This window comes from Stenella coeruleoalba (assembly GCF_951394435.1).
Source record: "Stenella coeruleoalba genome assembly, chromosome: 8".
NCBI lineage: Eukaryota > Metazoa > Chordata > Mammalia > Artiodactyla > Delphinidae > Stenella > Stenella coeruleoalba.
In genome coordinates, this window is record NC_137154.1 from 266,676 (window position 1) to 741,062 (window position 474,387).

Below are 474,387 nucleotides of genomic sequence, written 5' to 3' on the forward strand. Positions count from 1 at the left end.
GGTGGCTTCTCGTTGCGGAGCACAAGCTCTAGGCGTGCGGGCTTCAGTAGTTGTAGCTCGCGGACTTTAGAGCGCAGCCTCAGTAGTTGTGGCACATGGGCTTAGTTGCTCTGCGGCATGTGGGATCTTCCCAGACCAGGGCTTGAACCCGTGTCCCCTGCATTGGCAGGCGGATTCTTAACCACTGTGCCACCAGGCAAGTCCTGCCGGACTTTTTCAAGTGGGTCAGAGCTAAATGTTTTTGCATGGGGCTCTGTCTACATTAATAATTTGAGTCAACCAAGATCAGCATGTCTACTACTTTCTTAAGAACTACTCTCCGGCCATGAAGAGGACTCTACAGGCTGGAGTCTGGAGCTCCGAATGGAGACTGGGGAGAACAAGCCTGGGCCCAGGGTGTTGAGAAAGGGGGAGTGCTGGTGGCGCGCCGGCGGGGCAGGCCGCCTGGGGAGGAGGGTCTGCGCGGAGCTCGGGGAAGACCGCGGGCGAGGAGGGTCTGGGGCAGCCCGGGCGCCCCAGCAGTATAGGGAGACCTCGCTCTTCCCGCAACTTTGCCGCGCTGGTTACCTAGCAACCAGGCGGCATCCCTCCCAGCAAGCACTGCCTCTAACGCACGACGTTGGGGACTACGAATCCCAGCATGCCTCGCGCCCAGGCGCTCGGACTACAGGTCCCACAATGCACCGCCCGCCCTTTTCTTGCCGCCCCCCGCCTCTGCTCTCTGGAGACCCTGCGGAACGAGCGCCGCGACCCTTTCCCGGCGCTCTTCGCGCGGTCTCGCGGTGACTCTGGTGCGTGGGGTCAAGGCGCGGGGCAGAGCTGCTGGGGTCGGGGCGTCATGCGGAGGGGTGAGCGCAAGGGTGCCGAGGGGCCGCGGCCGGGGTCCCCTGTGCCCGTGGGCAAGGCCTCGCTGGAGGAGCCGCTGGACGGCGCGGCCGCGGGCCGAGCGAGCGGGCCGGCCGCTGGCCGCCGCAGCACCGAGTCAGAGGTCTACGACGACGGCACCAACACCTTCTTCTGGTGAGGGACGGTGGTTCGCTTCAGTGCCGGCTGGGGTCGCGAGGGGCGTGGCCACGTCGTGCGGGTTGGGGGTGCCCGCAGGACCCCGGGACCGGCCCCTTGCTGCTGCAGTCCCGACCCGGCCTCCCCGGTGGTCCAGCCCCTCATCTCTGCCCCCTGCCCCCTATCCTGGGAGGACTTGGCTCCGAAGTCACCTCAGAAAGGCTTTTCCTGCCCTCCCTGTCTGCAGTCCCCCTCTGCCCTCCGTCGTGATCCCTTTCGCTGACGGTGCTGATGCCGTGTGAAATGATCGTCTCCTTCCCCGGCACGTGGCGGTAATATGGACACCTTACTCCGCGCCAGGAGCTGAGCGAACGAGTGTAGAGGAAGGCTCTTCCTCTCTTTAGTGACTCCTCGCCAGGCCAGCCCTTTGACCCCTGTGCATTTCGGTCCCGGCCAAGCCTCGGGATCAGGCTGCCCTCTAGTCTACCTTCGCGGGGGTCAGGGAGGGAGGGGCCGCCAGGAGCAGAGTTGGAAGGGTTCATGATGTTGCTTTAGGCCGAGTTGGGCACTTCTGCGTTTGAGGGTCCAGGAAAGCAGTCTTGGACCAACAGGTCCCAGGTGTGGCTCGTGCACCTGGTGGCTCAGTGACCTTGGGCTACCCTTCGCCAGTCTGAGCTTCTCTTTCCTTGCTTCTTAGAGGCACAAACCCCATACGCTAGAAAGTGTGCTTCTTGAGAGGAGGGCTGTGGCCGTTCCATGCTGTTCAGTTCACGGCCACCTAAAGTTGTATCCCGTGGTAGGCCCTGGGGACATTTGTGGCTTTGGTGCCAAGAGAGCTCATGGGAGAGACAGACGTGTAGGCAGCAAGGATGCCATGTGGAAGCAGCTCCTCAGAGAGGGAGCCCGGAACCGCAGAGAAAGTGCGATCAGGAAAGGAGGAGAGCCTGATGGAGCCACTGGACAGTCGGCGAGGTGCCGCACAGCTGGAAACCTCAGGGGAGGTGCACGTGGGGCCACTGGTGTCTTGCTTGTATCTGACTCGGGAGAGACAGGGAAGCGGATGTGGTGGGGGAGGCATCCCTGCATCTAGCGAGGTCGGGATCTTCCCTGTGGGTGTGGGCAGCTGCTGGGGGTGGCCACCCAGCCCTGCTCTGGGAAGATACTGTGCTCCAGTGGCCTGGAGCCAGGGGGAGGGGGAGAGGGGTGGGGTGCCCTCCTCGGCGGGGGTGTGGCCCCAGAGCTAGAGACATTCTGTGAGTGGACCAGGCGTCTCCTGCTCTGGGGACAGGGCCCCTTCAGACTTCAGGACAGAGGGCACCGTCCTCCGACAGCCCGGCTGGTGACCACAGGAGGGAGACTGAGGTTCTGGAGTGGTGGCCAGGCTTGCTTTCCTTTCCCATTCATTCAGTGCATATTTTGGGGGTGCCAGTTGCTGTTCTAGGGGATACAACAGAGAACTAAACAAGAAACTTAGGTTCTGGCACAAGACTGGAGCCTCAGAAGGCTCAGCATGTTGGCCAAGGGGGTGCTGAGCGGTGCTCACAGAAGCCAGAGGGTAACGAGGGCACGTGCGGGTTTCTTTAGAAGCACAGAGCAGCGGCCCGCGGGTCCCTGCCCACGGGGACACAGAAAGGCCTGCCGTAGCTGCGCTCACTTGTGGGGAGGCCTGATGGAGCCAGGAGGGCGTGCCGCGGGGCCGCCAGTTCCGGGTACTGGCCTCCTGGGCGGGTGTCTGCAGCCTTTGCACTGCAGGTGTGTGGGCTGCTGGCGTGTGTGGTTGTTGCTGCGTCCCGGGCCTCTGCCCTCACCTGTGCAGGGGAAGAAGCTTCACGTTTCCTCAAGGCAGGTAACCAGATGCTCACCTGGCGAGAATGACTTATTTTTACTTGTAGGGCCCAGCCACTTACCTTTTTCTGAGTCTCTCATCATTGGCTTGCTGTGCTGGGATTTTAAGAACTCTTTATTTTGAGTTTTAGGGAGTTTTATTAATGGATGTTACCAAAAAATTAACCTAAAGACTAAAAAGTATGTATTTGTGGAAACGACTGTATGTTCCAAAATTATTTGAAAGAACTCTTGCATGTTCAAAACCTTGTTTTTACAGTTTTCGTTTCCAAAAGGAGCTTGGGCTTCTTGGGGGCCATGTATGAGGATTGTGAGCTTCTTTGGCATTATTTGTCAGCCACAGAGTATGGAATTAGGATTCAGCTGTGGAGCCCAAGGCTGGGCTGCCCCAAACTGGACCTCGGGGAAGGGGCAAGAGGACCGCTGGGGTCTGCGGTGGCACAGACACCACCTCTTCTGCCAGTCGTGGTTGTCTTTATCGGGGAACACCTGGTGGAAACGTTCAGGACAGCAGACACAGTGCAAAGATGCGGCAGCTCAATTTGTCTGAAAATTGTCTGGACGCTCTCGGAGACCCGGTGCCCCGACGGGTGCCTCTGGACGTAGCCACCTATAGGTGGAAGATAGGTGAATCGCCGTTGGGTCACCACGCTTCGAGTCAGGAGCAAGATGGATGGCTGTGACATTTTGGAAATGCTCACTGCATGCTCACATCTTACAGCATTGAGCGTTTGGTGAGCGCGGGCTCTGCTGTCAGCAACACGTCTCACAGTAGCTGTGAGGACCTGCGGGGTAGATCTTAGACGCCCCACGTACCTCAGTCAGTGTGTGTTGGGGTTTGCCAGCTTCGCCCACATCAGGGCAGCATGACTTGCCAGCTGGTGCCTTTTTGGTCCTGCTGGTCAGCAGGCCAGGAGGGTCGGTGGCCCCAGGTGCCTCTCGCAGGCCTGGGACAGGCCTTCTGGTCTTGACGTTACCTGGCCAAGCCGCCGCTGTGCACTCAGTCTTGCAGCCACATCTTTGTACCTTCTCTGATTGGTTTGGCAGGCTGCCTCCCTGCCCGCTCGGCCTATGAGTATGGTCACCTCTATAGACAGGGGCTGACAACTGGGTATTTTCCGCTCGCCGTGGCAGGGAGCCTGCTGTCTTCATGCCCTCAGCCTGGCCCAGTGGCTGGAGTCACAGGATTTACGACCCATCTCTCCCTGTGCCTGGATCCCCACGTCATCTGTTAGTCACTCAACCAAACGGTGCATTTGTCTTCCTGGGCACCGGGAACTAGGAGCAAGAGGTCGTTGCCCAGCTCTGGCATCCGAGAGGGACATGGAATCTTCCCTGCTGTCCTGCGCCCCCGACCTGTTGTTTTTATCACATCTCTGTGGCCACAGTGAACATGCAGAGCTTTTCCAGCCCAGCATCGTCGCTTTGCCACATCAGGTCCATCTCAATCCGTCTGGCCTCTCCCCTTGGGCTCTGGTGGTCCCCGTCACACAGTGTTCGTGAGGACAGTACCTGCTCTGCCCAGCCTTCCCATCTCAGCGGCTCCGTCTTGCTTCCTGGCCACCTAGTTTCCTTCTAGTCTCACTTCCCTTCTGCCTGGAGACCTTCCTGGAGCGAGTGATTCTTTTAGAGCAGGTCTGCCGGCACCGGATTCTCTACTTCTTCCTCCATCCGTGAATGTTTAGTTCACCTTCGTTTCTCAAGGGTGTTTTTGCTGTACGTGGGATCCTGGTTTAACATTTCTTTTCTTTCGCTGCTTTACAAATTTTGTCCCACTTCCTCTGGCCTCCGTGGTTTCTGAGGAGAAATCGGAGCTCAGACTTGGTGTTTGAGCTGAAGAGAAGCCTGGTGAGGAGTCTGTGCTGTGGCGGCTGAAAGCAGGGGCCTTTGGGACCAATTGTCACATCCTGATTTCTGACTTTATGCCTGTTTTTTGCTTTTTTCCTCTGGAAATGCTCACCAGGGTAGGCGTGACTCTGCCTCTTGGGGCAGGCAGTGGGCATTCTGGAGCTCAGGGGACCGGGCCTGCCTGCCGGCCTGCCTGCCAAGGGTGCTGTCCCGTGGCTCCGCCCACGGCCCGCCAGGCACGTCTACACAGGCCTGGAGCTGAACCCCGCCGGCCCTGAGCGGTTCTGCTCAGTCACGCTCGGCCGGCTTGGGCTCCACGTCCCGTCCAGCACGTCAGCTGTACCTTCTGGGCAGATCCAGACCAGCCACTCCCAGCATCTCCTGCCGCCCTGGAGGGTCGCGAGGCAGCCCCGTCTGCTCTGGGCTCTGCAGCGGCTCTTGCCCCACCGACGTGAGTCCGGGCCTCCCAGGGCGGGACCCCCTCCTCCAGCCATGGTGGCCCCTCAGCCCTTTGCTCTCGCGTTGCTGGCCTGGACCTGCGTCCCCAGGTGTCCTGCGTGAGGCCCTCCCTAATTCTGCACCCCACCCCACCCCGCTTCGTTGACTCCATACCCAGCCCTCCGTGTGTCTTGCTGTGTTGGAACGACAGCTCAGGGAGACAGGGTTGGGGTTTGTTGGCACCTGGTAGCTGCTCTGCGCCGCTTAGCGTCTGTGTCACTTAGGCCCACTGGCCCTGGGTCTCATCACCTCACGGCGAGGGTTCATGAGGTGATACAGGTGTGCTAGAGGCACCCTGAGCAGGGCTCAGACCCCAGACCCTCACCACCGAGCCGCGTGACCCTGACATTGCCGTTTATAGCTCTGACCAGCCTCAGGGGCCAAGGTGACAGACAGGCCCGTGACTTACCGTTGTCACCCTCATAATCCAGATGCCCTCGGTCCCTGGTGGGTTCTCAGTGACTCTTGTTCTCCCTGCTAAAATCTGATGTCCCCTCTGGGGTGGGAAGGGTGGGCCATGTCCTAGACCCAGGAGAGGCAGCTGAGTCCCTCTGTGTGTAGGTGTTGGCTAATGTCCAGCAGAGGATCAGTTTCTAGGTCACCACATCCAGAGAACCTGAGGAGTGAAGGTCTAAGGTAGGACCTTATACTGTAGTCTGTGTGCTGTAATTATTCCACAGATCTCTCGGGCACTGAAATGTTTACTATACAGAGTTCAGCTGAAAGGCTGAGATTTTCCTGAAGTTCCCTCATGGCCTAGGACTCAAATGTGAATATGTTAACATTGAATTTTATGAAAATAGTTAAAATAGGAGTTTTTTTCACTTCTAATAGTTTTAAATGCCAGTATTGTGAAATATGGCAAAAGAATGTGCTCTCTGCTTTCTTTACTTGCAGCTAACTTATCTGAACATGACTGTTTTTGTTTTCACAAAGAAAATAAAATTTAAGTGAAGGGCGTAACACCTGAATAGATGGAGAGATACTCATTGTCTTGTGGATGGGGAACTCTCATCTAGTTGTGACTCATCGGTTCTTCCAGGGCTAATTTATAAATTCAGTTCAGGGCTTCCCTGGTGGCGCAGTGGTTGAGAGTCCGCCTGCCGATGCAGGGGACGCGGGTTCGTGCCCCGGTCTGGGAGGATCCCATGTGCCGCGGAGAGGCTGGGCCCGTGAGCCATGGCCGCTGAGCCTGCGCGTCCGGAGCCTGTGCTCCGCAGCGGGAGAGGCCACAACAGTTAGAGGCCCGCGTACCGCAAAAAAAAAAAAAAAATTCAGTGCAGTTCCAATTAGAATCCTACTAGAATTATTTGTGGCAGCTGTCAGACTGATGTCACAGTTAAGATGGGAGAGGAAATATGCAAGAATAATCGGGATGGAGAAGAGGGCTGGTCTGCCGGACGTCGGGATGGGCTCTAGCTATGGTCCAGGTCTCTAGCGCCAGTCTAATCTCATGCAGCCCCACTCTTGCTTTTTAGAAAATTACTTGAATCGAGGTACGATTGCTTTCCATGACACACACCCACTTGAGGGTCCATATCCACACTCCAGCGCCTTACACATGGTGCCCACCACCGGGGTAGGGATGCAGGACATTCCACCATCTTGGAAGCTGCTGCCCTAGCACCTCCCCCGCCAATCTGCCATCCATGCTCTATCGCCACCTCTTGTGAGTCTTGTCGGTGGAAACAGACAGCAGGTTGCTTTCATGCCTGGCTGTCAGCATGGGGTTAACGTCCACGTACAAGTCTTTGAATGGACATATGCTTTCATTTTTCACGAGTAAACACTTGGAAGGAATGGCTGGCTTGGGTGACAGACTCTGTTTAACTTTGTGAGAAACTGGGAAGCTTTTTCAAAGCGGCTGCACCCTCTTGCAGCCCCACCTGGAACGTGTGTGTTGGTGGCTCCGCGTCCTCGCGAGGACCCTTCCTCGAAGGCACTCGTGCCGTCCGTGATCCCGTCCCGGGGCGGGCGCTGCTGACGGCCATGCTGCATGTCTGCTCCCACGACGACCAGGGATGCTGCACATCTTTTCGTGTGGTATTGGCCATTTGTTGATCTTTTTCTTTGACGTGTGTGTTCAGTCTTTCGTTCCTGTTTTGGGAGATCGTCTTTATCGTTGAGCTGTAAGAGCTCTCTGTGTGTTCTGGGTACAAAGGCCTTTGTCGGGTGTACGTGTCATCAGTGTTTTCTCCTGGCTGGTAGCTGGCTTTTTCGTTTCTTCACTGCGTGTTTCACGGAGTTTTGACAGGAGGCCAGTACTGGGCTCGATGCTTTTCGTGTGTTTGTTCACTCGTCTTCAGGGTGCCCTTCAAGGCTGGAGGTGCCCTCGTTTAGAAATGCAGGGCTGCATCGTCTCTCCACGGACACGGAAGCTGGGCCTCTTGCCCCTCTGCAGGCAGTTGTTCAGCGCAGAGGGGCCCGGGCGGGTATGTGACCGGGCGGCGTGCGGTCTGGTGCTGGACTTGTCGTGGGCCCTGGTTCCAGGAGAGGCCTCCCGCTGCCTGCCGAGCGCCGCCCCTTTCCCACATCGGGGCTCTGGAGGCCCAGCCAGGGTGGGCAGGCGGAAGCGGGGAGCCCATGTCTCAACCCCACCGGGCAGCCATCTCTCTGCCCGGTCTTCTGGGCCGGCGGCTGTGGCCGGCCCGCGCTCTTCTTGCTCTGGCCCTGGGGCCTCTCTCTGCCGCCAGTGCTCCGCTGTCATCCCGGCGAATCTCTCAGCCGTGGTCACTTCATGAGTCACGAGGTTGGTCTCGGGGCGATCTTGCTCGGTGCCCGGAGCCCACTTAACCGGCCGCCTGGTCCCTCTGAAGCAGAGCCACCTGCCCGGGACGCCTCGAGCCAACGCGCCGTCCACTCTCCCCGCCCGAACGGGCCGCCGCGCCAGCAGAGCACCGTCTGGGAGTCACGCAGCCGTAGCTGGCGCTCGGGGGATTTTGAGCTGGAGGTCGAGGGCCGAGCTCGCTCCTCTGGCGGCCCGTGGCGCCGCGGTCCCACGCGTGCTTTCCGTGCACCGACGCGGGCTGTTTGCGTTGCAGGCGGGCCCACACCCTGAGCGTGCTCTTCATCCTCACCTGCGTGCTGGGCTACGTGACACTGCTGGAAGAGACACCGCGGGACACGGCCTACAACACCAAGAGGTACCGGCCCGGCCCAGCCTCGCTCCACGCGGCTGGCGGGGTCTCTGAGTGCTGCGTGCACTTTCAGCCCCTCTTCTGCCCGTCCCCATCCCTGGGATCGACAGCACGGCTCCCGTGGGACCCCCTGCTCATGCTGCATTTGCGCGCGAGAAACCAGAAGGTGCTGTGGCGGCTCCAGGGAGGGGTCTGAAGGGGTTCAGGTCAGTTCCGATGGGGCGGCTTCCCCACACATCCCACCCTCAGTACCCCAGGCCCCCCCACCTGAGTGTGCCGCAGGTCAGCTCAGTTCTGACACCATCCCAGGCAGTGCCAGGCCCCACGGTCCCGGGCTCGGTCCGGCCAGACTTCATCCCCTCCCCACTTAGACCCCAGTCGCAAGAGCGGTCGTCACCTGACGGGCTGTAAACCATAGGTTCCCACCGCCTCCTCCTTGGGTGCAATTAATTTGCTAGGGCGGCTCAAAGAACTCAGAGAAGCATTTTACTTATTTATTATCAAAGGTTTTTTCATAGAAAAATGGAGGAACAGCTAGATGGGAGAGATGCGTAGGGCAAGGTGTGGGGATGGGACGCAGAGCGTCCATGTGGTCACCAGCCCGGGGGCTCTGAACCCCCGTGCTGCTGGGGTTTAGGGAGGCCCTCATCACATGGCGTGATTGATTAAATCACTGGCCACTGGCGATTGACTTAATCTTTACCCCTTCCCAGGGGTCTGGGGGTAGGACGGAGAGTTCCAGACCAGCCCTCCAGTCGTCTGCTTGGCCCCCTGGCAACCAGCTCCCATCCGGAGGTGGGGTCCAAAAGTCACCTCGTTAACATAACAAAAGATACTTTTGTAGCCCTCAGCGCTTGGGCAGTACCAGGGGTTTTAGGAGCTCTGGCCTGAAACAGATGAAGACCAAATACGCATCTCTTGCTCTAAATCACAATCTCACAGTGACCGTGAATTTGAGTGGCTGGGCTTTCTGTGAGGCCAGGGGTGGTGCCCACCAGCTAGCACCATTCTTCTACACTCTGTTGACTAGAAGACTTTTTGAAACTTTTAAACTGGCTTTAGGAGTCTGGTGGTCCATCTCCTCCAGGGCAGGAAGTGGGTAGACTGTCTTTCCAGCATTATCTCCAGAAATAGACCAGCTGGTAGGTTTGTGTCCTTTGCCTGAATCCCATGGATTCTGGAGGCAGTCTCAGAAGTGCGTGGGGAAGACTAGCTGGTTTCAGAACTCGTTTCTGTGCACTTTCTATGCTGGACGGACTCACCTCTCCCTCTCTGGTGCCATGAAGCCCCTGTTGCTGTTCTGATCCTGGGGCCCAGGCTCCACCTGCTGTGGTGGGACAGCTAGAGGAGGCCAGGCAGGGACAGAGGTGGAGGGCGGCATCCGGAGCCCAGAGGTGGCAGGAGACCATTGGTCAGCTTTGGGTGGTGGGCTGGGCTCGTACACCTTCACCCTTGGGGTCCAACCCTCCGCCTGGACTGTGGTGTAGACGCCTGGGTCCAGGACACCAGGAGGTGTGTGTTACCCTCCCCTGTAAGGCGCAGGCCTGGCAGCAGGGGTCGTGGAGCCCAGAGCAGAGGAGGGAGCTGGGCTGCTCTTTGGGCCCCTCTGGGTGGGTCTCTGAGGGGGACGCTGGGCCTGTGGACCTGGAGACGGAGCCCCACGTCTGCCTCGAGGGGGTTTCCAGCTGGAACCTGGCCTTTCCTGTGCGTTTGTTTGCCAGCACGTGGTTACGGAGGGTTTGCAGCGTCTGCTGGGCACAGCCAGGCAGGGAGGATCAAAAAGGTAGAGCTTGGTCACACTGAAGAGGTGTCCTCACGTGGCTGTGAAGTTGGGCTAGAGATGAGCAGTTGGGACGTCACAGGGCAAGACCAGTCACAAGGACGAGCGGGCCCCCCCCCCAGCAAGAGTGGGCCCAGCAGCGTGTCCCGGGATGCCTCCCGAGGCAGGGGCCCAGGCGAGTCACAAAGCCTTGCTGCCCTGGGCCCTGCCCTGCACCCAGGGGCCCAGGGACTCAGACCCCCAACGCCGAGGGGGCTTGTTGGCCTCGTCCGGGACAGCAGCTGTGGAGCCGGGTGGGTGCTTCCCCACCTCTTCTTCCTGCACTGGCCTTTCTCCTGAGCTGTTTCTGCCCGAGCAAGGTTGGCACAGTGAGCCCAGAAGGTGCCACCGAGAGGGCCACCTGAGTCCCCTCCCTGGGGTCCCCTGTGTGATTTCATTGAAGGCGGGGCCGGGGGAAGGCAGGGGCACAGAGGAGCTGCCGCCTGGCCCTGTACGGCTGCTGGCGGTGCCTGGAGCCTACTTCTAGGAGCCTGGAGCCCCGCCCTCACCTGTCTGAGGCTCTGCGGCTTCTTCCAGGGACAGTCACATACACGTGTGGGTTCATTTCTGCTGAGTCCACTCTCACCCCCGTGGACCCCAGAGTGGCCCACAGCCTGCCCCCCGCGTCAGCACATCTGCCTGGGCTGTGATGAGGTCCCCCCGGTCTCGGGAGGCCGCTGGGCTGCTGATTTTTATTACGTCAGAGCTTTTGATGCTCTCAGGGGAAGGTTTTGTATATGTAAAATACTTCCCAAAGGTTACGGCTTTTTTTTTAATTTAATATTTACGTTGTTAAAAATCTAGGAAATTGGTTCGTTTCCCTTAAGCTTTCCATTTCACCTTGTGTGTCATTGTGGATCTAACAAGTTCTGTCACTTTAAGGGAGTAGATTTTTCTTCCTAGGCCAACTTTATTGTTGTGTCATTTAATATAACATGCACGTAATTAAAACGTGTGGCTTATCTACGTGCCACAACTAGGTGGAGGTACGCGCTGAGTTTCCTCTGAGGGCCGCGGTTAGTCTGCCCTGCTGGCCACAGGCTACCACCGATCTGTCCCCACAGGCCCTTCTTGCCTGTTGTACAGTGTCATCCAGCATGCGCCCTTGTGTCTGGCCCCTCCCACTCGGCATGATGGTTTTGTGACACCCACGTTGCCGTGTCTGTCAGCAGTCATCCTGGTCCATTGCCAAGGGGTGGTCCACCGTGTGGACACGCCACAGTTCCTTGATCCATTGTCTGTTGGTGACATTGGGATGTTTACATATATATACACATGTGCATGTGTAAATGTGTAAATAAATCAATACATGTACAATATAAAATATTTTGCATATTTGTAATGTGTAGAAATATAATGCATTCACAGTACTGAAGCACAGAGGCAGAGGCCTGACCGTAAAGCTGTGCAGTGGTGGTCAGGACAGTGGTGCTGGCAGAGGCTGGACAAGTAGAGAGCCCAGAAGTAGCCCCATGCAAAGAGGAGCAAAGGCAAGTCAGCGGAGAAAGGAGAATTTTCAACAAAATAATCTAGATACAGACCTTACACTTTTCACAATAATGAATTCGAAATGGATTATAGACCTAAATAGAAAATAGAAAACTGTAAAACTTGAAGAAACGTGGGAGAAAATCTGGTGACCTTGAGTTTGATGATGCCTTTTTTTTTTTTTGGCCTCGCCGTGACGCATGTGGGATCTTAGTTCCCTGACCAGGGATCAAACCCGCGCTCCCTGCAGTGGAAGTGTGGAGTCTTAACCAGTAGACCTAACCACTGGACCGCCAGGGAAGTCCCAATGACTTTTTAGATAGAACACCAAAAGCATGATGCATAGAAGAAAAAACTGATAAGTCGGACTTGATTAAAATTAAAAACTTCTGCTCTGCAAAACATAACAAAGAAAAGACAAGCCACAGGCTGGTGGGAAATGTTTGCCAAATACGCGTCTGATGAAGTATTGTGTTCACTGTGCAGAGAGCTCTTGAAGCTCGGCGGGAGGAAAACCAGCAGCACAGTTCCAAGCCGGGCAGAAGGTCTGGACGGACACCAAAGAGGACACAGTGCGTGAAAGGACGCGCTCAGCGCCATGCATCAGCTTGGAGACGCCACTACACACCTGCTCGAGTGGCCAGGATTGAAAACACGGCAACAGCGGGCGCTGGCGAGGACTGAGCAACAGGAACTCTCATCCATCACCGGCAGGAACATGAATGGGGCAGCCGCTTTGGAAGACGGTTGGAGACTCCCTCAGAGAACTAAACAGAATCCAGCAGCTGTGCGCCTTGGTATTTACCCAGAGGAGCTGAAAACTTAAGTCCACACCCAAACAGGGACGTTTGTAGCGGCTTTGTTCACAATCACCAAAACTCGGAAGCCACCGAAATGTCCTTAGTGGGTGAATGGGTAAACAAACTGGTACCTTCATGCAATGGAATATCATTAAGTAATAAACAGAAAAGAGCTATCAAGCCATGGAGACAGAGACGAAGCTTAAATGCATATTGTTGAGGGAAAGAAGCCAGCCTGAAAAGGCTACATACTGTATGAGTCCAACGCTGTGACATGCTGGAAAAGGCAAAAACTATGTGATGGTAAGAAGATCAGTGGTTTCCGGGGCAGGGGGAGAATGAATGGATGGAGTGTGAGATTTTTTTAGGCTCTTGAAACTGTTCTGTTGATATTGTAATGGTGAATGCAGGACGCTGTGTGTTTGTCAAAACCCATAGGACTGAACAACACAAAGAGTAAACCTAAGTATGCAAATTTTAAAAATCATTTAGGGGCTTCCCTGGTGGTGCAGTGGTTAAGAATCCTTCTGCCAATGCAGGGGACACAGGTTTGAGCCCTGGTCCGGGAAGATCCCACATGCCACGGAGCAACTAAGCCCGTGCGCCACAACTTCTGAGCCTGCGCTCTAGAGCCCGCGAGCCACAACTACTGAAGCCCGCGCGCCTAGAACTCGTGCCCTGCAGCAAGAGAAGCCACTGCAATGAGAAGCCCACGCACCACAATGAAGAGTAGCCCCCACTCGCCGCAACTAGAGAAAGCGTTCGTGCAGCAACGAAGACCCAACGCAGCCAAAAATAAATAAATTAAAAAAAAAAAAAAAAGTCGTTTAAGAGGTGGAGGACCCCAGGAAGGAATGCAGACTGTGACAGGAGAACGTACAAAAGGTGCTGACCTGAGTCACTTTGGAAACGAGTGGGCTCTGTAGGCCTGAAGGCAAGGGACGTGCACACAGCACTGGGCTCTCGTGGTGAAGTTGTTTCCCGTGGGGCATGAGTCAACAGCCGTGTCCCTGCTGTACACGTGCGCTGGGATTGAACAGGAAAGTACACGGATGGTGGGGGCCGGGATTCTCACCCCGGAGGAGTGGGAGGTTACAGGCGACCAAGGGGAGAATGATCTTGGATAACAGATGCTGGTTGGAGACGTCAGTGAGAACTCACGTTCGTTTAATGTAGAGACAGGTGGTTACACACAGGAATATTTGTAACGTGTGTGTATGCAAGGTTGGCACGCACGTATCTTGTTGCTCTGTCAGCCGAGAGGGCCCAGAGGCAAGGAGTACTCGGGCCCCAGATCTTGGTTCCTAAGAGCATTCGTTCTCCAGCAAAGGAACCAGGCTCCCTGGACAAATGGCCGATTCCAGGGCTGCGACAGGGAACCCCCAAGATGGGCCTGGAGCGTCTTCTACCACCAGAAAGGAGGGAGGTGCTCAGAAACAAGAATACAAACCTCCACAAAGATGGGGCGTGTCAAAGCAGTACAGGAGCCGGATGAAAGCTCCTTGTGGCCAAAGCTGGAACAGTGTGAGCACCGATATCAATCAAGTATTGAATTATAACCCAGCGTGTGACGTAGGCACCCACAGCTCTGGGCTGATGTAAGGAATGACCGGACACATTAGTGAATCGGGGAGCAGAGACAAACCTCCTGCACAGAAGGTTTCCCATCAGGTTGCGGAGCTGCTCCCTGCCAGCTGTGCGGGGGCGGGGGGGCTCCCTCCCGAAGGCGAGGTGTGGAGGGGACCCGACAGACACACCTCTGCCTGGGGGTCAGGGTCGGCACCAACAATCAGAATCGTGTTGATGGTGTGTACCCTTGATATGATGTGAAGATGGTCCTTAACATCTGTGATCTCACTTCCAAAAATCCTACAGCCCTGATCTAATCATAAACAGCCCTGATCTAATAAAAAAGACAGCCTTCATTAAGGGGCATTCCACAAAATACCTGGCCGGTGTTCCTCAAAACTGTCCAGGTCATCAGAACAGGGCCAGTCTGAGAACCTGCCACAGGCCAGAGGAGCCTAAGGAGACTTGAGGACTGTCATGTGGAGCCCTGGATGGGGTCCTGGAATAGGAAAAGGACTTTAGGTAGAAAGTAAAGAAATCTGAAAGAAAAAACTGTGGACTTCAGTTACTGGATCAGTCTTGGTTCACTGACTGTGACAGCTGTCCCACGCTCACGGAGTGTGGGAAATTCTGTACTGTCTTTGTAACTTTTCTGTTCTAAAATTAAAAGATTATTTTAAAGTGTAATTTATTTGCTTTCCTCTAAAAGTCCTTCTGGGTGACAGATTTTCCCACATCATTCCCTTTGGGGCAGGAGGGTGTCTAGCGGCCCTTTCACCAGACCCTGGAAGGGTGACCGTTGCCCCCAGGGCAGCCTCACCTGCACCCCACCCCACCGCTGAGTGCCAGGGACAGGGCTTTGCATCCTCAGACCTGCTTCTGGGGACGGCGGCCTCAGGCGTCCCGTGAGAAGTGCGTCCGTGCACGGCAGCTTCATGTGCAGTCACCCAGGCCTGCGAACGCAAGACTGTGAACCCTTGTGGCGTGACAGTCCCCCGTGGGCGGGGTGAGCTGGGCCCGCCTTGCTCCTCTGTCGTGGGCAGGGGTGCCGTGTGTGTCTGCGTGGCTTTCACTCTGTTTCCTGGTGGGTTCCTGCTGGGACTGGATACGGTGGCCCCACAGGACGAAAGAGCTACTAGCGGGGCCCCAGCCTTGTTGGAGTGGGAAACCATTTGATCCTAATAATACCTTTCCATCTTAGGGCTTTAGTGAGCTCTGAATCATCCTGTATGGAATTTTAGGGGCTTTTTGTTTGTGTGTTTTTAGTGTGCCACACGTCTTAGTGACGTGGCTCTTGACGGTACACGTGACACAGCCCAGTGGCAGGGCCTTCTCCCCGGGCTGGCGCTGCCTCTGGGGCCAGGGCAGCAGTGCTGGGCCGCCAGCCTCTCTGCGGCCGAGCCTCTGCTCTGCCCTAACCGGGGGTCGGGGCCGTCCCCGTGGTGGGCGCCCGGGGTCCCTCCCGCCTCCCGCCGGGGAGGAGCCGACCGGCGCGTGGCGCTCCCGCGCTGAGGGCTGTGGCGCGTGGCGCTCCCGCACGCTGAGGGCCGTCTGTTCTTTATTTGCAGAGGTATCGTGGCCAGTGTTTTGGTTTTCTTATGTTTTGGAGTCACACAAGCTAAAGACGGGCCATTTTCCAGACCTCATCCAGGTAACTTGCCATTTCTTTCTCCGTGTGTGCCCGTGTGGCCGTGCTGTTCTGAGGGTCACTCTGTGTCTGTGCTGCTGCGTGTGAGTGTCCCGTCCCCCCTGGGGCCCCTCCCGGCTGGCCGGCTTCACCGCCACCTCGAAGCCCCTCCTCTTTGGGCGCTAGCCCCCGGGGACCCGCCCCCGCCCCCGCTCCTCCCCTGTCCCTGCCCTCTCTGTGCTAGTCAGAGGGGTCTCCCTGCAGGCGGAGGCGCCCGGGGCAGTCCAGTGCTCTTGGTGTGGCCTCGAGCTGGTGGTTGTGCCCCCCCGCTGTTGGGAGGCTCACAGGGCGCCATCCGCAGCCACCCCACCCACCCCGGAGTCGTGGGGCCTTCTGGCAACCCCTGGGACACCCCCTCACAGCTGGAGGGGCTCCAGCCTGTCCGGGCTCCAGCCTCCCCGAGGGGCCGGCTCTGGGGCAGGGGTGGTGAGTTTTCCTGAAGGGTCTCAATTTAGTAACGAGTTTCTATCTTATTAAGGGTGTGTATTTATCATAGAAAATTTGGAAAATACATAAAGTATTTTTAAATAAAGTATTTTTAAATATTTAAAATAAGGAAAATAACCACCGTTAAGATTTAATGAGTGTATATGCGTGTATACGTACACAAGTGTAAAAACAAGAAGTTGGCATCATACTGTATGTGTGGTTTTGTATCACGCAGTATTCACCTCAGGCTTAACACATGCATGCCCTTGTTAATTTTTCATTTGGGAACTGGACTTCTGATGGCTCCTTGTTTATCGTCATTTGAATGTGCTACCGTAGACTTAACCGGTCCTGCATGATCGTATACTCGGGGGTTTCCAGTTTCGTGGCAATACACCAGGCTGTAGTGAATTTCCACATGTACACTTCTGTGTACCTGTCTGATTATCCATGGGACCAAAGGTCCAGGGGGCGTAGCAGATGAAGGGCATGAGCATTTGGGGCTCCTGATGGGTGCTACCCAGTTGCCCCCTAGAAGGGGCGTATCTGTTCAGGGGCCAGCGAGCCAGGGGTTGTGAGCGAGGCCCCCGGGGGCTCTGCCCCCTCAATGCCTGGTGGGGACGTTGGTGCTGGGTGAAGCCTGTATGGTCCCTGCCCCCGGGGCAGCGTGAGCTTCCTGAGCCGAAGGGCACGGCCCCCACTGGGGGTTGGGGAGGGGCTGCAGGACCTTCTCCACCGTCTCCACTGGTGTGGGCCCGTCCAATCTTGCCTCAGAAGGGCGTGGACTCTTAACCAGAGCAACGGAAAAGTGAGCTGAAGTGTCAGAACCACCAGAGTCACAGTGAGAAACCAGGGGTGTTCAGTGCTCGTCCGACAGACTTGGAAGGGAGAACAGGAGCTGCCGGAAGCTCCCCAGAGGCTGTCGGTGGGTGGGGGCGCAGCGAAGTTCTCGTGGGCACCCGGCCCTGGACGAGCCGCGAGCAGGACAGACAGGGCCCTGCCCGCGTCATCCCGGGGCTTCAGCTTCAGGAAAGCTCCACGTGCGGCTCTGAGCGGTGTGAGTGTCAGGCCGGCTGCCCCTCTGGAGCGGGCAGTGCCGCGGTTTCCGAGCTGCCGTTCTGAGCGTGGCTCTGCCTTTCCTGAGTTTGGCTGCTGTGCGCACACCCTGTTTCTCTGCCAGTCTCGGCTTAGTTCACGGGGGGACCTGCCCCAGAGCACCGTCCAGGTGGCTTGTTCACCTGGTAGTTGGCAGGAGGTCCTCAGCCTCTCAAATCAGGTTACGTGTGCACACTGGCAGGAACGGACTCCACAAAGGAGGCGCCCTGGGGTCTCTGCGTGCCTCCCGCCCTCCTCTGGGCCCGGCTCAGGTAGCCACAGGGGGAGCAGACAGCCGACCTGTGTGGGGCGTTGCTGTATTTGCAAACGAGTTGGCTGCAGCTCCAGCTGGGGCTGCCACTGAAGAGGCCCCCTTGCCCTCGTGAGCGGCTCCCTGCAGAAGCTGGAGTAGACGAGGACGTTGCAGGTGCTGCTGAGGTGGCCGGAGCTGCTGCTCGGGCAGAAGATACGAGTGCGGGTCTGGGAGCAGGGCAGCCCGTGCTCAGGAGCCTCCGGGGTGGCTGGCGGAGAGCCGTAGCTGCAGCAGGGTGTGGGGACCCTGGCCGTGGGGAGGGGCGAGGACCCGCTGGCCACTTGGGGGCGGCAGGCCTGGGTCCTGGTGGGCTCTGCGGGGTTCTAGTGGTGGGGAGTCTGAGCAGAGTGGGGGTGGCTGGGGCAGGGACAGCGCAGCCTTCATGGGAGGAGGCGGCCGTCCCCGCAGCTGGGCAGCCACACTCGGCCGCCCCAAGTCCCTGCTCCACAGCCCTCGACCTGCTGCTGCAGCCTTGAACCAGGGAGAATTTTCCAGGTTTTTCCTGTCTTCAAGGGCACGAAGAATAAGCCTGTCACCTCGGCTGTTTACGTCCGTTGTCTCGGAACACGTTAGCCCACCTTCCCAAGAACTCAGCCACGTTTGTATTTCCTGCCCGTGCGAGGCTGGATTCTCGTCAGTCTCCGGGGCGGTTTTTCCCCCGGCAAGCGGGTTAGGCCCAAGGCCTGAGGGTGCCGGGCTGGCCCCGGAGCCTGGCGTGTGTGCAGTTCTCACCCTCTTCTGGCACAACAGGCCCCGCACCCCTGCCGCTCACCTGCCCGGCTGCCTGTACCCTGGGTCCGCACTGAAGCGGGGGCGGGAGAGCACGTGGTGCTGTCACAGATCCTGGAATAGCTGTGGAAGAGCCGTGGCCAAGCCGTGTGTCTCCAGTTTGTGAGCACGGCTTGTTTTTTTAATTCAAGGTGAATTAGCTTTTAAAAGTAGGCTGGTGGTTTATTTTTTCTTCACAGACATAAGCATAGGGTAAGCAGATATCTTATTATTTATTTTATTATTTATTTATTTGTTTTTTAGCTGCGTTGGGTCTTCGTTGCTGCGCACGGGCTTTCTCTAGTTGCGGCGAGCGGGGGCTACTCTTCGTTGCGGCACGCGGGCTTCTCGTTGCAGAGCACGGGCTCTAGGCGCACAGGCTTCAGTAGTTGTGGTCCGCGGGCTTCAGTAGTTGCAGCACGTGGGCTCGGTATTTGTGGCACGTGGGCTCTGGGGCAGGTGGGCTTCAGTAGTTGTGGCTCGCAGGCTCTAGAGCACAGCCTCAGTAGTTGTGGCGCACGGGCTTAGTTGCTCTGCGGCATGTGGGATCTTCCCGGACCAGGGATCCAACCCATGTCCCCTGCATCGGCAGGCAGATTCTTTACCACTGCGCCACCAGGGAAGTGCCCTTAGGCATTTATTAAACAGGATTCTGAAGATTCTTGGAAGATAGAAGTTACCGTTGGCTTTTAGGACAGTTCTAGACCTTCCCCTTCCTGTTATCTCATCCCCCAGGGACTTGAGAGTATGGAAAGCAGATGGTGAGAGAGAGGAGTCCCGGCCAGTGAGAGGGGTTCTGAGGGACATGTTCGTTCTTTTTTCCACCTTTATTGAGATAGGATTGACACGTAACATAAGTTTAAGGTGTACCGTGTGATGATTTGATACATGGGTATTGCATACTCCAGTATGGTTAGTTAACCCCTCTGTCATCTCATGTAATCTCAACTTTTTTTGTGTGTGTGTGTGTGTGTGTGGTGAGAACATCTAAGATCAACTCTCTCAGCAACTTTAAAGTATATAATATAGAACCGCCAAGTGTAGTCACCGGAGGGACAGAAGTGCTGATTGAAACTTAAGACAGTTTCCTAAAACAAATTGGCATCCCAGGAATTCAGAGATGGTTTAATGTTGGGAAATGCGTTAATTTCATTCATCACATTAACACTAAAGAAAAAAATGGATCCTCGTAAATGCAGAAGAATAAAGTTTTGTACGCATTCCTGATAGAAACACAACATACTGGAATTAAAAGGCTCTCTTAACGTGACGAAAGGTATCCACCAAAACCCTGCAAACTTACTTGATGGAGGTTAGAAGCATACCTAGGAAACACAAGACAAGGATGTTTGCTGTCACTGCTCGAATCTGGTGGTTTGCGGGCCTTCTGTGCTGCGGGAAAGATTAGGGACGGGAATGGAAGGGAAGGAAGGAAGAACAGTCAGAGAGAAACTGTGCTCAGACCTGAGTTAGAGCTTGCTTCTGAAGTCTCTCCCAGGGACCTGAGGGCCCCGAGCAGAGGCCGCGCGCGGGAGCTGTGTGGGGCGGGGCCGCGGGCCGCAGGGCGGCGCCCCCTGATGCCGCTGTGTTCTCCGTGTCTGTACAGCCTACTGGAGGTTTTGGCTCTGCGTCAGTGTGGTCTACGAGCTGGTGCTCATCTTTATACTCTTCCAGGTAAGCGGGTCTCTTGGTTGGGTGAACTGTGAAAGTGGAGGTGGCACAGAACGCTCTGCGTATCAGCCCCCAGGGCTCTGGTAGGAGGCTGGACCCCACCCGAAGGGGGCAGGGGCTGTAGGGGTGGGAAGGCGCCAGCCATCGCCTGCGGCAGGGTCTCCGTTCTCAGCGGGCCTGGACCTCTGGGCGCAGCTGCCGCGTGGCCGGGGGACGATGGGTTCAGACGTGGACGCCTGGCGGGTGCTCCAGATCTGAGCGGGGCTGAGCCCCTCGCAGGGGGCGCCCCTGACCCCGCAGCACAGGCGCTCTGAGTGGGCAGTGGGCCCGGGCCCAGTCGCCATGGGCCTCGCTTCTGGTTTTGCGGGTGACCGGCTGTGGCTTCGTGTGCTTTTCTCCCTCTGTCACACGTTCTGCAAGGGGGTTGGGGTGGAGGTTGGAAACTTAGCTCCTCGGTAAATCTTGGATCAGGATTTGTTGCCGCTAACATCTGTCTGACTGATACTCCTGTTCTGCTGGACTTATGGAGCTCGCCTTTGAGGGTGGTCTTCAGTATTCACATCTCAAAACAGTCAGCGATAGCTGAGTGATTGAGCGTCGCGTGGGAAGGTTTGCATTTCGGGTAGGCGTGCAGGGCTGGGAGCTGTAACACCTGTTTGTGTTTGTGTGGACACCACAGTTAGGCACAGAGCCCCAGCCCCCCTCGGGTGCCACCTCCGTGGCCCTGGCCTCGCACAGGCCTCGCAGCCGCCATCTGTCCCTGAGTCACCGCCATTTGTCTCTTGGAAAGTCTCGTGTGAGTGGAGTTGTGCAGAGCGTGGCCTTCACTGCCTCTGAAACTCAACCAAGCCGTGCGCACCTACAGCCGGTCCTCTTTATCGTGGATGGGGTTCCTGGTGGAGGGACCGCCATCTGTCCATTCACTGGGGTTGTGTCTGGTTTGGGGCAGATGTGCGTGGAGCTGCTCTGAGCCTCAGGTACAGGCTCTTGTGTGGACCTGAGCTTTCATTTCTTGAGGGTGAACACTCTGGAGGGACTCCTGCGTCATAGGTTAGGTGTCTCACGCCCAGGGCAGCTGTGTCGCGCCAGCACCCTCTCTCATCCTTGGCAGTACTTGCCATCACCAGGGTCTTGTATTCTGGCCGGTGTCTCATGGATTTCATTGCATTTCTGGAGTGGCTGACGATGTTGACCAACCTCTCCTGCATATATGAGCCATGAAACAAACATCCTCCTCGGTGAAGTGTTTATTTTTTGCCCTTTTTAAAAATCGGGTGGTTTGTTTTTGTAGTGTTGAGTTATGACAGCTTTTTATTTAGTGCTGGTTACAAGGTCCTTTGCTGGATGTGCTGGGCCTTCGTTCTTCAGCAGTGGCGGTCCTTATGTCTCTTCTTTTTGTGTTTTTGATGTCATATCTAAGACTTCTTTGTCCAACACCAATTTATTAAGATTTTCTCCTATACTTCCTTTTAAAACCTACCTGCTTTTATATTTTACACTGAGATTGCTTATTCATGTTGAATTTCTTTTTACATTTTGTTTTGGAACGATTGTAGATTCACAGGAAGTTGTGAACAGATTGTACAGGTCGGTCCTGTGTTGCTTCACCCAGGCCCTCAGTATTTTGCACAAATGTAGGACAGTATGTGTACCTGAAACTAGCATAATATTGTAAGTCAACTATACTTTAATTTAAAGTATACATATATATATATGTAAGACAGTATCAAACCAGGAAACTGATATCAATGCACTCCACAGAGTGGTCACAGTTCAGTTTGACATGCATGTGTGCACACACACGTGTATGTAGAATACTGTGCAGTTTTTTTGGTTTTATTGCAGTGTATTTAATTAAAAGTATTTTTTAACTACAGTAAAAAACATAACATAAAATTTACCATCTCAGCCATCTCTAGGCGCACAGGGCGGGGCACGAAGCACATTCACATGGTCGTGTTACCTTCCCCACCTGCATCCCCAGAACGTTCCGTCTTCCCGAACGGACGCTCTGTCCCCATGAACACTCACTCCCCTCCCCTCCCCCAGCCCTGGGCCCCACCGTCTACTTTTCTGTCTCTGTGGATGTGACTCCTCCAGGGACCCCTAGGGAGTGGAATCAGACAGGATTAGTCCTTCTGTGACTGGATTATTTCACTGAGTGTGATGTCCTCAAGGTTCACCCTGTGTAGCCTGTGTCACAAGTTCCTTCCTTTTTAAGGCTCAGTAATGTTCCAGTGTGTGTTTAAACCACATTTTGTGTATCCACTCAAATGGATGGACACTTGGGTTGCCTCCACCTTTTGGTGACTGTGAACGTGGGTGTGCGAGTATCTGTTCCAGTCCCTGCTTTCCATTCCTTTGAGGACATGCCTACAAGTGGGATTGCTGAGTAACTGTTTAACCTTTAGAGGAGCGCCAGACTATTCTGCACAGCGGCTGTACTCATTTTACAGTCCCTCCAACAGTGCCCAGGCTTCCAATTTCTCCATATTCTCACCAACACTTGTTATTTTCCTTTTGGGGGGGGCGGGGTGGTGAAGTGGTAAAATATCTCGTGGTTTTCCTTCTTTTTTTTAAAAAATAAATTTATTTATTTATTTCTGGCTGCGTTGGGTCTTTGTTGCTGCGCACAGGCTTTCTCTGGTTGTGGCGAGCAGGGGCTACTCTTCATTGCGGTGCGCGGGCTTCTCATTGCCGTGGCTTCTCTTGCTGCGGAGCACGGGCTGTAGGTGCACAGGCTCAGTATCTGTGGCACGTGGGCTCAGTAGTTGTGGCTCGCGGGCTCTAGAGCGCAGGCTCAGTAGTTGTGGCGCACAGGCTTAGTTGCTCCGCAGCATGTGGGATCCTCCCGGACCAGGGCTCAAACCTGTGTCCCCCGCGTTGGCAGGCGGATTCCTAACCGCTGCACCACCAGGGGAGCCCCTGATGTGGTTTTGATTTGCATTTTCCTATCTTCTCATGTGCTTGTTGGATGTTTGTATGTCTTTTTGGGAGATCAGCTTTTGTTCTGGTTGATTTTTTTAAATGGTTCATGTTTTGTTTTATTTATTTAAAATAAACTTCTTATTTTAAGACACATTTACAGGATTGTGAAGTTAGTGCAGAGAGTTTCTTCACCCAGGGTCTCCTGTTATGAACATCTTACACTAATATGACGCATTTGTTACAGTTAATCATTATTAACTAAAACCCACACTTCCTCTCAGGTTTTCCCCTTCTCTGCAGCACAGGACCCTCCCCTCACGTGGGTCTTTCATTTCTCTCAGCAACATTGTGTGGTTTTCGGAGTGTATGTTTGCACTTCCTTTGTTAAGTGTATTCCTGAGTATCTCACTCTTTCTGATGCTGTCCTGAGTGGGACCGTCTTGATTTCGTGTTGGTCTGCTGGTCACTGGCATCTGGACATGCAGCCTGCTTGCTCTGTCGGTCTGGGTCCTCTGTGCCTACTCACTCGTTCCCACAGCTCTGCTGCTGTTCGGGGGGTTCCTGAGGGGGTCTCTGTGCAGGAATAGGGGGAGTTCACTTCTTCCTTTCCAACCTGAGTGTCTGTCTGTCCGTCCCTGGCCTCACACTGTCCCCCACTTCTTAGCGGGGAGCCCTCAGCCCTCACCAGATGCCCCTTGTCAATGGAGGAAGTTCCACTCTTCCTAATTTGTTGAGTGTTTTTTTCATGAGAGGGTATTAGATTTTGTTGGTTGGATGCTTTTCTGCATGAAATGAGATGATCACGTGGTTTTTTCCCTTTATTAACGTGACGTTTTGTGTTGATTCATTTTCTCATTTTGAACCAGCTTAGCATTCCTGGGATGAAGCCCGCTTGGCCGTGGTGTGTGGCCTTCTGTATACGCTGCTGGATTCACTTTGCTGGTGTTCTGTTGAGGATTGTTGCATCCATGTTCATAAGAGACACTGCCTGTAGTTTGCCTGGAATGTCTTTTTCTGATTTTGGTATCAGGGTTGCTGGGGGTTTGACACATGATTCTGACCGTCGGTGCTGACCCCGACCCCCTGGCAGAGGTGTGTCTGTCGGGTCCCCTCCACGCCTCGCCCTCGGGAGGGAGGCCCCCTGCGGAGTGCGCGGAGGCAGCTCCGCAATCCGATGGGAAACCTTCTGTGTGGGAGGTTTGTCTCTTCTGACTCACTGATGTGTTCGGTCATTTCTTACATCAGCGCAGACTCGTGGGTAGGTATCTACGTTATCCTTTGGGTTACAATTCAGTACTTGATTTGTTGCTCCCACTGTTCCAGCCTCGGCTGCTGGGAGCTTTCCCATACCCCACCTACGTGGGTTCTTGGTGTTTTGTTTTGGGTTTCTGAGCACCTCCCTCCTTTCTGGTGCTAGAAGACATTCCAAGCCCATCTTGGAATCTGCCATTTCTCCAGGGAGCCTGGTTCCTTTATTGGAGAATGAATGCTCTTAGGAACCAAGATGTGGGCTCTCTCGGCCAGCAGCGCGGAGCCCTGTGGGTCCTGACCAGTGAGTCTGCAGACTTATAAGTGGCCGGTTCTGGGAGGCCCCCCTGCCCAGGCTGCTGTCCTCTCCCAGAGCCATGTCACGAGGGGTCAGTCGGCCTCCCTGGCCTTTGCTGGAGTGGAGGTTCATGGTCTGGCCCTCTGGGCTTGGGTGACAAGCTCTCAGCTGGGACCGGAGCTGACTTCCTTGGGTCACGTCAGCCCTCAGATGCCCTGAGACAGAGACTCGTTACAGTGCTGTTTTTCGCTTCTCTGAGGGTTGAGTGTCCAGGGATCTGAGCCCCTACTGACCTGGCTCCGGAGCAGAGCCCGTGGGGCCATCCTGACTCAGGAACACAGCGGTGTCGCCCTCAGATCCCGTGTGACCAGGGCACACGTGGCGGGGAGGGTTCAGTTGTTCGTGGTGTCACCTCAGTCATGTGACAAGATGCAGGTCTGAGTGTCATCTGTCCACACACCCCACGGACCGCGTCTCGTCACCCCAGCCTAGAGCCTCTTCCCCGCTGTGCCCTTTCGCTGGTACTCGGGGCAGGAGCGAGGGGATAGGGTCCTGATGACGGGTGTCCCAGGGTGCCTCCTGTGGACCAAAGGCCCCAGCTGGCAGCCAGCGGGGGCCTGAAGGGAGGAATGGGGGGGGTCCTCTTCTGCCAGGGTGCGCCCCCAAAAGCCCACTTTGTGCCGAGGCTGGAGGGCTGTTTGGCTAACGCTGGCGTCTGGGAGAGGCTGTCCGGGCGCCGCCTGGAGAAGTGTGTCCCACTGTGCTGTTCCTCGGTGTGGGGTCTGGACCCCGAACCGGACGTAGGGAGGAGAGGTGGGGAGACTGGTGATCTGAGCACCTTCCCACGGGAGGTGTCCCTGCGACGCCACGTGGTGTTGTCCTGGGGTCCCATGGGGGCGTGAGGACATCCTCGGACTTGGCACATCCCCGCTCTGCCCGGCTGAAGTGGGGGCGATGCCGAGACAGTGCTTCCCCTCGCGGTTGGTGGGTGCTGTCTGCGCACCCCAAACCCTGCCCCACTGACATGCCGCCGCCCTTGCAGACCGTCCAGGACGGCCGCCAGTTTCTGAAGTACGTAGACCCCAGGTTGGGGGTCCCGCTGCCGGAGAGGGACTACGGGGGAAACTGCCTCATCTATGATGCCGACAACAAGACCGACCCCTTCCACAATGTCTGGGTAGGTGCCCGGAGGGGGACGGCCGGCCTCATGACACGGGGGCCCCACCACCTCCCACGCGGGAAGCTCGGCGCTGCCCCAGGCATGGATGCTTCTGGGACCCGAGTCACTCTGGACTGGATGGGATGAGGGTACCAGGGGCCATGCCGCCCACACGCGGGGATGCCTCTGGCTGCGGCGGGGCCCCTTCCCAGCTCACGATGGTGGACCGAGCGTGAGGCCTGCCTCTGTGCCCCACAGGACAAGCTGGACGGCTTTGTGCCCGCACACTTCATCGGCTGGTACCTGAAGGTAGGCACCTCCTCGTTGGGCGGGGTACCTGGTTTCGGAGCCGCCCTGAACTCTGGGCCATTTTCCAGCCGTGCGGTGGGTTGCGGCCGCGGTGCAGGACAGGCGGGCTGCTGAGCTGGGGGGGTGCCTGACCCAACCTTGCGTGTCCTGGGCGTTGCGGTGGCCGCTGGAGAGCAAAGGGGAGAGACCCACGGGGGGCCCCCGGCCCCCATCCCACCCAGCCCTGGGCATCCTCAGGCCTGGACACACAAGTCGTCGACATACCTGCAAGTTGCCTCAAAGTCTTTTTTTTTTTTAAATAAATTTATTTATTTAATTTATTTATTTTTGGCTGCGTTGGGTCTTCGTTGCTGCACGCGGGCTTCCTCTAGTTGTGGCGAGCGGGGGCTGCTCTTCGTTGCGGTGCGCGGGCTTCTTGTTGCGGTGGCTTCTCTTGTTGCGGAGCACGGGCTCTAGGCACGCGGGCTTCAGTAGTTGTGGCTCGCGGGCTCTAGAGCACAGGCTCAGTAGCTGTGGCGCACGGGCTTAGTTGCTCCGCAGCATGTGGGATCTTCCCGGACCAGGGCTCGAACCCGTGTCCCCTGCATTGGCAGGCGGATTCTTAACCACTGCACCACCAGGGGAGCCCTCAAAGTCTTAACTTGGGGCGGCTGGAGCCACAGCTGCCCTGCCGCCGTGCCCCGCCTGAGGGCAGTGGGGCGGGGGTAGGGGCGGGCTGTCCTTGGGGGATCCCGCCCTGGGGGCTGACGTCCTGGCGGCCCGCAGACCCTGATGATCCGTGACTGGTGGATGTGCACGATCGTGAGCGTGATGTTTGAGTTCCTGGAGTACAGCCTGGAGCATCAGCTGCCCAACTTCAGCGAGTGCTGGTGGGACCACGTAAGTGCCGCCCTCTGCGTCCCGGCCACAGCGGGGGGCGGCGGGCGGCACGGGCTCCCCTCAGCCAGGGCCGTGCGACCTGGGGGCCTGTGGCACCCACCTCCCTCCCACCTGGCTCCCGCCCCCAGTGGATCATGGACGTGCTCGTCTGCAACGGGCTGGGCATCTACTGCGGCATGAAGACGCTCGAGTGGCTGTCCCTAAAGACGTACAAGTGGCAGGGCCTCTGGAACATTCCGACCTACAAGTACGTCTAGAGAGCAGCCCTGCCCCGCACAGGCCTTGACCCCAGTGTGGGGCCTGCAGGCCCCCCCCCGCCGCGAGGTCCTTTCGTGAGGTGCTACAGGCGAGGATCTTGCCTCTGTAAACTCCACCGAGGATGTGACCCTGGGTGCTGCCCTCGTGGCGGCCGGGACGTCAGCCCGTCCCCATCCAGCCGGCTCCTCTTACTCCCTGCTGGCCCTTCTCGGGATCGTCCCTTCCCAGCCGCCTCCCTCTGTGAAGAAGTAGAGAAACAGTCCAGGAAAAGACCTGGGGGGCCGGGGGGTGGGTGGCGCGGGCCGGGGTCGAGTGTGCCCGGTGGGCGTTGCCCTGGGCTGACGGGCCGCGGTTCCAGGGGCAAAATGAAGAGGATCGTCTTCCAGTTCACGCCCTACAGCTGGGTCCGCTTCGAGTGGAAGCCAGCCTCCAGCCTGCGCCGCTGGCTGGCCGTGTGCGGCATCATCCTGGTGGTAAGGCCTGTGGCCTCCTGCATGCCCCTGCCCTCCCCGCCCCGGGCGCCCTCCACCCTCCTCTGCCCCCAGTTTCTCTTGGCAGAGCTGAACACCTTCTACCTGAAGTTTGTGCTGTGGATGCCCCCCGAGCACTACCTGGTCCTCCTGCGGCTAGTCTTCTTTGTCAACGTGGGCGGCGTGGCCATGCGGGAGATCTACGACTTCATGGACGACCCGTGAGGGCCAGGGTGGGGCCTGGGCCGTGGAGGGGGGGGCGCGGGGGCGGGCGCTCTCGAGCCTCACCCCTGCACCCGCCTCCCTCTGCAGGAAGCTCCACAAGAAGCTGGGCCAGCAGGCCTGGCTGGTGGCGGCCATCACCGTCACGGAGCTGCTCATCGTGGTGAAGTACGACCCGCACACGCTCACGCTGTCCCTGCCCTTCTACATCGCCCAGTGCTGGACGCTCGGCTCCGTGCTCGCCCTCACCTGGACCGTCTGGCGCTTCTTCCTGCGGTGAGCGCCGTGGCCCCGGTGGTCCTGCCTCCCCACCCCAGGCTCTGAGCTCCCCTGCGGGGCAGTGTCCAGGGACCTCCGTGGGCCAGCCAGTGGTGACGCAGCCCCCGCTGTCCCCAGGGACATCACCCTGAGGTACAAGGAGACACGGCGGCAGAAGCAGCAGGGCAGGGACGACCAGGGCAGGGCGGACGGCAGCGTGGACGGGCGCCCACCAGGGCCCGACGACCCCTCGGGGCCCGAGGAGGCCGAGAGGGAGGGGGTGCCAGCACCGCACTGACGCTGTGGCTGGGCCTGCAGAGCCCAGGCCCGGCGCCCTCCGCCCTCTGCGGTTCCCGCCAGGAGCCTTCCAGCAGGCCTCAGCCCTCAAGGTTCTATCTCCCTTTTCTCCCGCGTGCACGGTGGGGTGGGGCGCGCGCGTGTGTGTGGTGTGTGCACACGTGTGGGTGCGTGTGTGTGTGCACGTGTGCTCCTGAGGCCCTGGGGCTCGCCCTGGGCCGGCTGGTCCCCCTTCTGTGCAGTCAGCCCGCCGCCTTGGCCACCCCGAGCCTTGGTGCCCAGACGGCCCAGCCCAGGCAGCAGCGTCTCGGTGCCCCTCTCCGCTCCCTGGGCCCCGCCGGTCCCCCACGACCTTCTGGCGGCACGTGTGAAGGACAGTCGTCCAGGGACGCCCTGGCGTGGCTGGGAAAGGGCAGATCCGCTTCCTCGGGAGCTTCCATCTGACCCTCCAACCTGGAGGTGCGTGCACAGGGCTGCCCGCACATCGACTCAGAGACTCCAAGGCCTGGTGCCCGCCGTCAGGAGGGTGGGTCGTGAGGGAGGGTCTCTGTGGCCCAGGGTTGAGGTCACCCCCACGAGCAAACAGAACAAATAAAAGCCACGGTGACGGCCTGCAGCTCCGCAGCTCCTCGCTGCCCCTCGCCCCTGCCCCACCCTGTGCCGCCCAGAGGGCAGCTGGGAGCCACTTGGGCTGGACACCTATCCTGGCAGACGACCAGAGGGCACGAGGGTCGCCGGCCCCCCGGCGCCTCCTGCTGCATCCGCCCCTCGGGCCGGTCCCAGGGAGCTAGTTCTGGGCGGGGTGTGGGTGACGGCACACCGTCTTCAGGCTTCACATGCACCGGCGAAGGGAAGCGCCCTGATTTCCGAGCAAGGGTGACACTCCCGACCTTCCCAAGGGCAGGGCCTCTCAGAGCGCCAGGGCCTTGGTGGTGGACTTGTTTCCTTAGTTTATTTTCCCGCAGCTATTTCTAGGGAGAATTTCAAACCTAGGGCGGCGGTTGTGAGGACGGACAGCGGCGTGCCTGTGCCCCCACCCCACCCGCTGCTCTTGCGTTGTGCTGTTGAGCTGAGTTTCTCAGCCTCTGGCTTCCGTGGGCTTCCTCACGTCAGGGGTGTGACCCGGGGCCTCAATGTGCCCCGCCCCACCTGCTGCTGTCCGAGTGTCACCTTTGATCTGGGTTTAGGGCCGACGCCTGTCCCAACACTGCGGAGACACCAAGCGTCCTGTCTGCCCACCTCCACCCGGGGTTCTCGGCGTCACAGGGTTCAGTCGCTCTGGTCCCAGATTACCTCATTCCTGTGGCCTGTGCTCTCCCTGCAGGGCTGGAGGCCCGTGTTGCTCACTGGTCCCAGGCGTGGCCCCCAGGAGCGGTTTCTGGCCCACGGTGGGTGCAGGTTCCCCTGGAGCGTCTCCCGGGTCCACCCAGTCCTCCACAAATCCTGCTCTCTTCTGGGGGCCCTGGGTACCTTCAGGGCTTCGTCGTGATGGCAGGAAGTTACTGCCCAGGCGCCGACCCTCTGAAAGCTGCCCAGTGTCACACCTTGATCGTGCTGCTCAGGACAGGTCACCCCTACGCTGTCCGCCCACGGCCAGACGAGGCCAGTGAGACGGAGCAGACCCTGCCCTTACGTCCACAGGGCTCCAGCCTCCACCAGGAGAGCACTCGGGAGCCAGCCGTCGGCAGGCTCGGCCAGGCCCTGGGAGCAGCTCCCAGCCGGGCTTTCCGGCCCACACACAGGAGGTCCGAGCACGCTGCCAGCCAATGACCAACGCTGCTGGCCAAGGTGAGCCAGGCCCCGAGGCCAGGGGCCACGTTCTGGTGCCCCTTAGTGCAGGCGGGATGCCGTCCTCACAGACCCGAGGCGGGGAAGGCCTGTAGGACGGGGTGGCCTACGAGGCCGCAAGGAGCAGGACCCCGCCAGCACCTGGGGAGCTCAGACCGGACCCCCACGGAGGACCCCGCTGGGCGCAGCCGCCACCAGGCCCGGACCCCCGACTTGACTTGCCTAAGGCTGCTACGTCTGTGGTGCTCACGAAAACATCACCCCCTTGACACCAGAGCCTCGTGGGGACCACGAGAACAGACAAAGACCCCTCCTGCCAGAAAAGCGTTTTAATAAAGTGCCTAAAATGCTCTCCCAAAAATAAGCTGATTTAAGCTCTTCTCTCGGTTAAAGCCAGGACTCCTCGTGGGAGGAGGGCCGTCTGGGGAGGGGCGTCAGAAGATGAGCCGCAGGCCGGGCTTGCTCCCCTCCAGGGCCCGCAGGCGCTCCTCCACCACCTCCGTCCAGTAGATGTCGTACAGGCTGCAGGGAGGGAGGGGGTGAGGTAGCAGCAACACCCCCCACCCCGCCCCGTGTGCCTCGCCTGTCCCCCGCACCCCAGGGCCACTCACACCAGCTGCTCCAGGGCGCAGCCGGGCTGCTCCAGGCTGCCCAGCAGCTGCAGGACGCCGGGGTCACCCAGGCCGTTGTTGCTCAGGTCCAGCTCGCGCAGGCTGCGATTGGTCAGCAGGAGCGAGGCCAGGCCTCCACAGGCGCCGTCTGTCACGTCACAGTCCCCCAGCCTGGGCGGAGGGCAGGGCCGAGGTCAGGTGGAGGGTGCGCCCCCAGGTGGCTGTGCAACCAGGGCCCAGGCCCTGATCATGGAGCGCGAGGGGGCGGGTTTGAGTCTTAGCTGTCCCCACCCTCAGCCCGGGCGGACGGGGCGCCCCCCGAGCAGGCTCACCAGAGCACCCTCAGTGTGGCGCCGGGCTGGCACAGGGCCTGGCACAGGGCTTGGACGCCCGAGTCGCCCAGCTGGTTGTTGCTCAGCTGCAGCTCCAGGAGACTCTTGTTCTGGGTCAGCATCGAGCCGAAGTGGTGGCAGCAGGCGGCCGTGAGGCTGCAGGACTTCACCCTGCGGGCGGCAGACGGGGACTGGGGCCACCGTGGCCCACGCCACTGGGGTGCCCCGGGAGGGCCCTGGGGATCTGAGCGCCAGCGCCCCGCCCCCGCCACCGAGTCTCTGCCTGTCTTCAGTGGCTCCACCTCGGCGCACACCCGCCCCGCCCCCCGAGGGCACCTGCACCTCGCCAGCCCCCGGCGCTGGCCCCCCCGGGCCACCCAGGATCCTCTGCATGGGCCCTCCCATCCCCTGGTGCCACGCGGCCCCCTCACCACAGGGACTCCAGCTGGCAGCCCGGCTGCAGCAGGCTGTCGCACAGCAGCCGGGCGCTCTCGTCACCCAGACTGTTGCCCGCCAGACTCAGCTCCTTCAGGGTCTCCTTGGCCTGGAGGATGCGGCAGAGGTCTCTGCAGCCACTGGTGGTGATGTCACACTCCCAGAGCCTACAGAGGCGAGTCCCCCGTCAGCACAGAGAGGCTCCCAACGCGTCCTGCCACCCCCAAGGTTTTGTCTGCCCAGCCGGAGGCCAGCTCACCAGAGGGTCTTGAGCTGGGAGCCGGGGCTCAGCAGCCCAGGGCACAGCTCCGCGATGCCTGCATCGCCCAGCGGGTTGCTGCCCAGGTCCAGCTCGTTCAGCGAGGGCTGGGAGGCCACGATCCCACACAGGTCCTTACAGTTGGCCGGCGTGAGGCCGCAGTTCTCCAGCCTGGGGGCACGAGAGGCGCTAGGAGCTGGGGCGCCCCCCGCAGCCCCCGCCCTGCCCCCCAGCCCCAGCCCGGAGCTTACTTGAGTGCCTCCAACTGGCAGGCGGAGTCCGCCAGGCCCCGGCACAGCTCCCGGATGCCAGCCTCGCCCAGGTCATTATTGCTCACCATGAGCTCCTTCAGGTCCCGTGTGGCCCTGAGCACCGCGGCCAGGGGCTCACAGGCCGCGGCCGTCAGGTTGCAGTACTCCAGCCTGGGGGCGGGCGGGCAGTCAGCCCCTCGGCCGCAGGAATGCGGCTTGGCCCAGGGGGCACCGGTCTGGGTCTGCTTTCCCACCCCAGCCGTGAGGCCTGCGGAGACCGGACGGCTGCCTCGCAGTGTCAGCACGGCAGCGGCCGAGGGGCCATCTCCCTGGGCGGCGGGCGCCCAGAGACCCAGGAGAAAGACACCCAGCCCGAGCTGGGGCTTTCCGGCTTGGCTTCCTCCCTCCGTGGCTGACCCCGTCTGTGTGCTCACTCGGGGTCACAGGCCAGCTGCCAGCTGCTTTCAGAGGCCACAACCCCAGCCTCAGGGAAGAGCCCCTCCTCGAAGCTCCCTGGCCGATGAGCTGGGGAGGGGGCTTGCCCAGGGCAGACAGCCGAAACCCAGGGGACGGGTGGGTGCGGGCACCTCAGGGCCCCGGGTGGGGTGCACACTCACTGCAGCTTCTCCAGGTGGCACTGCGGGTCCAGGAGCCCCTCGCAGAGCAGCTGCAGGCCGGCGTCACCCAGCGGGTTGTCGCTGAGGTTCAGCTCCCGCAGGGTGGACAGGGAGCGCAGCACGCCGGGCAGGACCCTGCAGCCGGCCTCCGTCAGGCAGCAGTTCTGGAGGCTGGACACACGTGGCCGTCAGCGGGCCCCACGAGCCGGCTGCGGCTCCCACGCAAGACGAGCCACCCTCCATCTGCCGGAGCCCAAGCAAGGCGGACACAGAACTGCCGCCACCACACACATCCCCACGGGGGAGGCCAGGCAGCCGGCCTTGCAGGAGGAGATGCGGGGTGGGGGCCGCGAGAGGGCTCAGGTGTGCCTCAGGGCCCGGAGCCCAGGAGTGACCGGCATGGCTCACTTGAGCTTCTGGATCTTGCAGGTGGGGCTCTGCAGGCCCTGGAGCACCAGGTGCACGCCGCTGTCGCCCAGCTCATTGGTGCGGAGGCTGAGCTCCGTCAGGGAGGGGTTGGCCCGGAGCGCGGAACCGATGTCCTTGCACCGCACCTCCGTGAGGCCACAGTCGTCCAGCCTGCAGACAGACACTCAGTCACTTCACACAGCAGGTTGTGACCCATTCTTGGGCCAAGAACTCGACGAGGTGGGTCACAACCAACACATCTTAAAATGAAAGAGAAAAAGCGCGTGGATCGTCTCGTAAAAACTGTTAAGATACTGGCACCTATATGGACGCGTATCTCCGCATCTTCCCCGGGACACGGTCAGGGGGCACAAGTGCCCCTCCACCCCCAGGAGAGAAACCAAACCTGGAGGCGGCAGCTCGAGGGCAGAGCCCGGCTGAAGAGGCTCGGAGAGGCCAGCGTGGAACGTGCCAAACCCTGACCCAGGATCACGCCCACCGATTAAGTGAACCACTGAGTCAATACAGGTGGAAGGAAAGCCAGCTCTTCCTCAGAGAATGACAAGTGATAAATGTGGAAGGAATGAAAAAATTAAACACCCCAGTGAGGCAGAGTCCCAGGAACACTTCAGGCCAAAAACCCACCAACAGCTGCGACGATCAACAGGCAAAAAGTCCGAGCAGAAACAGGACGTGAGCAGAGTCTGAAGGGGTGTCACGCCGAGAAGTGGCAGGCACCCGCATCAGGTGGTCACGGCGACCATTAGGGGTGACCACATGGCACCGCTGTGACAAGACCTCCCACGATACGATACGCCAGGCAGGACACAACGTCATTTCTGTGTTGTCTGTGGCCAAAACGTGTGACTCGACCCTGAGAAGACGCCAGAGGCCCTTTCACCTGAGCCCGAGTGAGCGGACCCCAGAGGCAGGCGGCCAAGGACAAGGCGGGACGGAGGGACCATCACAGACAGGAGGGGCCGTGAAGACGTGGCGATGATGCCGTGGCGGGTCCCGCACGAGCCGGGAACAGGAGAGGACACGCACGGAAAAGCCGGTGACGTGAGTCAAGGCGGCCGTGTTGGGCTCTTAGCTTTGACCAGCGCCCCAGGCGACGGGGCACGGGGGACCCTGCACTGTCTTTGTGACTCTTCCATAAACCTTCCATAAACCTATTCCATAAAACTATTTCAAGTAAGTTCAAAAGAAGAAAGATAAGCAGGGACTTGAGGACACAGGGAGGGGAAGGGTAAGCTGGGACGAAGTGAGAGTGTGGCATGGACCTATATACACTACCAAACGTAAAACCGATAGCTAGTGGGAAGCAGCCGCATAGCACAGGGAGATCAGCTCGGTGCTTTGTGACCACCCAGAGGGGTGGGATAGGGAGGGTGGGAGGGAGGGAGACGCAAGAGGGAAGAGAGATGGGAACATATATATATGTACAACTGATTCACTTTGTTATAAAGCAGAAACTGTAAAGCAATTATACTCCAATGAAGGTGTTAAAAAGAGTAAAATGACACATGTAAGAAGCTATTTATTATAGCATTGTTTATAATAACAAAAGGTTAGAAGCAATTAATTGCTTTGGAGCCCTAATAAGAAAAAAAAGTGTCTCTAAATGCCTGGGTAAGATTTCCAAAATAGATTAAGGGAAAAAGGAAGGTTATACAACAAAGTGAAGCCTACGCTGCTATTGCTATTTGTCTAAAACCGAGGGGAAAAGAATTGGAAATCTGCTAACCTCGCCCTTGCCGCTCCGCCGCACACGCCGTACTTCGGAGAGCTCACCATTCCTCAGTGTACCCTTCGGGCACTGTACCTTCTTAAACGCTGTTCCCACTGCTCTTCCTCCCAGCCCTCGCCTTCCTGCTGGCCCTTCCCAAGATACTCACGCGTATACACATGCTTCCTTGTATTAGAAACACAAATGGCATACTGTGCATGCTGTTCTGCACTTTTTTTACTTAATACACATTTGCACATCAAGGGCTGTCTAATGCTATTTTATAACCGTATACTTCTCCACTGAACAGATACATCATAACTGATTTAATCAGTCCCCATTAATGGGTATTTCCATTGTTTCCTATCTTTTGCTATTAAAAATAATGCTGTAATGAACATTCTTGTGCATATGTTATTTCACATTATATCTACGGAATTATACCTGGGGGCTAAATTCTTAGAAACAAGGGTAGTTGATGCAGAGGGCAACAGAGTGGACTGGGCACAGGAGTAAGACTTTTCACTGTATTCCCTTTTGTGTCTTTTTGATTTTGTACCATATGTCTTACCTATTCAAAAATAAAATATTTTTAAATCCAAAAAAAAAAAAGATAGGCAGGCACTCATCTCTTGCTCGTGAGCCCTGAGGAACCTGCGGGTTTGAGGGCCTCAACAGCAGAAGTCAGCCTGGACTTGGATTCCCAGCCCGCAGCCCGGCAGGGGCAGAGGACAGGCAGTGCCCACAAGAGCCGGCTGTGGCGACTGCCTTTCCAGGGGAAGGGGACGAGCGGAGGAGACCCTGGGCCAGGTTGCTCTGCCCACCAGGCCTGGGCCAGAATGGGTTTACATTCAAACGGTTGGAACAAAATACAAAAGGAGTCACATTTTATGCCACGTGAAAATCATACAAAATTTACATCACGCTTCTGTAAGTGAAGTGACCTGGGAGCACCCCTCACCCCCTGCGGGGTGATGACCCCGGGGACGCAGGCACGGCTGGTCCTACCTGACCACCTCGTACTGCTGGATCAGAGGCAGGAGCTCTGTCCACCGGGCGTCACTCAGCTGCTCACACTGGATGTCGAGCTTCATGGTGGGAGGCGAGGTGTTGCCTAGACACAGGCAGGGGAGAAGGAGAGGATTTCAGCCAAACTCTCAAGGTCTGACAGGCCAGAGATCCAGTGGACGGAAGACGTCCAAACAGGACCCCAGGGGACATTCCAGGAGAAGCCACAGCCTCACCGCCTGCTTTGTTTCCCTTCTTCAGCACCTTTATCCACGTCAGCCTCCAGAAGCAGAAATGGGAGAGGGCTCCCGGGCAAAGACTGCCACGGACCGCAGAGCTGGGGGACGTGGCTGCGGGGACAGAGGCCGCTCTCACCCCCCAGCCTCCTGGGCACCTCCCACCCGAGGAAGGGGAGACCGGCGCTCACCGCCCGAAGCCCTGCCTCTGCCTTGCCAGCAAGGACAGGTGGCGGGGGGCGGGGAGAGGTGGCGCCTGTGGGCCCGGACAGTGTGCAGACCCCAGCCAGGAGGGCGCAGGGGCCCCAATCTGTGACTTCTCCCCTCCGAGAACAGGAAGGCAGCGCACAGCCCCACCTGGCCGGCATCCACAAAGCCAGACACACCCAGGATGCCAGCACCTGAGGCCTCACTGCCCTGAAGCAGCCCTGTCAGGTGGTCAGCCGGCAGTTCCTGAGGGGTACCAGCCACAAGCGCCCTGGCCAGGACAGAGAAGGCGGGGCGGGGACCCCAGGTCCAGCGACCTGCGCGCCGGATGGTGCCTTCATGGGTGGCCGCCCGGGGCGCCTGTTTCCATGAGCCCCTTCTGGGCCTGGGACTCTGGACAGGGCACGTCCTCTGCCCAACCCCGGCTCAGCCCAGGGACCAGCCCACAAAGAAGCCAGTCCACCAAGCAGGCTGAGAAAAGAGGGAGGCCTCTGGCCAGCAGGTCTGGGATGGGAGGTCACAGGCCCTGAAGCCTCACCAGGGCCACACACAGCGCCTGAACAAATGAGTAACCAGAGCCCCGGGCGGGTGCCGACTGTGGCCCTGAAGGGGGGGCCAGCAGGAGAGGAACCCAGTGGCAGCCGTGAGCTGGGGGGTGCCCGGGAGTGGGGCAGGGAGCGGGCTTTCAGTCAAGAGCAACAGGAAGTTCAGTAAACACCCACGCCTGGATGCCATGCCTTTCCAGGTCTCTGGAGACAGGATGACTCAGACCCATGTGAGGTTCCCGGTTCCCCGAAACCCCCAGATTCCTGAGAACAATGCTTCACTCATGTTTGTGTCCGTGCCTGGCACAGCCCCGGCCTTGCTGAAGAGGGCATGCCCCCTGCCGGGCCCCGGCTGGTTCGAGCCCACAGCGGGGAGGAGGGCCAGCCCAGGCAAAGGCTCTAGGTACATTCCTCCTGGGAGGCCCCTGGTGCCAATGATCAGGTAAGATTCGGATTCGCGTGTTCATGTCCCAGCAGAGAGGCCTACTAAGAAACTGAGGCGAGGGCACGGGTAACTGGCCACTTCCCGTACCATCCCAGGGAAGGGCCATCCCAGGGAGAGACCACCCAGCCCACTGGCCAGAGCACGTGAGCAAAACCAGGCCTGCCACCCACCCCCAGCCCAGGGTGTGGCCACCCAAACCCTGACTCAGAACCCTCAGTCATCGCGAGAGAGGGACCAGGGGGAGGGGCCCCTGAGGATCTCCAGCCCCGACACCGCTCCCCCCGGCTGCTCCCTCCCAGAATCCAGTGTGACATTAGGGGACTCGCCTCTCCAGAGTAGGAAACTGATACCCGGCAGCTGCGCCCCCCAAGCCCCCAGACTTTACTAGACCCAGAGTATCCCTTTGGTTGGCCTGCAGGCGTCTTAGCCTCCAGAGGACACGGATCCCTTTGAGAACCCATGTAAAAGTGTTAACATCCCGCAAAGATGCCGCGTGTACAGCCTTCCTCACAAGCCCCCAGTTACGGTGCCTGATCTGGACAGGAACAAGCACATGTCCGGCCCACGGCCTCCCTGGCAATCAGGACCCCCACCAGCTGGGCTGCTCCCCAGGCCCCAAGTTGCGGATCCAGGATCTCAACAACGGCCCCTAATTAATGCTTCCAAGTGCGGGGACAGGGCGCTGCGCAGGACCGCGCCGGAAGCCAGGAGTTGCGTCTTCTCCGCCTCAGCATCCGGCCCGGGCCTTCCCTGGAGCGGTGCCCGCGGCCCGCCCCCCGCTACCGGCGCAGCTTGGTTACCTCTGCGAGGCGCGGGGGGTGGCGGGAGGCAGGGGCGCGCCGGGGTCCGCGCGGAGCAGCCCGCCGCCGCCGCCGCCCTCCACGCCCGCCCGAGGCTCCGCATGTGTCCGGGGGTCGGAGGTCAGCGCGGGGTCGGGCCGGGGCCTCTCCAGGGAGAGGCGGGCCACTCAGAAGCGCGGAGAGGGCTCCCCGCGCCCCCGGCCCCCGCACTTTCTCGGGTCCGGGGACCGTCCGCCACGCGGTCAGCGGCTGGGGGACCCCCAAAACGCCGCGCCCCCCTCGCCGGCCCGCTCCCGCCCTGTCCCGACCCCGGACCTCACCTCTCGGGCCTCCACCGCAGACCAGAGAGCAGAGCTGCGTCTTCCGCCCGGGCAGGGGGTGGGGTCACGTCCTGGGGCGGGGCCTTGGAGAGTGGGGGCCGGGCGGGCCCAGAGCCCCGCGCCAGGTCGCCCTCGCCCACCGAACCCCGGCTGGAGGACACTAGACCCTGGGAAGGGCCCGCCCGACATCCCTCCATCCCTCCCCGGCTTGGCCCCGGGTCTTTTTCTGAGACGCGCGCCGAGCCAGCGCCCACAGCTAAGCCTTCGCCGCTTTCCGCTGAACTCTGGGGTAAAAGTTGACGTCCCAGTTTGATTTTCCACTTTGTCGCCCAGAACGGGGGCAGGCCACCTTGCGGGGAGGGGGCGTCAGGCGGAGATGCGGGCGCAGGCGCGGGGAGCCCCGACCACTCCCAAGGAGACAGAGGCCGTCGGGGCTTTCTCTGCGCCCTCCCACCAGCAGGCAGGACGTGGGAGTTTCCCAAAGCACAGAAATCGAATATCTGAGACACTTCTTTTTGCTGCCACACAGGAAAAGATGGAAACTATCTGTCTTGGCTGTGATGAAATGCGTCAGTGTGTAAGCAGATACGGTAGGTTTCCTGGGAGAGAGAACCAGGCATGGCTTTCTTAACAGAAGCCATTTTTTGGCCTAAGCCGTTTTGTGATCTAAGCTGGGCCACAATGCTTTGCCCTTGAACAGGTCTCAGTAATTGATGATCTTAAGGGAACAAAAGAACGCAGAAACAAACGACTGTAATCAGACAAGAGAAGTAACAACAGCAAAAATAATGTTCCAGTTGTAAAGACTCCCGGTTCTGTTTCAATGGTGACGATTAGCCTGAAGCCGCAACCACCAGACCTACCGGAATCTAAGGGGTGAAGATGACCTTTTCTGACCCTCCTGACTTCAATCAAATGAACCCAGGACTCTGCGGGGAGACACTGCTTTGGAGAAGATCCCCAGTGTTCCCCTTACTTGCAGCCAGAAATAAACCCTTCCTTTCCGGATCTGTGGCTTGGCTGTGTCTTTTGGCTCAACACTCACCACAAGGCGAAACGTCTTTCGGGTAACAAGCGTGGCATCTGGCTTATGTAAAACACTACACACCCCTGCATTTCTGTGTATCGATCAAGAGGAATATTCATGCATGAGCTTAGGAGACATGTTCAAAATGTCTTTTTGCAGCATTTTGCAACTGTCCAAACCTGGAAACAATCTAAATGTCTACCAGTAGGAAGATGGTTAAAGGCTTCGTAACACACCTGTTTTGCGCCCCTCTTGGCTTAGCCATAACCAGTGTCGTGGCTGGACTTGCCCTTGTGATTGCAAGGCAGCCTTCAACAAAGACCATTAGGAAGCTTTGGGAAAAAAAAAAAGGTTTATTACTCACATGTGTTGGAATGCACATGGCATACCTGGGGCCACAGAGCGAGGTGGGGAGGGGGCGGGGGGTTGGGGGCAGGCGGCTAGGGTTCTGCTTTAACTGGAGTCAAGGTTGGCGGCCTAGGGTTTCGCAGGCTCACTATTGGTAAACTTAAAACATCAGAGCTGGGGCTTCCCTGGTGGTGCAGTGGTTGGGAGTCCGCCTGCCGATGCAGGGGACACGGGTTCATGCCCCGGTCCGGGAAGATCCCACACACCGCAGAACAGCTGGGCCCGTGAGCCATGGCCGCTGAGCCTGCACGTCCGGAGCCTGTGCTCCGCAACAGGAGAGGCCACAACAGTGAGAGTCCCGCGTACAGCAAAAAAAAAAAACAAAAAAAACAAAAAAAATCAGAGCTGGAATTTACAGCAGCAGAAGAGAAAAGCACATGTGGCCCAGATGGTCAGTTATTGAAACCAACCAAGATCTCTAAATTTAACAAAGGAACCTCAGGGAGCTGACCAGTTGCCTGGGGGCTGGTTCGTTGTGGGAATAAAGGAAGGGTTACTCAACTTGGGGAGAATAACCGGCGGGGCCAGTCCTTGCTTGTGTAGTTTGTAAGGGGTCAGGGCCACCAACGTGGGGCCAGGGGTCCTGGAGAGACCAGTGGCTTCGCAGGTTTGGGCCCCCAAGGCACAGACACCCACCCCCGCCCGACACCATGAGCTCCCGCAGAGCAAGTGCAAGTTGACAAGTTGTCCAGTGAAGACAGTGCGCAGCTCTCCCCCACCCTGATGCAGGAGGATGAGCGTGGTGCTGGGTTTCTGGCAGAAACTCCTGCAGGCTGGGGTGGGTGAGGATGCAGCAGGGAGAGGGGAGGGGGCAGAAAGAGGCCTCTGGGTGCACTGGCATGCCAACCAACTTTAACATGATTTTTATCACAGGAGCAGTATGTGCTTTTTGTAGAAAAACCAGAAGAGATAAAAAAAAAAGGCCCAAGAATGCCCATCTTCCAGAGACAAATGATCTGACATCTGTGTATCTGCCCCTGCTCCTCCTGTACACACAATACACAGTTTTAAAAATAAAAATGAAATATAAGCAATAGTAGGCAGAATAATGGCCCCCAAAGATGACCACGTCCTAATCCCCAAACCTGTCAATAGTTACCATAGATGGCAAAGGGGTCTCTGCAGATATGACAAAGTTAAGAATCTTGAGATGGGGGTACTGTCCTTGATTACTTGGATAGGCCCAATGTAATCCTGAGGGTCCTTAAAAGAGAGGCAAAAGGGTCAAAATCAGAGAGGAAGTGACAATGGAAGCAGAGGTTGGAGTGGCTGCGCTTTGAAGATGGAGACAATCAGCCTCTAGAAGCTAGAAAAGGCCAAGAACTAGATTCTCCCCTGGAGCCTCTGGAAGGAACCATTCTGTGGATACGTTGATTTTTAACCCCCTAAGGCCCATTTCTGACTTCTGACCTCCAGAACTGTAAAATATCTAGTCTGTAGCAACTCACTACAGTAGCAGTAAGAAACTAATGCATTAGGGAGCTGCTATATTTCTCATCTAAGAATAGATACGTATACACGAATATACACGTACGTGAATAGATATGTATGGAAGCTAACCTTTAGTGGGCACGCTGTGTGTCACCGTTCGAGTGTATTCAATCTACTCAACCAATCTCCACAAGCTGACATTTAGACTGTCTCAGCCAGACCTTGTGACAACCCGAACTCGCGGCCCTCGAGGTGCTGTCCCACTTATGTCCTCTTTCCCACAGGAGCTGCCCACCCAGCTCCCCCGGGTCACTCGGGTGACCTAACGGGACAGAACTGCAGGGCGGACACATGGCCATCCCAAGGCCCAGCACCCTATGGGCGCCACCCGGTCGAGTGCTCTCTGCCAGGGCTGTCTTTCCTTCCTGGGGATCGGTTCTTTTGGGGAATAAGGTCGGGGGTTACTCAATTTGAGAAGGAAAGTCTGGCTGAGCCAGCCCTTGCTGGTGTAGATTGCTCGGCGCCAAAGAGCGGACCACCAGGACGCAGGCCACGCAGGCGCAGAACCAGCGCCCCGCGCCGGAGGTCCTAGAGTGCCCCGGGAGGACGGCCGGCGGCAGCGCGCACACGCAGAGGCGAACTCGGACGCCCTGACGTCATCGGAGCGCGCCGACGTTCCCTGGGCGGTGCCGCGGCCTCGGCCCGCGCGGACCCGCCTCACTGGACCCGCCCCCGACAGGACCCGCCCCACAGGCCCAAGGAGTGGGGCTGACCCCCCGCCCAGGGGACCCCTCGCCCCACGCTGGCGAGCGCGCGTCTCCCCGGGCTGCGTGGCCTCAGTGGCGCCCGGCGTGCGTCCACGCGCGGCCCGACCAAGACCGGCGCCGGTAAGGACTGACCCCGGACTGGTCGGCCGTCTGTTTGGCCCACCCGATGATGGACCTAGGGAGTGACTGACCTAGACACGACAACGAACTGTCCCTGGCCTGTTGACCGGGAGGGAGACGGCCTACTTCCGACCGGGGGGGCGGTGTCAGGACCAGCGGTGGGGCGGGGCCTCGCTGCGGCGCGGTAGCAGGAGGTGGGCGGGGCCTCTAGGGGCGGGGCCTGTGGGCGGGCGGACAGGGGCGGACCTGCGGACAGGGGCGGGCCTGCGGGTGGGGCGGGGCCTGCGGTGGTCCCCAAGGTGCCCTCACCGCCTCCAGCCCGGCTGAAACTGATGGGCGGACCCGCGCGTGCCGTAGGTGGGCCTCGAAAGTCGGACCCGGTGAGGATGAGGCCTAGCAGGGCCCGGGCCGTGACATTAACGTGGCGTGCAGCGGGTCGGTTCTCTGACTTGGAGCAAAGTCTGAGTGTCGGGATTCTGCGAGCACCGACAACTAGAGCTGGAGAGTCAGACACAGACACAGACAGTTGGTTTCGGAAGAAAGTGGCAACTCTGTTAATTAAGGCAACGTTTGTAATCTATAGGTGATGTTTCATTCATCTAACACTGTCAATGAATGTTAACAATTCGTGCCTCACCTAAATGCATTTCTTCGTAAATATTTAGTAACTCCTGTGTGCCTGGCTGTGTTGTAGCTGCTGAGGATTCAACAGTGAGTAGAGCAGACAGAAATCCCTGATGGAAGGAAACTCGGGAGGGGAAGGACTGCGCCACCAGGGAAGTCCAAGTGTATTTCTTTTAAAGTCCTTGTCTAATAGCTCCATTATCTGCACCAGGCCAGAGAGGGTTACCTGCGGGGACTGGAGCTGGTGAGGGGTGTGGCCAGGTGTCCACAGACTGAATGAAACAAGTGGTGCCCAGCCAAAGGACATAAAATTGAAAGCTGAGTAAAACACCTGAGGAGGGGAAGGAAGGTCTGGAAGTGCCTTTCCCCTCATTTTCTCACCCGTATTTGTCAATTTTGAGACACCCCCCAAAGTTGAGGGTGCAGTTTACCACCATACATGTGCTGGCCACAGTGGGGGGCCCTTTGGGATTCACTGGAAGTTATGTCATTCTTGTTATTTTTGAACTTACCTGATTCACCTGGTTGAGTCCTTTTCTTCCTTCCTTCCTTCCTTCCTTTCTCTCTTTCCTGCATGGCTGCGGGATGTTAGTGCTCCAACCAGGGATCAAACTCGGTCCCTCTTCAATCCTAGCATTTTCAAACTTCTATCTGGGGTCACTTTTTTTTTTTTTTCTCCATGGAGAACACCTTCTAGTATTTCATTTGGTATGGGTTTCCTGGTGAAACCAGGAAACTGGATTCTGCCAGGTTTTGTTTCTCTGAAAATTTTTCTGTGCATTCTTTATTTTTCAGGGACATTTTCACTGGGTATAGATGTATAGGTTGGCATTTATTTCTGTTAGCATTCTGAGGATGTTATTCCATTGTCTTCTGGTTTCCATACTTTCTGTCACTCTTATTGTCACTCCTTTGAAGATGACATGTCTTCCTGGGTACTTTAAAGCTTTCCTCTTTATTCTCAGTCAGCAGGTTTACTATACTGTGCCTGGATGTGTTTTTCCCTGTATTTATCCTTTTTGTTCCTCACTGTGCTTCTAGAATCTGTAGCTGTAGCTTGATATCTTTCATCAGTTTCAGGAAAGTCTCAGCTCTTATTTCTTCAGATATTTTGGATGCCTCACTCTCTGCTCTTCATCTAGAATCAATTAAAAATACGCTTGAGGGCTTCCCTGGTGGCTCAGTGGTTAAGAATCCGCCTGCCAATGCAGGGGACACGGGTTCAAGCCCTGGTCCAGGAAGATCCCACATGCCACAGAGCGACTAAGCCCGTGTGCCACAACTACTGAGCCTGCGAGCCACAACTACTGAGCCCATATGTCACAACTACTGAAGCCCATGCGCCTAGAGCCCATGCTCCACAACAAGAGAAGCCACCACGATGAGAAGCCCACGCACTGCAATGAAGAGTAGCCCTCCGCTTGCCGCAACTACAGAAAGCCCGCGCGCAGCAACGAGGACCCAACCCAATTTATTTATTTAAATAAATAAATAAATAATAAATATGCTTGATCTTTCCACTGTACCCACATGTCTCTTATGCTTTTTATTAGATTTTATATCCTTTGACTCTGTTTCGGTCTACATAATTTCTTTTGACCTGCCTTCTGGTTCACCGATTCTCTCTTTATCTTTAGATCTGCTATCAAAACTATCCATTGAGTCCTTAAATTTAGTTATTCTATTTATTTCTTTTAGAATTTTCATTTGTTTGTTTTTGTTTCCAGGTCTCCCCCTCCCCACATCTGTTAATCTTGCCTTTTGCTCCTTGAGTACATTAAATGTATTTCTTTTTTTTTTTTTAATAATAAATTTATTTATTTATTTTTGGCTGTGTTGGGTCTTTGTTGCTGTGTGCGGGCTTTTCTCTAGTTGCGGCGAGCGAGGGCTACTCTTCATTGAGGTAGCTTCTCATTGCGGAGCACAGGCTCTAGGCACACAAGCTTCAGTAGTTGTGGCATGCAGCATCAGTAGTTGTGGCTCGCAGGCTCAGTAGCTTTGGTGCATGGGCTTAGTTGCTCCGCGGCATGTGGAATCTTCCCGGACCAGGGCTCGAACCCTTGTCCCCTGCATTGTCAGGAGGATTCTTAACCACTGCACCACGAGGGAAGTCCAAGTGTATTTCTTTTAAAGTCCTTATCTAATAGCTCCATTATCTGCACCTCTGTTGGGTCTGTTTCTATTGCCTGTTCTTCTTCATCACATCTTATTTCCTGATAATGCCTGGTTACTTTTGATTGAGTGTTGCACATTTTATATTTAAGAAATCATAAAGAACTTGATGATTGGATGACACACTGATGATATTATCTTCTGTTGGAGCAGACTGCCAGGCTAGGAGCACAGGCAATCGTCAGGTCACCTTCATCCTGACGGGTTGGGATCGCTTGAAGCCGAGCTTTGCTTCTTACAGGGGCGTATCTCTTTCCTGCTCACTCTGGCTCTAGTGTATAGCTCTTCCAGGGTCCAACCCGAACCTGAAGGGTTCACTGGCCACCCTTCTTACCACAGCCCCTGGGCTCTGTAGCAAGTTTTGATCAGCTTTTCAGCCTCACAGCTGCTGTCTCCAAATCAACAGACACTCCTGGTGACTCGTCTCTCAGACTGAGCCCTCTTCTGGGTCTTAGCCCCACAATTCCTCACTGTCTTGGTAGGAGTTCTAAGAGGTGTATGGGTTTTGTCTTGATACTGTTCCCAGCTCTTTACTTCTCAGCAGAGGGTTGACCTGAACCCTCTATTCCACCATCCCAGGAAATGGGGCCACCTCCCTCTTTTCAAGAGTACGAAATGCAACCTGTACTTGGGTTTATACTCCAAGCCCTTGGGAAGCACAGAAATATTCCCGAGAATAGATATGACCACATTATCTTTGCATGTAGGAGTTCCTGATTTAGAGTTAGCAACTCAGCATAGACACCAGGTATGCAGGCTGAGATACCCTGCCCTCTTGGGGAGAAGACTAGAAAAGAGACACAAGGATTTACTGGAGCTGTTAATGACACCAATGTGTGAGAAATATTACATTGACTTACTTTTTTAACTGAAATGAGATATGCTCTGAGATACCACTTGCCCACTTATTCAGTGGCACAGAGACCACTCTGGGCTCCAGGTGCAGCATGGCCGTGATGAAGGTCAGTTAGGGGGCCACGTGGGGGATCAGGGCAGCCCCCCAAATTGGCATTGGGTGGGAAGGAGGAGGGGAGGGAGGCGGAGCCAGGTGTGGGGTGGCTGGGGCTCCCTGGAAGGGGCGCTGTGGGAGGGGCCGGAGGTGGAGGCGCAGGAAGTGTCCAGAATGACCTCACGTGATGGGGGGGCGGGGCAAGGGAGCCCATCTGGGGGAAGAGGAGGAATTGGCTAAATTGACTGGCCGTCTGAGCACAAGGGAATTAGTGGTGCGGCAGCGTTGGCAGAATGGGGGGCAGTGCTCTCTGAGGCTCATGTTCTGCCTTCACACCGGCCAGATCCTGAACTGCGGCTGACATCACAGAATGCCCACTGCACAGAGGCTTACCCAGAGGGGCGTTTAGCATCCTCATCTAGGTCAGAGGTGGACACCATCTATGCTGCCGTCGTAGCTCAGGGCTGGGGCAGCTGTAGGATGGCCATGGAAGCTCCACCACAGGCCCACGGCCCGAGGCAGAAAGGAGGAGTAGCCGAGTGGAGCAAGACTCCCTCTCCTGCATTCCCCCAACACGGACTTCGAGGCGCACACCTGTTCCCCCGGAGCCCCCCCAGCCCCCGCAGTCCCCCCTCCCCTCAGAGCCCCCAGCACCTGGGAGCCCCCTTAGTTCCGGCAAGTTGTGTGGATGGCCTCATGGCCCCTGGAGCAGGGCTTAGGTTCTATCCCGAGAGCGGGAGACCCATCAGGGGTAATTGTGGAGGTGGTCAGGCCAGGGTGTCCAGTGGGAAGAGAAGGGCAGGAGTCACGGTGCTCTGAAGGCATAGTTGACGAGCGTGGTGACAGGCTGGCTGTTGGCATGGGAGGAGGGGTCACTCCGGCGTCAGCCTCAGTAGCTGAGCACACAGTAGGGCAGCTTATGCGGGGGTGGGCTGAGGAAAGACCACCTTGCAGTGGGAGGAGTTATTTCGGTGATGTGGATTTGGGGGTGCCCATGAGACACCCGGGGATTTATTGACAGCTTTGAGATGCCTGAGTGGAGGGAGGCCATGGCAACCTGGTGGGTGTTTAAAGCCGTGGGGAGGAGGCCCAGGGCCGACCCTGGACAGATCCCCACCTTCATGGTCAACCAGGTAAAGGAAAGCTCCTTAGGGGGTCAGGTCAGCTGCCGAGGGCCGGGGGCTGGGGGAGGTGCCAACTTAGTGCGGAGCCTGGCACCCCTCACTCACCTGAGCCCCTCCAGGCGTCAGGAGGGGCCCTAGCAGTGGGTTTCTTCAACATGTGTTGTAAGATTTGTCAGAACAAAGCATTTTAACTCAATCAGCCTCTTCCCACTCCAGTATCTCCCTATTATGCGCCCCCTGTGGCATGGAGCACAGGCAGCTGCGGGCATCACCTGGCATCTGGCTGTGGAAGAGCTGAGTTAGGAATATGCCATCTTAACTGCATTTGGACAGATGTTTTGCGATATTTCAATATCAGTAAAAAATTCTATCTTCCTGATTTGCACAAATATGAAGGACATTGACTTTTGCCACCTTAAATTTATTTATTTATTTATTTATTTATTTATGTTTTGGCTGTGCCATGTGGCATGTGGGATATTAGTTCCCCGACCCAGGATCGAACCCGCACCCCCTGCACTGGAAGCACGGAGTCGTAACCACTGGACCAGCCAGGGAAGTCCCCCACCTTAAATTTACTTGTTAAAGAACTGGGGGAAATTTTAAATACTGAAATATGAAACAAAAGTGCTGGAGATGAGCATTGAAATCAACAGAAATTATTCAGACATTGAGGCACGAAATACAACAGAAGAATGTTGAGATCACACCGTTCAGTAAGAGGAAGAGACCGTGTCAAGTAGAAGTCACGGACAGGCTCTTGAATTGTCAGGTGATTCAATTAACGGAGACAGGAGAATGAAGAGAAGAGTTGTGGTTTCCTCCCAGATCTGATCACGAGGAGGAGTGAGGCCGTGGCGCCACGAGGGCCTTGACGGCCTTGATGGCTCAGAGCGCCTTGTCCACAGATCCTTGAAGATCTTCAAAGACTCGTCACTTCACAGGAAAGTGGGAGCTCCTCGTACATGGAAGAAACTTGACAGAGCACTTCCCAAATTTACAATGATTCAAAAATGCATGGGCATAACCAATAACACGTTATAAATACCAATGATATAAAAAAGTGTTAAATCGTGGTTGAGAGTCCACCTGCCGATGCAGGGGACACGGGTTCGTGCCCCGGTCCGGGAAGATCCCACATGCCACGGAGCGGCGGGGCCCGTGAGCCATGGCCGCTGAGCCTGCGCGTCCGGAGCCTGTGCTCCGCAGCGGGAGAGGCCGCAACAGTGAGAGGCCCGCGTACCGCAAAAAAAAAAAAAAAAAAAAAAAAAAGAATTGAAAACATACACGTAGTATGACATAATTGTATTAAGCTAGAAATTGCTAACAGAAAGATACCATGAAATTCTCCAAACACTTAGAAATTAACCTGTTCACTTCTAAATAGTTCATAGGTCAAAGAGGAAGTCTCAGGGGAAATTAGAATGTATTTTGAACTAAATAAAATGTAAAAATTTATGGGCTGCAGATAAGGCAGTGTTTACAGGGAAATTTATAGCACTAAAAGCCTACATAACAAAAGAAGATTGGTCTCAAATGAATTAACTAAGCATCCACCTTAAGAAACTACAATGACGACCAAAAAATAAAAATAAACCCAAAGCAAGCAGAAGGAAAGAAATAATAAAATAAGCATATATATCAACAAAATTGACAATAGCAGAGAAAAATCAGTAAAACCAAAAGCTGGTTCTTTGAAAATACCAAAATATTGATAAATCTCTAACAATACAGACAAGAATAAAAGAAAGGACATATTTTACCAATATCAGGAAAGAGAGGCTATCACTACAAGCCTCAAAGACATGAAAAGGATAGGAAGGAAACACCACAGACAACTCACACACACACAAATTTGACAACTTAGATGAAATGCACCAATTCTTCCAAAACTACAAACTGAAAAAACTCACTCAAGATAAACTGGATAGCTGGGGTAGTCCTTAGGGTGTGTGTGTTTTTCACGCCACCAAAGACTTGGTTCTCACAGACCAGGTGTCCCACAAGTTTAACTGAATTCTGACTCTGTCAGCCTGGAGATAGCACCAGCTTCCACAGGTTAAGGGCTCAGTCCCACAAGACTGACACCACTTCAGCCGCCAATCCAGGTTCACCTGTGCTTCTGACGAACTGACTACAGATCGGAGGTTCCCACGACCCCCTCCTCTGGTTGGATTCACTTGCTAGAGCGGCTCACAGAATTCAGGAATCCAGTTTACTTACTAGATCGCGGGTTTATTATAAGGGATAATAAAGGATATGAATGAACAGCCAGATGGAGAGATATGTATATAAGGCGAGGTTTGGAAGGGTTGGAAGGGTTCCCAATACAGGAGTTTCTGTCCCTGCGGAGTTTAGGGCCTGGCCCGTGGAAGCTTTCTGGTTCACCAACCTGGCAGCTCTCTGAACACACTCCTTTTGGGTTTTCATGAAGGCTCCAACCCTCTAATTATGGTCGGTTCCCCTGGCAAAAATATCCCCATCCTTAGGGGATTTCCAATAGTCACCTCTTACCATAAACCCAGTAGTGGTGGAAAGAGACTTGTTATGAATAACAAGACACCCATTTCACTTCGTGGCTCTGAGGGATTTCAGGGACTGAGGCCAGAAGACCAAATATTGTAACAAAAGATGCTCCCGTTGCCCTTAGGAAATTCTAAGGGGTTTGGGATGAAGACCAAAATATATATTTATTATAAATCACGATATCACAGTCCTGTGACCATAAAAAAAATGAATTTGTAGTTACACTTACTGAAAAAGAAATCTCCAGGCCCAGATGGTTTCAATGGCAAATTCTACCAAATATTTAAAGAAGAAATAACAATAATACTATGCAGTCTCTTCCAGAAAAACAGAACAGGAGGGAATATGTCTGAACTCACATTTTGAGAGCAGCATTATCCTGAGCCCCACACCTAAGAATGCCAAAAAGGAAAAGAAAATTACAGATAATAGCCCTCATAAGCCAACTGCAAAAATCTTCAACAAAATATAATCAAATCAAATCCTGTAATATATATAAAGAATAATGCATCACAACTAACTGGGATTTATCCTGGGAATGCAAAATTGCTTCTTTAGTTGAAATCTGTCATTACAATTCATCATGTTAATGGTCTAAAGAAAAAGATCACACGCCATGTCAATTGAGGTGAAAAAAGCATTTGACAAAATCCAACACCCATTCATGATAAAAACTCTCAGTAAAATGGAACAGAGGGGAACGTCCTCAACCAAATAAGGGTCATCTACAAAAACCTACAGCTTACATCACATGGAATGGCAAAAACTGGACATATTCCCCCTGAAATTAGGAACAAAACAAAGAAATCTACTCTTACCATCCTTCTTCAACATCATACTGGAAGTCTTAGCGACCCCAGTGAAAAGGAGATAAAAATACAGAGATTGGAAGGGAAGAAATAAAACTGTCTTTATTCACTGACGATCTGATTATCTGTGTAGAAAATTCCAAGGACTCTGAAAGAAAAACTTGTAGAACTAATTCACAAGTTTGGTAAGGTCTTAGCATGCAGGATCGCAACAGAAAGATCATAATTAGAAACCAGAAAATTTTAAAATAACATTTACAGTAGCGCCAAAAATCAAATACTAGGTATAAATCTCCAGAAAACATGCACTGGATCTGTATGTTGAAAACTACAAAATCCTGAAGGAAGAATTTTTTTTTAGCTTTTTAGAATTATTTTTTTTAATGTTAAAAATTGAAGTATAGTTGATTTACAATATTGTGTTAGTTTCAGGTGTACAGCACAGTGATTCAGTTATACATATGAAGGAAGAATTTTAAGACAAATAAATGGAGAGGCATACCATGTTCATGAATGGAAAGACTCAACATAGTAAAGATATCAGTTCTCCTTAAACTGATCTACAGATTAATTACAATTCCAACCACAATTCCAGCAAGACTTTTTGTAGACAGAGACAAGCTGATTCTAAAATTTACATGTACAGATGGAAAAAACGAGAATAGCTTAAACAAGTTTGAAAAAGAAGAATAAAGTGTGAGAATCACATTACCCAACCTAAAAACTCACTCTGAAGTTGCAGTAATGAAGACAGTGTGGTATGGGTGAAGGATAGACACACAGATGGACAGAGCAGATTAGAGCCCAGAAATAGGCCCTCACTCCTTTGGCGAACTGATTTTGACAAGGGTACAAAGGCAGTTCAGCAGAGAAAGAATCGTCTTTTCAATAAATAGTGTGGGAGCAACTGGATATTGATGTGAAAAAAGAAAAGAATTTTGATCTAAACCGTATAACTTATGCAAAGATTAACTTTAAATGGGTCATATGTCTAAACATAAAATCTAAAAATATAAAATGTTTAGATTAAAACATAGGAGAAAATCTTACTAGCATGGAGTTAGGTAAGGAGTTGATAGATTTGACATGAAAAGCAAACTCCATCAAAGGCAAAAATATGTATCCTAATGTTAGTAGCCCTGTCAAGAGGGATAGTTGTTTGGAAAGCAGTCTGACAGCATCTGGCAAAATTGAAATGATATATGATCTTTGACCTAGAACTTTCTCTCCGGGGAATTGGGCCATCCCACAGAAAGGAGCATCCATGCTGAGGGTGCAGGGAGAAGGGTTTAGCTGTGCCTGCGGTGGCAGAAACGCGGGGCCACAGGGATGGCCGTGCAGAGAGTGTACTGGACATCCACTAGCATGGCCCCGGAACCGCGTGAGGCTGACCCCGAGCTCTACGCTCTGGGAACGCAACAGGGAAGCTGCCCGGGTGAGGAGGGGGCAGAGCCGTGTGTAGTAAAGAGCCGTGTAATGAACCAGCGGCAACCAGTGTGCGCACAGGCCAAGCGCAGCGGGCTCGAGGGGAATCCTACGCAGATGCAGGCGGTGGGTCAGGAGAAATAAGACACCACCTCACGGGCTTTCTTGGAGGGGGTCCTGCTGCAGAGGTGGGAGAAGCCACCGTGTGGAGCCACAGAATGGAAAGGCAGAGGCCGTGGGGTTTTTTGTGGTTTGGTTTTTTTTGGCTGCGCCTCGTGCGGCTTGTGGGATCTTAGTTCCCTGACCAGGGATCAAACCCAGGCCCTCGGCGGCGAGAGCTCAGAGTCTTAACCACTGGACCGCCAGGGAAGTCCCAAGGCCGTGGTTTTAAAACCACAGGAAAGATCACACTTGGGCGTATCTGCAAATGCACATGTATGGGTGGGCACTTGTAACGGGAACTGATGGGGAAGACAAGAACTGGGCAGGTGCTGGTCAGGGGCGCCCAGGGTCTCAGTGGGCACTGAGGCATGGCGGCCCCTGGCTCGAGGACATTGCGGGTGCAGGTGGGGGTGGGGATGGGAGGGCATCGGGAGCCCAGGGGGCCTGCCCACTCCTCCTAGGTGGTCAGACCTCAGGCCGTGGTGCCCTCCGGGGCCTGCCAGGTGGGGTCTGCTCCAACCACAAGGGCCTTGGTTCTGCCCAAATGCCCTGAGGCCTTTAAGAGGAACAGGGCCTTTTAGACTAAAACCCCCTCTGTTTCCATAGTCAGTGGGTCTGGACACATAATAGCAGGTGGTTAATAAATGTAGCGGAATGAGGGACACTTAGGGTGTCATGGTGTCCCGGGCGCGGGGTGGCAGGGGGAGCCCACAGGAAGGCGCCACGTGGCTGAGGGTCCACGAGAGGCAGCACAGGGCCCCCTGTGGACGGGGCGCGGGGACGGCCACCAGCAGCACAAGGAGAGGTCTGGAGGCCGCCTGGAGAGCAGAGTGGCCAACAGAGCCAGTGGAGCACTTGAGAAAAGCTCCTTGTGTCCCCGGGCGCCGGTCCTGCACGCGGCGGCCTCGCCGTGCCCGGAAGCGGACGTCCCGTCCTGGGCAGGCTGCTGGGGGCTGCTCTGCTCCCGGACCTCAGGACGGAGGGCCCGAGGCTCTGCTCCCAGACCTCAGGACGGAGGGCCGCTCGGGGGCCACTCTTTTGCGGCCATTCAGGACCTCCCAGCCCGCGTTTCCCTAACGGCTCACTTTGGAGACATTGCTCTTCTCCAGGAGGCTATAAATAGAAAACTTGTCTTGAGCGCCTGGCTCAGCCTGACTTACTTCTGCCTCAGAACTGCAGGCGTCAGTGTTGGATATCTGCTGTGGACGCTGGGTTTTATAAACACAGAACCTGGGAGGAGAGACAGTCTTTTTCCTCCTATTTCGCTGTTTGAGGACATGACCATGTGGCCAGTGAGTCTGGCCGGTGGCCAGCACTGAAGGACTAGGAGTCCGTGTGCCCGCGATTACCTCCAAAACAGGACACTTGGGCAGCTGTTTGCCAAGACGTGGTTTCAAGAGGTCTAGAACTCGGTCGGGAACGTGGTCTAGAATGAAGTCTTTTATTCCTCAGACTGTATTAGTACTTGTCTCCAAAATTCTGTGTCAACCAGTGGGAAGTTGAAATCTGTAGAGAAAAGTTATAAAGAGAAGAGGACGGACGCTGGAGAGCGCGTCACGCGCAGGCAGGACGGGGCTCCTCTGCCCCCAGACAGGCCTGTGAGAGCACAGCCCCACAGGGGAGCTCCCGGAGCCCGTGCCTCCGCGGAGCGCCGCGGGCATCCTGTCCACAAAGCGGAGCCTCCAGGGCAAGGAGGGGACAGGGGTGCTGAACGCATATGCCGGGGCTGGTTCGAGTCGCTGCTGTGTTGCGGCTGTCGCCCCCCTGCTGCCGACGACAGGGCGGTGACGGGGCTGGACCACGTGTGCGCCTTGTCCCCACTCAGGGGCTGTTGGGAGCCAGGCTGCTGTAAACGTTGTGCTCTCATTTCCCTGGGATGGACGCTGGGTCGTGTTCAACCAGTGAGAAGCCGCCAGGCTGCTCCGGGGCTGGGGTGGGGCTTGCAGGTTCCTGTCCCCGGGCCGCGGTCCCTGTTTTACCTTAGCCAGTCTGATGGCTGTGGAGGGCATCTCGTGTGGCTCCGAGCTGCCTTCCCTCACGGCTGATGACTGACATGGGCGTCTTTCCTCGAGCTTCTTCGCCAGCTGTGCCCGTCTTCAGGGAGGTGTCCAGCTGTGTCTTTTGCCCGCTCCCTAACTGGAATATCTGCTTTACTGTTGAGTCTCCGGAGCGCTCTCTGTGTTCTGGAACTAACCCTTCGTTGGGTTATGTGCTTGCAAATATTTTCATCCGCTCAGCAGGGTCTTTGGTGGAACACAAGTTGGGAGAGCTGGCACGGTTACCACGTTGTCGCCCAATCCACGAACATGCTGTCTCTCTGTTTATTTGGGCTTTTGATTTCTTTTATCAGCATTCTGTAGTTTTCAGCATGCAGTTCTGTCCACATTTTGTTACGTTCAGTCCTAAGTGTCTTATTTTCCAGGGCGTCACTATAGCCGGGGTGGTGTCTTCATTTGGTTTCCACGCGATGACTGATCATTATGAGCACGGAGGCGCCTGCTGACGCATGTGTGGGTTTGCTGAGCCCACTCTGTCCTTCTACACGTGCTTTTGTTGACACGCTGAGGTTTCCTACAGTCAGCCATGTCCTATGCAAAGAGGGAGCTTTATTTCTTCCTTCCCAATCGGTCTGCTTTTCCTTGCCTTATGGAAGCAGCTAGAACTCATAGGGCTGCCCTGAAGGGAGCAGAGAAAGCAAACTCCTGGTCCCACTGCAGCCCCAGGGGAAAGGCTCACGCGTCCAGTCAGGCCCCCGGGGCATCGGCTGGGAGGTGAGCTGAGGCCCACCTCACATGACTCAGACATGGCATCGAGCGTCATTTACGACACAGGGCGGGTCCTTACCGGCAGTGACAACGATGCAGCTAGCTCCACGGATGGGAACGGACAGTGAAATTGGATGTGGCACCATGGGACCAGGTAATGAGGGCTTGACGGCCAGAGTGAGTGACCTGGGCTCAGTCCAGCAGCTGGCGGAGTTCAAGATAGACGGAGAGAGACAGAGACAGATGGAGAGAGACAGACGGACGGAGACAGGAGGCGTGGCGGCAGAGGGAGTCTTCTTTAGAGTGTGACCTGGGGGGCACTCGTACAGCCGCAGCCGAGCCTCTGGACGCGGGGTGAGAGTGCCTGGGGCCTGGGCTGTCCTCGTTGGGTCTCACACACTTGAGGCACCAGGTTCCTGGACTCTCGCCAGGGCCACGATAGGTGGCACACGGTGCCTGGCAGGGCGACGCACTCACCTCAGAGCTCTGGGGTCTAGGACGGAGTTCCTTTGGTTTAATTGGCACTTTGGACTTCCCAGGTACCAGAAACTCTGAAGGGATGGATGGTCACGGAGATCTTCGCTTCTCTTAGACTCGGTTTTAGGGGTTGAGAAGCAGCAGGCATCTCCTCGGGACCTGCTGTCCTGGCTGTAGCTGTGACCCCGGCAGGGAGCAGACTCAGGAAGCTGGGCGGGGAAATTGCCACGTGGGAGCTTGGGCCTCCTGCCCATGCTGGCACCTCTGGGAGGGACCGAGCAGGCGGAAGGGAGCCTCTGCACCTCTGGACCTTCCCCGGCTTGCACCCTCGTCCCCCCCACCCCTCTCCTCGCCAACACCCCTCCTCAGCAGCCCTGACCCCGGCCGCACCCCCCCGCGGCCGCCTGGCCCTTGGGGTCCTCTCTTGTAGTTTAAAAATAACCTCCTTGCAAAGCCTCCCTGAAATCCAGCCCCCCGCACTCTCTCCAGAACCCCAGTGTCCAGCCACCTGGTGGCATCACACGCAGACGTCCACGCAGCTTGTGATGAGCTCAGCGGAAACCAACTGTGAGGACAGGCCGCCCCACGGCGGCGAGGAGCTCCAGATGGGCTGCGTCCCCGGCCCCCCGGGCACAGCTCTCGCCTCGGCCCTCCAGGCCCTGCAGCTCAGGTGAGGAGACACGCAGCCTCCTTCCCGTGCTCTCGGGGGCTGTCCCCGCACCAAGGGTCCCCAACCTGAGTGCTTGCCGGTGGATAAGCTCGTGGGCTCCAGGCCTTTGGAAGGACCAGCCCCGGGCCCTCCTGTGTCCTCCTTCATCCTCTTCCCTCCACCCCGAGGCTCTGCCCTGCTCTGCGTCCAGCCTCCCGAGTCCATGAGCGGCTCACGGATTTCCGGCGTCTCCTGTGACTCCATTAAAACACGTAAAGACTCTGCATTTCTCCTGAAACACACTTCAGCTGCCTTCCTGTGCCTGTTGGTATTGTCACGTCTAAGTATTTCTAATTTCCATTATGATTTCTTCTTAGACCCATGAACTATTTAGAGATGTTTCCAAATGTATGGGGTTTTTTTTGTTGTTGTTGTTTGTTTTTACATCTTTATTGGGGTATAATTGTACAATGGTGTGTTAGTTTCTGCTGTATAACAAAGTGAATCAGTTACACATATACATATGTCCCCATATCTCTTCCCTCTTGCGTCTCCCTCCCTCCCACCCTCCCTATCCCACCCCTCCAGGTGGTCACAAAGCACCGAGCTGATCTCCCTGTGCTAAGCGGCTGCTTCCCACTAGCTATCTACCTTACGTTTGGTAGTGTATATATGTCCATGCCACTCTCTCGCTTTGTCACAGCTTACCCTTCCCCTCCCCATATCCTCAAGTCCATTCTCTAGTAGGTCTGTGTCTTTATTCCTGTCTTACCCCTAGGTTCTTCGTGACATTTTTTTTCTTAAATTCCATATATATGTGTTAGCATACGGTATTTGTCTTTCTCTTTCTGATTTACTTCACTCTGTATGACAGACTCTAGGTCTATCCACCTCATTATAAATAGCTCAATTTCGTTTCTTTTTATGGCTAATATTCCATTGTATATATGTGTCACATCTTCTTTATCCGTTCATCTGATGATGGACACTTAGGTTGTTTCCATCTCCTGGCTATTGTAAATAGAGCTGCAGTGAACATTTTGGTACATGACTCTTTTTGAATTATGGTTTTCTCAGGGTATATGCCCAGTAGTGGGATTGCTGGGTCGTATGGTAGTTCTATTTGTAGTTTTTTAAGGAACCTCCATACTGTTCTCCATAGTGGCTGTACCAATTCCCATTCCCAGCAGCAGTGCAAGAGGGTTCCCTTTTCTCCACACCCTCTCCAGCATTTATTGTTTGTAGATTTTTTGATGATGGCCATTCTGACTGGTGTGAGATGATATCTCATTGTAGTTTTGATTTGCATGTCTCTAATGATTAATGATGTCGCGCATTCTTTCATGTGTTTGTTGGCAATCTGTATATCTTCTTTGGAGAAATGTCTGTTTAGGTCTTCTGCTCACTTTTAGATTGGGTTGTTTGTTTTTTTGTTATTGAGCTGCATGAGCTGCTTGTAAATTTTGGAGATTAATCCTTTGTCAGTTGCTTCATTTGCAAATATTTTCTCAAAGAGCACGGAGGGGACAGACAGCCTCGTTTCCAGGTGGGAAGAGCATGAGCTTGGAGCCCTCCGGCTGCATTTGTCAGATCTGAAAAGCATGAGTGCCCGTCAGTGCGGGACTTCAATAACATCCTGATGGACCCACGAAATGCACATTCACAGCCATTAACAGCAGACACACCTCGAAGGTAATCATGAAGACTTTGAAGACTGGTAAATGAAAAAGACACTCAGTGATGCTGTGGGAGGGGGAGTGGATAACTGTGATACAGGACCATCTGGAGGCGGCTTGGCTGGACTCCATGAGGATGGGCCAAGGGATGGCGGGAGAGGGCCAGGCCTCCCGGCTGAGACCTGCATGGTGACAGGACCCTCCCCCAAAGGCAAGAGACCTTTGAGGTAAAGCGCTCGGTTCTGATCCTGACCTCTGACCCGGGCAGCGACACCGCAGTTCTGCCTGCTGCCCGGCACCCACTGTGCTTCGTGTCCGTAGGCAGTTGGGAGCCCTCGTGGTCTCTGACCTGCTCTGACCCTCGCCCGACCCGACCGCAGTCCATCTGTAGAGACCAGGCGCCGCTCCAGCAGTTGAGAGGCCGGAAAGGTGAGCATCACCTGCACCCTCGTCCCTTGTGGCCACGTTGGGGGTAGAGGTCACCAGATGGGCGGTTCCATCCTTCCTGGGATGCGGCCAAGACGACGCTGACCCCCCAGCATTGACCATGGGCCGGGCGCATCCAGCCACGTAATCGGTCTGTGGGGGGAGGGCTGCTGCCAGAGGTGCCCGTGTCCATGTGAGGAGCCCAAGGTCAGAGCTTAGACACCTGGCCCAGAGGAGGAGGAAGGACAGCAGGAGGGGGTAGAGAGGATGCGGGAGGAAGAGCAGGGGGTGAGCCAGGGGCTCCAGGCCACTCCAGAGCGTCTGTATTTGTTTAGGGTGCAGGTACCTATAAAGGTTGTACCCAGGTGAGCCTCTGATGTGGCCGTCAGACCCAGAGAACCTCAAAGAAGCTGGCTGAGGCCTGGGTGGAAAAGGCTATAGGGATTTAACTCAGACTGCGAAGGCTTAGGGTGGGCATAAGTAGCCACCTGGCACTGGTAGCCAGCAGGGTGAGGGATGGGGGAATGTGCTCAGGCATTGGGGACGGGCTGGTCCTGAGGGTCCATGTGCCAGAAGCCAGCACCTGCCCGAATCCACCTGACCCTGGTCACATTCCCCTGCCTGGTGACAAGACCCTCCTCCAAAGGCAAGACCCCTTGGAGGGAAAGGGCTCAGTGCCAACCCTGACCAATGACGCGAGGCCCATTGTGGGTTGGAATGGCAGTGACCCCACAGTTCCACCCGCTGCCTGGCACCCACTCTTCTTCGTGTCCGTAGGTGTTTGGAGGCCCCCGGGGTCCCTGACCTTCTCTGACCCTCACCTGCCCAGCTCCATCTCTCCTGCCCCTTCCCTGGGTGCATTTCCATCGAGGGGGCACATCTCCCAGCAGCAAGAGGTCAGATGGGTAAGCATCACCTCGTCTCTTGTGGCCACAGTGGGGACAGAGGCCCATGGGTGGGTGCCTCCGTCCTCTCTGGCTCCAGCCAAGCTGACTCGGACCCCACCCCACTGACCCTGGGCCAGGCCCCTGCAGCCCCTTCTGCCTCCGTGGGGGGAGGGCTGCTGCCAGAGGTGCCCGTGTCCACGTGAGGAGCCCGAGGTCAGAGCTTAGACACCTGGCCCAGAGGAGGAGGAAGGACAGCAGGAGGGGGTAGAGAGCATGCGGGAGGAAGAGCAGGGGGAGACAGATAGAAGACGGAGCCAGTGGGGAGGTGCATGCAGGGTGACGGAGGGAGGAGGAGGTAAGACAGGAAGAGGGGGAAGGACAGGAAAGATGGAGGGCGGTGGGACGCAGGAGCAGTAGGGGAGAGTGGCTGAGTGGCTAAGGAGTAGGTCTGGGTGTCGGGAAATGGGGAGAATGCGGAAGGAAGGGTGGAGGCGAGTGGCCAGTGGGGACAGAGGAGGAGGAAGGATGGAGAAGGGATGCAAGAAGCGGGCAGGAGGGGAGGGTGCAGGAGGAGGTGAAGGGTGAAGGCTAGGGGTGCGAGGGAGGGGAGGGGAGGCGTGTGGATGGAGGGGAGGCGAGCGGAGCAGGGCAGGGTGCGGGGAGGTGCTCAGAGCTTCGGAAGCCCCACAGCCCGGCGCCCTCTCCAAGCCCTGTGCTTGTGCCCTGCGTCCTCGAAGTACCCTGTCCATCGTGCCCCAGATCAGGGGCACTGCCAGGTGAGGACGTTTGTGTTCGGGCTGTGGGCCGGGCTGGGACACAGGGCCTCATCCTGAGCAGTGCCCTGTCCCAAGTCCTCTTGACGTGTCACTGGCCCAACACATCCCAGCCGTGTTCCCGATGGGCTGGGCCTTCTGCAAGTGTCCAGGAACGAGTGGGTCCCTCTGCGTGAATGGGGACCGTGAGGCCCTTCCCCCATTGCCTTGTTCAGAATTGTGGACCTAGAGACGGTCTCAGCAGCACAGAGGCTGCCTGAGGTCAAACATGTCCTCCTGTCCCCAAGCCACACCCTCCTGATCAGCTGCGGTGTCATCTGAGCTGATTCACCAGCCAGCACCAGCTTTGAGTTCAGTCAGCTGGAGTAGGTGTGAGCATCTCGTCCTAGAGACCCCCGGTCCCCAGTCCCTGCTCTGCTTCCCGAGTGGGGCCATCCTGGGTGGGCGCCCGGTCCTGGGAGGAGCCTAGTGGGCAGGAGCCCAGGGCCGCCCTTGACCAGGAGCGCCCCTGCCACCTTCAGGGTCTCCTGGGGCTGAGACTGTGGGGAATCGGGCTCAGAGAGCTCTTTTTCTTCAATTCACACATCACTAAATTTAGCTGTTAAAATACACCGATCAGTGGTTTTCAGAGTATTTACAAAGTTGTGCAACCGTCACCACTGTGTCCACATTTCACCACCTCGTAACAAAGTCTCGTATCCGTCAGCAGAGAACCCCCCAGCCCCTCCCCCAGCCCTGGAGACCACTGGTCGAGTTTCTGTCTCTACGGATCTGGCGATGCTGGACGTTTCAGATCAATGGGATCACTGTGGTCTCTTGTATCCAATTTCTTTCACTGAGCATCATCTCCATCCATGTTGTAGCCCGGATCAGTATTTCCTGTCCGCAATACAGGAGGGTTCTAATTTCTCTGCATCCTTGTGTTACTGGTGATAGCCATTCCGTGGGTGAGGAGTGGTGTGTCCCGTGGCCTTGTCTCTGAAGCTGGGTAGACTTCGGAGAAAGGTCTATCTATGTCCTCTGTCCATTTTCTAATTGGTCTACTTCTTTTGATTGAGTTCGGAGTTTTTATATATTCTGTATACTAGGCCCCTTATCAGATAGGTGATTCACAAATCTTTTTATTCGTTGTGTGTCTTTTCATTTTCTTGATGGTGTCATTTGAAGCACAGAAGTTTTTCGTGTTGATAAAGTCCAGTTTATCAATTTTTTTCTGTTGCTCGTGCTTTTTTACTTGTTTATTTGTTGTGTGTGTGGCCATGCTATGCAGCATGTGAGATCTTAGTTCCCCGACCAGGGATGGAACCCGTGCCCCTGCAGTAGAAGCACAGAGTCCTAACCGCTGGACCGCCAGGGAAGTCCCGTGTTGCTCGTGCTTCTGGTGCTCGAGCAAACTGTGATTCCCGCAGGAGCCCCTCTGCAGCCGGCAGCCACCCTCTCCTTTGCTCAGCGCCCAAGGCCGGGATCGCAGCTCACTGCGCAGCTCAGCACTTCGCCTGGGCCTCCTGGCCCCCTGCTTGCCCCTCATCACCTCACTGTGACAGGGTTTCCCAGGCGGCTCGGAGGGGAGTCTGGAAGCGGAAGTAAGTGTTACGAGGTGTGGGTGCGAGCCATGACCCGCCACCCCGGCGGCGTGGTTTTCTCCCCTCATCAGACAGACGGGGGAGCTGCCGACAAGGAGCCAACTTCAACTTGCTGGCTCTCTGAAGCTCTTTAGCACACTGGGATATTTGGATATTTTTGTCTTGCAGCGTCGCACATGGAGAAGCCGGAGACCCTGCTGGCCCTGGAACGAGCAGAAATAACAGCCAAACACAAGTAGGTGAGACACCGGCAGACGGTGAACACGAAGAGCAGGTGCAGCCCAGGCAGGTATCAGAGCCAAGGACAGGCAGGTGAGGCCCGGCGGGGATCAGAGCAGGTAGATCAGGTGAGGCCCAAGTGGGTATCGTCACCAGTCGGAGCAGGTACAGCCCCGGTAAGGATCGTAGTCACCAGCAGCAGGTGAGGCCCAGGTGGGGAAGCACAGGTGGGGAAGCACAGCCAGCAGAAGCAGATATGTCCCTGGTGGGATCAGAGCCAAGGAGGGGCGGGTGAGGCCCAGGTGGGGCCCATTGCCAGGTATGCGCAGGTGCGGCCCAGTGGGAGCCACAGCAGCAGGAACAGTTATGTTCCAGGCGGGGATCCCGGCCAAGGCTGAGAAGGCGGAACCCAGGTGGGTATCCTCACCCGGAGGGGCGGGTATGGCCTGGGTGGTGGTCACAGCCAGTGGGACCAGGTGGCCCAGGCAGGATCCTAGCCAGGTACGAGCAGCTCCCACTCGGGCAGGTGGGTCTCGTGCTGTGCTCCTGGGACGCAGGGCAGGGGAGGTGTCCTGCCCCTCCTTTGGCCACACCTCTGGCCTCTGTGGGTTTCAGGGCCAGGCAGGGGCTCCAGTGGAACCCGGGGAAGATGCTGACCGCTCGCTGTACAAAGTTGCCGACAGGCTACGTTTTCTGCCATGAGGCATCAGGATGCCCCTCCTTCCCATCTCGGGGCAGGTTTCCTTTTGCAGAAAGACCTCTCTGGAGGCGGGACCCATCGCCCCAGCTCAGGGCCTCGACCCCTGGTGGCCACGGCGGGTCAGGGTCTGCACTGGGCTGGAGCTGAGAGGACTCGGGGAGGCGGCGGGGGCAGGGCTGGGCGCTGGTCCAGGCCTGGGCCTCAGCCGCGTGGCCTCCATGCCTGGCCCTGGCCTCTGCCTCCGAGGTCAGAGGGAGGCTCAGCCTGGTTAGCAGACTCTGCAGAGCGTGGCCACAGGGTGAGGCGCGCCTGGCCCACAGGTCTCCGAGGCTCTGGCCCGGAGGACAGTGAGAGGTGTGGCCTCAGGCGCTGGAGGGACGGGCAGGGGGAGCAGGCAGGACCGGCCTCAGAAGCTCACGGGAAGGAGACAGACGCAGGCGGAGTTTGCAGCTGAAGACGACCTGACCCCTTGGTCTGGGGCTGGGAGGAGACTCGGGGTAGAAGGCCGGGCCGGGCCACGGTGGGGGAGAGAGGAGAAGACGTGCATGTACCTGGACGGAGCTGGTCTGCAGCAGGGCTAAGGGTGCTGGGCTCCTGGACGGAGGCGTCCACTCTGGAGCAGGGTGAGGCCCTGGGGAGTGACTCACCTGGACGGAGGCATCCACTCTGGAGCAGGGTGAGGCCCTGGGGAGCAACTCACCTGAGAGCCCTGAGCGGGGGCCCCTGCGCTCCAGCAGGGCAGGGGCCGGGAGGGCATGGAGCAGAGCGGGTGACCAGCATCGGCAGGAGGTGGGGCACCTCCTCGGGCTGCTGTGGGACGCAGCCCATCCCTGAGCCAGCACCCTCCTGGGGTCAGCCCTCCCCTCCGCAGTCTCCTGGGCTGACACCTGGGGGTTGATGGGGGCAGGTGGGGCCTTCTGGGCACCCGGCCGGGTGCGGGTCCTCACGCTCTGCTTCTCTTGCCTTCCAGTCAGGGGAGCTGCGTAGCCTCAGCACCCAGGGCCTCAGCATCAGCGGCTGCAACACCCACTCAGCGAGGGTAAGAGCCATCCATGCTGCACCGGCGGGAGGGGGGAGGACGTCGTGGGTGCAGCTTCGGTTCCCTGCCGCCCTGACCCCAGAGCCGTCAAGGGGTCCTCGGGCTGAGGGGTCTGCGCCTTTCCTGGCCCTTTTGAGGTCACGCCCATCAGGGCCACCCTAGGAAGCTGGCAGCTGGGCCAGCACCACCATTTCCCATTTTCCAGCAAAAAGCCCAGGAGATCGGGCGAGCTGACAAGTGGGTGAAGATGCTGAGGGATTGGAGTAAATACCAGGGTGGCGAGAAGGTAGCAAGCTGAGCATCCTGACCCTGAAGGGTGCTGGGCTGGGTGCCCCACAAGGCCCGGGGAGAGTCCGATGCCAGGGCCGCAGCCAGCCCAGCCGGGGACCCCGCAGGAAGGGAGCAGCGGGGCCACGGCCCACACTTACTTGCGGCAGACCCAGCCCCTCCGGAGCATCCTCCAGACGCCTCTCGCTCTCTCTCCTCCTTGGCATCCCCTGCACCTGTCTCACAGCTGGCTTCTCTCCCGGAGATGCGCCGGCGGGTCTACAAAGGAATCCCCCCACAGGTGCAAGGTCAGGTATGGTCTCTGCTGTTGGACATGGAGAAGGTGAAGGTGGAGAACAAAGGGAAATACCAGGGCTACCCTGGTGGTGCAGTGGTTAAGAATCCGCCTGCCAATGCAGGGGACATGGGTTCAAGCCCTGGTCCAGGAAGATCCCACATGCTGTGGAGCAACTAAGCGCGTGCGCCACAGCCACTGAACCTGCACTCTAGAGCCGCGAGCCACAACTACTGAGCCTGCATGCCACAACTACTGAAGCCCGTGCGCCTACAGCCCGTGCTCCACAAGAGAAGCCACTGCAACAAGGACCCGCGCACCACAACGAAGGGTAGCCCCCGCTCGCCACAGCTAGAGAAAGCCTGCACGCAGCGACGAAGACCCAATGCAGCCAAAAATAAATAAATAAGTTTTTTTTTTTTTTTTTAAAGGGACGACCAGGTATGGCCCCTCCACCTGTGCGGGGGCCGCACCAACAGGCCAGGACATCAGGAGCTTGGGGGGCTGGGCCTCAGGGACCCCTTGCCCATCCCCAGCACTTTCCTGGCACCTCCCAGGCTTGCAGGCCCCGAGGCCCACCTGCCTGGAAGGCCCCACCCACCCCCCTGCTGCCCATCCCACTTGGCCTAGTGCAGACACTGTGTCCAGATACGGACACATGCCACCTGGAATCAAACTAAGCCCTCCTAGACAGTTGGGGGGACAGAGTCACACAGCAAGGGATAGAAACCAGGGGGAAAAGAGCAAGGAGACACCCACAGAAGCCATGAAAGGAGAGAGCAAAGCCAAACCAGATGAACGACAGGCCTGCATTCAGCTGAACAGAAGGACTGAATCCGGACAAGAAGCAGGTCTTTTCCCATCGCCCCAGAGAGGTCCCTACACCTGGCCTGTTCCCACCGCCCAGCACCCCCTCTCCACCGAGGGTACCCCCAGGTCACATTGCCCGGGGAGGGCGCTCTGTGTACCCAGACCAAGTAAGACCAGTAGGGGAAATGTGACAGTGGTCATGCTTCCACAAGCAACCCAAGGACGGGTAACCTACGAGGCTAAGAATGTGGCGGACACCCACTAACTGTGGGACCACAGCCAGCGTCACGCTCAGTCCGGAAGCTCCAAAGGGCCCCCGGAAACAGGGCAGATACATACAGAGATCAAGAATGTCCCTCCGTATGAACATAAAGAGTTCTGAAACGGGAAACATGCATGTCTGTTAGGCCTAAGGGGAGCCCCAAGGATATGTTTTTCGCCTTCTTAACCAGGGGTCTGAGAAGGGGGGGTGTCAGGGCCGCGGGGCTCTGCATTCCTCATGGGCTGTTTTAGCGTCTGGCTGTTGGGAGCCCGAGCCCCCAGCAGCCCTCCCGTCCCCGTCCCCGGGGACCCTGAGTCGGGCTGGTGCCAGATTCACTCTTGGGAAACAAGGCAGTGAGCCGCCCTTACTGTCCTCGCCTTGCCCCGCCTCGCCCCGCCTCACCCCTCGTGTCCCCGCCTGTTGGCGGTGGGACTCCGGCGGGGGTCGAGGAACAGAGGCCCAACCGCCCTCTCCGCCTCCCCACGCACCTGGGAGCCGCCTCCCTGGGGCGCTGTCATCCTGGGAGGCCGCATGCAGCGGGCGGAGGAGGGGTCCAGCTGGCCTGGACGGTGCCTCCCTAAAGGGCGGGGGTCTGGACCTTGGACGTGGGCGTCACTCGTGACCCGCCCTGGCTTCAGAAATGCGCACAGTGAGGCTTCTGCAGAAACAGCTCAGCTCCCGCCAGCCTCCTCGCAGCGTGCCCTCTGTCCGGCGGTGGTGGTCGTGGGTCCGGGCTCCGCCTGACGCCTGCCCCGCCCCTTGGCCCCGCCCACAGAGCCCGAAACCGCAGGCCCGGCTGTACTCCCAGGACCTAAAGCAGATCGACCTGGGTGGGAACCGCGCCTTCCGAAACCGCATCATGTTCCGGGAGCGCTACGGCATCAAGTGGGTCCCCGGGGCCCCGCGGGGGGAGGCGTGGGCCTGGGTCTGAAGCTGGGATGGCGGGTGCCCGGCCCCCGGCCTGGCGGTGCCGCCTGAGCCTCGAGGGGGCGCGAGTGGGCACGTGAGGAACGAGGGCGGCGGTGTGGGGCACGGGGCGGGGGGCGCGCGGGGAGAGTGGGGACCGGTCTGGACTGGCTCAACAGGCCCCAGAGGGCCCCGCGGGAGGTGAGGGGCTCCAGGCACCAGAGACCAGGCTGGACCCGAGCCCAGGGGAACGAATGGAACGAATGCGGGTCGGCGGGGTCAAAATGACGCCCCATCTTGATGTTTTTAGTTATATATTTCTGCTCTTTTAGACAATTTCCATCATTTATTTTTTAAAAGTGTGACGAACCCCCAAATTCCATCACCCAGGTCCAACACTAGCGACACTGTCCTGTCCTCTGTCCTGCGTTCACCACACACTTGACCAGCACAGGTGTTTTACAGAGAACCCAAGATGTCTGGCCTCACCCCGTCCCTAGGTTCTCAGTATGCATTTTAAAAGCAGGGATTCTTGGGCTTCCCTGGTGGCGCAGTGGTTGAGAGTCCGCCTGCCGATGCAGGGGACGCGGGTTCGTGCCCTGGTCCGGGAAGGTCCCACATGCCCCGGAGCGGCTGGGCCCGTGAGCCATGGCCGCTGAGCCTGCGCTGCGCGTCCGGAGCCTGTGCTCCGCAACGGGAGAGGCCACAACAGTGAGAGGCCCGCGTACCGCAAAAAAAAAAAACAAACAAAAAAAACTGGATTCTTGGGAACTCCCTGGCGGTCCAATGGTTAGGACTCGGCACCTTCACTGCCGAGCGCCAGGGTTTGATCCCTGGTTGGGGAACTAAGATCACAAAGCTGAGTGGGATTTTGCGGGGGGGGTGGGGGGTGGGGATGGGACGGGACACGAAGACACAGGGATTCTTATGCGTGCCCTTGACCCTGTTGCTACACCTGAAGCACTTACTGTAACCCCCTAATATCCAGCCCTAGTGGGAGCCCTAATATCGGGTCTCCCAACGCTTCACTCCTTTCTGAACAACCTGTTCCAATCTGGGTAACTGGGTATGGCGCAAAGACCCTGCCGGCCGGGGAGACCTTGTGGGTGGGCAGGAGAGCAGGTTCTGCCGTGACAGGTTCGGGGCGTACATGAATAGCCAACAGATCAAGCTCGCTCTGGACCAAGAGATGCTCTTCAGAGCCCTGACCCCGGAGAGAAGAGGGGTCTGGCCAAGACGGCGCCGGGAGCATCAAGGCAGGCGTGGGCTGTGCTGCCCGAGTGGTCGCCCTGGACCTCCCACGCTCCTCTCATGACAAGATTCCTCTACCGAGGAGACTCCACGGGCCCGAAGCTGGGAAGCCCCATGCCTGCCTCGGCCCGGAGCGTGGCTGTGTCTCTGCTGACCTCCAAGGCCGGGCCCAGGGCGAGTCAGCCGCCACTGGCCCTCAGAACCTCCATCACCCCACAGCCCCCAGGCTGCAGGCCTCACGCAGACAGGAGCCCAGGGTGTGAGGATAAGCCTGGTGGGCCCCACCAACCCACCACCCCTGCCCATCTGCAGGCCTGGGCACAGAATCAGGGAGGTTTCCTATAATGCACCACATCGTAAATATCTTAGGCTTCAGGCCCAGCCACTGCTGTCTGAGAACACAGCCTACTGGATACACAAATGAGGAAACACGGCTGTGTCCCAACTTCTGGTTCCATCTTAAACCTCTGGCTTGTTTGCAGGGCAACTCACTTGTTGCATTAGAAAACCAGAACGCCAGGATGGGGTGAGGCCATGGACACTGGGAAAGAGGCCGGTTAGGTGAGACAGAAGACACCTATGAGAGAAAGAACTATATCTAAATGTAAAACTTTCATTCTGCAAAAGACACTGTTAAAAGAATGAAAAAGCTACAGAGTGGGAGAAAATATTTGCCAATCATATATCTAATTAAGGACTCAGGCAGAATAAGAACCAAAGTGCTGGTAAGGATGTGAAGGAACAGGAACTCTCATCCAGCACTGGTGGGGATGCAAATGGTGTAGCCACTGTGGGGGCCAGTTGGGTGGTTTCTTACAAAACTACACATATTGGGACTTCCCTGGTGGCGCAGTGGTTAAGAATCCACCTGCCAATGCAGGGGACACGGGTTCCATCCCTGGCCCAGGAAGATCCCACATGCCGCGGAGCAACTAAGCCTGTGCACCACAACTACTGATCCTGCACTCTAGAGCCCATGAGCCACAACTACTGAAGCCCGTGTGCTCTAGGGCCCACGTGCTGCAGCAATGAAGACCCAATGCAGTCAAAAAAACCCCACTACATATACTCTCACCATGTGATCAGCAATGATGCTCCTTGGTATTTACCCAAATGAGCTGAAAACTTAAACCCACATAAAACCTGCATGCAATATTCACTGCTCTGTTCGTGATCGTTAAAAACTGGAAGCAACCAAGATCATCTTCATCAAGGGAATGGATAAACTGGGGGATTCCATGAAATGGACTTTAATTCAGGAACACAAAGGAAGAAGCTATTGATTCACTCAACAGCATGGATGAGTCTTAGACATATTTTGCCAAGTGAAGGAATCCAGACCCACATGTGATTCCACTCACAGGGCGTTCTGGAAAAAGCACAGCCCCGGGAGGGGGAGGGTCAGCGGCCGCCAGGGCTAACGGGGTGGGATCTTAGGCCGGAGCACGGATGTGGCGGCCCCGCCCGTGTGTGAAAACCCAAGGGGCTGTACATCCCCGAGACTGAACTGTGATGTGTGCCAACAGAAAAAATAAAGAAAATAAAAACTTGTCCAACTGTACACCTGGGATATTTATATTTCATTGCATGTAGACTTTACCCCTGAAACTCGAGTTTTGATCCTAAAAATGCTGTATTATTAATCAGAAACTTGGCAGGGATGAAGGTTCCCAGTAATCAGAACTCTTGTGGGGCCCCCAGGGAGGCAGCTCTGCTCTACCTGCTCTTTCCAGAACATTCCCTCGAGGAATACCAGCTGAGAGGACCCCACGGGCTGCCCACAGTGGGGTCTTGGGCCAGCCCCCTGGCCTTGTGCTCTCCCAGGTCAGGCCCCCCAAGCCTGACCTCACGGCAGGACCTCCAGACTGTGCCGGGCCCCATCGCCTCCCTCGCCTCGTCTGGGAAAGGGGACCCAGGACGGCGCCCAGAGCCTCCGGCTTGGGGCTGCTGTGGTGCTGGTGCCTAGCTTGCTCAGGGGCTCTCCAGCCCACAGGGCATCTCAGGGGGCCCCTCCAGGGCAGTGTGAGCTCGGCCAGGGGGGAGCCCATCCAGGAGCTGAGGTGGTAGTGTGGAGGGGGCAGAAGAGGCCTCCAGGTGGGTCCTCCATGCACATCTGGCTCTTGCAAGAGGTGGACACTGCCAGGGCATAAGCCAGGTCGTGGCGATCCTGCTGACATTCCTGGGTGAGGAGGACGCCTTCTGGGCGCTGGTCCAGCTGATGACTGACGAGAAACATGCCATGCATGGTAGGTGACCACCGAGGACAGCTGGAGTGCATCAGGGCCAGGGGTCTCCCTGCAGAGCTCCCCCAGCAGTGGGCTGGCGGGGACCTGGGCCCAGTCTATGTCCCCATCAGCGAAGGGCACGGGCTCCCCGTGCTGCCCTCTGGGTCCTAGAGCCACGGCCCTCAATCCCGGCCTCGTCCAGGCAACTCTCCCTTCCCTGCTGGTCCTTCTGCCTCACACCTGCCACCCCCCAGCGCCCTCCGAGCCCACGGCCAGACAAAGCCCTGGCGGCAGCAACACCCCCTCCCGTGCCCCCAGCCTGGCTGCCAAGCCTAGGAGAGGGCCAGGCACACCCCCGTCACCCACCCCGTGGGCTGCACTCCCTGTCCCTCTGTACCGGGTCCCCCACCCCCCGCTGCGGCCAGGGCAAGCGCCAGGGCCGGACGCCTGCCCACCCCTCAGCCCAGGGTGCCAGCCAAGCTGGGCCTCCGGGAGCAGGGCCTCTGCCCTGGCTGCCCCGGCCTCACAGGCTGTCCTGCCTGGGAAGGGCGTGTCCAGCCAGGGCTCAGGAGGGCCCTGCACGCTGGGGTCACCGCCGGGGGCGCCTGCGGTACTCCACCCTCGCTGGACACGGCTCTGATTTGTGGGGGTCCGGGGGCTCCTCGGGCTTCTCCATCCCGGGGTTCCCAAAACTGCTGAGACTCCAGGCCCACGAAGAGCACATTCTAGGCAGAGCCCTCCCCCAGCTGCAAGGACACCTGGTGAGTAGCTGCATCGCCCCCGCCCCCGCACAGAGGCGCCGTCCCACAGCCACCGCAGGGGCTTGGCCTTCTGCAGGCTTCATTCTCCTTCTCCCGAGGGGGGGTTGGGGGGGGTGAGCGGTGAGCTCATTTCCAGCCGAGCACGCAGGCCCCGAGCCCGTGCCCTCCATCAGAATGAGGAGCAGACGTCCACGGGCATTGACGAGCACGCAGGCCCTGCGCCCGTGCCCTCCATCAGGCTGAGGAGCAGACGTCCACGGGCATTGACGAGCACGCAGGCCCTGCGCCCGTGCCCTCCATCAGGCTGAGGAGCAGACGTCCACGGGCATTGACGAGCACGCAGGCCCTGCGCCCGTGCCCTCCATCAGGGTGAGGAGCAGACGTCCACGGGCATTGACGAGCACGCAGGTCCTGCGCCCGTGCCCTCCATCAGGCTGAGGAGCAGACGTCCACGGGCATTGACGAGCACGCAGGCCCTGCGCCCGTGCCCTCCATCAGGGTGAGGAGCAGACGTCCACGGGCGCTGACACCATCCAGTGGTTCAGGCTTCATTCTCCTTCTCCCGAGGGGGGGTGGGGGGGTGAGCGGCGAGCGCGTTTCCAGCCGAGCACGCAGGCCCCGAGCCCGTGCCCTCCATCAGGGTGAGGAGCAGACGTCCACGGGCACTGACACCATCCGGTGGTTCTTGCGGTGCTCCGTCGACCGGGCAAGGCTGCCCAGGAGGCTGAGTCCCAGAGGTGCTCCCTGACCCCTCCTGATGCCTGGGGAGGACCCAGCCCCACACCCCAGACATGCCATGCCCCTCCCGCGGGGCGTCCAGGAGCAGCCCAGAGCCCTCCTGGTGGGCGCAGGGCATCTCGAAGTCCCAGCCGTTTCTGCTTTGGCTGCCATCAGAAGGCTGGGTCAGCCCGGGGGTGGGCAAGCCAGCGTTCTGCTCCACTGCGGTGTTCCCACCGAGCGTGCACAGGCTCTGTTGCCCCCCGACTAGGGGTCGTGCTGGCCAGATCCTCAGGACCTTGAGTCCAGGAGCCACGGCCCCACCGGGACGAGCCCCACCAGATGAGGAGCTGCACGAGCTTGTCTGATGCAGCCCGGGCGACTGCAGGGGCCGGAGGCCGGTGGCGGGTTCTTACCCTGTGCTGGGACCACCACCGTGCCCTGCTCAAGCTGCCCCTCCTGGGCCTGCTGTCCCCACAGACCCCCTTTGCGCTGACCCTGAAGCTCTGGGATGCCTACATCCTGGAGAGCAAGCACATGCCGACGGCCATGGTGTACACAGTCCTTAAGGTCCCCGAGCGTGGTGTGCAGGCCGCAGAGGAGGCAGGCTGGCCAGCACAGGAGCCCAGAGGCCGCCCTCCGGAGCACGCCCTTGGCAGTGGCCCTGCCCATGGCTCTCCCGGGCACAGCAGACCTACAGGTGTGGTGCCCAGCGGAACACAGCCGCCGCCCACGGGAGGTGCCCCAGGGTGGAGAGCTGAGTCTTCCCGGTGGGGCCCCCGCTGGCCTGATGGCATCCGCACCCCCAGAACGCCTCCTGAAGCTGCCCCTGGAAGGCCTGCAGGAGTTCCTGCAGGACACGCTGTCCCGGGCCTGGGCCCTGGAGGACGACGTGGTGCTCAGGCAGCTGCAGGCCTCGATGGCCAAGCTACGCAGGACGAAGTGGGACCTGCTTCCCTCAGGGGCACTGAGCAGCAGTCTCCTCCGGAGTCACCCTCTGGGGCAGTGAGCGGTGGGGCGAGCCCCAGGCCGTCCTCCTCACCCCCATCCATCTGCTCTTCTGCTCTAAGACTCGGCCGACCAGGCCAGGGCTGGGCATCAGGACAGCCAGGGGTCAGCAGCCTGGAGAGCTGTTTTCAGTGTTGGGCTGGGGCCGCCATGCAGGGTCCCACCGGCCCATCCTGCGCAGGCCGAACGGCCTGGTCGAGAAGCTGACCTGGTCTGTACATTTCCAGCAAAACCTGAAGAGTTCCCCACGAGGCCCCTGGGCCTGGAGCGACCTGCCCCAGCCCCCAGGCCTCTCCTTACCCCTCCCAGCATCAAGACGCTCCCCGGAGAAGATGGGCTGGCTCTCCCTGGCCCACCTGCCCAGCACGAGCAGCCCAGCCCCTCGCCCGGCCCGGCCATCCTGAAAGCCAAGGAGCAGCGGCACGAGGGGGCCACGGCCTCAGGCCTCCCGCTGGGGGCCCCGGAGGCCCCGAGTCTGGCCTGCCTGTCCCCAGCCCAGGACAGTCCTCAGGATCGGCTGCAGCCACAGTGATGGAACTCCCTCCCGAGCCTCTCAGTGAACCACGAGGCCACAGGCAAGTGGCCCCCAGACATCGGCTCTGAGCCGGAATGCTGGGTCCTCTCTGCTTCAACACCTGCCTGGGCCACCCGCAGGGCCACACGACAGGCACGGCCCTGCAAACCCACTGAGGTCCCAGCCACTGGCTCTGCCCAGCCCACTGAAGAGAGCACTTCCAGGCCCACGACACCCCTCCTGCCCTGTGACGACTGCAGCCAGCACCCCTCCTGGGGCAGTGACCAGCACGGCCGCGCTGGGGCCGGGGCAGTGCCCCAAGAGCAAGCCCCGCACGTGCCCACAACCCCCAACCTCTGCGTCCACGAGGAAGCTGGACATTCAGGGGCCTCCAGAGAACAAGGTGACTGTGAGCACAGTGACACGCCCTACTTCTTCACGCTGGCCTTCCTTGAGGACAGGACCCCCTCACACAGCACAAGGCCCTGACCCAGAAGCGCCTGGCCTGGCCTGACTTGGGCCCCGGGAAGGCAGGGGCGCTGTGAGCACCCCGACAGTTGCAATGATGACTAAAGGGGCCGCCCTGGCCAGTCCAGAGCTCTGCCCAAGGCAAGGTGAGCCCTCTCGGAGCTGGATGTGGCCACCTGGGGCCTGGATGGGCACCACAGGCCGCTTTGGTGACCTGAGGTGGCCCTGGGAGCAACAGGCCACCTCCAGCGAGGGGACGGCAGGGGCCAGCGGGCCACCCTCACACACATAAGGAGGCAGGGCCAGCGAAACGCTGGACCCCACGCAGCCACCTGGTCCCCACGGGGCAGAGCAGAGGGTGCCACTGGACCCGACGGGCTGTGTTCCTCCCTCTGCCAAAGTCAGTTACTGCCTTCCAGGGTCCCCAAAACTCAGGAGAATCGACCCCACCGGGAGTCCGAAGAAGCTCCCCGCCCCCCAGCCATTCCCTGTGAAGGCCTCCCTCCCAGGGAAGGGACAGTCTTTGGTCTCAGTTTCCCCTCTTGCCGGTTAAAGGTGAATAAATTTTCGTGTGCTAAGTGGTAGACGGGCTGGTTCTCACAGCACCCAGAGGTCTCCGGAGGACGCACCTGGGGCCCCCAGAGGCAGAGAAGCTGCCGGCTGCACGAAGCTGAGGTTCCCGCATGCCTCCTGGGGCGTCACTCGCACCGCAGCCTCCCGACCTCAGCCAAATGCCAGGGTCAAGACATGAAATAATTTACTGCGACTCAGCCTGTGCCCAGTGGGCCAGGACGGGGCTGGAGGAGAGTGACAACTGGGGGCCGCCGGCGTCAGTTCACGACAGTCTGTGCAAAGCGTCCCGGGAGGCCCGCGGTCACTCTGTCCACCGACCTGGGCTGGCCAGGCTCTGGCAGCACTTCCTTCCTTCCCTGCATCCTCAGCCCGCGTCTCATCCGGCACCTCCACAGCCCGCGCCCATGCCGCTGTCAGGAGAGCAGGCACCTGCAGCTCAGGCAGCCCGGGCCACCCTCGTCAGGCGGGCTCAGCTTGCGCACCTTGTGCTGCCGGATCTCGCGCACCAGCGTGTAGAAGGCATCCTCCACGCCCTGGGAAGAGGCGGCCAGCTCAGGGGGGGACCACTGCCTCGGCCTCGAGCAGAACCCCAGCCCCTTCACCCCACCCCGCACACGGGGAGCGGGACCCTGCTCCTCTCCGGCCCCAGGGGCCACCCCGTGGAGGCCTGTCCTCAGCAGCTCCCCCACGGCCCACTGAGGGGCGGGGGCTGACCAGGACCCGTGGGGCAATCTGGGGGCACAGGGGTGGGGGCCCCAGGGTCACCGCTCCGGTCTGGCTCAGGGCAGCTCTCTCCGGGGACCTCCACCTCCCCCGGGAGCTGTGTCGGCCCAGACCCGGGCCCTGGCCTCCCTCGCTGCCCTGCCATCCGGGGAGACTTACAGCGAGAGGGGCTGCTGGGTCACGGGGGTCCCGGAGGGTCCCAGAGGGTCCCGGAGCTGGAGCCAGAGCCAGAGCGGCTGCCCTGCGTCAAGGGAGAGGGGGCAGTGAGTGCGGCTCCCGGGCGGGGTGGGGCGGGGCCCTGGCTGGCTGCGGGGGCAGGGGGCCTGCTCACCTGGCGCGTCTTGGCCGACGTCTCGATGTAGGGGATGCCGTAGCTGCGGGCGAGGTCCTGGGCCTGCCGAGACTCCACGGTGCGCGCGGCCAGGTCACACTTGTTCCCCACCAGCACCATGGGCACGTCATCCGAGTCCTTCACCCGTTTGATCTGCTCCCTGCAAGGGGGAAGGCGTGAGCTGGCGGGCAGGCTGCCCGCGGCCCCTGAGGGAGGACAGGAGGCCCCTGAGGGCTCGCGGGCAGCTCACCTGTACTGGTGGATGTCCTCGAAGGACTTGGCGTTGTTGATGGCAAACACACAAAGGAAGCCCTCCCCGGTGCGCATGTACTGGTCCCGCATGGCGCTGTACTCCTCCTGGCCCGCCGTGTCCAGGATGTCCAACAGGCACGTCTCCCCATCGATGACCACTTGCTTCCGGTAGGAGTCCTGGGGAGGACACTGCTTAGAGACAGCAGGCCCTCCGGGGACGGGACCCTCCCTCGCTCCTCTCGTGCCCCCCAGGACCTACGACGAAGAGACCCCTTCCTGCAGAGCGGGTAGGAGACGAGCCCGCGCCAGGAGCCAGGCTGTGGACAGGGGCCGGGCCAGCTCACCTCTATGGTGGGGTCGTACTCATCCACAAAGTGGTTCTGAATGAGCTGGATGGTCAGGGCGCTCTTCCCCACGCCTCCAGCGCCCACCACCACGAGCTTATACTCCGTCATTGCTCCTCAAAGGACCACAGCACAAGGCACTGCAGTGGTCGCCTGTCCCACCTGCCGAGGAAGCGGCACTCAGCACGGCCAGACCACGCAGGGCAGGCCCGCTGAGCTACCTGGCCCAGCCTGCCCAGGCCCAGCCTGCCCTCTGGGCCTGGACATCCAGGTAACAGGGGTGGCAGCCAGAATGGTGGCCCAGCCGCTCACCTGTGGCACCTCCAGCCCAGAGGTGGGAGGGGGGTCCTGCCTCCAGCTGCATTTAATGACTGTGTGAGAGAAGCAGGGAGCCGGTCCCCCAGAGGCAGGGCTGACAGCTGAGAGCGTCTCCCAAGCATGCACCCGAATTAGAAGCTGCTGGGTAGGCAAGAAGCCTGAACTGGAAGCGCCGTGGGCTGACGTTACCAGCGCCCCCATGAGAACAGGCCTTGCCACGGTGGCGGGCACAGCAGCGTGCCCGGACAGGCTGGTGGCAGCCGACAACCAGCTCCAGGCCACCCCACCCCCGGGCATGCTGGTGCATTTGACAAGTATTCACTGAGCACCTACTGCATGCCAGGTACTGCTCCAGGCACACGATAACGAGCAGACAGAAAGTACCCCTGCCTTGGCAGGTTCGGGCTACGCTCCAAAGAAAAAATCCACATAAAGGAAAAATAAAGGGAAACCCACGGGGCCCCACTGCCAGAAGAACTTTGGAGAGCATAAGGAAGGTGAGGAGGTGAGCAGGGAACCAGGGCTCCAGGAAGCAGAAGCCGATCACAGGAAAAGACCCAAAGGAGGTGTGGAAATGAAGAGACAGGTGAGAAAGGAAAAAGGCTTGGGGCCAAGGCCCCTAGCTGGGGTGCCCCCAATTTGTGACGTTTAAAGAAGGGATGCCCTTGTGGGGACAGTGGGCAGTGACTTCCTAAACCTCAGATTCGTCTGGTGTATGTGATGGCCGCCCGGTGCCCGAGCTCTTCGCAGGGGTCCTTGGGTCTCTGGCGGGTGGGAGACCCCGCCTAGCGCCATGGTCACGGGCGGGCCTCCGCTCGGGGACACCCAGTGCACTTGTGGGGCCCCGGAAGACAGGGCCCGGGACACGGAGCCGAAGGGGTTGGCCTGGGTGAGGCAGAGCGGACCAGCCGCCGCCCGCAACTCCCGCCGCAGCGCCCCGCCCGCCGCCGCCCGCGGCTCACCTGCGCCCCCGCGCGCCCTGCGAGGACAGCAGGCCCCCCGCCCGGCCCGGCCCGGCCCTCGCCGCCCCCGCCGCACTCACCGCTCACTGGCACGACTGCCCCCGGGGCCGGAGCCGGGGCGGGGGCGGCGGCGGGGGCTGGGGTCGGGGCACTTGGCTCGCCCGGCGCATGGGCTCCGTCCGCGGCGGGTGCGGCTCGCGCTGCGGGCGGCGGACACCCGACCGGGCCGCGCACGCCCCGCCCCGCGCCCGTCCGTCAGCCCGGCACAGCCTGCCATTGGCCGCGCGCGCCGGGCCCCGCTCTGCCCCACCCCGGTTGGCCGAGAGGCCCGCCCGTCAGAGGCCTCGGCCGGGCGGGGCTTCCGGGAGCTGCGCGGAGGGCGGTTCCCGCCCGGCTGGGCCTCGTGGGCCGCGGCCTGAGGGGTTGGCTCCGCTAGGGACGGGGTCCGGGGGAGACAACTTCTCCGGAAACTGCCAGGACTCTCCCGGGAACAGGCGGGACTCGCGAGATGATAGAGACCCCGCGGCGAAGCGGGTCCGCGGCCGGGTGTGGACTGGGGCGGGGTCGCCGATGTCCGACTCGAGCCCCTGCGCCGCTCCTAGAGCCCAGCGCCGGGCCCCTGGGCACCTTCACGGCGCGCACAGCTGCGCCCACGCCCCCCTAGGCCGTCCCTGCGCCGTGCCGCGCAGCACACCGTAGGGGTTCCGGAGCGGAGGGGACAGCCCGAGGGCTGAGCCTCAGGGAGGGTGGAGCCCGCGGGGTCAGCACCGCAGACTCCCCCGGACCCGAGGCCGGGGAAAAGCGGAGGGGCTGCCGGGACGCGGGTCAGGTGCAGGTGGCTTCGGAAGGGGCTCCTCCCGGCTCCCAGGACGCCTGGCGGTTCGGCGGGGTCCTTGGGCGCGGCTCAGCCATGCGCCCAGGGCCAGGCGGCGCAGGGCGCCTCGGCTGGGCGGGGACGTCTGAGCCCGCAGAGCAGCGAGTCCGGCTCAATCTTTTTACCCAGTGCGGGGGGTCTTGTTTTTCACTTACGTAGTGCGCAGCCCCGCCCCGAGCTCCGCAGAGGGCCCTTGTCCCGCGCTCCCTGATCTCCAGCTTCCCCCAACTTCGGCAGGCCCTGCAGACTACCCGTCCACCCAGCTTCCCCAAAGCCCGGAGCCCAGCCCTGCAGGAGCTCACCCTGAGGCCCAAACGGTACCCAGGAAATCCAACCCAAAAGCTGCCATAGGGGGTTGAAGACTCCCCCACCCCAAGCATAAATATGCACATTGTATCTCCTTTAGAGATTCTCAGAAGTACATGATTTAACATTTAAAAAAATTTCAAAGTAACGCATAAACACATTCTCCTTGTTTATAAGAAAGAATGGTGCATTACACGTAAGGCCAAACCTCCCCCTCTGCTCAGCCGGCGCCCCCTTCCATTCCTACCCCTTCCGCGCCGTTCGGCCCCCTCCCGTGCCGGCTCCGTGCTATTCCCCAGGAGCTCACCCCACTGCAAGCCTTGACCTCGGCGGGCCCCTGGGGGGGGCCGCCCCCGCCCCAGGCACGGCGCCGACCCCACGTGCCGTGGCTGTGTCCGGTTGGCCATCCCGCGCACTGCGCCGCGGCCACGACGAAGCCCGGCTCGCGCCTGACGCGCGTAGACGCGAAGTAAAGGCGGATAAGTGAAAACGGGTGACGGCGCCTCTCGCCGGCGCGGACACTCTGGACTCCCCTCCAGGAGTCCAGGTCTGCATTTCCCTCGTCTTCTGAGGGTCCTTTCCCAAAGCGCTTCCTTTAAATCCCGCAGGGCCTTGGCCTCAGGGACGACCCGACACGGGCGCCTACCACCTGAGAAAGGTGGGCGCGAGTCTCCACCCCAGACCACCTTTGCGGAGGCCGACACCTGGCCTGCCTGCGCCCCGCCGTCTCGACCGCGTCTCACCTCCCCAGCTGCCCTACCGGCCCCAGGGGCGCTCCCGCGCGTGCGGGGCGGGACACGCTCGAACCTCCCAATCTGGTTGGCCGCCGCCCCGCCCGCCCTCCCGCCCGCCCTAGCAACCGTTGCTAGGGGGCGTGGCTCGGCCTCGCGGAGCTGGAAGATTCCCGCGGCTCATGAATATTTGCAGATTCAGAGAAGGCCCCGCCCCCGTTGCCTTGGCGCCCAGGCCCCTCAACCCCGCGGCCGGGAGAACAACCCCAAGTCGAAGAGAGCGCCTGGCGAAGGAGGGCGCCCGGGACCAAGCCCCCGAGGCTGGGGCACCGGGGCCGACCCCTCAGGTGAGAGCCGAGCGCGCCTTTGGGTCCGGGGCCTCAGGCCTCGCTGTCTCCTCCCGTGTTGGGGGGGAAACTGAGGCCGGGGATGGAGCAGAAAGACAGTGAGGTCCCAGTGATGCCCCAATTGTCAGATCTGGTCCCCTGGGGGCCCATCCCACAACCCCTGGCCCTGCTAAGGGTCTCGTGGTCACCGGGACAGGAGGGACCCCAAGCCCTGCCTAGGGACCCACTCTGGGAGTTTCCATGATGGGGACCTAGGAGGGGAGAGGCCCTACCCTCAGAAGGGATAGCAGGTGGAGGGGACCCAGAGAGGTGATGAGCCCGGCCAGGAGCTGGTGTTAGTCTGGGCCGTGGAGAGAGAAAGGCCACCACATTTCCAACTTCGGGGACTCACGGAGTGGCAGGGCAGGATGGGATCAGGGCCATGAACAGTGTGGACGGGTCCAGGCCAGTGAGTAGATGTGAAGGGATAGTGTCTCAATGGGAACCTCAGCCTCCAACCCAGGCCCTGCTCCTTGGACCCCAAGACCTTTGGCTAATCTAGACCCATACTCTGGGCCTAGTCATGGGCAGGACCTCAGGTCAGCTGTTCTCAGGCACAAAGGGAAGAGAGTGGCCCACTGGCGTCCCAAGCCACAGTCTGGCCAGCCCATCCCTTTCCCAGAGCCCAAGGCTAGCAGCCCTGGGGTAGGTGGGGGCAGCATCTTCCTAGGGGGCCTGGTGCTGGGGTCCTCCTTTGAGGCTTAGGGCCGTTCACCAGCCAGAGAAAGGCAGGCAGCAGAGGAACTTTCGGAAAGAAATCCTGGCCAGAAATTCCGTGAGGCTCTTCGTGAGGCTCCCCTGCATGGCCTTCACCTCCTTGGGTCCTTGGTGTGTGGTCATTTTCCAGACAAGGGCACGTGGAGCCCGGGCAGCTTGTCCCAAGGCCCAGCACTCCCTCCCACCCTCTCTGTCAAAGGCTAGCTGATCACCCCCGCCCCAGGGAGGATGAATCTTGACCATCCACAGGGGGTGATAGACAAGAACAGTGGCCAGAAGCTGCATCTGCCACATTCACTGATTTGGGGGATATTCTTGAGCCCCTGTTCTGCACACTGGACATGGCAGGTGAGTGTCCTGCCCACACAGAGCTCACTTGCTGTCTCAGGCAAGGCACTCACTCAACTGAACTGAGGGCTGTAGAAGGGGGTCGGTCTTATCAGGTAGTAAGTCCAGGAAGGTCGGGAGGGAGCACAGGGGTAGGGGTTGGCGAGGCCCTGATCCAAGGTGGAGGGAAGAAGCCAGGATTTCCATACAGACTTCTGGCTCTACCCTCAGAGATGATTCCAGGGTCTGGGGCCAGGCACAGGCATCTGTGTCTTTAAGGAGCAGCGCCAGGTGAGCCTGGTGCAGGTGGACCACCTCCTGTGGCCCTGGGGGTAACGCCCAAGAGGGACAGGGTGCCTGGGAGGCCAGCCCACAGGGGATGGTCCAGAGCAACAGGCTGGGGACCCCTTTTGGAGAGTGTAAAGTTGGGGATGGAGGGAAGTGGGGATTTGAAGACCAAGCATTTGCATTGGATGGACCCAGAGGCACCCTAGCGTCGGTCACCCATATGGCTGTCTTTCCAGTCAGCCGGGCCAGGTGCCCCATCAGGATGGTTGAAAGGACCTAAGGGCCAGCCCCCAGGCTGGCATCTGCTCACTTCTGGGCCCTGTGGCCTTGGCCCAGCCTGTCCCAGGTCCCTCGAGCATGGTGACCTGGCCAGGAGGCCAACCTGACTGTCTCTCCCGCAGGTGCCGCCTGGGGCCACATGCTGCCCTCTTGCCTAGATGTTTGGCCCACGGTGGGAAGAAGCAGCCTCCAGGTGAGGGGGTCTCAGTGGGCACGGGGGGGGGGGGTGCCCGAGACCATCAGGTGGAGAAGGACACACAGCACGAGGCCCGAGGCACAGGCTTGCTGGTTACAGCGGCAAATGGGCAAACGGGACCTCGAGGCAGCCCCCCTCCCCGGCCTACACGGGGCCTCAGAGGGCAGGCCGGAGCTGGCACCCCGCGTGGACCCTGGAGGACGGGCAGAAGCACAGGGAGGGTGGCCTGCCCAGGCCGGGGGTGTGAGCCCAGGCTGAGGGAGGAGACGGCAAGGCCCCCGGGCAGGCTGGGGCTTCACCATTACAGCCTTCTCCGGGCCAGAGGTGGGCTCTGGGGGCTTGCTGTGTGCGTGCGTACATCAAGGGCTGCACAGGGTCTCGGCTGGGCTGTGGATCAGAGGAAGAGCAGAGGCTGAGCAGCTTTGCCCTCTGCCCACACCCAGCAGGTTGGATGTGAATGGACCAGGCCTGGGACAGAGCCCACGGGCCTCGGCCAAGCATAGCCAGTGTCCGAGTGCGGGCGCTGAGCTGGCAGGGCCGGCACAAGCCCCGCCCCCAGAGCAAGGCCCCGGGCAGCCGAGGGGGCAGCCACAGCGGGCGGCTGCCGGAGGAGCACCTGTCACCTGCCCGACTGGTGAGTGCCGGGGGGCTGGGCTCGGGCGCAGGGGCCCGCATGGCTGGCAGATGCCCTCGGCCCGCTGGGGCCCCTGCGCCTGCTCCACCCTTGGGCCGACCCCAGGTGTTTGGTGACACAGACGTCCCCCAGGCATTCAGGCCGCAGAAGGGCCCGAGCCAGGCCCAGCCTCAGATTTGCTGAGCCCCTACCGTGCGCTGGGCTCCAGGGACCCCTCCGTGAACCAGAGAGAAGGCCCCTCATTCCCGTGGGAAACAGGGTGACAGCCCATCCGAGCGCGTGGCGCACAGACAGGGAGCCATGAGCAGAGGAGGGAGCAGGCCATCTGCAGGGCGGGGCATCCTGGGGTCCCACTGACCACATCTGGCGCAGTTGTTGAAGCCTCTCTCCCAAACCTGGGGTGCGGTGGCAGCTGCTTCCCACCCCCACACTGGGGCCCAGCAGGTTCTGCAGAGCCCTCTCGCCTGCAGGTTCCTGCCCAGTGACCCCAGAGAGCAGCCCTGCACCTCCTGGTGACCGGACCCCTTCCCTTTCTGGCCATTGCTCTCGCCCGTCATTAGCCACGCTAAGGGCCAGGCACTCCCCAGCACCCCTCCAGCCCACACAAACACTTGCACCCAGGTGAGGGACCCTTGGAGACCCTGGGGTGACGCACCCACCAACACTCGACAGAAGGAAGCCTGGCTGCCTGAGGTCCCCACGCACTTCCCTGACCAACTCGGAGAAGGGTCCACGAGGTCTGGCACTGCAGGTGGACAGGACACTCCCGCTGGCCCCCTCCCCACACCCCCCAGCAGCCCCTGTGTGTCCGCCCTCCAGCCAGGCCTGCGGCGCCCACAGTACCCAGGGTCCTGGTCCAGCGTGGACCCGTCACGTCAGGCCGCCGGCCCCCGCTGCTGCACGGGCTGGGTGCTGGGGACACGCCTTGATCAGAGCTACTCCGTCCACCCTGGGACCTCCCCCTCCCCCACCCAGCTCCTGGCTGGGGAGAGAGCCTGCCTGTGTGAGCGTGGCCCAAGCACCCCAGGACCACCCTTGCTTCCTAACGTATTTGAGTCCGGTGCCCACCATGCCAAAGCGTGGCTGCTGAAGCATCTCCCTCGGTCCCTGGAACCGGGGGTCTCAGGCCTCTGTCCTCCCAGACCCTCTCGCATGTAGTCAGCATGTGGCAACTGGTTTCTCCCTGAGACTGAGTCTTACTGAGTCATCCTAACTCCAAGCCCTTCTTCATTTCTTCTTTTACTGGTTGGAGCTGAGAAGCCATTTTATTTTCCAAGCCACGAGTTCCAGGACCCCTGGGCTCTCTCCACCAGCTCTGAACTCTGCCTTGTGTAAAACCTCATCAAATGCAGTGAACTGTGGCCAGCTCACTCTGCCCACAATTGCCTGGCACCTCTCCACCCCCATCACAGGTTCATTGTGTGCATCTTCTGCCATCCAGGTTACTACAGGAGACCCTTTTACCAAAAATTCCATTGTCACATGACCTGGGTCTCCATCTTTCCAGCTTCAGTAACACTCACGTCACACGCCCCCCACCAGTTCCCATCCAGTGTCACATCGTTTCATCATTTGTGTTATGGTAGCTATTGGAGCTGCACCTAGATCCCAAGTTTTGTATGAGTCAGCTATTGCTATAGTGATGCTACGTAACAAACAACCCCCAAACTCATCAGCTTACAGTGCAGGTGTACCGTCCATGAGTTTGAAGGAGGCTGGGGCTCGGCCATGCTGAGCAGAGCTGGGCTCCAGGCCCCAAGCTGCACTGGGTCTGTTCCATGGGTCTCGTTAGGACACCAGCACACCTCAGGTCACACCCTTCTCTGGCAACGGCCCCACCAGCCACACAGGATCACAATCTCCACTCCTGTCACATCACACTTATCGTCCAGCTGGAGCCAATCGTGGCCACAGTCAACATGGGTGAGGCAGGGAAACGCCTGCCACCTGCTCCAGGCTTGCAGCCAAAAGCAGGAGTTTCACTGGGGGGCGGGGCGGGGTGTGTGTGACTTCTGTCCAGCTCTCAGGGCTGACTCCCCACCGACCCCTGCAGCAGGCCCTGGCCCAGGTGGATGACCTCCGACTGGTGAGCGTGCTGGAGCTGTGTGTCAACACCCACGAGAACAGCCTGGGGAACTTTGGTGAGAGCCCCTGCCCGTGCACACCCTCCACTGTCATGGCCAGGCCGTGCTTGAAGGCTCGGCCTGCTCGGGCCCTGCCCACCAGGATCTGGTCTCTGACCACTGCACCCACAGACCTGCCCTGCACCCCGCTCTCCAGGGACTGATAACCCTCTCCCGGGGCCCTGGGAGCCTGGGACACTGGCTGGGGGGGCTGTGCTCTGGAGCCCAGTGTGTGGTCTGGCCATGCCTGCAGTTCCCCGTGGGAGGCGGCCCGGGGGCAAGACCCCACAGAGTCCCATGGCCCCGTGGCCTTCTGTGTGCCTCTGCCGCCACGGGGTGCCTCCTGCACCCTCCCCTGCTGGCCTGCGTCATTCAAACCGGGCCTCAGACACAGCACGTGGCCCAAGGCTGCCCCTGGGCCTCAGAGCAGCCGGGGCCGAAGGGCGCTGACGCCTCTGAAGGTGCAAGGGCAGCAGGGCCTGTGCTGACCTCGCTTCCTGCGGCCCCACAGGGCTGCACCTGCCCAACCTCAGCCAGCTGAAGCTGAACGGCAGCTGCCTGGGCTCCCTGAGGTGAGTGTCCACCCCCCGCGGTGGTCACGGGGGAGGGCGTGCTGCCGGCCTGGGTGGGGTCCTGGGCATCCCACTATCGCCAGCTCCCGGCCCTAACGCCCACCCCGGTCACGTCGCCCACCCCTGGCCCGCTGGAGGCCCCGCTGAGGGTGACGCCAGCCACCCGGAGCCTGCAGTCAGGGTCAGGCTGGTTACACCAGGTTTTGTGGCTGACGAGGTCTCCAGGGACCTCCCTGTGGTGCCCGGAAGGCGCCCACGGACCTTTGGCAGAGGACCCCCAACCCGCGAGCCTGGGCGGCTCATCACCGACCAGCTTCTGGATTTGGGGCATCCCCCCACCCCTCACCACAGCCCAGGGCTGTGTCCCCGTGCTGGTGGGGCCGTAGCTGGGGGTTGAGCCGGCCCCCATCAGCGCAGCAAGACGAGCAGAGGAGCATGGCCGCTACTGCCCAGCCGGACCTCAGGCCCCACGTGAAACACAACAGCATCTTAATAGCTTAAAAGACAAAATGCAAAAATCAGGACAGATTAAGGTTTTTGCTTACTTCGTCGGGCTGGAAAGAACAAAGCTGAGGTAATATCAGAGTTTATTGGGTGTTTGAACAAAATGGGTGTCAGGAAAACCCTGCTGGGATTTTGTTTGTTTGTTTTTATAAATTTATTTTATTTATTTATTTTTGGCAGCGTTGGGTCTTCGTTGCTGTGCACAGGCTTTCTCTAGTTGTGGCAAGTGGGGGCCACTCTTCGTTGCGATGCGTGGGCTTCTCGTTGCGGTGGCTTCTCGTGTTGCGGAGCACGGGCTGTAGGCGCGTGGGCCTCAGTAGTTGTGGCACGTGGGCTTCAGTAGTTGTGGCTCACAGGCTCTAGAGCTCAGGCTCAGCAGTTGTGGCGCACGGGCTTAGTTGCTCCACGGCATGTGGGAATCGCCCGGACCAGGGCTCGAACCTGCGTCCCCTGCATTGGCAGGCGGATTCCTAACCACTGCCCCACAAGGGAAGCCCAGCCCTGCTGGTTTTATGCGGCCAGACAGCCGTCTTGGGGCAGTGGGAGGCCAGTCCCAATTCTAGAAAGTTCTCCTGATGTTTTAAATGGGCTGTAAGTATCCAGTCATTTCCAGAGGAGATGATAAAGGTATTCATTAAGCAGCCTTGCACGATTTTTCCTATTTGTACTGCTGTTTGTCGAATAAACATCAAAAAGAATTTGAAAAACACCTGAAAGCCTAGAAGTGGAAGCAAAGAAGATCAGAGGCCGCGTGGCCCCCGTAGGCAGGGACAAGCAGGCGGATGCCAGCTTCCACGGCTCCTGCATGGCTCCTGGGCCTGCAAGGAAGGGTCTGGAAAGCAGGTTCTCAGAATTGCCTTTAGTACCTATACATGGTTCAGCAATATTCTGACAGAGACATCAATACTTTAAGTTAACAAAGACAAAAAAAATCATATTTACTCCTTCATTATTAAGGCTTACAAATTAGCTCAAAGAACAATAAAATATATAGAAAACATATAAAAGATGGAAACTACAAAGAGAAGTGGAAGGTATAAAATTAAGTATTTGTTACCATTTGTAACAAAACAAAATATTTGATTTCAAAAAAAAATCAATTCCAAGAAAAAATTAAATCATTATTTATATAAAACATGTGTTCTGTTCCTTGATAACGACAGTGAAAACTGTAAGGAATGTTTAAGTTGTCTGTTAGCGAATCCTGAAACTTGGCCAAATGTTGTTTGCAAATCTCCACGGAGTGACAGTAAACAAATATTTGTAAAAGGAAGCTAATTCAATATGACAGTGCGATGAAGTAGCATTACAGCTTAGCTGATGACAGAGACAGTCAAGACATTAAAACGTCAGGCAGTGTTATGAGGACTGGAAAGTAATTTTCATGTGATGGCTGTCACTTCATCCGAAGCTGAGAGAGAATTCAGCCCCTGAAAGTGTCACTGACGTGAGGACAGATGGGGCTGGTTTCCAGGCCAGCCAGCATCTGACAAGAGCATCCTTCACCAGGACCACTGTGTGGGGAAACCACAGTAACAATCTCTGAAACTCAGCAACTAACTTGGAGATCATTAAAATGATTGAAGGGACAGTTCTCACTACAACTTAATCGTGTGTGTGTCCCCTGAAGACTCTCCACCCTTCCTCCTCCCGCGATCTCAGACCATGGTGGCTTTCACTTAAACAGAAACCCCTCATTTTGATTTGTTCCAGCCCATCAGTTCTGGCTGGTATTGTGGGTGTTTTTTAGGAGGTTTGTCTGCACCTCAAGGTCTTGGAGATATTCTTTTTCTTCTATTCACTTACGGTCTCACTTTTCAGTTTGGGGTCTTTAATCCTACTTATCTGTGAGGTTGCTTCCACTCCTGATATGAGATGGAGACCCAGTTCTGTTTAGCACCACCTGGTGAGTTGGTTTTCCCAGCATCGTCTACCCCAGGCCCACGCGGACACGCTGGCGGAGTGAGGAGCTCTCCGTCATCACAGTCTTCATTGGTGCGCCTTTGTGTTAATCTGTAACATGTGTTACCCTCCTCGTAGTTTTCCTTTTTCCAAACTGACCTAGCTATTCCTGAGCACTTATTCTTGCATTTGAGTTTTACGATCAGTTTGCTGGGTTTCACACACCCTTATCTTTCAGGATTTTGTTTTGTTTTGTTTCGGAATTTTAAAAAGGCACATGCTCATTTCGGTTAATTTTTATGTTATATACATCCATGAATATGGTATAGCTCTCCATTCATGTGTGCTTTAATGTTTTTAATAGAGTCTTTAAACTTCTTCTGTAAAGTTTATAGGTTAGAACGCTTTCAGCTGCAAGTTACAGAAACCTGCAGCCAACCGGCCTGAGCAGTGAGAAATTGTTTATCCCTTAAGTGCCTAAGGACCACGGGGCAAACCCTGTTCTAAGCACAGAGGATATGTCAGGGAACAGAACAGGTGAGAATCCCTGTCTCTGAGGGTACACAAGTAGCCCGGTGGTGGCTCACGCAGCCGGTGGCCCCCCAGGATGTGGCCCCCATCCCCATGCCTGGGGCTGCTGCAGCCACGTTGGTGGGCTGAGGGAGTGTGGTAGCTAGTCTTCTAGGGTTGCTGAACAAAGCACCATGAACCAGGTGTCTTGAACAGCAGAAACTGACTCCCTCAGGTCTGGAGGCCACAAGTCAAGATCAAGGTGTATCTCCTTCTGAGCCAGAGGGAGAACCCAGCTCACTCCTCGCTCCTGGGGGTTTGCTGGCCGCCTTTGACATTCCTTGGCTTGTAGACTCATCACCCCAATCTCTGCCTTCAGCTCACGTGGCCTTCTTCTTCCTGTGTCCAGATCCAAATTCCCCCTTTTTGTAAGGACACCAGTCATATTAGATTAGGGCCCACCTCACCTCCACCAATTACATCTTCAGAGACCCTGTTTCCACGTCAGGTCACATTCTGAGGTCCTGAAGGTTAGGACTCCAACATATGAATTTCGGGGGGGGGGAGGATGCAATTCATCCCATAACAGGAAATGTGCCTTCCTGTGTCCATCAGTAAGAACAAGAAGGTTCCCAGCATTCTTCTGTGTTTCTTTGGCCAGAACTGTATCATGTATACACTCTCTTACACCAACCACTAGCAAGGGAATGGAATTATGATTGGAGTGGGCTAAACAGGACCCCCACCTGTGCACCCTGCTGCCACTTGGGACAGGGCAGGACACCAGCCTCCTCTGAAGGCAGGGCTCCCTGAAACCAGAACTGAATTAATTCCCACATACTTATAGTATTTTTATAATCATGGATGAGGGCCTGATTCTGCTGTATTCTGTTTGATTGTTGCAAATTTAGAGAAACACTATGCTGATTTAGAATAGATTTTTAAAATTTTTATTTTATTAACTTTTATTGGAGTATAGTTGCTTTACAATATTGTGTTAGTTTCTACTGTACAGCAAAGTGAATCAGCTATATGTATACATATATGCCCTCTTTTTTGGATTTCCTAGAATAGATTTTTTAAATCAATAAAACAATTGATTTTTATAAGTGGGTCTATTACCTCTGGCAATAGTGTACCTTTGTTTTGTATTTAACATTATTGCCAAACTGTCCTATTAATTCAAATAATTTGTTAATTCAGATGGGTTTCCATACTGATGGTGATGTTATCAGCAAGTTACGAGTGCTATCTTTCACTCAAATCCTCCTGCTCCTTTTTCTTGTCTTATTGCTTTGGCCAGGATCTACTAGCCAGTACGATGTTAGACAGCGGCAATGACAGTAGCAGGCATCCTTGGTTTGTTCCTGATCTTAACGGGTATGTGTCTGGGTTCCTCTGCATCTATTGACATGATCATAAAATGATATTTCTCCTTTAGTCTATTTATGCACTGGATTCCACTGACAGATTTTGTGATGGTAATTCATCCTTACATTCCTGCAGTAACACTACTTGATGAGTTATTTTTAAATCACTGTAACCTTAAAATAATATTTGCTTTGCAATTTTCACATCAGTCTTCGTGAGTGATAGTGCTTTAATGCCCCAGTTTGTACTTCTCTGGTCCTGGAATCAAGGACTGACTTGGACGGGGCCCTCCCTTTTATTGTTCTCTTCAACTGCTTAATTTTTTGAAACTTCCTGTACAGGAAATTATTGTGGAAGATAGAGATTGTCTATTCCATGATAGATCTTATTTTTAAAACTGATCCAGATCCGGGGACTTGGCGGGGGTGGGGCGAGGGGTGTTAATCACTGTTTAATTTCTTTAGTGGTTATTAGTCTAGTTTTCTTTCTTTTGGCACCAGCTTTGTCTAGTTTTCAAGAATGTTGGTATATAGTTTGTTCATAATGGTTTTTGTTGTTTTAAATTGCTGCTATAGCCATAATTATTCCTCTTTTTAAGTTCCATACATTTATTTGCATTGTCCCTCTGTTCATCCTTGATCAGTCCTGCCAGAGGATTGTCTATTAAGTTTTTAAAGAATCAGCACTGGGCTCTGTTCATCTTCTCTATGTTTTTTCTAGTTATTACTGGTTCTGTTCTAATCTTGATTACATCTTTCCTTCATGTCCTTTTGTTATTTGCTGTTGTTCTTTTTCTGGCTCCTTGAGCTGAATGCTTAGCTTAATTGTTCTACTCCTTCCAGTTTTTTGATAAATATATTTAAAGATCTAACTTTCTAGGGCTTCTCTGGTGGCGCAGTGGTTAAGAATCCGCCTGCCAATGCAGGGGGCACGGGTTCCAGCCCTGGTCCGGGAAGATCCCACATGCCGCAGAGCAACTAAGCCCGTGCGCCACAACTACTAAGTCTGCTCTCTGGAGCCCGTGAGCCACAACTACTCAGCCCACATGCTGCAACTACTGAAGCTCATGCGCCTAAAACCCGTGCTCCACAACAAAAGAAACCACCGCAATGAGAAGCCCACTCACCGCAACAGAGAAGCCCCACTCACCGCAACTAGAGAAAAGCCCACATGCAGCAACAAAGACCCAATGCAGCCAAAAATTAAACAATTTTTTAAAATAAAAGAAAATAAAAAATAAAAGAATCCTGAAGGGCAACTAGCAGAGGTTTGGCATGTGCAGAATTGTAATCTTTACAGAAGTGAAGAGAAACAGTAGAACCTAACAGTTGTTTAAAGGATAAAGAAAACTTGTCAGACATAAAAGAAAACTTTCATCTACAGATTGAAATAAAAAACTGAAACTGAATTGGCAACCCTGAAACGTATCCTAATAAAGTTCCTGGACTTCAAGACACAGATCATATTGGGGGCAGCCAAGGAAAGAGATCAAGTCTTCCTTTAAGAAGAGAAAAAAAAGGACGTTTTCCTCAGACTTCTCCATAGAAACACTCAAAGCCAGAAGCCAGTAGAATGATGTCTACACAGCCCAGCAGAAAGACGGTATGAATCAAGAAGTTCATACCCAGCCAACATTTTGGAATGAGTAAGAAATTAAGGAAAATAGTTTGATTAGTCCCTCTTGAAGGAATCATGAGGCGCAAATTTCAGCCAATTAAAAGATGATTGGAAAATGCATTGAAGGCAGTAGACTGGGGAGAAACATGGAATCTCTGTAACTAAAGGTGGAGATTACGGTAACAGAACAAAACTTAAAAAACGCAACATACAGGTTAGTCGGTGGATGAGACATAACCGAAGGGGAATTTGTGAACCGGAAGATGGGCCCCAGTGACGCAGAAAGGTGAGGCGGGCCAGGAACACCTCAGAGGTGAGGAGGCGCCTTCACTTGGACCAGGGGAGCAGGCAGAGCCCCCAAAGCAGGAGGAAGAGCAGATGCCAAGACCAGGGGCACCAGAGTGCAGGTGCGATTCAGGACCATGGGGAGACCAGAGCTGCTGGAGCCGGGGCAGGGAGGGCAGGGCGGCCAGCAAGGACCAACATGTGCTACCTCATCACCGCAGGGAAGCCCCTCACCTCAGCATCTCCAGTGAGTCAGCATTTCAGACCCTCACTCCCAATCTGAATGCCCAAGAAGCTATTAATAGTATAATACCCCCAGCATGAAAGGGAAGTCAGGACAAACCCACAGGACCCCAGAGGAAGCAGACAATGCCAGGAGGGGAGTAAAACGTCCAGGCACCTTCAGTGAATGTTCTGAGAGACACGGAAGAAGACGTGGCTTCTTTGCACCCTCAAAACAAAAACAGAGGGCTTCCCTGGTGGCGCAGTGGTTCAGAGTCTGCCTGCCGATGCAGGGGACACGGGTTCGTGCCCCGGTCCGGGAGGATCCCACATGCCGCGGAGCAGCTGGGCCCGTGAGCCATGGCCGCTGAGCCTGTGCGTCCGGAGCCTGTGCTCCGCAATGGGAGAGGCCACAACAGTGAGAGGCCCACGTACCAGAAAAAAAAAAAAAAAAAAAAAAACAGAATGCCATGAAATAAGATCAGAGAACAACGAAGGGCGCTTGGGAATTAAATGTATGAGGGCTGACAAAAAATGTTACCAGCATTGTTGGAAGAGAAGGGAATCTCCCAGAAAGCAGAGGAAAGGCAAAGAGATGGAAATGGGAGAGAGAAGGGATGAGAACAAGCTCCTTCTCAGAGACCACACGTGAGAGGCTGAGCTCCAGATATGAGAGCAGAGACTGCGAGGAGAGAAAATACAAAAGGGAATATCCCAGAAGCTGACAGAAAGGATGTGCAGCAGTGGGCCGGTGCCCGGACAGGAGACGAGGGTCACCCAGGCTGAGAGGACCCCGCGGGCAGAGGTGGGGCCCACTGAGGTCGGGGGCAGATGGGAGAGCCCCGGCCTGCCCACTGGCAGGGGAGTGGCCGCCAAGGGAGGGTGGCACAAACAAGTCCCAGGTGGGGGCAGGGGGAGGGGCTGTGACACAGGGAAATCATCCACAAGAAAGGCCGGGAGGAAAGAGGGAGGGAGGACACCCTGGCTGACCCCGCTTGGGAGGGGCACCCACTACAGCAGGCAGCGGCCATCTAGCACGAGGGCAGCTCCCGCGGCCAGGCCCGGACCCTGCAGGGGTTGGATAAGGTGCCCAAGACAGGCGGCTGCAGCCAGGAGGGAAGACAGGGGCCCGGGGGCTCTGGAGCCCCTTCCTCAGCCTGGAGGCCACCCAAGCCAGTCACAGCTGTCCCTGAACCTGGAGACAGCCAGATGTGGGTGGCGGCTGGGCAGGAGGCATGGCACAGGGCCTTCACGGCCACCGAGACATGACCCTCCGCCCCAGGACCGCACTGACCAGCCAACCCTACCCTCTGCAGGGACCTGGGCACCTCCCTGGGCCGCCTGCAGGTGCTGTGGCTGGCTCGCTGCGGCCTGGCTGACCTGGATGGCATCGGCTCCTTCCCGGCTCTGAAGGTGGGTCTGTGGCGCTCCGGGGAGTGCGGGGGGAGGGGTGCCCTGACTGAGCCCCCCCCGTGCCCCCCAGGAGCTCTACCTTTCCTACAACGACGTCTCGGACCTGAGCCCGCTGTGCCTGCTTGAGCAGCTGGAGGTGCTGGACCTGGAGGGCAACTGTGTGCAGGACCCAGGGCAGCTGCGCTACCTGCAGCTGTGCCCGCGGCTGGCCACGCTCACCCTGGAGGGCAACCCGCTATGCCGGTGGCCCGGCCCCGGCCCCGCCCACCAGGTGGGCACCGGGCGGGGAGGCGCTCTGTAGCTCCAGCCTCTCGGCCCGGGCACTGCTTTGTCCACCTGAACTCCGGCCGGGTCGCAGGGGATCCCAGGACACACGCCTAGGGCACACCCGCCTGTTGCCGGGGCTTCTTCACTAGGAGCTCATTCCCATGTTGCTGGAGGCCCGGCGGCTGCCAGCTCGTCCTCCTAGGCCGGGACCAGACTCCGAAGGGCCACGCGTACACCCCAAGAGGTCTGTGCACACGCCATGGGGAACCACGCGTGTTCTGTACAGTCTCCACAGAGTCATGTACACAAGCACACACGCTCACATACACACACCCATGCAGGCCCCGTGCAGAGGCAGCCCCACCCCCTGCAGCGCTGCTCGTAAACCGGGGGTCTGTGCACACCGCCCGCGGCTGCACACACCCCCGCACTGCCCGTGCACTCCCAGAGCTCACACGCCTGCCCAGCTACTCATGGTGCCTGTGCACAGCGGCCGCCCACTGGGCCAGAGCTCTGAGTTCAGGGCAGCTCCGCAGGCCAGAGGGCACCCCTGGACCCTGGCAGTGAGCCCAGAGAGTGAGATCATGCATGGGTAAGAGCCCAGGGTCCCTGCAGTCCCTGCTCTCCCAGAGTGACCCAGGCTGGCCTGGCCGCCTGGGCAGAGAGAGATGGCATCCCCGACCCCCAGCTCCCCTGCACTGCCCCCCAGCAGGTCTGGGGGCAGCGGCTACAGGGCAATGCTGGCCTGACGGGCCCACCAGACTCAGGCCTGCCACCCCCACCGCAGGTGCCCCAGGGCTACAACTACCGGGCAGAGGTCAGGAAGCTCGTCCCCCAGCTGCAGGTCTTGGATGAGCTGCCGGCCACACACACACGCCTGACGACCTCCCGGAAGCTGGACCACGACCGGCTCGTGGTGAAGGAGGCCATCAAGGAGGGCAGCGTCCTGGACAGCCTGCTCCCCGGGCTGGGTACAGACGGAAGCCGTTCAGGGGCCTCGGGCTGGGGCTGCCCCAGGAGAGGGCTCCACCCCCCCACCCCTGGCCCCGCCCACAGGTCTCTCAGAGCCGGAGAGCCGCCTCGTGTCCCTTCTCAGCCACGAACCCCCCCACCCACCCCAACCTGCCCCGTCCCCAGAGCCCTGCACACCCACCCCCAGGCCAGGACACCCTCCCTGTGAGCAGCCCTGGTGGGGGCCTCCCCAACCATCCTCAGGGGGAAAGGAGGGCCAAACCTGCCCCCTGGTGGCGCTGGGCCTCGGGCACACGGATGCTGGGTGGTGGGGGGCCCTGCTCCGTGGACAGGGTTCAGCTGGGGGGATCCTGGGTGGCCGGCTGGCGTGGGCTTTGATGACCTCTGATTTTGACTGTTGTGCAGGTTCTCCCCACGGATCCCCCGTTTGGAGACGCAGCCCCGAGCTATGCTCACCTGAGACCCAGCGCAGGGCCCCCAGGCCCTGGCCCCGCTCCCTGCTGGTCCCCGGGGTTCCCCTGCCTGCAGGCCTTCTTCCCCAGGGCCCAGCCCCAGAGGACGACGCCAGCAGCCTCACCCACGGTAGGCGACCCACCTCGGCGTGAAGCCGCCTGTAGCCCCTCAGCCCCGAACCAGGCCCAGCCGCACCCTCTTCTTCAGGTGCCGGCCGGGTCCTCTGTGGAAACCCCGCCAAAGGCCTGCAGGAGCGCCGGCACCAGTGCCAGGTACAGCCTGCTCCCCCCAGCAGGCCGTGCCCCGGCCTGACGGCGCCTGCCCCGGCACCTCCCCGAAGGCCGTGCCCCTGAACCAGCCTGTCCCTCCCCAGGCTGGGGCGCACTCGGAGAGGCTGCCGCCTCCCGGGCCCGAAGACCTGGCCGCCCGGGCCTCCGCGCCAGGGCCTGACCCTGCAGACAGCCGCCACCTCCTGGCCTCGGCCAGCCTTCCGGCCTTGAGGGAGCTGCGCCTGCGGTGGGTTCTCCCTGCCCCCCAGCCTGGCCCCGCCACCCTGTGTGTCCCTTCTGGCTGAGACCTGCCTTAGCTGAGTGCTCGCTGGTCCTCCTGGTGGCTGGAGGGGCTGGTCACGGGAGCCCAAGGCTGGGGCACCAGCCCGAGCCACACTCATCTGGGACTGGCTCCAAAGGAGGCGCAGGGCTGCAGCCTCTCTCTTTCCCCGCACCCCAGTCCCCTCCCCAGTAGGTGCCTGGAGTCCCGGGAGGAGGCGGCTGCCGCCCCTGGGGGCCCACAGAGGGGCCCTGAGGAAGAGCAGGACGAGGCTGGGCCCACGACTCGCCCCCGCCCCCCGAGCCTGGCCCCAGGTACCGCGCGACCCCGGCTCTGAGATGGGTGGGACGGGGAGGTCCTCTCTTGGGGGTGGGGCCTCACGACCAAGGGGTTCCAACCCCAAGTCCCCCTCCCCTGAGCCCATGGGACCATGTGGCCACCGGGGCTGGATGAGAGAGAGAGAGAAGGCCCTCCAGAGAAGCACAGTGTGAGCAGCGGCCAGAGGGGTCCTGGATGAAAGAGCAAGTGTCCCCAGGGGTGGGGGCAGTGAGGGGCCGGGACAGCAAGCAGGACAGACCCACCAGAAGTCCTGCGGGGAGCACGGCACAAGGCCAGCCAAGGGAGCAAGGCCACCAGATGGGCAGGAGACCAAGGCCGGGAGGGGGACTGCCCTTCCTCTGCAGACAGGGCCTGTGCTGGGCTCGGGACACAGAATTAAGCCAGGCGAGGCCCTCCCTCAGGGACACTGGCTTCAGAGTGACCATGGCTGAAAGGAGCAAATGCAGGGCCTTAAGGCAGAGAGACCCCTCACCCAGCAGGCCCCAGGGAGGCTTCCTGGAGGAAGGGTCTGACCCGACTGGCAGAACAGCTGGGTGGGCAAACCCGGGGAGGGGGCGTTGTAAGCAGGGGCCACAGAATGGAGGCTGCAAGATTGGCCCAATGACCCTCCGGGGTGGCGTGGCACTGGGGGCGGGTGCGCATCAAGGAAGCCAGGGTGGAGCAGGGATAGGGCAGGTCAAAGCCCTGCACTTCCTGTGCTGGCTGCGGCTTGCGGGGAGGGGCTGGGGAAGGTGGGCCATGAGACAGCCAGGAGGGGTGGAAAGGTGGAGGGGGAGCAGGCAGGCAGCCAGGAGGAGTGGCTGGAGGGGTGACAGGCAGTGAGGGACAAAGGGGTGCCAGGACCTCCTACTACAGTTCGGGGCCGGGTGGGCTCTGGGTGACCACGGACACACCCACCCAGCCTGCCCTCAGGTAGGTGCCAGGGCCTCGCTCTGTAGGGGAGGTTTGGGAACTGCCCCAGGGCCACCAGCCTGTGAGCATGCCCTAGGGGACAGGACCCAGTGACCCAAAGCTAGAGCCCAGACTTCCCCAGAGGTGGGTCCAGCTCAAGCAAAGGTCAGAGGTCACAGGGCCGAGGGGCCACAGCTTCCCTGGGGAGCACAGGAAGTGGGGCAGTGGGGTGCTGCCTTGGGGGGCGGTGAAGGGCTAAGGGGAGGAGCCACAGTGGACACTGCAGCCCTGCCCATGGTGACCGCCCCAAGTGACTCCTTGGGGGCCCTTGTCTGACATGCCGTCTTTTTCCTTCTTTTCCAGAGCCTTCCAGGACCCTGGGCTACAACCTGACCCCCTCTCCTCCCAAGTCCCTCATGCCATATGACAGGGGCAGCAGCTCCTGGGGGTCCACAGATCTGCAGTTTCGGGGGCGTCACCTCAGAGCCCTGGGTAGTCTGGGGCCTGGCCTGGGTCAGGGGCTGGCTGCAGTGACTGCTCTGAGAGCCCTAGAGGTGGCCTCAGGCCCCAGCCCTCGAGCCGAAGGCTGTCCAGGCCCAAAGTCAGCACCAGATCCAGCAGCCAGGCCCCCAGCCTCCAGTGCATGCCGCACCTGAACCTCATCGCCCCAGCCCAGCCCCACCCCTAGTGTACACCACTACCCACTGCCAGGCTGGCCCGGGCGGTAGGCAAGGGCCCCAGGGCGATCGTGGGAGCCCCCGTGTGAACTCTGGCCTCACAGAAGCCAGAGGACCTGGGCGGGTGTGTTGGGGGGTGGGAAGTGAGCCTGGTACAGGAGAGGACCCTCTTGGTAGAGGGAAGTTAGGAGTTGGGACCACCAAGGGTGGGAAGAGGGAAAGCCCAGGAGAGGATGGTCCAACTCACCACCGCTGGCCCAGCTGCCCACCTCTTCCGTGTGGCCTGGCCTTCCCTGGAGGAGCAGGCCTGGAAGACAGCAGACTGGGCCCAGGCCGAGGTGGCTGTAGCTGGGCCCTGTCCATCCCCTGGCCAGCCCTCCAGCCGCCCCAGGGCTCTGAGCCACCCTTGGGTTGCCGTGGTCCCGAGCAGAGGCTTTTGCCCTAGGCCAACCAGGGTGCGACCACGCCTCCCATCCCTGGTGGACTTGTGGGGTTCCCCGCGCGGGGATGGGGTGGCCAGCTCCCTCCTCTTGGGGCCGGATACCCGGAAACCAAGCGAATCATTTTCGACTCCCAGGTGTACAGAAATGCGGTTTACTTGGTAGGCGGCGTTGGTTCAATAAACTATGCAGCTGGCACCGCCTGCCTCCGGCGTTTTCTCCCCGCCCCGCCCCGCAGCCACCGTCGTGGAGACGCGGGAGCACAGGCGCTGCTGCCGCCGCCCCGCCCGGCCCTACACCGGCCAGCGCGAGTCCGCGGTGATGGGCGGGCAGCTGAGGAAGCGGAAGCCGAACCTGCTCTCGGCCGTGCTCTGCACCGACAGCGCCACCATCGGACAGCCGCGGTCCACGCTCTTCCGGCCCACCTGGGGGGGCGGAGCCTGAGTGGCCGCAGGGCGGGGCCGGGGCGGGGCGGGGGCTGCCCGGACGCCCGCGCCAGCACTCACCCGGACCTTGTGTTCCTTCCTAGCCTGGCAGTCCTCGAGGCCCAGCGCGGCCTCTGCGCGGGACAATGAGGGTGTGGGGTCGGCCGGCCGCCCCCTTCTCGCTGTCCGCCCCTCCCTCCACGTCCCTCCCTGCTGCGCACTCACCGGGGACGGGGATGGGGCTGGCGGGCAGGAGCTCTGGGTGGGTCTCGGCGGCGCCCTCGGGCCGCCCTGGCACCTCTCGCTGGCGGAGGAGCTTTCTGGTGCTCAGGCGGGGCAACTGAACCCGCGTCCTGGGGGGAAGGGCGGTGAGGGGGGGTCGTGAGAGACAGAGCCTGTCCGCGGGAAGGGGTGGTTCCGGAGGGGACGGGGCCAGGGGAGGTGGAGGACCTGAGGGGTGTCCTGAATAGCTGGCGGGTGGGCCTGGCAAGGGCGGGCCCTGGGGAGGTGGGGGACAGTCCTAGTAGGGGGTCTGGGGTCTTTGTCGAGTCTGGGCCTGGGGAGAAGGTACGGACTGGGGGACCCGAGGTTCTCACCCCGGCCTCCGGCGCCCGGCCCGGGCCTCCTGCACCCGACCCTTGCGCGGGGGTCGAGGCAGGGGCTGCCGCTCCGCGAGGTCGGCACCGGGCCGGGCCTCTGAGAGCGGGAAACGGTCGATGGACAAGTCGGTGTTGTCGGCGAAGATCCTGCACACGGGGGTCACGCAGTGAGCGGCCTGGTGCTCGCTGAGGACCTGCGGGGCCGTGGGGGACACGGTGGTCACCTCCACCCCGCAAAGCCCGCCCTTCCCACCACCCCCGCTGGGACCCGCACTGACCTCGCCTTGGGGGTTCAGGAGGAGGGTCACGCAGCCCCGGCTGGAGTGGAAGTGGACGGGCTCCTGGCCCAAGGAGAAGGGTGGCTGCCGCTTGGTGCTGCTGGGCGCCTCGCCCCACACCTGGGGACGGCGTCGGCGGCCAGTGAGGGGTGAGGGGCCGGCGGCGGGGGGGCCGGGGCGGGGCCGCGAGGGGCGCGGGGAGCAGGGCGCACCGTGATGTGTTGCCTTGGCTCCAGCAGCGTGCTGGGCGGGAAGCGGTACATGCACACGGGGAAGTCGCGCACCAGCTGCTGCAGCACGAAGCCACCCAGGTCGGCCGTCTCCTCCAGCGACTGGTTGAGGATGCGCACGAACCCCCGGCGGTGGCTCACCGCCATGATCTTCAGGCAGGAGCCCGTGGGGCTGGGGCGGGAGCGCGGGCAGGGGAGCTGTGCCGAGACGTTCGGGCCCCTCCCACCGTGGTCCCGCTAGGAGACCTGCTCCCGCCCTTGCGCTCGGGGCTGCCTCCCGTCCTCACCTTGGACAGCGCCCGTAATGCCGGGGGTGGGGATCCGCACGGGACTCAGGCTCCTGGCCATTCTTGCCCTGCCTGTCCGAGTGGGTTTTCCGGAGATCCAGGGAGAGGCGGCCTGTCCAGGAGGGGAACCCCAATATGGAGGGTCCACTGGGGACATCTCCGGTGAGGCCAGACCTGGCCCACTGCGCCCTGAGGCTCCACGTGGGAGAGGAGCAGCAATGAGGTGAGGGTCGGATCGCAGAAAGGGGAGACGGCTGGACCCAGGAGGCTGCGCGAAGCAGAGGAGCGCCTGGCAGTACTTGCTGGGGCGTGGGGGGATGTGGATTCAGGCCAGAGCGCAAAGGCGGTGGCAGCCGTCCTCCAAGACCACCTTAGCCCCTAGGGATGTGGCTGGAAAGGCCCCAACTGCCTCAAACTGGGCTACTGTGAAAGCCCAGAGGGTGGGGGACACCCTTTAGGACTTTGGGCAGAGATCACAGTCCCGCGGGGGTGGGAGGGGGAGAAACCAGGGGAGCCCCGCCCACTCCACCTTCCCATGTTGCTCGACTGCCCCCGCAGAGGCTCTGTGCCCCCTTCTACTCAGCAATGTGGCCTGGCGCCTGGAGAGGGTCCCCTGTCACTTTCTGCACATGGTAACGTGCAGCCAGCAGGCAGCTGCTGGACTCAGAGTCGGCACCCCCGGAGCTGCTGGTGCCCACCAGGGGCAGGGAGCTCCACTCGACGCTCTTGAGACGATGCTCACTCTGCCGGCAGTACAGCTCTGAGTTCCACTGGTCAGGCTGCGTGGCTGGTGGGAGCTCCGGGAGCGGCGGGGCCCAGGGGTGCCTGCAGGCCGAGATCAGCTCGCTGCCCGTGGCTTCAGCTCGTGGACCCCAGCCCTGCCCCCATCCAGCCTCCATAAGGAGGGCAGGGCACACCAAGCTGTGGCCCCAGTCCCTAGGATCCAGCCTGGGCAAAGGGCTCATGGCTGGACAGAGATGGCCCCAGAGCCCTTTCCCTTCTAAGTGACCTGTCCAGGGACACTAAGGGGTGGAACTTGGAGTTTGGTCCATACCAACCAAGGCAAGCCCTCCCCTCCCCTCCCCCCTAGGGAGTCCCCACCCAGTGCAGTTACTGTTGATCTGAGCTGGACTCGAGGTTGGTGAAGAGGTTGGGGTACCGGTGGGCGACGCTGTTCCAGTCCACATTCTCCAGCCGGAAACCCTGGCCAGGGAGCAAGAAGCACATGACCTGACCCTCCCGCAGGACTGCAGAGCCAAGAACACACCTGGAGGGCCTCGCTTACCTCCCCAGCAGTGGGGGGCCGATCGTTCTCAGAGAGGTCACCGGGGTCCACCAGGGTCTCTGCCGTCACCACCTGCACAAGGGGCAGCAGGCTGGGGGGAAGCGCTGCCCTCTGCCCAAGGTCACTCTGCCCTCTGACCTCCCCAGTGCCTGAGGCCCACACTTGCTAAGCACCAGGCGTCAGGGACTACGGGGCTTGTAGCTCCTCCCTGCCCCAGGCCTCGGTCCTGGTTCCAGAGGCAGCCTGAGGGGGCAGGCCTCCCAGGCAGCGCAGGGACCCGCGGCGGAAGCGCCAGTCTCAAGGGGACATGCTAGCTGTCGGAGGGAAGACCGAGGAGGGCGGACTTGGGGGGCGGGGGTGCCCAGAGGCCAGACTCACCTCCACACTGCCCGTGGAAGACCGCAGCGTGCGGCCCACCCAGGAGGAGCGGGCCAGCTGCAGGAGGCAGGACTTCTGCAAGGCCTGCAACTCTGCCTCCAGCTGCCGCAGCGTGTTTCTGGTCTGCAGCAGCCGCTCCTCCAGGTGTGCCTTCTCCTGTTCGGGGAGGGCGGGGCCTTCTGCAGACCCTGCCGGCCAAGGCCAACCCCTGCCTGCCCCCTCCGCCCCCCGTCCGCACCCCACTCCCTGATCCCACCTGCCCCTCACCAGCTGGGCCTGTCCCTTCTGCTCTTCCAACTCCAGAGTCAGCTTTTGGACCTGGTTTTGCAAGAGCTTCCGGCTGCACGAGCTCCTGGGGGAAAGGGCAATCTCAGCAGCCCCCACCTCTGGGTCGGCAGCCAAGGAGAGAAGGAGGGGCTCCTCTTCGCTGTCATTAGGGGCCTGAGGGCACAGAGTGCAACTGGGCCAGGCCAGGTCAGGCCCTGAAGAGGTCTGGGCTGGAGGTGGCGTCCAGGTTGGGTTCAGCACCCACAGACATGTTCGGGATTAGGGTCTGGGTGGCTTCACAGTATATTAACTTCTTCAGGGCTGGGGCGGGGGATCAGGACCAGGTAAGGACAGGGGCTAGAGGCGAAGATCAGGGCCAGGGTCAGGGCTGCGATCTTGGCAGTGGACTTTGGAGTCAGACATGAACTCGGAGTTAGGGTCAGCACGGGGACTGGGCAGGCGGGGGACCAGCAGTATATGCTGCTGACCTCTCAGCTGGAAGCCCAGCCACTTCCTGCAGGATACGGCAGTGTCGGGCCTCCCGGTGGTTCTCGATCGCCCACCGCAGGGCCTGGATCTCCAGTTCTCGCTGCCTCCACAGCAGCCGCAGAGTGCGGGGGTCCAGAGACTCCGGGGCAGACCTGAAAGGCCAGCGCTCCTTCCACTTGATCAGGCCCTGCTCTCTGGCTGGCCTGGCCCAAGCGGCTGACCTCCCCCCTCCCCTCCTTACTGCGGGTTGACAGAGGAGACCATCCTGGTGGAGCTGGGCTTGGTGTCCTGAGGGCATGCGGGAGCCCCACGGTCAGGAGAGGCGCTGGCTGGGGGCCCCACGTGGCCGCTGACCAGTTCTCGGTCCACCAGGGATGGGAAAGCCTTTTCCTCGGCATCTTCAGCCTCCTGACAAGACTCAGGGTCCATTCTTGATGTTGAGGGAGCTCAGAGGAAGGATGGTAGGGCTGCCCTGGGTCCCGTGTGTGGGCACCCCTGCAGGGCTCTCCTTACATGGCCAGCGCACGTGCGTGTGTATGGCAGCCCCAAGGTGGTACCGCTGGCTCACAGGGCGTCACTCTCCAAGAAGGGGGGTGTGTGTGTGTGTGTGTGTGTGTCTGCCCCACAGGACAGCACACTGCCAGTCACGTGGGTGTCCACACCTGCGTGTTTCTCACCAGGCCAGGGCAGCAGGTCACCCCCACCCCTGGCACCATGTCACTTGGGTGTTCACACATTCCTTGTCATCTCCCCCCGTCACCCTTGCCCTCCAGGAGCTGTAATCCTGCCCCCCCAGCCTAGTGCAAGTGTCCCCAAAGGTGCTAGTCCTTTGCCGGTGATGTCCCCGTCCCCCTCAGACCCAGGGCCCTCCCGCCAACACTCACCTGAGGCCTGAAATCCAAGCAGGCCTGGGGAGAGAAAGGCTCTACAGTGTTACCATGGATACCAGCACCCAGAAGGGGAGGGGCCGTTTGTTACCAGGAGTCTCCAGGGAGACCCCAGACCAGGGCCCTGAGTGGACCCTGGGCCCCCTCCTTGTCCAGCCTGAAGGAGAAGCTGTGAGAGGCTGAGCTACAGCCCAGCTAACCTCCGCAGGCCCAGAGGACACAGAGTGACCAGTAGGGTCTGCCATGGTCCCCAGCGCAGCCCAACACCTCCAACCGACCCTGGGGCAGGTTCCCACCGTCCCTCCCCAGCCTGACCATGGTGATCAGTGGGTATTGGTGGCATTGCTGCCCTGTGAGTGTGTCCACAGGCCAGCAGGACGGCCTTCGTGAGAATGTGGCCCTCACTGGGGCCTGAGCTGACTGGGGAGGAGGGAGAGGCAGGTGAGAGCTCGGAGAACCTGGCGGAGGGGCTTGCTGAGCTCTAACCAGCAGTGGAACCCCTCCTGAGTTCCTCCTACGGTCTCTGTGCCCATAGCGGCTGGTGCCCATTTACCTGACCGAGAGAGAAGCCTCCCCTTCCCCTTCCCCCATCCACCTCCACCACTGAGCAACTGCAGGGAGGCCTGGGGACACTTATATAACGATGACAATGGTCCCCTCACCCGCGCCTCTGGACAAAAGTGAGGCCCCAGACCTGACCCATTAGACTCACGCCCTCCAGTATTTGCCCCACCCCCACCCCACCTTCATTCCTTCACCATTCATTCATTCAGACTTTCAGCTTTTGCTCTTGGTAGGGCTTGTGGTGGGAGGGAGGACACCACCCCCCACCCCACCCCCCACCCCCGCCCGTGGCCGTCTGATTGGGCGAGTACAGCCTCTGGATGCCCTTGCCGCTGGGCCACACGAGGGGCCCTGGCTGCTGCGCTGGCTTGGGGTCTCCTGCAGGAGAGCAGGACTGGCCTGGTGCAGGAGCGTGTCCACAGCTTGGGCAGGCATTGGGCCCCACTGAGGGCAAGAAAGGGTGGGGGGAAGGAACCTCAAAGAGTCCAGGGCCTTTGTCCCAGGCAACCTCTGGGCGGCCCCCTCACCCACCAGGATTGTCAGCCCGGCAGCAGCCAGAGAGGTGCAGCGGGCAACCAGCTCCACTGCCTCCCGCTACGAGCCCCCGACCCCTGTGCGTTCCGACGCGGGCCCATCAGGCCGGGGGAGGGGCGGTTCTGGCTCCGCGGCTCCGCTAGGCGCAGGCCGGGCTCGTGGGGTCCCAGGCCGGCGCCCCCTCCCTAGGCAGGAGGCTCCTCAGACTGGGCGGCTTCTGCGGAAGTCAATCGTGGAGCGCGGCCAGGCACCTGCCCCACGCGCCGCCTGCGACCGCGGTCTGGGACGCGCTTCCGTGTTGCTTTCGGGCTTGGGGCGTACGTGGACCCGGGCTCTGTCCGCCCCGCTGCTCCCCGGAGCCCCGCCCACACCTGGGCGCCGCCGGGGGCGGGACGGGCGGGGAGCCAATGGGGAGGGCCAGGGGCGAGGCTCAGAGTAGGTGGCTAATGGGCGTCGGCATGGGGCGGGCAGTGCGCGCCGCGGAGCCAATGGAAGTGTGTGGGGCGGGGCTCTCCGGCCGTGGGCCAATGGGGTGGCGGGCCGGGGCGCTCCCGCGGCGCTGTAGGCGGCAGGTTGCGGCGGCGCCCGGCGCCTGGCAGCAGCCAGTTCGCGTCCGGATTCCGGGGGCAGGCGAGCGTCCAGGTGAGCTGCGCCGGGTCCCGGAACTTCCAGAGCGCAGGCAGCGGCCCCGGACGGCGATTCCGACGGAGGGGCGCAAGCCAGGCCGGCGTGGGGGCCGCGCCGCACCTGCACCCGCCCCGGGCGGGGACAGCGGCCTCGCGGCGATCGCGGGGACGGGCGGGAGTGGGGAGGGGCCGCCCGTGCCGGGTGCGGTGGGTCTGGAGGGCCGAGGTCTGCGGGAGGACGCCCCGCGGGAGGGGCTGTACCCTCCGAGCCAGGTGGCTGGGTCTGGTTAATGATTTGCCTTGTTCCGGGAGTGGGGCGGGGCGAGAGCAGGCTGGGAAGTGGGGAAGCCTCCGAGCGCTGCGGGAGGGCACACTGGTTCCCCCTTTGGGGGGCACTGGTCTTTGCTACCCCACCCCCAGGAATGCGCGGCCTGCAGGTGGGGCTGGGCAGCAGACGCTGAGGGGCAGCAGTCCTGAGCCAGTTCAGGGGGTGAGGGGCAGGCCTCAAGGAGGAAGAGCGGGGCCAGGCTGTGTTGGGGCCAGGCAGAGCCTGACCCTGTGGCCTTCACCCTCCCTGCAGGACAGGGATGCTCTCAGGGCTGGCGGCCATGGAGCTGAAGGTGTGGGTGGATGGCATCCAGCGTGTGGTCTGTGGGGTTTCAGAGCAGACCACCTGTCAGGAAGTGGTCATCGCACTGGCCCAAGCGATAGGTGAGTCCCCTGAAGCACGGATGGGCCCAGCAGGTGCACCTGGGGTGCCCCGAGGAGGGTGGGGCTGCTGCTGATCCCTCTTGCCTGCCCCCAACTGCACAAGCCAGGTGGACAGACGGTAAGGGATGTGGACTGACTGACCCCTCCTTCCTACTCCAGGCCAGACAGGCCGCTTCGTGCTTGTGCAGCGTCTCAGAGAGAAGGAACGGCAGCTGCTACCCCAGGAGTGTCCCGTGGGTGCGCAGGCGACCTGTGGACAGTTTGCCAGCGATGTCCAGTTTGTCCTGAGGCGGACAGGACCCAGCCTCGCTGGGAGGCCCTCCTCAGACAGCTGCCCTCCCCCTGAGCGCTGCCCAATCCGAGCTAGCCTTCCCCCAAAGCCTCGACCAGCACTGGACCGTGAGCCCTGCAAAGCGCTGGCCTTCAGCCTGGGGTTCCCTGGGCTGGCCCCCGACCCTGTACCCCCCGAGCCTGTGGGTCCCGTAGCACCAAAGCCGGGCTGCTGCGCAGACCTGCAGGGCTTGGAGCGAAGGGTGCGCAGGAACGCAGCAGAGCTGGGCCAGGAGGCCTTCTGGGAGCAGGAGCTGCGGCGGGAGCAGGCCCGGGAGCACGAGGGGCAGGCCCGCCTGCAGGCGCTGAGCGCGGCCACGGCTGAGCATGCCGCTCGGCTGCAGGCCCTGGACGCCCAGACCCGCGCCCTGGAGGCCGAGTTACTTATGGCCGCAGAGGCCCCTGGGCCCCCCTCACCCACAGCGTCTGTCGCAGAACGCCTGCGCCAGGACCTGGCCGCCCAGGAGCGGCAGAGTGTGGAGGTGCAGGGCAGCCTTGCCCTGGTGGGCAGGGCTCTGGAGGCTGCTGAGCACGCCCTGCAGGTGAGCCCGCTGGACCCCGCACCCCTGCCAGTTCCTCCATCGCAGGGTGGATTTGGGTGTTGGTCTCAGGATCAGACGAGGGAGAGCATGAGGCCGTGCGGCTCCACGGCCGTGCGCCTCTGAGGGTCCCGTGTGCCTCTGAGGGTCCCGTGTGCCCTAGGCCCAGGCCCAGGAGCTGGAGGAGCTGAACCGGGAGCTGCGTCAGTGTAACCTGCAGCAGTTCATCCGGCAGACGGGGGCTGCACTGTCCCCGTCCCCACGGCCGGATGGGGCTCCCCCTGGCACGCAGGTCAGAGCGGTTCTGGAGGGTGGCCAGGTTGGCGGGAGGCCCAGCCCAGCTCCATGCTGACCCGCTCTCCCACAGGATCTTCTGCCTCCGTCCAGAGAAGAGCCCCTGCTGGGAGCCCCCCCGAGTCCAGCCCTGGTGTCCAGCCTGAGCCCAGAGAGTATGTCTGTCTCCCCCACTCTGGGTGGGATGAGGTCCTTCTGTGGCCCCCGCAGCCCTCTCAGCCCATGTCTTCCCCACAGTCACCCCCATGAGGCAGAACTCCTGGAGGTAGCAGCTCTCGCCCCAGATTGGACGTCCAGTGCCAGCCCAGCCCTGGGCTCTGATGACATGAGCAAGGGCAGCCAAGGCCAGCCCAGCCTGGATGACAGAAGGCAAGCTCGGGGTCACAGAGGACTCCTTCCACCATGCAGTGGGAAGCCCTGGTACCCTGGGTCTGAGATGGGACTCCTCGGAGCCCTAGGGTTTCTGCTGCAGTGGGCAGGGGAAGGCTGAGGACTCTTGCTCTAGTCCTTGTCAAATCTGCGCAGACCCCTGGAGAAGCACGGGGCATGGCCAGCCCAGAAATCACTAGGCCCCAAAGGCCACAGCTCCTTGCTGGGGAAGAGAGGTGCACGGACCACCCTGTGTTCAGCCTGTAGGTATGCGCTTGCGTGTGGGAGGCATCCTTCCCCACGTCCGTGTGTGTGCAGGTGCGCGCACACACGTGTGTGTGCTGCCTTCCTACCCCGACACTAAAACCTCAATAAACTGCCCCACGTGGCTTAAGTGTGTCCCAAGGCTGCAATGGGCAGGGTCTGTGGGGTCCGTGCGTAGTCCCCTGAGCTGCCTGGGGCTGGCAGCAGCCAAAGATCCTGAGATGGGGGTTTCCCAGGGACCAGTCATCAGTTGGTCTAAAGCCGGAGCTCCCAGGGGCTCACATTTCAGGCTGCTGTGTCCACCCACCCCCTGGGGGGGTGGCCCTTCCCTGTTGCTGTGCGGGGTGGTGGTGGTGGTGGTGGTGGTGGTGGTTGGGGGGGGTGTTTCTCTCCTTGGCAACCTGAGCCTGGGGTTGGAGTGGTGCTGGGCGCCTGAAGCAGCCTCAGCACTGACCTGGGTTTCTGTCTGGACCCCTCCCCCACCTGGCTTCCCTCTCTGGCCTGCTCCCCACCAGCAGCAGAAAGCGCTGCCCGCTCTGGGGTGGCTCCTGGATATGAGGACTCAAGGACACGCCAGACCCGTCCATCAGGTTTCCTGAGTCTCAGAGCTTGTGGGGACTCCTGGGTCTGCGAGGCCCAGGGAGCTTTGCTGGCCCCTGGAGGGTGTGCCTCCCACCTCCACTCCCCAGGTGGGCATGAAGCCTCAGCTGCATGCCTGCAGCCTTGAAATTGGGGCAGGGCGAGGTCCAAATCACAGCCCTGGTCCTGGGCTGGGCCACAGGCTCCCAGCTCAGAGAGCTGTGGCTGGGATGGGAGAGCTCTGCCGGTCAGAACCTGGGGGGCTCTGAGGCTTGGGTGCAGCCACGTGTATTGAGGAACAGGGGACGGGACAGCCTAGATCACAGGGGTCTTCGTGCTTAGTTTGGGGGCGGGCAACTTTGGGATGGACTCAGCCTTCTCCTGGGGTGGCCCCTGAGCCGGGCCTGGCATTCCCCACTTCCTTTGGGGCCGACAGTAGGGGACGTGAAGTCCTGAGTGCAAGGAGCAAGGAAACCACCAAGCGCACAGCTTATGGGAGTAACCAGGAGCCGGTACTTCCTGCCTGAGCTGCAGCAGGGATGGGAGTGGCTGCACGGGCCTGGTGGCAAAAGGGATCTGGCCCTGGCTTCCTCTGTGGAGCCCCCAGCCCATCCCCTCACCTGTCCACACGCCTGCCTGACCTGTGACTCCAGATAGGGCCAAGCACAGGCCACACAGGGTGCAGCCTGGAGTGCACGGGCCAGTAAGGCCTTGCCCTGGGTGGGAGGACTGGGGACTGTCCGAGGGGCCTGCTCCCTTCACCTGTAGCCCCCACCTGTGCTCCAGAGGATTGGATGGGCCGCTGGGCACCAGCCCTGAGCCTTAGCACGGCGTCATCTCCCAAGCTGAGCACGTAGGCCAGCAGAGGGCAAGGCCAGGTGCTATCCAGGGACCACCCTACACACACAGGGGAAAGGGGAGGACCAGCCCATGCCCTTCCTAGTGTCATGGGCTTCCCCACTCCCCAAAGGGCGGCAGACACAGAACTGGGCGTACTTAAGCCCCCTGGTCTCCGTGTCTGTTTTCAGGGAACACCCGTTCCTTCTGAAGTCACCGGCAGGGACCTGCCCCTGGCCTGAGGCTGCCTCTGAGGATGCTGACAGCCCTCTTCTCCAGCTCAGAGAGGGTCCTCAGGCAGAACCTTCCTCTGAGGCTGTTCCAGGTGAACAAAATTCCACACCCCCCGAAAGTTGCCAGAAGTGCTTCAGATCACTAAGCAAATCCTTGAGTTGCTGAAAAGTTTACTTTTGAGTTTTAAACTGTACTTTGAAAACAATGATGTGAAATGTGCTGAGGCGAGGAAAGGCCCAGCTCCCATCAAACCAGTGGATGGCAGGGCAGGACCCTGCCTGCTGTGAGTACCGGGCAGCTATCCTCACTGTCGCTCCGCAGGGCCAGACTGGGTTGGGGGGAAGGCACTGGTGCCCCGACTGGCCTCAGAGTTCCTGCTTGCCCCCCGCCCCGCACAGCAGGGCCCTCCAGGGCTGGCTGAGAACACCAGGGTTCACAGACGGCTGCCCAGAGTAAGTCATCACCCAGTGGCAGCAAATCAGCTCTGCTGGTTCTCAGCCCCAAAGCCACCAACAGCCTCCCTGCCACCTGCAGAACCTGGCCCTGCCAAGCCTGCTGGGTGTGACACTCAGCACACCACATCGACCATCAGTTAGGACAGGGTCCCTCCAAAGGGGAGTCCGAGTCCACACAAGGCCCCGACTAAGCCTACCTCCCCCCAGGCTGCCCCAGCCATCAGCCCCCACCACCTGGGAGAGGGGACAGAGCCTGCTGCTGGCCTCCTGGCGTCTGCAGGCCCAGAGGCTGCTCTGGGCCGGTTCCACAACCATAGGATTTTCACGGTGAACTCAAGAATCCCTAACAGGAAAGCGGGCCTCCAGGAGCCCCCGCCCCTGGGAGGGTGTGTCAGGGGTGCCACAAAAGGGTCTTCAGAGCCCCGCCTCCCTTAGCGGCCTCGCTGAAGTGGCAGAGTGCACAGAAAAGTCAAATCTGTCACCACTGTCCTCAAGGAAGTCCTCAGAGGTAGCCCTCAAGAGGCTGGTTCTGGAGGTCCTTGTTCCAACGTCCAAGGCTCGAACCCCGGCACCCGTGCCTGCCCAGGACTGCCTTAAGCTTGGCGACATCGGGAAGGCCGTCCCAGGAACCCTGCACATCCTGACACCCTGAGACACACAAGGGAAAGAGAGTTCCCTCCAAGAGGGCATCTGGTCCAACCTGAGCCTCCTCGTGCGGAGGACAGCGAAGTTCCCTGAATGCCCCCCGTTTTCCCTCAGCCCACTGCTGGTCGCAGAAAAGCACACCCAGTCCACGGGGCGCCTTTGCCCACCACCCGCCTTGGCGCGCGCCCTCTGACCCGATGTGGCCGTCCCCTGCCCTGCAGGGTCACAGAGGGGACGGGGCGGTCGCGCAGCCCAGAGACAGATCAGCCGCTGTCACACGCACAGTGGGTCCGGAGCAGCGCAGTGTGCGGTGGGCAGTGGCTGCCCTGCGCCTGGAGGGACCGCCGTGCGGGCGGAAGGGTCGTCCCGAGCCCCCGACCCTTCCCTCCCCTCCAACTTGGCTGTCCGATCCCGCTGCCCTTGCCCGGTCCGAGCTCCCGCCCGCCGGCCTGGGACCCCTCGCGCGTCACCTGCGACCCCGACACGGGGCCGTCGCCGGCTTTCTGCCCAACTTCGGCGGCGGCCGCGGCCCCCTCGCGCCCCCGCCGGCTCCGCGCTCCGCGCCCGGCCCGTATGCAAATGTACAGGTCCCGCAGCCAATGGCCGGCCGAGCCGGGCCCGCCCTGCCGCGCCGCAGCCACTGTGTGAGAGCCGGGGACGGGACGCCACGCCCACCGTCGCGCGGCGCCTCGCGGGCGCGGCCGGCGCGTTCCTCTCCGCACGTCGGCCTCTGGGCGGGGCCGCCACCTGCCGGGCGGGGCCAGCGGGCGCCGCGTCGCCGCCTGGCGCCCGGGGCAGCTCCCCCGCCGGCCGGTGCGGTTGGTACGACCCGAGGCGCTACCCACGCCGGCCCCGGCGGTGGAACAGCCCGGGCGCTTCAGCACCCCCGGCCCGCGCGAGCCGGGCCCCTCCCCGGGAAGGCCGGGCTCCGGCACACGTAAGCCGGCCCGTGCCCTCGCGACCACCTACTGGCTGCGCCTCCTGCACCCACTCCGGGGCGGCCTGGCTGGCGTTGAGGGGGCTCCGCTTCTGCCTGGTTTGACCCGCGACACCCGCGGGCCGGCCCTGGGGACTCCTGGTCACTCCTGTCCGGAGGGGCCACGGCACGGAGCGCAGGGCCCTCGGCAGCTTGCCCCCGTCCTCTGACCTGTCCTGTCCGGGCATTGAAAATTGTAGAAACCAAGGGAACGGAGCGTTTCAGACCTGGAGTCATCCATTTCTGGTGTAGCCCCAAGGTGGCAGCCAGGGGAGTCGTGGCCCTGGCCCCTTCTCTTCACACTCCCCTCGCAGCCTCCCTGAGGCAGAATCATGGGTCATCCGGACCCCTAATCAGGCAGAGAGGTGCCCGAGCCCCTCCTCTTCTCCACCATCCAGTCTGGAGAGTTAGGGTTAGGGTTAAGGTCCTCTTAAGACCTTTGTGTCCCCTCCAAAGTAAGCAAGTACTCTCCCGTTTGCCCACCTCCCTCAAGTCAACCAGAGTCTCTGGCACCTGCCTCAGAGCCTGGCCCTCCCTGGAGGACCCCATTCTCCCTGCTCCAGGCAGCTACAAAGGGCCCCCTGCCCCCGACTTGGCCCAGGGACAGTACCTCCCCAGCATCAGCCACCCTGGCTGCTCTCCTGCAGCCCTCCTGCCCCCCAGCTCACTACCCCACTCTTGTCCTCCCCGGAGCCCACATAAGCCTGGGCTGGAGCCCACCAGTTGCCACAAAACCAGTGTGGGCCCCTCCTGCACTCTTCCCACCATCTTGGTCATTTCATTTCTTCCTTCAAAAGTGTTGCCCAGGTGGCCGAGTGTGGGCCTCCAGGGAGACATCTGACCCTGCCTGGGACCTTGGGAGCATGAAGCCTGAGTATAGAAGTTCAAGTGCAGGGTGTTGGGTGTGGCCCCCTGTGGGCAGGGCCTGCACCTTCAGGACTGGGCGTGATTGGGGCGGGCAGACAGGCAGAGGTTTGGAGGGGAGAAGTCTGGGATTCGGGGACAGGGACAGGCCAGAAATCAGGGTGACTCCCAGTTCCTGCCTTGCCCTGCTGGAACGACCTCCAGCAGTGCCCCCTCAGTCCTGCTGGTTCCAAATGCACCCTTTATCACCCTCTGAAGTGTACTGAATGGTGGTACCTCAAAAAGTTATGTTATATCCAAATGCCTAGACCCTGTGAATGTTACCTTACTTGGAAAAAGGGTCTTTGCAGCTTGATGAGGTCATCCTGGATTATCTGAGTGGGTCCTAAATCCAAAGACAAGTGTGCTTTTAAGAAAGGTACAGGCACACAGGGAGGAAGGCCATACGAAGACCGAGGCAGAGATTGGGGTGATGCTGCCGTAAGCCACGGAAGACTGAAGGACCAAAAACCAGAAGCGGAAACAGAGGATTCCCTCTACAGATTTCAGAGAAAGCACAGCTGTCAACCTAGATTTTGGACTTCTGGCCTCCTGGACTGTGAGAGAAGAAATTTGTGGTTTTAAGCCCCCCAGTCTGTGGTCATTTGTTGTGGCTGCCCTAGGACACTGATACGCCTGCCTTCCTAAGTTAGGGATCACAGCCCTGCCTGTTTCCTTTCCCCGGCTCTGGCCCTGTGTGTTTGTGCAGGACTGATGGCAGGGGACGGGGCTGACCTGGGCTGGACAGAACCAAGGGAGCTCCCTGTCCAGCTCCACCCTCCTGTGCACACGAGGAGAGGAGCATGCATCCTGTGTCTGGGCCTGCCTGGGCCTGCGAGGGGCAGGAGTAGGGTGTGCCAGCATGCACCATGGCCCAGTGAGGGCTGCAAGGTACAGGTTTTTCTCTCTCTCTCTCTTTTTTTATTTATTTGTTTTTGGCTGCGTTGGGTCTTCGTTGCTGCGTGCGTGCTTTCTCTAGTTGTGGCGAGTGGGGGTTACTCTTCGTTGCGGTGTGCGGTCTTCTCATTGCGGTGGCTTCTCTTGTTGCGGAGCATGGCCTCTAGGCGTGCAGGCTTCAGTAGTTGTGGCACGCGGGCTCAGTAGTTGTGGTGCATGGACTTAGTTGCTCCGCGGCATGTGGGATCTTCCCAGACCAGGGCTTGAACCCGTGTCCCCTGCATTGGCAGGCGGATTCTTAACCACTGCGCCACCAGGGAAGCCCTGCATGTGTTTATTATGACAATCTTCCAGCAGGCCCCAAGAGCAGCTGCAGATGAGGGTAGGAGGGGCTGATCCCGCTCCAAGGGGGCTCCAAGCTGCTTGTCCAATTCCTTCCCAGGAGCTTTAGTGGCGTGCTCCCACCCACCCAGATTTGGGATCCTCTGCTGGGCGGTGTCCTCATATCTAGTGGTCTTTGGCAGGTAGGCATGTGTGTGCAGAAGGGCCGACACTGGCTGAGACCAAGCTGAGAGGGAGGGGAAGGTGTCTGGTGCAGGGTGTTTAGCATGCTGGACCCCACCCATCCAGCCCTCCACATCACTATTTTATAGCCAACGAGGCACAGAGGGATTGAGAAACTCTTCCGAGGTCACAAGATCCATACTTACGCTGAGAGCTAAAGTGTCCGGATTTGGGTACCTGGCCTGGGTGACACCCAAGAGGTACTATGCTGTGCCAGCGCCACACACACACACACACACACACACACACACACACACACACGCCCACAGAGAAGATTCCCTCCAGAGTCCCTCACCTCTCTGGCACCATCCATTCTTCCTTTCTGCAAAGTCCTTTCCGGATCCTGTAAGCACGCGGGTTATTTCTCCCCTCGTAAAAAGAAAAAACAAAACAACCTTCTCTCGGTGGCCTTCTTTCCAGCTGCCTCCACTTTTGTTTCCCGCTTGGTGCTCGCCGGCCGTCACTCAGCTCGCCTTCTCGTTAAACCGCCTCCAGCTGCCCCGCCCCCCAGCGCTGCTATCCTCCGGGTCACCGGTGACTCCCACCTCGCTCCACACAGGCGTCCTCCTGGATGCGCCTTCTTCCCCTGGCTTCCAGGAACCCTTCCTGGTTTCCCCTTTTACCTGGCATCTCACATCCAACTCCTCAACAACCGCGCCCCCCTCGCTTCTGTCTTCATAATCTACCAGGAGCGGATCGCTTCCCGCACCTGCGCTGCCCCACCCCAGCCGGCACCACGGGGGTCCCTGAAGGGGGGTTGGCCAAAGAGGCCTCCCCACTGGTCCCCCGGGCCCGCCCCCGCTGCTCCATTCTGTTCACCCGCTGCCGCCCGGGGGATCCTATCAGCCAGCGCCTGTCACCCTGCTCAGGACCCTCCCGTGCCGCTCCCCGCCCGGGCCCACTTCGCGGGCCTCCCTTCTGTGGTCCCGGCAGCTTCTCCGAGCTCTCCCCACGGCTGCTCCCTCCGCCATCACGTCTCACCCGCTAACTACCACTGGCCAGTCCTCCTGCCTCCGGAGCCCCGGACTCTGCCCTTTTTAGCAGAGCACGAATCAGCTTCTCACACACCACGCGGCGCAGTGATTCGCAACGTTCATTGTTTATTGTGTCTGGACAAGATGGGACACGGGACTGGGGAATCGTCCTCGCTGTGCTCAGCGCCTGGCGGAGCCCGAGCAGAGGGTCCATCAGTGTTTGGTCGGAGTGAACGGACGGCACAAAGCTGCTCGTCCCTGGAGCGCCACCAGGCCGTCCCGGCACGGCTCTCCGCAGCTCACGCTTGACATCTGAGGGATGGGAGGGGGGTGGCGGGAGGGCGGGGCGGGGGCGCCGCGTGGAGCCGGACCCGGGTTGGGGGCGGGGCCATCGCACGGGGCGGGACCCTGGCTGGGGGCGGGACCCTAGGTGTGCCAGGCTTCCGCTCCCATTCGCCCTGGGCGACGGGCGGAGGGTCGGACTGTGCCAGCTTCCCGACGGAGGGGCAGTCCCATAACAGCCCAAAGGCAGGAACTTAGAAACCTCAAGTTCTTCCAAGCAGCTTGTCTCTTTGGACTGTGATAACGCATTAAACAGTGTTTCCAAAGCCTCGAGATCCCCAAGCTCAGGGAGCGGCTCTCTCTTCCACCTCAGGCCTTTCTTCCCCTCCCTGGTCCCAGTGGTTCCCGCCAAGGGCGGGGTGGAAGGACCCCGGAAGCCGGCTCCATGCACTTCCGGGTCGAGGAGCGCGCGGCGGCGGCGGCGGCGGCGGCGGCGGCGGCGGCGGCGGCGGCGGCGGCGGCGGCGGCGGCTGTGGCGGTGGCGTTCGGGCCTAGTCGTGGTTCTCGTTCGGGCGGCGGCTGCGGCAGTGGCGGCGAGCGCCCGGTAGCGGCCGGCGGGGCGCGAGGTTCCGGGTACGTGCTGGGCCGCAGCTTCCCGGGTGTCTGTTGCGCCCCGGCCGGAGGGCCGCCCCGGGCGCCTCGCGCTTTGTCTGCGGCCTGCCCAGCGGTGCGAGGCCTGCGCCGCACTGGCCCCGGGCTGGCGGGCGGCGGTGACCGCCTGCGGGCGCGGGAGGCCTCGCGCAGAGGCTGGGAGGCCCCGGGCTTGCAGGCGGGTTTCCGGGGGGGCGCCTTCCTAGAGCGAAGTGTGACCGTTTGCTAACTCGTTTCCAGCTCCTGGTTGTCTTTGCTTTCATTGGCTTCGCCAGTGTTTCGACAGGCCTGTTTGGTTGACGGGATGGTTTCCCGTTCTTTAACTCACGTAGTCTTCACAGCAGTTTTTCGGGACTAGGTATTGGCCTTCCTGTTTTACATACATAGAATGGAGCCCGTAGAGGTTAAGTAACTTGCCAACGTCACACAGCTCCTGAGTGCGGAGCCAGGGCACTGTGTTAACCCTAGCCCTGATTCCTGGCCCATGTTTTTTTTTTAATAACAAGGATTGTTTTACATTCTTGTCAACTTTGGCTTTTATATACTTATCTTGTTTCTGCAGCAGCAGCAGCAAGATGGTAGTCAGCCTGTGAGCCACATTTTGGCCCGTGGTCACTTGGACAGAACCTGAGGCTGAAGTGAGGTTTGACTTGGGACATAGCACACCTTCCCTCTCCCTGGACCACTCAGTATTTTTTCTTAGGAGAAGAATGTTGTGTCAGAATGACAACAGCTGGTTCCTTTTTTTGCGCTAGGCTGGTGGCAAGGCCGTGACAGGGCCAGCCTGGCTTTGGTTCTCTTAGCAGCCTCCCAGCATGGACTCTTGGTGTCTGTCTCAACCCTGCCAAGACCTTGCTGGGCCCTAGCTTTTTGACTTCCGTTGCAGTTTACAGTTTCGAGGTCTTGTATCCTCTGTGGCAGACGATGAATGAAAGTTGAGAGTTGGCCCCGTATGAGACGTTGGACCGGGCAGGCTTGCTCAGGGCCTGGTGATGGGCAGTCAGGTTCTGGTCCTGGCATAGCTGCCGGTGACCATACCGGAAGGTCTTTTGGTTCCTTAGTGATGGTTGGGATTGCAGGTGCTTTGAGTCCCTGAATTTGAAAAGAGAGGGAAATACTCTTTCTGGTTTAAATTTTTCCCCAGGTTCCCTTAAATCTGAAGGCTCGGCAGGAGCACCACAGTGCTGCGGGCGCTGCCGAAGGCGGCCAGCAGCCGGGGGGCTGTGGGCTTTCCCGCAGAAAGGGCTTCCTGGCCATTGGTCTGGGACATATGAGCAGAGGTGGGGATGGTGGATCTGAGCAGGCGTGTCTGAGCTGGGGCTGCTGGTGGGGCCAGTAGGTGCTAAGCCAGGGTCCCACTCGCACAGTGTTCTGAGTGCAGGGTTCCTTACGGGGGGGGGGGGGCCGGGGCTTGCTAACGGTGGTCTCTTCCTTCGTGGTCGCACAGCGCTTGCCCTGGAAAGCACCTTCAGAGGCTAGCCGGCTCTTTTCCCTGGGCGCTGCCAGAAGTTACTGTGTACGATGATGCAGGAAGGGAGGGCTGTCGGGAGGCCTGGAGGTTCTCCTCGCAGCTGTGATGGAGAAGCACAGGGCTCTCGGGACTGATCCCCACAGGTGCAGGGACACGGGGAGTCAGTCATCCTGATTCCGGAGTTGGTGTCTCAGGCAAGCCAGACCCCATCGTGGCCGCACTGACCTCCTACAGCTCTCTGAGCCAGGCCCTGCCACTGCCCCTGGCAGGCAGGCCTAGGTCTCAGTCACCAAGGGAGAGGCCAGGGGTTATTTGTTTGTGCTTTTGACCTTTTGCGTGTGAACTGTCCCTGGCTGTGCTCTGTCGTCTCTTTGGGGGGTTACATTTTCTGATTTTTTTCCTCGGTAGGTTCCTGGGTGTGAGTATTTACCTCCTTCATAGGCTGTGCTTCTCCAGGGCAGGACCCGTGCTGCACACAGTAGGGGCAGGGTAAGTATGAGAGCAGGTGTCCCAGAATGACAGCTATAGCCAGAGGACAATAGGTCTTCTTACCTGCAATGGGCTGCAGCCATCATGCTCAGGGGAAAGGTGGACGGACAGTGGCGCCATGGTCTGTGCGTCTCCAGCAGGAGACATGGTCAGGACGTGGGCACAGGACAGGGAAGGTCCCTGCTGTGTTGCTGACTCACCAAGAAGTGGGGTGCAGACCCTTAAGTTGAGTAGGACTGTTGCTGATTTTCTTAACCTTGGCATGTTAGGTAGAGGAAAGGTGGTGGCTTTCAGGGGTTAAACATTTCAGTTGCCTGCTTGCAGTGGAAGCATCGTGTGGCAGTTTCGTGGCATTAACATGCCCTCACTGTTTTAGAAAGCATCCTCCCAGAATCGGACTTTGTATGGGAAGTGAGGCGTTCTGGGGTCTGAACCTGGCCTCAGCCCCATCAGGGGATCATTCTTTGGGAGCATCTGTACAATGGTGGTAGTGACAGCCCGTTCCCTTGTTTCTGTGATGCATGTGTCATACACAGTGTGTGGCCCACAGCCCACGGGAGAGAAGCCTGCATGTAGGATCCAGGAATGAGAGCCTTTCCTGGCTTCTGGGCACGCTGCTGTCAGCCTAACCCCCTGCGCCTGGTTCTTGCTTTGTGCCTCTGCCTTCCGGTCTTTTCTGTGACCCCTTTCCTTTGACCATGTAGACTGGACTTGGTTGGAAGCACACTGTGCCACCTGGATGGGGGCAGTGTTTCCTCACTGTGTGTCATTGAGGTGTTTCCTCTCGGGGTCACTTGGGAAGTGAGTAGCACTGATGGGAAAGGAGCCCGTATTTGGAGACCAAAGTCAGAGGCCCTGGTGTGGGAGGGTAATTGTGTCCCCCTATGTCTGTGAGGTCATTGGTCTAGATCTTCTGTGTTATCCTGGCAGTGGCCTTGCAGAGTAGGCACGACAGGCATCCCCACTTGGAGATCAGGAGCCCAAGAGCAGGTGGACTTGGCAGCCAAGAGGCAGAACCTGACCTCTGCTCCTTGTGGCCCCGTGCTGCCCCCGGGCAGTCAGGTGACTTGGCGGTGCCCTGTGGATGCACTGGGGCGAGGTCAGAGGAACGTCAGCTGGTACCTTGGCCTCCCAGCTATAGTCAGGTGCGTGGAGCCTGGGCTGGCCAGCCAGGGCTGAGAGGGAGGTGCCAGGGGAGTGCAGGGAGAGGGCCCTGCTTGGCACCGGGGCCTTCTGGTGACCATCCCCCATTGAAAGCGCTGCTTTGCCTCAGCTTGTGATAAGCCATTTCCTTCAAGCCTGGCCTCGTGGTACCTGGGGAGTGTTGAGGTGTGGTAGGTGCCTGACTGAACAAGAAGGTGGCCAGTCTGAGGCTCAGTTAGGTTCGTTATAAGTTGGGATCTGACTTTGAACGTGGGTCTGTAGGTAGGAGCCAGCCTCTTTTGTGTGTATGCACAGTTTTGAGCGTATTATATCTCCTGTGCTACGGGTGGACACGTGTCACCAGGACGTGACGTGTAGAGAGTGACTATTGCTCTCGGCAGGGAGCTTTACGTAACGTTTGGGACAGCGGGAAATTACTTGACCCTGGTTTCTTTCAGAGCTGAACTCCAATGTCCAGCAATGGATGACGACAGCCTGGACGAGCTTGTGGACCGAAGCCCGGGGCCCGATGGCCACCCGAGACTCCGTCCTGCCGCCCTGACCAGCGATGCTGGTGAGCTGCCCTCCCGCCGCTCCACACGGAGCTGGGGAGCAAGTGTTCATGCTTTGCTTTTCAAGTGCACAAGCGGCACATTGTTTGGTGTTTATTTTTAATGCAATCAATACAGATGTAAATTGAGCAAAAGATGCTGCTTTTCCCTCCCCACGTCCCCATGCGGCCCCACCCCCCCATCCCTGGGGGCAGCGCTGGGCGCCCTGTGGGCAGGTGTCCTCTGAACACCTCTGTGCATCTTCCAACCTGCCTCAGCCATGACGCTGCCCCCCGGGCCTGTGTTTACCTGTCCATCTAGAAGACAGCAGTGATGCCCACAGTGGGGGCTCTGAGGACGACACGTGCACTGAGCACAGTGATGGCGACGACGACGAGGGGCACCTGGAAGACGGATCTGGTGAGAACGCTGACGTTCGAGCGGCCCCGCGTGTCCCCTCTCTCGTGACAGGGATTGCTGTCATAAAACGGCCTTGTTGAAGTTGCTGCCTTAACCGCGCTGGCCACCTGGGGCTGTGAACGCTGGGGGTGAAACTCCCTAGCACAGCAGTCTGGCAGTCCCCTGCAGTGGGTCTCGTCTTCAGCTGGGAAGCTGGCTCGCATTGATGTGGTTGGGCTGATGGCACAGTGGGTAGGTGTCTTCCTTGGTGGCGGCAGGAGGTTAAAATGCCTGAGAACAGGGAGCAGTGCGAAGGGCGTTGCCAGGGAGAACGCAGGACTGGACCTGCGGGCAGAGCAGGCCCCCAGCCCCTGCTGCAGGGCAGGGGTAGCATGAGCCGAGGTTTGCCGGGACCTAGGACCACCTGACCAGGGAGCCACCTGACCCCAGGGACCACCTGGGCAGGATGGCGGTGCCTCCTGTGGCTCCTTCTCTCGCTGTTGATGGAACCCCTGAGAGAACTGGCAGATGCACGGAATGACTTTATTAAGAAATTCCCAGGATGTTTACATCACTTGACGTTTGTGCCTCTGAACTCCTGCACGGGGAGATAGTGCCGCCTGAGGACCTCACGGCGCCTCCTTCCCTGGCCTTCCCGGGCATCCTGGCTGGTACGTGTCCTGTGGGGTCCCCAGGCTGGACTGCCTTGTCCCAGCCCCTCAGAGGGAGGTGCGCTCAGCCCCCTCCCCATGTGGCACCGGGCTTTGGAAGCTTGACTTACGGCTCTTTTCCTTCTGACAACAGCCGTCCACTCAGGACGTGTGTGGTCCTGAAGCATCTGCCTAGTCTTTTTATCACAGTCCTTGGACTCCTGTGTTTATGAACATTAGAATGTTTCAGAAAGGTAACCCCTCACGTGTGGGACAGTGCTTGTGAAGGAAGAGCACTGACACAGCACGTCAGTGTGAGTTTGCTACCGCGCGTGTGTTGGTGACATTTTCTTCCAGAGTTAGATTTTGACTTCTGTGCAGGCACGTGAAGTTCTGTGCTGAGTTTGCAGGTCACGTTGTGGCTCTTCGCTTGTTTCTGCAGATGGGCTTGGGGCTTGGGCACAGGTATGTGGCCTTGACCAGGCTGGAGGCAGAGGACATCAGGTCTTTGTCACTTCATCCCTCGAGCAGAGGTTTGAGGCTCTACTGGAGGCCAGAGGACGGGGCTGCAGGCTGGAGGGCAGGCGGGAGCCCAGCCGGGGCTCTCTGCCCGAGCTAACTGCCTAGCAGCAGAGACAACGGTGTAAAGGAGCAGTTAGGTCAGGTGATAGATGCCAAGAATGTGTTTATGGGGACATCATGGGAATGGGGAGGCCTCAGCCCCTGTGGGCCTGGGCTGGTGAGGAGAAGCTTCCAGAAAGACACATCTAAGCTGTGATCTGAAGGGCAGGAGGGTTAGCCGGGTAATGGGGGACATGGGCTGGTGGGGAGTGCCGTGCAGGGACAGCTGGCGTAGAGCCCAGTGCCCAGCAGGCCCGCAGGTGATGAGGAGGTGCCCAGTGGCGGGCGGGCACCTGGAGGCTACGGCCATAGCTGATGGGCAGTAAGACTCCACCAGACACCCCTAGTTTTCCGCGCCGGTCAGTGAAACTCACAGGCAAGGAGCGTATCTCTGGCTGGTGAGGATTTAAGAGATCTCAAACGTAGTGTCTTCAAAGGGAGTTACCTGCATCCTTACGGGCCTGGTATCTGCCACGTCCCCCTTCTTTCCGCAGCTCTTTCTACTCATCTTTTTTCTTTTCCTGTCCTAGTGTTGATTCCTGGAAGTCATTTGCTTGTGTCGCTGTTTGCTCAGTTTTCAACTTCAGATAGGTATTATCTGTTCAAGTCTTAGGACGAAACATGAGGACTTGGGACTCTGACCCGCTGCCTCAGCCCGCTCTCCAGGCGGCGCACATGCGTCCTGGTCTGCTCAGCTCGCAGCCCCTCCCTACTCGGCCTCATCTCAGTTGCTCCCAGCTCTTTCCAGCGTGGTCCTGCCCTCCTCGTGTGAGCCGTGCCCTCACCTGCACTGGGTTCCCAGGCGTGCTGTGCTGCCAGCTGCCGCGCCGGCTGGCACCCGTGTCTGCACCTCCTTGGGCCTGGTCCTTCGTCTGGTTGGGGCCTGGTCCGGCCGCCCCTGAGACGGGGTGGGGAGGCGGGTGGCCCAGGGTCTTGGCACCTGCCTGTGTCTTTAGCTGCCTCTCCGTTGGTGGTCGCTGCCCCTCAGGCACTTCAAAGGCGTCCTCCGTGGGTGGGACACCGCGGAGGGGTCAGGTGGCCCTCAGATGGCCAGCTCTCTGCCTTCCCTTCAGTTCCTGAGCCTTCTGGAATTCCGGAGGAAGAACCAGATCCTCCAGCCTCCACGCCCTTAGCCAAGCAGGAAGCTGAGCAAAGTCATTCTCCAAAATTTTGTGGACACCAGTTTTGTTAGTTTTCTCTTGGTTTGTAACAGATCGTCATGAACACAGCAGCTGAGAACCGCGTGCTCAGTGGTTCCATGGGTCTGTAGTCCAGACACCGGTGGCTGGTCCTCTGCTTGGTTCTCACCCGACTGACATCAAGGGGTCACAGGGCTGCCGTTCCCGTCTGAGGCTCAGGGTGCTCCCCAAGGTCACGGCTTGTCAGCAGATTTCAGATCCCTGCGGGCATGGGGCTCCAGTCCTGTCTCTGGCCGGCTGCCAGGGGAGGCCGTTGTCACTCAGCTCCTGGGAGTCACCCCTCAGTGGATAGGCCGCAACGTTCTACAACCAGCCAGAGAAAACTACTTTTAAAGAGCTCATTTGGTTATGTTCTAGTTTCCCTTTGCCTTGAGACAGCAGGGTCTCGGGGGTGTGTAAGAACCCTGCCTGCCACACCCCTAGCCTGCTTCTCCTGTCCATGTGAAGTAGCGTTATTTCAGTGGAGTTCAGTGGAGAGAGAAAACTAATGCGCCTGTTGACTCCGCCTTGGTGAACTGAAAGTGTCTCCCTCCTTTTCTGCTGGCCTAACCCCAGCTTCAGAAGCTTTCAGAAATTGATCAGGACTGTTGTGGCCAGCTTGCTGGGTTAGGAATTTATGCTCTCTAATCCCTGAAGCAAGAAAAATGAAAGACCTGTAGGAGAGGCCTTTCCTGAGGGCCGTGGCTCACTGACACTGTTTTGAGAAGGGTGTTGACGGCACGTGGCGCCCTCTGGAGGCCACTGCACTGAGCCGAGAGGCGGGCTGGCCCCGGGAGGCTGCCTGCCTCGTGAGGGTTCTGATTCGGCTCCAAGTTGGGGGGGTGGGGCCGGTGTCCCCTGAGCTTGGAAGCAGCTTCGGGTTAAAATGCCCGGTGACATCTGTCCTGGTGGGGCCGCAGGAGCGGGTCTGTCCCTCGTGTGTGGGATTCGGGACCCTGCTCACCCGAGTGCGGCTGCGGCCTGCATGCCTCCTGTACTCCGGTTTGTGGACTTGTAACATTGCCTCTTTGTCAAGGTTCCGAGGATTCCGAAGAAGACGGCGACGATGTGGACACGTTAGCAGCAGCAGCGGCTACTCGGGGGGTGCTGGAAGCCAGCGGTGCATTTAACTCTGATGATGATTCGGAGAGCTGCCCGATCTGTCTTAATGCTTTCAGGGACCAGGCTGTGGGGACACCCGAGAACTGTGCCCACTACTTCTGCCTCGATTGCATCGTGGAGTGGTCCAAGGTGCGTGGCTTCTCTTCGGGCACTTCCTCCCTTCGGGCTAGCCTCTGTGTGTGTGTGACCCAGCCTCTGGCCGGCCTCTCAAGGGTCTGGGTCTCTGCTCTATGACAGGAGTTGGAGCCCCAGGTGGTGTCCGAGCTTGATCTCTGCTTCGTTCGAGCTCTAGGCCCTCGGGGTGGTCGGTGAAGCTCACTGTGGGGTGATATGCTCGTGGAGCGCTGGATCAGGAGGGTTGTTTATGGGCCGGTGCCCCTCGGGGACCAGAAATCCTTAGTGGCCCAGGGGCAGCCTGCTCAGGCCGAGTTGGCCGGTGCTCACATGCTGAGGGGTCATCTCATAGACCCAGGAAAGCCTGAGTCGTGTGATTAGCAGTAAAAGCACGTGGGGTTCACCAGATGGTGCAGTGTTGCGGGGTGAGCTTTAGAAGCACTGCCCCCTCCCTACCTTCTGAACTTTGTGAAAAACCTCAAAGAAGGAATGAGTCAAAGGACGCGTGGCCCACAGCCCCGTGCCTTTCACCGTCCTCGAGGACCAGCGGCCCTGCCTGATTCTTTTCTATTCCCACCCTCACCAACTCGGACCCCGGGAACGCGGCCGGTCTCGCCGCACTGTGCCTGCCCCTACCCAGCGAGGGTGACAGTAACGGCGTTGCCTCAAGCGCCCAGCCTCTTCTCCTCTGCCCCCTGCTGCTGGCCGGTAACCCAGCTGTCCCGCCACCCCTTGCCCTCCTCTTGTCTTCTTAGCACTGACTGGCCCTCCAGGAGAACCGCTCCACGTGGCAGGGATTTGATTTCTGTCTCTTTTCTTCACTGCTGTATCCCCAGCCGCCTAGCACAGAGCCTAGCCTACACAGGCATTCTGCAAATTAGATTTTTAATGTAAAAGGAAGTCTTGACTTCTAAATGAAATTATTTTCAGATGGTATTAATAGTGAAAGTGATTCTATAAGGTTGAAGTATGATTTTTCTTTCTTACAGAATGCCAATTCCTGTCCAGTTGATCGAACTATATTTAAATGTATTTGTATTCGAGCTCAATTTGGCGGTAAAATCTTGAAGAAGGTAAGTGTAGGCGCCCCCTTTTGTGTATTACATTGGTCCCCATCTCATGGGAAAACATGCCTTCAAAAGGCAAGTTGCTTTCCTGAAGTATTAGTTACGTGTGTTTTAGAAATCGACTAAAAGGCCGTTTGCGGCCATGAACGTGAAACCCGGTGCTGGAGGTGGTGCTGTGTGCCCGGCCAGCCTGGGCTCTGCATGGGAGCGGTTTCCCAGACTTCCTCCTCTCCACTCCCACACGCCTTTTCTGCATCTCCGAGCTTCTCTCCTCTTGAGCCACGGCAGCCACAGCAGGCAGGGAAGGTCAGGGTGTGGACCCCAGCCCTGGGAGAGGGGGCCAGCTCTCTCGGGACCAGACTTGGGAAGGCGCGTGGCAGGAGCATGAGGGCTGGGGACAAGGTGTTTTCCTTGCTCTTAAAAGCGTGCTTTTGCTCACCTGCTGTTTGGGGACTGGGAGGCCTCCATACGTCGTCTTCTGTTGAGGAACAGCATTAGAAAGACTTGTTGAGGGAGTTCCCTGGTGGCCTAGTGGTTAGGCTTCCTCGCTTTCACTGCCATGGCCTGGGTTCAGTCCTTGGTCGGGGAAGTTCCTGCAAGCCACACGGCTCTGCCAAAAAGAAGAAAAAGAAAGACTCGTAGAGATTTGCCTTACATCTTCTCAGCGAGTCTTATAGCCGCAGATGTGCCTTTTTATTTGCGGAGCCAGGGATGTGTGAGGACTCCGGCTCTGGGTGAGCAGACTTCTCCTGGAGTCTTGGTCGGGGCCGGCAGCTCCCGTCCCGTCCTGCTGGTGGAGCCTCCTGTGGCCTGCCCCGGGCGCTTTGCTCTTCTGCCCGAGGTCTCTGGGGAGCGCCGGCATTTTCCCCGCAGGCAAGCTCTGTTTCCTTGAGTGCCTGCCTCTTGAGTCCTTGGCCCCGAGCGCCTCCTGTGTGGGAAGGGGAGGTGGGTGAAGGGCCCACTTACACGCCAGCAGGTCCAATTGGAGGAGATCCGAGAGCGGCTCAGACCCAGCACAGAGTCCAGGAGGCCGCGGGAGGGTCCCGAGTCCCTGGCTGGTGCAGGAACAAAGGCAGAGAGTGTGGCTCAGGCGAGTCACCCGTGGGGAAGTGAGCTGCAGAGGCTGTTTCTCAGTGGGACTCATGGGCAGGAGACCGAGGCAGCCTGTTGAGGTGGCTCGGGCTGGCGGCAGCGATGAGGAGTAGCTGTGATCGTCGTGGGGCAGCACATGTTTGAGTGTCATTTGGCAGTCACGTTTCTGTGCTTCGCTTGGTCCTGGGACAGTTCTTGGGGGACGAGAGCCCGGCGCTTCCCTGTTCTCCACCCGCGTGGTCCGTGCAACGTAGCCCTCATGTTTGGCTGTCTCACCTGCCACTCCGCTCTGGAGCCCTTCCGTGGGTCAGACTTTTTCTGTTGAATCGTTTTTTTTCTCAGGGCTAACTACCCTGAGATGGTTAGAAAACAGAAAAGTCACTGGTGCTTGTTAATTCAGAAGCTCTGGGCCCATGGAGCCCGTGTGAATCTGCTCTGGGTCCATTGCAAACCGTGATATAAACGGCTCTGGGATTTGGGTCCCTCTTGCCACGTGCTGAGCACGCTGTCCTGTCCCCAGATCCCAGTGGAGAGCGCCAGGCTTGGGGAGGATGAGGATGAAGACCCGACCTTCTGTGGGGTGTGCGGCAGGAGCGACCGGGAGGACCGTCTGCTGCTCTGCGACGGCTGCGACGCTGGGTGAGCCCCTCCCGTTGGGTGCCCTGAGCTCGGCTCAGAGCTGGTCTTGTTGACCCGCTAGAGGGACCTGCCCAGCTGTGTTTGTGCTCAGCGCCACCTGCCCCTCGAGGGTCGTCTGCTGCGTCCTGGGCTCCGCATGCTTCGTCCCCCCCCATCGTTGTTTATATCCTCCACCTGTTTCCAGACGATATCCTGAGGCCGCTTGCAGAGATGTACCTAGTATCTCAGGACGAGGGGGAGAGGCAAGAAATGGGGGCGTGGGCTGGCTGGGCCGGGGGCGGACACGAGCGGGACCCACCCTTTGTGCGAGGCCAGGGGCCGGGGCAGCTTCACACGGCAGGACAGTGGGACGCGCTTCCAGCCAGGCTGCCAGCCACCCCTGTGTCCGTGGAGCCCCTTTCATTGTCATTCTGCAACACCATTGGGTCCCCTGCTTCTCGTCAGGCCCTTTCCTTGTGCTGGAGCAGCACAAGCCCTGGAGGACGGGCGCCTGTGGGGCCTGTGCTTGTCCCAATGCAGACACTTCCTGGGCTGCCCACCGGGGCCCACTACCTGCCACCTCCCTGCACTGAGACAGCAGGTCACCCTCCCCGGGCCTGGCAGCATCTCCCGCCTTCCTCCGAGCCCCGCCCTCGGTGCTCACACAGCTGAGAATGCAATGCGTTCCTCCCTCCTTTCTCCCCAGTCTCAGCCTGCATCCGTGTTTGGTGACACGGTTGCCTGACCTTGCTGCTCCTTGCCCCTTTGGAGTCCCGGAAGTTGGCCATGTCTGAGCGGGTCCCCTCTAGCCTGTTGTCGGTCTGGGGCTAGAGGGCAGAAGCAGAGCCTTGGGTGTCCTGCAGACCCGTGTGTCCAGCTCACGGCTCTTGCTGTCACACTCCATGACCGAGTGGGGCCACGGGGGTGGCAGCATTCAGAACGCTGCTCACACGCAGACTGCACCCTTTTCCCCAGTGATGGTGGCTGCTCGGGGCCTGAGAAGGAGGGGCCTGGGACAGCTGGATGCTGCCTGAGAGCCCACACGTGGTGGGAAGGAGAGGCCTGGTACTGGCCGCCACACCCCTTGGCCTGGCCTGGCCCTCGTCACCAGCCTTGCCTTCTTGGCCTGGGTTCCCTGTGCCAGACGAGCTTGTGTGCCTTCCAGTGGCCTTGAGGACGCTGGGGAGCCCTGGATGAGGCTGTTGGAGCTTTCACTCACAAAGCCTCGATTTTCTCTTAAGCTTTTATCCCTTTTTTTTTCTTTTCCTTTTTGCCTTGCTGCATGGCTTGTGGGATCTTAGTTTCCTGACCAGGGATTGAACCCGGGCCCTCAGCAGTGAAAGCATCGAGTCCTAACTACTGGACTGCCAGGGAGTTCCCCCCTTAAGCGTTTTTTTTTTTTTTCTTTTAATATTTATTTTTGGCTGTGTTGGGTCTTCGTTTCTGTGCGAGGGCTTTCTCTAGTTGCGGTGAGTGGGGGCCACTCTTCATCACGGTACGCGGGCCTCTCACTATCGCGGCCTCTCTTGTTGCGGAGCAACAAGGCTCCAGACGCGCAGGCTCAGTAGTTGTGGCTCACGGGCCTAGTTGCTCCGCGGCATGTGGGATCCTCCCAGACCAGGGCTCGAACCCCTGTCCCCTGCATTGGCAGGCAGATTCTCAACCACTGTGCCACCAGGGAAGCCCCCACACACCCTTAAGCTTTTAAATGGAGCCTACAGTCCTTTTTTTTTTTTAATAGATTTTATCTTTCAGAGCAATTTTAGGTTCATAACAAAATTGAGTGGAACATAGCATGCATTTTTTTTTAAATTGAGGTATAATTGGTTTATAGAGTTATATTAGTTTCAGGTGTACAACACAGTGATTCAAAATTTTTATCAGTTATGCTCTATTTAAAGTTATTATAAAATATTGGCTCTACTTCTCTGGGCTGTGCAGCGTATTCTTGTACTTTGTTATATACAGAGTAGCTTGTATCTCTTAATCCCACCCATACCCCTGTCTTGCTCCCCGACTCCCCTCTACTGACTGTTAACCACTACTTTGTTCTCTATATTTGAGTCTGTTTCTGTTTTATTATATACGGTGGTTTGTTTCATTTCTACGTTACACATATAAGCGATAACGTAGAGTATTTGTTTTTCTCTTTTGACTTATTTCACTAAGTGTAACACTCTCCAGGTCCATTCATGTTTTTGCAAATGGCAGAATTGCAGTCTTTTTTATGGCTGAGGGTGTGTGTTTGTGTACACCACATCTTCTTTATCCATTTGTCTGTTCATGGGCACTTGGGTTACTTCCATATCTTGGCTTTTGTGAATGATGCTGTGAACACTGGAGTGCATGTATCTTTTTGAATTAGTGTTTTCATTTTCTTTAGTTAAGTACCCAGGAGTGGAAGTGCTGGATCATATGGTAGTTCTATTTTTAGTTTCTTCAGGAACCTCCATACTGCTCTCCGTGGCAGCTGCACCAATTTACAGTCCCACCAACAGTGCAAGAGAGCTCCCTTTTCTGCACATCCTCGCCAACATTTGTTATTTGTGGTCTTTTTTTTTTTTTGCGGTACGCAGGCCTCTCACTGTTGTGGCCTCTCTTGTTGCGGAGCACAGGCTCAGCTGCCATGGCTCACGGGCCTAGCTGCTCTGTGGCATGTGGGACCTTCCTGGACCGGGGCACAAACCCGTGTCCCCTGCATCGGCAGGCGGACCCTCAACCACTGCGCCACCAGGGAAGCCCTATTTGTGGCCTTTTTGACGAAAACCATTCAGACAGGTGTGATGTGTTGTCTCATTGTGGTTTTGATTTGCATTTCTCTGATGATTAGCAATGTTGAACATCTTTTCATGTGCCTTTTGGCCATCTGTATGTCTTCTTTGGAAAAATGTCTGCGGTCTTTTGCCCATGTTTTAATCACTTTTTTTGATATTGAGTTGTATGAGCTGTTGATATATTTTGGATGTTGATCCCTTGTTGGTCATGTAGTTTGCAAATATTTTCTTCCATTCAGGAAGTCTTTTCGTTTTGTCAGTGTTTCCTTTGCTGTACAAAAGTTAAGATTTAAAGTTTAATTAGGTCCCATTTATTTTTGCTTTTATTTCCTTTGCTTTGAGAGACAGAGCCCCAAAAATATTGCTGTGAGTTATGTCAAAGAGTGTTTTGTTATTGTTTTCTTTTAGGAGTTTTATAGTTTCCAGTCTTTTATTTATTTATTTTTTTTTAAATATTTATTTTATTTATTTGGTTGTGCTGGGTCTTGGTTGGGGCAGGCGTGCTCCTTAGTTGCGGGAGCTATGCTCCTTAGTTGTGGCAGGTGTGCTCCTTAGTTGCGGCTCACTGGCTTCTTAGTTGCAGCACGTGTGCTCCTTAGTTGCAGCTCGCTGGCTCCTTAGTTGCAGCATGCATGTGGGATCTAGTTCCCTCACCAGGGGTCAAACCCAGGCCCCCTACGTTGGGAGCACGGAATCTTAACCACTGCACCACCAGGGAAGTCCCATAGTTTCCAGTCTTATGTTTAGGTCTTTAATCCATTTTGAGTTTATTGTTGTATATAGTGTGAGAAAGTATCCTAATTTCATTGTTTTACATGAAGCTGTCCAGCTTTCCCAGCACCACTTATTGGAGAGACTGTCTTTCTTCAATTGTATATTCTTGCCTCCTCTGTTGTAGATTAATTGACCATGTAAGTGTAGGTTTATTTCTGGGCTCTCTTTTCTGTTTCATTTTTCTGTGTGTATGTTTTTGAGCCAGTATTGTACTGTTTTGATTACGGTAGCTTTGTAGCATAGTCTGAAGTCAGGGAGGGTGACACCTCCAGCTCAGTTCTTTCTTGGGATTGCCTTGTCTGAGCCTACAATCCTTGATTATGTTAATTCTTTATATCAGGTTCTGTTTCAGGGAGTTCCCTGGTGGTCCATTGGTTAAGACTCCACATTTCCAGTTCAGGGGGTCAGGTTCAATCCCTAGTCAGGGATCTAAGATCCCACATGCCGCGTGGTGTGGCCAAAAAAAAAATTGTTTCAATTTTAGTAGTGTTTTGTTTGTTTGTTTGTTTTTGCAGTACGCGGGCCTCTCACTGTTGTGGCCTCTCCCGTTGCGGAGCACAGGCTCAGCGGCCATGGCTCACAGGCCCAGCCGCTCCACGGCATGTGGGATCTTCCTGGACTGGGGCACAAACCTGTGTCCCCTGCATCAGCAGGCGGACTCTCAACCACTGCGCCACCAGGGAAGCCCCAATTTTAGTAGTTTTAACAGTGACTCGGGGATTTTTGCAACTTCTGCAAAAATATATTTTGTTGTAAAGTATGTTTATAAACTTATTTGTTTTTTTATGTGCTTGAATTTAACAGATAAGACAAGTACATAAAAATTGTGATAGACCTAAAACATTAAAACTGATAAAAAATATAGTGATTCGTATGCTTCTGAATATCCTCACTGCTAATATTTGCCCTTAGCTAAATTTTCTTACAGTTAAGTCTTTCAACTAAAGTCACAAGTCTACAAGTCTAAGATCACTGTTACTCATTTTTCTTTAATAATGGGAGCTGCAACTGAAATTTTTTTTAATATAAATTTATTTATTTGTTTTTATTTTTGGCTGTGTTGGGTCTTGGTTGCTGCGCGTGGATTTTCTCTAGTTGCGGCGAGTGGGGGCTACTCTTTGTTGCAGTGTGCGGGCTTCTCATTGCGGTGGCTTCTCTTGTTGCGGAGCACGGGCTCTAGAGTACAGGCTTCAGTAGTTGTGGCTCGCGGGCTCTAGGGCGCAGGCTCAGCAGTTGTGGCGCACGGGCTTAGTTGCTCTGCAGCATGTGGGATCTTCCCAGACCAGGGCTCGAACCTGTGTCCCCTGCATTGGCAGGCGGATTCTTAACCACTGTGCCACCTGGGAAGCCCTGTTACTCATTTTTAAATGAGTAACTCACAAGCCTGTCCATAGATACATGAATATGCCAGGTTCTTTCACTGTTATATGAAGCAAGGTACAGATTATTTGTGGGGGGTTTTGCCTTGGTTTTGTTTTTGGCCGTGCTTCGTGGCTTTTGGGATCTTAGTTCCCCGACCAGGGATTGAACACGGACCCTGGCAGTGAAATTGCCAAGTCCTAACCACTGGACCTCCATGGAGTTCCCCCATTTGTGTTTTATGTAGCGGTATTTATTCTCGAGGGAGGACCTCTCTGTGCCACATGGCTGTGGCTCTCCCAGTGGGAGGAGGTCATCCTTGTGCTCAAGTGAGCGCTGCAGGCCGGTCCTACTGGGCGATCATGGGGCTGTTCTGGGTTTCAAAGCCGAGTCCAGCCTGGGCTCGGGTGTTCAGTGTGGGCTCGGCGCTGGTTTCCACCTGGCCTGGCTCGGCGCCATCTCGGACACTGGGATGGAGTTTGGAGGGTTCCGGCACCGGCGGCCCACGCCAGCGGTGGCTCCTCCAGCAACTGAAGAGCAGACGCTGTTGGGTGGCGCTGCCGTGCGGGGTGTTAGTTCCTCGGAGACTGGCCTCCCAGGATGGTGGCTGCCACCCCGCCGCCGTCAGGGTCCAGCTGCCGCTCTCTTAGCTCTGTCCCTCCAGATGGTACGTCCCCTGGGGAGAGTTTGGCGGCCGTCAGGGTCCCCTTGGAGGGCAGAGATGCCCAGAAGCCTGCGGTGGGGGTCCGTCCACCCAGAATGCCGGTGGGAGAGTGAGAAGACAGGTGTCTGCAGCTCCAAGCGCGCAGGCCCTCTGAGCAGGCGGACTCCCCCTTGGCCTCGGGTGGGGGCATCCAAGTCAGTCCTGGCAGAGCTCACGGTCGGGGAGGGGGTGCTGTGTCGGTCAGGGCCCCGCCCTCATGACTTCACTTAACCTTCATCACCCCCACAGGCCGTCTCCAGGTGCCGTCACGTTGCGGGGTTAGGGCTTCCACACGTGGATTGGGGGGCCACGAGATCACAGCAGGGTGTGTTGTCAGGAGACCTGTCATAGGGCTCACTTGGCTGGGACAGTGAGGCTGGGGACACCGTCTCGTTTCCTAGGTACCACATGGAGTGTTTGGACCCCCCTCTCCAGGAGGTGCCAGTGGACGAGTGGTTCTGTCCGGAATGTGCTGCCCCCGGGGCCGCCCCTGCTGCGGGTAACACACTGCCCCCCCTCAGGTGGTCCGGACCCTTCCTGTGGGGCCGGCCCCTCGTCCCAGGGAGATCGCGTCCGGCTCTCCAGCAGGGGCGGCTTTCGGTTGCACTCTTTGGGCGGGGCACGGGCTGGAGACAGGGGGTTGGCTGATGGGGGTCTAGGAGCCCAAGCTCCAGGGAGACACCCCCTGTGCCCCGTTTCCCAGAGTCCTCCTACCAGGGCCAGGGCTCAGCGGAGTGCACGTCAGCCCAGGGTGTTTTCTTCCAAGACGCAGGTCCCGTGAGCGAGGAGGAGGTTTCCCTGCTCTTGGCCGACGTAGTGCCCACCACCAGCCGGCTTCAGCCACACGCAGGGAGGACCCGGGCCATCGCCAGGACACGGCAGAGCGAGAGGGTCCGAGCGACGGTGAACCGGAACCGGATCTCCACAGCCAGGAGGATCCAGGTGGGTGCTGGTGGCCTCGCATCCTGGCCATGTGCAGGGAACAAAGCCAAGTGGGCCTGAGGCGGCGGCAGCAGTGGAGAACTGGCCCTGGGGGTGCTGGACAGTCGGGTCCGGCCAGTGGTCGGTGGCCCGGCCCGTGGGTGCATCGTGGAAGCTGCCGGGGGTCCCCTGCCTTGCAGCTGTCACCTGCCAAGGCCGTAGTACTGAACTGAGAGGAGCTGAGAGGACTTCATGGGGAATGTGGTCCCGGGACCCCACCACAGATGCCCACAGTCCCTCCTGGCACCTCCGCCCTCCACTCTGAGGCCCGCAAGCCCTCCTTGTTCTGCATCCTTGCCCGGCCTGCTCCTCGGGAGGCCTTCCCAGACCCCACTTCCCACTGGGCCCTTGGGGAGCCCCCAGCAGCCTGCCTGATGTCTGCTGCTGCCAGGCTGAGGCATCTAGCCTCCCGGGGGCTCAGGGGGCTCCTTGGGGCTCCCTCAAGGGGCCTGAGGCGGCTCCGGCCCCCCTGACCAGCGCCGTCCCGTGCTGTGCAGCACGTCCCGAGGTACCTCATGTCTCCTCTGCTGGACGAGACCATCGAAGCTGTGGCCGCTGGTCTGAGCACAGCTGTGTACCAGCACCCCGGGCGGCGAGCCCCTGCCCGTCGGAGGAGGAAAGCAGGTAGGCCTGGCTCGGTCTCTGGCTTCCAGTGGTGGCTGCCATTCCTGTAGCCTGGTTTCCGCAGACCATCACGCAGAAGGCCCTGCAGGCCCAGGGGTCTGGGTCTGGTCCTTCCCTCTGAACCCCCCAGGGTGCTGTTTATGCAGCAGCGCCCTGCATGTGCATCAGGGTGACAGAGCCTCCCCGAAGTTGATCGGGGAAGAGTCCCCAAGGACCTTGTGGAAGATTCGCGATGTTTTCTCTAAATTGGGCAACACACAGGTGAAGCCCCATGCCTGGCTTTTCTGGGTGGGAACAGCTAAAATGATTAATTCAGTGTCTTTGCTGGTTTGGGCGCTGTTCACGTTTTCTAGTCCTTTTCTGTGTTAGTCTCGGTAATTTTGTCCCAGTAAGTTCCATTTTTCTTTGGTAGTCGACATCCCTGCCTGGGGAGAAGCTTTCACCCCAGTTTAACATCCTCGGCGATTTCTGGGTCTGTGCTCCATTTATATTCATGGGTTGGAATTCTCCAAAGAAGAGCTTTCCTTTTTCTCCTTGACTATTCATTTAAACCAGTAGATGTGGTTTCCTGTTTCTTTCAGCGGGTTGCAATCTGTGGTCTTTTAAAAATCAACATTATTGAGACATGCGTTTTCTGTGATGAGCACACCCACTCTGGGCATATGGTTCCCGGTGAGACCGACGAGGCTTCCAGCCGCTGCCCCCGCTCCCCAGGCAGCCCCTCCAGGCACCTGCCGTCCTGTCGTTGGCGCTAGCCATCCTCGGTTCTCACTCATGAGGTCTTGAGCGTGTGCTCTGGTTTGTTGCTCAGCAGAGTGATTGGGGGCCTGTGTAGTGGGTGTCTGGGGTTAATTTCTGTTTATTGGTGAGGAACATGCCACAGCACGAACCACCCCAGCTTGTCCACCTGCCTGTGCCGGGCATTTGGGTTGGTTCTGTAATGAAGCTGCTGTGAGTATCTTTCCTGCAGGCAGGTGTTTCCGCTGCTCTGGGTCGGTAGAGAGCAGACGACTAGGTGCAACCAGTGAACGTGTGTTGGAGGTGACTCACCCCCGCACTCCCATCAGCAACGTGTGCGTTGCAGCTGCGCCGCGTTCTTGCCCGCGCTCGTCCTCCCCACCCCCAGCGGGCGTGTGTGTGTCAGGTTCCGCTGCCCTGCGTGGCCCCGCCAGGTGCCGAGCGCATATGTGCTCCCGGAGAGCCCTCGCCCCCGAAGAGCTGAGCACAGAGAGGACACCCGAGGGCCGCCGGCGGGCGGTCCTGGTTCGCAACCCCGTGTAGTGGATGGAGCCAGGAGCTGTACCCCGAGGTCACGCTGATCACTGCCTTGAAGTTCAGGATGAGAGAGGTTTTGCTTCTCGTATTTTCTGTCTGGATCTCCTCTCATGTCCAGAGTCTCACTTCTCAGTCCCAGCAGTTGCTCCCTTGCATTTCACAGACCCGTCCCAGGATAAGAGCTGGAGGTGCTGCAGCTCCTGGAGAGACGGGCTCACTTCTCCCTTTGTCCCGAGTGGCCCCCACGCTTGGCTGTTACATCTTTGCCGTGAATATTTCACACTTTTTTTTAAAAAAATTATTTATTTAATTAATTTATTGGCAGCTTTGGGTCTTCATTGCTGCGCGCGGGCTTTCTCTAGTTGTGGCGAGCGGAGGCTACTCTTCGTTGCGGTGCGCAGGCTTCTCATTGCGGTGGCTTCTCTTGTTGCGGAGCACGGGCTCTAGGCGCGCGGGCTTCAGTAGTTGTGGCTCACGGGCTCTAGAGCGCAGGCTCAGTAGTTGTGGCGCACAGGCTTAGTTGCTCCGCGGCATGTGGGATCTTCCCGGACCAGGGCTCGAACCCTGGTCCCCTGCATTGGCAGGCAGATTCTTAACCACTGCACCACCAGAGAAGCCCAATGTTTCGCACTTTTTACAGACGTAGTCACACTGTGGAAGCGCAGGGAGACCGGAACAGCACCCTGTGACCGTCTTGCCATGGCCTGGCGACTCCTGGCCGGGGCTGCTTCGTCTCTCTCCACCCCCTCCCCCTCTGTTATTTTGAAGCAGATCCTCATTTTACCTCTGAGTGTCTCACAGTATGTTTCTGGAAGAGGGAGTCTCTCTTTTGATTTAACAATGAGGCCGTTGTTACCCCCAAGGAGATGAGCAATAATCGCGCAGCACGGTGGAATGGCTGGTCGGTGTTGAAAGTTCTAATTGTGTCACAAATTGTGATGGAATTTAAAAAATAGTTTACTTGCATCTCGAGCCAAAGGAGGTCTGTGCTGCACTAGTGGCTGCCTGTTAAGTGTCTCTGTGTCCTCTTGACTGGGGTTGATGCGGGGTCTCCTATCCTGGCGCATCCCTCGCGGGCAGGTCTCACCTGCTCCGGCTGGGCGGCTGGAGCCCCGAGGCTGGCTCAGGTGCAGGTGGGCGTTTCGTTGGGTTGGTGGGGTGTTTGAAGGGTTGCTTGGGTTGGGGTTGGGGGTCCTCCCAGCGGGCAGCTCCGCCAGGCTCTCTGTTCACAGTCAGGCAGCCCCGGGGCTCAGGTCTCAGATCCATGAAGTGACGGAGGAGGTGAAGGAGAGGCTTCCTCCTGACGGGCTGCTTCCAGGAGTGCAGTTTCCGTGGACAGCACGGGCTCGCTGGCGCCTCCGTCTGTTTCCTTTGTTGAGCAGTTCTCAGAACCCCCGAGCTGCTTGTAGCATCCTTCAGTGGAGATCAGGTAGGGCTTTTAGCTTCATCGCGAGATCACAGATTCAAGTGCAGCGGAAGTGCTCTAACAGCACACGTCTTCTCGGAACCTGCTGTTTCTGTGCTGGGGTTCCCGAGAGTTCGGGGGTGCTGGAGCATCACAGAACTAGGGCGCCCTGTGGCTGCCATGGCTCGTCCCCAGTCAGCCCGTAGCGCCCCAGGGTGGCTGAGGGGGACGGAACGCTGCTGGGTTTGCAATGTAATCCTCAGGATACGTTTTACTGGACACGTACCGTGAGGTCGTCTGTTTCCAGGCCTCTGGGAGAGTGCTTCTCCGGGGTGAGACCACCAAGTGGATACAGAGCTGGGAGCCAGTGTTTCCTTTTACTTTTGATTATTAGGGTTTGTGTTTTCTAATTTAATTTTGTTTCATAATTGTGTAAAATAATCTGCTGGTTCTAATAATGAGGTCTACAAATCAGAGTAGGCTCAGACCTACTCTGTTTTTGCTTTGCACTGCCTTCCCCCTCCCCTCCTCTGTGGCGAAGTATGTAAAACCCTATAACAAAAAAAAAATAAAAAGAGGAAGGCCCCAGGCCGGGACGGACAGTTGTCATCCGCTGGGTCTTGGGGGGGACACCTGGGGTGGGGCGCACAGTGAAGTGTGTGCTGTCAATGTGCTCTTTGTAGGAAGACGGAGGAAAGTGTCGGGAAGAAAGAAAACCCAGTCCAGATCATCTGTGAAGAGCAGGAGCTCGGGGACGAGGTCCAGGAAACGCCAGGGCCGCGTGAAGAAGAGTAAAGGGAAGAAGATAAAGGTAGCGTCGGATGGGGGATCACGCTGGGCGAGCTTCAGTCCTGTGTGTGGGTAGATAGTGGGAGTCGTAGAAGGACCCTTTTGTTATAATTACTTAGAGGTTCACAGATAAATAGGCACGTTTCTGCAGCACGGACTGAAGGTGGGGCTGAGACAAGACGTGTTCTGGGCCCCGCAGAGCGGCTCCTGGGACCGCGGGGGGCGCAAGGGGCTGGGCTACAACCCGTCAGGGCGCTTGTTCCCTGGGGTGCCGGCATCCGGTGTGAGCCGGGTGGGGGTGAGGCCCAGGCGGGGTCCTCACATGTGATGAGTACACGTGACCCTCAGGCTGCAGGACTGTGGCTACTCGGTCGGCCGTGTTTGGTGCTGCGGATTCCTAGTTGGAATGGAGGCTGTAGATTTCAGCCCTGTGGATCAGTGTTTCTCCCTCTGTCCCCTGGGTTCAGAATGAAGCCACAGCTCGTTCCCGCATCGCACGGACGCTGGGCCTCCGCAGGCCAGCCCATGGAGCCTGCATCCCCTCGGTGTACAAGCCTGCAGACCCCTCTCTGGGGCTGATGCGTGCAGACATCGGGGCAGCCTCCCTCTCCCTGTTTGGAGACCCTTATGAGCTGGACCCCTTCGACAGGTGACTGCAGAGGGGGAGCTGGGGGGGCTCGCTCTTTTCCTAGGCCCGTGGGCATGTCGCTCCTGGTGGAGGCATGGCTCACCCTCAGAATTCGCATTTGTGAAATTCCTGCTTCCGAGTTGTTCTCAGAATTCTGTACCTACTCGTCCCCTAATTTGGAGAAAGATCTAACTCACACGCCTGTCCCCCACCCCGTCCCCGCTCAGAGACTCGGGCAGCTGCTGACAGAAAACCGCTGCACGGGGCCTGGGTTCATTGTTGAGTCACGAGGGCTGCCGTGGGGGTAGTGCTGAGCCCACCTGTGCCACGCGCTGCTGAGAGGTTGGGGGGTGGCTCCCTGGGCCTCGATGTGCAGGGTCACCCCGTGCCCTTTGGCATGTGTCCTCCTCCAGCAGTGAAGAGGCATCTCCGAGCCCTGCTTCCCCTCTGAGCGTCAAGAGGAGGATCCTGTCCCGGTCAGCCCTGCGGTCGCACCAGCCTGTGGCCAGGCCCGTCTCCATGGGGCTCTCCAGGTGTGTCCTGGGGGACAGGATGGCCGGGGCGGTGGTGCGGGGTGGGTCCCCAGGCGTACAAGGACCGCAGGCTCCATGTTGGGCTGGCGCTCTGCCACCTGGCACCCACGGCCTCTCCTGTGGCCTGTCCTCTGGCTCTTGGTTGAGGAAGTGCTGCGGCCAGTCCCAAGCCAAGGGCACAGGGATGAGGTGACAACCCCAGAGGCTGCCTCCGTGTGCCTAGCCCTGCTGCAGAACCCACAGCAGGGAGGGGCCGGGCAGGGAGCCAAGCTTGTTCTCTGTTTGACCCTCCAAAAGAAAGACTTAACCAACTCTACCAGTCGGCGTTGCTCACGAGCTCCTGCCTGTCAGTGAGTGGAGCCGGGGCCAAAGCCTCGGACGACTCCACCCCCCCACCCCATCTTCCTTTAGTCCGAGCTGCCGGGTGGGTCTCGCCCCTCCCCTCGGGAACACTGCCTGCTGCCTGGGTGTGGAGGCGCGTGGGCAGGAGGGCCATGACCGCTGGGTCTGCCCTGCAGGAGGAGCGCTCCCGCCATGGCGCCCCAGCCGGAAGTGGATGCGGACCCCGGCCCTGACCTGCTGGGAAGCATCCTGTCGGGCCAGAGCTTCCTGATGATGAACGGCGCCGACATCGTCATCCACCGCGATGGCTCCCTCAGCGCCAAGAGGGCAGGTGAGGAGCCTCTGCGCACGGCCCGCCGTCCCCACCTCTGCGCGCCTGGAGATGGGGACACGCGTTCCTCCAGGGACAGTCGTGTGGTGTGACCCAGCGGTTCTAGGGTTTGCTTCCGAGTGTAGGTGAGGGTGCTGAGGGACTGAAGACGCCTGTCCCATCGCTTTCTGATAACACATCTGTTGGGGGAGTTACCAGGCAGCCCACAGGCCCTCCTTGCTGTCAGCAGCTGCCGTCTGTTCTCACAGCCCCAGGAACCAGCGTGGAGCCCTCTCCACGGATCTGGGCCCCAGTGGGATTCGGGCCTGGGGGGATCTGGCCATGGAGGGCAGGGTAGGCTGCATGGGCGTGGTCATTGGTAGACTGGGGTGCTACCCTGTTTTCAAGTGTCCATCACGGGCTCAGGCTCCTTCTGATCCACAGATAGCGTGAAGATAGTGTATGAAGCAGAAGGGGCTGGTGGGCAGCAGCAGAGCGAGCCTCCAGCCCCGTCCCTGTGCCCTGTAACCGTTGGGAGTGTTCTGAGGGTGTTCTGAGAAGGGTGGGGCTTTTTAAGGATGGGGGTGGGGACTGATGGCTGTTTGCCTTTTGTCTTTTAGCGCCAGTTTCTTTTCAGCGAAACTCAGTTGGTCCATCCAGAGGGGCAGAAGGCGCCAGGTCTGGGGCCTGCCTGCAGCCCAGAGAGACTCAGTCAGGAAGCGGGCCAGAGAGCTTGGGGTCCAGCTGTCCAGGCAGGGCTACCCCAGGCACACCCCCGGCCCCGCCCACCCCCGCCCATGTCCCTGCGCTCACGTTGGGGGCAGCTGTGAGACTGGACTCCTTGGTGACCCTTCAGTCAGGCCAGGCTCAGACCTTGTCCAGCGTGAGCGGACCCAGCTTAAAACAAAGTGACGGCCCCCGATTTAACGGCGACAGCAAGCACCCTCCGCCTCTTAGGTCTGCGGCATTGAAGACCTCGAATGGTAGCTCTAACTCGCCTTCCGAGAGCACGGTGCTGGGACAGGCCCCGAGACCAGCTCCCAGGAGGACGGACATCTCCGAGCTCCCCAGGATACCAAAGATCAGGAGAGACGACAGGCGGGTGGGCGAGGTCCCTGCCGGCGGGCAGAGAGTCGAGATTCCCAGCTCCTGCATCAGCCGGCTGACGGGCAGGGAGGGCCCCGGGCAGCCTGGCTGTGGCGCCAGGGCGGAGGGTGAGCCCAGCAGCAGGGGCGCTCAGGAGCCCAGCACGCGCTCGGGGGGCGGCCCCCAGCCCCCTGCCCCGCTGGGCCCCTCCCGGGGGAAGGGTGTCGGCTCCACCTTCGAGAGCTTCAGGATCAACATTCCTGGGAACACAGCCCATTCCGGCAGAGTCCTCAGCCCCGGCTTCTGCAACACGTTCCGGCCTGTGGACAGCAAGGTGCAGAGAAGAGAGAGCCCTGTGCCCCTCTTCTCCGTCAGGAAGACGAAGCAGCTCAAGAGCGAGATCTATGACCCCTTCAACCCCACGGGCTCTGACTCCAGCTCGGCCAGCAGCAGCCCTGAGCACCCGGGCTCTGGCCTCCTGCCCTCTGAGATCACGCGCACCATCTCCATTGACAGCCCCAAGGCCCCCGTGCTGCCGCCCGTGCGCTGCGTCACCTCCTACACGGTGCAGACCGGCATGGGGAAGGAGCCCGAGCCCCCCCAGGGGCCCTGCGGCCTGCCCGAGCTCCAGGGCGAGGAGGAGCCCGTGGCACAAGCACAGAGGCCGTCCCCGCCAGAGCCCTGGGGGGACGAGGACCCACCACCCCGCATCTCCTTCTTTGGCTCAGAGGGGCGGACGGTGACTTGTGTGACTGCGGTGGAGCCGGACGCCCCACCCAGTCCGGACGCCCTGCCCGCGACCACCCACAGGGTCGTGGAGCTGCGGTCCCCCACCCGTTCCCGCTCCAGGTCCAGCTCCCGCGGTGGGAAGAAAGCCCAGAGGCCGAGGGTCGCCACCAGGGAGCACCGGAGGGCCCGCTCAGGGTCCCGCTCGTCGCACTCGGGGGACAGGAGCTCGCGGTCTGCGTCGCCACCGGCAGGTGAGGACCAGGCCAAGAGGCACCGGCCCAAGGCCCGGGATCGGAGGTCTTCCAGCGACCGCTCCAGCAGCCGCGAGCGCACCAAGCGGAGGAAGGCCAAGGACAAGAGCAGGGAGAGAAGGAGGGGCTCCTGGGGCCGAGGCCGGCGGAGGTCCCGCTCCCGCTCCGGCAGCCCCGGCAGCTCCTCCCACGAGCATCGCGAGGGCAGGAGGAAGAAGAGGCGGAGGTCGGGGTCCCGGTCTCGGGGGAGGGAGTGCTCACCCCACAGCAGCCTGGAGAGAGCCCGGAGGCCCAGGCACCCCCGGGAGAGGAGGGAGCGGCCCGACAGGGAGAGTGCCGCGCGGCTCCGAGACAGGCGAGGCTCCTGGGAGAGGAGGCGGCGTAGGTCCAGGTCACCCAGCCCCGAGCACAGGCCCCGGGAGCACCGGCGGCCTCGGTCCCGTGAGAAGCGCCCACGGCCCCGCCCCCGCTCCCCGGAGAGGAAGTTGGCTCCGAAAGAGGCTTCTCCGGCACCCCTTCCCCACGGGGAGCCCAGGCCGGACAGGGAGCCCCCGGCCAGGCCCCTGGCCTTGGCAGGAACAGACGCCTTGCTGGAGGGGTCCGAGGCCGACAAGCCCCCCACAAAGGTCCCCCCAGTCCTGGAGGTGCCAGCCGAGTACCCCCCTGAGGATCTGGATTACGGTGACTCCGTGGAGGCGGGGCACCTCTTCGAGGACTTTTCGAACGAAGCCATCTTCATGCAGCTTGATGACATGAGCTCCCCGCCCTCCCCGGAGAGCACGGACTCCTCCCCAGAGCGAGGCCTCTTGCCCAAGCCCACTGGGCCCCCGGGTGGCCAGCAGCATGACGCTGGCCTGGCCGTGGCCATCATCCGCAGGGAGGTGTCTCGGATCCACGGTGAAGATGTGGTGCAGCCCCTCCCCAGGATGGAGGGCCCTCGAGAGGAGCACTTGCTCCAGCAGGACGCGGCCGAGGCAGCCACAGCTCCCTGCGCTCTGGGAGGCCAAGCCATGGGCGGGGCGCCTGCGGGGAAGGAGGAGGGTCCCTCTCAGAACCCCCTGCTGCGGGTTAAGGCGCTGGTGAAGAGAGTCACCTGGGACCTCCAGGAGGTGGAGAGCGGTGCCCCGGCTGAGGACAGAGGCCTGCGTGAGTAGGCGCTTGGGCGGGGTGGGGCAATGGGGTGGGATACGAGGATGGCTCAGAGCGACCACCACGGAGTCTTCTCCCTGGATGGCTCACGGGCCTCCTTGGTCATGCAGGGAGATGGCCACGGCCTGACCTGTGGTCCTTGCTGCTGGGATGCTTTTCTGGAATTTTCCAGCCAGGAAACAGCCTTCTGGCGTGGCCACAGAGCACCCACCCCCCTGTGTTGGCCCTCAGGGACGCCGCTTCACAGGCCGCAGAAGCCCCGGGAAACCGAGGACGCGGGCCCCGTGGCTGCGTTCCAGCAGGCTCCCTTCTCTGAGCCCCCTCCCCCTGGTTATGTGCTTCCAGAGCCTGGCTTTCCTGATGCTGACCCTTCTCAGGTGGGCGCCTGGCCTGCAGGGATGTGGCGTTGGGCTCAGGCCACTCAAGCTGGGCCGGGTTGGGGCTGAGGGCCTCATGCACCAGCCCCTTTCTGCCGGGGCTTTTAGTGGTTCGGGAGTGGGGTTTGGGAGCACGTTGCCTTGGGCACTGGGGCACCGAGCTCTGCAGGGGCTAAGCGGGCTGTGCTCTCGCCCAGGTACAGAGCCTGAACCTGCCCCCCACCCCGGCTCTGCCTTCGAGTGTCCCACCATACGCACCTGTCAGCCAGCCCGCGGTCCAGTTCCTCTTGCAGGGGAGCCTGCCCCTGATGGGCTGCGGGGTGGCCCAGAGCCCGGCCCCGGTGCCCACCGTCCTGACTGCAGCCTCAGAGCCGGCTGGTCATGCTGCCACTGTGACCACCGCCGCTGCCAACAGCTCCGAGGAGAGAACAGCTGCTCCCAGGCCAGCCTCGGAGAAGACCAAGAACGAGGAGGTGAGTCGCGCCCCTCCTTCCTCCAGGGACTGGCGCAGGTGGGTGGGCAGCCAGGGGCCAGTGGTCTCACAAGTGTCCTCCCCCCTAGTACATGAAGAAGCTGCACGTGCAGGAGCGGGCTGTGGAGGAGGTGAAGCTGGCCATCAAGCCCTTCTACCAGAAGAGGGAGGTGACAAAGGACGAGTACAAGGACATTCTGCGCAAGGCCGTGCAGAAGGTGGGTGTGGGGTCCGTGAGCCCAGAGAGAGGGGCTCCGGCCCCAGGGTCGCTCGGCCACATCCTGGGCGCAGCTTCAGGCCAGTTGTAGCCACGCCTCATTGATGCTTCGGGGGTATAAAATGCTGGTGTTTGTGAGGGGCTTACGACTGTGTCCTCGTGACTTTAGTTAAAGAGGCTAAATGACACAAGATGTTTAACCCAGCTCATGGGTAGGAAGTGAGACCCTGAGAGATGGACATGAGAGATGGACATGCCAGCTGATCTCAGTGGGACCCTCAGCAGCCCTTGAGGGGGGCAGAGCAGGCAGGCGCACGTCAGGCTGCCTGCTGTCCCTCATGGCGTGCTCCCCAGCGCTCCATCCCCATGATCCCTGACCACGCGGGTTTGCAGGGACATCCGGGTAACTGTGCCCCACTCCCCCAGATCTGCCACAGCAAGAGTGGGGAGATCAACCCCGTGAAGGTGGGCAACCTGGTGAAGGCCTACGTGGACAAGTACAGGCATATGCGCAGACACCGGCGGGCCGAGGCCGGTGAGGAGCCGCCTGCCCAGGGTGCCGAGGGCTGAGGCTTGCCCGGGGCCCTTCTGGCTGGAGTAGCCGAAGCAGAAAACTCCGGGCCACTCGCCCTCCCGTTTCCAGGGTTCCTGTGATCGCACGTGGTCTGTGCACCTGTCTTGCTCACAGTTTAAAACTGGACTTTTATATATATTATAGACACACACTGTTCCCATTGTGTTCTAATTTATCAAAAACGGATTATCTTTAGAAATGTCTTGATTGGCTCAGTACTTGAAAGGCGAAGCCTTTGGTGATGAGAAACCAAAGGCGGGCGGGCGGGTGGCGCTTCTCCCACGGGCAACCATCTGGTCCCAGGATTCCCTCCCTCGTCTGCTCGTTGTGTTTTATAAGTAATCGCTCGGGTTTTCACTTAGGTCCGCCACCTCCCAGGCACAGCAGTGTTGGCGGGTCTCGAAGGCCAGGGCGCAGCACAGATGGGGAGCCCTGTTCACGGCAGAGGGGCCCCAGGTGCTGCCCCCTCTGGGGAACACGTGTCCTGAGGGGCCCTTGCGCTCTTGGAGCAGTTTGTTGGCTCTAAAGCACGCCCTGAGTTTTTTCACTGTGAAGTCAGGAGAACGGGTGTGCACAGGAGGCCAACGTGGGCGGGGCAGGGGGCTCCCTTCCTGGGCCCACAGGTCACGGGCTTCCCGTGAAGTGGGGTGAACCTCGCATCCACAGTGCCCCTCCCAAGCCTCAGTCTCAAGCCTGCCCCTGGTCAGGACACCAGCACTGGTTCTTGGGATCTTTTTATTAGATTGGGAGGGGTTGGGGACCCAGCCTAGCCGGGCTGCTCCGCCTCCATCAGGAAGTGCTCCAGGAAGTGCTCCAGGTCATCATAGAGGCTGTTGGAGCTGGACAGGCAGAGGCTGAGGCTGCCGCTGTCCAGAGAGGACGCGCCTTCGCGCTGCACGCCCTCCAGGTATGCCCGGCACAGCCATGGCTCCAACTGTGGGGAGGGTGCGGTCAGGTGGGGGGAGGGCTGTGTGCAGCCTCCCTCCCTCCCCCCACCCCCACCCCAGGGACCCTCCACCTCACCTTCACCAGGACCAGGCTCTTCTCCTTGGGCCTTCCCACTGACAGGTCCTGCCCAAAGCCCAGATAGATGGTGTAGTGAGGGGAGCCCCGGCGCCGGCAGGCCTCAAACTCCCCCAGTTCTGCAGGACAGGGCTTTGGTGAGGGGGGGGTGGGGGGAGGCGGGGAGGCCCTCAGCCCCAGGGCAGGTGCATCACTGACCTTGGAAGAAGGTGCTGAAGTCAAAGATGGGGGTGTCGCAGTTCCGGGGCAGCAGGCGGGCGGGGGTGGAGGAGCTGGCCGAGCCCAGGGGCCCTCCCACCTCCCAATAGACCTTACACTTGCCCAGGCGCCGGGCCCACAGCCTGAGACCCCGGAGTTCCAGCTGTAGGCCGGGGGCTACGTGCTGCAGCAGCTTCTCTGTGTAGTGGAGCTGCTTCTGGTCGGGCAGCTCGGCGGGGCTAGGAAAGGCTACTCGCTGGTGCTCCGAAGCCCCACCACCTACATCGGGGGGGCCATACAGGAGCACACAGCTCGGGCGCCCCACCACCTCCCGCAGCACTGTTCGGCCCTTGTACGTGATGGTCAAGTCCAGGGCCCCCAAGCTGGGCAGCGTGTGCAGACCGAGCTGTGAGCAGGTGGGACCAGCCACGTGTAGATGCCCTGCCATCAGGGTGCAGGCACTGGGGGAGGCTGTGGTGCGGGGCTCCGCCTCTCGCGGCTGCCACGGGGCTGGGGGTGGGCCTGTGTCTGGAGAGGAAGGCAGGCCTGAGCTGGCACCCGAGCCGCCAGCTCCTCCCATTTCCTTCCACATGTCCCCTAGCTCCTGTCACCTGGGCCTGGGGCTGGGGCGCCACATTTACTGTGGCGGGCACAACTCCCACGCAGGGAGCTCTGGACCTGAGGAGGCTCAGCTGTGCCCAGCAGGGATGGTGGCCCACCTCTGGCCAGCACCGTCCCTGCTGGGCACCCCCCTCCCCCGAGCCCTCTCTCCCCGGAGACTCTGCTGTCCTGCCTGTTCCTCCCCTTGGCACACAGAATTCTGCAGGGCAGAGCATCCCCCTGCAACAGCCCCTCACCAGGAGCCCCAGGGGCTATCGGCTCCACCCCACACGCAGCTTTCAGCACATGGTCCTCCAGGCAGCTCTGCTGCAGAGCCTGGATCAATAGGTCCCCAGCATCTCCAGCTGGGCTTGGGGCACAGGGCTCAGGGCTCAGCCTCTCGCCAGCATCTGCTGCCAGGTATGGCCCCAGAAGCCCATCCTGCAGGAGAGGACAGACAGTCCCAGCATAACTCAGCAGCTCCCCAGCCCAGTGAGAGGGGGCAGCCCCAAGGTGGAATCCAAGAGGGCAGTGACCTTACCCTTGTAGGTGGGGCATCTTCAAGGGCCTTGTCCTCCCCCTGGCTAATAATGCTTGGGCTTTCTGAGGGAGAATTAGGGTTGGGGGAACACTGGATTTGTGACTCTGGAGTGGGACACCTAGGTGTGAATCCCTGGGCAGCTCCTCAAAGCTCAACCGCACTTCTCCTTCACTGATCCCAACAGGCCCATGAGCTTCCTCCCAGCAATCCCCAGTCCCCGCTAGCCGCGCCACACGCCCTCACCCCGGCCCCGCCATCCCCCAGCAATCTGGCACCAGCCTCTCTCATGCCAGTTTTCTAAAACCGAAAATCCGACCCAGCGGCTGCTCCCAGGACAGAGCCAAGTCTCCCTGCCGGCAGCCCTGCCGTGGCCTCCTCACCTCCGCACGCCGGCCCGGGGGTGACCATGTACACCTTATGAGGGTCGGTAGGGTCCCCCGAGTTGTCTTGCAACATCACGAAGCGCCGCGTACAGTGCAGCGCGCAGCGGAAGTTGGTTTTCCAGGAAGCTCGGAGCGCACTCTCGGCGGCAGGCCGGGCACCTGCGCTGCTGCGGAGAGGCCATCTGCCGCGGGCCACAGCCCAGGCCTGGGGAGAGAGACTGAGTGGATTACGCGGACCGGACACTCGGGCCTGGGCCTGGACCGGCCCTCCCCCGCCCCGGGCGGGGCTGGGGTCCCACCTTGAAGATGCGCGAGTCGGCCTCTCCCAGGTCCTTCCGCGAAAAGTGCTTCCAGGGCACGCGGAAGCACGTTCGGGCCGCGTCCAGCCACCGTAGTCCCTCGTAGCGGCCGCTGCTGACCTCGCCCAGAAGCCAGTCTCCGAAGAGCACGCGCGGGGTCCCCCTGCGGGCGGAGCAGCCGGGCGTCAGGGCGCGCGCGGGCCACCGGGGGCGTGGGTGGGGTCGGCAGCGGGCAGCGCGGCGGGCTCACCCGTCGGGAGCCACGGCCATTGCTCCCTCCGCAAGGGCTGGGCGTAGAGAGAGCGGCGCGCCCTCCGCGGCGAGGGCTGGGGTCGCGGGGGCAGTCGGGGGATAGCGCAGGTGAGAGGAGGGTTCCGCGTGAGTCTCCGCAGGTAGTCCCGGGTGTTGGGGTCCCAAGTGTTGGGATCACAGATGGAAGTTGAGGACTTCTGGCCACGGTGTTGCCCAGGTGAGTCCTGGCCAAGGAGGCGATGGGTGTGGCTACAGATGCGGCGGGGCCTCGGGCACACGAGGGGCCACAGGTGTCGAGCCGGCCTCCGGGCTGGGCCCTGCGGGGGCGCGACGGGAACGGCCGTAGGAAAACGAAACCGCGCGCTGCGGGAAAACGAAACCTAACCCGCCCCACCCCGCGCGTCACCGCGATCTCCGCCTCCAGGTCCCCCAGTTCCGGACCCGTGCCCCTCGCCGTCACCCGCTCTGCCCGCCCCCTCCTGGTCACTGCTCCGCGGAGCGAACCTGGGGTCCGACGCGGCCGTCGCTGCCTTTCTCGCTCCGCGTGGGTTGGGAGACCCGAGTACCTGGTAGTGGCACCGCCGGCGCGGGAAATTTCGGCTCCGCTGGGGCTCCGGAGCAAGCGCTTTTATGGTGGCGGGGGCCGGAGGCGGGGCCGGGGCCGGGGAAGTCACGTGCTCCCGCGGGCGGGGGCGGCACTGGGGTCCTGGCTGCCGCAGGGCACAGCCCCTTCGGAGTCCAGCCGCTGCCCTCCCTCACCCAGCGCTGCGGGGGGCTGGGGCGCCAGCAACCAACGTGGTGGGAGAAGCAGTGGGATAAGCTGGGGACCCCGGGATCGGAAATAAAACCAGTCAGGTTCCTGAGCGGACGAGCGGGTGAGGGGGGTGCGTGGGAGGAGATGCAGCTGTGCTCTTTGGGTTCTTACCAGTGACAGTTGTCCAGGCAAGAATACTCAAATACTATCGAGATTAAAATATTTGGAAAGGAATCGGAAATGCCTTTTCGTGAGGAAAAAACGCCAGTGATGCATAAGGGACAGTGGCGGTGGTCGGGGCTGAAGTCCTGACTGAGGGTCGCCCCTGAGGAAGCCAGTGGAGGGGGCTCGGTCCCCAGCTCCGTGGCTCTGGGTCGCGTCCACAGCCTCTGTCCTGTGCACCCACTGGCCCCACCTGCTGCCCGGGGCCCAGGGCCTGCAGGCCACTGTCACACTGGGCCAAACCACCCGCCTCCACCCCGCACCGCCCGTCACAGCCCAGCCACCTGGACCACGTGCCTCCGAGGGCACCCCAGCGTGTTTACTGCCCTCACTGTAGCCCACAGACGCAGAAGTGTGAGCCCCTGGAAGGTCCCCGGGCCCATGCTCTCCCAAATGAGTGTCCTCAGGTGGCTCCTCTGCCTCCCCCAGGGGAAGAATCTCTGTGTTGGGTCAGCTGTGGTTAGACAAGGAGAGGAACTTCCTGGCCACCAGCTGGCACCGAGCCTGGGAAGCCCCGCGGGCGCAGCAGGTGGTTTACGGGAAACGGCACCCAGTGCTCTGGGCAGGGAACGACCCCGCCCACCCCTCTCCGCCCCCACGGCGCCCCTGGCGGTCCCTCTGAGGAGGACTCAGTGCAGGGCGGGAGCAAATGGACCACGTCCTGACAGCCCCCACTGGCAGCCCCTTGGGGCAGACCCCACGCGTCCCAGCAGATCCGAAAATGTCACTTTATTCTGCGCAATGGAGTCGGGGGAGAGCCACCAAGCCGACTGCAGTGACCCAGACTCGCCGGGAGAGGAGGGGCGGCCACACTAGAGGTAGACGGAGTCGGAGCGAGGCGCGTCCTGGGCACCCCCGCGCAGGCCCGCCTCTGCGCCCTCGTCGCCGCTGCCCTCGCTGCCCTCGTCGCCAGCACCGTCCACTTCCGAGGCAGGCGTGTTGAGGACCACCACGTCGGCCTCGGCCCCGATGTCCTCGCCGAACCACACCGCCTTGTAGCCACCCTCAGGCCGCCGCTCCTTGGTCAGGATGGACCTCACAGCGGCCGGGCCGTCCCCATCCAGGGCCACCGTAGGGGACTCGGCGACTCGGCGGAGGGTCTCCGGGCTGGGGGACTTGGGTTCTGGGGGTGCAGGCTCTGGGGGAGCCGGCGGGACGGGACTGGATGAGGGGCTAGGAGCCGGCGCCCAGCTGGCCTCGTCGGCGTTGTTGAGGAAGGCCTGGTTGTCAAAGCCTTGGGGCTGGGGCTCCTGGGGGGCAGGCGGGAACCAGCAATCAACCAGACCAGACCTGGGCTCAGACCACCCCTGTTCCCCCAGAGACAGGTGGCTAGACGCTCTGCCTCTCTCTGCCCTTCCCCCCATCTGTGGGCTATGGTGTGTATGCCCCGTCCCTCCTCACCTCTGCCCTGCATCTCCCGGATGGACTCCTGGCCTCCACGCTGCCTCTCTCTCCATCCTGCCGCTTCTCCACCGCCCCCCGTCCTCTCTCCTGTCCTTTCCCCCACCCCGAGGGCCTCACCAGCGCTTTGCCACAGCAGCACTTGAGTCGGTGGCCGTAGTGCTTGTGGACGAGGACTATGAGGGCGATGAGAGCCAGAAGGAGCAGCGCGCTCAGCACCCCGCCCAGCACCGCCATGTCCACCACCGAGAAGCGGCTTGCGTCTGACCTGCCACCCGCTGGCGGGCTGCTTCCTCCGGTCCCAGGCGTCCCTGCTGGCAACACCGCTGCCCGCTTGCTGTCCCACCGCAAGCACTCCCAGGCCAGCCTGGGGCAAGCTCGGGACACCCGAAGAGCAGGCTAGGCCTGGCCACCGGAGATGACGTTTGGAGGAGTGGGCGCCACTGACCCCCGCCAGGGAGCCCCGATAGGCCGGGCTACTGGGAGCGGGGAGGGGGTCAGTGCCCACCAGTTCCAGGTGGGTGGTAGGGGGCCAACGTGCCAGGCAGGGAGCTGAGGGTAGCACGGGGCCCGTGGGCTGAATGGCCCTGGGAATTGGGGGGGTCACTGGATCCTAAGTCTGGCCTCTGCCCCACCCTCCACACATCTTCCCTAGCTTACCTCCTGGGGCCCCCCAGGACCTGTCTCTTTGCCAGACCCCCCCTTGGGGTTTCGTGGTCCCCATGGTCGTGCTGGGCCGACCTGGGGTGGACCCTACCCCACAGCGACCGCCCAGAGTCCTGAGTCAGAGAGCATGAAGGTAACTAGGGTAAATGGTGGTGCTACCTGTAGGCGGGGTGGTCCTGCTGGGTCCAGGGGACATTGGCAGAGAGGTTCCTGGCTTTGAGGTCTGTGCTGAGCCCCCACTGGGTGAGGCTGATGGCGAGGAGGGGCTGGTTCCCGCACTGGGGGGCCCCCCAGGCGTGGAGGAGGCCGGAGGCCTCAGAGTTGTGCCTGAGGAGGGGCGCGGGCTGCTGTCGCCCCCAGAGCTGGTCGTGGAGGACCCCCAAGAGGGCTCAGGGGGCCGAGGGGCTTCCGACGTGGTGCCACTGGAGACTCTGGTTGTTCCTGCTGTCTCTGGGGACGGGGGGGGGCCTGGGGCCAGGGCCAGGGCTCAGGCTCGCCACTCCTCCTAGGAAGAAGCCCTCCCCGAGCCGACCCGGGGTCCCTGGGAGGCTCACCTGTGGGGGCGGGTTCCTGTTCTGAGACTTGAACCTCCACGACCGTGGTCGCTGTGCCTGAGGTCACCGTGTTCCTGGCCTCAACCTGGGCAGGAAGGGGGCTTGTCCCTCCTGGGCTCCAGCTTGACCCCTGGCCCTCGGAGATGCTGCCCGCCTCTCACCTCTGCGTAGAAGACCCCGGCGTGCACCAGCGAAGCGTCAGTCAGCATGGCCTCCCCGTCCATCCGGAAGTTAGAGTTGTTGGTGACCCGATACGTGATGGCCGAGTTGAGGTCCTGGACGTGGCCCCAGTGAGTCCTGAGCCCAGGCTGCTCCCCAGACCGCTCCAACCCCCCCACGGCAGGAGGCCGGGCAGACCCAGGGACCAGGCGGTGCCTACTGGGAACTCAGGATCCTGGGCCCGGATCCTCAGAGCCTGGGAGGGGGCAGCTGCATCCTTGATGGCCACGCCTACCCCAGAGCCGAGCGCCACGGTGCCGCGGTACAGGCTCTGGGGGAAGCGGGGCGGGCTCCCGCTGGCGGCCTGGGCCTCCACCGTGACCTGGGTCACCGAGTACCTGGCGTGATCCGCCTGCTCGCCCTGGGGGTTGGAGAGGCCGCAGTGACCAGCAGGTCCTTGAAGGGTGAGCCCTGTAGCCAGGGGCCCAGGAAGGGCCCGTGGAGACCTGGCCCTGTGCGGGCACCCACCTTGACCAGCAGAAGGAAGGTCTTGGGGCTGGAGATGCTCTTGGTCATGGTGAGGTTGCCTGTGTTGGCATCAATGGAGAACGAGCCATCCTCGTTTCCTGGGAGGACGGCAGGACGGTTTGGCCGCAGTCCCCTCTGGAGGCCTGAGGTCCCAGTGTCACAGCTGGTTCTGCCCATGTGGGGACGGGGTCAGGGTGTTGCATGGAGAGAGAAGTTGGGGGCTGGTGCCCACTCACCCCTGATGATGCTGTACACAATGGGCTGATGGATGCCCCGGTCCCCGTCCACGGCGTAGATGGGTCCAGGATGCAGGATGAGGGGTCCTGACTGCGGGAACAGGGAGGGGAGGGTACGCTGTGGAGCTGGTGCCCCTCCCGCTCCCCTCAAGGAGATCTGGAGTAGCCCCAGGGGGCAGTCAGGGACCCAGGTCGGTCCCTGGGGTCCCTCACTGGGTCCCAGGGGCCTGGCTGGCTCTGCCCTGAGGACAGCTGGACCCTGTTTCCTCATTTGAGTTTCAGAGGCCCTGTGTCCCACTTGCCACCATGGGGTGGGGCAAGATTGGTTTACGAAAAATCGTTCACATTTGCTTGAAAATCACAACCCACTCTGACCCCGTGGCAGCCAGGCCCGTGCTCATGCTGCCCTGGTCCTCCACGGCCCCCGTACCAGTGTGTGGCCTGTGGGCACAGCCCCGTGGTACTGGGCTTCGACGCAGACAAAACCGTCAGAGTATGTGCAGGGCAGGAACCAGGGGGCCCGCAGGTCGGCGGGCCGCACCTCCAGGACCAAGGTGGCTGTGGCCGTGTGGCTGGGCTCCACGTTCTCCTCTCGCGTGTCCTGCAGCACCGCAGCCCTGCCGTCAGGCCTGGGGGCCTGTGGCTGGAGCGGCTCGGGTGGGGCCGTGGGCGTCCGGGATGAGGGCGGGAGTGGCCTGCTCACCCGGACCAGCAGTTGGAAGGTCATGTTCGGCCACCTGTCGAAGTCCAGTGACCGGTCCAGCCGCAGCTCTGGGCGGTTCGCACCCACCAAAGAGAAGAAGCCGCTGGCACCCTAGGGAGGTGGGGGACTCAGCCTGGGACCCCGGGAGGACACGCAGAGGTGGGGATACCCAAAGGGGAGGGCTGGGGGCACTGACCGGGGTCACTTCCTGGAGGGTGTAGAACAGGACGTCATCTTTGTCGAGGTCCTGGGCCTTCAGCTCTGTCTCGGGGATGACGACGGCATTCACTTTAGTGTCCTGGGGTACGGAGGGGGGTCGGTCTGGCCACGGCCGTGTCCCCAGGGTGAGACCCCCAGCCACTAGCCCTCTGCCCCCCATCCCAGGTGCCAGATGCCCCAGATGGTGTGAACTGCTGCTCCCTTCCACTCACCTCTGGCACCCTTTGGACCTTGACTACAAAGGGGAACCTGGGCGGGTTGTCGTTGACATCCAGCACTGACACAAACACCCTCAGGCTGGTCACCTGGGGGAGGGAGGAGGGTCCCCGGCCCAGCGGCGTGAGCTCATTCTAGGCGCTGGGGTACAGTTCCCAAGACAGCTCTCTGCCTGGGGCTCCCGCTCCAGCAGGCGTTACGGACAAGGAACAGAAAGCAATTTTTTTAAAGCACAGAAGGTGCGAATGCCCTGGAGAAAAATAACGCAGGCACTGGGGGCGCAACCAGCAAGACCCCAAATGAGGAAAACGGCGAAACAATTGAATTTCTTCAAGCATCAGTCTCACGGAAAATCAGGACACCGTGTGTTGAAAGAGACGTGAGAGAAACATCAGGCAGCTGCACTGGGTGGCCCTTGCTGGCAGGAGGCTGTGAACGGCCGCTCTGGAGCTGGTGGGGTGGGAGCTGGTGGGGTGGGAGCTGGTGGGGTGTGGGCGTTGGATGCCGCGCTGCTGAGCAGCCCCTGCCTCTTCCGGACGTGACAACGCTACCGCGTTAAGCAGAAGCGGCCTTGTCCGCTGGAGGCTCATCCTGAGGTATTTGTGGGTGGTGTGCTGTGACGGCGGGCGGGGGGCACCCACGGGGCTCAGGGAGACCACAGAGCTGACTGGTGCGAGGGGCCAGGGAGGCGGGCGCCTCTCCGAGGAGGTGACAGGGAGCAGCCGGGGTGGGGGGCTGGGGGCGCGGCGTGCCGCTGGGCCCTTATTCGCTTTATTTGGGAGGGCAGGGACCGCTGCTTGCTTTACCGGATAGGATCGTTCTCCTGCCATTCGGAGAGTGGACTGGGGTGGGCGGGGCCGAGAGGGGAACAGATGGACCAGCAGAAGATGCTGGTGTCAGGCCCAGTCAGCCGGCAGATTTGCTGGAGGACCGGCGTGGGGAGGGGGAAGTGAGGACTGAGCTGGCAGGGCGAGGCGCCTTTGGGGGGGCCTTGGATCTCGGGGTGGGGGTGTCTGTGGGGTGTGATGTCCGTCCGGGGCCGGGTTTGTGAGTCTGCGGCTCGAGGCACAGTCTGGGCTGGGGGAAGTGTGGGCATTGCCGGCACAGAGGTGACACTTGAAACACACCACTGGGTGAGGTCGCCAGGGAGTGACCGTGGGCCAGGCAGAGCAGGGCACAGAGGTCCAAGCCGGAGCCCTCTGACATCACAGGGAGGGTGGGGATGTGGGGATGCCGGAGGGGGTCTGAGGGGCAGACTCACCACAGTGTCATCCCTCTTGCACTCCAGGACTGCTTCCAGCATTGAGTTCTCCTGCGGGGGCGGGCAGGTGTGGGAATCACCTGGGCAGCTGGCCCAACCCCCCCCCGCCCCATTCCACAGGTGAGGAGACAGAGGGCGAGAGCAGCAGGTGCTGGCCAAGGGTCCCTGTCACCCATGCTGAGTCCAGAGGGCGGCGGGGCCCAGGCAGCTTCGTCCCCCGAGGGCCCCACCCCCTCAGGGCCAGCCCTCAGCCAAGCCTGGGGGCCCGAGAGGCCCCCTGGGCAAACTGAGACCCAAAGATCCCCAGAGAGCCCTTCTCTGGGGAAGAGTGTGGGTGGCCGCCTGGGGCCCATGGAGGGTCGGCCACCCCCGCTGACCCCGTGGGCACAGCCAGCTCTGGGCCCGCCATCCACACCTCGTAGTCCGGGGTCACATTGAGAAACAGCTGAGTCCCCTGGATCCGAAATGCGAAGCGGGTGGGCGAGGGTCCGAGGGTCACCTGCTGGCCCTCAGGGACGGTGATGTTGAGGAGTAGCTGCCCGGGACTCGTGTTCTCACTGACTTCGAAGAAGTTCTTTTCCACAGAGCAGACTGGAAGTTGGAGAGGAAGGGTCGGTGCCTGCCAGGCCCCTGCCTGCCACCCCGCCCCTCTGCCACTGCCCCCAGTACCCTGGGCCTGGGCCACGGCCACGAGCAGAGGAAGCAGTAGGGCCCAAGTCACCATCTCGGCAGGCGGGCGGCCCCGGGGGAGGCTGTGGGCCCGTCTGGCGTCTGGGACCCTCTGAGCGGCTGTGCTGCTGGCGCAGTGTCTGCCGGGGCGACCTTCGCCCCTGCCAGGCGCCGCCCCACTTTATGACCCTTTACAACGACTGCCGCCAACCAACCGCAGGACTGGCCTCCACCAAGGGGGCCCCCGCCGGCCGCCGGCCAGGCCTCGCCGGCTGCCAGGAGGGGCAGACCAGGTGGTTACCCGGCCGGAACCGGGCCGCATGCAGGGGCTGACGGGGGCTCAACCCACGGACCCCAAGACAGAGGAACCCAGAGCTGGTGGGCGGGCACTGGGGGCCTGGGCGGGCTGGGGCTGGGGTGGGCCTCTGTGTTTGCTGTACTTGCCCCCCAACCCGGGATGGCCCTCTGCTGGGCCCCTCTGCCAGAACCCTCGTGGGCACAGCTCCTAAGGCGGCCCGGGAGGTTCAGGCTCAGGCCACAGGTGTTCCCCTCCGGGCCCACCTCCTGTCCCCAAGTTTAGGGGACAGGTCTGGAGGGGAAAGGTTATATGCGTCCTAGGGACTCCCCTGCCTGTCCCAGAAACAAGCCAGCTTCTTCCAGGGGGCTGGGCGGGGTCACAGTGACAAGGATGGCAGTGCTTCGGGGCAGCTGGCAGCTGGGGGGGGACCCTGGGCCCCGACAGAGGGGCATCCTTGTGAGGGGCCCATGGCAGAGGCCCCCAACTGCCCCACCTCCATCTTTCCTCAGCCCCCTAAGCCCAGCAGCTGGGAGAGGACACTGGGTGGGGGAGGGGCTGCTGTGATGGGTCCGGTGGAGCCCTTCGCACCTCCAGGCCCCAGGCCACGCGCGCCTGAAACACCTTCGTTCAAGGCCTCCTGCAGCCTGGCACTTGGGGTGTCACCACCAGCCCTGCTCCACAGGCCCCGGGAGGTCAAGCCACCCATCCAGACTGCACGCCTGGACCGGGAGCCAGGACTCATGCTCAGGTACCTTCACTGGGGAGTGGCCTGCTGGGTCCTGCCTGTCGCCTCTTCCTGCTTGGCCGAGCCTCCTTGCCCCCTCACCGCTGCCCCCCGGGGCAGGATCTAGGGGACATCTCCCAGAGCCCCTGAATGTTTGCTGTGTGGATGCCAGAGGTGCCGGGCGGCTTCCAGGGAGCTCAGTGGATGGGGCAGGAGAGAAGGAAGCAGAAAGATGAGGCTCCCTGCTGGCTTCCCAGGTTGAAAGGGCAGCTGGGCATAGCCACGGTCCTAGAATCCCGAGGATGGGTCTCTCCTTCCCTCTGGCAGCCATGCCCTGCAGCAGCTTCCTCGATGGTACCCAGACGGCGCACAGAGCGGGCTCACAGGGCCAGGGTCTGAATTGCTCCTTTATTGGTGCCAACTGCAACCCCCCCTCCTCCGCCCCCCTCCCCTGTCCAGGCTCCCCTTGGGAGGTTCCTTCTTCCTCAGGGCCTCCTCTGGGTCCCCTCAGCAGCAGGGATGGCTGGCTCTGACACCATGACCCCAGCCCTCAGTCCAAGAGGCATCTGGGGAGACCAGGCTTGATCCTCGGGGGGCCTCAGGGGCATCCTGCAGAGACAGCCAGGTTAGGGGTTGGGGTCTTGGTGCTGGAGACCGCTGCCCACCCGGCGAAACTGGGCCTTCTCTGGTCACCAGCGCTGACAGTTTCACCCTCCCAGACCCCTGGGCCATTGCTGTGTCCAGTTGTGCCCGGGACCTGGGGTGCCCCAGGGAGGGAGGCTATGGAGCAGGGAATGGGGGATGGGGGGATGGGACTGGTGCTCACCAGGCCTGCAGGGTGGGCGCGTCTGACCACAGCAGGCAGAGGTGGCCCTCCGCAGAGTTGGTCCAGGCTGTGCTGTTCTCTGTGTCCTGCTCGCTGCTCCCCACCCCAAGTCAGAATTAGTCTGGAGTTGGGGAGCGCCCTGGCAGGTCCACCCCCATCCCGCCGCCCCTCACCTGCGCTTCCCCACCAGGCCCTGCAGCAGCCGCTGCAGCCGCGCGCTCTCCCGCAGGCGGCTGAGCTCGCTGGTGAAAGTCCCGTCCGAGTGTCGCGGGGCCCTGCGGAGGGGACGCGGAGGGGGCCGGGTGGGGGGGGGGGTCAGGGCCGGGGCGGGGTGGGGGCGGGCGGGCGCGGGGCCCGGGGCCGCGGGCTCACCTGGGGGGCGCGGGACGCGCGGCGCAGCCCCGGAGCAGCGGCGGCGGCAGCAGCAGTAGCAGCAGCAGCAGGGCCCGAGTGGCCATGGTGGGCGCCGGGCGGGGGCTGAGCGGCCGTCGGGCCGCGGCCCCTTTATAGCGGCGCCCGGGAGCGGGAGCGGGGCGGGCGGGGGTCGGCGCCGCCCCGGCTCCGCGCCGCCCGAGCCGCGCCCCATCGATCGCGCGGGAAGGTCAGGGCCGCCCCCGCAGCTGTCGCCCCGGCCGCCCGCCCGCCCCCACCGCCGCGGCGGCGCCCCTCGGCGGGCCCGCTGGGGTCGGGCGCCCGGGGACAAGGGGACCCCCGCGGGGGCGGCGGGCGGGACCTGCGGGGTGTCGGCCCGTGCAGTGACCTTTCCCAGTCGCCGGGCAGGTGGGCCGGGGGCGGTGGGGGCGGGCGGGGGCTGATGCCGCGCAAGACCTGGGCCTGGGGCGCCTTGGCCTTTGGGTGCATTTTTGGAGGCGGGAGACCTGAGCCTGCTTCGGGCCATTTACAACCAGCACCCGTGAAATCCTTACACGTAAATTACAAATCGAGTAAGGGGATTTCTTATAAGCCAGTAGTTCTTGTGTTAAGCTTTATATGCATTTTAAAGATCATTAGTAGACTTTCTTTAGAGCAGTTTTAGGGTTAGGGAAGAATGGAGCTCACACACGCACGTGCCCAGCCTCCCCGGCACCAGGCATTAGTTTGGGACATTCGTTACAATTGATGAACCAGTATTGTACATTATTATTAACTCAACCCATGATTCACAGTACGGTTCACCTTGGTGGTGTACATTCTGTGGGTTTTGACAAATGTACAATGACACGAGTCTGCTATTGTAGACAGTACCACCCAGGGCCCTGCCCTAAAAGTCCCCTGCTCACCACCTGCTCGCCCCTCCTTCATCAACCCCTGATCTTTTCACTGTCTCCATAGTTTTACCTTTTCCAGAACGTCATACGGTTGGACGCATACAGCCTGTGCCTCTTCTTCTTGGCTCCTTTCACTCAGGTATATGCTTTAAGGTTCCTGCATGCCTTGTCATGGCCTGGTAGCTCATTCCTTTTTAGTGCTGAACAGTATTTCATTGTCCAATGGACCACAGTTTATTTATCCACTCACCTATTAAAGGACATCTTTGTTGCTTCCAAGTTTTGACAATTATGAATAAAGCTGCTGTAAACATCTGTGTGCAGGTTTCTGTGTGGAAACAAGTTTTCAGCTCCTTTGGGTAAACACCAAGGACCACGATTGCTGGATCCCATGGTAAGGTTATGGTCTGCTTTATATAAGAAAGCAGCAGACTGTCTTCCAAAGTGGCCGCACCGTTTTGCATTCACACCAGGGCGTGTGTCGTGGTGTCTCATTGTTGTTTTCTCTACATGTATTTGCAACAGCCGCTGCGGCCTCTTCTTGCACAAATTTGGCAAATTAAAACCGCTAAACTTTAACAACATTGACCGATTAATGACATTCATGAGAACACTCAAAATTGTGAGTAGTGTCATTTAACCAGTCAGATGTCTTAGCACCTCAAACACTTAAGTGACCAGGCAGATCTTCATAGGAAAGATCTTCCTATTAAAAAATTTTTTTGCATGCAGTAAAATTGACATGTTGTAAAAAATGAATTTCAACACATGTATGGTCCGTGTAGCCACCACCACAATCAGGATACAGAGCAAGTCCATCACCCCAAAGAGCCCCCTCCTGCTGCCCTTTGTGGGCACATCCACTGCCCTGAGCGACTTCAGTCGCACCTGCTCGAGGTCCCCAGCAGTCACTAGCATAGAAGGACAGACCGGATGGAACCGAGGTAAGGACAGGCGGGCTGTGTCCTGCATGTGCGCGGCACAGAGGACTTTGTGACCAGCTGTCTCCATCGCGCCTGAATGGCTGTCGCCGGTTGTCTCTGCCGCTCAGAATCTCTCCAGAGACGGTCCTGGCCTGTGTCCTCCACACCCACGTGTGGCTGCCTCAGCGTTGCATGCTGAAATGCGACAGGTAACGAGGACCGGACCCTGATGGGAACTGGAGCAGGAATGGACGGGGCCGCTCACACCTTGCCTGGTTTGGACCCTACTCTGAAACACACAACACAAGCTACATGACTAAACGCCACGTTCAACCCACAGATTTCAGGGAGAGCCCCAGGGATTTCCAGGACATCAACCCTGGCTGGGTCCTCATTACAAACGCACAGAAAACAGTCAACATATGTGAATAGCTATTTGAAGCCTCTAATCGGACATCGCTCTGTGTGTGGGATCCTCATAATGGCCAATTTCAGGATTCAGGTTTCTGAGGAAGAATATGCAGCTTTATTTCTTTATTTATTTATTTTGCGGTACGCGGGCCTCTCGCTGTTGTGGCCTCTCCCGTTGCGGAGCACAGGCTCCGGACGCGCAGGCTCAGTGGCCACGGCTCACGGGTCCAGCCGCTCCGCGGCATGTGGGATCCTCCCGGACCGGGGCACGAACCCACGTCCCCTGCATCGGCAGGCAGATTCCCAACCACTGCGCCACCGGGGAAGCCCCGCAGCTTTATTTTTTTCACGGTAGAACATAGGAGGGAGCGTTTTCGAAGCAGAAGAATTTCTCTCACTGTGACACAGTTTTATTCTCTGAATACTAAAGCACAGAAAGTATTCTCTACTCTTTTTTTGTTTGTTTGTTTGTTTTAACCAAGATTTAAATGTCAAGTTTAAGTTAATTGTATCTACTCTTAGTTCTACTCATTAGGAGTGTCCTAGGAAGGTATTGAAAAGAATTATTTCTCTCAAATCTCCGACCACACTGCTCTTCCCCGCCTTCCACAGAACTGCAAACTCCAGTGTGACTTAGGTTATGTTTGGCTGGATGCTTTCACACTGTGAGCCTGGGACCCACGGTAATAGAGTGCAGCCTTTCTGTGGCCTTAATGAACATCCCCTCTTAAGGACCAGAAAAAAAATAATTTTTTTATTATAGAGAATTATAAACATTACAAAAGTAGACAAACGCCCATGTACCGTTACTCAGCTTCAACAATTTATGATAAATCCTATCTATCCCTGTTGATTTTCTCTATTTTTTTCAAATTAATTTTGGAGCAGGTTTCAGAACTTGTATCATTTTACCTGTAAGGATTTCAGCATATATCTCAAAAAGTTAAGGACTGTCAATTGTCGATGATCAAACGAACCTGAGTTAACAAACGCAAGCCAGAAAGAGCATGGGCTGAGAATGGCTCAAGGGGTGTCGTTATCAGGCTTTGGGATAAGGGCACAATTGCTCTAAGAAGGGTCTTTCAAGCAGGAAACTGGCCAGGATTGAGAAAAGGTTGTAAATAGTTTAGGGCTGGTGAACACAGGGAGACAACATTCTTAATATGGTGAAACTTACAGTCCTTTCCTATTTCTTGTCTCCTGCTTAATTAAGATAACATAATATATGGGCGATAACCCCATATATTACCTCCCAAAGCATCATTATTTTATGTTCCAGATATAGATCTGGAATTTATGTTGCACATGGTGTTAGGCAGTGACTAAGTTTCATTTTTTCTATGCGGCTGTCCAGTTGTCCAGCATTAGTTACTGAAAGACCATATTTCTCCACTGCCCTTCAATGTCATTGTAACTGTGAACCAGCCGTCTTAGGTCTAGGTCCACACTCCCTGTTATATGCCATCAGCCTGATTTTCTCATCCTTCATACTGTCTTAGCCACAACGCCTCAACTACTTCACTATCTTAGTTACGGTACTTTTATAAGTCTTCATAGCTGACAGACCAAATCTGTTCACCTTGTTTTTCTTCAAGAGTGTTTTAGCAATTTTTGACCCTCTGCATTTCCATATAAATTCTAGGATCTACTTGTCAAGGTTTACAGAAAGATACTGTTAGGAGACTAATGAAAACTTCATCAAATTGTTAGATCAATTTTAGAATTCTATGAAATTGTGCTTCCGAATCGCGATTCCCCAATGATGAGTGACGGAGGGCATCTTTCACGTGCTTCTTGGTCATTTGTGTACCTTCTTTGGAAACCATTGCAAATCCAAGGTCATGAAGATTTGCCCCTATACTTTCTTCTAAGAGTTTTATAGGTTTATTTTAATTTTTACTATTTTTCTTGTAAGACTCTTGTTTTTCCACCATACCATGCAGCTTGTGGGATCTTATGTTCCCAACCAGGATCGAACCCATGCCCACGGCAGTGAGAGAACAGAGTCCTCACCACTGGACAGCCAGGGAATTCCCAGTTGTATAGTTTTAGATCAAATATTTTAGACTTTGATTCATGTTGAGTTAAGTTTTGTATGTGGTGTGAGGTAGGGATTGAACTCCATTGTTTTGCACGTGGATGTCCAGTTGTTCCAACGCCATGTGTTGAAGAAACTCTTCTTCCCTATTAAGTAGTCTTGACACCCCTGTTGAAAGTCAATTGAGGGCTTCCCTGGTGGCGCAGTGGTTGAGAGTCCGCCTGCCGATGCAGGGGACGCGGGTTCGTGCCCCGGTCCGGGAGGATCCCACGTGCTGCGGAGCGGCTGGGCCCGTGAGCCATGGCCGCTGGGCCTGCGCGTCCGGAGCCTGTGCTCCGCGACGGGAGAGGCCACAACAGTGAGAGGCCCGCGTACTGCATTAAAAAAAAAAAAAAAAAAAAAAAAAAGTCAATTGATGACACCAACACGCCACAACTAGAGAGAAGCCTGTGCGCCACAACAGAAGATCCTGTGTGCTGCAACTAAGACCTGATGCAGCCAAAAATAAATAAATAAATATTTTTTAAAAAGAAAATCAATTGATCACAGATGTATGGGTTTATATCTGAACCCTCGATTCTATTCCATTGATGTTTATGTCTGTCCTTATCACCAGTATCATATTGTTTTGATTCCTGTAGTTTTGTAGCAATTTTTGGAATCAGCAACTGTGCCAACTTTGTTTTTTCCTTTTCAAGAATGCTTTGGTTATTTGGGTTTCTTTGCAATTCCATATGAATTTTAGTTTTGGATTTCTTAAAAAAAAGTCACTGGAGTTTCACCTGGGAGTGTATTGAATCTGGGGATCATTTGGTGAGAAAAGGCATCTTAACAATATTAAATCTTCCAGTCCATGAACATTAGATTGACTTATTTATGCCTTCTTTAATCTCTTCCAGCAATGTTTTCTGGTTTTCAGTGTACAAGTCTTTCACCTTCTTGGTTAAATTTTTTACTAAGTATTTTATTCTTTTTGATGCTATTTCAAATGAATTACTTTCTTAATTTCATTTTTGGATTGTTCATTGCTAATGTATAGAAATAGAACTGATTCTTATATGTCAAGCTTATATCCTGAAACTTTGTTGAATTTGTTTGTTAGCTCCAACAGGTTTTTTTTTTCTTTCCTTTTTTTTCCTTCCTTATGTATTTTCTATACATAAGATCATGCTATCTGCAAATAGAAATAGTTTTACTTTTTTCTCTCCGATTTTGGGTGCCTTTTATTTCTTTTTCTTGCCCAGTTGCTCTGGCTAGAACTTCCAGGACATGTTGTATAGAAGCAACGAAGTTGGGTATCCTTGTCTTTTTCCTGATCTCAAGGGAAAGGTTTCAGTCTCATCACTGAGTATGATGTTTTGTGTTTTTCATATATGGCCTTGATCGTGTTGAGGAAATTTCTTTCTATTCCTAGTTTATTGAGTCTTTTTATCATGAAAGTGTGTTGGATTTTATCAAATGCACTTTTCTGCATCAACTGAGATGATTAAATTTATTCCTCCGTTCTATTAATGTGATGTATTACATTGATTGAGTTTTGTCTGTTGAATCACCCTTGCATTCCTGGGATAAATCCCCATTTGGTCATAGTGTATAATCCTTTAAAAAGTGCTGCTGGATTTGGCTCGATCATATTTTGTCGAAGAGTTTTATATGTATATTCATGCGGGATGCTCACCTGCAGTTTTCTTTCCTGTCGTATCGTTACTGTTGAGCTTTGAGAGTTCTTTATGTAGTTTGCACACAAGTCATTTGCTAGAAATGCAATTTGGTGATATTTTCTTCCATCCTATGACTGAAAGTTTTTAATTTTAGTGAAGTCCAGTTTATCTATTTTTTTCATTTGTAAATCCATGCTTTTGGTGTCATGTCTAAAACTCTTTGCCTAACCCCTTGCCACAAAGATTTTCTCCCATCTTTTCTTCCAAATTTTTTATAGTTTTAGGTTTTACATTTAAATCTATGATTATATAGATATATCACTTTGCTGTAAACCTGAAAATAACACAGTATTGTAAATCAACTACAGTGGAAGAAAGAAAGAAAGAAAGAAAAAGAAAGACAGAAAAGTCATCCAGATAAGAAAAGAAGAAATAAAATTGTCTCTATTCATGAACAAGATCATTATCTATGTAGAAATCCTGAAGAAAACCAAAGGAAAAAAAAAATCCTTGAACTAATAGTGAGTTTAGCAACATCAAAAGATACAAGTTCGGGCTTCCCTGGTGGTGCAGTGGCTGAGAGTCCGCCTGCCAATGCAGGGGACGCGGGTTCGTGCCCCGGTCTGGGAGGATCCCACATGCCGCGGAGCGGCTGGGCCCGTGAGCCATGGCCGCTGGGCCTGCGCGTCCGGAGACTGTGCTCTGCAACGGGAGAGGGCGCAACAGTGAGAGGCCCGCGTACCGCAAAAAAAAAAAAAAAAAAAAAAAAAAAAGATACAAGGTCAATATACAAAACTGTTTCTGCTCATTGGCAATGAACAACTGGAAACCAAAAAATTTTTAACTACCATTTACAATCGTACCAGAAAACATGAAATACTTAGGTACAAATCTTACAAAATATGTGCAGGATCTGTATGCTGAAAAGTACAAAATACTGATGAAAGAAATCAAGGAATATCTAAATAAATGGAGAGATATACTATATTCATGAATTGGAAGACTCAATATTGTTAAGATGTCAATTTCCCCCAGTCAACTTCCCAGCAGGACTTTCTTGTAGATATAGACAAGCTGATTCTAAAATGCATACATACAAGGGAACTCGAGTAGTCAAAACAGTTTTGTGAAAGAACAACTTTAGAGGACCCAAGCTACCTGATATCATGACTTACTATAAAGCCACAATAATCAAGACTGTCCTGTTGTTGAAAGGAAAGACGCTTGGATAATGGAACTGAATAGAAGTCAAGAAATAGCCCCACACAAATATGATCAAGTGCTTTTGGACAAAAGTTCAAAGGCAGTTCTATGGAGAGAAAACAATATTTTCAACAAGTGGTGCTGGGATACCTGGACATCCATAGGCAAGAAAAATCAATCACTCACCTCAGCTCATACCTTACACATAAGGTATCATGTGTGTAAGGTATCAGGCTCATACCTCACACATAAAAAAAAATTAACCAAATACACTGTTAGGAGAATGAAGAGACAAGCTACAGTCTGGGAGGAAATATTTTCAAATTACATATCTGACATTTTCCCCCCCCATTTTAGTGTGCAATGACAAGTCTTTGTGATTTTTTTTTGGGGGGGCGGGGCTGTGCCCCACGGCATGTGGGATCTTAGTTCCCTGACCATAGATCAAACCCTTGCCACCTGCAGTGGAAACGTGGAGTCTCACCCACTGGACCACCAGGGAACTCCCTCGTTGTGATTTTTTTTTTTTAAAGAATTATTTTGACTATGGAGATAATTTTTTTTTAATTTATTTATTTTTATTTATGTATTTTTGGCTGTGTTGGGTCTTCGTTTCTGTGCGAGGGCTTTCTCTAGTTGCGGCGAGCGGGGGCCACTCTTCATCGTGGTGCGCAGGCCTTTCACTATCGCGGCCTCTCTTATTGCGGAGCACAGGCTCCAGACGCGCAGGCTCAGTAGTTATGGCTCACGGGCCCAGTTGCTCCATGGCATGTGGGATCTTCCCAGACCAGGGCTTGAACCCGTGTCCGCTGCACTGGCAGGCAGATTCTCAACCACTGCGCCACCAGGGAAGTCCCCTCGTTGTGATTTTTATTGTCATGTCCCCAATGGCTAAGGATGTTAAGCACTTTCTCATGTGCTTATTGACCATTAGGATACCCTCTTTTTTTTTTTTTTTTGCGGTACGCGGGCCTCTCACTGTTGTGGCCTCTCCCGTTGCGGAGCACAGGCTCTGGACGCGCAGGCTCAGTGGCCATGGCTCACGGGCCCAGCTGTTCCGCGGCATGTGGGATCTTCCCGGACCGGGGCACGAACCCGCATCCCCTGCATCGGCAGGCGGACTCTCAACCACTGCGCCACCAGGGAAGCCCGGGGATACCCTCTTTTGTAATGTGGGTACAAGACTTTTACATTTGTTAAAATGGGATTGTCTTTCTTTTCTTGTTGATTTGTCAGAGCCCTTTATATATTCTGGATCTGCATCCTTTATCGGAGATCTACATTGCAACTATATTATATCCTTTCCCAGTCTGGACTACCTTTTCACTCTTAATGGTGGCAGATGTTTGAGGACCAGGAGAGAGACCCAAAGCAGATAGGAGGCTAGGCTGGACTCACCACTTGGCACCCAACCCAAGATCACAGAGCCAGCCCTGCCTCGGATTTTTGTCTTGTGAGAAAAGAAACTTCCTGCCCTAGTCACTAGTATTGTGAGTTCTCTTGCTCAAAGCTTCAGAAGGGGAGGAAGCCTGCCTGTCCCTTTACTGATCCACATGAAAGGGGTGGAGATGTTGAATGCAACTCAGACCCGGATGCCCATCTCCACCGCGTCCTGCACACCTTTCCTTTACCAGACCTCAAGTGATCTTGCCCCTTATGAGTATATCATGACATCTGTCTCTTCAGAGTCCTTGTTTTCTCTTTAATACACACACTACCAGTCCCTCAAGCTGGCCCCTGTGTCTCCTGATGTCTTTGAAATCAGGATCCTCGATTCCTGGCAGCACCTCTGCGCTTCGGGTCCATCCTGAGTTTTCTGGCCCTCCCAGGGCGGAGGGAGTCACAGATGCAAACGAGGGGCCAGGATGTGCCTTAGACGGTCCCACCGAGCGATGCAGCTGCATAGCCCACTTCTTGGCTCCGTTAGTGACCAGGCTGCGCGTCACAGGAAGTCCATAATAAAAATTCTCACTGCACATTTTCCTTGCATGTTCTTTCTGTTCACTTTTTTTTTTTTTTTTTTGCGGTACGCGGGCCTCTCACTGTTGGGGCCTCTCCCATTGCGGAGCACAGGCTCCGGATGCGCAGGCTCAGCGGCCATGGCTCCCGGGCCCAGCCGCTCCGCGGCATGTGGGATCCTCCCGGACTGGGGCACGAATCCATGTCCCCTGCTTCGGCAGGCGGACTCCCAACCACTGCGCCACCAGGGAAGCCCCTCTGTTCACTTTTATAATCTGAGACAGACGGTCTGGGCTGACCTCTCTGTCATGCACAGCCATCTCTGCCATGAACTCTGTGCCCCATGGATACAACACAGTCTTACCTGCATGGGTCTGGGACCCTGTACCCAGAGCCCCTCAAGCTCCTACAGTCTTATGTTGGCAGGTGGGGGGTGATGGGCACATGGGGCCCCAGGCTCATCCTTGGGAGGGAGGGAGGGAGAACCACCTCCAGTGCTCCAGGGAGGCCCGGGGTCTAGTGAGTTTGTGGGAGTGGAGGGTGCAGGTTGAGCGGGTTCTCATTTGGGGCTTTTCTCTGTGAAGAAGGAAGTGACTCAGGTAAAACATGTCTGAAGAGCACGCAGAACTCTGGAGACTGCTAAGCCCCCTGTGGGCTTATCACGGCCTTTCCTCCTGTTACGGCCTTTCAGGCTCTGTGGGGTGAGCTCATTTTCCAGGCTCAGAGGGGTGCACAGCTCGCTCAGGGTCACAGGCTCGGAGGCGATGGAGCCGGAATTGAGGCTGACCACTCAGCGGCTGGGGGGAAGATGAAGGGTCAGGCAGTGGGTGTGGGTGGAGAGGGACTGAGTGTGGTCCAGACTGAGGGAGAGGCTGCTTTGGGTGGGGGGAGTGCAGGGCCCCTGGTTGGGGTCTGCAATCATTGCGGGGGGACGCAAAGGGGCCCAAGAGGCTGGGGTGTAGAGGGTGGAAGGGTGAGCATGGAGCTGGCGCCGCCGAGCATCAGGGGGCCCCGGGGGGAGGCTGGGGTGGTGGCCTGAAAAGGCTGGTCCTCCGCAGATGCTAGAACCGGACGGAGTGAGAAGTGGCTCCACCTCTGCCTCGAGGGCCTCCAGCAGGGTCCCCGGGGAGGTGACGCCCAGCTTGGGTCCCTGTAGGGACGCCGGGGCTCTCTGGGGCCGGGCGGGATGGCGCTGGCATGGGCGCCCGCGAGTCTCGTGGGATGGTCGGGCCGACCTTCCATCCCCGTCGGTTTCTCGGGGCTCACACCAGCGCGTCGCCCCCCAACCCTTCCAGGCGCAGAGCGATGCTGGGCCCGCCCGTGTCAATCATATCACTTCATTCGGGTCGCTTTGGGCCGTTGCATTTGTCCACCTGCCGGTCTCTCGAAGCGCAGAAGTCCAAGATGGGCAAAGACCGGATGCAACTTAGAGCGCCCCGGGGTCCATCGAGCCGGGCGGACAGGGCGGGACTAAGACCAGGCTGGGCGGGCCGGAGGGGCGGGGCTCCGGCTCCCGACCTGGGCACTGTCCGCGGTGCTGAGCGCCCGCCGGGGCGCGCGGGGCCGTGCGCCATGGGGAACCGCAGCGCCGCGGACGCGGACGGGCTGCTGGCTGGGCGCGGGCCCGGCACGGGCGGCGGCGCGGGGGGCCCCGGGGCGGCGGCGGCGCTGGCGGGGGGCGTGCTGCTCATCGGCGCGGTGCTCGCAGGGAACTCGCTCGTGTGCGTGAGCGTGGCGGCCGAGCGCGCCCTGCAGACGCCCACCAACTACTTCATCTTGAGCCTGGCGGCCGCCGACCTCCTACTCGCCCTGCTCGTGCTGCCTCTCTTCGTCTACTCCGAGGTGAGCCCGCGTCGCGACCGCACGCGCACCCTCACCTGCTCCTTGTTCCCTGTGCCGAGCCACACCGAGGACCCAGCGTGACCCTGCCGCCTGGCCTCTCAGGAGCCTCGAGTTGGGGGCCGCGCCTGGTCCCAGGACGACCGGAGCCTCCAGCACCTCCGAGCCTCACTCCCCTCCCCCATCTCGCTGTCCATCTGCCCGCTTTGCTGTCTGTCCGCCCTCCCTCTTCTGCCCCTCTCTCCTCTTCTCCCTTTCTGTCTTGGTGTCTGTTACCCAAGAGATGCCTCTGTCCTTCAAGCAGAGAACCCAGAAACAGGCGACTTTGGCAGTCCAGCCCCCCACTCAGCCCCCTCAGCCGGGTTCCACTCCCCCAGGGGAGCCAGGTGTAGAGGGTGGAAGGGTGGGCATGGAGCTGGCACCGCCGATCCTGGACAGACAGGCAGATTCAGGCTTACCCCCATGCCGGCTCCCCCTGGGGCACAGAGACACACACGTCACTGCACGAGGCCACACCACAGCCAGGCAGGACCACAGGCGGGCACACACCAGCACACTTCAGGGCAGGAGACCCTCACTCACGCACCGACTGGGCTCCCAGCAGGAGGGACACTCAGCTGCCAGGAGCTGCAGGGCAGTGAGCACAGCTGGAGCGAGGGGACACCGGGCCTGACAGTGGAACCGAGGGAAGGCGCAGGTGGGGGGTCCGGGGCCCCCGCCAGAACCTGGGCCCAGGAGCCTCCGTCCCCAGAGCAGGTCTGGCCCTTGGGTCGGTCCCCCTTGGTGCCAGCCATGTCCACTGTGCAGTTTGGGCAGAGAGAAGCTGCTGAGGGCTGAGCTGGGGACACAGCGTCCTGGGCGATGGGGGAGGGCAGGCAGTGGACACAGTGAGTCTGGGCAGGGCTGGGGCAGAGGCCAGCAGGACAAGGACAGACGTGACCTGCCGCTCCCCCCCACCCCGAGCTGCAGACAGACGTCACAATGACGGCTCTTAAGCTCCTAATCGCCCCAAATCAGCAGGAGGGGATTTAGAGGGGGGTGGCTGTCTGCTCCTTTGCCCTTGGTGGGACCGCCGGGCACGGCGCCGGGGACTTGACTTTGTAACAATGCTGTGGGTACCATCCTCGCCCTCTCTTGCGGGTGAGGGGACATGAGTGAAATGACACGTCCAGACGCCCAGAGAGCGAGTTTCCGCAGACACTGACTCTTAGCTGTCTGCAGGGGCTGGGGGGTGGTTTAGGGGTGCTGGGCTCACACTCTTGGGCCGCAGGGTCCCCACCTGCGCAGGGAGGGGCCCCACGGTACCCTGAGCCCCACAGCATCAGAGATCCCAGTCCTCAGGTGACTATGCCCCCAGGATCCCCCCCAAGGCCTTTGTCAGTTCTAAGAGAAAGGAAGGGGGTCGTCTCTTGGCGCCCAGCTTGAGGGGCGGGCAGGACTGCCCAGCTGTCTCCGGCTCACTCCCCTCCCCTCCTCTCCCCTCCCCTCTGATATTCAGCCCCCTCTGCTCCCGGACCATTGGGGGTCAGAAGGACAGCTTGGGCCGGCGGCTGGGGGAGGGTAGCGTCCTGTGTCTGTTGTTGCTACGGGGCCCCTCCCTGCGCCCAGGTCCAGGGCGGCGTGTGGCTGCTGAGCCCTGGCCTCTGCGACGCGCTCATGGCCATGGACGTCATGCTGTGCACGGCCTCCATCTTCAATTTGTGCGCCATCAGCGTGGACAGGTAGGCCGCCCCCACCGCCCCGTCCCCTGTAGGGCCGCCCCGGCCCCGCCGCCCTCACCACGCTCCCCGCAGGTTCGTGGCGGTGGCCGTGCCGCTGCACTACAACCGCCAGAGCCGCGGTGGCCGGCAGCTGCTGCTCATCGGCGCCACGTGGCTGCTGTCGGCTGCGGTGGCGGCACCCGTGTTGTGCGGCCTCAACGACGCGCGCAGCCGCGATCCCTCCGTGTGCCGCCTGGAGGACCGCGACTACGTGGTCTACTCGTCCGTGTGCTCCTTCTTCCTGCCCTGCCCGCTCATGCTGCTGCTCTACTGGGCCACGTTCCGGGGCCTTCGGCGCTGGGAGGCAGCCCGCCGCGCCAAGTTGCACGGCCGTGCGCCCCGCCGCCCCAGCGGCCCCGGCCCGCCGCCCCCCGACGGCATCCCGGCCCCCGATGCCGCCGTGCCCCCGGATGCCATCCCGGCCCCAGACTGCATCCCGCCTCACGACGCCATCCCGGCCCCCGACGCCATCCCGGGCCCCGACGCAACCCCGCCCCCCGACGCCATCCCGGGCCCCGACGCAACCCCGCCCCCCGACGCCACCCCGCCCCCCGACGCCACCCCAGCCTCGGATGCCGTCTTGCCCTCGGACGCCATGCCAGCCGAACCCCCGCTGCGGGCCCGCAGGAGGAGACGCGCCAAGATCTCGGGCCGGGAGCGCAAAGCTATGAGAGTCCTGCCTGTGGTGGTCGGTGGGTACCGGCCAGGGGACGTGGGCAGAGAGGGGAAGACTGCAGCGCCCGGGGTGTGAGGCGGTGCCCGGGGCGGGGGGCGTGGCAGGGAGCCGCTCACGGCAGCCCCAACCCCGCCCCCAGGGGCCTTTCTGCTGTGCTGGACGCCCTTCTTTGTCGTGCACATCTCCCGGGCGCTGTGTCCCACGTGCGCCGTGCCCCCGCGGCTGGTGAGCGCGGTCACCTGGCTGGGCTACGTCAACAGCGCCCTCAACCCCGTCATCTACACCGTCTTCAACACCGAGTTCCGGACCGTCTTCCGCAAGGCTCTGCGCCTCTGCTACTGAGCAGACCGCTGGCTCCGCAGCCCCTCTTCAGCGCCCCGCCTCGCCTGGGGGTTTGTAGGAGTTATTAAACAGATCCCCAACACCTGCTGGGAAGGCTCTTGGAGGCGGGGGAGGGGGCAAGGAGGAGGAGACCAGGCCTCCACTAACCCTCATCCGGCCAGTTAACCCCTTCCTTCCTCCGGAGGAAGCCCAGAGAAGAGACCCCGCCAAGCCAGGTCTGCCCCGCCCCGGAAGCCTTGGGAAGAGGGCCAGCCCTTGCCTGGGAAGACTGCCCCGACTCACACCCTCCCCGAACACGTTCCCTCCCCAACACACCCGGCCAGCTGCAACCCACCCCGACCCGACAGCTGTTCCCAGGCCAGCAGCCTCCTCCCCTCGTCCTGGTGGCCCCATCCACTGTCCCTGCAAAGTGCAGCTGACCTGCCCCTGCCACTGCTTCGGCAGCTGCCTCAAGGTCGGAGCACAGCTCCCTGCCAGCTCCTGACTTGCCCATAGATGCCCAAAACCTGGAGGAACAGGGGGCCTGGGTGCTGGGTGGGCTCACGGGGGCAGCCTCCCTCCAGGGAAGGCCAGCGCAGGCCCACAAGGCACTCAGCCATCCTCTGCCCACTTGGCTGGGAGCAAGTGGGCAGAGCAGGGAGTGGCTGCCCCTCTCCCGCCCACAGCACGGCCCGCCCCTCAACCCGAGACAGCCCCACTTGGACTTCACCTAGACCCTCCAAAGTCCCCCGCCGTGGGCACCCGCTGTGCCCAGTACTGTGGCTCAGCGCTCCTGTCAGGAACTGTGACCAAGCCGGCCACTGCCGGGTGTCAAGCTCTCCTCTGAACATGAGAAACTATGGGCTGTGAGGGCCCCGGCATCAGGCCCCCCCTCAGCGTGCTACAGTATTCCGTGGAGAGGGGGCCACCCTGTTCCCCTCTCTGGGTGAGCACCGTTTCCTGCTCAGACTCAGCTGCTGCCTCCCCTGCGAAGCCCCAGCTGACCACCCCCCAGGACCAGCCTGCCCCGATCATCCTGGGAGAGACTGGCCCTCGAGGAACCGAGCATTGATGGACTGGGGGCCAGTATGGGGTGCTGTGTCCCTGCACCACACAGGAACCAACACAAAATGGGCGTGGGGGAGGGGGCCCAGGGCCGGCCCCCAGGTCTGTTGGCTGCTTCAGCTTCCGGCGCCTTCTTGCCTGTGAAGCATGAGGATGGCTGCAGCGGATACCCCGGGGCTCCTCCCGGGAGGAGCCCCAGATGGTACAGCCTTACCCGGGCAAGACACTTGCTTCAGAGCTGGGCTGGTGGTCCCTCCTGGGAACCTCAGACTCGAAGGGACCATCAGGCTGATGGCAGGGTCAGGGTCAGGGTCGGAGCAAAGGGCCCCTGACTGCGGCCGCTGGCCCTGCCACCTGGCTCGTCCCTCAGGTCCACACCCCACGCCCGTGCCCTGCCACCCATCTCTGATGTGCCCCGACGTGCGCCTGCTGGGCCTTCTGTGGTCACTCCACGTGGTCAGAGCTGGTGTCTGCCACCGCCAAGAGGGTCTCAAGCAGCAGCACCCCTGCCCGCCAGCCGTGGGCACCAGCTGCCATGCCCACCAGCCCAGGGATCTGTGTGGAGCAAGGCCACGTCCCCCTCCATGTACCCTTCTCATCTATACTAGGGAGGGGGTGACCATGCCCCCGACAGGCCAGGCCAGTAAGTGCATCTCTTTCGGAGGTGGGGCTGCAGATGGGCTGGGATCTGCTGGTGTCCGGCGCTGTCCCCACTGGCCCTGTGGGCAGACTCCTGTGTCCCCCAAGAGGGGGACAAGGCGGGCACAGGGGGGACAGGTGGACACTAGGGAGTGACAAGGTGGGCACTGGGGGAACAGGTGCAGATATACAGAGCCTGGCTGACCCGGGGGCTCAGCAGGTGCCTCGAGAGTCCCAGGCTCACTGATGCCAAGCGTCACCGCAGCCTCAGCTCAGAGGACCCGCAGCACCCGGACGGCTGCCGCAGCGCACACTGTCAGAAGCCTTGGCCTGGCCCCCGCGGCTGCGTCTGGCAGAGGCCATCAGAAGTGCTGACACAGAACTGAGGGTGTCAACGCACCCTGGGCGCTTGGATGGCAATTTCCAGAAGGATCCTGATGTCCGGGGTTGCGCAGAGATAGCTTCAAAGGCTTAGAAACGATACACCTTGGAAAACTGCCCCGAACACGTGCGGTCCCCAGGCTTCTACGTTAAGGAGAAGGGGAGGAGAAGCCGCCCCGATCCCAGAAAACCCTCGCCCGGGACGGCTTCCCTGCAGGGCCTGGTCCCAAGGCCTCCGACTCTGCTCACGGGGAGGCCGCCGCCTGGAGCTGGACGCCAGGACGCCAGGGAGGGCCTGGAAGCCTTTCCCTGGGGGCGCTGCCCGCCTACGTCGCCATTTTAGCCTTTTCAGGTTTGGGGGGGTTCCTTCTGGGGGTGCAGCCCCTTCTGCTGAGGCCGACGTGGCCCCCACCTCCCGTCCTCACTTCCCACCACCTTCATGCTGTGCAAACCCCAGGGGCCGGGCCTGGCCTTCCCCAAGGCGGTGGAGAGGCGGGACGACAAAACAAATAAAACCCAAATAAACCCGCTTAGTCCGCAGAGGCCGATGGAACGGAGGCAGAGGGGCTTCTGGGGGGGCAGGTCCTTCCCCACCTGGAGCCAGGCTGGGCGCGGGAGGACGGGCGTGGGTGCCACCCCCTCGGCTCACCGGGGAGCCCGTGGCCCAAAAGGCAAGTCTCCGTGTGCTATGAAGAACCTTCTGGAAGCAGGAGCCGGGAGGTGCGGGGCCGGAGGTGTGAACGAGATGCAACAGTGAGGCGAGCGTCGGGGTCAAAGTCCATCTCTCAGTGCACAGAAGACGGGGCACCGCAAGCTTTCCTGGAACCCAGGCTTGGGGGCAGGCTGGGCAGGGCGCCAGGAAGGGCAGGGACGAGGCCCCAGCCCGTGAGAGTTGGGCGAGGATAGCCGGGCGCAGGCAAGAGCCACCCTGGGCGGGTCCCCAGGGGTCCCGGGCGCGCTCTGTGCAAAGGGAAGGTGGCACGTCCAGACGCCGAGCCGTCCCTGAGACTGGACGGCGGCTCGGCCTTCCCGGCTGGCAGCTCTGGAGCCCCAGCTCCTGGGCAGCAGGTGCCAGCCTCCCGTCCCGCCAGGCTGGGCCCCATACGGTCTCGGCTTCTGAACTGCACGATCGGGCCCCCGGGGCCTCGGGGAAGTCGGAGCTTGGAGTCACCAGTCCGCATGGGGCAGGGCCGCCAACTTTACTGACAGACACATGTATGTACACGCGTGTTACGGAACACGACACACCCGTAGGGAAGACCGGATGCTCACCATCCAAGGGATAAAAAAAGCACCGCGAGCGGCACTGAGGGCCCAGGCCGCGCCCACCGGCCGCCCGCCCGCCCGCTTCGGGGCCTGGCGGCAGGAGCGCGCTGCCCGGGTGCCGGTCACGCGACGTCCACTCGTAACCTGGCCAGCAACTTCCTCCTCGTCCTCAGCGGCCCCCGTCCTCAGGGCTCCTTCCTGGCCACAGAGGCCCCGCGAGCCCTCACACGGTGACCTTCTCGATCACACCCTCGGCGACATGGACGTCGTCCCCCTGCATGGTGACAGCTGCCGACTGACCACACATGTGCTGGTGGTCCTTCCAGTCCTGAAAGGAAGGACAGACTCCGTGTTACGGTTCAGAGTGAGAAGGCTGTGCCCGGGAGTGGGTGTGCACGTGCTGAGCGGCCAGCCCTCCGGGGCAGGGGGCTCCCAGCCTCGCCCACCCTCCTGTTTAGGGACCCGCTCCGAAGGCAAGTACCCAGGATGACCCTTGAGACACGTCCACGCTCTGATCCTGCTGCTTCCTCCCTGGGATCTAAACGAAAACACTCACACCTGCAGAGGAATACTTGTCTCCGATGTTGCTGCCCAGCCGTATTACTTATCATCGCAAAAGTGAAAGGACTGCGCCGGAGCCAGCCACGTGTCCACAAAGGGGCTGGGAGGCCGCCGCCCCCAGGGAGGTCGGGGAGGACGTCCACCCCCCCGCCCCGCAATGCCCCCCATCAGGGTGGGAGCTGCCATCGCCCGTTACGGGCGGGAAATGGAGCCGAACTTGGCCTGGAGCAGGGCTCGCTCTGGGGGCCCGACGGGGCGTGGTTAGTGGAGACACGGACCCCAAGACGCACGGAGAGGTTAGGGCTTGGTGAGCCATGACAAGAATGAACATCACACACACTCGGAAGAACAGAGACCAGCGGTGAGCCCCGGAGGGCAGGGCTCCAGCTGCCTATCTTCGTGCTGTCCTACGTCTTCCAAATTTTCTACAACGTGTTGCCTTATTTTTATAATAAAAAAATAAAATTTCAAATCATTACAGGCGTACCTCAGAGACATTGCGGGTTCAGTTCCAGAATAAAGCAAATGCAGCAATAAAGCAAGTCACACAAGATCTCAGGCTTCCCGGGGCTCATGCAGGTCACTTGTACACTACGCTGTAGTCTGTTAAGCGTGTGACCGTACGAACCTAACTCAAAGACACTCTATTCCTAAAAATGATAACCTTCACCTGACAAGGCAGGGCTGCCGCACACCTTTAATTTGTAAAAACACAACATCTGAGAAGTGCAATAAAACAAGGTCTGCCTGTATATCAAACGAATAAATTTTTAAACATTTTTTATTGAAGTCTAGTTGATTTACAGTGTGTGCTAATGTCTGCTGTACAGCAAAGTGACTCAGCTATACACACACATTTTTTCTTTCGCACGTTCTCTCCCATTGCGGTTTGTCACGGGATATGGAATGTAGTTCCCCACGCTGCACATGAGGGCCTTGTTCATCCAGCCTGTGGGTACTAGTTTGCAGCTGCCAACCCCAATCCCCCCTCCCCCACCCCACTCCCTCTTGGCAACCACGAGTCTGTTCTCTATGTCTGTGAGTCTGTTTCTGTTTTGCAAATAATTTCATTTGTGTCATATTTTAGATTCCACATATAAGTGATATATGGTATTTGTCTTTCTCGTTCTGACTTACTTCACTCAGAATGCTAATCTCTAGGTCCATCCTTGTTGCTGCAAATGGCATTATTTCATTCCTTTTTATGGCTGAGTAGTATTCCATTGTATGTGTGAACCACATCTTCTTTATCCATTCCTCTGTTGATGGACATTTAGGTTGCTTCCATGTCTTGCCAATTGTAAACAGTGCTGCTATGAGCACTGGGGTGCATGTATCTTTTCGAATTAGAGTTTTCTCTGGATAAATGCCCAGGAGTGGGATTGTTGGATCAAATGGCAACTCTATTTTTAGTTTAGTAAGGAACCTCCATACTGCTCTCCACAGTGGCTGCACCAATTGACATTCCCACCCACAGTGTAAGAGGGTTCCCTTTGCTCCACACCCTCTCCAGCACCTGTTATTTTTAGACTCGAAAGAATAAATTTTTAGTTTGTAGATTACCTGACTCTGTAAGTCTGTACAGTACGTAAAACTTCATGTGTGCTGGGCTCAAGTCCACAGTGTTTCACACCATACCTAAAAATTAACTCAAGATGGGGCATAAATCTAAAAGTAAGAGCTTAAAGGGAGCTCCCTGGTGGGCCAGTGGTTAGGGTCCGGCACTTTCACTGCCAAGGCTGAGATTCAATCCCCGGTTGGTGAACTAAGATCCTGCAAGCTATGCTATGCGGCCGGAAAAAAAAAAAAACAAACCTAAAATTATAAATGTTTTAGAGGAAAATAGGAGATTCTCCTAACCTTGAGTCAGGCAGAAGTTCTGAGAGATGACACCAAGAGCGTGATCTCCATTAAAAATGTTTTTTTAATAAACTGGACTTCTTGGGACTTCCCTAGTGGTTAGGACTCCATGCTTCCACTGCAGGGGGCCCGGGTTTGCTCCCCGGTCGGGAACTAAGATCCCATAAGCCTTATGGCAAGGCCAAAAATAAAAAATAATAGATAATAAAAATTTTTTTAAAGTAAACTGGACTTCATCAAAATTAAAAAAACTTTTGCCCTTCAAATGACACTATTAAGAAATAAAGAGACAAGTCACAGACTGGGGGAAAGTACTTGGAAATCACGTATCTGATAAAGGACTTGTATCCAGGATATACACAGACATCTCCACACTCGATAAGAAGAGAAACGATCCCATTTAAAAACGGGCAAAAGATCTGAATAGACATTTCCCCCCAAAAGATACACAACGCCCGATCAGCACACACAACGATGCTCGGCGCCCTTAGACATCAGGGAGATGCAGACTAAACGCACTGACGTCGCTTCACAGCCGGTAGCAGGGCTACGACCAGAAAGCAAGAGCCAGCGCTGTGGACACGGGCGGACCCGCCACTGGAGGGGGTGCAGTCACTTCGGAAAAGTTGGGAAGCTCTTACTAAAGTTAAACGCAAGTTTACCATATGACTCAGCAAATCCATGTACGCATGTAGCCGAGACAAACAAAAACCTGTCTCCACCCTGGAGCTCGCTCGTGAGTGTTCACGACAGTCACATGGCGGGAACCACTCAGATGTCCGCTGGCTGAGGACTGGAGGACAAGACGAGGTCCAGCCACACCGTGGACGCTACTCAGGCTCCACATGGATGAACCTTGAGAACACGCTGGTCAGAGGAAGCCAGACGCGGGAGACCACATGTTATACGACTCCTGCTACGTGAAATGTCCAGAAGAAGCACATCTACAGAGAAAGAGATTCGTGGTTGCCAGCGGCTGGGGTGTGGGCCGAGGGGGCTTTCGGGGGTGATGGAAAGTTCTAAAACCAAATTGTCATGTTTGCCCAGATGCAAACTTACTAAACCCACTGAATCGCACCCTTAAAATTAGTGGATTTTATGGTATGTATTCCACCTCGATGAAGATGTAAAACACACACACACACCCCTGACATGGGATCTGCAAAGAAAATAGTCTGCACGTAAAAGCCAAAACAATTCATGCCCCTTGTCCAACTCGTAAGAAGGTGAGTAACATTAACTACCTTTCCAGGTCTTTGGGGAGCACACAGAATTCTGGGGAGCACAGTGGGCAGGCCCAGAAGCTGTACTGTCGGCACCACCATTTATTACAAGGAGCCCAGAGCTTAAGTTTTTTCAGGTCCTACCGAGGGTTCACGATGGATCCCACGTGAAAATTAACCGTTCTTGAACTTCACTGTACACTGATTTTTGTAAATATTGGGTTGGCCAAAGAGTTTGTTTCTTTCCATAAGATGGCTCTAGTAGCGTTTAATTGTCTTTAACTTCATTCGAAACAATTTTGTTAGACTGTATTGTGACAGCTGTCATATCAGCGTGCATTTAAAAAAAGGTTATCAGGGCTTCCCTGGTGGCGCAGTGGTTGAGAGGCCGCCTGCCGATGCAGGGGACGCGGGTTCGTGCCCCGGTCCGGGAGGATCCCACATGCCGCGGAGCGGCTGGGCCTGTGGGCCATGGCCGCTGAGCCTGCGCGTCCGGAGCCTGTGCTCCGCAACGGGAGAGGCCACAGCAGTGAGAGGCCCGCGTACCGCAAAAAAAAAAAAAAAAAAAAGGTTATCAAAATTGGTGAATTTTTGTGTAGCCATTTTAATATTGAAGGAAAAAAGCAACATTTTCGGCATATTATTCTTTACTATTTCAAGAAAGGTAAAAACGCAGCTGAAACCCCCCCCAAAAAAGACTTGCACAGTGCGTGGAGAAGGTGCTGTAACTGATCGAACATGTCAAAAGCGGTTTGCGAAGTTTCGTGCTGGAGCTTTCTCGCTGGACGATGTTCCACAGTCGGGTAGACCAGTTGAAGTTGAAAGCTATCAAATCGAAACAATAATTGAGAACAATCAACGTTATACCCACGCGGGAGAGGCCGACAGACTCAGAATCTCCGTATCAAGCCTTGAAAATCATTTGCACCAGCTTGGGTCTGTTCATCGCTTTGATGTCTGGGTTCCACATAAGTTAAGCGAAAAAAACCTTCTTGACTATATTTCTGCAGGCGATTCTCTACTTAAACGTAATGGAAACGTTCCATTTTTAAAACAAATTGTGACAGGCAATGCAAAGTGGATACTGTACGATAATGTGGAACAGAAGAGATCGTGGGGCAGCGAAATGAACCACCACCAACCACACTAAGGGCCGGTCTTCACCCAAAGAAGGTGATGTGTATATGGTGGGAGTGGAGGGGAGTTCTCTATTATGAGCTCCTTCTGGAAAACCAAACGGTTAATTCCAACAAGTACTGCTCCCAATTAGACCAACTGAAAGCGGCACTCGACGAAAAGCGTCTGGAATGAGTCAACAGGAAACGCATCATATTCCATCAGGATAATGCAAGACCGCATGTTTCTTTGATGACCAGGCAAAAACTGTTACAGCTTGGCTGGGAAGTTCTGATTCATCCGCTGTATTCACCACACATTGCCCCTTCGGATTTCCATTGATTTTGGTCTTTACAAAATTCTCTTAATGGAAAAAATTTCAATTCTCGGGAAGACTGTAAAAGGCACCTGGAACAGTTCTTTGCTCAAAAAGATAAAAAGTTTTGGGAAGATGGAATTATGAAGTTGGCTGAAAAATGGCAGAAGGTAGTGGAACAAAACGGTGAATACGTTGTTCAATAAAGTTGTTGGGAAACATGAAAAATGTGTCTTTTGTTTTTACTTCAAAACCGAAGGAACTTTGTGGCCAACCCAATAAAACCAAAGCCTATGCCTTTATCGGGCAGCGAGTCACAGGAGCACAAACCCAACACAACCAACAGAAGAAGTGGAGTCTTTGTCAACAAGGTTACACCTGAAATATACCTGCCCAATTCACCAAGAGAGGTTCCAAGACTGCAGCTTGCATTTAGACAAAGTGCTATCTGGCTAAAACGACTCCATCACGAAATAAACCCACGAATCTTCCTCTGATGGTTCACAGTCAGGGAAGAGCCACCGATCAGCCGCCCTCTCGGATCACGAGCCAGCAGGAGCCCGTCCACCCCGCCGGCTCCTCCTGGCTGCCTGGGCTCCTCCCAGCGTCCCCGAGCGCAGCAGGCATGCGGGCCCTCTGCTCAGCACACGAGCCATAGGTGACACCAGGGAAAGCAGACCTGCGGGTCTCTTTCCCAAGTCTCCCGCCCCGGGAACGGGCCAGGGCTCAGGAGCGTAGCTGGGAGCCCCTGGACACACCTTCCGCGCTGTGCTGACCCCTGCAGCCCCCCGGGAAGCCCTGAGACGCAGAGGAAGATGCCACATCCCACACACCCTAGTCTTGGGGGTCATTCCTGCCCACCTCCCTCCCGAGGACATCTGAGGATGGGGCGCTTTGGGAAGCCGCCAGGCACAGGGTCCCCTGCGCAGCAGAGGCTGTGTCCACAGATGCAGCTCCAAGTCACAGGCACCAGGGGTGGGATTTTTTACTATTTGTCCACCCGGCAAGTTACCTTTTTTTTTTTTTTTTTTTTTTTGCGGTACGCGGGCCTCTCGCTGTTGTGGCCTCTCCCGTTGCGGAGCGCAGGCTCCAGACACACTGGCTCAGCAGCCATGGCTCACGGGCCCAGCGGCTCCACGGCACGTGGAATCTTCCTGGACTGGGGCACGAACCCGTGTCCCCTGCATCGGCAGGCAGACTCTCAACCACTGCGTCACCAGGGAAGCCCAAGTTACCTTTTTTAATCGTGGAAAGTTTCTAAGAGGAGAGGATAACCCCACAGGTCCCAGTCAACGGCTTGGCCCCTCACTCTGAGTAAGGGTGAGAAAAGTGGTAAAAACCCGAACTAGCAACTGCTACTCCAGAACACTCTTTAATCTTCTTAGAATCAGACGCCTACACGTACAACCGCACTGACTTTCAGGGTTTATGACGAGGCGTCCAGGGCTGGGGAGCACTGACCACGACAAGGTCAAGGTCACTGGGGAGCAGCGGCCTCCATGGCCACGGCCTGTGTGGCTGCCTCGGGGCTTTGCCGGAGCCCAGGGACAGTGCGGAGGTGGCACGGGGGGGGGGCCTACCTTGCGCTGGCAGAAGGTGGAGCAGTAGTTGACCTTGTGGCAGCCGGTGCACTCGCTCAGGGCCTCCCGGCCGCAGTTGACACAGAACTGCTGCAAGAGGACACAGGCGTCAGTCGCGGGGACAGGCTGACCCGCGTCCCCGCCCCCCGCTGCCCAGATGCGGGGTGGGCACTGCTGAGCGGGAAGCAGGGCTCCGGATCACACCGCTGCACCAACCTTGCTCCAAATACCAGGGGATTTCACTGCCACCAAGTACGTGCAGGAAACCAAACTGAGGAAGGCCAGGATTCTCAGCTGTCAGGATCGTCTCCTGAGCGGTCAGGCCCTGCGGCCCCCAGCCGGACCCTCATCCGCAGCCCAGGCACCCCTGGCCCAGCCACGCAGCTCCACTAGGCGGGTCTTCTGTGTGTCTTCCCCACAAGACGCGAAGGAGCCACTCCTTCTAACCAGCCAGGGAGGGGGACTCCAGTGGCACCGCTAGCGCTGGTGTGTGCAGCCGTGACCCACGCTGTGCGGCGCACCTGGCTGCGCTGACTGCAGGCCAGGCCCCTGCTCCCAGCCAGCGGGTGAGTGTGTGACCTGCACACCCATGAGCCACACCAGACGCCCGTTCCTAACACCGCTGACCGCCTCCCACCGCTACCCCCGAGAGTACATGCAAAGCAGCAAATTGCTTCTTGCTTCCTGTTCTGGATTGCAGCTCCCTTCTCTGCCCAGCGCTGACTGACACGCTCCACCCCGAGCCCCCGCTACCCCCTCACTCGCTTCAGGAAACACGCGCATTACGGGGACTCTGAGATACTACTAAGTTAGCTTGTCCACTGTCCCTACTTTAAAGAACAAAATACTTACAGGAAAAAACCGAAGTCTGTAACCACACATAGAAATTCCTCCAGGGAGAGCAAAGGTCTCACAGTTAGTGGGAGCAGAGGTGCGGCTGCCCGTGAGGCTGGGGGCCCCATGGACCCTCCTGCCTCTCAGCTTGGAAGTCCTCAGGGAAGCGGCCTCGTGTCACACCCTGTCCCCCGCGAGCCCGCGAGTCCCGCTCACCTGGACCTGCCATGTTGGTGCTCCTGGCACCAGCACAGTTCTTGGAAAACAGCCACCGCTCAATAAATACCTCTTAAGTGCATGAAGAGCCTGTGTCATGAGCAGACCTTCTGGAGCGGGAGCCGCTCTTGTGCGGCAAGAACTTCCGACCCCGGGCTCCCAACACAGCCCCTTGGGAATTACTTCTTAACCCAAGCTAACCTGGGGCAGGAGATCTGGCTCAGACACGCCGGCTGACACACAGACAGAGACGGACGGCCACAGAGCCCTCGGGCTGTGTCTGCACACATCGGTCGGACCCACTGCTTCCCTGCTGCCAGCTGAGAGCGCCCAGATCTTGGTTCCTAAGAGCATTCGTTCTCCAATAAAGGAACCAGGCTCCCTGGAGAAACGGCCGATTCCAGGGCTGGGGCGGGGAACCCCCAAGATGGGCCTGGAGCGTCTTCTACCACCAGAAAGGAGGGAGGTGCTCTGAGAGGCACGCAAGGGACGCGGGAGCCGACAGAGCTCCAGCCGCCAAAGCCAAACCGGATGAGCAGAACAAGTAACACGGGTGCCGTGAGCCCCTCTTGATAGAAACAAAGGTACAAACAAGTGTACAAGAGACAGATCCCCCACGGAGAAGAATTCTGGAAATATTCCTAGATCACCGCTGTCCAGGAGGGGGACCGCCACCCCGGGTGACTAAGGGAGGAAAAGGGGCAATCACTCCACAGATGGAACCCTCCGACCTGCCCCAAATGCGCATGTGCTGGGCCCTGGGGCCCTGGAGTGAGACGAGTCCGCGAGGGGGGGTCGGGGGCTGACGAGAAGAGAGAAGCCAGAGACCTCCCCCCGCCCTGGCTCGGCCAGGAGGCATGTCTGCAGCCTGGAAGAGGTGTCACCGGACTGACCCGCGGGCACCGGCTCTCTTCCAACGCTGAGAACAGCGTCTGCGGTGCAGCCAGAGGCGCCGCCCAGACCGCCCGCCGCTGCTACTCTTTGGGCCACAATTCCCTCTAGAAAAGGAAGTTGGGAAGATCATCGAAGGCCTGAGAAGGAGCCGGGAGGCATGAACAGAGGCCAGAGCACAGGGATGGGGCCCAGAGTGCGCGCGCTCCCCCAGCCGGGGCCGTGGCAGGCGGCCCGGCGCCCTGCAGCCACGTGGCTGGCTTGTGCTGGATGGACACAGCGCCCTTGACGGGAAGGGCGTCTGGTCTTCCGCCCTGTTTAATCTCTGCTGAGCTAACTATATACACACAACACAAATGCCCCATGGTTAAAACTGGCAAAATCTCCTTAATAGTTCAGCAGGGCTAAAACGTGACTTTTCAAGAAATTCCACGGACGGTGTCCAAGCAGGCAGCCCTGCTTCCCCACCCTGGGCCGCCAGCACCTGCGCCCTCCCAGGGAGCCAGGGAGCGAGGGCTCAGCCTCCTCCTAGGGGTCCCGGGGCCTCACTCGTCCGGTCCTCCCCACCAAGCCCCAGCACCCTAAGGAGGCTGCCGTGGACAGGACCTTCCAGAAGAGTTCTCCGGGGCAGCCCTCCCCCAACCACCCAGCTGGGGGGCTCCGTCTCACCCTGGCGACGTCAGGGTGTCCAGCAGCCTCTCCACAACAGCCACCAGTGCTCCCCACCTGGCCTCCTGGCTCACTGTCCCCCGGGCCCCGCCGGCCGCTTCTCGCTGCCGCCACCTGCTTCAGGGACACGTTTTGCGTCCCCTCACTCACATGTGACTGAGGTCGGGGCCTCTCAGGCCCCCCGAGCCCCCTGAAGCCCCCAGAGGATCCTGGGGAACAGGCTCTCCGAGGAGTCTGGTTCCCAAGAACCCAGTGTCGAGGAGCTGTGGTCATCACGGGGCCACAGGGATCAGACACATTGCCGTCACGAAGGGTAAACACACAGGGCGCACACGGTGGTCAACCCACGTCTGCAAGCAACTTAACCAGGTCACCCGAGGAGCCTCGTGACACCAGCACACACAAAAGGACACTGGCGTCCACCCACCGGTGGCACTCGGACAGGACGGATGCCTAGCTTCCCCCCTGCCATGTGATCAGCTTACAGGAAAACTACTGGAGGACACGTCACACCTACAGCTCCGGAGAGAGGACAAGCACACCTGTAAGAGCTCCAGCCATTTTCAAAGCTCCGGGTGTGGGAACGTGTCGGATGCCTTGGCGGGGGAAGTGGGCTCAAGCCCCTCACTAAAGGCTGAGCATCCTTCCGCCAAACAGGATTTTAAGGATAAAAGGATTTCACGTTGTATTTCTTCCTTAGAAATTCATAAAATTACAAATGAAATGCAAAGCCCAACCTTTCACGGTGGGGTACTCAGCGATCCAGCTGCGGCAGACGCTCCTGGCTGACCCGACGGACACGCACGTCAGCACGTGTCCCACGGTGGGTCGAGGGGGAAGTTCTGCACAACAGGAATTCAGCTCCTGGACCCTTAAATGTGGGATGAGCGTGGCCATGACTGTGGGCTATTCCTACGTGAAAGACAAAACCCACGCAGCTGACTCAACACGGTGCCCTGAAAGTAACCTCGGGACCGACCAGGTGGAAACGCCTCACTCCGTCTTTTTCATGCCACCTGTCTTTGGGGAATTTTCACAGAGGGGAAGGGATGTGTCTAATTTACTTGTAATTTTATTCTGTGAAGGTGAGGTCCACAAAAATTAATGAAAAACGTAAAACTGGAAGTTAAGCCGTTTTCCCGCTGCACTTCCCTGCGGGGATGAGGTCCGGCTTTCTGTGCTGCCGCCGCCACCCCAGATCCGAGCCACCCGCCACCCGCTGTCCAGCCGGCTGACGGGGGGACACTGTGGTCTCCTCCACTCCCAGAGTCTCGGCAAGGGGGCATCCTCGCCACCCCCGGGGAAGGGAGGGTCGCCCCCCCGCCGTGCTCATCAGGGACCGGTGGTGGTGAGGCCGTGGGCAAGGCACACGGCACACACGGTGGTGGATGCAGGATGGGCAGCCGCCCTGGCAAAGTCTGGTGGCTCCTCAGAAGGTGAACCCTGAGCCACCGTGGGACCCAGCGGCTCTGCTCCCAGGTATGCACCCAGGAGAAGTGACAACACACGTCCACACAAACGGCCGTGCAAAAATGTTCAGGGCACTGTCCACAAGAGCCAAGAAGTAGAAACCACCCGAATGGCCACCAATGGCTGAGTGAAGAAACATGCGGTGCGACAACTACCGTTTAGCCATAAACAGGAATGAAGTTCTGACCCGGCTACGTGGACGGACCCTGGAAACACTCTGCTCAGTGGGAGAAGCCAGACGCAAAAGGCCACATGTCGTGTGACTCCGTTTCCAAGAAACATCCAGAACTGGCAAAGCCACAGAGACAGAAAGCAGGTTGGCGCAGCTGGGGCCTGCGGGTGGTGGGGAGTGACGGCTCCTTTGGGAGGGGAAACGATCTGGGATCAGATGGTGGTGGTGGCCGTACAAGTTGGTGAACAAACTACTGGACTGTGCACCTTAAAGGTGTGAATTCCACAGTATGTGAACCATATTTCAACGAAGAAAAAAATGCCCTTTCGTTATGAACATTGGGGACTTTTCTGAAGTATATGATCAGAAACGTGTGAACATGAGTGCATTTTGCGATTAAGACGTTGGTTATAACCGCAAAAACCAGATACGATCAAGTATTTTAGAAACAGGACTAGTAAACTGTTTACAAACATGGAACATGCAGACATTAAATGTTTGAAGAACCGGCAGCTGAGCAGCAAGAGCGCACTCTTGCCCCGCGCGTGCGGCCTCCAGACCCAGAAAGGAAGGAGCAGCTGCCCTTCTGGTGACCAGAGCAGTCTGCAGGGCTGAACCCCGGGGAGGGGCGGGGAGAAAGGCCCAGGCAGGTGGGACAGGAGTGGGGGGGGTGGTGGAGCCAATCCCGAGGGGGAGGGGGGAGGGGGAAGGCCCCCCGCAGGTGGGGCAGCCTCAGGGCCTCCCCTGCCCACCAGGTGTGTGGGGCCACAGCAAGGGGCCGTGGTCACCTGGGCTGGGGGGTGGGCAGAGGGCTGAAGATGGAGCTGCCAGATGGCTGGAAGCCAAGGGAGACCGAGATCAGCACAGATGGCCACAGGCACCTGCCGCCCCCATGCAGCCAGCACGGGGCTGAGCCAACAGAAAGAGCAGCCCAGAAGGCGGCGCTGAGCAGGGATCTTGGTGCCCCCCGCCCCCAGAAGGGCCTGCATTCCCGCACGTGACCCAGACCAGGACTAGAGATGTGACGGGCAGAGGTAACCGAGACAGACTCCCCCTCACACAACAGAGTTCAGGAGACCAGCCAGGAGCTCAGCTGCTTCTGAGAACCAAGTCCAGCACTTTTCAGGGGAAGAGAGAGAATCCAACAGAACTCAGAGCTTCTGCCGTGAATAACCCAAAAGGTCCAACAATCAAAATGACTGGAATGTGAAGGAAGGAACAGAGCTTCCAGTCAAGAGGAAAGGAGTGAACAGAGGCAGATCCTGAGCTGACCCAAAGGTCAGTTATTAAAGAAGCGAAGATGAAGGAGATCAGTGAAGTGCAGGAAGAGGCGACCATGCGGAGCGGCTGGCTGGGGCGCAGCAGAGTAAAGGCAACTCCATCAAAGACGCACGTAGGCTTTCAATCCACTGCCTCTCGGCAATGAGAGCCCCCTACTTACGATCCAGCAAGCCAGGCGGCGCGGCCAAAAAAAAAAAAGAAGAAAAAGGAAAACTGCACCTGAAAAGCTCTTCTTTCCCCTTTACCTATAAAAAGTAGTACTAACTGAAATTCTTTTTCTTATATGGATTTGGTGGAGATAAACCAATTCGACTCACCTACAAACCAAAGTGACACTGAAGACGCATCACTGTCCGTTCTCCCGCCTCCAGCCGCTCCCAAGAGGGCTCTGGGTACCAAGCAGCCCGGCCCGCCCTCCTCCGGCCCCAGATGAGCCCTGGGAAGTGAGGACACACCTCCTCTCGGCTTGGGCACCTGCTCCACATCACCTGGAAGACCGCATCCCAAAAGGCGCCACACGGCTGAGGGACCCTGTGCTGCAGGAAACGCTCCGGGCGCCAGGCTTCCTGAACCACGGGGACCTCATCAGCAGCGAAATACCTGTGACGGCTCCCCTGGGGCTGAGAAGCCAGTCCCCGTGGGGCTGAGATGCGGCCACAGAGCTGGGTGCCTGGAGGGGCTGGTGACCGCAAGACCTCTGCCCCAAAGACACACCAGAGGACGCTCCTCCAGATTTGATAACACACGAGACCCGTTTCCCCGGGAGGAAGACGGCCTGACCAGGTGAGTGTCATCTACAACAGGCGGGCACTCAAAAACAACGGCTGGTGCGTGCGAGGGACAAAAACGCCCGACAGGTAACGGTGGCCACTTGTCTATCAGAGAAGCTTCACTTGTGCGTGGGCCGCCAGGTCCCCTGCCCAGGAAGGTGGGCGGGCTCTGCAGGTGGCAGCCCCAGACCCGCTGTGCAAATGGTACCTCTTTCCGCTCTGCATCCGCCTGGACTCTGGCCTGGGCCGCGGCGGCTTCTCGGTAGGAGCTGGCCTGCTTGGCCTGTTCAAACAACGTCTTCAGCTGCTGCGCGGTGCTGAGCAAGGAATTGACCATCTCCTCCAGGTACAGCCAGCTCCGCTGTTCCGACATCTCCAGCCCGCTGACCACAGCGGGAGACACGGCTTTGGTGGGGGTGGAGGGAGGCACCGCCAGGGCGGGCAAGGATGTCAACACTAGCATGTGGAAAGCAAAACACAAGAACTTAACCCATCTCCTGGCTTCAAGGTGCCTCTGCACGCTCATCAAACGTGGGAAAGTAGGGTGGCGAACAGAGCATACCCACGGTCCCCCCTTCAAGTCACCCGTCCATGGATGACACAACAGCTGCAGGTGAGGTGACCATAGAGCTTGTGCAGAGCCAGTGTGGGGCGGGGGGCTGTTACATCACATAAAAAGTAAAGCAGACGGAAGAACTAAAACCTCCCGGTTTCGTTTCTGCTCACACAGAAAGCCTTCGGGGATGTCTGTGGTCCCCGGGGGGCTGATGAGGGATGTAGGAGGCAGGGTCCCCTCAGCTGGAGAAGAAAGTCATGGAGGCGGGAGGGAACCTCAAAGGGACGCTGTTCTGGACGGGAAGTGGAGACTCGCACACGCGGACGCGCAAGGGCTCCCCAGCCCTGTCCCGGGGGGCCTGGGGGCAGAGACACCCAGGCTGTGCTGCTGAATGTCTAACATCCTCCCAGAGAAGAACGCCTGACGGTAGCATCGCCCGAGTCCTCGGTGTAAAAGCCCCCAGCTGGAGGTCACTGGACACAGGCTGCAGGAGACACACGGGAGCCGGACGAGCGACGCCTGCCCCCTTGGCCATGCCCCGCCCCCGCAAGGGCAGGGCCCTGGGCCCGGACATAAGGAAGCAGGCAGCGTGACAGGGTGGACAGAGGACGCAGCAGCCGCTCTCGGGGCCCCTGCCAGCCAAATCAGGGACCATCCCAATACAAATCATCCCAGCAACAGGTTGCAACGCCCTGAATGAAACAGGAAGCCACGCGTCCACGCTGAAACAAGCAAACAAGCAAGCAAGCAGACGGGGGACGGGTCGCCCAGGCCTCGCAGCCCTGCTCAGGGCACGGCCGACCGCATGGGGCGGGCACTCCCCATCCAGTCCCTGCCCAGACCCCGCAGTCAGCAGGGCCACAGCCCGGCCAGGAGGCTCACCGGGCCTGGGGCCAGGGTCTGAGGCAAGGTGTGGGGAAGAGGCAGAACAGAGGCGAGCTTTAAGGGTGGGAGGGGCGTCACAGCAAGAGGAGAGCGCGGCGAGACAAGAAAAGGAGAAGGAGAAGGGGCGTTTTCTAGGACTCGGGGACAAATTTCTATCTTGCTGTCTTGTCTCTGGCGGAAACTGTAAAAAACACAAAGGTCCACCAGCTGGGATTACGATGCTCCCTGTAAAAAAGTGTCCTGACATAGAATGTGTCCAAAACGTGCCGTCAGTGACAAATCGCTCAAAATGCACACGTGGGGCCACGTCCCCGTTAAGCTTCAGGCAGGGCGAGTCGCAGACACGCACACACCCTCTCACCTGAGGCCACCCGGACGAGCGCCCTCACGGGACAGACCCCAAGCACAGTGTCCTGGTCAGAGCCTAGCCGAATCTCAGGCTCTGCAGGTCAAAGGTCGCTACGTGAGCAGCCTCACCCCACACAGAAATGAGCAGCAGCTTCCAGTGAAACCTGCTTTACAAACACAGGCCTGAAGCCCCACACCCCACTTCACCTAGGAAGCCTTTCAGAAGGATGATTCTGCACGTGACGGCCACTCGTGGAGAATTCTTCCACACTGACCTATTTTGGGATGAGATGTTGGCAACGCGGCCTCCGGAAACGGTGCGATCTGACAGCTGTCCTGATACCCTGGGTAGTGGGGCTCCGGGTGGCCGACCCTGCATGGGGGCTGCACGCCTGCTTCTTGTACTGTCAGGGGAGAGGGACATGATGGCGTGAGACCCAGCTGTGCTGCACGTCCAACAGGGCAGCTCCTGAGCCGCGCAAGTGGGGGACGTGAACTGTCAGAGGGACAGTATTTGGGATGTTCTGCATGAAATAAAACACAGTACAAAAGCCAGTTTCCACTGTTCCCTTTCACTTTCCGGAGGCGGCTACCAGAACATTCCACGTGCACATGGGGCGTTTCTGCCCCGCGGCGCCCGTCTAGGCTCCGTGAGCAGCCTCAGCTTCTCAGGCCCTGGTCCCGCCGCCCCTGCCTGCGGGGGTCCCCACAGCTCCTGCCAGCGACCCGCTGGGGCCGCGTTGCCAGGCGCTGAGACAACTCACCTGTGGCTCCCGCAAAGACGTCGCCCTGGGCCGGACTCTCCGAGATGACCGCGGTGGCCTCCACGGTGGACGCCCGGTCGAAGGTCAGCGCGCCAGAGGTAGTGATCTGTCCTGAGGGGGTCACGGTGACTGGAAAAGCAGGAGAGCTGTCACCGCGTGCTGGGCCCACTGGGCACATTGCAGAAAAACCCAGGGGTCGGGGCGGGGTGCGCGGGGGCCACAGCAGCGTCCGCCGGCCCACAGCCACCTCCGCAGGGGCGGTGCCTGGGGGGGGCCAGAGACGCCTACCCCAGCAGACGCAGCTCCTGCTGTGTGTCCTGAGCACCTGGATGTACTGTCTCGTCAGAAGGCAAGAGATAAAATTTAAAAGAACGTAAGAAGGACTTTGTAGCTTGAATTAAGAAAAAGATTTTTGTCAAAGCTGAAGAGAAAACACAGCGGGGCCCCCGGCATTCTGGGGGCTCTGTTTCCTCCTGCCGACCAGCCCCAAGGACATGGGCGCCTCCCCTGCAGGAGCCGTCAGGCTGCTGACAGCCCCTAGCGACCCGGCGCCTCCCAGGCCTCTCCCACCACCGCAGCCCAACTCAGCCCAACTCGCCTCCTCCCGGTTTCAGAAGCAGGCGCCTCCCCCGCCTCCGCCCTCCCTACACGTGCCCCAGCCGCGCCTGCCCCCGGGGCGGCGAGAGGGCCTGAGGGCTGCGCGAAGTGAAGTCCGTGCCAAGGACAGGCCGGGACCGAAGAGGCCAGGGAGCCCCATGAGCGGCAGCCGTGCCTGCTTTTGAACCAGACCCCTCGGCCACACGCGTGAGCAGGACACGCTAAGAGCATGTCGCGTGACGACAGCTGCTTCACTGTGACTCACAGGTGGTGGCGGCTGCGGCGGGAAGCAGGGTGATGTTCTTGGGGGCATCCTTCTTGACGGGTGTGGCGGGCAGCTCGCTCTCCTTCTTGCGCCTCTTGTAGGGGACGAAGAGCCTGACGGGCCCGCTCTGGGGGAGGGGGGGCGGGAGGCAAAGTGAGATGCGTGGAAACGCCACCTGGGACTCTTCTCCACCCGGGACTGTTCTCCAATGGCGATCTGCCTGGAGACATGCCCAGACTGCGGCCAGAAGACGGAACCGCGCAAAGCTCCCTTAGCTCCCTTTAGGCCCCAAACGGCTTAAAATAACAGAAAAGGTACTTTCAGAGAGAACGTGTGAGTTAACAGCACTTCCAACAGGAGAGTAATATCAACACCGAATTTTCAGGAATCCCCGGGAGACAGAAAACAAGTGGGGACCAAGGAAGGAGAAGGGAGAGGGCCCACGGGGAGCAGGGGGCGCCCCGCAGACCCTGAGGCCCCGACACGCGGGAGGAGAGAACCTCGATGGAGCAGAAACAGCAGGAAAACGTGAAGATCAGGTGAGCCTCCCAGCTCACGCCCAAGACCCCTGTGGGCTCGCTGGCCCTTCCTGCTGCCCATTCAAACCTGCTGTGGACCCGCAAGTGAGCTTCTGTCCTACGCGTCAACCCCAGAATCTCCACCGGGCTCTCCCCGGTGGCTCCTTCCTTTACTGATTTTCTCCACATGTTGAGACATTGCCGTCACCTTCTAGGCTAAACTGTGTCCTCAGGACCACCTGTGAGGCCCTGACCATCAGGGTGGCCGTATTTGGAGCAAGGAGGCAACGGGGGTCTTGAGGGTAAGGGCCCTGACCCGCCGGGATTAGTGCCCTTGTAGGAGCAGCTGAGTAAGCGAGAGCCTACAAGCCAGGAGGAGCCCCGCCAGGAACACACCAGCACCTTGGCCTGGGCTGCCTGCCTCCACAACTGTGAGAAAGTCAGCGCCCGCTCCTGAAGTGCCCCCGCAGACCGAGACCCGTGCTGACGACGCTTTGACGTGTCTCCTTCAGCCCCGAAGACACAGAGGCTGCTTGGAAGCCTCGTCTGCTGCCCCCACCACGGGCAGCGCCTGCGTCTGCTGCTTTTCTTCCGTGTGGTTCACATATCCCTGGCCCTTTACATGTCTCACAATTTTTGCTGAAACTGGACATTTTAGGTGCTGTACTGAGTGGCTGTGCAGATGACTCCCCCTCCCTCCAGGGCTTCCTGGCTGCAGTCCTGGACAAAGGCCTCCAGGCGGCAGTGACCCAGCTACCGCACCAGCTGTTGGACTCAGCCACCTAACTGCTCTACCCTTTGCAAACAGCTCCACTGTCAGATCGTCACGTTAGGCTCCTGTACTGGGTGGCTTTCAGGACAAACCTTTGAGGAGGCTTCTCAGGGTGATCACTTCCCGGTGGGAAGCTGAGCCGGCTGCCCTCCTGCATTGCCGGCCTCCTCCCCACGGGCTGCCCTGGAGCAGGGCAGAAACGGCACTCAGGCCGTCAGCCCTGCTCGCCAAGCCGCTTGGTCTCGGCTGGCCTCAGCTGCGTGGACCTCCACCCTAGGGACGAGCGGGGCCGGGACGATGGAGCTTCCCTGGGCTGAGCCGGAGGGATGCAGGGAGGGAGCAGGGCCTGACGCGAACGCCAGACTCACAGGATTCTCCTGGATAAGTGTTTCTTTTTTTGTTGTATGCCCCCAGGACAATCTCCAGAGACCTTAAGTGGTTGCTTTTTATCATCTTCACCAGTTAGGGTTACTCGTCCGGGGAGTGGGTCCCTGGAGCCCTGCACAGCACTACTCCTGAGGCAGAAGCCGCAATGTTTCAATTTGATGAAGTCTGACCTATGAGTTTTCATTTCATGGACTGTGCCTTTGGTTCCATGTCGAAGGTCTAACCCTAGATCAGGGTAGATTTTCTTCTACAAATTGTAGTTTAGTTTTGGACACATTTGGCTGTATGATCCATCTTGAATTCGTGTGTATATAAAGTGTGATGTTTAGGTCAAGGGTCACTTCTACGCCTGTGAGTGTCCAACTGTTCCCACACCTGCAGGTCCATGTGTGGACGGTGGGTCTGCTCCTAGATCGACGGGTCCCCCTCTGCCAAACACGGTCTTGGCCGCAGAAACAATACAGCAAGTCTGACAGTCAAGTGCTGTGATTCCTCCACTTGTAGTCTTCGTCCTCAAAACCGTGTTGCTACCCCTTTCCTCTGCCTTTTGATATGAATCTTAGAATCAACTTGTTGATGTCTACAAGATCCTGCCGGGGCTCTGAAGAGACCCGTGTTAAATCCACAGACCAGTGTGGGGAGAAGGACGTCTTCACTGCATCGCGGCCTCCAGCCCGCAGGTCCACGTCTTCTCGGAGTTTTCTTGCTGGCCGTTTCTAGCTTCAGTACCCACGTCCCATACATGTGCAGTCAGGTGACACCTGAGGGTTTCGGCGTTTGGAGTGACCGTAAACAACCGTACCAGGTACTCCATGCTTCCCGATGGGGCTGACCCCCCACTCTGCTCCTCTTACCCCTGAAGATCTCCAAGAATGTCACCTACCAATCTTCGCAAGCAAACTTTAAAAGTGTCTTATTCTCACACAAATATCCTACTGGTCATTCTACTAGACTCATGTGTGATCTACACATGAACTAGACAATTTTAGAATATTTGGTTTTCCCACTCAACAACATCTCTCCAATTAAGTTTTCTTCCATAGCTGCTGCTAATTAACCATAAAAAAAGAAATCTCATTATGCAGCTTCCTAGTTAATTTTAGGACATTTAAAAATAATATTCAACAATAGAAACATTGAAACAAAACTGGTAGTCCACATATAACAAATTAGTGTCACACTTTGAAAGCTATAGAGCAATATACGTTCAAACGAATGCAAATATCTCTTTTATTTAAACAGTTAAGAATTTAGAATAAAAAAGACTTCAAAAGACATTAAAAGTTCTCTATATAAATCAGCTCAGTGTAGTTTTTTTATAACGTGACATTAAAAATGAAAAACATAAAACAGCACATATATACTTGTCACCACAAAAAAAAGTACGGTTAAGACGATGACATTATAGGGACTTCCCTGGTGGTGCAGTGCTTAAAGAATCCACCTGCCAATGCAGGGGACATGGGTTCGAGCCCTGGTCCGAGAAGAGCCCACATGCCACGGAGCAACTAGGCCCCTACACCACAACTACTGAGCCTGCACTCTAGAGCCCACGAGCCACAACTACTGACGCCTGCGTACCTAGAGCCCGTGCTCCGCAACAAGAGAGGCCACCACAGTGAGAAGCTTGCACACCGCAATGAAGAGTAGCCCCTGCTCGCCGCAACTACAGAAAGCCTGCACGCAGCAACAAAGACCCAACGCAGCCAAAAATAAATAAATGAATAGATTTATAAAAAAAAAAAAACGGTGACATTATAGGAGCTTTCCGTTATTTAAGAAAGTTTCCCTTAACGTTCTTCGAGCAGCCCCAGGGCCCACTTGAGGCCTCACTCATCAGAGTAATGGTCAAAACCCAGAATTTGAGGAAGAAACTAAGCTGGAAGCAGCTCTGAGAGGAGCTGAGGGGAGCAGGGGCCCACTCACCAGGGTCATGTCATCACAGCAGGCGGCACAGGTGCAGGAGGCGGCATGAGGGTTTAGGATCCCATCCTGAAATTTAAAAAGTACCGCAACACGTGAGAAAGTCGGCTCTGAAGTGAGTCAACAGCCCCAGATCTCAACCAGTTTCACCCCGATCCCCCTGTGAAGGTAAAATCCCACCATTTCCAGAACCTTCTCTCGTACACATCTCTGCTGGTGGCAGCATCTATCTCTCCCCTGCCAGGGAGTGTAGGCGTGATTTCTCTATCAACCTCCTAGAGCTAAACCGGAAACAGCAACGAGGAGCCCTCTCCTCTCACAGATGAGCTCAAGGAGAGAGAAGTTAGGTGTCTTTTAAAAAGTCACGGGCAGGGCTTCCCTGATGGCACTGTGGTTGAGAGTCCGCCTGCCGATGCAGGGGCGCGGGTTCGTGCCCCGGTCCGGGAGGATCCCACATGCTGCGGGGCGGCTGGGCCCGTGAGCCATGGCCGCTGAGCCTGCATGTCCGGAGCCTGTGCTCCACAACGGGAGAGGCCACGACAGTGAGAGGCCCGCGTACCATAAAAAAATAATAACTAATTAATTAAACGTCACAGGCAGAGTTACTCAGTTTTCCTCAGTCTCTCCCATGTATACGTGTTATTAAACTTCCGTTTGATTTTCTCCTGTTAATAAATAAACAAAAGTCACACGCACTCAAGCGGAAGCTGTTACGCTGCCTCATCCACTCCTCACGGCAAGGTGTGGAGCAAACACCCTCAACATCCCATCTGGAACATCAGGAAGCAGATGGAAAGGTAACTCACACAGCAAGTGAGCGGGGGACTCGGATCGCATCTGACTCCAGCCTGTGAACCCTGGAAAGCCCTGCGGCCGATGCTCCAGGAGCCGGGCCTGCGGCTTGCGGCTCTGAGCAGGGAGGGCGGGGAAGCGCGGCACCTGGGTACCTGGATGAGGCACTGCAGCGGCCGCCCCGCATAGCGGATGCTTCTCTTCCAGTCTTTGCTGCTGGCCCTTCCTGCCATGGCTTCAAACTCGGTAGGACTGTACCAGTTCTCCCCCTGCTTAATGCAGCGCCCCCGGCCTCCTGAAAGGACGAAGCCACCCGCTGTAGTTCCCGCTGACACTGGGCCAGGCCCATCTCCCCTCCCGCCCACCCCCCCTCGGTGTCCCGGGCCTGCCTGCTCTCAGCCGCTCCCTCAGTGCCCCACGGCGAGCCCACATCTGCAGGCAGCGCTTCCCACCGCATGCCTGAGCCCCGACCTGCTGTCCACGGTCACCGCACACTCCACCATATCCCACACGGAGCTCATGACGTCTTCCCACTTGCAGAGCCTTCTACCTACGGGTCACCCAGCTGACCCAGGGCCGTAGGGAACATGGTCCAGCCCTGCTCCTACCACGGGCCACCCCATTCCTCGACCTGCCCGTTTAACTAGTTTATGCGTCATTATGGCCATCCTTGGCCCCAACTTACAGTGGGGGATGCAAAGGGAAGGCGATAAGCAGCAGCCTGGGCCCACCCCACGCAAGCCCACCTGGGCCCACTCTGTGCACACCTGGGCCCACCCCGCATGCGCCCACCTGAGCCGAGCCTGCTCTTATACAAGGTGCCACTGATGTTCCGACAGCGCACAGGCAGCTCACTGTCGTACACCGATGGGTCCCAGTTGTACTTAGTTCCACCTTTCTCTTGGCCGGGAGCCAAAGGAGTCGGAGGAGACTGAGGGCCTTGAGCAAAGAAAGCATCATGAAAATGAGAGACCTGAACGCACCCCGAATAACAGAAAGGCACAAAAAACATCTTGATTCTAACAGGTTCTTCCCCCAGCTCTGCAGCATCGCCCCCTGTAACTCTGGGCAACTCTTCTGTTGCCTGAAATAATCCACTTTTTATACTTAAACTAAATAGTATTTGAAATTTGAAATTCACCACAAGATAAAATTCACCCCCAGGATAAACTCCACCAGCTCTCAGAGCGTTTTGCCCCCGAGGCCTGGAGCAGGAGGGCATACCGGGGGTGAGAGGGGCAGTGGGTGCCTTCAGCCCGGCGGTCTCCACGATGCTCCCGTCCGTGTGCACGACGATCAGCGTGGCCTTCTCGGTGTTCAGACTGTCCCCGATCTGAAGGGCTGTCCTGCCCGACTGGGGGAAAGAACACCAGTAGTCTCAAGTGACAGCGGCTGGCGCACACCTGCACACCGGGACACGGTCCTACAGAGAGGTTCCAGCTGACACCGCCACCGGGGGGCCCACCATGCCTCATGCTTCTCAGATGCAGAGCCAAGGCCAAGAAGAGGCGACACTAGGTCTGCATGGCTCTGCGCGAATGCTCGCATGGCTTGTCCAAGTTAAGGGATAAATGTGTTCCTGGAACAGGAAATGCCCTCCCGTCTGCCTGGGCAGCCTCTGAGGTTGCAGGCCTCGGGGGAGGGCTTCCGAGAGGCCAAGCTCATAAGCACAGCCAAGGCCCAGTGCAGGACCCCTTCTCATGCCCGAGCCCACCCAGACACAGGGCTTCCCGAGCCACGCTGCTTACGTGCCTCTCCACTGGGGCTGGATGCTGCCGTGACCGCGCCTGCCTCCTCTGGGCCAGCCAGATGCCCCTTTGCTATCCCTGCGGGCGCTAAGCCCACCCCAACTGCCCACAGGCACACGCTCATGGCCTCACTCAGACAGCCCTGGAGTGGACCAGAGACCCCGGCGCACCCCGTCCACACCAAGGCCTGGGACGCTCTCGTGCTTTCACGCTGAGGATAAAACTAAGACAAAGACCTTTTCTTACGTCTGAAAATGTGGCCTTCAAACCAGGGGAGGTGAGTAGAAGTTTATCGTGGGATTGCGGGCCCTCCACCCGGCGTGCGCATGCACACACCTGGCCTGCTCTCACAGGCCTGCAGGGTCAACGCCTCAGTAAGGGCGTCTGCACTGCCTGCACCTGAATCACTGCACTCGTACAGCTCTCGACCGGAACCACAGAACGCTTTGCGTTCCTTCGAGAACCGCAAAGTATTTTTCTCACGAAGGCATGTGAGACATGTCGATACTCGAGACCCCCTCTCCTTGTCAGTTTCCAGAAGGATCACACTAGTTTCTGGGTCTTCTTGTCCTCAGAGCCCGCTGACTTGGGGCCGCCCCTAACTCCCCGACCCTCTGGCTCCAGCCCCTCCTAGAAAACGAGAACGTGACAGAGTCTGCTGTCAGGCAGGACACCGGCCAGAGGCACCACGTCACTGCCTGGCTATCAGCTTGCGTGCATCCTGATACCAGAAGAAATAAACCAAGACTCTTAGATCTGCACCCCTGAGCCCTTCACCAACCTGCTGCCCTTACACTCAGGAGCAACACTTTTCTGTCTGTCACTACCTCAGTAACACCCACTTTGCTTTCAGGTGTACAGCGTCCCAGGTGCGTGATCCAGGCTAGAAGGAAACCGTGAGATCTCCCCTCCCCTCCCCTCCCCAGGCAGTCGGCACAGGGCAGGCTCAGGGTCTCTGGGGGACGGGCCACCCCCCTCGGGGCCGGAAGCGCTCCCGTGGCGGCTTACCAGCACGTGGCCCGAGAGCGAGGCGGCGTTCGCCACCGACGTGGTGAAGACATTGTCCGCCGAGGCGCCCACGTTGGCCACTGTCACGGTGGTCACCTCTGCAACACAGGAGCCTCACTCAGGGCCCAGCCAAAGGCCACTGGGGACAGGGCGAGGGTGGGGGGCAGCCCATGGTGGGTCCAGGTCAAGTACCTGAGCTACCGTGGGAGGCCTCACGCTGTACACGAAACGCCCGACCAACGTTTCTAGACCAGTCTGAATGACCTGGTCCTTCCAAGGACAAAAGGCCACCTCTCCCTCTCCACAGAGCCTGCCACGCACAGTGTAGACCACAGGGCACGCCTGCCCTCACGCACCCACTGAGCTGGCCACAGCTCTGCCCTGGCATCTCGCTCCCTTCTACTTAAAACCATACCCCAAAGAGGCCCCTAAAATCCTAGAGTTCCCTCCCTTCCGGGTGGGGATCCTCCTGGCCCCTCTCCTGCAGGTCAGTGCAGGAAGGCTCATGTCTATCCCTCCCTCCCCTTCCTTCACCCCTACCTGCCACGGACCTCTTCCTCCTGAAAAGCGGCAGACCTGCCTGTGCCCACCCCACGCGCCCCCCAACTCTAAGCCCGGCCCCTCCTAGCAGCGTCTGTACACGGGGGCGCCGCCGCGCCCCGCCCCCCGTGCTCCCCCCACTGCCCATGGCCCACTCCTGATGGGCTGCCCCGGACAGCCCTCCCTTGATGCTCCCCCAGCCACCAGGGGTGGCGCTGCCTTCCGAATGTCCCAAACCTAGAGCGCCTGTGGCCTGGGGGAGGTGCTCAAACTGACCGAGAGTCCTGCACATTCCATCAGCCCGAGCTCACTTAAACTGCTCTAAAAACACCTGCTCCCCATCTGTCTCCTCCACCGTGTCCCAGGGAGCCCGGGCCCGAGGGGTCTGAACACAAGCTCAGGTCTAAAGAGCTCGCCAGCAGCCCGGGAGGCAGCCTCAAGCCAGCACCCTGTCCTGCTGAGTTACAGAAACCCGGGAATCACCTGGCCTCGGTAATTCACAACCAACAAGTTTTAACACACTGGAAAAACACAAGGATAAAACTCTGCAGGAAAGAAACACGTGATGTCAATACGTGTCTCCAACGTGTGAATAGCATCACATTCCCTTTCTGCATTCAGAAAAACCCGTGCAAAAACAACACAAAGCTGAAGAAAAACTTCACCATCCAAGATCTCAACTTTAAACCAGAGTTTAGCAATGAAAATGGAACCCTTTAAGGGCCACAAAGCCTTCTTTCCCTGCCTTTTGCGAGGATCCCGGACAGACCACAGGCACCGGGGCAGTGAGAGAACGGGCTGCAGGCCCCACGCAGCTCCTCCAGGGCCAGAAAAACCGGAGCACTGCGTGGGGAGGCCGCTGTCCAGTTCTGAAACCCATGAAATTCCCTCGGGGAGAAGAGCCTTAGGATGCTCCCCAGGGGTTCCAGTGCCCGGCTCTGCCGGCCACACGGGAGCCCAAGTGGGAGGGAACAATGCTTAGGAAAGTCTCTACCTCCTTCGGGACGGTGCCCCGGGGAGACACAACCTCTAAAGGGCGCCTTGGGGCATGGCTCACGAACCTTGAAAATGAGAATGTTCTGTGCGGCAAGAACAAACGCGTGGGCCAGCAGCCCGGGTGGTGCCCGAAGAAGGGAAGATCCGTAAAGGAGGAAATGGAGGCCCCACGGACAGGCCAGAGGGGACTGCCCCCGAAGGCTGCGGGCCCTCCCAGACTAAGTGAGATGCCTTGCTCCCCAGGGCTAAGGTCACACCTGAGCAGGCCCTCAGGATTCTGGGTGACCAGATGCACCCAACCCCGGGCTCCTCCAGGACAGGACCCGTGTCTGACCCCTGTGTCACCAGCACCCAGGACAGAGGAGGAGAGGACACGCAAGGCAACAGGCAGGTGCTGAGAAGGTTCTGGAAGTAGCGCAGAGCACTGAAAGGAAGGAAAGGAGTTCAGGGAGCAAGTATGCGGCAGGGCAGGGCCAGGATGCTCCCATGGGGCAGGTGTGCAGGGACCACACGGCACACAAGGTAGGTGCGAGGCATGTGCTGGGGGAGGGTGGGTGTGCCAGTCAGCCAGGCGTGGGCAGGGCAGGTGCGCGTGGAGGACAAGTGTGAGGAGTGCGCGCGGAGCAGGTGCCGCCAGGTCGTGCGGGAGTGTGCGGGGCAGGTGTGCAGGGCAGGTGTAGGGCAGGTGTGGGGCAGGTGCGGACAGGTGCGCGGGAACCACGGGCGGGCGGCACTTGCCTGCGAAGGCGGCGGCCGCGGCGGCCTCGTCGGGGCCAGGCAGGGCCTCGGCGCCCATGTCCATGTGCCCGGGCTCGGCGGCCATCACCGCCACGGCCGTCACCCGCCGCGTCTCGCGCTCCGCCTCCGAGTCTCCGTCCTCCTCCGAGTCCTCGTCTCTGCTGAGCACGGGCTCCTCCGCCTCGCCTCCCGCCGCGGCCGCGGCCGCCGCCGCCACAGCGGCCGCGGCCGCCACCGCCGCCGCCTCGGCCAGGCCCAGCTGCTTGGCGGCCGAGTCCGAGTCCTCCATCCGGACTCCGCCGAGCCCGCCCGAAGGCGCCGGCCGGGGCCGCCCGAAGGCCGGGACGGAGCCCGAAGCGCGCCGCCCGAGCAGGCCGCCCGAGCCGGGCCGAGACGGGCCGAGCTTGACCGAGGAGGGCTGCCCGAACCGAGCCGAGCTGAGCCGAGCCCGCCCGAAGCCGGCCGCCAAGCCGAGCCGGGGCCGCCCGAACAGGGCCCGAACCGGCACGAAGCGGCCCGGTCGAGTCCAGCCAAGCCGAGGCCTAGAGTCCGGAAACGAGGGGGGCCGAAGTGGTCCGAAGCGCGGAGCCGAGTCGGTCCGAATTGGTCCGAGGCCGCACGAGGGTTTCCGAGAGGCTCTGCGCTAGCCCTCCTCAGGGCCTAGAAGGCCGCGTCGGCCGTGGTCCCCAGTCATCGGGGTCCCCTACTGTGAGGCCGATTCCGCCGGACTCCGACGCAACGCGACCCGGCCTAGAGAACCTTGCGCTGCAGGCTCCGCCTGCACCCGCCGCCCGCGGGAGCCGAGCCCGCCCGAGAAGGAGCCGAGCGGAGCCGAACGGTCCCGAGCCGGGATCCTCACGAGCGAGCCTCGGCTCTCCGCCTCCTCCTGTCCGAAAGTGCCCGAGCGCTGTCGGACGGGCTAATCGGGCCTCGGCCACAGTTCGGGATCAAGTCCCGAAACGCGACGCCGTCGAGCCCGTTCGGGAGCAGAAGCGAAAATGGCCGAAGGGACGCCGTTTGCGTCCGGCTCCGAGAGGATGCCGGGATCGCGGGGCGGGCCGCGGGGCGGGCCGCGGGGCGGGCCGCGGGGCGGGCCGCGGGGCGGGCCGCGGGGCGGGCCGCGGCAAGATGGCGGCCTCGCGGCGAGGTGAGGGGCTGGGTGCGGTGTCGCGGAGGCCTAGGGGGTTCTCGGAGGTCGCCCCGGGAGATGGATTCGGTTGGTTCGGTTCCTCCTGTTGCGGGGAAGGGCGAGCTGCGGGTGCAGCTCGCCGGGGTCGTTAACCGGTGGACTTCATGTGTCCACAAGGTGAGATCCTGGCCCGGAGAACCCGTCCCGGGTCCGCGCCGCCGCTTCCCGTGAACGCGCGGGGCAGTGGAGCCACGGCGGTGAGGTCACGGCCCCCCCGAGGGGACGGTCGGCGCCCCCCGACCCAGTGGGCCGGCAGCGAGCGGGACGGGCTCGTCCGGGGCCGGCAGGAAGGGGACACCCCGGTTTGGAGTGGGCCCCGCCTGCGGGCCCAGTGGGACCGGCTTCTGGAGCGAAGGTTTGGATTCTCGCCGGGATTGCCGGCTCACGGGCTCGTCCTGTCTCGGTGGCGCCCTGCGCGGGGCGGCGGGGGGCCGGCCGGTCGGCAGCCCCTTCGAAGTCCTGACCGCTGGGTCTGTAAGAGCCCGCACCGCACAGCTCGTGGAACCAGAGCGAGGTACGCGGGCGGCCCCGGGCGCTCACTCGGCCGGATGGAAAAGGCCAATTTCCACATCTCAGCTGTCAGGCTCTGAAATTACTCGTGCGAGGAGAGGCTGGGACTAGACGGGAGCGGTGAGCTGGGCAGCTGACAAAGAAGCAGACTCTGTGGTCTGAGCTTCAGACAGTTTCCCGGCACCGGGGTTCCCAAGCGCCAGACCTTTGTGCAAGGCCACGGGTACTGAGGTTCGCGCGTTTTCATTTGGTGGAAAATTACGTTTACACCAGAGCTGTCCGCTTCACACCCCTCGTATATCACCCAAGGAAAAATTCTTTCTCTTTGCTTTCACATTTAACTTCTGACGGCCACATTGTTATTACAGTGAATCACTGACAAAAAATGCGAAGTTCTAAAAGCCACGGTTATCTTTAGTCAGAATGAGCCTCTTTCTGTAGGTCTGAAATCGTTAGCGCAGCATATCTAATTGTAGCTACCCTTCATGTCAATTATTTAAATCCCGTGGCGCTGAAGGTTTTTCAACAGCATTTTTTCCCTGAGCCCCATCATCTCAAGCATAACAATGGGCAGCTGGCAAGTAGATCTGACGTTCTGAAGCGAACTGTCAAGAGAAGGGTCAGAAGGGAGCAAAATCCCGATCAACGTGAAATCCACTCAAATAATGACAGGTATCGAGGCAGCCTAGTTTAGCTTGGGCCTGGGAAAAGAAGGGATCGGGTTTAGAGAGCACCCTTCCCATATCGCGATGAAGGTGTATTAATGATCTGTGCTCGGCACCCTCTGAGGCTCCCCGTGCTCAGCACGTGCTGCCTCTCCGTCACCCGTGTCCTGTGCTGACCCAGGTAAGACCCCCACCTAAGTGAGACTCCCAGAGGACCTCGAATCTGCCAAGGAAGCGAAGGCTCACCCAGGCTGGGAGTTTCTCTCGCCCCCTGGGGACTAAGGAGGAAATGGAGTAGGAGAGAGCAGCGTCCTACTCGCTGCTGGCAAATTCGGAGTCGTTACTGGCGCGTCACCGTACGCTGTCATCTGAAGACGCGGGCAGAATGTGTAACTGCTGTGTGGCGGGAGAGGGTTGGAAAGGGACTAGATGGCTGGCTTAGGAGATTCTTATTCGGGGACGGATATTTGGGGCCATGAATAGAATTCCAGAGGAAAGCAAACATCTGTTATCAATGACAGAGACTTGTAACCTGAATCAAAAAACGTTTTCATCTATGTACGTGTGGCAGATACGAGCTGAGAAAAGCTGTGTGTCTGGTTCCTCTCCTGGCATCTGGCCTCAGGTGTGGACCTGGGCTTCGCCTGTGCGTACGCCCTGACTCCCAGCCTCAGGTTCAGAAAAGCAGATGGTCAGATCCTCCCTGGAGGGACAGTGGGTGCAGAGGTGCTGGAAAGGAACCTAGCTGCGGGCCATAAATCCGCGGCAACAGGAGAACAGGCCGCTGGAGCATCCTGGTAGGACTTGGGACCTCTCTGACTGTACCTTCTCTTCCAGGGACAGCTTCCTCCACGGTGGTATCCCGCTGCTGCATCCCTGTGGCCCTCCGTCAGCCCACGACTCAGGCCTCCCAGGCCCCTGAAGTCGGCTCTCCCGCTGCCACATCCCTGTGGCCCTCCGTCAGCCCAAGACTCAGGCCTCCCAGGCGCCTGAAGTCGGCTCTTGGCCCCTGCCTTTTGCTGCTTTAAGCCCCCAGCCCCCAGCCCCACCTTCCCTATAAGTTCTGAGTAGTCATTCCACTGAGTGGGAAGGGCGTCCACTAACAGGTGGAGAGAGTTGATACAACCTCCTCCGCTGGTGCCTCCTGCCCAGCCCCTCGCCGAGGGGTGGCTGCCTGACTCCCTCCGGGCCCAGGGGGGCAGGAGCGCGAAAACCCCTCACTTGGAAAACTTACAGACTTGTTTTAGCGTAAACAAATACGAAGTGTTCAGAGCTCAGGAAAGTTGCTAGTGGATATTAAACTGCCCCCCAAAAAAGAGAAAGACATTTTCTTCGAAGAAAGTGAAAAAGGTCACTTTTTGCTCTCAATGTTATAACTGGGACCTAGGTCAGGGTGATGCCACCTGAGGAAGCCCGGGGTGCCGAGGCCGTCCTGCCTGCAGTCACCAAGGATGTGCCCGGTCCTCTTGCTCTAGGCTAGTATGTCCCCTGGGGGGGAGCCCCAGCCCCACCCCGGAGCCCACAGGAGCCCTGCCAGGTGTGGTGGCACCAGGAGGGGTGTCAAAGGAAGCCAGGCAGGGGGCTGTCGGCCACGTCTTCGTGGCCACCGGCAGATGCCTGGGCTGGACCCACGTGTTTGCAGGGCCTCTGGACAGGTGGCGGAGCAGCCCCTTCTGTCCACTCTCCCCAGGTGGGTGCCCTCGGGCAGGGTCATTTGCTGGGCCTGAGAGTCCTTAACCGCTGGCCAGCTCTCATCGCTCCCTCTTCAGATGCTGCTCTATCTGAGTGGAATGTACTATGCCCTTTATTTCCTAGCTACGCTCCTGCTGGCCGTGTATAAAAGTAAGTCTCGTGCGAAAAGGCAGCTCAAAGGTGTGGGTACCCTGCGTCCTGCAACAGGGGCTCAGCTTTGTTGCCTGTTTTTCTCCAGGCCAGGTTTTCACTTACCCTCACAGTTACCTGGTCCTCGACCTGACTCTGCTCTTTCTGATGGGGATTCTGGAAGCAATTCGGTTATACTTCGGTGAGTTGACTGAAAACCACATAGTACTTGAGATTGTTGCTAGGTTTATGTGCGAACCTTTACATGTGGATCATTTTGTAACGTGGTTCTTAGAGACACTTTTGATTTAAACTGCTTACGCGTGGTTTTGCAGGCCTCGCCTTACAGTGTCATTAAGTATTAATTTGTCCAGAAGCTTTGTCCACAAGACGAAGAATATTGGCCATGTCCTTGGTGGGGATGCTTCCTGTTTGGAAGCATGTTGTGCACAAGCTGCTGGGTAACAAACAGCACCGAGGTTAGAACCCAGCTCAGTCATCAACCCCGGGGCCCTAAAACACTCACCCCCACCCCCTTCCTCCCCTTCCGTTGGCCTCAGTGGTCAGGAGGAGAAGGATCCGGAAAGTTCTGTCAGGACCCCACCAGGGCAGCAGGGCCTGGAGGGTGAAGGCTCCGTCGCCTCCCCAGTGCGGCTCCTGGACGCCCCCAGCCAGAATCTTGCTCGGCCGACTCCCCTCACGTCCTGAAGCTGAGACAGTATAGGAGCCCCGAGAGAGCTCCCCCGCTCCCTCCGCAGCTCGCCATCAGGGCCCGCGTCTCCCCTTTCCCAGCCACAGGCACACAGACGTGAGCACATCTCTTCTAAACGGGATCCCGCTGTGTGTTCCGCTGGCGCGTCTGAGAAACGCTCTTGCCTCTGGAATGGCCGATAGAACAGCCGGCACACCCCGGGCCCCTGCACACGCAGACCCCCGACACAGACAAGCCCGTGCCCATGGGAGGGTGGCAAACGGCACTAGAGTCGCTGGGCATCCGCAAGTCCCTCACGCTCCAGGGGCACCCTGGGCACCCGTGGCCGGGACAGCTGGAGATCAGCGTCTTCCATGCTGACCCATTTGTTTGTAAAACGTGCAGTTGCTTTGTTTTTTGTAAATGTGCGTGAAATTTTCCACGACGACCTTAGCCCAAAGTGAACTATTTTTGGAAATTTTAAACAAAATCTTCTCAGTCAATGTGGAATTAGGAAAAGGTGTCAGAATACAGTTGGAATTGTCTTTAGAAAACCAAATTCCCTCTCCCACCCACACAACTGACCCAAAGACCAAGAGTAGAACATCACAGCCTCGGTTGGCTTTCTTCCTCACTAAGGAAGACATGCCCCTTTTTGCGTTTGCTTTCCGACACTTTGAAGAGTCTCCTGCAGTGGTCACAGTGGGAGCCTTCACTCAAGTCCTCAAGCATCACATGGTGGTCAAAGCTGGCACGGGTCTCACGGCCACTCTTGAGGGGGTCAGCGCTCCCGGGCCCGTGCGTCCCAAAGCCCGGCGCTCACCCAGCACGTCTGTTCTGCTTTCCAGGCACCAAGGGCAACCTGATGGAAGCCGAGGTACCGCTGGCCGCCAGCCTGGTCCTCACGGTGGGCGGTGCCCTGCTGTCCGTCTACTTCCTGCTCTGGCAGACCCTGGTGCTGTGGGCAGACTCGGCCCTCAGCGCCGTGCTCCTGGCGCTCCACGGCCTGGAGGCCGTCCTGCAGGCGGTGGCCATCGCCGGCTTCGAGGGCTAGGTGGGCGGTGCCCGGCCCGCGGGACAGCCCTGGGCAGGAGACCTTCCTCAGAGCCAGACTGTGCCCCAGCCGTCACCTCCCCCACTGACAGTTGCTGAGCGGGAAGGACATCTTCGTGCTGACCTGCCTCAGTGTTTGTTAGAGGGTCAGATGGTGTGGAGGGTCTGTGAGGCGGAGGTGGGGTCGGGAACCAGGGCAGAACAAGGTGCTGGGCAGGGGCTGGGTGTGGCGGAAGCAGGGGTGGGGCTGTCCCCGCCGGTCTGCGGGGAATCGCGGGGACATCTCGGGCTGGTGGGGGTCTGGCTTCAGCAGCCACCGACATCCGGGGTGCAGAGGGGAACGAGGCCTTTGGAAGGCAGGCAGCCGGGCCAGTGCCCTCGCGGTGTCCGTGGCATCTCCCTCTCAGGCCGGGATCGGCCGTCTCTGCTCTCCCTGCAGCTTCGGGGTGGCACAGGGACCAGGGGTCCTGCTCTGCGGGCCAAGCCTCGGGCAGGTGGTGCGCTCTGCCGCGCACAGGAGGCACCTGCCGAGGGCCAGGCAACTCGGGGCTGGGGGGTTTCCTTTCCCTTGGGGGCTCTGGAGAAAGGCGAAGGTGACCTGGAAGCCCCAGCGCAGAGGGGGGGAGGAGAGCTGGAGAGGCCCCCGTCGGGGTGCTGTCTGCAAGTGCTCCTGGAAGGGGTCTGCGCCGATGTTTCCTAGTGACTCCCCTTGGTCTCAATTTCACATTTTCTAAGTCTCGAGTAACGTTGTGTTTGAGCATCTGGATAGTCTCTCTTCACGGTATTTTTAAATAAAGAAGCTTCTCTACCTCTCTGAACTGCTCCTGGCTGCAGCCACCTGTCTCCTCCAGGGTTCTCCCTTCATCCCTCAGGGCACAGGCCGCGTGCCCACTGCAGGCCCCACACAGCAGCCCTGGAGCTGCGCTCCCCCAGCCTGGGCCTCCCCGGGGCTGGCCTCAGTGAGGGGGACTGGTGGTGTCAGCCTCGTCAGTCTTACCCTTAGGGGGCCAGTGGGAGCAGAGAGCTCTCTGCTCCGCCAACTTCTTTAGCTCAGGACCAGCGTGCGCCTCTAGCCCCGAAGGCCAGTGGGGGCGTCCCCCTGCTTACCCTCCTGTGCGCTCATCAGGGCTCCACCCTCTCCCGCCCACATGGGCTCGGGGAGGCCGCGATGGCCACACCTGCTGTCTTTGGGAACCTCAGCCCCTCCCTTGCAGACCCAGGCAGCAAGATACCTGTTGTCCTCCCGGTTCACAGCCTGCCCGAGAGTCTGGACCAGGCCCTTGGCATCCCCATTGCTTTGGCCACGGGGCATACCACACCCAAGGTGGCCGCCGAGCAGCCTGGGACTCGAGGCCCCCAGCTGCATTCTTGAGGGCATCAGTGCTCCCAATCACGTTGATTTCAGAAGCAGAGAACTCCCACCTCAGCTGCTCCCCTCCCTGCGTGTCTCCCACATTTTGCCCTTTCAGGCTCAGACTCCTGGAAGGGCTGGCGTGCCGTCCCCTGTGGGGACGTCGTCAGCAGAGGGGAGACGGAACCAGGAAGCCAGGCCTTGCCAGGGCTCTGCGGCAGGGCGGGGCTGGAGGACGAAGGCCACTCCCTGTACCCCTGTGCGAGCTCACCAGTAACACCCCAGACAGGCAGGAAGGCCCTGGCGATATGGGGAGGGACAATGCCGCTGGCCTTCCAGGACACTGTGTCTCCTTAGCTGGGGCTCCTGGCAAACACCAGCTGCGCGGCCTTCTAGGACCACGTCCTGGCACACCTTTCCTGCTCCCCCCACCCCAGGACAACAGCGGGAGCCTTGGGGTGCCTGGGGGTGCCCACCACCACCTGGCCTGCCCTCCTTACCCAGCTTGGTGGGCACGGCCATCCTGGGGATCAGTTCAGCAGGAGGAAAGACAGAACGGCGGGCAGAGCTTGGGGCCTGGCCTAAAGCGGGGGTCACTGCCCGGAGCGCTCTCACACCAACGCTGCCCTGGCACTCAAGGATAGCATAGGCCACAGGCGTCCCGACGCCCCCCTCCCCGGCCGTGGGATAACCCCGCTCCTCAGGGGGTGCCCACGCTGGGCTGGGCGACACAAGGAAAGAGACTTAAGGAGTTCCTAGATCGTGGAGGAGGTATCCCTGCCCCCGACCTGGCAAGCTCAGGGAGCTGGACTGCAGGACCTCTGGCCCATGGTCCTACCTTTGAGACTCACTCAGACTAAAGCCTGGCCCTAGCGCTCCCTCCAGACCAGAGGGGCCCCAGTGGAAGAGGATGGGACTCGGCCCCGGGTCCTGGGGCACCTGAGGCTGGGGGCACCTGGCAGGGGCAGGTCTGACCTCCCCAGGACTCCACGCCACTCCTCTGGGGTGCAGGCAGCTGGGCTTGCCCCGGGTAGATCTCAGAGCAGCGTCGGGGCGCGCTGTCGCCCAGAGCACCCCAGCGAGGGATGGGCTCCAGGGCCCGCCCACCCGTCCACCAGCGCCCCCGCTTTAGGGGTGGGGTTTGCGCAGAGGGACCCGGGTGGCTGTGGGGACCGTCCGCGGGGAGCCGCGGTGGGGGCGGGGTCTGGAGCGGGGGCGGGGTGGGCGGGGCATCCACGTCCCACCCCCGCCCCTGCCCAGTGCCCGCCCGCGCACGGTGACTCTAACCTGCCGCTCAGGTTCCTCCCCGCGCCCCGCCCCGGCTCCTCCGCGCGTCCCTCTCTCCTCTGGAACCAGGCTCCGACAGACGGGCGGACAGACGCGCGGACTAAGGGACCAGTGGGCGACCAGGCGCGGGGCCGCGAGAGGAGCAGGTGAGTGCCCCGCCTAGCGCCCGCACCCGCTTCGGCCCTGGAGCCACAGGGGAGCCGAGCGCACGGAGGGCGGGCTGCCCGGGCCTCAGTTTCCCCAGGTGGCAGCGCGACGCGGGGCCCTGGCCTGGGTCTGCAGGCCGGGCCGGGGCGCATGGGGCATCGGGCGCGAGGGGCCGCGCCGGGCCCGCGGGCTTTCCGTGGGCTGGTGGCCGCAGCCGGGTTCCTGCGGCCTGGCCCGCCCCGTCCGGTCCTGGGGCGGCGCCGTGCGCTGGGGATGTTTGTAAGCCAGTGGCTTCTGAGTCAGCCGGCCGCCTCCCAGCCCTGGGGCTCGGTGGCAGGAACCCCCTCCTCCAGTGAAGCGGTGTTGAGGAGGTCAGCCCCTGCCCCTCAAAGGATCTGCACCACTGTTGCCGGGGCAGGCTGGGGGCTCCTCTGGCGTGCTAGCCGGCTTCCTGTGGGTCAGAGGCAGGCTGAAACGCAGGGCCAGGGAAGCATCGGGCCGGGGTCAGGCTCTCGGTTAAGGTTGGGGTGTGGGAGTTTCAGGGAGGAGGCTGGGGGCCGAGCTGCCGGGGCCTGTGTGCCTCCAACCTGGGCTGGGCTGGCCTGGGGCAGACCATGTGCCTCAGGTGTCCCGGTGGCAGGGGAGGCGGGTGAGCAGGGTTCCTGGTGCTTCTGAAGTGCGCCACCGACCCCCTGTGCCCCACCCAGATGTGGTCAGCCCCAGCTGCGCTGGGAGGCCCAGCCCAGCTGGCGCCGCCTCTGCTCCCGCACCTCCCCCACGGCCTGTGGCGGGGCCTCTCCTGGCCCTGCCCAGTGCAGTCAGGGGTCCAGCGCCGCCCAGCTCTCCGCCTGCCTCTGCCTCCCAAGTGCAAGCTCGGCGCCCTGCTCCCCACCTACAGCGTCCCAGGCGTTTCCCTCCCCCAACCCGCAGGGCCCAGACCTGGGCACAGCCAGAGCCCCAGGGTCTCCCCCATCCCGGGCCCCACCTGGCTCCCTGGGCCTTAAGCTGACTGCTCCCCAAGGTCGGTCAGCTGCGAGCTGGAATTTGAACTTGGAGCTGGTCCCTCTGCCCTCCCTGCCCTACTGGGCCTCCTCGTCCTCCCCTGCCTGACCAGGCACCATACTCGACCTTCCTTTGCACCCGGAAAATGACCACAGTGAAACCAAAGTGCAGCCTGGGCCCTGGGGCCCTCAGGGCTAGTGTCATCCCCACCCCAGTCAGCTGAAGAAGCCCCTTACTCCCCGCTGGAGCCGGCCTGTAAGTGGCCTCTTCCCCAGCTGCTCCCCAACCCAGATGCCTGGACCCACCTCCCTGGCTGGCCCTGAGGCCCCCCACCCCGCCCCCTAGGGGAGGCCGAATGTCACGACCTAGGTGTCTGTGTGCTCACAGGCCGCGGTTTCGCCCAGGTGCGTGTGTGTATCTGGACACACGTGCCCAGCACCCTCGGCTCAGCCCGCCAGGAATCCCATTAAGCAAACACTCGGGCTCACCTACTGAGGTCATGAGCATTCCGGACATTCTCCACGGACAGATGGACAGAGGAATCTGGCCAAGCCGGGACCCTCGGTGGCATGTGGGAGGGGGTAGCCTGAAGCCCCCGGGTCCCTCACGCCTCCTGGGAGCCTTCCCTGTAGGTAGTACCTGGTCAAGCTACCAGGCACCAGGTACTACCTGCCCTGGGTACCAGCACCCCTGGCTTGCGACCCAACCCTGCAGCCCCCTAAACACTGAAGCCGCAGATGGATGGCATCACTGGTGACATCTGATGCGGCACAGTGTGGACCCAGAGGTCCCCACAGAGCACAGAATCCCACAGGACATGTCAGCCTGGCCCAGGGGCACCAGGCTCTGCTCACCCCTCAGAGGGTGGGCTCCGTCTGCGCTTCACTCTGGGCTCTGGGTCCCCGGGCCCCCTACCCTTCGCCCGGGGCTCCAGCCTCATCTTTTGCTGCCTTTCTCCCTTGTCTGGCTCCCCCCTGCCTCAGGGCCTTTAAACATGCTGTTCCCTCTGCTTGGAAGGTGCCTCTTCCCCCGACCCCCCTTCAGAGCCCCCAGGACATCTTCCTCGCAGCCCCACTCCAGACAGCCTCTGGGGGTGGGACCCCTCTGCTGGCACGTCCTGGGGGTCCCTGTAGAGGACCGAGGGTCCAGGGAGGGATGGGGCTGCAGTGAACACCAGCTGGGTTGTGGAGCAGGGGTGGTCCTGGTGTGTCCGGAAGGCAGGGCTCTGCTTCCTGAGGACTGCCTGCCCAGGCACCCTGGGGAATCTGGCCAGGCCATCGGGGCTCCAGGCCCTGGATCCAGGGAGGGATGGGGAGGGGACCCAGGCCCTGTGCTGGGGTAGCAAGGCCCCGGCCAGGTCACGATAAGGTGTCAGCTTGGCTCCCCTGTGCACTCAGGTGTGGGCCAGGCACTAAGCCCTGGACTCAGGCCACTCTGAGGTCTGCCCTCTCACCGCCAGCCACCGTCGAGGACGCCATGAGCCAATCAGGGTCCGTGAGCTGTTGCCCGGGTGCTGCCAAGTGAGCCCCCACCCCCACCCACTAGGCCCCCACCACCCGCTACCCACCCGTAGTCCCCAGGGAGGGGTGCGGCATGGGCCCCACCCTCACCAGCCCCTCCCCTGCAGTGGCAGCCTGGGCCGGTCTGACGGTGTGGCCAAGATGAGTGCCAAGGACCTGTTTGGTGAGTGAGGTTTGAGGACAAGAGGCCTCGGGGGCCAGCTCGGCTGGGAGGGTCTCGCCCACTCCCTTCTCCAGGGCTGTGCCAGGCCCCCACCCGGGGAGACGCAGGTCAGCCCTGGGCACCCAGAGAAGGCCCCTGGACCCTAGTCAACCAGCAGGTGCTCAGGTCCCTCCCCCAAACTCTGGCCACTGAATAGCCCTCCCCACAGTGAGCCAGTAAGGGGAGAGGCCTCACTAATAATTCAGGGAGCATCAATATTGATTCTCTGTGCTCTTCTCCGCCACCCGATCCTCCAGGGGCGGGGGCTCCTGCTGGACTGACTGCCAGGTGTCTGCTCTGGGAGGGCGGGGCCTGGCTGGCCCCCACCTCCCCCAGCTCTGACCCTCCCCCAGCCATGCAGTGCCACCTCTGGAAAGCAAGGACCCCCAGGGAGGGACAGGGAGAGGCAGGGAGATGGGAGCTGGGAGCTCTTGGAGTTGGGGGAAGCCCTGGACCAGACCCCTCCCCAGGAAGGTGGGCAGGGGGCCTCCAGGAAAGGAGGCTGAGCCTCCTGCATCCGCTCCAGGACAGACCCCAGACACAGTTGTGCCGTCACCACTCTGAGCTGGGGGTCCCTCCTGGGGCCCGAGGGAGCTCCATGTTCTGCCAGGAGGGGCCATCCCTCCATTCTGTGCCCTGTGTCCTTCCTGGAGGCCACAAAGGGCCCACAGAGCAGCCCTCCTCCCCTGCACTCTGCCCTCCCTGCGGCCCCATCTGGGGTCCCGCCGTCAGGGGTGAGTGACCGTGTCTCCTTATTCAGAGCAGAGGAAGAAGTACTCCAACTCCAATGTCATCATGCACGAGACCTCCCAGTACCACGTCCAGGTGAGCCCCTCACCCCACGGGGCACTCCTGTCCTCTGTGCTCTGGGATCCCCGGGCCTGTGGGGAAACTGAGGCCGGGGGAGAAGCGGTCCCACAGCAGGCAGCCTGTACTGGGCTCACCCCCAGAGCCTCCCTCCAGTCCTGGGGAGCTCCCGGTCTGAGGGGCACAGGAACCCTGGGGCTACATCAGGGAGAGGGATGCCAGGGGCAACACAGGAAGGCAAGGACAGCTCTGGGTGCCCCTGGAAACCCCAGCGGGAGGGAAACTGTCATCCTGGCCTCACAACAGGGAGCCAGACTAGGAGGGAGGAGTTTCTGAGCTCCTGCAGGGACGTCCTCGACGGCTAATCCCACTCAGCCTGGACAGTCGAGATGGGTAGCTGCACTCTAGAGGAGCCGCCAGCTCCGAGGCCTTCGCTCCTAGGTCACTTTTAATTCACCCTTAGAACTCAGGAAATACGTTTTTAAAATGACCTTCCTGCTCGTGGCAGCCGGCCAAGTTCCTGGTTCCTGGTCATCGTCCAAACCTGCAGGACAGCAGGGCTGGGAATGGCTGAACTGGGAGGAGGGAGGGGGACCCAGGATCAGGAAGGTGGGGGGCCTGGACCAGGAAGGTGGGGAACCTGGACCAGGAAGGTGAGGAGCCCTGGACCAGGAAGCAGGGAGCCCTGGACCAGGAAGGTGGGGAGCCCTGGACCAGGAAAGTGGGGAGCCCTGGACCAGGAAGGTGAGGAGCCTGGACCAGGAAGGTGGGGAGCCCTAGACCAAGAAAGTGGGGAGCCCTGGACCAGGAAGGTGGGAGCCCTGGACCAGGAAGCGGGGAACCCTGGACCAGGAAGCAGGGAGCCCTGGACCAGGAAGCGGGGAGCCCTGGACCAGGAAGGTGAGGGGCCTGGACCAGGAAGGTGGGGAGCCCTGGACCAGGAAGTGGGGAGCCCTGGACCAGGAAGGTGAGGAGCCCTGGACCGGGAAGCGGGGAGCCCTGGACCAGGAAGGTGAGGAGCCCTGGACCAGGAAGCGGGGAGCCCTGGACCAGGAAGGTGGGGAGCCCTAGACCAGGAAGCGGGGAACCCTGGACCAGGAAGCGGGGAGCCCTGGACCAGGAAGGTGAGGAGCCCTGGACCGGGAAGCGGGGAGCCCTGGACCAGGAAGGTGAGGAGCCCTGGACCAGGAAGCGGGGAGCCCTGGACCAGGAAGGTGGGGAGCCCTAGACCAGGAAGCGGGGAACCCTGGACCAGGAAGCGGGGAGCCCTGGACCAGGAAGGTGAGGGGCCTGGGCCAGGAAGGTGGGGAGCCCTGGACCAGGAAGGTGGGGAGCCCTGGACCAGGAAGATGAGGAGCTCTAGACCAGGAAGCGGGGAGCCCTGCACCAGGAAGGTGAGCCCTGGACCAGGAAGCGGGGAGCCCTGGACCAGGAAGGTGGGGAGCCCTAGACCAGGAAGCGGGGAACCCTGGACCAGGAAGCGGGGAACTCTGGACCAGGAAGGTGAGGGGCCTGGACCAGGAAGGTGGGGAGCCCTGGACCAGGAAAGTGGGGAGCCCTGGACCAGGAAGGTGAGGAGCTCTAGACCAGGAAGTGGGGAGCCCTGGACCAGGAAGGTGGGAGGCCTGGACCAGGAAGCGGGGAGCCCTAGACCAGGAAGGTGAGGAGCCTGGACCAGGAAGGTGGGGGGCCTGGACCAGGAAGCGGGGAGCCCTGGACCAGGAAGGTGGGGGGCCTGGACCAGGAAGGTGAGGAGCCCTGGACCAGGAAGTGGGGAGCCCTGCACCAGGAAGGTGGGGAGCCCTAGACCAGGAAGCGGGGAACCCTGGACCAGGAAGCGGGGAGCCCTGGACCAGGAAGGTGAGGGGCCTGGACCAGGAAGGTGAGGGGCCTGGACCAGGAAGGTGGGGAGCCCTGGACCAGGAAGGTGGGAGCCCTGGACCAGGAAGCGGGGAACCCTGGACCAGGAAGCAGGGAGCCCTGGACCAGGAAGCGGGGAGCCCTGGACCAGGAAGGTGAGGGGCCTGGACCAGGAAGTGGGGAGCCCTGGACCAGGAAGGTGAGGAGCCCTGGACCGGGAAGTGGGGAGCCCTGGACCAGGAAGGTGAGGAGCCCTGGACCAGGAAGGTGGGGAGCCCTAGACCAGGAAGCGGGGAACCCTGGACCAGGAAGCGGGGGGCCCTGGACCAGGAAGGTGAGGGGCCTGGACCAGGAAGGTGGGGGGCCTGGACCAGGAAGCAGGAGCCCTGGACCAGGAAGGTGAGGAGCCCTGGACCAGGAAGCGGGGAGCCCTGGACCAGGAAGCGGGGAACCCTGGACCAGGAAGGTGGGGGGCCTGGATCAGGAAGGTGGGGGGCCTGGACCAGGAAGGTAAGAACGTCCCTCCCCTTAGAACCCTCCATGCCCACAGAAGCCAGGTGAGTCACTGCTTTCTGAGCCTCAGTCTTCTCCTCTGTACAGTGGGTGCAATGAGACATGGGAGTCCCTAGGGCTCTTGCATTGGGCTGTGTTGCCGATCAGCCCTCGCTGCCAACCTGGGCAGGCAGGGGCCATCTTGTGTGGTCAGCTCATGACTGCTGCAGGCTCAGCGTCCAAGGGCCGCTCTGCCACCTCTCTGTGGGAAGGACTTTGCCCTCCTTGGTGAGGAGCCACCTGTGCCAGCGGGGCCTCCCAGCCCTTCTCCTAGACTTTGGTCCAGGCTAGCCTGTGGAAGGACCCCAGGCTGGGGCCACCTCTCCTGCCTGCCCAGCAGCCAGCAAGGCTGGGGATGTGGGCAGGTTTGCTGACCCCTCCCGGATGATGAAGCTGAGGCCAAGAGGGAGGGTGAGAGGTGGTGGCCATGGGAGGGGGGGCACCGAAGCCTTGTGGGTTTGTTTATTTATTTATTTATATGGCTGCGTTGGGTCTTCGTTGAGGTACGCAGGCTTTTCATCGCGGTGGCTTCTCTTGTTGCGGAGCACGGGCTCTAGGCGTGTGGGCTTCAATAGTTGTGGCGCACTGGCTCAGTAGTTGTGGGGCAAGGGTTTAGTTGCTCCGTGGCATGTGGGATCTTCCCGGACCAGGGCTTGAACTCGTGTCCCCTGCATCGGCAAGTGGATTCTTAACCATCTGCGCCGCCAGGGATGTCTCAGCATTTGTTTTATATGATTGAATTTTTGTGTAGTGATTGAGTATCCTGAGACCTTGCTGAATTCATTTACTTGTTTCAGGAATTGCTTATAGATTCATTGGATTTTTTTATGTACGCAATCATTTTGTCTGAAAATACAGTACTTAATTTCTTAATTTTAGCCACTTTGTTTTCCTTGCTTTATTGCCCTGGCTAGAACTACCAGGACAGTGCTCAATAAAAGTAATGATAGTGGACATCCTTGCCTGTGTCCAATCTTAGAAGAGAGTATTCAGAATTCCCCGTTTTATAAGCTGTATGTTTTTGTAGATACCCTTTACTAGAATGGGGAAGTTCCTTTCCATTCTTTGTTTGCTGAGAACTTTTATCATGAAAGTTGTTGAATTTTATCAAATGCTTTCTCAATTGAAATGTATTTACTTAGTTAATGTAATGAATCATGCTGATTTTTTAAAATGTGGAACCAACCTTGCATTTCTAGGATAAACTTCATTTACTAATGGTTTATTATCCTTTTCATGTATTGACTTGACAAGACTAATTTGCTACTGTTTTGTTAAGGTTTTTTTTTTTTTTTTTTTACGCTACGCGGGCCTCTCACTGCTGTGGCCTCTCCTGTTGGGGAGCACAGGCTCCGGACGTGCAGGCTCAGCGGCCATGGCTCACGGGCCCAGCTGCTCCACGGCATGTGGGATCTTCCCAGACCGGGGCACGAACCCGTGTCCCCTGCATCGGCAGGCGGACTCTCAACCACTGCGCCACCAGGGAAGCCCATTAAGGATTTTTTTGCATTAATATTTATTAGAACATTGGTCTACAATTTTCTTTTCCTGCAGTGCCCTTGGCAGGTTTGGGTATCAGAGTTCTGCTGGCCTTATACAATGAGTGGAGAAATGTTCCTGCTCCTCTAGTCTCTTCAGAGAGAGTTTATGGAAGGTTGCTGTGATTTCCCTCTTAAGTATTTGTTAGGATCCACCTGTGAGGCCCTGAATACAGGGCTTCTTTTGGGGGAAGTTTTCTTTTATTATAAACTCACTTTTATGCCCGTATGATCTGTAGTGATGTCCCCTCGCTCCTTCTGGTTATTGATCATTTGTGTTTTCTCTATTTTTTTCTTGGTCAGTCTTGCTAAGTGTTTATCAATTTCATCAGTCTTTTCAGAACCAACCTTGGGCTCTGTTGATTTTTCTCTGTTGTTTGTGTATTTTACTAGTTCATTGGTTTCTGCTCTTAGTTTCCTTCTTTTCACTTACTCTGGGCTTCATTTGATTGTCATTTTCTAGCTTCTGAAGAGGAATGCCCAGACCATTGATATCAAGTCTTTCTTCTTCTCTGCCATTCATTTAAAGCTATAAAGCCCCTCTAAGTACTGCTGTAGCTACCTTCTTCCACAAGTTTTTTTTTTTTCTTACACAAGTTTTGATGTGCTTGTTTTTATTATTGTTCAGCTCAGAATATTTTCTTTTTTAAAATTTTATTTTATTGGAGTATAGTTGATTTATAATGTTGTGTTAGTTTCAGATGTACAGCAAAGTGATTCAATTATACATATACATGTATTCCTTCTTTTTCAAATTCTTTTCCATTATAGGTTATTACAAGATATTGAATATAATTCCCTATGCTACACAGTGGGTCCTTGTTGGTTATCTATTTTATATATAGTAGTGTGTGTACGTTAATCCCAACCTCCTACTTTATCCCTTCCCCATCTTTCCCCTTTGGTAACCATAAGTTTTTTTTCGAAATCTGTGAGTCTGTTTCTATTGTGTAAGTAAGTTCATTTGTATCATTTTTTTTAAATTAGATTCCACATATGAGTGATAACCTATGATATTTGTCTTTCTCTGTCTGACTTACTTCACTTATTTATTTTTTTAAATAAATTTATTTATTTATTTATTTACTTATTTTTGGCTGCGTTGGGTCTTCGTCGCTGCGCGCGGGCTTTCTCTAGTTGTGGTGAGTGGGGGCTACTCTTCGTTGCGGTGCGCGGGCTTCTCATTGCGGTGGCTCCTCTTGTTGTGGAACGCAGGGTCTAGGCTCATGGGCTTCGGCAGCTGTGGCACGCAGGCTCAGTAGCTGCAGCGCACGGGCTTAGTTGCTCCGCGGCATGTGAGATCTTCCCAGACCAGGGCTCGAACCCATGTCCCCTGCATTGGCAAGCAGATCCTTAACCACTGCGCCACCAGGGAAGCCCCTGACTTCCTTCACTTAGTATGATCATCTCTAGGTCCACCCATGTTGCTGTGACTCAGAACATTTTCTAAATTTCCTTGTAACTTCTTTGACCCATGGGTTGTTTAGATTTCTCTTCTTTTTAAGCATTTAACCATGTAAGCATTTATAGGTATAAATTTCCCGTTAGCGTTGCTTTTGCTGCATCCCATAAGTTTTGATATGTTGTGTTTCTATTTTCTTTTGTCTCTAGATATTTTCTTATTTCCCCTGTGATTTCCTCTTTCACTCATTTGTTGTTGAAAAGTGTGCTGTTTAACTTCTACAAATATGGACCCATGATTTATTTAGAAGTGTGTTGCTTAATTTCCCATTAATAGGGATTTGTAGTTATCGTTCTGTTATGGATTTCTAATTGAATCCCATTCTGGGCAGAGAATACGCTCCGTATGTTTTCAGTCATTTGGAGTGCACGGGCAGCATGGGTGGGATGGTTTGGCTGTGCAGTGTTTTGCTGACAACGCGCCTCATGCAGACAGACCAGCTGCCTGATAGTCACTGCACGTTTCTGCCCACTCTCTTTCTTTTCTTTTCTTTTAAAAAATATTTATTTATTTGTTTATTTGTTTATGGCCGCGTTGGACCTTAGTTGCTGCACACAGGCTTCTCTCTTGATGTGGCGTGCAGACTCTAGAGCACGTGGGCTTAGTTGCCTGCGGCATGTGGGATCTTAGTTCCCCGACCAGGGATGGAACCCACGTGCCCTGCATTGGAAGGCAGATTCTCAACCACTGGACCACCAGGGAAGTCCCTCTTTTTTTTTTTTTTTTAATATTTAGTTATTTACTTATTTATTTTGGCTGCACCAGGTCTTAGCTGCAGCATGTGGGATCTTCGTTGCGGCATGCGGGATCTTTTAGTTGCAGCATGCGGGCTCATGGTTGCGGCATGCTAACTCTTAGCTGCAGCGTGCATGTGGGATCTAGTGCCCCAAACAGGGATCGAACCCGGGTCCCCTGCATTGGGAGCGCAGAGTCTTATCCACTGGACCACCAGGCAATTCCCCTGCCCAGTCTCTTTCTAACCTGCCCATGGACATGTAGGTTGGCCTCCAAGAGTTGTGCAGGGAGCAGCCTTGTACCCGTGCCACATTCTACACGTGTGCAGGTTGCCTTGAGATTGTAAGAGGGAAGCATGTGGGCTGGTCCAGTGTCATCAACTCCTCCCCAGAGCAGCCGGGCGAGTGCGGAGCAAGGGTTCCTCCTTCTCCACGTCTTAACCAGCCAGTGTAACCCGCAAGGGCTTGATAGTGCTGGGCAACAGAATAAGCGAAAACTCATTCCGAAAGTCATAGTCTCCAGCTTCAATTTGCAATTCTTGTATTGAATGAGTCTGCATATATACGTGTGTGTATATATATACTTTTTGGCCGCACCGTGCAGCCTGTGGGATCTTAGTTCCCCAACCAGGGATTGAACCCGGGCCCTCAGCAATGAAAGCGCAGAGTCCTAACCCCTGGACCACCAGGAAATTCCCCTGTGTATCATTTTCTATATTAAAAGGTTACTTATATTTATTTTCCTACAGACTCTGTGTTCATACCTTTTGTCAATTTTTCTATTGAGCTGTTAATCTTTTACTTATTTACATATTCTTTCATTCTTTTTTCATTTATCGTTGGTATCCTTAATTATTAAACAAAATAGAGCTTTTAACAAAGTAAGAACTGTCATTGTAATGCATGTTGGCCTTTTCCTGTATCAAGAAAATTAGCCTACATCACCTCCATTATATCTATTATTATATCTGTAGGGGGTTTTTTATATACTTTGTATGTGGTACTTTTTTTCAGGCCGAAATTTTTTTTTTTATTAAGTCAAATTTATTGCTCTTGTCTTTTTATTACCTTTTTTTTTTTCATGGCCCCACCGCGTGGCATGCGGGATCCTAGTTCCCTAACCAGGGATCGAACCCACGCCCCTGCAGTTGAAACTCAGAGTTTTAACCACTGGACCACCAGGGAAGTCCCGGCCTTGTCTTCTGAGCATCTGGATTTTCTTCCTTGCTTAGCAAAGTCCCCCAGTGAAGAAGGCCTTCCTGAGATTATCAGGAGTTACCTAGTATTTCCTACTAGCACTTTCATGCTTCCATGTTCTGTGGTTAAGCCTTAACTGCCTGGAGTTTCTGTGAGTATTCACCCAGCTGCCCCAGCATTGTCTACTGAATTCAGCAAAGGTCAGCGAGGACACATGGGGGATCCTGGAAGGAGGAGGGGCCTGAGCCAGCCTTGGAGAGAGAGGAGCGGGGCGGGCCAGGGGTCCCCATGGGCTGCTCGTTCATTCCCATCACATTCACTGGGGGCCTGCTGGGGGCCCAGCACTGTCACAGGCGCCGGGGAGGCAGCAGACAGAAAGCAAACGAAGAAGCATGTCGTGTCCAGCATAGAGTCGGATGATGATAAACATGAGGGCAGGTCAGGGGCGTGTTGACGGTGAGCCCGTGGCCAGGCAGGCAGGAAGGTAGTGTCCACGTACAGTCTGGAAGGAAGAGCGGACTGGGGGAGACGGGGCTCGGGCAGAGGTGGCATGTGCCAAGGCCCTGTCGTGAGCCTGCACCAGGGCTGCTGGAGGGGCAGGGAGCCTGGTCCCGGAGCCCAGTGGCAGATGTGGGTGGGCTGGGGGCTGTGTGTGTAGGGCTGCCAAGGGGGTTGCCAGGGCACGTCCATGGCCCCCACAGACATCCCCCAAGGAGAGCAGAGGACCCCCAAGGTGGGGCTTTGTCTCTTCAGACCCCCAGGGCAGGGATGTTCCCCTCAGACCCCCAGGGTTAGTTGTGACCCCCTCAGACCCCCAGGGTTGACTATGACCCCTCGGATCCCCCAGGGTTGGCTGTAGCCCCTCAGACCCCCAAGGTTGGCCCTAGCCCCTCAGAGCCCCAGGGCACAGCCCCTTGGCCCTGGTTCTTGGCACCAGGAGGGCTCCACCCAGAGTGACCCCCTGCCTGCCCACCCAGCACTTGGCCACGTTCATCATGGACAAGAGTGAGGCCATTGTGTCCGTGGAAGATGCCATCCGGAAGCTGGTGCAGCTGAGCTCCAAGGAGAAGATCTGGACACAGGAGATGCTGCTGCAGGTCAACGACCAGTCGCTGCGGCTGCTGGACATCGAATCCCAGGTATGGTGGCAGCAGGAGGGAGGGCGTTCGCCCATCCTGCAAGGCAGGCACAGGCAGTGACCCAGACACACTGGGCCTCTGTGGGAGAGGGAGCAGGCCGAGGGCCGAGAGTACAGGGGAGCCACGTCACACAGGGACACGTCCACCTCGCAGAGCTTCTCCACCGGCTGTACCGAGGCGGGGCCCGTTGTGTGCACGTTGCCCCGTGGGGTCCGTGTCCATGTCCAGGCCACGTTCCTTTTCCGTGCCAGATCTGTGGCGTGAACGCCACAGGCCACGCCCACAGTCAGCCCGTGTCCCCGGCATCCGCTCCTCGGGTCTTCCCTGTGCCCATGGCCGTGAGCCCTCCTCTGTGTCTGGGACTCTCGCCGTGCACCATGGCGAGCCTGGTCCCAGCCGCCTGTCCCCCAGGAGGAGCTGGAGAACTTCCCGCTGCCGACCGTGCGGCACAGCCAGACGGTGCTGAACCAGCTACGCTACCCATCGGTGCTTCTGCTTGTGTGCCAGGACTCAGACCAGAGCAAGCCCGACGTCCACTTCTTCCACTGCGACGAGGTGGAGGTGAGGGCCGGGCAGTGGGGGGCGGGATAGGCGCGGGGCGGGGAGCCCAGATCCCTCCGGAGAGCCAGCCTGATGCCCCGTCCCCCCAGGCGGAGCTGGTGCACGAGGACATCGAGAGCGCGCTGGCCGACTGCCGCCTGGGGAAGAAGATGCGGCCACAGACCCTCAAGTAGGGGGAGGGAGAAGGGGCGGGGGGAGGGGCGGGGGAGGAGGGGCGAGGGGCGGGGCCGGGCCTGGGGCTGGGACTGCGGCCAGGCTCAGCGGCCCTTCGTCCCACTTCAGGGGCCACCAGGAGAAGATCCGGCAGCGGCAGTCCGTCCTGCCCCCGGCCCAGGGCCCAGCCCCCATCCCCTTCCAGCGCTACGGCAGGGACTCGCCCTCCACCAAGAACCGAGTGGACCTGCCCATGCCGCTCAGAGACCCAGGTGGGCCGAGGAGGATGGGCTGGGGGCGGCAGCAGGGTTGGGGTGGGGGGGCTCAGTCAGCAGCAGCTCTGCTCCCGAACAGGCTTTCGCACTTGGGAGTCGCAGGCGCAGGACGAGGAACCGAGGGCCGTGCTGGCTCAGAAGATCGAGAAGGAGACGGTGGGTCTCGGGCCGGCAGGACCTCCCACCCACTCCGGGCTCCTGAGGCCAACCCCCAGCCAGCACCCACCCCCTCCCCCAGGCCAGGGGCCAAGAGGCAGCGGGTGGGGGTGTCCCTGCAGCGGGTGGGGCTCCGGAGGCTGACCCCTGCCCCTGCTCTGACCCCAGCAAATCCTCAACTGCGCCCTGGACGACATCGAGTGGTTCGTGGCTCGGCTGCAGAAGGCTGCTGAGGCTTTCAAGCAGCTGAACCAGCGCAAGAAGGGGAAGAAGAAGGGGAAGAAGGGGCCGGCAGGTGCGGGGCAGGGGGTGGGGGGCACCGGACAGGGGAGGGGCATCGGGGTGGACACAGGAGTGCAGGTGGGGAGCCCAGTGGCCACTGAGTGGAGCAAGGCCCAGTCTCAGCGGGTGGGGAACACTAGACTGAGGCCAGACCCGCCGGGGCAGCGACGGGCCGGCCAGGCTCACCCCCCAACCCCCTGTCCAGAGGGCGTCCTCACGCTGCGAGCACGGCCCCCCTCCGAGGCCGAGTTTGTTGACTGTTTCCGGAAGACCAAGCTGGCCATCAACCTGCTTGTGAGTACGGCGGCCCACCCCATCCCTCCGAGCTGATGTTGTGGGTGGGGTGCCCTGTCCCTGGTGCCACCCCACAGGTCGGCCTGCTCCCTGCCCACAGGCCAAGCTGCAGAAGCACATCCAGAATCCTAGCGCAGCCGAGCTGGTGCACTTCCTCTTCGGGCCTCTGGATCTGGTGCCTGGGGCTGGGGGGAGGCAGGGGCTGGGGCGGGGGAGCGGGGGCCTGGGGGGCTTGCCCCTGACTTGGGGGGAAGCAAGTGCCCACCTTGGGCAGTGGGCTGGGGCCGGCGTCTGCACTCGGAGTGGGGGGCGCAGTGGGCAGGCCAGTGGTGTTGCAGGCAGGCGCAGGGTGGGGGGGGGCCTCTGACGCCCCGCTGTGCCCCAGATCGTCAGCACCTGTGGTGGCCCAGACATTGCTCGCTCCGTCTACAGCCCCCTGCTCTCCCGAGACACTGTGGGCTTCCTGCGCGGCCACCTGGTCCCCAAGGAGATGGCGCTGTGGGAGTCCCTGGGGGAGACCTGGACACGACCCCGGTAGGGTGGTGGCATGGGGCGCACACCAGGATGGGTCCCTCGGCGGGCGGGCTGGGGGTCCTGGGTGGGGCCAGCTCTGGTGGGTGGCCCAGCTGACCCCAGGACCTGCCACCCCAGCTCCGAGTGGCCTCGGGAGCCGCAGGTGCCCCCCTACGTGCCCAAGTTCCAGAGCGGCTGGGAGCCACCACTGGACGTGCTGCAGGAGGCCCCCTGGGAGGTGGAGGGGCTGGCGTCAGCCCCCGCTGATGAGGTCAGAGCGCCCGCAGCCCCGCTTGCACTCCACCCCCGCCCACTGCCCTCACCACCCCGCCCTCCTGGCCCAGCCCCTGCTTCACACCAAGTCCCAGTGTCCGCTTCCCCACAGCCAACTCCAGTGAGCCGCACGTCCTTCAGAAACCCCCCAAAGCATGGCCTCGCATCTGAGCCCACACCCCAGGGAGACGTCCTCCCCCAAGTCGGCTCCCCACATGCTCACAGGTAAGCTCTGCTCAAAGTGAGGGAGTGTGACGCTCACCCCTCAAATCACGGAGGCTCTGCTATGGGTACACTGCCACCAGGTGGCAGCAAACGCATTTTTCACGACCGTCAAAATACCGCTTTCCACGCGAGAGCCGGGTTTCCTTTCAACTTTGTGGTGTACAGTTGAGGGGAAAATGTCGAAAGCACCCATAAAGTGCTTAGATGACGTACCTAATACGTCATCTCTTTTTGTTTCTCCGCGTTTATGCTTTAGAATCATGGTTAGAAATGTACTAAACCACTGAACTTAAACGGTCTCAACGATCCCAGTTGCCCTGGTGGGGCTGATTTAGGCCCAGCCTCAGAGCTGGAGGAGGAGACCGATGGTCTGGGTGGGAACGGCCTCTCTCCCTCTGGCCGCACACATTTCCACAGACCATGTCTTACAGCCCCAGGGCCTGGGGGAGCCCCCATCCTTCCTCCCCTCCCCTCCTACTTTCTGTTCTCAGCCCTGGCCCAGGACCTGCCTGGGGAGCTCATTACCCACCAGACCCCAGGATTCAGTCTCAGGAGGGGAGGGGCTTGGAATCCATGTTCTGAACAAGTGTGCCCCTCCCTGTGCCCCGCCAGCCTGATGCCCTGGTCCCTGGCCTAGGGCCACCTTCAAGAAACATTTTCATCCTTTTACCTCCAGCCCCTGACCAGTCCACCCTGGCCAATCCTGACGCAGCCCCCCACCAGGGCCCCAGAGGCTGCCCCAGCCCCAGAGCCCCCACTTCCCCAGGGTCCCGAGCCCTGCACCTGTATGAGGGGTGCCCTCGTGATCAGGGGCCAGACTGACCAGAGGGATGGCCCAGCACGGGTGGCAGGCTCAGGCCTGCTCCGTGCAGGAGCTGGGACACCCTGGGACCCTGCAGCCCACGGGCGGCCCTGCATCGTGTCTGCAGTGCCAGAGGGACTATGGCTCTGAAAGCATCCGGCCCTCCCCCGATGGTCAGCCACTTTCCAGGGACGGCCTGTCCTTTCTCGGGTACACGCCTGGCTCTAGATCCCCTGGGGGGCTGGACCTGGAGACCCCTAGGCCTCCAGGGCTAGGGGCTAGGGCAGGGCAGGCCTTGCTGTGCCCACAGACCCTTGCATTCCATCCGCCTCCGCTGCCCCCCCACGCAGGGGGCCCCAGACGCAACGGGGCTGTCACAGTTTCCATCCCAGCTGACAGCCGCAGCCGCTGTGCCGCAGAACAGGACGCAGCCGTTCACCTGGGAAGCTGCTGCCCCTGGCCCTCCCCCAGGCCCAGGAAGAGACCCCAGCCCAGCCCTGAGCCTCAGCCCCTCCCATTCCACACAGGGGCTACGAACCCACACCGGCCATGGCCAAGTACGTCAAGGTCCTCTACGACTTCACAGCCCGCAACGCGAACGAGCTGTCGGTGCTCAAGGACGAGGTCCTGGAGGTGAGTGGGGGCCGGGGAGCGGGCGGTGGTCCAGAGGTGGGATCTGCCTGACCCCAGGGCTCCACTCTGGGTCAGCAGCCTGGCACCTGCCCCAGCACAGCTGAGGGGCCTCCCTGTCTTGGGGATCTCAGAGGGAGCCCAAGGGCCCCTGGGCTGGTCTGGGCTCGGGCTGAAGGGTGGGGTGGGGTGGGCCCTCCCTGTGCCAAGTGGGGGATCCCCCAATCCAGCAGGGGCTTGTCATTCATGCCCACCCCGGGAGCCCCCTCAAGGCACTTTCCGAGTTTTGTGTCCTGAATCCAGGCCACCCGCTGGGGGACAGAAAGTGGAGCAGCTGGGGGGGGGGGTGGTCTATATCCACAACCACACTAGAGGCTTAGGAGGCTGCTGGGAGGGACGGGGAGGGGGGTGGCCCCTATGGATGGGTGGGAGGCCAGGTGGGCCAGGGGCACCTGGAGGGGGTGTGTAGAATGGGGAGGGGGGGGCAGGCTCGGGGGGACTCTGGAGCTCTCTCTGGCCCATCGGTAAACAGGGGCTCACACGGGCGGTCCCAGCACCCAGCACTGGTGCCTATGGCGGGGCCGGGGCGGAGCGGGCGCTGTGGGTCAGGGGTGATGCGGGGGTGCGGCGCCCACAGGTGCTGGAAGGCGACCACCAGTGGTGGAAGCTTCGAAATCGCAGCGGCCAGGCAGGCTATGTGCCGGGCAACATCCTCGCCGAGACCCGGCCGGAGGACGCCCTCCTGGAGCAGGTGAGGCGGAGGTCTGCTCTGTCCTGCTGCGGGGTCAGGCCGGGTGGCGGGGGGGTTGGTGGGGGGTGGGCAGAGAAAGACCGGCCCGGAGCCTGGACCCCGCGGCTATAGGGGCTGGTGCGGGGGCTCCCCGGCTCCGGGCTGAGTCTGGGAAGGTGGGGGGCTGGGCAGGTCCTGGGAGGTGGGGGAGGAGGGGCGGGGAGGGGTGCCGGGAGGGATGATAAGCTGACCTAATGGCGCCCCCACCGCCCCTCTTGTTCACCCTGCAGGGGGGGAAATACTGGGGTCCTGCCAGCCCAACCCACAAGCTGACCCCAGGCTTTGCCGGGAACAAAGGCGGTGAGGGATGGGGCCGCCAGACCCTACGGGCGGGGGTGGGGGGGCCCAGAGCCAGCGGGGGAGGCGGTGGGGAGGGAGCCCCGGGTACGCGCGGGGCAGGCCTGAGCCGCCTGGCGCCCCGCAGAGCTGATGCATCACATGGACGAGGTCAACGACGAGCTCATCAAGAAGATCAGCCACATCAAGGCGCAGCCGACGCGGCACTTCCGCGTGGAGCGCAGCCAGCCGGTGCACCTGCCGCTCACCTACGAGTCCGGCCCCATCGAGGTCCGCGCCTGGCTGGAAGCCAAGGCCTTCAGCGCCCGGTGAGCCGAGGGGCGCACGGGGCGGGCAGGGGGCGGGCGCGGCGGCCGCCACGCCCACGGCCAGGGCCCCGCCCTCACGCCCCCCTCCCCGCCCCCTGCCCCCCGCCCCCAGGATCGTGGAGAACCTGGGCATCCTGACAGGGCCCCAGCTCTTCTCGCTCAACAAGGACGAGCTGCGGAAGGTGTGCGGGGAGGAGGGCGCCCGCGTGTACAGCCAGCTCACCGTACAGAAGGCCGTCCTGGAGGTGAGCCGCCCCGCCCTTCGCTCCCCGCGCGCCCCGGGAAGGGGGGCTGGCGGGACACTGACCTGCGGGTCCCCCGGCTCCCGCAGAAGCAGCAAGGTGGGTCGGAGCTGGAGGAGCTCATGAGCAAGTTCCATTCCAAGAACCAGAGGCGGGCGGAGGAAGACAGCTAAGGCCCGCGGCGGGGCGCACGGCCCGCGGCGGGGCCCGCCTCCGCGGCTGGAGTATTATTTTTGTACGTGTACGTATTTCGGACCGTGGACTCGGACGGAGAGTCGTGCCGGCTGGGGACCGGCTCGCCCGCCTCGTGGCACGTGGGGCCTGTCCTCCAGCTCAGCGGTGCCCCGGCCCACACTCCCCACCTGCCCCGATGCCCACCGTAGCCAAACTTGCCACCAGGTGGTGCCGGCCCCTCGTCCGCCCGCCCGCTGAGGCCAGAGCTGTGCCGGCCCCAGGCCCGGCCCTACCCTTCCCCACAGCTCTCCCTGAGGCCACAGAACCCACACATGCACCCTGGGAGGGGGCAGGGGACTTTCCTCTGGCCGCCTCCGTCCACACAAGGGTTTCTCCCAGCGCAGGTGACTCAGGCCCTGCCGCCGTCCCCACGGCCCCCTGCAACCTCTGCATCCCCATACCTCCAGCTGGCCGGCTGCCGGCCACCAGGGCAGCAGACCCCAGCCACACAGCTGCCCTTGGCTCTGAACTGGGTGGGCTGGGGGACTCCGGCCCCACTGGGGTGGGGGGCATGCCGTTCTCCCTTCACCACCTGGAGGATCAAGGATGGACTGAACACCACTCACCCGAGTTCTGGCCTTGGGCACCCCTCAGCCCCACCCCAGCCCTGCCCGCTCCCCCCTCCGCAGAGCCGGAAGGGAACTTTCTCTGAGCAAGTTTCAGGCCAGTCTTGCCTGGCGTGCTGTGTGCGGGGTGGGTGGGTCTTGGAGCCCTGGACTCTGCGGGTCGCACCCCAGCGAGGAAAGGTGACCACGGCTCAGAATCCATATCATTAAAGCACTTAAGCCTCCCGGCAGCCCTGTGTCTGTCTGTCTGTCTGTCTCCTGGAGCCCCCCGGGATTGCGCCTTTGGAAGAGCTCCCGAGCAGAGGCAGGCTGTGGCCAGGCGGGGCTGGGGATGTTCCCAGTGAGCTGCTCACCCCTGGACCCAAGTGGGGGGCCCAGGACACCCTCCCCTCCACACCCTTGCGAGAGGGCCCAGAGGACACTCCTGGGAGCTGGGGGCTGAGAGGGGGGCCCTGCCCACTGATGTCCGTCCAGAAGGCCCGAGTGGGAGTAGTGGGGAGCAGGGCTGCCAAGCCTCCAGGGAGGGAGGGGGCGTGAGTCACAGGAGCAAGACGGAAGCTAGATTTAGAGAGCTTAGCCCAAGCTGAGGGAGTTGCCCCAGAAGAGGGCGTGGGCCTGCAGGGCCGGGCAGATGGCCAGCTGGGACGGGGTTCGTGCAGGAGCGGAGGGGTCCCTGAGCACACAGTGTGCAGCTCTCCGCACCACGCAGGCTTCCGGCCACCTGGCCATGAGCGAACTTGGGCCCCACCCTTGGAGGCCTCTGGTGCTCTCTGCTGGCGGCCCTGCCTGTTGTGGTGTGTGACGGCCGGGGTGCCCTAGCACCTGGCTAGGTCAGGGGCGTCTGACCTGCATATCCCCAAAGCAGCCGGTGGACCCACCCTGGATCAGGGTGTCCAGAGGCCTCGGTTCCGGGGTCTCTACCTGATGGGCAACCACAGGAAGCTTGGACCCAGAGGCAGGCTGTACCTTTCACGATGGGAGATGGTGGGCCGACTGTCCCTCTCTGGGCCAGGCCTCGGAAGCCCCGACTCCCAACTGGGACAGGCCGTGCTGGGCCGAGTCTGTCCAGCAGAGCCCAGTCAAGGGCAACTGGAGGTGTCTGGGGCCTTCCGGGCTACACCGAGACTTGATCACCACGGCCCCCTCTCCCTGGGAAAGGAAGGTTCTCCCCACAACCCCAGGCCACGAGAGGAGGCTCTGTCCTCCCAGGCCTGGGCAGGACCCCACAGACAAGGAGTCCAAGATGAAAAGGGAGGGCTGAGGGCACAGACCCTGCTGGTCCAGAGCAGCCAGCAGTGGGGAACCCGGACCTGACAGCCTCCCACACCCTGCCCCGCCCCCTGCTTGCCTGAGCCCCTGCCTCAGAGCGGGAATGAGCACCTCAGTGCCCTCTTCCCCGGGGCCCCAGGCCAGACTTCACTACCCAGGAGCTGCTCTGAGATGCCCCGGCCCCGCCTCTCTGCTCAGGCCTCTGGGCTCCCAGGAGGGGCTTCCCCACCCTCCCAAGAGCAAGGCACAGAGGGGCCAGGTCCCCTGCCTGGAGCCCCAGAGGGGGTCAGGGCCTGGGTTCCAATGCAGTTTGGCCTGATGCGTGTCCCTAACCACTCACGTCCCCACCTCCCACCCTGCCCTGGTCAAGCAGGGCAGAGGGAGGGTTGGATGGCAGCAGCCCCAGCGGAGGCTGCGGGGATCTGACCATGGGTGGAGCGGGGAACGTCACACTGGGGAGCTGCCCGCCCAGCACCCGCTCTGCACCCGGCTGTGCCGCCAGCAAATGTCCCCCCCAACAAGGCCGTCTCTGTCTTGGGGACAAGCTCGTCTTTGTGGCCCTCCTCCCACCCGCGTGGCATGGCTCTGTGTCCCCTCCTCTCCTCCCGTACACAGGCCGGGCCAGGAGGCCAGAGCGGCTTCCCGTGACATTTTGGGCGGAGCTTCTTCATTTTCCTTTCTTTTTAACGTTTTCAAAATATTCGATTCACCAAAAGGTTACTGCACAAAATAGCATAGGGTGTGAGATGTCTTCACACCTACAGCGAGCTGCTGGGAACAGAATAGAGGTGAGGGGTACACCTGTCACCTGTGCAAGGCGCTGCTCGGCGGGGTCGGCTTCACAGGTGAGGACGGCACGAAAGCATGAAAAGGGTCCCGACCAACCACCCGGCCCCACCGCGACTGACATCCTGAAGTGTCAGGCTAACGCGAGAGGCAAAATTAGAGCTGAGAAGCTCTCGACCTGTTCAGTAGTTAAACCGCACGGCGCGGCGTTCCAGGTGGGGTCCCCAGGTCCCAGGGGGGCCCTGGAGGCTACACAAGCTGCTTAACAGGACAGCGGTATATTACGGGTTGAATTGTTTCCCCCCAAGTTCATATAGGATAGGGTGATGAGGGTGGGTCCTGACCCAACATGACTAGTATCCTTATAAATAAGGGACATAGACATACACACAGAGAAGCCTAACCCGAACCTGAAGATGGAAGCAGAGGTCAGGCCGCTGCTTCTACAAGATGAGGAGCATCAAAGGTTGCAGCAGGGCTTCCCTGGTGGCACAGCGGTTGAGAGTCCGCCTGCCGATGCAGGGGACACGGGTTCGTGCCCCGGTCCGGGAGGATCCCACATTCCGCGGAGCGGCTGGGCCCGCGAGCCATGGCTGCTGGGCCTGCGCGTCCAGAGCCTGTGCTCCATGGCGGGAGAGGCCACAACAGTGAGAGGTCCGCGTACCACAAAAAAAAAAAAAAAAAAAAAAGATTGCAGCAAACCATCAAGGCTGGGGGAGGGGCCTGGGCCAGATGCTCCCTCATAGCCCTAGACGAGCTAACCCTGCCGACACCTGACCTTGGACTTCCAGCCTCCAAGACTGGAAGACAGTGAATTCCTGGTGTTTAAGCCGTGCAGGTTATGATACTTTGTTAACGCAGACTCGGAAGCTAACACCAGGTGAGCTGCCGCTTTCACTGGGCTCCCGTGCCACAGATGGCGCAAAAGCCCCAGTGGGTGAAGCTGTTGGCTCAGCAAGGATCCCGGGGTGGCCACGGGGCGGGGTCCCCGTCTTCCCCACACACTCTCCCAGGGAAAGAAGCGCTTTCAGCAAACGCTCCGAATTTAACTGACCTCAGTCTGGGCCGTGGCGCAAGCGTCCCGCTGCGCTGGGCTCGGGTGCCGGGCGAGGGGTGAGAACCACTGACCGACGGGCCGTTGTTGTTCACACCGGGGTTCTTGGCAGACGTTTTCTCCAAAATGAGAAAAACAGCAGACAGTCCTTGTTGCCACGGTAAACTCGAGCTCTCTAGTGGGAATGAGAATTTTGGAACCTGCCAGCATCAGCGAGACGGCTTCCCGACCTGAAGGCCTTTCTCCGAGCTTGTGATGTTGGTGTGAGTTCCACGTGGACACGGAATGGGAGACTCTGAACCAGCGTTTTCCAAACGACCGATGCGCCATGTTACAGCATCACGGCGGCCAGAGACCCGTCCACGGAGCGAGATGGACCGAGGGTCCCCGGGGCCCCAGGGAGCGGTGCACGGGGTGGGCTCCCGGTCCAGACTGCAACCGCCCCGAGAGACGCCACGTGCTGGGGTTTGGTGTCGGAGCAGAGGAGAAAGTCCGCGAGGATCCCAAAAGGCTGTTCATGAGCTCCTGCCTTTCCAGCTGCAAGTCTGGGCGAGGCTGGATTTTCTCCGGATGCTTCGACCAAGACGACATTTCCCAACTGACCGAAGACAGACGCGGTGACGACGTCCAGCTGCCGCTGAGAAGCCTGACGTCAGGGAGGTTCGCAGAAACGTGTATTCATGCCACTCTTCTTACTGAATTTTTAAAAAACTATTTCTCAGGAATCTATTCTTTATGTGTTGAATGCTGGCTCCCCAAAATGCTACCGAGGGACAGATCAATAAAGCTACGCGGCTTAGCTACCTTGAGAGTCTTAGCAGGATCTGGGGGGCAAGGGTAAGGTGTGTGTGAGGTTTGGGGTCTGGATTAGAATTAGGCAAATTCAAGACATAATTCGTTCAGGATTGGTGAGCACTTAAAGGGTTGGAAGTGAGTTTAGAGGATCAGCTGAGGTAAACCATGGTATAGATGGTTTCTACAAGTCTGTCGTCATTATTTTAAAAGGAAGAATAAATGCAGGTCTTTAAATTTTCATAGTTTTATTTTCTAATACAGTAAATATGGATGGATAACACACATAAGTAAAAGTTCTTTGGGGGCCTTAGTAATTTTTAAGTGTTTAAAAGTGTCCTGAGGGGGCTTCCCTGGTGGTCCAGTGGATAAGACTCCACACTCCCAACGCAGGGGGCCCGGGATCGATCCCTGGTTGGGGAACTAGATCCCACACGCATGCTGCAAAGAAGATCCCGTGTGCCACAGCTAAGACCCAGTGCAACTAAAATAAATAAATAAATGAATAAATATTTTTATAAATAAATAAATAAATTTAAAATAAATAATAAAAGTGTCCTGAGGCCCAAAAGCATAAGAATCGTTGATATGGAATCTACTGGGAGACTGACAACCAAGGACAGAGACAGGAACTGGGCAAAGCTGGGGAGGGTGTTCTCTGCGACTGTCCCTGAGCAGAGACTTGAACTCGGCCCTCAGAAAAGGCACAGAAACCACTTTCACCTCTCAGATGGGCAGAGTGGATGCGGGCTGAGGCCCAGGGTACCACCAGGCCATGCTGGGATGTCCCCAGAGGACACCCCCAGGGGTGTGGGGAGTGGGAGAGACAGAAGCTGCAGAACCCACAGGAGAGGTGCTCAGAGACAAGAAAGAGAGACCCCACTTCAGCCGCCAATCCAAGGTCACCTGTGCTTCTCACGAACTGACTACAGATCGGAAGTTCCCACGACCCCCTCCTTGCTAGAGCGGCTCACAGAATTCAGGAAATCAGTTTACTTACTAGATCGCGGGTTTATTATAAGGGATATTAAAGGATATGAATGAACAGCCAGGTGAAGAGATATGTATATAGGGCGAGGTTTGGAAGGGTTCCCAACAGAGGACCTTCTGTCCCTGTGGGATTTGGGGCCTGGCACATGGAAGGCCCCAACCTGGCAGCTCTCTGAACCCCCATCTTTGGGGTTTTCATGGAGGCTCCGACCCTCTAATCGTGGTCGGTTTCCCTGGCAACCATATTCCCATCCTTAGGGGATTTCCAGTAGTCACCTCTTACCATAAACCTAGTAGTGGTGGAAAGAGACTTGTTATGAATAACAAGACACCCATTTCACTTCATGGCTCAGAAGGGATTTCCGGGATTGAGGCCAGAAGACCAAATATTGTAACAAAAGATGCTCCCGTTGCTCAGAGCAGGGCTCTGGGAGCTGTCTGCCAGGAAATAGGGACACGAAGTATGTATTGATTATAAGTCACAATATCATATACGGTTGTACCATGTGTCTTTTATCCATTCATCCATCATCAGACACCTGGGTTGATTCCAACTTTTAGCTGTTGTGAATGATGGGTGAACATGGGTGAAGACAGAGCTCGAGGCTCTGCTTTCAAGTCCTTTGGGGATTGTGGAAGGAAAATGAAAGTGGGGTGGGGTTTGCTAAAAGCACACTTGAAAATTGAGCCGGGGAGCCACTGAGGTAGCGAGGCTTATGCACATCTCAGCCCGGATGGAATCGGACCGTTTGACCACTCGCTGTCCTCATGCAGACATCAGAGCATCTGCCAGAAACTCACGTACTTATTGGACCCTCACCCTAGGATAACTCGTGATTCCTTAAGGACAAATATTTCCTGCCTCGCGCCAGAGTCAACCACAATTCTCAGCAGACAACTGCATAGCCTGGTGGCTTTCGTCTTCATAAGGCCCTGACTCTCCCTCTTCCCCAGAACTCTTTCGGTTTTACCCGAGCCTGTATCTCCTGAACTGCAACCTTTAAGACCCACATAAACTCCCTTTTCTAATTTGCAGCTTCCTGCGCTGTTTTTTGGTCGACAGGATACTCCCAGAAGTGGGATTGCCGGATCGTGTGGTAGCTCTATCTTTTGTTTTTTAAGGAAACTCCATACTGTTCTCCATAGTGGCTGAACCAGTTTACCTTCCCACCAACAGTGCAGGAGGGTTCCAATTTCTCCACATCCTCGCCAGCACTTGTTGTTTTCTGTTATTGTGAGAATAGCCGTCCTCATGGGTGTAGGTAATATCTCTCTGTGGTTGTAGTTTGCGTTTCCCTGGTGATTGGTGACGTCGGACATCTTTTCATGTGTTTATTGGCCACCTGTGTGTCTCTGGAGAAATGTCTAGTCAAGTCCTTTGCCCATGTTTGAATCGGGTTGTTCGGTTTTTGTTATTGAGTTTTAGGAGTTCTCTATACCTTCTGGATATCAATCCCTCATCAGATATAGTGATTTGATATTTTTTTCTCCTGTACTCATGGGTTGCCTTTTCTTTTTTTTTAACATCTTTATTGGAGTATAATTGCTTTACAATGATGTGTTAGTTTCTGCTGTATAAAAAAGTGAATCAGCTATACATATACATATATCCCCATATCTCTTCCCTCTTGCATCTCCCTCCTACCCTCCCTATCCCACCCCTCCAGGTGGACACAAAGCACCGAGCTGATCTCCCTGTGCTATGTGGCTACTTCCCACTAGCTATGTATTTTACATTGCGTAGTGTATATACGTCCATGCCACTCTCTCACTTCGTATGGGTTGCCTTTTCACCCGGTTGATTGTGTCCTTTGATGCGAAGTGTTAAATTTTTTTAATTTTATTTATTTATTTATTTATTTATTTATGGCTGTGTTGGGTCTTCATTGCTGTGCAGGGCTTTCTCTAGTTGTGGCGAGCAGGGGCTACTCTTCGTTGTACGGGCTTCGTTGTACGTACTCTTCGTTGTACGTTGCTGTGCACGGGCTTCTCATTGCGGTGGCTTCCCTCGTTGAGGAGCACAGGCTCTAGGCGCAAAGGCTTCAGTAGTTGTGGCGCACAGGCTTAGTTGCTCTGCGGCATGTGGGATCTTCCCGGCCCAGGGCTCAAACCCGTGTCCCCTGCATTGGCAGGCAGATTCTTTTTTTTTTTTTTGCGGTACGCGGGCCTCTCACTGCTGTGGCCTCTCACGTTGCAAGCACAGGCTCCGGACGCGCAGGCTCAGTGGCCATGGCTCACGGGCCCAGCCGCTCCACGGCATGTGGGATCTTCCCAGACCGGGGCACGCACCCGTGTCCCCTGCATCGGCAGGCGGACTCCCAACAACTGCGCCACCAGGGAAGCCCGGCAGGCAGATTCTTAACAGCTGCGCCACCAGGAAGTCCTGAAGTGTTAAATTTTGACGTAGTTCTGAGGCAGGAGGAGACAGGCCCGCGGCTGAGCAGCTGGAGTCTGTCCCCTGTGGACAGATACTCCAAGATAAAGAGAATGTCTGGAGCAGAGAGGAGCTGAGTCCGGTCCAGATAAGAGATAAAGACCACATATTCCTCATTCTTGAGGTCCAGGAGACCTTCCTGACTCCACACGTGCAGAAAGGCTCCTCAGGGGCCAAAAAGGGAGGGGGCGCCACCCTATTATAGGTGGTGTCAACCTACCCACATGACTCTGCGCCAGAATCCATCTTGGCTAAGAGATGCGCACACAGGGGAGGAGCCTGAGATAAACCAAATACAGACTCAGAGCCAGGCAAAGCAAGGTGACTGACCAGAGGAAACCCGGAAGAAATGCCCCATATAAGTGATTCAAACCACCACGAGGGCATGACTCTCCCTCTCAGCCCGCACGCGTGTCCATCCACACGCACTCTTTTTCCTCCTAATAAACACTTTTCTGTACTTTGTCCCTTTGTTGAAATTCATTTCTACAAAGCAGACAAGCCAGGGCCTTGTCACTGGCCATTGCCCTCATGGTCTAGTGGTTAGGATTCCACACTCTCACCGAGATCCCGCTTCAAGCCTCTGCAGGCCGAGGCCACCTGAGATCAGTTCCACTTACCTTTTTTTTTTTTTTTTTTAATTGCCTGTGCTTTTGGTGTCATATTTAAGAAATCGTGGTGCTCCTGTATTCTTGGCCTATAGAAACCGAGAAAAAAGAAATGTTTGCTGTTTTAAGCCACTCTGCTCCAGGACAATTTCTTAGGCGGCGTAGACAACTGAGCTCTGGTTCCCGTCCATTGCTGTTACGATTGACTCACCTTCCACACCCGCCCTTGCTCACCTGACTCAACCCCCCCACCCGACCCCTCCCCCAGGACCTGCCCTTGTCGCCTCACCCGCTGTGCCCATATGGCCCTCCTCTCCCTGAGCAGCTCCCTTTCCCCCACTGAACCCCAGAGGTTAGATCCACCTTCCGGCTCGCCCATACCTGCCCAGCAGAGCCGGGAGGCTGCACCCACCAGCCACACCCAGGTCTGCCCCATCTCACCGGCCCACACCCCGTCCCCCTCCCCCAGGGCCCCCACCGTCTTGGCTGGTGGACTTGCTTCCTGCAACATCCCTGAGGATGCAGAGTGGTCTGCAGAGCCACCCCCCACCCCCTGTGCCACAGCCGTCTCCCCACTGCCCGTCTCTGCCCAGGTTGCTGCCCTTCCTCCCAGGACCCCTGACGTCCTGTCTGGTGACAAAGGCCACGCTTGCATGCGTGCCCTGGATCCCAGCGCTCACTAGCCCTGCTCCCTTCAAAGCAGACCCCCAAAAGCCTCGAGGGTCCACCCCATCCCTCCTTCTCCCTCCCACCCTCCACTGCAGCTGCCCTGGGCAAGGTCAGCACCGAGGTCCCAACTGGAGGCCACACCCCAGGCCCTGGAGTGCCCCTCCCCCACCCCAGGGCATCCAGTTCTCCAGAAGCTCCTCCCAGGTCCAGGCTGACCTTGCCCTGGGCCCTGTCCTTCTCCATCTCCTCCCCCCCCACCCTGGGTGGTCCCTCCAGCCTCCAGGCTTCAGATGCCCCACCCAGTTCCCCTCAAACATGTTTCTCCAGCCCAACCCCTGCCCTGAGCTCCAGACCACTAACCCCACTGCTGCTTCGCATTCAGCACCAAGACCCCCCGAACCAGAGACCCCTGCCCCCACCTGACGCCCTCCCTCCCCGACAGCCTGCGGGACTGCAGCAGCTGGCTGTCCTGGTGTTGCAGGGAGGGGGACCCCTTCCAGGGCCCGAGAGTGGGCTCTCGTCTAACACCAGGAAATGGATTGTCCGAGGAGACCCACGTGCCAGCAAAGCAAGAGACCTTATTGGGGACGGGCGCCCGGGCGGAGAGCAGCGGGGGTAACGGGGCGAGGGCGCCAGGAGGACTGCTCTGCCCCATGGCTCGCAGTCTCGGGTTTTACGGTGATGGGGTTAGTTTCCGGGTTGTCTCTGGCCAATCACTCTGACTCAGGGTCTTTCCTGGTAGCGGGCCCATCGCTCAGTCAAGGCAGATTCCAGCGAGGAGGCTTCTGAGAGGCCGGTAGGACGTGTGGACTGGAGTCTTCTCTCTCCTTTTGACCTTTCCCGAGGTCTTCCGGTTGGTGGTGGCTTCTTAGTTCTGCATTCCTTACTAGGACTTCCTGTTGTAAGATAACTTGTGCAGGTGGTTACTGTCATGCCTGGCCAGGGTGAACGGGCAGTCAGGGGCTGCCTAGAACATATCCTCTCCCCACCGTGCACCCACTCCATCATGACCAACCTCTGGTCCCTGTCCCTGCCCCCAGGGAGAGCAGTGGCCCCTCACGGCTTCCAGCTTCCACCCTTGCCCCTAAGTCTGCTCCCAACACAGCACCAGAGGGACCTTTAAAACCTGAGTCCTATCCCTCCTCCGCTCCCAGCCCCCCAGGCTCCTGACACGAGTCTTCAGGGAGGACTGGGACCCCCCCCCACTCCTCCAGACCTCAACCTCGTACACCTCTTACGACAGGGGGCGACTCTGGCCTAGGGCAATTGCACTGGCTGTGTCCCGTCCGCAGCGCCCTGCCTGGCTCTCCCCAAGACCCTGGCATCTGCTCAAAGGCCAGCTTCTCAGGGGGGCCTTCCCTGATGCCCCCACCACTCACAGGCCCACGGCCTCTGCCCCATGTGCTCCTCGCTGGCATCTAGGCAGCCGCTTCTCTTGTCCCTGCCACCCTCTCTTTGCCTCCAGGCATCCGACCGGCTTCCCAGTGGATGGTGCCATGGCCCTGGCTGGGCCACAGGACAGTCCTGGTGCTGCTGGAACAGGAGTCCTGGAGCCCTCCCTGTACATGCCGGCCCTACGGCTGCAGTGAGGCTGGACCTCCCCAGGGCAGCCTCCTGCCCACTGACCCAGCCTGACCCTTGGCCTGTCCCCAGGGATCGGTGGGGGGGGGGCACCAAGGCTCCTGGGAGGTTTCCTGCAGCCCGTGCAAGAGCACCTTGGGGTTATCCCTACCTTCCACCGCCTGGGAAGGGGCTGAGCCAGGCACCGGGCCCCCTCTGGAGCAGTCAGAGCCGGCCAGCTGGCCCCCCGAGGCCCTTATCCCCAGCCCCCACTCTCGCTCCACACTTTGCTCCTTCTGTGACCCTGAGGCTTTAGCTGTACCTCGTCTCCCCAAACTTACACCTGCCACTGGCCTCACGCAGCCACCGGCTAGGTTTGCGTTAGAGCGTCCATGTAGTCATACAGCACCTGTGGGTTTTCCAGGCTCCAGAGGCCCCCTTCCTGAGCCACACCAGCACCCTAAGGTCATGGAGTCGGTGGAGGGGGACGTCAGCCATCACTCCTCACCATCTTCACAGCCACCCCCTTGCTCCTGGCCTCCTGCGGGGCACACTCTCGGTCCAGGCCTGGCACTGCCGGCCTTCCAGCGAGGGTTCGGACCCACAGAGCAGCCCGAGTCCAACATACGTGGGAAGCGAGGCTCTCAGTGCCCCTGGGATGCACCCCGGTGACTGGCAGTGTTGGTGGTGATTTGGGGGTTTTAATGGCAAAGCCGGTAATCATGGGGATGAGGGAAGCTGTGGATGGTGTTTGCACACAGATGCACCCCACCTTCTCCGATTCAGTGCATGGTAAACACCAGCCAGGGTGCAGTTCCCTGGACAGCACAGCCCTCCACATTAGTGTCAATGAAAAAATTAATCAATAGTCAATCTAAGAATGACATAGAAAAAGAAATTGTTTGAGCCAATCTGAGAATTATAACCCAGGACACAGTCTTTCAGAAAGCTCTGAGGACTGTTCCGCCCATTAGAGGTCAAAGCACAGTGAGACCTCTTGAAACTTGAAACTTTGGCTCAAGTTTTTGAAACAAAGGGTTACATGATGTGTTGACAGTTTACACAACCCAGATCTGCAGGGCTAAAGCATACAAAGCAAGTAATGGGTCATAGGTGACCTTTACAAGGTCAAGAAGGAATGTGGGCTCCTGAGGAGGTCTGGTTAATGCAGATGCGCAACGCACCTTAAAGGGGAGGGAGGAGGCCCGAGCAGGTACAGAAGAGTTTTATCTTTACATTTTTCTTGTCCTGCCATAAAATATAAATTGTATTTCATCACAACGTTGGAAGGAACTTCTGGTGTTCCCTGAGTCATCACGGTGTCAGGGGCCAGGTTCCTCAGCACCTCCCTCCTGGCCCGGGTCCCGCAGCGCCTGGAAGTGACCGTGGCCCCGGGAGCCCCGGCCTGGCCAGACCCCCTTCCCCTGCCTGGCCCAGCTACTCGTCTGCACCTCTGGGAAATGGGCCACCATCAACTGAGATTCAGCCCACAGAGATCTGAATCGGGCTGAGGCCAAGGAGTCTCCCCTTTCCCCCCTCCCCTGGGTGGGGCCCATGTGGGAAAAAGGCAGAGAGAGGGACCCCTGGAGAGACGCCCCGCCAGGCAACTGCCCAGCAGACTCTGCCCCACATCTTTGCAACCTTCCACCCCAGGATGTCTTGTATTGGGAACCAGTAGATGCCAGGCAGGTGTTGTTTCCGAGGGTCTGTATTTTGTTGTGTTTTGTTCCTTGTCTACTCTGAGTGACCAATGCCCTTTAAATATACAGAGCTGAGGTTCTCAGACCCTGGTCTGCACCAGCAACAGCAAGGCCTTGTGGGCGGCCGGAAAACAGACTTTTCAGACAGTTCCCAGGGGGAGGTGATGCTGGTGGTCCTGCCTCACTCCGAAACCTCGACTGGAGAACACTCGCACCACCCCAGGAAACTCCCTGGTCCCCCTTCTGAAACCAAGCAGGACCCTGCAGGCCCTCCCGGGTACAAAAGCCCCTCCGTGTCCCTCATTTCCTGTTTGTAGAAAAAGGCTCTAGCCTCCCAAGCCCTTCCTGAGTTCAAAGAGCAGGGATAGGCAGTTACTAATTAGGGAAGTGAGGGAGAAGCAGGTAAACGAGAAAAGTAGAGACAACAGTCAGCTCAGGATAAAACTGAACCTTAGCTCCTCCTCAAGGGATTTTCACAACAATCTGATGGAATTCTTTGAGTTGTTCTTCAGGAACTAAGACGCTCGCAACCCGGGTGGATGGTGACTTACTTGCAGACCACAAGCTTGTAGACCCCGGACTGGTTGGAACCAGAAGGTTGATGACTGAGATTTCTGAAATGTCACCCTGTTACCTCATCACCAACCAATCAGAAGAAAGTCCACGTGCTGATCCGGCCCCCGGAGAGCTGGGGTCTTTGAGCAGGAGCTGCCCGTTCTCCTTACTTAGCCCTGCAATCAACACTGTACTTTCCTTCACCAGAGCCCCGTGTCAGATGATTGGCTTTGCTGCTCGGCAGGCGAGCAGACCCAAGTTCGGCCGGATAACGCTTTTTCTCCTTCTGTTCTGGCCTCCCCTGAGTCAGTCACTGTGGGGACTGGTATTACCATGAGCAGTCAGCCCGTTCTTGAACTTTACAGAAATGGAATCCTTAGTGTCTGGCTCCTTTCACTCACCAGAACACTTGTGGGATTTCTCTGAGCTGCTGCAGGGTCACTAGCCCATTACTTTTCATGGTCAGGTAGCTCCCCGGCATGGAGCTTCTGCTGATGGACATTTAGGTTGTTACCCGTTTGGCGCTTTAATCAGTGAAGCTGCTGTGATCATCTGTGTGCAAATCTTTGTGCAAATGTTTTTCTCTGAGGAGTAGGGGACTGGTTCGCATGCTTAACTTTTTTTTTTTTTCTGACCATGCCGCGAGGCTTGTGGGATCCTAGTTCCCTGACCAGGACCAGGGATAAAACCCGTGCCCCCTTCAGTGGAAGCGTGGCGTCCTGACCACTGGACTGCCAGGGAATTCCCAGTACATGCTTAACTTTATGAGAAAACACCCAATTGTTCTCCGAACAGTTCTTTTTGTGCCATTTTGCATCCCCAACAGCAGCATGTTCATTCCAGTTGCGCCACGTCCTCACCAGCACTTGGTATTGTCAGCTTTTTAATTTTCACTATTTGAGGGAGAGAATGGAGACATCTCATTGTGGTTTTGATTTGCATTTCTCTGATGAATAGAATTTCTCTTCTTCTGTGAATTGTATTTCCCATTTTTGCATTTTAGTGGAGAAACGAATGTCCTTTCAACGAGTGATAAGACAAGTGGAGAAAAATGACTCTTGACATCTACCTCATAACACAGACAAAACCAATTTGAGATTCATCAAAGACCCTAACATCAAAGCCAAAACTGAAACGTCTCTAAAAGAAACCATAGGGGGACTTCCCTGGTGGTGCAGTAGTTAAGAATCCGCCTGCCAATGCAGGGGACACGGATTCGAGCCCTGGTCTGGGAATATCCCACATGCCGCAGAGCAGCTAAGCCCACGCGCCACAACTATTGAGCCTGTGCTCTAGAGCCCACGTGCCACAACTACTGAAACCTGTGCTCCTAGAGCCCATGCTCCGCAACAAGAGAAGCCACTGCAATGAGAAGCCCATGCACCGCAACGAAAAGTAGCCCGTGCTCACCGCAACTAGGGAAAGCCCACAGGCAGCAACGAAGACCCAACACAGCCATAAATAAATAAATACATAAATAAATTTATTTTAAAAAAAGAAACCAGGGGCTTCCCTGGTGGCACGGTGGTTGAGAGTCCGCCTGCTGATGCGGGGGACGCGGGTTCATGCCACGGTCCGGGAAGATCCCACATGCCGCGGAGCGGCTGGTCCCGTGAGCCATGGCCGCTGAGCCTGCGCGTCCGGAGCCTGTGCTCCGCAACGAGAGACGCCACAGCAGTGAGAGGCCCACGTACCGCAAAAAATAAATAAACCATAGGAACATATTTTTGTCCCTTTGGAGTACACAAAGACTTTTTTTTTTTAAAGAGAAAATACAAAAAAAAAGCACTAACCATAAAATTAAAAATTGATACATTAAACTTCAGCAACATTAAAACTCATCAAAGACACTGTTAAGAAAATGAAAAGGTAAGCCACAGACTTGGAGGAAATATCTGCAATACATACACATCTGACAAAAGACTTAATCGAGAATATACAAAGAACTCAATTCAAAGAAAGAAAGACAACCAATCTCGTAACAACCAGCAGTTACATTTCCTATGACTGATTTCGTACTTAATTCTCTTGGGACACCTTCTGTTGATGAAAAATTAATCAGTTGATCTAAGAAAGAAATGGAAAATTTTATTTGAGCCAAATTGAGGATTATAACCTCAGGAATAGTCCCTCAGAAAGCTCCAAGAACTGTTCCACCCATTAGAAGTCCAGGCACAGTTTTACAAGTGTTTTGAGACAGAGGGCTGTATATTAAATGATGTATTATCGACAGTTTACACGATCCAGACCTAAGTGTCATTGTGGCCCCTTACAAGGTCAAGAAGAAATGTTATCTTTTAAGGAGTTGTCTTGCTGATGCTGGGAGAATGCTGCTCTTGATGGTTGAGCAGGTATTTCTTTCTTTTTTTAAAAAAAGTTAATTAAATTTTTGGCTGCGTTGGGTCATTGTGCTGCGCACGGGCTTTCTCTAGTTATGGTGAGCAGGGGCTACTCTTCATTTTGCAGTGCGCTGGCTTCTCATTGCAGTGGCTTCTCTTGTTGTGGAGCACGGGCTCTAGGCACGTGGGCTTCAGTAGTTGTGGCTCACAGGCTCAGTAGTTGTGGCTCGTGGGCTTAGTTGCTCCACAGCATGTCGGTCTTCCTGGACCAGGGATTGAACCTGGTGTCCCCTGCATTGACAGGTGGATTCTTTCTTTCTTTCTTTATTTTTGGCTGTGTTGAGTCTTCGTTGCTGCACGTGGGCTTTCTCTAGTTGCGGCGAGCAGGGGCTACTCTTCGTTGTGGTGCGCAGGCTTCTCATTGCGGTGGCTTCTCTTGCTGTGGAGCACGGACTCTAGGCACACAGGATTCAGTAGTTGTGGCACGTGGGCTCTAGAGCGCAGGCTCAGTAGTTGTGGTGCACAGGCTTAGTTGCTCTGCGGCATGTGGGATCTTCCCAGACCAGGGCTCGAACCCATGTCCCCTGCATTGGCAGGCAGATTCTTAACCACTGCGCCACCAGGGAAGTCCCTGAGCAGCTATTCCTGCCTATGGGGGAGGGTGGTCCATGCCTAATGCAGATACACAATGCACACTGACGGGAGAGAGGGGGCCAAAGGGCAGAGAAAATGTTTCGTGTTTTAATTTTTATTGTCTTGCCATAAAGTGTGAATTTTATTTCACACTTCTGAACTTAGTACTACTTCTCTGGGGCAGATTCCCAGATGTGGGTTCCCAGAATCAAAGGCCCATCCTGGGGCTCTGGAAAATGAAACCACAGGCCCTGATTTCAGGCCACCTCACCTCTCCCAGCTCCTCCCCAGGCACCAGGCCCAGTTTGACCTAGGAGGGCTTGGAGGAGCAGCCAGGCCTGAAGGGAGGACGTGCACCCTGCGCGCCCCAGGCCTCAGGAGGGCTGGGAAACGGGGGGGGCCACCCAGACCCAGGCCCACAGCCCCAGCGGCCCTTTTCATGGTACCCGAAGGCCTCGGCCCAGATGCAGGGTCTGGGGCGTCTAGGTCTCCCTGTGACTCTGCTTAACCCTCAGCCTTAACTCCTCGCGGGGAGTGGGGGGCGAGGAGCATCCCTGGGGGTGCTTCGCTCCAGGGGGGGCACCGCTCCGGAGGGGGCGCATCACTCCGGGTATCACTGCCCCGAGGGGAGCATCACTGGAGGGGTGAATCACTGGAAGGGGGCATCACTCCGGGGTCACAGCTGCGGGGGGCCGCATCCCTCCGAGGGAAACCAACGCTCTGAGGGCACCGCCCCGGGAGCGGGGCACCGTCTCCAGGACGCTTCTCCCGGCGGGACTCGTCACTCCGGGGGCGCCTCCCTGGGGACACATCGCCCCGGGGAGCGTATCGCTCCGGGGTCACCGCTCTAGAGGCGCATCTTCCGGGAGACCTCCGCCGCACAAGTCAGGTACAGCTCCGGGGGGCGGGGGCGCCGCCTCGGGGGCGGGGCCTCGCCCGGGCGCAGGCGCGCAGGCCCGCCCTCCGGCGCCGCGCTCGGATTGGCCGCGCCCGCGGGGAGGGCCCGCGGGGCATTGTGGGCCGTCCGCTCCCGCCACAGCTCGCCATGTCCGGGTCCCCGGTGAAGCGGCAGAGGATGGAGAGCGTGCTAGACCAGCTCAAGCAGTTCACCACCGTGGTGGCCGACACGGGCGACTTCCACGGTGAGGCTGCGCTGGCCCCGAGCTCCGAGAGAGGGGCTTCGTGCGCGCTGAGCGCCGGCCGGCCCCGGGGTGAGGGGAGGCGGGGCGAGGTGCCGGGGGCGCGAGCTTGCAAGTGAGGGGCGGGCCGGGCCACCAGGCCTCCCCGGCCGCGAAGTTGGCCCCGGTTCTCCTCGGCGCCTCTTACCCGGTCCCTCCGCTCCCTTCTCCCTCGCCTCCCGCCCTCTTCACCCCGGCTCCCTCCTTCGCCCCCACTATTCCCGGTACCCCTTCTCTTTCGCCCCCCGCCCCCCTTTTCGCTCTCCCCCCCGTTCCCGGTGCCCCGACCCCTCTTCGCTCTCCGCCCCGCGTTTCCCGCCCCCTTTCTCCCTCGCTCCCCGCCCTCGGCACCCGTGCCCGGCCCCCTTTCGCCTTCGGCCCGGGGCCGCCGTCCCCTCCGCGCTGCTGGTAGCTCGCGGGAGCCCGCCGTGAGCCGCCAGTGCGTCAGGGGACAGTGTCCAAATGCTTTGATTTGGGGAGAGACTCCAGGTCCGCCTTGGAGCTGCGGACCGTTTGTGGTTACACGGGGTAGTTTTGTTGCGCGAATGTTGACCGCTGAGCAGGAACATGAGTTAGTTCTGGACCCAGAAAGACCAGAAACTAAGAATGACACCACCTGCTTTTGAAACCTCGTGTTGCACACACTCTCCACCCCTACCCAGGGGACAGCTGTGCACGCTGGTGCCTGCGGCCGCGTGCGGGCCAATTAGACGTTCACCACGTTGGGCCAAGGAGCTGCGGGGATAAAACCCCATGCGCCGAGGAAAGCAAAGCTTGTCCCAGATTCAGATTTTCCTGGCTTTGAATCACGTTCCTTGCAGGCAGCTGGGGGACTTAGCTCTTCCTCCCTCTGCAGTGGAAACCCAGACTAGGTGAACCTCCATTCTGTTAGGCTGTGAACAATTAAGATTCTCAGGAAAATAATGAAATTCTCTGGGTACGAGTGCTGTGGGGCACACAGTACGGAAGGGACTTCCTCTCTTTTCTGCTTTCTCATGGTGACTTGAGAAACAGGCTTTAATTCCTCTTTGGTAAGAGTAAGTCTTTATCTAGCAGAGTCTAGGAGAGTGAGTAAGCATGTTTAGCTGCTTCAGTATAAACGCTGGAAACAGTGATGGGCTTGAGTCCAACCTGTACTTTAAACCATCTGCCAGAAGGTCCCCGCCTGGTCAGAGCTGGGGGCCCTGGAGATTCCAGCTCCTGCTCACTGGGAGGCCACGGTCTTCTTTCTACCCCCTCCCTCCCTGATTCAGGCCTCTGGCAATGACATCACTAGGATAGAGCATGCTGGAAAAGTGGCGGCATGTATTTCTGCACCTTCTTAGCATGGAATATTTCCCATCTTTGTGAGTTGACAAAGCCCTGGTCTATATTGTTTCCTGTCGGGTCTCACCAGGCAGCAGCCGTAGGATGGCTGGTCTTGTTACACCTGTCAGTGTAGGGCCAACAAGGCAGGAGGGACCCTGAGGAATGCTTGCTTTTTCTTTTTCCCCCCCTCTTTCTTTTTAGAAATATCTAAGCCCAAGTGTTGACATTTAAGATTTCTGAGCGAGGGCTTCCCTGGTGGTGCAGTGGTTAAGAATCCGCCTGCCAACGCAGGGGACACAGGTTCGAGCCCTGGTCCGGGAAGATTCCACGTGCCTCGGAGCAACTAAGTCCCTACACCACAACTACTGAGCCTGCGCTCTAGAGCTGGTGAGCCACAACTACTGAAGCCCACGTGCCTAGAGCCCGTGCTCCACAACGAGAGAAGCCACCGCAATGAGAAGCCCACACACCACAACGAAGACCCAACACAGCCAAAAATAAATAAATAAGTTTAGAGAAAAAAGATTTCTAAGTGAATGTTAAGAACTTTATTAAAAAATACATTTGTTGATAATGTATATCCATAAATCTTACATAGTTGTAAATTTGTGGGTTTTTTGTTTTATTTTTATTTTTTGGCCGTGTCGCCTGGCATGTGGGATCTTAGTTCCCCGACCAGGGATCAAACCCACGGCCTCCTACATTGGAAGTACAGAGTCTTAACCACTGGACCACCAGGGAAGCTCCTGTAAATTCGGTTTTTGGTCACTTTATGAACTGAAGGTTCTTACCTTCGGGGAGTCGTGGGCCTCTTTGAAAATACAGTCAAAGCTGTGGATGCTCTTCCCAGAACGACGCCCCACACCCGGTTTTGCGTTCAGTTTAAGGGTCCGTGGAGTCTGAAGTCCATCTGTTGACCCTAGATAGGTCTTGGTTTTGTTTTGTTTTGTTTTTAATAAAATTATTTATTTTTGGCTGCATTGGGTCTTCGTTGCTGCACGTGGGCTTTCTCTAGTTGTGGCGAGCGGGGGCTACTCTCGGTTGCGGTGTGCGGGCTTCTCATCGCGGTGGCTTCTCTTATTGCAGAGCACGGGCTCTAGGCGTGCAGACTTCAGTAGTTGTGGCACATGGGCTCAGTAGTTGTGGCTCACCAGCTCTAGAGCGCAGGCTCAGTAGTTGTGGCGCACGGGCTTAGTTGCTCCGCGGCATGTGGGATCTTCCCGGACCAGGGCTCGAACCCGTGTCCCCTGCATTGGCAGGCGGATTCTTAACCACTGTGCCACCAGGGAAGCCCCCTTGGTTTTGTTTTTAATTTTGCTAAAAGCTTTATCAAGGTATAATTTTATATGATGAAAGGTACTATTTTCAGTGCATTACTCTGGGTTTTAACACATCTGTGTAAGTTCTGCTCCAGAGTACTTTTTCTTAACTTGTCATTTTGAAATAATTATAGACTTTTAGGAAGTTGCAAAATTAGCCCATAGAGTCCCATCGTCCCCCAGTGGTGACATTTTGTGTGGCCGTGGTGACATCAGAACCAGGAACTTAGCACTAGCATGACACCGTGAACAGGCTTCAGGCCGGCTCCATGTCCACCAGTTTCCACCTGCATAGAGGAGGGGGCATCCCCTGTGGCAGTTTTACAGTTCATAGGTTCTTGTAGCCACCAGGATGGGTAGGACACAGCTGTTCCCCGGCCACAGAGACCTCCCTCGGCCCTGAGAGCCGCCCCCCTTCCCTGTTCCTGTTCTCCATCTCTGTAGTTTTGTCATCAGAAGATACTTTGACAATACTAACTTGCCCAATCAGCTTACTGAACCAGCTAATCCTGGAAGCTGAGTTTGGTGAACGTGAACTCTGTGCTACCCCGTGAGCCTGGGCCACGAGACTCCTTGGACTTCCTAGCCTGGTTACCAAGAAGGTGCTAGTGTGTTAAAGGAGAATACAGACCTGGTGCCGACGACGCTGTCAGGCAGCCACTGCCCTTCTTGCTCTGGGCCCTCGGCACATCTGCTTCCTGGCTTTAGTCTCTGTTGCTTTCTCATCGTGCACGCAGCTGCCTCTTGGCCAGCCTTCCGTGTGAAGTGCGGCCACACCCTGGCTCAGAAGACATGCTTGACTCTGTTTACACGTTTAGGGCTTACAGGGGTTGGCGCGGGTTGCTGGCTGGAAGCGAGCACTCCACTTACTTCCCTGCTTTCCACAATTATTTCCCTATAGCCATCGATGAGTACAAGCCCCAGGATGCCACCACCAACCCGTCCCTGATCCTAGCCGCGGCGCAGATGCCCACCTACCGGGAGCTGGTGGAGGAGGCCGTCGCCCACGGCCGGAGGCTGGGCGGGTGAGTGCGGGTCTGGGCAGCAGCCCTCAGCTGGTCTGGTTGCTTCCGGCCCTCCCTGAGTTTAGTTCTCAGGTGTCTTAGACTCAGGGAGGGAATGCTGTCTGCTTTCCTGTTTCTTTTTGTCAGGAAAGAAACAGCCGACATGTTATTTACACGTAGCAGGCAGTACCCATTGTGCGAATACAGTTCACTGAGTTTTGTTTGCAGGAACATGTAGACACCACCCCAGAAGCCCCTCCCCGCTTTTGCAGTCAGTCTCCCCAGCCCTGGCAACCATGGACCCGCTTTCTGGCTTTTTGTTATGTTTTAGCAGTTCTGCTGGAGTGAGATTCATTAGTGCGCTGTCCGGTTCATTCCGGTCAGTTTATGCAGTGCTGCAGCATCTGCACCTCCTAGAAGGTTCCCTGGAGCCTCTGCCAGTGACCACAGACTGGCCTTCCTCTCCGTAGATTGGCCTTTGCTGGATGTCATTTTAAATTTTCATCTGGGCGATACAGCTCAGCTGAGAGCGAGCCTGCAGGGAACAGTGGCCTCTGGGAGGAGCCACGCTGGGCTGGCCTGTCCCTTTCTGGTGCTCCTGTGTGCTGAGGTCAGGCGGTGTGCGGGTGTGTGTGAGATGGCTGCTCCTTGCACTGGGCCGCCCTGCCCCCGCCATCCTGGCTGCTTCCCTGTCCCTTCTTGGTATTCCTGGAATCGGTGACAAGGTGGTGCCCTTAGTGGTCACCAGACTGGCCCTGCTCCCGTGTCCGGCCCGTGACACGCGGGCTGGAGATCTTTCTGGTCCATTTTGGAACAGCATCATGTACCTTACTCATCTGCCCAGGCAGCTTCAAAGAGATTGGAAAGACTGTTCTGTTCACGTCCCCAAAGATGAAGGGGTTCAGTTTGGGAGGATGAAACGTGGAGATGGAAGGCAGGGATGGTTGCACCACGATGTGGATGCACTCAGTGCCCCCAACTAGTCACTTAAAAATGGTTAAGATAGGGCTTCCCTGGTGGCGCAGTGGTTGAGAATCCGCCTGCCAGTGCAGGGGACACAGGTTCAAGCCCTGGTCCGGGAAGATCCCACATGCCGGGGAGCAACTAAGCCCATGTGCCACAACTACTGAGCCTGCGCTCTAGAGCCCACGAGCCACAACTACTGAGCCCGCACGCCTAGAGCCCGTGCTCCGCAACAAGAGAAGCCACTGCAATGAGAAGCCCACACACTGCAACGAACAGTAGCCCCGGCTCGCCTCAACTAGAGAAAGCCCGCACACAGCAGTGGAGACCCAACACAGCCCAAAAATAAATTAGTTAAAAAAAGAAAAACCCAACAAACCTCATTAAAAAAAAAGGTTAAGATGGGGCAGTTTCCTGGCGGCCCTGTGGTTAAGACTCTGCAGTCTCACTGCCGTGGCTCAGGTTCAGTCCCTCGTCAGGAAACTGAGATCCTGCAAGCTGTGTGGCATGGCCAAGGTTAAAAAAAAAAGGTTAAGACGATAAGTTTTATGCTATGTGTGTTTTACCACAATTTAAAAAAATTATGTTAAGAAAAAAGATGAAGGGAAAAGAATTTGGGAAATGAATAACAGAATTTGTTTTGTAGAATCCTGTGCATTTAAATCTAACAAGCTTCTAACCTCATTTTTTCCCTGGAATTTCAGATCACAAGAGGAACAGATTACAAATGCTACTGATAAACTTTTTGTGCTGTTTGGAGTAGAAATACTGAAGAAAATTCCAGGCCGCGTATCCACAGAAGTGGATGCAAGGTAAGGACGCAGGGCTGACACAGGTGACGCGGGCAGAGGGCGGCAGCTGCTTTCAGTCCGCGGTTCCCCGCGTGGCGCCCAGGTGCTGCTGTGGCTGCTGGTCCACGATGAGCTGCTCGTCTCCGGGTCCTGCTTGAATATCAGTCCTGCTAAGGTGCTCTGAGCTGGGCATGCCACGCACCCCCTGGCTGGCTGCTGGGCACCCCTGTCACGGCCCTGCCCCCGCAGGCTCTCCTTCGATAAGGATGCTATGGTGGCCCGCGCCCAGCGCCTCATCGACCTGTACAAGGAGGCTGGGATCAGCAAGGACCGGATTCTGATAAAGCTGTCGTCTACCTGGGAAGGAATCCAGGCTGGAAAGTAAGTGTCCCCGTGAGGAGGGAGCTGGTGGGGACTGCCCGTCCCGGGTGGGCCTTGGGGAGCAGGCCCCGTGCGATGCCACACGTTGTCCTCACGTCGTCTTCCGTGTACAGAACGTAAGTCGTTTCCCAGCAGCTGTGCTCAGTGCGGAGGAGGTAGAAGCAGGTACAGACAGGGAGCTGCTCTGGCGCCGGCCCCGCAGGGCCATGCACGGCTGGCCTGGAAGCGCCCCTTGTGCACCAGCGGGGTCCCTGTGTTATCTGTTCCCCTCCTGCGACCTTCTGCCTCTGGACGCACCTGTCTGGACTCTTCCGCGTGATGGAATCGTGCAGCACGTGGCCTTCGTGTCTGGCTTCCCTTGCTGGGCATGTGTTCAAGGTTCACACATGCTGTGCGTGTGTTGGGGCTGCATTCCTCTGAAAGCTGTTGTTCGCTCGTGTGTATACACTGCATTTTCTGAGTCCATCCTTCAAGGGACGCGTGGTTGTCCTGCCTTTGGTGCTGTCGAGGGTAGTGCTGCTGTGAGCACGTGTGCTCGAGCTCTGGTGCCGTCTCTGGTGGGCGCACACTGGAGGGCGGAGTTGCTGGTGCTGTGGTCATGGTGTCGGCTGTCGAGGCTGCCTTGTGCCCCCCGCAGATGCACTTCTTGACCACCTTTCTGCGGCCAGGCAGCAGAGGTGCCTCTGAAACTGTCCATTGGGACAGGGACTCAGTTGTCACAGTCCACGTCCCGGCATGTTGCAGAGTGGGGCCGGGGCCCTGTTCTCACAGTCGACCCCAGGATGTCACGTGGGTGACTGACTTTCTGCAGGGTGACCCAGAAGGGCGAGGGGGAGCAGTGGGGCCGGGGAGGCCGCGGGCTCCGGGCGGGACTGAGGCAGGATGGCGCTGTGGTCGGAGCTGATTCTGTGACGAGGTGAGGGACCGGGCCTGTGGCTCTCAGGGAACCTCTTGCCTTTGTCCCTGTTTCGAATTGCTGGTTTGATGAAGGAAGTTCTGGTCACCCACAACTCATTAGCCAGAGAGAGCCCTGGTGAATGTTCCAGAGTTTTGTTTTGTTTTGTTTTTAGTAAAACGAACTAATTTCAGCTCCACACATATTTGTTTTTAAATATCTGTTTGTTTATTTTTGGCTATGCCGGGGCTTTGTTGAGGCCTGTGGACTTCTTAGTGGAAGCATGTGTGCAGGATCTAGTTTCCCAACCAGGGATCGAACCTGGGCCCACTGCATTGAGAGCGTGGAGTCTTACCCACTGGACCACCAGGGAAGTTCCTCCAGAGTTTTTTGGGCGGTTTTTTGTTTTGTTTTTTCTTTAAATAAATTTATTTTATTTATTTTTGGCTGAATTGGGTCTTTGTTGCGTGTGGGCTTTCTCTAATTGCGGCAAGCGGGGGCTACCCTTTTTTGCGGTGCGCGGGCTTCTCATTGCGGTGGCTTCTCTTGTAGACGAGCACAGGCTCTAGGCTCATGAGCTTCAGTAGTTGTGGCACACGGGCTCAGTAGTTGTGGCACACGGGCTCAGTAGTTGTGACTCGCGGGCTCTAGAGCGCAGGCTCAGTAGTTGTGGCGCACGGGGCTTAGTTGGTCCGCGGCATGTGAGATCTTCCCGGACCAGGGCTCGAACCCGTGTCCCCTCCGTTGGCAGGTGGATTCTTAACCACTGCGCCACCAGGGAAGCCCCGGAGTTGCTCTTGACGAGGATGGGGCGACCCTGCTCCTGCCTTTGCAGTTACTGAATCGCGAGCGTTTCCCGCTGTGTCCCCGCTGTTCACGCCGCCCTCCCCCGCCCGCAGGCAGCTGGAGGAGCAGCACGGCATCCACTGCAACATGACGCTGCTCTTCTCCTTCGCCCAGGCCGTGGCCTGCGCTGAGGCGGGGGTGACGCTCATCTCCCCCTTCGTGGGCCGCATCCTCGACTGGCACGTGGCCAACACGGACAAGAAGTCCTTTGAGCCCCTGGAGGACCCCGGTGAGGAGCACTGGGAGGCAGGGGCGGAGGGGTGCTGCGCTGTCTGCTGCCGGCGGCCGGCGTGGCAGCTCCGGGCATGTCTCCCCAGGAGTGAAGAGCGTCACCAAGATCTACAACTATTACAAGAAGTTCGGCTACGAGACCGTCGTCATGGGCGCCTCCTTCCGCAACACGGGCGAGATCAAGGCCCTGGCGGGCTGCGACTTCCTCACCATCTCACCCCAGCTCCTGGGGGAGCTGCTCAAGGACCACAGCAAGCTGGCGCCCACGCTCTCGGTCAAGGCAGGTAAGAAGCCCCCCGCCCCGCTCAAGGCCCCCATGGGGACACCGGTGCCTCCGTCACCTGAGGGTGTGGAGCCTAGAGCCGCAGGGCCAGCCTGCACTCACCTGCTGTCCAGCCCACCTGCCGTGGGGGCCGCGCCAGGGAGGGGCCTTAGGGCGGCTCTGAGCCCAAGGCCCCGGCGCATGCCCTCCCCCAGCCCAGGCCAGTGACCTGGAGAAGGTCCACCTGGACGAGAAGGCCTTCCGCTGGCTGCACAACGAGGACCGCATGGCCGTGGAGAAGCTCTCGGACGGGATCCGCAGGTTCGCCGCGGACGCTGTGAAGCTGGAGCGGATGCTGAGGGTGAGAGCCCGGGGTTACGGTTGGGAGGGGCCGGGGCGGGGCGGGGGAGGACAGCGCACCAGCTCACACTGCCCATCTCTAGGAACGAATGTTCAGCGCGGAGAACGGAAAATAGCTTGGCACCTGAGGCTGGACCAGATAGCCGCCGACTTTGAATTGGGGCCTAATTGCACATATGCCTTGCGACGAATCTTGGATTTTTTTTTACTAATCGGAGCGGGGATTAATCACAGATTTCTGATTTTATGTAAAATTCTGCTCAGCGCATTAAAGGTGTCACTTTTCGTTCCGTGTGTGCGTCCTTTGTCGCTGGCTGCAGCCTGGCCCGATGGAGGCGGGGTTGGGTCAAGAGCCCCCTGGGGGCCTCCAGGCAGGGGTGACAGCCCCTCACCTGCTTTTGGAGCCTGGACACAGAAGGCAGGGACTGCCTGAGCACTTCCTCTGTGTCTGGAGCCCGACGGCCCCGGGGCTTGTAGGCTGTGCTTGCGGAGTTGGGTGGGAGGGTGCCAGGGGCCCGCTGGAGCTGTGCGGGGGCCGGGCCCGCAGAGAGGAGCCTCTGCGTCAGAGCCTCCGGCCGTCCGGACCTGTTGGGACGGCCCCCATGCCTCTGAGCCGCTCCACGCTGCCCTGGGGCGGAGGCACAGGTGGGGCGATGGCGCCACCTTGTGGGGACAGCGTAGCGTGCGCTGAGCAGGACTTCCAAGCCTCAAACCCCGAGCAGAGGCAGGGCACAGCTTGTGAAGAGACACTTCACTTGCACCCTCTGGATTTTTCTGGGAAGGGGTTGGTGGGGGGCGGCAACGGGTGGTCCACAGGGGAGCCCCTTCCTCTCCCCTGGGACCAGCCTCTGTTCTTGGAACAGCGAAGCTGGGGGTGGGGGGGACACAGGGTCTGGGTGAGACTGCCTGGGAGCACGAGGTGGGTGGAAGGGGCCCCGGCGGACCCTCCAGGCCTGCGCCAGTGGAGCCAGGTGTCAGGACAGTCCTGTGGGACGCTGCCCTGGGTCTGGCTGAGGGTCAACGGGGAGCCCCTGTGCCCCCACCCCCGCCCTGGGGGCGCCTGCTGGGCTGGGCTTGTTCCCCACGGCTCCCTGCAGGTGAGTGGGGCTCCTGGAACCCCCGTCTGCTGGCGTTGGAGCAGGTGGCTGGGACTTGCGGTTCTGGAGCTGCCACCCTCCCCAAACGCAGGGGAGTGCTGAGCAGCCGGGGACAGGTGCCACCCTGGGCCACACCCCTCGGGCCACCTAGCCTGCCCAGGCTGCCCCCCCCCCCCCCCCCGCCGATCCTGGTGCTGAGGGGGTGGCCTTGGGTTGGGTGCCGTAGCACAGGGACCTGCTGAGGTGGGCAGGGCTTCTCGCCCCCAGCCCCCCAGCTGCCTGGCCAGGTCGGGTCAGGGGGCTAAGGCTTCCTGCAGCCCCCTCCCCCGAGCTGATCAAAGGGCTGTGTCCTAGGAGGACGTGGAGGTCTCAGCTCACCATCTTGCCTGGCCTGGGGCCTCAGGATGGAGACCGTGGATGCCAGTGACGGACATGAAGCCCACCTGCTCACAGGTACAACCCTGTGCGGCCAGCACCTTAGAACATGCTTGTCCCCCGATCTGCCCCCATTCCCAGCCACAAATGACCGGCGCACGCTGAGTTTTGGGGTTTTTCGTATCTGTCTGGTTTCCTTTGCTGAGCTTGCTTCCAAGGGTCCACCGCATGGACGTTAATACCGTCCAGTAGTAAGAATGCTCCTTTTATGGAAGCTACAGCTTATCGCGAAAAACACCACAGATGTTCACGCACTGTTTTTGTAGAGTTGTAGGTCTTTCTTTCTCTTGGATAAACCTCAGGGTCTATTTTAAACACCCCGGGAATGTGGGGAGCCCCCGGGGGCACAGGCACCTGCACCCACCCAGTGACCACCCCAGTGCCCTGGACCTGGCATACCCAGGACCAGCCAGTGGGGCAGACTCAGAAAGCATCGGCGACCAGGGAGCAGGGCTGTGGAGGGGCCCCCGCAGAGCCCGCCTGGGTCTTGGTCTGCACAGTCAGAAGGCGTCATCATTTGAAAAAAACTTTTTGTCCAGAGACGTCCGTGACTCCGTGATGTGGTGACTGCAAACACGGGATGAACGATGGGGCTGCCTAGGCCCCATGTGTGCACAGAGCAGGCCAGCAGGTGGCAGGGGCCCTGACGCCGGGAGATGCCGGACGGAAAGGAGCACGTGGGAGCATCGCCTCCGACTCGGGCGCCCTGCTTCCTCCTCCTTTGTCCTGAGGGGTTGGATGCGGCAGAGCTAGTCAGGCTGAGACAAGGATGGTGACACACGGGGCCAGAGCGGCTCCAGGAGGCCCCAGCCAAGGGCCACAGGCCAGGACAGGTGCCCTGGGGAAGCTGGAGAGCCTCCAGGCTGCACTGGGACTCGGCTGGCTGGACAGCCACCTGGCATCCCCAGGACTGTCCGCCGCCCCTGCCAACCCAGCCCAGCCAGCCCCACTCAAGGCCTCCTTCCAAGTGGAACTCGGCTCCGTCACGTCCACCTTGAAACAGGCAGAGCAGCTGCAAAACCAGGCTCGGCCGTCAGGACCCGAGGCCACCTGGGCAGGGCCGTGGGTTGTATCCACAATTAAAAGTGTTTCTCAACATCAGAAGGGACGTGGTGACACTGCAGCGTCCACCCCAAAGTCCATGCTGGCCTTAATACGGGGTTGCCATCACATTTGAAACCGTGCACTAGGCAAGGGTTAGGGTGAGAGCAGGTTCTTCAGCGGCAGCCAGCGGGCCCCTCCCCACCCAGCCCCCACCAACGCCCAAAGGCCTGGGGAGACCGCAGGGAGGCCTGGGAGGAGCCTCAGCACAGAAGCGGGACCCTGGGATCCCAGCCGGCAGCCACCCAGCTTCCAGGAAGGCTCAGCCTCTGCCCCCCCGCCCCCGCCAGGGTGAATAGGGACGGGCAGAGGAGCCAAGACCCCAGCCCGGACCCCACAGCCGACCCTCTGCGGGGCACTCAGAATGCTCCAGGGCCACCCGGCCGCCAGCGGGCCCTCGGCACTCCCCACCCCTCCCTGAGGAGACTCTGCAGGGTGGGGGGCTCAGCCCCTCCCCCAGAGCCTTCACCCCTCAGGGAGGATCCTCAGAGCCCCCAGCAAGCCAGGCTGGGGTGTCGTGAAGACGGGGTTCCCGGAAGCCTGAGAGTCCAGCTGCCTCTGGGGACACCCGGGACATCTGGAGGTGGTGGCATCCGCTGGCGGGCTCAGTTCGGGGCCACCTCACTTCCTGCGAGACGGAGGCCAGGTCAAGGCAAAGGGGCCAGTCACAAGGCAGCGTCCCACCCGCCACCCAGGCCAAGGCCCCTCACCGGCTGCCGCAGAGGAAGAGCAGGTTCTGCACGGCCGGGACGGTGGAGCTGGCGTTCTGGCCAGTGACCAGGTGGCGGTCCAGCACCACGTGCACGGCGTCAGGCTCGCTGGCTGCAGGAGACCCCCGGGGGCCCAGGCCTCAGGCCACGTGCTGGGCCAGCTCCCGAGACCCTCCCGCACCTGCCCTCCCGGGCCGGGGACTCGTGGTCAAGGGCTGGCCCCCGAGGTCCTTTGGATACTCAGCCCCTGCAGGCGGCCCTGGCCAGGGCCCCCACTCACCACTGAAGCAGGCCCCCGCGTCCTTCACGAAGTCCTCCACGACCAGGGGCAGGTGGGCGAAGCCGGGCGCCCGGACGAGCTCGTACACGGAAGGCTGCGGGGAAAGGGCACCCAGGCTCAGGGGGCCACGCCTACCACGTGGGGGCTGCTGAGGGTGGAGGGCCCGCAGCAGGGGCCGGGGCTGAGGCTCTCCCGCCGTGGGGTGGCCTGAGGTGACAAGGCCACCGTAGGGCGGGAGCTGCCTGTCACCGCCTCGCCCAGCATCGGGGCACACGGGTGACCAGAATGAGCCGGGCAGGTGACCTCAGGGCAGAGCCCTTCAACGAGCAGAAGGGCTGGGGGTCGAGCACAGAGCCACGCGAGGGGCGGTGACCGAGGTCCCCCCCAGAGGAGAGCCCCTGCCCCTCTCCTCCTGTCCTCTCCCAGCCACCGGCCAGGCCGGCCCCGTGCAGCCCCCGCACCTAGGCCTCAGTCCTCGCCCGGCAGATCCCCCCAGACCTGCCCCAGGACCCGGACTGCCTCCACGTCCAGCCGGGCCCTCTGCCCAAGTGGCGGCACCGCTTCCTGGACCCGAAAGGAGTGACATACTCAACAGGCATGAAACAAGGCCCCGAAGGGCCCCTGCTCCCCACCCCTGCCCCATGCTGGTAACCAAGAGCCCCAGCTGGGCAAATGACTGCTGCCCCCACCGGAGGGGACCCTGGGCCCCCCAGCAGGCCCCCAGCCAGTCCGCCTGCTCTCGACGCGTGTGCACATCTTCCGTACCCACCCACAGCCCAGCACCCCTGCAGCACTCACCCCCGTGACGCTGTAGCCTTGGAACGCCCAGGACCTGTCCTCATTGGTGGCACAGCAGAGGGCGGCAACGCCGTGGCCCACAGCACAGATGGGCTCTGGAAGCAGGGCCAAGGCCAGAGTGAGGCACTGGAAGCCGCCCAGGCCCCTGCCAACATTTCCACTTCCCTGGCTCCCCTCCCCAGATACAACTCAGAACTAGGATTTGTTTAGAGCCCAGACCCCCTCAAGTCGTTCTCGTGGCCAAGAAACAGGTACAAGGAGGAAGTCGGGTGGCAGGCCACCTGTCACACCGGAGCGCCACCACCCTCTGCCCCGCAGAACCACCCGCCTGGCTCCAGGCCCCGACCTGGCCTCTAGGCACCGCGGGGCAGCCCGCCTGGGAGACGCCCCCTCTGAATGCGGCGGGGGGAGGCCCCTGGCTCCGAGGCTCCCTCTCAGGGCAGCCTGGCATGAGTGCGTTCCCACGGCTGAGGCGGCCCAGACAATCACTGCCTGGGGACAGGAGGCCCCGTTCCCACCAAGAGAGGACACGCCCTAACGAGCGTCCCAGCCCCATCGCAGCCACTTGCCCATCACCGCCAATGCCAGGCCAGGGCAGCACGCCACCTCTCCACAGAGCAGAAGTCCTGCCAGCCTCCGAGCCCAAACCCCACCGGGAACAAAGCCAGCATCCTGCCTGCCCATCTGGGGGGTAAGCATCCCAGCCACGAGCCCCCGAGGGAGCCAGGCAGAGGGACCACAGGGGCAGCGGCCTGATGGGCACAAAGTCGGGGAAGGAGGGATGGGGAAGGGATGCCCCTCCTGTGTGTGTGTGTGTGTGTGTGTGTGTGTGTACACATGCCGTCTAAACTTGTCCGCTCACTGGTCAGAATCATGGCTCTTCACACCTACCCTATCTGGCTCCTGAAATGACCGGGCATCTCCAGCAACAAAACCTGAACCCCGCAGTCCATGGCCATCACCTCCCACGCCCCTCACTGGGCATCTCCCCGCCTCTCCTCCCTGTTGGTGGAGCCCCGTTTCCCACGAATCTGCATACACACCCCAACCCCAGTCCTGGGGGCCACCTACTGCTCTCGGAGCGGAAGTGCTGCAGGATGCGAGCCAGGGACCCGCTGCTGGCCAGGTCAGCCAGGGCCCCAGGACAGCTGGGAATCAGGAGGGCGTGGTACCGGGCACCTGGCGGGAGACCACAGCCCAGTCAGTCACAGACAGCGAGGTCGCCAGCTGGGAGCAGGCCCTACACGGCCACCAGCCCAGCTCCTCTCTGCTCCTGCCAGCCACTGTGTCACAGGATTGTGTCACTTACCCCCACGTGGGCTAAGGCTCCCGAGGCTCCCAACCACCTCTGTGTGCCCGCCAACTCCCTCCCCCAGCCCGAGCTGGAGAACTCTGGCCACGGGACGCAGGGCTGGACACGGCCCCGGATGGCCACAGTGCTTCGGGACAAGCCCCTGGATGCTCCAGGAACAGAGTGAGCGAGCGCTTTGGGGCCATGACCCCAGCCGGAACCACCCCCCACCCCGGCCCCCCAGGCCCCGCACCGTCGATGGACTCGAGCTTGGCGGGGCTGGCGTAGGCCTTGAGGCGGAAGTCCTGCACCCAGCGCGCGTTGCTCTCGTTCACGTCCACGAAGTCCATGGTCTTCCCCTGCGGGAGCCCAGCATGAGACGCCCCCGCTATTGGCTCAGGAAAATGCTGGCAAGGGCTGGGACTGACAGCAGTGCCTCGGGACAAAGGCACCCGACCACCCAGCCCCTCGGCTTCCTCGCCACACCCAGCCCCCTCCTGCCCCTGAGTGGCCTCAGCCTCCTGCCTCTAAAGTGGAAGCAAGTGTCCCACCCACCTCAGGGTGACCCTTGGTGCAGTGAGAAACACCTGATGGCTCACTTCTGTGACCCTGAGTTCCACACCATCCAGGGCCGGGAAGTCCTCCCAATGGTAGGTCTGTGCCACCCTCACTCACACATGACCAAAGGTCTCAGAAAATGGGGAACAGAACTAGCTGGTGCCACCGCGGTCCCGGGCCCTCAGCCCAAGCTGGCTCCCGGCTCCTCCCAGGGGGTGGAACACTGTCCTGGAGGAGAGGGTGGCTGGACTTACCCCGGGGGTGGCCACCTGCAGATTGAAGGCGGCGCTGGCCAGTGTGAAGCAGTGGAGGAAGGACTGGGCTGACACGCCTGCGAGGAGATGCAGCCCGGTGGGTGCAGGGCTCCTCCCGGCCCCGGACCACCCTGGGGAGCAGCCCCGCACCCCATCTCACCCCGGGGCCCACCCCTCCCATGGCTGGGGTAGCAGCCCTAGCCCCCCCGGCCCCCCGAGGGGGGCTGTCTCCCCAGCCTGACCACTAAAGGCCTTTCCAGAAGGCAAACCCATGCATGAGGTTCCCTGACACTCTGCTTGTCTACGCCCCGAACCACAGGGGCTGAGCACCAGCCCCACCCCCGATCGCAGCCACAGAGGAGCGGCAGTGAGCGAGGCCTGTGGCCGTGGAGGTGGGGCCGCAGCACGTGTCAGCAGGAAGCGCGGTGCACAGGCCGGGGGGGACGCTGGCTCCCTTCCTCACCGAGCTCGCGTATCCCGCCTACCGCCCCGGCCCCGGGGCTGCGTGCAGCCTCTTCTGCGCATGCCCAGTCCGAAGGCTCCCGGCCGCTGAGAGCTGAGGCCCCCCCACCAGAGACGCCCGCTTCTACAGGGACGTGATCTGCATCCCTCCACCTTTATTTAGTCGAGGGACCCAATCCCGAAAACTCGCCTTCACCTTTATTCACTCTTACAAATTAATACACATTCATCGTAGAGTCCACAGATTGGGCAAAGACGGTCTCCCCAGTTCTGCCCAGTTCCTCCAGCCCTCCCACCCCCACCTGCTCCGCCCCAGGCTCCCCTGAAGGGACTCTGGAGGGCCCGCTCGTCCTGCCCACGGAGCGCAGCCTTGTCAGCGCTGTGCCCCCACCCCATGTCCTCAGCATCCCTTCCCCGTGGCACAGCCAAGCCAGTGCGACCCCTCCTCACCCTTACTGCACTCCGACCAGCCACCTACGTCTTCAGGACTGAACCCCACTCTCGATGGCTCACCCTCGAACTCCCCATGCGGGGGGGGGCGTCCCTCAGTTCCTCCATCCCTCATTCTGGGGGCAGCTCAGGGGCCCTGGGGCTCAGCACACTGTGACCCCATGACCCGCGGTCCTCACTCCCTCGCCCACTTGGGCAGCTACAGAAGTCAAGGCGGGAGCAGACTCGGACCCTTGGTCCCAACCCTGGTTCTCCACCTCCCGCCGTTCGACCTCGGGCTCATCACTCCTCTGCGATGCAGGCAGCAAGGGGAGGACCCAGGAAGTGCGCCAGCCACCCTCACCGGCTCGTTCCTCCCCTGCTGACCCTGAGCACCCGGGGGCCTTGGGCGAGAACCGGGCCCCACCAGCCACGGCGCCCGCGAGCCCATCGGACCCGTCCCTTCCCCACCCTCGTCCTCCGGGCCGTGTGCCGGGCCGGCGGGCAGCGGGGAGGGTGCGGGGAGGAGACACCACTGCCCTCGCCGCCCCGCCTCCCCGGCTCCCCCAGAGCGGCGGCCCGGCGTACTGACCAGACCCGCGGCGGGCCGCCATCCCCGGTCCTCGGCCCGGGCGGAAGCACTCGCAGCGGACGACCCCCGGCCCCGCCCGCCCCGCCCTCTCGAGCCTCACCTTCGGCGGCGCCGCTGGCCACGAGGAGGCAGGCTGGCCGGCTCGGGAGCCGCTCGGACGCCATGGGCCCAGCCACGGCCTGTGCGGCCTGCGCGTGCGCGGAGCGTGCCAGGGGCAAGGTCAAGGGCCGCGGCGGCCTGGGGGCTGGGCTGAGCCGCGCCGGGCGCATGCGCCATCCCGCCTCCCGCCCCGCCTTTCCCTCCCAGCCCTGGTCCGGGTCGGAGTCCAGGTCAAGGTCCGCCCGGGCCACTCCTCTGACGCCGTCCGCCTCGTGGCCCAGGCGGGCCCGCAGAGAGGTCTGAGCTTGGGCGCGGGGCCGCAGGAGAGGCCTCCGAGGGTCTTCTCGGGCCAGATCCCTCAGCAGCCCTGAGCAGCCCCCTGGCCCGACTCCTAACCGCGGTCAGGAGCACAGTTCATTCCCCTGCCCAAGCCCAGTCCAGGGCCGCGCAGGCCAGCCTGCGAGGGTACGGGTCCCACGTGGCATGTGGAGTTGGGAGGCGCACCCGGCACAGAGGCAGCGGTGCTGGCATGGGGCCTCACAAGCCGGAAGCCTCATTCTGGGTCTCCGTGTCTGCCCCCGGGTCCAGTGGGGAGGACGCACACAAGATGACCTGTCATGGTGACTGGGGTGCCCCCCAGGTGGGGTTGCAGTCTCGCTGCCCCTTCCTGAGTGGGTTCCCATCCCAGGGGGCGGCCCCTGTCCCTCACACCCCACCCCCTGCGTTTGAGGTGGGGCCTGTTACTCAGGCCAGGCCTCGGGGCCCACACCTGGGCCAGGTGGCCGTGCACACCTGGGGGTGATGGCGGCTGCTGCAGGGGAGCGACTGGCAGGTGACGACTCCTCTCAGAGCAGATGGAGGAGGGCCTGGGGACCAGACAGATCTGCAGCCAGCAGCCCAGGCCTGGTGACTGTCTCCTGGGAAGGATCTAGACCTGAGAGGTTGGGGCTCCCCCTTCAGAGCCCCCACCCGTCCTGCTGAGCCTCATCCCACAGCTCTTGCCCTGGGTCACACCTGAGGTGTAGGCTCACCCACCTCCCCCTGGCATCATCTACATGCTATTCAGGTACCTCCTTGTCCAATAGCGCCTGGGTGGGGCAGGTGAAGGTGGGGGAGGCCTGGGGGCTGGGCACAGGGGCTCTGCTGTTGGGGGTTGTGACACCCTTGAACCTCGGTTCTTGCACTTGTTTGGGACCCTGAGGCACAAGGTACGTGGGGATCACAAGGTCCTGTTGTCCTGCACCAGCATTTCATTCCTGTCTCTGGAACTTGCTCACCCTGGAAGCCAAGGCTGGGTGAGTGGGGGGCCATTCCTGGGGGGCTTGCTGACCAGTGCTTCAGGTCACCCCTGCTTTTGCTCCCCTGGCAACTTCCTCTTTTCAGAGCACGCCTGAGCCTTTCCCTGGGGGCCTTTGCACTTCCTATTCCTACCTCTGGAATGCTGGAGTGCCTCTCTGCCCGTCAAACTCCTAACCATCCGTCAAAGCCCATGGGCACTAAGGCACTGTCTACCCAGTTCTCCCGTTCTGAGAACACCCCATGCAAGGACTGCCCTGAGTGCCCCTTTGCTAGCTCAGCCTGACTGCCCAGTGGGCCTCCCATATAAGGACTTGGGGTTGGGGCTCTCTCAGGGTGGGTGTGTCACGGGCAGGCCAGCTACCAGGCAGCGGGCAGAGTGGCCATGTCCCAGGCCCAGGATGCATCCCTCTTCCCAGCAGGGCTAAGGCCCCTCAGCTCCAGGTTCTCTTTTGGCCGAGGCTGGGCAGGGTGGATCCAGAGACTTAGACCTCAAGCACCTGTGGGTTATGCAGACCCTGCACCAGCCCCTAAAGGCTGGGGCGGCTGAGGCCAGGGCAGCGGGCTGGGCACAGGGTCCCTCTGCCTCGGGTGGGACTTCAGCAGTACTGTTGAGAGAACAGATCAGCTGGTTCCACTGTCTGACCCCAGGCTGCCAGGGCCTGGCTGGAGGACATCAGGCAGTTGGACAGGCAGTGGCGATCTGTGGCCTGGAGTGGGGTGATGTGACAGGGAGGTGGGTTCTGTCTCAAGCTGGCCCATCCCAATGCCCAGGACATCAGGACAGGAAGCAGCGGTCACCTGGGAGGATCCAGAGGAGGGTCTGCGTGGGGTTCCCCTCAGACACACCTCCGGGTACCACTGGGCTGAAGGCGGGGCCGACTTACACCCAGGCTTTTTGTTCCCATGTGCCGGGGTGGATCCCAGGGACGTTCCCTCAGCGCCCTCTGCAACACACAGGTGTGCACTTCTCTCCTGCCGGGACAGGTGCCTGATGCCGGGGCCGGGGGGCGGGGGCCGTGGCGTGTGGACGTGGTGCGGCTTTCGCTCTTCTCAGCAGCCCTCGGACAGCCAGCACCGGCTCCGGGGGCCGAAGGCACCAGACAGGAAGCCCAGGCACGGCAGGACCAGTCACTGGGGCGCAGGGAGCCTCTGCCTGCCTGGCTCTGGGACCTCCCTGAGGTCAGGGAGCCTCGGGGCCAGGGGTGCGCTGAAGGCCCAGGAATCAGAGAGGCCTGATGCAGCAGCCAGGGGGAGGGTCCGCAGCAGCGAGCCGCCCGCACCTCTGCCCTCCGCAGGCCTCGGTTGTTCTGCCCTGCTGGAGGAAGAGCATTTCCAAAGGCCCCTACCTGGCCATGCCCATATCTGCGGAGGGCAGGATCCTGAGGCATTGGCATCCCCACCCCCGGGCACACGGAGGATGCGTGCCACGGTGGGGTCCCCAAAGGGAAGTTACTCTCGGGAGAGGGGAGGGTGCTAGAGAGGAAAGCACACTGGACCCCTACACTTTTTGCGCCCCTATACGGTGGCCCCACGTGTGACACAGCTTATCCTAGCAGCCCCTCCCTCAGTGCCCAGCCCACTGGGGCCTCCGTCCCTGGAGACGCTGCTGCCATCTGAGTTCTCCTGGTTTTCAGGTGTCCTTGTAAGTTCGAGTGGGATTTACAGTGTGTACTCTTTATACACTAAATACTTTTTATAGCTGGTATTTTGTTTAGACCTTAAACGTAGTTCTGGGATTTCCCTGGTGGTCCAGTGGTTAAGCATCTGCCTTCCAATGCAGGGGATTCGGGTTCGATCCCTCGTCAGGGAACTAAGCTCCCACGTGCCGCGGGGCAACTAAGCCCGCACGTCACAACCACCGAGCCCGTGGCCTCTGGAGCCCGCACGCTGCAACTAAGACCCGATGCAGCCAAATAAACAAACAAATAAATAAATAAATATAAAAGCCGTTCTGTAACAAAAGGAACTTAAGTTAGCCTGGGCATCCCCAAGAGGTTGTTTTTGTTTGTTTGTTTGTTTTGTTTTGTTTTTCTCATTTTGGAAGCATGCCCACATTCCTCAAGCTTAGAGATGCTATGAACGAGAAGCTGAGCCTCAGAAGAAACAGGAGATGGTTACAAAGTGACATCACAAAACTACAGTGTGGCCTTGTGGCAGGTGCAGGCAGACCCAGGCTCAGGATAGGCCCTGGCTGTGTGGGAAGTGACAGCAGGAGACAGAGTCACCGTGGGGCTAGGGGGACCGTCCACTGCCCGTTGCTGGCTCATCACACCTGCTGGTGAGAAAGAAAGACCACAAGCTCTCCAGCTTACTCCACACAAAACCTAAGGTCCAGATGCATTAAAGGCCTAAACGTGAGTAAATGCCAAGAGTATTAGACTACAACAAGGGAGAACATCCTTCTAACCGAGGTTCCAAAAGCTTGCATGGTAAAGAGAGCAACAGTTCCGTGTGATAAGCTGAGATTTTGGAACTTCTAGATGCAGGAAACAGTGAGGTGTAAGCCAGCCACTGAATGCAGATAGTGCCATGGGATGAAGGCTTGCAGTATAAAACACATGAAGAGGACTTCGCTGGTGGCGCAGTGGTTAAGAATCCGCCTGCCAATGCAGGGGACACGGGTTCGAGCCCTGGTCCGGGAAGATCCCACATGTCACAGAGCAGCTTAAGCCCGTGAGCCACAACTACTGAACCTGAGAGCCACAACTACCGAGCCCGCACGCCTAGAGCCCGTGCTCCACAACAAAGAGAAGCCACTGCAATGAGAAGCCCGCGCGCCACAGCGAAGAGTAGCCCCCGCTCGCCGCAACTAGAGGAAGCCCGCGCGCAGCAACCAAGACCCAATACAGCCAAAAATAAATAAATAAAATCTTAAAAAAGAAAAGTCAGAAAAGGCAAGGCCCAGATGGCCAAGAACCTGGTGAAAAGTAGCAGTTGGATCAGTGCAAACAGAAACAACCAGAAGTGGCCAGCTTCCCCTGTTCAGACGGACTTTATTTTTATTTATTTATTTAATTTACTTATATTTGGCTGTGTTGGGTCTTTGTTGCTGTGCGCGGACTTTCTCTAGTTGCAGCGAGGGGTGGCTACTCTTCGTTGCGGTGCGCGGGCTTCTCACCGCGGTGGCTTCTTGTGTTGCAGAGCGTGGGCTCTAGACGCATGGGCTTCAGTAGTTGTGGCTTGCGGGCTCAGTAGTTGTGGCTCGCGGGCTCTAGAGCGCAGGCTCAGTAGTTGTGGCACGTGGGCTTAGTTGCTCCGCGGCATGCGGGATCTTCCCGGACCAGGGCGCGAACCCGTGTCCCCTGCACTGGCAGGCAGATACTTAACCACTGCGCCACCAGGGAAGTCCCCAGATGGGCTTTAAAACCTTGAGTGCTTCACCTGCTCCTGTGTCACCAAGGGAGGGGAGCTCTGCTCTCGTGGCCGACCCATGGGCACGAGACAGGGCAGCCGAGTTTAAGGTGCATACACAGTGTGGCCTACCTCTGGGTGAGTCCCAGGAGAACCGCAGGGAGGGCCTCAGGTGTGCACACACCCGTGTTCACAGCAGCCTTACAGGAAGAGGCAGCCCAGTGCCCATCAGCGAATGACAGACACACAAAAGGTGGTCCATGCATATAATGGGATAGTCAGCCTTAAAAGGAAGGCGATCCTGACACAGGCTACAACATGGATGAAGCTTGGGGACATTATGCTCAGTGAATAAGCCAGACACAGAAGGACAAATCCTGTCTGACTCCACTCACATGACGTCCCCAGAGTCGTCATTCACAGAGACAGAAAGTAGATGGTGAGGGCGGGGGGTGGGGTGGGGGGAGGGACTGAGGAGCGAGTGTTTAACGGGGGCAGACTGTCCGTTTGGGGCGATGATTTCCGGAGGCAGACGGTGTGATGCTAGCGCGGCAGTGTGGATGTGGTTAACGCTAAAGTCCTGTGCACCGGAAAGTTTAAGATAAAATGGTAAATTTTATATAATGTACATTTTAGCACAATAAAATAAAGGTCAGATGTGCACGCAGGATGCCCAGAGACACAGGGCACCGGGGCAGGACAAGGATTTCCATTACTGCTTTGTCTAAAGTTGCAAAAATTCTGAAACAATCTAAATATCCTTTAATAGAGAATCGAGGGGGCTTCCCTGGTGGCGCAGTGGTTGAGAGTCCGCCTGCCGATGCAGGGGACACGGGTTCGTGCCCCGGTCCGGGAGGATCCCACGTGCCGCGGAGAGGCTGGGCCCGTGAGCCATGGCCGCTGAGCCTGCGCGTCCGGAGCCTGTGCTCCGCAACGGGAGAGGCCACAACGGTGAGAGGCCCGCGTACCGCAAAAAACAAACAAACAAACAGAGAATGGAGAAGTAAAATGAGGCAGCAACACGGGGAGAACATCACCGCATCGGGAGGACCGAGCCCTGGGTGTCCAGCTGAAGGTGACAGATCTCACCTTCACAGGCACCTCCGTCCCGCCCCAAGTCCCCTAAAATGGCAGAAGGATTTTCGTTTGTTTGCATTTTAGGTGCAAGCAGAACACAGAGAAGGGGAGAGGGGGCTGGCTGGCTGGAGAAGGCAGGCAAGTGGCAGCCCCGGCGCCTGTGGGGCCGGCGGGCTGGAGGCTGCGGGTGTGGGCACCGTCCGCCTGCTCTCTGTGGCCAAGCTCAGGCCAGATGGCTCAGGGCAAGGGTGTCAGGTCTGTTTGGAGTGTGTTCACTCCAAGGAAGGGCTCTGGACTTGTCTGGGCCTGAGGTATGGGTGCACCAATGGGGGATGAGTACCTGGAAAAGAAGGGAGAGACGTGCCCCCAGCCAGCTTGAGGAAGTCCGTGGGGCCCAGGGTGACAAAGCCCGCAGAGCACTTCTGGAGCCCAGGGGGCCTTCCTCCCCACGAGCCCACGCCCGCGCGACTCCCCCAGTTGGACACCTGGCCGGGGTGGGCAGCGAGCTGCGGGTGGAAGGTGATGAGAGGAGAGACCCCCCTCCCTGCAGCGACCTCCCCACCCCCCTGGAGTGGTGAGCTCACTGCAGAGAGGGGTCGAGAAAGCGCCCCCAGCTGGAGAGGACGACTGAGGGCCAAGGTCCCCATTCCTCTCCCAACGTGGCTCCAGGACAGCTCGACCCCATGCTGTGGCCGGCAGCCTGGGCCTGGGGGCGGGTCCTGCAGCCCCTGGGTGTCCATCTAGCGTCAGGGCCTGCAGGAAGGCCTGGCTGTGGCTGTCTGGGAGGGGCCAGGCCCTGGGCGGGGCTGTGGGTAGAGCTCACCAGGATCGAGGGCACGGAGGTGGCAGGAAGGGCTGGTGAGGGGCACCTGGGGGTCCCTGTCCCTCCCTGGAAGGCCCTCGGTGTGGATACATGACACCCCACACACCCAGACAGGCAGCCCCAGCCTGTCCCGGCCGCGTGCAGGTGAGGACGCCAGCCCAACCTTTAGATAATTAGAGTTTATTTCAGACTCGGCCTCCACTCAGGCCTGGGGTTCCAGTGGCCAGCTGGCCAGGCAAGGGCACATCGGGCTCCCACAGTGCCCACTGCCACCGTGCCGTGGGCCCAGCAACGCATGGTCTCCCTGCAGGCACAATGAGGCAGCGGACGTGGGTGACGGGCACCCGCCAAGCGGTTCTACTCTACCTGTGTTATTGCATGTATACGCTTGTTAGAGCCCGAGGACGCTGGGTGAGGCAGGAGGCGCCGTCTGTGGGGGGCTAGGCCGGCACTGCCGCCTCCCTGCCAAGCTCTCAGCTGCCCGCAGGACAACTGCCGCACGGTGGGATGGGGGTCAGGGCGGGAAATGTGGGGCCCAGCTAGAAGGTCAACTTGGGGAGCCCCCTCCCGACACCAGCCTTCGGGCTGTCTGTCCACCCAGCCAGGGCTCAGGTGACCGGGCAAGTGGCTCGGAAACTCCGCCCGTGTGGCCGCCCGCCTGAGGCCAGCCCCCCGGAGTCAGCTCACCCAGATGAACGCCCCACCCCAAGTTGCAAGCAAAGAGCAGAAATGGGGAGAGTGAGACAGCCACACCCTTTAATGTCCCCACGCGGGCTGCACCCAGGTCAGAACCCATCCCAGACCCCTGCCCAGCCCTGGGGGCACCCACCCTGGGGGCTCATTGGGAAGTTGCTGCCAGGAAGCCCGCAGAACCACTGGGGCCCTTGGGACAGGCTGGCACGCTTGGGCAGGCGGGCCACACTCAGCCCACTCCTTCCTCCGCCCTCAGGTGCCCTGGTCCAGCCTAAGCCGCCACCCTGTCAGGGCCCCAACCGTGCTGCTCTGTAACCCACAGAGCCAGGGCTCCTTCTGCCCCCAGGTTCAGAGGGGAAAGTGCTGGGGACTGACCGACCGAGGGGGCTTGGCTTCCACTGCTGGCAGGGGGCCTGTCCCTCTCTCTCTTCCTCTGCGTGTATGTGGGGGGTACACAAGTATATGTATTACGCATGTATAGATAGCTGTGTGTGAACTTGGCATGCACTGGATTCCCGAGGTCTGTACAGGAAGTGGCTGTGCCCCCGCCTGGGCACCAGCCATCATTTTTTTCGGACCAGGAAGGCCACACCGAGAATCAGGGCTGCAGCTGCCACAGCCATGCCCCCAGCCACAAACAGGGGGGTCAAGTTCTCGAAAGGGCAGGGGCCTTGGCCCCCTGGGCCCCCGTCGGGGGCCTCGCCCTCCTCAGCCCCATCCCCAGGGCCCTTGGGCTCGGGCGCTGCATCGGGGCTGCTGGGGGCTGCGGGGGTCGGCTTCAGGTTGCTGTGGTTGTTGAGGAGGGCAGGGTCTGCCTTGGCCGGGGTCTTCTTGGCAGGCGGCAGGGTGGGGGCCGCTGGAGGCTCCGGCTTCTCCACTTGGGCCTCCTTCTTCCCTGGCTTAGCCGAGGGGGCTTTCCCGTCCGCGGCGGTGGGCGCTCGGGCCTCAGCAGCAGCCTTGGTGTCGGCCTTTGGGCTGCTGGTCGACTTCCCTCTGGACTCCATGGTGGGTGTGCTGGCGGGCTGCACGGGGCGTGCGTGGACAGGCAGGTGTCTAGACCGCAGCGCTCAGGACAGCTCACCTCTGGGCATCCTATGAGCCTGGGGGGTGGGGGAGACCCAACGAGGCTGGGACAAGAGACTTGGCGTCCTGTCCAGCTCCCAGCTCCTTGTCCCTATAGAGACCCTGCTCAGTTCTCTGGACCCTCTTCTTCCAGGGCTCAGCCTCCGTCCGGCTTCACCCACCTTCTGAAAAGCCCCTCCAAGCACACAAGCAGGGGCTGTGGGCCCCCTCTGGGCTGGGGTGTCGGGATGAGACCAGCCAGAGGCTTCAGTTTCCTCATCTGTGACACGGTCTTGCCCACATGTGTGCCGTGTCCATCACGCTGACCCAGGGTGGGAAAGAGAGCCCACCCAGCCCTGAGAAGGGTGTGCGGTCACAGGAGGTGGACAGCAGCCCCGTGGGCCTGGGCAGAACTGACTGCATACCCTTCTCAGGGCTGGGTGGGCTGGGGGGGAGGCAGGGCAGGGTGGGAGCCCAGAGTCTGGGCTCTTGCGCCTTGGTGGGGTAGGAATGGGCCCCAGGCCGCCAGGACCTGGATGTGACAAAACCAGGGTGTCTTCTCAGAAGGCTGGAGAAGGCAGGGTGGCAGTGACAGGCCTGTGCCTCCCAGCCAGCCATCTACTCCCCCCAGCGCCGGGCACCCACCCCCATGACCGGCCTTGCCTGCTCCGGCCTAAGAGCAGGGAGTCCTCCGTGACCCTGAGGCCACGCCTGCCTCTGGGAGTGGAGGGAATCCCTGGTGTGAGTCTGGGGTCGGCAGGCGCCCTGTCATCAGCCTCAGCACCCCCGAATCTGGGCCAGGCAGAGGATGGGGGCTCTGGGCTGTAGGGAAGGCCTGGCCCAGATCCTCAATGTTTGGGGAGGGCAGGGGGACTGGGGGCCTCGTCACTCTGGACCTGAGTCTTCCCTCCCTGGACACCCGGACCCCGGCGGTCCGCCGCTTCTCCAGGAGGTTGAGAACTCCCACCTCAACCCTCAGGGAGAGGGAGCCTGCGTGGGGGGTGGCAGCCCCAGGTCCCCACCCTGGCAATGCACACTAACCACAGTGAAGGTCGCCTGAAGGTCACGGCGTGATGTGGGTGTCCTGATGAGAGGCCCAGCTGCTGTCCTACTTCCCGGGGAACCCCAGCAGCCCCTCACCCCTGCCACTCTGGAGGGGCACCCAGCTGCTGGGCATCAAGTTTGCAAAGGGCAGGGGGTCCACTCTCCACCTCCCCCAGACCCTTGGTTATTTCTGGCTCATACTAACGTCACCCGGCTACCCCTCCCCCTGCAGGCCGCTGTGCCCAAGAGAGCAAGGGCCCCGGAGGGCCCCCGGTGACCTTCATAGCGGAGAACCGCTGCTTCTTCCTGCGGGGCCCAACGCCCCCACCCCACCCCAGACCCCAGGCCGCGGAGTCGCCGCCGCCTTACGCTGCTGCTCCCGGCGCTCCCACCTCGGCGCAGCGCGCTCTCCGCGGGACCACAGCGGGCGGCGGGTGGCGGGCGGCGGGCGGCGGGCGGCGGCTGCGGAGGAAGGACTGGGAGTTTCCCACAATGCACTGCTTCCGGCGCAGGAAGGGGGGCGGGACCGCATCAGCGCTGGCCCCGCCCACCTGCTCTCGGCCACCACAGCGCCCCGAGCTGGCTGAGACCTCTGGGGCCCCCAAACCCAGCTCCGCTTTTGATCCCAAGGGCAGCTTAGAGTCAGGGAGGTGAGGGGCTGAGGCTGGCAACCCCATCCCAGACTGTGAGGGAGTCAGGAGGCCACTCCGCCCAGGACCCCCTCCAGCCAGTGTGCCCGTCAGTGGGTGGGCAGACGGACCCAGGACTGCCAGGTGAGGGGAGCCAGTTACCAGAAGAGGTGGGCGCCCTTCCCCTCGTCACCCCTACCAGAGTCTCAGAGAAGAGGCATCTACTTAGAATATTTATTTATCTTCTTACATGACAAGACACAAAAAGTTACAACTTCTTAAAACTCTTGAATTCGAAAGAAAAAATATATAATTCTGTAAGCAGCAGCAGCAGCAGCTTCCAAGGTACAGATGTGACGGGAGAGGGCAGCTCCCAGGAGCAACCGCAAACTGCGGGGCCCAGGCCTGAGCCCCAGGTAGTGTCACTGGGAGGGGCCTCCAGGGAGGGGGCCCAGGGGGTGGGGGAACACAGCACCGGCACGTCAGACCAATCACCAACACGATCACGTGGCTGGGGACAGGGCAGGGCAGGGTGAGCCTCTGCCTCCATTCACAATATCAGTGGGGGGGGGGGGACGCTGGGAGGGCGGAGCTTTACTAATTGTTGGGGGGGCCGTATGCAGAGGCCCAGAGAGCAGTGTGGGCACTGGGAAGACTGGAGGGGCAGCTCCTGGCACCCCTGCAAGAGGAGCACACGCTCCCAGGCTCCAGACTGGTCCTCGTGCCTGCCCTCCCCTAGGGCCAATCCTGCACCAGGGTGGTGGTCTCCGAAGAGGGGTCTACTGAAGGTGCAGCAGGAGCGGGCAGGCCGGAGAAATGAATTTCTGGACGGGGGCAGTGGGGAGTCTAGGGCACACACAGCACATGTGCGCGCGCGCACGCGCACGCGCCTGGCCATGTGGGGAAAGGCAGCAGTCTCCCCGGCAGCCCCATCCCTGAGGGGCCAGGCCAGCAAAGGGCTGCCACCAGCTACTCCCCACAACATTCGTACATGCGCCCCGACTTCACACGCTCTGGGTCCCCAGCCTGGGCTGGAGGCCGAGGGGCCTACCAGGAAGGAGGCTGGGTCCCACGGTGGGGGCGGGGAACCTGTCCTGGGAGTCAGAACGCAGGGTGACCCCCAGCCTAGGATTCCTGGCTCAATATGGGGGGCAGGAGAGCCCAATCCTCCCGCAAGGCTGGCCAAGGCGAGAACAGCAGCAGGGGAGGCTGGACGGACAGACGGAGGGATGGACAAAGCCACTTGTGCTCAGCAAGTTAATAAATAGGTTTGTGCAGGGTCCCCTCTGTGGACTAGGGGCCAAGCCTCGGGGACGGGAGCTGGTAGACTGGAAGGGAGGGTCCAGCTTGCCCAGCCCAGGCCTGGGGGCCCCCAGTCCAGAGACCAGCTCTGTCCCTGGGGGTGTTCGGGGGGGGGCCAAGGTGGGCAGGGCTGGCTCCAGGAATGTAAAGATTTCTGAGTTTTCTACATAAGACATTGATCCCAGCGGTCGTGCAGGCAGAACCCCACCAGGCCCACGTGTGCACACCGTGTGGACCCTGCACCCCTTCCTCTCCCCCCACCCCCACGTCCATGTGGGGAGAGACTCTCGCATCATCCGGGTGCGTTGCCTGGCTCTGGCCCCACTCTGGTCCCGCTCAGCTGGAGGGCGTGGGGTGGCTGCCGGGCTCAGGGCTGGACTCGCGGCAGCCCCAGCAGGGTCTCGGCGATGCCCAGGAAGTAGACCACCTGAGCAATGCCGAACAGCGGGGCGATGACCAGGGCGCGGCAGTAAGCACCCTTCAGGAAGGCTGTGGGGCCCTCGTTCCGCAAGATCTTCCTGTCGGGGGAGGGGGGTCAGAGCTGCAGGGCTGGGGCCGCCCTACCCCCGCCCCACACCCCCCGGGGGCTCACCCACCTGGCGCAGTCCAGGAACCCCGAGTAGGTGTCCTCGTTGACGCCGCGCTGGAGCGTCTGGAGCCGGGTCTTCACCACTGCAGGGAGCGTGCGGGTCAGTGTGGGCCCCTTACCGCCGACCCCACTCCTCAGCCCCGTCCCCAACCCGGGCCCAGGCCTGGGCACTGACCATCACAGGGGTTGACAGCCACGGCAGCCGCGCTCCCAGCCACGCAGCCGGCCAGGAAGGACACATAGAAAGGAGACTTCTCCCCAGATGCCGGTTGGCCCAGCTGGTTCAGGTTGGCAAAGAGGGGGAAGTAGACGATGGAGAAGGGGACATCCCTGCGGAAGGAGGGCGGTGGTGACTGGCTGGGAGGTGGGGGGCAGGTGGGCGGGCCGCCCCCAACCCTCCCTGCCCCCCTACCTGAGCAGCGTGGCCCCCAGTCCCTTGTAGAGGCCGGCGATGCCGCGGCTCCGCAGCAGGTCCCGGGTCAGCTGAGTGGCTGTGGGCCGGGGTGCAGCTGGAGGCTCCACGGGGGGCTGGGCACCCCCCCGGCCAGAAAGCTGGGCCTGGCCAGATAGGGTCTTCCTCTGGGCGGCTGGGGAGAAAGGGGCCGGCCTGCTGGTCTCCCTCTCGGCGCGACTCCTGGCTAGTTCCCCCGCCCAGCTGCCCTGCCGCCCCGCCCTCACCAATGCGGCCCGCGTCCTGGAGCTGGATCTTCAGCATCTCCATGGGGGTGGTCACGATCACCTGGCAGGTGCCGGCCCCGCAGCCCGCCAGCATCTCCTTGAACAGGGTCAGCTTCTGCCTGTAGCAAAGAGGGTGGGGCTGCAAGGAAGAGTCAGAGGCCCCGGGGGCCTCCCAGTGCGCCCAGGAGTGAGGGGGCATGGGAGGGGTGGAGGCGGAGGCAGCCCTGTGGGGTACAGACCTCCGCAGCCTCAGACACCCTCCAGGCTCTCCAGCAACAGGCGCTGAGCCCAATTGACAGATGGCTCCTGGCAGGGCCAGGGAAGGGCCAAGGGGCCGTTGTTGAGCAAAGAGAAATGCAGTGGGGGGGCGGTTCCAGTGCTCCAAGGGACTACTGGCCTTTCAGCCCCACCCTTGGGTGATGGGGAAAACCGGTCAGTGCCCCCCAGATCCCAACCTACAAGGGGCAGCAGGCAGTGGCTGGGGGCCAAGGACCCCTGGGGCCTGGGCACCACTGACTCAGCATCTGGGGACAGAGGAGGAGGAGGAGGAGGAGGAGGAGGAGGAGGAGGAGGGGGAGGAGGGGGAGGGGAGGGGAGGAGGGGGAGGGGAGGGGAAGGAGAAGGAGGGGGAGGAGAGGGAGGAGGGGGATGAGGGGGAGGGGGATGAGGGGGAGGAGGAGGAGGGGGAGGAGAGGGAGGGGAAGGAGGAGGAGGGGGCCCTGCAAGGTCGGGGTGAGGGGCCCCCAGGAGGACAGAGCCTTCGTCCTTTGTCTGGAAGCACAGACCCCTCCCCCTCACGACCCTGGCCCCCAGCAGCCGGCCGAGCCCCTCACCCGTCCTTGGAGAGCTGGTATCGGAAGAAGTCATTGGCTGCCAGCTTGATGGCCTTCTCGGGGGTGACGAGGGTCAGGTTCACGGCGGCTCCTGTGTGGTACACGGGGGAGCACAGACAGGTCAGTGGCCTGGCCTGGGGAGGCTCTCCACCAGCACTCGCCTCCCAGTTGACAAAGCCCGCCCCCCGTCACTCCTGGGCTGCGTCCTGCCCTCTCGCCCACATCTGTGCCTGGCAGGGGCGGGACCGGCGGGCCAGGCAGTGCCTTCTCCGGGCTTTCTGCTCAGCCTCCCCCGTAACCCTCCCAGTCCAGTGGGTGGCCTCCCTGAGGGACACCTCCCCTGGGCTACAGACGTGCTCGCGTTGGGGTTCTGGGTAAGGCCACGTCCGGCCTGGCGCGGGTCAGAGCTGGGGAGGCAGTGGCGAGCCCCTCTCAGCGGCGAGGACTCAGGGCTGCACAGCATCTGGGCAAATCCAGGCTTGGAGATTGTCTCCTAAGCTGCTTTGCAGTAACGACCCCATCCCTCCCAATCTCCTGGCACAGACAGGGTCCCACCCGTCCCGGGAGGCAGGGGAGGGGGCTGCGGCCACTGTGGTAGAGACAGTGTCCTGCCATGCTGTGCACTGGTAGTGAGTGGGGGACGGGGCTGAGAACTGCCGTGCCCCAGAGATCCCACCCCCCGTCCCCCCAGCACCCAGGGCCCGGCTGATGACCCCCGGTGCAAGTGCAGCAGCCCCCACGGGACAGGTCCACACCGTCACACCCGGCACAGGTACGCCGCCCTGCCCTGACTTCCCACCTGCCTCCCCGTCGCTACGGTAGGACCCCTCTGGGGCTGCGGGAGGGTGCTACCCAGGCCTGCCCCGTCCCAGCCTCACCGCGGTACATCCCGAAGTAGCCCTCTGAGCGGATGGTCTTGATGAGGCAGTCAGACCTACAGCCCGGGGGGGGGGGGGGGGGGGGGCAGCGAGCAGGGGATCAGTCTGGCATCCAGCAACGGCCCCAGCCCTGACCCAGGGAGGCGCTCCCCCAGCCTGCCCCCCTCAGTTTCCCCTTTGGTTTAACGGGATGGGGGGATACAGGCGCCGAGCGCAGAAGTCTGCCCCACACCCATGGCTCCACGCCTGCTACCCGCCCCCCCGCAGGCTCACATGCTGGTGTACAGGCGCTGGCCATTCTGCTGGTTCTGCAGCCTCGTCTTGGCCAGGTCGATGGGGAACACGCAGGTGACCCCGATCAGCCCAGCGATGCCGCCATTGATGAGCTTGGCTGGCAGACTGTGTGGGCGGAGGGAGTGTCAGGACGACCTCCTGGGCCATAGGTCGGCGGGGAGGGGAGGACAGGGGTGGGGTGAGGCTGGGTGGGGTTCTGACCTGATCTGCTTATCGGCCATTTAACTCGGGAGCACTCAGGTAGGAGCCGCAGAGGTGGATGCCAGACAGCGGAGGTGGTGCTGGAGGAGGGGGAGGGGCGGTCCTCTACTTCCAGGGGAGCTTGAAAACCAACACTTCTGTCCTAGAAGAAAGAGGGAACTGGGATCAGCGGGGGTGGGCAGAGCCACGGCTCAGAGGCACCCCAGAGGAGTAAGCCCCCCCAGCCTCCCTCCCAGGTCTCCTGAAGGGGCACCGAGCCCTCCCCCCAGCGCCCCCTCCCAGGTTGGGGCCCTCCGCACGTCCTGGGCGCGCAGTGTGGGCGAACCGTTGCCCCTTGGCCCCATCCCTGGGCCACCTGGCTTCCCCTCAAGGCGCCCCCACCGGCTGCGTGCTCCCAGCTGGCCTCGCTCGCTCGCTCACGTGCGCGGAGCCCTTTAAAGGGCCAGGCGCCGCTGGGGAGGCAGCAGCAGGGGACGGGGCCAACACGCCGGGCAGGGCGCCCCTAGACTGGGCTGTGACGGCCCCCATCCTTGAGCAGAGGCAGCGGGCACCTGCCCTCTTCAGGAGGGGGGGTGAGAGTGCCCCAGGGTCCACTCTAGGGCTCAGCTCACAGCTGCCCGGTAGATGCCCCCACTCCCGTGGCAACTCCACGCTGGACCCCCAGACCATCGCTCCCCTGGTGACCGGAGAAGCGCCAGCACAGCCACAGCCAGCCCTGTGCCCACCCTCCCAGGAACTTCACCCCCAGACTCACACCCAACACACCCACACACACGGAGGAACCCAGCGACCAGGACCTCTGGGAGGGGGATGGCTGACCTTCCGAGGCTCCCTGGGGCCAGTCCCCCAGCTACTCCAGGGGTGCAGAGACAAGAGGCCCCTCTCTCTAGGGGCAGGGTTGGGGAGCCAGAGCCAGCCTCGGGGGCCTCCTATGCAGGGGCACAGCCATAAAAACTGGGCTGTGGGGTCCTCCCCCCCACTGTGGCCCCCTCAGAGGCCAGCTGTCACAGGCTCCCACCCGAAGCGCTGCCACCCAGGGTCACACGGCTGGCTCACACCTGTCGCCCCCCCGAGAACTGGTGACCTTCACCTCAGCTTTCCTGGGCCGGGATGTCCCCTGCCTCCTCATCAGCCCCTCCGCCCCCCGCCGCGGTCCCGCTCACCCCAAGGTGCACCGGCCCGGCTCCTCCTCCGCGACTACAGCCCGCGGGCGGGCGGAGGAGATCCAGTGGCCGAGGGCGGTGCCGGCTGCGGGGATTGGCTGTGGGGCGGGGCGGGGCGGGGCGGGCCTGAGGGGGGTGGTGACTTTCTCTTTCACTTTGGGCGGGATGAGGCTCCCTGCCCCTGTGGGAGAAGGGACCAGAAGGGGGTGTGACAGCTTCTGGGAGGCTGGGACTGGCCTCGAAGCCCCCGCCAGCCCGTGGGGCAGTGGGTCAGACTCGGGCTGACCCAGCCAAGCCACGCAACCGGTTCCCAGGGACCCCAGCCCCCGACCACCGTGCCCCCAGCTGCCCTATGGGTTTCAGTCTGCAGTCTGCAGGCTGGATCTGCCTAGGGCCCCGGGACCCCACAGATAGGGCTCTCTCTGTGCCCAGGCATGGGGGATCTGATGCCATGGGGTGGAGATGGGTCTGTGTCCACTCGTGCCTGTGGGACTTGTGGGTCTTTTGGGGGAAGGTGAACTTCAGGGAAAACTCACGCTGGAGCAGAGAAAGACATGCCTGTCTGCTGGAAAGGCCAGGGAGGGGGTGGCTGGGCCTCAGAGCCTACTGGTTGCCACCCATGGGCCTGTTCACCTGGCAGGTCCAGAGGGCATGGGAACCAGCACTCCCAGAGCCCTCTGCCCAGCCAAGCTGCACCCCCCCACACTCGCCCAGGGCCTCAGTGCCAGGACCTGCTTCTCCGTGCCCCAGCCTGCAGAGAGGAGTCTGACCTCTGCACTTCAACCTGACCCTCTCTTCCCACCCCCACCCTCCCCCACCCTCCAGGTGTAGACTGGCCACAGCCGTCTCTCTCCGCTGTCCCAGACCCTTGGGGGCAAGGTCCACATCCTGCCCTATGGGGACTGAGTGAGCCCTGCCTCCCGTCTGGGGTAAGGGACATCTGGGTGATGGGGGCCCCGGAAGTCAGACAGACTATCCAAGGTGGGGAGGCGAGCAGCTGTGCCAGGAAGACAGGCAGCCCTGGGGTCCCACATCACACTCTGCCGGCTGGAATGGGGAAGACGGTTGCAGAACTGAGAACAGTGGGGGCAGTGGGCTCTGCCGGGAGACGACTGGCAAGGGGTCCTCCGGACCCTGAATGCTCCTTTTTCTGTCCTCACTGAGTGTTCTCACACCCTGCTCATGAGACAGCTTGGAGGGCCCTCCCCTTGCGCCCCCATGTTGCCATAGAAACCTGGCAGCCCCAGCCAGGACTGAGGCCCCAGGGCTGTCAGCCCTCCCTGTACCCCCTCCGGTTCCCCGCAGCCTGGTAAACTGGGATTGCAGGCAAGGCTGTGGACACCGCAGCTCACAGGGACCACCCACAGGACGATGCTGCTGCTTCCAGGCCCTCCAGAGGTAAAATCTCCCACAAATGAAGCCGCTGAGCTCCCCCACCCCCCAAAAAGGCAATGGGGGTGAGGCTCAGAGTCTGCGACTGGCCATTTGCTCCCCATTCAATCTTCCCCAGCGCCTTCCCCCCCGGGGAGGTGCTTTCTGTCCAGCCGTCTGGAGGGGCGCCAAGCCGGTGACAAAGGCGGCGCGGGGTGGGAGTTCAGGGCTCCGCTTGGAGGCTGGCTCAACTCCCCGTCTCGCTGGAGGGGGTCCGGACGGGGCCCGGACCGCCACGCTGTCCCCCTCCAGGCGATGGCGACTCCAGCCAAGCACGTGTCCCCATACGTCCAGCAGGGCCCCACGTGTGTCCCCCCTACGGCCAGGCTTCTGTTCCTTGGCCACCGGCCCCCGTCTCCTACCCCGCGGGGACACGTGTGCGCGGGGAGCGCGCCCGGCACCGCCCGGGGCCGAGCACGGCCTCCCACACTCCAGCGGCAGCGGGTCGCAGCATCCGCCGGCGCGGGCCCCGCAGGAGCCGCCTCGTCCGGGCAGATGTCACCTCCCACAGCCGTCGTGGTGCCCCTCGCCCCCGCAGCCGGGCTACACTCGGGTGGGCGCCGCGGATGGGAGCCGCCCCGCGGGCACTCACCGCGCGCTCTGCCGCCGCCGCCGCCGCTCTCGCCTCCCCGCCGCGCCGCGCGCCCGGCTTCACCTAAGCGCGGGGGCGCGTCCGCTCGGCGCCGCGCGCGCTCCGCCCCCGGTCCTCGGCCCGCTCGCGGCCTCCGGCTCCCTCTCCTGGCCGCCGCGGCCACTGCGCCCGGCGGGCCACAGCCCAGCGCCAAGCCCTCACCCTAGGTCCCCAAGGGTTTTCCCTGCGTGTCCGGCCTCGCGCCCGTGCATGGGCCAGTGACCAGGGACTACTCCCGTCGGGCCAGCGGATGGCGAGGTGCGCTGGGACGAGGTGTCCCAGGGGAGGAGCGGTGCTGGGAGGGGACTGAACTGGCCAAGCCCCCGCCCCTCACCGCCACCAAAGGGCAGATGTGCAATCCCGCACAGGGTGACTTTGTATCCATCGGGGCTGCGGCCCTTACTTTGTAGCTGGGGCCCCCTGTCTCCCAGAGATCAGGACCAAGAGGAGGCGCTGCGCCGGAGACAGGCAGGAGCGAGGGCTGTGGGGAAGCCTGTGCACAGGCCCCCTCACAGCAGGGGCCAGGCCTCTGATCTGGCCTCCCCGTGCCTTCCACCTGTCTCTCCACCCAGCAAATAAACTGAGCTCTGAGACAGCAGCCAGGATGGTGCACGTTTGTTACACAAGGAGGAGAGGGTCACTGGCCCCATACCCAGGGCAAGTTTGAAAGTGGGAGCATCTAACCATTGGCCAGAGGATGTCAGGGACCAGCCCAAAGTCGGTAGGTTCTAGGTCTGGGCAGGCTCGGGGGATCGTGATGCTGAAGAGCCAGGTGGGCCGAGGTCCCCGGGGGCCAGGCTTGTGCGCTGGATGCCCTCCTGGTACTTGCGGCGGCCAAGCTCCAAGACAGCTCGCACCTCTTCGGCCACGTCCCGCCGGTCACTCTGCTCCAGGGCCTCCACGAGGAGCCCCACAGCGCCTGGCTGCCCGGCCTGGCGCTCAGCCCAGGAGAAGAGCATATGGCGGATCTGCCCATCCAGGTCGTCCCTGGGGGGACAGGGAACGGTGAGGGAGGGGCCCGGCCCAGGACCACCCTCCCAAGATGGGTTCCTTCCTCCCTGGGCCAGGGGCGGCCAGACCCTCCCTTTCCTGACTGTTTGCCCTGCCCCCACCTCCCCTGGACAGAACTTCAGCCAGCCTCCAGTAGGCAGGCCAGCAGCGGGAAGGGAGGCGCAAAAGAACGCACCGGAACTCATGCCGGATGCGCTGCAGCTCACGGTACGGCAAACCCAGGTGCAGGGCCACGGCTGGCCAGTCAGGGCCCAGGCGCCCGGCCACATTTAGCAGGTTGCTCTGTGTCAGGAACCCAGTCTCGGCGTCGCCCAGGTTCAGAGGTGCCAGGGAGAGGCCAGCCCCCTGCCCTGGGCCCTTGGATCCCCGCAGTCTCTGTGGGGAGGACGCAGTGGCAGTGAGCCCCGGCCCCGCCCCCGGCTCCAGCCCATACCCCTGGCCGCCCCCTTCCCCCTTCACACACGCTCCCCCCGCCAGGCCGCACCGGCAGCTTGAGGGGCAGAGTGGCCATCCACGGGGCGTCTGCACCCCTCTTCTGCCGAGCAGCCTCCGCCTCCTCAGGCACCTCCTCTGGCACCTCTCCTCGGTAGAAGGACACCTGTGGGTGGGATGAGGTGGGCTTCAGTGCTCTGGCCTCGGCCCAGGCAGCCCGGGGGGCCCTACCCCGTTGGCCCACCTGGCCCCTCACGGCCTGAGCCCGCCGGTCCAGCGTTGTGGTCACGAACACCTCCTTCAGGTTCTTCAGGTGTGAGTAGAAGACGAAGCACACCCTGCCCTCCACACAGTCTGGACGGTCTGGGGGCAGGGGGTGGGCTCAGCAGGGACTGTGGGGGCAGACCCCAGGGTCCCTTCTCTGGGGGCAGGGGGCCTACCGGCATCCACGTTGATGCCCCTCTCGAAGGCAGCGAAGAATTTCTCACCCTCAAACATCTCCACGGTGTCTGAGGGCTCCGGGCCACGGTAGCGCTCCAGCAGCCGCCGCAGGGTGCTGTCCACCTGCAGGGGCGACCCACTGGCTGGGAGCCCAGTGCCCTGACCTGGCCCCCTGGCCCCCACCCCGCCCTCCCAGCCCTCTGCCCCCGCCCCCACCTTGTTGCGGGGCAGGCACTGCAGCAGGACCTGCTCGGGGTCCCGGCGCCTCTGCAGCGCGATGAGGCTCACGCGGTGCAGCCGCAGCCGCTCCCAGGCCTTCCGCGCCAGGCCCCCCACGCAGGTCTTGGTGGTGTACCAGAGCCAGTACCTGGGAAGGCTGGGGGTGAGCGGAGTGCACAGGCCGGGGCAGGGGTGGGGGGCCAAAGAGGCGGAGGGAGGGGGCACTGACCAGGAGAAGTGCGTGACCTGGAAGCGAGCATACAGGTGGGTGAGCTCCAGTGCCACCTGCGCTGTGATGTCGTCCCAGGTGGCCGCGGGTGGGGCCCGGTACAGCAGGTGCAGGTGCGAGCGGTCCAGACTCAGGCCTGTGGGTGGCAGGGGGCCACAGGCTGAGGCCTCCCTGCCCGGGGCCCCCCTTCTGAGCACTGTTCCCCCCACCCCGTGGCTACAAGTCCAGGAGGCCACACAGCCGCCTCTCACCTGTGACGCCGGGGGGCAGAGGCAGTTGCACGGTGACTGGCCGAAGGAAGCTTGGGGGGCCGCTCTGGGAGAGGTAGAGCAGGGGGCTGGCGGCCGCCTCAGGCTCTCCCAGCAGGGCCGGCAGTTCTCTGCTGCCCACGCGCACCACCTGGAGCAGAGGGCACCCGAGCGATCACCTCTGTGCCCAGGCACCACCCGCCACCCGTGGCAGCTGCCCTGCCCGTACCTGCATGCGGGCATGACGGGGCTCCTCAGTGGCCCCAGGGGGGAATGTGACCTTGACCCCAGGATGTCCTGAGGAGCACAGCAATGTCCCCTCTGGTGGCACCAGGCAGGCGTCAGACACAGGGCGCGAAACCACGAGGAACCAGGAGAAGTGAGGCACCTGGCAGCGAGCCCAGAGCCGCTGGGCGTGTGGAGGGCAGAGGGACAGGGTCAGGGGCCTCGCCGGGCATGGGGGGGGCAGAGGGACAGGGTCAGGGGCCTCGCCGGGCATGGGCGGGGCAGAGGGACAGGGTCAGGGGCCTCGCCGGGCATGGGGGGGGCAGAGGGACAGGGTCGGGGCTCTGCCGGGCATGGGGGGGGGACAGTTAGGCAAGGGCAGAGATGCTCCCTTCCCAGATGGGCCTGGACAGCCCTCACCTTGGGCGCCTCTTCCTCCAGGTGGGTCTCCAGGTCACTCCAGCTATTGTCACTCAGGGTCCTGACCACCACCTCACGGCAACGCCGGGCCCGGGGGGGCACAAAGAGCAGCCACAGGCCCACGTCCTGCCAGGCAAGGGTGCTGTGAGTGCCAGGGCCACGGCGGGGCCCTCCTCACCTGCCCCGACCCGCCCTGGCCGCACCTTCTGGAAGGCCACCCCGTGGGGCTGCAGCTCCAGGACACCACTGAGCAGAGAGTCGTGGGGACCCAGAGGGACGAGGCGGGGCTCTGGCAGCCACAGTCGATAGCGGATGGTAACAGGGGTAGCAGTGGCTCCCACAGGGAACTGCAGGCGGACACCGCAGGCCAGGGTCACAGAGCAGCCTAGGGGGGTCACGGCGAAGCTGAGCGAGACAGGGTGGACATCGGGTCAGACGCAGCAGGGTCCCACATGTCTGAGTCTGGCGCCCTGGGCAACTCTAGGAGACCCCCACGGCACGGGCAGGTGGACAGGGTGACAGGGTGGACAGACGCTTTTGCAGCCCGGCCCCTCCTCCACACCGTACCTGTCCAGATCTGAAGTCAGCAACAGTCTGGGCATTTCTGGAACCACGGGTGTCCCTGTGGAAGGACAGATGGGCTGTTAGGATGGTGATGACACCTGCGTCCTGTCTGTGGTCTGCCCCGTCCCCACCAGTGAGCCTACCTGGAGGACTGTGGGGGCCGGGGCTAGGCCCACCCAGGGGGTTTCCTTGCAGGCGCACGAAGGGGGCATTCAGTAGCTCGGGGGGCACGTCCCGGAGCTGGTTGTCCCTCAGGTCGAGCCGGGCGAGCAGCGGGAGACGGGCCAGGCCGGCAGGTACCGAAGCCAGAAGGTTGCTGTGCAGAACGAGGAGCCGTAGGGACCGCAGGCCCGCTGCAGGGGCGCCAGCTTAGGGCCCGCGGAGGCCGCACAGGGCCACCCCAGCCCTGCAGCGCCAGGCCAGGCCGCCCGCGCTTTCAGTCTCCGCCCTTTGGCTGGACGAGAGAGCTCGGGCCGGCCTGCACAGGGAGCCTCAGCAGCCAGGGAAGTGGGGGGCAAGCAAGGGCCGCGAGGGGGGCGAAGGCTCGAGGTGGCAGCCTGTGCGCGCGAGGCCCTGCGCAGGAGAGAGCGCTGTGGGGCAGGGCAGGCTGGGCAGTGGCCGACGGGCCATCAGGCCCATCAGGCCCAGGGAGCCAAGGCTGCGACTCACCAAGGGAGGCAGGGAGGCCCTGCAGCCGGTTGGAGGCGAGGTTGAGCTCGGCCAGGCTGCTCAGGCCTCCGATCTCAGGGGGCAGAGCATCCAGAAGGTTCTCGGAGAGATCGAGGCGCTGCAGGCTGGACAAGGACCCCAGTGCTGCGGGCAGCGTTTGCAGGCGGTTGTGGGTGGCAGCGAGGAAGGTGAGGGCAGCGAGGGCCCCCAGGGCCTCAGGCAGCTCTGAGAGGCAGTTATGAGACAGCAGGAGGGCATCCAGGCCACACAACTGCGGGACACAGGCTGGCAATGTCTCCAGGCTGTTGAAGCTCAGGTCCAGGTGGGCCAAGTGGGCTAGGCCACTCAGGCTGGCGGGCAGCGTGGCGAGGGAGCCCCGGAGGCAGGCACCCAGAGCATCCCGATGTTGCCCACCTGGGTGGGGGAAAGGCAGACATGGCTCTCAGAGCCAGAGTCCCAGGTCCCAGCTCAGCCCTGCCAGCCAGGGAAATAGGTGCATGGAAACACAGACCTCCACCCCAACCCCGCTTAGACAGCGAGAGATGGACACAGATACTGGAGAGTCACCAGCAAATGAAGGGAGCAGCGACAGACAACGCAGGCTCGTCTCGGCTGACAGTCTCCACCCGTGACCCACCCCAGGAGAAATACCCACACTGGGGTCTGCTGGAGACCCCACTGGCAGCTGCCAGGTCCAGGAGCCCAGGCTCAGCCAGCTTCCTCTCGGGGTAAAAGGGGTCGGGTAGCGCTGTGCAGAGAACAGCGATGAGGCTGGGACCGGGGTCTGCCTTTCAGGACCAAGAAGCAGAGGCAGGAGCCAGCGATGAGGCTGGGACCAGGTGGTGCTCACCTTTGAGGACCAGGGAGCGGAGGCGTGGCAGGCTCCAGGGCAGACGGGCCAGGGTGGCCTGCAGCAGCTGAGGGTCCTCGTGGGCACTCAGCTGCAGGAACTCCACCTCCAGCACCTGACGGACCTGCTGGGCACACAGGTGCAGCAGCCGGTGGCAGCCCCTGGGGTATAGGTCCAGGCTCAGCCGGCTCCCAACCAGCAGAGGGGGCGCCCCCAGCCTTGCATCCACAGCATCTGTAGCATCTCCTGCAGCATCTTCCACAGCCGCTGTCTCGGGCTCCAGCCCCGCCGCCTCTGCAGCCATCGCCCACCGGCTGTCCTCGGGGGCCAGACATGTCCCAGCTCGCCAGGCAGGCCTGCTCAGGCAGGGCCCAGGGAGGCTGCAGAGTCAGGGGGAGGAGCGGGTAGGAGGGGGCTGGGCGTCCTCTAGCCAGAGGAAGGGGGACTCTGGCTGGGGAGGGCTCTTGAGCCAGGCCAGCTGGTCCAGAGCCCAAAGCCTAGGCTGCTGGACAGATAATCGCTGAAATGGGGCCGGGGAATAGGACTCCCCAAGGCTGGGAAGGCAGCAGGCAGGGAGACCTCTGTGTGCAGAGGGGCCTGGGGACATGCTTGAGGGAGAGGGGAAAAGTGAGGCTTCACGTCCCAAATCTGGAAATTTGACAAGGGACTCCTAGAGGTGTCAGGTCCTATTCCACCCCCCACCCCCTCTGGGTCCAGCCCCACCTCCAACCTTCACATTCCTCGGCTTTGACCAGAGGTCCTGGCTCTCATCTACCACGTGGGGCCAGTGTTCCAGGCAAGGGCGGGGTGATCGTGCCCGCGTATGTCAGAGCAGTGAGTGTGAGGGGGTTCCTAAGGACCGGACCCCACTTCCTGGCGCCTGGAGGTGGGCTCCCCGCCACTTCCAGCTCGCACCTCGGTCCGCGGAGGAGGTCGGTGCACCGCGCAGTCGCGGCCCCCACCGCTCGGGTAGGGTCCCGGGCGGGAGAGCGCGCCCTCCCCGAGCCGCCCTCCCCACGGCGCGCCCGCGGCCCGCGCGTCACCTGCTCCCGGCGGCGCGTTTCCGGGTCCCGCCGCATCGGAAGCTCGCCTCATGTCCGGCGAGGGTCGGCAGGCCGGGATCTCAGTGTCCCTCCCGCCCCGCCCGCCCGCCCTCCGCCGGTCGCCGCCCTGCTGCACTCAGCTTCCTGTAGGCCTGTGTGCCTCTGCCGTCCAGCCTTCCGTGGGAGGGCCCGCGTTGCGCGCCACCAAACCCAACCTTTGAGGTTCTCTCGGGCCCTGGGCCCGCTCAGCTCTAGGGCTGTGCATTCCCGGCCCCATGCTGAAATGAGCTAGTGCGATCTCTGGCTGCAGGGGGTATCGGGTGCTGATCGAAGCTGCTGCCCCACCCACCTCCTGCCAGAGGACAGCTCTGAGAATGGCCCCAGCCAGCCCCAAAGGCCTCCTCTCAAGCCCTGCAGAGCCTGGGCCCCAGCTGCAATGGCCCTCCTTTTAGGGTGATCACTGTGGGGCACATGCCCCCAGCAGTGGACTTCCTCACATGCTGCCTCCTATCTTTCCGCATCTCACAAGGAAGGAAAAGGCGGCTCCGAGAGATCAGATGTTGCCCAAGGCCACTAGCTGGTGAGTGCCAAAGCCAAGGATCTCAAACCAGGTCTGTCTGACTCTCAAGAGAACCTTCCCCACTCCCGCTTCCTCACCCCGCACAGTCGATGCCTATAAACGGACACATGAACGCATCTGCTTCTGCCTGTTCTGCCCCAAATGATACCGTGTGCACCCTCTTTCCTCCACCCTCGCCAGCTACCGCCATCCCTCCTACCCGGATGGGCAGTTCCCACCAGGCCTCCATTCTCCCCAGTTCCTATCCCCCCTTCAGTTTCCACATAGCTGCCAGAAGAATTTAAAACAAACAAACAAAAAACCAATCACAGGAACATTATTCAGTCTTAAAAAGAAATGAAATCCTGACACATGCTATAATGTGGATGAACCTTGAGAGCATTACTCTAAAGAAACAAGCCAGACACAAAAGGACAAATGCTGTATGACTCCACTTCTGTAAAGTCTCTAGAGCAGTCAAATACATAGAAACGGAATGTAAAATGGTGGGGGCCAGGGGCTGGGGGAGGGGAATGGGTATGGAGTTCAGTTTGGAGTGTATGGAGTTCAGTTTGAGAAGTTCTGGAGCTAAATGGGGGTGATGATTGCACAACAATGTCAATGCACCTAGTGCCCCTAAATTGCATGGTTAAAATGGTAAGTTTTACGTTATGTATTATTTTACCATTTAAAAATTTAAATAAAAACAATCACAACACTTTCTTGTGTGATTGCAGTAAAGTCCCATCCTTCCCAAACGGTTTCCCCACTTTACCGCAGCTGTGTGACCCCGAGCAAGAAAACCTTTCTATGTCTGACTTCATCTATACGATAAGGGTACCGTGTGGCTTGCGTTAACAAACCAGTGCTTGGCGCTAACACGCGGGTTCACCTGCTGTCAGGGCCCTCATGGGCTGGCTGCTGCCTCTGAACCCATCTCCGGCCACCTTAGTTGGGCCTTTGCATCTGACCCCTGGGGGCTGATGCTCGCCCCACATCTTCGCAGGGCCGGCTCCTTCTCATCCTTCAGCCCCGTGACAGTGTCAGCCTGGGACTGCCTCGTTTATTTACTTTGCGTGTCCGCGCACTAGAACCTGAGTTCTGCGGAGGCAGAACCGGGCCTGTTCCCTCTCAGGACTGACGCCAGCCTGCAGCAGGGTTCCTGACACGGAGAGTGAATGAGTGACGTGTGCTACGTGTGCTACGTCCGTGTGGACCCTGAGATCTGTCCCGAGCCGACAAGGCCAGGGCAGGGGGTGGGGGGGGAGTCACGCGGGCTTCGGCACTCCTGGCTCCGCTCCTCCGGGCGGCGGTGACAGGGCCTCCCAGCTTCGGCCGGAGCTCCCACCAAGGCGCTGGGGGGAAGCAGCGGCTCGGTTCGGCGGTGTGAGCGCGCGGAGCAGCTCGCCCACCCCACTGGGCGGGCCGCACAGCGAACTCCTGTTCCCGCGTCTGGGAACCACCTGAGACCCGGAAGGGCAGCGGGCTGGACCAGTGCAATAGCGCCCGGGCCACGTGTGGCCCGCGCAGGCAGCAGCGTAACCGCGCTTCCGGTAGCCATGCACCATGGGACTCGTAGTTTGCCGGCCGCGTCAGCCTCTCCCGCAGAGATGCGTCCTGGGCGTGAAGGCTGCGCTGCATGGTGGGAGCTGTAGGCGCCGCGTGGCATCCTGGGAGCCCTAAAGGGAAAAAAGCTGCACTTCGGACTCGCGTCTTGCTCTGCCCCGCTTCCCCCAGGGATCTCGAGGGGCACTCACCCCACTGCGTACAAGAAGGCGGCCCGGAACTGCCTTTCGCCTTTGCGGTGGTGGGTGCGGGACAAGACGGGATAATGGCGTCACCTGCGTCCTCCTGGGCTACGCACCGTCTGACATCACTAGGAGGCGCCCTCAAGGGGCGCTGCGCGCAGGTTCCGGAGGCTTCTGGGTAGCGAATTATCCCCGCCCCCCGCACCGGCGCCTTCCTTTCCGTGCCTAACGCCGCCGAAGTCGCACGCGCGAGGCTTCTCCGCCGCCGCCAAGTTAGTGGGGCGGGCAGGCCGGGGCGCGGGCCGGGCCGGGAGTGCCGCGGAGGGAGGGCGGGCGGGGCAGGGCGCGAGCTGAGCCTCTGCGGGGTCCCCGGACCGAGCCACGCGCGGCCGCGCACGGGCCGGGGTGGGGGCGGGAGGCCTCCCCGTAACGCCGCCGCCCTCTCCTCGCGCCGCAGGATGCGCTACGTTGCCTCCTACCTGCTGGCCGCTCTCGGGGGCAATTCCTCCCCCAACGCCAAGGACATCAAGAAGATCCTGGACAGCGTGGGCATCGAGGCAGACGACGACCGGCTCAACAAGGTAGCCGCCTCGCTGGGGCCCGAAGCCCCCGGTCTGCTCTGTACTCCGTACAGGGGGACCCCTCCCTTACCCGACCCGGCGTTTCCCTTTGGGAAAGTGTAGGTTCCTGCTGATTTCTGCCAGCCCATATGGTTTTGGGGTTGCCTTGATGTATTGGTACAGCCCCAAAGAAGAAAAAGTGGGGGTGAAGCCGAACCTCAGCGTGGCTCAGTAGAAACACAAGTCACGTGTAATTGAAGGTTTCTTAGTAATTTTTTTTTTTTAATGAAAGCGGTGACGTTTATCTTGATCTTGTTTTTTTTACCGAACTTGGTGAAAGTTACTTTGACACGTGTTGAGTGTAAAGTGAGAATATTTTGCATCCTTTCTCAGCAGTAAGTTTTGGTGTTAGTTTTTACATGCAGGGCGTCTCAGTTCACCTGTCCTGCGTCGGTCGTGACGGCTGTGCTGGGTCCAGGGGTGTGATGGTAGGCCTCTCGTAAACTAGGCCACTCCTCTCTTTTAGGTCATCAGTGAGCTGAACGGAAAGAACATCGAGGACGTCATTGCCCAGGGTGAGGTTCTGTCCTGGACTTTCGTTTTCACGGTCCATTCTAATTCCTGCCGGTCAGCCTGTGACCTGCCAGGTTTCGCTTGTGGACCAGAGCACCCTAGAAGCCTTACCCAGAGGAGTGAGCGGGGTTTCAGTGGGCTCAAGCCGTGGGCGCTTCTAGACAGCTCCGGGACAGGGCGCCCGTGCTCTCACTGGGCTTTTGTAAACAAGTCTCTCCACCCCTTCTTGGGGTGCTAGGGCTGATCACAGGCCCCTGCCCTGTGGTATCAGACTGAAGTATGTGGGATTTGTCTGGAAGTTGAGCTCTTGGGGAGCTGTTTCTGTCCTTGGGTCCGTGACGGGGTAAAGCCAGTTCAGCAGACAGTCTGGTCTGTGAGCTCGCTGCTGGACACTGGGGCAGCGGACTTTACCTGCTTGATTGTAAACATGTTTGTCTAGCTTACCTCCAGGGTAGGGCGCTGTGGTCTTGTAGCCCTGCTGGAGGGACTCCTAGAAGCCAATTTCTGGCAGTGGCAACAGACTCCTGTGTCGGAGAACAGGAACCTATGACGTGGACCCTGATACATTGGGCTAAGTGTCTGGTTACGTTTTTTTTTTTTTTTTTTTTGCGGTACGCGGGCCTCTCACTGTTGTGGCCTCTCCCGTTGCGGAGCACAGGCTCCGGACGCGCAGGCTCAGTGGCCATGGCTCACGGGCCCAGCCGCTCCGCGGCATGTGGGATCTTCCCGGACCAGGGCACGAACCCGCGTCCCCTGCATTGGCAGGCGGACTCTCAGCCACTGCGCCACCAGGGAAGCCCTCGTTACTCTTGAGTAACGTTGAGGCCGGGCTCCTGCTGTGGTCTCACCTCTCCCTTCTGATTGCTGTAGGTATTGGCAAGCTGGCCAGCGTGCCAGCTGGCGGGGCTGTGGCCGTCTCTGCTGCCCCAGGAGCTGCAGCTCCTGCTGTGGGTTCTGCCCCAGCCGCAGGTAAGTGGAGGCTCAGGCAGCTGTCTCTGTAGACACACTGGGGTCTTTGCTGGGAGTGTGGCCTGCACCGTGGGCATTTCTCACCACGCTCTTTCTCCCCGCAGCAGAGGAGAAGAAGGAGGAGAAAAAGGAGGAGTCAGAAGAGTCAGATGACGACATGGGGTTCGGCTTGTTTGACTAGAGCCCACACCCGTGCAAATAAAAACCTGTTGGCGTGTCTCTTGAGTTGCCTGTGAGCCCTTCATCAGAGCGTGGTGTCCGCATCCTAGTCTCATCCCGGGACGAACCAGGGCCCTTGCGCGATGAGGCAGAGCCGGTTGCCTGAAGAGCCAGGAGCGGAGTGCCTGGACGGGGGCTACTTTCTATGGGTCTTGAGTGTGGCCAAGCCTTGAGTTCCCTTCTTGGGCATGGTCCTGGCTCCTGTGGACTGCCAGGGCCTTCCTAGGAAATGAGGCCTTCAGGGGGACACCCACGAACACTTGAAAAGCAGGGGTGGGTGGTCTCTGCTCTGCGAAGTGGGTCAGGCCAGTTGAGGTCAGCAGCTCCCGCAAGGCTGGGAGAGCCTCAGTTACACACAGGAGATGTGCTGGTGGGTGTGTGGTCCCCAGATGGCAGTGTGGAGGTCAGTGCCCCGGCTCCACCTCTCCCTTGAGCAGCTTGGACTTACCTCCTCTGAGCCTGTGTCCCCAGCTGTCTGGTGGGCCAGTACCTTGGCTGGGTAGATTCAGAAGTGGTGTGGGCAGCAGTGTTGGGCTGCGTGCTTGCTTGTCGGGCCTGCCCGTGCTCTTTCTGCCAGGCTCTGGCCTAGAATGTGGGGCATAGAGGAGAGGCCCTCCCACTGCCCACCCAAGCACCATCCTGGCCCTGCAGTGCAGCTATTGGCAGCCGCCCACCAGTGCCAGGCCACCCAGTAGATTCTCAGCTTTGCTTTCTGAAGGCTGTGGTGTGGTGGGCACCTGCCATGTGCCCACCACATGGTAGGCCGGTGTGAAGGACTTGCTTCTATGGGCTTGTAGTTCTGGAGGAGAGTAATGAGTGTGGCACGAGACAGCAGGGCTGGGTGCGTGGGGGGCCCTCCCTCAGGAAGAGGCCCCAGGGCAGGGGTGTTCGTGGGTGGAGGTAGAGGGCTGAGGGCCTTTTTGCTACCCAGAGGAGTGGGGATTAGAAGAGGGCCTCGGGGGAGGGGGTGTGGGACATGGGGCTAAGGGGGAATGAGGAGTCCTAGCAGTGTGGGCTGCAAGGGGAAAGTATGAGTGGGATGAGAGGTGGGGCTGTGGATACCCAGAGACACAGGTGGCAAGGGGCCGTGGTCCAAGGTTAGGGTAGAGACCGCCCACCAGAGGAGTGACGCAGGGTCCAGGGGCAGAGCTCGCAATCCCAGCCTTGGAGGCTGAGGAGAAGGGCCCTCCCTATGTGGGCCAGAGGACACCGTGGGAGTGGGGGCATGACACCTCCCTGGCAGTCAGCAGATACCAGGGCTTCTCCTCTGTGCAGACGGGGAGGGGGGCAGGTCCACTCCCACCCCCAGCCAGGATTCTAGGAAGAGCCACCCAGTTCCTGGCTGCAGAGCTCCAGGGGCCTGGTGGGAGGGAGGGATATGTACCCAAAACAAGTCAGCTAGGGTGTGGAAATGGGAGCAGAGGTCTCCCGGCACGGGGGTAGTGCCGCCCTCCAAGCCCCACAGCCCCTTGGAAACGGGGAGGGCACGGGCTCTGGCCTCCCCTCGGAGCAGGTTGCAGGGATGGCCTGCTTAGGTTCCTGGCTCAGCACCGTCCCGGTCCTCCTTGGCACCCTGGTGAACCCCTGAACTTCGCAGGCTGGCCCTGGGGGTCTTCCATCCCCACTGTGTCACACCCCTTGTCCCCTGCTGCATCCAGCAGCATCCCCAAGGGCTCAGTCACCCTCATGGGGCCACATCCTCTGCCCTGCGCCTCCATCCCACCCAAGCATTTGGGGTTCTAAGTCAAACTCCCTCATCCCCTTGCCTTCCCCATGCCCAGCACCCACAGCACCCAGACCTGGGCTCCCCTCTCCTAATTCCCCCACCCAGGGCCTTTGAACATCCTGTGGGTGGGTGGCCCTTTGCTTTCCCATGTTAATAGTGTCCACACGCCTCTTCGCCCTTCTCAGTCCTTATCTGAACTTAATAGAAACCATCGATCCCACTCCCTCCCCCAAGTGGGGCAGGGTCTGTGTTGACTTTGCTCACTGCTCACGGGCACCCGTGCTGGCCCCCATGCCAGGCGCACATGGTGCTAAGCATGGGTGGCTTGGAGCACAGAGGCTGAGGACTGGGGGGCATGACGCCAGAAGGCCCTGTGCTGGGGAGGCCCTGCTCTGGCTTCACCTGGGCCTCGGGGCTGGGGGTCGTGCAGCCCCAAGCTGGGTCCTGAGCCAAGCTCCAGCCAGAGGAGCTAGTGTTCCTGGGGAGACAGATGCACACTGGCTGCCCACTGCCCAGCACAGACAAGCCCCTCGTTTGGGAGGTGGGGTGAGGTGCAGGGCTGGCCCCTGGATCCAAGCCAGTTTAGTCCTGCCCTACAGTCCAGGAGAAAAATGCGGAAGCGGGCAGGAGGTGACATCACCAGGAATGTTCCACCTGTTGGGGCAATTAGGCGGGACAGGGCTTGAGTCATACCCACGTAGACCCCACAGCCTGAGGAGCTGGGGCAGGACGCAGGTCGAACCCAGGTTAGTGCCAAGGTGGAGCTGGGCGCGTGGCGGGCAGGGCTGGGTCGGGATGTCCGTTGTGGTCTACCACGCCGGTGTTATCTCTAGAGGTCTGTGTGTGATTCGCGTGCGCCCTGTATGTTCATGGGTAAGTAAGTCTGTGGATGAGTCGGTGGGTCCTTCAGGTCCCTGACCCTCGGCGAGCTCCGCAGTGTCCCGGGTTGGTGTTGTAGGCCGACCCCCGAGGGAGGGGGCGGATGCTGCCCAGACAGCAGGGCCCTCCCCTCGTGGGTATCCAGCTCAGACTGCGGTCGTCCTGGACCTGAGCTCGACCATCCCCACACCTCTGGGCCACTTGGTGTCCCCTCCCGCCGTCGACGATGGCGGGGTGGGGAGGTGGGGAGGCAGCGGGAGGTCAAGGTTTTGGACTCTCGTCCGGGCCTGGCCAGTGTCTTTGGCGGGGCCGCAGGTGTCGCGTCTCAGGGCCCAGTGGCCTGGACAGCGGGCGGCGAGGTGGTGGTGGTGGGGGGCGGGGACGGGGTCTCAGAGCCTGGGCCGGGGCTCCGGGCGGGGTCTCTGGGTCGAGACGGGCTTCCGGAGAGGGGCGTGGCCTCGGGGCCGGGCTTCGACCTGGGTGGGCCCTCGGGGCCAGGGACGGGGCTCCAGGGCCCGCCCCGAGGGCGCGGCCGTTCCCCGCGCGCCCCAATTGGGCCGCGCGTGCCGGCTCCGCCCCGCCCCCCGCTAAAATCACCGCCTCCGCCTCCTCCCCCGGCAGCTTCTCCAACTCCGCCGGCTGAGACCGCGAGCCACAGCGACTGCGGGGCCGGCCTGCCGGCTCTGGCCCCGGCTCCAGAGCGAGCGGCGAGCGCGCGGCGCACAGCGAGGCCGGCCGCCCGCGGAGCCCGGAAGCCCGGCGGGCCGCCGCGATGTTCCCCAGGGAGACGACGTGGAACATCTCGTTCGCAGGCTGCGGCTTCCTCGGTGTCTACCACATCGGCGTGGCCTCCTGCCTCCGCGAGCACGCGGCCTTCCTGGTGGCCAACGCCACGCACATCTACGGCGCCTCGGCCGGGGCGCTCACGGCCACGGCGCTGGTCACCGGGGCCTGCCTGGGTGAGCGGGGCCGGCGGGGGCTGGCGTGTGGTCTTCGTGAGCGCGGAGCGCCCCGCTCCGTCCGCACAGAGCAGCGGGCCGGGCCGCGGGGACCGTGGGGGCCTTGGGGTCTCTGCCCGGGACCCCGACCGAGGCTCCAATGCCGGACGCCGACGAGGGGCGGGGCCTGCCTTGTTTTCCTCCGAGGGTGCCCGGGGATTGGGGTAGGGCCCTGTGCGCCTCTGAGCGGAGGCTGCCGCCTAGGACCCGCCCCTCGGGCGCAAAGGTTGGGGGGCGGGCAGGTGCAGCACGAGCTCTTTCGTTGGAAAGAGAAAGTAGTTCGTGGGCGGGACCGCGAGAGTCGGGGGAGAGGCCTAGGCCGTCCTCCTGCCCCGGGCATCCGGCCGGGTGGCAGCGGTCACTGTCTCCTGGGGCTACGGCATTCCGGACTGCCATGGCCCCGGGGCTGGGACAGGGTTGGCCTCTGAGGAGCGCGTCCGGGCACTGTGGCCTGGTGCCTCCCGAGGGCGCCTAGAGGAGGAGCCGGCAGGTCAGGCGTGGGCCCGTCCAGCGCAAGCTCTCTGCCGCCCTCGCCTTCCTGGCGCACGGCCCACTGTGGGCCTCGGGCCCTCTGTGGACTGCGGCCAGACGTTTTTGCCCACCCCGTGGGGTGAGAGGTGCTTTAGGACTCTGCAGCCCCGGAGTCGGCTTCCTCCACCCACACGCTTCCGGCGGCCAGCGCGAGTGATGTTTACAGCACACGGAGTCCTCCAGGAGTCCTGGGAGTGCTGCCCGGCCCCCAGCCGACTAGGGCAGCCAAAGTAGCAGAGGGGTCATGAGCTTCTGGAATGCCCTGCCCATCAGGAGCCTGTCCAGTGTTCTCCTCTGCACCCTGCCGGTGGCCTTTCCCCTGAGGAGGGTGGGGTGGAGGGAGCACAGCTCTGCATTCTTGGGACCTGGGAATTCACCACTGTGGCCCTGCCCCTCCTCCTCACGGAGGCTTTCAGGCCAGTGCTTCCCAGACCGCCGTGCTGGTCTCAGGTCCGTGGTACCTCGTGAGGACATGGTCCCATGGCGCCTCCCCCTCCCCACTCCCAAGAATCCTCTTTCTCACGGGTGGGAGTGGTCTTGGGCAGCTGGAGTCCCCACAACTTGGCGGGTGTTGGCTCCACGCTGCCCCCCTCCTGACCTGGGGGATGGTCCTCAGCTCCTCCCCAAGGCCTTGCTGCTCCCTGACTAGCCCTGGGCCTGCTCCCACCCTGGCTTTGTCCCAGGCCAGTGCCCATGGGCCCCCAGGAGGAGTGTCGGGGGGTTGCTTGCTCTTGGCTGCAGTGGGATGCGAGTGTGCTTCCCCAGGAGTGATGCGGCCCCGCTACGTCCAACCTCAGGCCCCTGGGCCTGTGGGGCCCCTGGGCTGCGCTGGGGTCGGTGCATCTGGATCCGGCCAAGCGGTGAAGGCTGAGCCTGGTCAGAGCTGAGCCTCTGCCTTCTACCCTTCCCCGGGGTGGGGGCTGGGCGCCATGTCATGCCAGGCCCAGTGACTCACAGATCAGGGCGGGCAGTTGGGAAATACGGGCAGAGGGTAAGTCGTGGCCCCAGCTGTCTGCCCTCCCAGCAGCCCCTCTCTCCCCAGGAGCAGGTGGCAGAAGCCCCAGCTGTGGGCCAGGCTCCACGGTGGACGCTGAGACTCCTCTAGGGTAGAAAAGGGTGCCGAGAGTCTGTGCCGTGGACCCTGGGTCTGGAGCCCTGGGGAGTGTGCGAAGCCCAGGAGTGCTGGCCCCTGACCCTTGCCCCTGCTGCTCCAGGGGAGGCTGGCGCCAACATCATTGAGGTGTCGAAGGAGGCCCGGAAGCGCTTCTTGGGCCCACTGCACCCTTCCTTCAACCTGGTGAAGATCATTCGGGGCTGCCTGCTAAAGACCCTGCCTGCTGACGGCCACGAGCGCGCCAGCGGCCGCCTGGGCATCTCCCTGACCCGCGTCTCCGATGGCGAGAACGTCATTATAACCCAGTTCAACTCCAAGGAGGAGCTCATCCAGGTGGGCCCTGGGGGCCACACTGGGGGTTCAGTAGGGACCCCAAGGCCCCTGCTCACTGTCTCCCTCTGTCCCTGCCCCACAGGCCAACGTCTGCAGCACTTTCATCCCTGTGTACTGTGGCCTCATTCCTCCTTCCCTCCAGGGGGTAGTGAGTATCTCCTGGGCACCTTCCCTGGGTGACAAGAGTCTGCTCCTCTGCGGGCTGTGGGACAGGGAGGCGGGGAGGAAGCCATCTGTGCCTCCCCACGCCGGCCCCTCACTCCTGCCTCTGCCCGTTGCCTCACTTCCCCCAGAGTTACTCAAGAGCCAGGCCAGCCCTGCGCAGATGCACCTTTCCTGTGGCTGTTCCCCACCCCCCACTGTCTGGCCATCTGCTCAGTGGCCAGTGCCCAGTGGGTGAAACGCCCAAATGAAATAGCCACTGGGGGGGGGCCTGAGGTGGCTGGGGGGCAGCCCAGCTCACCCTGCAGGCCTGTCCCCGTGTGACCCCGTGTCCCTGCCACAGCGCTACGTGGATGGCGGCATCTCAGACAACCTGCCGCTCTACGAGCTCAAGAACACCATCACAGTGTCCCCGTTCTCGGGCGAGAGTGACATCTGCCCACAGGACAGCTCCACCAACATCCACGAGCTGCGCGTCACCAACACCAGCATCCAGTTCAACCTGCGCAACCTCTACCGTCTCTCCAAGGCCCTGTTCCCGCCCGAGCCCCTGGTGAGGCCAGACCTCCCCGCCGGGCACCGGGGGCGCCGGGGGCGGCTCCCCGGGGGCCTCTCCCGGCTACAGCCCGCACAGCCTCTCCACTGGGGCAACCCGTCCAGCCTCTGTCCACCCTGGACCTGGTCCTGAATCCAAGTTAGCTTGCAGTGGGGCAGGGTGGGGTGGTGGTTCAGGGACACTGGGGACTCTATCAGGCACGTCTGGCTCCCCTGCCCCGGTTTATGCATCCCCCTGCCTCAGGTGCTTCGAGAGATGTGCAAGCAGGGCTACAGGGATGGCCTGCGCTTCCTGCGGCGGAACGGTGCGTGGGGGCTGCCTGGGCAGCCGGGTGGGCTCTGCGTGGCCGTCCTCTGTGGGCCAGCCAGCCTCAGCTGTGCTGATCGCCTATCGGGTCCCCCCCCCCCGCCCCACCCCAGGCCTCCTGAACCGGCCCGACCCCTTGCTGGCGCTGCCTCCCGCCCGCCCTCCTGCCCCCGAGGATGAGGACGCACAGGAGGCCGAGGTGGCCACGGAGAGGACCAGAGTGAAGGACCACTTGCAGCCACCTGGGGAGGATCACATCCTCGAGCACCTGCCCTCGAGGCTCAACGAGGGCATGTGGGGTTGGCGGGAGCGGGGGGACCTGGGGGGATGGGGGGCAGAGGGGTCCTGGGCTCCACCTCCCTCCCCTGCCGACCTCGCACCAACCTCCCTCCTGCACCCACAGCCCTGCTGGACGCCTGCATGGAACCCACGGACCTGCTGACCACGCTCTCCAACATGCTGCCCGTGCGTCTGGCCACGGCCATGATGGTGCCCTACACGCTGCCGCTGGAGAGCGCCGTGTCCTTTACCATCCGGTGCGGGGCAGGGGGAAGGGGTGCAGGGACGAACTCTGGGTCACCCCCGGGTGGTGGGCACTCGAGGGAAGAAGAAGGCGGCCGGTTTAAGGGGCCGCAGAGATGCCACGTCGGGCACAGAAGCCAGGCACAGACGGAGGTGGGCTGGGCGGGTGTGAGGTTTGGGCCGCAGCCCCTGAGGCCATGCCTTGCGCCCCGCCCCAGCTTGCTGGAGTGGTTGCCCGACGTTCCTGAGGACATCCGCTGGATGAAGGAGCAGACGGGCAGCATCTGCCAGTACCTGGTGATGCGCGCCAAGAGGAAGCTGGGCAGCCACCTGCCCTCCAGGTGAGCTCCTTGCTGCCCTGTCCACCCCGCCTGCAGCTTCGGGGGCCCCCACGAAAGCCCGCCCTCCCTCCCTCGGTCCTTTCCCTGCCCGCAGGCTGTCGGAGCAGGCGGAGCTGCGCCGCACCCGCTCGCTGCCCTCCGTGCCGCTGTCCTGTGCCGTCTACAGCGAGGCGCTGCCCAGCTGGATGCGCAGCAGCCTGTCGCTGGGGGACGTGCTGGCGAAGTGGGAGGAGTGCCAGCGGCAGCTGCTGCTGGGCCTCTTCTGCACCAACGTGGCCTTCCCGCAGGACGCCCTGCGCATGCGCACCCCTGCCGGCGCGGCCCTCGTGCCCCCGCAGCACCCGCCCGGCTCGCCCCCTTGCTGAGAGCCGCCCGCTCCGGCCTTCCCCGCCCCCGGTGCCGAGGGCCGGGCCCCCCAGCTTCCCTGCCCCGTGAGGCGGGGCCCCGGGGCCAGCAGAGAGAGGAGATGGGGGTCCCTCACGCTGCCCGAGGGGGCTTTGCTGTCAACCAACCACTAACTCGCTGCACTGAGGAGGGAGGGGAGTGGAGTAGCCCTCCCCTCGCAGAGGGCCCCCTGTCTGTGCCTTACCTCCCCTTGCAGGCCCCGCCCTGGGGCTGGGGGCTCCTGCACCTGCGGCCCCTGCCCAGCACCCACACCCGCGAGTGCAGTATTACTGCTGAGAACTTTGCACCTGTTCCTCCCTCTACATTTTTCTCATTTGGCCGAAGCATGTGTGTGAATTATTTATTTTTGCCAAAGCAGATGTAATAAATGCCGCCGCTCAGCCTTACCTCCTTCACTCGTTGGTGACGCCTCCCCACCCCCGCCGCCCCCAGCTGGCCCCCACAGCGTCCAGCCTCAGGCCAGTACTTCCTGGGCTCCCGCTCTCCTGGAGCCTGGCACTCCGGCCCTGCCAGCTGGGCCTGGGGCTCCCCCCTCAAAGCACTGCGGGCTTCCTAGGCTTCAGCCTGCTCCTCTGCCTGGGACCCTTGGGCACAGCTTTCTAAGGGCCAGTGGAAGTATCGGGGACCAAGATCCTTGCAAGATAAAAACAGAACTGTTCAGTTTCTTACAGAGGTGGTGTGTGCACCTCTGCTCCATGGTGCCCTGGGGGCGTGGCGCTGATTTCCCAAGCTGAGCTCTGGGGGCCTGCTCCACTGGGGGTGTTTGGCCCAAGGCTCTGTGGGTGGTGCGGGTCTTGCCCTTGTCACCCATGAGCCTCACTGCGAGGTGCACACACCTCGTTCCCCTGTCTCCCTCCCCCCCCACTGTGTCCCCAGTCTCCTGCAGGTATACAGGAGGGATCTGGAACGTTGGGCGGGGCGAGGTGTGCGCCAAAGGGGGCTGGATCCTGTTCTGGGGGGGATGAGGTTTCCCGAAGGCCTCCTCTGCCCTGCCTGGGCAGTCTGAGGGGATGTAACCAGCCCTCCTTGGTGATCACAAGGGCCCATGGGGTAACGGGCGCCTGAGCAGAGCTGGGCACTTGGCTGGAGGTCCAGAGCGCTTAGTCCTGCCGGGTTCAGCCGGCACCTGCCCTCCTGCCCTTTCTCCTCGAGGCACGGGGCAGCGGCAGTAGCCCCCAGCCAACAATAACGGTCGGTAGTGCGACTGCAGGACTGGGAGAGCCGGCTCAGCAAGTCCCCGTGCACCTGTGCCAGGGGCCACCCCCACCTTGGTCTCAAGGTCCTGTCCTATAGGCCCAACCTGTTCTAGTTGAGCAGGATCCCAGGCCCCTGAAGAGGCAGAGGCCTCCAGCACCCCAGTGCTGCCCGGACAGCTCTGCCAGGCCAGCCCCTCCAGGTGGGTGCCAGGCTGGGGCCGGGGAGGAGGACCCCTGGGAAGATGACGGGATTTTTCTCCCCCCCACCTCAGGAAGGTCACACACAGGCCCCACCCAGAACGTTCTGGCAGCCCTACCCCAAGAGGAACCTGAGTCAGGGCTATGCCCCCAAAGGAGTGCTTGGGGCACCTGCTGAGACGAGGACCTCCCTCTGCTCCCCCCACTCCCAGCCACTCACCCTCACACGCACGGGCATCTATGCCGCTGATTTAAGTACCATTTTCTTGTATAGTACACGTTTATTGTTTAAAAATGGAAAAAGAAAATTGGAGAAGTATAGGGAAGAAAGGAAAGTCACCCCACTTCTAGAGAAAAGCGTTGAGAATATTTTGGTCTATTTCCTGCCTTCTTCGTGCACACACTTTGGCGCCTTAAATCGGGATCCTGAGGACTGCCCCCCAACTTTGGCCCTGTGCAGGAAGGGTCCCCAGGGTCATCCCCCCACTCTGCGCTCGGACTCTGCCAGGACAGACACTCGGGGGTCGGGCCGTATGCGGGGGCGGGGCGGGCTATGAGGCGAGCGCTGGGCCACCGGGGCAATGCCGAGAGGCGGGGACACGGTGGGGACGCGGCGGCGGCTCCGCCAGGGCCATCGCTGCCGGGGTCCCGGTGCCCGCAGGAGAACAGCCTGGTGTGCAGCAGGTGCGGTGGCAAAGCTCGCAGGTAGCCGCCCGGCCCGTCCCCCCGCCCGCATTGGCCCCGCAACCCCCGTCACCGCCAGGCGCGCCGATCCCCGCGTGTCGTGGTCAGGGGCTCCGGGGCCCCTTGGGACACGCACTGCAGGGGCAGAGTGGGCTAGGTCCCAGGGTGCGGGGGCTCAGGCAGCCCTTCCCCGCCCCCCCCCCCCCCCCCCCCCCGCTCCCCGGCCCGGCCACAGCGCAGCTTCCGGCTGGGATGGTCCCCCGGTCCCGTGGAGCCCGCCCGGGGAAGGCGACGGCGTGAGGCGGAGACGTCTCCGCCCCTGTGTCCCCTCCTCTCCGCCTTTCTCAGCCCTGCCCTCTTGGAGGTCGCCTCCCGCATCCCCCAGGAATGGGTGGGGAGAGAGAATCACAGTCCTGGACTGGGGGGCGAGGACCAGAGGGTCCCAGGCCGGGGGCTGTCGCCACGCTGGGGGTTAGCTTTGGGAACTCTGGGGTCCAGGTGTCGTGGGAATGACAGATGGTCTGATTAGGGGGCAGGGTGCCCCCATGGGGAGGGAGGCCAGTCTGGCGGAGAGCATAGTGCCAGCAGGAGAGCCTGTTAAGCTAGACTCTGAGCTTGCTCCTGACAAGGGCCACAGAAGGCATCGTGGCCCAGGCTGGACCCTGCACCTGCACCCCTTGGGGCCTGGTGCCGGTGGGCGGGGCTGCAGGCAGGGAGGGAGGAGCTCCCCCGCCTGCCAGCTGGCTGGAAGCAAGGCCCAGAGGCCCAGACTCAGAGGCTAAGGACTCTATCAGCCGGGATAGGCTGACACTCCCACTGGCCCAGCCCGGCCCGCCCAGTCTCCAGGCCCCGACTCCAGGACCTGTTCAGCTTCTCTGCGGCTGACCATTCTCTCACCCAAGCCCCCACCTCCTCATTTTCCATCACAAGATCTATAGCTGCCCCCCCACCCCTGCCCCCGCCCCCCAGCACATCCTCTCGTGCACCGGCTGGCTCCCTGGGTGGCCCTGAGCCTGCAGGCTCCACCCATGCCACCTTGCGCCAGCCCCACCACCTGCAATTGGGCCACACCTCCCCCAGCTGCCCCTCCTCTCTGGGCCTCCACCTTCCCATCCCCACCGCTCCACCTTAGCCCTCAGCCACCTTTGCCCGTCACCCTCTCTGCCTACACTTCTCCTCTCCCCTCATTTCTCAGCTCTGCTCAGGCCCTGACTTCTCCTTGGCTTCACAGTGCCCAAGGCTGAGACCCCCGCCATGGCCAGCCCCGGGAAGCCTGGGGCTGGGGAGAACCAGGAGGAGGAGGGGTGGGACAAGGGGCACGCCCCAGGGCCACTGGCAGCGACACTGGAGCAGGCCCAGGAGCTGTTTCTGCTGTGCGACAAGGAGGCCAAGGGCTTCATCACCCGGCACGACCTGCAGGTGAGCCCCCAGCTACAAGAGGCCTCCCACCCCAGGGCTGACCTTGGCTACTCAGCCTTGCCATCCTTGCCCGGCCAGGGCCTGCAGAGCGACCTGCCCCTCACGCCCGAACAGCTGGAGGCTGTGTTCGAAAGTCTAGACCAGGCGCACACCGGCTTCCTCACCGCTCGGGAGTTCTGCCTTGGCCTGGGTGAGCCCGGCCCCTGAGCCCCACCCCCTACCCCGCTGCTCAGACACCCTCCGCTGGCACATATGGGACTCTGTGGGGCCCACAGCCCACAAGGGTGGCAGGCCGTGCTTCTCCCTGGCCTCCCTCCGGAGCACAGGCTGGTGTCTGTACACGCAGGCACCACGGGAAGCCCCCCAGATGCTGTGGCATATGTGGAGATGACCTGCTCCCTGACCCAAACCCAGGTGGGACTGGGAGCCAGGCATGCCTCATTTTGGCCCGAGCCCAGCTGTCACCTCCCATTCCCAGGACAAGAATCGGACCAGAATAAGGAAGAAAAACAGGAAACTGGGCTCAGAGAAAGGGCAGGATATGCAGGGGGCGGGGGTGGGCTGGGCTGGAGGTGGTGACCCAAAGCCCGGTGATCTCTCCCTCCCATACCCACAGGGAAGTTGGTGGGGGTGGAGCCTGCCCCGGGTGCTCTGCCCTCCCAGGCTCCTCGGGCTCCAGAGGAAACCTTCGAGGCGGGCTGGTCGGATGTGCGAGGCCCCCGGGGCTCCCTGGAGGAGGAGGACGAGGAGAGATTCTGCTCTGCGCTGGAGCAGCTGGGGGTGGCCCGGGTCCTGGGCGAGTGAGTCGGCACTGGCCCGGCTCCCGTCACCCTCACCTGCTCTCTGTCCGCCTGCATGATGCCTGTCCGCGTTGCCTGCGTGTCTGTTCCCAGGCAAGGTCCCTAGACCAGGTCTGGGCCGCTCCTTCCCTCTCAGCTGCAACTACTGCGTGCCGGGCCTGATTTCCCACAGAATTTGCATTTCAGGAGGCAGCAGCCAGGGCTGCGCCCAGCACAGGCACAGCCCTGTGTACACAAGGACACAACCCCACGCACACACACCTCCTGGCCACACAAGCCCCGCACAGGCACAGGCCCCCCACAGGAGTGAAAGCACCCAGGAGAGGGATGCCCAGCTTGTGCAAGACTACGGGGGCCTCTGGGGGCTTCTTACCCTGCAGGGTGGGGTGGGGAGTCCCCGCTTCAGCTTCAGCCTCTGCCCTCCCACCCCCCACCCCCACACCTACCTCCACCCCCACCCCCAGGCAGCGGGCAATTCGGACGCTCTGGACCCAGCTGCAGCGTGAGCGACCCGAACTGCTGGGCTCCTTCGAGGACGTTCTGATGCAGGCGTCGGCCTGCCTGGAGGAAGCGGCCCGAGAGCGGGAGGTCCTGGAGCAGGCGCTGCGGCGGTGAGGGCTGGGGGGCTGGGGGCGGCCTGAGGGCCAGGCGGAGGGGCTCTGCGAGGTGGTAGGGGCGGGGCCGAGGGCTGTACCGCTGGCAGGTTCTAAGCAGCTGTCCTACTCCTGGTTGCCCGAAGGCGGGAGAGCGAGCACGAGAGGGCGGTGCGATGTCTGTACGAAGACATGGAGCTGCAGCTTGGCGAGCAGCGCCGGCGCCTGCGGAGTCAGGTGGGCCCGCAGCGCCGCCCCGCGCCCAGCCCAACCCCGGACGCGCGGGTCTCCCCGGCCCCGCCTTCTCCGAAGTGGTCCCACCCGCGCCCCTGCCGCTCCGCCGCCAAGGGGGCTCAGGTGTCCCCGCGCGTCCTAGGACGTCCCCCGGGAGCAGCGGAGAAGCCGCCTAGAGCTGGAGCTGCAGAGTCGCGAGCAGGAGCTGGAACGCGCGGGGCTGCGGCAGCGGGAGGTGAGCGGCTGCCTGGCGGTCCCGGCCGGGAGGCGTGCACAGCGGTCCAGCCCAGGCCTCATCCTCACCGTCCCCCATGCTACTCCCCGGCGTCCTTGAGGCCCTTGGGCCTATGTTCCCAGCCCCGGAATTGTTGGGAGTCAGGGGCAAACGCAGCATCCCGGGGACGTGGGGGGGTTCTCTCCAGCCTCGATCCCCCCACACCCCAGTTGGAACAGCAGCTGCAGGCCCGGACCACCGAGCAGCTGGAGGCGCAGGCGCAGAACGCCCAGCTGTGGCTGGCCAACGAGGCGCTGCGGGCGCAACTGGAAGGGGTGCAAGAGCAGCTCCGCAGACTGGAGAGCGACTTGCTGGGCCGTCGGGAGCAAACCCAACGGTGCTGGGGGGCGGGGCTGGGGTTGGGCCCTCAGGGGCGGACTCCGAGAAGGGTCGCGCTTGGAGCCCAGGGCTTCCATCCCACCCCGTCCCAGCCCCGCCTCCAGGGTCTCCGTGGGGCAGGGTCCTCCAGGGGGTCGTGGGGCACCCCGAGGAGCCTCCCTGCACCCAAATCACCACCTCCGTCCTGCAGAGACGTGGTCGTGGTCTCGAGGAACATGCAGAAAGAGAAGCTCAGCCTCCTGCGGCAACTGGAACTGCTCAGGTGCGTCAGCCCAGCTCCTAGCTCCCAAACAGTCCCTCTCCCTGCCCCATCCCACTGCGAGGAAGTCCTTCCTTGTGTCTGCCCTCCATCCGTCATGCTGCAGCTCCAGGCAGACACCTCTCTTCTGGTCTGAGGGAGCGCCAGAGCCCGTGCCTGCATTCCCCACCTAGGAATGCTGCCTCTTGACACCTCTCAGAACCCCTGGACTCCTATTCCCCAGGGAGCTGAACACGAGGCTACGAGACGAGAGGGACGTCTGTGAGGCCGAGCGGCTGGGCAGTGGCCGCAGGAAGGCTCTGACCACGGCCCCCCTGCTGGGGCCCACCTGCTGCTGTTCCTGCTGTTGTAGTAGCTGGGCTCGCCCCCCCAGACGCGGCTCTGGCCACCTTCCCAGTGCCCGCTGACCAGCCCGAGTGACTCACTGGGCGTTACTTGGTTACTCGGAGAAGCTGCCCCTTGAAGGCGACTCCTCGTGGCTGGGGGCTGCCCATCCAGGCTGTGGGTTCTACCCAGTAGGTTGCCTGGCCTGCCTGACTTGCAGACGTGAAGGAACTAATCCTGGGTGGCCAGGGTCTCACCGTGCCTCCCTGCCGGTCCTCACCCTACCCCCATCCCATCAAAACCAGCAAAAACTCCCTCTTCCAAGTAAAGTCCACTGACTTCCACCTCCTCGGTCTCCTGTGTGTGTGGGAGCCACAACATTTGAGAGGTACACGCATGAGATTTCCATCGTCCACGCGTGTCCCCGGTCATGTCCCCAAGCCCTCACTGTCCGTCAAAGCTGTAGGAACCAAGGGACTGAGGCCGCTGACTCCCAGGAAGCAGCAGGCGAGGTTCCCTGCCCACCCCCAGCCTCAGTCAGCCACCCCCTCCCCATGCCAGTCCTCACACAGTCCTGGGTGGGCTAGCTCAGCCCACTGGAGTCCTGAGTGGAGGCGCCGGGGGTAGGCCTGAGCTGTCCCCCTGCCCCTCCGCCCTGCCAGCGCGAGCCTCGGGCAGGGAGCTGGGGATGAGTGCTGCCACCGTCCACGCAGAGCCGCTCCCAGCGACTGTGCCGCCTCAGGGCCCGCCTGGGACTCCCCTTCCCCTTCTACTCCCGCTCTCAGCGCCCCAGCGCAGCGGGTGGGCAGCCTCTGCCCTCTCTCCTTCCCCTCCCCCCACCACTCCCAGGCGATGCCCTCCAAACTGGACTCTCACACTGACCCCAGGCCTCCCCTCCAGGCCGTCCTCCCAACGGCGCCCAGAGAGGCTCCTGTCTGCATCTGACCGCACCTCCAGAGACTCCCCCCAGGCCCGCATCTGTTCCGTCGACTCCTGCAGCCTCCCGCCCCTCCCCCAGCGCAGCTCCTCCGAGGGCATGGGCCGGCGGGGCTGTGGGCGCCCCCGGGCCGCAGCCCGCCAGGCCCCCGCCGCCTCGGGCGGACCCCCGGGGCCCGCCCCCGCTGGTGTTCCGCCCGCTCGCGCCGAGCGCTGTTCGGACCTGCCCGGCGTCGCGGCCGTGGGCGTGGCCTCCGGGCCCGGGGCGGGGACCTGAGCGGTCCGGCGCGTCGCGCTCGCAAGCGCCCGGTCGGCCGCACGTTCTCCGCGCTCCGAGCCGCCGCCGCCTGCGCCGCCACCGCCGCCGCCGGCCCGACTCGGACGCGTGGCCGGTGAGTGCACCGACCGGCCCGGCCGGCCGGGAGAAGCCGCGCGCCTGGCGGCCGTGCAGGCCGCTTCCGGAGGGAGACGGGCGCCCGGAGGCCGGGCGGAAAGAGGGTCCGCCGGGCGGCGAGGGCGAGGCGCCTCCCGGGTCTCCGGACGGGCCTGGCGGCCCCTTCCGGCCAGGGGCTCCTCCCGAGCACCCCGCTCACTGTGTGCAGACACCGGTGCCCTCCCCTCCGCCCGGTGCGAGTGGGCGGGCCGTTCGCCTCGCCCCGGCGTGGGGGAGGCGGCGGCGGTGACTTCATCGCGAATTCCTCACCCGGCCTGGCTGGAGCCGAGTCGGGGTCCCCCACCTTGCGGGGCGGGGCGGGGCGCCGAAGGGCTGGTTGGGCCGCGGGGGACGTGGGTGGGGCGGCTCTGTCCCGGGCCGCGGGAGCTATTTCTGGCCGGCCCTTTCCCTTGGGGATCATCTCCGCCAGGCACTCCCGGAAAGAGGGGCCCCTCCTCAGCCGGTCGCCCGCGGGCGGGCCGTGGGGGCCGGATCTGTGTGTGGAAGCAGCCTCCCCGGGACCCCAGGGCAGGCCCAGGTCTGCGGCACGTGGGGCTTCCACACCCCGGCTGTGCTAGTGGTCTGCGCCTTTTTCTTTCCAGGCTGCAGCTACTGCTGCTTGGTGGGGCAAGGGGCAGTGACAGGTCTGGTGCCAAGGCTCACGGGGGCCTGGAGAAGGCGTGCGGTCCCTCCCTGGATCGGACTGTCCAGAAATGTCCTCTGCCCTGCCCCGCCCTGGCCCAGACCAAAATACCGGGCCTGGCCGCTCCCCTCTCAGCCACGGGCAGGGGGTGGACGCTGCCTGCTCTGGAAGGCCAGCTCGGGTCCAGTGCCTGGGTCGGCCAGAGAGAGGGGTGGCGGGATCCTGACCATCCAGGTTGAGCCAGACCTGTGACCTGTCCCTGCCCTTCTAGCGGAGGCTCCTCGGGCGGGAACTTCCGTCTGCCTGCCTTACAGAGGAGAGAGACATCCCCACCAGCCAGGTGAGTGCTGGGCGGGGTGGATATAAATTTGGCTGTGGGCGGGCAGCGCTGTGTCTGTCTGGAAACATGGCCCCGGGCGCTCAGCTGCCATCTGTGTCCCACAGCCACTCCCCGCCCAGTGTGGACACCCCAGAACAGAGTGGGTGGGGTGGCCCTGGGGTGCCTCTGGGGAGGAGCACAGCCGGTAGCTCCACTTCTCCCTGGGGTCGGTGTGGCTGTCCCCATTCCAGCAATGAGGCCCGGCACAGGAAGAACCCCCCAGGTCTGGGCGGGTGTGTGTCTGCCAGCTCCACTTGCCCCCACTGGGAGGAAGGCAGGCCTGTCCTTTCACAGAGCCCTGAGGGGCTTTCCTAAGGCCGTGGGACTAGGCTAGCGAGCGGCAGGTCGGTCTGTCTTGGAGCGCCTCCTCCCCCCCAGCAGCTGGTGGGTTCCTGCCAACCTGTGACGTGGGCCCGGGGAATGCTTGGGACGGGGTGGGGAGCCTGCATGAGCTCACCCCGAGGTGCCTGCTGGGGCTTCCTACCCTGGCTGCCAGAGGGGTGAGTCAGCCCATGATGGTTGGGGGTCCTCCAGGCCCCCTCTCACCGTGCCCTGGGCTCTGGTCAGCGAAGCCTGGCCCCCCGGCCTTCAGCTAGGCTGTGGGCACCCCAGCTGCCCTCGCTGCAGTGGGGTAGGGGTTCCTGAGCGGCCTTCGCAGGAAGCATCCTGGTTGCCGTGGACATTCTCCCAGAGCCCTCACCCGGGCAGGCACTTGGCTTGGCCCCAACCTGGGGCTGGTCTGGACATCTGTGTCCCCTCCTTCTGTCCCCACTGGTGTCTGGCCATCCTCCCAGTCAGGCCCTCCCCCGCCTCCCTGCCGCAGGATGGGCGAGTTCGGCGAGAAGACGACGACATGTGGCACCGTCTGCCTCAAGTACTTGCTCTTCACCTTCAACTGCTGCTTCTGGGTGAGGCACCCCCTTCCCCAGCCTTGAAAGGAGCCTGGCCTGGGGCTCAGACCTGGGGCCAGGTGTGGTGACCGCTGTGCACTGCCCACAGCTGGCTGGTCTGGCCGTCATGGCCGTGGGCATCTGGACACTGGCCCTCAAGAGCGACTACATCAGCCTGCTGGCCTCGGGCACCTATCTGGCCACAGCCTACATCCTGGTGGTGGCGGGCGCTGTCGTCATGGTGACCGGGGTTCTGGGCTGCTGCGCCACCTTCAAGGAGCGGAGGGACCTGCTGCGTCTGGTCAGCAGGGTGTGGCTGGCACTGGGGGCGGGGGTGGGGCTGCGGGTACCTGCCAGGGCTCCCTGCCAGGCTGCCGGGGGCTGGCTCTGGGTCCTTGAGGGAGTTAGAAGGGACTGACGGGGGTCGAGTGTGACACCGCAGGATGGCCTCTGCTGTGCTCACCTGGGGGGGGGGGGCGTCCCTTCCCACCTGCCCAGTCCTGTGAGTGCCCACCTCCCAGCTGGGCCAACAGAGGGAAGACACCTGGGAGTGAGCACTGGGGGTCCTGGCGGCCCCCCAGCGCTCGCCTGCTGCCTGGAGCCCTCATCGTGTGGCTGCTGGGAGCTGAGGGCAGTGGCTGTGCTCTGTTGTGCCTGGGCCCGGGGAGTGCTCACGGACTGGGGGTGTCCGTGTCCCGCCCCGTCTCACGGAGCCCCTGCACCGCCCCCCAGTACTTCACCCTGCTCCTCGTCATCTTCCTGCTGGAGATCATCGCGGGAGCCCTGGCCTACGTCTACTACCAGCAGGTGAGGGGCACAGACGGGCCGTGGGCGACGTGGATGTGCACGGGCACACACGGGGACACGCACGTGCGAGATGGATGCGCCCACGCAGGCGACGTGTACATACACACGGGGACACACACATACACAGGCAGGGCGCGCACATGCACACAGGACCCCACGCGCTCCAGCGCTGAGCGTCGTGGCATCAGGCCCAGGAGGTGGGGACTGGGTCCCAGGGGGAGGGCGGATCACAGGGATGGGCAGCCTGCCTGCAGCACCCAAGCTGCCTGCTTGGGGGCCCTGGCGGGGGAGGCAGGTGTCCGCAGGCTCTGGAGCGCCCTCCCTGCCCGCGGCCCTCCCCGTGGCCATCCGAGCCATGCGTCTGACCCCAGCCCTGACCCTGCGCCTCTCTCCCGCCTGTGCCCATTGCATTCTGCCCCACCTTGGAGAGTGTTAGATTTTGTGGCTGAAGCTGTCACCCCTCACCCCAGCTGAACGCAGAGCTCAAGGAGAACCTGAAGGACACCATGACCAAGCGGTACCACCAGCTGGGCCACGAGGGCGTGACCAGCGCTGTGGACAAGCTGCAGCAGGAGGTGGGTGGGTGGCGCAGGGAGGCACCTCCCCAGACTCGTGCGGGAGCCCCAGCCGCAGGGGTGGGCGCTCAGGGCTCAGCCTGGGCTGTGTCCTCGCTGCAGTTCCACTGCTGCGGCAGCAACAACTCGCAGGACTGGCGGGACAGCGAGTGGATCCGCTCGGGCGAGGCAGGTGGCCGCGTGGTCCCTGACAGCTGCTGCAAGACCGTGGTGACCGGCTGCGGGCAGCGTGACCACGCCTCCAACATCTACAAGGTGGAGGTAGGCCGGTGGGGCCTTGCTGAGACGCCCAGGGCCCTGAGGGCAGTGGCTCTGCTCTGTCGTGCCTGGGCCCGGGGAGCCCCGGGATGCTGGGGGCTGGTGAGGGGGCCTGACGACTTGCTGCCTTCAGCGTGCACCCCTGGCCTGCTCCCGCAGGGCGGCTGCATCACTAAGCTGGAGACGTTCATCCAGGAGCACCTGAGGATCATCGGGGCCGTGGGCCTCGGCATCGCCTGCGTGCAGGTGCGGGCACGGCAGGGCGGGCCGGCGGGTGCTGGGACGCGAGGTGCTGGCGGCCACGTCCGCTCATGCTGGCCCCATGTTCAGGTGTTTGGCATGATCTTCACGTGCTGCCTGTACAAGAGCCTGAAGCTGGAGCACTACTGATCCTGCCTGCGGGCCGGCCCTCCATGTGCACTGCAGCTTCTTGCCACGCGTTGACTACTGACGGCCAGGGAGCTGCGGTCCAGCACGTGGCCCCGCCCTTTGCCTGCCAGGGTCTCCCCCTGGTGTTCTCGTGCCTGGGCCCCCCCGCCCCCCGCACCGTGCCATCACCGTGACCTCTGGGGAGCCCCAAACCCCGGAGGCAGCTTCAAGTGCCTTTAGCTGCACACCAAAGTCCCAAGGCCTGGGGTCGGCCCCACTTGTCTGCCTGTCTGCTGGGCTGGGTGGGTGGGTGGGGGCCGGGGTCGTGGCCTCGGGGTGCTCCCTGAGGCCTGGGTTCAGTCAGAGGGGCCGAGTTGGGCAGCAATGGGCTGGCCCAGCGGGGAGCCGGGCAGCAGCAGGTGAGGAGCCCCGTGTGCCTGCCCTGAGGCCCCTCAGGTACTGCGGGCTTCTCCTTAAGCAAGCCACGTCCAGCCCCTGGGGAAAACCAAGCAAGAGTTCTCCCAGGGCCAGGCCTCTGCCGCTCCCCCCGCTGTGTTCCCGCTGCTCTCACCACCATCTAGAGGCCTCGCATCACTAGTTCACTGCTGTCACCTCTTCCCTGGAGGCAGGCGTCCTGCAGGTTTTATTCACTGCCGCCTGACGATGCCTAGGACTGCTCCTGCTGGGTGGTAGGTGCTCAATAAACGTCTGTGGAGCGGATGGCTGAACTTACTATGTTGGTGACACAGACAGTCCTGGTCCCCAGGGCCGTCACATCCAGCAGAGTGGACAGATCCCCCCACCCAGGGCCACAACAGAGGAGGACAGGGGGCCAGCTGTGGGCCAAGGGGACTCGAGGGAGAGGTGGCTGGGGACAGGTCTTGATGCAAAGCTGGTGGTGTGGCCAGAGCCCCAGAGGAAGTGGGGCTAGACCTCGGGGAGTAGCCGGGACTGCTTGTGGTTTCCAGGGGCCCTTCTGGCCACGGTGCAGGATCAGCAACGGGAGAAGGTGCTGGGGCTGGTATCTCAGGAGCGAGTCCGGGGTGTGTCTGGAAGGATGTGTGCTGGCAGTGGGAGCTGGGGCTGGAAGGGGTGCTGGGCCTGGAGGGGCAGCCAGGGTGTGGCCATCGTGCCCTGGCCCAGGGGCTGCCCAGCTCCTCACACCGCTGCACAGACCCCATCTCCCTCCCGTGGTCCCCTCCCGTGCGTTCAGGGAACCCCACTTCAGGCGTCCGGGCAGCTGGGCCAGCCCTGAGGAAGGTGCCCGGGGAAGGGCGCCTCCCTCGCTAACTGCACGGCCCTGCCCTCTGCCCGCTGCAGGGCACCAGGGCCTGCCTGACCCCCGCCAAGGCGGCAGCTTCCCGTTCTGAGCCTCAGCCTGGCCACAACAGGACAGAGGCCTCCGAGAGGCAGCGCTCCGCTGGTTCACAGGGTGGCATGTCAGTGCCTGGGGCACCGAGAACCCATCCAGCCCAGCCGGCAGGGCCCCTCCCACCCACTGTGGGGATCTGAGTTGTCTGTGGAGGGGAACGGGCTGCTGGCCTTGGGGGCAGCCCGGAAGCTGCTGGCAGCAGGACTGTCAAGACGGGCGTCTAACCACAGCGGGCACTCTACTCAGGGCTCAGAAAGCCTCGAGGTTCTTCAGACACCGGGGAGGAAGAGGTGAGGACGTCTGTCCTGAGCCTAAAGGGCGCCCGGAACACCGCTGTGGGGACGCCGGCGCCCAAGCACTCCCGACATCTGTGCCTTGTGTGGAGCCGAGCGTGAGCCCTGGAGGAAAGCAGCCCCCGGCTGAGCGCCTCCGTGCGGATGGCCCTCCCCTCTCCCAGGCCTCATCCCTGGGGATGGCCCTCCCCCCTCCGGGGCCGTGAGGGCCGCACCCACCCCAAGCGGCCTCATGCTCGAGGCAGGACACAGGAGCGGGCAGCGGGGAGCCTCACAGAGCCAGGCCAACTGTCAGGACCTCCTTGTGGTCCTCAAAACCATTTACTGGACGGTTCTTTCCAGAGAGGGAGACCCATGCCGACAGGGCCACGGGTGGGCGGGCCTTGCTTCCAGCTCCCCACACCTCCAGGGAACGAGCCGTGGGCGAGACGCGGCCTGCCGGGCAGGGGTCACTTCTCCAGGGGTGCGTAGTTGAGCAGCTTCTCGATCAGGTCCACGTGGGCCAGCAGCATGCGGCGGCAGCAGTAGCGCTTCAGGCCCAGCGCATCCAGAGCGTCCCTGAGGGCGAGGAGAAAGCTGGCTGCAGCTGTTTGTCCTGGCAGATGGAGGACCTTGCCCCGGCTGGAGCAAGCCCTGCTCAGCTGCCACGGGCTCTGCTCCCCGTGTCGGGGAGGGAGACACCTCTCTCATTTCCCAGAGACGCCGCCCGTCACCCTCAAGGCCTCTGGTGTGCAGACGATGCGCTGGCTTGGGAAGGGGAGGCCAGGTCGGGTGGCCCCTGCTTGGGGCATCCTGGGGAGGGTCCCGTGCAGGCTGCCAGCATTCACTTGCACTCTGGTCATTCCAGCAGCCTCCTCGGAACTTGGCGCAAATACCAAGGCCATCTATCGCTTCCCCGTTCATCCCACACACTTGCACTAAGAGCCTACGCCTCCCTGGCACATCCCGGGACCCAGAGGTTCAAATGTGATGAGGATGGGGCTGTCCACACAGGGGCCCAAGGTCAGACTCTAGTCCAGGGTAGAGACTCTGACAGGCACGGTGGTAACTGCAGTGCTAAGGGGTAAGTAAGCACAGAAGAGGGACCCCCACAATAGCCTGATGATGAGGCCTATGTGGTCAGGAAGCTTGTCCTATGTCCTAAATAAGCCACTGAGTCTGCAGTACACGGGGGTGGGCCTAACAGCGGGGAGATGTTAGGGAGCAGGTGGACAGAGGCGGCTGAGGGCTTATTTGCCGTGGAGGTGGCGAGACTCGCCAGGATACCTAGGAGTCCCCAGACGGCAGCAGCTTGACGCCCGACTCCCTCCCCTCCCCAAACTAAGAGGTCGGGGAGGGGGCGCTTTCCTGAGAACAGGTCCGGAGAACAGGGATGGAAAAGACTCCGAGACTGAAAGCTCCCCCGCCCAGGGTCACCTGGAATCTGATGTGAGTAGCCCCCGCCCCCGCCCTGCAGACTGGGACCCCCCGACACCGGCCCGACACACCGACCCCGCGGGCCGGGACCCGGCCCCCCAGGCCCCTCAGGCCGGGACCCACCCGCCCTGCCCCGCAGGCTGGCGGCCCGGGGAGCACTTCCCGACCAGGCTGGAGGCCCTCCCGGGCCGGCCCGGCGCCTCACCCCTCGGTGTACTCGGCCTGCAGCAGCCCCAGGTAGGCCTCCCACTTGTTACCGACGATCTTGCCGCACGTGAAGCAGCGCACAGGGATGATCATGGCGGCACCGGAGCAGCCAGCGGCCAAACTCCTCGATCCTGCGGCGCTTCCGCCCTCGGCTCCGGCCCCGCCCCGGGCGCGCCCATGGCGCGGGGGGTGCCCGGCCGTCCGCCCGCCCTGGTGCCGTTGCCGTCCGCTTCCCTCCGCGACGAGTTTCCGAGGCCCGTGCGGCCGCGGCAGGAGCAGGCGGCGCCCCCCGCCTGCCACATTGGTACATCCCGGCCTACGGCGTCCGGGCGGGGCCGTAAGGGCCCGGCGGCGGCGTTCGCGTTTCTCGTGTCCGCATGACTGACAGCTGCGCGACGAGCTGACTGCCCGCAGGTATAGCGCCCCCGGCGGGGATGCAGTCCGGGTCCCGCTGCCCGCGCGCCCGAGCCGGGCCCAGGCCCAAGCCGAGCCGGCGCGAATTTCAGGCCCCGAGCGCAGAGCACGATACGAGTCTCAGCAACAAGTTGCGGGCCGGGCCGGGGCGCGGCGACCCCGCTGCGGGCGAGGAGAGCGGCTGACCGGCGGCCAGTGGGGACCAGGAAGGGGGGAGGGTCTCTCCACCTGGAGCCGCTGCCCGTGGACACCCGGGGGTCTTTGCACTGAGTTTGGAGGACCCTCGGAGTCGCCGCCCAGCCCGATCGCCCGCACAGTAACGGTCCCGGCCCGGTAGTTGCCCGTATCCCTGATGGCGGGAGGGCGCGGTGCGAGTGACCCGGCGGGTGGCGGGCTCAGCCGGCCGCTCCAACCCCCAGCGCCGCTTCGGTCCGCTTCGCCCCTGTCCCTCCTGCCTTTTTCCCGGGGGAGGGGCTGCGAGGGGGTGCGGGATGGGGCTGGCTGCACCCGTCCCAGGCCAGGCTCTGATGAGTCGGGCGCCTGCGATCTGGGAGCGTCGGGTCTCTGAGGAGCGGAGGGTGGTCAGGGGGTCGTCGTGGAAGTGGTGTCCTTTGAGCTGAGCCTTGACAAGGGATCCCGAGTGTGTGTGAGGGAGCAGGACAGATACCGGCAAAGGGGACCCGTGGGCTGAGGCCTGGAGGCTGTACTTGTGGGACAGAGTAGGTGTCGGAGCTGGAGGTGATGGAGCAGGGGCCATGAAGGATTTAAAGGGAGGGGAGGCTGTGTCTCTGGAAATGGCCTGGGGTGAGCCCCCTGATCCTGTGGCTGTGTGCCGTGAGAAGCAGGGAAGTCTCCCTGGAGGAGGTGAGCTTTGGGCTGAGAAAGGTAGATGTGTCTCACAGTGGCCCCTGTAACTTAGGCACCTATGCAAAGTCTGGGCACATTTGCTGGTCTGGGGCGTCTGGATTTCTGGTTGGGGTGGGTGGGGCCTGACAGTCCTCTCAGGGTGGGTGACGGAGTCTGGATTTAGTTGAGGGGCAGGGAGATGGGGGTCCCCAGTGTCCTGGAGAGGTTGATCAGAGCTTCTGCCCGCCTGAAGTCTGGGCCCTGACAGCCTCCCCAGGGACGTTTGCCATCCCCCACCCTGCCACGTGCGGAGCCACGAGCAGAGGCCACCTCCCTGCCCAGTGCCCCCCCTTCCCAGGCTGACAGGACACATCCTGTCCCCGGCGGGGGCAGGGGCCTTGAGTCACAGTGGCCTGGGGTTGGAGCCGGGCTCAGCTGTAGAGGCCGCCGCACCTGTGGAGGTGAGGGAAACAGGGGAGGGATCTGGGATGCCATCTGGGTAGCTCTTCGGTAACGGGAGCGGGTGTGGGCAGAAGGCTTCCTGGAGGAGGGGCCCATGGTCCGCCTCATCCTGCTCTGGCCCCAGAAGTTGTTTACTCCCAGAGACTGAGGGGCCCGAGAGCCAAGTTGACATTCCTGGAATTCTGAGAGCTGTGTGTAGATTGGGGGGAGTCTCCTCCCTCCAGCTCCCTGATTTCCCAGGAGAGGCCATGGGGAGCAGTGTGGCTGCCTGTGTGCAGGTCCCCTACACACATGTGCACAGAGGCCCCTTGGGGCACTTGACCCTCCGCCTCCACTCTGCCCTGGCTCAGGCCTGGCCAGGCTAGACCTGAGGACCAAGGGGAGCCTCAGAGGTCAGCCCTGCCCCCTGCTCAGCTGGCCCCCTCGTGTGTGTGTGTGTGGGGGGGGGGCAGGCTGGGGCGTGGGCCTGGCTCTCCGCAGGGTGGGCAGGGGCAGGAGGGTGCCCCGGGAGCCCAACCCACAGGGCCAGGGGGAGCGGGGCCAGGCCTGCCTGCAGGGGCAGTGGGGTGTGAGCACAGATGTGGCCCAGACCTCTGGGAAGGGCTGGAGGTGGGGCAGGGAGAGTGAGGCGTTTGTTTTCCGAGAATGGGGTGTCCTGCCCCCAGGGGCGGCGGCACAGGGAGGGAGGGCTGTGCTTACATGTGGTTTGGAACCCAAGAGCCCTGTTTCCTGCTAGAGGAGGGTCACTTCAGGGCAGGCAGGGACAAGGGGAAATCAGCGATTGAAGTTTTAGCTGCAGACAGCCTCTGGCCCTGAGTGTTGTCCTGGAAACAGGCTGGGAGTCAGCTGACCCTGGCCCCTGGTCCTGGATCACAGCCTCCGCTTCCCCATCTGTGAAGCGTCGGTGGAACCAGACACTGCCCAGCTGGAGGGTCCCCATACTGGCTGTGTGGGCCTGGGGGTCCCAGGCTCAGCCCGGAGCCCCGGCTGCCTTGGGTAGACTCGTGCTCACGCGGTGGGGTGAGCGGGGTGCTCGGACGCTTCCCCAGGGTCCGACGGGGTCACCCGCCTGCAGCATCTACGGTAACCCTCTGGGCCCCAGCCCCCGGGGTGGTATTCGAGAGTGGTGGTATTTGCAGGCATGCTTGAGGCTCAGCTGGCCCAGCCTAATGACCCTGTGGACAGGCTGGGCCCATGGCCTTTGGGAACGTGATCATGTGATTTTCTGCCAGCCTGGCCCCACATGGGGCTCCCCGAGGGCACCGCTCAGGAGGGGGCGGGTGGGGTGTCAGCGCTGAGGTGGGGCACGTACACTGTGGGCACCGGAGAAGGGTGCTCCTGGGGCCTGGGGGCGGCGGGAGCAGCAGGCTGGCAGGGGAGGGCCCTGAGCTTGGGGTTGGCCTCGGTGGGCCCAGGGAAAGCCTGGGGCCCCTCCGCGGCCTCTTCCTCGGGGACCCCTCCCCTGGAGGGGGTGTCTCCCAGCCCCAGGGGCTGCAGCTTGGGTGGGGGGAGGCGGGAGGGGGTGCGGGCCTGGGTGGGCTCTGGGGCCTGCGGGGGTCGGAGTGGCAGCAGGAAGGCCGACACCGCGCGGCCTGTGCTGCCCGCTGGGGTGTGTGCTCCGGGCTGGGCCCTGCTGCTGTCCACCCCCGGCCTCCAAGGCCTCCGGGGCAAGCTCTGTTCTGGCGTTCGGGGAGGTCCTTCTCTGAGTTAGACCCTGGTCTGGCCAGGTAGGCATCCACGACCTCTGTGTGGCTCGCGCTCCCCCAGGTCCCTGCCTGCCCCCGCCCTGGGGCCCCGGGGAATTCAGAAGGCCCAGCCTAGGGCTGGACGGCTGCGGGAGGGTCTGTCACGGGCTTCTCATTCAGCCCGCATCCTGACTGCCGGCTGCACGAGCCATTCCGGGGGACGCAGGCATGTCGGAACCTGTGCTCAAAGGAAGCCCAGAGCAGGGTGTGGGGCAAGGAGGCTTCGTGGAGGAGGAGGCTGGGCCTGGGTGAGGGAGAGGGCCAGCCCGGTGCTGTCGGGCCCTGCACCCATACCCTGACTGCAGGCTTGTGGCTGGGCTGCCCAGGATGCGGCTGGGGGCCCCGGACTCATGGAGGGGCACTGTGGGGGCCAGGAGGCGGGGAGGTTATTCATGGAGGGTCCAGGGGTGCCTCTGGGGTGGGGGCCAGGAGGGGTGCTGGTGGAGCTGCCCAGTAGGGCCTGGCGCCCGGGTCTGGGGGTGCGGGGTGTGCAGACGCAGCCTCAGGCCTGGAGGGGTGGTGGGCTGCGATGCGTGGTCTTCTGCTTCTGCGCTGTGGCTATGGGCTTTGGGCCCCTCAGCTCCTGGGCAGGGGGTTCATCAAAGAACACGGGAGGGGTGTGTCCCTCCCACTCATTGCCCTCGATGTGTCACTGGGCCTGAAACCCCTCCACGGACGCGTCTTCCCTGGGCACAGCGGTTGCTGGGGGGGGGTGGTCCCGGGCCCTGGGCCCACGTGCCTCCTCGCCCCACCGTGGTGGGTGCTGTTCGTTCCCCTAAATGAAGGGACAGGTCTCACGTTGCCGGGGCCTCCATCCGCTCAGCGGCTTCATGTCTGCCCCAGGTGTGGGTTTGAGTGGACTGGCTGGCAGTGGGCTGCCCACGAGGGCATGGCTGTGACGGGGTGGGCATGTGCCAGTGTGGCTGTCCCCTCCTGCCCCTGGGCCGCTGGAAAGACACCTGATCCACCCCCAGGCTGCAAGGAGCCACTGGTCTGAGGGGTGAGGTGTGATGGGCAGGGCGTGTGAGCTTGCCCACCCCCCCCCCCCCGCAATCCCTGGCTGGTAGGGGAGGACAGAATCCCCCTTCGAGCGCCAACGGCAGATTCACGGCACCATGTGAGTCATCGCCTGTTGGCTCCCTGGGCAGAGCGTAAGGCTGGTGGCTCATGGCATCTGTCTGCTGGGAACCCAGGAGGGCATGGGGTGCAGGGCACCTCAGAATGAGTGGACAATGCCGGCGGGTCTCAGGGCTCCAGGACCGCAGGGGGCTGGACGGCCCTCAGTCCGTGTGTGTGTCCCCAACTCTGAACATGTGTCTTCTCTGTGTGCATGTCCGCATGTGGGTACTCTCGTGTCTGCCAGGGCATCTCAGAAGGCTGAGTGACCAAAGGGTGGGGATGCAGCCCCCTGGTCTGGGCCGCTGGTTGGTGCTCTGGCCCCCTGAGTCTGAGTGCACCACCACCCAGCCCCCACTGCCCCTGCAGGGACCTGGTCCTGAGTGGAGAGCCCCACAGAGGCTGGGAATGAGGTGCAGCACGGCCTCCATTCTGCCCGTCTTCCTTCCACAGAACTCCGGCTTTGGCCTTGCTGACTGCTTACCTGCCGCCTGGCCAGCCTTCAGGGGCGCCGGGCACCGCCTACCTTCTTCCCTGCCGCAAACCCAGGTACGTCGCGGCTCGTGGGGCAGCGGGGGCAGCGCTGGGTGGCCTCCTGGTCTCCCCCACGCCTGGCCCAAGGGCCTTGCTGGCTGGATACTCTCCTGGTTCCGGGACAGACCGAGGCTGAGCCAGCCAGCTGTCACCCTCTTAGCATGTCTCACTGGGGTCCCCTTGCTGGAGGAACGGCTGGACTTTGAGGACAGGGTTCCTGGGGGCTGGGAAGCACCCCACTCGTGGCCTTGATGTGCTCACGTCCTCATTGCCATTGTCCCTGGCGTCCTTGGTGGTTTTCTGGTTTAATCTCAGCTCAGACTCACAGGCTCACCTGGGGTGATGGGTGCAGGTTTTAGAAACAGAGGGCTCGGCAGGAGTTCTGGGGGCGTTGGCATGGTGTTGGCTGAGTGAGGCTGGGGAGAGGGCAGCCTGGGTGCTGGGCCCCATCGTGGGAACCCAGGCCACCCTTCCACCCCCGCCCTGAGCTGCAGTGTGATGAAGCGGAGGACGGGCAACGGGGGGAGGACCCCACCCTTGTCCTCAGAGGCCCTGCCTGTGACCAGGCTGGGGAGACAGACATGTCCTTCAGCCCTCGTCAGCTCTCCTGTGTCCAGTGTGCATACTGAGCGCAGGCCCTCTCGTGCGTTGCGACCCTCGGGGCCCTGAGTGTCCATCCCTGGCTTGGGTGCATGGGGCTGCCTGAGCTGGGCCAAGGGAAAGATAGCAAGAGGCTGCTGGAGTTCCCCAGGATCTCCAGGGGTCACCGGCTGCCACTTGCTCTCTGGGCAGAGCTGCGGCCAGTGGTCTCTACGGGGCCCAGATGGGGGCCCTGCAAGGCTCACTTCTTCACTGGGCCCCTGGCGCGTGGGCACCGCTGTATCCCTTTCCAGGGGTCCAGACACGCCAAAGAATCCTTGGCGGAGGACAGGGTGGAGGGACTGTGGGAAGCCCCAGGCTGGCTGGCATGTGGGCAGGGCGGGGATGCTGGGGCTCTCCTGTCCCCACTCCCTACCAGGGCCAGCTGGGCTCAGGGAGGACCTTGCAAGGACACCGCCCTGGGGGCTTGAGCTGCAGTTCTCCTCAGAGCCCGCCGGGGCAGCGCAGGACTGGTGCAGTGGTCCTCAGGGCCCCGCAGGGCTGCCAGGCCTCACTGGGCCCCCAGCCCAGCAGACGTCCCCCAGACATGCTACCTCGGGCACCTCTCACTCTCTCAGTCTGTCACTTTGTCACTGACGGGCCTCCCCCCCCCCACCTTCCTCCTCCTTCTTATTCCCCGACTTCTTTTCCTCTCTTCTCCCATCTGAGTTCTGCTGACCTTGGGCGAGTCCTTCCCTCTTTGGACTTTAGTTTTTGGGACCATCCGATGGTGTGGACGCCACCAGTGGGCGGCCTCAGTGACTGGGAAGACCCAGTCCAGGGTGCAGGCTGCATCCAGGCCTGTGGCCACTCTCCCCCAAGCCTGGCTCCCCTGCTGAGCTGAGAGGCCCAGGGCAGATGGGGAGGAGGCATCTGGGCCCCATGCTGAGGTCCTCCCCACACGGCCCAGGGCCTCCACCAATGGGTGGGCTGTGGAGGCACAGCTGAGGGGAGTCTCCCCACCTCTGACTTCTAGGCTGCGCCTGGCGTGTGTCTGTCTAAACGGCAGCACGTGTGCACACCACACCGCCGGTGCAAGGGGCCTTGCAGCATCATGTGTCCCTGTCACCTGGCTTGTGTGGATGTGTCTGGGAGGGCCTGGTGCCAAATGAAGTTCAGGGCCTCTTGGTCAAAAATCACGGAGAGGGCTTCCCTGGTGGCTCAGTGGTTGAGGGTCCGCCTGCCGATGCAGGGGACGCAGGTTCGTGCCCCGGTCCGGGAGGATCCCACATGCCACGGAGCGGCTGGGCCCGTGAGCCATGGCCGCTGAGCCTGCACGTCCGGAGCCTGTGCTCCGCAACGGGAGAGGCCACGACAGTAAGAAGCTCCCGTACCACAAAAAAAAAAAAAAAAAAAAATCATGGAGAATTTCAAGACAGTGGCAGCAGAGCGTCAAACCAGAGAAGGGTCCTGTGTGACATGTGTCACGGGCACATGTCACATGCCGGTGAGGCCGGGCCTGCTCCCTGCCCAGGGAGATGGGACCATGGCAGGACAGGGGGGCCTGCGTGAGCTCTGGGCCTGGAGTGGGCCGCCAGCCTTGCATGCGGCCTGTCTCTGGGTGCCCAGTGATGACTCCTGCACTCCTGTGTGTCCGGCCCCTCCCTTTAAGTCTGAAAACCTCCCTTCATGCCTTACAGAGTGACCTACCCTCTGGGCACCCAGGGTGCCCCAGAGCACCCTCCCCGCTTGTTCTCCCTCGCCCTGGCCCCTCTGAGGGGCTTGTCCTTCAAACCTCAACTCTGCTGCCTCTCCCAGGACCGCCCACCAGGTTGGATCCCCCAGGCTGACCCCTGTCCTATGTGAGCTGCGGAAGCTTTGGGGTACCCGCGCAGCGCTCGCTCAGCCCAGGGTGGGCCGCTGGAGAGTGTGCACCCCCGGTGGGTTCCAGCTGCGTTCCCCGCGCTACTTCGATCTGGGCCAGGGGCCCGGGCCGGAGATGCCGCTAGTCGCCACCAGACAGCAACTGGGTCACCCCTTATTTGTATAGCGCTTTGCGTTTCGCTTGCGGTCGGAGGCCTCAGAGCCCGGCCGGCATTGGGGTCCCGGCGCGCTGCGGCTTCTGGGCAAGGCCCGGCCCGTCGCACCCGGGACTGAGAGCTGCTTGGACGCCCGCCCCCAGTTTCCTACCGCGCTTCCCGGGCCGGACTGGGAAGGGGAGGGGAGCGAGGGACGCAGGCGCGGGCCGAGGGCCGAGGGCGGCGCGGGGGCACCGTCCCGGGGCTGCGATTGGCCGGCGCGGGGCGGAGCGGTCGGATCTGAGGGGCGGGGCGGCGAGGCGTGGAGGGGGTCCGCGCGGGGGCGGGGCCTTCGAGGATTGGCAGGCGGGCGGGCGGGCGAACGCGGGGCGGGGCCGGGGCCGGGGCCGGGGCCGGGGCTGCGGCGGGCCGGCCGGTGTCCCGGGCCCGCCGCGGGTCCGAGCGGAGCGGCGCGCCCGGTGCCACCGCGGGCCGGGGCGCGGAGCGTGGGGCGGCCCCGGCGGCTCCGCGCGATGCGCCGCTCGAGCACGGACGAGTCCACGTACCGGCGCAGCCCGTCGCCGCCGGGCAAGGAGCCGGGCTTCGCGCGCGGCGGCCCCTTCTTTGGCCTGCACGCCAACCCTGGCCCCAAGGCGGCCCAGGCGCGCTACACGTCGCCCAAGGGCAGCAAGTACGTGGTCTTCTACTTGGACCTGTCCTTCATCTTCCTCCTAGAGCTGAAGCGCTGCAGCATGGCGCGCGGCTGCCTGCAGGGCGTCAAGTACCTCATGTTCGCCTTCAACCTGCTCTTCTGGGTGAGTGGCGGCGGGGCCCCGGGGTCGCTGCTCGCGCTGGAATGGGGGGGGGACACCCGCGACGCGGACTGGGGGGTGTGCCTGGGGTCGCCGGGGGCCAGGGCTGGACCGGCCCCTGGGGAGGGTTTCCGGTGCCGCTGGGGTCCAACGGGCCTCTGCCCTGTGGGCGGCCGCCCCGCGTCCTCTCCCCTCTCTGTCTCTTCCTGAGACCGGCCGTGTCCCGCACCTGCCGCAGGTCGGCGTGGGGCCCTGCGCCTGGCCTCTACCGGGTGTGAGCTCCTGTCCGTGCGCTGAGCCGCTGGTGCCTTCCTCTCCCGCCCCTTCCCTTCCTCTTCGTGGGCGCAGACCATGTCCTTTCTGCACTCGCCTCCCCTGCAGACCGGCCTTCCTGGCTCCAGGGACCGCAGTTGGGGAGGGGCTGGGCGGGGGGTAGGGGAGACGGTCCCCAGCCTCCCGAAGCAGGGAAGGGAGAGGGTGTATGTGGGTGAACCCTCCGGCTGGACCAGACCCTGGGCGGGATGAGGAGTCGGCGGGAGACCGGGGCTTTCATAACTTTCGCTGAGGTGGGTTGGGTTTGCTCAGAGGAGGTGCCTGTGTCCAGGGTAGAGGTATTGGTGCTACAGGGTGGCCCCCGTCCCCCCAAACCGGAGGACACAGTTGCCACCCAGACCCAAAGGGCAGGGAGGGTGCTGGGCTCGGGCTGTGGCAGGTGTCACACCTGAGCAACTAGAGCATGCCTGGCCAGGCCTGGGCCCCACTGGCTGGGTTGGGGGAGGGTTGGTGGAGAGCTGATGCCAAGGTCACTTTCTGCTCCCACCCTTCTGCCACAGCTGGGAATGAGGGGGCGTGGCTTTCTCTCCTGCCTGGGCTCTGGACCCCAGAAGGAGGCTGTCAATTGTAAGCTCATTTGCATGAGGTCCAGTTAAGGCGAAATGCTCAGAAACCGGGCCGCATTTCTGCACATCCCTTCTCTCCTGGGCTCTGGCCTGGGAAGTGGGAGGGTTGCTGGGACGGGTGGCCAGCCTGGGGGGCTCCTGCCCCAGTTGCCCCCTCCCGAGGCAGTCACCCGAAGAGTTGTTCCCTGCAAGGGGCTCCTGGGAGGGGCAAGGCCCGGGCCCAGAGCGGAGGAGCCCCCCGAGAGGCCAGGAGCCAGCAGCAGAGGTGGGTACAGCTGGAGCTGTGTCCAGGCATGTGCAGAGGTGACTGTTTTCTCTTGGCGGGGGACATTGACCAGATGCAGTGGGCACAAGCGTAGTGAGCAGTGAGCTGCTGGCAGGGTCAGTGTGCCTTAGGCAGTGTGACCAGAGCTGGCAGCCGTAGGTATGATGGTGGTGAGCAGTGAGGGTGGTGGACTGACTGGGGGATGGGCAGTGGGTGTGGGGGATGGTCCCAGGTGGTGGGCAGGACCTGCTTCTCCCCTTCCCTGACCTCCCCAGTGACCCGGGTACCTGTTTCCCCGGTAAACGAGAGGGGGCCCCTCGAGGGGGCCTGTGCTCTGAGAGCAGCCCACCCTTACGGGCCCCCAGGCCGAACTGTATCTGCCCTGTGAACCCTGAAGGAGCCTCCGTACCAGCTGCAGGGCGGACACACTCCACTGATTCCTGCCGTGGATGACGTCCTCATCGCAGGAAAGAACAATTCAGGAACCCCCTGGGATCCCCTCCTGGGCTGGAAAATCCAGTTCCCTTTTATTATCCAATTACACTCCCCAGTCAAGCAAACTGGGCCCCTGCCAGTGTGCTGTCTTGGTCTCTCCACACCCCACCTTTGTGCCCAGAGGGGTTCGAGGCCTGGGGGTCAGAGAGGGGGCCCATGGGAAACACGCCGAGGCCGGGGTGGTGAGCATGGTCGGGGGGCTGGCGGGACATCCATCCCCCGGGCCCTGTGCAGCTGTCAACTAGGCCCTTGCTGCTGGTGACGGAGGCTGCAGGTGGGTGGGGTGGGGCTAGAGCACCCGTTCCCCCAGAGCCTGGCTCGTTTGCTGTCTGGGGGTGCAGAGTCCCCGCAGGAGGGGTAGGTTTCCCGCCCCCCCCATTTCCCACTTGGGAGGAACTGAGGGGAAGTGGGAGTGAGGATTCCGGCCCATGGACCTGCTTGGAGGTCAAGATGCAGTGACCTCCCCGTGGCTTCCTCCTGCCCCCCAGCCCGTGCTGGGCACCCCTTTCCTTCAGGAGTCACCTCAGAGCCCCCATTGTCCATAGGCAGATCCCCCGCAAGGCCCTGTCACTCACACCTGGCCCCATTGGGCACCTGCACGCCTGGCAGGTCTCTCTTCCCAGGCCTAAGCTCGCCTCCTCCGGCAACGCCAGCCCGCCCCTCCCCCTCCGTCCCCAGTGCGGGGCAGCGCCCCCGGCTGAGGATGGGGGAGGGGCGGGCTCTGAAGTTAGTTGACTCTGTGCGCCCTGTTTGCGGGGTTTTCCCTGGGGGCTTCTGGATGGGGACTGGAAGGGCAGGGTTGAGGCCTCCAGCCTCAGGTACCACTGGCGCTGGAAAGCATCACCCATCTGTACTGGGGTGGATCTGCCTGGTCCTGCATGGCCTGTGGGTCATTGGCCCATCTCGGGAGAGGAAACACGCCTGCCCGTTGTCACCAGGGACTGCAGCTCGGGTGCCCTGAGACAGGGAGCCAAGAAGGTGCCGGCGGGCAGCAGGGGGCGCCCAGGGGAGGAGAGGCCCCCGTGCCAACTGACCCCCAGACCTCCACCTGCCCTCCTGCGGCATCCAGGCCCTCACAGGGCAGGGACAGCTCCACTGGGGACACAGCTGCCCTCCTGCAGGCGTGCACAGGTGGTGGGCAGCTTAGGGCCAGGGTCCTTGAGTCAGGGGTGTCTCCTGGTGAGTAGGGCTGTGTGCGCCCCCTGGGGCGCTCTCCCTCCCCCTCTCCAGCTCTGGGTGGGTGCTCAGGGCTCCCCCAGGGGCAGTTTCTGTGGCCCCAGGGGCGGTCTTGTTGGTCTGGGGGCGGTCCTGGGCAGAGGCAGGGCTGGCTCTGAAAGGGGAAGGTGCTTCTGGGCCCCCCTGGCCCGGGGGGCCGCACCCAAGCCTCAGCCGTGCAGCCCAGCCCGCACCTGCCCAGCTGAGGGCCCGGCTCCCTGCTTCCCTGGCAGGCGCGCCTCCTGCTCTTGCATCTGGGCCCCTCCCTGCTCCGCCTCCCCCTGCAGTGTGGCCAGGGTCTGTCTGTGTGGCTGGGCTGGGGGTTGAGCCCTGCCTGCCGCCCAGGCTTCTGGGCAAGTCCTGCCCTCCTGGGGTCCTCAGTTTCCCCAGCAGCACCACAGGGGGGCCTTGGTTTTCCCCTTTGATGAGCTACAGACCGAGGCCTGGTCTGCTGTCGCTGGCCTCTGGGCAAGACGCCGAGACCGGTGGAAGATGCTGGCAAAGGGCTGTGCAGGGCTGTGGGAACACCTCCCCCAGCCCCACCGCAGTCGGGGAAACAGGCACGTGCAGGGTGCCCTGCCGGAGGTCCCGGCGCAGGCCGGGGGCTTGCAGACCTCAGACCCCGTGACTCCTCTTGGCCCCAGCCTTCTGGAGGTGCTGAGGGCGTCTGTGTGTTCTGGCTCCGGCTTCTTCCTGCAACAGGCTGGGGCAGGGCAGTGGGGGTCCTGCTGCCTGGGGACCCCGAGCCGGGGTGGGTGGGCAGCCCGAAGCGGGGGTCCTTGGCCGTCCTGGTCAGGTCAGGGGTCAGTATGCCACAAGATGTCGGTCCCGCGTGAGCATCCCTTTCTGAACCGTCCCGCTCCCATTAGGGAGTGGGTGACAGCAGGTGGTCGGGGGCTCTGGGAGTTCTGTCTGGGGCAGAGAGGTGTGGCCTCAGCCACTAAGCGGGGCCGGGGGCAGGGGAGAGGCCTGGGGGCCCGGTCGCACCTCGCCATCGTAGGCCCTGCCCCCTGTCTGCTCCCCGGCTGCCCTGAGGCGCCGCTCCTCCTCCTTGGACACCAGCCTCAGGGGGTCCCCGGTCAGTGGGGCCACCTACCTGACGGGCTGGAGCCTGGGGGGATGTGGGGCTATGCTGGCGCTTAAGGAAACTGGTTACAGTCGTTGCATAGATGTCAGTGGGCAGCTTGCGATGTCACCGGGGGAACGGCACCCAGCCAGGACGGCCCCTGAGCCCTTGCATTCAGTCCCCCCAGCCCCGGCCTTGGGCCCTTGCAGACGTCACTTCTGGCACAGGGGATACATTTTGCCATTCTTGAACTTCGTAGAGATGTGTTCTCCCCGTCTCCTGTGGCTGTTCTTGGCTGGGAGGGGCGTGTCACCCCACCATGCCCGGCCCCCACCCCAAGATTGTGCAGGCTGCCGGGGGAGGGGCTTCTGGACACAGGCTTGGCCCCTGTGGGCACCCAGCCCTCCACCCCGTTCCAAGGACCTGGCCAGCTGCCCGGCCATCTGCCACCCTGAGCCATGTGGCTGGAGGGGCAGCAGTGGAGGGCCGGCTGGTACCCTCCCCACATGGGCCTCACCAAGTGGCCCCACCTGTCAAGACCTAGGCCAGCCCCCAGAATGTGTGGACAAGAAGAGAGACAGCAGGAAGTGGGGAGGACATGCCAGGCAATGGGCTGGGTTCCGGTGGGGACAGGTGGGCAGGTGTGCGCCCCAGGTGTGTGCGAGGGAGACAGGGAGGCCCCGGTGACCGCAGGGCTGGGACGGGGGACCCCGGTGGGCGGGCTGGGCTCGTCTCCCAGGCTGTCGTGGGCTTGGGGTCTGCTCCTGGGCCCCGCCTGGGCCTCTGTCTGGCCCAGGCAGCGATGAGTGGGGCTGGGGATGTGCAGCGTGGGACACGGGGAGGGTGGGGGTGGCCCCACTGCTGACGTCCCGGCCACCGTGTCCTGGGAGGGACCTGGAGTGCCCAGCCTTCCCAGGACTTCAGCCCCACTTGTCCTGAGTTGGATGTCCTGTCTGGGTCCAACAGGGCCCATCTTCTCCTGTACTGGGAGGCTGTAATCTTCCTGCCAAAATGTTTTAAAAGCTGCCTACGCAGATTTCAAAATTACAGGTAGTTTTATTAGCCACGTGCATGCGTCCCGTGAGTGCTGGGCTTCTGGTGACTGTGATGTGCTGGAACAAGGGGCGCCTGGGGCTTCGGGGCAGCGCGTCGGTGACGTGTGTGCGTGTTTGGGTGAAACTGTGTGATGGTGAGGGACGTGGGCTGTGTGTCCGCGTCACAGTGCGTGTGACAGCAGCACCTGGGTGACAGCCGGCGGGTGTCTCTCCTGCCACCTCGGAGCTGGAGGTGAGGATGCTTTGTGGAGTCTTAATTGAAGAAATCTTGTTTCCACCAAGGCTGGGGGCAGCGCCCAGCCCCTCCAGGATACCCCCGACCCGGACGCCCCCCCCCCCACCGCCTCCACAGTGACTTTGCCGTGGTATCCTCCCCGTGCCCTTCCACGCATCCCCACGGGGCCAGGGAGCTCGGAGGGGCTCATTTTCCTGCTGACTGGAGCCATCCGCGCTGCCCTTGAAGGCAGAGCCAGCTGGGCAGCCCTTTGGTTTTAAATAACAATTCTCCTCTCTGCTCAGAGGCAGCCCCACCCACCCCGCTGGGGCCCTGGCCTGGGGGCTCAGCCCGGAGACGTAACCCTCCCAGAGGGGGCGCTGCTGGGCTCTGCAGGGGACGGACGTGTGTGGGCTGGGCGAGGGCCCAGGACAGCCTGGCCGGTCGCTGTTTCCTGCAGCCAGAGTGGCCCGACTTCAGCTCCCTCCAAGGGGAGGCTGCCCCCACGCTCGCCCTCCCTGGCCTCTGCCCCAGGGTCCCTCCCCTGCCCCAGTCCCGGCCAGAGGCCAGGGGAGCCCTCTGCCTGCGCAGGTCTGCAAGGGCCCCGCTGGCTGCTCCCAGCTCAGCCTTCCCCCCGGCGTCCTTGGAGAGCTCCCCGTTCCTCACCTGCAGGTCGGGTGGGAGGGTTGAGGGAGCCAGCACGTGTCCCAGCCTCTCTGTGTCCCATCACGGCACCCCCTGGGCAGGTGTGGGTGCCCAGAGGCGCTGGTGGCCAGCCTTGCTCCCTCATGGTGGCCTTGCCAGCGGTCAGCACCGTGGACAGCTCTGTCCCCGCACCGCTGGCCGGGGCCTGCCACACGGGGGTCATCCCCATCCCACAGGTGGGGGCACACACATCTCCGTACAGCCAGCAGACCCCACCATACCTGGGGCTGTGCCCCAGCCCAGCTCTGCGGTAAGGCTGGATCCTCGGGGCCGTCACCCGCTGCCAGTGCCCCCAGCCCGGCTGCTGGCCCCACCCCACCCCCGGGCACACGCCCGGAGCTGCAGCCCCCACCCCGCCCCGAGGAGGGCTCAGATGGGATGCAGGCCAGGGCACGAGAGCCCTGTCCTGTCTGGGATGCTTAGCGCTGCCACCCAGGCCCCACCCTCAGCCAGGAGCGTTCAGAGTGGGTGGTTTATAATTTTTAGACAGAAGCTCTTGTTTTTGGTGGAAGGTGCAAAGGGGGATGGGGTGGGGGTCAGAGAGGAGCCCTGTGTTTGCCCTAAGCTGACCAGACCCCCACTGGGGCTCTCCTGGCCTGCTTAGCCAGCTCCGGGCGAGGCCCAGAGGGACCTTAGACGCCAGCGGGAGGCCTGGGCCAGAGCCCCGGGCGCGCCCACCCCTCGGGGACCCCGCGGCTGCTGCTGCTGTTGGGCTGGGAGCTGCACCACCGCCCCCCGCCCCATAATTGCGGTCTCTTGCTGGCCCGGCTTCACGCACGGTGTGTGCTCCCCGGTGCGTTAGTGAGAGCGGAGCAGCGTCCCCCATCCCCACCCCTGTAGCCAGGGCTGCCTGCTGGTGGGGGTGGGGTGAGTGAGTACACGAGGGGAGGCCCACGGGGAGGCGGAAGCCTCCTCCGGCAGGGGTCTCAGGGCCCATCCGGCCTGAGTCTGGGGTGGGGGGTCCCTGCCAGGGTCAAGGCCAGATGTCGAGGAGGCTTCTGGGCCCGGGGGGTGCGGGGCCCCATGTGATGCCCAGTTTTGAGTGGGGCAGGGCCCCCAGGGCTGCCAGCCCGTAGGCATCAGTCCCCAGGTGGTCTCCCAAAGCCCAGGATGCTGTAGGTCCAGGGGTTGGTCAGCCATGTGTGGGGGCCGCCTGCCCGCGGCCCAGTCTGGACACGTGCTCCTGTTTCATCTGGAGACGACCCAGAGGCTCAAGAGTCCTGGGGTCTGGAGCCATAGTGCCCTCGGCGCCCTGCTGGCTCGCCCCTGCCCCCCCCCCCAGGCCAAGAGCCATCCCCGCATTCATCACCGCCTGCCCTTCTCTGCCTCTTCCTCCTGTCTCAATCGATTTTTGTAATAATGAGCAATTATGGAGTTCAATAAAAGCTCCAGTGGTCGAGGGGAGGGGGCCAGGGAGCGGGCCGGCAGGAGCTCCAGGGACTGCACCTCCTAGGGAAGAGCTGGGGCCGAGGGTGTGTGGGGGGGATCCAGCCCCCATAACAGGACGAGACTGGGAGGTCAGCAAGGCAGCGAGGGTGCCCGGGCTCGCCCACAGGGATCTGGTGGGCTGCTCACCTCCTGCCCCCCTGTCCCTTTCGCCCTGTCCTGGGCCCAGCTGGGAGGCTGCGGCATCCTCGGCGTCGGCATCTGGCTGGCGGCCACGCAGGGGAACTTCGCCACCCTGTCCTCCTCCTTCCCGTCCCTGTCAGCCGCCAACCTGCTTATTGTCACCGGCACCTTTGTGATGGCCATCGGCTTTGTGGGCTGCATCGGGGCCATCAAGGAGAACAAATGCCTTCTGCTCACTGTGAGTCCGGGGGAGGGGCACGCCGGGCGGGACGCGGTGGGGGGAGCGGTGCTCGGGGGAGGCCTCCCCTGAGGGACACAGACACAGACACACACGTGTGCCGGGCAGGGCCCCTCCAGCCGATACTGGGCCTGTTTCCTCCAAGACCCCCTCTCCCACGACTCCCTCTCCAGCTCCTGTCCAGCCCTCTTGGCCCCCCAGGACCCTCAGCTTTGGAGATGGATTTAGAGGCGGGAATGTTAATCACAGATAATGGAGGAAAATGATCCCTGGGCCGGGCTCCCTACCTATCAGTGTGCCCAGCACAGAGGCCTCTGGCTGCCACCCAGGTCCTAAATCACCTGCTTCAAATGGGGCTTTCGTCACGGGCGGGGCCTCCAGAGGGTCTCAGAGGGCACGTCCCCCATCTGTGCAGCTTCCGCAAGTGTCCAGCACGTGCCAGATGTTCCCGTCGGGGCTTGGACCCCTCGGAGCAGCGGGTAGGGTGTGGCTTCGGCCCCTTGGATGAAGGAGGAAGCTGGGGCGCGGGTGGGGCCCCGACCCTGGCCTTTCCCACGGGGTGACTTGGAGTTCGGAGGCTGGTGCCTGCTGGGGCAGCGTGGGCCCAGGTTGAGGGGGGACAAGATCGGGCACCCCAGGAGAGGACCGGGCCCGCTCCCCTGGCCCTGTCCCTTCTCCCCACTCTGTCCAGGGGCCCCATGGGGCCAGTGGGGCTTCAAAGAGCGGTGTGCCCCACTTACCCTGGCTTCTGGCCCTGCCCCCCGCCCCCCTTTCTGGGGGAGCGACGTGGCGGGAAAGGAGGTGCCGGCAGGCTCCACTGCTCAGCCTGGTTGTGGCATCAGGGCTGTGCCTCTGTGGGTGCCCGAGTGGAGTCTGCCACTGTGAGCTGTCTGAGCAGTCAGGAGTCATGGCTCCTCCAGCTTGGTCCTCCCTGAGTGGGCACTGCCCCCCGGCTGCCCTTGGGGACGTGACCTGGGGGCTGGGGGGGTCACTGCAGTTGGACCCACTCCCTGGATGGGGCCTCCCGGGGCGTCCCTCCACCCGGCTGCCCATCACAAGGACACAGGCGCGGGCCACACACACGTGCTTAAAGGTCGAGCGAGAGACGACGGCTCCTGGGATGGAGACGGGAGGGTTCCGAGGGAGGTGGCGCAGCCGCCAGGGGCCTGGCGGTCCCCAGGCTGCAGACCTGGCTGGGGGCGCCTGTCGCAGGTTGGAGGCTGGCCCGCTGAGGCTGTGGCCTCCCCACCCTCAGTTCTTCGTGCTGCTGCTGCTGGTGTTCCTGCTGGAGGCCTCCCTCGCCATCCTCTTCTTCGCCTACACCGACAAGGTACGGCTGCCTCCGCTTCGGGTGTGGGTGTGGGTGTTCCCCCCCCCCCCCCCCAGCGAGGCCCAGGTGCTGTGGGCGGCGAGGAGGCAGGAGGGGCCGAGAACCCACGCCAGGGACGCCCAGCTCTGCGTGGACAGACACTGGGAGCCGGGCCGTGGGTTTGCTTCTAACTGCAGCCCCCGGAGGCCGGGCCTGGAGGCTCCAGAAAGGTGTCTGAGCTCCCAGGAGGCCCGGGCTGGGTCCCCCGCTGTCTCAGCTGCGTGTCAGCTGGAGGGGAAAAAGCTCCCATCCCCCACTCCCCTTCAGTTGCTCACTTACACAAGTGAGGGCTCATTTACGTGTGTTTTATCCTCTGGGTTATACTCCAAGACAGTTATTTTTTTGCTCATCCGGTTTGGCTTTGGCGGCTGGAGCTCTGTCGGCTCCCGTGTCCCTTAGGTGCCTCTCAGAGCACCTCCCTCCTTTCTGGTGGTAGAAGACGCTCCAGGCCCATCTTGGGGGTTCCCCGCCCCAGCCCTGGAATCGGCCATTTCTCCAGGGAGCCTGGTTCCTTTATTGGAGAACGAATGCTCTTAGGAACCAAGATCCGGGCCCTCTCGGCTGGCAGCACGGAGCCGTGTGGGTTGTAACCGGTGTGCGCAGACACAGCCCCGAGGGTCTCTGCGCCCGTCCGTCTCCATCTGTACGTTAACTAACGTGTCTGACTTGGATCCCGTGCTCGGCACCACGGGAGGCCCAGGGAGACCTTGGGGCAAAGGCCAGAGCCTGGTGGCACTTCTGGGAGGAGGTGACCGCAGGGAGGGGGACAAAAGGCACAGGGGGCCGGGGCGGGCCGGGGTCGGGACGAGGCAGGTGGAGCTGGCCACAGGGTGGCCCTGCTGTCCTGCAGATCGACAGGTATGCACAGCGGGACCTGAAAAAGGGCCTACACCTGTATGGCACCCCGGGTAACGTGGGCCTCACCAACGCCTGGAGCATCATCCAGACAGACGTGAGTCGGGGCGTGGCCGGGCGTGTAGGCGGGGGGCGTGGCCGGGGCGGGGGCGTGTCCCCCTCCAGCGCACAGTCCCTGCTCACCTCTCCCACAGTTCCGCTGCTGCGGGGTCTCCAACTACACTGACTGGTTCGAGGTCTACAACGCCACGCGCGTGCCGGACTCCTGCTGCCTGGAGTTCAGCGAGAGCTGCGGGCTGCACGCGCCCGGCACCTGGTGGAAGGCGGTGAGCCTGGCCCCGGGACTGGGGGTGGAGGGCCGGCCTCGCGCCCCCGTGACGCCTGCTCTTCCCGCAGCCGTGTTACGAGACGGTGAAGGTGTGGCTCCAGGAGAACCTGCTGGCCGTGGGTGTCTTCGGGCTGTGCACAGCACTGGTTCAGGTGCGCGGGGACCCGCCCCGGCCCGGGCCCCGGTGCCCCAGCATGTGTGTGAAGGCCCTGAGCCCAGGGAACAAAGCAGCAGACGAGTGTGGGTCCCCAGGCGGAGGTGGGGCTCACAGGGGGATAGTCAGGGACGATGTCCACGGGGAGGTGACCTTGGACGCCTCAGAGGACAGGCTGCCCCAGACTCCTGAGCAGAGGGCCCTGCCGTCTCCGCGTGGACGGAAGCACAGACTGGACACCTCTACTAAAGGCCCATGTGCCAGCCCCATTCCTGCAGGCCCTACCCAGTGGCCGTGGTGGGTGGTGGTGACAGGACTGCCCAGGGGAGTGAAGTGGGCAGCCCAGGCCCTGGTGTGAAGTCCAGCCAGCCCGCCTCTGCTCCCCAACCCCCATGCAAGACCCGAGTGCCAGGACCCTGGGGGAGCTCCTGTTTGTGGGGTGCAGACAGGGGTCCCAGACAGACACTCCCTAAGGGGTGAGGGGCAGAGGGCAGCTGCGGGGGCCCTAGCCTGGAACCCGTAGGCCCTGAGACCACCAGCGGAGCCCAGGGCGGCCAAGCCCAACCCAAAGGGAAGGCGGGTCTGGGGCTGAGCCCAAGGGGCCCGTGGGGGGCAGGCTCTACCCGAGGCTTCCCCAGGGAAGGGGGCTCCAGGCCACCTGGGAAGCTGTGGTTTGGGGTTGGGGTGCCTGCCGCGGGCTGTCGTCCCTGGAGCAGCCCTGCCCAGCGCCCGCCTCTCCCCACAGATTTTGGGCCTGACCTTTGCCATGACGATGTACTGCCAGGTGGTGAAGGCTGACACCTACTGCGCGTAGGCTGCCAGCTGCCCGCCGCCCCTGCTTTGCTGCCGAAGGACGGCGCCCCTGGGGAGATGACCGTGTCCCTACCTGCGTCTCCCGCTACAGGACCTCTCACCAGCCCAGGCATGGGGGCGGGAGGACCGGGCAGCCAGAGCCCCCAGGGCTGCCAGCCAGGCCTGTGAGCGCCGCCGCGTGGCCGGGGCGGCAGTCGGGAGGGGCTTCTGACGCTTCTTATACCCAGGTACCCTCCAGAGCAGTGTGCTCCCCCGCAGCCCTGTGCAGGGCGGGCGGCTGGGGTGGGAGGTGGGGGACTGACCACTGGTCCTGGTGCTCGAGGCGGGTCTGCAGCCCCGTCCACCCACATTCCACAGCGGGGCCGCGGCCGGCTCTGCGTGCGTCTTAATAAAGTGTGTGGGCAGCAGCCCCCGAGCCGTGTCTCTCACTGCCCTGACCCCGGGGGGGCCACACCAGGCAGGCCCTGTGTGGCCGTGGATCCTCTGGCCACCGATACCGGCCTGGTGCCCGGAGTGGGGCTCTGGGATGTGCGTGGGCCCAGCGGGGGGAGCTCCCTGGCCAGGCAGACGGTGGCCCCTGCGCCCGCAGAGGATGGCAAGAGAACCTCAGTGAGGCTGGCTCCAAGCCGTGGCAGAGAACAGCCCTGAGCCTCACTGACCCGCCCACGGCCCGTGCTGCGGACACCCCTCTCCCAGCGTGGGGGGGCCCCCATCCAGCCTCAGGGCCTCCCCCTCCCCCAGGGGTGTCCTCCCAAAATGGAGCTCAGCTCCATCTTTCCTGTTCTCTTTCTATTCCTGTTTCGTTCCTGGGAACTTTGTCCCTTAAGTGTCACTCACGGATTTTGCAAGTAAGTAGGCTGTTGGCAGTGAAGCAGTTGTCACAAGGCCCAGAATCAGAGAAACGGTCAAACTGTGTCAAACCACCTCAAAGGTGGGGCGGGGCTTCCTGAGGACAGAACTGACGGGGAGTGAGGAGGGTGGTGGGTCTGGGGGTCCAGGCTGGGGGGTGGTCCCCTCCCAAGGGCCTCACAAGCTGTGGGGCATCTGACCCACCAATTGGTACCCCATACTCTCAGTTTCCAGCCCATACTCCTGCCGGCCCCGCGGCCCCACCCCCTCTGCATCCTTGCTGTGTGGCAGACCTGCCTGGTGATACCTAGCAAGGCACTGACCCCGGCACAACCCAGACCACCAGGGTGCCCGGCCCCTCCTGGCCCTTGGACCCCCACCGCACGCCCCACCGGCCTCCCCTGTCCTCACTCCACGGAAGCCACCAGAACGCCGGGGACCGTTCCAGCAGAAGTCAGAGTTAGCGGTTCACGCACCAAAACCAAACTGTCCTCAGGCACGACAGCAAACAAGCAGGAAGGAAGTGAGCACAGTCCAGCCAAGCTGTCCCCCAGCCCTGCCAGCGCTCTCTGCCCTCTGCCCAGGTCCCCGTTCGCACCTCTCCGGCTCTGCTCGGGGAAAGCCGCTGCTCGCCTGTGTTCGGTCATGCCCGCGCGCCTCAGGCGCAGCCTTGCGGGCACCAGACCCTCACGCCCAGCCCTGGCTCAGCTTCTCTCATGGCCCCCAAGCTGCCTTGGCAGCCCCGACTCCACTGAGGTCCCACTGGGACACGCGGGGCCAGCCCTGCCTGCTGCCACGTGCTGGCCCGCGCCTCCGTGGGGTTCCCAAGCCCCCTCCCCCCTCGCTGGTTTCCCCGTGCTCCAAGCTTAGGCTGAGGAGCCTCCCAGGCACCCGGCATCCGGTCACCCAGCTGGCTCCACAGCCACAGACACCGAGCACGCTGTGGGCCCACAACCGGCCTCGCCCCCTCCTGCCCCAACTCCTGCAGACTGCCCCGCACACAGCCCAGCGCCCACTCCCAGTGCAATGGCCTCCTGCTCCCCTCCCGACCAGGCCCTGACCCCGAGGACAGATACATGTCCCTTAGGACCCTCCCCCAGTCACGTCCCACAGCCGTTGCACCCTGGGCTCACGCACAGCGTCTGACCAGCGGGTCCAGCCAGCAGCACCATCACGTGCAGATCCATCTGCTTGGAGCCAGCGGGCCCACCGAGGGGGCAAGGGCTGGGGTCCGCTGTCCTTCAACTCCTGGCAACCCAGGGCTTCTCCCACTGCTCCCTCCTGGGAGCATGGCCGTTCCCAGCAGGCAGTGGACCTGCGGCAAGCTGTCGTTCCGCAGTGACCACACAGCCCACAGCACCACCGTGGGACACGGCCAGCCTCTCAGAGCCCCGGTCTCCGCTGTGGTGCCCCCGCCCTCGCTGTGTGGTGCCCATCGGGCTCCCAGGCAGGCAAGCTGAGTCAGCACCTGCAGGGGGAGGCCAGGGCCCCTCTGCACGGCCCTGGGGTGACGCCCACCGGAGTGTCTAAGTGTCGGGGAGCCTGGGGCTGTCCCGGAGCCTCCAAACCCACAGCGATCTGCAGGCCGTGCAGGACTCCCTGCCAGCCTGTGGGTCTTGCCGTCACCGGCCACCAACGGGCAGACAGCCAGGGCTGGGCCAGAGGGGCCTGCATCCTCAGGGCCTGCTGCCCCCCACCACCTGGACTGCCCGCCCCATCACTGATGAGGAGCCTGGGGTCCCAGGCCGCCCTGACCCCGCCCGAGGCCGCAGCGCACACAGCACGGAAAATGGAAGAGCCTGTATTTTGCCTGTCACTCTCTCTGTCTCTTGGAAAAGCTCAGGCCGGCTCCAGGCCAGGCCTACAGCAGGTCGTAGAAGTAGTCCAGGCCCTGGCCCAGCTCCCAGATGGACAGCCCGACGCCCAGCTCCCTGGCCAGCTCTAGCCGCACCTGCAAGGACTGAAGCAGTGGGAGTGTCGGCCCCGCCCTGCCCGCCTGCCCCACCGTGGGCCACCTGCCGACCCCTGCCCACCACAACCAAGCTGAGGGCCAGGGTTGCTGGGGAAGGGCTTGTGTCTGCTGCCCCCATGCCCAGCGTCAGGACCCACACGCACCTTCAGTGTCGGGTAGAAGACGATGTGCCTCCCACCGCGGCTTCTGCAAGACAGCAGAACCCTCAGCCCGCCAGCCCGACTCCCACCCGCCTCTGCTCCTCCCAGCCCCACCCCCCTCCAGCCAAAGCCTCAGGTGCCCCTCCTCGGGCCAGGCTGGCCCTCAGGGGCAGAGGCCGAGCTCGAGGCCCGCATCACCTGGGGCTGCCCCCGGACACTCACTTCTTGTACTCGAAGAAGTGCTCTGCGGCCTGGCTGTCCCATACCATCTGGGGCCGGTGGTCCTTCAGCGTCTGGATGTACCTGGGGGAGGCCGGGTGTGGGTGCGGGGGCCCTCCCCTGCCCACCCGAGCACCTGGACAGGGTGGAAGTGGCCTCTGCCCTCACGCAAGGGGTGAGGCCACCAGAGGGCAGCAGGATGCGGGGTGTCATCCCATCCCCCGATGGTCTGTGGAGTGCCTGCAGCACACTGGGCCAGGTGGGAGGGCCACGCGTGTGGCCAGACACGAAAAAAAGTCAGGAAGCAGGACCATGGGACGGGGTCTGGAACACCCGGGCCAAGGCTGCAGCAGCCGGGTCCTCACTGGGGGTAGGAGGAGGACAGAGACCCCGAGAGGCTGCTGAGATGTGAGCAGAGGCCGTGGCCGTGCTTCAGAGCTCACGCCGCACCCTGAGCTGGCGGCATGGCGTGCGGGTGGAGCGCAGACCCCGCGCTGTGGGCGCAGCGCCTGCTGGGCCGGTGGTGCGGGCAGGAGCTCCTGGGGTCGGCCTGAGGGAGACTGCACCTGCTGCAGGAGAAGCAGCAACTTCTGCAGTTGCGGAGGAGGTTTGGGGCCAGCTGCAGGCCTGAGGATGAACGAGAACTGGGGGCAGCCTCGGCACTTCCCCCCCCGCCCCCGGGGTTGGGGGACAACAGTCCAGGGCAGTGGTTTCCGGGCCCTTTCAGAGGCCAAGTTGTTCTCAGCCTGCCTCCTTGCTGTGGACACAGCTGCCCCAAGCCCACGGCAGGCCCCACCTCACTGCCAGGAGCAGGGGTTGAGAACCCCTCCCCGCCCAACAGAGGACACACAGAGGACAGGCCGGTGCCTAAGGTGCCGCATGGCCAGGACAACTGGGGTCTCCAGCTCACCCCGTGTCTTCCTGGCACGCAGCCGATGACCAGACAGGCCAGAGACCTGCAGCCTGGGCCCAGGGAGGGGGCTGCGGTGCTCCAGGCTGCACCTTGCACATCGGCAGTGGGTCAGGGCTGGACAGAGCCCCCATCAACCAGCTCGAATCGTCCAAGATTATTGCGTTATACTTAATTAGCACAACGCTCTTGGGATGCTTGATGTCATCTGCAGCTTCTGATCCAGCGTTGGCTACGTGGCTGAGACAGGTGTGGCATGTGCGGGGATGGGATGTGTGGGGAAGGGTGAGGCATCCCGACCCAGCCTGTCCCTGAGCCCCCGAGGCCCAGGGCAGATGCTGGCGGGCAGGTGGCTCTGGGCCCTCACGTCTGGGGAGCTCTGGCTGTGCACTCCTCCTCCGGGGCTTCCCCTCAAAATCTGCTACCTGCTGGAGGTGGTGAGGCTGCGGGGGTGGCTGAGGCTGGGGGTTCAGCCAGACCCCTGAGAGCGCCTGGTCCCTCCCCTCTGAAGGCCGAGGCTTGGCGGTGCCAGGGCAGGGACCACACAGGCCCTCACACTCGCCTGGGTGCAGCCCCGGGAACGTGGAGCAGCAGAGTGGGGTGTGAGCCAGGGTGGGCTGGAGGGACAGCTGTGCAGGGGGCTCCCAGGCAGGCGGTCCAGGAGGAAGAGCAGGGCCACGGGGGCTGAGGGTCGGGGTGGCAGGGGCCTGCCTGGGAGGAGGAGGAAGCCGGGGCGGGGTGGGGATGAACGGAGGGAATCGGTACCAATGGGCCCTGAGCGTTTCCCTGAACTAAAGTGGAAGGCCTCGGTCACACGCCGGGTGACTCTGTTTCCACGAAATGTCCGGACGAGACGAGTCCACAGGCAACGCAGATTAGTGCCCCAGGGGTGGGGTGAGGTGGGGGGCTGCTACCAAGCGTTCTGGAATTGGAGGTGGTGGCTGCACAACCCTGGGAACGGACTAAATGCCGCGCAGGTGTGCGCTTTGCAGTGGGGGGTGTACGGTGCGTGACTCATACCGCCCCCACTCAAAAGAGTTCTCGGGCTTTGGAGTGAAGGGTTCAAGGAATGGCAGACAGAATCGTAGACGAAGACACACCAAATGGGCGGGTGGAGGATTCAGGGCACCGAGACGAGTTGCACGTCCCCCAGTTTCCAGAGGAGCGAGCAGAGACCAGCCGAAGAGAGGTGATCAGGCTGTGTGGGTGAGGTGTGGATGAGGTGTGGGTGAGGGGGAAGAAGGGAGCTGGGGGGGCGGAGGAGGAAGGGGACACCCCGCCCCAGGAGGAAAGCCTAGCGAGGCCTCTGCCTCGGCTGGCGGGGCCTGCGGTGCCCTGTGCTCTCCGCTGTGACCCCACGAGAACTGAAGGGCCTGACCTCATCTGGCCAAGTCTGAGCCACCTGTGTGCCCTGGGTGGCGAGGCCGCCGGCAGCGTGACCCACAGCTGCAGCCTGCCCCGGATGGCACTGCTTCCGAGCCGGCCTGAGGGCCTGGGCTGGGCATGCCCCGGGGGGCACCTGACCTGCTGGCCCACCTTCTGGGCAGGTGACCTTCCTGGGCACCGAGAAGGGCGGTCCACCCTGACCCGGTTTCCCCTGCAGCCCCTGCAGCATGCAGCCAGGACTCCACGGCCCCTGGTGATGGCCTTCCCAGGCTGGGCCGGAAAGGGGCGCGTGGAAGGGGTAGGGCCCCCCCGCCGGAGGCCCACACGGGGGGTCCAGTGGGTGCCGCTGCGGGTGACGTAAGGAGGTGCCCCCACCCCCGGGTCCCAGGCCCCCACCTGCAAGCAGTGGGACCGTTCCCAGCTGTGCCTCCGACGCAAGGGCTGGCAGATACCCCGAGCAGAGGCACTGTGAAAGCGGGCAGGGTCAAAGGTGTGTGGGGAGACCCCGGCTGGGAAGCAAGAGCACGATGCTTGGAGAGGACCAGGACAGGCTCCGAGATCACACAAGCCAGTGAAAAAGCAAAGGACCTCAGTAAAGAGCACGGCGCAGGGACGGAGAAGGCCCAGAGCCACGGGGGAGTGGCGACAGGCAGCCCTGGGACCAGGCGCCACCAGTCGCCCCTAGGCAGAGCGAGACCCCGGCACAGGACACACAGGGAGCGCTTCCCCGAGCCTCTGTGCCCTTGACCTCTGGTGCCCTGGCCCCAAAAGAGGCCTCTGAGCAGGGGCAGGGTCCTGCCAGCCATGGCCTGCCCTCGGGGGTCCGTCTGGCCGTGCTCTGCGGGGCTGGCTCTTCTTGAGGCCCCTGGGAGGCGGCGGCAGGAGAGGCCAGGCGGGGCGGGGCTGGGCCACAGATGCGGGGCATGGGTGCACACTTGGCCTGAGGGCCCTTGCGGGACTAGCCGCGCGCCCTGGCCGCCAGGGCAGTGGGAGGGCCTCCCACAATGGGGGCTCGGCAGCCATGGGGACCCACGGATCAGCACGCAGAACTGCACATGGGGTGACGTGGGCCTGCAGGCGGGGGAGCCCTGGCCCCTCCTGGGGTGTTTCTCGGTTGCCCAGACGCCTCAAAGTTGGGGAGTGGCGAGGCCACGCACACAGGAGCCCGGCCGTGGTCGTGATGGGGTCTGCTGTCACCCAGGGAAGGCCGACAGAGGCTGGGGGGTCAGTGGAGAACCCAGAATGTGCACACACAGCCTGCCCTCCGCCCCTCCCCCTGCGGCAGGCACAGAAGGCGGGCCTGGCTGATGGAGGCCAGAAGGCCAAGCCCTGGCCTGACAGAGCTGCCAGCCTCCCGCCCCTGCTCCGCGGGGCGGGCGAGGGAGCAGATGGTGCGGCCGCTAATCCCCCACTGCCTGAGGGGGCCGGGGACACCTGCCACAGAAGGCCAGGGTCTCAGCGCTGGAGACGCTGAGACGGGAGAGCAGATAATCCTGGGCCAGGCTGGCCTGAGCTTCTGTCAGCGGAAGAGATGGAGAGACTCCGGCGGCCATGGGGCTCACCTGCCCCTCACACCTGGCCTGTCATCTGCTCAGGGACAGAGGCTGTTGTAGTGAGTTCCGGGGTGGAGACCGGCTGAGGGGTGCATCCTGGTGAGCTGTGTTTCTGGGGGGGCCGGACCTGGGTGAACACGCTCACCCCCTGCAGAGGCAGCCCTCCCCTCTCCTCCCTCCCCTGAACAGGCATCCACCCGCAGGCGGCCTCGTTAAGCCTGCCTATCTGGTTCCCCAGATCCGAACTACCTGGCCCTGGGAGGGGGAGGGCTGCTGACCAGCCCTGGGAGAGGCCTCTCCCCATGACCCCCAGAGCCCCAAGGCCCTGAGCCCAGGGGTCAACCCTGCCCTGCCCACCGGGGAAGGGCTGGAAGAAATCAGGCTGTGGACAAAGGAGGTCAAGTGCAACCCCAGGGGCCAGCCGGGGGCCCCACCCCCTGTCCAAGGCTCACCCAGGGTGCGGGCAGCAGGCGGCAGATGGCCGGCCAGGGCCCTGGGAGGGAGGAGGAAGCAGTGGGGTGGGGGCACTCGGGCCGCGGGAGGGTGAAGCCTTGGTGCGGGCGCCGGGTGTGGGGGGTCCTGCGGGCCCACCCACCATGGGATGAGGAGCGTCCGGGAGCCGCCAGACCTGGTCTCACTGCACCCGCCCGAACTCGGCCCCATTCCGTGGGAGGGCTGAGGCCTGGGGAGGAGAGGAGCTCTGCGACGTGCCAGTTCCCCAGCTCAGGCCGGCAGCAGCCCCGCCGCCCATGCATGGGGGGGACTCCGGGCATCCCCACACCATGGCACCCCCCAGATGCCGACGCGACCCCCGGAGACAGCAGTCAGCCCTTCACGGGCCTGTCGACTCCACCCGGGCCCCCCTCAGCCCCTCCACAGGACAAACTCACCGGGTAGGACCCAAGCGGGCGCCGCTGCCTGACCTCCATGTGCCCCTGAGGGGGGGAGCCGCAGCCCTGCCACCCGGCACTCAGCCTGCTCGGCCCCTTGGGCGGCCCTGCTGAGCCGGCACCTGCTTGGTCCAGGTGAGGTGGGTGGCGGACTCCAGGAGGCCTGGGCTGGGCGGTCCCTGACACACAGCCCAGCCATGCCCCCGGGCCTGGGGGAAGCCTCTCTACCGCCCCGGCACAGGCCCACCTCCCTCCTCTGCCTCCAGGCCTGGCTGTCATCAGTGGGGGCACGTCTGGTGGGGGGACACGCTCAGCTGGGGTGGGGCCCCGATGAGGCGATGCAGCCTTCCGTCCCTGGCTGGGGGCAGCCTGTATGCGTGCGTGTACGTGCGCACCTGTGCTCTCGCTAAACACACATCTTCATAACCAGACTCCCCCCTCTGCCTCCCAGCCGCTCCTCAGAACCGGCAGGGGCCGTGTGGTGCCTTTGTCGCCGGGCCCCAAGAGCTGGGTTAATGGCTGCAAAAACTCCACCTCATGAGCTACTGCTGGGCCCACGTTTAGTAAAGAAATTACAGCTCTTCACTCCTCAGGCGGTGTTAGAGATGAACCGTGTCCCCCCAATTCATATGTTGCGTCCTAACCCCCAGAACCTCAGAATGTGACTATAATTGGAGGTAGGGCCTTTAAAGAAATGTTTAATGTAAGATGACTGAGGTACCCTGGGGTGGCCCTAACCCCACAAGACTGTGTGCTTATAAGAGAAAGTCAGGAGACAGACCTACACAGAGCAACGACCCCGTGAGGACACAGGGAGGAGACGGCTGTCTACACGCCGAGGAGAGAAGGCCTCAGGAGGACCAGCCCTGCCCACACCTGGGTCTGAGACTCCAGCCTCCAGGGCTGGAGACGACACTTCTGTGGCTCAAGCCCGGCCGTGGTACCTGTGTGGCGGCCTGAGCAGAGGTGGGTGGCACCTCCTGCCCTGCCTGTAGGCCCCAACACCTCCTGCCCTGCCCGTAGGCCCGGGCCAGCAAAGCCGGGGGCTGGAGCAGAGGTGGGGCGCCGGGTTCCTCTGGCTCTGCCTCACGCGGGCGACCCTGGCTACTGACCCCACCTCTGCAGCAGGAGAAAACGCCCTCCTACTCCAGCTCCTGAAGCCCTAGGGCCTGGTGCTGGGAGCCCGAGCTCCAGAGGCAGCTCTGCCCGATGCCCCCCGAGCCGGGCACCCTGTCAGGGACGCTCCGAGGAGCCCCACATCTGGAAAGGCTGTGGTGGGGACGGGGCAGCACACAAAGAACAGACAGCAGCAATGACAGGGAGGACAGATGGGCGGGGCGGATCCAAGGCACAGGCACCGGGGGCCGAGAGCCCCTCTGCTGCGGGGACATGGGGTAGGCTTGGGCTGCTCCAGGGCAGCGCCCGCCAGCCCGGCTCCCGCCATCCACAGGGCTCCCCCAGCAGAGGGGCAGGCCCCAGGGAGGAGGGGCTCCCAGGCCTGCGCTGGAGCCCAGGCCCTAGCACCAGCTGTGCGCACCGGGCAGGGTCGGGGAGGCACGGCTGACTCCGACATCCCACCCCTGGAGGGGCCCAATCCGCTTCTCCTCGTCCTGGAGGCCCTGCCTCCAGCACAAAAGGGACCCAGGAAACGGGAGCCCCGCCCCACTGCGGGGGCAGGCCGGGAGCAGCCCTCCAGGACCCACGAGTCCAGGCACGGGCCAACCCAGCAGCCTCTGTCTCTCCCCCAGGGCAGACCTGAGGGAGTCACTGTGGACGACGGGCGCGGACAGCCTAGCGGGCAGCTGGCATTCGGCGCCTGACCCCTGCCTGGGCTGACACGTGTGTCCCTGCGGCAAGCAAGCCTGCAGGTGACCCTGCAAACAGTGGGGAGCAGTGGGCACACGCGCTCAGGTCACAGCCTCGGGACCGTCTCTTCTGACGGAACCAGGTCCCTCAGAGAAGCGTACAACTCTTGGTGTCCAGGGGACGTGACGGCACCCAGAGTGAAAGCAGAGGGTCAGGAACCCCAGATGCCCAACACCTAGCCAAGCGAACGAAACTCACAGCATCCAGCCCGGAGCAGAGGCCCACGGAGAGCTGGCTCGACGGGACCACGGGAAGGGGACAGTGCTGACTGGACCCCAGGCGGGCCCAACGCCAGGCAACCGGTCTCACACAGTGCTGAGAGGACACGCAAAGGCTAAGCCCCAAACGCGCTGCCTGACAAGAGAGCTACTACGACACATGGGAAGGAAAAGCCCCGGACGAGACGCGACCAAGAAACGGTCTGTGGGCTTGAAGACAGCAAGGAAAACTGAACAGAAGAAAACAGAGGCCAAACAAATAAAATGAGTGTCAGCGGATGGGGGGACAAACAGACTGGCCTAACACACGAGTACTCACGGGCCCGGAAGAAGAGAAGAGAAAGGGAGAGACAAGAAAAATCCTGGAAAAAATAGACTATAACCTTTCCACGTATGATAAAAAGGATAAATACACAAATCTAAAAAACTCAACGGAAACCAGGTGGCAAAAATGTAAAGAAGCCTGCGTGGAGGCACCTGGTGATCAGAGCGCGGGGGTGCTCGGTGGCGATACGTGTGGAGTAACCGGGTGACGAGTGTCTCGTGGGCCAGAACGCACGGGAAGATGGCGAAGCAACACCGTCGAGGTCCTGGAACAAGCTGGCAACCCAGAACCCCACATCCGGCACAAACATCTCCCCAAAACCCAGCAAGATAAAACGGAAGAGGATTCAACACTGGTAGAAATGCATAGCAAGCAACACAAAGGGCGTCCTTCAGGCCGAAGGAGAGGAGGCCGGGGGGCCGCGTGCTGCTCGGGCCAGATGGGGGCCGCACCCCCGCCGACCCAGGGGAAGAGAGGGCACTGGGACAGCACCCTGCAGGCGCCTGGTACGTGGTCAGACCCTGCCAGGCCTCCTCCTCGCCGCACCCCCTCACTTCTGGGAGACACACACCTGACACAGGGTGCCGTGGCAGACGGCACAGGAAGCCACCTGGCTTGGGGCAGCCGCTGGCTCACCTGGCCCCGATGACAGGCTCGCGGGTGTCCTTGGAGGCGGAGTAGTCCATGCCGTAGAAGTTGAGTCCCAGCAGGATCTTGCTCCGCCACTTGGACTTGGGGTCCAGGACCTGGACGCAGGCTCGCACCCAGGACAGCGGTGCACTGGGGCCGGCCCTGCGGGGCCAAGGAGAAGTGGGTTCAGCAGCAGGCAGAGGCCTCAGACGCCCCAGGTTGGGGTGGGGCCCACACACGGAGTGGGAAGGACGGCAGCAGACAGGCGGGCCCCTGCAGTCAGCTGAGAGGCTCAGGTGAAGCCTGGGATGGACAGAGGCAGCAGCACGACGCCCCCGGCCACAGGGGCACCTTCTCCTGGTCAGCGAGGCGGGCCTAGCACCACAGCCACCATGTGGCGGCCAGGATCGCATAGGCGTGGATGGAAGCCCGGGATGGCATTCCCATGGGGGTGCCCGCTGCCCTGTGTCACGTGACTCCAGAAAGGAGAAGGTCGCCCAATGCAAGGCCAATTGCGGGCTTTGGGAAGACGAGACCGGGCCCTTCCTGTGCCTGGAACCGCGAGCTGACAAAGCGTGGCCCTGTGCAGGCTCGTGGGAAGCTGGACTTTGCCTGAGCGTCTAGGCCCCGGTCGTGGGAGCATCTCTGCGCCAAGCCAGAGCACGCGGGGCCCCGGGGTGCCCCCACTCACTGCCGCGCCGTGGAGTAGTCGTAGGTCATGAGGCTGAAGCCGTCCAGCACGGGGCCCAGCTGCTCAAGCTCCTTGTGTGTGAACATGCCCAGCTTGTCGGTCCTGCAGCGAGACGGCGCGCTCACCACACCCAGCTCGCACAGCCCTCCAGCCCCGCCCAGCTGACACCTGGGCCAGCAGAGGGCACGGCAAGCCGGCCGTGTGGGCTCCCAGCTCACGCCCCTTCCTCCCACGCCAGGAAGACACCTCAGGCCACTTTCCCTGCAGAGTGGCCCAGCGCTCGGTCACAGGGGATGGCCCGCAGCTGGGTCCCGACAGGCAGAGCCTGCTGCTGGAGGTCCAGCAGAGGCCCGGCTCCCCTCCTGCCCAGTGCACGGGAGACCGCGGCTAGCCCAGCTCCGGGAGGGCCCATCCATACGTGGGCACAGGTGCCCCAGGCCAGCCCCGCTTCATCTCAGCTGCGAGCACGCTGCTATGAGCAGAGCGCCCTCCCTCCCAAGGCCTCAGGCCTGGGGCAGGCGGGAGCCCAGGTGGCCTGTCTGCTAGACACACCTGGTCTGCTAGCCCACCCGCTCTGCCTGCAGCAGCCCCTAGGACTGCAGCCTTGTCCCAGGGGGGTCGGGGCCCTCTGCTCCCCCCAACATGTGAGCAGAGAGAGAATCCCTCTTCTCAGCCAGCACCTCCAATCCCTGGGCAGGGGCAGGGGGGCCCACCGTGTGGACCTGAGCCATGGTCACTGGTTCCACAGGGTCCAGGCAGCCCGGCCCAGGTCCCCCCGACACATGAGGCACCTGTGGGACCTGACGACCAGCAGCACCAGCCAACGACCCCAGGACCCCAAAGCCCGCCCCCGAGGGGGGTAAAGCGACCCCAGAACCCCGAAGCCCGCCCCCGAGGGGGTAAAGCGACCCCAGGACCCCAGAGCCCGCCCCCGCGGGGGTAAAGCGACCCCAGGACCCCGAAGCCCACCCCCGAGGGGGTAAAGCGACCCCAGGACCCCAAAGCCCGCCCCCGCGGGGGTAAAGCGACCCCAGGACGCCAAAGCCCGCCCCCGAGGGGGATAAAGCGACACTCGGTGGTGGGCACCTGCCGCGGCAGGGAGCTCGGGGACACACCTGGGGAGCAGATGCCCTACCGGGCAGTGACAGCCATGCTCCCTGTGGCCACACTCCAGACCGGCCCTCTAAAGTCAGCTAGAAGGCGCCAGGCCCGGCAGGCGGCGTTTTCCTCCCGGCTCAGCCCGAGATGGAGACGGGCCTGTGTGAGGAGGGCCTGGCGCACCCCACAAAGAGCGGATGCCATCAGCTCCAGGAAGATGTTTCCACAATTCAAAAGCTCACCCGTCCTCAGGTGGACATTCGCTCAGGAACCCACGGACACCCAGCCCTACCGTTTCTGGATTCGATGGCTCACAAGGGGAGGCAGGGTTGCGAGCGGAGCAGTTCAGTGGCCCAGCAGGGAGTATGCCCCTGTGTCTCACGTCCTGGTCACTGCAGCACCGGGGCCTTCCAGGAGACATTCCCTGCTCAACTGGGAGAGGGGATTCCACCCCCAGGGGTCCTGGAAGCGCTGGTACCAGGTGTGAAGGGGAGGCCGGCGAGGGACAGGACTAAGGCAGGCAGAGGGGCAGGAGCAACGAACTCAGCGGGGGGAGCGGGCCCCAGGAGGCCTACTACCCTGCTGGCCTCACTCACCCCATAAAAAGAAACCCTTCTGCTCAAACCTGCTCAGCACAGCGAACAGCCTCACTTTCACTGGCCGATTATTTCTTAGACAAACACTCTCAAGAACGGCCACGGGGGCCAGGGAGAATGGAGGTTTCCAAGCCCCTTCTCCCAGTCACACTGTTCCAAGAAGTCCGCCGCTCGGGGAGGAGCCTGGTGCAGGCTCCCATCCCACACGACTCCCCGAGCTGTCACCTTTGCTGGTTTCAGCTGCAGCCCCGTCAGAGGCAGGCTCTGCTCTGTGCAGCCTGCGCCCACTGCGCTGGGGGCCGCGGCTCCTGCCAACATCAAGTGCGCGGTCCAAAGGGCTGCAGGGGCCGCCCTGGCCCACCAGCCCCTCTGCTTCCCAAGGCTCTGACCACCTCATGGCCTCTGGCCACGCCTCGTGTCTGGGCACCCGGGGCTGCCAGGTGCTTCTCACTGAGTTACTACCCGTCTGACTGCAGGCACCCCTCCCCTCCAGAAGGCCAGCCTGCCCCACGGGATCCTTCCCCCCGAGACCCTGAAGCTGCCAGAGGCGGGGCTAGGGCAGCGCCCGTGTCTCCTCGGGGCGTTGCAGGATGAGGTGGCCCTGGTAGACGTCATGTGGCCTGGCCTCCCCTCTCCACGTGGTCACGGACAATGGACACGGCGTGGCCTATAGACCAGGGGTCCCCAACCCCCGGTCCTCGGACTGCCACTGGTCCGCGGCCTGTCAGGATCGGGCCACACAGCAGGAGGCGAGCAGTGGGCAAGTGAGCGGAGCTTCATCCGCCACTCCCCGTCGCTCCCACTACCACCTGAGCCACCCCCGCCCCTGCCCGTGCAAAAACTGTCTTCCACGAAACCGGTCCCTGGTGCCAAGAAGGTTGGGGACCGCTGCTCTAGACAGTTTCCCCCCAGACACGAGGAGGCTCGCCCAGAGAAGGACCCCCACCCATCTCCTTCCTGACTGTGGGGAGATGGCCTGCCCGAAACCATGGGAAACCACGGGGGTGGCTGCAGCACCCGTCAAGGTGGGCACCTGCCTGTGAGGATGCGAGCTCACCGCAGGGCAGGTCCTGGGAAGGAAGCCAGCCCACCATGCCTGAGGCCAGTACTTTCCTGAGGGTTCCGGGAGTGCTGGATTCTCAGAAGATACAGCCTGAGAAGCCGGGGTGAGAACTAACTCAGAGCCCCCTCCGGAGCGAGGACGGCCCAGGGCTGATTAAACCAGCTGACTGGTGCTGGAACGTCAATGGGGGCCGAGCCGCGACCTCGGGAGCAGGGCTCAAGGTCAGAATGGCCGCTGTGCCAGCGGCCCCTGGAGGGAGGCGCCCGGCCAAGGCGCACAGCGGCAAAGGCGCACCGGCCCTGGCGCAGCACACACAGCCCCTCCTGGGGCGGCTGTTCCCGTGGGGGGCAGCGCAGCCCTTGTGAGGCGACTGATGCTGCAGAAAACCCCAGAAAGACTGTTTACGGCTCCCTGGCTCCTCTGCGGGGGCTGCTAGCCAGAAGCATGGCAGACCAAGTCAACGATGAGACCAATTCCGAGGCCGCCAGAGCCTCTGGAGAGAGCAGGGCTTGCCCGCCAGCCGGGGGCATGCAGCCCAGGCCTGAGCCCCCCCCAGACACACCCCTGGCTGCCAGCAGGGGCAGGCCAGACTAGGCCACAGCTCAGCGGCAGTGCCCAGGACCCGTGCCTCCAGCCCTGGCCACGGTCTCCTCCCTCCGGTCACCTCCTCGGCTGCCGGGTGGAGGGTACTTCCTCCCCTGGCCACCGCAGGGTGAGAGAGCAGCCCTGGCTCACACCATCCACTTCCTGCCTAGGGGACAGGAGCTCAGGCTAGACGGCTGGGCAGAGAGGGCGCCGGTCAGAGAGCTGCTCCCCACCCTGCCCCAAGCCCTCCCGCCCTTCCAGGCCCCGCCCAGAGACCAGCCCCTCCATGGGTGTCTCCCGCCCTTCCAGGCCAAGCCCAGAGACCAGCCCCTCCACACACACACACACACACTCTCCAGCACATGGGCTGGGAGTCTGCTCTCTGCTCCCGTCAGAAGCTGCGAGGCCCGAGGCCCTGGGGAGTGGCGGGGTGTCAGCAGGGAGGGGCTGCAAGCAAGGCCTCTGGGTCCCACCCCCGGCCAGGCAACCAACCTCTCCCCAGCCGAGACTGAAGGGCTGCCCCAGCTTCCGAGGAGCTTGTCTCTGCCGACGGCCCCTGACTACAAAGGGCAACCGGGGCTCCATCGGCCACAGCACCCCTCCCCGAACCGTCACAGAAACCAGCAGACCCCGGAAACGGGTGCCCACGTCTGCAGCCGAGCCCACAGGCTCTGTGAGTGTCTGCCACCCCTGGCTCTTCCAGAACGGGGCCCCCCATCCTAGGAGGACTGGCGGCCCCTGCTACCGCCAGCCTATCACACGCGTGTGTTGCACACAGGAGCACACACGAGGCTGAGGGCCCTGGAAAGATGGGGAGAAGAGTCGGGAGGGAGGCCGAGGCCTTTGGGCTTGGGTGGGACCACCGCCCAGGCCTCTGGTGACGCGTGGGGGCTCTGGGGGCACGAGGGCCAAGCAAAGGGCGGGCAGCCAACCTGGGAGCGGCAGGTGCCTGCTGTGGTGGCTGCGGCCTTGGCCTTGGAGCGCCCGCAGGCTCCTCTGTGTGGGGCTATCGGCCTGTGAGCGTCAGGGTCGCCAGATAGCTCGGGTCCCAGAGCTGCCCACCCGCTCCTGTTAACTGGCCCGCGCTGCAGAGCGAGCCGACAGCCGGGGTGACAAGATGCATGGACAGCGGTCCCTCCAGAGCAGTGCACTGAGGGCCCAGGCTGCCCTGGGAGCCAGCGGAGACCAGGCAGAGCGCAGGCAGCACCCCTGGGCCTCTGTGCGCCATCGACCCGCCACTTGGCTCTGAGCTGCCCTCAGTCCTCACTGTGCGATCTGCCCTCCTCCGCGCCCAGCACAGGCTGGACGTGGGAGCCAGGCCACCTGACTTGGCACTCGGGCCCCGCACCTCCCTGTCCCGGGGGTTCTGGAAGAGCTGCCTCACCGGGCTCTGCGTCCCGGTGTGTGCAGGGCCGGGGGTGGCTGTGCGAGGGGGCTGGGCTGGCTGCCGCCCTGGGGTGGGAGGTCAGGGCCCCCTGGGCACAAGCCCTCATCTCAAGGCAGGATATGAACAGCTGGGCTCAGCGTGGGAGCCGTGACCTCCTGGGGCCTAAAGCGGCACAGGCCTGCACCGCAGTGCCCGGGGCCTCGCCAGGGACCAGCGGGGGCGGGGAACGAGTCTAAACAACACGGTGTCAAGTGCTCAGGTGTAAGGACGCAGCCTTGACCCGCTGACGCATGAGGGCGCGCTGAGGCCACCGAGGTGTCCGAGTGTGCTGATGAGGACCCGTCACACACGCGGTGGCCAGCGTGTACCTGGACGGGACTGGCCAGCAAGCACGGCACTTACCCAGGGGCGACAGCGGGCGGGATGACCAAGAAGGCTAGCAGCCGGGCCTGGTGCAGGGCCTCGGCCACGTGGGTGAGCAGGTGAATGAGGCCCCTGCAAAGAAACAGAGGACAGGTCAGGGGCAGCTGGGCCAAGGCCCGCTGCAGGCAGACGCCCCTCACGGCCACGCTCTGCCTTGGAGGTACAGGCTCCCGGGTGGGTGCACCAGGGGGCCTGGAAGACACCGCGGGGATCGCCCTCCACCTAGACTGCCTGCCCAGCCCCCATCCTTCCTCACACTCAAGCCCCCTCCCTCCCCACAAGAGTAGGGTGGAGAGCAGAGAGGGATCGGTGTGGTGCCCCATCACCTCTGGACCCTCCCAGACACACAGCCGGGCAGGGAGTCAGGAAGGACCCATGTGGACCTGGCATGCTGGCCTGCTGGTGGCCAGGTCAGCCTGGGCCACGAAACACCTCAGGCCGTGCTGAGAGCCCTGCTGCACCCGGGAGGTGCCTTGAAATGAGGACTTTGGGGCGGCTCCACTGATGAGGCCTTGTGCCCAGGGGGCCCTGACCTCCCACCCCAGGGTGGCGGCCGGCCCAGCCCCCTCGCACAGCCACCCCCGGCCCTGCACACACCGGGATGCAGAACTCTGTGTGCCTTGGCCCCAGGGGGAAATAAGGAGGGGGCACCGGCGTGTGCTCGACCAGGAGTGCCTGGAGGCGGGGGAGCGTCTCTGCAGGCAGCGGGCCACCAGGCAGGGGGCAGAGGAGACAGCAGTGTCACAGGGTCGCCTGGACCCTAGGCGTGTGGTAGGTGGCAGTATCTCAGAGCTGGCGGGCAGCACGTCCGGCGGGACAGTGGCTCTGGCACCGCCTGGGAGCACTCGTCAGGACACCCCAGTCCCGGAGGCCACCGTCACCATGCCTGGGAGGCTGTGGGCCCAGTGACCGACCTGGGTCCTTTGCTGCAGCCCCTCAGGAGCCCCCTCCGTCTGGAGAACAGGCAGCAAGTGCTCCCCGCCACTACCAAGTGCAGGAGGGTCAGAGGGGCTGCCCCGGCCCCCAGCCCAGAGCAAGTCCGCAAAGAGCGAGGGGGTGGGGCAAGCACAGCTGCCGGTCATCCTGCCAAGGCCGCCATGGGGCCTGGTGCGCACTGACCACCGGGCTGTGGCAGCCTCTCAGAGCCTCCCAGGTGGCCCCCACTCAGCGGGAGCGATCCCGGTCACTCCGCTCTGGCTTTGACTGTAGGTGGTCAGGGGCGCCCTCGGGGGAGCACGCGGGCTGGAGGGGGCCGGCACCTCCCTGAGGCCAGAAGCTGTCAGCACCTGTCACTGCCGGGTGCCTTCCTGGCTTCTGGGACCACCCAGGGGATTGCCTCTCTGTGAGAGGGGGGAGGCGGCCTCATGGCCCAGGGGAAGCACCTGCTCGGTGGGGACCGGGGGCAGTCTGCTGGGACGGAGTCCCTGGGGTTTCCCCTCGGCTGCCCGCCCGCCCGCTTGCCCGGTGTGAATGCAGGAGACGGGCCTCTCGCCAGCGCCGGGCAGCGCCGCACGCTCCTCCCCGGGAGGCTTTCACGAGAGGGCCTGGGGGACCCGCAGCCCAGGGTGGCACGTGGACAAGGTGCCATTGCCTCGCATCACACCAAACAGGCCTTCCCAGGGTGACCTGGCGCTTTGGGTAGGAAACAGAAGCCTAAAGAGGGTGACAAGTGGGCACAGGAGCACGGACGCCCCTGTCATGCCTGCCACGGCCAGGCCTGTCCTCGGAAGCAGCTCCCAGGCAGCAGTGTCCAAAGCCATCTACCAGGCTGGCCAGCCTCCGCCCTCCTCCGGGCCCCCCGCCAGGAGCCCCCGGGGTACGGAGGCGCTGCCGGCTGCTCCGGCACCTCCTTGCCCAGCTGCACCCCCTCCTCAGAAGGCGCCATAAGGCCTCCTCAGCAGGGCCACCACCCAGCAAGGACGGAGGCAGAGCCGAGGGGGTGGGGGGATTGTCTCTCGGCCAAAAGCCAGGGCCCCCGACGTGCAGGTGCCGCGTCGGCTCCCAACAGACGTGGGTATCCTCCACGCTCTCAGCCTGGCTGTCTCCACCCATCCTCCTCCTGAGCTCCAGCCTTGGGGCCCTCCCAGGGCAGGTGGACAGAGAGGGAGCCTTTCAGAAGCACCCACTGGGGCGGGGGTCTGAGCACCGAGAAGCAGGCACCGTGGCCGGGGCCTGGGTCCAGGCCACCCCTGTTCCCGAGGCCAATAGTGGAGTCTCCCTACCCCCACCCAGGCAGAGAGGCCCCGGCACGCCTGGCTCCATGCACAGCTTCCTCTGGGTCTCGGGCAGGAGGCCTGTCCCCCTGCACAGACCCCTTGACAATGCGCATCCCCCTGCATTGAGAGGCAGGAGACCCCACGGACGCTGTCTCCGAGCAGGCAGAGCACCGCCTGCAGCTGCAGGAGGGTAGGAGAGGAGCCCTGCCCAGGGCTACCCCAGGGGTTTGGGACACGTACAGAACCAGGAGAGCGGCTCCTGCAGGGGACCTGCCCCTCTCCCGCCCTGCCGGGTCACTCTGGCTGTGAGCCTCATGTGCAGGGTGGATGCTGCGAGGGGACCACGCGGCATCCTCCCAGGCCGGCTGACGCAAAGCCTGTGGGCCTGGGCGGCAGATCCCTTTCCCAGAGGACTCTGTGGCCACCTGCTCCAAGGGCCCCTGGCCCTGCACGGCCACCTCTTCTCCAAGTCCCCTGGGGGCTCCATCAGGCCAACCACGTGGGTGTCTCAGCTGGCCACCTGCCCGCAGCTGCCCCCGGGCCTCTTGGAGCCACTGTCCGACTCTCTCGGGGTGCCATCCCCACCCCCAGGTGCAGACTGTGGGAAGCAGGCCCTCCTCCCACACGAGGTCCCCCCACATCCTTCTTCCAGCCTCTTCCTGACCCCTGGGGGCCCGCACGCTGCCCACAGCCCACTCACGCGTGCTTCTGGATCAGCAGCTGGTTCCAGACCTCCACCACCAGGCCGTCAAAGTGCTGGCTCTGAGAGGAACGGGGGCTGCTGAGGAGGGCCCCAGGAGGAAGGGGTGGGAGGGAGGCGCAGAGGCAGCCCCGCTTCCTCCCACCCAACCGGGCCTCAGCCCGAGGGCCAGGCTGCAGGCCTGGAAGCCCCTCTCTGAAGGTGGCGGTGTGGGGGTCCCCAGAGGAGCCAGGAGCAGAGGAGCTGGGGCTCTCGCGTGCCCTGTCCACTGGTATGCCTCCCCCAAACCTGACCCCAGGGCCCTGAAGGGTTCTCCCCTCCCCGCAGCCCAGCACCAGCTACCAGGATGGGTTCCCTCCCAGGAGGGTAGCCGGCAGCTGGGCACTGCCCAAGGGAAGCCCCTGCCCCCGAGACGCATGGTGGCCAGAGGGAGCCCACGGCAGCCGGTGGTGGCTGTGCGGGCACCGCGCGTCACCTTGGCCACCTGGACGACGGTCCTGCTGAGCTCCTCTATCTCGTCCTCGCTGTCCAGGACATTCTGAAAGTCCTCGTACGTCCAGTCCTCGAACCGGAGCCGAGGCACTGGGGACAGACCCGCAGAGACTGTGACCCTCTGTGCCGGCCCTGCCCACAGGCTGGCCCTTGGCCTCCAGAGCAGAGTGACCACAGCCAGGCACCCAGTGAGGTCATCCCAGTGCAAGGTGGCTGGGTGAGGGAGGGGCACCAGGGGGCGCTGGGGAAGGACGGAGGTGCGCACCCTCTCCTCTCGGCACACCAGGCCCCCGAGTGCCCGGATGCTGGCCCGCCCGCTGCCTCCTGCCCGCCTCCGGCTGGACCAGCCTCCGCCGGCTCCCCGCTGGCCCAGCTGCAGGCCCCCTTCCTCCTGTTCAGCTGTTATGCGCCCCTAGACCCCCAAGCCTCCCTCCCCAGCCCCACTGCACTTTGCAATGGGTCCCTTCCTCGCCAGCCACGAGCTCCAGGACGGGCAGGGCAGGGTGAGCGTCACCCTTGGGCGCAGCCCCCAGGTGCCCTCGATAAACACTCCTGGGTGAATGAAGCGATGGGAGGGCAGGACCACAGGCGAAGGCGGGCTGGCCTTGGTGGGCTGAGCTGGGTGGGCGGGAGGGCCAAAGGGCTCTGGCCGGACTGAGGGCCATGAATGCCGGGCTGGGGCGGCCTCACTTCTGAGCCGTTGGGAGAGTGACCAACGTGCCAGGCAGCACAGCCTGGGTTACCAGGCAAGCAGGTGTGAAGACCCCGGGGCCACTGACCCACCCACAGGGAGCTCCAGGACCTCCACCCGTGGCGTATGGCCTAAGGGCCCCCAGCCCTGACCCCGCAGGCCCACTGGACTCACCCACACGCAGGCCCCTGGCCTGCTTCCTGACGGCCCGCATCCACCCTGTGGGACGTGGAGAAGCCAGTCAATGTGGGGACACAGCCGCCTGCCCATGTGAAGACTTGCCCTACCCGCCAGGAGGAGAACAAAGGGAGGGGGGCAGGGGAGAGTCTGCGGGCCCTGCACTGCCCCTCCTCCCCCTGCAGGACCGCCAGGGCCAGGGGCAAGTGGCTGCTCTGGGGGCGACGACTCCGAGGCGCCTGGGACCATCTCTCAGAGCTGAGGGGAATCCAGGGGCCAGGCACTGACGCTGCCCGGCCGTGTCCTCCAACACACTGCCCCCCCAGCTCGGGGAGCCCCACCACCAGCTAACACCTCCTCTCTCTGAACCCAAAAGGGAGAACATCTGTGCAAACACAGGTGCAAAACATGGCTGTCAGGACAGCCGGGCCTCGCGCCCTCCTGGACACCGTCTTGGCCGCCTCCTCCCTGGACGCTGTGTACAAACCCCCAAGGGCGACAGGGATGCGGGTCGATGCCAGGTAGGCGCCATGCTCGCACACACGCACACCCTCCCAGACCCCTGGGGTGAGCGCAGACGAGCAGCGGGGCGAGCACCTTGGTCCACATCGTCAAGGCCCGTGACCTCAAACATCTCACGGCCGTGCCTCTTCAGCTGCAGCCACACGGGCGCGACGTGGGTGAACTTGCCCCCGAAGATCTTGGCGACATCGTAGCCGTGCCTGTTCCACTGGCAGAGAACGGAGAATGGGTGAGCCTGCTTGCAGCTGGGGCAGAGGGTCTGAGGCCACCTTGGGATGGGGGCACTGCAAGGCTGCCCGCACCATGGGGAACAGGACGCTTGGCGCGATCCCGGCCACTCCTCTGGGAGGCATGGCTCCCGCCACACCCCCATGGCGGCAGCGGCCAGGGGAGGTGAGAACGCAGACAGACCTGAGCAGCCACCTTGCCCTTGGGACCTCCCTGCCCACCCCAGGGCCCGGCTTACTGGCGTGACGTAGCCCAGGATGTCCCCAGCAAAATGCCTTTTGTGGGCCTTCGCTGAGCAGTAGCTGCGATGCTCGAGAACCACATCCTCGGCTCTGAGGTCTGTCACCACCAGACCCCGCTCCTGCACGGGCTTGCTTGAAAACTGAGTCTGAAACAGAAGGAGCAGGGAGAAAGCTGTGAAGGTTCGTCCCCAGGCAGAAGCCCAGGGACAGCAGCGGTCCTCTTGTTCAGCAGGGGTGTGTCCCAGGATCAACACGGAGCTGCTGAGCAGGAGACCGCAGGGAAAGGCCTGCCTTGAGGAGCTGACAGGCCCCGAAGACTCACTCTGCCTCCCCAGGGCTGCCCCAGAAAAAAGGCACAAAGACACAGCCAAAGCCGGTGTGGCTCCTGTCTGATCTGCTCAGTGAAGCGGGGAAGAGCGCAGGGGTCGAGGCAGGGTGAGGGCGGAAACGTGGCACGTCACAGAAGGTCGGCCCAGCGGGGGCAGGCGCACCCTCGGGCCCCAGCACCAGAAGCTGCTCCCGCCAAGGCCAGCCAGCCAGAGCCCTGGGGCAGCACAGCGCAGGCTGCCCAGAGGCCAAGCTCTCGGCTCACAGCCCCAGCGGGCAAGGAGGCGCGATGGCTCAGCCCTTTGGCCCATCTCCAGACTGCCCTTACCTTCTCCAGCAGCGTCTTCGAGGCAGCCTTTTTGGCATCTGACTTTGACAGGGTGGCGTGAACAGAGCCGCAGGCCAGGGCAAGCCAGAGTGTGCCGAGGAGCACCTGCATGGTGGGCGTGTCACAGCAGGGTCCAACCTCGGGGTCCAGGGGGCTGCAGAGAGAGCAGAGCCCGTGGAGACCCCCAGCAGGAAGGGTGTCCCCTCTGCCTACTGTGGCAATGGTCCTAATGGTGCCTGGGGCCTCCCAGCCCTAAGCTGGGCACTGAGCCAGCCCCAATGGCCAGAGTCCAGCTGTCAGCACCGCTGGGCCCTGGCATCCCTCAGACACCCAGGAAGGGCCTTCCTTGCTGCAGGCCGGTGAGCCCTGCCCCACTGCCTCGGGGCCGCCCTAACCACAGCCGGCCAACTAGGAAAACATTGGCTCTCCACCCTCCTCAAACCCCAAAATATTCTGGCTACGAGCTACTGGCTTAAGTGCAAAATAACAGGGCTATGCAAAGGACTAGAAGAAAACTTGGGTGCCTGTGTACGTAGACTCAGGGACAGGGGCTGGAGAGGGGAGGCTTTTCCACCTAAGTCAGCAACAGTAAAGGTTATGATAGGAAACATCAGTAGAGTTTACTACGTAAAAACGTGAAGCTTTCACTTAGGAAACAAAAAGCAAATTTATTTATTTGCTTAAAAAAATATTTATTTAGGTTGTGCACGGTCTTAGTTGCGGCACGCGGGATCTTCGTCGTGGCATGTGGGACCTTTTAGTTGCAGCATGTGGACTTCTTAGTTGAGGCATGTGGGATCTAGTTCCCTGACCAGCCATCGAACCCGGGCCGCGGCACAGGGAGCACGGAGTCTCACCCACTGGACCACTGGGGAAGTCCCAACGAAAAGCAAATTTAAAGAAATAATACACAAAACAAGAAAATACTTGAAACATACTTGACAATGAATTTCTATTCCTCATCTACACGTGACATGCAAAGAACTCTTACAAACTGAAAATAAAACACTCCAATAAAAAATGCCCCACTATAAAATACAGAGAGGACGTGAGAAGGTGTCACACACAGACACCCCATAATACAGACCCCCCCATAACACACAGACCCCACCTCCACCATCACCAGCAACCAAAGGAACGGACGCTGAGATAAGACAGCGAGCTGTGCGTTTTGGTCCCCCCCACCCCCGGGCACTGGCAAGGACTAACAGATTGATGCGACCTGACGACCTGGGGCAGCTTCACTCTCAGAGCTGTTCCTGAGAATTCATGTTGATCAGACCTTTTCGGGTGACAATGTGGTCACAAATATTATACTTTCCAACATGTGTTTCTTTTTTTTCAAAAATCCCACTTTGGGGGACATCCCACTTATGTCGAAAACGCTCCAAGATGCTCACTGCAGCGCTGTTTAATACCCTGCACTCCCAGACGCCAGAATACGGAGGGCGCCACGGTGCTCATGACCCCCTAGTACAAACGTCACAAAGTGCACACGCACAGCAGGGTCCTGTTTTATTATAAATTTATTTATTTATGGCTGCGTTGGATCTTCGGTGCTGTGCGCGGGCTTTCTCTAGCTGCGGCGACTGGGGGCTGCTCTTTGTTGCGGTGTGCAGGCTTCTCATTGCGGTGGCTTCTCTTGTTGTGGAGCACGGGCTCTAGGCGCACGGGCTTCAGTAGTTGTGGCTCGTGGGCTTCAGTAGTTGTGGCACGCGGGCTCCGTAGCTGTGGTGCACGGGCCCAGCTGCTCTGCAGCATGTGGGATCTTCCCGGACCAGGGCTCCAACCCGTGTCCCCTGCGTTGGCAAGTGGATTCTTAACCACTGCGCCACCAGGGAAGCCCTCCACTTCACTCTTAAGATACTGGTTTTAATCCATCAAACCTGTCTCTGCTCAGTGATGTGCAATTTGAGAAATGCTGACCACCGTGCCCTGAGCGACCATCACCAACACCTGGCAGGACCCCGAGCCGACTGTCCCGTGAACAGAATGCTGCCGTCCCCACAGCGGGGGTAAGGTCCGTCACAGATTCTCGCCCGTGAGCACAAATTTTGGAGCTAGCTGTGTTCCTGCGGGGAGGGCCGAGTGCACTTGGAAGTGAAGGCGTCGTAAGAGCAGGAAGACCCCAGCCCCGGCGGACGTTAACCTCGGGTTCTGTCCACACTGTGGGCCACCGTCTGGTTCCCTCAGCGGAGGAACCCTGAGGCAGCCTGCCATGCGCAGGGGGAGCGGGGAGCGGAGGATACTAGCGGGTGGAGGTCAAGAAGGAGCCAGCCCGGCGCGGCCCATCGTGCCCCGGGTCCCGGCCCCACGCCGGCCACGCCACGTGCTGCCGCTCGCGCCCACAAGCTCCCGCCCCGCGTCCTTCGTCCACACCCGCTCTTACACGCACTCACACCCGCTCTCACATCCCCTCTCGTCCACTCCCGCTGTCACACCCACTCACACACCGCCTCTCGTCCACACCTGCTGTCACACCCCTTTCTCGTCCACACCCGCTGTCACACCCACTGTCACACTCCCTCACACCCGCTCATACCACTCCCTCTCGTCCACACCGCTGTCACACCCGTTCTCCCTCGTGCCGCGCCTCCTGCTCTCACACGCACCCCCCGCGCGCTCACTCCGCGGAGAGGAACGGAGGCCGTAGGAGGCGGGGAAGCAGACGCCGGAACGCGGGACGCAGACACCAACCCGGCCAGCCGCCGCCACGGCGCTCACCTTCATGTCCCGGAGACCGGACGCTCGCGAACGCCGTCGGAAGTCCCGCCTCAGAAAGCCCGCACGCCGCCGCCGCCGCGCCACGCCAGCTTCCGGGCCGCCGCCACGCAAGACACGCTGGGGGCGGGGCCGAGAGGGAGGGTGGGGGGGGGGAAGCCGAGGGGAGGAGCCTAGACGGGGAGGGCGGGGCCGGGGCAGAGGGGCGGGGATGGGGGCGGAGCGAGGTCGAGGGGCGGAACCGGGGCGGGGCGGAGCCTGGTGGACAGGGCGGGGCTGATGATGTGGGCGGAAAGGGGCGGGGTGGGCCGGATTGGCCAGGGCGGGGAAGCGGGCGAAAAGGAGGAGACCCGCCCGCGGCGGGTGGGGTCCAGACTTGGGCGATGGGAGGATCTAGAGGCGCGCGCCGACCCCGGCCTTCCGCGGGACCCCGACTCGCCCGGGAACCTAACGCCCACGCTCGACAGCTGGCGCGGGGGTCTGGGTTCGGGGGAGCGCGCGGTCCCCACGCCCCGGCAGCGCACGCTCGGTGGAGGGCTGGGCTCCCGGTGCGACGTCCGCGTTGCGACCACGTGGGTGACCACGAGGGCGCGCCGTGGGTTCCAGGGCCGCAGGTGGCCCGGAGGGCCGCGCAGGTTCGACATCCGGAATTCCACGTTCTCTCTTGAACGCGGGAATCGCCTCTCCAGGCTTTCCTCCTACCGCCTGGTGGCCGCCCGCCAGCCTAGCCCTCCTCCGTCAGCCCCCATGTCGCCCTGGGTGAGCTCTTCTCACTCTTTGGTTTTGGTCACCATCCAGGGGCCGGTGGTGCCCACAACGCTGTCTGGAGCAGGGACACGTGCTCCAGGCCCTCTGGATGGCCCCTGAACATCGTAAATCCCACATATTCTAGAGTCAGTGCTCTCTCTGTCCTCGCCTCCAGGAACTGTGGCACTTCTCACATGCAAATCCCACAAAGCTGGAACCCTCCAGAGGCTAACAGTAACCGCCCCCGTCCCCCAACCTTTCAGCCCCAGCAAGGGGAGTCAGTGCGCCTCTGGGACAGATTGAGGGCACAGTGGCCAGCGGTTTTAATCACAAGGCATTTTACACCTGATACATGCTGACGGATCCTCCACCCATCCCTAGCTGTTCCCAGCAGTTTCCTGCAGAAAACCGCATAGCCCGTCCCTGCTCGGCCAGCCCTGGGACTTGCTGCACGGCTGTTTCCCCATTTCTGCTGCTCAAGAGGTTACTCCCTGAACTGAACTTCGTACTCTTTCTTCCTACTCAGGTTTCCTTCTTTCTCTTCCTCCTATTTCTACCAGACGACCCCCACGGTCTTCCCAGGGGCTGGGGGCTGGTGGGTGTGATGAGGCATGTCACGTACCAACCGTCAAGTGTCACTGGGCATCTCTGTGTTCCTGGCACCCAGCTCAGCCCTGAGGCCTGACCTGTGGGTAGTGACCCCAGGTCAGGCAGAGCTCTGGAGAGAGCCCCAGGAGGCAATGCTGGATGCAGCCCTAGGAATGCCAAGGAGATCCCAGCAAGGGCAAAGTTCTCTGAGTGAGGAAGATATTTAGTCGCCTTAGGATCCCTTGAGAGCAGAGATATTTGGAGCTAAAGGACTGCAAAGTTGGACTTCCCTGGTGGTCCAGTGGTTAAGAATCCACCTGCCAATGCAGGGGACACGGGTTCGAGCCCTGGTCCGGGAAGATCCCACATGCCACGGAGCAACTAAGCCTATGCGCCACAACTACTGAAGCCCGCGCGCCCAGAGCCTGTGTTCCGCAACAAGAGAAGCCATCGCAATGAGAAGCCCGTGCACCTCAACGAACAGTAGCCTTCACTCGCCGCAACTGGAGAAAGCCCAAGTGCAGCTACGAAGACTCAGGGCAGTCAAAAATAAATAAATAAATAAAAATTTTAAAAAATAAAAAAAGAATTGCAAAATCCACTCAGGGGTCACTCTGGTCCTGCACGGCAGACCCCGAGAGCAGGCGGGAAGGAGGGACACCGAACCTGGCGCCAGACCCCCTCTTCAGAGCCCCCACTGGGCAGGGTTTGGCGGTCTTTGGAGTTGTGAGCACAAAGCTGTCAGTCTCCCAGCTGGCAGAGCTGGTGCCAAGGGGCCCCAGCACCTAGGTTGAAAGCTGACTTCTTTAAATGGGTCCAGCCACAGGAAGATTTAGAATGAGGCACAGGAAGGTTGAAGAGAATCTGAACCGAAGTGTTAGCATTTACAGATGAAGTGAAACTTGGACACATTTGGTAGTGTGTGTTCCTGGAACATTTGAGACAACTTGGGGTTCACCATTTTAAATATTTAATCTATCGAGTGTATGAGTTCTTGAAGCACCCGAGATTTTGTTGTCCGTTCAGACAAGCTAGAGTACATAAATGGAAGTGAAAGACACTTAAGTTATAAGTTCAGGTTGAAATGCTGAAAATGCTTGAGATTGTCGATGGCACAGCATATTATGCAGAGGCCCCTTAAAAACAACCATAAAACCTGCTAGGCTCGTGAAGGGCATAAGGGCTTGTAAAACGGAACTTAGCAGGTTAAAAAATTAGGTTTTGAAATTATAACTTTAATAAGTCGAATCCTGATTATTTAAATTTAATGTAAATCTGAGTATAAACGCCTTGCTCAGGCCCGAAACCCTAACCCTCAGCCCCCATCCCTGGCCCTTCCTCAGGCCCTGGCAGCCTGAGGAGCTGCCTGCCCTGCCAGGTCCACGCTCTGTGCTGCGAGCCCAGGTCTGGCCCACGCTTGCTCCATCCTCCTCCTTGCCCCCCGCCTGTCGCAGTGGGCACCAGAGGACACGCAAGGGCAGATACAGGCCCCGTGGAGGGGCCTTCAGAGGCAAGCTCTCCTGCTGCCACTGGGCCCCTCCCCCATGTTCTGGGGACACCTGCAGGGCCAGAGCACCCCACTTCGGGGCCACCCGGCCAGCCGAGGATCCCCAGTCTGAGGCTGCCTCTCCAGGAGGGCCTGGATGGCATCTCTGTCTTACTATGGGGAGCCCAGTACCTGGACGACACCCCAAGAGCACTCATACTTTGTTGCTGGAGGTGCCCGGTGGCCGTGGGGCTTCTGGGGTCAGGCCTGTGTCTTCCCTGGGGTGGCCAGTGCTCCCGGGTAGGGCGAGGATGGGGTCCCTGGCCCCGTGGGCAACCCTGAGCCTCTCTTCATTTGCCAAGTCAGCACAAGGTAAGTTGTTTTCCTGGCAGGGGCCACCCGTGACTTGTCCTATTTTAATGGGGAAGGCTTGGCCGGGGGTCACGCCAAGGGCAGGGCCCAAGCCACTATCACTGTCCTATCACTCCTGGGCCAAGAAACATTCAGCTTTGAGGCCGGAGGGCCAGGAAGAGGGACGCATGCAAGGATTTCCTGCTGCCGAGCCCTTCTCCAGCTCATGGATGGAGACACCCTCCCTTGGTGCTGGGATAAGCAAAGTCCAGAGCAAGAAGGGAGAGGGAGCAGGGCGTGTCATGTGCGGCGGAAGCTTCCAGATATGGCTCCAGAGCCAGCACAGCAGATCTGCTCTGTCCCACCCCCACCAGCCCATCTGGCCAGGACCGGGGTGACTGCTGTGACTTGGGCATCTTGTGCTGTCTGGCATGTAGGTGTCCAGTCAGTGGCCGGGCAGGTGCTAAGCCCCGAGGTAGGCTTCTGCGATGGGCAAGTGGCCGTGCACAGGGTTGCGTGCTCTGTGGTGTCAGTCATGGGTTTTAATGCTTCTCGTCATCCCACAACCCACGTGAAAATACCCCATAATGAAGGGGAGGGGTGGTATGTGTGTCAACGAAGCCAAATGGGCAGCATTTCTTGGTGGCTGTCATGGGGCACGTGGAGTGGTGGACCCTGGGAGGCTGTCCACGTCCCTGCCGCAGCACCTGTGATGGTGACCTTTTTTGGAAATAGAGTCTCTGCGGATGTGACTTAGGATCTCGGGAGGAGTTCATCTTGGATTTAGGGTGAGACCTCAGTCCAATGACTGGGATCCTTATAAGAGGAGAGAGAGGAAGGTCCAACATACAGGCGCAGGGGAGAAGGCCACGGGCTGAGTGGTCCCGCAGCCCCCAGAAGCTAGACGAGGCGGGAAATGGAGTCCCCCTCAGAGCCTCCAGGGGCACCAACCCTGCACACATCTTGATCTTGGACTTCCGGCCTCTAGAACCGGGAGAGAATCCATTTCTGCTGTTCCTAAACCATCAGCTTCGTGGTTATCTCTTATAGCAGCCGCAGGAAACTACTCTAGTGGTGCTCAAAGGCCTGAACTGATATTTTTAGGTATGTTTTCTTTCCTAAAGTTGTTTTTCTCAGGCTAATCTTAAAATTGGGTTATATTCCATCAGCCCACCCTGGCTGGGCCCTTAGAGGAAGGAGCTGCAGTGGGTGAATGTTGGCCTGAGATGCCACAAAACACCCTATAATATGAGGCCCATTCAGTCTGGCTGGCTGGCTGCCAGCATGGCTGACCCGGCCTTTAAGGTCAAGGGGTGTATTTTTCAACAGGTACCTTAGGGAGACCGGAGGTCATGGTTCCCTGCTCTGGGGGTGAGCAGGATGCCTGAACTGGCAGCATGGTGGGGGGGTGCTCCACCCCTCCCGGGTTGGCGTCATCAGCTGCGTTGCTCCTGAGGCTGATGATTGACAGTGCTTGGAAGGCCCCTTCAAGCCCAAGGGGAATGGACGTGAAGTGGTCTTGATGACAAGCCACAGGACAGGATGGTGGGGGGCATCCCGACATGTCCCAGGCCCCTAGAGCACCAGGAACCCCAATGGCACAGAACCCTCGGGCATGGCAATAGGTGTCAATTAGTATCTAGGTTCGGCCGGTGTAGCAGAGCCCCCAGCCACTGTGGCACAAACACGGGCAGCTTGCGAGCTAGCGCAGTGCAGGGTGTGGTCCAAAATGGAGCTCCAGCCACCAGAACCGTGCTCCAAGTAGGTAGGATGGAAAAGGAGGGGCGAGGATTCAAAATCATGTCACCAAACGTGTGTTTTGGGTTGAATTGTGTCCCCTGAAAGTTCACATGTTGAACTCCTCAGAATGGGACCTTATTTGGGGTTGTTGCAGATGTAATTAATTCAGATGAGTTCCTGCTGGGTAAGATGGGCCCCGGGTCCAACATGACTGGTGTCTTTGTTAAAAGGGGAAATTTGGACACAGAGAGAGACATGCATCGAGGGAAGATGGTGTGAAGAGACACAGGGCACAGAGGGCCGTCTACAAGCCGAGGACAGAGGTCTGGGTCAGATCCTCAGTTACAGCCTCAGAAGGAACCAGCCCTGAGGACACCTTGATCAACAACTTCCAGCCTCCAGAACTGGGAGATAATACATCTCTGAATTCCTTTCTCTACATCATATGCAGGAATTTCTGGCATCTCAACCTTGTTTTAACACAGGGCCACTGAGTCCAGCTTCCAGGCAGTCGGCTGCCCAGGCAGACTCAGCTGACCCAGATCGCTGGGTGCCCTGTGGGACTGGTCCACTCTCTCAGAATCCATCCTACACACATTCTGCAGAGTTCGGTCAACAGAAACTCAACTTCCCACAGTTCTCCTGGCAGCTAAGCCTTTCCAATCCGGGTCTGACTTTTTTTAATTTTAATAAATTTATTTATTCATGTATTTATTTATTTATGTACGTATGTATGTATTTTTGGCTGCATTGGGTCTTCGTTGCTGTGCGCAGGGGTTACTCTTTGACTCTTTGTTGCAGTGTGTGGGCTTCTCATTGCGGTGGCTTCTTTTGTTGCGGAGCACGGGCTTTAGGCATGCAGGCTTCAGTAGTTGTGGCACGTAGGCTCAGTAGTTGTGGCACACAAGCTTAGTTGCTCTGTGGCATGTGGGATCTTCCCAGACCGGGGCTTGAACCCATGTCACCTGCATTGGCAGGCGGATTCTTAACCATGGTGCCACCAGGGAAGTCCCTGGGTTTGACTTTGTGTTGGGACTTGACTCTCCCAGGTCGTAAGGGATGGAGCCAGGCCAGGGAGCTTTGCGGGGAGCTGCCTTTCCTCTCACAAAGTAACCCCTTCAAGGGATGTCATGACATGGTCTTCAGGTATGGGGACAACTTTGCCCAGAGAGGGGAAAGGGGCTGTGAAGGGTGATGGGGGCTCCTGGAAAGTAGGGGTTGGGGTCCCCTGGTCTGCCATATTCCCCCTACCCCCCTTCTCTGGGCCCCACCAGTGTGCCAGCTTTTACTGAGCACAGCCGGGGAGGCCATAGATTCACCTTCTGTGTCTCTCTTTTTTTTTAAATAAATAAATTTATTTATTTATTTATTTTTGGTTGTGTTGGGTCTTTGTTGCGGTGTGCAGGCTTCTCATTGTGGTGGCTTCTCTTGTTGCAGAGCACGGACTCTAGGTGCATGGGCTTCAGTAGTTGCAGCACACGGGCTCAGTAGTTATGGCTCATGAGCTTAGTTGCTCCACGGCATGTGGGATCTTCCCGGACCAGGGCTCGAACCCATGTGCCCTGCACTGGCAGGTGGATTCTTAACCACTGTGCCATCTGTGTCTCTTTTGTAACAATCCGAATCTGCCGTGTGTGGCTCTGGGCTCAGTTTTATGGCTGCGAGAGAGGAGCCCCGCTGTCATAGGCAGGTTCCCACCTCCCTAAGGTGAGCGGTCAGGGGCTTGAGCCCATCCCTGTCCGCTAGGTGGTTGGGCTTCCTTCGAAGTCCCCACCCACCACAGAGTTCATATCATTGGCATATCATTCCTGGTCAACACAGGTAGCCACTGGGGCCCCAGGACGCCACATCCTGTCCCTGAACACGCATGGCTGCTCAGGGCCTCTAGCCACGCCTGGACCAGGCTGCTAACCCCAATTTTCTGGAAGGTTATTGTCTGCAACGCACTCCAGAGATATGGGAAGGAAACTGGGTCACTCATAAAACTGACAGGCCCAGGTACAAGTGGAGACACAGCCAGCTAACGCCACAGGAGCCCCCTGGACACCATGGCTCCGGGCTCTGGGCTCCCTGGCTTTCATTTCTTCTCCTTTACGATGCAAGTGTTGGGGCCCTCCCCTCCCGCTAGACACGGAAGGAGAGCCTGGGAACCAGCAATGGCTACAATGGGACACATGTCCAGTTCACACAACCCAAGAAACGAAGCACTGCATGCTGCCGAAAGTGACCTGCCCCTCGCTGAGTGACCGTGGTCAGGGAGGGCCGCATCGACTCAGGCCCGAAGCCTGACGACTAAGTGATCTGCAGGGCGGTGAAGGCGGGGCAGGAGGCAGGAGGCTGGGGGCTTTCGCACAGCCAGCTGTGTGTCTCATCAGGCTCTGGGACCACCCCACAACATACACACACGCTGGTGGGAAGCAATCCCAGGAGGCTTGGGAAGTCCAGGGTCAGCAGTGAGAGGGGGTGGGATGCCTGCCCATCTCCAAGCCCCTCCTCCCAGAAGCCCCTGCACCCTGGGCTGAGCTTGCCCTCTGTCCATGCCCTGCATGAGCCCCTGCAGCCTCTCTGCATTGCCCCGCCCTGTGAGTGGCTGCCAGGGGTGGGTCACAGTCTCCTCCTCCTGAGTCCCCTGGCCTGGCTGTGGTAGATAATCTCCCGGCCTGGGGAAGCAGGCCCTAGGGGTCTCTCCCTCAGGAAGCCCTCTGCTGGCCAGCCCTTCGGAGGGTCTTGGAAGGTGGTGAAATTTCCGCCTTATAAGGATTCGGGTCTCCATGGCTTCTGGCTCCCCCCAGGGGTCCCAAAGGACCAGAGCCTGGGGGCTTCGTCCTCCTGGCCAGGGTCCACCCGGGCCTGGCCTCTCAGCGGGAACTGAGGAAGTGAGCCAGGGTGGGTCTGGGCTGGTTCCAGGTACAGGGCCTGGGTGATCCCAGATGAGGAAGGATCCTCTTCAAAGCCATTCTGCTTCATGAAGGAGAGCTCAGCAGGGCCCCTTGCTCGCCAAACTCCCTGGATTCTGTGCCTGCCTAGGGCCCTGCAGTGTGCCGCAGGTGGGCCGCAGTGGCCGTCCTCACCTCCACCTCCCCAGGCTGCAGAGGTTCGTGGTGCCAACAGTGGCAAAGGGTGTGGTTGGTCAGTGAGGAATCGGATTCAAGACTGGGCCCTGGTCACCTGGTGCTGTCAAGGGATGGCGGTGGAGAGTTTTCTCCGCTCGCCCTCTGTAAAGAAAGGCGCTGGCTCTGCACAGCCCAGGTGATGTGCCGCAGGCCCCCAGAGCTCTGATGGAGACTGGTCCCCCAAGGCCGGCAGCTGCCCCAGGACCTCGGCTGGGCAGGGCGGTGAGAGGTCTGGGGGGAGGGTCGGGGCGGTGGGGTCAGGGCGGCGGTGCGTCCCGGTCAGGGGTCGGGCGCTGAGGTCTCTGGTGGGAGTCAGGGTACTGGGGATCCGGCTCGGTGGAGCCTGGTGGGCGGGGTCGGGGGGTCGGTGGCCCCGGGCAAGAGAACCCGCAACTCCCAGCGCAGCCCCGCGCGCGGCGTCGGTCTTCTGGGCCGCCCCGCGCTTGCCTTTATGGGCCCGCCACCGACGTGCTCGCTCCCGCGCCGCGGCCGCCATCTGTGGCCGCGCGAGCGAGCGTGCGCGTGCGTGGGGCTGCGAGCGTGCGTGCGTGCGCGCGCGCGCGGCGGCGGCCCCGAAAGCGGCGCTGCAGCCTGGGGTGGCTCGGCTGAGGCGGCTCCTCCCCGCTCTCGCTCCCGCTCCCGCTCCCGCGGCCCGCGGCTCGCTCCTGCTCCGGGCCCGCCTGCCCAGGCCGCTCCCCGGGCCCGAAGATGCCGGCAGTGTCGAAGGGGGACGGGATGCGGGGCCTGGCGGTCTTCATCTCGGACATCCGTAACTGTGAGTGGCGGGGAGCGGACCCGGCCTGCGTGGGTTGGGGGCGCAGGCCGGGGTGAAGGGCTGGCCGGCGGGGGCCTTCGGCGGCTAGGGTCCGGGGCGCGGCCCTGGCGGGCGGGGGTCCGGGGGTTGAGGGCTGGGGTCCGGGGCGCGGACCTGGCGGGCGGGAGTCCGGGGGTTGGGGGCTGGGGTCCGGGGCGCAGACCTGGCTGGCGGGGGTCCTGCGGTTGGGGGCTGGGGTCGGGGGCGCGGACCTGGCGGGCGGGGGTCCGGGGGTTGGGGGCTGGGGTCCGGGGCGCGGACCTGGCGGGCGGGGGGTGGGTGGGGAGCGAGATGAGGACTTGTCGTGGGGGCGGGGTCAGGGGTGCGGGGTCAGGGGTGCGGGGGTGAGGGCGGCGTTCCGCAGCCGCGCCGGGTCTGTGGCACCGCTGAGGGGCTTCTGGCGAAGCCCCAGCCCCTCCCCAGCATGATGTCATCTCGAGCAGTCGGCCCGTCTTTCTAGCAATGGAGCATTTAACCCAGCGGTTTCCAAAACAGCGTGGCTTTTCCCGGGGAGTGGGACTAGCGAAACCCGCGTCTTGCCGGGGAAGCAGCTCCTTGACCTGGGTTCTGGCGGCTTATTAGGCCCTGATTAAAATGACTCGTTCCCGAGGGAATCTGGACACCGGGCGGTGGGGGGTTGGGATGGCTTAGGGGAACTGCTGCTCTGCTCGCTGTCTTCCATCAGGGACAGGGTTCTTAGCGACATGTGTCCCCTCGGAGTGGAAAAATCCACCCCAAAAAGTGCAACGGCCGGGGGGCCGGTGGGTGTACTGTTGGTCCACCAATACATTTGACTTTGGTGCGCAGAAACTCCTGTTGCTTCAGGTAGCTGTCCCCTTTATCTAATTAAAAAAATAGACACAAAGCCAGCTTCCTGTCTGGTTTTATTTCTTGTTTGTTATCCACCAGACGTTTGTGGATTTCAACGCCTGAGGTTTCGGTGTATTTTAAAGAATGCTTGTGACTTGATCTACTGGTAAATGCTGTTGTCCTGAACCCTCCCTTGATCCCGTCATCTCCTTAGACTGGGATGGAGGACCCAGACTGTGGAAGGTTAGATTTTCTGTTCCTTCCCTTTCTCTGCAAGAAATCGGTGTGGAAACACACCCTGAGGTCTGTGCTGTTACCAGTCGGGCAGTATCCTTTCTCTCTTTCTTTGCTGTGTAATGTGATTTCATAGACAGTAATATTTGTAATCGTAATGCGTCTTGGAAAGCTAAGTGTGGGTGTGCTACTGCTTCAGGAGACCCCTTGGGCCAAAGCTTAGCCGCCTTAAATTAGCCATCACATCTGTCCTTCCATTATGGAAGAAAATTGCACTGGGCAGGTCATTGAGATTGAAACCCATTTTCTTGGACAAGTGATCATCTACAAACTAGATGTGTTCTGTGCTGGGTCTGCCGCATAGTGGAGACTTGGCTGTTGACTGAGTGTAGACAGACTCTCCACCCCGCACGGGGGCATTTGGGGCCGATCACTTGTGCGGTGCTGTCCTGTGCTCTGCAGCACCCCTGGTCTCTACCGCCTAAATGCTGCAGTTGTGACAACCAAAAATGTTTCCAGCTGTTACCCTGCAGGGCACAACCCAGCCTGAGCCCCTGGTGTAGACCCATGAATAAGACAGTGTCTTCCTTGACGGAGCGTCTGCAAGAAGAAGATGCGCCTAATCCCTTGGAGGGCGTGGGGGGGGCAGCTGTTTAATACGGCCCCTCCTCAGAGCCAGCTTTCCTCGCCGTCCTGTTACCCCCTCATCAGCTGCGGCGCTGTCCTCTCCCCTCAGAGCAGCGTCAGCAGCTCGTGGCCCCGTGGCCTGCCCCCCCCCCCGCAGTGGAAGCCCCACGGGGTGGGGGCCACGTCTGTCTGGCCCACCACATCACTCCTCCCGGCTGGCAGTGTGGCGTGAGACGACACCCAGTGGATGAGGAGACAGCGCCCAGCTGGGGCCTGCTCTGGCTGAAGGGCATCGCGGGCCGAGGCTGGCGGGTGTGCCCACGGCAGGGAGGAGGAGCAGGTCTGGCTGGCGGTGGGATCGGACAGCGAGCTCTGGTGGGAGCTGCCCCGAGCTGAGCCCTTAGTCGCGGGGAGAGGGGTCCCTGCTGCTCCCTGCCCGGCCGGCTCTGCTTCCCTGTTGTGAGGGTGAGCCAGGTGGCCGGGTTCTGTGGGGAGAGGGCAGCCGGGGCCCTGGCCACGGAGCTCGGTCTCCTCCACTGACACGGACGGGTGGGTTTGGAGCTGAAGTATCACTGAAGCGTTTCAGCTCTAAAATCGCAGCTCCGTTTTCCCTTTCCGCACAACGTAGTCTCTTAAATGTCCGCCTTTGCAGCGAGCTCTGCCTCGGGCTGTGCCTCACTTTGGGATCCGCTGCGGTGGACGGGCTTGGAGGGCTGCGCCTCTTTGCGCTGGTGGCGGTGATCGTGCCCCAGGATTTGAGAGGTGCCCGTGTCCTCGTGTTCCGTGGAGCTTTGTGGCTCAGGTAGAGAACCAATTCAGTGCCCCCAAAATTAACTTGGGGACTTCCCTGGTGGCACAGTGGTTAAGAATCCACCTGCCAATGCAGGGGACACGGGTTCAGGCCCTGATCCGGGAAGATCCCACACGCCGCGGAGCAACTAAGCCCATGAGCCACAACTACTGAGCCTGCGCTCTAGAGCCCGCGAGTCACAACTACTGAAGCCCTCACACCTAGAGCCCATGCTCCGCAACAAGAGAAGCCACCACAGTGAGAAGCCCGCGCATTGCAACAAAGAGTAGCCTCCGCTCACCGCAACTAGAGAAAGCCCACGCACAGCAACGAAGACCCAATGCACCCCCCCCAAAAAAAAATTAAGGTTCATTTTACTCTTGTCTGTACATTTAAAAAATGCTGACTTTTTGAAAAAATTGCTCTTCTTGCATATTTTCTTTTGCACTCTTCTGCATAATTTACATTCCTTAGAAACCGATTTAGGAAGTATGTGACGAGGCTCCTGGGAGGGACGGACCACCAGGCTGGGGGAGGAAGGAAGGCTTTGGTCTGGTTGGATGTTTCTGCCAAGGCTGGTGGTTGCTGCTTCTAGGAAATACCTGTGTATTCTTCCCTGTGTTTCCCTTCTGGCTCTTCTGGAGGGGTGGGGGTGGGTCACTGCTTCTCTTAAGAGACGTTGAAATGGCCTGGTGATAAGTGTTCTCATGCCACATACTCAGCATTACTTTTCTTTCCTCTTAAAATGATTTTCACTCTTTTTTTTGGCACCGACACGTGTCAGGATTTTGTAGTTGCGGAATTATTGGAAAGGCTGTCTTTGTGGGATTAAAAGGCATTTCTGGGCTTTAAAAAAATCTATTAGACCCGAGGGTAAGATTCAGGAGTGCCGTGGGAAAAGGCGTTTTGCGTAACTGTGACCAGAGAGAGGGGTTCTGGCGGGAGCCCTGAGCAGGAGGGCCTCTGTGTTCCTTGAATGTCACTTGCAGGTTCTTGGGCACAAGGCCGGCCTCCCAGAGCTCAGATTTCAAAACTTCTAAGCCGCCAAGGATGGAAAGTCTTTTTGTGAGTCTGTGGCAGACTTGCTGCGTGGTCCCTTCCCTGTGAGCTGGCCTCCGGGACGCCCTGGGGGCCCACGGTCACATGCTGTACTTCCTCCGAAAAGCTGGGCGGTTCTGAGTTCCGGGACAAGGTGGGCCTCAGGTTTTGGATAATGGGTGGCATCTGGGCTTGTTGTGGAAATGCTGCTGGGGTTCTGAGAAATGGAGCACGCAGCCCTGGTCTCCTGAGGTGCTTGCAGACAGACAGACAGACAGGGTGGGAGGTGAGTTCCCACCAGCATGTCCGTGTGTATCGAGCACCTCCTGTGCTCAGGACTCCTGCGACAGGCACGCACCCCTCCCATCCTGCCCCTCCCTCTGGTCAGCACGGGCGTTGGACACGGACGCCGCATTGGGAGCCACAATGTCCATGCCTTCTGTCAGCCTCTGGCGGCTGCAGCGCGGAGTGAGTTAAATGACTTCGCTGACAGCTCAGCACGGTAAACGGGATGATACTCGCTGCAAAACAGAAATGAGCAATTTCCACTAGGCCACGTGACGCCTAAAATGTTGGATTACAAAACTGTATTTACTGATTTCGGCGTTTTCCCTCTTCAGAATCTTCCTGACTTTGGTATGAAGGTTGACACGTTGAAACGTGTCATTTTATTAGGAGGAGAATTGCAGGATAGGTTCCAGTGGCCATTCCCTCTTGGGGGTGGGAGCTGAGGCTGTGTGAGGAGATAAGCTCTCGCCCTCTGTGCTGGGGAGAGGGTTGTAAGGGTTCAGCCAAGGTGCGTTGAATAAAGACCTTGTGAGGAGGAAGCGGCCCTGTTTTAAAGCGGTGCCTTGGAGACCGACTTGGGAAGAGGACCTAGAAGGGTATGGGGATGGCGCTGTGGGGTGCCAGCAGGGGAGAGGCGAGGCCCAGCCCAGCCCCAGGCGCTGTCACTGCCCACTGGGCACAGCCTCTGCGCAGCACTGTCGGCAGCTGAGGAGGGCCAGGGCTCGTGACCACCTAGATGAGAGCGAGGGAAGCGGGGCCACCGAGGCTTCTGTGGGAGGCGCCAGCGGGGACGGCGGGAGACACTCAGCTGTGGGGTGGGCCCGTGGTCTGGCCCTTGCAGTTTGTGTGAGTCGGGGTGCGACGGATTTAAGGAGGGCAGTGATGCGCCTGCAGCTGCCCTGTGCCCAGGAAAGAGAGGAACCCCTATGCAGGGAGGCTGACCCCCTCTTCCCTGGCGCGGCTCTGGCCCCGTGTAACTCCCTTAGCCTCCTGGTACCTCAGGAAACAGGGAGTGGCTGGCTGACTGCTGGATGTGTTCATTAAGGCAGAAACTTCTGGCCAGTGGTTTGGGTCAGATCCTGATTCTGTCCCTTTTTCTTTTCCACTTTTGCAAATTGTGGCCTTAGACAGCCTGGAGTCTTCATTTTGCCCAACATTTAAACCCAGTGAGGGAATGCCCTGGCAGTCCGGTGCTTTCACTGACGAGGGCCCAGATTTGAGCCCTGGTCGGGGAACTAAGATCCTGCAAGCCATGCAGCGCGGCCATAACAAACAAACAGACAAACAAAAAAACCCCAGTGAGACTTGCAGTGGTTTTGCGTTCAGCCCTCTCCTTGTATTCGGGATGTTTCCCGTGTGCGGTTCTTTCCACCTGCCCCTATCTGCAGGATTGCTTAAAAGTGTGGAGACCAGAATCCTAATTGGGTTGCTGGCTTGTATTTTGCATTGCAAGGTCTGTTTTTTCCTTTAAAATCCTTTCTGACGGCAGCAGAAGGGTGACGTGAGGATTATTTAGTGTACTTAGAGCACCTTGAGCTCCTTAGGGCGGGCCCTGCTGTGGGGATTTGTGTTTTGCTTTTTCTGTGGCCGGCCTGCCTTTGTGTGATGGGGTTGAGAGGGCAGTTATGTGTTTCTGTTGCCGTTTGAACAGCATTGAAAAAGGGCACTATGTTGATGTTGAATAGTGTTTTAAAGCACAGTAGGAAAATTAGAGCCAGAAAATGAGTATTTTGGAATACTTTTGGATTGCATTTATTGCTATTGAAAAATACAGTTCAGTAGCTGTTTTTTGGGGGGAGGGAGTCTTGTACAGTACAACCAGATCAGAACCTTTTGAACCTCACTGTGCCTGTGAGAGCGAGTCTCCTGGGATGGAGCGCGTGCTGACTTGGGCCAAGCGGTCTGCATAAGCCCTCCTTCCCTGGGGCACATTTCTCACAGTCTCAGGGACTTCTGTCCGTTAGCTTGCAGCTTCTGTTCAGTTCATTCCCGGGCTCAAACTGCCGTCGCCTCATTACTTTACTACAGTTTGAGTCGTCCTTGCCTGGAGTAGCACGGCCAGCTTTCCCAGCACTGAGAACGTGGAGGAAGAGGGAGGTGGGAGGGTGATTGTCTGAGGGTCCGTTGGTGCTGAGTCGTTCAGTTCCCGAGGCTTGGCTTTTCTGAGGTTGTCGTCCATGGGGTGGGGCCGTAGGTCCCTTGCGTCTATGGCTTCCTGAACTGTCTTACGGGAAAGCTGGTCACAGAGGGAGGAGATGCTCTTTTGTTGGAGCTGATGTCTGTCTGATGTGCATTCTCTGATGTAGCATTTGCTGTAGATCTAATATAAATCTGCTTTTTAAGTAGCCAAGGAAACACTGTTTTTCATATTATGTTCTTGTTGTTTTGCTATAATTCTGATACAACCCCAAGAGTGAAGGGTGTTTTGAAGGTGTGTATTTCAAAATTTATTTCTTTATTTTTCTGGATTCTATTTTTTGACATAATTGTTTAATTCATTCATCCATTTGAGAAATCTTTTGGGTACCCATTGTGTGCTGGCATTATTCTAGGTACCGGGGATTCAGTGCTTAACCAAATGGACAAAATCCCTGTACTTTCAGAAACTTAAATTCTTGTGAGAGTAGACAGACAGAATAAATGACAAGATGGGTTTTTCTCGTTTACTTTGTCCGCTCTCACAAGAATGTGCGTTCTAGCCTCCTGTGCCCGTCTCCTCACTTCAGTGACACCTCTGGGCTCCATTTGGGTCCCCTGTCCCTAGGCAGTGAGCCGGGCAGTCGTAAGGCTCCTCTTGTTTGTTTCCTCACTCTCAGTGACCGCTGTTTTCCATAGTCAGTTGTCCAGTGTCTGAAAACTATTGTTTCATATAATTTTGTTCAGGTTTTTAGTTGCCTAAGGTGGGAGGGTAAATCCTATCCCTGTTTCTGGCCAGTAGGTTTTGGGGAGTTAGACAGCCAAGACGAATTCAGAGGCAAGGTCTGAGCTAGAGGTAAGACTACAGCTGCATTGTTTATAGGTGGCTTTTGATACCAGGAGACTGGGAAGCCGACCTGGGAAGCTGACCGAGGGGGTGGAAATATCACAAGCACTTTACCTTTGTTTACACATCTGACCTTCATGATGATACTGTATAGCAGGCACTAAGTTCCTTCCTGTTTCATGGAGGAGGGAGCCGAGGCCCAGGAGCCCAAGGCCCTGTCTCTGGAGTGGTTGAGCGAGGCCCCAGACCCAAGCTGCTGGGCTCCAGGTCTTTCTTCTGAACCACAGTGCTGGGCCAGCTCTCCAGGCGGACGGCCAGAGCTCCCGACGTGCCAGCCCTAAGCGGCTGGGCAGCCTGGGCCAGCGAGGAGGGCTGGTCAGGTGGGTCACAGGAGAGGACTGAGCAGGGCTGAGCCCGACGGGGTGGTTTACAAGAGAAGAATTGGGAAATGAGAGTCTCAGCTCTCTTGGAGCTTTGCTGCAAAGAGGTGGTGACGCAGAGGGTGGAGGGCAGGTTGGCCCCTGTCGCTGCCCTGACACTGGAGCATGCTTTTAGCAGCGTTCAGCAGCACCGCTGTAACGACTCGTGTTGTGCGCATCAGAAGTGGGCACGGCCTGGCAGCAGGGTGCTCTGCCTGTCTCCCAGGCTGAAACCAGGGTCCCTTCTGGAGACTGGGTGACGCTGCTTCCGCTCGGTCCCACACGCCTTCTCTCGCGGCCCCTCCCCGGACCCCTCAGGGGAGTCCCTCTCCAGATGTGGATCTCCCTGACCTCTCCCTCCAGGCAGGGAGAGCCTCCGCTCGGAGGGCTCTTGCGAGTAGACTGGGCTGCTTGCATGACCCGGGTCATTCCCCAGCCTTAGTGACATCTGCAGAGTTCCTTTTGCCCTGGAAGGTAGCTCACGGGATCCTAGTATTGGGGTGTGGGTGTCTTTGGGGGGGCATTCTTCCTATCACAGTGGGGTCAGGAACGCTTTTTTAAGATTAATTCATTTGCTCAGCAAATTACTGGGTTCCTGTTTTACACAGTGAGCAAAAAAACCGATAAGAGTGCTCGCATGTGGCTTACGTTCTAGTGAGGTAGACGTTATAAATAAGTATAATGTACAGTGCATCACATACTATATTAAGGGGAAAATAAAGGGAAAAATAAAAGGGGGTTGCAATTCAGATAGGGAAGCTGGGGGTCAGGTGTCCCTGGAGTGCTGGTGGGCAGGTGGGGAGGCCACAGGGGCTGGACTTCAGAGCCGGGGGACGGGGAGAGGTGCATGGTGGGGATCTCGGAGCCGGTTAGGAGAACTGTCTTTCACCCTGTGTGACAGGCCGAGCCAGTGCAGGGTGAGCAGAGGCGGGACTTACCTCTGGGGAGAACTCCTGACTGCTGTGTTGAGAAGAGCAGGGGAGACCGGTTAGGAGGCTCTGAACCAGGCAAGAAAGGTGAGGACCTGCTAGGAGGTGGGAGGTAGACCGTGTTTGTTGGCTGATGGGAATGACAAGGGCCAGGGGGAAAGCGGAGGGGCAGAGGTGCAGGGGGAGGTGGTGCTGGTGAGGGAACAGGCGCCCCAGCCACCAGTGATGGGGGAGGGAGGAGGTGTTGGAGGAGAAGCTGTGAGGGGGCCCCTGGGAAGAGCTGACAGGACCTCCCTGGGTTTCACATGTGAGGCCAGCCCAGCAGAGCTGGGGGGTGTGTCACCAGGCACGCTCAGCTCTCCAGGCTCACCTGCCAGTTGACCATGAATTGGACTCAGCAGGGAGGGGTTTGGCCAGCAAGTGCTTAGATGGAGGAGAAGTGTCGGGGCTTGGTTTATGTGATGGGATTGAGGCTGGTAAGAGGGCGTGAGGACGGGGAGAGGGACAGAGAGAGAGTGGGTCGTAAGTCCTGGGGGCGGGGCAGTGGGGTTCAGAGTTTGCTTACCTGATGTAGTGAGCTGAAAGGACGGGCTGTGGGGTCCCTGCAGTGGAGCGTGGGGAGGGTGACGGTTGGCGCGGTGGCCCTGGCGGGGCCAGATCTTCTGAGGAGCCGAGATCAGGGCTAGTGGGTTTGGGGGTCGTTCATCTTGTAATGGCAGGGAGAGGGCTAGGGTTATAGTAGGTGCTTGGGCAGGTCTTCCGAATGATATTCATTTTTGCTATTTTCTTGTCCTCAATTAAATGTTTAAAAAAATGAAAATCAAGAATGTAGTTTAAGAAGTTAATTATAAAACACTTGACCCTCACCTCATTCCCCCATTCCTAACCTCGGAGTCAGTTATTTTCATTTTTATCCATCTCTTCTAATATTTACTTTAAAAAATGTGATTATTCTAAATTACATACCATTCATGGTTGTTTTTCCCCATTTAGTCATTATTTATTAACTTCTTACTGTGGAAGATGAGGATTTAACTTAGCTAAGCTTTCCTTTTCCCATTGTCTAGTAGGTCACAACATTTTACCTAACTAATCTGTAACATTTAATTAATGTCTGAAAATATTCTTCTTAGCTGAGAATAACGGTTTGACTCTTTCTCTAATTGAACTATATTTGATTTACAATGTTGTGTTAATTTCTGCTATACAGCAAAAGTGATTCCGTCATACATATATATTCTTTTTCATATTCTTTTCCATTATGGTTTATTACAGGATATTGAATATAGTTCCCTGGGCTATACAGTAGGCCATTGGTATTTATTCATTCTATATATAATAGTTTGTATCTGCTAATCCCAAACTCCCAGTCCATCCCTCCCCAACCCCCTGCCTCTTAGCAACCACAAGTCTGTTCTTTTTGTGACTCTGTTTCGTAAATAAGTTCATTTGTGTTGTATTTTAGGTTCCAAATATAAGTGATATCATACGGTATTTGTCTTTCTCTTTTTTTTTTTTTTGCGGTACGCGGGCCTCTCACTGTTGCGGCCTCTCCCATTGCGGAGCACAGGCTCTGGACGCGCAGGCTCAGTGGCCATGGCTCACGGGCCCAGCTGTTCCGCGGCATGTGGGATCCTCCCGGACCGGGGCACGAACCCGTGTCCCCTGCATCGGCAGGCGGACTCTCAACCACTGTGCCACCAGGGAAGCGCTTTTCCTCGGTTTTGAAGGCATGGCTCTACTCTTAGTTCCTAGTGGTTTGAAATGTTAACATGCTGTGCCCAGGTGTGGCATTCAGTGGCTTTATCATTCTGGTAATTCATGTCCTTCGGGTTTGGGGAAATGTTTTTGTTTTATTTCTTTGATAATTTCTTTTCACTTTCTCCTTTTTCAATAATCCTCTAATAATAGTTGAAATGTGGACCTCTTGGCTTACATTTTCTTACTCTCTTATCTCTCGTCTTCCATTTCTTTGTTTTTGTGGTATTCTGTTTTCTGTGACTCTGGCCCATCTGAATTTTTCTTTCTCCTATCACTTTTACAATTTGAGGGCTTTCTTTTTTTTATTGAATTATAGTTGATTTACAATGTTGTGTTAGTTTCTGGTGTACAGCAAAGTGATTCAGTTATACATATATATTCTTTTACATATTCTTCTCCAACATAGGTTATTATAAGATATTGAATATAGTTCCCTGTGCTATACAGTAGGACCTTGTTGCTTATCTATTTTGTATATAGTAGTTTGTATCTGCTAATCCCAGACTCCTAATTTATCCCCTCCCTTCCTGCCCTTCCCCTTTGGTAATTGTAAGTCTGTTCTCTACGTCTGTGAGTCTGTTTTTTTTTTGTAAATAAGTTCGTTTGTATTATATTTTAGATTCCACATACAAGTGATGCCATGTGGTATTTGTCTTTCTCTGTCTGACTCACTTCGCTTAGTATGATCATCTCTGAGTCTGTCCACGTTGCTGCAAATGGCATTATTTCGCTCTTTTTCACGGCTGAGTAGTATTCCATTGTATATATGTACCACATGTATATCCATGCCTCTGTTGATGGACACGTAGGTTATTTCCATGTCTTGGCTATTGTAAACAGAGCTGCTATGAACATTGGGGTGCCTTTATCTTTTTGAATTAGAGTTTTCTCTGGGTATATGCCCAGGAGTATGATGGCTGGATCATGTGACAGCTGTTGTCCATAGTGGCTGCACCCATTTACATTCCCATCAGCAGTGGAAGAGGGTTCCCTTTTCTCCATATATATATATTTTTTGGCCCCACGTGCGGCATGTGGGATCTTAATTCCTCGACCTGGGGACCAGGTATTGAACCTGTGCTCCCTGCATTGGAAGTGTGGAGTCTTAACCACCGGACCGCCAGGGAAGTCCCCCTTTTCTCCACATTTTGAGGGCTTTCTCTCTCTCTCTCTTTTTTTTATTGAAGTATAGTTGATTTACAATGTTGTGTTAGTTTCAGGTGTACAGCAAAGTGATTTAGTCATACATACATATATATCTATTTTTTAAAAGATTCTTTTTCTTATAGGTTATTGCAAAATATTGAGTAGAGTTCCCTGTGCTATAGAGTAGGTCCTGTTGGTTATCTATTTTGTATATAGTAGCGTGTATATGTTGAGCCCAAACTCCTAATTTCTCCCTCCCTGCTCCCCGAGGGTTTTATTATTGTCTGAGTGCTGCTTTTTTGGTGGCATCTGGTTCTTAAAGCTGTGTTTTCTTTTATTTGTAAGAATATTGATTGTTTTGGAGTTTCCTTCTCTACGTAGCCTCTTTGCTCTGAGTTCTTTCCCTGTAGGTCTGTTTTGGTCTCTGGCTCGTGCTGTGAGGCCATCCTGGATGTCTGGTGGTCAGTGTCTGTCCTCTCATGTGGACCAGTGTCAGCCGGCATGGGTACGGCTGTGGTGGAGGCCTCACTGTGTGGTGGTGGGTGAGGGGTCTCTGTCTCACGGAGGGAAGCTGTGTGTCAGACGTATTCTTCGGAAGCAGTTCCGGCTCCTCTCCTGCTCGGTGGGGTCAGGGAGTGTGGGGGGTCTGTCTGCCGTTGTTCTGGGTGTGGGTGTCCCACCATGCAGGGAGTCTGTCGCTCACTTGTGTTTTTCCGAGTGTGGAGCCTCACCCTAGCACGTGGTGGTGTCGCCAGGCCTAGAGCTCCTGTGTTCCTGCTTTTCCAGCGAGTAGGCCTGTTGTCTTCTGCTGGGATTAGGGGTATAGGTGGCCTGGCCCTGGGGTCTGGTGGAGGGGCCTGCGGCTCCTTACGTAGACTTCCAGCTCATCTTCCTGATAGCCCCCTCCTGAGGCACCTGGCGTCAGGTTCTGTGACGGACAGGGTTTGCTTTTTACTGGTTCTCCCTCTTGCGGGCGGCCGGGTCCCAGTTTGCTGTGTGAGGCTGAGTCAGTTAACCCCTTGGCCATGTCCTTCCAGCGTCCACAGCTGTTGTGGTGACTGCTCTTGCGCTCTTGTCATAGAGTTTTCTCCTTTTAAATACGTTTTTGACTCATTTTATATGTTACACACACACACACACACACACACACACACACACACACACACACACACACACACACACACACACACACACACACACACACACACCCCAACCATGCAGACCTTCATAACCTTTGGATTTATACTACTTTGGATTAACCACTCCTTGAGGGAAGGTCTTGGGAGAGAATAGTTTCACTTTCTGCACTTTTACCTTCTACTGCCTAAGTGGAGCAATAATACCTTTTATTACTAAATTAATTTGGGTGGCTGGTTCTCACTATGCAGTTTGCTTGGCACGAGTTTCTAAGCAGAGCTTTAAAGAGAACATGTGACTCTGTGGCACTAACTTCTTCCTTGAGGAAGGCAGGCAGGGTGGGCCTTGTTCTCCGCTAACAGAACACTGCCGGCTGTACTTCTGCACGCCTACTTCTCATGGTTCAGGTTATAAGGCTCTGAGACCCAGAAATCACAGCAGGGGAGATAGGCGTCTCATAGGATTTTGTTTCATAGACGTGGTCTGTGTTACTGAGGCAGTTTCTTGCCGGTAGTGGAATATAGTAAATGGAAATTTGTTTCTGTGGTGAAGTCAGTGGATTCTTTTACGGGTAATGATGAGTCAATCCAGGAGAGTTTGGATACCTAACTTTTCCGAAGAGTTACTTTAAACCCTGAACTGAAGCTTATAAAAACAAATATTTTTAGAATATACTTCATCATGGTGGAGGATGGAAGGGAGACTGCCTTGGGTAGGGTATTCCTAGAGGGCCTCTCTGAGGACGCAGTGTGTGAGCTGGGTCCTGAGGGGAGAAGGGCTTGCGGTAGTCTAGGGCTAGTTCTGCCTCAGGACCCGAAAGCCAAGTGCAGCTGGAGCGCCATGAGTGAGAGGGAGAGGAGCAGAAAGGAGCCAGATTGCTGGGCCTTGGAGGCCCTTCCCTGGCAGGAAGTCTGAGTTCCTCTTGGGTGTCCTGGAGGAGGCGTCTGAAGAGGATCAGGTGAGTGGCAGGTACACCTGTGTATGAAGATCACCCTGGCTCCTGTGAGGAAATAGATCGGAGGAGGCCAGAGCAGAAGGTGGAAGTTGTTACAGTCCATACAAGAGACGTTGGGGGCAGTTTTCTGGAGGAAAAATGGACAAGACTCCTTGATGGATGGATGTGAGGGAGAGGGAGGGCCTCAAGAGGGAGTTTTCTGTTGGAGGTGAAAACGTCACCCGCATGGGTGGCAATTCTGGCGCTCAGTAAATATTAGTTGTTTCCTAGCTCAGCTGCATAAGAGCTCTTGGGGCGGCTTTCAGCGCAGGCGCTCAGATGTCTGCTGCTGCCATTGAGCACACACTGCACTGGGTGTGCGTTCCTCACCAGACAGCTATTGAGCACCCATTAAATGCCAGGGCCTATAGTGGTGAATGAAACACACAGAGCTGCCGGCTCCTAGGGAGCCTACGTTCTGGTGGCTGGAGACAGACAATAAAAGGAAAATCGTATCATATGTTAGAAGACAGTAAGTACAAGAGAGAAAATTAAGGAGAGAAGGTGATGGGGAACAGTGGGGCTGTGGGTTTTCAACTTCAAATAGGGTGAGCAGGATTGGTCTTGCTTTAAAGGTAACAGCTGAGCAAAAGACTTGAAGGCACTGCGTCATGTAGAAATTGCGGCAGGGGGGTACATCTTAGATAGAGGGAACAGCAGGTACAAAGGCCTTCACTGGGGGGAGAGACAACCAGTGTGTGGAGGAAATAGTAGGAGGCCGTGTGTCTGCAATAGGGAGCCAAGAAGGAGGTTAGGTAGAAGGTTAGGTCGGGGGTATTGGAGGTGGGGAGACGGGTCACGGGGCCTGTGTAGCGCATTGTAGAGGTCGTGGCTGTTTTCCTCTCACATGCCAAACACTGAAGATAATGAGACATGATCTCTCTCCTCAGGGTAGCTCAAGCCCTTGTAACGCAGAGTGGTAAGTGTGTGAGATGAATGGTGAAAATGAGGGATGATCAGCTCGGCAGGATGAGCTGCAGACGGTCAGGAGAGGGTGGTCAGGCAGGGTAACATGGGATAATGCCTGGGTCAGGTCTGCTGAGCTGATAGGGTGTAGGGGGGTGCTCCACGAAAGGGGGGAGCATCATGCGTCACACTGCGGAGTGACATGAGTGGCAGCGGGACGCACTCCAGGCGTTGTGGGTGGTTCCTGGAATGAGTAGTGCCTGGTGAGTCGGGAGATGTGGCAGGAGAACAAGGTGGGAGGAGCAGGCCGTAGCCAGATCATGGGGAACTTCCTCTGTGGGACGTGGACCACGGACATATCTTAAACAGGAGAGTGACACTGTACAATTTATTTTTTTATTAGTAGAATAGTAATTTTGAATGCGAAGGATGGATTTTAGACTAGGTTTAAAGGCAGGAAAGCCAGTTAGGAAAAGAATGATTGCTCTGGTCTAGAGGAGATAGCAAGGGTCTGAGTCAAGGCAGTAGGAGTGGAAAGGTGGGGTGGATTTTGGAGATACAGAAATCATAATTGACAGGAGGGACGAATGGGTAAAGTCCTCTTTACTCATAGTTGCTTTGACTGTATAGCAGAAACGCCATTTAGTAAGAATGGTGGAGTGAGGACCTCTGTAAATCTACTCCTCCATAAAAGCAGTGAAAACACTGGTAAAAATGGTCAAAATAAACTTTGTTGGAACTCTGGAAATGAACCAGAAATTGACATAATCTCAGGAAGATTTATTCAGGAAAAACTGCTGAACCTCCAACTTGACCTACTGTCATTCTCCTCTCCCATGATCTGTGGTAGCATTGGAAACCATCAGCCTTGCAGCCATGGTAACTGTGAAAACCAGCAGCCTTGCAGCCATTGGAAGGGACAGATGAGATTTGAAGCCCCTCAAAAGTCCTCTTCTCAGAGTGTTGTTACTCTTTGACTGGCCTTGCAGCTTTCTGGAAAAGCCCCATTTGCAGAGCTGTCATTATTTGATCTCACTCACTGGGAAGAGCGTTACCCTTAGTGTCTTTGTGGCAAACGATCAGTGGCAGTTAATATCACAGTTGGGGGCAAACAAGAGTCTGGCCAAAATCTTAGAAGAAAGATACGAAGAATGACATGCTCTTAGGGGGCTTTGGAAAGCTCTGATAGACTCCTGTGGGTCTCGAAGGCTGCACAGAGGCAGGACTGTGTATATGCCTAGGAGAGATTTGAGAGGGCCCTAGTCTCTCACCTCTGTCTAATCTTGAGTCCCTCCACAAATAAGAAGTGAAGGCAAAGGCAGCGTTGCAGCTCCCTGAGTGCCGAAGGCGTGCCTCAGCCCTCGCACAGCTCCTTGGCCGTGTCTGGGACACTTACTAGTTCAACACATTTAAAGAAATTCCTGACCAATCATTAACTGACCACTAAGCTAACTGAGCAAAGACTTACAGTAACTGTAAACTACAGGGAACTGTAGACTCTACAGAACTAGTTCAGTAAAGTCACTAAGCAAATAACTATAGCAATAACAGCCCCTGGGAAAGGGGCAGTCTGAGTTCCAGGGTTGCCACAGTGTATTACCTGAAATACTAGTTTTCAGTAAGAACTTATGAGATGCACAAAGAAACAGGAAAATATGGTCTATTCACAGGAAAAAAGTAGTCAATAGAAACTATCCTTGAAAGGGTCCAGATGTTGGACTTAATAATACTAGACAAGGACTTTAAATTGGCTACTGTAAGTATGTTCTAAGAACTAAAAGAAACTATGTCTAAATAATTAACGTATGAGAATATCTCACCAAGTAGAAGCTATCAATAAAAAGGTAGAAATTATTTTTTAAAAAACACCATATAGAAATTCTGGAGTTGAAAATACAATAACTATGAAAAATAAAATAACTATGAAAAAATGAAAAATTCACTAGAGGGGCTCAGCAGTAGATTTGAACTGATAGAAGAAAGAAATCAGTGAATTTGGGAATAGGTTTGTTAATATAATTAAGTTAAGATCTCTGTTAAGGTAAGTACAGATCCAATCTGAGGAACAGAAAGTAAAAAGCATGAAGAAAAATGAACAGAGCCTCGGAGACCTGTGGAACACCATCAAGTGTACTGGTATACCCATAACTGGAGTCCCATAAAGAAGGAAGTAGGAGAAAGATGCAGAAAGAATGTTTGAAGACATAAACTCCCCAAATCTGGCGACAAACATTAATGTACATATCCAGGATGACTTCCAAATAGGATCCGCTCAAGGAGATCAGTACTTAGACACATCACAGTCAAACTGTTGAAAGACAAAGGAAAAAAGTTTCTTGTTTTTGGGGCGCACCACACGGCTTGCAGGATCTTAGTTCCCTGACCGGGGATTGAACCCAGGCCACAGCAGTGAAGGCACCAAGTCCTAACCACTGGACTGCCAGGGAATTCCCTAAAATTAAGTTTGTATCAAGCTAGATTGTTTTAAGTTAAGTGTTGATTATAATCCCCAGGCAATTACTAGGAAAGTAACTAAAAAAAAAACCTAAAAGAAACAAATGAATTGAAATGATGCACTGAAAAATACTTCTTAATGCAAAAGAAGACAGTGATGGAAGAATGCAGGAACATGACAGAAGACATATATAGAAAACAGCAAAGTGGCAGATGTAAGCCCTACCTTATCAGAAACTAACTTAAATGTAAATGGATTAAACCCTCAAGTTAAAAGGCAGGATTGGCAGAATGGATTAAAAAAAACATGATCCAACTAAATGCTTTCTTCGAAAGACACTATAGATCAAAAGATACAAACAAAAGATACTAGTGAAAGGAAGAAAAACGATGTGCCTTGCAAATAGTAACCAGAAGAGAGGCGGAGTGACTATACTAGTATCAGACAAAGTAGACTTTAAGACAAAAATTGTTATTAGAGTTATAGAACATTTTACTGTGGTAAAGCGTCAGGCCCTCAAGAAGATATATCAATTCTTTCTACTTTTGGCCTAGCCTCAAGACTTGCGGGATCTTAGTTTCCCGACCAGGGATTGAATCCGGGCCCATGGCAGTGAAAGCGCCGAGTCCTACCCACTGGACTACCAGGGAATTCCCAATTCTGAATATATTCATACCTAATAACAGAGCTCAAAATACATGAAGCAAAATACATGAAGAGGGACTTCCCTGGTGGCGCAGTGGTTAAGAATCCACCTGCCAATGCGGGGGACACAGGTTCGAACCCTGGTCCAGGAAGATCCCACATGCTGCGGAGCAACTAAGCCCGTGCGCCACAACTGCTGAGCCTGCGCTCTAGAGCCCGCAAGCCACAACTGCTGAGCCCGCATGCCACAACTACTGAAGCCCGCGTGCCTAGAGCCCACGCTCCGCAAGAAGAGAAGCCACCGCAGTGAGAAGCCCGTGCACCGAAATGAAGAGTAGCCCCCGCTTGCTGCAACTAGAGAAAGCCCGCGCACAGCAACGAAGACCCAACGCAGCCAAAAATAAATAAAAATTAAAAAAATACATGAAGGATTGAAGGGAGAAATAGACACTTCAACAATAATAATTGGAGACTTCAATACCCTGCTTTCAGTAAGAGATACAAGTAGACAGAAAATCAGCAATGAATAGAAGACTTGAACAACACTAAGTCAACTAGACCTAACAGACATCTATAGACTGCTTCACCCAACAAGTGCAGAATATACACGTTTTTCTCAAGTGCATATGGAACATTCTTCAGAATAGACTGTATGTTAAGCCATAAAAAAAAAGCCTCAGTAAATTTAAAAAGATTGAAATCATACGAAGTGTGTTCGCCAACCACAATGGAATGAAGTTAGAAATCAGTAACAGGAGGAAATTTGGGAAATTCACAAATATGTGGAAATCAAACACCCTCCTAAATAACCAGTGGGTCAAAGGAAAAAACACAAGGGAGATTAAAAAAATAAATGAAAATAAAATCACAACACACCAGGGACTTCCCTGGCGGTCCAGTGGTTAGGACTCTGCACTTTCACTGCTAAGGGCCCGGGTTCGATCCCTGGTCAGGGAACTAAGATCCCCGCAAGCTGTGTGGTGCAGTCAAAAAAAAAAAACCAAACCAAACAACCCACAGTGACATCCCACTTCACACACACTAACTGGGATGGCTAGAGTAAAAGTGATGGACAACAGCAAGTGGAGCAATTGGAACCCTCGCGCTTTTATAGTGGTGATGTAAAATGGTGCTGCCTTTTGGGAAAACGTCTCATCAGTTCCTCACAGTGTTAGACATAGAATTGTCGTACGACCCAGCATTTCTGCTCCTAGGTGTCCACTCGAGAGAAATGAAAGTGTGCGTTGACACAGAGACTCGCACACGAATGTTCATAGCAACATTATTCATAAGAGCCCCCAGTTCATCAGGTGATGAACAGATAACAAACTATGGTATATCCATATAATGTGATATTATTCAACAGAGAAAAGGGATGAGGTACTGATTCACGCTACCTTGAAAACAATCATTGGGAATTCCCTGGTGGTCCAGTGGTTAAGACTCCGAGCTCCCAATGCAGGGGGCCCGGGCTCGATCCCTGAACAGGGAACTAGATCCCGCATGCCGCAACTGAAGATCCTGAATGCCACAACTAAAGATCCCACACACGGCAATGAAGATCCCGAATGTGGCAACTAAGACCCCGAATGTGGCAACTAAGACCCCACGCAGCCAAATAAATAAATAAATATTTAAAAAAAAATCACACTATCTTTTGTAGGTGGTGAAAGAAGCCAATCACAAAAGAACATATAAAGATTGTATTTATATGAAATGCTTAGAGGAGGTAAGTCTGTGGAGGTGGAAGGGAGGTTAGGGGCTGAGGAGGGAGGTGTTGGTGCATGACTGCCGTTGGGTGTGGTGTTTCTTTTGGGGGAGATGAAAATTTTCCAGAATTAGATAGTGGTGATAGATGCAGAGCTCTGAATATACTCAAAGTCATTGAGTTACATGCTTTAAATGAGTGAATGGTTTGATACGTGAATTATATCACACTAAAGCTGTTAAAATAAGATATGCCTGTTAACGTTTGTCAGGGTCCAACGTGGCTTTATCTTCTGTGGCATAGCAACTTTTGATTTCTTTGAAATCTTGTTCCAGTCTGCTGCTGCTGAGGCTTTCTATTTGGAGGCCCATCCTTCCTGTGCACAAATGAAGAGAAAACATAGAGAATAGTCCTGATGACGTTCACGACGGTCTCCCGTGGGCGGGCTGCTCTGTGTGTGCTTTTTTTTTTTTTTTTTTTTTTTTTTTTTTTTTTTTGCGGTACGCGGGCCTCTCACCGCTGTGGCCTCTCCCGTTGCGGAGCACAGGCTCCGGATGCGCAGGCTCAGCGGCCATGGCTCACGGGATGTGGGAGCCACGGTTGTGGCGCACGGGCTTAGTTGCTCCGCAGCATGTGGGATCCTCCCGGACCAGGGCACGAACCTGCGTCCCCTGCATCGGCAGACGGACTCTCAGCCACTGCGCCACCAGGGAAGCCCTGTGTGTGCTTTTTGATGGTCGTCTGTGCAGCCCTCATCACAGCACTTTGTGGTGCCTCATGTGACGAAGGAGAACTGAGGCTCAGCGAGGTTAGGTTGCTGGCCTGGGCACATGGAGTGGCATTCCAGGGCAGGCTTGCTTCCAGAGTTCGCTCTGCTTCCTGCTGTGCTGACCGCCTTCAGTATCATTTTAACAGTGATACCGTCCTTCAAAAATAGGCTTTTGTTTGCTCAATTTTGAGCTTTTGGCTTACTCAGTGAAATCATTTTATATAGAGACTAAACTTTATTTTGACCAAATTTTATTGTAAATTTCAGACTTCCTGCCGTGCGATTTTGGCGGTTTGGCGTGTTAGTTATAATAAGCTGTGATAGGCCCCTGTGCTCTTTGTCTGGAATCAGGCTGTTCCCAGAACACTAGCACTGTCAGTTGATGAGCTCAGCTTGCAGGCAAGAAGAAATCGTCAACCAGCATGTTATTCCGGAAGAACGACCAGGGGCGGTAATTCTAGAAATCCAAGGGCTTTTTTCAAAGCTTGTCCCCCTAGAGTGTGTTCTTTGCTATTTACTGGACGCAAATTGTAGCTTGTTTTTGGCAGTGGTTGTGGGACAGTCTAGGTTACTCATTAGCTACCAGAGCGCCGACATCCACTGTGGGAATTGCCTGTTAGAAGCTTGGTATTTTCTGTGGCCGACAGACCTGCTGCGTTCTAGGTGGAGACAGCACAGGGTGGCAGAGGCCGGAACCTCTTCACTGTGGAACAGAGATCAAGCTACAGGCATGGCGAGGCTTGTCACCGCGTCCAGCTACGCTGGCCGATGCTTCACCCTGTTAGAATGGGCTTCAGAAGTCAGGGCAGGGCAGTGACCTCTCCCGTTCTCCCAGAGCTGATTCTGCATCTAGAAAGATCGGATTTATCGCTACATCTGCTGCCAGCAGTGTGGGGTGGCTGGGCTTCTGTCGGGAGGGAAGTGCAGCTTGAGTGAGCATGAACTGGGGGTGGGGAAGGCCCCTAGGGCCCCAGCGCGTGCGTTTCTCCCAGGTGTCCTCACCACCTGGAGGAGGATGGCAGTTCGGTAAATTTCGGGCATAAGTTTGATTTGAACGCGTTGATCTGTGTGTGGTGTCAGTCCCCCACGGCCATACTCGACTTTCTTTAAAGCCTCACCTTGGACAGGAGTGTGGGAACCGGAGCAATTCCCAAGGGTGTTCCCAGGGCTGCCGCTCAGGCACAGCCTCGCCCCGTCGGGTGGAAGCACCACCACCAGCCAGCGAGGGCCAGCGTTTGTGGGCTTGTGTCCTTGGCCCCCGAGGTCTTGTTTCCCCTGTGTGATGAGGCACTCAGGCATGGTCCAGTCAGTGGACCAGGTGTCCAGCCCACACCTGAGCCTGCACGAGTCTGAGGAAATCTGATTTTCTTCCTTGTATCAGCTGCTTTTTTCCCCAGGTGTTCAAAAGATTTTTTTTCTTCTTCTTCTTTTTTTCTTTTTTTTTTGGCCGTGCTGTGTGGCTTGTGGGATCTTAGATCCCCGTCCAGGGATTGAACCTGGACCTTGGCAGTGAGAGTGCAGAGTCCTAACCACTGGACTGCCAGGGAATTCCCAGGATTTTTTTTTTTTTTTCTTTAAAATCCAGTGGTTTTATTAGAATATGTTTTGGTGTGTGTTATTTGGGGTCGGTATTCCCAGGTATGTGGTGTGGTTTTCTATGTGGTTTTAAATCTTTTATTTACTTTGTTTAATTTCAGGAAAGCATTTTCAAATGATGCGCTTTAGGCCGTTCCACTGCCCAGTTGGCTGTCTTCCTCAGGGACTCCTACTGCCCATATGCTGCATCTTTGTCCATTTTCAGTATTTGCTCCTTTCTCCTGTATCCTTTATCTCTTTATTCATTTCTTTTTGCTTTAACTAATTGTTTCTTTTCATTCTTTTCATCTTCTGTTTCTCTCCAGACCTCTGTTGTGTATATTTGTTCTTCTGTTCCGTTTCTTAATTTACTTATTTTAAAAATTTATTTATTTTTGGCTGCATTGGGTCTTCGTTGCTGCACGCGGGTTTTTTCTCTAGCTGCGGCGAGCGGGGGCTACTCTTGTGTGCGGGCTTCTCATTGCGGTGGCTTCTCTTGTTGTGGAGCACAGGCTCTAGGCACGTGGGCTTCAGTAGTTGTGGCACACGGGCTCAGTAGTTGTGGCTCGCGAGCTCTAGAGCGCAGGTTCAGTAGTTGTGGTGCATGGGCTTAGTTGCTCTGCGGCATGTGGGATCTTCCCGGACCAGGGCTCGAACCCGTGTCCCCTGCATTGGCAGGTGGATTCTTAATGACTGAGCCACCAGGGGAGCCCTCCTTCTGTTTCTTATTCCTCATTTTTTTTTTTTTTTGGATGTGCCACGCAACTTGTGGGATCTTAGTTCTCCGACCAGGGATTGAACCTGGGCCCTTAGTAGTGAGAGCGCAGAGTCCTAACCATTGGACCACAAGGGAAGTCCCTCTTATTCTTCGTTTTTGAAATGATTTTTTAAATTTCTAATTTACCTGGTTTCTCTTAACTAACGTCTGAGTTTTTCTGTGGGTTTTTAAGTGTCTTCCCTGTTTTTCTTACTGTTCTCCAGCTTGTTTGGAGATAGAGGCTCCAGTGTTGCTGTGGTCTGTGCGCTGCCTGTCTGCCGGGTGTTGTTTTACTCTTTCCCCCCTTCCTTGTCGTCTCTGTGTGGAGTGTAACTTGCTTGTCTTACGTGGAGTTCGTCCTCTGGGCTGTGGCAGGGTTGGGGGGCAAGGTCCAAGGTGGCTTTCCTGTGGCACAGACTCCCTCCTCCACCGTCTTCACCAGGCGGTGCTTCCAGGCTTTCCTGGGCCCTGTCCACCGGTCTCTGTGGCCCTCCCTGTCCCTCGTCACTGTGCCAGCCCCCGGTCACGCTCCGCCCCGTGTAGTCCCCCGGGTCTGTTTGGGGCTCTCCCTTCTACCTCCCCTTGCCCAGGTGTATTGCTGTGAGGTCTTGTGGCTTTTAGTAGTTTCCCTTTTGAGGGAACTGTGCTCAGAGATGCGGAGTAATTTCCCCTTGGTTGCAGAGTGAATCAGAGTCTGCTTTTGTCCTTGGACCCCTGTGCCTCTCCTCTGGGGGAGCCTGACCTCCCCTGATTGAAACAAGTGTGTGTGTGTTTGCTCTAAATTGGCTGATTTGAAAACAGCTTTGGCTGGAGAGCCCTAGCTTCTCACCCCAGCCCCGGTCTTGTTGCCCAGAGGGAGTGCAGCGCATCCGTTCGCTTCTGTTTCTTCTGCTGGCTACACCTAAGCTCCAAACTACATGCTTTTGGTTTTATTTTGTGATTTACCCGTCTGGGGTAGTAGCTATAGATCCCCGTAGTTTGTTTAGCATGTTGCCCCCTATCCAGTACCTCCTAATCTTTTTATGATTTCTGCTCTGGTTCTGACCCGTCTTGACTCTGAACAACACAAGTTCCTGCCATGCAGGGGTCTCTGTTTCCCTTGGGCTTGGGCGGGTAGAGCAAAGTGCGAGTACCGGAGAGCAGCACAGACACACAGGTTCCTGCACCCTTGTGAGAAGCACACGCGCACACAAATGCGTACACGCGGGCACGCACACTTGCACACACACGTGGGCCCTCCTGTGCGCCGTGCTCTGTCCACACTCAAGCCAGGCTGTGGGCAGAAGGTGCCCATGACCTTGTTTTCGTGGCCCTTTCAGTCAGGTCAGAAAAGCCTACTTCAGCAAAGGTGTTACTTTTTCAGGAAAACTTAAGAAAAAATTTGCCCTTAACCCACCGCTCCGGGGCATCCGGCCCGCTGCTCTACGTGGTGCCCCCTTGGGTTCTCGGGGCACCTCTTCCAGATGGGGAAGCTGGCACAGCTGGGAGCTGCCTCCCCGCAGTGCACTCAGGGCTGAGAAGGAGGGTCAGGATCCCCTCCCTGACCCCCTGATCCCCCCTGGTTCCCCAGATCCGCCTGCTGGGCTTGTTTTGTTAAAGTTCTGCAACCTCCCCTCCCCCCCACTTGGAACGGCAGCTCCTGAGGGCAGGATGTGTTGTTTTAACCTAAGTCCTGGCACCTTGAACAGCACGTGGGGGGTAGCCTGCCTCTGTGCCCTGTCTGGGCCAGGGGCTTTCTAGGGTAGGAGTGGCTCAAAGGAGGGTTCCATTACACTCAGGCAGATGTTAAACCCTGTTTATTAGCGAGTTAGTCGTGAAAGATAACTGGCGTTGTGGGAGTGCCCTGGGGAGTGGGAGGCTGCCTCACTGCGAGGTGAGATAAGCTCCAGTGTGGCAGTGACGGAGGCTGGGCGGGTGGGCAGCGAGTCTGCAGGACGGCCTGGTGAGCCCAGCGTGTGGGCACCTGTGAGGCCCCAGCCTGGCAGTGCTCCAGTGCGGGTGGTTGCTGTGGCAGCCTTTCCTTCCCCTGGGAGTAGAGTCACCGAGCCAGGGACTAGCCTGGGGAGGGCCTTTAATAGTGAACTTAATTCCTGCTTTCCAGAAGCGATGGAAATTTACTCAAGTGTGAACTTACAACTCACCTGCCCTGTGTGACGAACAGCTTCTTATATTTTTACAGTACTTGTTAAGATGTGTGGCCCTGGAAGAATCGTCTCTGCTCTCTAGGCCTGTTTCCACACCTAGTCAAGGTGGGCTGAAGCTGAACGCACGTGCCGACGCTTGTTGAAGGAGGGCCGATTTAGCACTAGCTGCAGGATGTAGGCGAAGTGGGACTGTCATGTATTTCTTTAATGTACCTTCCATCCTTTTTTAATATATTGGATGATTCCCAAACTTCATTGGATGTTGTAAAAGTGGACCTATCAGATTTTGTAGGTTGGTGCATTTCATAAAGAAAGAAAATTCGAAGCCTACAGTAGTTAAACCTTTATAATTTTTAGAATTATCTGTGGCAGTAAAAGTCAATTTTAGGAGTAAACTACTAGCTGCTGATGATAGCTAGCACTGCTTTGAGAGTTTCCAGGTCCAGGACGGTGGCGAAAAGGCAGAGCTGAACATGTGACGTGGGGTGGCAACTCCCCTCTCTCCTGGGGGCTTCGTGGACTTGCCGGTCCTGATGGGGAGCAGCCGCACCAGACTGTGTCAGAGCCCGGCTTCTGCCTCACCCACCTCCTGCCTGGCTTCAGGTGGAGGCCGGTTGCTTCTTTCCTTGCGCTCCTAAGAGCCCTGATGCTGCGTTTAATTCTGATGTATCAGTTTTGTTAGGGAGTGGGTGTTTGTTTAGAGATCAGTTAAAGCAAGATGCATTTGTGTTCTCTTTTTTTAGGCAAAAGTAAAGAAGCAGAAATAAAGAGAATAAACAAAGAGCTGGCAAACATTAGATCAAAGTTTAAAGGTAAGTGTTTAATCTTTGTCATGAGATGTTCTTTTGTAAATTTTATAAAGTAGGGACTTAATCTCATCTTTATTTTTTTTCACTTCAAACCAAAGTTAAGGTCTCAGTGCAGTTACTGTCCTGGCTTTGTTGGTGTTTAAAGTCAAGCCAGTGGTTATTCTGGAGTCGTTTGATGGTTTGTGTAGAATTGATCAGATAGCGGGTCCCCTCCTGTGACCAGCCTTTTCCTGGAGCTGGAAGGATGCTTGTCTAGAGCAGCTGTCTCCCCACCCCCGGCCCTGGACTCTGCTCCACAGGGTGCAGGAGCACGTGAGTCAGTGGACCTGATGCAGAGTGTGCGTCTCGGGTGGGGAACTGCTCTGCGTAGAAGTCCTGCACGGTCACCTGAGCTCTTCCAACGTGGACGTGTCTTCCTCTGCGTTAGTGAATAACGCACCATGTTGTCTAATCCACTCAGGGAGACAGCCTCTCTGCGAGCCAGGTTTTGGGGCGGACACCTCCCCTGAGCATCCTCATTTGGAGGAATTGTCAAGGGTAGATTTTCAGTCTCGGGACATGTTTATGAAAGACCGGTTAATCCCTTAAGCCTTAATTTTTCAGTTGAGTTTCACAGATTTGAGACCTCGTTCAAGTCTCTGAGCAGACATTAGCCACGGGAGTGGCTGAAATTGCCCAGAAAAAATGAGTAGAGGAGGGAGCCAGGACCGAGACCCAGGGAACTGGGGGCAGCAGAAGACAGGATTTCCTGGGGTCGGAGCTTTTTCAGGGTTTGAGCATGGACGTCCTGTGTGATCAGATGATGCGAACACGCGTGGGATTTGAGTTGTTACCAACATATATGCCCTGCCGAGCCCTCGGAAGGCGCTGTGCTTTACTGTTAGCCAGGCCCAGGATCCGCTAAGGCCTGCGAAACTCTGAAATTGTATGTGAAATGGTTTGGCTATATGTATTGTGTGTGTGTGTGTGTGTGTGTGTGTGTGTGTGTGTGAGGGGTTGTCTATAACTTTCATTGCTTAAAAATTTTTTTAAAATTTAGACTTAACTTTTTGTAGAGCAGTTCTAGGTTCCCAGCAAAACTGAGAGGAAGGTACAGAGATTTCTTGTACCCGTCCTGTCCCCACACAGGCACAGCCTCCCCATTATCTGCTTCCCTACCAGAGCGGTTCATTGGTCACAGCGAACCTGCGTGGGCACGCCATCGCCAGCCCAGATCGACACCTCACGTTAGGGTTCGTTCTTGTGCATTCTGTGCGTGTGGACGGACGCATGTATGCTGACAGCGCCCAGCGTTGTAGCCTCACACAGAGCGCTTTCACTGCCCTAAGGATCCTCTTTGCTCTCCTATTCATCTCTCCCTCCCTTCGACCCCTGGCAACCACTAATCTCTTTACTGTCGTGGTAGTTTTGCCTTTTCCAGAATGTCATAGAGTTCGCAGCATGTGGTTATATGGCCTTTCCCCGTTGCCTTCTTTCACTTAGTTATACACATTTAAGGTTCCTTCATGTCTTTTAGTGGCCTGACAGCTCATTTCTTTTTAGCTGGATAATATGCCACCGTCCAATGTACCAGTTTCTTTATCCATCCACCTATTGAAGGACGTCTTGGTTGTTCTCAGGTTTTGGCAATTATGAATAAAATTGCTAAAAACATCAGTGTGCAGGTTTTAGTGTGGACATAAGTTTTCAGCTCCTTTGGGTAAATACCAAGGAGCGTGATTGCCCATCACGTGGTGAGGGTATGTGTAGTTTTGTAAGAAACCGCCCAGTTGTCCCCCACAGTGGCTGCACCATCCGCATCCCCACCGGAGCCGGGTGAGGGTCCCTGTGCCCCACGTCCTCACTGCATTTGGTGTTGTCAGTGTCTGGATCTGAGCTGCTGCGATAGTGTGTAGAGGTATCTCGTTACTGTTTCATCATATGCGTTTCCCTGATGACACGTGATGTGGAGCATTCTTTCATGTGTTCATTTGCCGTCTGTATATCTTCTCTGATGAGGGGTCTGGAACGTCCACTACTTCCTAAAAGGGAGCGTATAATGTGGTGATGAGAGCTAGGCTGCCCTGACTACCCCCAGCTCGCACTTGCTCTGATAGCCAGTTACTAGCTGGGTTACCCTGTTGAGTGACTTACCCCTCTGCGCCTTTAAATGGGGTGCTGATGGCCTCAGGCTGGGTTCTCTGTGAAGCAGACCCTGTGATGGGGTTGGAGGACAGAAGATCGACTAGAGAGTGACACCGCGGATTATAAACAGAGGAAGCAGGTTGGCTGGGGGCAGAGGAGGCCGCAGATAGAGGTGTTGGTCCGTCAGCGTTGTCACTAGCCCTCGAGGGAGCTTCGGAGTGCAGACTGTCTGGTAGAGGGTCTGGCATGGGCTGGGGACGTCGCTTGGCCATGGCTCGTAAGCCGAGGAAGGCAGATCCTGACCCCGACAGAGCTGACCCACTCCTGGCACCTCCAGGCCTTCGTCGAAGGGGCGGATGATGTCTGCTGCTGCAACTGTGTGCGTGTGTGTGGAAACACAGGCGCATTCCTGGGGAGGAACGCAGTGCCTAAGAGATGTTCCCCATGTGGTTAGAAGAGGGTGAATCTTCAAACTGTCTTTAAATATTTGGGGACAAACAAGACTTCTGTAGTTTCTCCTGCCCCCGAGCCTGTCTCAGCTGAGCCCTTCTGGGCAGGGAAGGAGGCTCGCTCTTCTCTGTTAACCAGTTAGCGTTTATGGAGCGTGTGTGCCCTGAGTGGCAGCAGACAAGGGAAAACCTACTCCTTGTTCTCAGGAGTATGTGCTCTGGGGGCTGCACTCGCACTTCTCCATCCGTGCTGTCCACCGGAAACGCAGGCACGTGCTGAATTCTCAGTTTGCTGGTAGCCACGTTAAAAAAGAGTAAGAAGAAGCAGATGAAGCTAAATTTAATATATTTTATTTGATTTAGTGTACCTAAAATATTATCATTGCAGCATGTAGTCAGTAGCAAAGGTTATTGAGATGTTGTACATGTTTTTCATGCCCAGTCTTTGGAACGTCCCACGTGGAACACATTCAGTTCAGACCAGTGCAGGCCAAGTACTCAGTAGCCCCATGTGGCCGAAGCCGCCACATCGGCTAGCGCACAGCTCAACCAACTCTTCCACTGGAAGCGGCTTAAAAAGAGACCCAGTATTAAAAAAATCTTGAAAGCATCATAGAGCAAGAAGAGAAGAGAACTCCTGGCCCATGAAAGCAAGCAGAGCACTCATCTCTCTGTGCCGGGAGGGAGTTTGCTAACCCCAGAGGAGCAGCCCTGAAACAGAGCCTGGTTTGGGTGACCTTCAGTGTCTAGAGGGGCGGTTGTCAGTCAGGGTGATTTTGCCCCCAGGGGACAAAGGCCGTCGGGACTGGGGATGGGCGTGCTGCTGCCATCTAGTGGGTGGAGGCCAGGGAGGCCGCCGGACACCCCACTGCACAGAGGAGAGCCCCCCAGAACCCCCTGGCCTGAGGAGGCCCAGTGCTGAGGCTGAGCAGCTGGGGTCTAGGAGGAGGGTCATCCCAGAGCCCCCAGTGCGAGGCCTTCTTCCATTTTAAACTGAGGCCCTAAAGGTGGCTGCCCTTAGGGCAGGAGTGACCCGGAGTGAGCCCGTCCTGCCCCAGGCCTGCAGCGGGACTTCACACGCAGTCCTCTGGAGGAAGAGGTTACCATCACAGGCTGAGTGATTCCTCCAGGTAACTTCTCAAGGATGGTGTCCAGCACCTAGTCACAGATCATCAGGCACACAAAGAATCAAGACTGCACAGCGAGAACCAGCAGAGAAAACAGAAACAGAATCACAGAGGCCTCCGAGACCAGATTCAGATGACAATGAAGAACTAGGTTTACTGTTTTTAAAGAAATAAAAGACGAACTTGAAAATTTCAGTGGGAAGCTTGGGAAGTATAAAAAGTGACATAGCAGATTTTGAAATAAGACCAAATGGAAATTCTAGAACCGAAAGATGCAGAACTAAAATGAAGAACTCGGGTGGATATAGCCACAGGCACGTTCTGAAAGATGGGTAAGGAAACAGCCCGTCCTGAATGCAAAGCAGCAGGGTGGGTGAGAGACACAGGCGTGCGGTTCAAAGGCCTGCAGGGTTAAGTGACCTCCTGGGAGGAAGGGGGAGCTGGTGTGACAGAACTTTCCAGAATTCATGAAATGCACTAAACCTCAGACTCAATAAACACAGTTACAATAAATAAATAAGATGAAATCTACACCTAGACACACTATTGTGAAAATGCAGAAACCCAAGACAGGAAATCTTTGAAGTTGCCAGAGGGGGAAGAGATGGGCCGTCTTCACAGGGTCCTCGTGGAAGCCGACTTGTCAGAGGGACGAGGGGCAGCGGAGCGGAGGATGGTCCCAAAGTGCTGGACAGTAGCAGCTGGCTAACAGTGTCCTTTAAGAATGAAGCTAAGGGGCTTCCCTGGTGGCGCAGTGGTTGAGAGTCCGCCTGCCGATGCAGGGGACACGGGTTCGTGCCCCGGTCCGGGAAGATCCCACATGCCGCGGAGCGGCTGGGCCCGTGAGCCATGGCTGCTGAGCCTGCGTGTCCGGAGCCTGTGCTCCGCAACGGGAGAGGCCACAACAGTGAGAGGCCCGCGTACTGCAAAAAAAAAAGAAGAAAAAAAAGAATGAAGCTAAAAAAGACCTTTGCCAGACAAAAAAGGAGAGTTTCCCATCAGAAGTCCTGTGCTGAAGGAGAGTCTAAAGGATGTGCTTCGGGCCAGAGACAAATGGTCCTGGACGCAGATGGAGGAAAGGTGAGGTGGGCGTGCAGGTGAGTGTACAGGCTGCCGGTGGCCATGGCGTCTGGTGGAGTCCTTGGCGGCAGACACACAGAGGTGGTGATGCTCGGGCAGGGCCCGGGGCCTCAGGGCAGTGCCCGTGTGAAAGCCTTGCCCTTGACAGAGCCGGGCCGTGCCCTCACGTGCGCTGTCGACCACTGAGGGAGGGCGTGGCGCCACCTCCTCGCCTAAGCTCGTCTCCCCGGGCAGGCCCAGAGCCCCTTGTAGGTGGGGCGCCCACCCTGCCCTGCCCTGCACACCCGCCAGCCTGCTTGTGGAAGCCACCGAATGGGAGGTCGTTAGGGCTGCAGTGGGCCTGCCCTCAACCTTGGAACCTCTAGAAAACAGCTGTTGTGTTGTCCTGCCCAGAGGTGGGAAAACGTCTTCTGGCTGGTGGCCTTCGGAGGTTTACCAGGTAACACACGCTCATTTGCTCATTCACTGCTGGGCGCTCACTCAATCCCAGGTGCCAGGGGTAGAAAGATGAATAAAAAGCGTTTCTGTAAAGAATGTATGTTTTTACAGGTAAAGAAAGACTTGAAAAAGCCACCCCATTTGATCGAGGGAACGCGAACGTATACGTATGGGGGGGCGCTGTTCCCTTCCCCGCCTGGCGGCCGTCACCTGGCTTTACCACTTGCCGTCATTTTGCCCGTGTTCTTTTTTTTTTTTTAAAATAAATTTATTTATTTAGTTTTGGCTGCGTTGGGTCTTCGTTGCTGCGCACAGGCTTTCTTTAGTTGTGGCGAGTGGGGGCCACTCTTTTCTGCAGTGCGTGGGCTTCTCATCGAGGTGGTTCCTCTTGTTGCGGAGCACGGGCTCTAGGCGTGCGGGCTTCAGTAGTTGCGGCTCATGGGCTCAGTAGTTGTGGCTCGCGGGCTCTAGAGCGCAGGCTCGGTAGTTGTGGCGCACAGGCCCAGCTGCTTCGCGGCATGTGGGATCCTCCCAGACCAGGGCTCGAACCCGTGTCTCCTTCATTGGCAGGTGGATTCTTAACCACTGCGCCACCAGGGAAGCCCCTTGCCCGTCTTCTTTCATCTTTTGCTCTTCTTTTTTTCCTGGGATGTTTTGACAGAGTAATTTTTAAAAAATTGGTTTTCTGAGATACAGTTTGCTCACAATAAAGTTCACTTGTTTTAAGCGTGCGCTTTGAATTTTGGCAAAAATGCACGTGTTCGTGCACCCACCCCCACAGACACAACAGAGAACATTCCCACCCCCCAAAATGTTCCCTCGTGTCCCTTTGCACCTAACACCCTTCCCAGCCCCCAGCAGCCCCTGGTCTTCCTTCTGTCACCGCACATCTGCTCTTCCTAGATATTTCACATGAAGGGAATCAGGCAGTGTGAGGCCTCTGGTGTCTGCTTGCTGTGACTTACGTTTGCGTTTGGGGTTTGCCCGCGTCGTGGTGGGTTGCCTCACGGTGCGCTGGCTCACCAGGGTGGGCGTCTGGGTTTGTTCCTGTGCTGTCGGCTAGGCGTGGAGCTGCTGTGAGTCCTGGTGTGCGGGACTTGTGTGGACGCCTGGTGTCGTTCCCATTGGGAAGGTACCTGGGGATGGAGTGGCCGGGCCACGTGGAAGGTGGATGTTTAACCTTTTAAGAACCTGCCACACGTTTTCCAGAGTGGCTGCATCATTTTGTGCCCCCGCCAGCCGTGTGTGAGTTCCCAGTCCCTCCACGTTCTTACCAGCACGTGGTATGGTTAATCTTTTAAATCTTGGTGTTTCTAGTGGGTGTGCAGCGACACCTGACTGTGGTTTTAATCTGCGTTTCCCTTTTTTAACAATTGAATTCAGTTAAGTGCTATGAGAATGAAGAAGACACCCCAGGTCTGTGGGGATGCTGGGGAGGGAAGAGTTAATACCCTGGTGCCAGCAGTTCTGAAGCATCTCACAGCCCGCGGCGTGCTTTAACTGAGCTCCAGAAGATGACAGGGGCGCCCTCCTTGTCCATCCTTGGCATCTTAGTCTTTTTACTTCTTTGAACATAAGAAGATACTCGTTGAGGGTTAGGGTCAGGGTTGAACGCCAGTCTCAGTGAGAGAAAGGGTGAAAAAGGATCACAGTTAAAAGTCCTCCAGAAGGATTCGGTCACCAGGGCTCAGACGCGTTTCCCTAGAGACACTGGCTCTTATCCCGTGTCACGGCAGCACCGGGGCCGAGACCCTTGACTGTTCTTGCCTGCGCTGTGGCCCTCACCTTCTTGTGTGCTTGGCTTTCAAGTGTGTGCGTCTGTAAGTCTCCCAGCGTTGGGCAGGGCTGTGGGAGGGACGCTGGGTCCATGTCCTGAAGCAGCAGAGAAAGAGCCCCTTTGGCCTCCAGGCCGCATCCAGCACGCAGTCTGGCCGGCTGTTCCCTGGGCTCTGAGTGGCAGGGACCACTCTCCAGGGGGTGAGAGGAGGGGGCGGCCCTCTTGGCTTGCTTGTCAAAGGAGGCTTTCAGAGGTGATGGAATTCAGGCTGGTTCTTGAGGGGTGGCCGGGTGGGTAGGAGACGGGGGCTGCTGCTTGCCGTGGGCTGCGTGTCCTGTGTCTGCAGATGCTCTCCCACGGAGACGGGGACGGGTCCCAGCCAGGAAGTGACAGAGCTGGGCTCCTCGGGTGCAGCGGGCAGATGAGCGAGTGGGGGTGGGGGTGGGAGCCAGACCTGGTCTGACATTATGTTGTTTGGTCATTGAATCATATGCCAGTCTGCTGCTCAGAAGGAGGGAGGGTTTCTCAGAGCTCCCCAGTGCCAGGTGTCCAGCTGGCTGGCCGACTCGTGATCACTGTCACCCTGGGGAATCTTGGTGGGGTGCCTCTTTCTTCTAGACAGCGCTTTGATGCCGGCCAGCGCTTGTCCCTGGAGCACGAGTGGCCTGACCCCGCACTGTGAGGAGCGTTGCTGTCATTGTCTTCCTGGCTCCCATGTCTGGCCCTTGACAGTGTGGCAGTGGCGTCAGTGTGATGCCCAGCTCGGAAGACGGCAGCCTTTCTGGCTGTCCTCTTTGTAATCTGCTAAGGAGCGTTTTACACTTCTCAGGGGAAATAAGAACCTCTGGTATTTAAAATGGCAGGGTTTAGTGGTCCTTCTTAAAATGGCATCTTATACTCTGCCAGCGACACGTCTTGAAGGTGCCTTGCTGTGATCTCCTGTGAGAGGCGTAGTCACGCTGTGATTAGGGTGAAGACACAGAAGCCCTTCTGGTCCTTTTATGTGTGACTTTTAGGGTGGGTGATTTGTTCTAAAACTGGGTGTAATGAAAGATTATTTAGAATGTGTTCACCTGCCTAAATTAGTAAACATGTTTAAAAGATTAAGTTGCTGGTTAAGACAGGGCGGCCCTGGCAGGGTTGTGGCCGGCGGGAACGAGGCCCTGGGGCTGTCCTGGGAAGGCAGGGGTTCCGGCTGCTGCTCTGTCAGGGAGTCCCACGTGCAGCGCCTCCTGGAGGCCGGCCCCTCGCGCCCCGCTGTCTTGCCTCTGCCCTGCCCCGCCTCCCTTCCGCAGGCGACAAGGCCCTGGACGGCTACAGCAAGAAGAAGTATGTGTGCAAGCTGCTCTTCATCTTCCTGCTGGGCCACGACATCGACTTCGGGCACATGGAGGCCGTGAACCTGCTCAGCTCCAACAGATACACCGAGAAGCAGATCGTGAGTGCGCGGGGGCGGGGGTTCTGCCCAGCAGGTGGTCGTTTAGTGTCCTGCTCTTTCTCCGCACCTTCCATCTAGTCTGGGGGTTTCCCGTGGCTTCCGGTGGGAGCTGCACCAAACCCCCGTTCGACGCGAGGGGTGCCGTTTCCCATGGGTCCGCCTTAGAGGGCAGGGAAGAGCGTTTCCTTCCCCTCAGTGCCTTGCTGACGCGTGTCACAGATGAGTTCACCCAGTGGCCCTTGCGGCCACTGCCTGTTTCTGAACCAGGCCCCACACACCCACATGGTTTAAGAGCCAAGCGCAGGTGGCGGGCCTCGCCTTGCTCCCAGCTGGCCCAGTGCCTGGGCCCTGCCCACGCCAGGCTTTGTGATTGTAGCCCTGCATTCTCTTGGAGTAACCTGATTTGTGTGTTTTCTTGAGTGTTACAAAATAACATTTTCCTGTTGTCCAAAAATTTAACTTACAGAAAGTGAAAAAATACCCTAGATGCCCCAGGAGTTCTGTTAAGTATTGGTATTTACTCAACAGGAATTTATCGAGTGTCTGCCACGGACCCAGCAGTGTGCTGGGGGTCCCTGGGGACTTACGACCATAAGCAGATGTGGACCCTGCTCTGTTCCAGGGGGGAGATGGCATCAGACAGCCCTGTACACAGAGAATAGAGCTGTGGGCAGTGCCCAGTGAAAGAGGCGTGTAGAACCCTCCAGACCCTGAGAAGCGGGTGGCTAATAGGGAGGGCTTCCGGGGGGCATCCTGAGCTGAGACTGAGGCCAAGGGGTGCACTGGGGGCCAGGGCAGACAGAGCCGCAGCACCCAGTCAAGGCGCGTACGCGGAAGGGAAGGCAGTGAGCTCCTCCTGAGACCGACGGGGGCTGAGAGGTCAGCGTGTCCCTGCGTGGGAGGGCGTGGACAGCGGGGGTGACAAGGGGCTGGAGTTTGGCCTGGTGGTAAGCGGAAGCTGGGGCCTGGAGACAGAGTGGAGAGAGGGGACAGCGGCAGTCAGCCGGGTTGCTGGAAATCGCCGTAGCGGCCCCGTTCCAGCTGAGGCGGGGCCTTTCCATCCTGTTCAGGCCGTGCTGAGCACAGGTGCCCATGGATGGGTGAGTGGGATGGGGGCACCAAGGTGTCTGATGCCGCTGGGGACAGTGCCTCTTAGGTTCGTCCCACAGAATCGTTCACAGCGGAATCCGGGGACAGAACTGGCATTTTCAGCAGAAGGCAGCTGGTCCTCCGTGGCCTGACGGCCGCAGCGCCCCGAGCAGATGAGATGGTGCTGGGGCTTGCTGGCGGCCGAGGTGTCCGAGGTCTGCCTGGTGTCCGAGGCACTCGGCTTGTCACGAGCGCTGTGCTCTCTCGCCCCTCTGGAACCCAGGGCTACCTGTTCATCTCGGTGCTGGTGAACTCCAACTCGGAGCTGATCCGCCTGGTCAACAACGCCGTCAAGAACGACTTGGGCAGCCGCAACCCCACCTTCACGGGCCTGGCCCTGCACTGCATCGCCAACGTGGGCAGCCGGGAGATGGCCGAGGCGTTCGCGGGGGAGATCCCTAAAATCCTCGTAGCCGGGTATGTGTCCGGTGCCCTGCTGCTGAGAGTGTGGCCACCTCTCACGTTAAACAGATCAGCTGTGTGACTGTTGAAGGATTTATGGAGTGAGCTAACCTCCCCATCTCACGTCTCACGTGGTGGGGAGACGGGGAGGCCAGGTGAACCTTCCGTCCAGGCAGAGGGAGCGCGGCCGTCCTGCGGGCACGGGGCCCCTTCTCGCCCTTTCGCAGAAGCGTTCACACACCCCAATCCTGAGACTTCCCAGCACCCCACACCCCCACCCTCTCCAATCTGGAGGGGAGCTGAGTGGGGCTGAGCAGGCAGGTCTGGAAGAGTTTCCAACAGCGCTGTGCCGGGCTGGGCCACGGGGCATGGCGGAGGCGGGCCCCCCTCCTGTTCCAGGACACGCTGCACCTTGCGAAGGTGACACAGAGCCCACACCCGGGCAGCACGGCTGGCTGAATAGGGTCCCAGCCCAGGGGGCTCGTCAGGACTCAGGGGACTGGGTTCTGTGGGACAACCAGCGAGCAGGTGGAGCAGGACTCGGCAACTCCAGCTCCTCTGGCCGCGGGGGGTGGGGCCGTGGGGGACGGGGCCGCGGGGGAGTGGGAACGACCCTCAGACAGCGCAGTGGAGAGGCGGGGAGGCTGTCGGGAAGCGTACCCACGCCTCACCAGAGCACGTGGGTGTAGACGCCTGGTTCTCAGTGAGTGGTGTTGCCCCAGCATGTTCGGTCGTCACCACAAAGGGTGTTTTCCTGGCATCTCATGGGTGGAGCCCAGGCATGCAGCTAGACCCCCTACGGTGCACAGAGAATGATCAGCCCGAGGTGGCAGCTGTGCAGGACGGAGCACCTTGGCCGTGAGCAAGAAGCAGTGCAGTGGCAGGGTGGCCACAGGCCCGGGGAGTGTCGGGTGTGTGGCTGCAGGCCTGGAGGAGTGCCACCGGGGTGTCACACCAGAGGCAGACGGAGGAGCCAGGCTGGAAGAGAGGTCACGGAACTGCCTGATGGAAAAAGCGGTCCCGAATGTGAGAGCTCAGAGGCGGTGGACGCACAGTAGCACGAGCACAGGGGAGGGCTGGCAGAGCTGATTGGAAGCACGTGGAGAACCAAGGTGACACCGTTACACACCTGTGAACCGGAAGACGCAGAGAACTTGGCGGGTGCCCTGAGAATTAAGTCACCGAGGTGGGAGAAAGACGTGGTATGATCAGAGTGGGCCAGAGGGGCAGGTGGGGCTGGAGGTTGGAGCCAGTCAGGAGGCAGCTGTGCCTCAGGGTCCTGACCCCCTCGTGCAGCCCCGCCCCTGCCCGGTGCACAGCTAACCTGGCTGCGGGTTGCCGGTCTCTGCTTTCAGAAGCAAGTTCCCCGGGATCAGAGCTTTGGCTCACTGTGACTGTTGCCTTCTTTCTAGCATTTTGACAATGCCTGGTATATAGTAAGCGCTCAGTAAATACCTGTTGGATGAGTGGAATGTGAAACAGAGGTAATCTCTGAAAGTGTTCAGATAATTCCAGAACACTTCCCTGAAGTAAAGGGTGGATTGCACTGCAGGTTGAAAGGACACAGAAGGGTGTGTGCTGAGACACAGCCTGGAGGGGCGGAGCCCAAGGTGGAGAAGAGAGCCTGCAGCAGGAAGATTGCTGAGGGGTGTGCGGGGAGCCCGCCTCGTTCTCTCAGTGTCAGCATCACAGGCAGCCGCTCTCGCCCCAGAAGCTCAGGTTGTGTGGACCTGCGAGCCCTCCTTGAAACAAATGACCAACGCTTGAAATCCAGCGACCAAATAGACTCAAAGTGGAGTTGTGGGGACGGAGGTGCCTGGGCGTGGAGCTGCAAGGCTGAGGGCGGCGGGGCAGAGCCGGGAGGTCGGGGAGGGAGGGACGATGGGGCGCCCTCCAGGCCGGGACTGAGCTCTGGGCCTTGACTGGAGACAGAGTTGAAGCTCAGGGGGCAGCGGTCTCCTTGCTTCGCACCGTCCTCCGGTGTTCCCACCAGCAGTGGCTGTACGGGTAGGGTGGGCTGCCAGCTGGTAGACCCTGCAGTAGAAACCGGCCGGCCTCTTTCAGCCGCAGTGTGTGGGCGCAGACGGCAGACACCCAGGAGGCCGCGAGGCCTGGAGGTTGCCGCTGCCCGCCGCTCCTGGAGCACGCGGCGCGGGGCCAGAGAGAGGGACAGGCGTCTGCCCCTACTCCCCGGAGGGTTTACATCCAAGAGAGAAATTTTTATTGAAGTAATTTTTCTTTGGCATGGAATGGGGGGTAGTTTAGGGGTTTGTCATATCCGTTGGGAGTTATTTAGGAACAAAAAAGCTAAAAGGAGGTAAATGGTAATGACAGCCCCCAAACCCTGCTCTTCCCTCCACGGAACGGGAACCCCACTGCTTCTGTCAGCACTTAGGGGGCGTGGACAGTTCTTCTCAGACGTGTTTTGATGGCCTCCTCTGGAACGCTCCTCGGTGGGCCTGCTGCTTGCCCGGCTGCATGGCAGTGTTTGGCTAGGGTCTGGGAGGAGGAGGGGTAAACAGCGTTGGGACCGTCTCTGTCCTCGGTCAGCACGAAAACCAGGACAGGAACCCTCCAGATGCCCCTTGCCCAGCGTAGCTGCGGTTGTTCCCTAGGCGCCCGCCGGGTGTGTAGGGGAGGAGATCTCTAGGTGGACACGGGGCGCCATGGCCGTGCAAGGCTCTCTGATACTCTCCCCTTTGGACTCTGTGTTATTAAGTGAGCTTAAAAAATACTGCTATTGGGGGCTTCCCTGGTGGCGTAGTGGTTAAGAATCCGCCTGCCAATGCAGGGGACACGGGTTTGAGCCCTGGTCCGGGAAGATCCCACATGCCATGGAGCAACTAAGCCTGTGCACCGCAACTACTGAGCCTGTGCTCTAGAGCCCACGAGCCACAACTACTGAGCCCACTTGTCACAACTACTGAAGCCCGCACACCTAGAGCCCATGCTCCGCGACAAGAGAAGCCACCACAATAAGAAGCCCGCACACTGCAATGAAGGGTAGCCCCCGCTCTCCGAAACCAGAGAAAGTCTGCGCGCAGCAACAAAGACCCAACACAGCCAAAAATAAAAATAACTAAAAAAGAAATGAAAAAAAATACTGTAATTCAGTTATTAGTTATTGGAACGTTAGCTCTCAGCCTGCGTAGCTGAGGTTGTGCACAGCACTTGGGAATTGCTGCTTCGGCGAGGAGCAGGTTAGCGGTGGCAGGACCCCTTCCCGTACACCGTGTTCGGGGCGACGTCCGTGGAGGTGGCCGCTCGAGCAGACGGCTGTCTGTCACTGTGCAGGCGTGGTCCCCACCAAGACCCGTCGCGAGAGGTGGGCCTGAGCTTGCTGCGTGGAGAGCTTGACGCGGCCTTGTCCCGAGTGTCCCTCCAGCCCCCGCACGGGTGCACCTCTGCTTCTGTGGTGACTGGGGTGTTGTCCGTGGGCTCTGGGCCGGGCTCGCCGCTGTGCCCAGGAGTGACTGCTGTCTGTCTTGCAGAGACACCATGGACAGCGTGAAGCAGAGCGCCGCCCTGTGCCTGCTGCGCTTGTACAGGACGTCTCCCGACCTCGTCCCCATGGGCGACTGGACGTCCCGCGTGGTGCACCTCCTGAACGACCAGCATTTGGTAGGTGCCTCTGGGCCAGTGTGCAGCCCCTCCCGTGGAGCAGCCTCTTTCGGGCCAGTGCGGTGCGAGCAGCTGTGTGTGACTTCCGAGATGCTTGGGGCGACGTCCACGACCCGTCCATCGAGCCTGGGAGCGCCTGTGGTTAGGGGTCGGGAGCCCCTGCCCTGGGGACAGGGTGGACTGGACAGGGTCTCTGGCTCACCCTGTCACCAGGCGTTGGAGGGTCTCCAGCTTGCCGGCTGCAGGGACGAACAAGGCACAGCCCAGCATCTTCTGGAAACACTGCGTCCACTGAGGGCTTCACAAGGCGTGCCTGTCCTCACCCTGTGTAAGGCTGTCAGAGGGCTGTCCTGTAGCCCCCCAGGCTCTGGCGTGCAGGCTGCCTGATGCACATGGCTGGTGCGCGAGCCGGGCCCGAGCCCTCCCCGTGTCGCAGGCCAGGGCAGGGAGATGCGGAGCGATTCGCTGGCTGTGGTTGGCCGTGAGTCATGGGCCCTTGTCCACGCTGACACCCGGAGGCGGGGCCGAGTAGGAAATGAGGCTGGACAGAGTGGCCTTGTCCTGCCGGAATCCCGTTGTACAAACGAGAGAATCGAGGTTCCACACAGAATTTCCTGCTGAGCTGATAGGTGTTAGCACATTAGCTGGTTACTCCATTGTTTCCCAGAAGAGAAATTTCCCTTAAAGATTAAATGAAAAGTAACCCATCGGCATATGTAGACTCAGAGACGAGAGCTGGTGGTTGGGCGGCTTGCCTGTTGGGCTGCCCGGCGAGCTGGCCCTCCGTCGTTTCCCACGCTTACCAGGAACGTTCGAGTCTGAATAGGGCAGCCCTTCCTCGGAGGGGAGGGGGCGTCTGCAGGCCGTGCTGCGGGGGCGGGGGCCTCGGGCCGCAGCGTTCACATGCGGGCCTCGCGTGCCGGGCCATGCTCCACCTCTTCGGGTTCAGGCCCTGCCGTGGAGTCAGGCGGCCAGGCTGGAGGCCGTGGGGCGTTTTCCAGTTTTGCAGACGAGAAAACTGAGGCTCAGAGAGGTTGGACGGCTTCACACAGGTCCGGGCTTGAACCCGGAGCCGACGGCAAGGCAGGGCCGGGGCAGGGCCGTCCAGAGCCCAGGTGTGGCGGGGACGCGGCCCAGTGCTCTGAGCAGGCGTTATTGCCTATGGTTCGTGGCATTTTACCAGGAGTTGTCATCACTCCTGCCTTGTCGGGGGAGCCTTCTGCAGCCACATGCCGACAGGTGCCGAGGCCCAAGGCCAGCGACGCCCACACCGAGCGCTTTCCAGGGTGGTGGAGCCGTGTCTCGCCGGCCGGGAGGCTCTCCTCCTTGGACGCTTCTGTGCCCGGCTGTTGGGTTCGCTTTTGTATTTTCACGTACCCGGCTCTGTTGCCAGGTGCACTGCTTGGCGCCCTTGTGGTTCTAGGCCACAGGAGCCCAGCTTGCGTTGGGCGAGGTGGAGGGGCGTCTCAGCCAGCCCAGGGTGAGGCCGCGTCCACCGGCCAGCTCTCCCTTCACCTCTGCTGCTCTCTGCACCTGCTCTCTGCCCTCCGCGGGGCTGTGGCTTCTTGTCGCACACCTCCTGACTTTGCCACCAAAGGTGTGAGATTTGGCTTCTTTGGTCTCAAGGTCAGGAAACCTCAGGAAGAGTGTCACTCGCCCACCCAGAGGGAGCAGGCCCTTCCGAGAGCAGCGGAAGAGGCGGGAGGGCTGTGACGTGCAGAGCCCTGCGCCAGGCCTGGCCCTCCCTTAGTCGTGTGCGGCCCGAGCGGTGTCCCGAGGGGGGAGAGGAGGCGGCCCGGGTCGGGGGTTGGGGGCTGGGGCCTGCAGAGCCACGGCTGCGTGGGCCCCCCAGCCCTCTCCTCACACCGCCTTCCTGCAGAGACCCTGCGGGCACGCAGGGAAGGTGAGAAGCTGCACCTCGGGAGCCAACCAGCCCCAACTGACTTCTGTCAGAATGTTTCCTGATTCATCCCGCAGGTGAATCTTCCTGGGGAAGCAGGCTGTGTCCCAAACACTCAGAAGCCACGGTGAAAGAGACTCTGCCCTGCGTGTTGCAAACGCCAGTTTGTTAAAGCTCTGTGTTTGGCCCTTATCGCCCACTGAGATGTGGACAGTGAGGCCAGTTAGACCCGTTTCTTTAGCGTGGCTTTCGCGTTTCCATCAGAAAGACGAAAGAACAGCACAGCGGTGGCCTCTGATGAGGTGGCTGTGGTGCTGGACCTGACCCCGCCTCGGCTGCAGAAACCCTGCCACCTTCTCCCGCAGGCTCGGGAGTGGGGGTGGGGGAGGGGCTCGGGAGTGGGGGTGGGGGGGGCTGGAGGGATTACTGATGATTCGAGGGGGTTTGTTTGCATCTTTACACCCGTTTTTGTCAATGGGTGTCATTCGTTTTGTCTTTTCTTTCTTATATTTGCAAGAGACCTTCTCTACCTAACCAGCGTCTCCCTCCAGGAGACATGAGTTACTGGGAGTAAATACTAGTGTCCCAGGATGACAATAGAGACTCCCCTGGGCTGCGTGGAAGGTCCCCGTGTGCTGAGGCCAGGGTTCCGCGGGCCTCCGTGGGGAGGGTCAGGTCTCGTCCAGGCCCGGTGGTGCTTTCAGGACAGAGGGCAGAGACACGGCTTGGACGACCCTTCAAAATGGGGAAAAATGGGCTTTTCAGTTGCTGTTTTACACGATCTCAGTTTGGGGTTGTAAAGATTGATGTGAGTCTGAACACGGTGTGTCCACCCGGAATGATCTAGATCGGGGCAGCGAGCGCAGAGGCAGGCGATGCGGGGGGGAGACTGGGGCCCGGAGCCGCTGCCCCGCGTTGGCCTTCGCTGAGGCAGGGTCTGGGCTAGAGGGGTGCTGGATTTCCCAGTTTTCAGAGAGACACTAGAACAAGAAAACAACCAAGTGTGCACCTTGCTTTCTAAGCACATTGGGAGCTGATCAGAGTGGGCCCGAGGTGGCCCTGGGCTGCCTCTGCGTTTGCTCTTCTGAATTTAAAGTTCTGTTTAGAAAAGGAGTTTAAAATGAGAGGGTGTCGTCAGGAGCTTTGGCGTCTAAACGTGTGTGTGTCTCCTCTCAGGGTGTGGTGACTGCCGCCGCCAGCCTCATCACCACCTTAGCACAGAAGAACCCGGAAGAGTTTAAAACCTCTGTGTCTCTGGCCGTCTCCAGGTTAAGCAGAGTAAGTCCGTCGAGGGGAACGGAACTCGGTGGGTTTTGGTCTTAGTTATTTTCTCTAATTAATGTATGTACTTTTTGGAATGCAAGATGTTTGGGTCACTTTGTAAGTTCAGGGGTGGAAATGTGTCTTGGTTCATAGCTGATTGGCTTTTCTTTCGACCTTTTTTTAAAAAAATTTTTTTAATTAAAAAAAGTTTTTTTAAATGTTTTTAATATATATTTTTTTACATCTTTATTGGAGTATAATTGCTTTACAATGGTGTGTTAGTTTCTGCTTTATAACAAAGTGAATCAGTTGTACACATACATATGTTCCCATATCTCTTCCCTCTTGCGTCTCCCTCCCTCCCACCCTCCCTATCCCACCCCTCTAGGTGGTCACAAAGCACCGAGCTGATCTCCCTGTGCTATGCGGCTGCTTCCCACTAGCTATCTGTTTTACGTTTGGTAGTGTATATATGTCCATGCCACTCTCTCACTTTTTCACAGCTTACCCTTCCCTCTCTTTCGACCTTTTTGTCAGAAATGCCCTGTTCGCGCGGCCAAGTGCACAGAGCAGAGCAGCTCAGCCCCTGGCCCCGCTACAGGGAGGGAGCGTCCTCAAACTGCGTTCAGCTCTGCACTAAATTTTGTGTGACAAGATCACACAGTATATGTTGTTTTATGATTGGCTTGCTTTGCTCGACATGTGAAGTTGGCGAATTGTTTCGAGTGCCGATGGTTGATCCCTGCTGCCGTGCAGGGTCTGTGCCCCACCCGCCTGTGCCTCGTCTTGTCCAGCACTTAGCCATCCCCCTGGAGGTGACTGTGACGGGCCTGCCCCCTGCCCAGCGCCGGGGGCCACCTCGCGTTGTGATCTGGTCTACGCTTTCCTGCTTATCTGCGAGCTGGGGCAGCTTTGCACGTCTGCTAGCTTTTTGAATACCTTCTTTTGTGAAGAGCCTCTTCAGTCTTTTCACCTATTTTCCCATGGCGTTGTCTTTTTTGTTGTTTTATAGAAGTTCTTATTTTATTTTGTTAATTTACCTTAATTTTGTATTTATTTATTTGTTTGTTTGTTTGTTTTTGGTATGCGGGCCTCTCACTGTTGTGGCCTCTCCTGTTGCGGAGCACAGGCTCCGGACACGCAGGCTCAGCGGCCATGGCTCACGGGCCCAGCCGCTCCGCGGCATGTGGGATCCTCCCAGACTGGGGCACGAACCCGTGTCCCCTGCATCGGCAGGCGGACTTCCAACCACTGCGCCACCAGGGAAGCCCCTTGTATTTATTTTTACATTTATATTTACTTATTTTTTTGGTCACGTCACGTGGCGTGTGGGATCTTAGTTCCCGACCAGGGATCGAACCCGGGCCCCCTGCAGTGGAAGTGCTGGAAGTGAGGAGTCTTATCCACTGGACCGCCAGGGAAGCCCCCTTTATATACTGTAGATATGAGCACTTTGTTGGTTAGATTGGGTTGAACCAAACAAAATTGCCAACTTTTAATCATTATTGATCTACAAAAATGCCACCTTCGTATAGTTCAGCCTACTCTGTGTTTAAAAATCTTGTCCTGCTATGTAACTTGCCGTTTCAGTCTCTTATGAAGTCTTCTGTGATCAGAAATTCCACATTTTAATATAGTCAGACTTACTAATCCTTTCCCGCATGGTTAATGTCTTCGTGTCCGTAAATGTCTGAGGTTGTTCCCTGTTCTGAGGGCTCGCGTGCAGGTTGACGATCGACCTGGGGCAGGTGTGTCTGTGTGGTGCCGCTTTCTCCCTGCAGACTCTGCGCTGCCCTCGGTCCCACACCAGCGGCCGGGTCTGTGCTGCACTCCGTTGGTTTCTCTGTACATCTTTGCACCAGTGGTGTGACTTCGGGCTAATTTGATGTTTAGTGGGGCCAGTGTTCCCCCACTCAACAGAATCCTACTGGGGCTGCCTTTAGTCTGTAGGTCAGTTTTGGGAGAATTCAAATCTATGTAGTATTGAGATTTTCAATCTGTGACCATGGTGTTTCTCTCCATTTACTTAGTCTTTAATTTTTCTCAAAAATGTTTCAACTTCTCGAGTAGAGGTTCTTTTATTTTTTATTCAACTTGTCTTTATATACTTTATTTAAAAGATGCTATTCTCAATGGTACCCTAAAAATGTTATTACACGATAGTAGAATATAGTATAAAATGCTTGTTTGCACAGTTGGTTTCTGTATATTGCCCTTGATGTTGGCAATTTTGCCAAACTCACCTATTAATTTTGGTAATTTATACGTGGATTGCTTTGGGCCTTCTCTGTACCCCGTCATGTGGTCTGTGGACAATGGCAGTTTTCCCCTTTCCCAGGCCATGTTTGTTTATACTTTCTGCTTTACGGCTCCAATCCCGACCTCCACTGCAGTGTTGAATATGAGAGATAATCGGTGTCTTGTTTCTGCTCTCGAAGGGAAGGTCTGCGATGTTTCACTGTTAAGCACGACTTAGGCTGGTTTTGTCAGTGTTCCTTCTCTTTGCTACATTAAGGAAATTCCTTTCTATGTCTTTGCTAACATTTTTATCATTGGTTAACTGATGAAGCCATTTGAATTTAGGGTTTTCTTTGTGAGACAACTTCTAATTATGCATTCAATTCAGATTCAGTTCTTGACATTTGCTAACTTGTGTGAATACTCAGACACGTTGGCCGGAAGTTACTCTGTGTGCCGGCTTCACGGTGAGGCCTCCCTTCTCCATTTTGACGCTGGGTGTTCGCCCTTTTCGTTCTTTGCTTGATTAATCTCACCAGGTGTGATGCTGTGTAAGAATTAATCTCGTCAGGTGTGATCCTGTGTAAGAATTAATCTCACCAGGTGTGATCCTGTGTAAGAATTAATCTCGTCAGGTGTGATCCTGTGTAAGAATTAATCTCACCAGGTGTGATCCTGTGTAAGAATTAATCTCACCAGGTGTGATCCTGTGTAAGAATTAATCTCACCAGGTGTGATCCTGTGTAAGAATTAATCTCACCAGGTGTGATCCTGTGTAAGAATTAATCTCACCAGGTGTGATCCTGTGCAAGAATTAATCTCACCAGGTGTGATCCTGTGTAAGAATTAATCTCACCAGGTGTGATCCTGTGTAAGAATTAATCTCACCAGGTGTGATCCTGTGTAAGAATTAATCTCGTCAGGTGTGATCCTGTGTAAGAATTAATCTCGTCAGGTGTGATCCTGTGTAAGAATTAATCTCACCAGGTGTGATCCTGTGTAAGAATTAATCTCACCAGGTGTGATCCTGTGTAAGAATTAATCTCACCAGGTGTGATCCTGTGCAAGAATTAATCTCACCAGGTGTGATCCTGTGTAAGAATTAATCTCACCAGGTGTGATCCTGTGTAAGAATTAATCTCACCAGGTGTGATCCTGTGTAAGAATTAATCTCACCAGGTGTGATCCTGTGTAAGAATTAATCTCACCAGGTGTGATCCTGTGTAAGAATTTCTTTGGACTCTGTTGATCCTGTTTTGATTTTTCTACCTTATTACTTTCTGCTTATTGTGTCTTTATTGTTTTCTCTGCTTTCTTTGGCTTAATTTGCTGGTCTCTTTCCGAACCTTTGAGATGAATTCAATGCTTTTGTTTCTCTATTTGTTTCATTGTGTGCATTTAAGGCTGTAAGCTTGTCTCTAAGTGTGGTGTTAGCTGCATGAGACGTGTTCGAAAGGCTGGCTGTGTCCATGCGATGGCGCGGTCCTTCTACCACTCGGTGCGTCTGCACCTGCTTCTGCTGGTCCCGTCAGTGCTTTACACGGCTTGGAGTTCACCCACTGCAGGAGTGGCCGCGTCCCAGGTCACTCATGACCTAGTGTCGCTCGCCGCTGCGAGCTTTGTGACAGGAGCCGCTCCGAGCTCCCAGACGCAGGACGTGGGGAGGTGCTGGGCTGCGTGTTGGTGGGCGTGTGCTGCCTTAAGGGACAGTCCCGTGTTCAGGAGGCTGAGGGGGTGTCTGTCCTGCCCAGACTGCGTGGGACAGGCGGGTGGCAGCGTGATGGGAGGCCGCTTGCTTTTGGGCCTGGGCAGCTCACGGCGGGGCCTGTGCTCGGGGCGGTGTGGGTGCAGGGCTGATGACTGAAGGCCTCCCTTCTGCGTTGAATGCACTTTCCCAGTCTAGGCTCCGAGAACTCCGTACTGAGTGCAGCGTCGCTCTTGTGCTCTCGGGGTCGGGTGCCCAGGGTTTGTGTCCTGCAGGGGAGGGGCGTCATCGCGCAGTGGCTCCTCCTGGGGCCTGGGCGCCTGTGCTCCTGCCCTTCAGACACAGACAAGTGTGCCTCACGCTCTCAGCACGCCTGCCCGTGGTGTCTCATCCCCCTGTGCTGTTTTGCAGATCGTGACGTCGGCCTCCACAGATCTCCAGGATTACACGTACTATTTCGTCCCGGCTCCCTGGCTATCAGTCAAACTTCTGAGGCTGCTGCAGTGCTACCCGCCCCCAGGTGACAGCCGTGCAGCAGAGGCCTCTCCGCAGGGGTTTCCTGCAGCGTTTTAGGGTTAGGGCTCTCGTTGGCTACCTTTAAAGTCCTCTCCGGTGCTGGCTCTTGTTCTCTGGATCTTTCTGTGATGCTGCCATGGCTCTTGGCTTTCCCCAGCAGCTGGTAGAGAAATCACAATTTTGGTACGGCTCGGGGTGATCGCTGCTTTTACGAATAATTCTGGAAACTGTTTGAAACCTTACATCCTAAGTTGTTAACAATCTGTAACCTTAAAGCACACATCACGGATGTTGTTATGTTCGTGTTTTATTCTAAAAACGTTACATTTGACTAGTATGGTAGGTATCTAGAAATAGAATTTCCTGGTTGAAGAATGCACAAGAGAATTTGCGTTCAATACTTCCAAATTGCCTCTACAAAGATGGTTTTGTTGTTGTAACCTTTACATTATAATCTTCATTTGTGTTTGTACAAGGTATGTCTTTGTTAAATTCCAGTAACTTTCCATTCTGAGTCTGTTCTATACTAAAGCGTGAGTTGCACGCCCTGCGGCAGAGCCCTCGCGTGGGAGCGGGACCCCGCCGTTGCCTCCCACTCCCGCCCACCGGCTGCCCCCATCTCTCCTGCGGCAGTAGTTCTCTCCGTGGAACTGACCTCTGCCTCCTTTATTCCGAGATCTGGGGCGACTCCGACCCCCGATGGGGGTGGATCTCATCACCCTCCTCCTCCTTTCAGGCCCCTGCCCCCAACCCCGGGGCGGCTTTGGGAGCCCTGCCCTCCGTGCACTCGGGTGCGCAGGGCCCGCCCTCCCTGAACAGCTGGTGGTTGGGCCGGTGCCTTAGATGCGCTGCAACAGTTTCTGGAGTTCTGGTATTTTTATTGCTTTCTCAGTCTTTTTTTTGGTGCCTTATTTCTTTTCTTCTGGTTTGACTAGAACTTAAAATTTTTTCTTTCTCATTTTATTGCTCTTCAGACTGTTTTCTCTATTTCTATTGGTAATAGCAGGTAGAGGAAAAAACCTTTTGCCCCCCCCTTCCCTCAAACTTTGACATCATGTGTTTTGTCCACGTCTCTGAGATTTTATTTTCCTGGACTTATATAATCTATATTTCAGCAAAAACTTGTGTATGTTATTTGTGTTAAAATGTATGAGTAGTTACCCTGGCTGGCAAATCCTCTTATTTTAAGCAGCCACACGGTTTGAGTAGGGGTCCTCGCCCTTCGTTTTGGGGTTGTGAGATGAAGAGTACCAATACTCAGGCGGGGCGGCCGTGTGGGCCAAGGGGAGCCAGGCCAACGTCTGTCTGTCTCGCCCAGAAGACCCTGCAGTGCGAGGCCGCCTGACCGAGTGCCTGGAGACGATTCTGAACAAAGCCCAGGAGCCGCCCAAGTCCAAGAAGGTGCAGCACTCCAACGCCAAGAACGCCGTGCTCTTCGAGGCCATCAGCCTTATCATCCACCACGACAGGTGGGCCCCGCGGCCTGGGCCCCACGCCACCCTCCCTGGCGGGCCGCCCCGTGCGCATTCCGGCCTCAGACCCTCCACGCCGTGAGCGTGACTGCCGTGGTCTTACTTCCCCCAGACGGCTGCCCTGCTTCTCTTGGGCATCCTGCCCGACCCGCTGCTCCCAGGGCCACCTGGGAGTGCAGCATGAGCATGTGTGTCCTCTAGGCTTTGTTGGTCCGAGGCCGTGGTGGGAAAGTGTGTGGAGGTGGCATGGGGAGGGGAGGGGGTGGGGGGCGCTCCTGCGGCCCCGCCTTCCTGCAGCGCTTCCGCCGGGTGCAGCTGCCGGAGCTCTGCGGTCCACGGGGCTGGGCACCGGTGACGAGACTCTCCCCCTCGGAGCGGCCTCCCTGTCCTTGTTAAGTGTTCAGAGGGCAGAGTGAAGAGCGAGCAGAGACGTAACGCCGCGTTTCCCGTAGTCGGTGCTTAAGTAGCCAGTAACCTCTGTTGTATCACCTCCGTCTGTGCGTCTGTCTCTCGGTGTCGCGACTTTCGTCCAGCTGTCGGCCAAGCGGGTTCTCTGGCTGAGGCTTGGTGAAAGCCGGGTCCCCTGCCGCCTCCGCCCCGCCAGCTTGGCGTGGAGGCTGGGGGTCTCAGCTGCCCTCGACCCTCTGGAGTCAGGGGTTCTGCAGATGCACTCAGAAATGCTCTGGGGGACGCAAGGCACGGGTCCTTGTGTGGTACCAACTAGAGTGAGCGTCAGGTCTTGCGTCCCGGGAGGCCGCGGTGGCCGTGAACGTGGCACGGCCTAGGCCGAGTGGAGGACCCCTGCCCACCCACCTCTCCCGTCCGCACAGCGAGCCAAACCTGCTGGTCCGCGCCTGTAACCAGCTGGGCCAGTTCCTGCAGCACCGGGAGACCAACCTGCGCTACCTGGCCCTGGAGAGCATGTGCACGCTGGCCAGCTCCGAGTTCTCCCACGAGGCTGTGAAGACACACATTGAGACGGTCATCAATGCCCTGAAGGCAAGTGTGCTCTTCTGGGGCTGCCTGGCCACGGGGGCGCCTTGTCCCTCAGGCTGTCACTCATGAGCTACCCGGGGGGGGGGGTCCCGCGGTCACTTGGGGTCGTGCGCTCGGGCCCTGGGCGATCTGGCGGGCTGCGTGCGTCCCCAGGCGGTTCTGCCCTCTGCCCGCAAGAGACCATGACCACACAGGGCATCTCCCACTGGGCCTGGCACGTGAGCAGAGTCGCAATAAAAATTGGGAATGATAGAAACTGTTCGTTTTGGTAGAAGGATGAAATATTTTGTCCACGTCTCCGAGAAAACTCGCTCCTTGCAGAAGAATATTTGCTTTTGTCAGGGAATTGAAATTCCAGAGCTGGAAGAGCCAAGCTGAGGTCGTCTGCTCTAATGAGGGTTGGTTCCTCAGGGTCAGACACAGCCACATCCACTGCGTTCCTACGTGTTAGAAAACTGAAGGCAGGTGGGGAAGCTACAGAACCCACTGTCTTGGTCCTGGGCTTCCTGCTGAGAACACGTCTGACCCTGTTCCTTTGGGTTTGCGCGTGTTTAATAGACGTTTGTGGTGTGTGTTTTGAACAGGAGCCGTACAAAGGTTTGGAATCGCGCTTTCTGGTGTTTCGAATTCCTCCTGGGTGGTTTTCAGTCACTGCCTGGATCAGAAAGACTTGCTCTTGCCGTGCCTGTGGCTGGGCCCATGGCAGTGCCTCTCATGCTGTCCTGTGCTGGGGAGCAGCTGTGCTCTTGTTTCTGAGGGTCCGGGGTGGGGCTGGGAGCCAGCACGGGGACAGGCTCTCAGGTGACGCAGAAGGGGCCGGTCTGTGACCACACAGCAGGCGGCCTCTGACCCACCCCCTGGGGATGGAGTGTGATCGTGATCTTGGCCGGTCCAGAGCTGCGGAGTCTGAATGCCGGAGTGAGGGGGGCAGTGGGGTGGCAAGTGAGGGGCTCTCGGGGTCCTGGATTTGGGTGCTGAGTGGGCAGAGCTCCGAGTGAGCACTGGGACGGGGGCGGGGGGGGGGGTGCCTGAGCCGCCCGGCTCGGGACCGTGGGAGGGCATGTGTCACAGTGGACTGCCACCGTCCCCTGCCCAGGCTCCTTTCATGTGGCTGTTGGCTCTGTGCTCGTTCCCCAGACGGAACGGGACGTGAGCGTGCGGCAGCGGGCCGTGGACCTCCTCTACGCCATGTGCGACCGCAGCAATGCCCAGCAGATCGTGGCCGAGATGCTGAGCTACTTGGAGACGGCCGACTACTCTATCCGAGAGGAGATTGTGAGTTCTGGCGGCCTGTGTGTCGTCACCGGCCCCGATGCCTGTGTCTCAGCTGAAGCGCGTCCCTGCAGCCTTGTTGAGAATCTACTACGGACTGGACGAGAGGCCTTTGCTTTAGCTTTTTTATCAGCATGTTCAGGGGAGCCTTCCAGTCTTCCAGAATCACTTGGCAGAGGCTCTCCCCCTCCCCCCCGTGCGGAGGTCCCGGGAGGCAGGTGCTCAGCACAGAGGGAGCAGGGCGTGCGTGGGGGGTGGGCGCAGCGGGGACACAGGCCGGCGTGGCAGTGAGGGGGCCCCAGCGCCCAGCTTTGGGCCCAGCTCTGGGCTTGAAGGACTCGAAGCCGAGGGCGGTGACGAGGTGGGTGTTCTGGAACGGTGCTCTGGGGTCGTTACGGAGGGTCGACTTGGAGGCCAGAGGGTGTGCAGAGCAGGTGGATGGGGGATCTGGGGCGCGGTCAGGAGGTCACGCTGGGGAAGGTGGGCGTGCGGGCGGCAGCACGGGGGGCCGGGCTCCAGGTTGGCGACCGATGCTGCTCAGGGCAGGCTCGGTGCAGGAGGAGGCTGTACCCGGGGGAGGTGAGGGGCCTGCTTTCCGCAGCCCGGAGCAGGTGCCCTGGGGAGCTGGGAGAAGGGCTGTCGGAGCAGGAGGCCCAGCGAGCGCGGGCGGCGCTTTGCCAGCGGGGCTGCCTGGGCTGCGGGCCGGGTGGCGGGGGGGAGGACGGGGCTCGCTGTGCCTCTCTCGACACGTCCCTCCACGTCTGCTCCTGGAACCTTAGACTTACGGGCTCCTTTGACAAGTGGGGGTCGCTTTGACGTGGGTTCAGGCCCTTCTGAGGCCCTCCCTGAGTGGCCGTGCCCTGCAGGTGCTGAAGGTCGCCATCCTGGCGGAGAAGTACGCCGTGGACTACACGTGGTACGTGGACACCATCCTGAACCTGATCCGCATCGCTGGAGACTACGTGAGCGAGGAGGTGTGGTACCGCGTCATCCAGATCGTCGTCAACCGGGACGACGTGCAGGGCTACGCCGCCAAGACGGTGTTTGAGGTGTGGCCCCGCCCCGCCCCCGCCAGCCTTCCCGCAGGCCGGGCTCCGGCACTGCTCCTGCCTCCGCTGGAGTCTCGGTGCCCTCTGTCCCTGATTTCAGCACAGCGACCCCGGGTGGGAGGCTCTCGGTCAGCGCATGGCCTCCTGAGCAGGCTGCCCGGGCTGGGGCCTTGGGCTGGCCTCTGTGTGTCCGAGAGCAGGTGTGGGGCCGCCACGGTGGGCTTGTGGTCTCTGTCGGCGAGGGCCGTGTGCCCCCGCCCCTGCCCAGGGCCCACGCGTCAGTTTTTGGGAGCAGCTCTCGTTCCAGGGGTGGGATCGGCCGTGGCCCTGCCCGTGGGGCTCCCCTGCTACTGATCCCTCTGCCGAAGTGGCCAGGAGAGAGGATGGCGCAGGGAGTGCATTCGGGAGGGGCTCAGGAGGCTCTGGGGGCTGCGGCCGCGTGCAGAGCAGGCTCCCTGGGAAGGCAGCCTGAGCCCGCTCTCCTGGCTCGTCACACGGCTCAGTGGCTTTCTCCGGAGGCCGAGCTCTACTGGTGCTTCCTCTGCCTGGGCACCAGGCTCACTGCGCGTGCTCTTCCGTAGGCGCTGCAGGCCCCAGCGTGCCACGAGAACCTGGTCAAAGTCGGTGGCTACATCCTAGGGGAGTTTGGGAACTTGATAGCAGGAGACCCGAGATCCAGGTGAGTCACCCGGGAGCTGGGAGTCCCGCGTCCAGTGCCAGGCCTGTGCCCACTGATTCACACCCGATGGCCTAGTAGAGGCCAGCTGATGTCCCGAGCTCCCCAGGACAGCCCGTAGCGAGGGGACATCCGCTCTGGTTGGCTGTACAGAACACAGGGATTCTGGGGGGAAGGAGGCATGGCTGATGGCCGGCGCTGTTCAGAGGGGAGCCTGGACTTGGCCTGGAGCGGGAACGCACAGCTTCTGGCTGAGCGTGGGCTCATGCCCCAGAGTCACTCCGCGCTCACTCCCCGTCTTGTGGGGACACACGGGGGTCAGGCTCAGGCGGGGTGGTCCAGGCGGGGAGTGAGGCGTGGAGGTGACGCTGTGCCCCATGTGTGCCCCCCCAGCCCCCTGACCCAGTTTCACCTGCTGCACTCCAAGTTCCACCTGTGCAGCGTCCCCACCAGGGCGCTCCTCCTGTCCACTTACATCAAGTTCGTGAACCTCTTCCCGGAGGTGAAGGGCACCATCCAGGACGTGCTGCGCAGTGACAGCCAGCTGAAGAATGCTGACGTGGAGCTGCAGCAGCGCGCCGTCGAGTACCTGCGGCTCAGCACTGTCGCCAGCACCGACATCCTGGTGCGCCACGCTGCTCTATTGCCCCCCGCCTCGCCTTGGCCACCCTTTCTGGGGGCCGGAGGCCATGGGGCTTCGTGCTGCGCTGACCTAGGGCTCCTTTCCCCCCAGGCGACTGTCCTGGAGGAGATGCCTCCGTTTCCAGAACGTGAGTCTTCTATCCTGGCCAAGCTCAAGAAGAAGAAGGGCCCCAGCACGGTGACCGACCTGGAGGAGGCCAAGCGGGAGAGGAGCGCCGACGTCAACGGGGGCCCCGAGCCCGCCCCGGCCAGTGCCAGCGCTGCGGTGGGTCCCCTCCTGAGGGCCGTACCCTGCGTGAGCTCCTGGGGCACCTGGTCCCCGAGATCCGTGACCCTGGACTGTTGTCGTTGGGGGGCAGGCTGACCCAGACGCCTGTGTCTGTCAGCCAGACTGTGTCTGTCGGATGGTTGTCTGGGGTCCGCGGTCAGCTCCCACGTCTCGCCTCGGCTTTGGAGTTAGAAGACGTGGTCACCCGTCTCTTGCACGACTGCCGTGTAGTCCCGCACCCCTCGCTGGTTTCCAGTGGACCCACCTCCTGCTGTCCTCAGAGGTTTTTCACTAGTGAGCGCGTTAGAGCGAGCGTCCTGTTCACGCACGATGCCCTGAGAACATGTCCTTTGACGTTCGTCGGGGAAGATGCCGTTTTGAGAGTTGTGTTTCCTTTCTCGGCTCAGTGGAGGGAGCCCGGGGAGCAGGTGCGTTAGCCCGGCTGGGCAGCAGCCCCTGCGGCCCTGCAGGCGGCTCCCGAGGACCTTGGTCTTTATGCTTGGCCCGTCGGGAGGCAGCCTGGAGAGCTGTGTGTCCCCTCCAGGACGCCGGTGCGGCACCATGGACGGTGCTGCTTACGCTGCGCGGCGGCCTCCGTGAGGGCGGGCCCCACTGGTGGCGCGTGCGGCGTGTGGACGGCCCGGGGCCCGGCTGGTTTGCTCATCCAGAGCGTGCTCGTGTCTGAGTCCTGCTGCTCCTTGGGGGGCGCTTGCCTGGCTCCACGTCTCCTTGTGTGCCCCGGGGCCTCGGGCCCGCCGTGAGGCCTGTGCTCAGACCTGGCCTGGCCCTTGACTTGGGGCCCCGTCACAGCCAGGACCTCTCACCTGAGCCCTGATACCTTCTCTCCAGGGGCGCCCTTCGTGGCCCTGTGGATGTGAGTTCCCGTTCGTCCTCACGGCTCAGGGAGCTGGGGCAGGGGGAAGGCCTTGACGGGGCTGGGGAGTTGAGGCAGAAGCAGCAGGACAGGAAAGAGGCTGGGGTCCCTCCTGGCTGGGATTCTCCTCCTGGTGTCTTCTCTCTCCTGTCTTCAAACTCAGAAGGGAGGCCCCGCCGCCAGGTGGCGTTGAGATGTCTGGATCTCACGAGAACGCCTGGGCTGCCTTTTGCTTTGGGCAGTAGTGGCCAGAATGCCTTTTATTTAGGGTCGCAGGTCATGCCAGGAGGCGATTTTCTTTGTGGCCTTCCTGGGAGCTCGGCTCAGCTGTGGCTTTGGGGTGCTTGTCTGTGCGCCTTGAGGGTGGGTGTCTGGAGGCTGCCGGTCCTCCTGGGGCTTTGGGCTGGCGGAGGAGCCCAGAGCCACCCTGCACCCTGTGGTGTGCGGCGCTTTGAGCAGGTGTAACCTGTGCAGAGCCGGGTGCCAGGCCGGCTCCTGGGGGAGGGTCTCCCCGAGTCCTGAGAAGAGGGGGAGGCGGCGAAGCGGCGGGGGGTCCCAGTGCTGCAGGGTAGAGCCTGCACGTGGGGTCTGGGGAGGGAGTAGGCGTCTTAGCGGGGCCTCCCTAAGGAGCAGCCTTGCTTTTGTCTGTCCGTGTTTGACTTAATGGGACAGAAGGGTTTGCCTACTTTAAAAAGCATTTGCACTGTTCTTTGGGAACCAGTGGAGACATTGTGCAGTAGGTGGCAGAGGTGCAGTGACCTCGTCAGGCTGCGGGTTCTGTGGCCCAGACAGAGGCCTTTCTCGCGTCACTCACAGCAGGCTTGGGCCCCCCCCCCCGCCCCGGGAGCAGCTCCTAACCTTGGGTGGCCAGGCTCCCGAAGATGGCCTCGCTGGCGGGAGGCTGTTGTGAGGGGCTGTGTGTGTGGGAGTGTCATCCCAGGTGCAGGGCCAGGAGCCCCCGTGGCCATTTCATCGACTCTCCCCAATGGCGCAGAAGCTTCTGAGGAAGCTTGACAGCTCCTCTGGGGGCCCCTCCCCTTCTCCTGGGGAGCACGGCCTGGCCTGTCGGCTCTGCCCAGGAGCCCCTTTCACCCGGAGCCGCCCGCTTCCGGGCCGCTTCCGGCCGCAGGGTGGGCCTGGCGCGCGGCCTGCCCTGGAGCCCCAGGAAGGAGGGCCTGGCGCACGGAGCGGAGCTCTTGGCCGGCTCAGGCCCACGTCCTCTCTGCGGGACGGGACACGTGTTCTGTAACGCCTCTTTTGTCTCAACGTGGAATCCATACAGAAGATCATCTGCCTAAGCGTGTAATGTTTTAGAAATTCAGTGCAGTGCTCTAAAAATAAAAGGGAAGTAAGTAGTTATTTATGCTAATGTAATGATTCCCACGTGTACGTCCTCCGCATGGCCTGAGGGCGGGCTGGCCAGTGCCTGGGGTGGGTGCATCCACACTCCTGAGAAAGAAGGGGCGTTGGCCTCCTTGGGCTCTCAGCGTGGCTGCCGGCGTGGCTGCGTTCCTGGAAAGATGAGTGAGTGCGCAGTAACACCGAGCAAGGTGTTCACTGCAGTGACGGAAAGCAGCTCTCGGATGTAGTCTCAGGTGACTGTAAGTGGATATTTGCCCTCGGGAGGGTCCAGGGGGACATTTAAAAGTCACTCCAGATGAGTTCTCACAGGCCTGGTTCTCGCTGCGACAGGAACCTCTGGGTCCTCAGGACCGTGCACGTTTCTGGACTCGTGCGCCCAGGCAGGGGCAGCGCCAGCTCTCTGCGCAGCTGGTGGGGGACGTCTGGGGAGGGCGCGTGTGATGAGCTGCGCTGTTGTGTCTCCTGCGAGCTTGGAGGGGGATTTTGGAAGGGCTTGTTGTGCCCTTTGTCTCCTGCCTAGGATCAAAAAGCAGCTGTTTAGGCGCATCATTGTAAGTCAGCTGTACTTCGATTAAAAACAAAATAAAACAAAACAACGAAAAAAGCAGTTATTTTTAAAAAAACCCTGTTCTGCAGGCATTTTGTCTGCTCTTCCTCTGTAACGAAGCAGAACGTAGATGACTAAGGCTGCGCCCTAGTAAGCTGCTGGCTTTTACTTCTTCCATCTTTCCAGACTTCTTCACATGGTTGACAGTGACACGCACAGTCTTGTCTCTGAAACCAGACACTTCTTTTCGGGGTGTGGGTGGGGTGCAGGCCCTTGCGCTTGCCTGGCGTGGTGCCCAGAAGGGTCTGCGCTGACCTTCTCCTTCCCTGTCTTCCAGTCCACGCCTTCTCCGTCGGCAGACCTACTGGGGCTGGGGGCTGCGCCCCCCGTCCCCACGGGACCTCCACCCTCCTCCGGCGGGCTGCTCGTGGACGTTTTCTCAGACTCACCCTCCGCGGTCGCTCCCCTGGCTCCCGGCTCCGAGGACAACTTCGCCAGGTAGTCTGCCTCCTGCATCCCGAGGACAGGGGCTCCCCCTGCCCGGCCAGGCCTGCGCCCTGGGTGCCCAGGGAGGGAGGAGGCTCAGGCGCTGGACAGGTGAGGGAGTGGTGGGCGCCCTGTGTGCTGTCTGCTCCCGTGGGCTGCGCCTGCCCTGCAGGACGCTTGTGCTCTGCTCTCCGTGCTGTGCCCCTGGGCTCTCTAATCACGCCCTGTGTCTGCCCTCCAGGCACCTAGCTTTTTCTTGAAGAGACGCTTTTCAGTTCACAGTCACTGCTTTGTCCTGTGGGGTCTGCTTCCAAGCCTGCTTCCTGCTCCTCCGCTGACCTGTTCCGTCCTTGTCACCTCTGTCTGACCGGTGTCCCGATGTTCACACCCCCGCTGTGGGCCAGCAGAGTCCTGCGTGCGGTCGACTTGGCCCCGTTGCCCCACTTTGAAGGCGAAATCCCAGGCTGCTCTTCCCCGCGCTTCGCTGCGCGGATCCTGCCCCTTTTCCCTGCTTGCTGTCTGTGCCTCTGTCTCTGCTGATCTAGATCCAGCCAGGAGGTGGGGGGCTCCCCCTCCGAGAGGAGAGCGGGTGTGAGTTCTGTCGTCTCCAAGGAGCGGCTGCTCGTCTTGGTCTTTGTGACCGCGGAAGAGTTCTTGTGGTTTTCTGGTTTCTCCTGTCTCTCTCCGTTCGCCCCGCACACTGACTCGTATTTCCTGTCGCTTGTTGGAAGTGACTGGGGAAGGGCGGGTTTGCAGTGCCGCCAGTTGTCCGTCTGTGGCGGAAAACAGACTCTTTTTCTTAAACTGAGGTATATAGTTAGTTGGTTTACAACATCATATTAGTGTCAGGTGTACAACGTAGGGACTCAACTTTTTTAGGTTATATTCCGTTTAGAGTTATCACAAAATAGTGGCTGTATTTCCCTGTGCTGTGCAGTATATCCTGGTGGCTTGTCTGTCTTACGTGTAGCAGTTTGCACCTCTTACTCCCGTACCCTGTCTTCCCTCTCCCCGCTTCCTTCTCCCTGCTGGTAACCACTAGTTTGTTCTCTGTGTCTGTGAGTCTGTTTGTTTTGTTATATTCATTTATTTTTCAGATTCCACACGTGAATGGCAGCATACAGTATTTGTCTTCTCTGTCTGACTTATTGCGCTTAGCATGACGCCCTCCAAGTCCATTCATGTTGCAAATGACAGAATTTCATTTTTGTATTGGCCGAGTGTGTGTGTGCGTGTGTGCGTGTGTGTGTGTGCGTGTGTGTGTGTGCGTGTGTGTGCGTGTGTTCCATCGTATATTATACCACATCTTTATCGACTCATCCGCTGACGGACACTTAGGTTGCTTTCGTATCTTCACTTTTGTAAATAATGCTGCTGTGAATATTGGGGTGCATGTGTCTTTTCAAATTAGTGTTTTCATTCTCCTTGAATATACCCAGGACTGGAATTGCTGGGTCATGTGGTAGCTGTATTTTTAGTCTTTTGAGGAACCGCCATACTGTTTTCCAGTGTTTCACCAATTTACATCCCCACCAGCAGTGTGCAAGGGCTCCCTTTTCTTCATGCTCTCATCAGCATTTGTTATATGTGGTCTTTTTGATGATGGCCGTTCTGACAGGTGTGAGGTGTTGTCTCTTCGTGGTTTTGATCCCCGTTTCCCTGACGGTGAGTGATGTTCAGCATCTTTCATGTGCCTGTTGGCATCTGTATGTGTTCTTTGGAAAAATGTCTGTTCAGGTCTTCTGCCCGTTTTTTAATTGGGTCATTTGGTTTTTCGATATTGGGTTGTATGAGCTGTTTATATGTTTTGGAAATTAAACCTCTTATTGGTCTTACCATTTGCAAATATTTTCTCCCATTCAGTAGGTTGTGTTTTTGTTTTGTTGATGATTTCCTTTTGCTGTGCAAAAGCTTTTAAGTCCAATTAGATCTCGTTTATCTTTGCATTTGTTTCCTTTGCCTTAGGAGCAGATCCAAGAAAATGTTTGCTGCAGTTTATGTCAAAGAGTGCTCTGCCTGTGTTCTCTTCTAGGAGTTTTATGCTTTCAGGTCTTACATTTAGGTCTTTAATCCAGTTTGAGTTTATTTTTATATGTAGTGTGAGATGTTCTAGTTTCATGCTTTTCCATGTAGCTGTCCAGTTTTCGCAGCACCAGGGGAAGGGAGAGCAGGGAAGAGGGGAGGGGAGGACAGGAGGGGCAGGGAGGGCCGCCTGGGTGTGGGCGTGGCCCGCGGACAGCCCCGGTGGAGGCCGTTTGGAGGCCACTGCCGCGTGTCAAGTGGCCGAGCCTGTGGGCCGACCTGAACAAGCGTGTGTGCTTTTGCCGTGGCGCCCGCGTCCTGCGTCAGTGGAAGCTGTCACGGTGGAGCAGCACCTTCATGGAAGGCAGACGACCTGCTCCTGTGGTCATCCCTTGGTTGTGCCGTGTCACCCTCTCAACTTACCTCCCATCTCTAGCGGGCGCTTTTAATGGTGTTCGTCGGAATATTTGCTGCTTTTCCCTTCCCTCCTGTCCCAGAGAGGTTTTTCTGGTCTTCGTGTTCTTTAAACCCTTTTTCGAAACTGATCTTGGTATTTTTGGTGGGTGGGTGGCTCTGAGTGACTCACATGCTGTCCCTTGTCCCCCAGGTTTGTCTGTAAAAATAATGGTGTGTTGTTTGAAAACCAGCTTCTTCAGATTGGACTGAAGTCTGAGTTTCGGCAGAATTTAGGTATGTATTTTACTTTACTTAATGAAAACTTCTCTTAGAAGTTATGAGGAGAAAGTATTTCCAAATCACAAATCTCAAAAGGGTCTAGTTTCTAGAATATATAGAGGACTCCAAATCAACAACAGAAAAACAACCCAGTTAGAAAATGGGCAGAAGTCTCAGACATTTCCCTAAGGAAGACATTCAGGTGTCCAAAAGAGCATGCAAAGGCGCCCACCATCACCAATAGTCTGAGAAATGCAGTCAGACCCATCGAGGTACCACCTCATACGCATCGGCACGGCTGCTATAAAAAACAAAACGAGGGTTGGCGAGGACGCAGAGAAATTGGAAGCTTGTGCGCTGGGGGGATGTATTTGCTGCTGTGGCAAACAGTCTGGAGGTTTCTTAAAAAACTAAAAATAGAACTCCCATATATATGACCTAGCAATCCCACTTCTGGGTATTTACCCAAAAGAATTGAAAGGAAAGCAGGGACTGGAACAGGTATTCACATGCCCATGTTCACAGTCACCAAAAGGTGGAGGCAACCCAAGTGTCCATCCATTTGAGTGGATACACAAAATGTGGTTTAAACACACACTGGAACATTACTCAGCCTTAAAAAGGAAGGAGCTTGTGACACAGGCTACACAGGGTGAACCTTCAGGACATCACACTCAGTGAAATAATCCAGTCACAGAAGGACTAATCCTGTCTGATTCCACTCCCTAGGGGTCCCTGGAGGAGTCACATCCACAGAGACAGAAAAGTAGACGGTGGGGCCCAGGGCTGGGGGAGGGGAGGGGAGTGAGTGTTCATGGGGACAGAGTGTCCGTTCGGGAAGACGGAACGTTCTGAGGATGAAGGTGGGGAAGGTAACACGACCATGTGAATGTGCTTCGTGCCCCGCCCTGTGCGCCAAGAGATGCGGAGACGGTGAATTGCAGGGTATATGGTGTATGTTTTACCACATTTTTAAAAAAAGCTTTCTGTTCCCCCCAGCCCCCCAAAATTGTGCCCACTGGCTACTGGGGCTGTTGCCGAGGGGCCCTGTGGGCTGCTGGCCCCGCCTCCCTCTTGGCACCATCGTGGAGCCTTGTCTGCGGAAACGAGTGGAGGGTGGGAAGGCAGCGCATCTGCCCCGTGGGGCCCCTCAGACTCCTTCTCACTGAGGACGGACGGAGGTGTTCGTTTCTCATTGGATGAAGGGGTTAGACTCCGGGCCACGGTGGCGTCACCCAGGAGCCGTGGTGTTTCTTAGGCTGTCGGGGAGGCATGCCTACCTGTGCGTCCTCTTCAGGAGATTTGAAGTTCACGTTCCGTTCTGAATTCTGAGGGTGTAAAGACGTCCACAGAGGTCTGTGTGGCGGTTCCTGCTGTGCTGGCTCCGAGCCCCCCAAGTGCCGAGGCTGAGGGCTCGGGCGTCACTTGTGTGGGCCGGGGGCTCTGCTTTCCTCCGTGCAGCTCAGGAGGCTGTGGCGTGTCGTGGGAACAAGCTGCTTTGCTTCCTTCTAGGCCGGATGTTCATATTTTACGGTAATAAGACCTCCACGCAGTTCCTGAGCTTTACTCCTACGCTCATCTGTTCGGACGACCTCCAGGCCAATATCCTTGGTTCCGTTGCCCCTAGGCCCCTGGCAGAAGCGGGTGGAGGATAGACTAGGAGGGCGTTTCCAGGTACTGTTAATGCAACCTCGGGGTACCTTCCCACACTCAGGTTGCTTGTTTATAACGCTGGTGAAGTACATGCAGGCCTGTTCCGGCCTCCACATCTGCTGGGGCTCTGGTCTCCTTGGGGAGTCTCCCAGGGAGCTGCTGCCCAGGCAGAGCGAGTGATGGGCCACCTGGGACGAGCTGCGACCAGAGACGGTCCCATATAAATGGCAGAACTGGACGTGAGCTTCTCCAGCCCGTCAGCCTTGCCATCCAGGTGTCCTGTTCCCGCGATGATGGGCCACCTGGGTAAAGTGAGGGCGAAGGAGGCCCAGCTTGACCACCGAGGATGCCGCCTTCCCTGGAAAAGCCGTGAAGCAGGAACCTCCTTACTACAGGCCAGATCTATTTTTATTTTAAGATAAACACGCTTTAAACGTGGACCGTTAAAGCTAAATGTTTAAGTTACTAAAAACACACGTATGGCAGGTTTCGTCCGAGGTCAGGATGTGAGCTCCGACTCCTGCCGGGCCCCTTCTGGAGCCTCTCTGAACTCGGGGCTCAGCCCATGTTCCCAGCGTCGCCACAGCTTCCTTGACACATGCACATCTGAGCCTGCAGACCAAGCCTGTGGACCCCACCGTGGACGGGGGCGCGCAGGTGCAGCAGGCTGTCAACATAGAGTGCGTGTCCGACTTCACCGAGGCGCCCGTCCTCAACATCCAGTTCAGGTGGGAGCCCCGGCCGAGGCACCAGCCGCTCTTGCTGGACGCGGGGGTGTCAGGCTGGGCCGGCACGTGGCTGTGACGCGGGACCTCTGCATCCTTCCTTCAGAGGGTGTGGTGAGGACCGAGGGGTGACCTGCCGTGCACACTCCAGAGGCGTCTGCTACAGGGGGGTGTGGGAAGTGGGGGAGGGAAAGGGTGCCCGGGTCTGGGACGCCGGGTGGGCGGGGCCTTCTTCCCAAGGCCCAGGGCTTTCAGGCGAGAGACCGAGGGGCCTGTCCCGCTGCGGGCGCTGCGCAGCCTGCTGCTCCAGAGGCCAGCCACCCGGCGCTGGGCCCACCAGGGCCTCGTCTGGGGTGTGAGCGCCTGTGTGTTGTACTCTGAGCGTACACGTCGGCCTGACTGTTTTTTCTGACGTGTCTGTTGCTTCTCGGCTCGTTCCTGCCGTCTTTCAGCGACTGTGGTAGAGTGTGCTTCCTTCCCAGCCTTCCCTGTTGGGTATTTGTAAGGTTAACTTTTGAAAAAGCACCTTTCCAAATACGAGGTATAAAGGGACCTGCAGATGGTGTACTTTGTAAAATTTAGGGAAATAGACGTGCAGAATTTTTCTTTCATTCCGTAGGCACACTGTTTTCTTTTAGTCTTTTCATGGAAAAAAGAAAAAACCCACACGATTTAAACTTGGAGTTGTAGGACACGGACTCCTGGGGAACGGGAAGAGGCGGCGCCTGTCCCCGGCGCTGCGACCAGCCCAGCAGCCTCGGCCGGGGGTGGCGGGGGCACGTTCCCCGACGTCCTTGGCCATCGATGACGGTGCGCCGGAGATGGACCAGCCTCCCTGGAGCCCTGGGCCGCCCTTCCAGATCTCTCCGCCCCGCCTTTTGCACGCGGCCCCCCTGTGCCCTGGAGGTGGCACACTCGGGACGTGGACTCTTCCCAGCATGCCTCTGTGTTGCTCACAGGTATGGGGGAACCTTTCAGAATGTGTCTGTGAAGCTGCCTATCACACTCAACAAGTTTTTCCAGCCCACGGAGATGGCTTCTCAGGATTTCTTCCAGCGCTGGAAGCAGCTGAGCAAGTGAGTGGCGCCCTGTCCCCCCCGGGTGGGTGGGGGGCCTCGGCTCTGGCTCAGCTGACGGCACTCGCGCTGGCCTCGGTTTCCCACAGTCCCCAGCAGGAAGTGCAGAATATCTTCAAGGCGAAGCATCCAATGGACACAGAGATCACCAAAGCCAAGGTAAAGGTCTTGCTGTGGACGTTCCCAGGGTCGGGACACGACCGGAGTCCTCAGAGGAGGCTGGTGGCTTCTCGCCTCGGAGAACCCTCCACTTCTGCTGGCGCCGACGTAAGGGGCTCCTGTTTCTCCTGGTTCTTCCCACAGATTATTGGCTTTGGTTCTGCACTCCTAGAGGAAGTCGATCCTAATCCTGCAAACTTTGTGGGAGCTGGTATCATACACACCAGAACCACCCAGATTGGATGCTTACTGCGTCTGGAGCCGAATCTGCAAGCCCAGGTCAAGCCTCTTGAGGGAATCGCTGAATACGCTTGCTTTTTTTTTTTTTTAAACTGTGGTGTAATTCACACACAGTGAGATATGCAGATAGATCCCAGATGTGGTAGTTTGATGTGTTTCGACAGATGTGTACACCTGTGTAACCACCACCACCCACCCGTTGGTGTGTGTAGCATTTGCATCGCCCCAGAAAGTTCTCTGGCACGCCCGCATCAGCCCCGGCCTCCCTAGGAGGCAGCGCCGTGTGGCCCAGCGTGGGACCCGCCTGGCCCCAGGCTCCAGCAGTCACCGTGTTGCTGCTGTGTCCACGGTGGGTCCTCGTGGAGCACGTGGCCCTCCTTTGTGGGGAGTTGCCACTCTGGTTTGCCCAGCCCTCCTGTCGATGGACATCAGGCTGCCCCTGTTTCAGGAGGCATTGAATACGGCTGCCGCAGACATCCGGACATGCCTTTGCGTGGGCATGTTTTCATTTTACGTGGGGAACACTCAGGGTGGGATTGCCGGCTCATGGGGTCTGGGCACGGTCAGCCTTGCTGTTCCGACAGCGATGCGGTCTCAGACGCCCACCAGCTGCGCATGAAGTTTCCAGTTGGTCCACATGCACACGAGCACTTGCTGATGTCAAACTGTTTTATTTTTGCCACTGAGAGCGTGTTCGTTGCTTGAACCTGTCAACAGTGGCACCTCCAGGGACGGGCTGAGCAGGGGGCCTTGAGGGGCCGCTGGGCGGTGCTGGCCCCGCGGTGCCTGCCCTGGCACCGCCACTGACCTTCTGTGTCCTCTGTTTCAGATGTACCGACTCACGCTGCGGACGAGTAGAGAAACCGTCTCTCAGAGATTGTGTGAATTGCTTTCGGAACAGTTTTAATCAACAAGGACGGAGGGTCAGGCTCCCGTGTCTGCGTTTTTCTTCATCTCCACTGTCGTCTTCGTTGCCATGCCGCAAGTCCACGCCCTGTGTAGTGTTGCAGCCCCGGGTGCCTCCCAGCCCTGCTTCTCTGGCCTCGTCCCTTGTGGGGATGGATGGGAGCCTGTGTGCCGTCGAGGAAGAAGAGGCTCAGCCTGGACCCAGCCGTCCTGCCAAGTCAGGAGGAGAGGGGCGTGGATCCCGGGATTAACTCTTATAGAAATCAAGACAGTTCTGTGGCTAAGTCTACAAATTAAAGGGAATTTAGAAGTTTGAATGAAAATGGAAAGTTGTTTGAAATTTTATCAAGATGCCAAGGCTGTCTTATTGACAGTTCATCTCTGATGCTCTGAGAGGAGAGGCAGCGTTCTGTCTGCCATGGCAACAGATCTTGGCTACTTGGATGGGAGACGGGGAGGCAGCCCAAGGGCTGATGGGTATGTCCACACGGGGCCCAAGCGCCGACCTCGGCCAGGGTGAGAGCACAGTGCCAGGGGGCTTGCTGGGGCCGGGTTCTGAATCTAGAAGTTAGACAGGGTTGTGTTCTCAATGACGATCAACAAAAACACGTATCCTGGCTGGATTTAATTCTATTTTCCTTTTTCCCAGCACTGTGTTCTTAAAGCGAGATTGTAAAGCCATCTGACTGAGACCTTATGTGTGCAGTGCTGGGGGGTGGGGGATTCCTGGTGGCTCTGGAGGGGGTGTACCTAACCTCATGCATCTTCGGGTTTCAAATGAGTGCACTGTCACCACAGTGGCCCAGGACTGGTTCCCGATTGTGATGGCAGGGTTTGTTGTGGGCCAACGGAGAAGATTTCTGGAAGGTGAGCTGGTCTCTTCCCTGTGCAGTGACCTAAAGGTGCCGGGGTCATGATTGCAGGCCAGGGTGCTGTGGACCTTGGCCTGTGCAGTGGGAGGAGGGAGGCCTGCGTGTGGTCAGGAAGCAGAGAGCAGAGTGGGGTGAGCTGGCACCTGGCCCCCCACCCCTCCGTGTGCGCGGCTCTCACGTGCTGTCCCCTGCGCCTCGAGATGCCGAGGCGAGGCCTGTGTCCTGTTAGCGGCAGATGCGCCAGGTGGGCGGCAGGCACAGGCTGCAGGTTTGTCCTCGACAGACACGTCTGCTTTCGACGCTGAGGGGCCCAGGAAGAGCTGGGGCCCTTGTTGGTTACCCTGGTTTTCCAGCAGGGACCGGGCTCCCTGCCGTGCGGTGGGGAGAACCACGTGGGGCGGGGGAACACAGTGGCCCTGTGCCGTGGTGCGGGTCGCGGGGAGGCAGCTTCTGGGAGTCGCCATGTGGGTACTTGGGGCCTCCCACACTGCGGACGCCCCACTCAAGGTTCCCACACCCACCACCCTGTGCAGCCCCTGCAGTGCGCAGTGGTGGAGGCTGAGGCTTTGTGCATGTGGTGGCAGCATGGCCGCTGGTGGCACTGCTGTGCACTGCAGATGGATGGCGTGGCCGTCGTGCTTTTGTTCAAGGTGCGGGACGGTGCGCGGTGCTTGGGCTCCAGTGTTTGGACTGCCAGCCCGGGGCTGGTTTCTTATGTCAGCCGACGCCCTCCCTCCACCCACCATTCTGGGTGAACAAATGCTGGGGTGGCGGCTGGAACGTGTGTGGTCTTTGGAGGAAAAGGCGCCCGGCATACGGCTCAAGGTCCCGTCCCGTGGGGCTGCGTGGGGCGCTGAGAACCGATGATGCGGGCCCGTCGTCCGGAACCTGTTCCCCAGTCACGGGGATGGAAGCTGAGGTGTGTCGAGGTGACGTGCCTTTTGCTCTGCACTTGGGTTCAGGACGTGGGCTGAGCCTGTGGGACTCATCCTGGTGGGGCCTGCGGCCTGGCCTTGGCTCCCCCCACTCCGTGGTGCGCGTCGGGGGCCTGCCTTCTAGGGGCCTGCGTCTAGGGGCCAAGTGGGCCCAGGGGTTCCTTCTTGGGGGGTGAGCCCAGCCACAGGCAGGGTACAGGGTCCCACGGGACGGAGGGCCTCACAGGAGAGTAGTGCTGAGCTGGGAAGGGTGAGAGGGCCTGCAGGGGAGGGGAGGGGAGGGAGGGGAGGGGAGGGGGGACGGGGGGGAGGGGAGGGGAGGGAGGGGAGGGGAGGCCGGGGGCCCACAGTGGCACCCCTTCTTGGCCCATGCTTGTGCGGGTCCGACCCCGTGAGCTGGACGCGGGTGTGGGGACTCACAAATGCCCGAGGGGCGCGGGAGACGGCAGGAGCAGAGTTCAGGAGCCTTTGTGCCTTGACAAGTGCCAGTTTATTTGTTGTCTGTTCATGGTGCACAGGGCCTGGTGCCCCCTCCCCAGGGTGAGCTTTGCTGGTGGGCAGGCGGTGACGCTTGCCTCTCCCTTCCCTTCCCCGACTGCAGGGCCCCTCTCCTCGCTGTGACCCGAGCCTCTCCCCCACCCTTCTCTGCTTGGGCGGCCCCTGTTTCCCCAGGAATCTCCTCTGCAGCAGCCTTCCTCACTCCTGCCACCGGGGGTGGGGTTCTGGTCCCAGCAGGACTGGAAGGCTGCCTTCGAAGGCCGGGAGGCTGTGTGGATGGGCGGTGGGCAGTGCCCTGTGCAGTCCCGAGGCTGGCAGTGCAGGGCAGCCTGCTGGGTTTGGTCAGGGTCTGCAGGACCTTTCTCTTCAGATGCCTGGGTGAGCTGCATCTGAGGGCTCTTTGAGGCCACGCCCTGTGCCTAGGAAAGGGGCTGCTGGGCACAGTGAGTCGGGGGGAGCGGGTGCCGGCGGCGCGGCTTGGTCCTCACTCCCGGGGCCAGGTCTCTAGTCTCCGCAGCGCTGGGAGCGGCACGTGCAGCTGCTGAATACCTGTAGCGTCAGCGTCAGCCGCCGTCCCCTCACCCTGGGGTCTGGGCAGGGCAGCACGAGCTGCTTCTCATGGGAGCCGAGGGGGTGGCAGCAGCTACACTTGGTGTCCACTTGCATGGTGTCAGTGTTGAAGCTGCGGAGGAGCGGCGGCGGGGAGCGCAGGTCAGGACGGCGGCCTCGGGAGTGCTCCTGCCCCTCCCCGGTCGCTCGGAGAGGAGGACCAGGGCCCCAGGCTGCGCCTTCGCGGAGGGGCTGGCCTTGCATCGCTGGCCTCCCCGGCTCCCGGCAGGTGTGGTGGAGGTGGGTGCGGGCCGGGGCCGCCGATGGGGCAGCACGCTGCCTGGGCCGGGACCTCGCGGTGGACCTTCCCCAGCTTCCACTGGGAGCGCCTCTGTCGAGCAGGGCGGGTTCCAAGTCCGGGACCTGGACAAGGGCCGCACGGGGCCGACAGCTCACCTGGCCGAGGAGGCGCATATGCCCTCGCAGCGGGTCACCGTCACGTTGGCCGTGCACCCCTGGTAAGTGACCTCTTCCTCAAACTCCCTCACGCTGCAGGTCCCTGGGAGCCGAGAGTCAGGCATCAGATGGTGGCCCTGTGGCGGGGCTGGAGGACAGGTGTGGCCTCTGGGGGCTCCGCACCTGGCCTGCTTAAGGGCAGGAACTGACATACGTGGCTCTGGGCCTCGGGTTTTAACCCCCTTTTCCTGTGGCATGGTGGATAGTGCCGGCGCCGCCAAGGGAAGGCTGCCAGCTGCCTGACAGCTTAGATCTGGGTGCGGCTGTGTGGGCGCCGCCAGCACGTTAGTGCCCACGGTGGCATCTTCCCTGGGCCCCCACCCTGCACTCGAGCCCCTGCCCCAGGCCATCTCCCCTTGTCCGAGCCCCACTGAGCTCAGACCTCATGGCTTTGCATGGGAACAAAGCCTGATAGCAAGTCTCTCACTGTGTGTTTTCTTCCTGAAAGTTGGCTACACTGGGCGTCCCCAAGGGTCAAGGGTTTTCTCAGAGGACGAGGCAGATTCCCAGCACTGGCCCCAGCCTCCCTCTCCACCTCCCCTCCTGGCCTGACACCAACCTGCGGGCAGAGGTGTTTCTGGTCTGCTGGGCTCAGTACCTGCGGTAGCGATGGGGTATGATATCAGCATCCCCTGAGGGGACGTTTGGTATCACAAGAGCTCCCTGCAGGGGTGTGGACCTGGCTGTGAGCTCTGTCCTGCATCTGTCCCAGTGGGCAGACTGTAGTGGGTGCCCTGACAGCTGGCAGAGCAGTGTTGCCGTTAGAAGCTGCCAGTGTGGGACTTGAGTGAAAAAGCAAAGGCTGGACAGTCTCTCCTGCCTTCCCACCTGCCCCCTTCCAAGGTCTCCCTGTGGCCTCGAGCCCTGCCTGCCCTGCTTTTCCACTGGAGGTGGGACAAGAGGCCTGGCGGGCACGGGGGTCTTCCCTGTGGCGCCCACTGTCCCCAGCCCTCCTCCCCTCCTGCTCTCCTGCTCCCTCGCCCCACGCCCTGGGTCGCCTCTTCCTGGGCAGCCTCCACCCAGTCCTTGTCCCACAAGAGGAAACACTTTTTTTTTCAATACCGTCCTGCAGTGGTGGACAGCCCTGCTGCGGGAAGGCTGGGGGTGTGAGAGGGGGCGGCTGCCGGGCAGGGGAGGGGGTGTCCTTGGAGGACGGGGGTGCTTAGGCCTGGAGAGGGAAGGTAGAGCAGAGCTGGGGGCGCCTGCAGCACTGAGACCCGGGTGGGCTCCAACCCTGGAGTGCAGGCGCCCCGGCCGCTAGTCCCAGCTCGGGCCCCGACGATCACCTGGGGTGAGGCGCGTGCCTGCTTTCTGCAACTGGGGGGAGGGTTGCGAGAGTTGGAACTCCAGGCCCTTCTGAGCTCTGCAGAGGGTTGCCGTGGAAGGCTGCTGAGGGGGGTCACCTCAAAGGGAGGCCAGGACTGCAGCAGGGACGTGGAGGGGCGGGGGGCTGAGGGAGGCAGGTGCAGGACAGTCAGGCCCTGACGTGGGGAAGGGGGCGACCTGGGAGAGGCCAGGTGCCCATTTAGGCCAGACTGGAATTCACTGGAGCTGTGCCCTGAGAAGAGGGGAGAAAGGACCCGGGACCTGGCCAAGAAAGGCCGAGGAGAGGCCCCGAGAACATGTAAGCAACATACAGCAGAGGACAGGCTGGAGAGGGGGTCGGGGGAGATGTGACTTGGCCACTGCCTGCTGGTGGGGGCCCTGTCCTTCTAGACACCCCCAGGACACAGCTGAAGCACCAAAGCTCAGAGGCCTGGAGTGGCACTCCAGGGCTGGTCAGAGGCCAAGCTGCAGCTCCCCCAGCTGTGCCCGACCCCGAGTCTGCTCAGTGCCCTGCGCTGCCTGGCCGTCCCCAGGCAAGGGAAGTGAAGGCTTTAGGGGGAGGGAAGGAGACACACCTGCTGCAAGGGCTGGGCCAGCCTCTGTGGGTGTGTGCAGGTCATGATGGGGCGCAGCAGAGGTGGGGGCAGAGGCCGAGAGGCAGTGCCCATAGGGTCATCAGGAAATGTGAGGGGACAAGAAAGGCGGAGATCCCATGGGAGTGGCCCGGAGTATTGTCCAGAGCGGAGAGACAAGGCTGAGAAGAAGCGTGCACCACAGGCCATGAGGTGGCCGCAGAGGTGTCACTCACCTGGAGAGCTGGGTAGCGATGTGGCGAGAGAGGAGATGGACTGGCCCCTGGTGGAAGAGGACCCGGCAGTGGGAGAGGAGGAGCTTCCATGCGCAGTGATGGAGCCGGTCAGGAATACGCTGGCCGGCAGCCCGGTGGTACTTGGCTGTCTGGTGGTGAGGTTGGTGGCTGGGGAACTTGGGATGGCTGTCACTCCCAGGGTGGAAGACAGGAGGCCCTGCGTGGGGGCTCGGGTCGTGAGAGAGGTGGACTTTGAGGTAGTGGACCGAGAGGACAGAGCTGAGGAGGTGGGCTTGCTGGGTGTGGTCTGGGATGTAGACAGGACCATGGGACTGGGAGTGGGGAGAGGGGACAGCGTGGGAGAGGATGGGGGTGAGAGGGAGGGCCTGACGGACACGATGGTGGCTGGGGAAAAGCGGCTGGCAGACAGGGGGGCTGTATGTGATATGGTCACGGGTGCAGAGGGGGAAGGGCTGTGCGGAGCTGAACTAGCGGTTGGGATGCTCTGTGAAGTGGAAACTGCTGAAGGTGATGGGGAATATGATATAAAAGGAGGAGTGGTGTGTGAGGACACGTGAGAAGGAAGAGAGGAAGTAGCGGGCAGGGAGGAGAGAGTGGAGGTGCTGGATGAAGACGAGGGGTAATGTGGAAGGTTCGACACAGAAACAGAAGTGGTGAAAGGACTTTGGCTTGGGTTTAGAGATGGAGAAGATAATGTAGAACTAAAGCTAGAGCTTTGTGGTAGTACTGTGCTGACTGAGTTCTGGGCTCGGGTGGTACCTGTTGTGGTCTTTGTCAGTGGTGGGGCTGTGGGTGTGGTGGTCCCTCTTGTGGTCTTTGTCAGTGACGGGGTTCTGGGGGTGGTGGTTCCTGTTGTGGTTTTTGTCAGTGGTGGGGTTCTGGATGTGGAGGTCCCTGTTGTGGTCTTTGTCAGTGGCGGGGCTGTGGGTGTGATGGTACCTGTTGTGGTCGTTGTCCGTGGTGGGGCTGTGGGTGTGGTGGTCCCTCTTGTGTTCTTAGTCAGTGGCGGGGTTCTGGGTGTGGCAGTCCCTGTTGTGGTCTCTGTCAGTGGCAGGGTGGTGGGTGCGGCAGTCCCTGTTGTGGTCTTGGTCAGTGGCCGGGCTGTGGGTGCGGCAGTCTCTGTTGTGGTCTTTGTCAGTGGCGGGGTTCTGGGTGTGGCGGTCTCTGTTGTGGTCTTTGTCAGTGGCGGGGCTGTGGGTGTGGCGGTCCGTGCTGTGTTCTTTGTCAGTGGCAGGGTTGTGGGTGTGGTGGTCCCTGTTGTGGTCTTTGTCAGTGTTGTGGCTGTGGGTGTGGCGGTCTCTGTTGTGGTCTTTGTCAGTGGTGGGGCTGTGGGTGTGGTGGTCCGTGCTGTGTTCTTTGTCAGTGGCAGGGTTGTGGGTGTGGTGGTCCCTGTTGTGGTCTTTGTCAGTGGTGTGGCTGTGGGTGTGGCGGTCCCTGTTGTGGTCTTTGTCAGTGGTGTGGCTGTGGGTGTGCTGGTCTCTGTTGTGGTCTTTGTCAGTGGCGGGGCTGTGGGTGTGGCGGTCCGTGCTGTGTTCTTTGTCAGTGGCAGGGTTGTGGGTGTGGTGGTCTGTGTTGTGGTCTTTGTCAGTGGTGTGGCTGTGGGTGTGCTGGTCTCTGTTGTGGTCTTTGTCAGTGGCGGAGCTGTGGGTGTGGCGATCTCTGTTGTGGCCTTTGTCAGTGGCGGTGCTGTGGGTGTGGCGGTCCCTGTTGTTGTCTTTGTGAGTGGCAGAGCTGTGGGTATGGCGGTCTCTGTTGTGGTCTTTGTCCGTGGTGTGGCTGTGGGTGTGGCGGTCCCTGTTGTGGTCTTTGTTAGTGGCAGGGTTGTTGGTGTGGTGGTCTGTGTTGTGGTCTTTGTCAGTGGTGTGGCTGTGGGTGTGGTGGTCTCTGTTGTGGTCTTTGTCAGTGGCGGAGATGTGGGTGTGGCGGTCTCTGTTGTGGTCATTGTCAGTGGTGTGGCTGTGGGTGTGGTGGTCTCTGTTGTGGTCTTTGTCAGTGGCGGAGATGTGGGTGTGGCGGTCTCTGTTGTGGTCTTTGTCAGTGGTGGGGCTGTGGTTGTGGCGGTCTCTGTTGTCTTTGTCAGTGGCAGGGTTGTGGGTGTGGTGGTCCCTGTTGTGGTCTTTGTCAGTGGCGGGGCTGTGGGTGTGGTGGTCCCTGTTGTGGTCTTTGTCAGTGTTGTGGCTGTGGGTGTGGTGGTCTCTGTTGTGGTCTTTGTGAGTGGTGGTGTTCTGGGTGTGGTGGTCCCTGTTGTCTTTGTCAGTGGTGTGGCTGTGGGTGTGGTGGTCTCTGTTGTGGTCTTTGTCAGTGGCGGGGTTGTGGGTGTGGTGGTCCCTGTTGTGGTCTTTGTCAGTGGCGGGGCTGTGGGTGTGGCGGTCCGTGCTGTGTTCTTTGTCAGTGGCAGGGTTGTGGTGGTCCCTGTTGTGGTCTTTGTCAGTGGCAGGGCTGTGGGTGTGGCGGTCCCTGTTGTGGTCTTTGTCAGTGGTGTGGCTGTGGGTGTGGCGGTCCCTGTTGTGGTCTTTGTCAGTGGCAGGGTTGTGGGTGTGGTGGTCCCTGTTGTGGTCTTTGTCAGTGGCGGAGCTGTGGGTGTGGCGATCTCTGTTGTGGCCTTTGTCAGTGGCGGTGCTGTGGGTGTGGCGGTCCCTGTTGTGGTCTTTGTCAGTGGCAGGGTTGTGGGTGTGGTGGTCCCTGTTGTGGTCTTTGTGAGTGGCAGAGCTGTGGGTGTGGCGGTCCCTGGTGTGGTCTTTGTCAGTGGTGTGGCTGTGGGTGTGGTGGTCTCTGTTGTGGTCTTTGTCAGTGGCGGAGATGTGGGTGTGGCGGTCTCTGTTGTGGTCTTTGTCAGTGGTGGGGCTGTGGTTGTGGCGGTCCCTGTTGTCTTTGTCAGTGGCAGGCTTGTGGGTGTGGTGGTCCCTGTTGTGGTCTTTGTCAGTGGTGGAGCTGTGGGTGTGGCGGTCTCTGTTGTGGTCTTTGTCAGTGGCGGGGCTGTGGGTGTGGTGGTCCCTGTTGTGGTCTTTGTCAGTGTTGTGGCTGTGGGTGTGGTGGTCCCTGTTGTGGTCTTTGTGAGTGGTGATGTTCTGGGTGTGGTGGTCCCTGTTGTCTTTGTCAGTGTTGTGGCTGTGGGTGTGGTGGTCTCTGTTGTGGTCTTTGTCAGTGGCGGAGATGTGGGTGTGGCGGTCTCTGCTGTGGTCTTTGTCAGTGGTGGGGCTGTGGTTGTGGCGGTCCCTGTTGTCTTTGTCAGTGCCAGGGTTGTGGGTGTGGTGGTCCCTGTTGTGGTCTTTGTCAGTGGTGGAGCTGGGGGTGTGGCGGTCTCTGTTGTGGTCTTTGTCAGTGGCGGGGCTGTGGGTGTGCTGGTCTCTGTTGTGGTCTTTGTCAGTGGCAGGGTTGTGGGTGTGGTGGTCCCTGTTGAGGTCTTTGTCAGTGGTGTGGCTGTGGGTGTGGTGGTCTCTGTTGTTGTCTTTGTCAGTGGTGTGGCTGTGGGTGTGGTGGTCTCTGTTGTCTTTGTCAGTGGTGGGGTTGTGGGTGTGGTGGTCTCTGTTGTCTTTGTCAGTGTTGTGGCTGTGGGTGTGGTGGTCTCTGTTGTCTTTGTCAGTGGTGGTGTTCTGGGTGTGGTGGTCCCTGTTGTGGTCTTTGTCAGTGTTGCGGCTGTGGGTGTGGTGGTCTCTGTTGTGGTCTTTGTGAGTGGTGATGTTCTGGGTGTGGTGGTCCCTGTTGTCTTTGTCAGTGATGTGGCTGTGGGTGTGGTGGTCTCTGTTGTGGTCTTTGTCAGTGGTGGGGCTGTGGGTGTGGTGGTCCGTGCTGTGTTCTTTGTCGATGGCAGGGTTGTGGGTGTGGTGGTCCCTGTTGTGGTTTTTGTCAGTGGCAGGGTTGTGGGTGTGGTGGTCTCTGTTTTGGTCTTTGTCCATGGTGTGGCTGTGGGTGTGGTGGTCTCCGTTGTGGTCTTTGTCAGTGGTGATGTTCTGGGTGTGGTGGTCCCTGTTGTGGTCTTTGTCAGTGGCGGGGTTGTGGATGTGGTGGTCTCTGTTGTGGTCTTGGTCAGTGGTGGGCCTGTGGGTGTGGTGGTCTCTGTTGTGGTCTTTGTCAGTGGCAGGGTTCTGGGTGTGGTGGTCCCTGTTGTGGTCTTTGTCAGTGGCAGGGTTGTGGGTGTGGTGGTCCCTGTTGAGGTCTTTGTCAGTGGTGGTGTTCTGGGTGTGGTGGTCTCTGTTGTGGTCTTTGCCAGTGGTGATGTTCTGGGTGTGGTGGTCCCTGTTGTGGTCTTTGTCAGTGGCAGGGTTGTGGGTGTGGCGGTCCCTGTTGAGGTCTTTGTCAGTGGTGTGGCTGTGGGTGTGGTGGTCTCTGTTGTGGTCTTTGCCAGTGGTGATGTTCTGGGTGTGGTGGTCCCTGTTGTCTTTGTCAGTGGCAGGGTTGTGGGTGTGGTGGTCCCTGTTGAGGTCTTTGTCAGTGGCGGGGCTGTGGGTGTGGTGGTCTCTGTTGTGGTCTTTGTCAGTGGCGGGGCTGTGGGTGTGGTGGTCTCTGTTGTGGTCTTTGTCAGTGGCGGGGCTGTGGGTGTGGTGGTCCCTGTTGTGGTCTTTGTCAGTGGCAGGGCTGTGGGTGTGGTGGTCCCTGTTGTGCTCTTTGTCAGTGACAGGGTTGTGGGTGTGGTGGTCTTTGTTGTGGTCTTTGTCAGTGTTGTGGCTGTGGGTGTGGTGGTCTCTGTTGTGGTCTTTGTGAGTGGTGGTGTTCTGGGTGTGGTGGTCCCTGTTGTCTTTGTCAGTGGTGTGGCTGTGGGTGTGGTGGTCTCTGTTGTGGTCTTTGTCAGTGGTGATGTTCTGGGTGTGGTGGTCTGTGTTGTGGTCTTTGTCAGTGTTGTGGCTGTGGGTGTGGTGGTCTGTGCTGTTGTCTTTGTCAGTGGCAGGGTTGTGGGTGTGGTGGTCCCTGTTGTGGTCTTTGTCAGTGGCGGGGCTGGGGGTGCGGCAGTCTCTGTTGTGGTCTTTGTCAGTGGCGGGGCTGTGGGTGTGGTGGTCTCTGTTGTCTTTGTCAGTGGCAGGGTTGTGGGTGTGGTGGTCCCTGTTGTGGTCTTTGTCAGTGGTGTGGCTGTGGGTGTGGCGGTCTCTGTTGTGGTCTTTGTCAGTTGTGGGGCTGTGGGTGTGGCGGTCCCTGTTGTGGTCTTTGTCAGTGGTGGTGTTCTGGGTGTGGTGGTCTCTGTTGTGGTATTTGTCAGTGGTGGTATTCTGGGTGTGGTCGTCTCTGTTGTGGTCTTTGTCAGTGGTGATGTTCTGGGTGTGCTGGTCTCTGTTGTGGTCTTTGTCAGTGGCGGGGCTGTGGGTGTGGTGGTCTGTGTTGTTGTCTTTGTCAGTGGCAGGGTTGTGGGTGTGGTGGTCCCTGTTGTGGTCTTTGTCAGTGGTGTGGCTGTGGGTGTGGCGGTCTCTGTTGTGGTCTTTGTCAGTGGTGGGGCTGTGGGTGTGGCGGTCCCTGTTGTGGTCTTTGTCAGTGGTGGTGTTCTGGATGTGGTGGTCTCTGTTGTGGTATTTGTCAGTGGTGGTGTTCTGGGTGTGGTCGTCTCTGTTGTGGTCTTTGTCAGTGGTGATGTTCTGGGTGTGCTGGTCTCTGTTGTGGTCTTTGTCAGTGGCGGGGCTGTGGGTGTGGTGGTCTCTGTTGTGGTATTTGTCAGTGGCGAGGTTCTGGGTGTGGTGGTCCCTGTTGTGGTCTTTGTCAGTGTTGTGGCTGTGGGTGTGGTGGTCTCTGTTGTGGTCTTTGTGAGTGGTGGTGTTCTGGGTGTGGTGGTCCCTGTTGTCTTTGTCAGTGGTGTGGCTGTGGGTGTGGTGGTCTCTGTTGTGGTCTTTGTCAGTGGCAGGGTTGTGGGTGTGGTGGTCCCTGTTGTGGTCTTTGTCAGTGGCGGGGCTGTGGGTGTGGCGGTCCGTGCTGTGTTCTTTGTCAGTGGCAGGGTTGTGGTGGTCCCTGTTGTGGTCTTTGTCAGTGGCAGGGCTGTGGGTGTGGCGGTCCCTGTTGTGGTCTTTGTCAGTGGTGTGGCTGTGGGTGTGCTGGCCTCTGTTGTGGTCTTTGTCAGTGGCGGAGCTGTGGGTGTGGCGATCTCTGTTGTGGCCTTTGTCAGTGGCGGTGCTGTGGGTGTGGCGGTCCCTGTTGTGGTCTTTGTCAGTGGCAGGGTTGTGGGTGTGGTGGTCCCTGTTGTGGTCTTTGTGAGTGGCAGAGCTGTGGGTGTGGCGGTCCCTGTTGTGGTCTTTGTCAGTGGCGGAGATGTGGGTGTGGCGGTCTCTGTTGTGGTCTTTGTCAGTGGTGGGGCTGTGGTTGTGGCGGTCCCTGTTGTCTTTGTCAGTGGCAGGCTTGTGGGTGTGGTGGTCCCTGTTGTGGTCTTTGTCAGTGGTGGAGCTGTGGGTGTGGTGGTCCCTGTTGAGGTCTTTGTCAGTGGCGGGGCTGTGGGTGTGGTGGTCCCTGTTGTGGTCTTTGTCAGTGTTGTGGCTGTGGGTGTGGTGGTCCCTGTTGTGGTCTTTGTGAGTGGTGATGTTCTGGGTGTGGTGGTCCCTGTTGTCTTTGTCAGTGTTGTGGCTGTGGGTGTGGTGGTCTCTGTTGTGGTCTTTGTCAGTGGCGGAGATGTGGGTGTGGCGGTCTCTGTTGTGGTCTTTGTCAGTGGTGGGGCTGTGGTTGTGGCGGTCCCTGTTGTCTTTGTCAGTGCCAGGGTTGTGGGTGTGGTGGTCCCTGTTGTGGTCTTTGTCAGTGGTGGAGCTGGGGGTGTGGCGGTCTCTGTTGTGGTCTTTGTCAGTGGCGGGGCTGTGGGTGTGCTGGTCTCTGTTGTGGTCTTTGTCAGTGGCAGGGTTGTGGGTGTGGTGGTCCCTGTTGAGGTCTTTGTCAGTGGTGTGGCTGTGGGTGTGGTGGTCTCTGTTGTTGTCTTTGTCAGTGGTGTGGCTGTGGGTGTGGTGGTCTCTGTTGTCTTTGTCAGTGGTGGGGTTGTGGGTGTGGTGGTCTCTGTTGTCTTTGTCAGTGTTGTGGCTGTGGGTGTGGTGGTCTCTGTTGTCTTTGTCAGTGGTGGTGTTCTGGGTGTGGTGGTCCCTGTTGTGGTCTTTGTCAGTGTTGTGGCTGTGGGTGTGGTGGTCTCTGTTGTGGTCTTTGTGAGTGGTGATGTTCTGGGTGTGGTGGTCCCTGTTGTCTTTGTCAGTGATGTGGCTGTGGGTGTGGTAGTCCCTGTTGTGATCTTTGTCAGTGGCGGGGCTGTGGGTGTGGTGGTCTGTGCTGTGTTTGTCAGTGGCAGGGTTGTGGGTGTGGTGGTCCCTGTTGTGGTCTTTGTCAGTGGCAGGGCTGTGGGTGTGGCGGTCCCTGTTGTGGTCTTTGTCAGTGGTGTGGCTGTGGGTGTGCTGGTCTCTGTTGTGGTCTTTGTCAGTGGCGGGGCTGTGGGTGTGGCGGTCCGTGCTGTGTTCTTTGTCAGTGGCAGGGTTGTGAGTGTGGTGGTCCCTGTTGTGGTCTTTGTCAGTGGCAGGGCTGTGGGTGTGGCGGTCCCTGTTGTGGTCTTTGTCAGTGGTGTGGCTGTGGGTGTGCTGGTCTCTGTTGTGGTCTTTGTCAGTGGCGGGGCTGTGGGTGTGGCGGTCCGTGCTGTGTTCTTTGTCAGTGGCAGGGTTGTGGGTGTGGTGGTCCCTCTTGTGGTCTTTGTCAGTGGTGTGGCTGTGGGTGTGGCGATCTCTGTTGTGGCCTTTGTCAGTGGCGGTGCTGTGGGTGTGGCGGTCCCTGTTGTTGTCTTTGTGAGTGGCAGAGCTGTGGGTATGGCGGTCTCTGTTGTGGTCTTTGTCCGTGGTGTGGCTGTGGGTGTGGCGGTCCCTGTTGTGGTCTTTGTCAGTGGCAGGGTTGTTGGTGTGGTGGTCTGTGTTGTGGTCTTTGTCAGTGGTGTGGCTGTGGGTGTGGTGGTCTCTGTTGTGGTCTTTGTCAGTGGCGGATATGTGGGTGTGGCGGTCTCTGTTGTGGTCTTTGTCAGTGGTGTGGCTGTGGGTGTGGTGGTCTCTGTTGTGGTCTTTGTCAGTGGCGGAGCTGTGGGTGTGGCGGTCTCTGTTGTGGTCTTTGTCAGTGGCGGGGCTGTGGGTGTGGTGGTCTCTGTTGTGGTATTTGTCAGTGGCGAGGTTCTGGGTGTGGTGGTCCCTGTTGTGGTCTTTGTCAGTGTTGTGGCTGTGGGTGTGGTGGTCTCTGTTGTGGTCTTTGTGAGTGGTGGTGTTCTGGGTGTGGTGGTCCCTGTTGTCTTTGTCAGTGGTGTGGCTGTGGGTGTGGTGGTCTCTGTTGTGGTCTTTGTCAGTGGCAGGGTTGTGGGTGTGGTGGTCCCTGTTGTGGTCTTTGTCAGTGGCGGGGCTGTGGGTGTGGCGGTCCGTGCTGTGTTCTTTGTCAGTGGCAGGGTTGTGGTGGTCCCTGTTGTGGTCTTTGTCAGTGGCAGGGCTGTGGGTGTGGCGGTCCCTGTTGTGGTCTTTGTCAGTGGTGTGGCTGTGGGTGTGGTGGTCTCTGTTGTGGTCTTTGTCAGTGGCGGAGCTGTGGGTGTGGCGATCTCTGTTGTGGCCTTTGTCAGTGGCGGTGCTGTGGGTGTGGCGGTCCCTGTTGTGGTCTTTGTCAGTGGCAGGGTTGTGGGTGTGGTGGTCCCTGTTGTGGTCTTTGTGAGTGGCAGAGCTGTGGGTGTGGCGGTCCCTGTTGTGGTCTTTGTCAGTGGTGTGGCTGTGGGTGTGGTGGTCTCTGTTGTGGTCTTTGTCAGTGGCGGAGATGTGGGTGTGGCGGTCTCTGTTGTGGTCTTTGTCAGTGGTGGGGCTGTGGTTGTGGCGGTCCCTGTTGTCTTTGTCAGTGGCAGGCTTGTGGGTGTGGTGGTCCCTGTTGTGGTCTTTGTCAGTGGTGGAGCTGTGGGTGTGGCGGTCTCTGTTGTGGTCTTTGTCAGTGGCGGGGCTGTGGGTGTGGTGGTCCCTGTTGTGGTCTTTGTCAGTGTTGTGGCTGTGGGTGTGGTGGTCCCTGTTGTGGTCTTTGTGAGTGGTGATGTTCTGGGTGTGGTGGTCCCTGTTGTCTTTGTCAGTGTTGTGGCTGTGGGTGTGGTGGTCTCTGTTGTGGTCTTTGTCAGTGGCGGAGATGTGGGTGTGGCGGTCTCTGTTGTGGTCTTTGTCAGTGGTGGGGCTGTGGTTGTGGCGGTCCCTGTTGTCTTTGTCAGTGCCAGGGTTGTGGGTGTGGTGGTCCCTGTTGTGGTCTTTGTCAGTGGTGGAGCTGGGGGTGTGGCGGTCTCTGTTGTGGTCTTTGTCAGTGGCGGGGCTGTGGGTGTGCTGGTCTCTGTTGTGGTCTTTGTCAGTGGCAGGGTTGTGGGTGTGGTGGTCCCTGTTGAGGTCTTTGTCAGTGGTGTGGCTGTGGGTGTGGTGGTCTCTGTTGTTGTCTTTGTCAGTGGTGTGGCTGTGGGTGTGGTGGTCTCTGTTGTCTTTGTCAGTGGTGGGGTTGTGGGTGTGGTGGTCTCTGTTGTCTTTGTCAGTGTTGTGGCTGTGGGTGTGGTGGTCTCTGTTGTCTTTGTCAGTGGTGGTGTTCTGGGTGTGGTGGTCCCTGTTGTGGTCTTTGTCAGTGTTGTGGCTGTGGGTGTGGTGGTCTCTGTTGTGGTCTTTGTGAGTGGTGATGTTCTGGGTGTGGTGGTCCCTGTTGTCTTTGTCAGTGATGTGGCTGTGGGTGTGGTAGTCCCTGTTGTGATCTTTGTCAGTGGCGGGGCTGTGGGTGTGGTGGTCTCTGTTGTGGTCTTTGTGAGTGGTGATGTTCTGGGTGTGGTGGTCCCTGTTGTCTTTGTCAGTGATGTGGCTGTGGGTGTGGTAGTCCCTGTTGTGATCTTTGTCAGTGGCGGGGCTGTGGGTGTGGTGGTCTGTGCTGTGTTTGTCAGTGGCAGGGTTGTGGGTGTGGTGGTCCCTGTTGTGGTCTTTGTTAGTGGCGGGGCTGTGGGTGTGGTGGTCCCTGTTGTGGTCTTTGTCAGTGGTGTGGCTGTGGGTGTGGCGGTCTCTGTTGTGGTCTTTGTCAGTTGTGGGGCTGTGGGTGTGGCGGTCCCTGTTGTGGTCTTTGTCAGTGGTGGTGTTCTGGATGTGGTGGTCTCTGTTGTGGTATTTGTCAGTGGTGGTATTCTGGGTGTGGTCGTCTCTGTTGTGGTCTTTGTCAGTGGTGATGTTCTGGGTGTGGTGGTCCCTGTTGTGGTCTTTGTCAGTGGCGGGGCTGTGGGTGTGGTGGTCTGTGTTGTTGTCTTTGTCAGTGGCAGGGTTGTGGGTGTGGTGGTCCCTGTTGTGGTCTTTGTCAGTGGTGTGGCTGTGGGTGTGGCGGTCTCTGTTGTGGTCTTTGTCAGTGGTGGGGCTGTGGGTGTGGCGGTCTCTGTTGTGGTCTTTGTCAGTGGTGTGGCTGTGGGTGTGGTGGTCTCTGTTGTGGTATTTGTCAGTGGTGGTGTTCTGGGTGTGGTCGTCTCTATTGTGGTCTTTGTCAGTGGTGATGTTCTGGGTGTGCTGGTCTCTGTTGTGGTCTTTGTCAGTGGCGGGGCTGTGGGTGTGGTGGTCTCTGTTGTGGTCTTTGTCAGTGGTGGTGTTCTGGGTGTGGTGGTCTCTGTTGTGGTCTTTGTCAGTGGCGGGTCTGTGGGTGTGGTGGTCTCTGTTGTGGTCTTGGTCAGTGGTGGTGTTCTGGGTGTGGCGGTCTCTGTTGTGGTCTTTGTCAGTTGTGGGGCTGTGGGTGTGGCGGTCCCTGTTGTGGTCTTTGTCAGTGGTGGTGTTCTGGGTGTGGTGGTCTCTGTTGTGGTATTTGTCAGTGGTGGTATTCTGGGTGTGGTCGTCTCTGTTGTGGTCTTTGTCAGTGGTGATGTTCTGGGTGTGCTGGTCTCTGTTGTGGTCTTTGTCAGTGGCGGGGCTGTGGGTGTGGTGGTCTGTGTTGTTGTCTTTGTCAGTGGCAGGGTTGTGGGTGTGGTGGTCCCTGTTGTGGTCTTTGTCAGTGGTGTGGCTGTGGGTGTGGCGGTCTCTGTTGTGGTCTTTGTCAGTGGTGGGGCTGTGGGTGTGGCGGTCCCTGTTGTGGTCTTTGTCAGTGGTGGTGTTCTGGATGTGGTGGTCTCTGTTGTGGTATTTGTCAGTGGTGGTGTTCTGGGTGTGGTCGTCTCTGTTGTGGTCTTTGTCAGTGGTGATGTTCTGGGTGTGCTGGTCTCTGTTGTGGTCTTTGTCAGTGGCGGGGCTGTGGGTGTGGTGGTCTCTGTTGTGGTCTTTGTCAGTGGTGGTGTTCTGGGTGTGGTGGTCTCTGTTGTGGTCTTTGTCAGTGGCGGGTCTGTGGGTGTGGTGGTCTCTGTTGTGGTCTTGGTCAGTGGCGGGGCTGTGGGTGTGGCGGTCCCTGTTGTGGTCTTGGTCGGTGGCGGGGCTGTGGGTGTAGGCTCTGTTTCTGTGACAGGGACGTGTGTCGATGTGGGTGGGGTGCCAGTTGGCTTTGGGCTGGAGGAGGTAGCATGGGGCTCCGTTGATGTGGTGACTCGGTGAGAGGTTGGAGCCACCAAGGAGGTGGCAGATGTTGACACGTTGGGGGGAAGCGTCTGTGGGTGTGATGGGGTGGGGTAGGTGGTGGCGGTCCAGAAGGGTGTTCCCGTGGGCGGACCTGTTGTGTGGGTGGTAGTGGGGACAGAGAGGGTGGGGGTGGAGTGAGTGGTGAAGGGGGTGTGTGGCATGGGGGGTGTGGCCGTGGCGGTGTGTGTTAGGGAGCTGGATTCAGAGTGTGTGGTGTGACTGGTGTCCGCCTCGGCCCTAGCAGTGGTGGCTCCTGACAGTGGACTGGTGTGCGTTGTGCTGTGGCCTGTGGTGCTCTCCGGGGGTCGTGGGAGGTCCGTCTGCTGTGTCTCCTGGCTGACAGGGGCTTCAGGGGTCCAACGGTGTGTTGAGAACGCTGTAGAAAACAGTGGTGGTCAGTTCACTCCTCCTCGTTACCCTGCCTTTGGGTGGGACCCGTTCATCACCCACACCTTCCACATCGTCCTCCTCACATGTGGCTTCTGTGTGTCCCTGGTGGTGTGTCCAGGAGTTTCCTGAATGACTATCTCGTTCCTTTCCCAAGCCCCACCCCGGCATTCTCTGTGGACCCTTGTTGCCTCTCAGCTGCTTGTAGTGGGCTTTGGGGTCCCTCCCCGGCAGCCCTGCATGTCTCTGTCCCCTCGACGCTACTCTCAGGGCGGCCGTTGTTCGGGTGGGCTCGGCTATCCCTGCATGGCTCCCCTGCCGCTGGCCTTGGGAAAGGCTTCTCTTCTCGCCTGCTGTCAGGGTAATCGGAGGTTTGGGGCGCTGCCCCAGAGTCGGGGCCTGCACTTGGGTCGGGGGCCTTTTGGAGCCCTGGATCCCCTGGGGCCTGTGGATTCCCTTGGTGGGGGTGGCCGTGGTGGATGGGCGCTTGGGTACCGTGGCGGGGGAGATGTGCCAAGAGGAGCGTGCTGAGTCAGGCAGGCTGCTGCCTCCCTCGGGCCTGAGCCGGTCCTGTGTGGTAGTGGGGGTGGCCCAAGGCTGCTGTCTTCCACGCGGCCCCACATAGCTTGGGCTGGGTGCTGGGGCTGCCCCGCTGAGGCCCCTCTGTGGGGACGGGCAGTGGTGGCATGCTTACTTGCGGGGGACACTGTGGAGGTCCCTGATGTTGCCGGGGTTGGTGGGGCTGCTGTGGTTCGCGCCGTGGACCGAGCTGTGGACCGCGTGGCTGTGTCGTGGGAGGATCCTGTGGGCTGTGTTGTGGCTTGGGTCACGGTGGGTGCCGTGGCTGTTGGCCTTCGAGTGGCCGTGGTGGTCGGCGCCGATGTGGCCCGTGTGGTGACGGTGGAGGTGGTTTGAGGTAAATCTGCAGGGAACAGCGCCCGACATCCCCTTCAGCCCCGTCCGCACTGCCACGGGTGCTTCCTCACCCACCCCGGGGCCCTGGCCCGGGGGCCCTACCTCCTGAGGGGACTGTTGGTTGTGTCTGGGCGGTGGGGGCTGTGGCTGTGGCCGTTGGCGTGGCCGGAAGGCTGGGTGTCCGGGTCGGGGCCTCAGGTGTGGCCGGGGAGCTTGGCGAGGGTCTGGTGGAGCTCAGCGCAGGGGTGCTGGGGGTCACTGTGATGCTGGCCGCGGCTGTGGTGGGCCTGGTTTCCGTGCTGTGGGAGCCTGAGTGTGGCACACACGCTGTTGTTGTGGGGTAGGGAGCTGCTCTGGCACACCCTTTGGGAGGAGCCCTTCACTTCCCTGCTGGGCCCCAAGCCACGCGGGCTGGGCAGCGGCCCTCATGGCAGTGGGGGCTCCCGGCAGGGCGTGTGTCCTTTGGCCCTGCTGTGCTTGGTGGCCAGGCAGCAGGGCCCAGTGGGGCCTACCGAGCCCCTCCCGTCTGACTTCCTGGTCAGCACCTGCCGCCCCCACCGTGCCGAGCAGCCCAGGGCCAGCGCAGCTACACCCTGCCCCGCCCCACGCCCGCAAGCCTGGCTGCGGCCGCTGGGCGGACAGACACAGGCTGGGCTGGCTGCAGCCTGGCTGGTGGAGCCGGGGAGGAGCCCCGGGAGAGAGCCTGCTTCACCTCGGCCCTGGCATGTGTGCAGTCACCTGCCGTGGGCAGCGGCACGGTGGGTGATGACGCCGCAAGAGGAGGGGCGGTGGGGGGTGCTGCCTCCCCGCCCCGTCTCCGCCTGCCTGGGCCCTTCAGAGCCTTCGGCTGTGTCCCCAGGGTGTGAGGCAGAGGACGCGGGGGATGGAGCTACCGCAGAAGTGCCGGGACCCCTGCTCCCCGTCTTCTCTCCCCTCCTCCCACCTCTGCACCGACGGCCTGGCAGGGAGTGGAGGGGCCAGCCGGGGTGCTGCCCAAGGGTAGCTGCAGGTAGTGTCCAGTGCCCACCGGGCCGCCTGCTGCTGAACTCCCAGGAGGTCCCTGCTCTGCACCCACACACCCCAGCAGGCTGGCGGGGCCTGGGTGTGCCCTGTGGCTGCAGGCTGGGTGAGTGGGTGCTTGGGGAGGGGAAGGGAGGCGAGGGCCAGTCCCTTTCCCTGTGTCTCTGGCTGTGCCCCTGGGGAGTGGGGGTGCTGGGAGGCTGGCCAGTTTGGGCAGGAGCTGCGAGCTCTGGGCGGGGGTGTGGGGGGTTCTTGGGCAGTGGACTGAGCTTACTGCACGGCAAGCACATCCCCTTGTCGTGATCGAAGTACTCGTTCTGGGAGCAGTTGTAGCAGCCTGAGGGGGGTGTGCAGAGAACAGCCAGACCTCAGTGTCCAGAAGCAGAAGCCCCTTTTCCCCAGGCCTGGTCGCCCCCCCAGCCCCGGCTCTCCTGGCCTCTCCCCCGATCCCCAGGCACAAGTGCCTGCCTGGGTCCCCACTGTCAGACACACCCCCACATCCCACCCGCCAGCAGGCCTTCCCCTCCTCCCGTCTCCTTCTCTGCGCCCAGTACCTTCGATGTTGGGCCCCGGGAAGCTCTGCAGCAGCGCGGGGCAGAGGCACGGCTGGTAGTGCCATGTGCAGCTGGCCTCCTGGGCGTGCTGGTACTTGCCGCCGCCCACCTGCGTGTGGGTGTTGTAGAAGTCGCAGTAGATGGCTGCGGAGAAGGGCACCGTCAGGCGGCAGAGCCGGCCCGGGAGCCCGCACCTGCCAGCGGGCTCAGGGTGCCTCTGCCTCCCTGGGGGTGCTGCCCGCCCCCCGCCCCCTGCCCGGGGGAAGCGCTGCAGCCGGACATTCCGCCTGTGGCCCCGCGGAGGCCTTTGGGCAGGAGTGGGACTCACGGCAGAAGTCTGGGGACCGCCAGTCCACGCACACGCCCTTGTCCACGCAGGCCTTGGCGTAGGCGGCCACAGCGTCACACAGGCACTCGCAGTCCCCGCCGGTGTCACACCCACACGTGTCGCGCACGCAGGCCTCATAGTAAGGCAGGCGGTACACCTGCGGGGGCCGACTCTCAGCGTCAGGGCGGGGCCGGGCTCCTCCCGGCTAGCCCTCCCCTGACGGCTTGGCCGCTGAGCCCGGGGCGCCGGCCAGGGTAGGACCGGGCACTGGGGGGGCACCTGGCCCTGACGGCTTGGCCGCTGAGCCCGGGGCGCCGGCCAGGGTAGCACAGGGCACTGGGGGGGCACCTGGCCCTGACGGCTTGGCCGCTGAGCCCGGGGCGCCGGCCAGGGTAGGACCGGGCACTGGGGGGGCACCTGGCCCTGACGGCTTGGCCGCTGAGCCCGGGGCGCCGGCCAGGGTAGCACAGGGCACTGGGGGGGCACCTGGCCCTGACGGCTTGGCCGCTGAGCCCGGGGCGCCGGCCAGGGTAGGACCGGGCACTGGGGGGGCACCTGGCCCTGACGGCTTGGCCGCTGAGCCCGGGGCGCCGGCCAGGGTAGCACAGGGCACTGGGGGGGCACCTGGCCATGGCAGGCGGCGAAGGTTTGGCTGTTGATGATGCTGCACTTGCGCTCAGCCCAGGAGCGACGGAAGGCGTTGAGGCTGCAGGGGTCCTGCGTGAAGGTGGTGTCCCCGCACAGCGGGCTCTCCTTCCAGGAGTTCACGAACTCCAGCTCGCTGGACGCCAGGTACTTGCTGCGTGTCTGGAAGTCGTCCTTCATGTTCCCGTTGTAGTTGCCGCACAAGCCGCAGAGGGCGTCCTGCGGGGGCTGGTGTCAGGCGGCCGGCAGGCAGGGACTCAGCACTCCCTGGGGCTGTGGGGCAGGGGCGGCGGTACCTGGGAGGCACGGGCGATCTTGATGAAGACGGCCATGTGCTTGTTCCAGATGAGGGTCAGGTTGTACGTGCTGCTGACGGTGGCGTCCAGCACCAGGTGCAGGGAGCCGGCCTTGACCCGGAAGTGCACACCGGGGTCCTCCCCGCTGACTGTGTAGTTCCCATCCGCCAGCACGATGGACAGGCCCTGTGGGGTGCGGCTGTCACAGGATGCCTGCCCACGTCCTGGGTGGCCACTAAATGCCGCTGGGCTCTGCCTCCCGGCCTGAGCTCTCCATGGCAGGGCCAGCCCTGGCCTGCGGGGTCTGCCCTCTAGAGCCCTCTGTCGGCAGAAGGTTCCAGAACATGCTGGAAACTGTGTCGAGGGCTGAGGGTCAGGCTTGTGGGAGAACCCCTACCTGCTGTACGGTTGTCCAGTTCCGGGGACACTGCTGCCATGATGTGGGCGTGGAGGCCAGGGCACAGGGCCGTGAGGGCCCCGAGAGGCCAGGCCCTGGGGCCCTGGGGGGAGGTTGGGAAGGCCACCTGCCTGCTCACCCCCAGGAAGATCTTGATGGCCCGTGAGCAGGTGACGCCCGACTTCCCGCACACGACATTCTCTGTAAGGATCTTGAAGGTGGGCTGCGAGTCGCTGGCACCGCAGCCGTCCTGTGGGGAGACGGCGCTGAGGAGGAGCTGGCCCTGTGGCCCCCCAGGCCCCCCGTGGCCCCCCGTGGCCCAGGCCAGCACTCACCGTGGCCAGGATGTACTCGCAGTTGCCATCGAACACGAAGCGCTGCCCATCGAAGGTGACCACGTGGCCCTCCCCGTAGAGGGTGCAGGTGGATGGGCAGCGGGCACTCTGCTGGCACGCCCACGTCCCCCTAGAGCAGGTGCTGTGGGAGGAGCAGGGCATTCTGGGGTGACTGGGGCACACGCACCCCCGCAGGACCCTGACCTCGTGGGTTGGTAGGGGCCCCTGCCCGCCCCAAGGGCTCAAGGACAGTTGGGCCACCAGGCCTGTGGGTAGGGCTGTGGCTCACCAGCTCTTGCAGTCCGTGTGGAGCTCGGCGCCCTGGGGATAGGAGACGCCTGCAAACTCGCACGGGCACTCCTCGGGGGGCACGCACTGTCCGCTGGCGTTCTCGTAGAGCCCCTTGGCACAGACACAGCCAGGCTCACACTTGGTGGGCACCTGCAGGGAGGAGGGTCAGTGGCCCCTGGAGGGTGGCCCTGCTAGCTGCCTCCGCAGCCCTGGGACCTTCTGAGACTCCCCAGCGTTCTCCCCAGACCTGCTCCCTGTGTCCATCCTGCTCTGGGCCTTCCCTTAGCACAGCTGCCCCTCTCTGAGGGGCATCACCTCTGCGGCATGGCTGGGCTGGTGTACCCTCACCTCAAGCTGGCAGGGCCCACGGTCCTCAGGGAGCCCACAAAGGAGCACACCCGGCGGCCACGCCACCGGTCACGCGCATCATGGGACGGTGGGGATGGAGCATGGCCCGCCTTTCGTGAGGGGTCTGTGGGACTCTTCTTGTGGGCCAAGGAGAAGATGTCGGGGCGTCCGCCGTGGGAACGTCTAACCCAGGGTGTCCCCGGCGCCCCGGGCAGTGGAGCCTGCCCTCCGCGGAGCACTCTTGCCCTCGCTCCACCTGGTCTTACACAGGGGGTGCCGGTGGCTAGCATCTGGCAGGTGGGAGCGCAGGCTGCCCCGAACTTGTCCTCCGAGGACTGGCTGCAGGACTGGAACGTCTTGGGGGCCGAGCAGGTTGCTGCAGAGACAAGGGGCATGGGGTGAGGCGGGCCCAGAGGGGCCGAGGCACCCACAGTCCAGCTCCGCCAGCCTCGGCTACAGCTACGTACCCAAGAGCATCTGAGGCTGTGCCGGGCAGCTCAGCCGCCCGTTGACGCAGTAGCTGCGGGAGAGAGGCCCGGTGAGCGCCGCCTGGGCTGGGCTGCGGGCCGGGCGGCCACCCTCTGGACCCCTCGCTCACCAGATGACGCCATTGACCACGGTGGACTGGTCGGCCAGGATGAGCTTGGAGCTGTCCAGGAGGCAGGGACACTGGGCCTCGCGCACGCACTCAGCCTTGTGGTTCAGGTAGGTGCCCTCGGGGCAGTTGCAGCCGTCCACGGGCACGGCGCTGGGGTGGCACTCGACCTCGCGGTCGGACAGAGACAGGCACGTGCGGCCACAGGCCTGGCTGTCGTAGCTGAACGTCTGGTTGCCTGTGCAAGGGGTGCCTGCGGGGGACCCGGAGTCAGGCCCGGTGCGGGGGTGTGGGGGGCGGCACCAGCCCCGCCGGCCCATACGCACTGCAGTTGTCCACGCTGCTCCTCCAGCCCGGGAGCAGGACGCCCCGTGAGGTGCACGCGAGGGCGTAGTCGCCCAGGGCGGCGCAGATGCGCGGGAAGGTCTCCTCGTAGTTGCAGGCCTGGTACACGCACCTCTGTGGGCAGACAGGGGCCGTGGGTGCCCACCCGGGACCCCGAGGGTGCCCCCTGCGCCACCCCCGCCCCGCTGCCCACGGGGCCGCCCACCTTGTAGAAGGGCTTGGGGTCCACGGCGGCGTGGCACCTCTCGAACACCGTGCCCTTCTTCACCAGCACCGCGCAGTGGGTCTCCGCGCACACCTCTGGGGGGCAGGCCGGCGTGGGTCAGCCGTCCGCCGGGGCCTCCCGCCCACCCCGCAGCCCTCCTGGATGGCACCCACTGTTGAGCTGGCTCATGGAGCAGGGGTCGGTCTCACGCTCGCGCGCGGCTGGGCAGTTCCCTGCCCGCCAGGAGTCCACGAAGAGCGAGGCGGTGCCCTCGGTGATGCCCATGCTGGTCGTGAAGTCGTCTGTCGTGTCCCCGTTGAAGTTGCCGCAGAGCCCTGGGCCGGCCGGACGTGAGGGTGGACTGGCCCATGCCCCTGTCCTGCCCCGCCCTCCCCAAGGCCCGTCTTCTCCCCTAACCACACCCCGGGCGAGAGGCCATGGCTGGCTACACGCCTGGGAGGACCAGCCGGCCAGGTGGAGCCGGCCTGGGCCGTGAGTGCCCGACACCTGGGTCAGAGCAGGGCTCTGCCGGGCCCCTCCTCTTCCGGAGTGGCCGAGCTGGGTGGGGACGGGGCAGCGGGGGAGGGACTCACCTCTGGTCTGGCCTCTGAACTGGGGCCCGGCAGTGATGTACACCTGGAACAACGGCCACAGCTGGATCACGAGCTCCAGCCCGAAGGTGGTGACCATTTGCAAGTGGGTGGATGTCTGCCTGAAGACCGTGATGTTGCCTGAGGGGACAGGGGCCTCAGCAGGCGGCCTGCTTTGGGGGCAGGCTCGGGAGGCCCCGGGTGCTGGGGGGGAGCTGAGGACCTACGAGTCTCATACGGCAGCCGCTTGGTGTCCCCGTTGTTGGTGATCACCTCGTCCTGAGAAATCACAATTTTGTCCTGCGGGGAGGGTGGCTGAGTTACGGGGGGCTGGGAGTTGGGGCCAGGCAGGGTGGAGGGGGAGCTGGGACGCATCTGCTTGGGGCCCCGGGTGGGCGCAGGTGGCAGGTGGGGTGGCCTCACCTGGCTGGACACGTAGATGACAGCGACCAGCGATGTCTCCGAGTGCGAGTACCCAGACTTGTCGTACACGGCCATGAGCGAGCCCCCGTCGGGGAGCTGGGGGCTCTGGGAGGAGGGGCGGCTCAGCACAGGGGGCCCGGGCTGTCACGGCGACCCGCCGTGGCGGCCCCCAGGCGGAGGCTGCGTCCTACCTGGAGGAGGATGTAGGTGCAGGTGCCGTGGAAGCGGTAGGGCCTGGCGTCGAATGTGGTGACGAAGGAGCCGCCCTCCAGGGCACAGCGCCTGGGGCAGGGCTGCTCCGCGCACTCCCAGCGGCCCCCAGAGCACCGGCTGTGGGCGAGGAGGCGTGACCCAGATGGCCCCCAGGGCTGAGGCCGCCGCATCCCCGTCCCTGCCCCCAGCCTGCCTGCACGCCCCTCCTGCTGCCCTGCGCTCACCAGGTCTGGCAGGCGGCTGTCGTGACCTCCCCAGGGGCGAAGACTACCCCGCTGAGCATGCAGGGGCACTGGGGGACAGGCACGCAGCTGTGGTTCTTGGAGATGTCGTCCAGAACCATACCTGCGGGAGAGGGGCTTCCTGGGGCTGCGGGCGCGGAGACCCCTCCCGCCCTCCTGCTGGGCAGCCCCTCCCCCACCCTGTCCCGCCCAGGGGGAGGGGCTGGGGGTGCCCCAGGAGAGCCTCCGCCTTCAGCCCCGCCTGCCTCGCCGCCTCCCGCCCCCTCGTGCTAGGTGCCGCTCCTCATTGGGCAGCGGGCCCTGTCCAGCGCAAACCCCGCCTCTGCCCACCACCTTACTCCCCGCCGACTGGCACATGCGGCCGTGGCCCGGGGCGTCTGTGAGCACCGTGAACGCAGAGCCCTCCCCGGGCCAAGCCCCCGCAGAGTGTCTGGGGGTTCCGAGCATCGGTGTGGGCGGAGCGGATGCCCTGTCTCCAGGCTCCTTTGCAAGGGTCCCGGGAGAGCAGCTGTCCTCACCTTCCGGGCAGAAGCAGCCGAAGGTGCAGAAGCCGGAGCAGCTGCGCCGCGGGTTGGAGCAGGTCTGCACGCAGGTCTCGCCGCACTCCCGGTACACCTGGTTGGCTGGGCACTGGCCCACAGCTGCAGGTCCGTGTGGCCCTTGTGAGAGGGGTCGGGCGCCCAGGGCCTGGCCACCCACCCGACCCTGGCCGAGGACTCAGGCCAGCCCCTCCTCCACCTGGGTCTTCTCTGTCTCTCAAACAAGGGGGGATTACGGGCATCGTGTCTGGGGCCCTGGCCCTCCCCCCGACCCTCCCCAGGACTCACAACAGAGGCCAGGGCCCCGCCAGCTGTTGACGGGCTGGCCGGCCATGCTGCACTGGCGCGAGTACTCAGATAGCGTGGCACAGCTGCAGTGGTGCCGGCCAGGCTGGGCACACGTGGCCATGTCCGCCTGGCAGCTCAGCAGGAAGGGCTCCTTGGGCACGTTGCACTCGCGGGACACCAGGGTCAGCAACTGGATGCAGGTCTGGGCCTGGGCACAGGGACACTCAGGGTCATAGGTGTCAAGGCCACATCCCACACCACGCGTGTGACTTGGCAGTCTGGGGGTGTCGCTGGCCTCGGGACCCTGCCAGATCCCGTGAGCCGGCCCCACCCTGGCTGAAGGGCCCCCTTGGCCCCGGGGAGCCCGACCGCCTCACGTACGTTCTCTGCCTGCGGGACCCGGGGGCTGGGGATGGCCTCATAGGCACAGATCTCGTTGGGGTCATCCAGCTTCTGGAGGGCGGCGTACTTAGGGGGTTCCAGGAGTTGCCCTGGGGTGAGGGGTGGGGCAGGGTCAGCACCATGGTTGCTGGGCCACAGAGGGGTCTCTCCACCACTTCCCCCCACCTACCGTCCTCGCTCAGAAACTCATTGGCCTTCTCGCCGTCGAAGTTCCCACACAGCCCACACATCTTGCCCATGTGCTTCTTCTCCACCAGGACCTGGAGGGGTCAGGGCACCGCCGTCGGGTGGGCGGGGAGGCGCACAGGACTCCCAGGGCCCCAGGACCCCTCGGAAGCTGCTCACGCCTGCTCCAGGGGCCCAGAGCACCCCTCACGGGGAGGGTCCTGGCACCATGCCACCCCAGGGTCTGTCCGCCCGGCTCCTCCCAGGGGACCTCCATTCGTGCTCGATGGAGGGAACTGAGCCAACAAAAAGCCCAGGCTCCTGGCCCCAATCCCCAGGAGGGCAGCTCCGCCACCCAGTCCCCTGCTGTGTCCTCACCATGAGGTGGGCGCCCAGACCCCACATGACCACCAGCTCCAGCTCCAGCTGCTTGGCCACCAGCCGCACGCTCTGGCCAAAGGGTGTGATCTGGAGCCCGTTGCTGGTGTAGGGCAGGCTGACGACCCTGCAGGGTGACAGCAGTCAGCGGCCGCCCCTAGGGGCCCCAGCCGCCCGGCCCGGCTCTGCAGCCTACCCCACATCCTTGACGGAGATGACCGCCTTCTGCACAGTGACCACAGAGGCCCCCAGCTCCACAATGACCCGGGAGATGTTCCCGCTCGGCCCTCGCCGTAGCTGCACGCTGAAGGTGGACGAGGCATCCTTGCACATGGCCGCAAAGATGTAGTTGCAGGTCCCCGAGAAGTCATACGTGTGGCCGTCGAAGGTGGTGAAGTGGCCGGGCCCCCACGTGGAGCACCAGCCCCTGTCTGGAGCTGCGGAGGGAGCGGGCGGGGTCTCGGGGCCCTGCGTCCTCCCGGCTGGTGGGGCAGGTCTGGGGCCCCGGGGAGCCCACACTGGCAGACAAGAGGCCTCCCAATTTCCAGGCCCTCCTGGGGTGGGCGGGAGAAGGGCCCCGCGCCCCACACCCATCCCCTGCCTGCGGGAGGGCAGGCCTCTGATGTGGTTGGGGTCTGTGGCCCCATCAGCCCTGGGGTCTGTGGCACGTGAAGCTGCAGCTTAGCCCCCATCCCGCAGGGGCAGCAGGGGCAGCAGGGGCTTGTCTCCCCCGGGTGAGGGTGGTCTGAGGCTCTTCCATAGCTGGAGGCCCTTGTGGAAACACCAGACACGGTTACCCTGTAGCAGGGCCATGGCCGGTGGACACGGGGACAGGGGGCTGCCGTGACCCTCACCTGTCTGCGGGGAGTCCTTCAGCCTCCGGAGGCCTGGGGGCACCAAGGAGCTGTCGTCCAGACCTGCGTGGACAGGGCCCGCGGTCAGTGTGGGGCTGCCCAGCTCTGCTCGAGGGCCGTGGCCGGCAGCGTGTTTCGTGTTTCGGGTGAGCCAGGCCCGGGGCACGGCAGGGAGTGCGGGGAGTGCCAGCAGGGCTGCTCCTGGGCTGCACAAGCTCCGCCGTCCCCGCCGTCCTTTCCTTTGGTTGCCTCAGAGGGGCCTCTCTGAGCTGTCACCTGCTGGGGCTGGGGACACGGTGGGGATGAGGCCCCGCCCCCAGGCACACGCACGCGTGGAAGGGCAGTGAGTGGGGGGCGGCCGCAGACGCTGGGAGCCGGGAGGTCCCTGGGGAGATGGGGTCCCGAGAGTGGGGCTCAGGGCTGGGCGAGCTGGGCCCCGGCTGTCCGTGGCGTCGTCTGTCCCGCGGCACCTGCAGGTCTGCCCGCCGGGCTCCAGGCACTGGCTCGCTCCCCAGAGAAGCCTGGGCGCCGCGCACGCAGGTGGCGTGTGATAAAGGGGCTCCTGGCTGCGCTGGCTCCCCGTGGGCTCCCGTGTGGGCCTCATGGGGGGTAGTAGCTGCAGGTGGGGGTGAGGAGCCCTGAGCCCAGAGGGGTTCGGTGGTCTGCAAGTGGCGGGAGGGCCAGGGAGAGCTGGGCAGGGGTGCCTGGGCGTCTGTGGGTGACCTGGCCGGTGGCGTGCCGCTGTCCGGCTACACCCGCCGAGTTCCCAGCCCAGCCCACCTCGGGTCCACTCCCTCTGGGGTCCGTGCGCGCTCTGCCGCCAGCTCAGAGGCTGAGTGAGGCTGAGGCCCGCGGAGGACTTCTCCCTCTTCTGGGCCCTAAAAGGGGCTGTTTCTTTGCTTCCTTCCTCCCTGTCAGCTTCCCGGCGCTCTGGCCGTTGCCGGAGAAACGCCCGGTGACGCTGCTTGCGGCGACCGTCGGGGCAGCAGGCACGGGCCCAGCCTCGCCTACCCTCTCCCTGCCCTGCTGCAGTGCTCCCTGCGGCCCCGTGGGCCCTGTGGGAGATGAGGCCCAGCGCCGGCGGGCGGCAGAGTCATCGCTGAATGCGGCCCCCGGGGTCCCGTCCCTGCTGCTCCCCGCCGCGCCCCCTTTTCCCCGGGGTCTGTGCCTTCCTGGGTGGCACTGACCTCCCGAGTCACGGTGCTGGTCGCTGCTGGTGTTGTTTCTCTGGGTGACGCCAGGGAGCAGGGGTGCCTGCCCGACGGCACAGGGTCCCCAGGCCGGGCGGGAGGTGACACCTGGCCGCCTTCCTCTGCAGTGCCCACCACGCCCATCCATGCCTGGGGCCCCTCCTCTCGGCTCACCACTGGGCCCCCGACGCCTAGAGTCGCGCCCACTGGCCCCCGAGGGCCACTCCCAGGTGCCCACTCGCAGCGGCCCCTCCCGTGCTTCGCCTGTCGCCCAGCACCAGCCTCCCGAGCTCGCTGCGCTCGGCCCTTGGCTCCGCCTGGTCCCCGCCCGGCCCTGCGGCCCCGCTGTCTGAACGACAGCCCCCCAGCGGCGTCACTGCTCCTCGCCTGGGACTGTCTGAGCTTCCCACCGCGCTCAGCTCCCTGGCTGGGACCCGCGGGGCCTGCAGGGCGGGCCGGTCCGCCGCCCCTGGCCTTTCTCAGCCCCTGGATGCGCCCTGTGGTGGCTGGAGCACACGCTGTTTGTTCCTTCTGCACGTTTGGCAGCCCTGCCTGCCCTGCCCGTTCTGGGTCAACCCTGGCCCGGCTCAGGGGCCTCTGTCCCTTAATCCCCAGCCCCCAAGATCCTGATGTCTGAACTTGTGCTTTGAGGCCTCTGGTCCAGGAGGGCAGGGCCTGTCTCTCGCTCCCCGCCTCCCCATGCCAGCACGGAATCGGTGCTCAAAGAGTGTTTGCTGAAACGTGGCGAGGCCCCGCCCCTGCCCCGTGCAGCGTTCACAGCCTGGACCCCCATGGCTCCCCAAAGCCATGCCCCTCACTACACCTGCTGGCCTACACCCTGCCCCACTGGCTCCCGAACACCTCCCTCGTCGCCCTGGTTCTGGGTCCAGGTCTGGGGGTCTCCAGGGCGAGGGATGGGCCCAGGGAGGCGGCCTTGGATGGGCAGGGGTCCTGAGTGCTCAGAACCACCCCTGGTGGGAAAGCTGGGGCCTGGGGGTGGGGATGGGGCTTCGTGGGAGGCAAGGGGTGGAACGGGCCCAGGGGAGGCCCGCTCGACTCGGAGCCCCCAGCCTGCCCCCAGCGCCTGGGCCATGGCCAGACGGCAGGCCTGGCGCTTCTCCCTGGCTGCTAGCTGAGGCTGGTGGGGCTCTGGGGCCGCCAAGGAGCGGGCAGTGGGGCAAGGACCGGGCAGCGGGGCAAGGACCGGGCAGCGGGGCAAGGACCTAGGAGGCAGGCAGGAGGAGTCCCGCTGGCTTGGAGACCGGAGCTCTGGGGCGGGTGCCTGCAGTCAGCAGGAAGGGGATTCCCCCGGGCCATTGGGCACCCCTTGGGGCTGGCCCCTCCTGTGGGGCGGGGCTGGGGTGAGAGCCTCCTAGGCCTGCGGCATCTCCTGTGCCTGGGTTGGTTGGCCGAAGGGACCTGGGGGAGGAGGAAGGGGACCCCCGTCCCAACAGCCCGATGGGTGAGGCTGGGGGCACTCGGGTGGGGCGGCCCCTTCCAGCCTCCCAGGTCTTCAGTCCTCACGGCAGCCACACAAAAGGGAGGCATCGCCCACACTCGTACAGACCTAGAAATTGAGGCCCAGAGCCCACTTCGTGGTGTGTCTGTTCGCAGCCAGGACCCGGTGGAGCCGGGGTCTCTCCCTGAGTTTTTGGACTTCAAGGCCCACAAGGACCCCTTCACGCCCTCTGGCTGCCCCTTGGGGACCCCCAGAGGCATCTCGGGACCCAGGGCCCAGTGGGGAGAGCGACAGGGCCAGGCTCTGAGCGCTGAGGCCCCAGCACTGTCCCTGCCTCGCACGCCCACGTCTGCCGCACCCACTACCGTGGAGGAGACTGCCCGTCCCCTCTGATTCCCACGGGCTGGGCCAGGCTCCGAGGCCGCCGGCGGAGACCTGGGCCTCGGCAAGTGTGGGGCAGCCACAGAGCGAGGAGAAGCCTCCTGGGCCTGGCTTCGCCTCCCCTTCCCATTCAGCAGCGTCCCCACGGCCAAGCCGCAGAGGCGAGAAGGCCTGGGAGGACTTCCCACGTGCAGGAGTCCTCTGAGGGTGTCTGGCCGACCCTGGTGCACGGCCTGCAGCCCCCCACTCACCGGCGCTGAGCAGGGCACCCCCGCAGGAGAGAAGCAGCAGCAGCTGGGGCCCGAGCATGGCGCGGAGAGGACAGCGGCCACCGCGGGGCACTGGGCAGGCTGCTGCACCTGTGCGGCCCGAGTGGCCTCCCCCCGACGCCTTATATAGGGGCCAGGGGCCCTGCCCCGCCCCGCCTGCTTGTGCCCCACGCTCCCGTCTGGTAATTGCCACGGCCAGCCAGTCCAGGGGTGGCCAAACAGGATCTGGGGCGCTGCTTTATCAGGACCCGGCCTTTGGAAAATTCTTCAGCGGGCAGCGGCCCCGTTGTCACTCACCTCTGAGCAGGGGGCCGGCACACACCATCTCTGGTGAAACCTCAATTGCCAGGGGTCTCCCTGGGGGTCGGTCCAGCGAGTCAGCGTGGGCACCTGGGGACTGAGAGGGGGCTTGTCCAGGACGTGTGGGGGAGACGCCTGGGCACCCCCTCTAGGGTGCTACAGAGAGCTTCTGGGGGGCGCTTCATCCTCACCTGGACCCAGGACCCCTACAAGGTGCCCGCACACTGGGTCCCACCCCCACCCTGGGAGGAAAGACTGCCCAGTGGCAGGGACTCTCCAGAGGAGGAGGGCAAGCCATTTCAGACTCTGCCCCTCGGGGTGGGGTCCCGGCTGGGGGGCGCTCAGGCATGGGCCACTGGCCCTGGGGCTCAGATGGGGGCCTCCCTGGAGGCCTGGGGAGCTTGTGGGGCTGACGCCACGTCCCTGAGGTTCAGGGCCTTGGCTGGCCAGCTCGTTGCCGGAGACCCCCTTCTCAGCTGGCCGCCTGGGACTTTGGGTGGTGGGAGGGGCAGAGTGGTCCTGCTGGGCCCCGGGACCTCTAATTAACGGTTGTCTGAACCCACATGGCTCTGAGCTGCGTGCTTCAGGCGCAGCAGGAGTGAGGCAGCCTTGGGGGGGGCATCTCCTGTGCCAGCCTCAGGGTCCCCGGCCCGCTCAGGCAGAGAAGCAGGGGCTGTGCCCCCACCCCCCTGGGAGAAGGACAGAAGGACATGGCTCCTGGGGGAGGCACCCTGGGGAGCGGGAGGCTGGTGAGGCCAGTGGGCACTTGTCCACGGGCAGCTCACACGCCCGCAATGCGAGGGGTCAGGGCGAGGGTCAGGGTCAGGGTCAGGGTGAGGCGCGGGTCGGGGCACAGGTGTTTCGAATTTTCCACGGGACTGTCTCGCGGTCAGGGAGCAGGGTGGGTCCGACCTCTCCAGGGCATCCTGGCCCTGAGCAGGAGCCCAGGGGGCCCGGCACAGGGAGCTTCCGCCTTCTTGAGGCAGTTCTGCCCCACATGGACCTGGGCTCCTTCCACAGAGACTGTGTCTGGGGCCTCCCCATACCTCACAGACCACCCAGCTCTGCGGGCCCCCCCCCTCCCGGCTCAGAGATGCAGAAGATGCTGTGTGTTTACCTTAAATAAATTTTAGTTTTAATAGAAAGTTGTTTTAACAGGAAACCGCTCTCGGCGAGCTGCTGGCCTGTGGGTGCCTCAGCCCTGGGGGGCGGGCAGGCAGGTGGGATGTTCTGGGGACCCTGTTCTCTGTCATTTCTCCACGATGCTCTTGGCACCCCGTTCGGAGAACCCCAGGCCTAGGAATGCTCCCGGCCCAGGCAGGGCTGGGCAGAGGGGGTCCCAGGGAGGCCCCCCTGGGTGCCCCTACCCCGGACCCTCCCAGACGGGGTCCCTGCAGGAAGGATGGTGCTGAAAGGGGCCTGTGGTCTGGGCATGAGTGGGCTCACGTGGCCGTCTGCCTGGGCGTTGCCGAGGTGCCTCCGTGGGGGCTCCCCCTGCCCTCGGGGAGCCCCCGCTCACAGCGGGACTTGTGCAGCTCCAGACGGAGGGCCAGGGAAGGCTGGTGGGTGGGGCCCTCAGCCCTGGCCAGGGCCCCGGGAGGGTGAGCACACTGTGGGGCTGCAGGGAGACGGCCCCTCGGGCCTTGGGACAAGCAGGGAGGCAGGCGCTGGGCCGTCTCCCACCAGACACAGCCATCCCCAGGGCCTGGGTGCGGCCCACGGTGGGCAGTTCGAGGCTCCAGAATGGGCCGGGTGGGGCTGTCCCCCAGAGGTCCCCTGCCACGGGGCCCGGCTGTGGGATCAAGCCCCAAGCCTTTCTCTCTCACGGCCCCCGTTCCATCCCTCTGCCCCGACCCTTCCGGGTCCCCAGCTGCTTTAGCCCCTGCCCGGCAGGCGCCCGGCCGCAGGGCCTTGGCGTCGGCTGCCCTTGGTGTCCCGCACACGGCCCCCAGATGTCCCCTGGCTCCTCCTCTCCCCTCTGACAGCCTCCCCTGTCCCCTTCTCCAGACTGCGCCCTGCACGTTGGGTGCTGTGGTGTCTCCCAGCAGGTCCTCCCCCCATGGGCCCGTCCAACTGTTTTCCGTGTGTCCCAGCACCTGCAGGGGGCCCACGCCTCGGGACACATCAGGGGACAGGTGGGGCAGACCGTGGTCTCCGGACACTCCTGTGTCCTGGGTGGGGTGGGGCTTGTGGCAGGCAAGGGGCTCCCTCGTTGGGGCCCAGGCTCACCTCCCAGCAGCCTGAGGGTTGCAGGGGTGGCCCTGGCTGGTGTGGGATGTCACCGGATTGCAATCGGCTGCCCCCGGGGCCTGGATCAGAGGCCCGTGTATGTGTGCGTGTGACTTGGTTTGAGTTTCCTGGGAAAGCTGTGCCGTGCGGTCCAGGATCTGTCACCGCAGGCGGCCCAGGTCCTGAAATTAGCGGACAGCTCTGACCTTTCAGCATCGCCGGCGCCCGGGTCCTGTTCCCTCCCAGCAAGGCGGGGCTGAGGCCCCCTTTCCCTTTCTACACAGTGGTTTGGCGGGAAACCATAGAGCATGGCATTGTTGTCTGCTGACCTGGGGGTGCTGGAATGCGCTGAGCAAACGGTGGCAGGGAGATAAGCATGTGTGTGGCCGTTGTTCGCCATTGTCCCCTTGCAGGCTGGGCGACAGGAGCGGTCCCGCTGGCCGGCCTCAGGGAGCGGAACCCCGGACACACGGGTGATTGTCTGCCCTCGCTCCCTCCGCCTGTGTGGCCGGTGCCGTGAGGCAGGGAGCCCGAGGGGGCCTGAGCCCTGGCCGAAGCCTGCCCTGAGCCTACCCCCAGCCCCAGAGCCTAGTGTCCAGGAAGAGGGCCCTACACACCGCTTCCAGCTTCCTGCAGCCCCTTCCTCGAGACCCCCACCCTGGAGCCAGCTGGGACCGGCCACGTGAGGGCTGGGAGGGAGACCCAGGCTCTCCCCGCCACATCCCAGCCACCTTACCTGCAGCTCCCTGGCCTCCTGTCCACTCCTTGGCCAACTCCTGCTTCTCGCTGGCCCTTCTAGACCCCCATCCTGAGCTGCTGGGAGCAACGCTGCCGGGCAGAAGTGAAGCCACTGAGCCAGGGACACAGGCGAGGGGCCTGGGCAGCCAGGGTGGGTGCTGCGAGGGGCTGGGGCGGGCCGTTCCTCTGGGGGCCCAGGGCTTCCCTGCCAGCCCCAGCGCCTACCCCTGGGCCCCAGCTCTCCCCCAAAATTCCTGGGCCTGCATTTGCGGTGTGTGCGGCCCCCCACCCCTGCAGGGCAGCCCCAGTGCTGACTGCTGCCCACAGCCCCATCGTGTGGCTGTCAGGTGGACAGAACTTCATGGCTGTGGCTGCAGGAGGGGGCTGAGGCATAGGGCTGGACCCGGGACAGGTTAGGGGGTCCGGGGTGGGGGCGTCACTGCCACAGGCTTGGTGGAGCCGTGCTCATGGGCAGGCTCAGCCCCACCCCTCTCCTGGCAGGGCCTCTGGTCCTCTGTGTATATTTTAGGTGCCTGGCCCTGTGCTGGGGCCTGATGGGGGGACAGCAGGGGGGCTGAGGGGCGGGTTGAGCGCGGTGGGCTGGGAAAGCAGGCCTGGGGCTGGATGCCCACCTGCTGCCCAGGCAGCTCCGGCGGGACGGGGGCCTGGCCGCCTGCTCCTCCCACCAGGGGGGAGCGCAGCTGGGGTCGGGGAGACGTGCTCCCAGGAGGCAGTGCCCGGCCCAGCTCTTTCGGCAGCACCTGGGGTGCCCCTGGCCCCGGTGCTCTGAACGATCCTCCCCCCACCCTGAGTCTGCGCACCTCTGACGCCACGGTGGTGGAGGGGCCCCTCCTGACCAGCACCCACTCCCACTCCCACCCCTCAGGGGCTCCGAGTCACGATTCTCCGGGGCCTGGCTTTCCCCCCCACCCCCGCGCCAGCCTCCAGCCCTGAGCTGAGGGTCCCGAAGTCTCCACCTCCAAAGGCGCTGGAGGTGACTCTGATGTCTTCGGCTTCTGGCCAGAGCCCTGCGCCCCCTCTGCCCCTCAGCTGCGGGCCGGCTCAGCGCGCGCCCCCGGCCCCCCGCCCGGTGCTGTGCTGAGCTGAGTGCCAGCGGATGCCGGGTGGAAAGCAAACAGATAAGGCTGGTCAGGAGCAGCGGGCCGGGAGCCTCACCCCGGGCCAGGGGTTATCGGGCTGCTTGTGGCTCCAGGTGCGGACGTGGCGGGTACTGTTTGCTCTCCGCTGGTGGCCCTGAGGGGCTGCCGGCCGCCGTGGGTGTGACCCAGGAGCTGGTGGCCAGGTGGTGCTGCCGGTTGGTGCACACGATCCGTCCCTCCATTGGGGGGCGGGAGGGCGGCGGGGAGCACATGGGGTGTGTTCTCAGCAGGGTGTCCAGGTCAGGCTGCCGAGCAGAGCCCCGGACCGGGTGGCTCGCCCACACACACTTCTTCTCGCAGCCCTTGGACACTGAGGTCCGAGGTCAGGGTCCCCCCGGGGCCGGGCTTTGGTGAGGGCTCCTCCTGGGCCTGGTGGGAAGAGGGGGGAGGGCATTGATGCCATCATGGCGCCCCACGCTCACGGCCCGATTCCATCGCCCTGGGGTCAACGTATGAATTTTGGGGAAACACAAACACGCAGCCCCAAACAGGTGGTACCAGGTTGTGGGGGGCTGTCAGGTTGGAGGGCCCTGAGCAGCCCGGGAAGGCTTCCTGGAGGAGGTGGGCTAGAGGAGGGACAGCCAGACCCTCAAAGCCCGGGGTTGGAGCTGGGGTGGGGAGAGGCCCTGCCGAAGCCGGAAGTGCCTGCTTAGTTGTGGGGACACTGGTGAGGGGGCCGGGGCCAGGCCAGAGGGTGTCCTGGGCCTAGCGTGAGCTGGGTGAAGTGGGCAAACTGCAGATGAGCGGCAGGGTGGGGGTCCTGCACAAAGTGGTGGAGCAGCGATCCAGGCACCCGGCAGGAAGCAGGGAGGGCGGGCAGGGCCGGGTGGGGAGGGTCCCAGGGCCAGGCCCCCCGGCTTACAATGGCCAGTCTGCCTGGCTGGTCACGGGGATTCAGCACGTGCCATACGGGACCAGGTGGACGTCCGGGGTCACTCATGCCAGGCACTGGCCCAGGGGAGCCCTGGGGCCCAGACTTGCTGTCCGGCGGCCATGGTGTCGCTCTGGTCACCTGGGGGAGGTGTCATGCAGGTACCTGCAGGCCTCAGACAGCGAGTGGCCGCTGGGCTGTGGGCACGGAGGCGGTTGCCAGGGGCTCCAGAGCTCGCGGGACTGGAGGGCCAAGCCTGGGCCGCAGGGAAGGCAGCCCCATGGCCCGGCCCTGGGACCGGGGGGGCCGGTTCACCTGGGAGCCTGGCTCGGGGCACTAGCACCTGCTGTATACAAGCTGTGGCCTCCGTGGCCTCACTCCACAGAGTTTCAGATGGGAGGCAGGTGCAGGAGGGCTCAGGGGCTGCTGGGGCCCCAGTCCCAGGCCAGCTGCAGAGGCACGACACCCCCCAGCTGCTGCCCTGTCTGCTCCAGGCTTGCTGCTGGGTCCCTGTGACCCTGTGATCTTAGCGTTTAGGGATGGTCTACTGTAGTTTATTAAGTGTGCAACAGCGTGATTTCTAACACACACACATTACACATAGCTTAATGAAAAAATGTTTTATTGATAAAAAATGCTAACCATCATTGGATCCCTTAGCAAAGATCATTAATCACAGGTGACCGCAATACATATAATAATGAAAAAGATTGAAATCCTGCGAGAATTACCAGGATGTGACATGGAGAAACAAAGTGAGCAAATGCTGTTGGAAAAATGGCGCCAAGACGCTTGCTTGGCGCAGGGTTGCCTCAAACCTTCAGTTTGTTTAAAAAAAAAAAAAAGGCCCGTGAGCCATGGCCGCTGAGCCTGCGCGTCCGGAGCCTGTGCTCCGCAACGGGAGAGGCCACAACAGTGAGAGGCCCGCGTACCGCAAAAAAAAAAAAAAGCCTGATATTTGCCAAACGCAATAAAATGGGTGTGCCTGTCCTTGAAGAGTTCCGTTTGATCAGCTTCGACCCAAGCACACACCCACGAAAACAGCACCACCACCAGGACAGCAGTCACCTCCTCCACCCCCAGAAGCGTCCAGTGCCCCTTTGGGAGCGACCCGTCCGAAACCCGCAGCAGCTGCGGCCCTGCTCTCTGTCCCTGCAGACTTGTTTGCATTTTCTAGATTTTCTTGTAAATAGAATCATACAATATGTACCTTTTTGGTCTGGCTCCTTTCACTCAGCTTTTTGAGAGAAATTATGTTGAGATTCATCCGTGTCGTAGTTGATCCCATCGTTGGCTCCGTTTTATCACTGAGCAGTACTTAGTGGTTTGCGTGAGCCGGCCTGCTTCTCTGTCCCACACTGGTGGCCACTGGGATGTCTCCAGTTTGGGGCCGTTACAAATAGAGCTGCTGGAACAGGTGTGTCTGGTCTCACTTGGGCACATGCTCCTGTTTCTCTCGGGTAAACACCTGGGGGTGGCATGGCTGGATTGCACGTTTGGCATGTGTTGGAGTCTTTAAGCCGAACTGTTTTCCAGGGTGACCCCGCCACCTGCATCCCCACCGTCTGCATCCCCGCCAGCCACGGATGAGACTTCTGGTTCCCCGCATTCTCGTCCGCACTTGGCACCCTCAGTCTTTCAGACTTTAGCCGTTCTTACGGGTAGTGGCGTCTCGCATACACATGCTTACTCACCACCCATAGGTCTTCTTTGGTCACGTGTCCTTCAAATCTTTCCACATTAGAAAAATTGGATTATTTACTTGTTATTCAGCGTTGAGCGTTCTTTATCTGTTCTGGATAGAAGTCCTTTACCAGATGAGGCTTTGCAAAGATGTCTCTCCTAGTCTGTGGCTTGTCTTTTTATCCTGAACAGTACCCTTCCAGAGCAGACATTGTTAACCTTGACAAACCCGATTCACCAAGTTTTCTTCTACGGATAGTGCTTTTCCAGCGTTGCGTCTAAGAAATCGGATTTTATCATGAAGTGCCCTCCGTGATCCCTGGTGATACTCTTTGCTCTGAAATCTGCCTTGTCTGATGTTCACGGTTGTCCCTCCGTTTCCCTCCCATCTGTTTGCATGTCTTCTTCCTATCCTTTTACTTTGAACGACTAGTGAGCAGCTAACAGAGGAGCCTTGCTTTTCTTATGCAGCCTGACAACCTTCTTACTGGGGTCTCAGAGGCTACGCCGAATACAATTATTGACACAGTTCGGTTAAAACCCACCATCTTGCGGTTTGCCTTCTATTTCTTCCATCTCTTCTGCCTTGTGTCGGACCCACTGAGTAGTTTTTCACAATTCGGTTTTTACCTCCTTTGCTGCCTTCTTTGCTGGAATCCTTTGTCTTGTTATTTTTGTCGCCTTCAGAGTTATAGTGTTTTTGCCTTAACTTGTCAGATCCCACCTTTAGAGACACAGCATGTGGGATGAGAACCCGCAGTGCTGTGCCCCCTTCTCCCTCCTCCTGTGCTCTGTGTGCACTTTACTTCCACATGTTATAGACCCTCACTAGCTACGTGGTTATTATCTTTGTTTAGTCGGTTATCTTTTAGAGAGATTTAAATAAAATAAGCAAAAGGTCCTATGTATTTGCCTGTGTCATTGCCACTCCAGCTGCTTCCATTTCTGTGTGAACCCACGCAACCATCGGCTGTTGCTCGCTTCTGCCTGAACCTCTCCTGTGCATGGTGGCGCATCTGAGAGCACTGTCACCTTGCCTCTGTTTTTGGAAGATACTTTTCAGGATGGTCGCTTCTTTGTCCTTTTCTCTGCTCGTTTCTGTCGTCACCTTCTTTGTGCTCCCCCCTCTGGATTCTTTTAAGAGTCTCTTTTCATCACTGGTTTTGAGCGATTTGATGATTTGTCTCATGTAGTTTTCTTCATGTTTCCTGTACTTGGGGGGTGTTGAGCGTCTCACATCTGTGGTTTCTGGGTTTCATTATTTTGAACTAATTTTGGCCATTATTTCTTCAGTCTGTTTTCCATCTCTCTCTCCTTTGTGGAGCCAGTTACATGTAAATTAAATTGCTTAAAGTTGCCCCACTGTTCACTCATGAGCTGTTTGTTTTTGGACTCTTTTGTCTTTCTGTTTCATTTTGGGTAGTTTCTATTGCTGTGTCTTCAGGTTCACTAATCTTTTCTTCTGTCAGGTCTAATTGGATGTTAACCCCTCCAGTGCATTTTTCATCTCATACGTGGTCATGGTTTTCATCCCTAGAACTGTAATTTGTATCTTTAAAATATATTTCTATCTATCTGTCTACCTATCTATCCATCCATCCATCTATCCATCCATCCATCTATCTATCCATCCACCTATCTATCCATCCACCTATCCATCCATCCATCTATCTATCCATCCACCTATCTATCCATCCATCCATCTATCCATCCATCTATCTATCCACCCATCTATCTATCCACCCATCTATCCATCCACCCATCTATCTATCCATCCACCTATCTATCCATCCATCCATCTATCCATCCATCCATCCATCCATCCATCCATCCATCCATCCATCCATCTATCCACCCATCCATCTATCCATCCATCCATCTATCCATCCACCTATCTATCCATCCATCTATCTATCTATCTATCCATCCATCTATCTGTCCATCCACCTATCTATCCATCCACCTATCCATCCATCCATCCATCTATCCATCTATCCATCCATCCATCTATCCATCCATCCATCCATCTATCCACCCATCCATCTATCCATCCATCCATCTATCCATCCATCTATCTATCTATCCATCCATCTATCTGTCCATCCACCTATCTATCCATCCACCTATCCATCCATCCATCCATCTATCCATCTATCCATCCATCCATCTATCCATCCATCTATCTATCTATCCATCCATCTATCTGTCCATCCACCTATCTATCCATCCACCTATCCATCCATCCATCCATCTATCCATCTATCCATCCATCCATCTATCCATCCATCCATCCATCCATCCATCCATCCATCTATCCGTCTATCTTCCTGGTCTCTGCTTAACATGGTCAGTCTTTTCTATGGCTTTTTCAACACAGAGAATACAGTTCTAATAACTGTTTCAATGTCTTTGCTCATTCTAACATCCATGTCAGATTTAGGCTGGTTTCCAATGACTGATTTTTCTCCTGATTGCGGGTTGGAGTTTCCTTTTTCTCTGCCTTCCTGGTACTCTTTGGTCGGATGCCAGACCTTGTGCATTTTGCCTCGTGGGGGCTGTGGATAGTTTTGTTTTCTTGAGCTTTGCTCCGGGGCACGGTTAAGGTGCGTGGATGCAGTTCGGTCTTCCGGGTCTTACTTTTGTGAACCATCAGATGGGGCTGGAGCAGTGCTCTGTCCAGGCAGGGCTGGGGAGTGTCTACCTGCTGCACTGTGATCCTGAGGCTTTCCAGCATTGCCTGGTTGGGGGTGGGTGGCGGGGAGGCTGCTCCCTGCCTGTGGGAGCCCTGGCCACTGCTCTCTCTGGTCCTCGCAAGTGGCTCCTCCCAGCCTGGGCATATCCTCCCTTGTGTGTCCTGCCCCGTGGGTCTCGGGCAGCTTCTGCCCACCCAGGGCTCACTCTCTGAGGCCCTGTCCTCTCTGGCATCCCCTGAACTCCAGCTACCTTGGTGTCCAGGGGCCTCAGCTGAGCTCCTCCTGGCCCCCTCCCTGCACCTTGTCCTGGAAGCGATCTCAGGGCGTGACCCGGGAAGCTGTAGGGCCCCCTGGTGCATGCCCCACCTCCCCTGGGATCCCTGCTCTTCATTGCCTGATGTCCAGCATCTTGACCACTGTTGTTTCACATATTTTGTCCCATCTTTTAGTTGTTTCAGGCGGGACTGAATCCAGCCTGTGTTACTCTTTTTGGAAGTTGGAGCTGGAAGAACTTGATGAGATGGAATCTAAAAACCTTATAATGTGGTTCATAGTCACTAACAGAATGTGGGCAAATGCAGAAAAGTAGCCGGAAGATACGCACTGCCCCGCGGAGTCCCTCTGCCCAAACCCACGCCCTGTTAGCCATTAGCCCTTTGCTGTGTCTCCTCCTGGCTGTTTTCTGTGTGAGACATTGGGCAACACTGTTGTGACGCCTCTTACTTTTCCAGGGTGCCTTCATGCCTGGAATTTATCATCTCTCGGTTCTAGAGGCTGAAGTCTGAGACCCGGTGTCAACAGATTTGGCTCCCCTGAGGCTGGGAGGGGCATCTGGTCCACACCCCTCCTCTTGCTGCCGCCGCTTCCTGGTCACCTTTGGGGTTCCATGGCCTGTGGACACATCACCCCCATCTCTGCCTGCATCTTCACGTGGCCTTCTCCCTGTGTGCGTGTCTGACTAAAATGTTCACTCTTTTTATAAGGACACCACTCGTATAGATTAGGGCCCACCTGTTCCAATGTGACCTCATCTTAAGCAATACATCTGCAAGGACGCTACCTCCATGTCATGTCCCGTTCTGAGGTGCTGGGGGTCAGGACCTCGACCTGGAAATCTGTGCATTTCCACAGGAGGCCACGCACAGGGACTCCTCTCTCCTTTGGAGACTGTTTGGGGGGCTACCTTGTGCGCCTTGTTCATCTCTGTGGGGAGTGGGTGGGGCAGGCCCGCTCTTCCCGAGGCTCTGCCCGTACCCTCCATCCTGCAGACATCTTGGACCACTCTCCCGAAGGAGATGCCCATCTCAGGGGGTCCTACCCTCTGTTGCTGTGGGGCCTCCAGAGGGCCATGGATACACCCTCTGAGCTGGACCTCTCTCCCTCAGGCCTCCCCACCCGCTGGGGGACCACTCAGGGTAGGAGTCTCCCCTCATCTCCTCCTGGGTATCACTGAGATGAATGCGGTGCCCCCAGGCCTGGGCCTTGCTGTCCTGAGTCAGCCCCCAGCCCTCTGGCCGTAGCCTCACTGGGCACACGCGGCTTGTAGAACAAGGGTGGGCTTCCCAGCAATAAAAACGAGAAACATGGCAATGACTGCTACTGCAGTCCACGCTTACAGCCCTGTGCCGGGCTCTGCCCTGGGAGTGTTTGTGGCTGGTGGGGGCACCTGGAGTCCGGCCCTGCCCGCTGGGCCCCGTTCCCGTGCTGCTGCCCCCGGAGTGACCCTGGCCCACAGGTGACGGGTAGGGCAGTTCCCCCCAGCTGCTCCTTGAGAGGTTTCTGTTGACTCTACCCCTCGCCAGCTCTGTAATCGGCTAGAGCAGAGGCCACATCCGCTTCCTCGAGGCCTGCACACAAGGAATGTCCCTGCTCCCGCGGCGCTGCGTCACTAGGCCTGGCTCCAGGTCCAGCTCTGGGCCTGCTGTGTGGGGCTCTGGCCCCTCCCGGGGGATCACCACTCACAGCTGCACTCCCCACCATAGGAAGTTGGGACACCAGAGGCTCTCCGTACGGTCGCTGTGCCGAGGTCAGACGTGGCCACGCCTGGGGAGGACAGGCCCCCTTTCCGAGGGAAGGAGGGGCAGATTCTAGTCGTCCAAGCTTCACAGCCCACGGGTGGGGGTGGCGCTGTGGCCGACTCCAGGCAGGGTCGCACCTCTTCCCACCCCCAGAGCTGGGGCCATCATTCCGGGCACTTCTGAACCCTCCCCTGTCCCTGGCCCCAGGGGCTGGCCGCCGGCGTGGCCCTTCTGCCTGCATCCTGCCCCCTGGCTTCCCAGGGAGGGGCTCAGGCCAGGTGGGCCCCAGGCAGCCTGGTCATGAAGGGCCTTCTAGGGTGTGGGCTGAGGCCTCAGAGCCCTGACTATCCCCAGGGGTCTGTAGGCAGAGCCCCAGGGCCTCCGGGTGGAGTAGGGCTCCCCTCTGGAGGAGGGAGGCCGCCAGGATGCCCAATGGCCTTCCGTGCGCTCATCTGGCCAAACGTCAGGAGTTGCCCCTGCACCTGCTCACTGCCGCCCAGTTCCCCAAGCACAGGGTCAGAGATGGGCGGCCCTCTGTGGGGCAGGGCCGGGCAGGGAGGCCTCGGGGCCAGGACGAGCAGGGCTGCCCAGCTGGGGAAGGGTCCCCATCGGGTGTAATGCTTAGAGTGACTGATGCTTCCTGACCATCACTGTGCGGATGAGAGAGGCCAAGGTCGGGCAGGCGGAAGCGGAGGGGCCGACTCCCTCCGGCCCAGCCTGCGTGCCTGCCGCGCATGCAGGATGCAGACCCGGCAGCAGACGGCGCCCGCTTGTCACAGGGGCCGCGGCACAGAGACAGGTGGGGTCAGGTCACCGCGGGATGCCCTCTGACCGACCTCCCCTCACTCCGTTCCAGGGCCGCTGAGGCCCGGAAACAGACGCAAGGAACCTCCGAGTGGGCGTGGTCCACTCAAGCCACGCCCACGAAGGTCCGTCCGAGTGGGCGTAACCCGCTCATTCACAGCCACACCCACACACGCTCGGGCCCGCCCACGCTCCGGCACTCGAGGGCGCACGCGCAGCTCTCCTCCCGGAAGATGTGCGGGCGCTAGGCGTCGCCTGCTGCACATCGGCATCACGCGTGCCTCCTGCCTCTGGAACCTTCCATGGGACGGTCGCGCTGGCCGAGGTGTGGGCCTTCCCGGATGCTGAGACCCTTCCTGCACACCCGGGACTGGGAGGGGGGCGAGCTCCCTGCACGGGTGGCCGCAGGAGCGCCCAGTGCCCAGAGGAAGCACTGAGATGGGCAGACGAGGTGGCATCGGGGTTGGGGGGCAAGGGACCGCCCGGCTCCGGGGACCTCCAGGCCTGGTGGGCCCTGTGTCGGGCTCCAGGGGTGTCCCAAGTTCCCCATGGCTGTGCCGAGCCCCCCTTGCTTCTGAACGTGCAGAAGGGGCAGCTGCCAACCAGACTGCAGACACAGGAGGCCGGTTCCCCATCCCCGCTGCCACCGCCAGGTCCCTGCAGACCCCCAGGCTGGCAGCAGCCCCCGCCCCTGCACGCCAGACTAAGGTTCCGCCTGAGTCTGCGGGGATTTCCCCCCAGGACCCTGTTCCCTCCCTGCAGCTTGCCCGCACCCCCAGGGCCACTCGCTGGCCAGAGGGCACAGGTGGGGCACGAAGTGGCAGCGCGCACGGGGGCCCGGAAGCGCCACAGTGTGCAATGGAACCGCCCTCGGCCGCCCCAAACCTCAGGCTTTGATTGAGTGGCAGCTGGATGCAGAGCATGCTGAGGGTGGGAGGCCCGGGAGCAAACGGTGCGCTGGGCCTGAGGGCCAGCGGGGACCTGTGGTTCCAGAACCACACCACCCCCCCACGTTCACTCCCAGCCCGCGGCGCCTAGGCGGAGCTCCTCTCCCCCCTCCGCCTCCCACCTTACCCCAGCTGTTTGGTGCCCCTGCAGGCTGCCTGGTTGAGCTACTTGCAGGGGCTTGGGGGGGCGTGTTGGGAGTGGGTGTGGTCATTGTCCCCCCGACCCAGCCCATAGATGGGCCTGGAGGAAATGATTTCCCCGGTGATCTTACCTGTGGCTGGAAGAGTGGGGCCACCAGGCTCTGCATCTCAGGCCCGCCCTGGGGCAGAGCCAAGAGGGGCCGCCTCGGCCCCAAGGACCCATCCAGCTGTTAAGGAGATGCCTGGTGGCCCCCACCTGGTGGCTCTGGGCCTGAGGGCCCTGGCTGAAGGGAGGGGTCAGCTGGATGTGGCTGGTGTTCCCCTGCCCTCGCGAAGGATGCAGGGACGAGGAGGCGCCCCCAGCTGACCAGTGGAGGCCCTGCCGCAGGGGTGGGCGCCCGGGTCCCACCCTGCTGCCCTCACTGCTTCCCAGAGCAGTGCGTCCCGTCCTTTAGTGGGTGACGGTGGTCCCGGGTTCCTGATCCTAATTCCCCCCCTTCCGGTGTCACCCTTGCTACACCTGCCCTAAATTCCCACCCCAAGTCCCCTTGGCTGTAACACCGTAGCCCTCAGCCCCAGACCTGTGCCCAAAGCTGTACCCCTTAACCCCCAGCCCCACCCCACCCTCCCTCCCTAAATCCCCCCCCCGCCCTCTGGGCTAGCATCTTCCCTAGCCTCAGCCTGTTTAACACATGGAGGCTCAGGGGAGGCGGGTGGGTCCCCACTGCGGCTGCACCCCAAGTGTGTGGCCATGTGCATCTGCCCGGGGCGGAGGGCAGCCTGGACCGTGGGAGCGCCTGTCCTCTGCTCTCTGTGACTCTGCCCCCGATTCTGTGAGCTGGATGGGGGGACAGCTGGCTGTCTCCTCCATCTCTGGAAAGTGAGAAGTGGGTGTTCTCCTGGCCGGGGCATCCTGGCCCCCGGGATCCCCGGCTGGCTTCCGGAAGATGCCGGGAGGAGGGAGGGTGGTGGCGCTGGACCTGTGCCCCAACAGGACCTGGCCATAAAGAGGCGGGGCGGGGGCTTTGGCGTGGACTGCTGACCCTCCCTGCCGGACTTTGCCCCCAGCCCGGCCCCCAGCTGTCAGTCCTTCCCAGGAATAGCCACCTTTGTTTGTTCCTTGAGAGTGTGGGTGGCATTGCCTGCCTGCCCAAGCCCTGGCAGGCTCCTCTGTGGGCCTGGGGAGGGGGCCAGCAGGCGGCTGGGGTTCCCCTGGGGGCCCTGGGGCTGCAGGCACAGGCCCTCCCCCACCCAACAGTGGGGCACAGGCCTGGAGAGGCCACCAGTGACCAGGCAGGCAAACAGGCCCAGAAAAGGCAGGGCCTGCGTGCGTCCACTCGGCCAGCCCTGAGCTGGGATCAGGGCCTGGGGTCCATCCCTTCCACGGCCTGGCCTCGTCTTGGATTGAGGAAGGTGGGGTCAATTGAGGCAGAAATGATCACTTTCATATTTTAGTTTGGAAAGAGGCCACATTGGGGGAGGATATAGTGTTTCTTCCAGCTGCTTGCTGACTGCCCCTGGACAGGGTCCCCACCCAGGCATCAGTGTTCACCTGGGTGATTCTAATAATATTATCAGGTGATGCATCGTCTCAGCCACTCCCCAGCACGGTCCCCGAGACATTTTTTGGGGGGAGGCTGAGCGCTCTAAACTATTTTCATAACAAGACCAGGTGAGCTGCCGTTTTCACTGGGCTCCCGTGGCACGGATGGCGCAAAAGCCCCAGTGGGTGAAGCTGTTGGCTCAGCAAGGATCCCGGGGTGGCCACGGGGCAGGGCCCCCCGTCTTCCCCACACACTCTCCCAGGGAAAGAAGCGCTTTCAGCAAACGCTCCGAATTTAACTGACCTCAGTCTGGGCCCTGGTGCGTGAGGGGTCGGGTGGCGTGAGTGTCCTGCTGCGCTGGGCTCGGGTGCCGGGCGAGGGGTGAGAACCACTGACCGATGGGCCGTCGTTGTTCACACCGGGGTTCTCGGCAGACGTTTTCTCCAAAATGAGAAAAACAGCAGACAGTCCTTGTTGCCACGGTAAACTCGAGCTCTCTAGTGGGAATGAGAATTTTGGAACCTGCCAGCATCAGCGAGACGGCTTCCCGACCTGAAGGCCTTTCTCCGAGCTTGTGATGTTGGTGTGAGTTCCACGTGGACACGGAATGGGAGACTCTGAACCAGCGTTTTCCAAACGACCGATGCGCCATGTTACAGCATCACGGCGGCCAGAGACCCGTCCACGGAGCGAGATGGACCGAGGGTCCCCGGGGCCCCAGTGAGCGGTGCATGGGGTGGGCTCCCGGTCCAGACTGCAACCGCCCCGAGAGATGCCACGTGCTGGGGTTTGGTGTCGGAGCAGAGGAGAAAGTCCGCGAGGATCCCAAAAGGCTGTTCATGTGCTCCTGCCTTTCCAGCTGCAAGTCTGGGTGAGGTCGGATTTTCTCTGGATGCTTCGACCAAGACGACATTTCCCAACTGACCGAAGACAGACGTGGTGATGACGTCCAGCTGCCGCTGAGAAGCCTGATGTCAGGGAGGTTCGCAGAAACGTGTATTCATGCCACTCTTCTTACTGAATTTTTTTTTTTGAAAATATAGTTTGTTGGGGTAAAAATGTTATTTATGTTAGCATGTAGTGTATTTATCTTTATTTTTAACTGAAATAAACATTTAAAAATTTTCTCAGTTTTATTGCCTAACATGGCAAATATCAAGAGATATCACCGTCATAAACCGAAGCTCTTTGGGGGCTCTCAATGCTTTTCAAGGTGTAAAGGGGTCTTCAGGTGGAGGAGTTCATCCTGTCCTGCTGGGGACCCCCTTCTTGCCAACCACAATGCATGCTCCTTCTTAGGGGGGTCTCTGACCTTGGGGAGTGGCAATGTTGCCCCCATGCAGAGGTGCTGACCCATCCGGAGCAACCCACGAGAGACCCGCCCCTCCCCGGGGTCCCAGCTGGGGGCTGCTTCCCTGACCTGCATTTATTTATTTATTTATTACTTCAAATACATTTTCTCTCTCTTTTGAAAAAATTATTCTTTTATTTTGGTAAAGTACACGTAACATAAAATTGACAAGTTTAGCCATGTCTAAGTGCACAGCTCACGGGCATTAAGCACACTCGCATTGTCGTGCAAACTTCACCTCCATCCACCTCCAGAACTTGTTCATCCTCCCAAACTGATGCTCTGTCCCCATGAAACACTCACTCCCCTCCCCTCCCCCAGCCCCGGCTCCACCGTCTACTTCCTGTCTCTATGGATGTGACTCCTCCGGGGACCTCATGTGGGTGGAATCAAACAGGATTCGTCCTTTTGTTTCTGGCTTATTTCACTGAGTGTCCCCAATGTC

The 474,387-nt window shown here is 60.2% G+C and overlaps 29 protein-coding genes across 75 annotated transcripts; 14 read left to right on the forward strand and 15 right to left on the reverse strand.

The window, feature by feature from the left end:
• Window positions 1-407: 407 nt before the first annotated feature.
• PTDSS2 (phosphatidylserine synthase 2) lies at window positions 408-30,282 on the forward strand. Of its 7 annotated transcripts, none has more exons than XR_013829455.1 (12): window positions 408-1,020; window positions 8,235-8,336; window positions 15,575-15,657; window positions 19,905-19,972; window positions 25,486-25,620; window positions 25,861-25,911; window positions 26,677-26,790; window positions 26,919-27,037; window positions 27,407-27,739; window positions 27,831-28,016; window positions 28,137-28,754; window positions 29,772-30,282. XR_013829455.1 is itself a non-coding variant. In XM_079929403.1 (12 exons), the coding sequence occupies exons 1-12, from the start codon at window positions 641-643 to the stop codon at window positions 28,294-28,296; spliced, it is 1,659 nt and encodes a 552-aa protein (XP_079785529.1). In that variant the 5' UTR covers window positions 408-640; the 3' UTR covers window positions 28,297-30,282. The 7 variants fall into 7 exon arrangements, 5 of the variants coding, with proteins under 5 accessions (XP_079785529.1, XP_079785528.1, XP_079785531.1 ...); XR_013829456.1 differs by having other exon boundaries at window positions 29,937-30,282; XM_079929403.1 differs by having other exon boundaries at window positions 27,407-27,521; window positions 27,594-27,739; window positions 28,137-30,282.
• Window positions 30,283-30,397: 115 nt separating this feature from the next.
• Window positions 30,398-38,405, reverse strand: RNH1 (ribonuclease/angiogenin inhibitor 1). 2 transcript variants are annotated; one of them, XM_079929407.1, is made up of 10 exons: window positions 38,287-38,405; window positions 35,734-35,839; window positions 32,997-33,167; window positions 32,589-32,759; window positions 31,972-32,142; window positions 31,721-31,891; window positions 31,458-31,628; window positions 31,027-31,197; window positions 30,695-30,865; window positions 30,398-30,605 (listed from the first exon to the last, which is right to left on the reverse strand). In XM_079929407.1, the coding sequence occupies exons 2-10, from the start codon at window positions 35,817-35,819 to the stop codon at window positions 30,518-30,520; spliced, it is 1,371 nt and encodes a 456-aa protein (XP_079785533.1). In that variant the 5' UTR covers window positions 35,820-35,839; window positions 38,287-38,405; the 3' UTR covers window positions 30,398-30,517. The 2 variants fall into 2 exon arrangements, with proteins under 2 accessions (XP_079785533.1, XP_079785534.1); XM_079929408.1 differs by lacking the exon at window positions 38,287-38,405 and adding an exon at window positions 35,970-36,070.
• A 34,154-nt stretch (window positions 38,406-72,559) lies between these two features.
• Window positions 72,560-77,950, reverse strand: HRAS (HRas proto-oncogene, GTPase). 6 transcript variants are annotated; one of them, XM_079930120.1, is made up of 6 exons: window positions 76,092-77,151; window positions 74,732-74,893; window positions 74,386-74,564; window positions 74,136-74,295; window positions 73,964-74,045; window positions 73,477-73,614 (listed from the first exon to the last, which is right to left on the reverse strand). In XM_079930120.1, exons 2-5 carry the CDS (start codon window positions 74,840-74,842, stop codon window positions 73,983-73,985), a joined length of 513 nt encoding a protein of 170 aa, XP_079786246.1. In that variant the 5' UTR covers window positions 74,843-74,893; window positions 76,092-77,151; the 3' UTR covers window positions 73,477-73,614; window positions 73,964-73,982. The 6 variants fall into 6 exon arrangements, with proteins under 6 accessions (XP_079786247.1, XP_079786245.1, XP_079786244.1 ...); XM_079930119.1 differs by lacking the exons at window positions 73,964-74,045; window positions 76,092-77,151 and adding an exon at window positions 77,935-77,950 and having other exon boundaries at window positions 72,565-73,614; XM_079930118.1 differs by lacking the exon at window positions 73,964-74,045 and having other exon boundaries at window positions 72,565-73,614; window positions 76,012-77,149.
• A 195-nt stretch (window positions 77,951-78,145) lies between these two features.
• LRRC56 (leucine rich repeat containing 56) lies at window positions 78,146-96,043 on the forward strand. Its single transcript, XM_079929492.1, has 13 exons — window positions 78,146-78,269; window positions 80,042-80,112; window positions 80,559-80,749; window positions 82,803-82,890; window positions 83,384-83,444; window positions 91,172-91,268; window positions 91,339-91,539; window positions 92,323-92,506; window positions 92,913-93,089; window positions 93,168-93,232; window positions 93,334-93,476; window positions 93,690-93,823; window positions 95,103-96,043. Exons 3-13 carry the CDS (start codon window positions 80,573-80,575, stop codon window positions 95,393-95,395), a joined length of 1,620 nt encoding a protein of 539 aa, XP_079785618.1. The 5' UTR covers window positions 78,146-78,269; window positions 80,042-80,112; window positions 80,559-80,572; the 3' UTR covers window positions 95,396-96,043.
• A 106-nt stretch (window positions 96,044-96,149) lies between these two features.
• LMNTD2 (lamin tail domain containing 2) lies at window positions 96,150-100,526 on the reverse strand (the record flags this gene model as incomplete). The annotated part of the gene is given in 17 exon segments (XM_079928322.1): window positions 96,150-96,281; window positions 96,363-96,415; window positions 96,507-96,749; window positions 96,752-96,827; window positions 96,829-96,873; window positions 96,877-97,074; window positions 97,159-97,278; window positions 97,371-97,560; window positions 97,676-97,787; window positions 97,877-97,977; window positions 98,255-98,500; window positions 98,790-98,878; window positions 98,961-99,032; window positions 99,339-99,494; window positions 99,606-99,690; window positions 100,094-100,246; window positions 100,336-100,526. Coding segments are annotated over 17 exon segments (2,259 nt in total). The 5' UTR covers window positions 100,524-100,526.
• Window positions 100,527-102,706: 2,180 nt separating this feature from the next.
• On the forward strand, window positions 102,707-105,415 carry RASSF7 (Ras association domain family member 7). 2 transcript variants are annotated; one of them, XM_079929931.1, is made up of 6 exons: window positions 102,707-102,721; window positions 103,286-103,416; window positions 103,576-104,288; window positions 104,449-104,577; window positions 104,653-104,734; window positions 104,817-104,997. In XM_079929931.1, exons 2-6 carry the CDS (start codon window positions 103,293-103,295, stop codon window positions 104,846-104,848), a joined length of 1,080 nt encoding a protein of 359 aa, XP_079786057.1. In that variant the 5' UTR covers window positions 102,707-102,721; window positions 103,286-103,292; the 3' UTR covers window positions 104,849-104,997. The 2 variants fall into 2 exon arrangements, with proteins under 2 accessions (XP_079786057.1, XP_079786056.1); XM_079929930.1 differs by having other exon boundaries at window positions 104,653-105,415.
• Window positions 105,416-113,100: 7,685 nt separating this feature from the next.
• On the forward strand, window positions 113,101-141,457 carry PHRF1 (PHD and ring finger domains 1). Of its 9 annotated transcripts, XM_079930506.1 has the most exons (20): window positions 113,185-113,191; window positions 115,089-115,169; window positions 116,771-116,886; window positions 117,185-117,283; window positions 120,748-120,962; window positions 121,937-122,020; window positions 123,627-123,745; window positions 129,736-129,833; window positions 130,101-130,276; window positions 130,813-130,939; window positions 134,303-134,430; window positions 134,876-135,057; window positions 135,450-135,569; window positions 136,088-136,242; window positions 136,842-136,899; window positions 137,179-139,433; window positions 139,668-139,813; window positions 140,011-140,286; window positions 140,375-140,503; window positions 140,929-141,454. In XM_079930506.1, exons 3-20 carry the CDS (start codon window positions 116,793-116,795, stop codon window positions 141,070-141,072), a joined length of 4,605 nt encoding a protein of 1,534 aa, XP_079786632.1. In that variant the 5' UTR covers window positions 113,185-113,191; window positions 115,089-115,169; window positions 116,771-116,792; the 3' UTR covers window positions 141,073-141,454. The 9 variants fall into 9 exon arrangements, with proteins under 9 accessions (XP_079786627.1, XP_079786633.1, XP_079786632.1 ...); XM_079930507.1 differs by having other exon boundaries at window positions 113,108-113,191; window positions 136,842-139,433; window positions 140,929-141,455; XM_079930503.1 differs by having other exon boundaries at window positions 135,453-135,569; window positions 136,842-139,433; window positions 140,929-141,455.
• Window positions 141,458-141,727: 270 nt separating this feature from the next.
• On the reverse strand, window positions 141,728-145,104 carry IRF7 (interferon regulatory factor 7). 2 transcript variants are annotated; one of them, XM_079930509.1, is made up of 8 exons: window positions 144,371-145,104; window positions 144,121-144,283; window positions 143,819-144,026; window positions 143,439-143,500; window positions 143,155-143,338; window positions 142,298-142,825; window positions 142,100-142,218; window positions 141,728-142,010 (listed from the first exon to the last, which is right to left on the reverse strand). In XM_079930509.1, exons 1-8 carry the CDS (start codon window positions 144,388-144,390, stop codon window positions 141,843-141,845), a joined length of 1,452 nt encoding a protein of 483 aa, XP_079786635.1. In that variant the 5' UTR covers window positions 144,391-145,104; the 3' UTR covers window positions 141,728-141,842. The 2 variants fall into 2 exon arrangements, with proteins under 2 accessions (XP_079786635.1, XP_079786636.1); XM_079930510.1 differs by lacking the exons at window positions 143,155-143,338; window positions 143,439-143,500.
• A 1,056-nt stretch (window positions 145,105-146,160) lies between these two features.
• CDHR5 (cadherin related family member 5) lies at window positions 146,161-152,015 on the reverse strand (the record flags this gene model as incomplete). The annotated part of the gene is made up of 16 exons (XM_079928323.1): window positions 146,161-146,598; window positions 146,870-147,116; window positions 147,163-147,301; window positions 147,575-147,865; window positions 147,970-148,054; window positions 148,131-148,244; window positions 148,349-148,549; window positions 148,657-148,754; window positions 148,893-148,983; window positions 149,323-149,493; window positions 149,596-149,706; window positions 149,792-149,893; window positions 150,027-150,119; window positions 151,292-151,342; window positions 151,707-151,882; window positions 151,961-152,015. The coding sequence occupies 16 exons, from the start codon at window positions 152,013-152,015 to the stop codon at window positions 146,161-146,163; spliced, it is 2,463 nt and encodes an 820-aa protein (XP_079784449.1).
• Window positions 152,016-153,467: 1,452 nt separating this feature from the next.
• SCT (secretin) lies at window positions 153,468-154,563 on the reverse strand (the record flags this gene model as incomplete). Its single annotated transcript, XM_079928324.1, has 4 exons — window positions 154,181-154,563; window positions 153,982-154,083; window positions 153,809-153,901; window positions 153,468-153,591 (listed from the first exon to the last, which is right to left on the reverse strand). Exons 1-4 carry the CDS (start codon window positions 154,264-154,266, stop codon window positions 153,468-153,470), a joined length of 405 nt encoding a protein of 134 aa, XP_079784450.1. The 5' UTR covers window positions 154,267-154,563.
• Window positions 154,564-164,754: 10,191 nt separating this feature from the next.
• On the forward strand, window positions 164,755-168,406 carry DRD4 (dopamine receptor D4). 2 transcript variants are annotated; one of them, XM_079929618.1, is made up of 5 exons: window positions 164,755-165,113; window positions 166,719-166,831; window positions 166,904-167,270; window positions 167,463-167,562; window positions 167,686-168,406. In XM_079929618.1, the coding sequence occupies exons 1-5, from the start codon at window positions 164,844-164,846 to the stop codon at window positions 167,886-167,888; spliced, it is 1,053 nt and encodes a 350-aa protein (XP_079785744.1). In that variant the 5' UTR covers window positions 164,755-164,843; the 3' UTR covers window positions 167,889-168,406. The 2 variants fall into 2 exon arrangements, with proteins under 2 accessions (XP_079785744.1, XP_079785743.1); XM_079929617.1 differs by having other exon boundaries at window positions 166,904-167,562.
• A 2,720-nt stretch (window positions 168,407-171,126) lies between these two features.
• Window positions 171,127-197,676, reverse strand: DEAF1 (DEAF1 transcription factor). Of its 3 annotated transcripts, XM_079928615.1 has the most exons (13): window positions 197,015-197,676; window positions 194,741-194,838; window positions 193,209-193,338; window positions 192,777-192,923; window positions 192,140-192,279; window positions 191,196-191,261; window positions 187,593-187,719; window positions 186,731-186,859; window positions 186,242-186,370; window positions 184,386-184,633; window positions 177,875-177,964; window positions 171,700-171,756; window positions 171,127-171,546 (listed from the first exon to the last, which is right to left on the reverse strand). In XM_079928615.1, exons 1-13 carry the CDS (start codon window positions 197,301-197,303, stop codon window positions 171,442-171,444), a joined length of 1,755 nt encoding a protein of 584 aa, XP_079784741.1. In that variant the 5' UTR covers window positions 197,304-197,676; the 3' UTR covers window positions 171,127-171,441. The 3 variants fall into 3 exon arrangements, with proteins under 3 accessions (XP_079784741.1, XP_079784742.1, XP_079784743.1); XM_079928616.1 differs by lacking the exon at window positions 171,700-171,756 and having other exon boundaries at window positions 197,015-197,671; XM_079928617.1 differs by lacking the exons at window positions 171,127-171,546; window positions 171,700-171,756 and adding an exon at window positions 172,796-174,583 and having other exon boundaries at window positions 197,015-197,675.
• A 454-nt stretch (window positions 197,677-198,130) lies between these two features.
• On the forward strand, window positions 198,131-204,157 carry TMEM80 (transmembrane protein 80). Of its 3 annotated transcripts, XM_079928618.1 has the most exons (5): window positions 198,142-198,161; window positions 200,216-200,235; window positions 201,127-201,220; window positions 201,309-201,401; window positions 202,739-204,157. In XM_079928618.1, exons 1-5 carry the CDS (start codon window positions 198,143-198,145, stop codon window positions 202,942-202,944), a joined length of 432 nt encoding a protein of 143 aa, XP_079784744.1. In that variant the 5' UTR covers window position 198,142; the 3' UTR covers window positions 202,945-204,157. The 3 variants fall into 3 exon arrangements, with proteins under 3 accessions (XP_079784745.1, XP_079784744.1, XP_079784746.1); XM_079928619.1 differs by having other exon boundaries at window positions 198,131-198,320; window positions 200,216-201,220; XM_079928620.1 differs by lacking the exons at window positions 198,142-198,161; window positions 200,216-200,235 and adding an exon at window positions 198,300-198,320 and having other exon boundaries at window positions 201,069-201,220.
• Window positions 204,158-205,196: 1,039 nt separating this feature from the next.
• EPS8L2 (EPS8 signaling adaptor L2) lies at window positions 205,197-224,565 on the forward strand. Of its 4 annotated transcripts, XR_013829465.1 has the most exons (22): window positions 205,197-205,727; window positions 208,128-208,250; window positions 208,358-208,413; window positions 209,213-209,277; window positions 217,580-217,741; window positions 218,153-218,302; window positions 218,392-218,471; window positions 218,585-218,727; window positions 218,810-218,886; window positions 219,055-219,181; window positions 219,374-219,462; window positions 219,563-219,637; window positions 219,848-219,996; window positions 220,114-220,246; window positions 220,361-220,473; window positions 221,803-221,908; window positions 222,543-222,656; window positions 222,926-222,995; window positions 223,120-223,300; window positions 223,413-223,545; window positions 223,632-223,783; window positions 224,121-224,565. XR_013829465.1 is itself a non-coding variant. In XM_079929493.1 (21 exons), the coding sequence occupies exons 2-21, from the start codon at window positions 208,207-208,209 to the stop codon at window positions 223,713-223,715; spliced, it is 2,151 nt and encodes a 716-aa protein (XP_079785619.1). In that variant the 5' UTR covers window positions 205,197-205,727; window positions 208,128-208,206; the 3' UTR covers window positions 223,716-224,565. The 4 variants fall into 4 exon arrangements, 3 of the variants coding, with proteins under 3 accessions (XP_079785619.1, XP_079785621.1, XP_079785620.1); XM_079929493.1 differs by having other exon boundaries at window positions 223,632-224,565; XM_079929495.1 differs by having other exon boundaries at window positions 208,128-208,220; window positions 223,632-224,565.
• Window positions 224,566-240,752: 16,187 nt separating this feature from the next.
• Window positions 240,753-249,555, forward strand: TALDO1 (transaldolase 1). The gene is made up of 8 exons (XM_079929814.1): window positions 240,753-240,873; window positions 244,438-244,561; window positions 246,208-246,315; window positions 246,544-246,675; window positions 248,470-248,645; window positions 248,734-248,931; window positions 249,125-249,270; window positions 249,353-249,555. Exons 1-8 carry the CDS (start codon window positions 240,777-240,779, stop codon window positions 249,383-249,385), a joined length of 1,014 nt encoding a protein of 337 aa, XP_079785940.1. The 5' UTR covers window positions 240,753-240,776; the 3' UTR covers window positions 249,386-249,555.
• A 513-nt stretch (window positions 249,556-250,068) lies between these two features.
• GATD1 (glutamine amidotransferase class 1 domain containing 1) lies at window positions 250,069-257,500 on the reverse strand (the record flags this gene model as incomplete). Of its 3 annotated transcripts, none has more annotated exons than XM_079930122.1 (8): window positions 257,377-257,500; window positions 255,794-255,870; window positions 255,235-255,340; window positions 254,762-254,869; window positions 253,691-253,785; window positions 252,893-252,986; window positions 252,613-252,724; window positions 250,069-252,530 (listed from the first exon to the last, which is right to left on the reverse strand). In XM_079930122.1, exons 1-8 carry the CDS (start codon window positions 257,438-257,440, stop codon window positions 252,524-252,526), a joined length of 663 nt encoding a protein of 220 aa, XP_079786248.1. In that variant the 5' UTR covers window positions 257,441-257,500. The 3 variants fall into 3 exon arrangements, with proteins under 3 accessions (XP_079786248.1, XP_079786250.1, XP_079786249.1); XM_079930124.1 differs by lacking the exon at window positions 257,377-257,500 and adding an exon at window positions 257,277-257,331; XM_079930123.1 differs by lacking the exon at window positions 250,069-252,530 and having other exon boundaries at window positions 252,609-252,724.
• A 6,533-nt stretch (window positions 257,501-264,033) lies between these two features.
• Window positions 264,034-266,758, reverse strand: CEND1 (cell cycle exit and neuronal differentiation 1). The gene is made up of 2 exons (XM_079928141.1): window positions 266,722-266,758; window positions 264,034-265,718 (listed from the first exon to the last, which is right to left on the reverse strand). The coding sequence occupies exon 2, from the start codon at window positions 265,620-265,622 to the stop codon at window positions 265,182-265,184; it is 441 nt and encodes a 146-aa protein (XP_079784267.1). The 5' UTR covers window positions 265,623-265,718; window positions 266,722-266,758; the 3' UTR covers window positions 264,034-265,181.
• Window positions 266,759-267,573: 815 nt separating this feature from the next.
• On the reverse strand, window positions 267,574-273,323 carry SLC25A22 (solute carrier family 25 member 22). The gene is made up of 10 exons (XM_079929227.1): window positions 273,292-273,323; window positions 272,129-272,270; window positions 271,907-272,032; window positions 271,634-271,689; window positions 270,756-270,846; window positions 269,923-270,041; window positions 269,657-269,831; window positions 269,420-269,574; window positions 269,252-269,327; window positions 267,574-269,173 (listed from the first exon to the last, which is right to left on the reverse strand). Exons 2-10 carry the CDS (start codon window positions 272,146-272,148, stop codon window positions 269,023-269,025), a joined length of 969 nt encoding a protein of 322 aa, XP_079785353.1. The 5' UTR covers window positions 272,149-272,270; window positions 273,292-273,323; the 3' UTR covers window positions 267,574-269,022.
• Window positions 273,324-275,988: 2,665 nt separating this feature from the next.
• PIDD1 (p53-induced death domain protein 1) lies at window positions 275,989-281,661 on the reverse strand. 2 transcript variants are annotated; one of them, XM_079929497.1, is made up of 15 exons: window positions 281,385-281,661; window positions 280,662-281,041; window positions 279,812-280,225; window positions 279,286-279,495; window positions 279,146-279,200; window positions 278,782-278,983; window positions 278,579-278,704; window positions 278,163-278,342; window positions 277,937-278,084; window positions 277,686-277,821; window positions 277,454-277,604; window positions 277,237-277,360; window positions 276,849-277,159; window positions 276,540-276,739; window positions 275,989-276,340 (listed from the first exon to the last, which is right to left on the reverse strand). In XM_079929497.1, exons 2-15 carry the CDS (start codon window positions 280,963-280,965, stop codon window positions 276,082-276,084), a joined length of 2,820 nt encoding a protein of 939 aa, XP_079785623.1. In that variant the 5' UTR covers window positions 280,966-281,041; window positions 281,385-281,661; the 3' UTR covers window positions 275,989-276,081. The 2 variants fall into 2 exon arrangements, with proteins under 2 accessions (XP_079785623.1, XP_079785622.1); XM_079929496.1 differs by having other exon boundaries at window positions 276,849-276,962; window positions 277,041-277,159; window positions 277,454-277,821.
• A 2,467-nt stretch (window positions 281,662-284,128) lies between these two features.
• RPLP2 (ribosomal protein lateral stalk subunit P2) lies at window positions 284,129-286,332 on the forward strand. 2 transcript variants are annotated; one of them, XM_079929816.1, is made up of 5 exons: window positions 284,129-284,283; window positions 284,469-284,592; window positions 285,098-285,146; window positions 286,015-286,113; window positions 286,221-286,332. In XM_079929816.1, the coding sequence occupies exons 2-5, from the start codon at window positions 284,470-284,472 to the stop codon at window positions 286,292-286,294; spliced, it is 345 nt and encodes a 114-aa protein (XP_079785942.1). In that variant the 5' UTR covers window positions 284,129-284,283; window position 284,469; the 3' UTR covers window positions 286,295-286,332. The 2 variants fall into 2 exon arrangements, with proteins under 2 accessions (XP_079785942.1, XP_079785941.1); XM_079929815.1 differs by having other exon boundaries at window positions 284,134-284,283; window positions 286,218-286,332.
• Window positions 286,333-288,221: 1,889 nt separating this feature from the next.
• PNPLA2 (patatin like domain 2, triacylglycerol lipase) lies at window positions 288,222-294,591 on the forward strand. The gene is made up of 10 exons (XM_079929932.1): window positions 288,222-288,804; window positions 289,559-289,896; window positions 291,681-291,913; window positions 291,996-292,061; window positions 292,419-292,628; window positions 292,875-292,935; window positions 293,051-293,227; window positions 293,341-293,473; window positions 293,678-293,800; window positions 293,895-294,591. Exons 2-10 carry the CDS (start codon window positions 289,710-289,712, stop codon window positions 294,163-294,165), a joined length of 1,461 nt encoding a protein of 486 aa, XP_079786058.1. The 5' UTR covers window positions 288,222-288,804; window positions 289,559-289,709; the 3' UTR covers window positions 294,166-294,591.
• Window positions 294,592-297,529: 2,938 nt separating this feature from the next.
• CRACR2B (calcium release activated channel regulator 2B) lies at window positions 297,530-300,946 on the forward strand. The gene is made up of 8 exons (XM_079929707.1): window positions 297,530-297,702; window positions 297,781-297,892; window positions 298,319-298,502; window positions 298,967-299,113; window positions 299,242-299,332; window positions 299,472-299,564; window positions 299,774-300,204; window positions 300,425-300,946. The coding sequence occupies exons 1-8, from the start codon at window positions 297,538-297,540 to the stop codon at window positions 300,606-300,608; spliced, it is 1,407 nt and encodes a 468-aa protein (XP_079785833.1). The 5' UTR covers window positions 297,530-297,537; the 3' UTR covers window positions 300,609-300,946.
• Window positions 300,947-301,790: 844 nt separating this feature from the next.
• On the forward strand, window positions 301,791-307,620 carry CD151 (CD151 molecule (Raph blood group)). 2 transcript variants are annotated; one of them, XM_079928770.1, is made up of 9 exons: window positions 301,791-301,853; window positions 302,809-302,877; window positions 303,740-303,824; window positions 303,916-304,107; window positions 304,539-304,613; window positions 305,084-305,188; window positions 305,291-305,449; window positions 305,606-305,692; window positions 305,777-307,619. In XM_079928770.1, exons 3-9 carry the CDS (start codon window positions 303,741-303,743, stop codon window positions 305,834-305,836), a joined length of 762 nt encoding a protein of 253 aa, XP_079784896.1. In that variant the 5' UTR covers window positions 301,791-301,853; window positions 302,809-302,877; window position 303,740; the 3' UTR covers window positions 305,837-307,619. The 2 variants fall into 2 exon arrangements, with proteins under 2 accessions (XP_079784896.1, XP_079784895.1); XM_079928769.1 differs by lacking the exon at window positions 301,791-301,853 and adding an exon at window positions 302,206-302,432 and having other exon boundaries at window positions 305,777-307,620.
• A 156-nt stretch (window positions 307,621-307,776) lies between these two features.
• POLR2L (RNA polymerase II, I and III subunit L) lies at window positions 307,777-309,464 on the reverse strand. Of its 2 annotated transcripts, none has more exons than XM_079928190.1 (2): window positions 309,154-309,464; window positions 307,777-308,038 (listed from the first exon to the last, which is right to left on the reverse strand). In XM_079928190.1, the coding sequence occupies exons 1-2, from the start codon at window positions 309,411-309,413 to the stop codon at window positions 307,930-307,932; spliced, it is 369 nt and encodes a 122-aa protein (XP_079784316.1). In that variant the 5' UTR covers window positions 309,414-309,464; the 3' UTR covers window positions 307,777-307,929. The 2 variants fall into 2 exon arrangements, with proteins under 2 accessions (XP_079784316.1, XP_079784317.1); XM_079928191.1 differs by having other exon boundaries at window positions 309,102-309,332.
• TSPAN4 (tetraspanin 4) lies at window positions 309,404-329,400 on the forward strand. Of its 5 annotated transcripts, none has more exons than XM_079928186.1 (9): window positions 309,404-309,517; window positions 314,140-314,235; window positions 317,553-317,632; window positions 325,159-325,350; window positions 326,606-326,680; window positions 327,570-327,671; window positions 327,769-327,900; window positions 327,971-328,054; window positions 328,802-329,396. In XM_079928186.1, exons 3-9 carry the CDS (start codon window positions 317,570-317,572, stop codon window positions 328,868-328,870), a joined length of 717 nt encoding a protein of 238 aa, XP_079784312.1. In that variant the 5' UTR covers window positions 309,404-309,517; window positions 314,140-314,235; window positions 317,553-317,569; the 3' UTR covers window positions 328,871-329,396. The 5 variants fall into 5 exon arrangements, with proteins under 5 accessions (XP_079784312.1, XP_079784313.1, XP_079784314.1 ...); XM_079928187.1 differs by lacking the exon at window positions 309,404-309,517 and adding an exon at window positions 309,666-309,850; XM_079928188.1 differs by lacking the exon at window positions 309,404-309,517 and adding an exon at window positions 310,782-310,824 and having other exon boundaries at window positions 317,555-317,632; window positions 328,802-329,397.
• A 2,103-nt stretch (window positions 329,401-331,503) lies between these two features.
• CHID1 (chitinase domain containing 1) lies at window positions 331,504-354,416 on the reverse strand. 5 transcript variants are annotated; one of them, XM_079929136.1, is made up of 13 exons: window positions 354,318-354,416; window positions 351,594-351,747; window positions 350,935-351,084; window positions 350,544-350,676; window positions 349,944-349,988; window positions 349,062-349,168; window positions 348,587-348,648; window positions 345,650-345,742; window positions 340,519-340,620; window positions 339,834-339,989; window positions 332,053-332,133; window positions 331,834-331,876; window positions 331,504-331,678 (listed from the first exon to the last, which is right to left on the reverse strand). In XM_079929136.1, exons 2-13 carry the CDS (start codon window positions 351,702-351,704, stop codon window positions 331,580-331,582), a joined length of 1,182 nt encoding a protein of 393 aa, XP_079785262.1. In that variant the 5' UTR covers window positions 351,705-351,747; window positions 354,318-354,416; the 3' UTR covers window positions 331,504-331,579. The 5 variants fall into 5 exon arrangements, with proteins under 5 accessions (XP_079785262.1, XP_079785264.1, XP_079785263.1 ...); XM_079929138.1 differs by lacking the exon at window positions 354,318-354,416 and adding an exon at window positions 354,291-354,314; XM_079929137.1 differs by lacking the exon at window positions 354,318-354,416 and adding an exon at window positions 354,206-354,306.
• Window positions 354,417-362,917: 8,501 nt separating this feature from the next.
• AP2A2 (adaptor related protein complex 2 subunit alpha 2) lies at window positions 362,918-427,070 on the forward strand. Of its 3 annotated transcripts, none has more exons than XM_079928621.1 (22): window positions 362,918-363,114; window positions 388,012-388,080; window positions 396,368-396,510; window positions 397,883-398,076; window positions 401,553-401,682; window positions 404,759-404,860; window positions 409,200-409,308; window positions 410,623-410,773; window positions 411,607-411,775; window positions 412,910-413,047; window positions 413,911-414,093; window positions 414,675-414,772; window positions 415,163-415,394; window positions 415,503-415,676; window positions 418,800-418,960; window positions 421,578-421,660; window positions 423,158-423,247; window positions 423,903-424,026; window positions 424,983-425,099; window positions 425,189-425,258; window positions 425,403-425,537; window positions 426,328-427,070. In XM_079928621.1, exons 1-22 carry the CDS (start codon window positions 363,048-363,050, stop codon window positions 426,403-426,405), a joined length of 2,817 nt encoding a protein of 938 aa, XP_079784747.1. In that variant the 5' UTR covers window positions 362,918-363,047; the 3' UTR covers window positions 426,406-427,070. The 3 variants fall into 3 exon arrangements, with proteins under 3 accessions (XP_079784747.1, XP_079784748.1, XP_079784749.1); XM_079928622.1 differs by having other exon boundaries at window positions 410,626-410,773; XM_079928623.1 differs by lacking the exon at window positions 409,200-409,308 and having other exon boundaries at window positions 404,759-404,888; window positions 410,626-410,773.
• Window positions 427,071-428,636: 1,566 nt separating this feature from the next.
• LOC307189836 (uncharacterized protein) lies at window positions 428,637-443,870 on the reverse strand (the record flags this gene model as incomplete). The annotated part of the gene is made up of 7 exons (XM_079928325.1): window positions 428,637-429,391; window positions 429,715-429,862; window positions 430,837-430,894; window positions 430,977-431,091; window positions 431,909-432,240; window positions 434,550-435,065; window positions 443,862-443,870. 7 exons carry the CDS (start codon window positions 443,868-443,870, stop codon window positions 429,214-429,216), a joined length of 1,356 nt encoding a protein of 451 aa, XP_079784451.1. The 3' UTR covers window positions 428,637-429,213.
• Window positions 443,871-444,486: 616 nt separating this feature from the next.
• Window positions 444,487-457,503, reverse strand: MUC6 (mucin 6, oligomeric mucus/gel-forming; the record flags this gene model as incomplete). Its single annotated transcript, XM_079928326.1, has 31 exons — window positions 444,487-444,718; window positions 446,099-446,429; window positions 446,614-446,770; window positions 447,238-447,477; window positions 447,555-447,740; window positions 448,091-448,201; window positions 448,287-448,428; window positions 448,576-448,727; window positions 449,192-449,301; window positions 449,393-449,445; window positions 449,524-449,773; window positions 449,847-449,979; window positions 450,071-450,165; window positions 450,244-450,405; window positions 450,664-450,801; window positions 450,888-450,960; window positions 451,084-451,188; window positions 451,275-451,413; window positions 451,521-451,641; window positions 452,057-452,179; window positions 452,366-452,573; window positions 452,747-452,856; window positions 452,937-453,027; window positions 453,311-453,437; window positions 453,507-453,747; window positions 454,165-454,227; window positions 454,495-454,549; window positions 454,635-454,826; window positions 455,176-455,418; window positions 456,202-456,344; window positions 457,446-457,503. 31 exons carry the CDS (start codon window positions 457,501-457,503, stop codon window positions 444,487-444,489), a joined length of 4,584 nt encoding a protein of 1,527 aa, XP_079784452.1.
• Window positions 457,504-474,387: the final 16,884 nt, after the last annotated feature.

Excerpts from the sequence above, each read along its gene's own strand:
- PTDSS2 (XM_079929402.1), top strand. The coding sequence starts at position 641 with ATGCCTCGCGCCCAGGCGCTCGGACTACAGGTCCCACAATGCACCGCC. Across the intron at positions 8,337-15,574 it reads ACGGCCTACAACACCAAGAG|AGGTATCGTGGCCAGTGTTT; the intron begins GTACCGGCCCGG and ends CTTTATTTGCAG. Across the intron at positions 28,017-28,136 it reads GTCTGGCGCTTCTTCCTGCG|GGACATCACCCTGAGGTACA; the intron begins GTGAGCGCCGTG and ends CGCTGTCCCCAG.
- RASSF7 (XM_079929930.1), top strand. The coding sequence starts at position 103,293 with ATGCTCTCAGGGCTGGCGGCCATGGAGCTGAAGGTGTGGGTGGATGGC. Across the intron at positions 103,417-103,575 it reads CGCACTGGCCCAAGCGATAG|GCCAGACAGGCCGCTTCGTG; the intron begins GTGAGTCCCCTG and ends TTCCTACTCCAG. Across the intron at positions 104,289-104,448 it reads CTGCTGAGCACGCCCTGCAG|GCCCAGGCCCAGGAGCTGGA; the intron begins GTGAGCCCGCTG and ends CGTGTGCCCTAG.
- DEAF1 (XM_079928615.1), bottom strand. The coding sequence starts at position 197,303 with ATGGAGGACTCGGACTCGGCCGCCAAGCAGCTGGGCCTGGCCGAGGCG. Across the intron at positions 171,757-177,874 it reads CCACCTTCTGCCAGCGCAAG|ATCCCAGGGAGGAAGCAGCA; the intron begins GTAGGCCCCCCC and ends GTTTTCGTTTAG. Across the intron at positions 171,547-171,699 it reads TGTCTCAAGGGTCATCCTGG|GACTGGAAGGACCACCAGCA; the intron begins GTACTTGCCTTC and ends CCTTCCTTTCAG.
- TALDO1 (XM_079929814.1), top strand. The coding sequence starts at position 240,777 with ATGTCCGGGTCCCCGGTGAAGCGGCAGAGGATGGAGAGCGTGCTAGAC. Across the intron at positions 244,562-246,207 it reads CACGGCCGGAGGCTGGGCGG|ATCACAAGAGGAACAGATTA; the intron begins GTGAGTGCGGGT and ends CTGGAATTTCAG. Across the intron at positions 249,271-249,352 it reads AGCTGGAGCGGATGCTGAGG|GAACGAATGTTCAGCGCGGA; the intron begins GTGAGAGCCCGG and ends GCCCATCTCTAG.
- AP2A2 (XM_079928621.1), top strand. The coding sequence starts at position 363,048 with ATGCCGGCAGTGTCGAAGGGGGACGGGATGCGGGGCCTGGCGGTCTTC. Across the intron at positions 409,309-410,622 it reads GCAGTGCTACCCGCCCCCAG|AAGACCCTGCAGTGCGAGGC; the intron begins GTGACAGCCGTG and ends TGTCTCGCCCAG. Across the intron at positions 418,961-421,577 it reads TCCGAGGACAACTTCGCCAG|GTTTGTCTGTAAAAATAATG; the intron begins GTAGTCTGCCTC and ends CTTGTCCCCCAG.
- LRRC56 (XM_079929492.1), top strand. The coding sequence starts at position 80,573 with ATGGACCAGGCCTGGGACAGAGCCCACGGGCCTCGGCCAAGCATAGCC. Across the intron at positions 80,750-82,802 it reads ACCTGTCACCTGCCCGACTG|CAGGCCCTGGCCCAGGTGGA; the intron begins GTGAGTGCCGGG and ends CGACCCCTGCAG. Across the intron at positions 93,233-93,333 it reads AGCGCCGGCACCAGTGCCAG|GCTGGGGCGCACTCGGAGAG; the intron begins GTACAGCCTGCT and ends GTCCCTCCCCAG.
- HRAS (XM_079930119.1), bottom strand. The coding sequence starts at position 74,842 with ATGACGGAGTATAAGCTCGTGGTGGTGGGCGCTGGAGGCGTGGGGAAG. Across the intron at positions 74,565-74,731 it reads AGTACGACCCCACCATAGAG|GACTCCTACCGGAAGCAAGT; the intron begins GTGAGCTGGCCC and ends TGTCCTCCCCAG. Across the intron at positions 74,296-74,385 it reads GAGGACATCCACCAGTACAG|GGAGCAGATCAAACGGGTGA; the intron begins GTGAGCTGCCCG and ends TCCCCCTTGCAG.
- PHRF1 (XM_079930501.1), top strand. The coding sequence starts at position 116,793 with ATGGATGACGACAGCCTGGACGAGCTTGTGGACCGAAGCCCGGGGCCC. Across the intron at positions 117,284-120,747 it reads GCACCTGGAAGACGGATCTG|GTTCCGAGGATTCCGAAGAA; the intron begins GTGAGAACGCTG and ends CTCTTTGTCAAG. Across the intron at positions 139,434-139,667 it reads GGCTGAGGACAGAGGCCTGC|GGACGCCGCTTCACAGGCCG; the intron begins GTGAGTAGGCGC and ends GTTGGCCCTCAG.
- TSPAN4 (XM_079928184.1), top strand. The coding sequence starts at position 317,351 with ATGCGCCGCTCGAGCACGGACGAGTCCACGTACCGGCGCAGCCCGTCG. Across the intron at positions 317,633-325,158 it reads CCTTCAACCTGCTCTTCTGG|CTGGGAGGCTGCGGCATCCT; the intron begins GTGAGTGGCGGC and ends TCCTGGGCCCAG. Across the intron at positions 327,901-327,970 it reads CCGGCACCTGGTGGAAGGCG|CCGTGTTACGAGACGGTGAA; the intron begins GTGAGCCTGGCC and ends CTCTTCCCGCAG.
- IRF7 (XM_079930509.1), bottom strand. The coding sequence starts at position 144,390 with ATGGCCGTGGCTCCCGACGG. Across the intron at positions 143,339-143,438 it reads AAGATGCCCCACCTACAAGG|GATGGGCTTCTGGGGCCATA; the intron begins GTAAGGTCACTG and ends CCTCTCCTGCAG. Across the intron at positions 142,219-142,297 it reads CTTCAGCACCTTCTTCCAAG|AACTGGGGGAGTTTGAGGCC; the intron begins GTCAGTGATGCA and ends CCTGTCCTGCAG.
- POLR2L (XM_079928190.1), bottom strand. The coding sequence starts at position 309,413 with ATGTACCAATGTGGCAGGCGGGGGGCGCCGCCTGCTCCTGCCGCGGCC. Across the intron at positions 308,039-309,153 it reads CACGTGCGGCAAGATCGTCG|GGACGCTCTGGATGCGCTGG; the intron begins GTAACAAGTGGG and ends CCTCGCCCTCAG.
- CEND1 (XM_079928141.1), bottom strand. The coding sequence starts at position 265,622 with ATGGAGTCCAGAGGGAAGTCGACCAGCAGCCCAAAGGCCGACACCAAG.
- DRD4 (XM_079929617.1), top strand. The coding sequence starts at position 164,844 with ATGGGGAACCGCAGCGCCGCGGACGCGGACGGGCTGCTGGCTGGGCGC. Across the intron at positions 165,114-166,718 it reads CTCTCTTCGTCTACTCCGAG|GTCCAGGGCGGCGTGTGGCT; the intron begins GTGAGCCCGCGT and ends CCCTGCGCCCAG. Across the intron at positions 166,832-166,903 it reads TGCGCCATCAGCGTGGACAG|GTTCGTGGCGGTGGCCGTGC; the intron begins GTAGGCCGCCCC and ends CGCTCCCCGCAG.
- CHID1 (XM_079929136.1), bottom strand. The coding sequence starts at position 351,704 with ATGCAGGTGCTCCTCGGCACACTCTGGCTTGCCCTGGCCTGCGGCTCT. Across the intron at positions 332,134-339,833 it reads GAGCCTGTCATCGGGGCCAG|GTACATCCAGACGCTGAAGG; the intron begins GTGAGCCAGCGG and ends GGCCTCCCCCAG. Across the intron at positions 331,877-332,052 it reads CACTTCTTCGAGTACAAGAA|AAGCCGCGGTGGGAGGCACA; the intron begins GTGAGTGTCCGG and ends GCTGTCTTGCAG.
- TMEM80 (XM_079928618.1), top strand. Across the intron at positions 200,236-201,126 it reads GGACAGCTTCCTCCACGGTG|CTCTCATCGCTCCCTCTTCA; the intron begins GTATCCCGCTGC and ends ACCGCTGGCCAG. Across the intron at positions 201,221-201,308 it reads CCTGCTGGCCGTGTATAAAA|GCCAGGTTTTCACTTACCCT; the intron begins GTAAGTCTCGTG and ends GTTTTTCTCCAG.
- PIDD1 (XM_079929496.1), bottom strand. The coding sequence starts at position 280,965 with ATGGCTGCAGAGGCGGCGGGGCTGGAGCCCGAGACAGCGGCTGTGGAA. Across the intron at positions 278,343-278,578 it reads TGGAGGAAGAGGCGCCCAAG|CGGCTCTGGGCTCGCTGCCA; the intron begins GTGAGGGCTGTC and ends CCACACGCCCAG. Across the intron at positions 276,341-276,539 it reads CGCATCCGGCATGAGTTCCG|GGACGACCTGGATGGGCAGA; the intron begins GTGCGTTCTTTT and ends CTGTCCCCCCAG.
- RNH1 (XM_079929407.1), bottom strand. The coding sequence starts at position 35,819 with ATGAAGCTCGACATCCAGTGTGAGCAGCTGAGTGACGCCCGGTGGACA. Across the intron at positions 32,143-32,588 it reads TGCCACCTGGAGAAGCTGCA|GCTGGAGTACTGCAACCTGA; the intron begins GTGAGTGTGCAC and ends GCCCGCCCCCAG. Across the intron at positions 31,629-31,720 it reads TCCCAGCTCAAGACCCTCTG|GCTCTGGGAGTGTGACATCA; the intron begins GTGAGCTGGCCT and ends TCGCCTCTGTAG.
- RPLP2 (XM_079929815.1), top strand. The coding sequence starts at position 284,470 with ATGCGCTACGTTGCCTCCTACCTGCTGGCCGCTCTCGGGGGCAATTCC. Across the intron at positions 284,593-285,097 it reads ACGACGACCGGCTCAACAAG|GTCATCAGTGAGCTGAACGG; the intron begins GTAGCCGCCTCG and ends CCTCTCTTTTAG. Across the intron at positions 285,147-286,014 it reads CGAGGACGTCATTGCCCAGG|GTATTGGCAAGCTGGCCAGC; the intron begins GTGAGGTTCTGT and ends TGATTGCTGTAG.
- EPS8L2 (XM_079929493.1), top strand. The coding sequence starts at position 208,207 with ATGAGCCAATCAGGGTCCGTGAGCTGTTGCCCGGGTGCTGCCAA. Across the intron at positions 218,887-219,054 it reads AGAAGATCGAGAAGGAGACG|CAAATCCTCAACTGCGCCCT; the intron begins GTGGGTCTCGGG and ends CTCTGACCCCAG. Across the intron at positions 222,996-223,119 it reads CTTTGCCGGGAACAAAGGCG|AGCTGATGCATCACATGGAC; the intron begins GTGAGGGATGGG and ends GGCGCCCCGCAG.
- CD151 (XM_079928770.1), top strand. The coding sequence starts at position 303,741 with ATGGGCGAGTTCGGCGAGAAGACGACGACATGTGGCACCGTCTGCCTC. Across the intron at positions 303,825-303,915 it reads CCTTCAACTGCTGCTTCTGG|CTGGCTGGTCTGGCCGTCAT; the intron begins GTGAGGCACCCC and ends CACTGCCCACAG. Across the intron at positions 304,108-304,538 it reads GGAGGGACCTGCTGCGTCTG|TACTTCACCCTGCTCCTCGT; the intron begins GTCAGCAGGGTG and ends ACCGCCCCCCAG.
- SLC25A22 (XM_079929227.1), bottom strand. The coding sequence starts at position 272,148 with ATGGCCGATAAGCAGATCAG. Across the intron at positions 271,690-271,906 it reads CAGCGCCTGTACACCAGCAT|GTCTGACTGCCTCATCAAGA; the intron begins GTGAGCCTGCGG and ends CCCGGGCTGTAG. Across the intron at positions 269,328-269,419 it reads GGCTGTCAACCCCTGTGATG|TGGTGAAGACCCGGCTCCAG; the intron begins GTCAGTGCCCAG and ends CGCTCCCTGCAG.
- PNPLA2 (XM_079929932.1), top strand. The coding sequence starts at position 289,710 with ATGTTCCCCAGGGAGACGACGTGGAACATCTCGTTCGCAGGCTGCGGC. Across the intron at positions 292,936-293,050 it reads GCGCTTCCTGCGGCGGAACG|GCCTCCTGAACCGGCCCGAC; the intron begins GTGCGTGGGGGC and ends GCCCCACCCCAG. Across the intron at positions 293,228-293,340 it reads GCCCTCGAGGCTCAACGAGG|CCCTGCTGGACGCCTGCATG; the intron begins GCATGTGGGGTT and ends CTGCACCCACAG.
- CRACR2B (XM_079929707.1), top strand. The coding sequence starts at position 297,538 with ATGGCCAGCCCCGGGAAGCCTGGGGCTGGGGAGAACCAGGAGGAGGAG. Across the intron at positions 298,503-298,966 it reads GTGGCCCGGGTCCTGGGCGA|GCAGCGGGCAATTCGGACGC; the intron begins GTGAGTCGGCAC and ends CCCCACCCCCAG. Across the intron at positions 300,205-300,424 it reads CGGCAACTGGAACTGCTCAG|GGAGCTGAACACGAGGCTAC; the intron begins GTGCGTCAGCCC and ends CCTATTCCCCAG.